The sequence below is a fragment of the Megascapheus bottae genome, chromosome 17, assembly GCF_031878675.1.
Source record: "Megascapheus bottae isolate mThoBot1 chromosome 17, mThoBot2.hap1, whole genome shotgun sequence".
In the NCBI taxonomy this organism is placed as follows: Eukaryota; Metazoa; Chordata; class Mammalia; order Rodentia; family Geomyidae; genus Megascapheus; species Megascapheus bottae.
The window spans coordinates 29,473,749-30,033,839 of record NC_143525.1 but is presented as its reverse complement, the minus strand read 5'-3'; the positions used below and the strand labels follow the sequence as shown (position 1 = coordinate 30,033,839).

Sequence of the window (560,091 nt, the reverse complement as noted above, 5' to 3'; positions counted from 1 at the left end):
AATAAGACACTGTCATTAGGCGGAGGGTATTCCTGGGTGAGAACACAGCCTGTGCTCAGCAGAAGGGTCTCCAGTTTAGTCTAAAGACAAAGGAGAGAGAGAAAAATTAGCTGCTCTTCAGAGTGATTTCCTGAGTGCCAGGCACTCTCAGTCATTTAAAGCCCTTTTCTACCTTCTATCTCACCCATGCATGTGGGCATGCTTTCATTTTCTTTCTCTATCCCTCCCATTCTTCTCTACTTCCTTCCTTCCTCTTCCTTTTTTTTATTTTTTTATTTTTTGGCCTGGGCTTGAGCTCAGGGCCTGAGCACTGTTCTTGGACTTCTTCAAGGCTGGAGCTCTACTACCTGAGCCTCAGCACCACTTCGGGCTTTTTTCTATGTATGTGGTACCGAGGAATCAAACCCGGATCTTCACACATGCTAGGCAAGCACTCTACCACTAGGCCAAACTCCCAGCCCCATCCTCTTCTTTTTTTGTGCATGAACTAGGGCATAAGCTTAGGGCCTGGGTGTACTCCCTTAGTTTTTCACTCAAGACCAGTGCTCTATCACTTGAGCCACTTTTCTGCCCAGGCTGGCTTTCAACTATGATTCTCAGATCTCAGCCTCCTGAGGAGCTAGGACTCCAAGCATTAGACATCTGCAGCTAGTTTTTGATGTTTTCTCTTCAACTCCATTAATACTTTTCCCAGAAAAACTTTGTAACCTATGTCTCTCCACTAACACAGTAATAATTTAAAAATAAAATAAATAAGCCAGCCCAGGCACAAAAGGACCTGAGACTCTTATCTCCAATTAACCCAACAGAAAGCTGGAAGTGGTACTGCTGAGCTGAATTGCTCAGGAACAATGCCCAGACCCAGAGTTGAAGTCCCACAAATGGCAGGAAAATAAAATATAAAGAAAATAAATAAGGGGTCAAGAGTTTGGCCTAGTGGTAGAGAGCTTGCCTAGCATGCACGAAGACCCAGCTTCGATCCCTTGGTACCACATACTTAGAAAAAGCTGGAAGTGGTGCTGTGACTCAAGTGGTAGAGCTCTGGCCCTGAGAAAGCCCAAGGAAAGGGCTCAAGCCCAGAGGACTGGCAAATAAATAAATGAACAAACAAACAGCTGCCTGGGGAAGGGTGAAGGAAATGGTGACACTGTCCAAAAAGAGAAATGTACTCATTACTTGTTTTATGAAATAGTAACCCCTCTGTAAAACATCTTAATAACATCAGCAATAAGATTACATTAAAATAAATATATACATACATATATACATACATAACAAATAGCTGGGCTATCATTCTATCATTCTACCAAAATTCTTTTTTTTTTTTTTTTTTTTTTTTGCCAGTCCTGAACTCAGGGTCTGGGCACAGTCCCTGAGCTGCTTTTACTCAAAGCTATCACTATAGCACTCTACTACTTGAGCCACAGCACCACTTCTGACTTTTTTCTGTGTATGTGGTACTGAAGAATTGAGCCCAGGGCTTCATGCATACTAGGCAAACCACATTCCTAGCCCCCAAAATTCTTACAATTTTGTCACCACTGGTATCCTTACTTTTAATGGCTATGGATACTTTGTAGCTCTTGTTTATCTGGCCTACTTAATACTAAGGACCATGTTGTGCTTTTACAAGCTTCTCTCTTTTTTTTTTTTTTTCAGGTCATGACTACTTTTATACAGAGGCCTTTACATTTCTGGTTTCCTCTCTTAGTCCTTGGATCCTGCTTTAACTCTTGGCATCCATGGGTTCAGTCTTTAGCCTTATTTTCACTCTAATCTATTTATCCATTTCCCGGATGGCCCTGCCCCCAGGGCTCCACAAAAGCATCCACTGCAAACTTCCACATGAATGACTCTTCAATCTGCCTCTGAACTGGACTCTTTCCCAGTCTCCAGGGCCCAAAGACTAATTGCCTGCTCAAAAAATACCCCAGAATGTTCCACAGTCCAAAGGAAATCTAAAATGTGTAATACTGAATTCACTATTTTCTCTGCCCCATTCTATCAAAAATATGTTTCTACTTTTGTATTTACTGTTCTAGAGTAGAACAGTCAGCAAATTATGGCCTCTGGGTCAAGTCTAGCCTGCCAATCTTGCAAATGTGTTGTTTGGAAAATAGCCATACTTACTCATTTATATACTGTGAATGGCTGATTTTTTTTTTTTAATTTTAATACTGGAGTTTAAAGTCAGAGCCTTATGCTTGCTAGGCTCTAGAAGACCTTTTTGCATTGTTTTTTTCCCTTTTTTTTTTTTGCCAGTCCTGGGCTTGGGCTCAGGGTCTGAGCACTATCCTTGGGTTTTCTTGAGGCTAGAGTTCTACCACTTGAGCCACAGCACTACTTCTGGCTTTTTTCTATGTATGTAGTATTGAGGAATCGAACCTGGATCTTCACACATACTAGGCAAGCACTCTACCACTAGGCCAAACTCCCACCCCCATGCCTTTTTTTTGAAAGGTAACATTGGGTATGAATTCAAAGCCTTGTACTTGGTAGGCGGGCACTCTACTACTTGAGCCATGCCTCCAGCCCTATTCTTCACATCGGGTGTGTATGTGAATGTGTGTCAGGCCTAGGAATGAACACAGGGCCTGGAGGCTGCCCCCTGAGGTTTTTTTTTTGCTCAAAGCTAGCACTTTGAGTCACAGCTCTATTTCTGGCTTTTTGGTAGTTTACTAGAGGTCAGAGTTTTACTGACTTTCCTGCCCAGGCTTATTTTGAGCCACAATCCTTATCACAGCCTCCTGATTATGACCCACCTACCTTAGACCTCCTGTAGTTAACTGGATCACAGATGCTTGCCCTCATATGCAACTTCCCTCTTTCTTTCTTTCTTTCTTTCTTTCTTTCTTTCTTTCTTTCTTTCTTTCTTTCTTCCTTTCTTTTCCTCCCCCCCCACCTCTCTTTTTTGTGCTAGTCCTCAGACTTGAACTTAAGGTCTGGGCACTGTCTCTGAGCTTCTTTTGCTCAAAGCTAGCACTCTACCACTCGAGCCACAGCACCATTTCTAGCTTTTTCTGTTCATGTGGTACTGAGGAATCAAATCCGTGGCTTCATACACACTAGGCAAACGCTCTACCAGGAAGCCATGTTCCTAGCCCTTCATTGGTTATTTTTGAGATAAGGCATCACACTCTATTGCCCAGGCTGGCCTGAACCTTAATCCTGCACATCTGGAATTACAGTCCACTACCACCATGTCTAGTTATCGTTCTTCCCCTGTAGAGGGGATGACAGGCACATGCCACCATGCCCAGTCATTGATTAAAAATGTGGTATCTGGAACTTATTGTTTAGGCTGGTGTTCAGTTGCAATCCTCCAGGTCTCAGCCTCTGAAGGAGTTAAGATTAACTTCTTTCTTTGGTGGATCTACCTATATACCCAACTTGACCTATAAACTTCTAACTTCAAGACTGTCCAAGTTAGGACATCCTAACTCTCCATGGTAGAATTGATCCTCCTTTTTCTGAGTTCCCATGACCTTTTCCATAATCATATGTCAAGATAAGCTAGCCTGGCATAGTGGCTCACACCTGTAATCCTAGCTACTCAGGACGCTGAGTTCTGAGGAGCTGAGTTCTGAGTTCCAGCCCAAAGCTGGCTTTGAATGTGAGAGTCTTATCTCCAATTAATCACTAGAAAACAGGGAAGTGGAGCTGTGGCTCAAAGGATAGGGTGGTAGACGTGAGGTGAAGAGCTCAGAGACAATGCCCAGGCCCAGGGGTAGGGTGGTAGCCTTCAAGTAAAGAGCTCAAGGACAATGTCCAGGCCCAGAATTCAAGCCCTATGACCCCCCTCCCACACACACACACAAAAAAAGGGCCGGGAGTTTGGCCTAGTAGTAGAGTGCTTGCCTAGCATGCACGAAGACCCGGGTTCGATTCCTCGGTACCAGATACATAGAAAAAAGCCAGAAATGGTGCTGTGGCTCAAGTGGTAGAGCTCTAACCTTGAGAAAGTACAAGGACAGTGTTCAGGCCCTGAGCTCAAGCCCAGGACTGGCAAAAAAAAAAAAGAAGCTGAATGCTGGTGACACTCATGCTGTCATCCTAGCTATTCAGGAGGCTGAGAGCTGAGGATCGTGGTTCAAATCCAGCCCAGGCAGAAAAGTTCATGAGACTCCTATCTCCAATAAACTACTCAGAAAAGGCTGGAAGTGGCTCTGTGGTTCAAGTGGTAGAGCACTAGTCTTGAGCAAAAGAAACTCAAACCACCCAGGCCATGGGTGCAAGACCCATGACCAGCAAATAATAATAATAATAATAATAATATAATAATAATAATAATAATAAAGCCAGTCAAGATAACAACTTCATATCTGCCTGTCTGTCTTCCTTACTAGCCTGTACACTAAAATTTTCTATGCTTAGAACTCAATTAAGAACAAGGGTCAAGATCTGGGTTGTACCTTTCACTGTGGAATAAGCTAATTAACTCTGTCTACTGAAAGAGAACAACCATTTATTGTTCAGCATATACTCCAGGGAAGCTAAACAAGCAAGGCTAAATTTATGCTTTCTTTTAAACATTGTCTAGTTGAAGAGATCAGCTCTCCAAGGAAAATTAATAAAAGTGGAAAAGAAGAACAAGTGTATGAGGAATACACTTTTACAAATAGATTGGGGATGGCTAGATACAAAGAGATCATTGAGTCCATTTGATTTGGTAACATTTCAAAGGCAGGATTTTAATAGACAGAAAGGAATTTCTAGTTTGAAAACAAGAGAATAGCCTGGGGCCAAGTGTGAATGGGGACGGAGTATATGGGGTCCAGTCTGATTAGTGGGAATCACATGGAGGTAGGCTAAAGATTTGAGTGACAGGCTGAAGAGGTCCTATAGGGAAATGAACCACACTGAATTCAATGAAATGAAACAAGACTATGGTTTTAGGCTGGGCATGATAGCTTATGCCTGTAATCCTAGATACTCAAGAGGCTGAGATCTCTATAATCCTAACTACTCAGGAAGCTGAGATCTGTGGATCACTCTTCAAAGCCAGCCCAAGAAGGCTAAAATTAACCACCAGAAAACCAGAAGTGGAGCTGTGGCTCAAGGGGTAGAGAGGTAGTAGCCTTGAGTTAAAGAGCTCAGGGACAACGCCCAGGCCCAGAGTTCAAGTCCCACGACTGACCAAAAAAAAAAAAAAAGGAGGTTGAGATCTGAGGATTACTCTTCAAAGCCAGCCCAAGCAGGCTAATTAATCACCAGAAAACCAGAAGTAGCACTATGGCTCTAAGTGGTAGAGTGCTAGCTCTACCCATGATCAAAACAAACAAGCAAACAAAAAACAGTTTTCGGAAGACCATTCTATATAATGAAGATAATGGGAATAAAAGAAAAGATCCTACCTTTTCCTTTAGTTTTGCCTCCAGGAAGACAGTCAGGTGCTGTAGTTGATCAGTCAGTAGCCCTAGCCTGTGGGAATACTGGTGTGCCTTCTCCAGGGCTTGTTTCTGTTGCTCTGCTATGGTTCTAGTCAGGTCAGCCCTGAAACAAGAAACCAAGAAGGTAAGGTGACATTTTCTGAACACCTCTCCCAAATTCCTCACAATGAGAAAGACAAAGGTGAGATCCAGTGGTTCATGCCTGTAATCCTAGCTACTCAGGAGGATGAGATGTGAGGATCAAGGGTCAAAGCCAGCATGGGCAGGCAAAGCTGAAAGATTCTTAGCTCCAATGAACCAGCAAGAAGTCAGAAATGGAGGTGTGGTCAAGTGGTAGAGAGCTAGCCTAGAGTGAAAAAGTCAAGTGAAAGGAAAAGGCCCCGAGTTCAAGCTCCAGTATTAGCACAAAAAAAAAGGGGGGCAGGGGGGAGGATCAAGGCTTAATACAGTCCCCATGGAGACTCTGGTTTCTAGACTTGTTCTTGAGGGAAAAGCCCCTGCGGGGAAGCACAGAAAGACAGAAATCTTACTTTAGGTTCTCTACAGTATCCTTGAGGTTCTCACACTGCAGGCTACGCTCTCGGAGCACGTCCAGTGTCGTTTTCAACTGACATTCAACCTGGCCCAGCTCTAGGTGAGCAACTTGACTCTCTTGGTCTGCAAACTGTTGAGATGGGACAAAGAAGAGAAAAGGAGCAAGAGAGAAAGGGGAAAAGGATAAGTTCAAGTAGAAAAGCATAGAACTCAGAGGACCAGGGGCTTTTTCCACTCCAGTCTCAAATTTTGCCTCCATACCACCTGCTCCCTAAGCCCAATTCCTTACCTCCAGGGTCTCCTTTAGGTCCTGCACTTCCTTGGCCAAGACAGCCTTCTGTTGCTGTAGTTCTGCCTTTATTTGCTTTAGTGCTATCTCTTCCTTTTGCCATCTGCCAGAAACCTTAATTATATTAGATCTCAGGTGATCCCACATACTGGGTATCTACTGCCACAGTAACCTCACAGGGACTCACTGAGCAGCCCGCTCCTCGTTGCTCTGGGTAAGTTGGTACAGCAACTCATCCTTCATGGCCAGGTCCTGGGCACAATGGGCATGCTGACTCTGTAGCTCTTTTAGCTGGCTGTCTGTGCTGGCTAAAATCTCCAGCTGTGCCCGGAGATCTAGATCAACAATATCCTTATTACACCATGAAATCACTAGGCTAGAAACCCCCCCATAATTTTGTGGCCAAGCAAGTGCTCTAGAGCATTCTACAGCTCTATTAACACTGCAAGCCTGAGCAAGCGTAACTACTTGCATACCTATACACTCACAAACACATACCTGTTGCTAGGCGACTGTTCTCCAACTTCAGTTGTTCTAATTCGCCTTTACATTCTTCTAAATGGAGAGAGACTTGTTCCAGCTCTCTGGAAATCTAAGAAGAAAACATAGTTTTGTTTTTTTTTTCTATAGTTCCCCCTGAGTCAAGAATTCCAAGACACAGTACAACTTCCCTTTCTGGACAAAAGAGCAAACTACCTTATTTCTGGGCAGCCACAAGGTAGAAAATAAAGCAGATCCTCAGGAAAAAAAGAGACCAGAAGAAAAAATTGCTGAAGTAAAGATAGTGCTGAAGAGCAAAGGAAACAACTGGGTTCAGGCTATCTTGGAACCAAGGGAACTAACTGGCTGGTATCCAAACCCAGGGTAGAAAGAAGACAAGGCAGAGAATAATGGTATCACACAGTAGAAAGGCCTCTGCCAAAGGAAGAAACCCAGTCCAAGCAGTCCCACTCTTAGTCTCTACCTGCTGCTTTTCTTCAATTGCAGTATCTCGTTCTTGCAAGGCCTGCCGGCTCTTGGCTGTGACTTTCTCTGTGAGTTGTCGAGACCGACCAAGCAAAGCTGTCCATGTCACATACTACCAGGGGAAAGTAAGTAGGTCATCAGAGCACACTTGAGGCAAAGCTCCTAACAGGGCTGGAGGAGGGTGAGGAAGCAATTATGGTGACCCCAAATACTCACATCCAGTTGCATGGATGTCCAGTCTTGTTGCAAGGTAGTAGTCAGACTCACCATCTGCTGAGCCAATTCCTCTTGCTCTGTATGAAGCCCTACCTATAAAAAAAGGACCTTTGATGGCAGTGGAAATCTGTGACCATCTTTCCAGGGTGTTGCATGGACCAGTTGGGTCTGGGCCTCCTGCAAAAGGGCTTTGAATTACCAGTTGGGTTTGGGCCTCCTGGAGAAGGGCACTGAATTCTTTCATGGATGTCAAATCCTGTTGTAGCTGGCTGATGCGTTGGCTGGCATGTGCACAGAAAGCCTCCAGTACTGTCTCTGCCTGTTCAGAGAAGAGGTTGAAAGGACATTATAGGTAACTGAGGAAATGGTATACAATCATAATCATCCAACACCTGATTAGTTTTGGGGATTTTGTTGTTGTTATTATGGTTCTAGAGATGGAAGGCAGGGCCTTTGCACATACTAAACTTGTATTTTACCATTTGAGTTATGTTTCCAGCCCTTTTTCTTTTGCTTTTCAGACAAGGTCTATGGCTGGGCATGTGGCTTAAGTGGCAGAGCACTTGTCTAGCAAGTTTGGGGTCTGAGTTCAAACCTAGCACCACCAAGAAAAAACAAATACATGTAATAAGGTCTTGCTGCTATCTTTCCTGGGCAGATTTTAAACCTTTTTTCAGTTTCTGTTTTTCAGGTGATACTGAGGTTTGAACTAAGGATAAGGACAATATGATCTTGCTTGACATTTTCAATCAAGTCTGGCGCTCTATCACTTGAGCCACAGCTCTAATTCCCACTTTTTTAATGGCTAACTGAAGGTAAGTGTTAAAGACTTTTTTTTTTCAGCTGACTTAGAACCTTGATCATCAGTTTTCAGTCTCCTGAGTAGCTAGGATGATAGACATAAGCCACCAGTGCCCAGTGAGATATTTTTCCCTGTGTTGTGTATGTGGGTTCTGAGGCTTGAATTCAGGGCCTAACCACTGTCCCTGAGCTTTTATTATTGTGATGATGATTGGAATAATGTATATGGGGTTACAGTTACATTTGTCTGGTAGTAGGTGGATTGCTTCTCGAACATTGATACCTCTTCTCATTTTTTTTTTTTTTTTTTGCCAGTCTTGGGCTTGAGCCCAGGGCCTGAGCACTGTCCTTGGACTTTCTCAAGGCTAGAGCTCTACCACTTGAGCCTCAGCACCACTTCCGGCTTTTTTCTATGTATGTGGTGCCGAAGAATTGAACCCGGGTCTTCATGCATGCTAGGCAAGCACTTTAACCACTAGGCCAAACTCCCAGCCCCCCTCTTCTCATTTTTTGTACCTGTTTCCTTCCCCCCACCCCCTCCCTGTCCCTAAACTGTTGTGCTCAAGGTTAGCACTCTACCATTTAAGATACAGTTCCACTTCTAGATTTTTGGTGGTTAATTAATAAGTCTCATGAACCTTCCTGCCCGAATTGGCTTTGATCCAAGAACCTCAGATCTCAGCCCTGGAGTAGCTAGGATTACAGATGTTAGCCACCAGTGCATGGCATAGAGATTTTGAACTCTTGATCTTCCTACCTCCACTTCTGCATAGTTGAGATTACAGACCAAACTTGATTCCTAGTAGTTTACATCTTCATTTCCATGGTATCCATCTATGTCTCAAGTGCACTCCTATAGGACTTTGGAAACAGAAACCTCCCATATCACCAGAATGAATACCCAGCACCTTACCGCATCTTTTCCTTGGAGGGCCATCTCCTCTCTACGCTTTGCCTCCTCTCTTTCTGTTCTGAGGCTTTGGAACTTTCCCCTCAATTTCTTCAACATATCAAAGCAACAAGAGACCAGGGTTTCTGCACGTTGAGACTATAAGGTAAAAAGAATCAGATACCATGTCTGGTTTCTTTTCTTGGCTTTCTGCTTCACCAGAGGCTTCCACCTTCACCTGTACACTGCTTACCTCCTGACTCACAGTCATTCTGTCTTCTTTGTCATTCAACAGGGACAGGTGAAGCAAGGATATCAGCTCTTTAGAGGCTAGCACCCACGATTGCTGCGGAGGGCAAGATGGCTAGGCTAGATCAAATGCTCATGAAGCAGGAAGCAAGGACACTGGAAAGGAAAGCTTACTAACCCTAATGGCAAGTTCCCAGTAAGGAAAAAGAAATTCCTTTTTTTTTTTTGCCAGTCCTGGGCTTGGGCTCAGGGCCTGAGCACTGTCCTTGGACTTTCTCAAGGCTAGAGCTCTACCACTTGAGCCTCAGCACCACTTCCGGCTTTTTGCCATGTATGTGGTACCAAGGAATCGAACTCGGGTCTTCATGCATGCTAGGCAAGCACTTTACCACTAGGCCAAACTCCTGGCCAAGAAAAGAAATTCTTCACAAAGGTTTACTTACCTCCCTCTACCATGGTAGTAAATGATAATACTCAGCCATGATGTATATTACTGTTTACTAATCACTTAAGATTATTATTTTTTTCTTTTTTGTGCTGGTTACGGGGACTTAAACAGAGGGCCTTGGTGTTGTCCCTGAATTTAATTCAAAGATTGTGCTCTACTCCTTGAACCACAGCTCTACTTCTGGCATTCGACTGTAATTGGAAGTTAGGAATCTCACAGACTTTTCCTCCCAGGCTGGCTTCAAACTGTGAAGATCTTCAGATTGCAGCCTACTGAACAGCTAGGATTACAGGTATGAACCACTGGTACTCAGCTAGGATTCTCCATTTTTATTTTCACAGGTAAACCCTATGGTAGTATAAAATCAAACATTTACCATGATGTTCCTGGCCTCCTGTAGGACCTGTCTAATCTCCTGGCTCTCTTGAAGATGTTGAGGCTTCTTAGTTACCTAGCCAAAGAAATAAGAGTTGCGTATTTTGGGTAGACAACACAAGCAGTCTCTCATTCTCAGTTCCGCCCCCTCTCTCCCCCCACCCAGAAGGGTGTTATAGAAACCTTTCCTATCAGAAGGATGAGCAAAGCTCAGAACTAGTTGATATAAACCAGAAAGGAAGGGTGGCACCTGGCCCGCCTGGCTTCTTGTTGATCTAGAGTCTCAATAAACTCTTTCCCTAGATTGATTTTAAATCAAGATCTCTACCATCCAGGGTAGTTGGAATTATAGATGTGAGCCACTATGCCGTGTGTGTGTGTGTGTGTGTGTGTGTGTGTGCACAAAACACTGGGCCTAGGCAGGAGCCAGTGTTAATAACTGTAATCCTAGCTATTCAGGAGGCTGAGATCTGAGGATTGTGGTTCAAATCCAGCCTGGGCAAGAGAGTCCATGTGATTCTCTTTTTTTTTTTTTTTGGCCAGTCCTGGGCCTTGAGCTCAGGGCCTGAGCACTGTCCTTGGGCTTTCTCAAGGCTAGAGCTCTACCACTTGAGCCACCGTACCATAGCTGGCTTTTTTCTACATAGGTATATGGTACTGAAGAATCGAACTCCAGTCTTCATGTATGCTAGGCAAGCACTCTACCACTAGGCCCAACTTCCAGCTCTCCATGAGACTCTTATCTCCAATTATTCACCAAAAAAAAAGCTGTAAGTGGAGTTGGCTCAATGGTAGAGTGCTGGACTTGAGTGAAAAAGCCCAAGGATAGCATCCAGGTCATGAGTTCAAACCCATGACACATACACACACACACACACACACACACACACACACACACACACACACACACATCTGTACATATATTTTAATCTTAGAATGCAGACAGGCTTGGTGCCATATGCCTCTAATCCCAGCACATGGAAAGATGGCTAAGACAGGATAATCACTAGTAGGAGGCAAGCCTGGGTTACATGTTAAGACCCTGTTTCAAAACAAACAAAAAAGCTACTTGGAAGACAAAGATAAGGGAATCATGGTCAAGGCACCCCTACTGCCAAACAGAAATTTTGTCTTTTAAATAAGAGAAAAGCAGGAGTCTTCATTACTGCTGAAAGACAGCCATTGTCTCTCTCGAACAGCAGTGCTGAGTCACCAGGCTATGACAGTGTAGACTGAAGGTGGCAGTCACCCCATCCTCACATCTGAGAGTTCTTAGCTCCCTTCCCCCAGGAAAGCAATGGTCATTATCTACTGCATCGTGCAGAAAGGAACAGAGTAGCCCACAAGCCCTAGAGAGGGCATGCACATTGATCAGAGCTGGGCAGTCAGGCAGGTGATGAGATTAATGTGATGGAAGCAGCCAAGCGGCAAGGACATGCATGGGGAAGGGAAATGGCTAAAGGAGATGTCATTTCCCCTGCTCTGGTTCTGCTTCAGCAGCCTCCAATGGGATCTGGCAAGCTTCAGGGGAAAAGGATAGAAGGCAGATTCAGGCATGGGAAATGAGGTCAAGGACAAGAGGAAAAGATACCAAGATAACCCAAGAGAGAAACTGAGCAGGTAGCAGAATGAGGAGCCCATGGTTTCCAGGACTGGGGCAAAAGGAAAAGTCATTACTTTGAGGATGTTTTCAACCCAAATGAGCTCTCTGGGCATTTCTTAGCAATCCATTTTTTATTTCAACAACTACAATGTTGACTGAGGCTCTCAATTCTTTCTCCTGATACCATTCCCTTCCTTCCCAGGCCGGTGTTGTCTCAACTACCGTCCTCTAGAACAGTGCTCTTTTTTTTTTTTTTTTTTTTTTTTTGCCAGTCCTGGGCTTGAGCTCAGGGCCTGAGCACTGTCCTCGGACTTTCTCAAGGTTAGAGCTCTACCACTTGAGCCTCAGCACCACTTCCAGCTTTTTTCTATGTGTGTGGTACCAAGGAATTGAACCCGGGTCTTGTGCATGCTAGGCAAACACTCTACCACTAGGCCAAACTCCTGGCCCTAGAACAGTGCTCTTAAAAGTGGTTTCCTGGCTGGGTGTTTGGCCTAGTGGTACAGTGCTTTCCTAGCATGCACCAGGATACAAGTTCCATTCTTCAGTACCACATACATAGAAAAAGCTGGAAGTAGTGCTGTGACTCAAGTGGTAGAGTGCTACCCTTGAGAAAACCCAAGGACAGAGCTCAGGCCCTAAGTTCAAGCTCCAGAGCTGGCAAAAAAAAAGCGGTTTCCACTTAAGCTGAGTTCTAGTAGCCTATAATCTTAATTACTCAGGAAGTTAAGATCTGAGGCAGATCTGTGAGACTCTTGTCTTTAATAAACCAGCAAAAGACTAGACTTTGAGCTGTGACTCAAGTGGTAGAAAAACAGCCTTGAATGGTGAAGTTACATATCTGACACCTTTAAAATATAAGAAAAAAGCTGGATGTTAGTGCTCACACCTATAATCCTAGCTATTCAGGAGGCTGTGATCTGAGGATCTTGGTTCAAAGCTAGCCCAGAGAAGAAAGTCTGTGAAACTCTTATCTCTAATAAAACACCAGAAGTGAAAGGGTATCAATGTACGTGAATTAATGCACCTTCTATCTGGCAAATATCATGTAACCCTTTTACTAATTACAATAAAAAAATGCAAAAAAAAAAAAAAAAACACACCAAAAAACCCACAAGTGGCACTGTGACTCACAGTGGTAGAGTGCTACTCTTGAGTGAAAAAGCTCAGGCACCCAAAAACTCTGGCCCCAGGACCAGAGTTCAAGCCCAAGGACAGCCCTCCCCCCCCCAAAAAAATGTATTTTTACAGACACACTCCTGGCTCCCTTTTTCTATTTTTCAGAAAGAAAATACAGGGCTGGGAATGTAGCATAGTGATAGAGTGCTTGCCTAGCATTCATGAAGCCCCAGCTTCGATTCCTCAGTACCACATAAACAGAAAAGGCCAGAAGTAGTACTATGGTTCAAGTGGCCTTGAACATCAAAAGATGTTCAGGGACAGTGCCCATGCCCTAAGTTCAAGCCCCAGGATAGGCAAAATTAATTAATTAATTAAGGCTAGAAGTATGGCTCAAGTGGTAGAGTGACTGCCATGAACAAGCAAGCTGATGGAGCACAAGGCCCTAAGTTCAAACACTGGTACTGGCATAAAGGAAAAAGAATACATTTGGAAGATGAAGGCCTAGAGACTGATTCCTCTAAAACATTCATAGATGCACTCCTTTGGAAAGTCAAGGGTATATCAATACATTCAGCTTTTTTTCCAGACCTTCAACCTTTACAAATATTCTAAGAATGAACCACCTTTGCTCCTGGCAGTTTATCAGCTTAAATTCAGAGGGAGGGGTCATTGAGGTCATTCAAGCCTTGGGAGATAGCTACTTACCCTACTAGGACTGGTATTACTCTCAGTCTGGGTACTATTGTCCCTAACTTCTGGATGAGAGATAATCAGATGACTTTTCCAGGCCTGCAGCTGGGAGGAGAGAATTTCCAGAAGGCTAAGAGAGCTCAGTAGGTTATTTTCCAGGTCAGGTCGAGACAAGGTAGTCAGATCTGGAGGACAATGACTGCAACAAGAGAAAAATCATGAGGAAAAAAAAAAAAAAGGGGAGGGAGATGCAAAGGAATGGGAATGGATCACAAGATATTAAGGCTCCTGACTCACAAGGATCACTTACCCCCACAGGAAGCGCCCTGTCTCTGAAGCACTCTCCTTGGTGCCCTTAGCACACTCTGTATGACATTCATGTGTGCACTTTTCCTGTGGTGCTGGAGGACTAAACCAGGTCCCCACAGAGCAAGTGGAGTGAGGTGTGTTGCTAATGGCAACATCCTGCAGCCCAGGGGGAAGAGATAAGCTTTGGCGGAGATTTTCTAGCATAACTGAGGTATTTACACCTTTTTCTAGCCAGGCCAATGGGGACATCCAAGTTTCTGAATCACAGCCAAGAAGCCTTCCAGTATCTTCTACTACTGGAGATGGACCTGCCTTAGATTCCATTTCTGCTGGGTTTGGTGTCAGGCATGAGGATGGAACATCTTCCACATCTGAAATTGGTCCATGGTTTCCCAGGGCAACCTCTTTGTGAAGTACAGAAAAGCTTACTTCTCTTTCCTCTGTAACTCCATGTTCTCTCATTTCCTCCCCTGGCTCCTCATGACTGACAGGATTATCTGCTGCCCAGGCAGATGAAGGGGAAAGCTCTAGCCTGGAGGAAGGCGTAGTACTTTCAGAAAGCACTAAGTCCTCAGGCACAACCTCAGTCCTCTCATCCCTCAGGCTTTCATCCGAGTAGCATAGTTGTTGCTCAGAATACGACTGCAATGGATACTCCAGGAGATGGGATGAAGAATCCCCCCATGGAGGCTCTTTAGGCATAGCACCAACAACTTCTAAGAAGTTCTCCTCCATGCAGAGTGCCACCTCCTTGCTCACCAGGTCTTCTGGCTTCAAAAGTTCATTTAGAGAGCAGTTGTTTGTCTCTCCTATGGTATCTGAATGGGCCTCAAGTACTGTGTTTTGTTCCTGTTCCACTGGAGAGGACATAAGAACCATGGCCTTAACCACACCGTCATTTGCTGGGTTTACAATTTCTACAGATATTTTGGAAGTAGAGTTGGTTTGTGGTGTTGGCTCTATAGGCTGCTCATCTGATTCATGCTCACCAACTTCTAGCCACTTTGAGGGATGGCTGGACTGTTTGGAAGGGAAATTTGTTCTCTTGGCATTGATAAAATCCATTGGAGATGAGGCATTGCCTTCCTGCCAAAGGAGAAAAAAGTAGTTGAGTAAGGCAGGCAGTTCAGTTCCCAACACACAACTGTGGGTCCAAGATATGAAAATTTACAACAAGGAAAGAAAACTGGGCACTGGTGGCTCACATTTATAATCCTAGTTATTCTGGAGGCTGAGACCTATGGATCTTGATTCAAAGGCAGCATAGGCAGACAAATCTGTCAGATTATCTCCAATTAACCAGCAAAAGGCTGGAAGTGAAGGTATGTCTCAGGTAGTAGTGGGCCAGTTATGAACAGAAACCTAAGCAAGAGTGCAAAGCCCCAAGGGTGGAGGAAACAAGGAAATAGTTCTTATTAGGTCTGTTTAGGTGAGAACTTTATTAATAATTTCTGATTATTACATATAACCAACAGTAGGAAAAGAAAAGCTAGGAAGCCATTTTGGTTCCTTTTAACTGAACCAGTTCTACAGTATAAACAGCTTAGAAAAATCTTTTCATGTCATAAGAAGACTAACTTTGAAGTGAACTCATAGGAAAGGATTTAAAAGGTGTGAGTGAGCCAGGTGCCAGTGGCTCACATAATCCTAGCTACTCAGGAAGTTGAGATCTGAGAATCATGGTTCAAAGCCAGCCTAGGCACCAAAGTCCATGAGACTCTTATCTCCAATTAGCCAGCAGAAAACTAGAAGTGGTGCTGTGGCTCAAGTGGTAGAGTGCTAGTCTTGAGCTGAGCTCAGGGACAGTGCCTAGGCCCAGAGTTCAAGACCCATGACTGACCAAAAAAAAAAAAAAAGGGTGATTCCCAAGAGCTGTGAAAATCTAGAGCTGGTACAAACATTAATAAATAAAACTAATGGGTGTAGCTCAATGTCAGAGCACTTGCCCAGCACGCAGGAGGCCCTGGATTCCATTCCCATTAAAAAAAAAAAAAGTGGACAAAACCAAAAAAGGAATAGAATGGAATCCCAGCTATTAAGGAGGCTGAGCTCTGAGGATTGAGGTTCAAAGCCAGTCTCAACAGGAAAGTCTATGAGACTCTTATCTCCAATTATGACTAAAAAGCTGGAAGTAATGACAGAGTGCCAGCTTTGAGCAAAAAAAAAAAAAAAAGCTCAGGGACAGCACCCAGCACCTAGACTCTAAGTTCAAATCACAGTACTGGTGACCAGAGAGAGAGAGAGAGAGACAGAGAGAGAGAGAGAGAGAGACAGAGAGAGAGAGGAGAGGAGAGGAGAGGGAGAGGGAGGGAGGGAGGGAGGGAGGGAGGGAGAAAGAGAGAGAGAGAATATCTTCACATTTCAGAAGTACTAGTGACTGTAAATGATCATCAAATTTGACCATGAGATTTTTAGAAGACAGAACAAATACCATACTTCCTTATTAGAAAAAGAAAATGAGGGCCGGGAGTTTGGCCTAGTGGTAGAGTGCTTGCCTAGCATGCACAAAGACCCAGGTTCAATTCCTCAGCACCACATACATAGCAAAAAGCCGGAAGTGGTGCTGAGGCTCAAGTGGTAGAGAGCTCTAGCCTTGAGAAAGTCCAAGGACAGTGTTCAGGCCCTGAGCTCAAGCCCAGGACTGGCAAAAAAAAAAAAAAAAAAAGATAGCATTTTTTTTTGCCAGCCCTAAGGCTTGAACTCAGAACCTGGACACTGTACTTAAGCTTTCTCAAGGTTAGCACTCTACTACTTGAGCCACAGCACTACTTCCAGCTTTTTCTGTGTATGTGATACTGAGGAATTGAACCGAGGGATTCATGCATGCTAGGCAAGCACTCTACCACTAGGCCATACTCGTGGCCCAGCAATTTCTTTAGAAAGGCAATTTTCTCAGGTAGTTAATTTTTACAAAATGTCCTGACTGAAGATATCATAATATTTTACAAAATGTCCTGAAGAACACAGACAAGTCATCTTCTTCTTTGACAAGTTAACTTTTAAGGTTTTTGCTTTGTTTTGGCAATGGTCCTAGGGCTTTGATTCAGGGCCTGGGCACTGTCCCTGAGCTTTTTGCTCAAAGCTTGTGCTGTGCCACTTGAGCCACAGCTCCACTTTCAGATTCTGGTGGTTAACTAGAAATAAGGGATCTCATGGACTTTCCAGCCCAGACTGGCATTGAACTACGATTCTCAGATCTCAGCCTCATACTTAGCTGTATTACAGGTATTAGCCACTGACAGCCAGGTTGACAAGTTTTTGAAGTAATTGAAATGCAATTTGTACATGGCTGCTTCTCTCAAGACCTAAGACAAAAATGGCAACTCATAAGGAAATAGTTTAGCTAAAGTAATCCAAACAGCCTACCTTCGAGTGGTATAACTGATCCCAAGACAGTTTTAACTACTTCCTGGGGTGGATGGATATTGATTTACTGTTGTAGTAAGTAGACCTACTCATAAGTAAGTCCACATTTGAGGAAGACCACTAGTAGAGTGCAAGTATTTCTCGGTAGTTTGGTAAAGATCCTAACCGGGGAAGAGATTAAAAACAAAAAATCTCTAATAGCCAAACAGAGGTTCAGATTGTCAGTGGATTTTCTTTAACCACCCTAGGGCAGCTCTCTGTTGACCTGAATAGCTGTAAATGGATGTCACTGATGTAGAAGACTTCATTATCACTCTTAATTACGTTCCAGACCTGGCCCTCTGTTCCTCTGAGCTCCAACCTGGGCAAACAGCCCAGTGGTGAAGCTGTCCAGAGGAATCTCACCTGCAGCCTCAGCTTTCTCAGTGATGGTGTGAGCGAAGAGCATACAGGCTGTCTGTCTGCTGAGGTAGTGAGGACATCAGGCTGCAGGATAATTTCTCGGAGAGGAGTTCTCATAGCTGGTTTCCCCTGAGAAAGAAAGCGAGAAGAGATAAAGTGAGGAAGCCTGAGCTCCGCCAGCCAGCCCTTCCTCATTTTCCAAGAAATCCAAGAGGTGATAAAGCAAGGCAAGGTCCACATCCCAATCCTGCCTCAGCAGCAAAGTGAACAAAAGACTGCACCCTTCCCCAGCCTCAGGTTCTGCCCTGCTTTCCAGGCCCTGGGGCACCGCCAGCGTCTTGCCTCAGTAAACCCAGCTTGTCCTTCTCTTGCAAGAGCTCTCTCACTTACCGGCTGGGGCGAAGGCGACAGGGCTAGGTTGAGTGTTTTCACCCGCCACATCTTCAACACTGAAACCAAGTCGATCACCTCCCGGGCCAAATCAGGTTCGCCATGCTCACCCGCCGTCTTTATTTGAACCTGTTCCGCGCTCCCGGATTGGCTGCGGAACCGCGGTGCGTCTGCTCAGCGAGTCCGCTGGGACTCCGCCCCGTAGTGGGCGGGGCAAGCCCTGACCACGCCCCCGGGCTTTTCCGCTGCGGGCGCTGGAACCTCAGCCCTATTCCTCACTACCGCCCAGCGCTGTCTGCGGTGCCGCCCTGTATTTTCCCAAAGCTGAAGACACCACGGGTAGCTGAAAAGTCGAAACGATTCCTTCCCTGCTTTCAGGAAACCATCCTCATACCCGATTAGACTTGTCTGTTAAGTTGCTTAGCCTCTGGCGGTGTCAGACTTCCCTTAGTTACAGCCGGGTAGTTGGGTTTTTTGTTGTTGCTGTCCCTTTAGCTTTTTTGCTCAAGGTTGGCAGTCTGACCCTTGATCCACAAATCCATCTCCTTTTTTTTTTTTTGGCTGATTTACTAGAGGCAAGTGTCCCACAAACCTTTCTGCCTGGGCTGGCTTCAAACCTCCAACCTCAGCTTCCTGAGTCAGGATTACAGGAATTCACTGGCACCCATTATGAGAGGAGCTGTTTTCACATAGGCTTGATCAGTCCACACACCAAACCCTTGTCCATAGAATAATTGCTAATATGTACTGTACTGAACATTTATTGTGTTTGTAGTGCTATTCCAACTATTTTAAGTGTACTAATTCATCTAATCCTTGAAAGAAACTGAAATTGGGCTACAGGGAGTGTCTCTAGTGGTAGAGGTGCCTGCTTTAGCAAGTGAAGCTCTAAGTTCAAACTCAAATACTTAGCAAAAAAAAAAAATAGTTGTACATATGTAGTATATTCATCTTTATATATATATATATCTTCATGTATATCTACATATATATAGACTGTAAATGAAGATGATGAATTCAGTCAGAGAATGTAATTTGTAAATAACAAACTTCCAACCTACACTACCAACTACTGTCTAAGTTCTAGTTTCTTGAATTCAACCCCCTGTAGAGGGGGAAGTCTGGTTTTTGTTTTTTGCTAATCCTGTGCTTGGGCTCAGGGCCTGAGTACTGTCCTTGGGTTTTCTCAAGGCTACAGCACCACTTCTGGCATATTTCTGTGTATGTGGTACTAAGGAATAGAACCCTGGTCTTTGTGCATGCTAGGCAAGCACTCTACCACTAGGCCAAACTCCTGGCAGGAAGTGTTTTTTTTGAAACATTGTTTTCATTTCTTGTTTGTTGTGAGGCTTGAACTGAGGGCCTGGATGGTCCCGGACTGAGCTGCTGGTGCTCAAGGCTACCGTTCAACCACAGCAGCACTTACGGATTTTGAGTGGTTAATTGGAGATAAAGAGTCTCCAAGAACTTTTCTTCCTGGACTGGCTTTGACTCTCAATCTTCCTCTCAGCCTCCCAAGAAGCTAGGATTACAGGCAAGAGCTACTGATGCCCAGCTTCCTTTGTTTTGTGTGTGTGTGTGTGTGTGTGTGCACCAATACTGAGGCACAATACTTGAGGACCTTTACACCCTCACTTAATTCTTTGATCACTTTAAACATCTCTAGTTCCTGCTTTTTAATGGTTAAATGGAGATTTGTGGACTTTTCTGTCCAGATCCATGATTCAAACCATGATCCTCAGGATTTTAGCCTTCTGAATAGCTAGGATTAGACATGAGCTACCAGCATCTCGATTATTTTCTCTTTGCCTGATCAATTTTGGGCCTCAATCCTCTAACCTATGGCTCTTGCATAGCTGCTACCTGATTGAGCTTATTTGTTTAGCTGAGAAGACCTTGTAAATTTTTCTTAGGGCAGCTTCAAACTACCACCCAATCTTCATCTCTAAAATAGCTGGGATTACAGGTGTAAGCTACTTGGCCTGATGCAAAATTGTGATTTTTTTTTAATTTATTTTTTGCCAGTCCTGGGCCTTGATCTCAGGGCCTGGGCACTATCCTTGAACTTTCTCAATGCTAGCACTCTACCACTTGAGCCACAGCTCCATGTCCGGTACTAAAGAATCAAACCCAAGGGTTTGTGCATGCTAGGTAAACACTTTACTACCAGGCCACACTCTTGGCACATATGATTTCTTGAACATTTACTTTTTCTTCTCTGTTTCATAAAACTATAATACTATCTTGAAAACCACCTCCCTAAGCAACTGATAAAGATCTAATTAACTGGAAATGGCGCTGTGGCTCAAAAAATAGGACAGTAACCTTGACCTGAAGATCTCAAAGACAGTGCTCAGGCCCAGAGTTCAAGTCCCACAACAGACAAAAAAAATCTAATTTATCTCTTTATATTCCTCGCCTTTTATTTTAAAAGTTTTATATTTTGTTAAGTTTATATTATAGACATTAGCTGTCATCAAATGCATGTATTTATCAATTTGTCCATTTAGTGGTATATTTGGCTATAGTTTATAGTGGTCCTGGGATCTGAACCCAGTGCCTTAACCTTTGCTAGGCAGACACTCCACGTCCCAGCTTAGTTTTAATTTGGTCAGAAACTTTTATAGCATCTGAATTTCTCAACTCAGTGTCATTAATTTTTTTTTTTTTTTTTGCCAGTCCTGGGCTTGGGCTCAGGGCCTAACCACTGTCCTTGTGCTTTCTCAAGGCTAGAGCTCTACCACTTGAGCCACAAAAACACTTCCAGATTTTTTCTATGTATGTGGTACCAAAGAATTGAACCTGGGTCTTTGTGCATGCTAGGCAAGCACTCTACCACCAGGCCAAACTCCCAGCCCTCAAATTTTTATGTTTTAAAACTTAATGTCGGACTGGGCGCCAGTGGCTCAAGCCTGTAATCCTTAGCTACTCAGGAGGCTGAGATCTGAGGATCAAGGTTCAAAGCCAGCTCAGGCACAAAAGGACCTGACTCTTATCTCCAATTAACCTCTAGAAAATGGGAAGTTGGGCTTGGCTCCAAGGTAGGGAGGTAGCCTTGAGCTGAAGAGTTCAGGGATAGCGCCCAGGCCTCATTCAAGCTCCATGCATGACCCACCAAAAAAAAAAAAAAATGTCAGGGTGATATACAGAGCTAGTTACATACGTTAAGGTAGTGAGTACATTGTCAAACACTGTTACCCCCCCCCCCACATTTTCCTTCCACTTTCTCTCCCTGCCCCCAAGTTGTAAAGTTCATTTCCAACATATTGGTCTTGTATTACTGTTGCATTGGTTCATGTGTGTGCTTTCTTGTGAATGTGTGTAGTCACAGGGCTTGAACTTGGGGGTCTAAGCACTGTCCCTGAGTTCTTTTGCTACAGGCTAGCACTCCACCATTTTGAGCCACACCACCACCTCTGTTTTGTTTTGTTGGTTTTGGACTTGATTTCTGGGCCTGAACATTGTCCTTGGGCTTTCTCAAGGCCAGAGCTTAACCACTTGAGTCACAGCACCACTTCTGGCTTTTTCTGTGTATGTGGTATGAAGGAATCAAACCTCCATAGCTTTGTGCATGCTAGCCAAGCACTCCATTGGTAGGCAAGTATTTTAATACTAGAACCATGCCGACAGCCATTCCAGGAGAAGGAAACAATGCTCTTTCAAATTGGTGCTTTCTGATTTTCTTTATTCCCTGAGAATCACTATATACCACTGAATAGTGTTTTGAAAATGTCCCTGTCCCCTTTTTTTTTTTGCCAGTCCTGGGACTTTAACTCAGGGCCTGAACATTGATTGTCCTTGGGACTTTCTCTACCACTTGAGCTACACTGACACTTCCAGCTTTTTCTATGTATGTGCTACCTAGCAATTGAACCTGGGTCTTTGTGCATGCCAGGCAAGCACTCTACCACTAGGACAAACTCCAGCCCCTAGTTTTCTAATTTTTAAAAGTTAAATTTATTGAAGACTGACCTCAAACCCCCAGATGATTCTTAGCTGCATATACATGACTCCCAGTTTTTGAGATCTTTGAAAATATGCTCATTATTTCTGACTAGTCTATTAAACAAGTAGCACCTTAATAGCCCAATATGTCATACTATCTAGAAGAAAACTATGGCAAGTTACAGGTGTCCAAAGGCTCACAGGCTCATAGCTGAAATCTTAGCTACTCAGGGGGCTGAGATCTGAGGATTATAGTACAAAGCCAGCCCAGGCAGGAAGGTTTTTGAGATTCTTTATTTCCAGTTAACACCAAAAAGCCAGAAGTGGAGCTGTGGCTCAAGTGCACCAGCCTTGAGTGAAAAAGCTAAGGGAGCCCTACTAACACACACACATACACACACCATGAAAGAAACCTGGCAGAAAAACAAGGACAGGAAAAGGCAGAAGCCTTTGGTTGTCAGTTTAAGGGGTCAGAGCACTGGGGAAGTGAAGCAAAGTCACCAGGCTGATTGGAGACAACTGAAAAGTGGGGAAGGGCTAGGATCAGTTGTGTCTGCCAGTGGTAGGATGCTAAAGATGTAAACTCTAGTTCTAAACCAGTAAGAGGCTACAATGTGAAAACTAGATTATCAAGATGATTGTACTGAGCTGGCAGTGAAGATCTTCAGATTTCATCTAGGCCCCAGTCTACAGTAGAGAGGATATGGAGTGGACCAGGAAGGATTCCAAATCACAGTCAAAGTCCTGGAAGGGCATCGATTCCAATGGACTGGGCTGAGTAACTTGTGACTCCAAGACAAAGTTCACTGGCTGCTTTTGTAGAAGCTCTGGGTCAAAGGCCACACCCCTAAAGAAAGGGTGGACCTGGAATTGATGTAGATAGCGCAGACGATGGAAAGTGTTCTGGCATAAGAGCTGAAGGGAAATAATAGTATGAAGGATGAAAGACCAGAATAAGGAATAAGTTTAAACAAAGATGACAAGGGAGAGAGAAGTTCATGGAGCTGTAAACCTAAAAAGTAAGATTTGTAAAAGATGGAAACACAGGCTGATTTGGGGCACAGATTGGGCACAAAGTATCTATGTTTGTGTTATTTCCAGAGGGTAAGAGTGCAGTACTGGTACACACTTTTGGAAGTAGATCTATCTTTTTAGATGAGGAAGGCATTTGGGATACCATGAATTCCAAAGTTAAATATAATGTGCTGCTGAGAGGGCAAATAGGTACTCAAGTTAAGTACCCTCCTCCAAAACAAAAATTAGTCAGGGGAATAAGAAAATATGACTTCAATGACAAGGGAGAGGTGGTGAGGGGAGAGGGAATGGTTTGGATGTTTGCCCTTACCTCATGGAGCAGCAGAGAGAGCTCCTGGTTAAGAGAAGTCGGAATTTCAGAGTCAGAGTGGGTCACAGTTGCCAACATGGCCACATGATCTCTCTCTGCTGCCACTGGGAACTGAATTAAAGATATAGGTGATAAAGGCTCTCTAAGGGCCTTTCTTCTTTCCAACACAGAGGGAAGCTCTCTTCTCTGACCATTAATACTATCATTCTCTCACCTTCCCAGTTGCCAGAGAGAAAAGTAAGACACCCAGGGACCACCAGTCAGCAGCATGGTTGTAAGGCCCACCACTCAGCACCTCAGGGGCTAGGGATTTGAAAGACAGTTGTCACGGACATCCTTTGACTATTGCTTCCACTCCAATGTTTATCTACCAGCTGTTAGCTACTCTCACCCATGTATTGAAGAGTGCCACAGATAGTATAAGCTCGGGCTCCCTGGGACAGGTAGCGGGACAGACCAAAGTCTGTCAGCTTCAGATGGCCTATAAAAGATTAAGGGGACAGTATCGCTCTGTTCCATGCCTTAGCCATGATTTTTCCCCCCGTTAATGGAGGTAACACTCATTCTGGGCTAGTGAAAGAAAGAACCTTACCTCGTTCATCCAGAAGAATATTCTCCATCTGAAAGATCACAATGAGAAATTATTCCTCTTCTTTTCAACTCTTTCATCCATGTACACCCACCAAATGGAGAAGTTACCCTACTCAGCATTTATCATATATTTGGAAGGCTCTGACCCAAATCATAGGCCTCCAAGGTGGCCCCCAGGACCAACAGTTCTCAACTCCCCACCTACCTCCTTGGACTTATTCGAACTTACTGACGCCCCTCCTCAGGCTAAAGAAAAAAACACTCTCAGCCCTACCTTCACGTCTCGATGTATAATGCCCAAGTCATGGAGATAGCCTGCGAATAAGGGGTGCACTGAAGCTTTCTCATCCACTACTTTCTTGGTAACCCTTATCCCATTACTATTCCAAGGTGAGTAGCAATTCTCTTTTCTCCTACCCACAACTTAACTTCTCCCCTCAAACACTGTTTCACTTACATAGCACTAGGACCAGCTCAGCTGCAAAGAGACGGACAGAGGCCTCAGGAAAGCGGCCAACAGCAGACCACAGGGAGTACAGATTTCTGCTGCAGTACCTACACACTGCAAAGGACCAGAACTCTAGGTAATGTCTGGGTGCTTCCATGCCAGGGCTTTAAGGCATCATAGGTCTCCCCCTCCCCAAAATGATGCCCACTTGCTATTCCCTCTTCCTTTTGGGATAGAGGTGCTATGAAAAAGAGAACAGCAAAGATAGAATAAACCCAAAGAGATAAGTAACCTCAGGTGGGAAGAATGCAGATGGAGTCTGGGGATAAAGAAAAGCCAGTCACTCACTAATGAAGAGATGCCGCTTCCCCTGCCAGCTGTCCCCCAAGCTGTGGACAAAAGGATGGCTGATCTGCCGCTAGGGACAAAGAAAGCAAGTAGTTAGGAAAGAATAGGGTTATTGAGCATAAAGGCAACCAAGACGTAAGGCATGACCTTATTGTGCAGAAACTGAACTGCTGCTTCACCTCTGAGTTTAGCAAGAATCAATATTTGATACTGATTGCCTGGTAATCCTGTAACCCACATAATACTAAATACATAATACATAAGAGACATGGATTTGTCTGGCAGGAATATCTGTGTTGAGAGCTAACAGCTAATTTCCCCAGATTTACTCTGGAGTTAGTAAACTAAGGGTGAAGCAGGTAGAATCAGGAAAAGGAGGAACACTGAAGAAAGGTGTTTTTCTTTCCTGTAACTTCTTTCATGTTTCCCAAGTATTCTGTGCATACCTGGATGCTAACCTCCTCTTTGCACTGCCTCAGTGTACTCCTCTGTAGGACTTTTGTCTTTGGTACCACCTATAAAAGGGAGAGCAGTGAAAACTCAGAGAATAGTGGTGTTGAATTTATTTATCCTTACATCTGTAGAATTAGAATGCAAGTAGGAACTAGAATAATGTGAAAGAATACCTAAGCCCCTACCTTCACTGCAAATACAGCTTTCTGGGCAGAATCTAGCACTTTCAGGACAATTCCAAAAGAGCCTTTCGCCACAAGACCTAAAATCTGTACAAAGAAATCGACAACAGGGGATTTGAACCCGATTTTCTTTATTTTTCCCAGTCAGACACCTCTCAGGGATTCCAATGACTTACCTTCAGCTGCTGCTGCCCCCTAATGGGCCTTAAAGGAAATTCCGGCAGAAAGAGGTTGATGAACTGAGGTACAGGCCATTTAGAGAGGGGCTTTTCCACTAGTAATGGAGTTGGCTGTAGGGGCTCCAGGTGCAGGCATTGATCCCATAATTCTTCCAGATCTGACCTGATGATTCCCACACCAGACCAGAGGCTCTTCCAGCCTCGGGGCCAGTGGCTCTGGATGTTGCCACTCTGCTGAGAAGCAAAGGAGCTTGCCAAATTCTGCCCACATTAACAGGCATTCCTTCCCCTCATCTCAACTCCTAGATGTATATTCTGAGCACCAGGCAAAATTCCCATACTTCTGGCTTTATAGCAGAACGGGATTACTGAGACATATTTCAAAGCCTCTAGAAAAGTAACTATTGGGCATTTTCTTCATGAACAAATATATAACCTAAGCCTATGCCTCAGATCTAGGCTACAATACTTTCACATTGTAGTCTCTCAGCCCCATCCACAGGCTGTTTTGTTTATCAGTAACATGCCCCTATCCAGGGTACTTCCCGTACCTGAGGCCCATACTTCCTTTACAGGCTGCCAGAGCCCCACAGCCTACCTGGTGAGGAACAGCCACCGGGGTCTGTTGCCCCTGTCGACAGCTCACTGCTCCCATCCCCAGCCTCTGCCTCCTCTCCTTCTGTTAAATCTGCTGTCCCAGTTACATAAGCAATTCCTCCCTTGATACTGCATTACACATGAGTCCGCCTCTTTGGACATGCAACAATTCATTGGCTCTGGGCTAGTATCAAGGCTGAGAAAGAGGCCACCCTCATCACAGTGGCAGTGAAAAGCACAGGTTGAACACGTACCCAACGTAATTAAAAAAGAAAGAAAACGAAACCAGTATTAAATTTAAAATATTTTTTTCCTCTTTAAATCTTTTTTTTGTTTTGTTTTGTTTTGCCATTCTCCAGGGCATACCCCAGGGGGAAGAGTAGGATACACATGGCCAGCCCTGGCTCCTACTATCACCCTCCCAGGTGAGCATATAGACTGGATATTCCCCCTGAACACTAAGACCGCTATCATACAGGCAGTGGAGTGAGACAGAGATCAAGTCACCTCCCCTCAGCTTCCTGGCACATAGGGAGGGCAGTTACACTTAGAAATATATATATATATATATATTTATATTTATATATATATACGTGAGTGGCTTCTTATAAAAATTTATCGCACTTAATCAGAATTACCTCCCCCCCCCTTTTCAGTTGACCTGAACAGAACAGGAGCCTAGCCCCTGGGCCCATTCCCTGGTCTAGTTCTTGCGCTGCCTCTCTGGCCCTGGGTGTGACCCATATCAGATGGAACTCAGTATTACTGTCCACCACGCCCTTCAGGGAACAGGTCACCTGCTAAAGGACAGTGCCTGTCTTCACAGAACCCCATGGGCGCCAAACCCCCACAAGTCCTGGTGGAGAAGGGGAAGCCTTTCCACCCCACAAGTCCCTGGAGTCAGATCCTGGAGCTGTACTGCTGCTACTTGGATTGCCAGATCACTTGCGCCTGCCAAAGATAGACTTCTTGCTGTGGTTCTTGTCACCCACACTTAAACCGATGAGAAGTCGAGCCTTCTTCTCTTCTTCTTGCTGTTGCATGTTCAGGTCTGATTTAGCTTCTAGCTTTCCCCGAACATCAGACCCTGTTGCAGGCTTCAGCCTTAGCTTTTCTTTGATTACCTGGCAAAGTTGGAGTGGATCAAAAGGTAAATGTTAGTGTGACAAGCAGAATAATTCAAAGTGAATGACCTCAACAAAAATTTATTAAACTTTAAGGCACAACGAGGCAAATTTAAATTACAAAATGTTTTCTGCTATCAGGAAGCTTACAGTCTAATTAGAACCCATGCTAAATCAGAAGATGTAGCAGATTTTATTTCCCTAAAATTAATGGTAGTTAACAACATTCACTTGTCCCTTTCCACAGCAGTTATATACCCTAGAACAAAAGATTCTACAGTAGATCTTGCTTGCTAGCTCCTAATCAGACAGCTATGAGCCCTGATGGAATACCTGTGCAACCAGAGCTTTTCTACTATCCCTTTTGACAGCCATGGCAAAGTCTAGCCATGTCCAGGTGTTGTTGTGGTATTCTAGACAGGGCAGCACCAGGTTAAGATCACCCCAGTCCACACTGTTCTTCTCACCCTGTAAGAAGAGGAGAGGGAAGAAGACAGAAAACAAGATACATCAGTTGCTATTTTGAGTTTAAGCCAGTATTTGGAATTCTGAATAGAAACAACATACTACTTTTATTTTTTACTTTGGTCAGACCTGGGGCTTGAACTCAAGGCCTAGGCACTGTCCTTAGGCTTTTCTCAAAGCTAGAGCTCTACCACCTGAGCCACAGCACCATTTCCAGCTTTTTCTGTGTATGTGGTACCAAGGAATTGAACCCAGGTCTTCATGCATGCTAGGCAAGCACTCTTACTACTAAGCCAAACTCCCGGCCCAACATACTGGTTTTGATAGCCCCTTAACTTAGAAGGAACAGCACAGTGATAACTTATAACCCAGCTTCACAAGAAGAAACTGGCTATCTCTGCCTATAATCTCCGATGATCTTACCTGGCTCCTTTCCCACCTTGTTCTAGGAAGTACTGGGAGATACATACCTTATAGCTGACACACAGTGGAACCTGTGGAATCTTTATGTAAATAAAGGAGTTGTTCATAGCAGCTCGTTCTTTCATCTTGTCAATATCATCCACAGGGTGCTAAAAAGGAAGAGTATGAGACCTGAACACCATCAGAAGAAACCTAGACATACTGATCCTCCTACTTCAGCTCTCAGGCCTGGGATTAGTCACACTTGGATTCTTTTTTTTTTTTTCAAATCATCAGGGTAATGTGTGATACCTCAGGTGATTTCCGAAATGATCTTCTGACCCCAGAACTTCGAGTTAAGCCCTGTGCCACACCCTTCCCAGGGCCCAGTGGTACTGCATCATCTGTTGCTATCAGCTGCCGAGGCTTCACCACTGGTATTCCTATGGAAAAGCAAACATACCAGCTGTCATCCTCTTATCTGAAGCCTCAATTGTCTTGAGCTGCCACTCTATCTTTCTGGCACTCTACCATAAATGGTCTCACCAGTTGTCACTAGTTTGGATTTATCCTCTTCATCACCAACTTCATCATCTTCCACGCTTCGGCCAGGAAAGAAAAAACCCATCATTCTATGAAAAAACTGATGTGTCAGCTGGATGGTGAGGGGCACCACATTCACCTGAAGGTTGAAAGGGTTGAAGAAGCACTTAAGTTCAGACACAGTCACTCCATTTCCTTCTTCTAAATAACATGGTACACACTGCTCGCTCTGGAATGCCATCTAATCCTTGGTTCTCAAGGGACTGTTTACTAACCTCAAAGTGTTCCTTGACAGAGATACCCCCAACAGGTGGCCGGACTTTGCTGAAGAGGCGGAGGGCTAGCTGTCGCCCAGACTGGCAGGAGCTCTGGGGGCGCAAAACTACCTGTAGGATGGAGTGAACAATAGCCAGACTGAATGAATGTCCTCTAAAAATATCAATCTACTAATCAACCCAGGAATTAGCCCACAAATCTAGATCGAAAGAATGGGCAATGGTCTTCCGAAACTGAGCAAGCTTTCACCATCTCAGATCACATGGTTTCCTGTAGGGAAAGGATCATTATAATATATGCCCTCTGCTGAGAAGCATATGAACAGGCTAGAAATGGGGAAATAAGATTTGCTAGATAGCTCAGTTATAGAGTATCTGTCTAGAACATACAAAGCTAAGTTCAATCATAGTAATAAAAGAAAGTTAAACCTGTGGACGCCAGACACACACACACACACACACACAGAGACTTGCCTTATAGATAGCATTAGGAAGGAGGTTGTTCATAGTGAACCAGCCCAATTCCAGAAGATGTTCTGCTGTGTCATCAGACTTATTCACCTATAAAGACAGATTTTGTCACTGTCCATTTAAGCTTTTCTCAGGAGCTTGTTAGATAACAGTTATGTATCCTATTTGTTTTCAGGGTTTCCTAGTATGTAGTCTAAACCTTTGATATCTTTTATTGGTCCCATACAATCAATATACACCATAATTCAACCATTTTCCTGGGTATTAAATGCTAATAGTAATTCCTGGTTATCTCACTATTAAAAAATGTTCTTGTGAGATGGGTGCTAGGGACTCTCACCTGTAATCCTAGCTACTCAAGAGGCTGAAATCCTCTATTCAAAGCCAGCTGAGAGACTGAGAATCCCTATTCAAAGACAGCCCATGTAGGAAAGTCCAAACAATCTTATCTGGAATTAATCACCAAAAAACTGGACACAAAGCAGTGGCTCGCTTGAGTGGTAGAGTGCCAGCCTTGAGTGAAAAAGCTAGGAGACAGTGCCCAGATCCTGAGTTCAAATCCTAGCACAAGCACATATATAAAAAATCTTCTCATTAGCTAGGTGCGGTGGCTCATGCCTGTAATCATAGCTACTCAGGAGGCTGAGATCTGAGGATCAAGGTTCAAAGGTAGCTCAGGCATTAAAGAATTAGAGATTCTTATCTCCAATTAATCATTAGAAAACGAGAAGTGGGGCTGTGGCTCAGGGGTAGGGCAGTAGCCTTGAGCTGAAGAGCTCAGGGACAGCATCCAGGCCCAGAGTTCAAGCCCCATGACCCACCAAAAAAAAAAAAAAAATCTTCTCATTCATTTCTAAACATCTCTTTTGAAAGAAGGAATGAATGATGTGCCTTTTCCCCAGATCAGTAGCTAATCTCAGGAAAGTAGAATGTCAGCAGAATAATTTCTCTATTCCAAGGTAGACTTGAGAGACTGGTCAGGCTACACTTCTGGGGATAGCTGGCTTCAAACATCTACATCTGTATCATTTTTAAATTATAAGCGGATGTATCTAAAGGAGCTCTGCTCATGTGTCTGATCCTGACCATCATTAATGATCATAAAAATAGGCCACTTTCTGTTTCTGTTTATCAGTTAGACTCCTGAGATAAGTCAGTGCCTCAATACAATTTTCTTTGTGTGATGCACACCCCAGATACCTTACTGTACAGGAACCTCTGCAGCTCTAGCTCAGCAATTCCCAATTGTCCATCTTCCTCTGTCAGGCGCCAACGTGCCTGAGCAAAGTAGAACTCAGTGCGGCGGACCACACTCACATCTTCTTGCTGCTTTCGAAGCTCCATCTTGTTGGCCCGCTGTAACTGAAAATCCTTAAAACACCTGCAAGTAGACATGAATGCCAAACCCATGATGTTCTTTTGCTCAAGGCTAGCATTCTACCACCTGAGCCACACCTCCATTTCTGGCTTTTGGGTGGTTAGAGTTTCAGCCTAGGGTAGCTATGAACAATGAGCCTCAGATATTAGCCTCCTGAGTAGCTAGGATTACAGTGCCAGCTTGCAATTGTATTTTTCTTTTTTTTTTTTTTTTTTGCCAGTCCTAGGGCTTGAACTGAGAGCCTGAGCACAGTCCTTGGACTTTCCTCAAGGCTAGTGCTCTACCACTTGAGCCACAGTACCACTTACCACTTCAAGCTTTTTTCAGTGTATGTGGTACAGAGGAATCGAATTCAGAGCGTTGTGCATGCTAGGCAAGCACTCTACCACTAGGCCCCTGCAATTGTATTCTTTATTGACTAACTTCAAGATATTTTCTGTCTATATGTATAGTGTCAAGACCACATAAGTAGACTTTTCCAACAACCCATTTTTTTTTCTTATAATAGTCTCTCTAAAAAGAAGTACAATAAGCCAGGCACAGTGGTTCACGCCTATAATCCTAGCTACTCAAGGAGGCTGAGATCTAAGAATCACGGTTCAAAGCCAGCCTGGGCATTAACATCTATGAGACTCTACCTCCAATTAGCCACCAGAAAACTGAAAGTGGTGCTGTGGCTCAAGGTGCAGGATAGTACCCTTTTGATGAAGAACTCAGGGATAGAACCCAGGTCTAGAGTTCAAGTCCCATGACCCACCCCCCCCCCAAAAAAAAGAAGTACAATAAGTTAGCCATCAGTGGCTCATGCCTGTAATCCTAGCTACTCATGAGGCTGAGATCTGAGGATCATGCTTCAAAGCTTTCCAGCCTGGGCACAAAAGTCTGTGAGACTCTCATCTTCAATTAACCACCAGAAAACCAGAAGTGGTGCACTGTGGCTCAAGGAGTAAAAGCTGGACTTGAACTGAAGAGCTCAGGGACAACACCCAGGCCCAGAGTTCAAGTCCCACAATTAACTAAAAACAAACTAACATATAAACAAATAAATAGAAGTATAGTACTGGGGCCAAGAGTGTGGCCTAGTGATAGAGTGCTTGCCTAGCTGGAAGTGACAGAGTGCTAACCTTAGCAAGTGTCCAAGGACAGTGCCCAGGCCAAGTTCAAGCCCCAGGACTGGCAAAAAAAAAAAAAAAAAAAAAAAAAGTATAATACTGGGGAAACAAAGGAAGGGACTATCCTGTTACTGACCTCTTGAGCCAAGTTCAGCAAGGCTCATACAAGAAGAGATGCCAGAATCTACTCATACAATGGCTTCTGATAATTCATTCTAGACTTATAGACTATCCAAAACATGAATAAGAAAGAGAAAACACTTCCAGCTGAGTCAATGGAAAAGGGCAAAAACTGCTGGAGCACCTGATGAGAATATTAAGCTCTTCACTTTCTAGCTGTAGATTGGTCTTCTCCTGGTTTAGCTGCAACTGAAGCTTCTGATTCAGATCAAGGAGGTTCTCATTCTTGCTGTCATCCTGCAAAGACTAGGGAAAACAAAAATATTAAGAAGAAACCTACTCTGTCCTAGGAGACCTCCGTTTTCAGACTACCTGGGATGAATACCTTCATGACAGAATACATTTGCTTCTCCAAGTGCCGAATCTGGGCCACATGCTGCCGTACAGCCTCCTGCAGATGCAATATGCTGCTGCGCTGCTCCTCAGGATTGCTAGAGATCTCAAGCTGAAATCTGACCCTCTGCTTCTTTTCACTGTGCTCCTAAAAGAATAAAGAGGGAAATGAATTTGATCTTTTTGTTTTGTGTGGTGCTAAGGACAAAGCTGAAGACTTTACACATACTACACACATGCTTTACAATAAAGCTAAGGAATAATTAGGGATCACTTCTGCAAAGCTAAGCTTTACCTGTCATCATTAGTAGCAAGAGAGTGGAGGTCAGTAAAGAAATGACAAGGGGCCAGGAGTCTGGCCTCGTGGTAGACTTCTCACCACAAAGACCTGGGCTTGATTCCTCAGTACCACATACATTGAAAAAATCCAGAATTGGTGCTTTGGTTCAAGTGGTAGAGCTCTAGTCTTGAAAAAGCCCAAGGACTAAACTCAGGTCCTGAGTTCAAGCCCCATGACTGGCAAAAAAAAAAAAAAAAAAAAAAAGGATTTGATATCATGGGTTTCATAAGCTTTCACAGGGTGAAGATGGAGGCAGAAAAGGAATGTAGGGGCTGGGAGTTTGGCCTGGTGGTAGAGTGCTTGTCCAGCGTGCACAAAGGCCTGGGTTCAATTCTTCAGTACCACATACACAGAAAAAGCCAGAAGTGTCATTGTGACTCAAGTTGTAGCGCTCTAACCTTGAATAAGCTCAAGGACAGTGTTCAGGCCCTGAGTTCAAGCTGGTAAAACAAAACAAAAAAACAGGAAAAGGAATAGTTGGGTTTTTTTTTTTTAGAATTTACGTTATGGTTATTATAGAGGTGATATACAGAAGGGCTATGCGTGCATTTCCTTTTGTACAGTGTCATCTGTTCCCTCATTCTCCTAATTACTGGTTTGGTTTTTTTTTTTTGGCCGGGCTGGAACTCAGGGCCTGAGCACTGTCCCTGAGCCTTTTTTGCTCAAGATTATCATTCTACTACTTCAGCCATAGTGGCACTTCCGGTTTTTGAGTGGTTAATTGGAGATAAAAGTCTTACAGGGACTTTTCTGCCTGGGCTGGCTTCGAACTAAGATCTTCAGATCTCAACTTCCCAAGTACCTAAGATTACAGGACTTCTAATTACTATTTTTAAAGGTGTTTAGATGAGTGAAGAATCATCAGGGATGTGGGGGAGGGGAAGAGGAAGGAAGTCAAGCAAACAACAAGCTCTACAGTCTTATGGACACTCAAGACTTTTCCTAGATAAGTAGAATTGCAAATGCCACTCCTAATGGAGGATATCCCAAACACAAGTCCCCTTTTCAATGTGAGGCATGGGTTTTCTCATTGGATCCCAAATAAAGCACAAAGTTTGGAGGTTCCTATGAGGCTAGCTAGCTAGCATCTTTCAAGGGTACATGCTCACCTTCCGTTTGGGTTCGACATGGAGCAGCAGGTTGTTGACAATATCCAGGATCATGGCATACTGAGCAGGGTTGGTGGAAATTTCCAACTCATGATGAATAAGAGTGAAGGTATCCACAGCCCCTAGGGTAATTATTAGCAGCTAAATAAGAAGCTCAAGTTTCTTCCCAAATATTCATTCCTTCTTCCATCCCACATTTAGAACCAACCTATTAGTCAACCCCAGAGAAAGGGAATAAGAGAGATACTTAAGAATAGAACCATGTATGCCCGTTCACTCAAAGATTGTTCTCTTATAATAAACTTCCAAAAGTTTGAGAGCAATGTGAAATCTTCGTGTCAGTACATAATAGCTTTCTTAATAATTCCAGTCTTAAGCAACTAAGGAAATAACTAGCACAAATTCTCTAGATGTCCCCTAAAACCCTTTAAAACCCTGAATACCTTCCTGCTTCTTTAGGAGGTCTTCCTTTTCCTGGTTCTCATTAACCTCAGGTGGCTTAATCTGAGTTGCTAGTTCAGGATCAATGTCATGGCTGTAACTTATATAGTACATTCGGCAATTACAACGTGAAATGATCCGCTGCACTTGCTGGGCTTGCTGGGCTTCAGATGGCTGATTCCAATCTAGGAAGTGGAAAAGAGGTAGGAGAAAGGTATTTTCAATAAGACAGCCTCCCAGCTATGCATAATGCTTGTGAAACTGCTTTCACTCTAACCAAGCACAAAATGGTCCTCCTCCATCATAATGTTAAGAGTAAATATAAGGCTTGGGACTGGTGGCTCATGCCTATAATCCTAGCAAGTGAGGAGGCTGAGATCTGAGGGTCGCAGTTCAAAGCCAGCCTGGGCATGAAAGTCCATCTGCAATTAACTACCAGAAAACCAGAAGTGGTGCTGTGGCTCAAGGGGTAGGCAAGGCAGTAGCCTTGAGCAGAAGAGCTCAGTGATAGCACCAAGTCCCACGACCAACCAGAAAAAAAAAGTATAAACATAAGATGAAGGAGAGAGCGAGCGAAGTGGCTCACGCCTGAAATGCTATTACTCAGGAGGCTGAGATGTGAGGATGGAGGTTCAAAGCTAGATCGGGTGTAGGGTGATAGCCTAAAGCTGAATTGCTCAGGGACAATGCCCAGGTCCAGAGTTCAAGCCCCACAACCGACCAAAAAAAAAAAAAGAGGTTCTTGATGACTATCATTACTGAGTCCAGGCAAAAATGCAGACCCTTTTCAAAAAGTAACTAAAGAAAAAAGGCTCTGAGTATTCAGCTAAAAAGGTAGAATATCTTCCTAGTAAGTTTGAGTTCCAGAGTTCAAACCTTAGTATTACCCAAAAAAACCCCAAACAAACAAAGAACCTAAAGAGTAAGTGGGTCAGATTAAGGCTAGGCACTGGTGGTTCACGGCTGAGAATCACAGTTCAAAACCAGTCTGGACAGGAAAATCCATCCAATTAGCTAATAAAATTCTAGAAGTGGAGGGTCAGCTCAAATAGTAGAACACTAGCCTCAGGCTAGATCAGAACTGTGCACTGGTGGCTCACACCTGTAATCCTAGCTACTAAGGAGGCTAAATCTGAAGATCTCTAATCAAAGCCAGCTCAAGTAGGAAAGTCAAGTAGGAAACATGATCATTAGACATGTTTTTTTTTGTTTGTTTGGTTAATTATAGGGCTGACCAGACCAGTCTGGACCTGGGTGCTGTCCCTGAGCAATTCAGCTCAAGGCTAGTGCTCTAACCCTTTGAGCCACAACTCCATTTCATGTTTTTGAGTGGTTAAAGAGTCTCATAGACTTTTCATGCCCAGGCTGGCTTTAAACCATGATCCTCAGATCTCAGCTTCCTGAGTAGCTAGGATTCCACTCGTGAGCCACTAGCCATGGCTCCAGCTCCAGCTCTGGCTCTATGAGACTCTTATCTCCAATTAACCACTAAAAAGCCAGAAATGGGGCTGTGTCTCAAAGTTGTAGAGAACTGGGCTGGAAGTCTGGTCTAGTGATAGAGTGCTTGCCTGGCATGCACAAAGCCCTCAATTCAATTCCTTGGTACCACATACACAGAAAAAGCTGGAAGTGGTACTGTGGTTCAAGTGGTAGAACGCTAACCTTGAGCAAAGTCAGTGTCCAAAGACAGTGTCCAGGCCCTGAGTTTAAGCCTCAGGACTGGCCAAAAAAAAAAAAAGCTAAAGGGATAGCATCTAGGACCTGAGTTCAAGCCTCAGAACTGGCACAAAACAAACAGGCTAGGTATATAAGAGGAAAATAACTTCTCTAGTATGTGCAAGGACGTAGGATCAATCCCCAGGCTCTCAAGGAAGGAAAAAAAAAAAGCAGACAGTAGGTACATAAATGAGGTCTTTTTCAGATATATATATATATATATATATATATATATATCTGCTCCAAATCATGTAGAAGGGAGAAAGCTGACCTGTGGTTGTGGTAACCATGCCTCCCACTGCCTGTCCGCTTTCCATCAGCTCTTGCACTGAGTCCAGACTACGCTGTCGGTGCTCCTCAATATTCTTCACCTGAAGACAGAGATGCAAGCATCTTTAGCTACTAGAAAAACAGTGACTTATCTTGACCAATCAGGTCACAGTTCTCCATGTTTCACATGTGCCATGTGATGATGCTTCAGTCAATGACAAACTGTATATATAATGGTAGTCACATAACACTTACCATCTAGTGATATCAGAGACACCTTAGTAAATCTTATAAAATCACTCTGCAATTTTTATATATAGACAAAATTGCCTAATAACACTTTTCTCAGAAAAGTATCTCCGCTGTTAAGAAACTCATGACTAGCTAGCACTGGTGGCTTGTACCTTTAATCCTAGCTACTCAGAAATCTGAGCTCTGAAGATCATAGTTCAAAACCAGCCTGGGCAGGAAAGAGCATAGGATTCTTATCTCCAAGTAATCACCAAAAGTTGAAAATGGAGGTGTGGCTCAAGTGTACGAGTGGTACCAGTCAGCCCCAGGATGTGTGTGTACATACAAACAAAACATATACCATAGGGAAAAAATTTCTCTAATTACTTTTCCACCCATCTTGGTATTGGTTCTCCTTGTACTTCCATTTAGAAAATAAGGGCTGGCTGCCAGGTGCATGGCTCACGCCTGTAATCCTAGCCACTCAAGAGGCTGAGATCTGAAGATTGCAGTTCAAAGCCAGCCCAGGCACTAAAGTCCATGAGACTCATCTCCAATTAACCACCAGAAAATTGGAAGTTGTGCTGTGGCTCAAGGGGTAAGGTGGTAGCCTTGAGCTAGAGAGCTCAAGGACAGTGCCCAGGCCCAGATTTCAACTCCCACAACCAATCTAAATAAATAAATAAGAGCTGGGAGTTTGGCCTAGTGGTAGAGGGCTTGCCTGGCATGCACAAAGCCCTAGGTTCAATTCCTCAGTACTACATACACACACAAAAAAAGCCAGAAATAGTACTGTGGCTCAAGTGGTAGAGTGCTAGCCTTGAGAAATCTTAGGGACAATGCTCAGGCTCTGTGTTCAAGCCCCAGGACTGGCAAAAAGAAAAAAGAAAAAAATAATAATTCTAACACTGTTGCCTTAGATAAAGAAGACTGATTTTTTTCTGATTCTCTGCCAAGCTGAATGAAGTCAGATTAAGTTAACATAATGAATGACATGGGAAGATCACACCAGTAATTTAGATTTTAGGATGGCAAATCAGCCAACTCACAAAACGTTACATGGGAAAGGCAAAAGCCATAGTTTGTCTGATGAATGCAGCTAACACAGCTTGAAAAAATAAAAGATGGCATGCGTAAAAGAAGCATACCCTAGGAAATACCATATAATACATTCTGCCAACTTCTGCACGGGTAGTTATCATTTTTAATTTTATTTTCCGTGTAGGTGATATTGGTGAAGATTGAACCCAGGACTTTATGCATGCATTAGCTAACATCTTATACAGTGTCTGCCTCCTAAGACTGTAAAAGGTACCACTGCCTAACTCAAAGTTATTATGTATCAGTACAACCTCTCATATCAACAACCTGGCCCTTTCTGGCTTGATATAAGAACTCAATGTTCACTACCCCTTATATCATTATTCTTGAGGTTGTCTGGATTAAACTCTGAGGTCCTTGGTGTAAGAAATGTTAGCAAGGAAGAAAAGAGGTATCAGCTTTATTTTCACTGAGTAGAATAGCAATTGGTACTATCACTCTGGTTCTTACCAGATGGAGCTAATTAGGGGGTATACCATAACATGCACAATATGGGCCTTTAATAAAATACTATTAAATAATGTAGATATATCTCATAACTGTCAGATCTCCTGTCCCATAAATTTAAAGATATATCCTAGAAATTAGTGTAAATTTAGTGCTGTGCAAGGCAATGACAAGATCCTCCCTAGTCTTAGTCAACTGTTTGCAATCTAATCATCTAACAAATATCCTGCCATGCATTCAGATACCCCTAAAAGTATTATTGACTTCAATAAACCTATTTTTTTCAAAGTGCTTTCTTATTTGACTCAATAGTCTTACAAGGGTGAAGTATTAATTTTTATTATTATCTTTAAGTAGTTGTACAACGCAGTTTCAACATGTCAGTATGTAAGAACTGCACCAATGCCATCAAAATTTTGTATTCCAAATAAAGGTAATCTGTCCAAAGGACTCCACAGCTACTACAGTGGCGAAGCTATCATTAAAAGGCCCATAACCTTATTCCTAGAAAAACAAGTCTTTTAATCAACCTCAATAACTTGCCCTTGGCTTGACTCCTTGGTACCACATACACAGAAAAAGCCAGAAAAGGTGCTGTGGCTCAAATATAGGGCCCTATCTTTGAAAAAGACCAAAGACAGTGCCCAGACCCTGAGTTTAAGCCCCAGGACTGCCAAAAATGAAAAAAGAAAGAGCTTATCAAAAATGCTTGATTTAAAGCTGGGCACATGTAAGCCACACTTGTGATGTTATCTACTCAGGAGGCTAAGACCTGAAGACAGTAGGATTCCAAGCCAGACCAGACAGGAAAATCTTTGAGACTTTTATCTCTAACCACCAAAAAGGTCAAAGTAGAGAGCTATGGCTCAAGTGGTAGAACACTTGCTTTGTGTAAAAAGTTAATGGATAGCACCCAGGTCTTGAGTTCAAGGCCTAGTACTGGTACAATAAATAATACTGCCTTTATTTTTATTTCTTCCTGATTGTCTGCTGGTTTATTAACAGAAATGATCAACTTTATTTATTTATTTATTTATTTATTTTTTTTTTTTTTTTTGCCAGTCCTGGGCTTGAGCTCAGGGCCTGAGCACTGTCCCTGGACTTTCTCAAGGATAGAGCTCTACCACTTGAGCCTCAGCACCACTTCTGGCTTTTTTCTATGTATATGGTACTGAGGAATCGAACCCAGGTCTTCATGCATGCTAGGCAAGCACTTTAACCACTAGGCCAAACTCCCGGCCCAAATCATCAACTTTAAAAGTAAAAAAGCCCCAACCATGACCAGTGACTCACATCTGTAATTCTACCTACTCAGGAGGCTGAGATCTGAGGATTGCAGTTCAAAGCCAACCTGGGGAGGAAAGACTGTGAAATTCTTATTTCCATTAAACTACAAAAAAAAAAAATCCAGAAGTGGAGCTGTGGTTCAAGTGGTAGAGTGCTAGGCGTGAGCAAAAAAAGCTTAGGATCCAAGTTCCATCCCCCGGACAGGTACAAAACAGTAAAACAGCTCCAATCCACTTTATTGTAATGTTGCTGGTAAATGAGTATTATGAGATCAAAAACTATGCCACAGAGCGGACTACCGACATTCAATATGTTATTATTCTGCTAAGCAAAACATACTATTATCAAGTCTTCCAACTGTTCTGGTAGAAGAACTAACTATAGAAAATCACGGATTTAACAAGTCTCCCAAGTTCTGCTAACCTCTAGCCAAAGTTGTCGGCCATCCTGCTCTGTAGGACTGCTTTCAGTGGTGGCAAAGTATTGCATGCCATCTAAGAGGCAAGTCCATGATGTCTTTTGCTTCAATGTATCACCATACCAAGCTGGATGATGTTGGCACTGCAGTAGCTGGGCTTTGGCAGCAGATACAATGACACAACCTTCTGTCTCGGCTCCACGAAGAACCATCTAAGCAAGGTACAGAAGCAGAGTTAAACCACCAATGAAGATGAGAAGCCTAATGAAAGTATATTATCAACCATTGCAGTTAGGTCTAATTCTGGTTCACTAAATAAACCTCCTTGGTTTAGACATCAGAGTGATTATACACCATGCGAAAGTGAATGTTTTTGCAGCTCTATCCACCCATTCTTTAGAGTGGTGGTTCACATCTGTTATCCCAGTATTCAAGAAATTTGAGATAAATTTCAGCTACATAATGGAACCTTATGTCAAAAAAAAAAAAAGCTACTCAAAGCCAGGCGTGGTGGCTCATGCCTGATGATCATGGTTCAAAGCCAGCCTGGGCGCCAGAAAACCTGAAGTGGCACTGTGGCTCAAGGAGTAGGGTGGCAGCCTTGAGCTGAAGATCTCAGGGACAACACCCAGGCCCAGAGTTCAAGTCTCATGACCAAGAAAAAAAAAGCTACTCGGAAAGCTGAAATCTGGTCAGGCGCCAGTGTCTCACATTTATAATCATAGCTACTCAAGAAGCTGAGATTTGAGAATCACAGTTCAAAACCACCCCTAGCTACTCAGGAGGCTAAGATCTGAGGCTAGTTCAAAGTCAGCCCAGGCACTAAAGTCTGTGAGTCTTTTATCTCCAATTAACCACTAAAATACCAGAAGTGGTGTGGCTCAAAGTGGTAGAGTTCTAGTGTTGAGCTGAAGAGTCCAGGACAGTGCCAAGGCCCAGAGTTCAAGGCCCATAACTGACCCCCCCACAAAAAAAAAGGTGAGATCTGAAGATCACAATTCAAAGCCAGCCTGAACAGGAAAGTCAAGACTCTTAGCTACACTAAAAGTATCAAAAAAGCTGGAAGTGAAGTGGTGGCATAAGATTACTAGCCTGGAGCAAAAACAAATCAAGCACAGCACCCAGGCCTTGAGTTCAAGCCCCAGGACTGGCATTTAAAAAAAAAAAAGGAGGGCAGGTAGGACAAGCAATATGATAACTATCTACCAATAGTAGGGTGCTCTGTAAAAAAGGTACCTGGCAGTTGACTAGCTCAATAAGGCAGTTCCGGTTGTATATGTCATCCGTCTGGCAGGCAGCAATGCCACACAATTGATCACTCATACCTGACTCCTCTTCTGTGAATACCACAAACCTATCTGTTTCTTCAATTAGCTTCTGTAACATGTAAGCACCTGAAACAGTAAATGAGGAAAGGTCATTTTGAAAGTAAAAGAAAGGCCAGGAATATGGCCTAGTTGTACAGTGCTTGCCTAGCATGCATGAAGTATTGGGTTCAATTCCTTGGTACACATAAACAGAAAAAGCTAGAAGTGGTGCTGTGGCTCAAGTGGTAGAGCTCTAGCCTTAAGAAAGTGCAAGGACAGGACCAACATCCTGAGTTCAAGCCCCATGACTGGCAATAATAACAATAACAACAACAACATTAATAGACATATGTAGGGCCAAACTGACCTTCCTTCTCAATTTCTCCGGCCACATAAGGACTAAGATACATCCCACCTTAAATTCTAGTCTAATCCACTATTCCCACTTTTGAGTCCCAAAGGTAAAATTAGAACTGGCATTTCATTTTCCTTTCAGTGTTAATAAAAATAACAGATTCAGTAATAGAACCAGAAGTGCTGGGTAAGTGACAGTATTTTTCTCTCTTAGGCAAAAAAAAAAAAAAAACCCCAAATCTGTGTGTGTGTGTGTGTGTGTGTGTGTGTGTGTGTGTGTGTGTGTGTGTGTGTCTGTGTCTGTGTGTACACATGCATGCGCGTGTGAGCGATCTGGTCCTAGAAGTTCTAGGCCTAAGCACTGTCCCCGAGCTTTTGTGTTCAAGGCTAGAACTTTACCACTGGAGGCACACCTCCACGTTTTTGGTGGTTAACAGAGAGAAGAGTTTCATAACTTTCCTGCCAAGGCTCATGAGAGAAGAATCTCAAAACTTTCCTGCCAAGGCTCATGCCTGTAATCCTAGCTATTCAGGAGGCTGAGATCTGAGGATCAAGGTTCAAAGCCAGCCGGGGAAAGACTTTAAGACTTTTATCTCCAGTTAATCACTAGAAAAGGGGAAGTAGGGCTGTGGCTCCAGGGTTTGGGTAGTAGCCTTGAGCTGAAGAGCTCAAGGACAATGCCCAGGGTCAGCTCAGGGACAGCACCCAGGCCCAGAGTTCAAGCCCCATGATCCACCAAACAAACAAACAAACCAACAAAAACTGTTCTCCAGGGCACCGGAGGTTCACTCCTTGTAATCCTAGCTACTCAGGATGCTAAGATCTGAGGATCAAAATTCAAAGCCAACCAGCGCACAAAAGTCTATGAAACTCTTTTTTTTTTTTTTTTTTTTTTTTTTTTGGCCAGTCCTGGGCTTGAGCTCAGGGCCTGAGCACTGTCCTTGGACTTTTTCAAGGCTAGAGCTCTACCACTTGAGCCTCAGCACCACTTCCGGCTTTTTTCTATGTATGTGGTACCGAGGAATCGAACCCGGGTCTTCATGCATGCTAGGCAAGCACTTTAACCACTAGGTCAAACTCCCGGCCCTCTATGAAACTCTTATCTCCAATTAACCACCAGAAAACTGAAGTGATACTGTGGCTCAAGTGGTAGGGCACTAACCTTAAGCTGAAGAGCTCAAGGCCCAAAGTACAAAGGCAGAAAAGCAGATTGTTCACTATTCTTTTTTTTTTTTTCCGGCCAGTACTGGGCTTGGGCTCAGAGCCTGAGCACTGTCCTTGGACTTTCCCAAGGCTAGAGCTCTACCGCTTGAGCCACAGCATCACTGCTGGCTTTTTTCTAGTACCGAGGAATCGAACCTGGATCTTAGTGCATGCTAGACAAGCACTCTACCACTAGGCCAAACTCCCGGCCCCTCACTATCCTTTAAACACAATGACCTTTTCTAATTACATTTCTAAGTTATTCCCTCTACACTGATTATTCTTCCTCCTCATTTCTCTATATGGTTCAAACTATTAGGCTCTTTACAGGGTCCAGTTCAAATCCTACTTCCTCATAAATCATTCCTTAATCACCTTCCCTCCTTCATTTCAACCAGAAACAACTATTATATTCTTAAATTTCTTTCTTGTTTCTTTTCACTCTGCTCAAATAAACTTGCATTACTTTGAAGGTGGTATTCCCCCTCATCTTCCCTTGCCTGTTGATGTCTTATTTATCTTCTCTTTCTTTTTGGTTAGTTATGGAGCTTGAACTCAAGGTCTGGGCACCGTACCTGTGCTTTTATTTTTTTTGCCAGTCCTGGGCTTGGGCTCAGGGCTTGAGCACTGTCCTTGGACTTTCTCAAGGCTACCACTCTACCACTTGAGCCTCAGCACCACTTCTGGCTTTTTGCTATGTGTGGTACCGAGGAATCGAACCCGGGTCTTCGTGCATGTTAGGCAAGCACTCTACCACTAGGCTAAATTCCCGGCCTACCTGTGTTTTCTTTGCTCAAGGCTAGCACTATTCCACTTTGACCACTTCTGATTTTCTGGGGGATAACTGTAAAATAGAATCCTGTGGAACTTCCTCCCCAGGCTGGCTTCCAATCATAATCCTCGGATCTCAGACTCAGATCTCAACCTTTTGAATAGCTAGGATTATAGGCATAAGCCCACATCAATTTTCATCTTACATCCATTATCATCCTCTGTCTGAGACCATTCTAGACTTAACACTAAAATACTTCCTTCCCATTGCATTTAGTATATTTGAACATTCCTATAAAACCTTTTCATAATAATATAGTTCACATATCTTTTCTCCTCCTAGTTTCTGAGCTTTCACTTACAGTTGTATACTCAATGTCTATGGTCATGTCTGATGCATTATTGACCCTCTGTAAAACTAAAATCAACCTTCGAATGAATGAACAGTAATTACATGAACTAATCATAGCTTAGCCAGAGCTAAAAAATTTGTTGATGCAAGTTCAATGTTTTACATTTTTATCCCTTACTGAATTCAGAGCAATGCTTTGTACCTAGTACTTACTTCATTGGCTAACCACATTATTACTATTTTGTGTGTGTGTCGGGGGTGGGGAGGGAAGTGCTCATGGGGCTTGAACTCTGGGTTTAGGCACTGCTCTACCCCTGGAGTCACAGCCTCACTTCCCCTTTTCTAGTGATTAACTGGAGATAAGAGTCTCACATGCCTGGGCTGGCTTTGAACCACAAACCTCAGCCTCCTAAGTAACTAGGATTACAGGTGTGAGCCACCACACCAGGCTTACCACATTAATTTCTTGAAATAAGAAATAGGGCCAGTGGCAGTGACAGAGTGCTTGCCTAGCATGTACAAAGACCTGGATTCGATTCCTTGGAACCACATACATAGAAAAGCCACAAGTGGTCCTGTGGCTCAAATGGTAGAGCTCTAGCTTTGAGGAAAGTCCAAGGACAGTGCTCAGCCCCGAGTTCAAGCCCCAGGACTGAATTTTTTAAAAAAAGAAAGAAAAGAAATAGGACCAGTGGTATACCTCAGTGGTAGAGCATTCATCTAGTATTATTTACAAGAATCTGGGTTTTAAACTGTACTGTAAAAACTGAACAACCAAAACATGAAACAATTCTCTAACCTTACTCATCCTGTTTTCATCCCAGCTCTCTTTCTTATCCTCTTCTCTTGGCCACAGGATCCAACCTTTTAATGCTCCTATATCATTAATTTAAAATACCTACGTGACTTAATATAGAAGCATAATAGTTTCATCTCTACATCTAGATGGATCCAGCCATGACTCAAGACTTTTACAAGCCCTTCTCAAACCCCACGCCTGTTTGTCCAAACGTAACCGCATTGTCAGCCTACCTCCTGATGACCCCTTGTCAGGGTGTCCACTGAAGTTAGGAGTGTTGACATGAGGTGGGACTGGGTCACTACTTGGAACACCTCGCTTTGGTTTTTTCGCTGACATCTGAGGGTCAATCTTTAAGCCCTTCAGGGCCTCAGTAGAGAGATTACGTTTGAGTACAGCAGCCTTTTTGTAGCCATCATACAATCCAAAAGCAATGTCTCGGTTGGTGGTTGTCCAGGAAATTCGTAAATCTACCAAGTATAGCTGGTGTGTATGAAAGGCAGGATCTCCACCTCGAGTAGAGAGCTCCTAAGAAATGGAAAAGAACTTCAAGGAGAGCTGGATAAACATTTCCACAATTGCTTCGGTACTGCACATGAGAAGAGACAAGCTTCTCAAATAAGGAGTCGCTAGTGGAAGAGAAAGAAAATCCTGGAGAAGAAAAACTACGCAGTCTTGGCAGATATACTACATTACATTCTAACTATATTTAACACGTTTTTTTTGTTGTTGTTGGTATTGGGCTTGAACTCAGGGCTTGCCCCTGAGCTTTTTTATGTTCAAGGCTAACACTCTACCACTGCAGCCACAGCTCCACTTTCGGCTTTTTGTGGTTAGAGTTAAAAGTCTCACAGACTTTCCTGTCCAGGCTTTCTTTGAACCATGATCTTCAGATCTGCTCCCAGGCAGCTAGGATTACAGGTATTATCCAGTAACACCTAACTAAATGACAGAATTTTAAAACAATTTTTAGAGAAAATTTTTTAATTAAACTGGTTATTGTAGTAACAAGCTAGTAATCCCCCACCACTTTATAAGCAGAATAGTGTTGAATGCCAGCCTAGAATATATACATAGTAAGATCCTGTCTTAAGAAAATAAACAGGGGGTTCAGGAGTTTGGCCTAGTGGTAGAGTGCATGCCTAGCATGCATGAAGACCCGGGTTTGATTCCTTGGTACCATATACATAGAAAAAAGCCAGAAGTGGTTCTGAGGCTCAAGTGGTAAAGCTCTAGCCCTGAGAAAGTCCAAGGACAGGCTCAGGCCCTGAGCTCAAGCCCAGGGCTGGCAAAAAAAAAAGAAAAGAAAAGAAGCAGGCGTTAGGAGTTTGACCTAGTAGTAGACTGCTTGCCTAGCATGCATAAAGACCTGGGTTTGATTCCTCAGTACCACATACATAGAAAAAAACCAGCAGTGGTGTTGTGCCTCAAGTTGTAGAATGCTAGCTAGCCTTGAGGAAAAAGCCCAAGGACAGTGCTCAGGCCCTGAGTTCAAAGCCCAGGACTGGTTAAAAAAAGAAAAAAAAAAGAAAGAAAAAGAAAAGAAGGAAGGGAAAATAAGCAGGCAGAGCCAGGCATGGTGGCTCATACCTGTAATCCTGGTGAAAGTCGGTGAGGCTCTTACCCCCAATTAACCACCCAAAAACCAGAAGTGGCACTGGGGCTGAAGGGATAGGGCAGCCTTGAGCTGAAGAGCTCAGGGACAGTGCCCAGGACCAGAGTTCAAGACCTACAACATATAAATAGACAGACAGACAGCGCCGTTGACTCACGCCTGTAATCCTAGCTACTTGGGAGCTAAGATCTGAGGATCCGAGGTTCAAAGCCAACCCAGCACGAAAGTCTGTGAGACTCTTACCTCCAATTAACCACAAAAAGCTGAAAGTGGAGCTGTGACTGCAATTGTAGAGTGCTAGCCTTGAATATAAAACAGCTCAGTGACAGTGCCCAAGCCCTGAGTGGGTGGCTGGCCCTACTGCCAGTGGCTCACGCCTATAATCCTAGCTACTCAGGAGGCTGAGATCTCAAGATTGCGGTTCAAAGCCAGGCTGGGCACTAAAGTCCCTAAAGACTGTGAGACTCTTATTTCCAATTAGCCACAAGAAAACCGAAAGTGGTGCTGTGGCCAAGGGATAGGATGGTAGCCTTGAGCTGAAGAGCTCAGGGACAGTACCCAGGCTGAGTTCAAGCCCCACAACCAACCAAAAAAAAAAAAAAATTAATGACATACATGACATACATACTTGGAATATAGTTAGCCTAAAATGTGGTCTGAATTGTGTGCCCCTGAATTCAGGTTCAAGCCCTAATCCTCAATGTAATTAGGTTTAAATGGGGACGTGAGGATGGGGCCCTCATAATAGGATTAGTGCTCTTTTTGTGGGTTTTTTTTGTGTGTGTTGGTCCTAGGGGTTGAACTCAAGAGTTTGGCCAGTGTCTTTGAGCTTTTTATACATATATATTTTTGGGTGGTGGGTCAGTGGTGGGGCTTGAACTCAGTCTGTCCCTGAGCTCTTCAGCTCAAGGCTAGCATTCTATCACTTTGAGCCACAGGGCCACATCTAGTTTTCTGGAAGTTAATTGGAGATAAGAGTCTCATGGAGTTTGTGCCTGGGCTGCCTTTTTTTTTTTTTTTCTGGTTATTCCTGGGGCTTAAACTCAGGGCCTCGGCAATGTCCTTGAACACATTTTCCTCAAGGCTAGCATTCTGCTACTTGAGCCACTTCTGGCTTTTTCTGTGTATGTGGTACCAAGGAATTGAACCCAGGGCTTCATACCTGCTAGGGTAGCACTCTACCACTAGGCTATGCTCACCCCACACCCCCGCCCCCTTGCTGGCTTTGAACCTTGATCCTCAGATCTCAGGCTCCTAAGTAGCTAGGATTACAGGTGTGAGCCACCAGCACCCAGCATTTTTTTTTTTTTTTTTGCTCTACTTTCAGCTTTTTTTTTTAATCTCATGTACGTTCTTGCCCAGGTTGGCCCCGAATCATGATCCTCAGCTGTCAGCCTCCTGAGTAGCTAGGATTATAGGCATGGGCCACTAGTGCACAATTCAGATTAATGCTCTTATAAGAAGAGATACCAGAACCCAAGATGGAGGGCAACTACCTGAAAGCCAGAGATAATCCCCACTAGAACCTGAACATGGGGCAGCAAGCCTTCAGTAGTTTATAGTATTGTTCAAGCAGAGAATGATACTTAAAGTAACTAAGGTAATAGACTGTAAATTAATACCTCCTCAGCTATTCGACTGCAGTGTCGATTGCTGTGTCGTTGGTAGGTGAGGGAAGACAGGCTCAGCAGGTGAGTCTTTGTTACCAAGGGATCAAGGCAGTGATCAGTATTTTCTTCAGAGGGCGAGGCCATCAGGTGAACAGTCACCTGACTTAGGTCACTGACCATCTGAGTCACACTCCAGTCAGAAATGAGGCGCCGCATCACTGTGCCCGCTGTGAAAAGGAAGCAGAGTCCATGCAGAGAAGTATGGAAGGAAAAAGACCAAAGAGAAATAGGAAAAAGGTAAGGAACAGGCTAGGAGACTATAAAAGGAAAGACTGATCTTACCTTGAGGAACAAGCCGCTGAGTCCCCCGAGTAAAGACATGGCCCTGACTACATTCAATCTGAATACCCCGTTGCTGGGCAAAGGAAGCCCAATAATGTACCTGCAACAAGGAAATTTAAGAATAAAGAAAGGATGGAGAGAGGAATAACTAAGGGAACTGATTATGAGAAGATAGGAAAACAGGAAAGGGGGACAAAAGATGTCAAGAGCCTGACCTGAAGCTGAGGGAAAAGTGCAGTATAGGAAAGCTGCTTGTAGTGCTGGCCAAGCTTTTTCTTGCTGGGTTTCAGGTTATTGAAGAGCTTCCCCCGACAGATAGGTCTTGTGACACTAGTCCAAGTTGCCCAAAAGTTTTGCATCCAGCGCAGAGTACTACTATATAGCAGAATTCGGGGCTGGGATATTGCTTGAAAGGGAAAAATACATGTATCTGAACACACAAGTGAAGCTAAGAGTTTCCCTAGCTTCAGGTTTTAGATGCTTAAAGCTTACCTACCTAGTCTCATAGTCACCACCCACAGCAAGGAGCTTTGCTATCTGAATGTTTGTCCTCCTCAAATTCTCATGTTGGAAATCCTAAATCCCTAGGTGAAGGTATTAAAAAGCGGGCTTTCTGGAAATGGGGCTATGATTCAAGTGGTAGAAACCCAGCTTTGAGCATGAAAGCTCTAGGGACAGTGACCAGGCCCTGAGTTCAAGCCCCAGGACTAACACACACACACACACACACACACACACACACACACGGCTTTTTTTGACGTAGTTAGAACATTAGGGAAGAGACTTCTCAAAAGAAATTACATATGAAGCCCAAGAGAATCCATTAGTTCCATGTACTATGTGAGTATACAACAAAAAGGTGCCATTTATAAGGCTGAGATGTTGGCCTAGTGGTACAGTGCTTGCCTAGCATGCACAAAGACCTGGGTTGGATTCATCCATACTACATACAATGGGGAAAAAAAAAGGCCAAAAAGTGGTGCTGTAGCTCAAGTGGTAGAGCTCTAGCCTTGAGAAAGACCAAGGACAGGGTTCAGGTTCTGAATTCAAGCCCCAAGACCAGCAAAAAAAAAAAAAGGGTGCCATCTATGAGGGTTGTATTCCAGATTGAATATTAGAACCTCAATCTTGAACATTCCAGACTCCAGAATGTGAGAATCAAATGTCTTCTGTTCATTAGCCACCCAAATTATAATAGTATAGTAGTCCAAAAAATTAGTAACCCTCTAAGGGAAAAAAAGACCTAACCAAACTCTCTTCTGGCCTTCCCTCGTGTTCTCTCTCCTTCCTTCAAGCTCCAGTCCTCAGCGTCCAAGCCCATCCTTAAGCCCTTCCTCCCCATTACCCCAGGTCCAAGCCTCACTTCCGCTGTGCCGAGTCAGATCCATTTTGATGGAGAGATTGAGGTTCTCAGATCGAAAGGCCCGGTAGGAGTCATGGAGCTGGCCCAGGGGTACCTCAGGCAGGAACTCTGGGGCCCTCAGAGTGACACTGTGGTGATCATGAGGGTTCCCATGGCACAGCCACTGCAGGTCCAGCGTCATGTAGAGGTCAGGCAGGTAAAGGAAGCAGCAGTCGTCATACCTGCCTCACAACGGAGCCCCAGCCCTCAATGACCTGGTCATTTACTTCCCCTCTCCCTCCACCCTGAGTCTCCCACCCTGTTGAGGCTCCAACCCTTTATTCCACTCACTTAGAGGCTGTTCTCACGTTGACATCCAAGTCACCTTTGAACACAAACTGACCAGGTTTCCAATGAAAAGAAAGGTGGCTCCATTCCCAGTGCATGTTTTCAGTTGTATTGTATGGGTCCTATAACCACCCCCAAGAACATGGTGAGGTACGGGTACAAATACCGTTTCCATCTCTCAAATCAGGACTTCCTCTCATTCCCCCAAATGCTATACAAGTCCCAATCATATCATTATCCTAACAAGAAAATGATTCCGTGGGACATCTCACCTCAGTAGCCAGCTGATGCAGGTTTGCCTGTTCAATGTCCATGTGCCAATCCCCATGGAAAAGAAGGCGGCTCTTGTCCCACCAGGGCAATGGTGGACTAGGGTCAGCTGAGGGCTTGGTCAAGAGGTCCACACATTGGCCAATCAGTGTCCAGGCTGGATCCCAACATGGGCCCCATACCACTGTATACTGGAAGATTTCCGCTGGGATAGAGAAACAAAGGTAATAGGTTATGATACAACTTCACCCTCCTCTCCCTCCACCCCAAAAGATCTCCATTTACCACCCACCTCAGCCACCACAAATGTCTTTCAGCTAAACCAAGTGTCCCTCTACTCACAGTGAAAGTCATGGTAGAACTTGAGTGGTGGCATATTCCTTTCTACTGCCACATTACCCCACGGAAGCCCCAAGTGTAGGATCTGACGTCGACGGGAGCAAGGTTGACCGCTCTGCTCAGTGCCCACAAGTCGACCCATAAGCCGCCAATCTCGAATCTCAAACAGGTACCGTGGGTAGTCTCTGATCCGAACTGTTGTTACAGGGAATACACAATGGCTATTCAGTGACTGTCTTAGCAGTCTCAGTGTCTTGGGCACTAATTTTCTTTGCCACTTTTACCCATCCACCTTCAGTCAACTGTGAGATGAAGGCTAGCAGTGGCAAAGTAGGAAAGCTTTGTATAGAAGACCACAGACAGGGCTGGGAGTCTGGCCTAGTGGTGGAGTGCTTGCCTAGCATGCACGAAGACCCCTCAGTACTATATACATGGGGGGAAAAAAAAGCTAGAAATGGTATGTGGCTCAAGTGGTAGAGCTCTAGCCTTGAAGAGAGCCCAAGGACAGCACTCACGCCCTGAGTTTGAGCCCCAAGACTGGGGAAAAAAACAAAAAAAACAGGTCATAAACACCCTAGAGAAGGTGGTAAAGGGCACAGAGATGTAAGAGCCACAATAACCTTAAAGATGAGTAGTATAAAGACAGGCGCTGGTGGCTTACACCTGTAAATTCTAGCTACTCAGGATGCTGAAATCAGAAGATTGTGATTCAAAGCCCACCTGGGCAAGAAAGTCCAACAGACTCTTATCTTCAATTAACTACCAGAAAACTGGAAGTGGTGCTGTGGCCCAAAATGGTAGAGTGCTAGCCTTGAGCAAACAAACTCAGGGACATCACCCAGGCCTCAAGTTCAAACCCCATGACTGACCAAAAAAAAAACAGAAACAATTCTAGCTGTCCTCTTATGTCAGCCACACAGTTTCAGGGTGAAATTTAAGAACAAACAAAGGGAAGGGGAGCCTATCTATCCCACTGCACTCACTCCAAAAGAACCACAATTCCTGATAGAAACTTTTCTCATTTGTAATCACCAACAGCATGCACCACAAATAAGGAAAGCATTACTTACCCAGAAAAGTCTTAACATTGCATTTGAGCATGCGACACCACTGAATGACAAGATCGATTCCTTCAGCAGGAAAAGGGCTTCCTGGATCAAGCTCTTGAACCTGCTCTAGCACACGCTCAGGTCCATGGAAAGAGGCATCTGCCAGAGCCACGAGCTCTAGCCCTGTCAGGCTCCAAGTGAGTAGTGCTCGGCGCATGGGTGTGTTGCCATAGAGACGACGGGATCGCTGGATGTAGATTTCAATGTTTTTGCGTTCTAAAGAGGCATAGAGCTCCTCAATTTTTCGAGCAGGCAATAATTCTCCATGCTGCTTTCGAAGGGCAGCTACTTTGGCATCCAACAGTTGCAGCCTTTTGGCACTTTCTTTACTTTCATCCTTCATCAGTTCATAGTTATCATGAAGTTTCACCTCAAAAATGTCATCCAGAAAAACCCATGAGAAGTGCTGAACCTTCACGAGTAGATCAGGTGGGAGTGGGGCGGGGCTTGGAGAGGCCCAAACATGAGTCCCTCGATGGAGCCCCTTCAGCCATTTCTGCACTCCCACAGCCTCATCCAGAGTTTGAGAGAAATCATACTGATAAGGGAACTCCACTGAGACTGAACCAAGAGAGAGGAGCCAAACACGATTTCGGAGGGTCTGCAGTGTAGGGAAGGGGTTCCGGTGGAGGATCATCTCCTCTAGCTCTGGTAACAACTGTATCTCCACCTCCTTGAAGTTGAAAATGCTATTACCATCAAAGCCAGCTGCCAACTCTGGGCAATAAGCCTGCAGTGAACCTCCATGCCGGTTCAGTGACACACTCTCTGCAGCAAGGGTAATGAACTTGTCTTCAGCTACAAAAGCTGTCAGTTTAGCTGTGTTCACTTCCAGTGTCAGGCTTAGCAGCCGCCTAGATAAAGATGACTCAGGGAGACGATCTTCTAGCTCAGAATTGGTTCTTGAAGTCTCAAATTCAAGAGATGGAACCATCTTGGGAAACATAGTAGCTCTTAGTAAGTCTCGGCACTGCAAGGTAGCTAGGACATGCTGGTACAGGTACATGTGATCTGGGGGGCTCCAGAGTAAGGTCAGTCCTGCGCCACACTGAACCTTTAGAGTACAAGAAAGACAATTTACCAGTCACCATGCCTCAGAACAGTATAGATGGCAGGGATTATTATACATGCACAACTGGCTCAAGAACCATCTCCGTCCACAAGTCTACCCTGTAATTAACCAAACTAATTACTGCCTTGCTCGGTTACCCTCAGTGCTAATATGCTGAGCTAACTCTTGTCACTTACCTTGCATTCCTCAACTCCATTCTAAATTATCTGAGAGGAAGATCCATGTGTTTTAATATTATTCTATCTACCACAGTCTATCTAGCACAGGCACTCAAACTACACTCTGCCTACTAACTATTGCAATTTGAAATGTTTCATAAACTGTTAGCATCTTGACTTATGTTACATAAGACAGCAACTGACTTACATGAAAGTGTATCTCAAGTAAGAGAATGAATCTTTGTTAAGCCTGAAATATAAAGTCAGTCTGACTAGATAATGGATAAAAAAAAGTTTCCATTTCAGAACACATAAATTCTCATAAAATCTAGTCTCTAAAAAGGAACCTCTTCAGCTGGGCTTGGTAGCTCTTGCCTGTAATCGTAGCTACTCAGGAAGCTGAGATACGAGGTTCAAAGCCAGCCCAGGCACAAAAGGACCTGAGACATTTCTCTCCAACTAATCTCTAGAAAATGGAAAGTGGAGCTTGACTCAAGGGTAGGATAGTAGCCTTGAGCTGAAGAGCTCAGGGACAGCATCCAGGCTGAGTTTAAGCCCTATGATCCATTAAAAAAAAAGGAACTTCTTTAGTTTCTAAAAGAAGGGAGAAGTCTGACAAATAAGGGGGAAAAAAAAAGTCCACTTTTTCTCTAAAAAGACCACTTATCTATTGTACTCTAAGAAATATACTGGAAAGCCTCTCAAAAATTGTGAATGCTGGGCCAGGAGTTTGGCCTAGTGGTAGAGTGCTTGCCTAGCATGCATGAAGACCAAGGCTCGATTCCTCGGTACTACATACATAGACAAGCCAGAAGTGGTGCTGAGGCTCATGTGGTAGAGTTCTAGCCTTGAGAAAATCCAAGGACAGTGCTCAGGCCCTGTGCTCAAGCGCCCAGGACTGGCAAAACAAAACGAAACAACAACAACAAAAAAATTGTGAATGCCTTCACCTTTAGAACCGTTCCAGCTTGGGCCGGGAGTTTGGCCTAGTGGTTAAAGTGCTTGCCTAGCATGCACGAAGACACGGGTTTGATTCCTTGGTACCACGTACATACAAAAAAGCCGGAAGTGGTGCTGAGGCTCAAGTGGTAGAGCTCTAGCCTTGAGAAAGTTCAAGGACAGTGCTCAGGCCGAGCACAAGCCCAGGACTGGCAAAAAAACAAACAAACAAAAAAAACCCTTCCAGCTTTCTGAGAAGCCAAAACTTCAAAAAAAAAAAAAAAAAAACCCGGTAATTACTTTTAAAAGCCTCTTATTTTTCAGAAATTTATACTGAATTACTTATAGTTGAAAGTATACACCTGGAAGCCAGGCACAAGGGCTCACGCCTGTAATCCTAGCTACTCAGGAGGCTCAGATCTGAGGACTGAGGTTCAAAGCCAGCCCAGCACTACAAAGCTCGTCAGATTCTTATCTCCAGTTAATTGCTGGAAAACCAGAAAACTGGAAGTAGCCCTGTGGCTCAGGGGTAGGATAGTAGCCTTGAGCTGAAGATCTCAGGGACAACATCTAGGCCAACCCAGGCCAAGGGGTAGAATGGTAGCCTTGAGATGAAGACCTCTTGAGACCTCAGAGACAAAGCTCAGGCCCAGAGTTCAAGTCCCAGGATCAAAAAAAAAAAAAAAAAGAAGAAGCATATGCTTGATATCTTTCCTCAAACCTGGGGTAGGACAGACTAGAGAGAGCATAGCTTAAACAAGTTGATCATAAGTTATAATTATGGAAACTGAGCACATGAAAGCTTAAGTTTCCCACACATTTGTAATTCCACACTAAAAAGTACCTGTAATGCCAGTTACTTAGGAAACCACAATTTAAAGCCAGCTAAGACAAAAAAACAGTCCACAAAACTCCCTCTCCAATTAACCAGCAAAAAACTGGACTATAGGCATGGCTCAAGTAGTAGAGTGTCAGCTGTGAGTGATGAACAAAGCAATGAAGTGAGCTTGAATCCTTGGGTTCAAACCCCCATCCTGGCAAAAATAAAATACTTGGTGCTATTTTTTCCCCACGTTTCACAACACAAGATAAACGCTGAGGAAGGCTTTAGATGGCAGAAAAACTCAGCCTAGCCTCACCTCCCAACGGACAGATACATTACCTCTAAAGAGCGGATGCTGCTGTGATAGGTAAGAGAGAGCATGGAGAGGCTGAGCACTGGAGTGGGGATGTCAGGAGCCTTGCAACAGGGTTGCATCTTCTCAGTGACTGACTTCACTAGTGCAAGAACAAGTCCTTGAATTCCCATGGTGGAGGTCTCAGCACTGCCCAGGATAGTCAGTGTGTCCAGTCGTACCTCCAAAGCACCTAATATCCAGAAACCATGTCAGTCTCGGTACTTAGCTCTCAAATGGCAACTTCTGTCCTCACCTTCCTTTCTTATTCCTCACTCTTCTTTCTTATTCCCCTTATCCTATGTTCTCCAAACCTTCCCTAAATTTATTTCTCATGTCTTAAAGAAATGTTTCCTTTATCCTCTTTAACTGTACCTAGTAAAACCAAAGAAGTTCCCTATCTCATACAAATAGTCTAGAAATACATTGTTTCCCAGAACTAAATATACTAGAAAACAAAAAGCCACATAGCCAGGTGTGGTGGGCACAGTTATAATCCTAGCACTTCAGAGATTTTGACCTAGGGAATTCAAGTTCAAGGGTAGCCTGAGCTACATAGTAAACTCAAGTCCATATTGGATCATACAGCAAAACACTGCCTTGAGGGGAAAAAAAATGCTATATATCTCATTCTCTTTAATATCAAAGCTAGGTGATTTTCTTATATGTTTTACTTGATATGTATTTTTCGTAAATCTTTTTTTTTTTTTTTGAGTCATGAGGCTTGAACTCAGCCTGGGCCCTGTCCCAGAGCTCTTCAGCTCAAAGCTACTGCCCTACCCTAGAACCAAGCCCCACTTCCCGTTTTCTAGAGGTTAATTGGAGATAAGAGTCTCAGGTCCTTTTGTGCCTGGACTGGCTTTGAACCTTGATCCTCAGATCTCAGCCTCCAGAGTAGCTAGGATTACAGGCGTGAGCTGGCTCATAAGTCCTTAAAATAGCATGAAGCTCAATAGTTTTACAGGACTTTCAGTATGACTTCAATGTAAAAAAAAATCCAGATAATTACCTTCCTCAAATGAGGAGACTGAACAGCACAGCATAATCTGCTTAGTTTACCCACATCAGCACAGACCCTCCTGTTCCACTTACCAACCAAGGCAGAAAGAGTAAACAAATTCATGTCTTCCACCTTCAAGTCCACCTTCCACAGTAAAGTCACAGACTCCCCAAATGAAGACTCTCTACAGACAGCTGACTTCCCAGATTGTGGATTCATCAAAGATAAGATACGAGATAGACATTGAGCACAGGTATCTGAAGCTTCTACTTGAAGTCCTCGGATGGTACAATCAAGAAAGAGGGTATCTGATTGGGTGCTGGACAGGCCAAGTGGCTGATTATAGCTACCCTAGGAAAGAAGCAGAAGGACTCCATTGAATGCATGCTCACAGAATTTTGTCATACTCTCATTTATCATACTATCAAGACAATATTCAGTGTTCTAAAGCATGTCAGGACAGGCATATATGGACCCCTAGCCTCTACCTACCTGTAGCGTGAAGGAGTCCAGGACAAGCGCTTCACCCCAAACATGCATATTGGGGGGATGTGGTGCCCGCTGAATGTGGGAGTCACTGCCCACACGCCAGCACAGGTGATCCACAGTTAGGACACTCCTCTGATGGATACTTTGTGGCCTGAGGTGCTGGTAATCTTTTTTAAAAAGATGAGAAAGAGAATTTCTCTGAGCCACAGTGGCCATTAATTAGGCCTCGCTCCACTAAAGAACAAATTCTTATTTATTTTCCATCCTATAGTCTTACCCAGAGAAATGGAATTGAATCCCAAGGCAAAAGGTGGTGTATCTCCAAGCTGAATGGAAATGTTGACATTGGAGATGGAAGTGCTAAAGATGATGGGAGCCAGAATCTGGGGGAAAATTCTACACAAGAACAAGACATCATTGACAAGAAGTAATTGCAACTTCCTAGCAAAGGACAGATTCCCAAAGCTCTCAAACCAAGGTGAGGCACTCTACCACTAGGCCAAACTCCTGGCCAATGATTATATATTTTTAATAATTCTCAGAATGAACTATAAAAGGCTAAGCTTGTAAGCTTGCTGTTAGTCCCAACAGTAATTTGCAGGAACCCCAGAAAAACATGATGTTGAACATGAAATTGCAATTTTCACAGCCGAACTTCAGTACTATCACGATTTTTTTTTCCTTTTTCCTTTTCTTTTTATTTTTTTGGTGCCAGCACAACACTGGGGCTTGAACTCAGTGCTTCAGACTCCTGCTCAGTTTTTGTTGTCATTGTTTTCGGGAGGGTCAGGGGGCTTGAACTCTGAGCCTGGGCACTGTCCATGAGTTCTTCAGTTCAAGGCTATTGCCCCTACCCTTGAGTCACACAGTCTTACTTCCCATTTTCTTCAGATTAATTGGAGATAAGAGTTTCATGGCTTTGTAGTGCCCAGGCTGGCTTTGAACCATGATCATCAGATCTCAGTGTCCAGAGTATATAGATTACAGGTGTGAGCCACCTTACCCAGCTTTCCTGCTGTTTTTTTTTTCATTCACTGCTACTACTCTACCTATTAAGTCACACTTCCACTACCAGTTTTTTCCTAAACAGGAGGTAGGAATCTCATGCACAAATCTGTCTGCTTGAGCTGAGTTTGAATCTTGATCCTCAAAATTCTCAGCCTTCCAAGCAGCGAGGACTATAGACATGAGCCATCAGGACCTGGCTTATGACTTGATCTACTACAACCAAGAAGCATCACTTTCAAGCCATTGACCTTAAGTCCTTTGTGCAATACAATGTAAGATTGCTTTGTAGATCTAATACGAACACCTAATAACCTAAGGTAGATAAGACAAGACACAGTTTATAATTTAAGTTCAACAGATGTTAGTTTTCTATAAGGCACTGTGGGAACTGAGAACACACAAAAAAAGGACATCTTGTTGCCATCAAAGAGTCTAATCTGGGGGCCGGAGTGTAGCCCGGTGGTAGAGCACGCGCCTAGCACGCACAAAGTCCTGTTCAATTCCTCAGTACCACAAACACAGGAAAGGCTGGAAATGGCACTATGACTCAAGTGGCAGAGCTCTAGCCTTGAGCAAAAAGTGTCCAAGGACAGTGACCAGGCCCTAAATTCAAGCCCCAGGACTGGAAGAGAGAGAGAGAGAGAGAGAGAGAGAGAGAGAGAGAGAGAGAGAGAGAGAGAGAGAGAGGGAGAGAGAGAGAGAGAGAGAGAGAGCGCGCGCGCACGTGCGCGCGCGCGCGAGGCGGGGGGGGGGGGTGTCAATGTCCACTTGATGAATGGTAGCTTGAAAGAAAAACTGACCTCTTTTTCCTCCGCTTAAGAACAGATGAACTAGACCCTTGGGTCTCCAGTGCTAGCATTTGCAGCCAGTGAGAAAATTCCTGGTGCCGGTAATGAATAATACAAGTGTTCAAAACTAGAGATGCTGAGAAGTCAATTGTGGTCACCTGGAATATAGAAACAGAGTTCCAGTTTTATTTCTTTAGCTCATAGTGCAACAATGCAGAAAGAGCACAGAAAGTAGGATTCATGGTACCATAGCACACCTGCACACTAGCCTTGAGGGAGTTGAGGCAGACAATCCGTTGGCGACTTTGGGACAGCAACAACCCATCTGTAAGTGGCCAGAGGACAAATCAAAGGAGAACAAAGGGAGGGCAAGAGATTAAAAAAAATGCAGAGACAAAGAAAAAACAAGACTTATGTGTTAGGGCTATTTTCTCATTATGTTCCCTCCCCTTACACTAAATTAAGGAGACCACGGGAGCATAAGCCAAAGGAGTGCCTAGTCCCATCATTCTCAATAGCAATAACCCCATCCATTTACCTTCTAGCAGGAGTTCAGTGCTCATCTGTGCCATATCTGAGTTTGCTGTGAAGTTTCGAAGGGGCAGTTGATCCTCATCACGGTGGTACAGGAAGTGCAGAACCTTCAGTGTCCAAGTCAGGTGCCTGACGGAACAGAACAGATTCTGGCTTAGAAAGATGTAGAATGCCATTCTTGCTTTCTTTCTCCTCACAGTAAAGCTCAGTACAGCTGCAAAGATCTTAGCACATAGCTTGCATCACAGCCCACACTGTATCAGGAGAAACCTCACCTCTTTTGACTATTCATGGACAATACCACACTTGTATTCTCCATCTTCACTTTGACTTCATCTGGCAGCAGCTGGAGGAGGTATAGGCCAGGCAGAGTTGGCTCAGCCAAGTTTTCTGTCACTTCTGAAAACATGAATAAGCAACAAACAGGAAAGCCATCAATTTTTAACACCCTCAATTCCTCTAAGAAGCTTTGCCCTCTTCAACCAAATCCTCCTACACTATTGAGGCTAAGCAAATGACCAAGAGAAACCACAAATCAAATGTATCACAATAGTGCTTGCCTACCATGCACAAAGATCTGGGTTTGATTCCTCGGTACCACATACATAGAAAAAAGCTAGAAATGGTGCTGAAGCTCAAGTGGTAGAGCTCTAGCCTTGAGAAAGTCCAAGAATAGTGCTCAGGCCCTGAGCTCAAGGCCAGGGCTGGCCAAAAAAAAAAAAAAAAAAGTACCACAAATCTATGTAACTAATATATATTCCTCTCCAGACTCTAGAAGCAGAGTAGATTTAGGTCTAAATAATTTAAATCTAGCCAGGCATGTCTCAGGCCTGTAATCCTAGCTACTCAGAAGGCTGAGACCTGAGGATCAAGGTTCAAAGCCAGTAGACACAAAAGGACCTGAGATTCTTATCTCCAATTAACCTCTAGAAAACAGGAAGTGGGGTTTGGCTCCAAGGCAGGGCGGTAGCCTTGAGCTAAAGAGCTCAAGCCCAGAACCAGTGATAAGGCAGTCTCCTTGAGGTGAAGAGCTCAGGGACAGCCCCAAGGCCGAGTTCAAACCCCACAACCAGAAAAAAAAAAAATAATATGTGTATATATATATATATATATATATATGACATACTGTATAGTTCTAATTTATAAGATACTCAGCTCAAGGAAATGTCCTATTTCCTCTATCCTCAGGGTCAAAAGCCACAGTAACCAATGACTCACGCGGATATGTGTAATAAAACCAATTCTTTGTTTTCTTCCAAAGTAACTTCTGAGAACAAGGCAGCCAAGAAGTTTAATGATTGGTGCTTTACCTGAACAGCAAACAGGCTTGGATGTCCGGGCTGGGCCTTGACACAGTAGATGACTATGGAAGAGTCCCTCATGTAGCTCAGCATGGAGAGTCCACACATCTACAGTGACAGCTTTTAGATGCCAACTGCTAATGCCAATCTTTAGACACAGGTCCAAGGCCAATGACAGTTCCACTAGGCAGGTGTCCTCCTGGAGGGAGGATATGTTTTTTAATTATGTACAGGGAGTTTGACCACAATGATCAGGAATACTGAATATTGCCAGGGGAAATCCATAAAGACATGCAATACAGAATGTAAATTCTAAACTCCTTTATATCTTATATTCAGGAGAAACCGGAAGGAGCCATTAGAGTAACCATGGCATACTCACCAGCTGACCGCTCTTCAGAACTTTGCTGTTGATCTTGGATAAGCTCACATCACAGATTAGCCTATAAGAGGAAAAACAACAACAACATAACACTAAGGCCACTTGGCCCCTTTCCACATCATCTATCTTCAATCAAGTACTGTTTCTTAGAAGGGACAAAGTAAAAATACCTAATCCTAGCTTCTATTGCAGAGAACTTAACATTTTGATAAAGAGACTTGACATCCACTTCCCCTGAAACAACTCCAAGAATGCTATTACTACCACATCCTCTCTACCCAGCACTTACCTTTTCCCATCACTATCCAAAAGGAATCTGCTTCTACTGATTTGAATGTGCCACAAGGACTCAGAGGTAGCTACCTTAAGAACCATGATGTTTATAGCATCTACATGAATGGAAAATAGCTGGAAAGAAAATGAGCAAGGATGAGCAATAATTAACAACATCAAGGTATCACTCTTAGCATTATGCCCCCAAAATAGAAGAAAAATCTATCTGCAATTCCAAATCCCTCCCTTCAATAGAAGTAATCTCACTTGGCAGAAGATCTTCAACAAGGATGGGCTGAAGGACAGTGACTTTGGATCCACCCCAGTGTTCTGAGAAAATGGAGCAGACAGGCCAGAAACCTTCTGCAGATCCGTTCTGATGCGCACTTCTCCGAAGCACAGGGCAACATAGTGTCTGTCCAGAATAGAAACCTTACTGTCACTTGGTCCATCTCTCCCATAGCAGTCCCTTCCCAGACTTCACAAGCATTCTCCCAATCTCCCCAGAAACAGAACTCAAATCACACAGTCTCAGTAGTTGTTAGTTTCTGTCTCACAAAAGAACACTCCGACTAACATGGAATGTCTAGTAAAAACCTACCTCTTTCCTTGGACTACCAGGCCTCTGTAGAAAAAACTCATTCTTCAGATCTCAACCCCAAAATATTCACCAAGGAGAAAAGTGAGGATATAGGGTACTTACGGCAGATCATGGCTAAGGAGTTTGCTGGAAATCCACAAGTTATCAATTTCCTAAAAACAATATGGAAGAAAATGGTATATACTAGTTGCTAGGTATGCTTTATATAGCAAAAAAAAAAAAAAAAAGAAAGTTTTCTGGATCACCAAAACAGGAAGTTTTGTTCACCCTCCTATTAAATATGCTCCATTTTATTTCCACTGCTTTCTCTGTTCAGCACTGAGTATCTTGCTCTATTTCTTCTCTTAAATTAGAACAGTAAACTTTTATGTTTCTGGTTATCTTTCTTGTTTCTCTCTTATGTTCCCTGGACACTTTGTGCCCTAAAAATATTCCTTTTTACTACTGTTTTTTGAATTAACATACATGTCTGATATTAGAGGATATTATGACATTTACATATATGTACATACAAAATGTACTTTAAACAAATTAACCTCCATTATTCTCCATCTCCTCCCTCCCCCATTTTCTTAAGCTCAAAGACTCACTCTCACTTGGAATTTTCTATCATGGCTGGCACTCTACATTTGAGCCATATCTGCATTTTCCCCCATAAATATATTTTGTGCCAGTCCTGGGGCTTGAACTCAGTGCTGGCCTGCTGTCCCTGACCTTTTTTGCTAAAGGCTAGTGTTCTACCACTTGAATCACAGCTCCATTTACCGCTTTTTGGGGGGTGGGGGGATATGCTTAATTGGAAATTAAGAGTCTCAATAAATTTTCCTGCTTGGGCTAGCTTCAAACCCTGATCCTTGGATCTCATCCTCCTGAGTAGGATTATAAGCATGAATCATTGGCACCCAGTCCCAGAAACAATTTTAACTGAACAACTTGCATTAATTCCAGTGTCCCCCAACCAGCCCTAAGATTATCTCAGTAAAGCAGTAACAAGAGTGGTGTTACCCAAGTAAATCACAAGGATTTTTCTCACACATTTTAATTATCATTAGTTATCCAAGGAAGAGATTTAATACATGTATGTGAATAAGGATATTTTTTTAAGATTATTTATGTAGAGGGCTTGAGTTGCATGCCCAGTACTTCAAAGAGATTAAACAAAACAAAAAAAAGGGGGAATTAAAACTTGTAATTCAGCAGGAAATGGCAGCACAGCTTGTAATTCCAGCACTCAGCAGACTGAAGCAGAATTCAAGGTCAGTCTGGGTTACATGGCTCACTCCAGGCTGACCTAAACTAAAAAACAAGACCCTCTCTCAAACAAAATAAAAACAAGTTGAAACTCAATTGGATCAACCTACCCCTCCCCTTCCCCCCAAAAAACACACCCAGGGAGATTCCCGGAACTCACCACTGTTTGCTGGTGCTGCTGAAACTTAAGACTGACATTCTGGATCCAAAAAAAGCGGAAGGAACCGATCTTTAGCTCAGCTTGCAGCTTTCGCTGACACCACCTGGTGGCCAACCGGACCACAAGCCACCTGCAGAAAAATCCCTGAGTTCTTAAGGCCCTTTCCCAATTATGGCTTCTCACACCCCTGTTGGTCCAGACAGCTTGGCAAAGGGTCGTTTATCCTTTCTCCTAGGGCATCAGTCACACAATCCCATCCATATTAATCAGAACCCTACGTCTCCACTTCCATGAAACCAGATAAACTAAGCCCCACCCTACAAGACAAGACCAAAAAAAAAAAAAAAGAAATCAATCCCTCAAATTCTTACGAATCCTAGGTAGAAAAAGACCGGAACAGGAATCAGAGTAGAGGTGGCCATGTCAAATGGGCCAATGCACCTCCCGGAGGGTCTCGGCGTCAGCCCCCACCCTCCAGACAGGTGTTCTCCAGAAGGCACTAGGAGGTCACACCCGGCCAGCTCAGATGCCGCTCGGCCTCGGACAGCCAGTCCTTCTCCTGACCTCGCTCCCTCGGGCGAGGCTGCCAGTGCCCTTCCCACTAGATGCCGGGGACATTCGGGGCGTAAGCAAAAGGAAAAGATCAAGGGGGGAAGCCCTTTCCTATTCAATTCCTACTCTCCCCGTGCCTCAGGCCCCGCCCGTCCCTTCCGTCTCCCGGCAATCGAATCTCTCCGGGGACCCCGACCGCACGCCCCCCACCCCCGTCGCGCGCCCCTGCTTTAGGCCCACCCCCTCCACCTCACCCCGGATGACCTGCGCGCGCCCCCTCCTCAGTCTCTCTTCCCCTCCCGCTTCCTCCGTCCCCACCCCCACCCCCGACTGCGGCGGCAGGAAGCCCCTCACCGGCCTAGGAAGAGAGCGCTAAGCGCAACCAGCAGCAAGACCAACAGTGAGAAAAGAAGCAGAGGCATTTAGGTCCGGGTCCGGCCCGGCCTGGCCCCGGACCCCGCCATGCCGGGCCCCGACGCCGGAACCGTGCAGCGCCGCCCGCGGGCCAACCAGCCGCGCGCGCAGAGGCAACGCAGAGCGAGGGAGCGTTGGTGCGCGCGCGCGCCCCGCCCCCGGCCGCCCTCCCGCCAGCCAGCGGCCTGCCACCGCGTCCCGCCCCGCTGGCCGCCGCCCGCCCGCCCGCCAGCCAGCCAGCCAGCGGACTTGCTCCCCGCCCCGCCCCACCCCACTCTCCGCCGCGTCAGCCAGCTAGCCGCCTACTTCTCCGCCCTCCTGCAGCCCGCCAGTCAGCCAGCAGCCTTGCGCCTACGCTCGGGAGGGCCGACAGGCTGCGTGCCCAAGGTGAGGGGCGTGGCCTCGGAGGGCCCTCCCCTCCGCTCTGACCCCGCCCCTTCCCGCCCCGCCCCGCCCCAACCTCCACTAAGGAGCGGACCGCCCAGGTGCTGACGGAGGCATCGGTCCCGGCGCAGCCTGCTGTGCTGGGGTGGCAGAGCCCCTCCCGAGTCCGCCGGGGTCAGAGCCTGCACGGATTCACCGGGTTGGCGGCGATCAGGCAGGCTCTTTTCGGCCCAGGAGAGTTCTAGATTCAAAATGTATGTCTTAGGCTAGTTTCGGAGGAGTCTACAGAGGTAATCCTGTCTGCAAAGGAACGAGGTGACTAGGAAGCCTCGAAATCCCACCTCACTCCATGTACAAGGGAACCAATGAGTCTTCCTTTACTATCCTCGTAGTGGTATGGTCAGTTCAGGTGTATTAACCTTCTGCGTGGGCGGCATCATTCTGAGAGACATTACATTGTGTCTCGCATAAACTGGAGGGAGAACAGTCTATGGGGGGAAGGATACTGCCCGAGTAGAAATACTGCTGTCCTTTGGAAACATGGATGAAATCTATGGAAACAGATGAAATGAGAGAATTCAAGGTCAAATTCAGTTCAGGCCCAACTCTGTCTCCCTAATACAATGAGGAAACTGGGCAAATGTCTCTTACAATTACCGATGTTATGGATAAGTGGATTATTTATGAATATAAAAATGTAAGCCAAGGAATATTGAAGTATTCTACTATGGAATACTTAGGGTCCTTTTGCTCTCATGTCCTAATAGCCATAAAAAGGATGCCTGCAGCTTACTTATCTTGTTTACTTGTTTACTTGTTTACTTGTTTACTTGTTTACTGCAGCTTACTTATCTTCATGTTTTGGCTCCCTTGGATAAAGTACGATTTCATGTTTTGCCCCAAACTGCTTTTACCCCTTCAACTGATTTTCTTTCATATCTAGTCCTCTGTTATTTCACATCTTTTTGTGTGTATGTGTGAGGCTGGTCCTGGTGATTGAACTCAGATACTCAGGGCCTGAGAGCTGTCCTTGACCTTTTTTTTTTCCCCTCAAGGCTAGCACTCTACTACTTGGGCCACAGCTCCTTTTTCTGGCTTTTTGGTGACCAAGATAAGCACATCACAGACTTTCCTCCTGGACTGGCTTCAAACCACAGTAATCAGATCTCAGCCTCCTGAGTAGCTAGGATTACTGGTGTGTACCCCACTGTTTCAAAGCCTTGCTTTTTCCTCAAGCATTATATTTCTGTCATCTTCCAAACCTGCCATCAGGGTGTCATCTGAATCCTCAGAGAAGGCCTAAGGGTTGAATCCGTATCTCCCTACTTTCTTCTCAAATGTTCCCTTTATTCTGTTAAGATAGCTAGTTTCTCTTCTCCCTAGACTGTTGAGACCTCTTACTTACAAACATCTCATTTCCTTTTTATGTTAATATTGGGGCTTGGACTTGGGGTCATATGTTCTAATTTGGATTTCTTACTCAAGGATGGCTTTCTGCCTCTTGAGCCATGCCTGGCTTTTTGCTATTTAACTGAAGATGAGTCTCACACTTTCAGCCACAGCTGGCTTCAAACTGCAATTTTCAGGGGATGGGAGTTTGGCCTAGAGGAACAGTGCTTGCCTGGCTTGCACAAAGATCCAGGCTTGATCTCAGGGCATGGCCATTATAGTCTGTGAGTTTCTCTACTCAAATTCCAACTTGTTATTATTTTGGTTGTTCATTGGAGACGAACTGCCTGGGGTGGCTACAAACTTCAATCCTCCGATTTAGGAGTAGCTAGGATTACAGGAATGACCCACTGGCCTTCAGGTTTTCATTTTTGTTTTTCTTCCTTTTTTAAAGATAGGGTCTCCCTAACTATGCCTAGGCTCTGGTATGATCAACGTTAACAAAGCAAAAAGAAGAAGAAAAAAAAAGTTTCTAAAAATAAAAAGGCTTGCTTAGTCATTGAAATTCCAGCAGATGGCAGCCACTTCTATTCACCACCACTGCATGCTTAAAGGATATAGGAACAAATTTTCTACAATTAGCTGGCAACAGAAAAGGAGGCTATGAATCGGCATAAAATCGCCATCAAAGCCACACGGTGGCTCACTCCTGTTATCCTAGCTACTGAGGAAGCTGAGATCCTAGGTTCAAGGATAAGGTGAAAGCTTTGAGCTGAAAAGCTCTGAGACAGGGCCCAGGCCAAGTTGAGGCCACATGACCCACAAAAAAATAAATAAAAATAAATAAAATTCTTTTTTTTCAGTGCTGAAGATGAATTGATAGCCTCAACCATGCTAGATAAACACTCTACTAAAAAACCATGTTCTTAGCCCTCTGCCCCAATTTTTCAAGTTTTAAAAAAAAACAAAACTGGCACTACCAAAAAACCCTACAATATCAAAAAAAAAAGAAGTTGAGGGTCCAGGAGTCTGGCCTAGTGGTAGAGTGCTTGCCTAGCATGCACAAAGATCCGGGTTCGATTCCTCAGTACCACATCCACATACATAGAAAAAAGTCAGAAGTGGTACTATGGCTCAAGGGGTAGGGCTCTAGCCTTGAGGAAACCCAAGGACAGTGCTCAAGCCGAGTTCAAGCCCCAGGACTGGCAAAAAAAAGAAAAGAAGAAAAAAAAAAGTTGATTTTGAAAAGGTAACACAATTGTAGTGTAGTAAAAAACAACAAAAAAAACTCCAAACAAAAACTGGAGGACTGGGAGTTTGGCCTAGTGGTAGAGTGCTTGCCTAGCATGCAGAGACTGAGTTCTTGGTACCACATACATAGAAAAGCCGGAAGTGGCACTGTGACTCCAGTGGTAGAACTCTACCCTTGAGAAAGCCCAAGGACAGTGCTCAGGCCCTGAGTTCAAGCCCCAGGACTGGCAAAAAAAAAAAAAAAAGAAAGAAACAGAGAGGTTCCTGTTCCAAAATTATTTACTAGCTTAATAATTACTTAGACAAGTATTTAACTATTCTGCTCTGTACCAGTAAGACAGTGCTATATATCTACTCTTAGATGGGGTGAAGTCCTTTGAGGGTTGACATTCCAGCAGCCAAGGTTCTGTCTGTGTCTCAAGGTAGGTCTGGCTGGGCCTGGTCACCTGGCCTGGCCCTCACCTCCTGCTTACAAGGCAGTCTCCCATCTTCTTACAGACTTCCTCCCTATAAATAACCCTCCCTAACTCATCAGCTACTGCTTTCTGTCCTGATGAAGTCATCCTGCCAGTCTCTCTGGCATTAAACTTTTCCTTCCCTCTTGGATGTGTATGGTGTGCTTTATCCAGCCAGGACATCTAACATCTACCCTGTATCATGTAACATTTCTGTGTAGATTAAATAAGGTTAGTAACTAGCATTTAACAGTGACTTACTGTTGGCTAGACTCTGCCTGTTCCCCTTGCTCATGAGCAGTAAGAACCAGAGTAGAACATTTTACTAGCAACTTATCTTTTGTATTCCTTGAAGGTCTTTAGCCATGATTAGTCAAAAAACCTAATGACGATGAATTTTTTGAGGAGAAATAGTCACAGAGATAAAAAGGCTAAATGTAAGCTGGGCACCGGTGGCTCGTGCCTGTAAGCCTAGACACTCAGAAGGCTAATTTGTGAGGATCACTTTTCAGAGCCAGTCCAGGCACAAAAGTCTGTGAGACTCTTACCTCCAATTAACCACCAGAAAACTGGAAGTGGCTCTGTGGCTCAACCAGTAGAGTTCTAGCCTTGAACTGAAGAGCTCAGGGACAGTACCCAGGCCCAGAGTTCAAGCCCCATGACCAACAATAACAACAAAAAAAAGAAGTTTGAATGCAAGCCAGGGACTTTTAGCTTACACTTATAATCCTGGCTACTCAGAAGGCTGAGATCTGAGGATAACAGTTCGAAGCCAGGCTAGGTAAGAAAATCTTATCTCCAGTAAACCACAGAAAAAGCCAGAAGTGGAGCTCTGGCTCAAGAGGTATAGCCTTGAGAAAAAGTGCTCAGGGACAACACCTAGGTCCTGAGTTCAAGCCCCAGGATTGACAAAAAAAAAAAGAATTAAGTTTGATTGCAAGTACATTTTATTTTAATTTTTTGGTGCTAGTCCTGAACTCAGGGCCTCAGCACTATTGTGGAGTTTTTGTTTTTTGGGTTGTTTTTTTTTTGGGGGGGGGGGAGTGGGTCATGGGGCTTGAATGCAGCCTGGACAGCCTGGACACTGTCCCTAAGCTCTTCAGTTCAAGGCTACCACCCTACCCCTGGGCCTGGGTATTGTCTCTGAGCTCTTCGGCTCAAGGCTACCACCCTACCCTTGAGCTAGGCCCCACTTTCCATTTTCTAGAAGTTAAAGATAAATGTCTGGTCCTTTTGTGCCTGGCTAGCTTTGAATCTTGATCCTCAGATCTCAGCCTCCTGAGTAGCTAGGATTACAGGCATGAGTCATCCCACCCAGCTTTTTGCTCATGGTTAATTGGAAATAAGAGTTTCATGGACTTTCCTGCCCAAGTTGGCTCGGAACTGAAATTCTCAGATTTCAGCTTACTGAGTAGCTAGGATTGCATGTATAAACCACCAGCGTTTAACCAAGTAAAACTCTCAAAATATCCCATATTGAAGGTTCCCTGGTACCTTAGAAGTCTTAGAATTTGAAGGTTAAATAGATCATGAAATAGCCCACCTAATAAATGACAACACAGTAACAAACAAAATCCTTTTTTTTCTTTTCTTTATCATTGTGGAAGAAGAAAAAAAAAATGAGGGAAGATAAAGACATTGACAATCCACAATGCCAAGTTCACCAAGAACACAATAAAAAGCACCTGCCCCTTTACCAGGTCCTCTACTCAGACTGACCCAACATAGGCGGAACAATTAAAATGAAGAGCTGCCTGTTCCAAACAGCCAGTTTTCTATTATGGACCTTTGTCTCAATGAGGACCTGGCCACTGCCCAAGACACCTGGGACAGATATCTCCCAGGATGAAGCAGCAAGAGATGTCTATGAACACTGTGTGGTGACAGTGGCTTGAAACATGCAGACTCATAGCTCTGCATGGTGAGCTTCTGCCTTCAACAACTCACTGGGCTTCATGAAGATGCCTTCCATGGCCTTCCAGTAGTTGTTCTGGCTTGGCTGGGCCATGCCATGCACCTCTTTTTGTCCACTGATGGGTCGACCATATTGTTCTCCTGTGACAGACAGCAGTACCTCGGTGGATAAATGTTTGAACCGCACCTCACCATCTCTCACCCAATAGGGCCCATTACAGAGCACTGTCCAGTCATCCAGATAATCACCTTCACCCTCTTCACCAAAAGCACTCACTTCCTGCAAGACACAGAAAGGGGCAACATTATTAGGATACTCTATCTGTTTTTTGTTGATTGCAGGGCTTGAACTCTGGGCCTGGGTGCTGTCTCTGAGATCTTTAGCTCAAGGCAAGTGCTCTACCACTTGAGCTATAGTGCCACTGTCAGTCTTCTGGTGGTTAATTGGAGATAAGTCTCATGGACTTTCATGCCTGGGCTGGTTTTGAAGCCCAATCCTCAGATCTCAGCCTCCTGAGTATCTAGGATTATAGGTATCAGCACCAGTGCCCAGCAACAGTAAACATTTAACAAACCAAGCATCTTTTCTATGTTCCATTTCTCAAATATTCGGTTTTTTTTTTAATATTCTTTTTTTTTGGGGGGGGGGGCGGTCAGTCATGGGACTTGAATTCTGGGCCTTGGTGCTATCCCTGAGCTCTTCAGCTCAAGGCTACCACCCTACCCTGAGAGCCACAGCCCCACTTCCCATTTTCTAGAGATTAATTCGAGATAAGAGTCTCTTCAACTTCAGTACCCAGGCTGGCTTTGACCCATGATCTTTTGATCTCAGCCTCCTGATTAGCTAGGATTATAGGCATGAGCCATGGCGCCCGGCTTTTCTATACAAGACAATTAAAACAAAACTTATTTCAGAAATGTGAAACTTAAATACACAGTCTTAATTATATAATTTTAGGTGAGAAAAAAACAAGCCTAACCAGGAATACTCACTTTCTTCGAGACATATTATTATGACACTCAGTATTTTATTTTTTGTCAGTTGTAGGGCTTGAACTCTGGGCCTGGGTGCTGAGTTCTTCTGCTCAAGGGTAGTACTCTACCAACTAAATGACACCTCCATTTCTAGCTTCTTGATTGTTAATTGGAGATAAGAATCTCTCAGATTTGATGAGCCAAGCCCTACTCAGGAGGCTGAGATCTGAGAATTGCAGTTTGAAGACAGCCCAGTTCAAAGCTAGCCTGTGGAGACTCATCTACAATTAACCACTCAAAAAAAAAACAAAGGTGCTGTCGCTCAAAGTGTTAGACTCTCAGCCTTGAAGAAAAGAGCACAAGGATAGCACCTGTTCCTTAATTTCAAACCCCATTACCGAAAAAAGAAGGAAAAAAAAAAAAAGGAGCCAGGAGCTTGGCCTAGTGGTAGAGTGCTTGCCTACCATGCACAAAGACCAGGGTTCGATTCCTCGGTCCCACATGCATAGAAAAAGCCAGAAGTAGTGCTTTGGCTCAAGTAGTAAAGCTTTAGCCTTGAGAAAAATCCAAGGACAGTGCTCAGGCCCTGAGTTTGAGCCCCAAGACTGGTAAAACTAATAATAATAATAATAATAATAATAAAAATGGTGTTTTGGGGGGCTGAGAAAAATCCAAGGACAGTGCTCAGGCTCTGAGAGTTTGAGCCCCAAGACTGGTAAAACTAATAATAATAATAATAATAATAATAATAAAAATGGTGTTTTGGGGGCTGGGAGTTTGGCCTAGTGGTAGAGTGCTTGCCTAGCATGCACGAAGACCCAGGTTCAATTCCTTGGTACCACATACATAGAAAAAAGCTGGAAGTGGTGCTGTGGCTCAAGTGGTAGAGTTCTAGCCTTGAGAAAGCCCAAGGATAGTGCTCAGGCCGTGAGTTCAGTTCCCATGACTGGCAAAACAAACAAAAAAAAAATGGTGTTTTGGGCCGGGAGTTTGGCCTAGTGGTAGCATGCTTGCCTAGCATGCATGAAGACCCAGGTTCGATTCCTGGTACCGCATACATAGAAAAAAGCCAGAAATGGTGCTGAGGCTCAAGTGGTAGAGCTCTGGCCTTGAGAAAGTCCAAGGACAGTGCTCAGCCCCTGAGCTCAAGCCCAGGACTGGCAAAAAAAAAAAAAAATGGTGTTTTACCACTATCGTGAAACTCCTTATAGTCTCCACATAAGAAAAACACCAGGGGGGCCAAGAGTTTTGCCTAGTGGTGGAGTGCTTGCCTAGCATGCCTGAAAACCTAGGTTTGATTTCTCACTACCAACAACAGAAAAAGCCGAAAGTAGTGCTGTGGCTCTCGGTGGTAGAGCACTACCTTTGAGAAAGCCCAAGAACGGTGTTCAGGCCCTGAGTTCAAGCCCCAAGTATGGCAAAAAGAAAAAGGGGAAAAAAAAAAGAATAAAAATACAAAGGATATCAACAATGTCTGTCTAGAAATATACCTGACTAGCACTCCTCAAAACTATCAAGGTCACCAAATGCTTGTGGCTCACACCTGTAATCCTAGTTACTCAGGAGGCTAAGATCCAAGTCTATATCCTCTGAAACCTCAAGGTTTAAAAAGGTGGCACAGGAGGGCCAGGAGTTTGGCCTAGTGGTAGAGTGCTTGCCTAGCATGCACAAAGACCTGGGTTCAATTCCTCAGTACCACATACATACAAAAAGGCTGGAAGTAGTGCTGTGGCTCAAGTGGTAGAGCACTAGCCTTCAGAAATATCCAAGGACAGTGCTCAGGCCCTGAGCTCAAGGCCCAGGACTGGCAAAAAAAAAAAAAAAAAAAAAAGGTGGCACAGGATCAGGACAAGGTGTCTCACTCTGTAATCCTAGCTACTCACAAGGCTCAGATCTGAGGATCAAGGTTCAAAGCCCAGGCACCAAAGGACCTAAGACTCTTATCTCCAATTAATCACTAGAAAATGACAAGTGATGCTATGGCTCAAGGGTAGGGTATTAGCCTTGAGCTGAAGAGCTCAGGGACAACACACAGGCCCAGGGGTAGAGTGGTAACTTTGAGCTGAAGAGCTCAGGCACAATGCCCAGGCCCAGAGTTCAAGCCGCATGACCCCCCCCCCCCTCGCCACACACACAAAAAAAGTGGCATAGGGCTGGCTGATGTTGTACTTCAGTGGTACAGCATGTGCTTAGTATGCACAAAGTCAGGAGTTTGGACCCCAGCAGAAGAAAGGGGGGGGGGGAATAGCACAATACTTTTTTTCCCATAATAAACTAAAAATAATAACCATTGAAAATAATGAACCGATTTATTATAAGTTTGAAAATGTTGTCCAGGATTTGTTACACCTTATAATATGTTAATATATATGCATTCTGCCTCTCCTCCCCTTTTCTTGCTTTGGTCTAATTATAAAGTCTCCATTTTGCCCGCAAACAATTTTCTTCCTACTTATAAGACACAGTCATTTCTTCACGTCTACAGAAAACATCTACACCTGGAAAAGAAAGGGTTAAGGGTCAAAAGATGAAACAAGCCAACTGAGCAATACAGAGCAGCAATGATCCACTGGATGCCACCTTACCTGGTTTCCAGAAAGAGGTGAAGTGAAATGGTGACTGTGGAGGTTTCGGCCAGTGTTCACATGTGTCAGCCGGATGGGCTGGCCACATTTGATGGGGGTTCCCCTTTCACACACTGTGGCAGTCTTCCCCCGGATCCTCCAGTAACTGTTGCTGTCATCCACAGATGTTACACCTGTCACTGACTGTTGTCCACTACCTGCATTCAAAAAATGGCAAAGATGAGGGGAGGGGGTGAGGAGAGGGAAATGGGGATCAAAACATGAGAAGGGGTGTCAATGTATGTGAAGTAATGCACCTTCTATCTTGCAGATATAACTGTAACCCTATCAATTTAAAAAAAAGAAGAAGAAAAGAAGCTCCATATGAAGTGGATTTTCTAAGTAGGTCCAATATTTTGGAGATTTACTGTAAATTCATTTTATGAATAAAAGAAATCAATTATCAAAAAATGGCAAAGAGGCCCGGGAGTTTGGCCTAGTGGTTAAAATGCTTGCCTAGCATGCATGAAGACCCGGGTTCGATTCCTTGGTACCACATATATAGAAAAAGCCGGAAGTGGTGCTGAGGCTCAAGTGGTAGAGCTCTGGCCTGAGAAAGTCCAAGGACAGTGCTCAGACCCTGAGCTCAAGCCCAGGACTGGCAAAAAAAAAAAAAAAAGGCAAAGAAACTCAACCCAACCCTTTCCTCTTTTCTATGGCCAGCCAGTAAGACAATGTATTAGAAAACTAATTTGGAAGGCTGGGAGTTTCGCCTAATGGTAGAGTGCTTGCCTAGTGTGCAGGAAGACCCAGGTTCGATCTCTCAGTACCACATACATAGAAAAAACTGGAACTGGTGCTGTGGCTCAAGCCTTGTAGAGCTCTAGCCTTGAGAAAGCTCAAGGACAGTGGTCAGTCTCTGAGTTCAAGCCCCAAGACTGGAAAAAAAAAATTAGAAACATAATCCAATGGCTCACTCACAGAAAACAGCATCATTAGTTACCCAATTACTTGAGATACCTCTCATATCTCACTAGCTAAACTTGTTCCTTTTCTTTTTTTTCTTCCCCAGAACTGGGGGTAGAAGCCAGGGCCTCCTATATGTTTGACAAGTGTTTTGCTACTAAGCTAATTCCTCAACTCTTGAAATTACTTTCTTTGTTGAAACTTGCCTCTGTAGCATAAGTTATCTACAAACCTCCTGCCTCCGCCTCCTAAGTGCTGAGATTACAGGCTTGCACCACCACAACTAATTTTGCCTATTTTTTTTATTGTCTTTCTCGTAATTTGGCTGATTTACGACATCTCTTATATTTAGAACTAGATATAAAATAAGAGCTCATTGAATTTATGAAGAATGAATAGGCCCACATATTATTATTAAATGCTGTAACTGCATACAGTTTTCTTCTGCAATGCTTATCACTGATTTGTGTTATCTGCAAGGATGTTAAGAGTAAAAAAGGGTCAAAAGTCTGGAAGAGTAGTTCGAGTTGCTGGTAAGCACAAGTCCCAAGTTCAAACGTCAGCACTACCAAAAAAGGAGCAAGTGGGCAAAAGCTAGGAGCAAGCAATCCAGGATGCAAAAGAGCTAGAAGACAGGTTCTAATGTGAGTGAACTCTTGGAATTTCAGATTTCAAGATACAGAGCTGGGCTGGGAGTATAGCCTAGTGGTAGAGTGCTTGCCTAGCATGCAGGAAGCCGTAGGTTCCATTCCTTGGTACCACATACTCAGAAAAAGCTGGAAGTGGTGTTGTGGCTCAAGTGGCAGAGCACTAGCCTTGAGCAAAAGTGTCCAAGGACAGTGCTCAGACCCTGAGTTCAAGCCCCACAACTGGCAAAAAAAAAAAAAAAAAAAAAAAAAAAAAAAATATATATATATATATATATATATATATTTGGGCGCGGTGTAATCCTAGCTACTCAGGAGGTTGAGATCTGAGGATCAAGGTTTAAAGCCAGCCTGGGCACAAAAGGACCTGAGATTCTTAACTCCAATTAACCTCTAGAAAACGGGAAGTGGGGCTTGGCTCAAGAGTAGTGCAGTAGCCTTGAGCTGAAAAGCTCAGGGACAGCACCCAGGCCTACGTCAAGCCACATGACCCACATATATATGTGTACACACACACACGGCTGATGATATAGATTAGGGAGTGCTGTCTGGCATGCATAAGGACTTGGTTTTGATCCCACTTACACACACATACATACACATGCATACTTAAAAATCAGCATTTAGGGCCGTGAGCATGGCCTAGTGGTAGAGTCCTTGCCTAGCATGCACAAAGCCCTGGGATCGATTCCTTGGTATTGCATACACAGAAAAAGCCAGAAGTGGTGCTGTGGTTCAAGGGTAGAGTGCTAGCCTTGAGAAAGCTCAAGGATAGTGCCCAGACCCTGAGTTCAGTTCCCAGGACTAGCAAAATAAGTAAACAAATCAGCATTTAATGTGGCTTTCTTTTTTTTTTCTTTTGGTTAATAGATTTACATTATATTCACCAGATAGAAGGTGCATTACTTCACAAACATTGCTACCCTTTCTTATGACATGATCCCCATTTCCCTCCCACCCTTAATGTAACTTTCTATGTGTCTGTCTCTCCCACACTTAACAGTGGCAGTCTGCGTATCTGAAGGCAGGTTTGAAACTCAGGTTTGGGTGGAACTTTGTCATTCACAAGCAATTTAATCAGAGTGTTTTTCACATCTGTAAATGGCGGGTACCAACAGTATCTACCCTCTTGGAACGTTAAAGCCTGAAAGTACATAGGTAACATGTCTGGCACGTAGCTCCCCGAACGTAAACTAATACTACGTTTAAGTTGCCTTAGAACTCCGTCCTCCCCTTCGCCCACTCTGGACCTCAAGAACCTCCCGAGGGCACCCCTACCCTTCCAAGGCCACGCCCCTCGTTTTTTTCTCCTGAAACCCCGCCTCCTACCAGGCTAACCGGGCCTCCACAGCCCACCCCAAACCCAGTCGGTGGTCCCCCAAGTACCTGACCCGTAGCGCACGTCGTGTGAGTGCAGTCGGACGTTGTGGCGCGTGTTAAGGAGCTTCACCACAGAGCCGCAGGTAACCACAGCCAGACTGGACGCTCCCGCGGCGCTCCACAGACCTCCCAACAACAGCAGAGGTAGGACGACCATCCTCACCGGCTCCCTGGACCCCTACAATTCCAAGACAGCTTGGCCCTCCCCGGAACCGGAAGCGGAAGGCGGAACCACGGGGCTGGAGGACGTCCTCATTTCATCCGTGTGTCTCCTCCGGCCGGGACGGCCTGAGAAGCACGGTGGGGCTGGCTGCTATCTGTCTCCACTGTTGCTGTCTTCCTGAGGCACGTTCCGCCAGCTCTCTGACCTGTGGACAGATTGCTCCCCCTCCCAGAACTGGGCGGAGAGAGAGAGAGAGAGAGAGAGAGAGAAAGAGAGCAGGTGGCCCACCCACTCCCGGTGACAGCGAGCCGGAAGTGACGTAGGACGTTACGCAGCTGCGGCGACGGTGGCGGCGGAGGGGCCTTGCGGTGGGTCCGTACTATCCTTTCCCAGTCTCGGTTCGACGACTCCATTTTCCTCGGTGGGGGTTCAGTGCACGGTGGGAGCCGCGGCCTCGAAGCAGGTAAAGTTCGCCTTGGAGAGTGTATTTCTCGCCTGGGTCAGGTGGGGACGAGATTCGTAGGGCCTGGTCCCGTCAGGGAAGAGGTATTGGGGAGCCGTCTGCGGGAAGAAGGGGCCCCTGGCCTTTCCTGTTGTGCCTGCGGGGGTGGGGGGAGGGAAGCCGGGTAGTTTCTTAGAATCTCAAGGCTACTTTCAAGGCATTAAACCCGGAACCTGTGATTTGGGGTTGCCGGTTGAATCAACAGGCTTCCTAGGATCCCATCCTTCTCTCGCATCTTCTGAAAACTGGGCCACCCGAAAAGAATTGGGAGTGGAAGGAATCTAGGGCTTGTGACTTGGGATCAGGTGATTGAATTAATTTGTTCTGGAGATATGAATCCTACCGGGATCTCAGCTGTTCGGCCATAAGTCTAAAGGCGTATGCTGAATTTTTAGCTCTCCTCGTTTTATTGAGTGATAGAACTTTTTGTAGAAGGCTCAGTCTTAAATATCAGAGGGCTTGTGGAGGTACCTGAAGCCCTTTCTTCCAAAGACCTAACTGTGCACAGTAAGTCCAAGCTTTGTCTTCTTCTTACAGTTTGTGCCTTTTTCTCCACGCACTCCCTTGAAATACTTGGAGCAATTGTTTCCCTGGATTGTCACTAGCATGGATACTTACTTTCCTTTAGGAAGAAGTTGAAGAGTCTCTGAAAATACTTACATGGAAATCCCTTGTGATATCAGAAGTGGCAAGGGAGCTTAAAGCCAAGCCAGAGTAGGAACAGTAACATTTGATTTATTTCTTTGGAAGAAACGTTTACTTCCATGTGCACTTAAAATTACTGGTTCCTTAGTTTTCAGTGTTTTAATAACAAAAGTATGATTGCAAGAAACTGAGGGATTATTATTAGTTTGAAGCTAGCCTAGGATGTCTACCTAGACTGTCTCAAAAAAAATTAGAATAGAATAAAATAAGGAAGTGTAATTGCTTTCCTATCAATTGTGAATTTAAGACCCTCTTCCAGCTTCAAGTGAATTTTACTGAGTTGACTTGTGTGGCTTCAGATTGGATTAGTACAGTATTATAGTCTAAGAGGCTTTAATCTGACAGCATTAATCACATCAGAAAGTGGTACAATGACGAATTAGCATTAACAATCTTTTCTCCTGAAGGCCTTCTTCACAAGAAAGAAAATTCACATATCATCAATTGTCATTTGTTAATACTACAAAGAGTTTCAGGACTGGGGATGTAGCTTAGTGGCAGAATGCTTGCCTAGCAAGCCCTGGGTTTGATTCTTGAGAACTAACCACATCAATAGAAAAAGCTAGAAGTGACACTGTGGTTCAAACGGTATAAAGCAAAAGAAGTCAAGGATTTTACTAGGCTAGCTCTGAACCTTGATTCTCAGATCTCAGCCTCCTGAATATCTAGGATTACAGGCATCAACCACCGGCACTCTACCTATTGTCCTTGTTTTTTCTTTTGAGACAGAATTTTGTTGAGTAGTTTGAGATTGGAATGACAGATGTGTACCTGATTTCATTATCATTTTAGTTTTTAAATTTTCCCTTCCTAACCAGATTTCTGCCTGTTCCAGTTCAACTTTCTCATCTTGTATTCATGCATCAAAGTAAAGGCATATATTCACTCCTTTAAAAAAAAAAAAAAATCAGTCGGGGCCGGGAGTTTGGCCTAGTGGTAGAGTGCTTGCCTACCATGCACGAAGACCCGGCTTCGATTCCTTGGTACCACATACTTAGAAAAAGCCAGAAGTGGTGCTGAGGCTCAAGTGGTAGAGTTCTAGCCTTGACAAAAATCCAAGGACAGTGCTCAGACCCTGAGCTTAAGCCCAAGTCTGGCAAAAAAAAAAAAAAAAAAAAAATCAGTCATGAAGATTGCCTTTTGTGCTGTTCTTATCTTCCCCCTATTTGGAGTATGTAACAGCTGCCTTTGTGTATGTCTGTGTCTGTGTGTGAACATTCCTATGTGCCTGTACTGGTGTTTGAACTCAGGGCCTGGGTACTGTCCTTTAGCTTTTTTGCTCAAGGTAGCCCTCTACCACTTGAACCACAGCCCTACTTCTGACTTTTGGTGGTTAATTGGAAGTAAGTTTCATGTACTTTTCTACCTTGGCTGGCTTTGAACCTTGATCCTCAGCCTCTTGATCTCAGCCTCATTTGTGTTTTGGGTTTTGTTTTTGTTTTTGCTTTGTTTTCTTCATTTATCCTACTGTTCCTTTTCAGCTGAGACAATGTCTTGCTATGTAGCCCATGCTATTTTTTTTCGGGGGAGGGGAATGTGGGGGGCATTGGTTGTGCGACTTGAACTCTGTCCCTGTGTGCTGTCCCTGAGTTCTGCTCAAGGCTAGCGCTCTACCACTTGAACCACAGAGCCCCTTCCAGTTTTCAGGTTGTTAATTGGAGATAAGAGTCTCATGGACTTTCGTGCCCAGGCTGGCTTTAAACTGCAATCCTCAGATCTCAGCCTCCTAAGTAGCTAGGATTATAAGGGTGAGCCACCAGTGCCTGGTGCCCATGCTATTTTCAAACTTGCAGTCCTCCTTTGTGAGCCTCCTGTATCCTTCAGTTTCCTTTATTAGACACTTTTCCTCTTTATCCAATATCAAAATTTTGGATTTTTCTCTGATTTGCTGTTGAATCCTCAACGAACGTCGTGATCTAAGATCAGAATTTTACCATTTCAAAGCTGGCAGCTCCCAAGTTTAAATATCTATAGTCCAATTCTTCCTCTGTGCTCCAGGATTATCAGAATGTCTGCTTAATTATCTACATTTGGGTATCTCCTAGATACCCCAATGCTAACATAACCAAAAGAAAAGTAATGGTTTCTCATCATCCAAACCTAGTGTTGCTATCTCACAGGTAGTATTCACTTCCACATGATTACTAAAGCCAAACCTCCTAAGAATCGTCTTTGATTATTCTCTCTTACTCCTCTTTCCCAGCCTTTCAATAAGTCCTGTAACTTTTATCTCCAAAATATAGTTCAAACCTGTCCTTTTCTTCATTGCTGTCAGCCTATTCTAAGCCACCATCTTCCTTTGCTTGGGCTTCCACAATATTCTTATCCCATCCATTTTCCATCTATCAGGATTCTGTCAAGTCAGACTTTAATTTCTCCACTTAAAACTCCAGAGACCTAAGAGCTGGGCCTAGTGGTAGAGTGCTTGCCTAGCATGCACGAAGACTCAGATTCGATTCCTCAGTACCACATTACAGAAAAAGCTAGAAGTGGTGCTATGGCTCAAGTGGTAAAGCTCTAACCTTGAGAAAGCCCAAGGACAGTTCTCAGGCATTGAGTTCAAACCCCAGAACTGGCAAAAAAAAAAAAAGAAAAAAAAAGAAAATAAATAAATAAAACAAAACACCTTCGGCAGAACATGGTCAGGTGTTGATGGCTCATGCCTGTAATTCTAGCTACTCAAGAGGCTGAGATCTGAGAATTGAGATTCAAAGCCTGCCCAAGCAAGAAAGTGTCTGTGTCTTATTTCTAATTAACCAATAAAAAGCCAGAACTGGAGCTTGGCTCAAGCACATGCAATCCTAGCTACTCAAGAGGTTGAGAGGTTCAAAGCCAGCCCAGGCACAAAAGAGACTCTTTATCTCCAATAAACCACCAGAAAATGGGAAGTGGCCCTGTTGCTCAAGTGGTAGAGCATTAGCCTTGAGCTAAAGAGCTCAGGGATAGTGCTCAGGCCCCACAACGGACCAAAACAAAACAAAACAAAAAAAAAAAAACCTGAACTGGAGCTATGTCTCAAGTAGTAGAGCAATATCCTTGAACACAACAACTTGAGTGTAAGCTTCAGAACTGGCACATACACACAAATTAATATCTCCAGTGGCCTTCATGCCATGCTTAAGCAAGCCCCTCCTGTCATTCTGCTACCTTTGCCATGACCTAGTCCCAGTGGCCTTAGGATATCAGACAAGTTCTTAACTACTTCTGCTGGGTCCTTTCCTCTTGGCTTTGTATGCTAAGGTCTTTATACCCTCAGTGTCTTGGCATGATTAATTAAATTTACCTCAGAGGCAAGGGTATATATTTCTTCCTTGAACCTATAGCATGGTCTGTTTTGTTTGTAGTTTGTCACCAACACTAGGATACAAGGAACTTGTTGTGCATGTTTCTGTCATGTGCTAGGCACTTGATGAGCATTTTTTTTAATTGACAAGTAAATCAGTTCTTTGTTTAAAACCATTTAGTAACATCCTAGTACCTCTAGGATACAACAAAAAAAATCTTTTTGAATTTTTTCCACCTCTGAAAGAAATCTGTTCTTCTGTTTTATTCATTCCTCACTCTTAAAGTCACAGATGAGTATCCTCATCTGTGCTTTATTTGTGGTTTGGTTTTTGTTGTTGTTTGATGCCAGGGTGACCTCCAAGTTGCCTTGACCTCCTCTTGCCTTCAACCTCTCTTTACAAGTATATGCCCTCATGCCTAGACTATTGTTTGTTTGTTTGTTTGTTTGTTTGTTTTTGCCAGTCCTGGTGCTTGAACTCAGGGCCCAGGAACTGTCCTTGAGCATCTTTTGCTAAAGGCTAGCACTTGAGCCACAGTGCTACTTCTTGCCTTTTCTGTTTATGTGGTACTGAGGAATTGAACCCAGGGCTTCATGCATGCTAGGCAAGCACTCTAATCCACATTCCCAGTCCCTTTTTAACAATTCTGAATCCTCAATATATAAAAATTTAAATCAAATGAAATTTTATTTACTAGTTTCTTATTTACTAAATTCTTAGATTTTTTTCTTTATTCTGAATGAGTATTCACCCATTACTACCTCTCAATTAGACCGAGGCCATTACAAAATACAGAATGAGAAATGTGATTTAAACTCCACAAACAGACTGCTGAGACCATTTTCCAAATGACCAGACTTCGAAACCAAAATTTTGTTCATGTCTTTTTCCAGACTACATTCTTTTTTTCATGATTGACAAAAATTTTATTTAGAGACAGTATATAATCTGTTGCTTTTATAAGTATGTATACTATCATATGACTACATTCTTAACTCATCTTTCTGAGGTATTTCCCAAGCTGTCTTTATATTACCTTCATATTCCTCTCGCATGTCTTAATATTGCATTAATTAGAGGATTTTTGTTTTCATTTTGCTTTGATTTGTTGGAGATTTATTCCCTAGTAGATTTCTACTGAACTTCAATGTGTTTTGTTTCTTTGTTTTTGAACTCCACCTGAGTAGGAAGCTTATTCACTCAATTTTACATACTCAATGTCCTAGCCTAAAAGTTGTCCCTAAAAAAGAAAAGGCCAAAAAAAAGTGAACGTTAATTGACTCTGCATTGTAGGGGAAATTAACAGACTAGGTCTCTTTAAGTCTGGTCTCCTTAATTGCTCTTACAATTTCTTGTTCAAAGGGAGGAACTGCAGAGGCCCTCCCCTGTGGCAATCTGATCCTAGCTCCATTCCTGTTCCAGAGACTGTCATGGTAACCACCAGCCTCTTCCTTTGAGCTACATCTTACACAGATGCAGCTGTGATTCTGCCTGGAGAAACTTTTCCCTCTAACAACCCACTGTGAGGACTATGCCAGTTGTAAATTTAATTTTCAGTCTGGAAGTGGGGAAATTTTTTGAAAGGTGTAGGTATTAAATGCAAACTCCAAACTATATCAGGCTTGTCCCAGATAGGAAATATTGCTAATAACAAAATGCAAACAGGTAATTCTTGTCTTTGTTCTGGAGTTGTTGCTGCTTGGCACATTTAGCCTTCAGTGCTGATGAAGCACATCTACATCCTGCAAATTCAAGTCAATATTGCTTTGGCACACCTGGAAATCTTGGCATTAAGCTAGATTGGAAGCCTTTCCCAGCTATACCATAGAGTATGTTTATTACTAACCTAGGCCAGGATGAGAGAAAACACTGCTGTCTCTCCAAGCTGAATGCAACATGGGGCACTGATTACCACCAGGCCCGAGGAAGGCCATTGTTTTCTTCAGGTTGGCAGTCTGTGTCTGTCTGTTAAATAGGCTGAGGGCATATGGCTAGCAATTAATTAGCAGGAGCTAGCATCTGATTTGAAGATTTTAGGGCCTTAAAAACTGAATTCATGGCACTGATAGCTTAAAACAAACTATGATCCAGGCCCCAGAGGCTCACACCTGCAATTCTAGATATGAGATATGAGGATCTGAGTTCAGTGACTAAAATGGTAAAGTATCAGCCTTGAGCAGAAAAAGCTAAGGGACTGTGCCAGGGCCCTGAGTTCAAGTCCCATGATTTGGGGTTTTTTTTTTTTTTTTTTTTTTTTTTTGGTAGTACACATGAGCAGAGTGGATCTTTGAGGAATTAGAAAAGATGGAAAAATGAAAAGTTGTTTTTCTTTGTTGCCTGGTTGGTGGTGGCATAAGGATCAAACCAAGACCTTGTGAAGATGTTCTGCCTCTGAGCCACACCCTTAGCTCAAGCCGTCTGGGACTTATTCAAGTGGAAATAATTTGGGTGAACATAACTGGAGCAGATAGCTAAAAGGCATTTTCTGGGAAGCTGTAAGAGTTCTCCATGTCTCATCTTTCCCTCATCCCTTCCCTTTCCCTAGTCTTCTTCAGGTAGGCTTTAAGGAGCTACAGCAATGTCTGATTTTGTGGAAAGTGAAGCTGAGGAATCAGAAGAAGAATACAATGATGAAGGAGAAGTGGTGCCCAGAGTTACCAAGAAGTTTGTGGAAGAGGAAGATGATGGTGAGGAGGCCCCAGCCTCAAGCTTCTCCCCACTATTGCTAAGCTTTGGATAGTTGGATTCTTGCTGATGAAAGGCTCAGGCTGAGCACAGAAGTTCTCACACATGAGGTACCAGCTTGAGAACATTCAGTCATTCTTAGAAAATGCTTAGAGCATCTGTCTGCTATATGCCAAGCACTGTTCTTAGAACTAGGAAGACAAAACATAGATCCAGCTACTGTTTATGTTAGTGGGAATTTACATTCAATGGGTGGAAACAAACAATAAGCCAGCAAATAAATCTGTACATAATGCTTCCTGATATTAGCCCTTGCTGTGTTTATGTACCCAGTTACCTATATTTCTGGCCAAGTCCAACCTTTGGGATCATCAGAGACAATGAACTATGAAATAATTATAAAGGAGACAAGGGAGATACACGTTTTATCAGAAGGATAAAGGAAGGACTGTAATTGCTGAATTTGTAAACTGAGGAAAATAAGATTATTGGTAGCTATACAGCTTCCAATGAGTAGGCAAAATAATTAAGAAGATTTTTTTCTAAAGACAGATGGTGACCATGGAAAAGGAACTATCCTTTGCAGTTGTTGGTGCTTCAGGTTGATAGCCATATTTTGTATCTTTACACAAAGCAGAAGAGTTAGCATGGCACTTGATTCATTAGGTTTGAACAGATAGATATTTGCAGTTAAGCAAGTAGCCCTGCTATATTTCCTGCCTAATCTCTGATCTCCATGCTTAAAACATGCGTGATTCTAGATGAGGAAGAAGAGGAAGAGAACCTAGATGATCAAGATGAGCAAGGCAATCTGAAAGGATTTATCAATGATGATGATGATGAAGATGAAGGGGAGGAGGAGGGCAGTGATTCTGGTGATTCAGAAGATGATGTTGGCCACAAGAAGAGAAAACGCAGTGAGTAGTCAATCTCCAGGGCAGTTGAGACAGGTGGAAGTTGCAGTGGGGAAGGGACTTCCCAATTGCTGTGAGTAATACTTTGTTTTCTTTAGCTTCTTTTGATGACCGCCTGGAGGATGATGATTTTGACCTCATTGAGGAGAATTTAGGTGTCAAACTCAAACGAGGAGTGAGTATTTTTATTTTATTTGATCTTTTCCCTGGGAACAAAGAAAACCCTCTTTGAAACTATCTTCTTATAGAGGCACGTCCCCAACAGTTTGGGAAACCTTAAGGAAGAGAAAGATGTTCAGTATTAGAGTACTGTGAAGCCTGGATTTGTGTCCCATTACCTGGGTGCCTATTGGATAAAAGCTTGTCTATTTCCATGGTGGTCCTTGGGGCTGAAAGAGCATCATTCAACATATTCTTTCCTATTTCCTTAGCAAGTGTAATGGTGGAAGGAACATGGAAATGAGATTGGTAGAGTGTATATCCTTAGGAGAGACTCCTCAGATCCTGACAAGGCAAGCTTTCTCTCTCACCATTAGCAAAAGTACCGACGTGTCAAGAAAATGTCAGATGATGAAGATGATGATGAAGAGGAATATGGCAAGGAGGAACATGAAAAAGAGGCTATTGCAGAAGAAATCTTCCAGGATGGGGAAGGGGAAGAAGGACAGGAAGCTGTGGAGGCCCCCATGGCTCCTCCAGAGGAAGAGGAGGAAGATGATGAAGAGTCAGGTATGGGGCACTGGACAGAAAAGTCAGCGTTTAGCTGATTTGGGGGATTTTCTAGTGTCTTTGTAGGAACAGTGTGGAAAGTCATTCTACTGCCCCTAGCATTTGACACAAGAGGAATTCCCTTTTAGAAAACACCTTGATGTTGGGTGCTGGTGGTTCACACCTGTAATCCTAGCTACTCACGGGACTGAGATCTGAGGATCATGGTTCCAAGCCAACCTGGGCAGAAAAGTCCCCATGAGACTTTTATCTCCAATTAACCACTCAAAAACCAGAAGTGGTGCTGTGGCTCAAGTGGTAGAATACTAGTCTTGAGCACAGATAGGCTCAGGGACAGTATCCAGTCCCTGAGTTCAAGCCTTGCTACCTACAAAAAATGAGGGGGGGGGGGAAGAAAAGAAAAAGGAACCACCCTGACCTTTCTAGCAAGAACTAAATCTGTTCAACTTAGGCTCAGTCCCTGATCAAACACTCACCTGTCCCTTCCTACCTAGATATTGATGACTTCATTGTGGATGATGACGGGCAGCCTCTGAAAAAGCCTAAGTGGCGGAAAAAACTTCCTGGATACACAGATGCGTGAGTGGGGTCTAATCCATGGCGGTGATAAAGGCATTATTAGGCTCACTTAGGTAGGAGGACAGAGGCCTCTGCCCAGAGTGAAACATTGCCATGTTCTTGGACATTTTGCATCTTTGCTTTAAAATTACTAGCAGTGATTTCCACCCACTCCTGCAAGCCCTTAGAGCTGTCTGCACGTTGGGGCCTCTAATAAATTACAATGGTGGATGAGAATGGGGCTTAGTGGTAGAGAGCTTGCCTAGCATGAAACAAAGCCCTTGGTTCAATTCCTCAGCACCACATAAACAGAAAAACACTGTGGCTCCAGTGGTAGAGTGCTAGCCTTGAGCAGAAAAGAAGCTAAAGGACAGAGCTCCAGCCCTGAGTTCAAGCCCAGGACTGGCCAAAAAATAAAAATTAGAATAGAGTTCCATATAAGCAAGGTTCCAGCATCCCTCTTCTACCTGCCACTCCCATTGGCCTTCTAAATGTAATGTTATACCTGGATCAAAGTTTAAAAGTTGGAAAGCTTTTGCTATATGGAAATGCTGAAATGTCTTAGCAGGAAGTAGATCACTGTAGGGTATGGACATATCTGCCCTGTTGCTGTTTGATTCCTATCATTGTTAGAAATACTGATAAATAGGGCTGGGAGTTTTGCCTAGTGGTTAAAATACTTGCCTAGCACGCACGAAGACCCAGGTTCGATTCCTTGGTACCACATACATACAAAAAAAAAAAGCCAGGGGCCGGGAGTTTGGCCTAGTGGTTAAAGTGCTTGCCTAGCATGCATGAAGACCCGGGTTCGATTCCTTGGTACCACATATAGAAAAAAGCCGGAAGTGGTGCTGAGGCTCAAGGGGTAGAGCTCTAGCCTTGAGAAAGTCCAAGGACAGTGCTCAGACCCTGAGCTCAAGCCCAGGACTGGCAAAAAAAAAAAAAAAAGCCGGAAGTGGTGCTGAGGCTCAAGTGGTAGAGCTCTAGCCTCAAGAAAGTCCAAGGACAGTGCTCAGGCCTTGAGCTCAAGCCCAGGACTGGCCAAAAAAAAAAAAAGAAATACTGATAAATAATAGTTTGCCCACAAGTATCCTCCATCTTCATTTCTACTCTACAATAAATATGGTTCTCCTATCTTTTTTTTCTTTTTTTTTTATTGTAATTAATAGAAGGGTTACATGATATTTGCCGGATAGATGGTGCATAATTCCCATACATTGATACCCTTTCACATGTCTTGGTCCCCATTTCCCTCCCCCCCACTCCCATAGTTCTCCTATCTTTATCTTCTTAGTCTCCTGGGACATATTTTATATTCTCCCCTCTCCTGATCCTAAGCTAGTTGTCTCTTGCTTTCACAGAGCCCTGCAGGAAGCCCAGGAAATCTTTGGTGTTGACTTTGACTATGATGAATTTGAAAAATATAATGAGTATGATGAAGAACTGGAGGAAGAGTATGAATATGAGGATGATGAGGCTGAGGGTGAAATCCGAGTGCGCCCGAAGAAAACCACCAAGAAGCGTGTAAGCCGCAGGAGCATCTTTGAGATGTATGAGCCCAGTGAGCTGGAAAGTAGCCATCTCACAGATCAGGACAATGAGATTCGAGCCACTGACCTTCCTGAGAGGTTCCAAGTAAGAACCTACAATCTTCTGCTTTCTGGGGACCTGCTGTCACTTTGTAGACAAGAAACAATCTTAATAACCATTTGATACTGTGAACAGTATCCAGCATATCCATTCCATGTCCAAGTCTTAGAAGAAGGAAGATAGATTATAACCCTGCTTGTAGTTCATGAAATGATCATCTTTTCTTTTTTTACCTTATATTAGCTATATACAGGAGGTATTTCTTTGTGACATTTTCACGCCTGTGTACAATGAATTCCCCCTCAACACTCCCTTCCTTGCCCCCTGGCCTTTAATATATTTCAAGAGGTTTCACAGTTCATATGTCATACTTGTCAACAACTTATTTCTACCCAAGCCTCTTGTTAGTCAAAACTCCTCTCAATAGTTGGGTAAAAGTGAGTTTTTCCTGAGTGCAGGTATAAGATACAGCCCATCTCACCTTGTTTTACTTTGCAGCTCCGTTCCATCCCAGTCAAGGGGGCTGAAGATGATGAACTGGAAGAAGAAGCTGACTGGATCTACAGAAATGCCTTTGCCACACCAACAATTTCTTTACAGGTACCCAAAAGTGACCTTATGGTTTTTTGTGTGTTTATTTCTGGTGGTATTGGGGTTTGTTTTGTTTTGTTTCTTTGACAGTTCTGGAACTCAGTGTGTCACACTTGTTATGTTGGTATTCTTATCACTTGAGCCATAACTCCAGCCCTGTTTTTGTGCTGGTTATTTTGGAGATAGAGACTAGTGAACTTTTCTGCTGCCCAGACTGGCTTTGACCTGTGATTTTTCAGGACCCAACCTTTTGAGTAGCTAAGATTACAGATGTGTGCCACCAGAATTTGGCTCGTACTGGGCTTCACATTACTGTGCAGGTACTCTACCCCCACCACAGCTCTTTATGTTCTGGTTGTTTTGAGATAAGGTCTTGATTTTTGCCTGGGGTGACCTGGACTGCAATTACCCTTTTTTTTGGGGGGGGGGGGGAGGTTGGTTGTAGGGCTTGAACTCTGTGCCTAGGCATTGTCCCTGAGGTCTTCAGCTCAAGGCTAGCACTCTACCATTTGAGCTATAGGGCCCCTTCCAGTTTTCTGGTAGATAATTGGAGATAACAATCTCATGGACTTTCTTGCCTGGGCTGACTTTGAACCGTGATCTGCAGATCCCAGCCTCCTGAGATGTAGGATTACAGGCCTTAGCCACCAGCCCTGGCATGCAATTATCCTTTTTATACTTCCCACCTTAGCTAGGATAATTAGCATGTGCTACTGTACCTGTTTTTTTCTGTCAAGGTGGGGTCTAGTGAATTCTTTTGTCTTGACTACCCTGGAACTAAAATTCTTCTGATTTCCACTTCCTTAATAGCTAGGATTATAGGCAACAGCCGCTGGTGTCTGGCTATAATCCTTAGCTTTTGACATGAACCAGAACCATTGGATTAAAATAGGAAGTCACTACTCCCCTTCTCTGTCCCATATATCTATATGTGTATACATTATAAATTTTTACAGATAGAGTATTCTGTATTATATTTGTGGCAAGATTTATAGATATTCTGTATTGTATTTGTGGCAAGACAAAGCAAAAGCGAATAACAGTGTCTTACTAAGTTGTATTTTTTGTTTGTTTTTTTCCTATTGTAGGAAAGCTGTGATTACCTAGACCGGGGACAACCAAGCAGCAGTTTCAGTCGTAAAGGGCCTAGCACCATTCAGAAGATCAAGGAGGCCTTAGGCTTCATGCGAAATCAGCATTTTGAGGTAGCACTTGAATTTCAATTAAAGGATACAAGGAAAGGAGTTACCTAAGTCAGGTCAAACCCAACCCACATTCTTAGAAGTGATTCTTTAACTCAAGAAGTGTTAGAACCAACTGAAAGTCTAGTGATTAAGAAAACAAGGCTGGAACAGGAGTGTGGCCTGGTAGTAGAGTGCTTGCCTAGCATGCATGAAGCCCTGGGTTTGATTCCTCAGTACCACATACAAAGAAGCCAGAAGTTGTTCTGTGTTCCAAATGGTGGAACGCCAGTCTTGAGCAAAAAAAAAACTCAAGGACAGCTCTAAGGCCCTGAGTTAAAGCCCCAGTACTGGCAAGAAAAGAAAAGGGGAAAAAAAAAAAAAGAAAGAAAGAAAAGCAGGGCTATTTGGCTGCAATATTACCTTCATCTGTTGAAGAGAACATTGCCCTGGGTGGCCTTTTGGGAAGCTATGCTTGAAACTGTTGAATTTCCTGTAGCTATACTTGCAGACCTTTCTTCTATGTGACTGGAGTCTCCTTGCCACCCTAGGTGCCTTTTATTGCCTTCTACAGAAAGGAGTATGTGGAGCCTGAGTTACACATCAATGACCTATGGAGGGTTTGGCAGTGGGATGAAAAGGTAATATAAATACATGGTGGGGCTGGGAGTTTGGCCTAGTGGTTAAAGTGCTTGCCTAGCATGCATGAAGACCTGGGTTCAATTCCTTGGCACCACATACATAGAAAAAAGCCGGAAGTGGTGCTGAGGCTCAAGTGGTAGAGCTCTAGCCTTGAGAAAGTCCAAGGACAGTGCTCAGGCCCTGAGCTCAAGCCCAAGACTGGCAAAAAAAAACAAACAAAACAAATAAATACATGGTTCCTATGCACAACCAGATTGAGTATCAATACTACCTGGGTACTACAAAACCACCCCTACCCAGGCCTACTGAGCTTCCCAGATCAGATCTCCTAGTAAGGGAACAGAGCAACCAGCCTTGAGACTCCAGGCTAAACACCACTCCTTACTCTCATCCTAGTGGACTCAGCTGAGGATTCGCAAAGAGAACCTAACACGGCTATTTGAGAAGATGCAGGCTTATCAGTATGAGCAAATATCTGCTGACCCTGACAAACCTTTGGCTGATGGCATCCGGGCCCTAGACACCACAGACATGGAAAGGTAGGGCTTGCTGGGCTTCTTTCATTACAGGGAGCCCTCAGATAAGGCAAGTCTCCCAGGAGAAGTGCTACATTGCAAGATTTACAGCACAGGGTCTAATCCAACTGATCTATACATGAGAAGTGATTTTTCTGACCCAGGTTCATTAGTTCTTCATATTAACTGTTTGGTCTAGTGATAGAGTGCTTGCCTAGCATGCACAAAGATCTGGGTTGATTCCTCAGTGCCATATACATAGAAAAAAAACCAGAAATGGTGCTGTGGCGCAAGTGGTAGAGCATTAGGCTTGAGAAAGCCCAGGGACATTGCTCAGGCCATGAGTTCAAGCCCCATGACTCGCAAGCAATAAATGAATGAATGAATGCCATAGCTCTTTTGCCTGGGAATGTGGCTTAGTGGTAAAATGCTCACCTAGCATGCATGAAGCCCTGGGTTCAATTCCTTAGTACCACATAAACAGAAAAGGCCTGAACTGTGGCTGTGGCTCAGGTGGCAGAGTACTACTAGCCTTGAGCAAAAGAAGCTCATGGAGAGTGCCCAGGCCCTGAGTTTAAGCTCCAGAACTTGGCTGGGGGGGGCAGGGAGGGCACTCAGGGGAGAGAGACAGCTCTACTTCTAACTTACTTGTAGTTAATGGGAGTCTCACAGACTTTCCTGCTCAGGCTGGCTTCGAACCACAGTCCTCAAATCTCAGCCTCTGGAGTAGTTAGGATTACAGACATGAGCCAAACTATTGTGTCTAGATTTATTGCAGAATTCTGGTGCATATGCTAGTTGGTATCTTGCCTCCTAGGAGTTAGGCTCTTGGTAGCAAAACCATGGCATACCCCATCCATAGTGATGACTGGAGTCTTATCCTTTCCCTTAAGGCTCAAGGATGTACAATCAATGGATGAGCTGAAAGATGTCTACAATCATTTCCTCCTGTACTATGGTCGGGACATCCCCAAGATGCAAAATGCTGCAAAGGCTAGCCGCAAGAAGCTGAAGCGTGTAAGAGAGGAGGGAGATGAAGAAGGTGAGTGCTGAGAAAGTAAACCCATGAGACATGATAGCCAGAGTATCTCCAAAGGTGCCTTTGCCTAAGTTCCATTTGGGGCTTCTTGACATGTCTCTCCAATCTTCATGTGAAATTAGAAAGTAAAGCCTGTCCTCTAATTTTCATTACAGGTGAAGGTGAGGAAGCAGAAGATGAGGAACAACGGGGGCCAGAGCTCAAGCAGGCCTCCCGTCGAGACATGTATACCATCTGCCAGAGTGCGGGGCTAGGTAAGTAACAGCCAGCTTCTTGGGACTTGGGCATTTGTACCCAGAGGAAAGACTGGTGAAAAGAGGAAGAAAGAATATCTGAATAAGTCACCAGTACTTAGCTAATCTACTTTATGACTTCCTAGAAACTTTCTCAAGCCCATACCCACCCATCCTTCTTTACCATGGTTCAGCCCTAAGTTTCTGAAATAATTAGAGCCTCTCCAAGCTGGCCCTTGTTGCTCATACCTATAATCGTAGCTACTCTGGAGGCTGAAATCTGAGGCTCATCCCCTACCACTGGAGCCTCAGGGCCGCTTCCTTTTCTAGTGATTCATTGGAGATAAGAGTCCAGGACTTTAGTGCCCAGGCTGGGTTTGAAACATGATCCTCAGATCTCAGCCTCCTGAGATGCTAGGAATACAGGCGTGAGCCACTGAGCTCTGCAGTGAGACTCTTACCTCCAATTATCCACTAGAAAACAGGAAGTGGCACTGTGGCCCAAGGGGTAAGGCGTAGCCTTGAGCGGAAGAGCTCAGAGACAACACCCAGACACAGAGATCAAGCCCCATGACCCACAAAAAAAAGGGGAAAAAAAAAAAAAAAAACACTGATGCTTCTACTCCTTTTTTTCATTGTTCTCTAATGGCCTGACCCTGCTTTCATGTCCATTTGAAGACCAAAGCTGCTACTCTAGACTAAAAACCTGTCTTCTGCCTTATTTTTCATTCCCAATTTTGCTTTAGATGGCTTGGCCAAAAAGTTTGGGCTTACTCCTGAGCAGTTTGGGGAGAACCTTCGGGACAGCTATCAGCGGCATGAGACAGAGCAGTTCCCTGCAGAGCCCCTAGAGCTGGCCAAGGATTATGTCTGCAGGTAGGCATGTAACAGGTGTCCAGCAGAAGAAGGGACCTGAGGTCCAAAACATCATTAACCTACAACTCTGCTATTTTCCCCACAGCCAGTTCCCCACTCCAGAAGCTGTGCTAGAAGGTGCCCGCTACATGGTAGCATTACAGATTGCTCGGGAACCCCTTGTTCGGCAGGTGCTGAGACAGACCTTCCAAGAGAGAGCCAAGCTAAATATAACTCCTACTAAGAAAGGGAGAAAGGTGAGCTGGATAAAAGGCTTTGATGCAGGATGTGACTCTGCTGTTGGATTGAACTGAGTCTTGTGTCTTCCACTAATTGACTGTCTGACTGGAGCCCAAAGTTAGCCTTTTCCCCCAGAGCCAAGCCTACCATAGACTGATGATTCCCTCTTGATTTGTACAGGATGTTGATGAGGCCCACTATGCCTATTCCTTTAAATACTTAAAGAATAAGCCTGTTAAAGAACTGAGAGATGACCAGTTCCTGAAGATAGGCCTGGCTGAAGATGAAGGACTACTCACCATTGACATCAGCATAGATATGAAGGGAGTAGAAGGGTAAGCAGAGCTAGGCTTCTAAAAGAGCTTTGGGGAAGGTTGATGGAGAGAAACAATATCTAAGGAATGTGATCCACCATTTCGGAGTTGAACAAGCCAGTAATCCTGGCTCTCTTCTACTTTTCATGGAAATCTGGGTGTTACCTTTTCTCAATCCCTGACACCTCAGCTTTGTATATCTTTTCAGCTACGGCAATGACCAAACATATTTTGAAGAGATCAAACAATTTTACTACCGAGATGAATTCAGTCACCAGGTACAAGAGTGGAACCGGCAACGCACCATGGCCATTGAGCGAGCTTTACAGCAATTCCTTTATGTACAAATGGCCAAAGAGCTCAAGAACAAGCTGCTGGCTGAGGCCAAGGAATATGTCATAAAAGTAAGGACAGATTCTCATTCTTATTCATATCTCTTATCGATTTATCTGTCTCTTTATATCTCTTTTTGGTGGTGGTATTAGGGATATAACCCAAGGCCTAACAAGTGCTGTACCACAGAGGCACACCCCCTTCTTGAATTCATGCAAGCACTACTGCGTACTTACGTTTCTCTCTTCTGTGTACTATTCTGTTTCTAGGACAGAGTGAGCCAGGTACTGGTGACTCATGTCTATAATAGGCTAAGATTTGAGAATCATGGGTCAAAGCCAATTCAGTCAGAAAAGACCATGATACTCTTATCTCCTGTTAACCAGCAAAGCAAGCAAATGCCCAGTATGGAGGTGTGGATCAAGGAGTAGTATCTCAGCCTTGAGGAAAAAGAGGAAGAGCATTAGCTCCTGGGTTCTAAGCCCCAGTACTGGCAAAACAAAACAAAACAACAAAAAAAAGGCGGGGGGTGGGGGGCCTGGGAATGTGGCTTAGTGGTAAAGTGCTTGCTTAGCGTGCATGAAGCCCTGGGTTCAATTCCACAGTGCCACATACACAATAAAAGCTATGAATGGTGCTGTGGCTCAAATGGTAGAGTACTAGCCTTAAGCACAAAGAGGTTCAGGGACAGTGCCCAGGGCCTGAGTTCATGCCCCTCCAGGACTGGCAAAAAAAAAAGAAAAAAGTTAAGTATGCCTTTGGGTTGTGTGTGTATGCCTCCCAAGGGACTAGGAGCCTGTGCACGTATAAATACCTTCCTACATTTAGTGATTGGTGGTCCTAGTATCGAAATACCTTCTCCATAGGCCTGTAGCCGAAAGCTCTACAACTGGTTGAGGGTAGCTCCCTACCGACCAGATCAACAAGTGGAGGAAGATGATGACTTTATGGATGAGAACCAAGGGAAGGGCATTCGAGTCCTAGGCATTGCTTTCTCCGCTGCCAGGTAATATCCCATACCTATCTATCCTCTACCATCTCCTACCTTTCTTCATTTCATCCTTCTCTTATTCTTAGCTTCTATTGCTGACTGACTATTGTACTTCTTTTGTTTGTCTTGCTGGCTGGCAGAGATCATCCTGTATTCTGTGCCTTGGTCAATGGTGAAGGAGAAGTAACAGACTTCCTCCGGCTGCCCCATTTTACCAAACGGCGAACTGCATGGAGAGAGGAAGAGCGAGAAAAGAAGGCAAGTCTCCAGAGTAGGGGTTAGCAAGTATGCCTCTGGAGTAGATTGTATAGTTCAGTGGGATAAATGTTGAGATCTAGGCAACCCAGGGTTAGTCTCTCATCTGTGGGCAGTAGATGGCACTGGAGTTGTGTGGCGAGAGTTTACTTTGGGCTTGCAGCCAGCTGATGGTCCTTGTGTGCTTCTGGAGCTGCCATGGCTTCCTCTGTTCTTAACAGCATCTGGGTCAGACTGTTCCAGGAGCTGAAAGCCACGAGGGTGTTAGGCAACCTTTTCCCTACTTCAGACGTTTAGCACCTCTTTTTCTAAGGACTGGGGAATTCAAATTCTTCCAAGTATATTTTTGAATTTCTTTTTGTTCTTTTTTGCTGGAGCTTAAACTCCCAGATTTGTGCTCTGGCTTGCCTTTTTCATTCAAGGCTGGTGCTCTACCACTTGAGCTATGCCTCTGTTTCTGACTTTTGCTAGGTACTGGAGATAAGATTCCCACAAAGGCTAGGTGCTGGTGGCTCACACCTATAATCCTAACCATTCAGAAGCCTGAGATCTGAGGATCTCAGTTCAAAGCCAACCCAGGCAGGAAAGCCTGTGAGATTCTTATCTCTAATCTACTCAGAAAAAGCTGAAAGTAGCACCATGACTCAAGTGGTAGAGCACTAACCTTGAGCATAGAGTCTCAGGAACAGCACTCAGGCTCTGAGCATAATCTCCAGTGTTAGCAAAAGCAAATGAATGAAAATTACAAAGTGATGCTGGTCACTGGTGACATACACCTGTATCCTAGCTACTCAGAAGACTGAGATGTGAGAATCATATGTGAAACAGCCCAGGAAAAAAGTCCGTAAGACTCATTTCTCCCAACTAACTATCAAAAAAGCTAGAAGTGGAGCTGTGGCTCAAATCATTGAGTACTGTTCTTGAGCACAAAACTCAGTACCCATGCCCTGAGTTCAAGTCCAGAACAGGCACAAACATAAAATAAAAAACTGGGGCTGGGGGCTAAAAGAGTGTAGGGGAGACTAGGACTCATGGCTAGTAATTCTTGATTTAAAAGAGAGCTAACTGACTGATCATTAGATCTGCCAAGAGTAGTACAATGTGAATTCTAATTAGTGGACCGATTAGCCAGAATTAGGTTAGTCAGCTGTCTGTCTAAGGAAGTTAGAAATATCTCTTAGGCCCTTCCAGTTTTCGCCCTCCTCCAGTTTCGTAAGATTTCATGCTACTTAAGAGAGAACTACTGGAAATTTTCCCATGCACAGATTCATTCAGCTTTGATTTTCTTTCAATCCAGGCTCAAGATATTGAAACTCTAAAGAAATTTCTTCTAAATAAGAAGCCTCATGTGGTAACAGTTGCAGGAGAGAACAGGTAGAGGCACACAGTATCTGTTTAAATCTATGACTCAAAAGTTACTCATCTCTTGTTGAATCTAGCATATGCCCATAGCATAATGGGCATAGAATTTTGATAATCCCAGGGGGGTTCTCTAAAAAATGTTCTTCTTTGGGGCCGGGAGTTTGGCCTAGTGGTAGAGTGCTTGCCTAGCATGCATGAAGACCCGGGTTCGATTCCTCGGTACCACATACATAGAAAAAAGCCAGAAATGATGCTGAGGCTCAAGTGGTAGAGCTCTAACCTTGAGAAAGTCCAAGGACAGTGCTCAGGTCCTGAGCTCAAGCCCATGACTGGCAAAAAAAAAAAAAAAAAAAGTTCTTCTTTATCATTAAATTCTTTCATCTCTACCCTACCTCAGTCATGTGACTCTCTGTCTGCCTGAGAAAAGAAATCAAAGAAGTATTCCTTATTCCTCCAGGGACGCCCAGATGTTGATTGAGGACGTGAAGCGCATTGTGCATGAGCTAGACCAAGGCCAACAACTGTCTTCTATTGGAGTAGAGCTGGTTGATAATGAATTGGCCATTCTCTATATGAACAGCAAGAAATCAGAGGTATTGCTGGAACCCCACTCTAGAATGACTCTGGTCAGTGCTGCAAGTGCTACAAAATAGTATCACTGAGGAAACCCTAATGCCCTCGTATCACTGCAGGCAGAGTTCCGGGATTACCCACCAGTACTAAGACAGGCTGTTTCCCTGGCCCGGCGCATCCAAGACCCCTTGATAGAGTTTGCCCAAGTGTGCAGCTCTGATGAAGACATCCTGTGTCTCAAGTTTCACCCTTTGCAGGTGAGTAGGATTTGACAAGTAGGCTCTGTGGGTGGAAAGGCACAGTATCCTTATTCCTACCCACTTGTGTTGATAGGAGCATGTTGTCAAAGAAGAACTCCTCAACGCCTTATACTGTGAATTTATCAACCGGGTCAATGAGGTTGGAGTTGATGTCAACCGTGCTATTGCTCATCCTTATAGCCAGGCTTTGATTCAATATGTCTGTGGCCTGGGACCTCGGAAAGGAACTCACCTGCTAAAGGTAGGATGGTTTGAATCAGAAAATAAAAAAGCAGCCGGGCACAGTGACTCACGCCTATAATCTTAGCTACTCAGGAGCCTGAGACCTGAGTATCGTGGTTCAAAGCCAGCCTGGTTATTAAAGTCCGTCAGACTTATATCTCCAATTAACCACCAGAAAACGGGAAGTAGGGCTGTGACTCAAGGGGAAGGGCAGTAGCCTTGAGCTGAAGAGCTCAGGGATGGCACCCAGGCCCAAGGATAGGGCAGTAGCCTTAAGCTGAAACGCTCAGGGACAATGCCCTGGTCCAGAGTTCAAGCCCCATGACCCACCAAAAAAAAAGAGAGAAAGAAAGAAAAGTAGCCAGATGTTACAATACATTCATATAATCTCAGCATTCAGGAGGCTGAGATTGCTAGTTGGAGGCCAGCTGAGCTACATAGGTAGATTTTATCTCAGAAAAAGAAATAGTTGTCTAGCAGGCACCAGTGACTCACATCTGTAATCCTAGCTGAGAGGCTGAGATCTGAGGATCGCAGTTGAAAGCCAGCCTGAGCATTAAAGTCTGTGAGACTCTTATCTCCAATTAACCACCAGAAAACCAGAACTGGCACTTGTGGGTCAAAGTGGCAAAATGCTATGCTAGCCTTGAGCTGAAAGGCTTGGGGACAGCACCCAGACCCACAGTTCTAGCTCTACTCCCTCCTTCTCCCAGGAGGGCAGGTCACACCTATAATCCTAGCTTCACAGGAGCTGAGATCTGATCATCACAGTTCAAAGCCATCCCAGGCAAAGGAGTTTGTGAAACTCTAATCTCCAGTTAACCACCAGAAAGCTAAAAGTGGAAGTATAGCTCAAATGGTGGAGCTCTATGAGCATAAAAGCTTCATGAGAGCTTCATTACCAATGCATATGTATACACGCATACATACACACAAGAAAGCCAGGGAGGCTGGGAATGGAGCTTGGTGGTAGAGTGCTTGCCTAGCGTGCATGAAGCCCTGGGTTTGAGTCCTCCACATAAACAGAAAAAGCCAGAAGTAAGCTGGGAGTGTAACCTAGTGATAGAGTGCTCACTAGCTTGCACAAAAACCTGGGTTTGATTCCTTAGTATCACATACATAGAAAAAGCCAGAAGTGGCTGTAAGTCAAGTGGTAAAGTGCTAGCCTTGAGAAACAAGTGTCCACGGACAGTGGCCAGGCCCTAAGTTCAAGCCCCAATAGCCAAGAATCTCAGGACTGTTGAATGGTTTTTTTGTGTGTGGGGGGAGAGGACGCAGGATGTGTATGTGTGTGTGTAAGCGTGTGTGTGCACACACGGAGACTTCGGTTTAGGGGATCTCCTTCATTTTTGGCTTTTTCACTCAAAGCTAGCCCTTTACCACTTGAACCACAACTCCACTCAGCATTTTGCTGGTTAACTGGAGATAAGAGTCTCTTAGACTTTTCTGCCCAGTTAGCCTCAAACCTCAGCCTCAGATCTCAGCCTCCTAAATAGCTAGGATTACAGATCAGGATCAGCTACTCAGTATCACCCAGCTGACTGGAGTTTTTCCCAGTGGGGAGAAAAAGAATTTCAGTTTGGCATAGTGGTAGAGTGCTTGCCTAGCATGCACAAAGACTGGGGTTCGATTACTCAGTTCCACATACATAGAAAAAGCCAGAAGTGGTGCTGTGGCTCAAGTAGTAGGACTCTAGCCTCAAGAAAGCTCAAGGACAGTGCTCAGGCCCCATGTTCAAGCCCCAGGACTAGTAAAAACGAAAAAGAATTTCAGTCAGTGGAGGTTGCTTCAAAATAATGTCTTTTTCTGTAGTGTATATTTGTATGACTCTCTTAAACAGTTCTTGGGTTGCATATAGTCTTAATGACATAGTATAATTTATTAATTTATTAATTATTTTAGTGAGATAATGTTGTTAGTATGCTCATTTGGATAGTTGAACAAGAAGAGATTCCATAATAGAGGGTCCAGCAAGAGCCAGAAAGCAGTCTAGGGAGACAAGGCCTGCTTAACTGCTTACCATGGCTTAACCCAGCCCTCTCCTCTAGATCCTGAAGCAAAACAACACTCGACTTGAGAGCCGAACCCAGCTAGTCACCATGTGCCACATGGGTCCCAAAGTCTTCATGAATTGTGCTGGCTTCCTCAAGATTGACACAGCCTCCCTGGGGGACAGGTGATGCCCTCTGCCTAGATGGACCAGAAATTCCCGTGGGCTTTGATTGGTAGTTTCAAAGGATTAGTGTTATCAAAGAGCCCCAAACCATTTAAATTAGAACATCTTTTGGTTTGGATTGTTTTGATTTGTTTTTAGTTTATTTTGTTTTTTGTGTTTTTTTGTTTTTTAATGATATGGATCAAACCTAGGGTCTTACATACGCTAGGCAAGTGCTCATCCTCTGAGCTGCATATCCAACCCCTAAATTAGGAAATGCTTTAAAGAAAAGGTAAGGAATCTTTATTCAGTCAAGAGCCCCTGACCTATGGAAAAGATCGGTTCAATTATGTGAGGCTTATTTCATCTGAGAAATGTAAAAGAACAAATTTAATTTATAAGCTCAGGGCCTAAGGACAAAACACAGATTCTGTTACTATGGTTTGTTGCATCCAGATAAGGGTGGGAAGAAGATGGGCAGTGGAACACAGTGTGGGTGTGAAGAGGTACAGAAGGGGGAGAGTGATTGTTATGTTTTAAGATGATGTTATTGAGAGAAAGTTCTATTCACTTGGACTTTGGACTTCACTATTGACCTCTTCCTCTCCAGAAGTTATCAACTCAGTCTTTGGAGGATCTTTTCCACGGGCACATAGCTCCTCAATTCAGTATTGGAAGTCAGTGGGGAAATAGGCTTCAAGTTCTAAAACTTCATTTTCCACTCAGCTTTGCTGTAACACTCCACGAATAACATAGGTCCATGTGAGTGCACGGGCAAGACTAGCCTGGGAAGGCTTTATGGGGGAAAATAGCTATCAGCAAATTCTCAGGTCTTTTTCCCCCTTCTTGTTTTATCTTCTTTTAAGATTCATATAAGTTCATTATATAAAATTCAACATAAAGAAATAATTATGCAGAAAGTGGAAGTCCCCCATAATCCCACTCCCCAGAGATAACTACCATAACAATTTTTATGTATACTACAGTGTTTTCTAAATTTTAATTTTGCTATGCATTTACTAACTACCCATTTGCTACAAAAAATGGGATCATATGATTCATAGTGTTTTGCAGTGCATTTCCACTTATCAGTACATCATGCATCTTCCCATGTCAGCACACAGATCTCTCTACCTCATTCTTTTTAATGACTGTACAGTGTCCTTCATATGGAGTTACCCTGGTTTATTTAACCAGTTCCCCATTGGTGAAATTCGGGTTGTTACAAGAGGCTTCTTGTTCTATATCTTGCCCTTTTTTTACTTTTCTTCAGCACTGATTCATACATTGAAGTCCTTGATGGTTCCCGTGTCCATCCTGAGACTTATGAATGGGCCAGGAAGATGGCAGTAGATGCCCTGGAATATGATGAGTCTGCTGAAGATGCCAATCCTGCAGGAGCTCTTGAAGAAATCTTGGAAAACCCAGAGCGACTCAAGGACTTAGATCTTGATGCTTTTGCTGAAGAACTAGAGAGGCAGGTGGGTGACAGTGTGGAATGCCTGGTAGAAGAGAACCAGTCCTAATTGGCCTAGTAAGAGAGTTTGTCTTGAGCAGCAAGTATCCAAAGAAACCCTGATACTGTTGGATTACAGATTCGATCTTGTTTCTTTCCTGTCCATACTCTACTGGGTTTCTTAAGGAACTTCTTGTGGTCTTATTAAGGAGCCAGAAAAGCCTTCAATATTTTGATTACTAATTGTGAGAGATCGGAAGTATGTCAGTACTAGAGTTTCCCTTCCTTCCTTCCTTCCTTTCTTTCTTTCTTTCTTTCTTTCTTTCTTTCTTTCTTTCTTTCTTTCTTGGTTTGGGTTTTTCTGTTTTTGTTTTTATTTTTTGGTGGGTCATGGCCTGGGCACTGTCCCTGAGCTCTTCAGCTCAAGGCTACCACCCTACCCTTGAGCCAAACCCCACTTTCCATTTTCTAGAGGTTAATTGGAGAAGAGTCTCAGGTCCTTGGGCCAGGAGTTTGGCCTAGTGGTAGAGTGCTTGCCTAGCATGCACAAAGACCCAGGTTTGGTTCCCCAGTACCACATACACAGAAAAAAATGCCAGAAATGGTGCTGTGGCTCAAGTGACAGAGTGCTAGCCTTGAGGAAAAAGCCTAAGGACAGTGCTCGGGCCCTAAGTTCAAGCCCCAAGACTGGCAAAAAATAATTTTTTTAAAAAAGAGTCTCAGGTCCTTTGTGCCTGGGCTGGCTTTGAATCTCAATCTTCATATCTCAGCCTCCTGAGTAGCTAGGAGTGAGCCACGGTGCCCTGCTTTCCATTTTCTCTTTCTTTGTTTCTTTTTTTTAAGTTGTTGTTGTTATTATTTGGTTGGGTTTTTTTTTTTTGGTTGGTTTTTTTTTTTTTTTTTTTTTTTTTTTGCCAGTCCTGGGGTTTGAACTCAGGGCTTAGGCACTGTCCTTGAGCTTTCTCAAGGCTAGTGTTCTACCACTTAAGCCACAGCACCACTTCCAGCTTCTTTTGTTTATTGTTTATGTCGTACTGAGGAATCGAATTCAGGGCTTCATGCCTGCTAGGCAAGCACTCTACCACTAGGCCACATTCCTGGTTCTTTTTTCCTTTCTGACAGCAAAGGCTTGCATTTGTTTTCACTAAGCATTCTCCTTACAAAACTGTCTCATTGCTAACTTTGTAAACAACCTTTTGTGAGGCAGATGCAGTTTCACACGCCTATAATCCTTGCCACTCCGCAGGAAGATCCTAGGGGCAACCTAGGCAACACAGTGATGCCTCATCTTAAAAAAAACAAAAAACATGCAGGGTGCTGTGGCCTACACCTATAATCCTAGCTATTCAGGTTGAGATCTGAGGGTCACAGTTTGAAGCTAGGCCAGGCAGAAAAGCGAGACCCTTTTCTCCAATTAACCACTCAACTGGAATAGTGCTGTGGCTCAAGTGGTAAAGCACTAGCCTTGAGTACAGAGGCTTAGGTACAGAACCCGAGTTCAAGCCCCACAACCAACAAAAAAAGCTGGGCATCAGTAAGCCTGCACCTACAATCCTAGCTGTTCAGGATGCTGAGATCTGAGCATTACAATTCAAAGCCAGCTGGGAAGGAAAGTATAGCCTCTCATCTTCAGTTAAATACCAAAATGCTAGAAATGGAGCACAAAATGATAGAGTACCAATCTTGAGCTACAAAGCTCAGGGACAGTGCCTGAAGTCCAAGAAAGGGCAACCAAAAAAAAAAAAAAGATTGGTAACTCAGGCCTGTAATCCTAATTACCAGTGCTAGGCATGGTGTAATTCCATCTTCAGCAAAAAAGCATAATAAGACAATCATAGCATAGGACCTGTCAAAAAGTGAAATGTGGAACTGGACTTGTGCAACTTGGTAGTAGAGCATCTGTATGGAAACATAAGACCATGAGTATGACCCAACTATTACCAAAAAAAAAAAAAAAAAAAAAGCCAGGCTCACACCTGTAATCCTAGCTACTTAAGTGGCTGGAATCTGAGTGTCCAGGTTTAAAGACAGTTCAAGCACAAATGTCTGACACTTATCTCCAGTTATTTCCAGTTAACCAGCAAAAAGCCAGAAGTAAAGTATGGCTCAAGTGGTAGTGTCTGCATTGCTGAAAAAGCCAGAGTGACAGGCCCTGAGTTCCATCCCCCCTACCAGCAGAGAAAGGGAGGGGGAAAGGGAACAAGCTATCAAAAGGGAGAAAGTGAGATCCTATCTCCAAAAAAAAAAAAATGAAGCCAGAAGCCATGACACATACCTGTATTATTAACTACTCAGGAGGCTAAGATCTTAAGGATCTCGCTTCAAAGTCAACCCAAATAGGAAAATCCAGGAGACTCTTATCTCTAATTTACTACCAGGAAGCCAGAAGTGGAGCAATGGCTCAAAGGGTAGAATATTAGCCTTGAGTGAAAAACCTAAGGTGCTGTAACCAAACCCTGAGGTTAAGGGCTTGCTGAGTACCAGTACAAAATGAATGAATGAAATAAAACCAGGGGAGAAAAGACTAGGTGCCTGCCTAGACAAACTCAAATCTTTTGAGTTCAAACCCCAGTATCACAAGGAAGAAAAAGTCGGGCATGGTGAAACAAGATCCTGTTTGAACCAGTAGATCAGGCATGATAGCATAGGTACCTGGCATCCCAGCCAAACAGGAAATGAGTAGGAGAATCTTTGGCTGGCCTCAGGCAAAAATCACAGGACTCTACCTGAATAATAAAGTAATCAAGGGCTGGGTAGATTCAAATGGTAGAGTACTTGCCTAGCAAACACAAGCCCTGAGTTCAAACTCTAATGCCAGAAAGAAAGAAAGAAAGAAAAGAAGAGGAAATTTTCCTTTAGTAAAAATTCTTTTTTGGTGTAGTGGTAGAGTGCTTGCCTAACATGCATGAAGACCCGGGTTCGATTCCTCGGTACCACATACATAGAAAAAAGCCAGAAATGATGCTGAGGCTCAAGTGGTAGAGCTCTAACCTTGAGAAAGTCCAAGGACAGTGCTCAGGCCCTGAGCCCAAGCCCAGGACTGGCAGAAAAAAAAAAAAAAAAGAAAAAATTCTTTTTTCCTTTTTCCATATTGAAATCGAAGCTTAAAAGCTTTAGGATTACTAAGTATATGCTTTATCACCTGAGCCATACCCCATCTACTATTAATAAATACTGAAGGAAAAGAAGAGAGGCCCAGACAAGAGCCATTTGACCCCCTTTCATTGAAATCTAATATGAGGCTTCAGCAAAGAGCAGGTTAGAGAATAGTTTGAAGGATTTTCCTAATGGTCTTCGTCCCCCAGGGCTATGGTGACAAACACATCACTCTTTATGACATCCGAGCAGAGCTGAGTTGTCGTTACAAGGACCTCCGGACAACCTATCGCTCTCCCAATACAGAAGAAATCTTCAATATGCTAACCAAAGAAACACCAGAGACTTTCTATATTGGTAAGTTTTGAAGTCCAGGACTACCACTAACAAACAAGAAAATGTAGACCCTAGTGTGGAAATCAGAATTGAATTCAAGTTGTACTTCTAGCTTACGTTGGGATCTCAGTTGAGTGATTCTTAGTTTAATGATTCTTCTGGGTCTCATGGTCCCCTGTCAGCCAATCGGGAAAATCTCCTTTCTGAAAGATATGAAAAATGTCAGTGGAGATGCAGATTGCGAAGTTTTGTCATTACTGAATTGGTAAGAACATGTCACCTCTCCATTCCCTGTTGTCTATTCATCCTCTCCTTTCCTCAAGGAAAACTCATCATCTGCAATGTCACGGGCATTGCTCACAGGCGCCCACAGGGTGAGAGCTATGACCAAGCCATCCGCAATGATGAGACAGGGCTGTGGCAATGCCCCTTCTGCCAGCAGGACAATTTTCCTGAACTAAGTGAGGTAGGTACAGCAATGTCCTCATCTTTTCTTTGAATGCTCTGGTGAGCTAGAAAGAATCAAGTACACAGAGAAGGGAGAATAGATTACATGCAGGCTTAACGAAGTCCTTCCCTATGCCACTGAGAGTTTACCTAAATGTTGCTTTTTGTTCATGTGGCGTCACCCTGACCCTTAAAATGAGGAAATGAGGGCATGCACTTATTAGAAGGTGTATACAATTCTCTGTTGTTTTTTCTCTACTCTTTCTAGACGGCATCTGCCTTTCTGATGGTGAGAAGCCATTGAAGCCACCTTATTAGGCAGATTGTAAAAGAGTTTATCAGCTTTAACCAGTAAAAGGATCTGATACAGTTTGTTCAAGATCTGAGATAGCCAAGGGATATCTCGTCCCACTGTAGTAGGTTATCCTGAGAAGACTGACATAGATACCTCTTAATACTTACTAAGGCAGAAAAAACAAAAAGGGCCTCAGTTGGAACTAAAGGATATAGATTAATTAAGCATGGAAGAATAATCTGGTGCCATGCATCAACTATGAGTCAGGGAACACTGTGGGTGGTCAAGTTCTCTCTTGGTGGTGGCTGAGTCAGGTTTTCAGACTAATGCCAAGAATCAATGGTAAAATAAGTTTCTACAGCCCTGACCATTCTTTTTTGAACTTGTGATCTCTAGAATGTTAATGATCGACTTCCTTTCCTCATGTCTTTCTTCAGGTCTGGAACCACTTTGATAGTGGTTCATGCCCTGGCCAGGCTATCGGTGTCAAAACACGACTGGACAATGGTGTTACTGGCTTCATCCCCACTAAATTCCTCAGTGACAAAGTGGTCAAACGACCAGAGGAACGAGTGAAGGTATGTAAATGACTTGGTTGTGCAGTTTCTAGCCACCCTAAGTGGGTTTTCTAAATTTGTGCCAGCTCTACCAGACGTTAGGCTCTGTTCCCAGTGGCTGCTGGTGGAGAGATCTTGGCAGCAGGTTTATGAGTAGCTGGAAGAAGCTGAGAAAAGCATCTGAATGAGTAGCAGCTTTTGTCTACTGCCTTTGTAAAGCAATTTCTGCCAGCTGCCAGCCCTTTGAGAGAGGGCTCGCTTCCTGTGTGGGAAGCTGAGGTTTCAGCAAAGAGCAGGAAGCAAGGTCCAGTATCACATGGTGCAAAAAGAAAGGCTCTGCCTGTTCTCTCATGCCAAGTAGTGCTGCTTTAAGAGATTTAAAAGGATGTGTAGCGCAGCCCATGAACAAGGCACCTCTGGGCTTCCACAGCAGACCTGAGACACACAGAAGGAACTTTCAAATGGTTTCTTCCTGGAGCTTGGCTATAAATCTCTTAACACTGTCCTACTATTCTCTAGCCATGGAAGCCAGTTACTATGTGCCCACTAGACACTGGCACTTGGCATTGATGTATGTTGTCTCTAATCCCACAATATGATGAGAAGGGAATATCTTCTTTTCTCAGAGAAATCTCAGTGCCTTTTGAGGATCATCTAGTCAATAGCATGCTGGGATTTGATCTGCCAGTTTTTTGGTTCTAAATGGTATGAACATGGGAGGATTGTGGACTTAGAAGGGCTTGGGAAAGAAATCCCTAATGAAGAAATTCTCAACAGGAGAACAACCATGCAGAGTGGCTGGCTTTAGCCAATATTTATAAGGTCTCAAGTTCAATAAAGTACAGAAAGGGCTGTTAATTTGTTTTCACTCCAAAGAGGGAAGCCAGCTTTGGATCATGCATGGAAACAGTAAGCAGGAAACTTTCTGGAAAAAGGGAAGAGTGTCAATGATGAGGGAAATTCCACAGGCCTGTTATTTTCCCTACCAAGAATTGAGAGGCATAGGGTAAAGACCTGGCCCATATTCTTCTGCACACCAGACTCATCTCCAGATTCATAATCTGCCATTCAGAATTTGCTAGATTTAAGCAAGCCTTACCTGTCTGCCTGGATTGTGGTGTTCTCCTATGTAAAATAGGGCATTGGGCTAGATCATCTTTGTCCCTTCCAGCTCACATATTCTGTGGATCTAGGTGGGAATGACTGTTCACTGCCGCATCATGAAGATTGACATTGAGAAGTTCAGTGCAGACCTGACCTGCCGCACCTCTGACCTCATGGACAGGAACAATGAGTGGAAACTACCCAAGGACACCTACTATGACTTTGATGCCGAAGCAGCAGATCATAAGCAGGAAGAAGATATGAAACGGAAGCAACAGCGGACTAGTGAGTAGACCTCTCACCACTCTTATAAGCCTGAAGATCTTGGTAGCTTTCATGCTGCAGCATTCAGGCCAGAGGATACATGGATATTGGTGTCCCAGTTAGAATAGCTACTCGGCTTCAAGATGCTGAGGCTCAAAGTTGTTACAAAAAGAAATGATGTACATATAGAACTAAAACCCAGAATCTCTTGAGTCTCATTTTGTTACTAAGTCATATGACTACTAAAGCCTTACTGTCTCAAGGATGCTAGGGACACATTATTCACATCAGACCCAAACAGCACAAAAGAGCCCTAGAAACCCATCATAGGTGAGCCAACCTGTACTGTTGCTGTTAGCTCCTAGCCTATCATCTCATCTGTCTTCTCTTGCCCTCAGCATACATTAAGCGAGTGATTGCACACCCATCCTTCCATAACATCAATTTCAAACAAGCAGAAAAAATGATGGAGACTATGGACCAGGGGGATGTCATTATCCGACCAAGCAGCAAGGGTGAGAACCACCTGACAGTGACATGGAAAGTCAGTGACGGCATCTACCAACATGTAGATGTACGAGAAGAAGGCAAGGAAAATGCCTTCAGCCTGGGAGCCACTTTGTGGATCAACAGTGAGGTAAGAGTTGTACCTGATCACCTACCCAGCCCTACTCCTGGTTCCAAAAGCCATGGGAGGTTAATTTTATTTGACATTAATATCTCAGATGTTTCATATTCATTTTAATTATGCAGTGTTAATAAAATAGGAGGTGGGTCCGGGCACTAGTGGGTCACACCCATAATCCTAGCTGTTTCGGTGGCTGAGATCTGAGGATCATGATTCAAAGCCAGCCAGGGCAGGAAAGTCCATTAGAAACATAATTCCAGGTAACCACCACAAAACCAAAAGTGGAGCTCTGGCCCAAAGCAATAATGTGCTAATCTTAAGCAAAAGAGCTTGAGGACATTGGGGCATTCATGCCCCACATCCAACAGCAACAAGTAAAGAAGGTAAGCCAGGCACCAGTGACTTGTGCCTATAATCCTAGCTACTCCAGAGGATGAGGTCTGAGGATTGTGGTTGAAGTCAACCCTGGAGACTCTTATCTCCAATTGATCACAAAAAAAGCTGGAAGTGGCTTTGTGGCTCAAATGGTAGAGTTCTAGCCTTGAGAAAAAGGAGCTCACAACAGCTTCCAGGTCCCAAGTTCAAGCCCTAGGACAGGCAACAAATAAAAATAAAAACAGAGGCTGGGAGTTTGACCTAGTGGTAGAGTACTTGCCTAGCATGCATGAAGACCTGGGTTCAATTCCTCATTACACAGAAAAAGCTGGAAGTGGTGCTGTGGCTCAAGTGGTAGAACTCTAGCTTTGAGAAAGCCCAAGGATAGTGCTCAGGTGCTGGTTCAAACTCCAGGACTGGCAAAAATAAATAAATAAATAAATAAGATCTTAAAAAATAAAAGCAGGCTGGCAAAAATAAATCAATTAAAAGTTTTTGTTTTTGTTTTTGCCAGTCCTGGGCTTGAGCTCACTGTCCTTGGACTTTCTCAAGGCTAGAGCCCTACCACTTGAGCCTCAGCACCACTTCCAGCTTTTTTTTTTTTCTATGCATGTGGTACCAAGGAATCGAACCCAGGTCTTCATGCATGCTAGGCAAGTACTCTACCACTAGGCCAAACTCCTGGCCCAAATTAAAAGTTTTAAAAAATAAAAGCAGGCGGTAGAGTTCTTCCCTAGCATGCACAAAAACCTGGGTTCGATTCCTCGGTACCACATACATAGAAAAAAAAAGCCAGAAATGGTGCCAGCCCAGGACTGGCAAAAAATAAAAGTAAAAGCAGAAGGTGGTTTGTGGGATGTCATCAGTTTTATGTATGTTGCTTCCTGTACATCAGTTTTTAAAGTAGACTATAGAGGAAGCTGAAAAGTAAATGTATACAAACACACATAGCAAGTTTTTTGCCTGTGCTCAATGAAATCTGGTAAAGTTCCCTCCTATTCCCAAATATCAGGGGAGTTAGGACTTAAGACTGGGCTTCATAAACCAGTTTTGTCTGGGTATGACTCAAGCCAATGGATAAATTGAAGGAGTGAGGCTTCACAGGGTTGGGAAAGCTTAACCTCCTGGCCCAACCCTGCCAAGGTTTCTCAGGGAGTAGATTTGAGGAAATACCAGGTGTTTTAGCTCTGGATATAACGTGGGGCTTCACCTTCTTCCTGCAGGAATTTGAAGACTTGGATGAAATTGTTGCTCGTTATGTTCAGCCCATGGCATCCTTTGCCCGGGACCTCCTAAATCACAAGTATTACCAAGACTGCAGTGGGGGGGACCGCAAGGTAAGCCAAGAGCTTATCTTCCAGGCTTCTAAAGCTGGATCTTTCCCTTCGGTGTTGGACGCTCAGGTGGTCAAGCAGGTGTACATGAGTATGTGCCAGATACTATGTATCCTACCAAGCTTGTTCTCCCAACCTCTCTCCCTCATTCTACCCCCAGAAATTAGAGGAGCTGCTCATCAAAACTAAGAAGGAGAAGCCCACCTTCATCCCTTATTTCATCTGTGCCTGCAAGGATCTGCCTGGCAAGTTCCTCCTGGGATACCAGCCCCGGGGTAAACCCAGGTGAGCATTGGTGTTGAGAGGTGGCTGCTGCTGCTAGGTCCATGGCAAGGTTGGAACATCCTGCTCTGCTTCAGCCCGCCTTTCCTCATTGACTTGTTCAGAACTGAGGTTGGAGAAGGGAAAAGGAGTGATGATTTAGAGCAAAAGGTGAAAATTCACCTAAGAAAAATAAATTTGGCCAGGTGCAGTGGCTCATGCCTGTAATCCTAGCTAGTCAGGAAGCTGAGATCTGAGGATCTAGGTTCAAAGCCTGCCTGGGCACAAAAGGACCTGAGACTCTTATTTCCAATTAGCTTCTAGAAAATGGAAGTGAGGCTTGGCTCAGGGGTAGGGCCATAGCCTTGAGCTGAAGAGCTCAGGGACAACACCCAAGCCAAGGGGTAGGGAAGGTAGACTTGAGCTAAAGAGTTCAGGGACAGCACCTAGGCCGAGTTCAAGCCCCATGACCCACAAAAAATGAAAGAAAAAAAGAAAAGTGAATTTGCATGAAAGAGTTCTAAGGGGGCATGGCCAGTAGCTCATGCTTATTAGACTAGTAAGAGTTTATTACCTAGCTGTTTTAGAGCTCAAGCAGGAAAGTCGTTGATTTATTTTTATTTTATTTTTTTATTTTTTTTGTCAGTCATGGGGCTCAAACACTGGGCCTGGGCCTTGTCCCTGACCTCTTTAGCTTAAGGCTACTGCCCTACCCTTGGAGCCATAGCCCCATTTCTTATTTTCTAGTGGTTAATTGAAGAGTCTCAAGGTCTTTAGTGCCCAGACTGGCTTTGAACCTGGATCCTTGGATCTCAGACTCCTGAGTAGCTAGGATTACAGATGAGAGTCACCTCACTCAGCAAGTTCATGATATTCTTATCTCTAATTAACCAACAGAAATCCAGCAGTGGAGCTGTGACGATAGTGATAGAGGTCTACCCTTTAGCAAAAGTCTCTGAGACAGTACCAAGCCTGAGTTCAAGAAATAAGAATTCTTACCATGTGTGCATTGGCTCATGCCTGTCATCCTAGCTGAGATCTGAGAATAATGGCTCAAAGCCAGCGTGGGCCCTAAGAAGTCTATGAGACTCTTATCTCCAATTAATCATCAGAAAACCAGAAGTGGTAGGGGGCAGGAGTTTGGCCTAGTTATAGAGTGCTTGCCTAGCATACACAAACACCCAGGTTCAATTCCTTGGTACCACGTGTATAGAAAAGCCAGAACTGGTGCTGTGGCTCAAGTGGTAGAGCAGTCACCTTAAGGAAAGCCCAAGGACAGTGTTCAAGCTCTGAGTTCAGTCCCTGGACTGGCAAGAGAGAGGGAGGGGGGGAGATCCAGAAGTAGGCCTGTGGCTCAAGGGGTAGTTTGGTAGCTTTGAGCTGAAGAGCTCAGTACCCAGGCCCTGAGTTCAAGTTCTACTATCAACAACAACAACAAAAAGAATTCTCTTCCCTCATCTCCCTTTCTGAGGCATTCCTTACTGATTGACAAGACTGGACACAGTCTCTCCTTTCTGCTACCTGCTTGGTCCTCATGGTGTTCACTGATACTGTGCTAGGTTGTGTGCCCTGTAAGGAGCATTTCTCCTATGTCCAGTGTGCAGTGTGTGTGCCTGGCAGGTTGGCTTTTCTGAGATACTCCTTTATCTGCATCCCTATAGTTTGTCCTGAAACAGAACAAGTGTCAAATTTCTTAGGCTTGCTTTCTTGTATCTTTTGTACATGCTGGTCATTCCAGCCTTCTCTGCCTTGGCCCTAGCCTATTATCCCCATAGTCCTAGGCCAAAAGCATGTACGTATTTCTGTTCTTAGGCCTGTCCACATGCATTGCACTGCCTAGATTTTTTAGCAGGCTCACAGGCCAAATAATAAGAGAGCTATATTCTAGGCCCTGCCCTATCTTGGGCACACTTAGGATGTCACTTTTTTTTTTGCCAGTCCTGGGGCTTGAACTCAGGGCCTGGGCACTGTCCCTGAGCTGCTTCGGCACAAGGCTAGCACTCTGCCTGTTGAGCCACAGCATCACTGCCAGCTCTGTTTATATGATACCGAGGAATCTGCCAGCTCTGTTTATATGATACCGAGGAATCGAATCCCAGGGCTTCATGCATGCGAGGCAAGCACTCTACTCCTAAGCCACTGTGATGCTCCTTTTTGTGAAGCCTTTCCAGACTCTCCAGTATTCTTCTAGAGGATGGAAGTCAGGATTGTATAGGGCCTGGAAACATCCATGAGGAATAGTTCAGCAAGCTGGGGGCTGCCTTCACTGTAGCCTACATGGTGGTACAGCCTCCAGCAAGCCTCCCTTTGGCAGCCTGTACATGGCAAACAGAGGCCCCTGATATGTTGGCCTTGGCTATGCAGCTGCCCTTCACATAGGTCCTGTCACCTCTTCTTTTCCTTAGCACTCAGCGTGGCTACTACACATGGTAGACATCTGTTCTGGTTGCTATCTCACAACTGGGCCCAGCAGTATCTGAGGGCTATTTCTTTCTGAAATTTCAGGATAGAATACGTAACAGTAACCCCTGAAGGATTCAGGTACCGGGGCCAGATCTTCCCAACTGTGAATGGGCTCTTCAGGTGGTTTAAAGATCACTACCAGGACCCTGTACCAGGCAAGTTATCTTCCCTGACTTCTGGGTTGTGGTGGGAGGGGCATGTGCATCCTGACGCATTGATTGCTGGCTAGAGAAGAGGCTGTCATTACAGCAGAGTGGTTCTGTGGTCTATGCAGCTTCTCCTCTTCCTTCCACCCACCCAAGTCTCTCCATTTGCCCCTGAATTAGGAAGCCAGAAATAGGTTTCTTAAGTCATATAATTAATTATGCCCATTTCCTACAGGCATCACTCCCAGTAGTAGCAGTAGGACACGGACTCCTGCCTCCATCAATGCTACTCCAGCCAACATCAACCTTGCAGGTGGGGTGCTCAGGCCTGGGACCAGGGAAGACAGAGAGGGACTTTCACCTCTGCCATGCCCATGTTGTTTCTGTGTATTTACAGATCTGACACGAGCTGTGAATGCCTTGCCCCAGAACATGACTTCGCAGATGTTCAGTGCCATTGCTGCTGTGACAGGCCAAGGACAGAACCCTAATGCCACCCCAGCCCAGTGGGCTTCCAGCCAATATGGCTATGGTGGCAGTGGAGGAGGCAGCAGTGCCTATCATGTATGTATGTGGCTTGGGAGGAATGGGGGAAACAAGCATCTTTTATCCACAGACATACATACTTACATATACCTATGCACATTGCAGAGGGCTGCCCTGGCCTTGAGAACCATCGCTAAGCTGATACTTTTCCCAGTCCATTTAACAGGGCAAATGGGCCGGGGTGGCTATCCTTTCACCATCTCCTTTGGAATCCTGGGAATTCTCAAGCCACTAGAAACCCCTCCCTCAGCTGCTTATATCGTAGGGGACATGGAAAGCCTTGTATTGAATCCACCTTCAGTGCTTGGCAAAAACTCGGCAGAGCCAAATAAGCCCAGAATCCATCCTCACTTCTCTCTCCTTCTCTCCAGGTATTCCCAACGCCAGCCCAGCAGCCAGTGGCCACACCACTAATGACTCCCAGCTACTCCTACACAACCCCAAGCCAGCCCATCACCACGCCTCAATACCACCAGCTCCAAGCCAGCACCACCCCACAGTCTGCCCAGGCTCAACCCCAGCCTTCATCCAGCACCCGACAACGGCAGCAGCAGCCAAAGTAAGTACAGGTGGTGGGTGGTACGGGCAAGCTGTTAATAGAGACATGGTTTCATGAGACCCAGTATCTCAAAGGACTGGGTATCAGGGTACTGATACTGAGAAGAACACTGGAAGAACAGTGTAAGTATAAGTTTCCTTTCTCACTGGAGTCACCAGAAAGGCATGTATTTAACCAGTGAGTGGTGGATGGGCTTTCTGCCTAGTGAGCCCCACAGAGTACTGACCTCAAAGGCCCTTTCTCCCTCCCAGGTCCAACAGCCATGCAGCCATCGATTGGGGGAAAATGGCAGAGCAGTGGCTTCAGGAAAAGGAGGCAGAACGACGGAAACAGAAGCAGCGGCTGACACCTCGACCCTCCCCCAGCCCCATGATCGAAAGCACCCCCATGTCCATTGCTGGCGATGCGACCCCACTCCTGGATGAGATGGATCGGTAGGGGCCCTGCTCCTTGGACTCTGGTCACCTCTGAGCCTGAGAGGCTTGGCCATCCACTGCCTCACTCCCTGCCCCTCCTTTTCTGTCCATAAATTGGCGTGAAGTGATGTTCTCTTTGGTGATCAGCCTGGGTAGATAGCCTTGTGAACTTAAGCTCAGTGTATACCAACAGCAGTTCTCCACTGACCACCTGTTTTGGGACCAGGCTGGGAGAGAAATGTGGCAGGGAGGAAGAGATGAAACCAGTTGTGGAGCCATGTGTATTCTAGTCCCGATAAGCCATTTTGAGCTTCTGCCCTCACCTGACTTTGGCTGTCATGGGGCATTGAGCTCAGCTCTTATGTCCCCCAGACCTTGGGGGAGAAGGGATGCTATTTATTCAGTTTGGGGCAGGAGGAAGAAGAGGGAAAGTATTTCTGGTCCTCATAGCAACACCTTGGTGGCTGTCAAAGGACTGTGGGGGACATGCGGGAGAGTGCTGATCCCCGGCCCCTGCCTGGCATCCTTCCCCACCTGCCACAGCCACGCTTCCTGCCTGTCATTTGAATAAACAGTGTTTCTACAGAGCACTCAGGGCAGCCTTTCTAGCTCTCCACCTGCACCATTACACCAGTGGCTTCAAAACAGTTTGCTTCCAGGGCTCCCAACTTCCTCTCCCAGTCTGCCAGAGGGGCAAAGATTCAGATTTCTCTATGCCCTTCATTTGAGCCCTTACAACCCTATGTCAGCATGGCTGTCCTATCATAAAGGCAGTATGAAATGCTGAGCTAGAGCCTGGCACCTCCCAAATGGCTGCTACTGTTCTGCACAGCAGCCATAGCACTTTCCCTCCCAGTGTATATTCAGGTTTCTCAGCTTGAGCCTCTGTACCCCTTCTTTCTCTTTCCCAGCTGGGCTTTGGTCCCTGACCACTTAGTAACTGGCATTTCTGCCCCAGCATAGATGTCACATTCACCTGCTTTGTCACAAACATAGGCCTAGAAACAGGAGCTAACATTTTGCAGGGAAGGCGGTTAACTAGTTGCCTACTCCTTTCCTGGCTTGGGACCTAATCTTATTATAGCTTGTTTTGTTCTAAGCTGTTGTGCCTGATTTTTTTTTTTTCCTTTTCCAGTCCTGGAGCTTGGACTCAGAGCCTGGGCACTGTTCTTGGGATTTCTCAAGGCTAGTGCTCTACCACTTGAACTACAGCTTACTTCTGTCTTTTTTATGTGTATGTAGTGCCAGAGCGCTTTGTGCATGCTAGGCAAGGTCTCTACCTACCACTAGGTCACATTTACCAGCCCCTTATATGATTCTTCACAAGAGCTTCATTTCATTTTTGTAAGTCAGTGCTGGAGAATGACCCCCTGGGCTCTACTTGGGGCTGTACAGATTTGTAGTCAGAAAAGGCTGTCAGACTTGGTAAGCTCCCCCTGCTGCTTTTCTTCTTTCAGTATTTCTGGCTGTTTGGGAAGAGGCTGGTCTGCCAGGAACGCAATTTTGCACCTTTCAGCACGAAGGTCTGCAATGATCCTAATAGGACCACACCCATACCAGGGATAGGAAGGTCATGTCCTTTGTGGTGCCACAAGGCCCCTTGGCCACTTATGAAGGGAAAATCAAGCCCAGTGGCAGTGGGTAAAAAACATAAATTGGTACTATCGCTGTGTAGTGTTGCCTATCCCAAAAGTGGATTTCTTCCCCCCCTCCCCGACCCCAGTCCTGGGGCTTGAACTCAGGGCCTTAGAATTGTTTGAGTGGCTTTTGCTCAAGTCTAGCACTCCACCTCTTGAGCCACAGCGCCACATCTAGCTTTTTCTGTTTATGTGGTAGTGAGGAATCAAACCTGGGGCTTCATTCTTGCATGCTTGGCAAGCCCTCTACTACTAAGCCACATTTCCAGCCCTTGGATTTCACATACTAAACTCCCAGATGAGAGAAAAGCCTACCCCATGCCAGATATGCTCTTCCACCCTAGGGTATTACCAAGAAACAATGCCCTATCCCTCTCCTTCCCTCCCACCTAACTTCCTGTGGACTTCTGGGAAAACTAGATTTCCCTTTAAGAAGCCCTGCACAGAGCGGGTATGGTGGCTCATGTCTGTAATCCTAGCCACTCAGGAGGCTGAAATCTGAGGATGGCGGTTCAAAGCTTACCCTGGCACTAAAGAACATGAGACTCTTACCTCCAATTACTAGAAAATGGGAAGTGGGGCTGTGGCTCCAGGGGTAGCACCCAGACCCAGAGTTCAAGCCCTATGACCCACCCAAAAAAAAAGCTCTGCAGACCCTAGCCCCTTGCTCAGCTCTGATACCCAAGGGGGTACGGCCACAGTAGCCACCCCATTGGAGGGAAAGAACAATGGGAGCAGTGAGCTACAGGCTTGATGACATTTATTCATTCTGGTTGCCCTGGCCTCAACTGAGATTGGGGTTGGACACTGGGGGAGATTTCCTTTTGGACACTTTCCTGGCTGGTGAGGTCTTTGTTCCAGTTTTCTTGGCCTGGGCGGCATTGTTCTTCTCTTTCTTCTTGGGTGATGATTCTGCAACGTCCTCACTGGAGGGTTCCTCCTGTCCCCGGTAACTCTCCTCACTCTCCTGCTCTTCCCGGCTTTCTGGACTGGACTCTGCTGACGTTCTAGTTAACTCCCTTGGACTCAAATCTGGAGGTGAAGACTCTGATTTCACTGGACTTTTCTTCTTAGTTAACTTGCCCTTCTTGGCTTTTTTCTTTAGTTTTGCTTTTTCATCCACAGTCGTCTCCGCCTCCTCCTCCTCCTCTTTCTCCTTTTCCTTTTTCTTTACCTTCTTGATTACCTTGCTGCCCTGGCCCTTCCCTGTGGGGCTTTCGGAGCGCCAGATGGTAATAGGGGCTGCTGAGTCAGGGGACCCATTTGCTGTACAGGTTTCTTGGTCAGTGGTCAGTGCACTGGGTCCCACCTGAATCGGGATGGGAAGCTGGCTTGCTTCCTTCTCTTCCTCCTCTTCCTCTTCCTCTTCCTCCTCTTCCTCTTCCTCTTCTTCCTCCTGCCCTTCTTCATCTGCCCTACACTCATGGTGGATGGGATGGTGGATTACTGCCACAGAGACAGGCCTGTAACTTTTGCACCTGGGAGGAAAGGGCAGATGAGAAAGTTGACCAAAAAAATATTGGTAGTTTTCCCTATAGCTCCCTCCCCATCTGGCCAACACTCACCAGCTGTACCAGAACCTCCGCTCCACACACTCCTCGTCTGGGATAAGCTCAAAGCAAGGGGTCTGGAAGACTTTATAGCAGGTTGGGCCCCTGTCTCTGGAGCAGGTTGGACCCATGTGTTCCGAGGAGTTGCTCTTTGTCTTCTTCTCTGAGCAGTCTTTCCGCCTGCCACACACCCAACTCTCAGCCTGGCTTCCACACCTCTGTGACTCCCAGGGGCCCAGAGGGGGAAGTCAGAGGGACAGTGGGCTGCTGCTAGAATTGGCTGCCAGAAACCCTCCCCATTGTTCTTGGAGCACAGCAGTCTTTACAAGCTAGGCCTGAGCTTGCAGGGCCAGGCTGAAGCTGAAGAGGGAAACCTCAGATAAAAGATTGGACCTGTCTCTGCCATGGGTCCCCCAAGGAGAGGGAACCCTCACCTAGAGTCACAATTGCAGTGGTTGACAGCGTGGAGGTGAAGGTTGCGGTGGCCATAGTTCAGGAAGGGATGGATGATGTGCCCAGCACATGGCTTATGTTTCCAGCAGCATCTGTCAGTTTCCTTGTATTCACCTAAAGGACGAAAGACCTGGCTCACTCACAGGCAGCACAGCATAGCACAGTCTAAAGGCTCACCTGCCACCACTCTAACCTATTCTGTCAGTCGTAGTATTACCAGCTTTCATTTCATTACTGCCCTATCTCCTAACCACTGCCTGAAGCTGCCTGCACCTGTAGACCCCATAAAAAAGGGCACTGTATCTGACACACAGAAGGCCTTTTCAAATTCCCATGGCTGTTCTGTACACCCTGCCACTTGCTTTCCTTCCCTTTTGCAGGAGCCCACCAACCTAAGTCCTCCTCTAACTGCTGCTGCTCTCACAAACTCCTCAAAATTTTAACTACTGCCACAAGATGCTGGGCAGACAGGCGCCCATGGCCCACACCTGTAATCCTAGCTACTCCAGAAGCTGAGATCTGAGGAGCAAGGTTCATAGCCAGCCCAGGCACTTAAGTCTATGAGACTCTTATCTCCAATTATCCACCAGAAAACTGGCACAGGCACTGTGGCTCAAAGTGGTAGAACACTAGCCTTGAGCTGAAGAGCTCAGGGACAGTGCCCAGGCCCAAAGTCCAAGCCCCATGACCTACAAAAAAAACATTCCAGGCAAGACAAGGTGAACACCAGCAACCAAGAGTCCACAGCTCCAGCCTCAGGTCCAGTACCTGATCTGCACAGGCCTCCATCTAATTTCCCATCCTCTGGCCTCTGATGCCCTCCAGCCCCAAGGCTGTTAGTGGTTTGGAAACCTGAGTGCCGAGACTGAGACCTGGTCTCTGTGTAGCAACCTCCTTGCTGGTTTATCTGCCTCCTTTCTCCAAAACCCTTCCTTCCTCCTGATGTATTAGTGTTTCATTCTTCCCCTGACCTCTTCATTCACCTCTGATCTCTTCATTCACCTCTGCCTTACTCCCTTCGTCCTAGAAACACACATTTCTCAGCCCATCCCATTCTGTCCTTCCACCCCATTAGGCAACACACATTCCACATCCCTTTTCCCAGGGAGAAATTGCAAGTATGCATGGGGGAGGGGGAACAGGAGGTGAAAAAAGGCTCCCATTTTTACTTATCTCTGGGAATTTTCCAAGGTTGCCCCACACCTCACCTCCCGGCCTAGAGCTCCAGTCCACCACTGGCAATCCTTCAGCCATTGTGTCCACGGGGTGACCCCATGTGCCTCTCACAGACCAAGAGCCTGAGGTCTCAAATACCCAGCAGAGGACAGAACAGCAACCTCTCCCTGTCCTGGTCTCCACAGTGGGAGGAAATGAAAGTTCTACAGCAGCCCTGCAGGGTGGACTACTATAGTGACCTAAGAGGTCATGGCAATTGAGTCTTCCTCCATGGAGCTCTCAGGGATGGGACTGCAGACACCTCATGCTGGCTTCTAATGAGGCTTTAATCCATACCATCCAAGTGGCCATAAAGCGCCTGGGTGATGAGACAGAGGTGGGGATCTGAGCCTTTCCCCTCATACCTCTCCCCTCCCCACAATCCCCCTAACCCATCTGGTGACCTCCTTTTTTTTCCTCCTTGCCCTCTCTCAATCCCAAGGGAAAATAAGGGAGGTGTCTGTGGCAGGACATTGGAACATCACCCCTTCCTTGGTTTTCCTGGCTACTGATATGGGACAAAGAGCAGCAGACTAACATATGCCCAGAATTGGGATCAGCCCATGGTTCTGTCATTTTTTAGCTAGGTGACAGAGCGCATTTCTAGTCTGAGCTTCTGTCTCCTTATCCACAAAGTGGAGTGGTGACTATTCTTCGTGGTGGTCAGGAGGACTCAGTTCTGCCGTTTGCAGGGGATAAGGTGGGAATGGTCAGTAATCCCTCCCATCCTTCCTTCTCCTTTCCCAAGGGAAGGGTAAGTAAGGTCCCGGAGGCCATAGGTTCCCTTGGACCCACCTTCAGAAGAGAAGGAAGATAAGTCTGTGCTGGAATCCACACCAGCCAGCAGAGGTCCGCTCTCCCAGCTGGGTAAACTGCTTATATCTGAGGATACAGAGTAGCACAGCTACAGTCCCATCCCCATGCCATTCAGACACCAAATATTTCCCGAGACGCTCTGGGCATCAGGGCCCAGCTATATGCTGAAAGTGCATAGATTTTAAAAAGCAGTCCCATTTCCCAAGAGGCTAAGACTGGGAAGAGAAGAGGCAGGATGTAGGGAAGCTTCATGACAGTATTGTGATGCACAGAGAGGAGGAAAGCACAGAAGAAAAGCTACCTACAAGATGGGGAAGACAGAGATTAGAGATTTCTTGGAAGGAGTATTTTTGGAGCTGGGGTGATGATTAGGGAGGGGTAAACCAGAACTTGGCCCAGCAGTGTGGAGCCTAGTCAAGAGGGGACCCTGGGTGCAATTCGCCCTTTTTGTGGCGCTAGAGAAAGGACATAGGAAAAAGAAGCTTGCCAGGCCCTGGAACATGGCTATAAACCCAGCTGCTTAGAAGGCTGAGATCTCAAGATGGCAATTCAAAGCCAGCCTGAGCAGGAAAGTCCAGTTCACCACCAAAAGGCCAGAAGTGAGGTGGCTCAGGTGGTAGAGTCCTACCAGGGACAGTGCCCAGGCCCTGAGTTCAAATTCTAAGGCATGCACACATGCGCGCGCGCGCGCACACACACACACACACACACACACACAGGACACTTAAGATCCTTATCAGGTCTTGATTGGCACTTAGTTGTCCTTCTATAGATCCTAGGTCAATTCTTCCACAGCAGAATATTCAAAGGTCATTAAATGAATGACTCCAAGCATTTTCTACAACATCTTGCTACTATCCCTCTCTGCAGAGAGAGAGGGAGAGAGGGAGAGAAGGAGAGGGAGAGAGAGAGAGAAAGAGAGAGAGAGACTGTCTGTCTGCCTGTCTGCCAGTTCCTAGGCTTGAAATCAGAGACTGGGTGCTATCCCTCACCTATTTTGCTCAATGTTAGGGCTCTGCCTTTTGAGCCTCAGTACTGCTTCTAGCTTTTTGCTAGTTAACTGGCAATAAGTGTCTCAAGGAGCGAGGTGGTGGTAGCTCACACATGACCCTAGCTACTCAGGAGGATCTGAAGATCACAGTTTGAAGCCAGGCTAGACAGGAAAGTTTGTGAGAGGCTTTTTGTTGTTTGTTTTGCTTTTTGCCAGTTCTAAGGCTTGTACTCAGGGCCTGGGCATGATTCCCTCAGCTTCTTTTGCTCAAATCTAGTGCTATACATACCACTTGAGCGATAGTGCCACTTCTGGCATTTTTTTTTTTTTTTAATGTGGTACGGAGGAATCAAACCCAGGGTTTCATGCCTGCTAAGCAAGCACTCTACTACTGAACCACATTCCCAGCCTAAATCTATGATACTCATATCCAATTAAGTCAGAAAACTGAAGTGGTGCTGTGACTCAAGTGGTAGAGCACTAACCTTGACCAAAAGGAACTCAGGGACAACACTCAAGCTCTGAGTTCAAGTCCTGAAACCAGCACCAAAGAAAAACAAACCAAAATAAAACAAAAACAAAAAATGGGTGTTTGGCCTAGTGGTAGAGTGCTTGCCTAGCATGCATGAAGACCAGGGTTTGATTCCTCAGTACTACATACATAGAAAAGCCAGAAGTGGTGCTGTGGCTCAAGTAGTAGAGCACTAACCTTGAGGAAAAAACACAAAGACAGTGCTCAGGCCCTGAGTTCAAGCCCCAGGACTGGCCAAAAGAAAAAAATGAAAAAAAGTATCATGTACTTTCTGCTGGCTTTGAACTACAACTCTCAGATCTCAACCTCCTAAGTAGCTAGAATTACAGACATGAGCCACCAATATCTGGTTCTGTAGGTAATTTCACAATCACTTGTTCCCACGTCTTACATGCATCAAATCTCCAGCATAAGGAAGGCAGTTTGCCTGCCTCCCTAGGTTCTAGACAGGATGTCACCTTCTCTGTTTTTACTACTTTTTCCCCCTTTACAGACTGTGAACATCTTTATTTATTTATTTATTTACTTATTTTTGCCAGTCCTGGGCTTGAGCTCCGGGCCTGAGCACTGTCCTTGGACTTTCTCAAGGCTAGAACTCTACCACTTGAGCCTCAGCACCACTTCCGGCTTTTTTCTATATATGTGGTACCGAGCAATCGAACCCGGGTCTTCATGCATGCTAGGCAAGCACTTTAACCACTAGGCCAAACTCCTGGCCCCTGTGAACATCTTTAAAAATAAAATAGTCTATCAACTTTTTCCCTCTGCCCCTCTATTGCATAGCCCCCTTTTCTTTTTTTCTTCTTTTTCTGCCAGTCCTGAGGCTTAAACTCAGAGCCTGGGCACTGTCCCTGAGCTGTTTTTTGCTCAGGGCTAGTACTCTACCAATTGAGCTAGAGCAGTACTTCTGGCTTTTCTGTTTATGTGATACCGACGAATCAAACCCAGGGCTTTATGCATGCTAGGCAAGCACCATACCACTAAGCCACATTCCCAGCCCCCATTAGTCCCTTTTTCTACTCCAAGTTTTCATTCCTTGAACAGCTCCACTAGGTGCCAGTGAAAGAAGTTCAAAATCTGGCTTTTTTTTTTTTTGCCAGTCCTGGGGCTTGAACTCAGGGCCTGAGCACTGTCCTTTGGCTTTTCTTAACACTAGCGCTCGACCACTTGAGCACCATTTCTGACTTTCCTATGTATGTGGTGCCAAGGAATTGAACACCGGTCTTCATGCAATGCTAGGCAAGCACTCTACCACTAGGCCAAACTCCCCAAGACCTGGCTTTATTGAGTTCTAAGATTCTACTGCTTTTTTATAGTTATGCCACTCAAAATATATTAATCATCTGGACTTTTATCAAAATAACCAAAGCCACAGCCGCCTTCAATTTTACAGTAGTCAACCCTTCTCATCTCCTATGTTCCTTGGGCTTCCATGAAGATTGATCCCCCAGCACACACACTGAATTCACTGCCTATGTTGACCTGTAACTCACAAATCTTGCCTCAAACTTCTGAATCTTGGGATTGCAAGCTTATATCCCTACACCTGGCTCTGACTAACTTCTTTTTCTTTCTCTCACCACTCCAACATGCACAAAGCTGTGGGTTTGATTCCTTGGTATCACATGCACAGAAAAAGCCGGTAGTGCCTCTGTGGCCCAAGTGGCAGAGTGCTAGCATTGAGGAAAAAAAAAAGAAGTGTCCAGGGGTCCAGGAGTTTGGCCTAGTGGTAAAGTGCTTGCCTAGCATACACAAAGACCCGGGGGTTCGATTCCTCGGTACCACATACATACAAAAAAGCCGGAAGTGGTGCTGAGGCTCAAGAGGTAGAGTTCTAGCCTTGAGAAAGTCCAAGGACAGTGCTCAAGCCCTAAGCTCAAGCCTAGAACTGGCAAAAAAGAAAAGAAAAGAAATGTCCAAGGACAGTGCTCAAGCCCTGAGTTCAAACTCCAGGACTGGCAAAAAAAAAAAAAAAAAAAATGCTTCAAAACTGGAACCATGACACCCCTATCCCATTCCTGAGCTCAGATTGTTGATCCTCCTATCTCAGCCTCCTGAGAAATTTATTTATAACTTATAAATAAATAAATCTAGCAAAAAGACATTTTGGAAACACAGCTCAAGTTGTAGAGCCCCAGCAAAGCAAGCAAACTGAGCAACAAAAAGACCTGCCTTCACAACCAAAACAAAAAGAAAAAGAAAAAGGGTATATGTATATCTATATATAGAGAGAAAGAGCAAGCAAGAGAAATATACAGATATACAAGACATTTGTGGGGCCAGAAGTTTGGCCAAATGGTAGAATGCTTGCCTACCATGCATGAAGACCCAGGTTAAATTCCTCGGTACCACATACACAGAAAAAAGCTGGAAGTGGTGCTGAGGCTCAAGTGGTAGAGCTCTAGCCTTGAGAAAGTCCAAGGACAGTGCTCAGGCCCTGAGCTCAAGCCCAGGACTGGCAAAAAAAAAAAAAAGACATTTGTGTATGTGTAGATCTGTCCAAAGATATGCAAGCATAAGGCCCTGAGCTCAAATGCCAGTATCACACGTAAACATACACACACCATACTAGACAGCAGAGACTTTTCTGAGTTTCTAGCAGACCTTAGGAAATGCACAATGAATAAACACTATGTCATGAGCTCCATAGCCAAATCTGTCAGTTCTCTATCCAAAATCTGTCCTTCCAGATGTATCTTCTTTACAACACTTGCCTTTGAGCTCCAGTGCTGATTTTACTTAATCTTGACTCTCTAGCCTTCCAGAAGCCACATGGACCCTACAGTCATTCCTGAAAGGTGTGTGTGTGTGCGCGTGTGCCTGTGCGCGTCAGATTTAAAATCTGCTCTGAGTCCCCCTGGCCTGGCTTTCTGCAGTCACCATGCAAGAGACACCTCTGGCATGGTCAGAAGCTATTCATCTTCTACTGACTAACATCCCAGCAAGCCGTGATGCCCATCAGCTCTTAATGTAGGGGAGAAGGGGGAAAGGACCAAATGAAAAGCAACCTGCTCTTTAGTCCCACACAGGAGAGCTTCTACTGAAGCAGCAGTGCAGAGCTCCTGCAGTTAGGGGTGGGAATGTAGCCTAGTGGTAGAGTGCTTGCCTAGCATGCATGAAGCCCTGGATTCAATTCCTCAGCACCACATACACAGAAAAAGCCAGAAGTAGTGCTGTGGCTCAAGTGGTAGAGTGCTAGCCTTGAGCACAGAGAGGCTCAGGGACAGTGCCCAGACTCCGAGTTCAAACCCCATCACGGGCCAAAAAAAAAAAAACACTAGTAGGTTGAAGAGAAGAGAGAAGCTTGTGGTCTACTACTTGATTACTTGATGGGCCATTAATCTGTGAACAGAGGCCTAACTCGAAACTCACAGGTGGTGGTCATTTGTAGAGAATCTTTCTGGTTCTGCGGGCTAAGATGCTTGCCTTGGCGGCCCAGATAATCAGCACCAGAGCAATAACAGAAGGAAGGGGAGAGGGGAGAAGGAAGGGGGGGGAAAGAAAATAAGGGAGAAAGAAAGGGAGCTAGGAAGGGACAATGCACCTTTGTCTCCTTGGAAATGCCTCGCGGCCCCGCCCCACCTGGAGGCGATTGTGATGTCACGCGTGGAACGCCCAGACTCCTTCCCACCCTGGCAATGGGACCCGCCATTCCATCCCCCCGGCCCGAGGTGGGCCATGGGCCACAGGAAGCTAGACCAGTCCTGCAGCCAGGAGTTGCAACTCTGGCTCTAGCCTGTTCTCCCTACCGCTTCTCCAGTTCTCCAGAGCACTAATAAGATCTTTAGTCCCCCCGGCCCCGGCCCCCCAAGAACCCACTCCCAGCTCCAGCCAGGCAGCCCGGCCCCAGTCCCGCCTGGCGCGCACAAGGTCCCGCCTGTGGTTCCACGGGGCCCTAAGGCCCTCTAGCCCGCCGCCAGCCAGGCCCCCGTCTTCAGCCCGCCCCACCTTACCTCTGGCTCTGTCCTCCCAAGAGACAGTCAGTTTTTCCTCAGTCCACCTCTTAACCGTTACGGTCGTCCTGACCCACATTGTCTTACCACAGTTCTTTCGCGGGACTCTATGGTGTGGAGTCCGACCCTAAACCTCAGCCTGATGGAGCTCTGGGCCAAGTGTCAAGTCCAGCCTCAGCTTCGCCCCAGTCCGGCCCCTAACTCCGCCTCATGTTCATGGTTCCCCGACTTCCCCGCCCGCCACCCCCCCCCCGCCCGCCCTGGTCTCCGCGGTCTTCCAGGCCCGGGTCTGGAAGCGTCAGCCGCGTTCTTCATCCGGGGCCTGGAGTTCCTCCCAGGCACACACCCGGTCACACCTTTTACGCCTTACCTCAGGCCTGTACCTTACAGGCCCGGTCCTCGGCCCCCTCCCTCGCCTCTTTTCTGACCCAGCTCAGAGTTCAACTTCCAGGCTTTCGCTCCGCCCCTGGGCCTTGGACCCACGGTCCGGCCCGCGCAGGCCCCGCCTCCCAGCGCGTGGCCCCGCCCCGCCCCTCCGCGGTGCGAGCCTCACGCGGCGGCGCCCTCCTGGCGGCGCCCTCCTGCCGGCGCCCCGCCCTTCCGATCCCGGCCGCCGCCGCCGCCGCCGCCGCCGGGTAACCAGCCCCTGCCTGACTCGCTAGTAGTTGCCTCCACGCAGCCGCATCGCGCCCTCTGCATCCTGGCTCCTCCCCGGTGGATCAGGCTCTGGCTGGAGGACCAGCTCTCCCTCCCTCTACCCACAGGCCTCTCCGCGAGTGCGGGTGGCCGAACCCTGGGGTGGGCTGGCTCCCAGCCGCCCTGTGACGGCCGATCCCCAGGGCCAACCGACGCGACCCTCAGCGTTCTCTCGGCGCCCGTGGGACAGCCCGACCCACGCGACCCAATAGCCGGGGCCCGTTCCCACCCGGGAGCCGGGCGGGCTGCGCGCAACCCAGACACACACTCAGCACACACTGCGGCCGGGTGTATCGTAGACATGCCCCGATGCAAGCATGTCCTCATGGCCCCACACATGGAACATGGAACTCCCTCACACCCGAGCAGCAGACACGCCATATTGTGGTGTAACACACCCACTGCACAAAGCCAGGGCAAGGCGTGAGGTGGGGACAGGGACGGAAAACAAGACTGCGAGAGAGAGCTGCCTCGCAGACCTGCCACACACCACACCATGTGTATGTCCAAAGAGCTGAAGGCAGGAAACGACAGTATTTAAGCCTTGTTTTTGCCCAGGGTCAAGCTGTTCTGCTAGATGCCTCACCCCAATCTTGCCTCCATACCCAAACGTGCCTATCAATTCTTCTGACACTTGAAAATAGGGCCCCAGTCTAAGGCAGAGCCCTTCCACTCCCAGTCCTACAGAACTAGTTTGAAAGGGAATGGCAGGAAAAGGTAACAACAAAGAAAGAAAGAAAGAAAGAAAGAAAGAAAGAAAGAAAGAAAGAAAGAAAGAAAGAAAGAAAGAAAGAAAGAAAGAAAGAAAGAAAGAAAGAAAGAAAGAAAGAAAGAAAAGAAAGGAAAGAAAGGAAAGTAAGAAAGAAAGAAAGTAAGAAAGAAAGAAAAAAAAGACGGAAGAAAGGAAAGAAAAAGAAAGGAAGGAAGGAAAGGAAGGAAGGAAGAAAGGAAGGAAGGAAGGAAGGAAGGAAGGGAAAGAAAAAATGAGCCGGGCATGGTGGCTCTTGCCTGTAATGCTAGCTTCTCAGGAGGCTGAGATCTGAGGATCACTGTCTGAAGCCAGCCCGGGCACTAAAAAGTCCATAAGATTCATCTCCAATTAACCACTAGGAAACCGGAAGTGGCGGTGTGGCTGAAGGGGTAGGACAGAGCTGAAGAGCTCAAGCAGGGCACCCAGACCCAGAGTCAAAGCCGCACCAAGCCTCCCCCACAAAAAAAAGGTAGAACAAGTGTATAAGTACCAAGCAGAAAGGGGAACTAGACAAAGGGACCATAAGTAAGAGATCCAATATGGGTATAGCCAGCCCCACCCAAAACCTGGCTTCTGAGGTTCCAGCCTGTCTGAGCCCTACCTAGGTCAGACAGGGAGGGTCAGAATCCATACAGTGGAATCCATTCTATATTGTCTATTCCCAGCAAAAGGATTCAATCCTACAAAATACTAATAATATGCTACAATAAAAGTAATACAATGCTGCCAGGCAATGGTGGCTCGCACCTGTAATCCTAGCTACTCAGGAGGCTGAAATCTCAGGATGGAGGTTCAAAGCCAGCCCAGGCACCAAAGTCCTGTGAGCCTCTTATCTCCAATTAACCACCAGAAAACCAGAAGTGGTGCTGTGGCCCAAATGGTAGAGTGCTAACCTTGAGCTGAAGAGCTCAAGGACAGTGCCCAGGCCCAGAGCTCAAGCTCCATGACTGATCAAAAAATAAAAAAAACATAGTAATAATAAAATGTTAATAAAAGAGGTTTAATGCATAAGGCACAGAATCAGGCTGAAATCATTAGGCACTCTTACACAAAGGGCAGGGGCAGGCTGAGCACAAGCAGCAGGAATACTGCCCTTCCCCTCCCTATCGCTCCCGAGCACCCTGGAGAGCCTCTATAGGAGTAAGAGGGTCATCCAGTCTTTGGCATGGTGCCTGGGGGCAGGAAGTGACTATATGGTCCCTGTACCCCTCTGGGGGTATTCCCACTAAGGGGCAGCTCTTTGGTCTAAAATAAGTCAGTGCAAATGTTTAGAAGTTGAGCTCTGGAGCAGGCAGGTGGCGCAGTGCTCCAGGGATGGGCAGTCTCTGGATGGTCTTAGGGACAACATGCGGCCTTTTTCTTGCTGGCAGTTAAGTAGAGGTTGCTGTCATCACTGCTGATGCCTGAAGAAATATGGCAAGCATGTTAAGTAGGGATTGGAGGGTGCCCTTGCTCTCTGCCACCCTCAACGAGCTGGATACTTACGGACAACATCCCCAATGCGTCGGGCCCCTGTTTTCTCCAGCTCAGCCAGCACGTTGGCCTCAAAGGTCAGTGCTGCCACACGGAAGAAGAATTCCCGGACATTCTCTCCTGACATGAGGAGCAGATGGAAGGGAAGCAGCAGATCTGAGGCCCTGAACACAGCTAGAAGTGTGGGAGGGAGAGCAGGGTAAAGGTTCCCAACTCACCAGTGAGAGATGAGACTGCCCAGAACTCAGCCTTCATCTCTTGGGCCACTTTGAGGGCATCTTTTTCCATTAGTGCGTACTGAGCAGGAGTCTGTGGGAAGGTCAGAGTCAGATAGGAAATCCTCTCACCAAGCTGGGAAGTCCTCCCATTGGCATACTCACGCTCAAGTCCTTCTTGGAACCCACAAGGAAGAGAAGCACACTGGAAGGGTCATTCTCCTTGAGAGCATCAGAGAGCCACTGCCTGCCACAGATAGTAAGACAGTAGTAAGGAATGAATGAACCAGGCAGGGCCCTCCTGCTAACTCCTAAACCCAATTACCACTTTAGTGTTAGGTGCGTTCTTTGTGCTGTTATTTTTCAGGGATTTGTTCATGCTAGACAACTCCTCTTCAACCACTGAGCTATCCCTCCAATCCCAGGTAGATGATGCACTCTTCCACTTCAGCCACAGTTCCAGCATTTTCCTAAACAGTCCCAAGAGTCAAATTGCCTTTCCTGCCTGGGCTCACTTCCAACCACAATCCTCAGATCTCAGTTTCCTGAGTAGCTAGGATTATAGACATGAGCTACCAGCACCTGGCTACTCACTACCCTTCTTTTCAAAACGCTCCCTTCCTGGATCCTTCATTATGATAGTGGATCCCCACGTACTTGGTGTGCTCCAAGGATGCCACGTCATTCAGGTTGAAGACTATGATGATGGCTGAAAGAGTGACAGAAATAGCCCCACGTTAATGGAAAGGCACCTTTCCCTCATTTCCCCAGTCCCTCCCGCTAAAGATGAGTGGCCAGGTATTCTAGGACCATCTGCCCCTCTAGGCTCAGCCCTTACCTTGAGCCCCACGGTAGTAGGTAGATGCGATACATTTGAACCTCTCCTGCCCAGCAGTGTCCCAACTGAAGAGAGAGAAAGAGAGAGAGAGAGAGAGAACAGGGCCTAGTTATGTGGGGGATGGGTGGTAGAGGGAGACAACAAGCTGGAAGGGGTAGAAAAAACACTCACAGTTGGAGACTGAAGGGGATGCCCAACACCTCAAATCTTTCCATCTCAAAGTCTACTCCAATGGTGGCTTTGTAATTCTTATCAAAGGTGTCTTTGCAGAACCTGAAGAGGCACCAGGTAGTCTAGCCTGTAGGCAAGCCTACCTTGGTTAGGCCTGATGCCATCCCACCCAACCCCACCAAGCTCGAGTGGTTTCCCTCTTACCTATTAATGAGACAAGTCTTTCCCACTGACAGGTCTCCCACCACAATGACCTTGGAGATCTTAAATCTGCTGGACACAGAAGTTGACATGAGAGTGAACACCCTCGGAAGTTCTATCGTGCCCACTGGCTCCAGAAAGGCAGCTGGACTTAGGCACTGGTTACCACAGACACTAGGCCTCCCATGCGGCTGCCTGGCAGATGTGCTGGGGAGCACTGTTTAGAATCAGAGAGACATAAACTTGAATCCCAGCTTTCACACTTACTAGCTGTGTGATTGTTTTTGCTCCTCCACCTCTGGGGGAAGGGAATGGAACTTGGGCAATTATGTGGAGCCACGTGCTAACTGAGCGCTCTATCACTGAGCCCTGACATTTTTTTGGACTAGTCCTGGAGTTTGAACTCGAGTCTTACACTCTCTCTCCCTGAGCTTTTTCCTTCCTTCCTTTCTTTTTTTTTTTTGTACCAGTCCTGGAGCCTGAACTCTGGGCCTGGGCACTGTCCTTGGACACTTTTTGCTCAAGGCTAGCACTCTGTCACTTAAGCCACAACGCTACTTCCAGCTTTTTTTTTTTTTTTTTTTTTTTTTTTGCCAGTCCTGGGCTTGAGCTCAGGGCCTGAGCACTGTTCTTGGACTTTCTCAAGGCTAGAGCTCTACCACTTGAGCCTCAGCACCACTTCTGGCTTTTTGCTATGTATGTGGTACCAAGGAATCAAACCCGGGTCTTCGTGCATGCTAGGCAAGCACTCTACCACTAGGCCAAACTCCTGGCCTACTTCCAGCTTTTTGTGTGTATGTGGTTCTAGGAAATTGAACTCAGGGCTTTGTGCATGCTAGGCAGCATTCTACCACTAGGCCAAGCTCCCGGCCCTGGGCTTTTTCACTCTACTACTTGAGCCATATCTCTAGCCCAACATTTTTTTGCTGGTTAATTGAAGACAGGATCTCCTGGACTTTTGTGTCTAGGCTAGTTTGGAACTTAGATTCTAAGATCTCAGCCTTCTCAGTAGATAGGATTTACAGATATGAGCCACTCACTGGTACCCAGCTGTGGTGTGACTCTGACAAGTCACTTAGCTTCTCTGAAGTTAAGGTTCAACACTAGTTAAGAAAGGTTAAAATGAGATAAAAGTCCAATACTCAAGACTCTTGCACTTGTGGAATATCTTTAAAATTAGATTGCATATTTGCATGTGTGCATGTGCGTGCGTGCGTGCGTGTGTGTGTGTGTGTGTGTGTGTGTGTGTGTACGTTGTTGGCACTGGACCTTAAACTCAGGGCCTTGTGTACTCACTTTGTTGTTTTCGATTAAGGGTGGTGCTTTACTACTTGAGCCACAACTCTACTTTTGGCTTTTTGGTGGCCAACTGGAGACAAACCACAATCATCAGGCAGGGTGCTGGTGGCTCACACTTGTAATCCTAGCTACTCAGGAGGTTGAAATCTGAAGATTATGATGCAAAACTAGCCTGAGCAGGGGGGTGCAGTGGCTCACACCTGTAAACTCACGCCTGTAATCCTAGCTACTCAAGAAGCTGAGATCTGAGGATCTTGGTTCTAAGCTAGCCAGGGCACTAAAGACCTTGAGACTCTTATCTCCAATTAACCCCTAGAAAACCAGAAATAGAGCTGTAGGGCATGGTGTTTGGCCTAATGGTAGAGTGCTTGCCTAGCATGCACGAAGATCTGGGTTCGATTCCTCGGTACCACATACATAGAAAAAAGCTGGAAGTGGTGCTGAGGCTCAAGTGGTAGAGTGCTCGCCTTGAGAAAGTCCAAGGACAGTGCTCAGGCCCTGAGCCCAAGCCCAGGACTGGCAAAAAAAAAAAAAAAAAAAAAAAAAAAAAAAGCTGTAGCTCAAGGAGTAGAGCAGTAACCTTGAGCTGAAGAGCTCAGGGACAGTGCCCAGGCCCAGAGTTCAAGCCCCAGGAATGACCAAAATTAAAAAAAAAAGCTAACCTGAACAGAAAAAGTCCTTGAGACTTTTATCTACAATTAACCACCAAAAAGCTAATGTGTAGCCCAAATGGTAGAATGCTCACCTGTAAGTGAACACACTAAGAGACAGCTTCAAGCTCTGAGAGTTTTAGCCCCAATACAGGTGCAGCACGTGTGCACAGACACACACACACACTAACAAATTGGAACTAGAAACACTGTTGCTGCTATTGCCATATCATATATGTATAATTTTTTTTTCTGTTAGTGCTGGAGCTTGAACTCAGAGCCTGGTCATTGACCTTGAGCTTTCTCAAGACAAGCACTCTACCATTTGAGTCACAGCACCACTTCTGGCTTTTTCTGTGTATGCTGTATTGAGGAATCAAACCCAGGGCTTCATGTATGCTAGGCATTCTACCATTAGGTCATACTCTCAACTTAATTTGAATTTGGTGGGGGGGAATTAGCCTAGTTCACATTGTTGAGCTGGTGTTGTCTGGAAATTAACAGTCATATTGATCAAGAAATGATATATTTCTTAAAATTTTATATCTGTACAGGGGTAAGACACTGTATTAAATAGGTTAAGTCTTTGTTGTTTTTTTTTTTTGCCAGTCCTGGCTTGAGCTCAGGGCCTGAGCACTGTCCCTGGACTTTCTCAAGGCTAGAGCTCTACCACTTGAGCCTCAGCACCACTTCCGGCTTTTTTCTATGTATGTGGAACCGAGGAATCGAACCCGGGTCTTCATGCATGCTAGGCAAGCACTTTAACCACTAGGCCAAACTCCCGGCCTAGGTTAAGTCTTTGTATATGTGACTTTGTGTGTGTGTATGTGTGTGTGTGTGTGTGTGTGTGTGTGTGTGTGTGTGTGTGTGTGTGTGATGTGCACAGGTACTGGGGATTGAACTTAGGGCCTGAGTAGTGTCCTCCCCCCCCCTTTTATTTTTACTTTATTATCAAGGTGATGTACAGAGAGTTACAGTTATATACATTAGGTGGTGAGTACATTTCTTGTCAAACACTGTTACCCCTCCTCCAAATAACTGTTCCTTTGCTTTTTTGTTTTGTTTTGTTTTTGGTGGGTCATGGGGCTTGAATTCTGGAGCTGGGTGCAGTCCTTGAGCTCTTCAGCTTAAGGCTAGGGCCCTACCTCTGGGTCTGGGTGCGGTCCCTGAGCTCTTCAGCTCAAGGCTACTGCTCTACCCCTTGAGCCAAGCCCCACTTCCCATTTTCTAGAGGTTGATTGGAAATAGTCTTATGTTCTTTAGTGCCTAGGCTGGCTTTGAACCACCATCCTCAGATCTCAGCCTCCTGAGTAAATAGAATTAGAGGCATGAGCCATTGTACCTGGCTAGCTTTTTTTTTTTTTCTTTTCCCTTTTTTTTGTTTTTTCTTTTTTGGTTGATTGTGGGCCTTGAACTCAGGGCCTGGAGACTGTCCTTGAGTCTCTTTGTGCTCAAAGCCAGGGCTTTACTACCACTTGAGCCACAGTATGACTTCTGGTTTTTAAGTGGTTAATTCGAGATTCGAGTCTCATGGGGACTTTTCTGCCTGGACTAACTTTGAACCAGAATCCTCAAATCTCAGCTTTCTGAGTAGATAGCATTACAGATGCACGCCACACCGCCCAGCATCTCTATGTGGATTTCTCCTGGTGCGGGTCTCAGGCCTGCCAGACTAGCTATTTAGGAGGCTGAGATCTGAGGATCAAGGTTCATAGGCACAAAAGGACCTGAGATTCTTATATCCAGCCAACTTCTGGAAAAAGGGAAGTGGGGCTTGGCTCAAGGGTTAGAGCAGTAGCCTTGAGATGAAGAGCTCAGGGACAGCACCCAAGCCAAGTTCAAGCCCCATGACCCACAAAAAAAAAAAAAAAAAAAAAAGAGAGAAACTAATATTCACACACATACACGTTTATGTGTGTGTGTATGTGTGTGTGTTGCTGGGCATGATGGCTCACACCTGTAATCCTCCCTACCCAGTGGTCTGAGATCTGAGAATGGCAGTTCAAAGCCAGCCTATGCAGGAAAGTTGGAGGGATTCCAATCAACCACCAGAAAACGGGACTGCGCAGCTGTGGCTCAAAGTGCTAGAATGCTAGTCTTTAACACAAAAGTTGACCGTGACCGTGACCAGGCTCTCTTGAGTCCAAGCTCTACAAGCGGCAAAAAAAAAAAAAAAAAAAGCCTGGGACTTTTTTTCTTTTTTTGCCAGTCCTGGGGCTCAGGGCCTGAGCACTGTCCTTGGACTTTCTCAGGGCTAGAGCTCTACCACTTGAGCCTCAGCACCACTTCCAGCTTTTTTCTATGTATGTGGTACCGTGGAATCAAACCGGGGTCTTCCTGCATGCTAGGCAAGCACTTTAACCACTCGGCCAAACTCCCAGGCCCTGGGACTTTTTCTTTAATGGGCGTCCCTAACTCACCCCACGGTGCCGGTCCGGTGCTCCTGGCAGGCACAGGTGACGTGGGGATGAAAGTCTCTGCGCAGGTGCAAAGCGGCCTCCTTCTTCAGGCACTGGGAGGGAAGAGGGAGAATGGGGCTCTCCGGTCCAAGGATCCTGTCCCGCAGCCGCGCAGCCCCCCGAGCTGGGGCAGGATGGGGGAGGGGGACCACCCACGAGGGGCGCCCCCTGCTGGGTGGCAGAGCCGCCGCCCGCCCTGCCAGGTCCCCGACGTGGCCCCGGGCGCCTACCTGCGGTAGCTCTGCCAGGACGCGGTCCCTCCGCACCGGCGCCAGGATGTTCATGGTGCCCGAGGCGTGGCGGGGCGCGGGGAGCAGTCGCCGAGGCCTGAGCCGCCTGGGCAGCCCGGGCGCGCGGAGACCCGACGACCACCCGCGGTTGGGGAGTCCCGACGATCACTCGGGGCCACGGGGAGCCGACGGGAGCCCGCGGCCTCGGAGACGGCACGACCACTGCGGGCCACCGGGAGGAGACAATCACTCGAGGCCGGGGCGAGCCCACGATCACCCGGGCCCGGGGCGTCCCGCAGCTCCCTCGGCCACCAACTGAGGACGAGGGGTCGCATCCGGGGGAGCCCGGGCCTGGGCTGACCCCACGTGAACGCGGGGCCGCGGAGACCCGACGACAACTCGAGTCTGGGGCGGCCCTACCATAACAGAGCGTCCCGGGGGAGGGGCGGCGCTGCCCGGCCCCGGGCCGCTGGAGGAGGGGGCGAGGGCCCGGGCCGAGGCCAGGCCTCCCGCCCCACTCGGCTCCCGCTCGGCTCCGACTGCGGTAACTTGATCCCCGGAAATTCCTGGGGAAAGGCCGCCCCTGCCCCTCTCCCCGGGCGCTCCAGGCCCCAAAGCCGCTCTCCCAGCCGCCTTTCTTTCCCCTTTCTCTCCTCTCCTCCCTCCCCTCCACCCCCCTGGCTGTCTGGGATCGGGCTCCTGAGTCACACGCCTCACTCCGCATCAGGACCCCCCCCCCCCAGGCTGTCACCTGTCCGGGTTTGGAAGCCCCAGGCCTCCCTCCGTTAGCCCTTGAGGCGCGGTGCCACCTCTCTGGAGACACTTACCCAAGCTTGAATCGGTGATGGGGAGTCGGTGATTGCTGCGCAGCATCTGGCGTGGCCAGGAACCAGCGGGTGGGGGAAAGGGGGAGAGCAGGGGGCCCAAGGAGAGGCGGCGCTTCCCTCCACGACTCCAGGCTTGGAACATGACTCATGGAGTCTGCCCCTGCTCCTCCTTATGTCCTGGATGGTGGGAGCAAGCACAAAGAAGGGGGTGCCAAAACAGAACGAGGTGATCACAGATATCCACAATCCGATGTCTTTTCCTTCAGGGCCACCAAAGGACAAGAGGATAAAGAGACCCAGGTGGATCGAAAAACACCACTCAGAGATATGAGAGAGACATAAGGACTCTTCTCTGGTATGGGCGTGCATTTTTTTTTTTTGTCCCCGTTAGAACAAGTCCAGCTCCAAAAAGCAAAACAAAACAGAGCAACTCTTTCCTTTTGCAGTTGTTTCAGGATAGAAGAATAAACAATGTTCTTGGCTGCAGAAGGGGAGGAAGAAACAAAGGCCTGAGTGAGGTGGGTTAGAGGAACAGACCTGCAGAGAAACAAAGTTGAGCATTATGACATTTTGCTTTGAAGATACAACGATGACTGGGACAGGTCGGAAAGATTAGTTTAGGGAGAGGGTGTGAAAATGAAATCATAGGAAGAACTAGGGTGCCATGGAGAAATCCGTGCACTAGGTGTATGAAACACTGCATGAAATACTTCAAGAATATTGTCAGTCTGGTGCCGGTTGTCTCATGCCTGTAATCCTAGCCATTCAGGAGGCTGAGATCTGAGGATCTCAGACTGGGCAGGAAAATCCAAGAACCTTTTTTTTTTTTTTTGCCAGTCTCGGGGCTTGAACTCAGGGCCTAAGCACTGTCCTTGAGCTTTCTCAAGACTAGAGCTCTACCACTTGAGCCAGAACACCACTTCTGTTTTTTTGTTTCGTTTTGTTTTTGTTTTTTGTAGGCCATGGAGCTTGAACTCAGCCTGAGCACTGTCCCTTAGCTCTTCAGCTCCAGGTTACTCCCCTACCCTTGAGCCAAGCCCCACTTCTGGTTTTCTAGATGTTAATTAGAGATAAGAAGGCTGACTTTGAACCTTGATCCTCAGATCTCAGCCTCCTGAGTAGCTAGGATTACCGTCGTGAACCACGGCGCCTGGCATGTGTTTTTCTATGTACCTATTACCAAGGAATTGAACCAGGATCTTCGTGCATGCTAGGCAAGCACTCGACGAATAGGCCAAACTCACAGCCCCCCTGTGAGACTCTTATCTCTAATAAACTACTCAGAAAAAGCCGGAGGTAGTGCTGTGAATCAAGTGGTTAGAGCACTAGCACGCCAGTGGATCAGGGACAGAGTCCAAACCGTGAATCCAAGCCCTCAGGACGGGCAGAAAGAAAGAAGAAAGAAGGCAGGCAGGGAAGGAGGGAGAAGAAAGAAAGGAAGGGGGGGCAGGTAGAGAAGTGAGGAAGGAAGGAAAAAGAGAGAATATTGTCAGAAGACCAGTGCTGGTGGCTCAGCCCTGTCATTCTAGCTACTCAGAAGGCTGAGATGGAAGGATTCAAATATGAGCATAATATGAAGCCAAGCCAGGAAAGAAAGTCTAGGAGACTCTTCTCCAATAGGTCAGCAAAAAGCCTGCAGTGGAGGTGTGCCTCAAATGGTACAGCGCCAGCCTCGAGTGAAGAAAAACTAGGAAAGTGCAAGGTCCCTGGGTTCAAGGCCCACGACGGGCCACCTCCCCGCACACCACGCACCCACAAACCATCAGGAGAACTTGACAGTGTGGTAAAGGAAGACAAAGGCGGCTACTGGGGGCCTTCTCAGAAACTCTCCTCAAGTCCCCGCGCCAACCACCAACACGGCTGGTTCGCGGTGATCGCTAAACCACAACTCTTCGGACCTGTTGTCCATTTCTTCTTGTTTACAGGAGATGAATCGTACTCTGACATTACTCAACGTTGTTTCTTACCTACGCAGTCTAACTGTAGTCTTCAATACCAGTCTCCTGGTATTGTCAACCTGACACTGGAAGTTGCTTACGACGGGAAACACCCAAGCCCAGACTCCAGAGGAAACCACTTACCCGATCCGGGTAAATAAACGGTTATGGGACGGGCAAAAAAAAAAAAAAAAAACTACAACTCCCAAGAAGCCTCAGGCTCTAACGAGGGGAGGGGTAAGGCGTGCTGACAGTGGCTAAAGGAAGAACTACAGTTCCCAGAAGGAGCCACGCTAGACATTATCCAATAAGCGCTAACGAAAAAGTATCGCGAGGCTCCGTGAGACTTGATTCTATAAGCCCTGGGAAGTCGGCCCTGGAAACCCTTTTCACCAAGATGGCGCCGAAAGCTAAGAAGGGAGGTGTGTGTTAGGGCTGGCGGGCCACGGCTGGCTTCCTTAGGTTGCTCACAGACAGCTTACTGGGAGGACAGCGGCTGGGCTGAGTACCTGGGGACCTGTCCCGGAACGGTATCCGGCGGCTCTTCCACACTGCGGCGCGATGTGGGCGGCGCGGGCCCAGCCACATGGGCTGCGGCCGGTGAAGAGGGGTGGAGGCCCCCGGCCGGCGTTCTCGCCGGAGAAAGCCCAATAACTATCTTGGGGGAGCTGGACAACATTCTAGCTTGCTTCTAAACCTACGAGGGGTTAGGGTTTCCAGCATTAGTCATTTTCCTCCTTTTTTCACGCTCAGTGGGGCCATGTGCTAGTTTCGTGTCTCCGCCATGTACTTGGAGTTAGAACGAGTGGATTACCTTCGCCTCCGACATCGTGCATATGATGGGAGAAAAATCTCTAACTTTTCTGAGACGTGTGATGTTCTCAAAGGAACCTCTGATGCACATGTGGGCCTGGCGCGCTGAGACCGGTCGCCAGGGCGGAAGTAACATTTCTGGACTTGGGGTGCACCCTGCCTGATTTTCTTCCCTTTTCCCTCAGCTCCTGCCCCTCCTAAATCCGAAGCCAAGGAAAAGGCTTTGAAAGCCAAGAAAGCAGTGCTGAAAGGCATCCACAGCCACAAAAAGAAGAAGATACGCACTTCACCCACCTTCCGGCGGCCCAAGACCCTGCGGCTGCGGAGACAGCCCAAATATCCCCGCAAGAGCGCTCCGAGGAGAAACAAGTAAGGACTCGTTAATGCTGCCCGTGAGCAGTTGCTTGGGTGTTCTCTGGAGTTAATTGCTGCTTCACATGTGTTCAGTATTTGAGAGTCTGCTTATTGAGTAAAAAGAGTTAAAGCATGCTTATTTTGGAGTTAATTTTATTTCTTCATCGTATTTATTGCTGGAGAAAACAGACCTTGTGGGAAAGCATACAGGTTGATTTGATAGTGAGGATGGCCTGTTAATTATGTCTAGAGGGTACACTTGTCAAATTTTCAGTGTAAGGAAAGTGCAAAGTGTAGAACCTTAATTGGGAGAAAGGCACGAATAAGTTGAGGAAAGCTTTCTTTTTTTTTTTTTTTTGTCGTGGGACAAACTCGGGGGCCTGGGCATTGTTATTCCTTCGTTTTTTTTTTTAAGGATAGCACTCTTACCAGTCTGAGCCACAGCTCCACTTCCGGTTTTATGGTAATTATGGTCTCAGACTACTGCCCCGGGAGGCTTTAAACCAAGATCCTCAAATATTAGCCTCCTGAGTAGCTAGGATTTCAAGTGTGAGCCACCAGTGACAGGCTTGAGTCATCTTATAGTAACCAACAAAGAAGAAATGAGTGAAAGTGTTTGAAATCAACCTCTTCTTAAAATTTTTGACCAATTCTGTGGCTTAAACTCAGCCTGAGTGCTGTCTTTGGGCTTTCTCAAGGCTAGAGGAGTCACAGCACCATTTCGTGTGTGTACCACTAGGCCAAACTCTCAGTCCAAAGATGGTTAAGTAAAACCCCTTCAGGTCAAAGAAAATGCATAAAGGGTCTTCCTTCAGGCTGAGGCTTCAGAGTTCTAGAATTCAAGGTGCAGATGATGACACTGTTAAGCGACCAAAGTCTGATGGAAATGATTTGCAACCTTACTGTCTGATGCACCTCCTCTCCTGGCCTTGGACTATCTATGCTCCTAAAGGGAATGCCCATCCAACCTGAGTCCCTGTATCCATTTGGCTTCTCTTTCAGGCTTGACCACTATGCGATTATCAAGTTCCCCCTGACCACTGAGTCAGCCATGAAGAAGATAGAAGACAACAACACGCTTGTGTTCATTGTGGATGTCAAAGCCAACAAGCATCAAATCAAACAGGCTGTGAAGAAGCTCTATGACATTGATGTGGCTAAGGTCAATACCCTGATCAGGTGAGTGGGCCACAGTGCTGCTTTACGATTTTGTACATGCTCCCTGTATGGTGTATCCGTTTGGGGGAACCATCCACCTAGTATAGGATTTAAGGGATTGGCGCTCATTTTCTGGATTGATAGACAGGTACCTATGGTAAGTTGTAGTTTTTTTCCAAGAAAATATTGTGACTTCTCTGGCCCCCTCTGTGCAAATGATGGAAAATTCACTATTCGGAAAGGAATGACCCGAACAAAGGAACCACTGATGCACTGAGAGGACTGGAGGGATTGTGTGGGGACAGAACTGTAGTGACTAAGCTGTTTCTATGCAGGCCTGATGGAGAGAAGAAGGCATATGTTCGACTGGCTCCTGACTATGATGCTCTAGATGTTGCCAACAAAGTAAGCTTCCAACAAACTTCTTTGGCTGGTTCCAGGGCTTGAACCTATAAGGGCTTTGTGCTTCTATATAGCTGGCTTTTTTTTTTTCCCCTTTGCCTTTTGCAGCTTGAGCTCTTGGCCTGTGTACTGTCTCTGAGTTTCTCAAGGCTAGCACTCTACCACTTGAGCCACAATGCCACTTCTGGCTTTTTTTGTTGATCTGGCAATACTGAGGAATCAAACCCAGGGCTTCATGCATGCTAGATTCTAACCTTGATCCTTTAGGCATTAATCTTGGGCTTTAACAAACCTTAATACCTGACTTAATCTTAAAGAACTCTTAACAAGTTTTCATTTTTGTTTTACAGATTGGAATCATCTAAACTGCATCCAGCTGGCTAATTATAAATATACATGTTTTCCCACTATTTACGTGCTTCTTGTCTTTGTCAGTTTCTGGTTTGGGCCCGGGGTAGGCTAGATTATCATAACTTGAAAAGGGTTTTAGCAGAAGTTTTTGTTCTTGGGATTAAATCCATGGCCTTGAACCTGGTAGGAAACAGTTTTAACTCCAAACCTCACCCCCATCTCTTAGCAAGACTTCTATTCAGGCCCAGATGCTTAATTGCCCTGACACAATTTGGACATATTTCCATTTCCATCAGAGATGAGAGACCGAGCCTCAGAAGATACTACTCTATCCCTGGAAAGCACTTTGTGTGAAATGGCATGTGATGGAGCAGAGGTATTATTTTAAGAGTTGTCATTAGCCTCCGTTTCTTGGCAGTGAGGGTTGGCTGGTTTTTGGGTCATCGCACCCATCTACCATGTCCAACCGGTCTGTCTGCTTCCCTCACCCCTTGCCCAACAAAAGACTTCAGAGGAGTGCTTTCATTAGTGTTTCAATGGTGTAGGTGCAAGCTCAAGGTGGCCCCAGAGGACGCCCACGCTTGAGGCAGAGTCCCAGTTTAAGGGAGGCTGTTCCTGTTCTTGGCTGTGCTTTTTGTCCTTTGCCACATGTCCCAGGCCTTGCACCTTTCACTCAGTCAAAAACTTGTCTTTGTGTTTTCGGTTAGAGACAGGTTCAGGGCAGAAGTCAGAGCGTAGGAGGCGGGAAAAGTAGATCAGGATCATCACATCCAACATGAGCAAGATGCTCAGCAGAAAGCCGCCCAGGTTCCTCTGGCCTGCATACTGCAGGAAGAATTTGGTAAGGTAGACCTGAGGTGCTAGACGAAAGACAAAGTACATGACTAAGTTGACATACTTGTTGACCTTGTAGAGTAGAAGGTCCTGGGCATTGTTGATTTTCATCATCATTCGGAAGGTGAGGAAGATGTTGCTGACTTCCACCAGTAGTGTCAGGACACCTGCACCAACAAAGCTTCTCCAGAAGATGCCAGAGAAGAAGGCGCCTATAGCCTAGAAAACAGGTGTCAAGGTGGAGATAATCAGACCACCAGTCGAGGGCTAGGGTGTTTGGGTTTTGTATTTTCCATTCCATAGACTTTGATCTTTGCCCAAGGGTTCTGTCTGAGTATTTTCCCAGTATGCTTGCTCAGTATGTGAGCCCGGGTTATTCCTAGCCTCAGTGAGAAAGGCGGGACACAGTAGTCATTAAGCCAGCCTTCTACCGCCTGGGTTCAAGAAAACATGACTAGTTTGCCAGCACCGATCCCGGGTCACATCACTTACCATGACATGATGCACAAGGTATTCCCAAGAGGCCCGTGTCTGCCTGCTAATCACGATGTCCACCGTGTCATGGATGAAGTACCCTAACAGAACAAAAAGCTTTATTTTTTGGCCATACGGTGTGATCTGTCATTAAGAACTCGGCCCCCACCCTCCCTCTACCATAGGCTTAATGGGCAAGACTGACCTGCTGAGAAACAGACCAGCAAATAGCCAGAAAGCGACCACGCCGTCTCCATCTCCACTAGCATCTCAGGAGTCTGCCATAAACTGGAAGGGAGGAGGAGGAGAGAGGATCTCACAGTTTCAGCATCCCCCAAGGACCCTGAACTCCCCCAGTACCCTGGCCGGTCCCGGGGTAGTTTGGCCTCCCATCATTGGTTAACTGGAGAGCGAGGAGGAGCTTGGCTGAAACCCAGGTGTCTCGGGTTTCCCAGGGTCGTCGCTGGTTGGGTAGTTTTGCAAGCAGGGAATCAGGTGAGATCCCACGGCCTGGGCTCGCCGAGAGTGATGGGAATAATAACAGGGGAGCCAGTCCCAGCACCCCGCCGCAGGCTCCCTGGGCCACCGCGCCTCCCAGTCGCTCACTCACCACAGCAGCGCCCAGATCCCTGACACAATGGAGTGGGTGAAGGAGACGAGTAGGTTGTGCCAGCGCCAGGTGCGCAGGGGGTCGGTGCGCACGTGCGCCGGCAGGGGCAGGCGACACAGCGCTCGCCGGAGCGCTCGGAAGGTCAGCGTGGCGACCAGGAGCAGGGGCCAGGCGGGATGCAGGACGGGGGTCATACTGGCCCTCCCTGCCGTCTGTCCGTCCGCCCTGTAAGCCGTCTCTTCGGGCAGAGGTGGAAACCGGGCTCCCTCTGGCCAGTGCGCCCCGACCTCCTCTCCGGTCGGCCGAAAGCCCCACGGAGTTTTCGCTGAGCCTCAAGGCCCCAGCGCCCCTCCCCGCCCTCCTGGCGGGGCCTCTGCCCCCGCCCCCAGCCGCCCGCGCCCCCGCCCCGCCCCGCCGCCCGCCTCCGCCCCTCGGGCGTCGGGGCTGCGCGGAACGGCGCGAGACCCATTTCCACCCCCCCCCCCGCCCCAGCGCCCCGGCCCCGCCCGGATCCCGTCGACTTCGGGCGGGAAGAGGCTGTCCTGGGGGCGTCGCCGCCGAGGCGCCCCAGTCTGGCTCCTCCCGACTGCCCCCAGCCGCCCTCGCTCGCACGGCCTCTTTAGCCTCATCCCTCACTTTCCCCAGGGCCAGCAAGTTCCCAGCATGGTTCCGAGAATTCCGCTCTCAACTCCTTTCTGGGCAGAGCGGGTGAGACCAGTCAAATACCCGAATCACCTAACTCCTGATCTTGGAAGGGGTCGGAGGCCCCGCCTTGGGAGAGTGGCTCCGCCCAGCTCCCGTTCCCCAGGGGCCAGTGACGGACGGTGTTTCCCTCCCTCCCCAGTGCCCCGTACGGCGGCTTAGGAACTGTTGAGTCACCTATCACCACCTCTGCTCTCAGCCACGCCGGGCTCTCGGGGCCAGGCGGCTGTCACAGTCCTCCCTCAGATCGTCCCAGCGCTCCTGGCTCCCGAGGCTGGGGCGGGGAAGACCAGATTTGCCCAGACAGCTGGGGTGACCCCCTCTCTCCAGGACAGTGGTCGGAAGCAGTTGCGGCGTCTGGCCACTAGGTGTCAGTCTGTCCCCACCGTGGCCTTGGGTCCTCTCCCGCCTTTCCAAAGAGCAAAGTACTTGCATTTTGGGGGTTGGGGGGAGAGGACAAGGCAGATCCTAATCGGGTGGGGAAGAGAAGTGTGCGTAAAAGGTGAAAGAAGGAGAAAAGAAGTCTGTAAAGAGGGGCTGCGAGAGGAAGAATGAACCTGAGAATTCAAAGCCCAGAGACCCAAGGACGGAGTCTTCTGTATGTTTGCTTTGTGTTCCATGAAGGAGCCAAGGTTACACATTAATCCCTGAGGGGAACCTGGGTCTCTCAAGGCCCAGTCCATTACTAGGTGACAGCACGATGTCCGAAGTGAGCGCCCTCCCCCCTCTTGGTTGACGGGGCAACCTGTCTACCAGCCAACACTGGTCAGGGCTAGTACTGTTGATCCATTCCAAGTAGGCAAGTTTGGGTGTTCTTCCTAGGGGTGGGGCACAAGCAGAAGACAAACATCCTTTTCCTCGAATTACTCCAGTCAGAAACAGGGACAGTAGCCCTTAGCTAATGACCATTTCCTTCTTTAATGCTGGGATTGTATGGAGTTCTCCCAGAGGAGGAGGGGCTGAGCTGGAGCTGGGCTTAAATTTAAATTCACTTCTGGTAGGGCACTGAGGGCTCATGCTTGTCGTCCTAGTTACTTTAAGTAGACTGAGATCACAGGGTCGTGGTTCAAAGCCAGCCTGAACCAGAAAGTCAGTGAGACTCTGCAAGTTAACCACCATAAAAGTGGGGGCTGGGAATGTGGCTGAGCCGTAGAGTGCTTGCCTGGCAATGTATAAGGCCCGGGGTTCGACCACTCTGTCACATAAACAGAAAAAGTCGGAAGTGGCACTGTGGCTCAAAGTGGTAGAGTGCTAGCCTTGAGCAAAAAGAAACTCGGGAACAGTGCCCTGAGTTCAAGCTTCAGGACTAGAAACAAAACAACTCAAAGTGGTAGAGCACGCAGGGACAGTGCCCAGGCGCTGAGCTCAAGCCCCACAATCGACAAAATAAATTCACTTCTGGTTACGACCTTAGTGGGTAATATGAGCAAGCTTTATTATCCTGGGCAAACGCTTTCCATCCTTTTTCCATAAGCTGTCAGGTACTAGTCTGCTTCCACCCAACCTGGAAGGCTCTGGAGGTGCCCGCCTCCTATGACAGCGGTTTGGATGTGCATTCCTGAGAGCTCTGACAGTCACGGCTGGGGTCGGTCTGGGCCAGCACGTCTTCCCCTGGTGAATCAGTCTGCACAAGTCGGGGTTTCCCCGTCCCTCCCTAGGCAAACATGAAACTCACCCTGCTCCCAGCCCCACACTCTGGGATCGCTCTTGTTTGTTTACTGCGTTTACGCGCCAACCCACGCGACCCGGAAATAGCGTCGTCGGTGGGCAGAGCAGGGTCAGTCCACCTCCCGTGCTGCGGGGCGGGCGGTGGGGTGGGGATAACTCTTGGGGTCCGGGGATGGGGTGGTGGGGGGAGGGCGCATTCCTCCTAACGCGCTTTGCGAAGGGCCAGGTCGCGCCAGGCGCGTGAGAAAGAGGCAGATGCGGCCTGTTCTTGGGCCCTACGTGGGGCATCGTGGCGAGGGAAAAGCCAACTGATGTGGAGGCCCGAGAGCAATACACAGGTTCGAAAACAAACGCGCGAGCTGGCGCCAGAGCTTCGTAATGACCACAGCTGGCTCCGCCCCGAAAAAGTTTCACCGCCGGGGGCGGGGCTCCGCGATGGGCGGGGCTCCGCCGGGGGCGTGTCTGCGCACGCGCCGCGAGTGGAGTTCCGGAGGCATAACTGAGCAATGAGATGGAGAAATACGAGCGGATCCGAGTGGTAGGGAGAGGCGCCTTCGGGTGAGCCGGGGCTCTGGGGAAGGGAACTGCTAAGGGGAGCGGGAAAATAAGTTCCAACTCTTGCCTGAAGTTTGCCGCCCGTGTAGCCCCTCCCCGAGGCGTGAGTGCCACTCTGAGAAGCCCCGCCCAGCTTCCCGTCCGGGCCTAGCGAGGGCTCCGCTCCAAAGAGGCCACGCCCCTCGTACGCCGGAGTTCCGACGGGCTTTCTCAAGTTTCGGGCTCTTGATAGGCCTTGATTGAGCCAATACGTCTAGCTGTGGGCGCTGATTATACAGAGGACCAAAACAGGCGTTGGTCCTCATTCGGAATACAGAGATGTACGCAGTAAAGTATTAAACTGGATGCTAGTGGTTTACACCTGTAATTCAAGTTACTCAGGAGGCTAAGATCCGAGGATCACGGTTCAAAGTTAGCCTGGGCAGGAAAGTCTGTGACACTCTTATCTCCAGTAAAGGACCAAAAACAAAACAGAAGTGGAGCTGTGACTAGTGGTAGAGCAGTAACTTTGAGGAACAGGCCTGGTGACAATGCCCAGGCCCTGAATGCAAGCCACAGAACCGGCACCAAAACAAACTAGAGAACCAATGTAGGGAGCCAGGAGCGTGGCCTAGTGGTAGAGTGCTTGCCTAGCATGCATGAAGCCCTGGATGCAATTCTTTTGTACCACATACACAGAAAAATCCGGAAGTGGTGCTGTGGCTCAAGTGGCACAGTGCTAGCCTTGAGCAAAAAGTGTCCAAGGACAGTGCCCAGGCCCTGAGTTCTAGCCTCATGACTGGCCAACACACACGCGCACACACACACACACACACACACACACTGTATATATATATATATATATATATATATATATATATATTTCCTTGTTTTATAGACACTGACTAGAAAATTGAAATAATATATTGAGTGAGTTCTATACATTAAGCTTAAGCTTTGCTTTTTTTTTTTTTTGAGACAGGATATCATTATGTATCCTTTATCCTAGGCAGGTCTAGAACTTACTATGTAATTCAGGCTGGTCTCAAACTCAGAATCCTGTTTTAGCTTCCCAAGAGCTGGGATTACAGATATGTACTACCACACCCACCTCCTTCCCTTCTATCTGACATGTGGCTGGAGGCTCAGTTAGTGCCCTCCCTTCTTTATGTCTCTAGGATTGTGCACCTGTGCCTGCGAAAGGCTGACCAGAAGCTGGTGATCATCAAGCAGATCCCAGTAGAGCAGATGACCAAGGAAGAGCGGCAAGCAGCCCAGAACGAGTGCCAGGTGCTCAAGTTGCTCAACCACCCCAATGTTATTGAATATTATGAGAACTTCTTGGAGGACAAGGCCCTTATGATCGCCATGGAATATGCACCAGGTGGGCCAGCCTCTTTGCATCTGCCTGGTTTCCTGTGCCTCACACTTCCAGAATGGCTGGGCAAATATGTGGTTAGGTAGCTTCCTTCATTGGAATGGGGCGTGGCCGTAGGTCACAAGTATAGAGTTCTGGCTCCTTGCCCTGACACCAGTCCTCTGTTCCATAAAAGGTGAGTTGTGGACTGCGTGGAAGAGTCCAGATCTTGATGAGCTCCTTGGCTTACAGGTGGCACCCTGGCTGAGTTCATCCAAAAGCGCTGCAACTCCTTGCTGGAGGAGGAGACCATCCTTCACTTCTTCGTGCAGATCCTGCTTGCTCTCCACCATGTACACACCCACCTCATCCTGCACCGGGACCTCAAGACCCAGAACATCCTTCTGGACAAACACCGCATGGTTGTCAAAATTGGTGATTTTGGCATCTCCAAGATCCTTAGCAGCAAGAGCAAAGCCTACACGGTGCCTAGACATGGAGGGGACATTGAGAATGCTAGAAGTATTGAGGGCAGAGGTCTATTCTATATCCCTACTTCTTCCCAACACCACCCCACCAAAAAAAAAAAATTCTCCTTGGCCCCTAGGTGTATAATCTTGTAGGAAGAAGCCTTTTGGCTTGCTTGGAAGAGAAGTTGTCCCCAAGTGCGTGTGTGGTCAAAACCCAGAGTGGGCTGTAATTCCTTCCTGCAGGTGGTGGGGACTCCATGCTACATCTCTCCTGAGCTGTGTGAGGGTAAGCCCTACAACCAGAAGAGTGACATCTGGGCCCTGGGCTGTGTCCTCTATGAACTGGCCAGCCTCAAGAGGGCCTTCGAAGCTGCAGTGAGTATAAACACCCCTAAAGCCAACTGGGAAGTCTTGCTCCCTCCCTGCTCTGCAGCCCTCAGTTCCAACCACTTGTCTTCAGGCAGAGTCATATCTCAGTCTTATCTGGATTACCCCAAGTCAGGGCTGTGGCTCTTCTGATTCGGAACCTGAGTTCCTCAGGGAAGGGCTGGAGTATGGGATTGGATTTCAGAGGCCTTGACTCTGATTTCTGAGGGCTTGACTTGAGATGCTCCCCACTGATTTGGGTGGAAGTGCTGGAATGCCCTTATCAGGCTAAGAATTCCTGCGAGGAATTTGGGTTTGATGAGGCATTGAAGTCTCCTTCTAGTAAGGCTCTGCTGATCCTATCAGGGCATCAGATAGAGATGGAACAGGGTGTTGCTCTGGCTAAGGGCCTAGGCCCAACACCCTGGCCATCCATACTCCAACTTTGGGGATTCACAGAACCTGCCAGCACTGGTGCTGAAGATCATGAGTGGCACCTTTGCCCCCATCTCTGACCGGTACAGCCCTGAGTTGCGCCAGCTTGTCCTGAGTTTGCTCAGCCTGGAGCCCTCCCAGCGTCCACCTCTCAGCCACATCATGGCTCAGCCCCTCTGCATCCGGGCCCTCCTTAACCTTCATACCGATGTGGGCAGTGTTCTCATGCGGAGGTCTGTGTAGGGGGAGGGGTAGAGTGGGGGGAGAGGGGATCCTCTGTACATTTTTTTTTTTTGGTGGGTCATGGGGTTTGAACTTGGCCTAGCTGCTGTCCCTGAGCTCTTGAGCTCAAGGCTACTGCCCTACCCTTGAGCCAAGCTCCACTTCCCCATTTTCTAGTGATTAATAGGAGATAAGAGTCTCAGGTCCTTTTGTGCCTGGGCTGGCTTTGACCCTTGATCCTCAGATCTCAGCCCTCTGAGTAACTAGGATTACAGGCATGAACCACGTGCTATCCTTTGTACTTCTGTGTAAGATTGCCTTGTGTCCTTGTCCTGAGGCTCTTTTGTGTGCCCTTCAGGGCAGAGAAGTCCCTGGTCCCAGGACCACCCGTGGCCCCAAGCAGTACAGGGAACCGGACTAGCAGTGCCCGCTGTAGAGGTGCGTGGGGGGAGGGGTGTCAGCTGTCAAAGCTTGGTTTTCCCAACCATTCCCAGCAGTGTAATTGGCTAGATGCTTTGTACCCGCAGGCCTGTCCCGGGGACCACTGAGGCCTGCCCTTCCACCACCCCTGTCTTCAGTGTATGCATGGGGTGGTGGGCTCAACACGCCCCTGCGGTTGCCCATGCTCAATACTGAAGTGGTCCAGGTGGCCACTGGGCGCACACAGAAGGCCGGGGTCACACGCTCAGGACGCCTCATCCTGTGGGAGGTGAGCAGGTTGGCTGTGGCAGGGACTGGGTGAGAGTCCCCCTCCCCAAACCCCAGGTTTGGGGATACTCAGGCGCCACCCACCTCCCCTTCCCTCCCGCAGGCCCCGCCCCTTGGAGCTGGGGAGGGCGTCCTCTTGCCTGGGGCAGTGGAGCATCCTCAACCCCAGTTCATCTCCCGTTTCCTGGAGGGCCAGTCAGGTGTGACCATCAAGCAAGTGGCCTGCGGGGACCTCTTCACCGCTTGCCTGACTGGTGAGCTCGGCAAGAATCCCGTAGGAACTTCTCCACAGACCAACTTTTCTCATTGCAGACTGCTCAACTACTGCTTGTCTCTTTCCTCCTAATTACTGCTTCTATGGACTAGCAGTTGAGACCATGTACTTACACCATTTCCATTACTCCATTTGACAGATGGAGAAACTAAGGCTTAGAAAAGTGGTCACTGGTCACTTGTCCACACACTGGAAGAGATCCGTCTCCCCCCTCTCCCCACCACCCTATCCTTCTAGCCTTAGCCCCAGTTTTATCCTGCTTCTCCAACTCACACAGGGACCAAGCTCCAGTTTCACTCCTCTTTCCTCACTGCTTTCTTTCCCAGACCGAGGCATCATCATGACTTTTGGCAGTGGCAGCAATGGGTGTTTAGGCCATGGCAGCCTTACTGACATCAGCCAGGTGGGTGTCATTTGTACCCTGGAAAGGGGAAGTGAGAGACTGCCAGGGAGCCCATATGTGAAAACTGACACCAGGTGTATGTCTGCTGGGGAGGGGGGCGGTCAGGGAATTCCCCAGCAGCCAAGTTACCACTAACTCCCAGGCTGCACCTGTTCTTGGTGGGATCCAGGCAAGTATAGAAAATAGAAAGACCATGCTTCCTTAGTGGGTACCCACCTACCACTCTGCCTGCATGTGGTGAGTGTGTGGAGAGGGGCTGCAGGGTGAGGCAGTATATTTAAAGAGATAGCCACCTTCTGAAAATTTGCAGTCTAGCTGTAATCTTAGGCTGAGATCAGAGAATTATGGTTCAAAGCCTGCCTGAGCAGGAAAGTCTATGAAATTCTTACTTTCAATTAACCATTCAAAAAAAAAAAAAGCAGGAAGTGAGTGGAGTTGTTGCCCAAGTGGTAGTAGATCAGTAGCCTTGAGCAGAAAAGTTCAGGAAGAGGGGCTGGGAGTTTGGCCTAGTGGTAGAGGGCTTGCCTAGCATGCACGAAGACCCCTGTTTCAATTCCTCTGTGATATATATATATGGTACTGTGGCTCAAGTGGTAGAGCTCTAGCCTTGAGAAAAACAAAGGACAGTGCTGGAGCCCTGGCAATATTCATCTATCCGTCCGTCCGTCCGTCCATCCGTCCATCCATCCATCCATCCATCCATCCATCTATCTAGAGAGCACGCAAGTGAGCTCAGGGAGAAATCCTAGACCATGAATTCCAGCCCCAGAACCCACACACACTCAAGAATTTATAGCCTCTACCTTCTTCTTCCCTACTCCTTAAGCTAAGATCACCTTTTTTTTTTTTTTCCCTTGTGGGTCAGGGGGCTAAAACCCTAGGTCTTGGGCATCATCCTGCGCTCTTCAGCTCAAGGCTACTGTCCTACCCCTGGAGCCACAGAGCCACTTCCAGTTTTCTGGTGGTTAATTGGAGACAAGAGTCTCATAGTTTTGTAGTCAAAGATGACTATGGCTTTGACTTTGGACTAAGATCACCAGATCTCAGCCTCTTGAGTAGCAAGGATTTTAGGCCGGAGCCACCGCGCCCTGCTTTTAGATCACCTTTGAGGACTAGTGTATTCCTTCTTGTTTCTCTTCTTTTTCTTTTCTTTTCCCTTTCCCTTTTTTTTTTCACGTTCTTTCCCTTTCTCTCTCTAGCCCACCATTGTGGAGGCTCTGCTGGGTTATGAGATGGTGCAAGTGGCCTGTGGGGCATCGCATGTACTGGCCCTGTCCACGGATGGAGAACTATTTGCTTGGGGGCGTGGAGATGGTGGTAAGTTCTCTACCTTATTTCCAGCCTCTAAGCAGCTTTCATAGCTTCCCTAGCCGTCGTTCTCCTTACCTACCTCTGTCCTCATGGGCCTTTCCTCTCAAATTCTATTTATGCATTTGACAAGCCATTGTTTCATACTTAGCACATTTCCCAGTCTCCACTAGGTGCTATAAAGATGAGAGATGTGGCTTCCTTCAGACTTGCTATAATGCAAAAAGGGATTTTTTGTGTGTGGGGGGGAACTCTGGGACTGGGCATTGTCCTTGAGCTCTTCAGCTCAAGGCTAGTGCTCTACCACTTGAGTACAGCGCCATGTCCAGTTTTCTGGTGGTTAATTGGAGATAAGAGTCTCATAGACTTTCCTGCCCAGGCTGGCTTTGAACCTTGATCCTCAGATCTCAGCCTCCTGAGTAGCTAGGATTACAGGCATGAGGCACTGGCACCGCCTAGGGAATATTTTTTTCGTTTTTGTTTTGAGTCATGGGGCTTGAACTGGGCCTGGGCGCTGTCCCTGAGCTCTTCAAGGTTACCCCCCCTACACCTTACCCTTGAGCCAAGCCTCACTTCTCTTTTCTAGAGGTTAATTGAAGATAAGAGTCTCAGGTCCTTTTGTGCCTGGGCAGCCTCTGAACCTTGATTCTCAGATCTCAGCCTCCTGAGTTACTAGGATTATAGGTGTGAGCCACTGTGCCTGGCTTGGAATTTTTTTTTTAATCCAAGAACATTTACTTATTAGTTTTTACAGTGCTGGAGATCAAACCAAAGGTCCTGGACATGCTAGGCATATCTGTCCACCCAATACTAGTTATTGAGATCCTTTCTGGATTAGGCATTACACTGGTCACTGAAACTACAGATGACATAGACGGCTTCTGGGAGGGAGGGGTAGAGATGACCCATCTCCATCATGCTCAGGACAGCCAGGATCAGGCCTACATCCAAAGTTCAGAGATAGTTCAAGAAACAGCAGTGTCTCCTGGGGGCATCAGAACAAAAAAGCTAGAGTGGGGCACTGGTGGCTCATTTCCATAATCCTAGATACCAGCCCAAAAGCGGAGCCCGGTGGCTCATACCTGTAATTCTAGCTACTCAGGGTTCAAGTCCCACCACCGACAAAAAAAAAAAAAAAAAAAAAAAAAGCCCAGAAAAGTGCACGTGGAAAAGTTCATGAAACTCAGCGTCAGCTTTTTCTGAGTCTCAAGAAAGAAGTAGCTCTGTGGTTCAAGGGGTAGAGTGGTAGCCTTTAACAAAAGAAACTCTGGGACAATGCCCAGGCCCTGGGTTCAAGCCCCAGGACCAGCATGCGCGCGCGCGCGCACCCACACCCACACCCACACCCACACACACACGCAGGAGCTTTCTTAAACTTTTTTTTTTTTGCCAGTCCTAGGGCTTGAACTGAGGGCCTGAGCACTGTCCTTTCTCAAGGCTAGAGCTCTACTATTTGAGCCACCATACCACTTCTGGCTGTTTCTATGTATATGGTACCAAAGAATCAAACCCGGGTCTTCCTGAATGCTGGGCAAGCACTAGGCCAAACTCCCAGCTCAGGAGCTTTCTTTTTTTTTTTTTTTTTTTGCCAGTCCTGGGCTTGAGCTCAGGGCCTGAGCACTGTCCTTGGACTTTCTCAAGGCTAGAGCTCTACCCCTTGAGCCTCAGCACCACTTCCAGCTTTTTTCTATGTATGTGGTACCGAGGAATTGAACCCGGGTCTTCGTGCATGCTGGGCAAGCACTTTAACCACTAGGCCAAACTCCCGGCCCTCAGGAGCTTTCTTTTAATTTCTTTTTGGTTGGTCGTGGGGCTTGAACTCCGGGCCTGGGCGTTGTCCCTGAGCTCTTCAGCTCAAGGCTACTGCCCTACCTACCCGTTAAGCCACAGTGCCCCTTCCGGTTTTCCATTGGTTAATTGGCTTTGTTTTGTTTTTGTTGAGACAGGATCTTGCAGTGTTACCCACAGATTGTTCTACAACTTGAAAATCCTCCTAGCCAGCCTCCTGAATAAATTGATCATGAACAACAGAAGGCCCTCAAAAAGGCATTTCAGGCTGATCACAGCCTTCATTCACGCTTGTTTCCTTTCCCTAACAGGCCCCATTCCTTATAGCAACGACATGATGTTCCTAAAGCTCAGACTAACCTCATCTTATTTTTTCTTGCAGGTAGGTTGGGACTAGGTACCACTGAGTCCCATAGCTGCCCCCAGCAGGTTCCTTTACCTCCAGGACAGGAAGCTCAGCGAGTTGTATGTGGCATTGATTCTTCCATGATCCTTACAGTGTCTGGCCGAGCCCTGGCATGTGGAAGCAACAGGTAAATAGGTGCATCAGGGTGATTATCTTGCCCTTGACATCCTTGGCTGTAAATGTTCCTTTTTCATTGCCTCCGTCTCTCCCCAAGAACCAGAACTGAAGGGGGCTGAGAGGGATGTTTGTTTCAACTCCGGGTAGGATCTGTCTTCCTGACTACCTCCACAGGTGGGGGCAAGGCAGCAATAGAAAGTGTCTATTGGATTTGGCTTCTGGCTTTGTCCTTAGGTTTAACAAGCTGGGCCTGGACCACCTTTCTCAGGGGGAGGAGCCTGTCTCCCCTCAGCAAGTGGAGGAGGCCCTGAGCTTCACACCACTAGGCTCTGCACCCCTAGACCAAGAGCCCCTTCTGGGTGTGGACCTAGGCACTGCACATTCAGCTGCTGTGACTGGTGAGTAGGCCCTGGGGACCAGGGTTTTGAGCTGAAGCTTACTTGGCCTCCTTGGGACACCTGTTAAAGCACCTTCCTTTTTTTCTCTTCTCCCCTTCCCTACAGTCTCAGGCAACTGCTACACTTTTGGCAGCAATCAGCATGGGCAGTTGGGCACCAATCCTGCCCGCCGGGGCAGCCGGGCACCCTGTCAGGTCCAAGGCCTGGAGGGCATCAAGATGGTGATGGTGGCCTGTGGGGATGCCTTCACTGTAGCCATTGGGGCTGGTGAGTGGGGGCTTGGTGGGGGCTGGCCTAGGCATGCAGAGTGTGGAGTAATCGCAGGGCTTCTGTTGAAACCAATTTAGCCATCTGGTTGTATGGCTGCTTACTTGGGGTCTGCGCTATCTGGCCAAATCCCCCTACCACTGTCACCACCACCACCACCAAAAAAAAAAAAAATCATCTCTCTTCTTGGATTCTCTGTCAGAGGGAGAAGTGTATTCCTGGGGCAAAGGAGCCCGAGGTCGGCTTGGAAGGAGAGATGAGGATGCTGGGCTCCCTCGGCCAGTGCTGCTGGAAGAGACACACCCTTACACAGTGACTTCTGTGTCCTGTTGCCATGGAAACACTCTCCTGGCTGTGCGCCGTGAGTTATCTTTTCTTCATTCACACAAGAATTAACCAGACTGTCCTCTGCACCACACTCCACCCTAGGTGATTACAACTCCAACCACACAAAGCATCTGAAAACAGAGGCAACAGGGTAAAATCCTGAGCTTCCTGCCTGAGTGAGGAAGGGCTGCCACCACTCTTCCCTAGTGCTCGCATGCATTCTGTCTCCTCCCAGGCCTGCCTGGGTCTAGTTCACTGAAATTGTGTCTATTTGTATCTTGGAAGGGGCCACACTCCAGGGCCCAGTGGGAGTGGCAGAAGTTGATGCTTGCTAGAGGTAGCACCCTCTAGCTCTTTGGTATTCTCCAGCCTTCACAGATGAGCCAGTCCCCCCATGAGGCACCAGGATACATCTCTGGACCACCCTGACATGGCTCCTGCCTGAGATCTGATGGTGCCCACCAGCCAGCTCCTGGAATTGCATCATCAGCAGGATGGAAGGACCCTGCTCTGCTTCCAGCCTGCCCTACACTAAAAGCCCTCCTTAGGCACAGTCCACTCTTCTCTCCACAATCATTTCCTTATTTGTTGTCCCTAAGGCTCCAGTCTGGTGTGAGTGGACAGCCAAACCTAGTTCTTAAAGCAAGGATGATCATCCAGAGCCTAAGAAAGCACCTTCACCCTTAGCTCAGTTGGAAAATTAGGCCTTTAGTGGGGTGCCGGTCATTCATGCCTGTAATGCTAGCTACTCAAGAGGCTGAGATCTGTGGATCTCCTGCTAAGGCAGTTAGAGCAGGAAAGTCCACTAGACCCTTCAGTTAACTACCAGAAAAGCCAGAAGTGGAGCTCTGGCTCAAGTGGTAGAGTGCTACTCTTGGGCACAAATGCTCAAGGACAGTACCCAGTCCCTGAGTTTGAGCCCCAGGACCAGCACAGAAAGACAGAGGAAGTGGTAAGGGTTGGGGCCAGGGAGGATTAGGCCCTGGAGTCCACTGGGAGACCAGCTCCAGACTTCAGAGCAGGACAAGCTGAGGCTTGTCTGGACTGGTCATTAGGCCTGCTTAAGCAATGCATGGCCTGAGGCTGGGTCTTCCAAGGAAGCCACTCCCCCTCTTATCCAGAAGCCGGGATCTGCATTTCCTTGGAAAGCCTCCACTGGAAGCTGGAGTGGAAAAGCCTGGAAGTGGCAATACAAAGGATCCACCTGAATGTTGCAAGCCTTTCCCCACACTGCAGGTTGGGAGAAAAAAAATACCTGGCCAGGCTATACCAGTTTCCCAAAGGACTACCAGTAGCACCAATAAAAATATCACTGCCTGCCGGAAGTATGGTCTCTTCCGTGGTGCCGGTGGCCGCCTCGAGCAACCCAAGGACTGGGCAAGGCCTGACTGTGGTTGCCGGGCTGTGGCCAAGGGAGGAATGTGGGCGCGGCTGGAGACTTGGGGCTGAGGATCCTTGGCCCAGTGCCCGGCCTGGCCTCCTTGTCCCAGCTAGGCCCCTAGGATCTGGTTGCCAGGCTTCGGCTACCTAGCACCTGGAAGCCAGAGCCACGGGTTCCTGGGCGGTGCTGTGGCCTCCAGAGAAGAAGCAAATCTTTCGCGGTGCGGCAGAGGTGGGCGCGCCCCCTCATCCCTGAGCCCATTCCAGCGAGAAAAGAGGACGCGCCCCCCCCCCCCCGCCCCCAGTCCCTTTCCAGGGTGGATCCCCTGGACTATTCCCGCGGCCCGGGGCCCGGGCCAGGCAGAGGCGCCCCTGCCACAGAGCGGAGGGCTCGGCGGGGAGGGCGGGGCGCCGGGCCGGGCGGGCGCTAGGACCGCGCGGGCGCGGCTCCGCCCCTTCTTCCGGCGGGCGGACTCCCGGGTCGATCCCCGGCGGCGGCCGCTGCGAGTCGGCGCCGCCCGGAGCCGGGGAGCGCGGGCCCGAGCGAGGCGCGGGGCTGAGGGGCCGCCGCGTGCTCCGGCCCCGCTCGCCCGTGCCCGCTGCCGAGCCCGCCATGCCCGGTTTCGACTATAAGTTCCTGGAGAAGCCCAAGCGGCGGCTGCTGTGCCCGCTGTGCGGGAAGCCCATGCGGGAGCCCGTGCAGGTCTCCACCTGCGGCCACCGCTTCTGCGACACCTGCCTGCAGGAGTTCCTCAGGTGCGGCGGGTGCGGGCCGCGAGGCGGGGGGCGGCGGGGGCGGGGAGGGGGTCCGGCCGCCAGCACGTCGGGCCTTTGTCTGAGCCCCGGCCAGGTGACCCCAGGGGCGCCCGCCCTGACGTCACGGGGCGGCGATGACGTCAGGCCCGGGATGCCCCCCCGCGGCCGTCCTGGGGCTCCCCGGCTCCCACCTGCCCAGCCCAGGTGTGGTGAGCGCCGGGCGGCCCGAGGCCGGCCCTTCCCCTGCCCCCTCCGCTGCCGAGGGCCGGGCCGCCCCGGCCGTGAACTTTGGATCCCGCGGGGAGGAGGCCGCCCCGCCCCGCCCGCGCGCCGCACGGGGGCCCCCGGAGTTACTTATTTGTCTTTTACTCGCCTCACCTCTTCTCGCCTCGGCACGGCGGCTATTGTTCTCCCAGTTCAGGGATTCAAAGCTGAGACGTGCCCAGGGCCACCCCGGAGAAGGCTTAGCCGGGATCCCACCGGGTCCCGGGAGCAGGGTCCCGGCCTCCACCCCTCTCCCGGGGCATCTCACACACCCGGCTCAGAGCGGCCGGCCCGCGGGCCCCTGGGACGTCCGTGGAGTTTGTGGGTGCTGTGTGAGGCCTTGGGGGTCGCCAGTGCGCTCCGGGACCTGCTCAGGGCCGGGCGAGGCGAGGGGAGGGGAGCCCGCCCCGCGGAGGTCGCGGCCCAGCGCGCCGGGGGCCGTTCGGTGGCACTGAGGGGCCCCGGCGGGGGCGGCGCCGCCGGGGCGCGGGAGCGCTGGGGCGCGGGCACCGGGGCTCCCCCCGCCGGCCGTGGGCTGCCCCTAGCTGGTGGAAATCTCAGCAGGTCCTTTGTTTTCCGTTCCCCGCAGCCTCCCGGCCCCTGCCCTCACAGATGCTCCCGCACTAGCTGCCGTGAGCCCCCTCCTCCCTGCAGAGTACACACTTAACTCCGCTGCAGACACACGGGCCCATTGTCTTCCCTGCGCTTTCTGCTCTCCAGATGAGGCCAGCTGAGCCGGCCCCCTCCGGCTGACCCAGCCTTACCGCCTCGGGGGGGGGGAGGGGGAGGGGACTGTCAGGCCTGGCTCCCTCTGCAGTCCCCTATCGAAAGCTTCTGCCCCTCCTCCTCCCGGAAATCCCCTCTTCCTCTCCTACAGCCCCCTCCCCCCATCCTGTCTTCTCCCCTGGGCCTGGGCCTCCACTGCTCTGCCAGGAACTGTCTCTGCTTCTCCCCCTCCCCCAGTGCCTGAGCTCGGTAGCTGAGGCCTCTGGAGGGAAGAGGTTGGATAGGCCTCCGTCCCTCACCATCACCTCTACCCTACAAGCTAGGTAGTGTGTAGTCTTGGCTAAACCTTTGTCCTGGATGGGTCCCAAACTGCAGGGAAGCCTGAGGACTCGCCTTAGTCCCCTCCCTGTCTCCAAAACGACTAGGTCAGCACATTTCTGAAGCAGCCAAGTGGACCCCCCCTCCCCCTTGGCCCACTACTCTTTCCCCACTCCTGCCAGGGTTATTACTCTGGTTGGGCCAGGAAATCTGGTTATACTGTTGGTACAGGCACACCTTCAGTGCCTGGGCATGTACTGGTTCTTGGCATTGGTGGCATGGCCAGTGATGGTGGGGTCAGGAGGAGGGGGTACTAGAAACTTTCTGCACATGGGGAATGAACTGCCCTGGCTCTAAAAGTGTCTTCAGAACAGGACTGCTATGCGGCCTCTGCTTCCACCTTGAAACCTGACTCAGACCTAACAGGAATGTCATGCCTGGGGGGCTGTTGAGCCTGCTCAATGAGCCTTTGCCCTTCCTGGGCCATGCCAGGCATGTGTGACTGATCCTGGCAGGGTCAGCAGGCAGGAGGAAGCCTAGCATTGAGTTGTATGGGTGTTAACAGCCAGGTAGGGACTGGAGAGAACTAAAGGCAGTTGGCAGGGGGTGAGGTTCCTAAGCTCTTGAAGCCAGAGGAGCAATGACCAGCCAGGCTTGTGTGAGGGTGAGACAGTAGACAGTAGAACCTGACTGAGCTGTGGACTTACAGACCGGGTTCTTGTTTCACCTGTGACCCTTCCTTCCTTCCTTCCTTCCTTCCTTCCTTCCTTCCTTCCTTCCTTCCTTCCTTCCTTCCTTCCTTCCTTCTTTCCTTGCACTTCTGAGTAAAGAGGCTAGCCATTCTCAGAGGCAAGTGATGAGGATGTAAACCTGGTAGGATTGTGAATGAGTGTCAGGCCCCTTGTCTTTGCTTGGGGAAACACCTTCAAAGGAGGGGGGTGGTTGGCATGGGGTGGGACGGGGGCTAACCTTTGCCCTGGTTCTTAAGCTGGCAGCTTTGTGGAGGTTGGGCAGCCCTGGCCCATCTCAGTTCACCCTCTCCATAAGCGTTCATCTTAGCCAATGAAAACCACTATGGGGGGAAGGGGCAGCTGGGCAGCCTGTTTTGAGTCCAGCTGCTATCCTGGGGGGGGGTGCCAGCTGCCACCTGTTGGCCAAGTGCTATCCCAGCAGCTGGCTCTGCCTCCACTGGTCCCAGGACTATCACTCTCAGAACAAGGGCAGCAGTCCTAGAGAATTGGCTCCCCTCTGGCCTCTGCTTGCCCCCTTTGTCTCTGCTGTGGCTGGTTGGGAACCGGTCTGGTGAGGGGGTGGGGCTGTGCTCTCCCTTCCCATAAGGAGAGCTTTGACCCTACCCTCTCCCCATTTTAGCGAAGGAGTCTTCAAATGCCCTGAGGACCAGCTTCCTCTGGACTATGCCAAGGTGAGTCCACACTGCCAAATAACTCAGACACAGGGTACAAGGCTGTTGTCCTTGATGGGGGCTGTGGCTGTTAGCAGCCAGCAGGCTCAGTGCCAGTGTCAACCCAGAGCCTCAAGATCGCGTGCCCCCACAAAGGTAGCCTGTTCTCGCCCCACCAGCCCAGTTTGCAAACGGAGCCTATGTTTGCCCTGCAGGGCAGGCACAGTGCCCAGGCTGTGGGGGTGCACAGAGCTGCTCTGTGTCCTTAAGAAGGACTCCTTCCCCTTTCTGTGGCAAGTTAGACGTGTGGCTGAGGGCCAGGAGCCCTCCACCAGGGGATAGGAAACAGGACAGAGGGGTTCGGAACCACATAGGCTGAACTGAATACTCTCTCCAGGGGAAGCATAGGCATGTTGGAGACCCTGAGATCCAACAGCAAGGAAGTGCCTTTGTCCTTGGGCACAGAGTGGCAAACAGTCCAAGAGAGACCTTAGCTTGAGAGGCTTTTTAAGAGTTCTAGGGTAGAGCCACATTAAATAGAGGTGGGGAGGGGTGGGAATTGGGAACTGAAGCAAGCTCTGATCGTGGCTGGTTCCTCATCCCTGTTTCCAGATCTACCCAGACCCAGAGCTGGAGGTCCAGGTGTTGGGTCTGTCCATCCGCTGCATCCACAGTGAAGAGGGCTGCCGCTGGAGTGGGCCACTGCGCCATCTGCAGGTGAGGCTCTGATGGGGAGAGCTAGGACTACTCCTCCCCTGGCAGACACTGACTGCAGCCTTCCCCCCCCCCCCACCAGGGCCACCTGAGTACTTGCAGCTTCAATGTTGTCCCTTGCCCCAATCGCTGCCCTTCCAAGCTCAGCCGCCGTGATCTGCCTGCACACTTGCAGCATGATTGCCCAAAGCGGCGCCTCAAATGCGAGTTCTGTGGCTGTGACTTCAGTGGGGAGGCCTATGAGGTAAGTGGGCCCAGCTCAGAGTGGAGAGGGCATTAGACACCTGGTGACGCAGGTATCCCTTAACTTACCTCTTTAACATTTCCAGAGCCATGAGGGCATGTGCCCCCAAGAGAGTGTGTACTGTGAGAACAAGTGTGGTGCGCGCATGATGCGACGACTGCTGGCCCAGCATGCTGCCTCTGAGTGCCCCAAGCGCACCCAGCCTTGTGCCTACTGCAGCAAGGAGTTTGTCTTTGATACCATCCAGGTGAGAGGCCCTCCCTGAGCTCTGGGTTGTAGGGGTGGTTATAAGGAGGCAGCCTACTGATTATATAGGCCTCTGGTCACAGAGTCACCAGTACCAGTGCCCACGGTTGCCTGTGTCCTGCCCCAACCAGTGTGGTGTGGGCACCGTGGCTCGGGAGGACTTGGCGGGCCATCTGAAAGACAGCTGCAGCACCGCCTTGGTACTCTGCCCATTCAAAGATTCTGGCTGCAAACATAGGGTAAGAGTTCTTCTCCTTCCTGTCTGCCCCTCTTTAGCCCTTCAAGCTCCAGAAAAGCTAGGTTTCCTAGCACAGTGAAACCCTGGTCAGTTCTGCTGTATAGCCCTCATTCCTCCCCTGCTGGTCAGTTACGTCCAGCACCCTATCTTCTTCCTGTAGAGTTAGATACTTACTAGTTCTCCATCTTCTCTCCCCTGCACCTTCCACTTTTTGGTAACTCTTCCATTCCCCTCATGGCTTGGGGCTTTGCCAACAGTGCCCTAAGCTGGCAATGGCACGACACGTGGAAGAGAGTGTGAAGCCTCATCTGGCTATGATGTGTGCCCTGGTGAGCCGGCAGCGGCAAGAGCTGCAGGACCTTCGCAGAGAGCTGGAGGAGCTGTCGGTGGGCAGTGATGGCGTGCTCATCTGGAAAATTGGCAGCTATGGACGGCGACTACAGGAGGCTAAGGCCAAGCCCAATCTCGAGTGCTTCAGCCCAGCTTTCTACACACATAAATATGGCTACAAGCTGCAGGTGTCTGCATTCCTCAATGGCAACGGCAGTGGCGAGGGCACACATCTCTCGCTGTACATACGTGTGCTGCCAGGTGCCTTTGACAATCTCCTTGAGTGGCCCTTTGCCCGTCGTGTCACCTTCTCCCTGCTGGATCAGAGCGACCCTGGGCTGGCCAAGCCACAGCATGTCACTGAAACCTTTCACCCTGACCCAAACTGGAAGAATTTCCAAAAACCTGGCACTTGGAGAGGCTCCCTGGATGAGAGTTCTCTGGGTTTTGGATACCCCAAGTTCATCTCCCACCAGGACATCCGAAAGCGAAACTACGTGCGAGATGACGCTGTCTTCATCCGTGCCTCTGTTGAACTGCCCCGGAAGATCCTCAGCTGAGTGCAGAGCTGGGGGGGAGGGGGGGCACAAGAGATGTAAGGGAAGGGACATGGCCTCAGTCAGGCACTGGCTGAAACTCGGGGCTGGCCCCCCTTTCAGCTACTTCTGCCTAGGTTCTGTTACCCAGTTCTTCCCCCACCACCACCCTCAGGTGCCTCCAATTGGTGCTTCATCCCTGATCCCTGGGGGGAGCAGGTCTCGGGATTATCAAGGGCTGGAAACAAGTGATTCCCAGGGCCTGTCTCCCCTCCTGGGCAGGGCAGACATGCCTTGGTGCCAGCCACATTCTACCTGGACTGAGGCACCTGCTCAGGTGCTATGTCCCAAGAGCCATAGGGGGGGGAGTTGGAAAATGGAAGGGTAGAAAACAATCTGCCTTGAGATTAATTTTTCTTCCCTTTTCTCCAGCTGTGGCCCTTCTGGTTATTTATTTCTTTAGTGCTAGGAGGTCACAGCAGGGGAGCTCTGATTTTTAATAAACCCTGACTTGTATTTATTAACTTGGTTCCAGCCTGTCTCCTGGATTGGTTTGGGACCTGGGAGGCTGGGCCCAAGTGAAGGCTAAGGAGCCTTAGAAGAACCCTGTTCCAAGATCTGATGTACTCTAGTCCAAAGAGCCAGCTACCCTCCGGTGTTACCCTCAAGTGGCCGTCAGGGGAACTGCAGCAGGCTTTGTGTGGGAGTTACTGGCTGCTGCCCTCTGGTGCTTTAATAGAACAGTTGCAGAGCTTGGGTGTCCCTGGTCCATTCTTCAAAGGATAGTGTCCTGCTCTAGCCAGGTCATTCTTGGTCAGTAACTACCATTCATCAAATGCCTTATTGTGGCAGATATTGCTAAAAATTTAAGGCTCTAAAGGCCTTAAATAAATGTTCCTGACACCAAATAAGCTCACATGGATATTAAGCTAATCCAGAACGCAGTCTACCCAGGCACTAAGTTTAGTAAAAGAGGCCTTTGCTTTCAGGGTATCTAAAATATTTGAAGTTTTTTCCCCATTCTATCTCAATTGCCTTCCACAGGCTTAAATGAGTGCCTGTGACTGCCTACATTTTGTCAGCAAACTAAGAAAAGAAGTGAATTGACTTATCAGTGCCCCCCCCAATTAGATATATGCAACAATGTTGTACACATGGTTGTGAATTATAGCCTCAGCCTTAGGATTTTTTTTTTCTTTTGTGCCTTGAACTGGATCTGGCACTATCCCCGAGTTTTTTGTTCATGACCAGCATGAATTCCCATCTTCCCTATCCCGGTTACTCAGCTAAACTAGCCCTCATGCCAGTATGTCAGTAATTACTTTGTAGAACTCGGGCCGGCCTCTGATCTAAGAATGAGCTGGTATTACTATGAACCTACCTGAGCTCAGCAATCACTGGAGTTGGGCACACTTGTCTACTGCTTGTTCCTGTGATGTTGGATGGGCTGTAGGTCTTTTGTCCTAGTACTAGGGCTTGAGTTCAGGGCTTTATGTGCCCTTTTTTCTCCTGTTGGTCGTTGGGTTTGAACTCTGGGCACTGTCACTTAGGCTTTTCCGCTCAAGGCTAGTACTCTACTACTTAAACCACAATGCCACTTCCAATTTTCTGGTGGTTAACTGGAGATAAATGTCTTACAGACTTTTGTGCCCTGCTAGCTTTGAACCACAATCCTCAGATCTCAGCCTGAGTAGCTAGGAGCCCTGTCCTTAAGCTTTCTCTGGATGTGGTACCAATGAATGGAATCCAGGGCTTCTCACATGCTAGGTAAGCACTTAGCCGGTAGGCCACACGCCCAGCTTGATCCAATTCATTGCTGATTAATGGGATATGGAATCTTACTTTGCTGCCTGGAATGGCTTTGAACTTCACAAGGGTTACAGGTATAAGCCACCAGTGCCCAACCTTGTCTTACCTGAAAGCTTAGATAGCAGGAGGCAAAACACCTCTAGAAAAGGACAAACTGAGGGCAGGGAGTTTGGGCTAGTGGTAGAGTGCTTGCCTCGCATGCATAAAGACCCGGGTTCGATTCTTCGGTACCATATACATAGCCAAAAAAAAAGCCAGAAGTAGTGCTGAGGCTCAAGTGGCAGAACTTGCACATCTTATAGGATTACTCTTTCCCTCCATATCTTAGCAGAAATACATCAGAAAAGAAAAAAAAAAGGTAATTGAAATAGTTCTTTTGGGGTTTCTTCTACCCTTGCAGATAAGACATGCGAGAAAATCCCAATCACCAAGGTGGGTAAGTGAGGGTACAGCTTCCAGATGATGAACACAGTACCTCCGGTATTACGGGTCCCCAAAATGCCAGTGTTAGAGGCACAAAAGAAAGTTTCAGTTTTGGTTGACTCATTTGCAAATCAATCTTTATCTCCCAGTGGCTGATGGCCCCTGGGGCCAAAGTGTAAAATAATGTTTACTCATAAACTTCCATACTAAGCCATGGCAGTCCAGCCTCTGGCCTGGGCAGAAACCACAAGCTGGGCCCCACTCTAGGTTTACTGAAATACCCACGTGCACGCTCTATAGTCGGTTGGTTGACACAGCATGGTCTGGGATAATGGATCAGGGAGGATTTTTACTATAGGACCCCCATCAGCCCCTCCACCTCTTAAGTCATTCCCATTCTAATGAGACTTAGAAAAAAAAAATCACCTCAAGCACTCATCACATTACACGAATAGGACAAAATCAAAGGTGAGTTTTTTCTTTTTACTGGTTTATAATAATCTTAAAAACCCCATCACACCCATAAACCACCACAGGTGAGTAGATGAGAGCTGGAGAATGAATGCTACAGTATGTGGATAGAGTGGATAATCCAAGGTAATCCCTAGGGGTGGCATGGGATGGAGGCAGGGAGTATGTGGACAGGAGGCCCGAGCTTGGACCCTTATTGCTGGTTGGGGGTTGGCTGGCAGAGGGGCTCAGGTTTAATTAGGAAACATTTCACACTGAAGGAGGGCAGTTAATTGTAGGGTGGGGAAATCACAGTACATTTTCCATGCAGACTAGAGATGGGAGCGAGAGCTTCAGAGACTTTGCACCTCTACATAGGAAGAGGTGGGTTTTGAGGTTGTTTGACTGAAAGCCCCTAAGTTGGTGTCTGGTCCAGTTTCCTATAGTGGCAGCTCCCCTTACGGCATTGGGGAAATTACAGTAAGAATATTTGATTATAGAGATCAAGCAAGAAGTAAAGAACGTAGTGATGCTCTTTAAATTTGACTAAGGTTAGGTGGGAGCTGGAAAGGGCAGGTAAGAGGAAAGCCAACACCAAAAGTTGTAGGGACTCAGGGACAGGGAGGTACCAGTGTTCACAGACGGCAGGAAAACAATCAGGAACAATAAATTAGGACTTCATGTTGCTATCATTTGGCATAACAAAATCAGGCATTTTTTTTCCTTTTTAAATATAAGGCAACTTGCCCACACATAATTTAAAAACTGGTCTTCAGTCACATTGCTTTAGATTACTAGAGAATTTCTGGCTAAGGAACAGTGGATAGTAAATAGAACCCAGAATCTTAAATAAGAATATCAACTCACATTCCCCAGAGACAAGGGGAAGGGTTTGAGAACTTATTTGGTTCATGAAAAAAAAGGGGAGAAGGGGGGGTGTGTGGTGGGAACCAGAGCCCAACTAGGTATCTTTAACAGAATACAGGCACAAAAAAATGTACAAAATATAATCTCAAGTTACACAAAAGTGGATTTCTAGCCAACTGTCACTTGGGAATGAGTGGGTGGAGGGTGGTTTTAAAAGTGAGCGGAAGGGAAGGAGGGGCTAGTTCCAATGTAGACCCCTCTCCGGTGGTCAGAATTATACTCATTTGGTAGAGGAAGAATTCAAAGAGCTTAAGGCTTTGTGTCTTTTTGTTTTTCTCTCCTTTCTTCGTTAATTTAGGGGCTGCAAAAGGAGGTGAGCAAGGGTGAATGAAGAATGTACCTGTGGGGCCACTCATACACAATGCTACTCAAACCCACACTACGTTCATACAGAAACATGACATTTAAAACTTACAGTGTACAGCAATATTCTTAGCCAGTGTAGAGCGAATGCATTTTAACTCCCCCCCCCCTTTTTTTTTGGTGTTTTTAGTTTCGAACTCCAATGTGATCATCCCTTACCTACCCAATTCCTTCAGTAAGGTAGGTTTTGTGGTCTTTTTTTTTGTCTGTTTTGCCTTTTTCTTCTTTTTTTTTTTTTTTTTTTTTTTTCTTTTGAGGGGGGCAGGAGGTAGGGTTGAGGACAGCAGTTGAGCAGGGAGAGGCAACCATGAAAAGGGGGGATCCTTGTTATGTCCGGTGGCCACTACATTTCTCCCAGGTCTAGTGGGGACTCAGGAACCAAGAGGCTGATACAAGGGCAGAATTTTCTCCAGGGCAGGGCCAAATATCTGAGATGCCTTGCAGGTAAGACTGGCAAGGATTAAGTTCTGCCCAGGAAGCAGAATAGATGCAAAACAAAGCTTTGAGAAATGGGAAAGAACTGGGAGATGAACATTGGGTAAGTTTCAATTTGTCTTTGGGTGAATAAGGAATGAGCCTCTAGAGTACTTGGAAACTCTGATTTCTTGAGAGATAGGAAGAGGCCTACTTCAGGGGCCTTCATCACACAGTCCTAAGAGAAACAGGCAGAGGTTCAGGAAAAGATAAGAGAAGACTGGAAAAAAATGGCCAAGGTAGAAAAAAAAATCATGGCCAAGGCAGCTGCCTGCCTGCCTAATAGGCAGGCAGCTGAGAGAAAAACCCGGGGGTTAGGGTAAGGTCCTAACATAAAAGTTTCTGGAGGGGATAAGAGGATCCCTTCTGCTCCCTGCCAAGTGCCCTTCCTTAGACATCTAAGAATGATCACATCAGAGAAGCAAAACTTTTACACTACCCAGTTACTTAAAAGTCTAAACCTTGGAGGGCGATGTATGAAGTGTAGCCTGAGGAGGGCACCATGGCTCCCTATCTATACCCTGGGTGCTGAATATGAAGACTTCGACTATCTGTGGGATCGGGAGCACGGGTGCCAGGGGCTCGGTGGGCCTTGCTCAGCATAGCCAGGCTCTGTTCTCGGAAGCAGGCCTGTTGGAAATCTCCACTCAGGTAATCCACCGTTTGCATCAAGCTGTTCTGGCTTGCAACTGGACCACCCCCAGTCCCTGAACGGTAGTGTGCCCCAGGAGCTGCTGCACAGTCGAGGGGTGCACCTGTGGGCTGCCCACCATGGAATGGCATGGCGAGGTCCTGAGACCCCGAGCTGTCGCTATTGGGAGTGGGAAGAATGTTGTTCCACAGGGGTTGGAAGTAGTGACCATTGGGGTAGGCCAGAGGAGCTGCCAGGCCATTGACTGGTGGAGATGGAGTCGGCTTCTCCAGGGTTGGCTTCAGATGGAAGGATTGTGCCAGGCAGAGTTCCTGCGGGTAGGTAGGGGCCTTGCCCACAAAGCCAGGCCCTGCCAACTCACGTCCTGCTGCATGCTTGCCTGTCAGGCCAGGGGCTGGTGTCCCACCAGCCTCGATGCACATATGCTGCAGGTGGGCCAGCTGGTGCTGGTTCCAGGCGACTGACTTGAGGTCGCTAGGGTAGCCAGTGGGGGCTCGAGAGATGCCTGTAGGCAGGTTGACAGGACCTGTGGCAGGCAACGCGGCTGTGGCTGCATGGGCGTGCTCCATGGGATTGACCACACATGAAGGCATTGGTGTGGGGATGCTGTGGGTTGACACCCGGGTGCTTGCATTGATGAGCAGACTGCGACTAATAGGGCTGGGGTTGGCGATCTGGCCCTCACACACTGAGGTAGTGCTGATGCCTGCCCTCGTCTGGCAAAATTGGTTGATCTGGTGCACAATGCTGCTCAGGTCCGGGGGCTGGCTGTGCTGCAGGGTGGCCGCCATTGAAAGGGGAATAGTTGAGGTAGACACGGTCACATTCGGGGGAGCATCTGAGTCTGGCATCTTCCGGCCTCCATGCAGCAAGGGATTGGAGGGGTGCTGGAGACCCTGGTGAGTCAGGGCCTGTGGGTGGACCAAGCCCTGGGTTTGAGCCATGGGCTGAGGGTGGCCCAGGCCCTGAGGCTGCTGGAGGCTCTGAGGGTGAGACAGTGCCTGTGGTGGCGGGATACCCTGAGGGTGCTGCAGCGTCTGGGGAGGGGCATGGGCCAGGGTCTGTGCATGCTGTAGGGCCTGCTGGCGGGCCAGAGCCTGGGCCTGGGGGTGGGCTAAAGTGCTGGGTGCCACAGTAGCATAGGGTGCCACTGGTGGGTTCATGATGGCCTCAGGGAGTAACCGGGCTCGGGTGCCGTCAAAGTCCTTGAGTATACTTTTGGCTGGCACTTTGACAATGGCAAGCAGGCCTGCCTTGGTGGCAGCCTGAGTCGGGTAGGGGCTGTAGCGCTGGGCTGATGTGTCGAGGCCGTTCACAGTACGACGAACGTGTTTCCTCTGGGGAACCTTCACACTGTTGGGGAAGATTTTTATAGTCAGTGGGTTGTTTGCGACCTTCTTAGCATACGCGTCCAATTCGGCTGGGGTAGGATAGTGAGCAGTTCTCATTTTCTGTGTAGTGTCCCCTAGAGAGAGAAAGAGAGGGAGGGAGAGAGAGAGGGGGGAAGGAGAGTAGAGAGGGAGAGGGAGCTCATCAGTGCCAAGCCAACCAGGCCTTCTAGAGTCCTCTGTTGAGGCCTGGGGAGTGGGGGTAGGGGAACAGCTTGTCATCTGTGGCCTCAGCCCCCACAGTCACATGCACTGCTGACCATTAAGTATGTCTAGTGGGCCAGGCTCTCCTCATGACTCTCATGAGCCCCATTTGATAAATGAGGTTACTAAGGATCAAAATGGCAAAGCAACTTTGCAAGTCCTGTATCTGTGTCCTGGCCATTTCTCAAAGGTAACCAAGACTTCTTTTGCTACATGGAACCCTAGGCTCCTACTAGTCCACCCTGGCATGGGGGCGGAAAGTTCTGCATAGAGCTGCATGTCAAGGCCCTTGATGTACACACAATCCTTTTCCTTGATGCGCTGGTAAAGAGGGTACCAGTTACTACTCTCCAGTCTGCAGAGGCCAGCAAGGCAGCAGCATTTCTAGTGCTTTGGCAGCTGCAATGTCATGCCCATGGGTATACAGGCCCAGCTGGCAAGTGACTGGGACATTCTTTCTCAGGAGAGGAGGAAGGAGCTGCCAACATCTCTCCCCCATTCCCCGCTTTACTTTTGTTTACAGTTTACTCAGTGCCTGACAGGGTGAAGATCAAAAGGCTTTTATTTATTTTCTTCTGTGGAGGGAGGGTGATAATAAGTAACAGGACAGAAGGGAGAGAATTGAGGAGGATTCAGAATGTCTTTAAGGCCTGGGAGCCAAAAATAATCTGTATTTGGTCATGTCAGCTGTCATTTTCAAAGACCTGCCTTCCTTTGGAGACTGCGGAAATGCCCACTCCCTGGCCTCATTAATGTTAACAGTCTCTTTGTTCTCATCTCCCGGTGCCTCTCTTCAGGGGGCTCAAGCGGATGTTGGGCTTCCAGTCAAAATGGAAAAGATTCCCAGAACAAGAGTTCTTTAAAGAGGAGGGGCTCTTGCAAGGGGTTGCTTCTCTCTCACAGGAGGGGTCTACCCTGCATACACACAAAAGGTGTTTAATAAATGATTGCTGAATGAGGAAATATACAGACTACCCAAAGCACAAGTGGCTTGGCTGAACGCCTGGACTCAGCTAGCTGACTTCCTCCCCTTGCAAAATGCAGCCAGGATAGACAGACCAAGGACTAATCTGCTGAATGCCCAGCTGGTAGTCTCAGCTGGCAGTGGCCCAAAGGAGACCCCATTCAAAGTCATAGCACTGAGGATCAACTGGAACAGCAGACTAGTGAGTGTGTTGGAAGGCAACAGGACACAGCTGCCTATATTTGGTGACATTGCTGGCTAGCTGGCAGCAACTGCTTAGAGACTGCTGCTGCTCTCTGAAGCAGGAAAAAAAAAAGCTCAAGTCTAGCAAGGGTAGAGAGATTTGGTCCCATGCTAAAAAAGACAGACCTGAGCAAAAAGGGAACATAATCGAAAGGAAAAAGGCAGTGCTTCTAAATGGTAGAACAATGCCTGTTTTTAGTAGTTACTCCAACAGGGCCTACTTTATTTGCTGATTACAGAATAGATGTTCATATATAAATGAAATGTTTGTGAAACATGTGATTTAGGGAAGGTATTTAAAAAATGAATATAGCCAGGCACAGTGGCTCACACCTGTAATCCTAGTTTCTCAGGAGGCTGAGATCTAAGGAACATGGTTCAAAACCAGCCCTGGCACTCAAGACCTTGAGATTCTTATCTGCAATTACCCACCCACAAACCAGAAGTGGTGCTGTGGGGCTCAAGAGGTAGAGTAATAACCTTGAGAGTTCAGGGTGAGCACCCAGGCCCAGAGTTCAAGTCCCACAACAGACCAAAAAAAATTTTTTATACATATATATAAACATGAGGGCTGGGAATGTGGCTTAGTGATAAAGTACTTGCCTAGCAATCACAAAACCCTGGGTTCCATTCCTCAGTTGCAGCAGAAAAAGCCAGACGTGGTACTGTGGCTCAAGTAGTAGAGCACTGACCTTGAGCAAAAGAAGCTTAGGAACAGTGCTCAAGCCCTCAGTTCAAGCCTCAGGATTGGCAAAAAAAAAAAAAAAAAAAAAAGATGATTATGATGGTGAGAACTGAGGGCATGAAGAAGGGAAAAGCAGAAGACCAGAAATCTTCCCATCACTAGGTAGAGTTATCTGATAAGAATCAAAGTGCAAGCAGGGCTCGCAACTCTAATCCTAGCTATTCAAGAGGCTGAGATCTGAGAATCAAGGCTCAAAGCCAGTCCCGGCACAAAAGGACCAGGGACTCATCTCCAATTAGCCTCTAGAAAATGTGGAAGTGGGGCTGTGGCTCAAGGATAGGGTGGGAGCTTTGAGCTGAAGAGCTCAAGGACAATGTCCAGGCCCAGGGGTATGGTGATATCCTTGAGCTGAAGAGCTCAGGGACAGTACCCTGGCTGAGTTCAAGCCCCATGACCCACCTCCCCCCAAAAAATCACAGTGCAGCTTGAATTCTACTATTTCTTATAACCCAAAGATCCTTAATGGGTTTTAGCTATCACAAAGTGAACCTATTTCCTGGTCTTTCTTACATTCTCCCGAGTAAGATTAAAAACAGGGTGCTAGTGCAATCATACCTGTAATTCAAGTTACTCAGGAGGCTAAAATCTGAGGCTCATGGTTTGAAGCCAGCTGGGCAGGAAAAGTCCTTAAGACTCCAATCAACCACCAAAATGTCTTAAGTGGATCTGCGGCTCAAGTGGTAGAGTGCTAGCCTTGTGAGCTCAAGGACAGTACACCCAGGCCCTGAGTTCTAGTACCAGGACTGGCCAAAAAAAAAAAAATCCAAGCAGGACATTGTGGTACAGTAAGTGGCTTACTGAATACAAGAGTTTCTTTGGAAGCTGGGCGCGGTGGCTTATTCCTATAACCCTGGCTACTCCAGGAGCCTGAGCTCTGAGGATCAAGGTTCAGAGCCACCCAGGGCACAAAAGGACCTGAGACTCTTATCTCCAATTAACCTCAAGAAAACAGGAAATGAGGCTTGGCTCAAGAGTAGGATGGAAGCCTTAAGCTGAAGAGCTAAGGGATAGCGCCCTGGCCTAGATCAAGCCTCAGGACAGCCCCCCCACCCCCCCAAAAAAAAAGTTTCTTTGGAGCTGGGAATGTGGCTTAGTCTTGGAGTGTTTGGCTAACATGCATGAAGCCCTGGGTTCCATTCCTCAGTACCAAATAATCAAAACAAAACAAAAAAGCCAGAAGTAATGCTGTGGGTCAGGTGGTAGTGCTAGCCTTGAGCACAGAGAAGCTCGGGGACATGAGAGGAGCAGAGTTCATCAAGCCCTAGGGCTGGCAAAAGAAGTTTTTTTGTTCTACATCAGTACTAACTCTCAAGTTGTTTTCCTAGCAAAGGCAAAATAGAACAGGTACTGTCCCTTAACTTTTTTGCTTACTAGAGACAGGAGCCTCATAAACTTGCATGCGTGGGCTGGATTCGAACAGATCCTCAAATCTCAGGCTCCTGAGTAGCTAGGATTACAGGTGTAAGCCCATTGGAACCTGGCTTATTTGTGACTTTTCATGTTTTTACTACTAGATACACTTTATCAATGACAAAAAAAAAAAAAACCCTACTTACATATCTGGTACACAGAGTCAACTGAGGCAAGGCACAATATGGAGAGCACAGTTATGAAAAATTGGATCTAGAGTAAAGGCACGGCTTTATCATCTCCTAGTGAGAGTCTGGGTTATGCTTCATTTATCTGCAGAAATGGTATCTGCTTTCTTACTACCAAGATCATGAGATTCAGAACTACCAAGATTTCAGAGACCCAGGAAATTACTTTGTGAACATAAGACTATGACTCTGATAGGCATTTAACAAGAGCAGTATTGACTACGTCTGCTTATAGGTAAGACAAATAAATCAGATTTTAAAAAGCTTTAACTCAGGGCCAGGAGTTTGGCCTAGTGGTAGAGTTCTTGACTAGCATGCACGAAGATCCAGTTTTGATTCCTCAGTACCACATACATAGAAAAAGCTGGAAGTGCTGTGGCTCAAGTGGTCAAGTGCTAGCCATGAGGAAACACCCTAGGACTGGCAGAAAAGAGAGGGGGGGGGGAAAAAGGGGAGGAGGGAAAGAAGGAGGGGAGGGAAGAAGGAAGAAAATCAGAGAGGTAACAGAAAGCACTATTGCCAGTGTGTGGACTAAGAGGAAAAAAAAAATTCTAGAATCTTGTTTTCCCCAGACTTGCCTGCTTATTCTTTTATTTTGAAAGTCAGAATACATAGGTAGCGTATGCAATGTGATACAAATATAGATTTCAGAGTTTGATCTGAATGTGAGTCCCAGCTCAGCTACTGGATAATTCTGTGACAAACTCTCTATGCCTCATCCACACAATGACACTCACCAGTAGTCCCAGTTACTCTGGAAGCTGAAGCACAGAGGATCAACTAAGCCTAGAAGTTTGAGAACAGCCTGGCCAATGTAGTAAGATCAAAACTCAAAACAACAAAACAAACAGGAACATATGGGAGGAGATTGGTTCCAACAGGAGAGAGGAGAGCTAACAAGGAGGGGATAAAAGATGAATATGGTAGAAATTTTTTTGTGTGTGCATATGAAAATAGAATGAAATTGTTTGCAGAAGGTGAGAGGAAGAGAGTAACAGATGGGATGAGGTTGATCAGGATACACTGTATGCAGGTATGAAAATGTTACAACAGAAACTCCTTTGGGGTATGTAGTGGCTCAGGCCTGTAATCCTAGCTACTCAGGAGGCTGAGATCTAAGGATCAAGGTTCAAAGTCAGCCCAAACACAAAAAGACGTAAGAATCTTATCTCCAATTAACCTCTAGAAAACGGGAAGTGGGGCTTGGCTCAAGGGTAGGGCAGTTAGCCTTGAGCTGAAGAACTCAGGGAAAGCAGCCAGGTCAACTTCAAGCCCCATGGCCCACAAAAAAAAAAAAAAAAATAGGAAAAAAGAAAAAAGAAACGCCTGGGAGTATGGCCTAGTGATAGAGTGCTTGCCTAGCATACATGAAGACCCGGGTTCAAGTCCTGGGTACCACATACACAGAGAAAAGCTGGAAGTGGTGCTGTGGCTCAAATGGTAGAGCTCTAACCTTGATAAAGTCCAAGGACAGTGTTCAGGCCCTGAACTCAAGTCTAGGACTGGGAAAAAAAAAAACAACTCCCCTATATAGCTAATATATAAATATAACATTCAATACAGTGCCTGATACATGATATGTACCTGTTAACTAGTCTCATAATTTTATCCACTCACAGGCTCAACTCAATATTTCTATACTCTTCCACCACTAGAGGGCAGACAGGCATCCAATGAAATAATAAACAATCATTTCTGCATTTGTGCTGGACACTGAGAGTTAAAATTGTCATCTAAAAGTCAGTGTGATACTAGGGACATGGCTCAAACAATAGGGCACTTGTGTAGAAAACATAAGACTGAGTTCAAACCACTAGTACTGCCAAAATGAGAAGATAAAAATGAAAACTAAGAAATCTTAAATAAGCCATATATACAATGAATGTCTAATAAGCCTTTACTACCCCCTAAGTTTTGTTTGCTGAGATAGGGACTTGCTATGTAGCTCAGGCTGGTGTGTTCCTTATATTTCTCCAGCCTAACCTTCCTGAGTGTCAACTGCTTGTCAGATGGCTCTCCTTTTATATCACATCTCTAGAGGAAGCTATCAGAGTGTATTAAAAGATATAAAAGTAGGGCTGGAAGTTTGGCCTAGTAGTAGAGTGAGTGCTTGCCTAGCATGCATTAAGACCTGGATTTGATTCCTCAGTACCATATACACAGAAAAAGCCAGAAGTGGTGCTATGGATCAAGTGGTAGACTGCTAGCCTTGAAAAAGCCCAAGGATAGTGCTCAGGCCCTGAGTTCAAGCCCCAGGACGGGCAAAAAAAAAAAAAAAAAAAAAAAGAATAAAAGAAACCAAACTTTTTTGCAGTAATGGAGTTTGATCTCTGGGTCTATGTGCTATTCTTCAGCTCAAGGCTAGCACTCTACCACTTGAACCACAGCACTACTAGCTTTTTCTGTGTATGTGGTTCTAAGGAATTGAACCCAAGGCTTCATGCATGCCAGGCAAGCACTCTACCATTAAGCAGAACTCCCCCCTCCCCCCCGCTTTTAAATTAGTGGTGCTGGAAAATAAATGCAGGGACTAATGTATAGGCAAGAATCCTAACTACTAAGCCACACTCCTATCCAGTTTCATTTTTGTGCCAGACTTGAACTCAAAATCACTTCTCTCAGGGCTAGGAACATGGCCTAGCACACAGGAAACCCCAGGTTCGATTCCTTGGTACCACATATACACAGAAAGCCAGAAGTGGCGCTGTGGCTCAAATGGTAGAGTGCTAGACTTGAGAAAACCCAAGGACAGTATCTAGGCTTTGGCTTCAAGCTTTAGGACTGGCAAAAAAAATAACAAAAACAAAAAACTCCCCTCTCCCTGTCTCTGCTTTTTCACTCACTGCTGACACTTGACTACTAGAGCCATGCCTTCAAGTGCAGCCTTTTTTTTTGCTGCCTCACTTAAGAGTCTTTCAGATTTTTCTGACTGGCTAACTCTAAATTATGATCCTCAAATCTCGGCCTCCTGAGTGGCTAAGATTACAAGCATGAGCTACTGACTGGCACCTGGTTTTACTTTGTTTTTAGATAGGACCTTGCTAACTTTGCTCGGGTTGATCTCAAACTTGCAATCCTCCTGCCCCTGCCTCCTAAGTAGCTGGGATTAGAAGTATGGACCACCATGCTTGGCTAAGAAGCTTCCTCCCCCCACTTTTCTTGCTGCAGTACTGGGGTCTTATGTTTACTTTGAGCTATACCCCCTAGCCTGAGACTAGATCATTTTTTAATGGCTGATGATGTCACAGAGTGAGAATTGTGCCAAATTCAGCTGCTGTGTGGGATTTTTGTTGTCTTCTTTTGTTTTTGGCTGGTCCCGAGGCTTGAACTCAGGGCCTGGGTGCTGTCCTTGAACATATTTGCTCAAAGCCAGTGTTCTACCACTTGAGTCACAGCTCCACTTACAGCTTTTTGGTGATTAACGAGTCTTATAGATTTTCCTGCCTTGCCTGGCTTTGAATTGCAATCCTCAGAACTCAGCCTCCTATGCAGCTAGGGTTACAGGCATGAGCTACCAGCTCCTGGCTTGTTGTGTAGTGCTGTAAGACATTTTACTGGACTGCACTTTGCTAATTCCTGTCATGAAGGATTCAAGTAAAGTGCTGAAGCTCTTTGTCAACTAAAAGAAAAATCTCACTGCATCACTGATTTCCCCCTTTGGCTCTGATAGGGTAGTCTCTTTCAAATTTAGGGCTGTTGCTATACATAAAATATAAAATATAGGGCTGGGAGGATGGCCTAGTGGTAGAGTACCTGCCTAGCATGCATGAAGCCCTGGGCTCCATTCCTCAGTACCACATACACAGAAAAGGCTGGAAGTGATGCTGTAGCTCAAGCGGTAGAGTGCTATCCTTGACAAAGCCCAAGGACAGTGCCCTGGCCCTGAGTTCAAGCCCCAGTATTGGCAATACATAAATAGAATATTTTCCTTGCATATCATGTAGTATGGGGTTAGAACAAAGCAATCTGAGAAAAAGTGAACTACAACGTTCCAATTCTAGCCAATTAAGACAGGAATCTAAAACAGTTCTCAAAGGCTTAATCTTGAGGGAAATACATTGGCAAGCAAATGCCTAACAGAGCTAGTTCCCAACCCTTCTGAGGGCAAAAGCTCCTTTATTTTCTGTGAACTGAAGTCAGCTGGCTCAAAAGACAGACAGTAACACCAAAGGGAATTATTTCCATGGTAGAACATACAGCTCAAAACAACACAATGGTATAGTTTATTTTAGAGACACAGTAAGTACTCTGGAATATGAGTTTTCATCCAGTTCCTCAAATTGCAGTGCCTTTTTTTTTTTGTCTTTTTGTGCTGGTATTGGGACTTCAACTCAGGGTCTGGGTACTATTTCTTTCACTTAAGGCCAGTGCTCTACTTCCCATTTTTTGGTGGTTAATTGGGGATAACAGTCTCACTGACTTTTCTGCATGGGCCAGCTTGGAACCAAGTAGCCAGGAGTCACCAGTATCCAGCTATATTGCAGCACTTTTTGAAGAGAGAAAGACAGAGAGAGAGAGACAGAGAGGGAGAGAGAGAGAGCCAGAGAGACAGAGAGGGAGAGAGAGAGAATATGTGCGTGTGTGTTCTTTTATTTTCTTTCGTTTTTTTTTGGTCAGTCATGGGGCTTGGACTCTGGGCCTAGTGTTGTCCCTGAGTCTTCAGCTCAAAGCTACCACCCTACCCCTTGAGCCACAGCTCCACTTCTGGTCTTCTGGTGGTAAACTGGAGATAAGTCTCACACAGACTTTAGTGTCCAGGCTGGCTCTGAACTGTGATCCTCAGATCTCAGCCTCCTGAGTAGCTAGGATTACAGGCATGAGCCACCGCACCTGGCTATGTGTGTATATTTTTTTTATAAAGTTCCTTGTAGTTCTTTTGCTTAACAGAAAGCTACCAGTAGTAATTAAGGTGAAGATCATATACATTATGGAACTAGAGTATTAAAGAGAGTCTCTGATCACAAAAATACCTCACATTGCTGATAGGCAGGGCCTTTGCAGCTGCTTTCCTGCTGTTTCTCTTTATGTGCTTCAAAGTGTCAAAGGCAGCAAAATTCAGGATTAAGGTTCCCAAATGTGCCTACATGTAGGCGCAAACCAAAGAATCATATATCCTTTCTTGGGAATCTAGATGACTTACATTTCTGAAGTCCAGTGTTCATCTGCGTGTGAGAAAGAAGCTGAATGGACAGGTCACCTGGCCCTGGTAGACAGGCTAGCATGGCACACCAGCATCAACACAACATAGGGCTCACACTGTAAAGAACAAAAACATACACAGCATAAGGCAATTCATTCAAGGAAGGCAGGAAGATTAGATAGGTATGAGCAGTATAGGTCCACATTTAAACAGATAAAGCAACTTAATTAGTAGCATACTGGTTGACATCTTGTGAAGTATGGTAGTATATATCTGTAACACCATCACTTGGGAAGCTAAAACAGGAGGATCATGAATTCAAGGTCAGACTGGACTACATAGCAAGTTTTAGAGTAACCTGGAATATATACAAGACTTTTTCAAAGACCATTACTATAGTTAAAATGATATTCCAGTTAGCAGTTATATGCATGGGAGAAGTCAAAACTGGCAAATGACTATTCATATAAATTATTGAAAAATACAGGTACATTTGTAAAGCTTGAGCATACCTAAAGAAAACACTGGCCTTTGTAGGACCTAGCTCAGTCCATTTGTAATCGTGATTTCAAGCCGGGTAAGTCAGATTATTTCTAGCATTTCTAGAAGCATTTTAGTATATAAATTACAATGGTGCACTGACTTGTGCTGATCTGAAGTCACTCCTCCCTCCAGCCCCTACCATAGACAGGGTCTTGCTATGTAGTTCAGGCCAGCCTTAACCTCATAGTTCAGTCTTGGGAGTACAGGCAGATACACCCAAACCTGGCTCTGGCTCATTAAATATGTTGGTGTCGGTGTGTGTGTGTGTGTGTGTGTACACGTGCATATGTGTGCATACCAGTGCAAAGGCTTCACAGTTTTCTCATGTAGTTCTGGTGCTCTATCACTTGATCTATATATCTCTAGTTGCAGCTTTTCTGCTGGTTAATTGGACATTAAGATTTTCTTGGATCTGTTCTAGCTGGCTTTGAACTGTGGTCCTCAGACGGTACTCTCCTCAGTACCTAGGATTATAGGAATGAGTCAATGAAACCTAAACAGGGGTCTTATTTGACATGTCCATATATTCATACAAAATACCTTGATGAGGCTCATCCCTTCTATCATTTCCCATACTGAACTTAGTTTCAAAAGGAAGAAGGTGCAAAGCATCCTAGAAGCATTTTGAGACAGGTTCTTACTAGGTAGCTATGGCATATCTGGAACTATTAATCCCTCCCAAGTGGTGGAATTACAAGCCATTGCCACCTCACTTTGCCTACAACTAACCACTTCTGATTTTAAGGAATTAAAGAATTCATGTTTTTCAGTCTATTAAACAATTAAAGACTTCCTGGACTCTTACCTGGGCACTGGTAGTTCCTATCTGTAATCGTAAGTTACTCAAGAAGTTGAGATCTCAAGATCACAGTTCAAAGTTAGTCAGGACACCGGGCACAGTGGCTCAGGCCTGTAATCCTAACTACTCAGGAGGCTGAGGTCTGAAGATCAAGGTTCAAAGCCAACCCCGGGCACAAAAGGACCTGAGACTCTTGTCTCTAATTAACCCCTAGAAAATGGGAAGTGGGGCTTTGCTCAAGGGTAGGGTGGTAGCCTTGAGCGAAGGGATAACGCCCAGGCTGAGTTCAAGCCCACAAAAAAAAAGCTAGGTCAAGAAAGTCTATGAGACTCTTTTCTTTAACCAGGAAAGCCAGGAAGTGTGCTGTGGACTAGTAGTATAGCACTAGCCTTGGGGGAGAGGGAAGAGGAGACAGTGCTCAGGTCCTGAGTTCAAGCCCCAGGAAATACACACATACACACTTCCTGGACTCAAAAAAAAAAAATAAAGGATAACAAACAGCAGCTCTTTGGACAGATGATACTCACCAATAAGACATACATTGCTAGGACATAAACCCCTGCTGTTCCCAAGAAGTCCTACAACAATAGAAGCTCCTTTTGTAGTAAAAATGAACTCTCCAAATAAGCAGAATATAGTGAAATATATGAACTTCCTTCCCAATGCTGTAATACTTTCAAATCAAGGTTGCATATTAATACTTTAGATCACAACAAAGAGTAAAGGAAAAGTTCAAATGCTTTTATTTTGGGGGGTGGTGGGAGACAGTCCCAGGGCTTGAATTCAGGGCCTGGGCACTGTCCCTAAGCTTTTTTTGCTAGCACTCTACCACATGAAACACAGCACCACTTCTGGCTCTTTCTGTTTATGTTGTGCTGAGGAGTTGAACTTTATGCATGTTAGGCGAGCACTCTACCACTAGGCTACACTCCCCACTCCAGCTCAAATTTTAAACACCACAAAATATTTCCTTTAGAGGGCTTTCTCAGGTATGTGAAACTACCTCAAAATGATGAGCATCTCAGAGTCCAGCTTAAAGGATCCAGTAGCTGAAATGATACTTTTTAAAAGAGGCTGTGTATACTGTGTCTAAGATAGTACCTCAGAAAAGCAACAGAAGAATGAATACCTCAGTGAAAATAGAGCTGCTTTGGAGTTCTGGCACAGATTGAATCTTTTTAGGTCTCTAGTGGGTGGGACAACTGAATGAACGCAGTGTGCCGAATGCAGTGCATTAAGAAATAAAGACAAATGATCAAGGTTGTGCTTACAATCTGTTTCCTTATAAATGCTGGTCTCTATTTAATAACCTCTCTATTACCACCCTAATATAGCTCAGGGCATAACCCAGGAGTTAACAAATCCAGTGTTGTATAATAGAACTTTTTGGTTAATGACATGGGTGCTAGTGGCTCACACTGTAATCATAGCCACTTGGGATGCTGAGATCTGAGGATCACAGCCAAGGCCAACCAGGGCAGGAAAGTGTGAGATTCTTATCTCCAATTAACCACCAAAAAACTGGAATTGGGGGGGGGGTGGCGGGAGTTTGGCCTAGTGGTAGAATGCTTGCATGCATGAAGACCTGGGTTCCATTCCCTCACTACCACATACATTGAAAAAGCTGGAAGTGGTGCTGTGGTTCATGTGGTAGAGTGTTAGCCTTGAAAAAAGCCCAAGGATAGTGTTCAGGCCCTGAATTCAAGCCTCAGGACTGGCAAAAACAAAAACATTGGAAGTGGTACTATGATTTAGAAAAACTCAGGGACAGTGCTCAGGCTCTGAGCTGAGCTCAAGCCCTATAACTAATAAACAATAAAAAAGTCTATAATGGAGGGGCTGGGAGTTTGGCCTAGTGGTAGAGTGGTTACCTAGCATGCACAAAGACCGGGGTTCGATTCCTCAGTAACACATACATGTGTTCCCATTATCCTTTGATAGTACAGGATGCTTGTGAAGCATGTGGTCTACCCCTTGAGACACACCCTCAGACATTTTGTGCTTTTTATTATTTTGGGGGTAGACTTTCACATTTTGCCCTAGATCAGCCTCAGACAGAATCTTCTTACCTATGTCTCCTGAGTAGCTGTGATTACAGCTTGCTTGTTGGCTGGGATGGAAAGGGAATCTTTTCTTTCTTTTTGCCTGGGCTGGCCTAAAACTTCAATCCTCCCAATCTCTGCTTCTCAAGTAGCTGGGACTACAGATGTGTGTTATCTTGCCCAAAACTTTACTGGACCTCTTCTGTGTTTTTGTTTTGCTGTGCTGGTCCTAGGGCTCAATTGAATTGAGTGTTGTCCCTGAACTTTTTTGCTCAAAGCTAGGATTCCACCACTTGAGCCAAACCTCCACCTTTTTTTTCTGGTGGTTAATTGGAGATGAGTCTCAGAGACTTTTCTTCCCAAGCTGGCTTGGAACTGCTACCCTCAGATCAGCATCCTGAATAGCTAGGATTAGAAGAATGAGTCCCTGGTGCCTGGCTAAGAAGAGGCTCTTAAAACATACAGCCGAAGCCAGTGCGGTAGCTCTCACCTGTAAATCTAGCTACTCAAGAGGCTGAGAACTGAGGATTAAGGTTCAAAGCCAAAGCCAGCCCGGGCACAAAAGGACCTAAGACTCTTATCTCCAATTAACCTCTAGAAAATGGGAAGTAGAGTTTGGCTCAAGGGTAGGGCAGTAGCCTTGAGCTGAAGAGCTCAGGGACAGGGCTCAGGCCCAGTTCAAGCCCCATGACCCCCACACACAGACACACACACAGAGCCAACCAGAGTAGAGTGATGGCTCAAGTAGTAGAGCACTAATCTCGAGCAAAAAATTTCAGGGAGACAGTGTGAAGGACTGACTCTAACTTTATTCCCCAAAGTCATACAATACAACAGGTGTACACAAACAAGCTTGACCACATACACACCTGTCCACAGGCAGGTTATTCCAGCCTAGGCCTTGTAAAAAGTTCCGGTCACCCCAGGTGATGCATTCCATTCCCAATCTAACCTAAAGTACCTATCCCTAGCCCCCTAGTAATTACGGCCCGATTTTTTTACTCCTTTCCTTCCTTGTTAAGCTCTATCTAAGCCTACCCCCAAATCCAGTCCCTCATACAACCTCCAAACCTATGGGAAGATCTGTGCTGCACTGGCAATGAACAATCTTGGCCTGTTAATGATTGAGTTCAGCCTATTCCTTTTCCCTTCTCTTCAATTTTCTTAACAGGGTGAATGAGATAAATAAGGTGGAATGGGGTAAATGAGATGGATGGAACGGTGAGATGTGATACATGGGGTAGACGAGATGGGCTAGATGAGATGATAGGACCGGATGTGACAGGAAGAATAAGGTGGGATGAGTGAAGTGAGATGGGATGCATGGAATGTAGGGGGCAAGATGGGTGGGATGGGTGAGATGGATGGAGTAATGAGATGGATGGAGTAGGATAGTCTGGATGGGATAAGATGGATAGTTGAGATAGGACGGACAGGATGTGTGAACATGGGACAGGATGGTAGAGTGGGTTAAAGTTCTAAGTGGGAAGTCAGCACAAAATAATTAAATACATATACAGACAGACAGACAGATACAGATACACACACACACACACACACACACACACACACACACACTAGGACAAAGAGCCTAGGCCTTGAGTTTAAACCACAGGATCCGCAAAACAAACAAACAAAAAACACTACCAACCAGGTGCTGGTGTCTCACAAATGTAATCTTAGCTACAGGGAAGGAAGGGGAGGGGAAAGAAAAAGGAAGAAGCACATTTAGTTTGCAGAATAACCATTAAATAATACTGAAGTGGGGGCCAGGAGAGTGGCCTAGTGGTAGAGTGCTTGTCTAGCATGCATAAAGCCCTTGGTTAGATACCTTGATACCACATGCACAAAAAACCAAAGTCGTGCTGTGGCTCAAGTGTAGAGCACTAGCCTTGAGAAAACCCAAGAATAGTGCCCAGGCAAGCACCAGGCCTGGAAAAACTAGAGAAATGAATAAGTAGATTAATAAATAATGCTGAAGTGAACGCGTGAAATAGCAAAGGGAAGGATCATTTTTTTGGGGGAGTGGGGGGAAGGAGTCAGTCATGGGGCTTGAACTCTGACACTGAGCTCTTTAGCTCAAGTCTAGTGCTCTACCACAGGGTCTTTTTTTGTTGTTGTTTTTTGGTGGGTCATGGGGCTTGAATTCAGACTGGGTGCTGTCCCTGAGCTCTTCAGCTCAAGGCTACCACCCTACCCTTGAGCCAAGCCCCACTTCCCGTTTTCTAGAAGTTAACTGGAGGTAAGAGTCTGGGGTCCTTTTGTGACAGGGATGGCTTTGAGAACCTTGATCCTCAGATCTCAACCTGAGTAGCTAGGATTACAGGCATGAGTCATGGAGCCCGCTCCACAGGGTCATTTTTATTTAAAAAACAAAACAAAACTATTTCCCTCCTTCTTTCCTTATTTAGAAATGGTTATTTCAAATATATTTGCAAGCTGGGCACGGCGGCTCAGGCCTATAATCCTACCTACTCAGGAGGCTGAGATCTGAGGATCAAGATTCAAAGCCAGCCTGGGCACAAAAGGACCTGAGACTCTTATTTCCAATTAATCTCTAAAAAATGGGAAGTGGGGCTTTGCTCAAAGATAGGGTGGTAGCCTTGAGCTGAAGAGCTCAGGGACAACACCCAAGCCGAGTTCAAGCCCCATGACCCACAAAAAAAAAAAAAAATTGCAGCTTTCCATTAAAAGAACATTCTAATATTCTTATAAACTTAATAAATACATCTTTAACATCTTATCCAAGCCTACAGTTTTCCATTTCTTTCTGTCTTTTTTGGTGGTATAAGGGTTTTGAACTCAAGGCTTCATAGTTACTAGGCCAAGTATCTACAACTGAACCATTCCTCCTTTGCATTTAGAAAATTTAAAGTACACTCTTCTATACATTATCTGACAAAAAAAAAAAATCAAAGTAACAAAAGAGAATTTAAAGTACAGTTGGAGGCTAGTGGTGGTACATACACCTGTTTTATGGTGCTACTGGGGCCTTAATTCAGGGTCTCACATCCTTGCTTAGCTTTTTTGCTTAAAGCTGGCACTCTACAACTTGAGCCATACCTATACTTCCCCCCCCCCTTTTTTGGGGGGGGGGGAGGAGGCTGGTTGTGGGACTTGAAGTCACAGAGCCTGGGCTCTGTCCCTGAGCATCTCTATGCTCAAGGCTTAGAGTTCTACCACTTGGTCCACAGTGCCACTTACAGCTTTTTCTGTTGAGGAATCAAACCCAGGGCTTCGTGCATGCTAGGCAAGCACTCTACCACTAAAGCACATTTCCACCTTAATTGGAGATAATGTTGCACACATTTTTTTTTTTTTTTTTTTTTTTTGCCCAGGCTGGCTTTAAACTGAGATCCTTAGCTCTAAGCCTCAAGAGTTGATAGAATTAGAGGTATGAGCCACAGACACATGGCTCTTGGAATACTTGTAATCCTAGCACTCAGGAGGCAGAGGTAGGAGGATCATGAATTCAAGGCCAGCCTACACTACAGAGCAAGTTCAAGACAGCCTCAGCTACATAGTGGAAGCCTGATTTCAAAAAATAAAATACAATCAAAAGATCAGTCTGTACCTTGCTGATTAGTGTAATGTTACAACTAATAGGGGGTACAATGAATGGCATTTTTCTATCTTAGTCTACTCTCTTGTAGAGAGAATGAACTCAAGGGCATAATTTCAGAACATAAAAAGCCATTATGGCTATTCCTAATAGATTCTTTTAAAATATGATCCTATGCTCCTCTTCAAAAAGAAGGACAATATGTGAGATGGATTTTTACAATGCTTTGACCTCATGTCTAAAAGAGGTCTGCAAAAAGAAATAACTGCAATGGAGTGAGTGCAATATGTCATAGTGGTTAATAAAATCCATCAAGTTCATACTTCAGCCTTGGGTAACTGCAGCCAAAAACTAACTTGCAAGTAATTATCACCACTATCTGCAATAAAAGTTAATTGGACATAATTGAACTAATGCCCTAATCACAGGGAAGCTGAAACTGGCAAACAGCCCATTCCTTCTGCTACTTCTATCTGATAGCAAATGAAACTGCTGATAATTTGTGGACAAACACAAAATTACTGTTTCCCCACTGCAAATCAGTCAGCAATTCCAACAAATGCCCAGAATGGCTAGGCCAGGAGAAAAATCATTAACTGGTGCTTCCTCAGATAAAGATGAATTTTAGCAATAACCATGCCCATTAGGGCTAATGGTTGCTGAGAACTGTTAGGTTCCCTTAGACCTAGACCCTAGGTGAGGTACTGTAGTCTTATCTCCATGATCCATGTTCAGGAGGACCTTGTGCCACTAGCATGTACTAGTGAGAAGGGAAATAAGAGGTAGCTGAGTGGTGGTGGTTCATGCCTGTAAATCCTACTCAGGAGGCTCAGATCTAAGGATCACAGTTTGAAATGAGCCCAGGCAGGAAAGTCTATGAGACTCTATTTCCAACTAACCACTAAACAGCAGGGAGTAGAAACCAGGGGCAGGAGCCGTGGCTCAGGCCGGTAATCTTAGCTGCTCAGGAGGCTGAGATCTGAGATCAAGGTTCAGAGCCAGCCCAGGCACAAAAGGACCTGAGACTCTTATCTCCAATGAACCCCAGGAAAACGGAAGTGGGGCTTGGCTCAAGGGTAGGGACATAGCCTTTAGCTGAAGAGCTCAGGGACAGGGCTCAGGCCTAGTTCAAGCCATATGACCCACTTAAAAAAAAAAAAAAAAAGCTGGGAGTAGAGTTGTGGCTCAAGTGGAAGAGCACTAGCCTTGAACAAAAGAAGCTCAGGGACAATGCCCAGGACCTGAGTTCAAGCCATGTGACTGTCACCAAATAAATTAATTAATTAACACAAGGCTAGTACTATTACACTAATGATTTTTTTATTGGTCTTTTTTTTTTAACTGTATTTTTTTGTCTTTTCTTTTTTGGCACTGGTGATTGAACCCAGGACATTGCACTTGCTAGGAAGTGCTTTGCCACTGAGCTACATCCCATCCCTAATGACTTTTTTTCCTCCTTCCTCTTCTTCCTCTCCTCCTCCTCCCCCTGCCCCCACTTCTCCCCCCTCCTTCCTCTTCTTCCTCTGTGGTTAATGGGGCTTGAACTAGGCCTGGGCTCTTCCCTGAGCTCTTCAACTCAAGCCCCTGGGCCCCTTCAGTAGCTAGAATTACAGGTGTGAGCCACCTCGCCCCGCTTCTTTTTTTCTTTGTGTTTTTTTATATTGTTATTATAAATGTGATAGTTACATAAGTCAGGTAATGCGTACATTCCCTCCCTCTTTTTTTTCTGTTGGTCATAGGGCTTAAAATCAGGGTCTGGGCACTGTCCCTGAGCTTTGTTCAAGGCTAGCATTCTTCTACAAATACCATTTCTGGTTTTCTGGTGTTTAACTGGACATAAGAATCTCACATTTTCCTGCCCAGGTGAGCTATGAACTGCCATTCTCAGATCTCAGCCTCCTGAGCATGTAGGATTATAGGCATAAGCTACTAGCATCCAATATATGAGTACATTTCTATTTGGACAATGTCACCCATTCTCTCTCTCTCCCCCTCAGTCTTCCCCTCCCATCTCCACACACAAGTTATACAGCTCATTTTAAACATAGCACTAGTGAGTACCACTGCTTTTGTTCACCTTTTGTTCCTCCATTAACGATTTGTCTTTTAAGAGAATCTTAGGTAACCTAAGTTTCAGACAGGAAAAATATCATTATTGATCTGCTTCAATAGCAAAAACTAAATCACTTCTGAATGGGCTTTGTACTTGACAGATTCTGTATAGCCTGACTTATTTACCTCTACTTCTTCTCAAGCAAGATGTGTGCCCGCCCGTTCTTCTGGAATGTAACATTAAACTCTTCCTTTTTCAATTGTGTCCACAGTCCTAGGGATTTAAGACTTCTAAGGGTATCATATATCTCAGGAAGTCACTCTATATTACAAAAGGTAAAAACTGGTCTGCAAAATGATTAGGCAACTAGTATCCTACTGAAAAGGGTAAAAAGAGAAAAGCTAGGGCCAGGACTTTGGCATAGTGGTAGACTGCTTGCCTAGCATGCACGAAGACCTGGGTTCTATTCCTCATTACCACATACATAGAAAAAGCCGGAAGTAATGCTGTGGTTCAAGCATTAGCCTTGAGAAAGCTCAAGTGGTGGTGCCCTAGCTTTGGGAAAGCCCAAGACAGTGCTCAGGCCCTGAGTTCAAGCCCCAGGACTGGCAAAAAAAAAAAAAGAAAGAAAGAAAAAAGAATCAGGGGCCGGGACTGTGCCTAGTGGTAGAGTGCTTGCCTAGCTTGCATGAAGCCCTATAGGTTCAATTCATCAGTATCACATACACAGAAAAAGCCAGAAGTGGTCCTGTGGTTCAAGCACTAGCCTTGAGAAAGCTCAAGGACAGTGCCCAGGCCCTGGCTCAAATAGTTAAGTGCCTCTTTACAAGTATAATACCAAGAATTCAATCTTGTACTAATTTCTCTCTTTCTCTCCCTCTCTTTCCCTCTCCTTCTCTCTCTCTCTCTCTGAAAGAAAGCATTAGATCTAAGCTCTAAGTCTGACCTTATTACCAAATCACTAAGTTATGGGGACACTGGTGGGATATTAGTTTTCCCTACCTCAAAGAAATGCTAAATACAATGAAAGTACACTTGAATACTTACCTAATTCATTGGACAAAAAAAATCTAAAAGCAAAATATTTCTTTTAATGTGGAAAATGATTTTTGAACTTAAGAAACTCTTGTCTGAACCTTTTTTGAGACATTGTATAATTATACCCTAAACTATAATTTATATTCAAGATACCCGGTGGATCCCTTGGAATAAGACTAATATTTGTTTCTTCTACCATACAAATTTACAGATAATGAAATCACTAAGTGAAAATTAAGATCTGGCCAAACAAAAGACTCCAGTATTTAAAGCACACATATAGAACTAGGTTTGGGGAAAGAAGCAAAACCTAGTACTCTCAAAAAGCAAATTAACTTGAGAGTCTGGTTGGGAGTAATAATGGTTAAAAGTTTTCATCAGAAAGATAATTTTATTTTGAATGGTTTATAACACAGGCCGTATCAAACATAGTGTGGGTAATTAATTCTGTGGGCTCTTCTTTCACTGCCAGATTGAACAGCTTTTGAGGATAATCTCCCTTACTCTCTTAGGGCTCAGTTGGAAGATTCATTATTTATGCTCTCAACTGTTTATTCTGTCCTATTTTCCATCCATCCAGGCCCAAGGGCAGTGTTATCACTGGCCTGTTTCCAAAATGTGCTACCTCATTGCTGTATTAGTTACAAAACCAAAGATAATCAAACCACTGTGGTATATTAATACTGGACAGCAATCTCACCCACCACCTGATCCAGAAGAGAAGTTAATGACAATGCTGGCCCAGGTTAAAAGCTAAATTACCTCAATAGAAGTGAAATCCACACATCACTTTAATTATTCTATTGGTAAGATCTCTCTTTGTAGTCCAAACTGGCCTAAAAATCCCAATCCTGTCTCTCAAGAGCTAGGACTACAGGTGGCCAGGTTGGCTATTCTGCGACACTGAACACATGCATGTACATCCAACAAAGAAGGTTAACTCTGGTTCTCACCAAATCAGAAAAGCCCATTATTGAGGTTTCAATGCACTTTGACTAGCAAACTCTTTACTGAGAGTTCAGTAACTCACCAACAATCAATTCCATGTCCTGAGTAGTAAACAGATTACAGATTCTATCAAGTCCTCTTCCCTCAGAATTCAGACACAGCAAACAACTTTTTCAAAAGATGCAGCTTCTAAGTATCAAGCCCAGTGGAAGAAGTTTATGCTTAAGCACACACAAAATATTGCTTTTGACACTTGACTGACAAAGCTGAAAGCTAAACACTATCAGGCACATCTCCATATGAATGCACCCATTGTCTCTAAATAAATCTCATTTGGGGATCAGCATTCCCTTTTATTCTTCTAATATTTTCTTACCTTGAGTAAGCTTTTTTCAATTCCAAACTTTACAACATTCAAGCTGATTACTAAGAACTAAGTAATACCAAGGGTCCAATGTTTTCCTTCACCTTCTCAAGGGGATCATTTTATACTTCTGGTGTAAATGAGGGATTAGGCTGAAGTCTCCCTTTAGAGAGAACAGGGGACCATTTTTCTGTTGTTTTTTATTTGTATTTATTTATGCCAATCCTGTGGCTTAAGCTCGGGGCCTGGGCACTGTCTTTGTGCTTTCTCAAGGCTAGAGCTCTACCATTTGAGCCACAGCATCACTTTCTGTGTATGTGGTAGCAAGAAATCCAACCCAGGGCTCCATGCATGGCTCCATGCATGCTAGACAAGCACTTTACCACTAGGCCACCACGCTCACAGCCCCACAGGACCATTTTTCTTAACTATTTTTTTGCCAGTTCTGGGGCTTGACGTCAGGACCTGACCACTGTCCCTAGGCTTTCCTCAAGGCTAGTGCTCTACCACTTGAGCCACAGCACCACTTCTGGCTTTTTACTATGTATGTGGTACTGAGGAATCAAACCCCGGTCTTTGTGCATGCTAAGCAACCACTAGGCCAAACTCCCAGCCCCCTCCCGGCCCTTCTTAACATTTTTTAGCTGTGACAGAAATAACAAGATGAATAAAAACAGATTATTAAATCAGTTACTTTTACTTCAGTAGTACTGTCCACTTAGCCTAAATAAATTATAAGAAGTCATGGGTTCATGTAATTGTTTTCTTGCAGAAGACAAAACTTGAGTTTTTCCAAGCCAGGTATCATTTATATCTGGAGAACAATGTAGACATGCCTATGAACAGTTCTATAGATAGCTTGTTATATCCTGGGAAAAATTCTTCAGGGGGGGGCAGTTGTGGGGATTTAACTCAGGGCCTGAGCACTGTCCTTGGACTTTTCTCAAGGCTAGAGCTCTACCACTTGAACCACTGCACCACTTCCAGCTTTTTTTCTAGGTATATGGTACAGAGGAATAGAACCCGGGTCTTCGTGCATGCTAGGAAAGCACTCTACCAGTACGCCAAACTCTTGGCCGAGACTTGTTTTTTTAATAGTTAAGGTATAAAAATTTTATAAAGCTTTAGTAACTGCTGGTACATAGGGAGAGAAAGGAAAAAATAAAAACACCAAAGATATCAAATAGGAGAGCAATTTGCCTTTTTTTTTTTTTTTTTTCTCTTGGGTGGGTCATGGGGCTTGAACTCTGGGCCTTAGCGCTGTCCCTGAGCTCTTCACTTCAAGGCTACCACCCAACCCTTTGAACCACAGCCTCACTTCTCCTTTTCTAGTGATTAATTGGAGGTAAGAGTCCCTCAGACTTTAGTGCCTCAGCTGGCTTTGAGCCTCGACCCTCAAATCTCAGCCTCCTGAGTAGCTATGATTACAGGTGTGAGCTACCATGCCTGGCTGGCAATTTGCTTTTAGGGAGAAAAAGGTTAGGTGCTATACATTCTCCTATATGATGTTTTTCGTGTTTGTTTCGGTCACTTCCCTTCCATAGCTTGCTACATCTTAGTTAAGTGCACTTCATTTTAGTTACTAGCTAGTTCTCAAAAGCTTTAGTGATATGTGTGTGTGAGCGCACGCGTGTACATGCATGTGTGTATGCACATGTGCACACACATGCCAATGCATGGGAATGTGGTGAGGTGCTAGGGCTATCTCAATCTAGTGCTCTACCACTTGAGCCACAGCACCACTTCTGGCTTTTTCTGTGTATGCAGTACTGAGGAATCAGACCCAGGGCTTCATGCATGTTAGGCAAGCACTCTACCCTCTACCACAAGGCCACACTCCCATCCCAGGCAATGGCTATTTATCTCCAATTAAGCAGCAAAATCCTGTAAGTGGAGGTGTGGCTCAAGTGGTACACCACCAGCCATGAGCAGAAAAAGCTAGCCAAGAGCTTGATGCTCTAAGTTCAGGCCCCAATACCAGCCAACTACTCAGTTAAGGGTTGGGACTGGTAGAGTGTTTGCCTAACAACTGTAAGGCCTTGGGTTCAATCACCAATACTGCAAAACAAAATTTTTAACATGAAACTACATAGAGAGGGATCTAATTTGTGCTGGAGAAAAGACACATATCCTTCAGAAAAATAGGGATAAGTAACAGAAGCAAAGGAAATGAAGAAATAATTTCACATTATAATGTTATAGCCATCCAAATTCATAAAATTTGAGAACCTTTTTAAAAAATAAATTAAGCTAGCTGGGCTCAGTGGCTCACGCCAGTAATCTTAGCTACTCAGGAGGCTGAGATCTGAGGATCGAGGTTCAAAGCCATCCCAGGGAATACAAAGAAGAGATTCTTATCGCTGATTAATCTCTAGAAAATGAGATGTAGGGCTGTGACTCCAGGGTAGGGTGGTAGCCTTGAGCTGAAGAGCTCAGGGACAGCACCCAGGCCCAGAGTTCAAGCCCCATGACACCCCTGCACTCCCCAAAATGAATTAAGTTGGGCGGGCCACAGTGGCTCACACCTGTAATCCTAGCTACTCAGGAGGCTGAGATCTGAGCATCATGATTCAAAGCCAACCCCCAGGCCAGGCACTACAAGGTCATAAGACTCTTATCTCCAATTAATCTCTAGAAAGTGGGGCTGTGACTCATGGAAGGGCGGTGGTAGCCTTGAGCTGAAGAGCTCAGGGGCAGCACCCAGATCCAGAGTTCAAGCCCCATGACCCCATCCCCCCTCAAAAAAAAATTTTTAAGCTGGATGAAGTGGCTCATGCCTGTAAATCTTAGTTACTCAGGAAGCTGAAATCTGAGGATCACAGATCAAAGCTGGGCTGGGCACTAAAGTCTATGAGACTCTTATCTCCAATTAACCACCAGAAAACCAGAAGTGGTGCTGTGGCTGAAGGGGTATGGCGGTAACCTTGAGCTAAGAGCTCAGGGACAGCACCCAGGCCCAGAGTTCAAATCCCACAACCACCACCACCACCACCATCACCACCACCAAGAAGAAGAAGAATTAATATACATTTGGATTCAAGGCTTTTTTGTTGTTGTTGTTGCTGCCAGTCCTAAGGTTTGAACTCAGGGCCTGAGCACTGTTCTTGGACTTTCTCAAGGCTAGAGCTCTACCACTTGAGCCACAGGACAGGACCACTTCTGGCTTTTTCTATGTATGTGGAATTGAAACCAGGTCCTCATGCATGCTCTGCAAGCACTCTACCACTAGACCAAGCTCCTGACCCAGCCCCAAGGCTTTGCTTTTTTTTTTTTTTTTTTAAAGTGTCACAGGGACTTTTCAGCTAGGGCAGCACCTGGCCTTAAGACTTTTGATGGCAGAATTCTGGTGCCTATGAATATAAGAAATAGGCAGCCAGGCAGCAGTGGCTCACGCCTGTAATCCTTCTTACTTAGGAGGCTGAGATCTGAGGATGACAGTTCCAAGGCAGCCTGGGCACAAAAGTCCATGAGACTGTTATCTCCAATTAAACACCAGTAAAAGGTAAGTTGTGCTTTGGCTCAAAGTGACAAAGTGCTAGTCTTGAGCTGAAGAGCTCAGAGACAGCACCCAGGCCCAGAATTCAAGCCCCACAACTGACAAAAAAAAAACAACACCAATTAAGACACTGACAAGATTTTCAAGTTTCAGTAACAGCAAGGTAAGTTTGCCCTCTGGAGTAGGCTTCACCACCAGAGCTGTGCTACTACACAAAGCCAATGACAATATAATTGGGGAAAGAGACATTAGCAGAGTTAATTGCTAAAAACTATCAGGATTTCCTTTAACCACCATTGACCCAGGCTGCTCTCTCTTCCCATAGCCTCATACTCTTTTCAGATTGCTGTTGCTAATTAAGGCAGACTCAGAGGAAAAAGATGATATTCTTAAAGGACAGATGTTGTACAGCTCCCCCAAACTCACTTTCAGTTTACGACATCAGATGCCATATAAAAAAGGGCTCCTCTTTTCTTCTCCGAGCATTTTACAACGCGGCTGACGACATATGGATAGAGATGATAAGAGTACTAAATCTCCTCACTCAGCTACAAGGGTGAAATGAAGAGGAAAGAACTGGAAAATCAAGATAAACTGATAGGACGTGGAGCTCTTACTTCCAGATCCATTTCTCCTTTTCTTACAAGGTTAAGTCGGCTGAAGTCGGGGTCGCATCAGAAAAGCGCACGCACGCGCGCGCACACACACACACACACACACCTGCCGCCCTGGAGAGGTGGTGAGGTCCGCTCTGCAGCGCTCCGCGGCGCTCCGGGAATCCACCCCGCCCGCCTGGGACCGCTCAGCCCCGTTCGTCCCAGCCAGGAAGGAAGGATGAGAAGGGGCTTCCAGAGGCCAAGGCAGGGGGAGGGGGAGGCGGCTACTCCGGGTGCCAGGCTCACGGAGCGCAGCACTCGGCGGGGCGCCGACACCCCCTCCCCCAGGCGGCTACCACCGCCGGAAGCCAGCCCCGCCCCCCAGCTCCATCCTTCTTTGCAAGTCCCCTCCCACTACACAGCCAATCCTCAGCCAGGGAACCAGCAGAGCGACTTGCCACGCAGCCAACTGACGAGAGCCACTGGGAGTTCGGCCGCTAGGGATAGGCCAGCTACGCGACGCCCCTTACCCGGCGCGGCTCCTCTTTGTTAGTCTGCCCCTAACTCTCCGGTCTCCACCTCAAACCTGGGAGCCTAGTATCCAGGAGCTGGGCAACGTTATGAGGAACCAGTTATCCCGTTGACTGTGTACTAAGAATGAGCCCTTCAGGCAGTACATCCAGGAATGCCTACTAGGAAATGGCCAGACAGTATTTAAAGAAAAAAAGAATGCCTCTCCCTCCTCAGATTAATCAGTTGCACTCCCTCAAAACAGTGGGAACTGCACACCTCAATCTTTCCTGTCAGAAACTTTCACTTCCTGTGGTAACGGGGAAATTAAGGGGGAAAGTATGTTTCTGGAAATCAATAAAGGAAGGTAAGAACTACATCAAATCATCTGTTACATATATATTTTTGCATATATATATATATAAACTATACATACAAACAGCTGGCCCTAACCTAGGTCAGATCCAAGACATATACTCCCTTTCAGTATAATTTGAATGCAAACACTTAAGCCTTGTTCAGAACATATGCCTAGTGTTAGCAAAAACTCCCAGCAACTGCCAAGTGAGAACAGTACTGGAAGCTAGCATCCAGACTTCAGTCACTAAATTAGTGCTAGGGTCATAATTATTGCTGAGATGGGATATGACAAAGTATATTTTCTTGGGTGGAGCAGTATATGGAGTTTTTTTTTTTTGCCAGTCCTGGGCTTGAGCTCAGGGCCTGAGCATTGTCCTTGGACTTTCTCAAGGCTAGAGCTCTACCAGTTGAGCCTCAGCACCATTTCTGACTTTTTTCTATGTATGTGGTACGGAGGAATCGAACCCGGGTCTTCATGCATGCTAGGCAAGCACTCTACCACTAGGCCAAACTCCCGGCCCCTGGAGTTCATTTTTTAAAAGCAAGGATTTTGGAGTCTTCTTTTCCTCCCCTCCCCCCAATCATGGGGCTTAAACTCAGTCAGGACCTGGGTACTGTCCCTGAGCTTTAGCCACTCAAGGCTACCACTCTTATCACTTTGAGCCACAATATCACTTTCCAGTTTTCTGGTGGTTAATTGTAAGATAAGAGTCTCACAGACTTTCCTGCCTGGCTGACATCAAATTGTAATCCTCAGATCTCAGTCTCCTGAGTAGCTAGGACTACAATGATGAGCCATTAGCATCTGGCTTCTTTGCATTTTCTTTTCTTTCTTTCTCAGCCTGTCCTGGGGCTTGATCTCAGGTCCTAAGCATTGTCCCTGAACTTTCAGTAAAAGAACATTCTAACCCATTTCCTGCATGGACATCAGGAACTGTTTTCCTTTTTTTCGATCTAGTCCTACTTTAACCCTGTTACAATAAAATAAATCCTTGCTAAAACTTTCCTTAAGAAGGAGGAGCACAGGACCAGGAGCTTGGCCTGTAGGATGCTTGCCTAGCATGCAGGAAGACCTGGGTTCGATTCATTAGAACCACATACACAGAAAAAGCTGCAAGTGGTGCTGTGGGTCAAGTGGTATGGCTCTACCCTTAATCAAGGCAAGTGGTAAATCACGCCTGTAATCCTAGCTATACAGGAGGCTAAAGTCTGAGGATCACAGTTAAAAGCAATCGCGGGCCCTAAAGAGACTCTTATCTCCAATTAACCACTAGAAAACTGGAAGTGGCGCTGTGGTTCAAGGGTAGGGAGGTATCCTTGAGCGGAAGAGCTCAGGGACAGTGTCCAGGCCCAGAGTCCAGCCTAATGGTAGAGTGCTTGCCTAGCATACACAAAGACTCAGGTTTGATTCCACAACACCACATACATAGAAAAAGCCAGAAGTGGTGCTGTGGCTCAAATTGTAGAGTTCTAGCCTTGAGGAAAATGTATCCAAAGACTGTGCCCAGGCCCTGAGTTCAAGCCCTAGAACTGGCCAAAAATAAACAAACAACAACAAAAACCAGCCAATAACAAGGTGGGGAGAGTGAATGAGGATGAAGTAGTTTGCATGAATTAAAACTCCCCCCCCCACACACACACGCAAAGTCAAGGGCTGGGAATATAGCCAAGTGGAAGAGTGCTTGCCAAAAAGTACAAGGCCCTGGGCCCTGGGTCAATCACCTTGGGCAACATGTTGAGAAGTAGTCTTCCAAAAAAACAATGATAAAAGGTTAATACATGCTCTGTAATTCCAGCAGTGCTGTAAGAGGATGGAGAGTTCAGGTTCAGCAGCATTTGAAAGACTATGGGTGTTAAGCAGTCTTAGAAAAAACAAACAAGGCCAGGAGTTTGGCCTAGTGGTTAAAGTGCTTGCCTAGCATGCATGAAAGCCCAGGTTTGATTCCTCGCTACCACATACATAGAAAAAAGCCGGAAGTGGTGCTGAGGCTCAAGTGGTAGAGCTCTAACCTTGAGAAAGTCCAAGGACAGTGCTCAGGCCCTGAGCTCAAGCCCAGGACTGGCAAAAAAAAGAAAAAAACAAACAAACAAACAAGTAGCCAGGGCCCCCCCGGCTCATACTATAATCATGCTACTCAGAAGGGTGAGATCTGAGGATCAAGGTTCAAAGCCAGCCTGGGCACAAAAGGACCTGAGACTCTTACTCTAATCAACCTCTAGAAAACGGGAAGTGGGGCTTAGCTCAAGAGTAGGTAGTAGCCTTGAGCTGAAGAGCTCAGGGCCAGCGACCAGCCCCAGTTCAAGCCCCCATGACCCACAAAAATAAATAGATAAATAAATAAATAATAAAATGTCTATTACACCAAGCATGGTGGCTCACACCTGTAATCCTAGCTACTCAGGAGGCTGAGATCTGAGGATTCAAGTGCAAAGCCAGCCCGGGCACTAAAGCCCTTGAGACTTTTATCTCCAGAAAACCGGAAGTGGCACTGTGGCTCCTGGGTAAGGTGGTGGCCTTGGCCTTGAGCTGAAGAGCTCAGAGACAGGGCCTGGGCCCTGTTCAAGCCACATAACCAACAAAAGGAAGAAAGGAAGGAAGGAAGAAAGCAAGCAAGCAAGCAAGCAAGCGTCTGCTCATTTCTGGCTGTAGTTTAGAATATGTGTACAGAGTTGGAGAGAAAGAAAAATTACTAACTTTTCAAACTGATCGGGTAGCACATGGTAGAAAGAGTAAAAAGCCAGTATCCTGAAAAAGTTTCACATAAACAAAAATGAGACAGCAACTTGTGAATCAAGTATGATTTGGCATCTTTAAATGCGGAGCCAATTTTCCTCTATCTAATGCCAAAACCAGTGGCTTCTCCTGTAGATAAAATGGCACCGTTCCTGAAAAAGCCCTGGACGCTGTTTCCCCACAATCTTATAATCTGTCAGAAGACAGAAAACAAAAAGGAAGCTATGCTAGCCAGAAAAAGCAAATTATAACCAACACCGAGCCAACACTTTACTTTGGACAGAAGGAGCTTTTCTATGTATCTTTGGAAGGGACAAAGAAGCTTACCATTGCTCAAATAACCAAAGCAAGCAATTAATTTAGCTAAACACCATGTTGGATTAGCATTTGATGCAATAGGTTGCCTGTTCACTTCGTATTCATAGCCTTAAAAAGTGTTTGCTGCTGATGCTGTGGCTGATGATGCCTGTAGTACTAGCTACTCAGAAGGCTGAGATCTGAGGATCGTTGTTTTAAGTCAGCAAGAGCAGAAAAGTCTGTGAGACTCTTTATCTACAATTAACTACCAGTAACCTGGAAGTGGTGCTGTGGCTCAAGTGGTAGAGTACTAGCCTTGAAGAAAGCCCAAGGACAATGCTTAGGCGCTAAGTTCAGTCCCCAGGACTGGCCAAAAAAAAGGTAGAGTGCTAGGCCTCAATGAAAAAGCTCAGAGACAGTGTCTTTGCCTTGAATTCAAGCCCCACGACCAGCTTAAAAAAAAAGGGGGGGAGGGGATGCTGGGAGTTTGGCCTAGTAGTAGAGTGCCTGCCTAGCATCCATGAAGACCCGGGTTCAATTCCTCCACACCACACACATACAAAAAGCCAGAAGTGGGGGCCGGGAGTTTGGCCTAGTGGTTAAAGTGCTTGCCTAGCATGCATGAAGACCCGGGTTTGATTCCTCGCTACCACATACATAGAAAAAAAAAAAAAAGCCGGAAGTGGTGCTGAGGCTCAAGTGGTAGAGCTCTAGCCTTGAGAAGGTCCAAGGACAGGGCTCAGGCCCTGAGCTCAAGCCCAGGACTGGCAAAAAAAAAAAAAAAAAAAAAAAAATATGGGGCCAGGAACTTGGCCTAGTGGTTAAAGTGCTTGCCTAGCATGCACGAAGACCCGGGTTCGATTCCTTGGTACCACATATATAGAAAAAGCTGGAAGTGGTGCTGAGGCTCAAGTGGTAGAGCTCTAGCCTTGAGAAAGTCCAAGGACAGTGCTCAGGCCCTGAGCTCAAGCCCAGGACTGGCAAAAAAAAAAAAAAAAAAAAAGCCAGAAGTGGTGCTGTGGGTCAAATGGTAGAGCTCTAGCCTTGAGAAAACCCAAGGATAGTACTGAGTTCAAGCCCCAGGACTGGCGAAAAAAAAGAAAGCAAGGAAGGAAGCAAGGGAGGGAGGGAGGGAGGAAGAGAGGGAGGGAGGGAGGGAAGGAGGGAAGGAGGGAAGGGAGGGAGGGAGGGAGGAAGTAGAGCTGTGGCTCACTCAGCCTTGAGTGAAAAAGCTAAGTGAAAATGCTATGCCCTGAATTAAAGTCCCTGAACTGGAACACACTCAAAAAAGAATATAGAGCAGGGTACAGTGGCTCACACCTATAATCCTAGCTACTTAGGAGGCTGAGATCTGAGGGTTGTGGTTCAAAGCCAGGCTGGGAACTAAAGTCCATGAGGCTCATCTCCAATTAATCACCAGAAAATTGGAAATGGAGCTGTGGCTCAAGAGGTAGGACAGTAGCCTTGAGCTGAAGAGCTCAGGGACAGCGCCTAGGCCCAGAGTTCAAGTCCCACAACTGACAAAACCAAAAAAGAATATAGATGAACCTTTACATATGAACAACCCTTGAGCAACACAAAGTTTTAATAAGCTTATTCAACTGTTTGCTATGCAAGCAGGCCATTCAGGGACTCCGTTTTTGGTTACCATGCCTATGTGCTACAAAAGCTAACTTCCCATCAATTGGGGAAGAAAGAAATCTTAACCTTTTATTGCTCCTTGACACAGAGAAACATAAGTAAAGAGAACTCAAATTCCAAAGAAAACGATGCAGTTTCAACCTATGTAAAACTAGTCTCTTTAGTCATTTTATTCTAAAATTGGCAACACACAAGTCCCTGTACTGAATGTTTTCAATACAGGCCTCAACTGAGGTATCAGCAGGGTAAAGTACTGAACAATCTATCACTTAACCATTTCAATTTCCCCTCACTGTTTTTAGAACACATCCTGATTTTCTTCTATTATTAATGTCACTATAAAAGCTAAGAAAAATTTAGATGGGCTGGGAGTTTGGCCTAGCGGTAGAGTGCCTACCATGCACTAAGACCCAGGTTCGATTCCTTGGTACCACATACATAGAAGAAGCTGGAAGTGGTGCTGTGGCTCAAGTGGTAGAGTGCTAGCCCTGAGAAAGCCAAAGAACAGTGCTCAGGCCCTGAGTTGAAGGCCCATGGCCTGGCAAAAAAAAAAAAGAAAAATTTAGTTCCCCAGATTCAAATTCTCAGTATTTTCCAAGTTCATTATAGGTAATGATAATTCTATATTCAATGTCTCAGATATAAAGATAGCTAGTTTTATTTAAAATGGTACCTAACTAAAAATATCACCAAATTTTGCATTAAAATATCTCTATGGTATCGCCTACAATGAATTAAAATGATTTTAATATATTTGTATAAGTGTTCCATTGATTGGTTGTGATGCTTTAAATATAGACAATGAATCACCTCTAGTAGTCCCTTAAATTTAGCACTAGAGCTTTTATAAGGTGTTATTTGTATCCTACTTGACCCCAAAAACCAAGAGGAGCCAGGTTCTAGTTAGTGACTCACACCTATATTCCTAACTATTCAGGAGGCTGAGATCTGAGAATCAAGGTTCACGCTGGCCACAGCAAACAAATCTGAAAGACTCATCCCCAATTCCAAACAAAAACTAGAAGTAGAGATGTAGCTCAAATGGTATTATATCAGTTTTAAGCAGAAAATCCTAAGCAAGAGATGCCTTGAGTTCAAGCCCTAGTACTGGTTTAAAAAAAAAAAAAAAGCCAAGGGAATAAAACTCTTGTAAGAGGAGTCTATAGGGAATAAATCTATAAGGAAATATGTCTTTACTAAAAAGTCGCTTCATTATGGTTCCATGATTATTATATTCCAGAAATTAGGGTAACAGTATCTTTTCCCAAATTCTAAGCTGTTTTTCCACAAATAGTATTTATAAAAATATATCACCTTTTTCAAAAAGAACTTAAGCCTCTAACTGACATCATGTTGCTAATTTTCACAACATCCCAATAAAGAACTATTATTTAGCATTTATATCACACTTTAACTTGCAAAACTGTTTTACAATTATTTTCATTAGTAGTCATGCCTCACAACCACCCACCTGAGCTAAACTGGTCCTGTTATCCTCATTTTGACAGTTGAGAAATCTGATATATCCTAAGACCAAGGTCAAAGTTGTCAGCTTTTCCTAGACCAGGGACTAAACCTTAAGTCTCAACCACTCATCCATTGTCTGTATTGCTCATAACACTAGTGAAATATTTTGTTTGTTTTAGTGCCATTCCAGGGACTTGAACTCAGGGCCTAGTCAATGTTCAACTTTTTGTGTTCAAGGCTAATACTCTACCACTTGAGCCATAGCTCCACTTCTGGTTTTCTTTTTTATACTTTATTGATGATAAGAATCCCACAAACAGGCCCTCGAGTTTGGCCTAGTGGTAGAGTGCTTGCCAGCATTCACAAAGACCCAGGTTCAATTCCTCGGTACCACATACATGAAAAGCCAGAAGTGGTGCTATAGCTCAAGTGGAAGAGTACTAGCCTTGAGAAAGCCTAAGAGGAGTGCTCAGGCCCTAAGTTCAAGCCTCAGGACTGACCAAAAAAAAAAAAAAAAGAAAAGAAAAAGAGTCCCACAAACTTTCCTGCCAGGGCTGGCTTCCAAGCATGATCCTCAGATCTTAGCCTTTTGAGTTGCTAGAATTACAGACATGAGCCACTATCACTGACTGAAAAGCAAGTTTTTAAGTGATCATAACTCACTTAAAATAACAGCACAAAAATATTAAGTTCAAGCTCTAGGACCATCACATATACACACACACACACTCTCTCCCCCTCCCTCTCTCTCTCTCTCTCTCTCTCTCTCTCTCTCTCTCTCTCTCTCTCTCTCTCTCTCTCACACACACACACACAAATTATCCAATGATTTTCCATCTTATCTTCCCCCAACTCATTTCCCAGAAACTTCCATTTCATTACTCCAGTGAATAGGGTTTTAGGTTTTGTTTTGTTTTGTTTTGTGGTAGTCTCTAGGATACCAAATCCTACAGGACATTTTTCTGTTTTTATCTGACTTTTCAATAGCATTTATTACAACTGACCACTCCTTCCTAAGACATTTTTTTTTCTAATCCTGAAACAAGATCTCACTAATAGTCAAATTTCTAACTCCAGATAAATTTGCCCCCACCTCCTCAGTGCTAGGGTTACAGGTATAGGCCATTATACTCTAGCTTCTAAAACATTTCTTCACTTGTATAGTTTCCCACTTTTCTTATTCAAACCTTTGCCCCAGCCACACACCATCCTTTGGTGACATTTGATTTAATTTGGTAACTTCAAATTCTATCTAGATATTCATGACTTCCAGTCTTTAATTCTAGCCCAGACTTTTAGGAAATGCTGGATTTTCTTTTTTTGCTACTCCTAGAGCTTGAACTCAGGGTCTGGGCACTGTCAGTGAACATCTTTTGCTCTTTATCACCTGAGTCACAGTGCCACTTCTGGCTTGTCTGTATATGTGGTACCAAAAGATTGGACTCAGGGCTTCATGCATGCTAGACAAGTACTCTACCACTATGTCATGCTCCTGGCTGGGGAAATGGCAGATTTTTCTAACCAGCTATCTGTCTTATATCTCTATTTCAAGCATCTTAAGTGTGACTTAACTAAAACCAAACCCTTGACAAATATGCTCTGCCTGACACATCTCAATAAAGAGCAATACCATTTACTTATCTACTATTTCCCATCAATAATTTTTCTTTGTCTCATATCCCAACCATGCCCATGTCCAAAGTAGGCTTTAGGGACTTCACTCTCAAAATATATCCACGCTGGGCTCCTGATGAGCACACCTATAACTAACTACTCAGAAGTTGAGATCTGAGGATCACAATTAGAAGCCAACCTGAGCAAGAGTTTGTGAGACACTTACCTTGAAGAAGAACAGGAGGAGGAGGAGCAGGAGGAGGAGGAGGAGGAAGAAGAAGAAGAGAAGAGGAGGAAGAGGAGCAGCAGCAGCAGCAGCTGTGGCTCAAGTTGTAGAGCACTAGTCTTGGGCAGAGAATCTGCGGGGGGGACTAGGAGTTTGGCCTAGCAGGCACGAAGACCTGGGTTCGATTCCTCAATACCACATACATGGGGGAGGGGGAGTCAGAAGTGGTGTTGTGGCTCAAGTGGTAGAGCTCTAGCCTTGGGGAAAGCCCAAGCCCAGGACTGGCAAAAAAAAAGAAAAAGAAAGAAAAGAAGATATGAGGGACAATGCCCAGGCCCTGAGTTCAAGTCCCAAAATGGGCACAAAAGGGAAAAAAAAAATCTGTTTACATTTTTACAGCTATTCTACCAACCACACATGCCCAAAGGCCATCAAATGGATCTTAGTAACACCCTTATAAAGACTAACTATACTATTTTGTTTTTGTTTTTCTTTTTCTTTTGGCCTGTCCAGGGCTTCGTGCATGCTAGGCAGCATTCTACCACTGGGCCACATTATCGGCCCTTCCCCCACCCCCCCCCTCCCCCGGTCCTGGCACTTGAACTCTGGGCCTAAACACTGTTACTGAGCTCCTTTTGCTCAAAGTTAGCACTCTACTACCACTTGACACATATGTCACTACTGGCTTTTTCTATGAATAACTGGAGATAGTCTCATAGTTTTCTAGCCCAAGCTGGTTTTAACTGCAATCCTCCGATTTCTGCCTCCTGAAAGCTAAAATTACAGTCATGAGCCACCAGTACCAGAAGAGCTTTTTGCCACTTACATTTGGAGAGAAAGTCTCAAAGACTTTTCCGCTTAGGCTAGCTTCCAAATAAAATTTTCTGATCTTAGACTCCTGAGTAGCTAGGATTATAGACATGAACCAAGGTTACCTAGCTAGCTCATTTTTTCTAGAAATCATATTTTCCCATGAAACCCATTAAATATTAGACTAGCATTTTATAACAGAGCTATCAAATCTGATTTCCTTATTTCCTTCCTTGTATTAATTTTTTTATTTTTCAGATAAAATCTCATGCTTTTTTGCCTAGTGCCAATCTTAAACCACAATCCTCTTATCTATGCTCTATAACCTCCTAAGCAGCTAGGCTCACAAGTATGTGCCAACACAACTAACTAGTTTGGACTAGTTTGCTAAAACAAGGTCTTGCTTGAACTTTTACCTAGACTGGCTTCAAATATCAAATATCAATCTTCCCAGTCTTTTTTTTTTTTTGTATGGGGGGGTGGTCATAGGGCTTGAACTTGGCATGGGCGTTGACCCTGAGCTCTTCAGCTCAAGGCAACTGCCCTACCCTTGAGTCACAAGCCCTACTTCCCATTTTCTAGAGATTAATTGGAGATAAGAGTCTCAGGTCCATTTGTGCTGGCCTGGCTTTGAACCTTGATCCTCAGATCTCAACCTCTTGAGTAGCTAGGATTACGAGTGTGAGCCACCAGCCCAGCCTTATCATTAATTTTAAAACAATAGTTACTGAAATGTTGTAGTTCACACCCATAATTCTAGCTACTCAGTAGACTGAGATCTGAGGATCAAAGCCATCTCAGCACTAAAGTCACCCTAAAGTCCTGAGACTCTTATCTCCAAATAACCACTAGAAAACCAGAAGTGGTGCTGTGGCTCTAGGGATAGGGCAGTAGCCTTGAGCTGAAGACCTCAGGGACAGTGCTCAAACCCAGAGTTCAAGCCCCATGACAAAACAAAAAAAAAAAAGTGGTATTTTTCCCGTTATATTTCTTTTTACCCTAAATCACAGAACTCTGACAGGTACATAATCAGATCTTTAGAGGCAGTGAAAAGACAAGAATAGATATTAAACACTTCTATAAGAAAGCATTCACCTCACACCAAGAGTGCAATGACTTTACACTTATCCCCACTCTGGTCAGCTGTAAGGCTTCATCCCTTTGCCTGGCTACTTTGCTTCTCACATTTATTCTCAACTCTCCATTTATTTTATTAGATTTTTTTTTCTTTTGGTACTTAAGTTCAAATGCAGTGTCTCACACTTAGTGGACAAGCACTCTATCACTTGGGCCATGCTCCCTCAATTCTCGTGTGTGTGTGTGTGTGTGTGTGTGTGTGTGTGTGTGTGTGTGTGTGTGTGTGTGTGTGTGTGTGTGTGTGTGTGTGTGTGTGTGACCTAGGGCTTGAACTCAGAGCCTGGGACACTGAGCTTTTTTTGCTCAAAGCTTGCATTCTACCACTAGAACAACAGCTCTATTTCCAGTTTCTTTTGGGTAGTTAATTGAAGATAACAAGTCACACAAACTTTCTTGCCTTCACTGGCTTCAAACCAAGCTCTCCTAACTTGGCCTCTTTACTCTTGAGTAGCTAGGATTACAGGCATGAGCCACCAGTGCCCTGCTTTTTCTTTTCTTTTTGGTTATTCCTGAGCTTGAACTCAGGGCCTGGGCACTGTCCTTGGACACTTTTTGCTCAAGGTTAGTACTCTCCTAACTTGAGCTACAATACCACTTTTGGCTTTTTCTGTGTATGTGGTGGTACTGAGGAACTGAACCCAGGGCTTGATGCATGCTAGGCAAGCACTCTACCCTTGGCCACACTCCTGGCCTGGGCCCAGGCTACTTTGAACTGTGTACTTGAGATCTCAGCCTCCTGAGTACCTAGAATTACAGGTATGAGCCACCAATGCTCAGTAGAGGTACAGTTTTGAGTAGAAAAAGACAAATGATTGGTGCAAGGTCCTAAGTTCAAGCCCCAGATACTGGCACAAAAAAAAAAAAAAAAAAAAAAAGGAAAAAATTGAAACTAATACTCCGGGCTTCGTGCATGATAGGTGAACACTCTACCACCAGACTACGCTCTAAGCCCAAAGTCACTTTGGTCATTTTTTTTCAGATAGGATCTCGACTTTTTGGTTAAGCTGGACTTGAACTGTGATTCTCAAATCTCTACCCCCTAAACAGATGACCTTACAGTTGTAAGCTATTGTTCTCAGTAATTTTTTTTCGGGGGGGGGCGGGGGGAAGAATGTGGTCCTGATGATTGAGCTTTAGACCTCATTCTTGCTAGGAAGACATTCTAACACTTGATGAACCATGCCTCTGTCCTCTGGCCACTTTATGCCTGAGCTGTGATCCTCCTACTTATACTTCTCTGGGTCATTAGAGATGACAGATGTAATACCACACTAAGCATTGCACTTCCTTGTACTTGGACAACAGGCTTGAACCACCAGGCGCAGCCAACTGGCTAATGTTCAGTTGTGTGTGCGTGTGTGCATGTGCGTATTGAGCTATCTTTCTGCTATCCCTCTGCTTTTTTGCTCAAACAGTCTTGCTATATAGTACAGACGAGCCTCACACTAAGACCTCCTGCTTCAGCCTACCAAATGCTGGGGTTATAGGTATGTATAATTCCTGGCTTAAAATCACCTACCTACCTTCTTCCTTCCTTCCTTCTTCTTCCCCCTCCTCTTCCTCCACCTTCTCTTCTTCTGGTCAGTCATGGGGTTGAACTTAGGGCCTGGGTGCTGTCCCGAAGCTCTTTTTTTTTTTTTGCCAGTCCTGGGCTTGAGCTCAGGGCCTGAGCACTGTCCTTGGGCTTTCTCAAGGCTAGAGCTCTACCACTTGAGCCTCAGCACCACTTCTGGCTTTTTTCTATGTATGTGGTACCAAGGAATCGAACCGGGTATTTGTGCATGCTAGGCAAGCACTCTACCACTGGCCCCCCGAAGCTCTTTTTTTTTCTCACTCTACTATGTAGAGCTGCAGTGCCACTTCTGTTTTATTGAATAGTTCATCTAAAATAAGAGTCTCATGGGGACATTTCTGCTCAGGCTGGTCTCGAACCCTAATCCTCAAATCTTGGCCTCCTGAGTAACTAGAATTACGGGTATGAGCCACCAGCTCCTGGAATTAGAATCACCTTTTAAAAGTTGCTATATTGTCTTAGGAGATTAAAATCAAGTCCAGCCAGCACTGGGTGCTCACATTTATAATTCTAGCTACTCAGGAGACTGAGATCTGAAGATCATGGTTCTAAGCCAGCCCTGCAATTCTTTATTTTTAATTTTTAGGGTATGTGGTACTATGGAATTGAACCCAGGGCCTCATGCATGCTAGGCAAGCAAACTACCACTAAGCCACACTTCCAACCCTGTAATTCCTATCTCCAATAAATTAGCAAAAAACTGGAAGTGGAAATGTTGTCCAAGTGGTAGAGTACCAGCCTTGAGTAAAAAAAGACAAGTAAGATGCCAGGGGCTGGTGGCTCATGACTGTAATCCTAGCTATTCAAGAGGCTGAAATCTGAGGATCTGGGTTCAAAGCCAGCCTGGGCATAAAAGTCCGTGATACTCTTATCTTCAATTAACCTACCAAGTAACTGGAAGTGGCACTGTGTCTCAAGAGGTAGAATGTTAGCCTTGATCTGTAGAGCTCAGGGACAATGCCCAGACCCAGAGTTCAAGCCCTGTACCAAATAAAAGAGAGAAAGAGGGGGGGAAAAAGTGTAAGGCTCTTGTGTCTTCTGAAAAGCTTCCAAGCTTCCTGCAGTGTTTTGCATTATACAGTGTTACTCTGCCAAAGTCTTAACTAATTTCCTCCTCTCCTGATAAGGTGATTAAGGTGACATATATATATTTCAATAATGTCTTCTCCCTTTTCAGACTTTACTGTTGACTAAGAATGACCTTTCTTGTCCAACCACAAAGGCCTGTTGTCTGTCATGAAACTTCAATGAATAATGTCTTTACTGAAAATAATTGCATTGCATCTGACCTTCACAGTAGACCAAACTTATTCAACTTCAATCTTCTACAATTTCACATGTTAACATCTCTGAAAACAGGATTCATCTTACAACTGATGACATGCCAGCCTGATAAATAGCATTTCTCCATTCTTAGTGGTATGCAAAACAATTATGACCACAGTTGGAGGCTTACAATAGCACTTGCCTAGCATGTACAAACCTCTGGGTATAATTTTAGGGATTAAAAAAAAAAAAAGGGTCCAGGCCAGGAGTATGGCCTGGTGGTAGAGTGCTTGCCTAGCATGCACAAAGACCTGGGTTCCATTCCACAGTACCACATACATAGAAAAAAGCCAGAAGTGGTGCTGTGCTTCAAGTGATAGAATTCTAGCCTTGAGAAAGTCCAAGGACAGTGCTCAGGCCCTGAGATCAAGGCCCAGGACTGGCAAAAAAAAAAAAGGGTTCAAGTCCCAGGGGGATGCTGGTGGCTCATGCCTGTAATCCTAGCTACTCAGCTACTTGTGCCAGCCGCACAAAAGGACCTGAGACTTTTATCTCCAATTAATCACCAGAAAATCATAGGTGGCTCTGTGGCTCAAGAGTAGGTGGTAGCCTTGAGCTGAAGAGCTCAGAGATAGCACCCAGGTCCAGAGTTCAAGTCCCACGACCAGCCAAAAAAAAAAAAAACCTGTGGGCTGGGAGTTTGGCCTAGAGGTAGAGTGCTTGCCTAGCATGCACGAAGACCCAGGTTCAATTCCTTGGTACCACATACATAGAAAAAAAGCCAGAAATGGTGCTGAGGCTCAATTGGTAGAGGTCTAGCCTTGAGAAGTACAAGGATAGTGCTCAGACCCTGAGCTCAAAACTAGAACTGGCAAAAATAAATAAATAAATAAATCTGTAAGCTGGGTATAATGGTGTGTGTTGGTGATTCCTGCAATACTTAGGAGCCTATACATAGGAGGATCAAGGTCTGAGGCCAGCCCCCCAAAAAACAAGATACTCTAGCTGAAAAATAAGCTAAGCTAAATAAGATCAAATAGGGCTGGAGACATGGCTCAAAACATATAGCACCTGCCAAGAAAGAACAAAAACCTAAATTTGAAATTCCACTACTTGCCAGATGCTGGTGGCTCATGCCTGTAATCATAGCTACTTAGGAGGCCCATGAGTACTCAATTAAGTACCAAAAAAGCCAGAAGTGGAGCTGTTATTCAAGTGGTAGAGCAATAGCTTTGAACAAAAAAGTTAAAGGACAGAACCCAGGCCCTGATATCAAGCCCAAGTATAGGCACACAGGCACACAATCGTGCAATCAATCAATACAAGATGACCAAAACACACATACAGCTGGGTGCCTATCCCTCAGGACCAACAACAACACAAAGTACCACACACTATTTTTTATTTTGTTGGTCATAGGACTTGAACTCTGGGCCTGGGTGCTATCCCTGAGCTGTTCAGCTCAATGCTACCAAACTACCCCTTGAGCCACAGCACCACTTATAGTTTTCTGGTGTTTAATTGAAGATAAGAGTCTTATTTAGTGCCTGGGCTGGCTTTGAACCATGATCCTCAGATCTCAGCCTCCTGAGTAGCTAGGATTACAGGAATGAGACACCATACCCGGCACACTTTTTATTTTATTTTATTTTTTGAACTCAGGGCCTGGGCACTGTCCTCTAGCTATTTCAAGGCTAGGGCTGTACCACTTGCTGCTCCAAACACTTTATAAGCATTAACACATTTAATCTTCATAATAATCTCCATTTAATTGTTCACCTAATATGATTCTTTGTTTTAAAGATGAGGAAACTAAGGCACAGACATTTCATACAAATATATTCAAAGATAGCAAAGACACAGAAGATTTGAGACCCATGTTATTAGTCATGATTATGACTCATAATTGGTTGTCACTTTTTCATTCAGAAAGTATTAATGAGAAACTAATTTAGCATAACATTGTACCAAATACTAGCTACAAACCATGCTTTAAGGGAGGTTTCTACTCTGAATTATTGCTCCATTTCTGACTTCTTTGTCCTCCAAACATTAACTCTTAATTTCAGTAATTAAATCCATTCATTTATTCATTTTGTTTAAATGAAACAAAGGCTTTATTTATGCAAAGGTTAAACCTGGAATGTACTATTACTAAACTAATAACTCCAACATCTACTTTTTCTCTTTGCTATCTTCCCATACAATTTTTCTTTTAAAGCTGTTAGCACTATATAAGGAATAAAAAAAAACAAACAGCTGGACACAGATGGCTCAAGCCTATAATCCTAGCTACTCAGGAGGCTAAGATCTGAGGATCAAGTTTCAATGCCAGCCTCAGCAGGAAAGTCCTTTAGACTCTATCTCCAATTAACCACCAAAAATCAAGAAGTGGAGCTGTGGCTCAAGTAATAGAGCACTAGACCCAAACAAAAAAACCTTAGAGCCGGGCATGGTGGGGCACGATGGCTCACGCTGTAATCCTAGCTACTCAGGAGGCTAAGATCTGAGGATCATGGTTCAAAGCCAGCCCAGGCACTAAAGTCTGTGAGATTCTTATCTCTAATTAACCACTAGAAAACAAGAAGTGGGGCTAAGGCTCCATGGGTATGGTGGTAGCCTTGAGCTAAAGAGCTCAGGGACAAGGGGCTGGGAGTTTGGCCTAGTGGTTAAAGTGCTTGCCTAGCATGCAGGAAGACCCGGGTTCAATTCCTTGGTACCACATACATACAAAGAAGCCGGAAGTGGTGCTGAGGCTCAAGTGGTAGAGCTCTAGCCTTGAGAAAGTCCAAGGACAGTACTCAAGCCCTGAACTCAAGCCCGGGACTGGCAAAAAAAAAAAAAAGAGCTCAGGGACAGTGCCCAGGCCCGGAGTACAAGCCCAAGCCCCATCATACACACATACACACATACACACACACACACACACACACACACACACACACACACACACACAGAGAGAGAGAGAAAGAGAGAGAGAGAGAGAGCGCGCGAGTGCTTAGAAACAGTGCCCAAGCCCTGACTACAAGACCCAGGTCCAGCAAGCACATTATTAGTTAGCTGTTGTGAAAATAGTACTAAAGAGATTTCAGTTAGGAAATGGAGTCAAAGATCAAAAGGAAGCTTAAGAAACAAAGACTCAGGGGCCAGGAATTTGGCCTAGTGGTTAAAGAGCTTGCCTAGCATGCATGAAGACCCGGGTTCGATTCCTCAGTACCATATACATAGAAAAAAGCCGGAAGTGGTGCTGAGGCTCAAGTGGTAGAGCTCTAGCCTTGAGAAAGTCCAAGGACAGTGCTCAGGCCCTGAGCTCAAACCCAGGACTGGCAAAAAAAAGAAACAAAGATTCAGTTTTTAGGCAATGTTCTTAGTTAAAAAGGAGAGAGGTATAAACAGCATAATTTTGTTTTTAAATAGAATGTTTTTTAAAAGTTTCCTCTGAGGCATGGGATGCTTTTTTTAAGAAAAATGATTCACTTTATGAGGATAAAAAATGAGTTAATAAGCCTTATTCCTTTTACTTTCACCCTTGTTATGTCAAGGACTCAAAAGAAAATCTTACATCCCCATAGCTCATTTCCCACTTTACACAGACTGCTCACACAACAGGCAATCAAGGCAATGGCCACCCCCTTTCTCTCCCCAGGGAAAGAAGTCCTCATCTGGCAACTATCACCTACTTACATAAAAATAACCACAAATAGGAAAGAGAATAGAAGGAGAAAAGGACAGGAAGTTCTCATCACAGCTGAACAAACCTCTATTAACAACATGGATGGCATTTATGGACTTGCCTGAACTGATGGAAATTTCCAGAAGGGAAAAATGCATTGCCAACATTAAAAATAAATATCCAGTTATTAAAAACAAAATAAGATGGCTAGGCCAGTTCTTTTTTACCTCTATTATGTACCATGTGGTAAAAACATAATAAATTTGTATTCTGCATTAACAAAGGCTCTGTTTTTTGTAGTGCCGGAGATAGAACCCAGTGCCTCAAAAATGCTAAGCAAGCACTTTACCAATGAACTACAACTCAAACCTCTTCTTAAAAGCATCCTCTAGGGCAGGGAGTTTTGCCTAGTGGTTGGAGTGCTTGCCTAGCATGCACAAAAACCCGGGTTCAATTCCTCGGTACCACATACATAGAAAAAAGCCAGAAGTGGTGCTGAGGCTCAAGTGGTAGAGCTCTAGCCTTGAGAAAGTCCAAGAACAGTGCTCAGGCCCTGAGCTCAAGCCCAGGAGTGGCAAAAAAAAAAAAAAAAAGTATCCTCTAAAAAACAGAATAATCAGTGCTATCGATAAAAAATTTAAACTGGACATCAGTTGCTCATGCCTGTATTCCAAACTACTCAGAGGCTGAGATCATGATTCAAAGCCAGCCAGAGCAGGAAAGTCCATGAAACTTTTATCTCCAATTAACCTCCAGAAAACAAAAAGTGGTGTCATGGCTCAAAGTAGTAGAGTACTATCCTTGAGTGAAAAGGCTCAGGGATAGTACCCAGGCTCTGACTTCAAACCCCACAACAAAGGGGGCAGGGTACGGAGAATTTATTGGGAGATCTAAGGAACTAGACAGAACAATATATGTAAATCACTGAGCTGGCCCTGGCTCACACCTGCAATCCTAGCTACTCAGGAAGCTGAGATCTCAGGATTACAATTTAAAGCCAGACTGGGCTCTAAAGGAATGTGACTTTTTTTTTTTTTTTGGCCAGTCCTGGGGACTGAACTCAGGGCCTAAGCGCTGTGCTTGGGCTTTCCTCAAGGCTAGCACTCTACCACCTGAGCCACAGCAACACTTCAGGCTTTTCTATGTATGTGGTACCAAGGAATCAAACCTGGGCTTCATGCATGCTAGGCAAGCACTCTACTACTAGGCCAAACTCCTAGCCCAAAGAACTTGAGACTTTTATCTCCAATTAATCACTAAAAAAGGGGAAGTGGGGCTGTGGCTCAAGGGGTAGGGTGGTAGCTTTGAGCTGAAGAGCTCAGGGACAGCACTCAGGCCCAGAGTTCAAGCCCCAGGAACCATCCAAAAAATACTCAGTATTTCCACAAAGAGAAGTAAAATATGTCTTACCAGATAGAGAAGTTAAGACAACTAAAATTCCCTCCCCCATTCCTATACAATAATTCACTCCTCTTATCTGGGAATCTTCAAGAATCTAGAACAATCACTCCCCATCTTTATTTGGTAAAAAGACAAATCACTTGACAGCTTTCAAAAGGCCTAACCATTTAAAGCTCTCCGTTCTCAGAACCAGGAACTGGAGGCATGATTCAAGTGGTAGTATGCCAGCCATACGTGAAAAAGAGAAGCCAGGGGACAATACCCTGAGTTCAAGTTCTACTACCAGCACTAAATATACTCAGAGCCATCAGAGTTGAAACATCTGTGTCTTTTTTTTTTTTTTTTGCCAGTCCTGGGCTTGAGCTCAGGGCCTGAGCACTGTCCTTGGACTTTCTCAAGGCTAGAGCTCTACCACTTGAGCCTCAGCACCACTTCCGGCTTTTTTCTATATGTGGTACCGAGGAATCGAACCTGGGTCTTCATGCATGCTAGGCAAGCACTTTAACCACTAGGCCAAACTCCCGGCCCCGAAACATCTGTGTCTTTTAAAGTAATTTGCAGCTCTTGAAAAAGCTGTGTCCATGCAACCATAGCTCATGTCTGTAATTCTAGCAACTCAAGAGACTGAGATCTGAGGCTCAAGGTTCTAAGCCATCCAGGGCAGTAAATCCCATGAGACTCTTATCTCCAATTAACCACCAAAAAAGAAAACAAAAAAACCAACAACAGGGTGGGGAGTTTGGCCTAGTGGTTAAAGTGCTTGCCTAGCATGCAGGAAGACCTGGGTTCGATTCCTTGGTACCACATACATACAAAGAAGCCGGAAGTGGTGCTGAGGCTCAAGTGGTAGAGCTCTAGCCTTGAGAAAGTCCAAGGACTTAGCCTTGAGAAAGTCCAAGGACAGTGCTCAGGCTCTGAGTTCAAGCCCAGGACTGGCAAAAACAACAAAAACAACAACAACAACAACAACAGTACAGCTATAGCTCTAGTGGAAGGGTATTAGCTAGCCTTAAGCAAAAAAGCTCAGGGGTAATGCCCAAGGACTGGTATGCGTGTACACTCGTGTGTGTTCACATGCATGCGCATGCACCCGCATACACACACACACACACACACACACACACACACACACAGCCATTTTCTCTCTAGGTGGAAGCAAATAGTTCAATGCTGTACTTTGCTCTGTCTATCCTAACCACTAAAGGCTCAATTCTGCTCCTCCTGACACTCAAAGGAAAAGCTTTCCCTCAGACTCTGAAAAACTGTCTTTAATTTCACAGAGTAATACCAACAATAATAAAATAAAGTTTGGTGGGCACCCATGGCTCATGCCTATCATCCAAGCTACTCAGGAGTCTGAGATATGAGGATCACAGTGTAAAGCCAGCCCAAGCAGGAAAGTTTGTGAAATGCTTATCCATTGGGGGAAAAAAAAAATGGAAGTGGAGCTTTGGCCCAAGTACTACAGCACTAGCTTTGAGCACAAAAGCTCAGGGACAGTTCCCAGGCCCTGAGTTCTTCCAGCAATACCTGTGCGCGCGCGCGCACACACACAATAAAACCACCCTGCTGCATACTTAACTGACCTCCAGAATAAAGACAAGGCCCTGGAACCACCAGCCACCACATTTTTTTTGTAAAGTGAACATGTTCTGCAATTCAAAAATAACTCAGGCTAAACTGGGTATAGTTTATACCTAAACCTGTATGTCTAGCATTCCAGAAACTGAGATAGGATTTTCAAAGTTAGCCTGGATTACATGATCAGACCCAGCTTCAAAAAAATAAGCTGGGTGCAGGTGGCTCACACATGTAACCCTAGTTTCTCAGAAGACTGAGATCTGAGGGTAGAGGTTTGAATTCAGCCTGACCAGGAAAAGTTTGACCCATCTCTTATCCCAAGTGGTAGAGTGCTAGTCTTGAGCTAACGCTCAGGGAGGGCACTCAAGTTCAAGCCCCAATACTGGCACAAAAATAAATAATAAGCTGAGGTTATAGCTCAGTGACAGCATGCTAGCCTAGCATGTGCAAGGTACTGGGTTCAAACCCCAGCACTGCTCCCTCCCCAGATTTAAAAAAAAAAAATTGTATATGCCCCCACTGGGCATCCCTTCTAACTTGTCTCAAACTGTTTTTTTTTTTTTCAATTCTCAATTTTCTCAGCTCACAATAAAGGTCATTAGTGAAAACTGTTGCAAGGGAAGCTGAATGAGCTGTGTTCAGAAAGTACTGGCCCTCCACTCTCTATTTCCTTTCTCTTGGGTGAGAAGCTACACATCATTTGTAAAAATGCCAGAGTATGGTATTTTCCTACCGATTTCCTACAAAAATCTGACAGCTAATTTATCACATCACAGACAGAAGGTAGTATTTCTGCATATGATCTACTGTTTCTACACAGAAAGCACAGACTGGTCTATGAGGTGTTACAAACACTATGTTTCACCTTGACAGAGAATCAGTCGTTGCACTAATAATGGCAAGGTCTAAAACCCAGTAGTAGTACTGGCGAACTGTTAGCATGTGTAGAAGTACTTACAATTGACAATTTCCATCCACACCTTCAACCCCATGCGCGATGCTCCCTACGGCCGGTGGGAAGCACGACATTTTCCAGAGGATCAGAAAGGTGAAGTGAGCCCTGTCCAAGGTTATCTATCAGCTCCCTTGGTGGCGGACCTGGCTTCCAGCCTGTCCCGATCCAAGCCTCTAGTTCGTTCCCCGGCTTCAAAACAGGAGCGAGCTCGCGGCTCACAGCCGCTGCCTCAGCTCGGCCCAGCACTGCGCACCCCGGCCTGGTCCAGGGCTAGCTTCTTCAGCGCCGCCAGGGCTTTCATCCTCCACCCCCTCCCCCCGCGACCATTCTCTGAAAGGAGCGGAAAGGGAGAGGCGACCCAAAGCTCCTGGGGGAAGGGATGCCGACGAACGGGGCAGCACAGGACAGCTGGCCCTGCCGCGGGCTCCCTCTTCACGCCATAGCCGACAACCCCTGCCCTCCGACCAGCCCTCCGCTCCTGGGACCGACGACCCCTTCGCCCATGCCCCAAATTCTCCCATCACCGCAAACGGTCCCTCCCCCCACGACCTCCGTCCCCCGCCGGCAGAGTCCACCCCACAAGCCGGAGGTATCCTTCCGCCAGATCCTTCGGTGTGTCCGTTCCCCTCCCACCGCCACTCACTGTCGGTGACTGGGCCCGGCCCTCATGGCTGCTCCTGTGCCGCCCGCCGCCGCCGCCGCCGCCGCCGCTCCACGCCCCAGCCCCGCAGTGGCCGCCGTCGCCGCCGTCGCCGCCGCCGCCGCCGCCGTCGTCGTCGTCGGGACTCTGCCGGAGCTGCTGTTGCGCCTGCGCAGCCTGGAGGGACGGGGCCCTGACGGGCAGCCGCGCCTGCGCAGCCCGTGCCGGGGGCGTCTTCCTCAGTGCCTGATGGCCTGCACCTCTGGGTCTCAGGTGCTCATGGCCGCCAGCCGTCCGTGAGGTTTTAGGCTTAGAGAATTTAGCGGCTGTGCCAGACTTGGAGGCTTCTAGGGTAGTTTGCTTAGATTAGTAAACTCTTAAGCCTGCGGTTTTCCCTAAGGGGGAGCGGGGAGCATAGGTTTGATGGCATCTGCAGGATTCTGGATCCTTTTTAACATTGAAAGGCCTGGACTCGGGTGCTCTTGAGATGGGCACTGACAATAAATTGAGGATCCTTGCAAGGGGACAATCGCATCCGGACGCCGGTGGCTCATGCCTGTAATCTTAGCCTCCCAGGAGACCTGTGGATCGCCATTCAAAGGTAGTCGAGGCAAAAAAGTCCCTGAGACTCTCATCTCCAATTAATCGTGAAAAAAGCTGTAAAGGGAGTTGTATCTCAAGTGGTAGAGCGCTAGCCTCGAGCAAAACAATTCCCAGGGACAGCGCCCAAGGCCCTGAGTTCAAGACCCTGACCTACACACACAAGTTTGGGATAATTGTGAAAGAGACAACTTTGGTATTTCACAGTGCCAGAAGCCCTGGAGATTTCTAAGAGTGGTGGAGTGGTGATCTCACCTACAATATGCTGGCTCGCTGTTAAGTTCAGTCAATTTATAAAGTGTAAGTTACTCATTGGACATGTTCTAGGCATCCCAGAGAGGAATTTGCAGATGAAGAGTCCCTTACTTTTCACTTGTCTGTGAGACTCTTATTCCAGTTAACCACCAGAAAACCAGAAGTGGTGCTGTCACTCAAGGCAAAAACAGCTCAAGGACAACACCCAGACCCACAAAAAAACAACAACAATAAAAAGCCAGAACTGGAGCTGTGGTAAAGTAATAGAGATGATACAGTGCTAGCCATGAGCATAAAAGCTCAGGGACAATGCCCAGGATCTGAGTTCAAGCCCCAGGACCAGCACACACGCACACACAATCACAGGTTAACAGATAAAAGGCAGGGTGGCTAGCTGGTTAGTAGGGTGGCTCACACTTGTAATCCTAGCTACTCAGGAGGCTGAGTTCTGAGGATCAAGGTTCAAACCCAGCCCGGGCTGGGTTTGGAGCTCTTATCGCCAATTAACCTCTAGAAAACAGGAAGTGGAGCTTGGCTCAAGGGAAATGTGGTAGCCTTAAGCTGAAGAGCTCAGGGACAGCACCCAGACCCAGAATTCAAGCCCCACAACCCACAAAAAAAAAAAAAAAAAAGCAAAGTGGTGGGCAGAAAGAAGTATGTCTTATGGGTGGGGTCCAGGATTTATCCTAGAGGCTAGTTCCTGGCTTCAAAGAGTTGGCATTAATTACGGAAGTATTACCCTTTGGAAAGAAAGCACATTTGGCACTAGAGAGGAAATACAGAGCCAAGAAGTAGAATTAATATTAACACTACAGTCTGATGAATAGATGACTAAAAAGGCCTGAGCTGTCCTTGAAGTTTCTGGGAATTGTGCTTCCTTTGTCAATACCACCAATTTTTTCTCTACTACCATTACTGCCACATGCGGACTCTTGGGAAGGCTTGCTGGGTTCTATGGATGATGGTAGCATAATTTTCTATAATATTCCTATATTTAAACCGTAGAGTCTCCTACGCCATTTTTCAAAATAAATTCATTTCCTTCCTTCCTTTTTTTTTTTTTTTTTTGCTAGTACTAGGGCTTGCACTGAGAACCTTGCTTTGTAACTTCCCTCAGTTTCCTTCCTCATGGCTGATGCTCTACCACTTGAGCTACAGCTGTATTTCCAGGCTCCAGGCTTGTCTTTTTTTTTTTTTTCCCCAATCATGGAGCCACACAGGGACTTTTGTACCTGGGCTGGCTTTGAACTATGACCCTCAGATTGCAGCCTCCTGAGTAGCTAGGATTACAGGCATGAGCTACCAGTACCTATTTCCAGGCTTTTTGTTTTTGTTTTTGCCAGTCCTGGAGATTAAATTCAGGACCCGAGCACTGTCCTTGGGCTTTCTCAAGGCTAGTGCTCTACCACTTGAGCCACAGCACCACTTCCAGCTTTTTTCTATGTATGTGGTACCAAGGAATTGAACCACAGTCTTCAGGAATGCTAGGCAAGCATTCTACCACTAGGCCAAACTCCTGGCCTCCCAACCATATAGTTTTAATGAAGTACATTGTAGACATAGAGTACATAACACAGACCCAAGTGAAGCAATATATAAAGTTGCCTAAACTACAAGATTGTTTTAGGGACCAACATATAACACAGGCAGAGACAAAAAGATACCAGAAAAAAAAAAATGTCGCTTCTGGGGCCAAGCATGGTGGCTCATACCTGTAATTACAGCTACTTTGGAGGCAGAAATCAGGAGGATCATGGTTTAAAGCCAGCCTGGCAAAATGTTATGAAACCATGATCTCAGTCGAGTGGACCTATTGGTGTATGCCTGAAATCTCATTTACTTGGATGAAAGCAAAACAGGGCTGGGAACATGGCTCAAGTTGTAGAGCTCTGTTTAGTGTGAGGCCCTTAGTTCCAACCTCAGTACGGACAGGAAGTGGGGAAGGAGCACTAAGAACAGAAGAAGAAGAAGGAAGAGAGGATCCAGGTGTCAGTGGCTTCTAACTTCTAACCATAATCTTAGATACTCAGGAGTTTGAGACCTAGAGGATTTTTGGTTTGAAGCCAGCCCTAGGAGAAAAGTTGGAGACTTCATCTCTAATAAACCAGCAAAATGCTAGACGTAAGTGTGGCTCAAGTGGTATAATGCCAAGCATGAGCAAGAAAGTCAAGCAGACTTGAAGCCTCTTACTTCAATCCTAATACTAGCAGAGAGAGAGAGAGAGAGAGAGAGAGAGAGAGAGAGAGAGAGAAGAGAGAGAGAGAGAGAGAGAGAGAAGAGAAGAGAGAGAGAGAGAGAGAGAGAGAGAGAGAGAGAGAGAGAGAGAGAGAGAGAGAGAGAGAGAGAGAGAGAGAGAGAGAGAGAGAGAGAGAGAGAGAGAGAGAGAGAGAGAGAGAGAGAGAGAGAGAGAGGAAATATTTTCATGTTCTGGGCTGATATCTGAAGGATCCTAGCTTGAGGCCAGTCTAGACATAAAAATTTGCTATACCTTATCTCCAAAATAACCCGCAAAGAGCTGAGCTGGAGGCATTGCTCAAGCAAGCAGTATAATGACAGCCAAGGAATCAAGTGAGAGGCCCTGATTTCAAATCTCAGTATGACACATACATATATACACATATACATACATGTGTAATACATACATAAATGAATTTTTTTTAAACAGCTGAAGCTGAGCACTGGTGGCTCATGCCTTTAACCCTTACTACTCAGGAGACTGAGATCCCAGCCCCAACTTGTGCATATATATATGTGTGTGTGTATATATATATATATATATATTTTTTTTTTTTTTTGTGGGTCCTGGGGCTTGAACTTGGCCTGGGCGCTGTCCCTGAGCTCTTCAGCTCAAAGCTATTGCCCTATCCTTGAGTCAAGGTCCACTTCCCATTTTCTAGGGATTAAGTGGAGATAAAAGTCTCAGGTCCTTTTGTGCCGGGCTGGCTTTGAACCTTGATCCTCAAATCCCAGCCTCCTGAGTAGCTAGGATTACAGGTGTGAATCACCCTAACTGGCTCCAACTTGTAAATTTTTAATGCTTAAAACTGAGCATCATCTTTCCTTTCCAGTGAAAATACAAGAAAAATTTTAAATAAATGAAGAGAGCTGGGCGCCAGTCGCTCATGCCTGTAATACTAGCTATTCAGGAGGCTGAGATCTGAGTATTGCGGTTCAGAGCTAGCCTGAGCAGGAAAGTTCCTGAGATTCTTATTTCCAATTAACCACCAGAAAACAGGAAGTGGTAGATTTCTAGCCTTGAGCTGAAGAACTCAGAGACAGCTCCCAGGCCCAGAGTTAAAGCCCCACTACCAACAAAAGCAAACAAACAAACAAATGAAGAAGCTGGGATGTAGCTTAGTGGTAGAGTGCTTGCCTAGCATGCATAAAGCCCTGAGGACAGTTCCCAGGCCTGAGTTTAAGCCCCAGGACTGGCAATAAATAAATAAATAAATAAAATGAAGAGAGCTGGGAATGTGACTTAGTGGTAGAGTCCTTGCCTAGCATTCATGAGGCCCTGGGTTAAGTTCCTCAGTACCATAAAATAAAAGTTTTAAAAGCTTAAATGAAAAAATTGCAATAGAGAATGTAAATTCCAAATAAGGTCCTACAGAGTCTGCTGATTTCTTCTGTGGTGGCAGGGCTCAAATTATTACTAGATAATTATTAAATAATTTTATTTTGAAAGTGTCATCTTAAATTGCAAAGATGTCATTCATCATCAAAATTATTCATGTCAGAGGAGAAGCCATGTTGTTAAAATGCCTGCTTGACCCACCCAAACATCTCAAACCCATCCTTTGGTGACCTTATTAATTAATTAATTTTTAATCTTTTGCCAGTCCTGGGGCTTGAACTCAAAGACCTGGGTATTGTCCCTGAGCTTCTTTTTTTTTTTTTTTTTTTTTTTTTGCCAGTCCTGAGCTTGGGCTCAGGGCCTGAGCACTGTCCCTGGATTTTCTCAAGGTTAGGGCTCTACCACTTGAGCCACAGCACCACTTCTGGCTTTTTGCTATGTATGTGGTATCGAGGAATCGAACCCAGGTCTTCGTGCATGCTAGGCAAGCACTCTACCACTAGGCCAAACTCCCAGCCCCTCCCTGAGCTTCTTTTGCTCAAGAGCAGCACTTTACGACTTGAGCCACAGTGCCCTTTCTGGCTTTTTCTGTTTATGTGGTACTGAGGAATTGAACCCAGGGTTTCATGCATACTAAGCAAAAACTCTACCACTAAGCCACGTTCCCAGTCTTTTGCTGACCTTCTATAACCCCATTTTTTTTTTGTCAGTCCTGGGGCTTGAACTCAGGACCTGGGCATTGTCCTTGGGCCTTCTCAAGGTTAGTGCCCTACCACTTGGGCCCCAGCACCACTGCCTGCTTTTTTTTATGTATGTGGTACCAAGGATTGGAATCCAGGTCTTTCTGCGTGCTAAGCAAGCACTCTTATCATTAGGCTAAATTCCCAGATCCCTAAAGTTAGTTTTTTGTTTTTTTTGCCAGTTGTGGGGCTTAAACTCAGGGCCTGAGCACTGTCCTTGGACTTTTCTCAAGGCTAGAGCTCTATCACTTGAACCACAGCACCATTTCCATCTATCTTCTATGTATGTGGTATCAAGGAATCGAACCCAGGTCTTTGGGCATGCTAGGCAAGCACTCTACCACTAGGCCAAACTCCTGGCTCCATTTTCAGCTTTTTCTATGTGTGTGGTACAGAGGAATTGAACTCAGGGCTTTGTGCATGTGGGGCAAGCACTCTACCATTAGGCTATGCTCCTGGCCCATTAGTTGCAGTTTTAATAACATTTTTCCTAATTGTCCATCAAAGATTCTTATTTTTCTAATTACTTGTTTCTTCACATATTTAGTAATACTATTTTCCTGTGGGATCCATATGCCCAAAGAACATCTAGAATATCATGTTCTAAAAAGGCCATTCCTTCCACCAACAGAGCAGGAAGCCTGAAAACTGGAGCCTGATGCCATTTGGCATCTCTGGCACTGTCAATTCTGTGTCATTAAAAGATTTTTGGAGGGGCTGGGAGTTTGGCCTTGTGGTAGAGTGCTTGCCTAGCAGATTCTTTGATACCACATACATAGAGGAAAGCCAGAAATGGTGCTGTGGCTCAAGTGGTACAACTCTAGCCTTGGACAGTGCCCAGGCCCTGAATTCAAGGCCCAGGTCTGGCAAAAAAAAAAAAAAAAGATTTTTGGAAACATCAACCCTCCATTGCTCTACAAGATTCTGTCCTGGTGGTTTTCTTCACCTCCCAAACTCTGTGCCAAGTTTTTTTTTTTGTTGTTGTTGTTTTCTGTATACTAGTACATTGCTAGTAGCAAACAAAAAAAAAGTTCCATCTTTTTTTTTTTCCCTTGCCAGTCCTGGGGCTTGAACTCAGGGTCTGGGCACTGTACTTGGATACACTTTCTGCCCAAAGATAGTGCTCTACCACTTGAGCGACAGTTCCACTTCCGGCTTTTTCTATATATGTGGTATCCAGGAATTGAACCTAGGGCTTTGTGCATGCTAGGTGAACACTCTACCACTAGGCTATGCTCCAGCTGCCCAAAATGTTCCATCTTTAAGAGAGAAATCTCTTTTGTTGAGTCTTGCCTCTCATAGAACTCTTCTGTTTTCTTACTGTTTTGTATTCTGCGGGAGATAAAGACAGATAATTTTTTTTATTTAATTTTTTTTTTTTTTTTTGCCAGTCTTGGGCTTTAGCTCAGGGTCTGAGCACTGTCCTTGGACTTTCTCAAGGCTAGAGCTCTACCACTTGAGCCTCAGCACCACTTCCAGCTTTTTTCTATGTATGTGGAACAAAGGAATCAAACCCGGTCTTCGTGCATGCTAGGCAAGCACTCTACCACTAGGTCAAACTCCCAGCCCAAGCAGATAAATTTTTATATAGAGACAGCTATGGTTTTTACCTCCTCTTTCCTCTAGTTAAAGTTTAGAGATAGATGAGGCAGTAGGATCTCAGGTTCCACACTAAGTTACATGGCAAGAAACTGTCTCGAAAAATAAAAGGAGGGAGCAGGGCATATCTGGCTCAGGCCTGTAATCCTAGCTACTCAGGAGGCCGAGATCTGAGGATCTTGGTTCAAAGCCAGCCCGGGCACCAAAGACCAAGAGACTCTTATCTCTAATGAATCACTACAAGCAGGAAGTGGGGTTGTGGCTCCAGGGGTAGGGCGGTAGCCTTGAGCTGAAGAGCTCAGGGATAGCGCCCAGGCCCAGAGTTCAAGCCCCACGTCTCCCCCCCTCCAAAAAGGAAAAAAAGAAGAAAGAAAGAAAAGGGCCAGGATTGTGGCCTAGCGGTAGAGTGCTTGCCTAGCATGCATGAAGACCTGGGCTCGATCCCTGGGTACCACATTACACACACACACAAAATCGGGAATCGTGAGTCAAGTGGTAGAGTGCTAGCCTTGAGAAAACCCAAGGACGGCGCCCCAGGAGTGGCAAAAAACAAAAACAACAACGAAAAAACTCAGGAACGCGGCATCAAAGGACCCTGAATGCACGAGGCTGAGGACAAAACAAAGGAAGGCACAGCGCCCTTTCCCATGCCCACTGCCCCCCACCCCGCTGCCCACGTGGGTTTCTCCTTCGGAGCGCAGCCAGACCCCAGGAGGAGCAGGAGGATTTCTGCCGCCGAGCCTGAGAGCGACAGGCCAGGAAGGGCATTTTGGACAAAACGTTGGCAGAAGAAAACAGACCGCAGGGTTAAGCCGAAGCTCGCGGAGACTCTCCGGCGGCTCCGGCGTCCGGACACCTCCGATATCCCGTGAGTCTGCGTTGGTTCCGTTCCGACCGTTCTAGCTGTCTTGTACTCGATGGTTTTCCCGCCTCACGGTCCAATCAGATGTGTTCCTGCTGGACTCCCAAGGTGCTTTGCTGCCGTAATGGCTGCCCCCGGCCGGTTCGCTGTTGGGCTGGGTCGAGGGGTCCTGGGGGTCTGGAAGCAGTGTCCTGACTCTGCAAAGCAATGGGCGGCCCCGATCCGATCCCTTCTAGGTTGTCAGAGGAGGTGGGTGTCTTGTATTGTGGACACTACTTTCTCCGGTGCCCGCTTGGCTCCCGCCTCTCACCGTTGTGGCCAAGGCTCAGCCCTGGACCACTTCCTCGGAGTCCCTCAGCCTGACAGTTCCCTGACTCATCGCGTCCCAGCCGTGTCGATGTGTAAAGGTAAAGGGCTGCGTATAGGCTTTGTTGGTTGGTTGTTGTTTTAAAGCAGATCTTACTTCGTAGCCCAGGCTGGCCTCGAACTTGAGATCCTACCTCAGCCTCCCAAATGCTGGCATTACAGGACTGATCTGATTGGTTTTCCTGTGTCTGGCGTGGTTTTAGCAGATCTGTAGATCGAGGTTCAAAGTCAGTCTGGGCAGGAAAGTCTGTTAGATTCTTGTTGTTCTTGTTGGTGGTGTTTTGTCTTTGGTTTTGTCAGTCCTGGGGCTTGAACTCAGGGCTTGGACACTGACCTTGGGCTTTCTCAAGGCTAGGGCACCACTTCTGCCTTTTTCTATGTACCCAGGAATCGAACCCAGGGCTTCGTGCATGCTAGGCAAGCACTCTACCACTAGGCCACACTCCTGCCCTGTGCCTTTATTTTCTTGGTGGTGGGTAAGTCAGAGCATCTGACAGTAAGTTCAGATTCCTCTCCCCATTCAAACACAGATGAGCAGGATCAGCGTTTGGTTCATTCCCCTGACATGCCTGAGAATTCCCGGGTCCTGCGAGTTGTCCTCCTGGGAGCCCCAAATGCAGGGAAGTCAACGCTCTCCAACCAGCTGCTGGGCAGAAATGTATGGCACATCTTTACCCCCGTCCCCCCAATGCCCTTTTTCATCTTTCACTTCTTGCTGGAGGTTGGTTCTGGAGGGATGGTTCTGGAGGGATCTGGGATCTCACTGGTACTACTTTGTTCCTGGCAGGTATTCCCTGTGTCCAAGAAAGTTCACACCACTCGCTGCCAAGCTCTGGGTGTCATCACAGAGAAAGAGGCCCAGGTGGTAGGTATCTAACAAGGGAACTCTGAAAATGGGACAGAGGGTATATCTTCCTTGACATTAAGCTTAAAGAAAATGATGTTTGCTGGGCACCAGTGGCTCACACTATACAGGAGGCTGAGTTCTGAGGATCATGATTCAAAGCCAGCCTGGGCATGAAAGTCTGTGAGACTCCTATCTTCAATTAACTGCCAGGAAACCAGAAGTAGTGCTGTGGTAGAGTGCTAGCCTTGAGCTGAGTAGCTCAAGGACAGGAACAGGGCCTAGGCCCTGAGTTCAAGTCCCACGAAAGAGAAAGAAAGAAAGAAAGAAAGAAAGAAAGAAAGAAAACAATGCTTACATTCACTTACCTGTAGTTCTGTCTAGTCTGGAGTATCATTTCCTCTTTACTATATCCTTGACTACTTTCCTTCTTGTTTGTTTTTGTGTGTGTGTGTGTGTACATGTGCATGGGTGTTCAACAACACTTGGGCTTGAACTCAGGGCTTAGGTGCTTTCCCTTCTGAGTAACTAGGATTACAGGTGTGAGCTACTAGTACCTAGCCACCAATACCACAGTTATCATCTTTCTATGGGATCCCATCTAGAATTAATACAATGCTGATGAGTAAAAAACCTAAAGTCAGGGCTGGGAGTTTGGCCTAGTGGTTAAAGTGCTTGCCTACCATGCACGAAGACCCAGGTTTGATTCCTTGGTACCACATACATAGAAAAAAGCCGGAATTGGTGCTAGGCTCAAGTGGTAGAGCTCTGACCTTGAGAAAGTCCAAGGACAGTGCTCAGGCCCTGAGCTCAAGCTCAGGACTGGCAAAAAAAAAAAAAAAAAACCTAAAGTCAGTAACAGCTTAGCTATAAGGAGAGGGCAGAGAGCTGCCATTAAAGATAGCCTGTCCAAGGCACAGCTCATTGATTAAACGCTTACCCAATGTAGATGAAGCCTTGGATTTGATCCTCAGCACCATAAAAAGGAAAAAAAAAAGGTGACCTCACTTTCTCTCTAGTCATGTTTGTTTGTCTGTTTGTTGGTTGTGGTGCTTGAACTCAGGGCCTGAGCGCTGTCCCTGAGTCTCTTATTTTCAAGGCTAGCACTCTACCACTTGAACCACAGTGCCACTTCCAGTTTTTGAGTGGTTAATTAGATAGGAGTCTCACAGGGAGTTTTCTGCCTGGGCTGGCTTTGAACTGCAGTCCTCATATCTAAGCCTCCTCAGTAGGTAGGATTACATGCTTGAGCCATTGGTTCCTGGCCATAATGTTTTTATCTAGGTATGTCTTTCTCTTTTTAGATTCTACTTGACACACCTGGCATTATCAGTCCTGTTAAACAGAAAAGGTAATAGCTAAGGAAACAAGTGGTAGAAGTATTGATGAGAGTGGGGGGAGAGTCCATCATGACAAACCCTCTTACCACATTCCACTGCTCATCAAAAATATATCAGTCATATATATATATATATATATATTTGTCAGTCATAAGATCTTCTTCACTGGTATATGTCTATCCCACAGGCACCATCTGGAGAGTTCTTTGTTGGAAGATCCGTGGAAGAGCATGGAATCTGCTGATCTTGGTTAGGCTTGCGATTAGAATCTTAAGCCCAATTTATGGGGCCTTTCATTCCTGGTACTTTGGGAGGGGGTGAGGTCTGGTCAGAACTCATATTATTACAATTTTTGTGGCTCAGAAGAAAGATTTGGTTGTATCCTTGTTCTTCTGCCTGCCCTGCCATCTTCTAGTTGTAGTTCTTGTGGATGTCTCAGATAAGTGGACTCGGAATCAGCTCAGCCCCCAGGTGCTCCAGTGCTTGACCCGGTTCTCCCAGATCCCAAGTGTCCTTGTCTTGAACAAGGTAAGCACTGACCACCTGAGGGAGCCCTGTGTTTCCTTTCAAGGTCTCTGACTTGCTAGCCGTGCACTTTGCTCCTCCCATGCCCAGGTAGATTGCTTGAAGCAGAAGTCAATACTCCTGGAGCTCACAGCAGCCCTCACTGAAGGCACAGTCAACGGCAAGCAGCTCAGTATGAAGCGGGCCTTCCACTCATATCCTGGCACCTATTGCCCCAGCCCAGCAGCTAAGGACTCAGGCTCAAACACACAGTCTGTGGGGACGATGCAGAGGATTGGTTGGCCCCATTTCCAGGAGATCTTCATGTTGTCCGCCCTAAGCCAGGTGGATGTGAACACACTAAAGGTTAGCTTTGGCTGGAGCACTTAGTTTCTGCCAAGTTAAGATATGACTCAGATTTCTCCTAGAAGTAGAGAAGCCCTGATTAAGGTTGTCCCTTTGTTCCCACAGCAATATCTCTTGTCTCAGGCCCAGCCAGGGCCCTGGGAATACCATAGTGAAGTCCTTACTAACCAGACACCTGAAGAGATCTGTGCCAACAAAATTCGAGAGAAGCTCCTAGAGTATCTACCAGAAGAGGTCCCCTACAGTGTGCAACAGGTATGGGAAGAGAACAAGAGATCTGGGGCCTCTACCCAAGGCTGGAACCCAGAACAGTACAGGAGTCAAAGTGATGGGCCTGCCTGACTAGTTGTAATGTCTTCCTGTACAGAAGACAGTGTTATGGGAGGAAGGACCAAGTGGGGAACTGGTGATCCAACAGAACCTTCTGGTACTCAAAGAATCACATATGGTAAGTGAAGCTAGGCTTGGAGGAGAGACAAAGACTGGGCTCACAGGGTGCTTCCCTCTTGCTTGGAAACTCTGAGGACCATATCCCTCTCTTTTACCCACTTCAGAGAATCCTGATTGGTAAAAAGGGCCAACTGATCTCCCAGATTGCACATGAGGTAAGCCAGGACCTCATGGATATCTTCCTCTGTGACGTTCACATCTCCCTCTCCGTGAAACTCCTCAAGTGAACACCTTCTGTTGCCCCTCTCCCGGCATCCCAACTCCAGCGGCTTGCAGGAATCACAAAATGTAACAGGCTGCAGGGCCTGATGAGGAATGTGGACACTGACTAGCCTCTGTTTGGCCTGGCTTTCTGAGTGTGCACAGTCCCAGCAATGTCTTCTTTGAGGGGAAGAGCCTGCCTTAGTGAAGTTCCTGTGTTTTCCTCTGCCTGGGCTCCCAACTACCTAGGTCTCAGACGTTGGGCCCACAGTGGAGGCATTTCCTCCATTCTACAGGTCACATTGGGCCCAGAGTCTTGCCACGAGATGGTGATTGTTAGTAAGGAAGAAATCTTTCTCTTCTTCCTTCAGTCCCTTCACCTTGAAGTGGTATAAAACATTTTTCTTTTCTTTTCTTGCCAGTTCTAGGCTTGAGCTCAGGGCCTGAGCACTGTCCTTGGACTTTCTCAAGGCTAGAGCTCTACCACTTGAGCCTCAGCACCACTTCTGGCTTTTTTCTATGTATGTGGTATTAAGGAATTGAACTCGGGTCTTTGTGCATGCTAGGCAAGCATTCTACCACTAGGCCAAACTCCTGGCCCTAAAACATTTCTTTCTGGGGTGTGTGCCAGTACTTAGGCTTGAGCTCTGGGCCTCACACTCTTTTTTTTTTTTTTTTTTTTTTTTTTTTTTTGCCAATCTTGGGCTTGGGCTCAGGGCCTGAGCACTGTCCTTGGACTTTCTCAAGGCCAGAGCTCTACCACTTGAGCCTTAGCACCACTTCCAGCTTTTTTCCATATATATGGTACTGAGGAATCGAACCCGGGTCTTCGTGCATGCTAGGCAAGCACTCAACCACTAGGCCAAACTCCCGGCCCGGCCTCACACTCTTATTTAATATGTTTTGTTTTGTTTTGTTTTCCTCAACACTGCTGTTCTACAACTTAAGCCACACCTTTACTTTTGGCTTTTTGCTGGTTAATTGGAGATGAATCTCTTAGATTTGTCTGCCCGGGCTAGCTTTCAACCTTGGTCCTCAGATTTCAGCTGCCTGAATAGCAAGAATTACAGGCACGAGCCTTGGGCACCCAGCCTAAACCACATGTTTCTTGAGTAAGATAGGGCTACTGCCCTGTTCCCCCAGGGCCCTGATCCCTTCAATCCCATCCATCTTCCCAATCTTGGGTGCTAATAAAGTTACGAAACACATATTCTGGTTCTCATCTTTATTTCTTTAGAATAGGAGAACAAAAATGTATCTGTTCCCTCATCCCTATCCCCAAGTTAAACTGAAGGTCCCCTGCTTCTCAGAGATCGGCTCCAGGGTCCTGAGCTCTTCCTGGCACGTTTTCAGAAACAGCAAAAGAACCGTTACCATTACTAAACTCAGTAATGGTAACGGTTTCCTTGCCATTCCCAAGTGCTCCAGCAGTCCTCAGGCAGTGACAGTCTGTGTGATGAGCCCATGGGCTTGCAGCATCTCCCCTGCCCTCCTCTTCAGGCTCCAGAGCAGGGGGTACCCAGACTAGTACATCATCTATACTGTAGTGTCTCATCACAAACTTACAGTATATGATGATATCCCAGCCAGAGTCCTGTAGGAGACTAGGGAAGCAGGCTTTGGGAGCATGGTGGTTATGGAAAGTCAGAGGCTGGGAACAGGATAGGGCAAGGTTGGGAAAACAACTTCCCCCCTCCCTACTCCTCCACTCCCTCCCAGGCTAGCATCTGTTGGATTCTAATGTGTAATCAGCACAAGTGGCTTAGTAAGGCATTGACCTAATGAAGCCTCTGCAAAACAAAGTAAGCCAGAGGTAACATCCTGGAGCAATGCTTCCTGTGGTCAGACCAGCAAGCACACTGATAAGACCCAGAGGGGAGCACTTACCTGGAGATGGAGCTAGAGACTGGAGAGGCCCTTAGATGGAAGGAGGAAGTCCAGTCTTGTCTCTTTCTCTCCACTCAAGCTGCTTGCCTTTTAACCCACTGGTTCCTCCCCTGGGTGGGGCATTTTTCCTGAGCTTCTAGAAGGCCCTCCCTCTTAACCCTTCCCCTGCTGGATTTCATGGAGCTAGGGTTGCTGGCTCCTCTCTCTGTTGCCTTTTGTGTTTTGCTATTGGTACTGCTGTTTGAACCCAGAGCCTCATATTTCATCAGCTTTCTGGCTCATGGCTGGTGTTCTCTACCACTGGAACCATGTCTGCAGCCCATGTTTTGCTGGTTTCCTTGGAGATGAAATTTCTTGGATGTGTTTGCCCAACCTGGCTGCTTAGCCTCTTGAATAGCCAGGAATTACAGGTGTGAATTACTGGTACCCAAGCCATGTTATGTTTTTTGTTTGCTTATATGGTACTGGTGACCAAATTTCAGGCTCTCATGTGTGCCAGGCAAATCCATTGTATTTCCCATTCTTATTTTCTTCTTCTTATTGTGTGCCAATCTTGGGGCTTGAACTCAGGGCCTGGGCACTGTCCCTGAGCTTCTTTTGCTCAAGGCTAGCACTCCACCACTTGAGCCACAGCATCACTTCCGGCTTTTTCTCTTTATTCCTAGCCCTGGTCTCTGCCTCTTTTCAGCAGGGGCAAACTAGACTAGGATAGGGAGTAGGAGGAAATTTGTTTTCCTTCTGCCATGGCACCATGGTACATGCTTCTACTCTGCTTAGCATAAGCCTCTCTCCTTCCTTATCTACTCAGCTCTTTTCTCTTCTTCTACAGGAGAGTTTTTCTATTTAGAATCCCCATTATAGATGGTTGATTTATGTGATTGTGATTGTGATGTATATGGTTGGTGCTGGGCATCAAAACTCAGAGCCATGTACATGCTAAAAAACTGCTTTACTGAGCTGTTAGTGTGATCCTTTACATTATGCCAATAATCAAGAGAGCCTGATTTATTCACCAATGTGTCTATAGCCAGATACTTAACTACTTGACAGAGTCAATATTCATGTTGATTGACCTCAACTGGAGCATAATATAAAGGACTGGAGGGAGAAACAAAGCTACAGCTCTCCCAGGGAAGATCCAGACGTAGCTGGATCTTCCCTGTTCTTTGTAGATAGGAATAGTGAGAATAGTGAGTTATGAAAATTAGGTTATTTCCTGCTGCTAAAGCACTTTTACACAGTGCTAATGCTGACTCACAGAAGTTCAAACAAGTTATTTCCCCAAATATTACAAATAAGGACCCACTGAAGGTCCCTGCTGTTGTTGGATATCTGAATACTCTTCTTTTTTTTTTTTAATTGTAATTAGTAAAAGGGTTACATGATATTTGCCAGATAGAAGGTGCATTAATTCACATACATTGATACCCTTTCACATGTCTTGGTACCCGTTTCCCTCCCCCTACTCTTCTTTTTTTTGTTTTTTTTTTTTCCCTCCTCAAACTCAGGACCTGGGCACTGGCTCCGAGCTGCTACTGCTGCTTCCTCCCCCTCTTCTTCTTCCCCTCCTCCTCCTCCTCCTTTTTTTGCCAGTCCTGGGGCATGAACTCAGAGCCTGAGCACTTGTCTTTGGGCTTTCCTCAAGACTAGTGCTCTACCACTTAAGCCATAGCACCACTTCCGGCTTTTTCTGCATATGTGGTACCAAGGAATCAAACCCAGGTCTTTGTGCATGCTAGAGAAGCACTACACCACTAGGCCAAACTCCTGGCCCCTGTCCCTGAGCTTCTTTTTTCTCAATGCTAGCATTCTACCACTTGAATTACAGAACCACTTCCAGCTTTTTCTGTTTCTTTGGTACTGAGGAATCAAATCCAGGGCTTCATGCATGCTAAACAAGCACTCTACCACATTCTACCACCAAGCTACTAAGTCCACTTTTTTTTTTTTTGGTCAGTCTGCTCAAAGCTACTGCCCTATGCCTTGAGCCACAGCCATATTTCCCATTTCTAGTGGTTAATTGGAGGTAAGAGTCTCAGGTTCTTTGGTGCCTGGGCTGGCTTTGAACCTTGATCCTCAAATTTCAGCCTCCTGAGTAGCTAGGATTATAGGCGTGAGCACCTGGCACTCTGTTATTTTTAAAGGGAGGATCTTTCTATGTAGTCTACTGTGGCCTTGAACTCCCAATTCTCTTGCCTCAGTCTCCTGGGGTTATAGGCATGTGCCACCAAACCAGGATTCTATTAAATGCTTGAGTAGCTTGGAGCCGGGAGCTGGTGATTCACGTCTGTAATCCTTGATGCTCGGGAGGTTGAGATCTGAGAATCACAGTAGGAAAGTCTGTGGACTCTTTAATTAACCACCAAAAAAGCCAAAACAAAACAGAAATGAGAGCAATGGTTCATGTGGTAGAGTGCCCACGCCCTGAGTTCAAGTCCCACTACTGGCACACATACATGTACATGTTTATATACACATGTGTGTGTGCACACACAGCTGCTTAGAACTGTTGAAATAGCCCAGGTATGTCAGCATATCAGTGACAGGTCCTGAATGACAGTCTCAGCTCAATGCATCCACTTTTGTGACTTTGGACCAAGTTCACTTAGCCTCAACTTCCTCAAATATAACATGGGAGCTATTAATACCTGTCTCATATGATGATTATGAGGATTCTATGAACAATCATCTCAAGCTCCTAAAGCCCAGTTCTTACAGAATGATGCCGGTTTCCTTCCCTCCTTTCCTCTGTCTCACTCACTATCTCTGTGATTGGGGGCAAGTTACACTTTTCTGAGCTTGGGTGGTGATACATATCTCACCATGTTGTAAGAATCAAGTGAGAAACACGTGGGTGAGAAAGCGTCATCACATCACCCACGTGCTCTAGCCAGGGGAGGAATCATTACATCTGCTCCTGCCTCCTCCTGACCCCCTTTCCTGTCCTGTATCCTTTCCCCAGGTCACCTCTACTCAGAGGTCTCCCAGACACTCAACTGCCCCAGAGTAAGGGCCCAGCTTCATGCCACTTACTACACTGCCTAGACTTCTGAGCATGGGCAGAACCCATGGAGGTAGAGCACAGGGATATCTTGGTCAGCCAGAGGTCCTGTGGGGATAGCTTCCAGGCTGGGGGTGTGGGGACCCCTGTGATCAGGGTGTGGGCTGGAGAAGAGTCTGGCTCTGGGTGGGGTAGGCTGAAAGCTCTGATACGTGGGGACATTATGCTATCAGGGTGGGGACCCAGCACCTTCTGCTTATCAAGAGCCTGCAGTGGTCAGAGCAGAACTTGAGACCACTTTCCCGCCAGTTCTTGGATGGCTGCTCTTCCATTCCTCTGCTTTTCTAGCACCCCAAAGGAATTAGAATGATAGTCCTATTCCTTTTGTGCAAATTATATGGAAACTTTGACCCAACACCATGGTGGGTGATACCATCTAGGTCCTTGGGCTTGGTTTTTCTCTTTCTTTCTTTTTTTTTTTTTTTTTTGCCAGTCCTGGGCTTGAGCTCAGGGCCTGAGCACTGTCCTTGTACTTTCTCAAGGCTAGAGCTCTACCACTTGAGCCTCAGCACCACTTCCGGCTTTTTTCTATGTATGTGGTACTGAGGAATCGAACCCGGGTCTTCATGCATGCTAGGCAAGCACTTTAACCACTAGGCCAAACTCCCGGCCCCATTCTCTTTCTTTCTTATATCCTTTTCTTTCTTCATTTCTCACAGAGTTTCTCTCTCTCTCTCTCTCTCTCTCTCTCTCTCTCTCTCTCTCTCTCTCTCTCTTTCTCTCTCTCTCTCTCTCTCTTTCTCTCTCTCTTTGTTCTGGAAACTGGGCACTGTTCTTGAGCCTCTTTTACTCAAGACTAGTACACTACCATTCGAGCTACAGCACCACTTCTGTTTTGTTTTTTTTTTTCTGGTACCGAGGAATTGAACCCAGGACTTCATGCATGCTAGGCAAGCACTCTTATCACTAAGCTTCATTCCCAGCCCCCAGTTTCTTCCATAACCAAAACTAGGCCGTTTCCCCCCTGAAGTCTGACTCTGATTCCTGCCATAGCAGCTTTAAACTCTTTACTCTTATTCATATCTTCTTCAGAGACCCTTCAACCATGTGGTAGGCTGAGTGTAGCTTAATGGTAGGGCATGTGTGCTTCGCATGTTCAAGGCCTTGGGTTCAATCCCCAACAACCAGAGCAAACAAAGAAACCATATGGTGAATAATAGAGTTAAGAATGGTCTCCTATGCAAAGACCATTCAAAATCGTGCATTTCAAATGCTCAATTTATATAAGACAAGGGACCCAGAAAGGGGAAGAAAATCATCAAAAGCCTCAGAGTTCAATTCCCAATATCAGAAAATGCATGTCCTAAAAGGAAAAGAAAGGCAACAGCAAACACCCACAGAAGGACCCACATACCTGCAAAACATACATACAAATGACATATGTACAATGCCTGTGTGTACAGTACACAACACAGTACAAATACACAGCATACCCAACTAAAAACAGATCCTAGCCAGGTACCAGCGGCTCATGCCTGTAATCTTAGCTGCTCAAGGCCTTGAGATCTGAGAATTGTGGTTTGAAGCTAGCCCATGCAGAAAATCCTGTAAGACTCTTCTCTCTAATTAACTAAAAAAAAAAAAAAAAAAGTCACAAATGGAGCTGTAGCTCAAGTGGTAGAGTATTACCCATGAACAAAAAAAAAGCTCAATGACAGCACCCAGGCCTTGAGTTCATCCCCCAGTACTGGGACACACACACACACAAAACAACAACAACTGGGGCCGGGAGCTTGGCCTAGTGGTAGAGTGCTTGCCTAGCATGCACGAAGACCCGGGTTCAATTCCTTGGTACCACATACATAGAAAAAAAGCTGGAAGTGGTGCTGAGGCTCAAGTGGTAGAGTTCTAGCCTTGAGAAAGTCCAAGGACAGTGCTCAGGCCCTGAGCTCAAGCCCAGGACTGGCAAAAAAAAAAAAAAAAAAAAAAAAAACAGCAGCAGCAACAAAACAAAGCAGATCCTAGTAATTAAATTACTTATTTATTACAGTTTATGAAGTTAGCAGTTTTCTTTGTTTGTTTGCACTTTAACCACTAGGCCAAACTCCCGGCCCTGAAGTTAGCAGTTTTATACAAAGATAAAAGCCCAATAATATAGTGAGAATCATTTAATGGTTTCACAGCACAGTTAGCAGCAGAACTCATCTGAAACCAAAAACTTCGAGAAGCTTTGTAAGATGCTTGCTCTTTTGTAGTGTTTTAGATGCAGGCGATCCAAAGCAAGACATAGCAAGATGGGGATCAAGTAGTTAGCAGGTGTGAGAAAAGAGAAAGAAAGCTGAAGGGTTGAGGTATAGCTCAGGACTAGAGCACATGTTTAGTTGCAGGAGGCCCTGGGCTCAGTTCCCAACACAATAACAACAAACCTATAAAAATATCCTAAGAACTGTCCATCTGACAAATGATGGCTGGGGGAGGTGTTTTGAACTTCAGGAGCTATCAGAAATAACTGCTGATGGTTACTTGTTTATTCCAGCTCAGGTTCATCTTGACTAGTTTGTGAAAAAAAATTTTTTTTTTGGTCGGTAATGGTAATGGGACTTGCACTCTGGGCCTGGGCACTGTCCCTGAGCTTTTCAGCTTAAGGCTATTGCCATACCCCTTGTGCCATAGCACCATGTCCGGTTTTCTGGTGGTTAATTGGAAATAACAGTCTCATGGACTTTAGTGCCTGAGCTGGCTTTGAACCTCCATCCTCAGATCTCAGCCTCCTGAGTAGCTAGGATTACAAGTGTGAGCCACCACGCCAGGCTTAGTCTGTGACACTTCTGACACTTGATATCATCCCTTACCATCTTCCTCATCACCAAATTCATTTAATTCCTGTTTGTTCCTAAGTAGTCTGTTGAGTGGGTATCTTGTCTGCTGCATTTCCATATCTAGCATCCTTTCAGGCCTCATCGTGGGAAGTGTTCAGAGAATGTCACCATGCTCAGCTGTGGATTAAGCAGAGGGTCTTTGAGATTTTCTGCCTGGATTGGCCTTGAACTACCATTTTTACGTTCCTTAGTTTCACAAGTGGTGAGCCACTGGTTTCCTCAAGCCTCCTTGCTGTCCAGCTAAGACCCACTAAAAATACCTTACCCTTTCTTCCACATTGTGCAGTTTGTGAGCCACCCAGCTGATGGCCGTTCCCTTGTTCTGAAATCCCAGGATGACATGAGCTTGAACTAGAGCTTCTGCCTTCACAGTGCAGGAGTTGCCTTTTGGAGTTCTTGTTTATTTTCTAGATCATTTGCTTATGATAGACTGAAGAGAGGAGTTAGGGGGAAATAACAGCTTTGTGGGCTGGAAATGTGGCTTAGTGGTCAAATGCTTGTCTAGCGTTCATGGAGCCCTGGGTCTGTTCAATTCCGCAGTACCACATAAACAGAAAAAGCTGGAAGTGGCACTGTGGCTCAAGTTGCTAACCTTGAGCAAAAGAAGCTCAGAGACAGTGCCTAGGCCCTGAGTTTAGGCCCCAAGACTGGCATAAATAAATAAATAAATAAAAGCTTTGAGTTTGTCAGAGTCTGGCCCTTATTGCTACCAGCTGAGTAGTTGCTTTGGCCCTTGACCCTAATTTTTGAAATCATAGTTTCATTATCAGAAAAAAAGGGCTCAAATAGAAATTTTAACCAGAGAGGTAGAAAGTTCTAATATAGAACCTGGTTCACATACAGCAAGAGCTCAATAAGTGCCAGGCTTCGCTTCTGGCTTTACAGCAGGTTTTTCCACTGGTCTCCCCCAAGGGGCCTGTAGCCATGGCGTGTATGGTTACTCTCACACCCATGAAGACAGTGTGTCCCTAACATACTGCTGAGACAAATATGAGTGAGAATAGTTGCAGTGTTCAGTCTGGAGCCATGACTTCTCTGGTTTCCACTTCCAGCTATTGGATGTGAAAGGATTCCCAGGAAGTCTGGGTGTCCCTGCCTTGCTGCCAGTCCTCCCAGCCAATCCTTCCCGCCATCAGCCAGGCCCTCACCTCCCTCCCTGCCAGGACAACCTGTCTGCCCCACAGCTGCAGTGGAGGAGATAGGCAGCCAGGACTATCAGGGCTCTGATGACAGTTCCCACCCACTGCAGATGGCCTGAGCTCTTAACTCTCTGTGTGCAGGGCTCTCAGGCCTAGGGCCTGGGCCTAACACTCCTGTGCACTCCCACAAAGCTTGAATCAGTAGAACCAGGAGGTGGTGAAAACCTCATCACCTATGTTCTTCAGGATCTGTCTACAATGTGTGTCTGACTGAACTGGTCCTGGGGCTTGAACTCTCTCTCTCTTTTTGCTTGATCAAGGCTGAGACTCTACCACTTGAGCCACAGCAGCTCCACTTTCAGCTTTTTGGTGATTAGTTGGAGATAAGAGTCTCACAGACTTTAATGCCCATCCTGGATGAAGTGGGTGGACTGGGCATGCCTCTGAGGGAAGAGGCTAGCGTCAGTGGCTTTGCTGTCCTCATTCTGGGAATTTGTTTGTGTCAGTGCAGATGCTAATACATCTCTCCACACTCTAACCTCAAAGTCATTGCCACTTTTTTTCTCTTCAGCATCCTTCAAAACTCTGTCAACAAGATAGACCTTTTTTTGTGTTTGCCAGTCCTGGGGCTTGAACTAAGGTCCCTGAGCCTGTTTTGCTCAATGCTAGTGTTCTACCATTTGAGCTTTACTTCTAGCTTTTTTGGCACTTCATTGGAGATAAAGGTCTCTTGGACTTTCCTTCCCAGGTTGGCTTTGAACCTTGATCCTCATATCTCAGCTTCTAAGTGGCTAGGATTACAGGAATGAACCACCAGCACTAGGCTTTAAGACTTTTTTTTTTGCCAGTCCTGGGGCTTGAACACAGGATCCGAGTACTGTCCGTGGGCTTTCTGGAGTCAGCTTTTTCTGTGTATATGGTGCTGAGGAATCAAATTCGGGCTTGATGTATGCTAGGCAAGCACTCTACCAGTACGCTACACTCCTGGCCCCTTGGGTCTCAATATTCTTCTTCATCTTACAAATATATGTATCTATATAGCTATTTTTGTTAGTTTATTGGAGATAAGAGTTTCATAGACTTTCCTGCACAGGCTGACTTTGAACTTAGTCTCCCAAGTAACTAGGATGACATCTGAGGCACTGGTGCCCAGCTTAGTTGGGCACCGTTTTTATCAGTCATGGCGCTTAAATGCAGGGCTTAGGTGCTATACCTGCACTTCTGTGCTGAAGGCTTATGCTCTACCACTTTGAGCCACAGCTCCACTTCTTTTTTTTTTTGATGGGGGGTTGTTAATTGGAGAGTCTCACAGGTTTCCTTGGCCAGGCTGGTTTTGAAACATGATCCTCAGATCTCAGTCCCCTGAGTAGCTAGGATTAATGTGTAAACCACCAGGGCCTGGGCCTTAATTGGAATTTTGAATGAATGCTTCTATGAATGTTATTGTGCCTACATATGTGTTTCTGTTAGGCATGAAATGGTTCTGTCAGAGGATATGTTTATGTCCATCAATAACAGATTCTGCCAACTCTGATGGTTTTCATAAGCAGTTGTATAGACATACATTTCTTTTTTTGCAGTACAGGGTATCAAATTCAGGGTGTCTGATCCATGCTAGGCAAGTGTTCTGCCAGTAAGCTATACTCAAATATATATATATATATATATATATATATATATATATATATATATATATACATTTTTGTTGGTGGTGGTGGTCATGGGACTTGAACTTAGGACCTGAGCATTGTCCCTGAGGTTTTTGCTCTACCACTTTGAACTACAGTTCCACTTCCAGTTTTCTGGTGGTTAATTGGAGAAAAGAGCTGCATGGATTTACTTACCTGGGCTGGCTTCAAACCAGGATCCTCAAGATCTGTCTCCTGAATGGCTAGGATTATAGGTGTGAACCACCAGCACCTGGCAGATACACATTTCTACTAGCAACATATAAATGTTCTAGTTGATCTATACCTTCGCTGATACTTGCTATTGCCATTTTTCTAGCCTCACTCCTTAGTGTGAACTAGGGACTTACACATTGTAGGCAACCTCTCTACCACTGAGCTTTTCCTTTCTTTTGCCTTTCATCCTTTTTTCCCCTTTCTTTCTTCTTTCTTCTCTTCCTTCCTCCTTCTTTCTTTTGCTCCCTCTCTTCCTTTGCAAGTCCTGGTGCCTGGGCAAGGTCCCTGAACCTCTCTGTGCTCAAGGTTAGTGCTCTACCACTTGAGCCCTAGCATCACTTCTGGCTTTTTCTGTTTATACGGTACTGAGGAATCGAACCCACGGCTTCCTGCATGGTAGGCAAGCACTCTACCACTTGAACTCCACTTCCAGCTTTTTGATGGGTAATTAGTGGTTTTTTGTTGTTGTTGTTTTGTTTTTGTTTTTGCCGGTCCAGGGGCTTGAACTCAGGGCCGGAGCACTGTCCTTGGGCTTTTTCAAGGTTAGAGCCCTACCACTTGAGCCACAGCACCATTTCCAACTTTTTATATTTATGTGGTACCGACGAATTGAACCCGTGTCTTCATGCATGCTAGGCAAGCGCTCTACCACAAGGCCAAACTCCCGGCCTCTTGATGTTTAATTACAGGTAAGAGTCTCACAAATAAATAAAGCAGAAGCTATATCCAACAAATAAAGCAGAAGCTCAGTCCTTTTATGATCTATCTTTGGAAGTCCAAGAGTATCACTTTTGCCATGCACTATTGATCTGAAGAGTCACAAATATCCACCCAGTTTCAAAGGAAGAAGGCGTAGGCTCTACCTCTAATTAGACAGATATCAAAGTTATACTGAAAGGAACATATGGGATAGGAGATATTGTTGCCACTCTCTTTGGAAAATACAATCTGCAGCACACATTTTCATTTATCTATTGAACATTCTGTGTAATGCCTGAACCATCATTTGTCTATTTTTCTCCAGGGTTGTTTTTTGCTTTATTGATTGGCAAAATGAATTATTGGTACTAGTATCACCCCAGAGACATCTATATTGCAGGTATCTCTTTCCCTGATGCTAAAGCATGTCTTTGCTGATGTGTGTCTTCCTTCAAACTGTTTTTTCTGTTTTTCTGTTTTGGTGTTGGTACTGGGGCTTGAATTCAGGGCCTGGGCACTGTATCTGAGCTTCCTTTGTGCTCAAGGCTTATGCTCTACAACGTGAGCCACTTCTGGTGGCTAACTGGAGTTAAGAATCTCACAGACTTTTATTCCTGGGCTGGCTTTGAACCTCAAGCCTCAGACCTCAAACTCCTGAGTAGCTAAGACTACAGGCATGAGCCACTGGCTCCTGGCTTTTTTTTTTTCCCCAGTCCCAGGGCTTGAACTCAGGGCCTAGGCACTGTCCTTGGTTTTTTTTCAAGGCTAGAGCTCTACTACTTGAGCCACAGCACCACTTCTGGTGCTTTCTATGTATGTGGTACCAAGGAATTGAACCTGGGTCTTCATGCATGCTAGGCAAGCACTCTACCACTAGGCCAAACTTCCGACCCCACCCTTTTTTTTTGTGGGTCATACGGCTCGAACTAGGCCTAGGTGCTGTCCCTGAGCTTTTCTTTTTTTTTTTTTTATTGTAATTAGTAAAAGGGTTACATGATATTTGCCAGATAGAAGGTGCATTAATTCATGTACATTGATACCCTTTCCCATGTCTTGGTACCCATTTCCCTCCCCCCCCCACACCCCCCACCCTGTCCCTGAGCTTTTCAGCTCAAGGCTACTGCCCTACCCCTGGGCCTGGGCATTGTCATTGAGCTCTTCAGCTCAAGGTTACTGCCCTGCCCTTGAGCCAAGCCCCATTTCTTATTTTCTAAAGGTTAATTGGAGATAAGAGTATCAGGTCCTTTTGTGCCTGGGTTGGCTTTGAACCTTGATCCTCAGAGCTCAGCCTCCTGAGTACCTAGAATTATAGATGTGAGCCATTGTGCCACATTGATAATTTTTTTAATAGTCGGGGTAATGTACACTTACATTCGTGAGGTAATAAGTGTATTACTTTTCAGGCATTGATACCCCTTCTCATGTTTTTGTCCCCATTTCCTGCTCCCCACCCCAGTAATTGATTTTTAATTTTTTTATTTAATTTTTTTTATTAAAGAATTTATTAACATTGATTTTTACATCATATTTCAAATGACAAGTTTAACAAACAAGTGTTCAAGAAGGGAATCTCTATATACAATCACTGGGACTTAGTTTTTAGAATTTAAACCAAGGTAGGCTAAGGGTTTGTATGTCATAGAAATGTATTAATTTATGAAATAAATTAGAGTCATAGGTTTTTATGTCTATATAGTTATGTTTATATTTCCATTACCATGTCCATAGCATTGGGTATGCAAATATTGAGTCCTTGCCCTTGTATTCTTTGGATTTAATAGCCACATATTAAGGATACCATGTGCCTTTTGTTCCTTATGGTTTTTAATTTTTTTTTTTTTGCCAGTCTTGGGCTTGAGCTCAGGGCCTGAGCACTGTCCTTGGACTTTCTCAAGGCTAAAGGCTAGAGCTCTACCACTTGAGCCTCAGCACCACTTCTGGCTTTTTTCTATGTATGTGGTACTGAGGAATCGAACCCAGGTCTTCATGCATGCAAGGCAAGCACTTTAACCACTAGGCCAAACTCCCGGCCCCTGGTTTTTAATTTTTATTTATCTATTTTTACAGTGCTGTAGATCAAACTCAGGGCCTCAAGTAGGCTAAACAAACCAGTGAGCATAACCCCATATTTTGAAATAATTGTAAGTTTATATGCTACAGAACAAAAAATTCATTATGGTAATAATATCATTATATAATCCTTACAAGTAATAATAGTAATTGTAACAAATAATATAAGGTGACCCCTAAAGCAAGGGATGGTGGTGACTCATGTCTATAATCTCAGCACTAGGAATACGGAAACAAAAAGATTGAAAATTGTAGGTCAGTATGGGCTACATAGCAAGATTGAAGAGAGACAAGAGATAAAGAGATCCTCTGTATACTTTGTTATTCCCTCCATGTAACTCTGTGTGTGTGTGTGTGTGTGTATGTGTGTGTGTGTGTACATATGTACACATGCATGCTGGTAGTGGGGCTTGAACTCAGGACGTTGAGGTTTTGCTTAGTTTTTTCACCCAAGGATGGTTCTCTGTCTTTTATGCCATACCTCTACTTCCAGCTATTTGCTAGTTAATGGGAGGTAAGCCTCTCACAGATTTATCTGCCTGGAATGACTTCTTGCCTCATTCCTCACATCTCAGCCCTCCGTCACTAGGATTACAGGCACGAATCACTAGTGCCTGGTTTCAATGTAACATTTTATCAAATAGCACTATCACCAAAACTTATAATCACAGCCACCACTTAATTGATCGTTGACACTGATATAATCCATCTTATCTTTTTTTTTTTTTTGCCAGTCCTGGGCTTGAGCTCAGGGCCTGAGCACTGTCCTTGGACTTTCTCAAGGCTAGAGCTCTACCACTTGAGACTCAGCACCACTTCCGGCTTTTTTCTATGTATGTGGTACCGAGGAATCGAACCCAGGTCTTCATGCATGCTAGGCAAGCACTTTAACCACTAGGCCAAACTCCCGGTCTCAATCCATCTTATCTTACACTTCTTTTTACTTGTGCTTATTTGTGTCAGTAAAAATCTACATATCATCTCTACAGGCTCATGAATCTGCCACAATGGTAAAGAGCGGGTGAAGTTCCTTAATGTCTATCACTATACTTACTCTTTCTTACTTCTGGTAACTACTAACCTATTCTTTGTTTCAAAGCCTGGGCACTGTCTCATAGGGTTATGACTGGTGCTCTGTTTCTTGAGCCATACTTCCCACTTTTTAGTGTTAATTGGAGATAAGAGTCTCATAGACTTTCCAGCCTGGCTATCTTCAAACTTCAGATCTTAATCTCCTGAGTAGCTAGGATTGTAGGTGTGAGCCACTAGTACCTTTCTTGGAATGGTATGTTTGTAGGTATCCTATGACATTTCTCTTTCAAAGTTCTTCAGGGATTTCCTATCTCAGAACATAGGCCAATGTAGGCCTCATTAAGGTTCTTCCTGCGGCAGAAACTATACTAATCTTCATGTATTGCATACTCTTAACTCTCCTCCTTGCTTCTGAGCCCACTGATGTTGCTATTCTTTTTTTTTGCCAGTCCTGGGCTTGAGCTCAGGGCCTGAGCACTGTCCTTGGACTTTCTCAAGGCTAGAGCTCTACCACTTGAGCCTCAGCACCACTTCCGGCTTTTTTTTCTATGTATGTGGTACCGAGGAATCGAACCGGGGTCTTCATGCATGCTAGGCAAGCACTTTAACCACTAGGCCAAACTCCTGGCCCTGACCTTGCTATTCTTTGATTGAGCCAAGGACTAGATGGAAAGCTCATTATTCAGATATTTGCCTGGCTCACTCTTTGGCCTTACTCTGTTACCTTCTCAGCCACATCTTTTTGGGCCCCAAATCCTAACATCCTCCCATACTTTCTCTCCCTCTCCTTGTTTTACTTTCTTCCTTGCAACTTATCATTAACATATTATATATTGAATTTTTCTTATTGTTTCTATCTGAATGTAAGCTCTAAAAGTTAGGCATCTGTCTTGTTTACTGCAGTTTCCTTAGCATCTAAAACAATAACTCACATTTGTAAAATAGGGGCTGGAGATATAACTTAAATGATAGAGTGCCTATTTATACATGTATGTGCATGTACATACACGCACACACACACAGCTTGGCATGGTAGTACATGCATGTGGTGCCAATAGAATTATAAAACCTGTCTCAGAAAACAAAGGACTAGGGGCAGAAGCAGTAGAATGCTTGGCTACTAACAGTGAGCCCAAGTTCAACCAGTACCACCCCAAAACAAAAAAAGACAAGACTGTGGATATCGTTTGGTGGCAGAGTGCTTGCCTGGTATAGCAAGGCTCTGGATTTGATTCCCAGCACTGCAAAAATAGATATATAGATAAATATATTTGTAAGATGGATAAAAATATTGAGGCTCAGAGGGCTGGGAGCGTGGCCTAGTGATAAGAGTGCTTGCCTAGCATGCATGAAGCCCTGAGTTCGATTCTTCAGTACCAGAAGTGGTGCTATGGCTCAAGTGATAGAGCACTAGCCTTGAGAACACCCAAGGATAGTACACAGTCCCAGAGTTCTGGCCCCAGGACTGGCAAGGAAAAAAAATTGAGGCTCAGGAAGAGAAAGTTAGTACCCAAGATAATACAAATAATGACTGAGAGATGAAACCCATGTCTTGACTTCAAACTTTATGCTCTTAAGCTCAAGAGGTGGGCTCCATTTCTGAGTAGGGCTCAGGAATGGCCCAAAGAGGTCATAAAGCCAATAGCCATTCTATCCTCTCTCAGGTTTCAAGTCTGGCCTCATTGCCAAGGTGAAGAAGCCCCAGGCTGTTCCTGCGGCAAGGTCAGTATGCTGGTGCCACCCAGTGGCTAGTATAAGGAAGAACAAGCTAAGAGCAGTCCCTTATTCCCTCAAAGTGGCCAAGAGGTGGAGGGCCTAGTTGGTTCTTTCCCAGATTCTCCCCTCAGAGAATACACAATTTCAGGAGTAGGCATAAGAGATCTTTATTTTCCTAGAGGGGACAGGCAGTGGGGCAGTGCAACATCCAAGCCCCAGACCAGACATGCAGCATCCACATGCAGAACAGCTACACAGCCTGGGGCAGGGCCATGGTGGGGACTAGCACTGTGGGGTGCCCTTAGTACCCCTGCTGGGATGTTTGGGCTCTGGGCTCTTCTGCCCTCATTGGTACTGGAGACAGAAGCTTAAACTGCTTCCCATGGCTGGAACCCCAGAACTCTTGCCAGAAAGAAAGATGGCACAAGGAGAATGGGGTTTGGCCAGTCTACGGCACTTGATTCTATACAGGGTTGGCACAGTCCTGCCCACTGGAAGAGTCCCATGCCCAAGATAGCACAGTACTTAGCAGGAAGAAGGTCCATAAACTTTCCTGTCCCCAACAGGGCTAGACCTTGACCCCGGAGAGGCTTAGGCTAGTTCGGAGCAAGATCCTATCCACCTTCAGGGACATGCCAACAAAGGGACATCCCTGAGCACAGGCTAGGCCTCCTAAGGCAGTAGTAAACTGAGGGAGCTGCTATAGACAGGAAGCCTTGCTTCTGTGCCTCAAAGGTAAGGGAGAGAAGGACAGAGAGAGAAGGTCTAGGCCTTTGGAGGGATGAAGTAAAGGGCAATGGCCCTAGGCCCTGCAGGCCACGGCAACTCAGGCTTCCAGGGACAGGAGTGGGTGGGCCGTGGCCTTCCTGGAGGGGGGTTAGGGCGGGAAGACCAGGCCAGAAGAAGGGAGCATGGCTCTTCTACCCAGACCCTTGCACCCATGCTGAGCTCTGACCAAGGCTGTAGGGAAGAATACACAGGTACATGGAAAACTTCAAGGCACCAGGATTCTGAGCAGCAGCAGAGCCACTGCCCATAGACAGACAGTAGTTATACTACAGATCTTTAGCTTAAACTATGTACTGTGGAGGAGAGGGAGAAACAGCCAGAGGAAGACACACATAGAGACATGAGGGTAGAAGGCATGGAGTAGATGAATGTGGCAGTGAAGTGAGAGTGTCTAGAGGACAGGAGGAAAGACAGACAGGAGAGAAGGGAAGACAGCAAGAGATGGCCTGATCACGCAGCACTTCTGGTCCCTATAAAATAAGGCACCAGAGTCAGTAACGTTGCCGTTGTCCCTGTGGTATTAAAACCGGTGCTGGAGAAAAGGATGGGCAGCTGCTGAAGGCATGGGTGTACGGAGCCTCACACCTGCGCACCAGTGGCATGCTTGATCAGGGGTATCTGTAAGAATGGGAAATGCCGTAAGGTGTTGGGCCATGGACCCCGCTGACTGGGCCAGTCCAATGGGCTGTCCATTCATCCCCAACCCAGCTAGGCAGGTACATACCTTTGAGAGGTCTACGCCAGTGAGGGCATGCACAGAGGCGGGCAGTTCTGCCAGCAGTCGGTTCACTTCTGAGGTCACCTTGCTGTTGTCCCCACTGAGGACCACAATCTCATCAACTTTGGTCAGTGGTGCGGCAACTTTGGCAGCAATCTACATGGAGTAGAAGAGTGTGGTTAGTGTCCTGATGCCTTAGGTTGTTCTGGCCAGTGCCTCCCTCTCCCTTCTCCAAGTCACCCAAGCCCAAAGCAGCCTGGATGGCCCTTATTTACAAAGTGTGGTAGGATGGGCCGGGAATTTAGCCTAGTGGTAGAGTGCTTGCCTAGCATGCACGAAGACCCTGGTTCGATTCCTCGGTACCACATACATAGCAAAATGCCAGAAATGGTGCTGTGGCTCAAGTGGTAGAGCTGTAGCCCTGAGAAAGCACAAGGACAGTGCCCAGGCACCGAGTTCAAGGCCCAAGACTGGCAAAAACAAACAAACAAATAAGACAAAAACAAAAACATAGTGTGGTAGGAAAGATCTCTGAGCCAGAGAAGGTCTGGATTTGTTGGAGGGTCTCTGCCCCATTGCTGAGTATTCACCTCATTTAATTCTGTTCCTGACTAGGCCCAGACAAGTGCTGGAGTCTGCAAGTCTCCTCAAAGAGTAGACTTAAACTGCGGGTGTCAGCCTGGAGCATGGCCTTACCTGGGGTAAGGCCTCCAGTACCAAGGCCATTTTGGCTGCATCCCCATATTTCTGGTAGGCCTCAGCCTTGAGCTTCATCCGCTCAGCCTCCGCTTTTCCCATTGCCTCAATGACTGCTGCTTCCGCCTCCCCGATTTTTCGAATCTTCTCAGCCTCTGCTTGTGCCAAGAGGACTTGCTTCACCCTGGGGTGAAGATAGATCAACTGGAGGGGACAAGCCTCACCCAGATGCCAGTAAACCCTCGGTTCTGGTGACTATCAGGGATGAGAAACATTTAAGGGGGGTGGGGGGATGGGGGTGGCATGCCTGGCCTGGCTATGGCCAGGGAGAGACTACCAGCTCTGAGACTCCAGGTGGGAAAGGAGACTAACCAGAAAGCCCTAGGTGCCACGCACTATCTCAGGCACTCCAGGCTCCTTTACTTAGTCTTTACTTAGAGCCCAGTGTGGAGAAAGTGAGTTTACACTACTTTGCAGTAAGAGGCAGAGCCAGGGAAAAGCAGCTTCTAAGCTGTGGTCAGGAAAGTTAGAGGGTTCTGATGACAGAGGGGCCTGACTAGCCCTGGGTCCCCTGACTAAGCCTGGCAAAAAGCCTCACTTTTCACCCTCAGCAATCTGCTGGATGCGATGAGCTTCAGCCTCGGCGGGGCGGCGCACTGTGGCAATGAGTTCCTTGTCCGTGCGAAGGATCTCCTGTGCCTCCACGGCTATCTGCTTCTTGCGCTGCACGACTTCAATCTCAATTTCTTCCTGCCGGATCTTCTGCTGTTCCCGAGCTCCTTGCAACTCATAGGCCAACTGAGCCTCAGCGGTCTGTGGTAAGAATCAGTTTGTTAGCAACTGGCCAAGTTCTAAGCCCAGAGCTTTCTGCTAGGGGTGTCCTGGTTTCTCACCTTGATGTTCACCTCTTCGCTGAAGGCTGACTTTTGTAGCTCAAAGGCTCGCTTGGAGTCAGCGATCTTGGTGTCAGCCATGAACTTCACGTCCAACATCTCCTTCTTACACTCAGCTTCCTGGGAGTAGGAGGGACAGGTGTTGAGGATCACCTGAGGGCCTGTGGTCCCATGGCTCAAGAGCTTCCCATCCCAAGGAAAACTCCATGTACCCGGATGCCCGCATCCCGTTCAGCTTCAGCCACGCCAATATCTGCATCTCTCTGTACCACAGCAGTCTGTGTCTTGCCCAGGGAGCTTAGATAGTCCACTTTGTCATACACATCCTGGGGTGGTGGGAAGGAGGAAGTCACTTCAGGGAAAGTGATGGGCACAAAGGTGCCCTCCTACCCACCCTCATTCTGTGGGCCCGACATTCCTACCGCATGTTACCTTGATGGTGAAGCTGAGGATCTCAATGCCCATGCGGCCAACGTCAGGAGCTGCCACTTCCCTCACCAGCTTGGCAAACTGGTCTCGGTCCTGATAAATCTGTTCCACAGTTAGGGTTCCTGGGGGTGGAAAAATCATGGATCAATTTGCCAGAGGCACAGCCATTTGGGAAAGGGAAGTCTAGGTACACAGAGGGTCAAGCATTCTGAACTGGGTCTTCCTGAGATTTTTCCTTCTGCCGACAAGGCTGGATGAGGTGTCTGAGCAGACTGTTTCCATAGCACCCTATCCCCCACTGCCCTTCCCTTCCCTGAATTACTGAAATTACCTGGAGACTTTTTTTTTTTGTGGGTCATGGGCCTTGAACTCAGCCTGGGCATTGTCCCTGAGCTCTTCAAGGCTACCACCCTACCCTTGAGTCATTGCCCCACTTCCTGTTTTCTAATGGTTAACTGAAGAGTTTCACTGTCTTTAGTGCCTGGGCTTTGAACCATGATCCTCAGATCTCAGCCTCCTGAGTAACTAGGATTACAGGCCTGAGCCACCTAGCCTGGCTACCAAATTTCTTTTTTTTTTTTTTTTTGCCAGTCCTGTGGCTTGAGCTCAGGGCCTGAGCGTTGTCCTTGGGCTTTCTCAAGGCTAGCACTCTACCACTTGAGCCACAGCACCACTTCTGGGCTTTTTCTATGTATGTGGAGTGCTGAGGAATCGAACCCTGGTCTTTGTGCATGCCAGGCAAGCACTCTTACCACTAGGCCAAATTCCCAGCCCCGCTACCAAATTTCTTAAGTGGGAAAAACAGTGTCTTAGTATGCTTACGGTTGGGTCAGGACACAAAATTGATGCTCTTCAGCTCAAGGCTACCGCCATCCCATGGGCCAAGTCCCACTTCCCATTTTCTAGTGGTTAATTGGAGATATGAGTCTCACTGTTTTTAGTGCCTGGGCTGGCTTTGAACTGTGATCCTCAGATCTCAGCCTCCTGAGTAGCTAGGATTACAGGCATGAGCCACCATGCCTGGCTTTGGAGACACCCCCCACCTCTGCCGGAGATAGACTCTCTTATATCCTGAGCATGTACTCTGACCTCAGCCCACTTCACACCTCAGTGGGGCAGGGCCCCTGTCTACCCCTACATGGGTATCCAGCCCCAGGTTGGAGACCATGTGAAGTTGGGCAGGGCCTCACCAAGGATAGAGCGCAGATGTCCCTCAAGTGTTTGAAGGACGACATTCTTGATGTCCTGAACATTCTTGCCCAAGAACTGCTCGCAGGCCACGGCCAAGAGCTCCTTCTCTGTCATGATCTTCACCTGCCAGGATCACAGAAGTGCCTGAGCCAGGCTGGAGAAGGCTGATGCAGGCCCCAGACCCAGAGGTGCTGAGGCTTGTTGACTAGGACCTTCCCTTCTTTGGCAGACCTGGAGGCCCTGGGGCAGTAGAGGGGGCTGGAGTGATGATGCCCCCAGTGGGGAGACTGCAGCATGTCTTCACTGGTGACCCCAGGCCCTGACTCAGTCTCTCCCTGAATTTGGGATGTTTTCCTATCTCTTTAGCCCTGGTTCTCTGTACTAGCCAATTTCTCCTCTGCAGTCTACACACATGGGAGAGACTCCCAGGCTGAGGGGACAGAGAGTATGAAAAGGAGAATGAGCAATAGGGACACAGACAGATGGACTTGGAAAGATTCTATACAGGGCAGGAGTAAGATCCAAGGGTGTATATGATGGTACAACTGTTTCTTGAAGTATTGGGTTACTTTTCACCAAAGGCCTGTAATATGGTTGAATGCTCTGTGAAGTTGAAGATAGATTAGGGCACACGACCCTTCCCAGGCTCTGAGCTGAGGTAAATCACAGCCTTGGACTCTCAGAGCCTAGCTCCTCTGCCTCACAGGGCCTTTCCCTCTGGGTCATCCATCCCATCCCCTGCCCAGGGAACAGGGGAGGCCTGAACTCTGGGGCGTTGCATGTCCAATACCTGCAAAGAATGGGGATGGGTTAGTGAGACAAGAGCCCTTAGCACTGGTTCTGTCCTGCAAGGGCTGCTGAAGAGAGAAGGAGGATCTGTTAGTCTTTGAGTAGCCAAAGGGGCCATGTGTGTTCCAGTGATGATGACCCTTTTGCTGGGGCGATGGCAAGGGCGCTAAATAAAGATTGCCCCTGGCTGCTATCCTCTCCTCCTCCCCCCCAAACATCAACATAGGGATGAGACACCTTGATGGACATGCGTGGGGCTTCTGAGTTACTATACCTGGGCGACACCCGTCACAGTTAAAGCTACCCCCTCGGCCGTCTCTACGTCCTCGCAGCGGGGCTGCAACGTCATAATCTCTAAGGAAATCCTGCCAAGAAATGCAAAACAGGGGCATGGGTCTGGGGGCCCAGGGCCTGGAAGATGGGAAAAGAGTCCAGTACCTCACTGCTCCAGCTGGAACAGGCCAAGGGTCCTGGTGGGGAGGTGTCTCCAGGGATGTGTAGCTGATAGTGTGTGAGGTGGATAAGAGTGGGTGCAGGAGGCTCCAGGGAAGTAGAGTAAGAAGTCTACACACGCGTGTATACATGTTCTCTGTTCAGGTTAGCCGGCTTGAATTGTAAGGAATAAGAAGTGGAAAGAAGTTGCTGTGGTAGAATTGATGGGGTTAGGAGAAGCCAATGTGTAACTGTACGTCCCAAGACAACTCCAAGTAATCTCATGGAGGCTACCTATGGGTGTTAGTCATCCCTTGGGTGTACTCAGCCCCCTGAGTATCTGACCGGGTTGCTTGAAAGCTGAATCTGCAAAGGTGAGCATGCTGGGAATTTGCTGGGCCAAGACAGAAGTGAGCCTGCTCTTGCCCTTTGGCAGGGAATCATTGTCTGATCCCTTTACCTGGTCACAGGCTATGACTTGAAGCCTGGTCTCTGGTACTGCCCTCAGGCAGGCCACACGGGGAATGTAGACTGGTGCCACACTTAATCCTAAAACAAGCTGTGTGCCCAGGTAATCTGACTCCTGAAGGGCCATATTCTCTAGCTTAAAAGGGACCTGGACATTGGTTTGAAGGCCTTAGATCTGCTTCTGAAGGATACTGAGGAAGGCCTGGATTCTACCTATTGCATATAAGGTGCTGTAAGTCTCTTCTTAGTCCTCTGCACTGAACCTGGCTTCCCACCACACTACAAAGGCTGATGAGGTGAGGACGGGGACTTTCCCAGCCAGAGCTGGCAGGATGTAGGAAAGGGGTAGTGGTGCTGAATGCTGACTTAAAAGGTTGGAGAGCAATTCCATGCCAAAGAAGGGGGCAGGGCGAGTCACAGTTTAGGCCTCTTCCATCCTGTAGGCCCAACAGTCACAGGTTCTGAAGAGGCACAGTTTTGGGATGTTCATTAGTGATTTCCCAGTGCCCAAAACCAAGAAAATGCTCAATCAAGAATTGGCAAACAAATCAATGAAAAGGAGAACCTGCACATTATAGAGAAAGCACTTGGGAGTTGTTTAACAATTTAGCCAAAGCAGATCTTACAAGCTAGGGTTACATGGTAACGAGGCTTGGTATCCAAGGATACCTACTGGCAGACCTAGACTTAGCTTCCAGAATCCCTTGTTCTTTCCCCACTGCAGCCCAGGGGCAAGGGTTTGGGCCCTGGGGAATCTACTGAGGTCCATCCACCCTGGCATCTAGAGCAGCAGAGATGGAAACAGAAGGGAGGGAGGTATACTTCAGGAAGAACGTCCATTCAGCTTCTGCCTGCCAGACCCCACAGGGCAGGAAGAGAGAAGGTTAGACACAGAGGAGGAAACAGGTGGGTTATTACCTGTGCAACCCCTGTTACGAATAGCGGGACCCCCTCCGACGTCTCAATATTCTCACAGCGACACAGGATGGTCATAACCTCCAGAGACAGTCTGAGGAGCAGCCAGGGGGTAGGGAGAGGTAGGGACAGGAAGGGTAGGAGGGGACACAGCAAACACACATAGTAGTTACTAGATAAGCACTGATGCTTGGTACATGGGGGCAAAGTAGGGGTGGTTCATACTCAGTACTTCAACTCCCATCCCCACCAGCTTAGCCTAGGGCTGTAGGAGAGCTGGCTTGAGACTTTGGGTCTCTTCTCTGGTCCGTTCTGGGGCCACAAGCTGAGGAGTTAAAGGTCTCTGCTCAGGGCATCCACGTCACTAGTCACCTCATTTCTCAGGAGATCCTTGCCACAATCTAGGAAACATTGACTTAGCTCTACTCTCCTAACACAGGAAACCTGTTTCCAGAACCTGGAAGAAGATGGCCATTCTTGCAATAAATGAGCCACAGCAAATACTGAATCTTGTTTGGGGAATAAGCTCAAAAGGATCCACATCATTATGAAGGCAATTTATGTCTAGAAAAGCCCAAAGAAAATTCTGGATTTTTGAAATGTGGCTAAGAAAAGCTGGGGAGAAAATATGTTCTTGCCAGAATATTCACAGGGACCAAAAAGAGATAATGGAGTGTTTTGCTTTGGAATTTCCAAACTTGGGCATGAGCAAGGTTACTGGCAATAAAAAAAACAAGGTGCCTCCAAGTTATCTGGCCATCCCAGCCGTGAGTGTACATGTTTAGAGTGGTGGTCCAGACACAGCAGGCTGTAGATAGTGGAGAAGGGTTCCTCAAACCCAAAGAAAGAAGGGAAGACAGAGGCTGAGGCTAAAGGGAAGAAGCAGGTAGGCAGGGTGGAGATTAGAAGCAGCAGGCAACATGGAGTCCCCAACTTAACCCTCAGAGAGGCTTCCTGCGGGGGTGCTCTCGCCATGCAGACATGCAAAGGCTGCCTTCATTCAAGTTCCTAGCCCTAGTATCCTTGGGCCTGGATTATTTTTCTTTCAGTGCTGGGTATTGAATTCAGGGTCTTACACATGCTAGGCAACAGCTCTATCATTGAGCTATGTCCCCAGCCCTTGAGAGGACACTTGACCTGACTCAGCTAGGCGCCTACTAAGCTCTATTTTGGAGAACAAGAGAGAGAAGCTGGAGGAAGGAAAGGAACAGGGGAAGGAACAAGGGAGGGAGGGAAGGAGAGTGGGAGGGAGGGAGGAAGACTGGCTGCAGTTCAGATACCAGTAGTGGAAGAGTTGCTCAGGGAAAGGGGAGAGAGCTACCCATATCAGGGTCTCAGGATAGTACAGGACAGGATGTAGCAGGAGGACTTCCCTGAGCCTGGGGGAAGAATTTGATACCACAGGTAGGTGACATACAGGATGGTTGCGGAACGTTCCTCCACAGGGAGATTGAGTGCAGAAGCAGAGTTAGAAGTCTCTAATCTGACTTTACAGGCTAGCCTAAGGAAGTAAAGACCCCAGCCTATGGAGCTATCTCCCAAGTGGGCCATGAGCTGGGGAAGGACTACCAGACAAAAAGTAAACAAGGAGGTGGATGGGAGGCTGCGGGCTCAGATTGCCTAGCAAGTTAGGCCAGTGGGAGGACCTTGAGCCTGAGGTCTATTGCATTCTTAGGATGAGGGACCAGGCCTCCAGCTCCCATTTCCAACAGAGTCAGGGAGGTTTGACCCCTCTGTCCTAGGATCTGCTCCCCAGAGCAAGAAGTGGAAGAACTAGAAAAGGGCTGCAGTGGTGTTATCCTAGTAGTGGTGTCCACACAGGACAGGTCTCTGGGCCTGGCTGTAAACTTGAGGTGTTTGAATAAAATATTCTGCTGTGTAGGGTGAATAACTGTATCACAACTGTATATATGAAGGCAGTATACAGAAACTCAATGAAAGGTGTTTATCAGTAGGGGGCTGGGGGAAAGAGAAATACATTATCACTGGGTAGAAACTGGCAAAAGAGGGTAGGGCTGGCAGGGAGGATGAAAGTGGCTGAATACTTTTGAAAGAGGTCATTTGCAATTATGAAGATGGAAAATGAAATCTGTTGGGGATTTTTTTGATAGGGAAGAAGGGACAGTGATAGAGGGGGTGAGGGTGAAACTGATTGGAACACAGTATAAATGTGTGGAGATATAACAATGAAATCCTTCCTGGAACTAATATAAGTTACATATATATATATATAAAATATTATATATGCTGTATGATGACTGCATCTATAGGGTGGCAGTGTCCCCTGGAGCATGTTTATAACTTCCAGCAAACCAACTCAAGTGTGCCGAGGACGCTGGAGTTGGGACAATTACTGATGACTGATACTTTTCCCAGAATCCCTCAGGGCTGGCAGGGTAAAGTGAGGGGAGAGATGACACAGTGGAGAGGGTAATAGAGATGTGTGCGGTGTTAGAGAGTTGTGACAAGCTTCCCATCCCCTAAACTTAATGATGCCCTCAGACTTCCAGAGGTTGTACCAGTAAGTTGAGTGCAGACACGGGGCTTCTTTTCTGATGGATGGGGGCAGGGATGGAGGGGATTTCTGGTGGAATCTTCATTGTTTCCCCTTTGAGATACCCAGCTCCCTTCAACATGCCACATCCTCAAAGATCGGTTGTTCGAGTTGTCTGGGCCCTGGTCTGGAAGGATTTGTTCTTCTCCCCATTTTCTCTACCTTTCCTTTTCCTTCTTCTCTTTTCTGGTCCTAGGTTTGTGTGCTGTCCCTGAGCTCCATTTTGCTCAAGGCTAGCACCTGAGCCATAGTGCCACTTTCAGCTTTTTCTGTGATGTTGAGGCTAAGAGTCTTATGGACTTTCCTGCTCTTCTGGCTTCAAACCATGATCCTCGGATCTCAGACTCCTGAGTAGTGAGACACCTGGTCCCATAATCCCTAATCAGGAAAAGGGTAGTAATAGAAAGGTGGCTGGCATGCTGCCTCTCCTGTGGAAGGCAATAAGGCAGTAGAAGAGGCCATGTCAACCCTTGTCTTGAGCTCTGGAGACACCAGCAGGAAAAACTGGGTGGCAGACACTCTGAGGAAACAAAAATCTCCCTTTCTCTAGTAATAATAATAATAACAATAATAATGCACAATAAAAAGGTGCCAGTGAACAGGTCTTCCTGATGTGTGCCTCCTGCAGCTCATCCCACCTGTTCCTTACAAATCTTCACCTACCAGATGGAAGGTGGAGTGACAGATTCTCTAGCTGGTCTGTAGGGTGAAGGGGGCCCTTACCTTTGAGTGTCAGAGATACACCACCAGGCCCAGGCCCAGCCGCCGAACACGTACTGTTTATAGTCAGAGCCACAACAGCCCCCTGGGGAACAAAGCAAATCACTGTTAGTCAGTTTAGTTCCTGGGTTTGGTCTGCCTCTATCCCCTCTAACAGTAACTTTGGCCTCTTAGCCTGAGAGTTGACAATGACTACTGTTGAGAGCCAGGTGCTGAAATTACACATAGACATAAGTTCTCTCTACCCTTAGGGACTTAGAATCTAGCTCTGTAAGCACATAGTTTGTACAAAAGGATATTCACTAAACATTTCAGAATGGAAGTACTTTTATAGGACAGGTCAGTGTATATACAGGGGTGTGGAAAACCGTCTGCCAGCAGACACATCTCAGTGAGGCTGGCCCTCTATTCCTGCAAGATCCAGACTGACTTTGATACCTTTGTAGGAGCCATTGGGGAAGGAAGGCCTCAAAACTAACTTGTACTTGTGGTACAAACTGGAGAAGGGAGGAAAAGGCCTCAAAAAAGAAGCTGAAATTGTGCACCAACTAAACAGCTGATTTGGCTACAACACAGATCCAGGTTTGTGGACATGCTCAGCACATTCTCCATCAGAAGTGTGCAAATAAATTCCTGAAATTCTTGCAGTAAACTCCTTTGTTAATGCCAAAATTATTCAAGTTCCAGGAAGTTTTCATTCAGTAAAAATCAGGAGAGGAACAGAGGCCACACAAATGTACTGGGAACAAATAAATCCAGCAGAATTTTAGGGAAAATAGCTTGGATTTTCATGAAAGCTTCAGGACAGGTCTAGGTAGTTTTCTGTAATAGGATGAATGTCTCTAAGGACTCATGGCAGAGGACAAGGCAGGAAGAAGGGCAGAAGACAGGCAATGGTGTCTTCTATGCAAGCTGAAGAGCCATGTATGAGTGTGTGAGGAGCCACAAGGGATTTAAGCTGTGAGGTGATAAGGTTAGAACAGCAGCTTAGAACAATCCACTTTGCACAAGGAAGATGAGACTGAGGTCAGGGAGACAAGACGCCTCTTGCAGAAACCCGGGCATTTTGACAGGTGGCTGACATCAGAGGAGGATAACATCAGGAGTGCTGCCTGAGAACAATTTCTGAAGTGGCGAAAGTGTTCTGTATCTGTGCTGTGCAGAGTGGTAGCCACTAGCCATGGTGGGTGGTAAGTCCTTCAAATGTGGCTCACTTGAGGGCCGGGACACTGGTGGCTCAAGTCTATAATTTTAGCTACTCAGGAAGCTAAAGTCTGAGACCTGAGGTTTAGTCAGAGCAGACAAGATCTGAGATTCTTATCTCTAATTAACCAGCAAATAGTTTTAAGTAGGGGATAGAATGATGGGAAGGGTTACATTGATAAGAAACACTGTACATATAAATTAACATGTTGAACTGAAACCCCTCTGGATGACTAGTTTAAAAAGTTATAGCTGGCTAGGTTTCAGTGCCTCACATCTGTAATCCTAGCTATTCAGGAAGCTAAGATCTGAGGGTCGCTGTTCAAAGGCATCTCCAAGCTGGGCACAGTGGCTCATGCCTATAATCCTAGCTACTCAGGAGGCAGAGTTCTGAGGATCAAGGTTCAAAGCTAACCTGAGCAAAAAAGGACCTGAGACTCTTATCTCCAATTAACCCTTAGAAAATGGGAAGTGGGGCTTGGCTTAAGGGTAGTATGGTAGCCTGGAAAGGAAGAGCTCAGGGACAGTGCCCAGGTCGAGTTGAAGCCCCAAGACTCACAAAAAACTCCCCCCAACACCCCTCCCAAAAACACCTCCAACAGCTCTGGCACAAAAGGACATGAAAGTCTGTGGTAGCTGGACATGGGTGGCTCATGGTCTGCAATGCTAGCTACTCTGGAGGCTGAAATCCGAGGATCACATTTTGAAGCCATGTTGGGAAGGAAATTCCATGATAGTCTTATCTCCATCCAATAAACTACTCAGAAAAAACTGGAAATGGCACTGTGGCTCAAGTGGTAGAGAGAAAAAGCTTAGGGACAGTGTCCAGACCCCAAGTTCAAGCCCCAGGACTGGCACATGTATGGGCACACATGCACGCATATGCACGCACGCACACATGTGCACAGGGCATGCACACACACACATAATAATAAAAGCCAGAGGCTGGGAATGAGTGCTTGTCTAGCATGTATGAAGCCCTGGATTGATTCCTCAGTACCATATAAACAGAAAAAGCCAGAAGTGGTGCTGTGGCCCAAGTGGTAGATTGCTAGCTTTGAGCAAAAGGAGCTCAGGGACAGTACCTAGGCTCAGAGTTCAAGCCCCAGAACTGGCAAAATAAATGAATAAATAAATAAACAAGTAGATGGACTGATGGATAGAAAGACAAAAACCAGAAATAGAAATTTAGCTCAAGTGCTAGAATACCAGCTTTTTTTTTTTTTTTTTGTCAGTCCTGGGGCTTGAACTCAGGGCCTGTGCACTGTCCCTGAGCTCTTCAGCTCAAGGCTACCACCTTACCCCTGGGCCTGGGCGTTGTCCCTGAGCTTTTCAGCTTAAGGCTACTGCCCTACTTGTACCCAGGTTGGGCTTTGAACCTTGATGCTCAGATCTCAGCCTCCTGAGTAGCTAGGATTACAGGCATGAGGCCAGCTTCACTTTAGCTTTCAATGTTTATTTGGTACTAAAGAATCAAACCCAGGGCTTCATGCATGCACCCTACCAGTTAACCACATTCCTAGCTAAAATACCAGCTTTGAGTGAAAACAGAACCAGAGAAGTCCCAGTACATATTCTCATTCTCTCTCTCTCTCTCTCTCTCTCTCTCTCTCTCTCTCTCTCTCTCTCTCTCTCTCAATCCCTCCCTTTCTCCCTCCCTCCCTCCCCACCCCCCTCTCTGTATTAGGTCTACATCTCTTGGGTAGAAACGCCTCCCCTGTCCACAGGGCCACAGGGCTGCAGTTCAAGGTAAGCCTTTGCTGGCTTCTCTGTCCTGGAAAGTGTTGCAGAGGAGGCCTCTGAGCACAGACAGTCAATCTGAAACCCAAACCATCTTTGGGATTAAGTGAAACTGGAGGAGGGCCAAAAATCAGTTTGTTTGGCATCTTCTACCCTGGTGGGAATGGGGTGATTGCCTCTGGCCAGCTCCAGCGGACGTCTCCATGTGCTATGGGAGGAAGTGATGGATGGGGATAGGATGGGAGTCTACCCTTTACCTTTCACTTTGGTTTTGGAGCAGGCTGCCTCAACTGGACCTTGGCCAAGGGCAACATGCCAAGTTCCCAGAGGCAACAGCAACAGGAAGAGGCTGACCATTCCCTGCTTCCTCCCTCCCTACCTCCCTCCACCTCCATCCCATTTACCCTGAGCCTAAGTGCCATTCCCAAGAGATGGGTGTGTGCACGTGTGTGTGTGCATGCGCGTGTGTGTTTTGGTTATTTTGAAATAAGGTCTCACTCTGTGGCAGTCTGGCCTAGAACTCACAAGCCTTGTAGGGCCACCATGTCTGGCCTTCCCTAGGGAACAGTTAGGTGCCTCTTCCTCGAGCTCCCTAGCTCTCACTCATCTTGAGATCTACAGGTTTCTTCTAATTTTTATCTATTTTGAAGCTAACTTGCTTTCCCTTGCCTTGTCCTCAATGAAGCTGAAAACTATAAACTATTCCACTGTGTTAACCTCTGTTCTACCCTTCACTGCTCTATTAGAAGCAATCCCTCCCTCCCTCTCTCCCTTTCTCTTTCTTTCTTTCTTCTCCTGGTCATGGTTCTGGACTCAGGCCCTGGGTGCTGGCCCTGAGCTGTTTTCCTCAGGACTAGTACTCTACCACTTTGAGCCACAGCTCCACTTCAGTTTTCTGGTGGTTAATTGGAAATAAGAGTCTCATGGATCTTCCTGCCGGGACTGGCTTTGAATTGTGACCCTTGGATCTCAGCCTCCCGAGCACCTAAGATTACAGGCGTGAGCCACTAGTGCCCAGCTAGCAGTCCCTTTCCTTCCTGCTCTCCTCTACCTTCTTCCTAACGTACAAGAAGTGTTCTGACCTGCACAGGCTGTGAGATGCCTTGAGTTAAGAGGCAGAGGGGCATGTCTGAGAGCAGCTGCTCTGCTCAGCTCAGCTCTCCTGAGAGTCATCTACAAAAGGGAGCTGTATCTTAGCTTGACTGTCTCAGTTTCCAAGGTATGATGGATGCCAGGCATTATCTTTCTTCTCTTTTGCCCTTCCTTTATTCTAGCACTCTCCATTATTGGCATGGATTTCTTTCCTTACCCCCAGAACGGCTTCCAAGCCAGCACTTTATCAGCTCTGATGTGAGCACCAGGTTCCTAGAATGTAAAAAGTACTGAGAAGCCCATCTCAGGAATTCCTCATTCTGTATTCTCCACTTTGGAGATAGCACTGGATCTTTTGTCTCCTCAGCCTAAGAGTCAGGACTTCCTGAAGGAAACCCCTGAGACCGAGAGCCAGGTGCTCAAGCTTATAATCCTAGCTACCCAGGAGGCTGAGATCTGAGGATTATGGTTTGAAGCTAGCCCTGGAAGGAAAGTCAAGGAGACTCTTATCTCCAGTTAACATCCAGAAAATGAAGTGGAGCTGTAGCTCAAAGTTAGAGCTCTAGCCTTGGGCAGAAAAGCTCAGGGACGGTGCCCAGACCCTGAGTTCAAGCCCCAACACTGCCAAAACAAAACAAAACAAAACAAGTCATAAGAAGGGGCTGGGAGTTTGGCCTAGTGGTAGAGTGCTTGCCTAGCATGCACCACGACCCAGGTTCGATTCCTTGGTACCACATACATAGAAAAAAAAGCCGGAAGTGGTGCTGAGGCTCAAGTGGTAGAGCTCCAGCCTTGAGAAAGTCCAAGGATAGTGCTCAGGCCCTGAGTTCAAGCCCAGGACTGGCAAAAAAAAAAAAAAAAGTCATAAGAAAAAGGGAGGAAAATTGTTCCAAAAGAAACTGTCTGAGGGATCTGCAACAGTGGGAAGAGACAGAAATGGAGCTTACCAGTGTTTTCTGATGCGCTCTTATTTTCTCTGAGTAGGAGCCTCAAGCTTTGGAGAATATTAGAGGAAAATTTCAGACCCTTCTCCAATCCGGTTTCAATTTGCTCTGTCATTTTCATTTCCCTAATAAAGCTGCTTTTTTATTGTGAAAAATTAGCTTGTAAGGTTGGTTTTAAAAATAGGGGCTGGGAGTTTGGCCTAGTGGTAGAGTGCTTGCCTAGCATGCATGAAGACCTGGGTTTGATTCCTTGGTACCATATACATAGAAAAAAGCCGGAAATGGTGCTGAGGCTCAAGTGGTAGAGCTCTAGCCTTGAGAAAGTCCAAGGACAGTGCTCAGGCCCTGAGCTCAAGCTCAGGACTGGCAAAAAAAAAAAAAAAAAAAAAAAAAAAATAGGGGCTGGGAGTTTTGGCCTAGTGGTAGAGTGCTGGCCTAGCATGCATGAAGACCCAGGTTTGATTCCTCAGTGCCACATACATAGAAAAAGCCAGAAGTGGGGCTGTGCAGCTCAAGTGGTAGAGTTTTAGCCCAAGGACAGTGCCCAGGCCCTGAGTTTAAGCCCCAGGACTGGCAAAAAAAAAAAAAAAAAAAAAAAGAAAAAAAGAAAATAAAAATAAACACCATGTCCGTACCAAAACAAACAAACAAACAAAACAAAGTACAACTAGTTGTGATATTGTATGTCTATAATCTCAGCACTCACTAGGCTGAAGCAAAAAGACTAAGTGTTTTAGGCCAGCCTAAGATACACAGAGAACATAAAGAAATCTTGTCTCAAAACACAAAAACTGGGCTAGGAGTGTGGCTTAGTGTTAGAGTGCTTGCCTAGCAGGCATGAAGCCCTGGGTTCGACTCTTTAGTACCACATACATAAAAAAAAGCCAGAAGTGGCACTATGGCTCAAGGTACAGCACCACCGGCCTTAAACACAGAGAGGCTCATAGGCAGTGCCCAGGCCTTGGATGCAAGCCCCAGGACTCACCCAAAACAAAACAACAACAAAAAAACAAAACCAAAGCCAGGCACTGGCAGTTCATACCTGTAATCCTAGCTACTCAAAAGGCTGAGATCTGAGGATCATGGTTTGAAGCCAGTCTGGGCAGTAAAGTCACAGAGATTCTACCACTGAGCTGGAAGTGGAGCTGTGGTTGAAGTGGTAGAGTACTAGCTTTAAGCAAAAAAAGCACAGGGATAGTTCCTCTACCCTCAGTTCAAGCCCCAGGACTTCCCCTGACATAACTGACACACAATGGACACACACACACACACACACACACACACACACACACACAGAAAAACAAATAACAACAACACACACTGAGAACATACTTGTATTCTAGTTAGGAGGATGAGATCTGAGGAGAAAGAGATCTGAGGACTGTGATTCAAAGTCAGCCAGGGCAGGAAAATTTCTTGAGATTCTTATCTCCAATTAACTACCAAAACCTGAAAGTGGAGCCATGGTTCAAGTGGCAGAGTACTAGCTTTGAACAAAAAAGCTCAGGGACACTAGCTACTCAGGAGGCTGAGATCTGAGGATGGATGTTTAAAGCCAGCCTGGGCATTAAAGAACATGAGACTCTTAACTCCAATTAACCACTAGAAAATTGGAAGTAGTGCTGTGGCTCAAAGTGGTACAGCACTAGCCTTGAGCTGAAGAGCTCAGGGACAACGCCCAGGCCCAGGGATAGGGCAGTAGTCTAAAGCTGAAGAGCTCAGGACAGCACCCAGGCCCAGAGTCCAAGCGACAAAAATAAAAAATAAGCTCAGAGATAGCACATAGGTCCTGAGTTCAAGCCCCAGGACTGGTACACACAGACACACAGGCACACACATATTCATACTCATACATATATACAAATATACACACACATATCATACCCTCAAACCAAACAAAACTAAGGAAAAAAATACAGGAAAACAAAATTCAATGTAGATTCTGGCTTTTAAAAATCCTCTCTAGGCTGGGAGTTTGGCCTGGTGGTAGAGTGCTTGCCTAGCATGCATGAAGACCCAGGTTCGATTGCTTGGTACCACATACATAGGAAAAGGCTGGAAGTGGTGCTGAGGCTCAAGTGGTAGAGCTCTAGCCTTGAGAAAGTCCAAGGACAGTGCTCAGGCCCTGAGTTCAAGCTCAGGACTGGCAAAAAATTAAAAAAATCCTCTCTAAAAAAAGAAAAAAATTCTTTAGGAGCTGGTAATGTGGCTTAGTGGTAGAGTGGTTGCCTAGCATACAGGAAGCCCTGGATTTGATTTCTCAGTACCACACACACAGAAAAAGCCAGAAGTGGCACTGTGGCTCAAGCACCAGCCTTGAGCACAGAGAAGGCTCAAGGACAGTGCCCAGGCCGTGGGTTCAAGTCTCTCAGTACTGGCAAAAAAAAAAAAATCGCAAGTTGGGTATTAGCTACTCTGGAGGCTGAGATCCAAGGAGCACAGTTCAAAGCCAGCTGGGTAGGAAGGTCCAGGAGATTCTTATCTGCAATTAACCCCCAGAAAACTGGAAGTGGAGTTGTGGGTCAAAGTGGCAAAGCAGTAGCCTTGAACAAAAAGAGCCTACAGACCCTGCACAAGCCCTGAGTTCAAGCCTCACACCCACAAAAACTGCTCCTCGAGTGGGCGTTGGAAGATAAGCCCAAATGTCACAACCCCGAGCGTCACTGAGGAAGTTGGCTTCCGGGCTCTGCCTCCAGATCACAACGGTTTTCAAGGGGGTGGGGTTCTCTATCTCCAGAGGAGCTGGGTCCTGGTGTGGTCACGTTTAGTGGCCATACTGACTTGGAGATCCGATGACTCTCAGGTCGTGTGTGGTGAGGAAGTGAAAATTCCCGATGATTTTCTCACACCCCTCAAGGGTGGGCAGTTACCCGTGCTGGGTCAAGCCCTTCCCTCTCCTTGGTACCCTGCGAATCCGCCCTACCATCAGCACCCAGTGCAGAAGAAGAAGACAACAACTCTGCAGCCGGTTCAGCTGTCATGCAACAGGCCCCCACCGCAGCCAGGGGCTCCACAGCCTGGCGGTTTTCATGGCGGGAGCTACCCTGCTAAAGACACCCGCACGGCCCATGCCGGCAGCAGCGGCCTTCCAACGACGAGCTCTGCAGCCAGCCGTGGGCGATCCGTGGCGGCCCGGCCCAGAGTCGGGTTTCCCAACCTGTTAGAGGCCGCACCCGCAATCCCCAGGGCGGGGATTACCAGCAAACCCCGGCGAGCCCCAGCCTGCTCCGAGTTAACGGGCCTCCCAGGGCCGGAGAAAGGACCCGGGGAGCTGCGGAGGGGGACACCCAGAGCCCCCCCATGCTCGCACCTGTCCTCCAGAGCTCCTCCGCCCACCGAGGAGCGGACGGCGGAGGCCCTGCCCAGGGACGAGGCGGGGACACCGAGGAACCAGCACGCGAGGCCGCCGTGGGATGGGGGAGCCCCAGGGTACGGGGGTCCCTCTTCTCCAGGGGCGGCCCCCCTCCGCCCCCGCCCGGCTCCTCACCTGAGACCACCAGCGCCTCATTGGGCCCCACCGTGTGGCAATTGCCCATGTCGCCTGCGGGACTCAGGCCCTCGGGCCGCACGGACCTGGAGCGCCGCGGGTCCGCAGCGCCGGCCGCGCCCAGTCTATCCCGCCACCCCCAGCGGCCGCCCGCCCGCCCGCTCGCGCGCCGCCCCCCACCCGAGGTCGCAGCGCCACCGGAAGTGCGGCGGTGGAGGGCGGGGCCGGCAAGTAGAGAGAAGCAGGGCCCGGGAGAGCCTTGGCAGTCAGTGCGCTTTATTGCATGGGGCCCAGCCCCCCCACACCTTGGAAGGCACCCCCACCTCCCCGCATCCTCAGAAACCGACGGGGAGGGCCCCGGGCCTCAGACCCCTGGGTTCAAATCTCAGTCCCTGCTCTTCTTGCTAGCTGAACCCTGGAACTGAGTCCTTCCCTCCAGAGCTGAAGGCCTTTGAGGAATGGGGGTAATTTAACTACCCGGCTGGGTGTTTGCACTGCTTCATATCACAATTCCCTGACCCTGCTCCAGAGCTTTGATCACAGTCAATCCAGGTAGGGCCTGGAAATCTGAAATTCAAATTCCTGAGCAGTATAGTGTCCGGCTCATTACCTTCCACCTCTAAATTTGAGGTTACTGACTCTCTTAGGAAGGCATTATTACCTATTATTTCTCTCACCAGTGAAAGAGCTGCCTGGAACATACCTAGAGATCACAGAAAATTATCACAGAGGTAAAAATGGCAACCCCTGGGTACCAGGGGCATGGCCTAGCACACAGCTAAGGTTTTCAGAGGGTCATAAAGTGCTACAGAAAGCATCCAAGCCTGGAAGTTAGGGACTCTGGGGCTCAGGCTTAGCTTTAACCTGAATTCGGTGTGTCAACTTGGTTAAGTCTGGTGAACTTTGAGCACCAGGGAAAGGTTTGGAAAGCTTAAAATCCTCAGGATGAGGGGTGCTCAGAGAAGATGAGGCCCCTGGATCCTCAGACTGGGGCTCTTCATCATCCTCCCCAGGACCAAGGCCTGCCAGCCTCTTGCTGGCCTCCCATAGCTGGTGGGCTGCTCGGTCATCCCGGGCAGCTGGAGGCACCTCTTCCACATGGCAGTTGGCAAAGTATCTGCCACTAAAGGGCTCAATGCCATCCTGAAGAGCACAGTATAGGGGTGTCTGGGCACCCCCTCTGGGTGTCCGGAGCACTAGCCAAGCCAGTGGGCGCAAGACGGGGCGCAGCCATCCAGGAACATGACGCAGGAACAGCTCTGAATTCACAGGCCCTGTGGACAGAAAGTTGGGAGAAAGATGGGTGAAGGCACAGGATATAAGCTGTAGGGACAGAGCTAGAATTGGACAGAATTGGGCTCCAGGGAAGTCAGGGCAATATTTTTAAGTATTCTGTCTCCAGAAGGTAACATGATTCACTCTCTTTCTTTCTTTCTTGCCAGTCCTGGAGCTTGAACTCAGGGCCTGAGCACTGTCCTTGGGCTTTCTCAAGGCTGGAGCTCTACCACTTGAGCCATAGCACCACTTCTGGCTTTTTCTGTGTAAGTGGTACTGAGGAATTGAACCTGGGTCATGCATGCTAGACAAGCACTCTACCGCTAGGCCAAACTCCTAGCCCCTCATCACTCACTTTCTGGTTGTGTGTGTGTGTGTGTTTTGCTAGTCCTGGCCTTGAGCTAGAATTGGACAGAATTGGGCTCCAGGGAAGTCAGGGCAATATTTTTAAGTATTCTGTCTCCATAAGGTAACATGACTCTTTTCTTTCTTTTCTTTTCCTTCCTTCCTTCCTTCCTTCCTTCCTTCCTTCCTTCCTTCCTTCCTTCCTTCCTTCCCTCCCTCCCTCCCTTCTTTCTTTCTCTCTCTCTCTCTCTCTCTCTCTCTCTTTCTTTCTTTCTTTCTTTCTTTCTTTCTTTCTTTCTTTCTTTCTTTCTTTCTTTCTTTCTTTCTTTCCAGTCCTGAGCTTGAACTCAGGGCATGAGCACTGTCCTTGGGCATTCTCAAAGCTAAAGCTCTACCGCTTGAGATACAGCAGTACTTCTGGCTTTTTCTATGTATGTGGTACCGAGGTCTTCATGCAGGCTAGGCAATCACTCTACCACTAGGCCAAACTCCCGGCCCCATCATCACTCACTTTCTATAAAAAGCCTCCTGTCAAGATTTCAGACCTTTTTACAATCCAGTTTCAATTTGCTCTGTTATTTTCATTACTCTAATAAAACTGCTTTTTTTATTGCGGGGTGGCGGGGGGAGCCTCCTCTCTTCCACCTAAATTACTTGTTCTTTTCCATCTCTCAGATTTTGGTCACAGTGTGTCTCCAGCCTCTTAAATCCATCTTTTCTTTTAGCTTGAGCCTCATTCCTTTGTTTAGCCAACGTGTATTAAGTACATGGTGTACAAGCCACTGTTTTGGGCATTAGGGATCTGAAGTAATAAAAGTTAGTTGTGGTTATTATTATGACTAAAATTGCTAATGGCCTTAGGATATGCTTTTTTTTTTTTTTTTTTGGTGTTGGTTATGGGGCTTGAACTCTGGGCCTGGTCATTGTCCCTGAGCTCTTCAGCTGAAGGCTACCACTCTACCCCTTGAGCCACAGCCCCACTTCCAGTTTTCTTTTTCTTTTTTTTTGTGGGTCATTGGGTTTGAACTCAATCTGGGTGTGTTCCCTGAGCTCTTCAGCTCAAAGCTACCGCCCTACCCTTGAGCCAAGCCGCACTTTCTGTTTTCTACAGCTTAATTGGAGATAACAGTCTCAGGTCCTTTTGTGCCTGAGCTGGCTTTGAACCTTGATCCTCAGATCTCAGCTTCCTGAGTAGCTAGGATTACAGGTGTGAACCATCAAGCCTGGCTTAGGATATGCTTTTCTAAAGCACAGTACAGTAATATAGGCAAAGTAGATCTCATTCTCCAAGAGTAATCTATTCTCTAAAGGCAAGTATGAAAACTCTGGTTTCTATTCAGATTGCATAAATCTTTTGCCTTTTAAAGGCAAGAATGCGTCTACTGATCAACTATCCCACTCAAAGTAAAAGCTAAAATGCTTAAGGTAGTAGGGAGGGAAAATGAAAGACAAACATGGGAGGGGGTAACAATGTTCGCTAAGAAATGTACTCACTACCTAATGTATGTAATTGTAACACCTGTACATCACCTTGACAATAAAATTAAATTTAGCCAGGCACTGTGACTCATGCCTATAATCTTAGCTACTTAGGAGGCTGAGATCTGAGGATCATAGTTCAATGCCAGCCCTGGCACTAAAGACCTAGAGGCTCTTATCTCCAATTTAAAAAATTAAATTTAGGGGCCGGGAGTTTAGCCTAGTGGTACTGTGCTTGCCTAGCATGCACGAAGATTGGGGTTCCATTCCTTGGTACCACATGGGCAGAAAAAAGCCAGAAGTGGTGCTGAGGCTCAAGTTGTAGAGCTCTAGCCTTGAGAAAGCCCAAGGACAGTGCTCAGGCCCTGAGTTTAATGCATATGGTGGACCTTCAAATACATGACCCAGGCCATCTCTTGAGTAAGAGACCTCATCTCTTACTATTTGATACTTCACTGTTTTAACCAAGTGTGGCCTCCTTAAGTCCAACTTCTGCCTGAGGGCCTTTGCACATGCTTTTTGCTCTATTTTCTAAGTTTCTCCCCAGAAAAATACATGGCTCAATTTTCAATTCTTTGGGCCTCTGTCAACTTCTCAAACATCTTCCCTGTCACTGATTTAAAAAAACAACAACAACAAAAAAAGCACATCCTGGCATTCTGTATTTCTTTACTTGTTTTATCTTTCCCTATCATTTTATCACCTCCTGCTGTTGTTTATGTGCATAACTGCCTACCTCTGCCCTAAACTAAAAGGCAACTCAACAGGAAAAACAAAAAACAAAAAACAGTGGAGAAACACAAGCCTTTGGGCTGGGAGTTTAGCCTAGTGGTAGAGTGCTTACCTAGCATGCACAAAGACCTGGGTTCAATTCCTCAGTACCACATACATAGAAAAAAGCTGGAAGTGGTGCTCAGACTCAAGTGGTAGAGCTCTATCCTTGAGAAAGTCCAAGGACAGTGCTTAGGCCCTGAGCTCAAGCCCAAGACTGGCAAAAACAAAAAACAAACAAATGTGAAGCCCTGAATTCAAACTCCAGTACTGCCAAAATAAAAGGCAACTCAAAAGGGTCAAGGTCTTTGGTTTTTTTTCCCCACTGGGTGTGGGGGACTGAACTAAAGAATCTCCCTCATGTTAAGCATGTGACTTATCACTGAGTTACACATCCCCAGCCTAAGGTCTTTGTTATGTTCACTGTTACATATCTAGTACCTTGATTAATGCCTGATGTGAAGAAAGTACACAGTAAGTGCTTCTCAGATGAATAATTATTAACTATCATCATTGTTATCATGACAGTCTATGTTTTTATGGTGCTGAGAATTGCAGCCAGAGTTTCACTCGTTAGGTAATTGCTCTACCTTTGGACCACACCCCTAGCCCCCCACCATTATATTACAGTCAGTTCAGTCAGCACACACCCTGGTGGGGGTGAGAACCTAATTCTTATTGGTCTTATTGTTGCCTAACCGACCCAGTGGTCAGCATCCAAGCTTGTCAAGCGACTGGAGAAGTCAAATATGAAGACCTAGTTCCGAGATCAATAAGGAACAGCTCTCTCTTCAGACCATGCTTTCTTCCTGCTCAGAGGCCCTGAGACTTAATAGGAGGAGGCTGAGGAATTCACGGGGTAAGAATAGGAGAGGGAGAATCAGGAACAGCTCCAGAGCCACACCTCACCTGGATGGGCAGCGTAGCAGGTCACTCCAGTCCCCTCAAGCTGGGTGGCCAGCTCCCGGGCAAACAGCACATTGGCTAGCTTACTGTCAGCATATGCCCTCAGCTCCTGCTGCCAGCCTACTACCGGTTGATCCAGGCGTGAGAAGTCCAAGCGCCCGCGTCGGTGGGCAGCTGAGGACACCACCACCACTCGGCTGGGGGCACACATCTTCAGGTGGGGCAGCAGCAGGTGTGTCAGCAGAAAGGGACCAATGTGGTTCACGCGCAGTAGCAGGTTAAAGGTTTCACGGGTCCGGCCACAGGAACTGATTCCTAGGGACAGAGGCTAGATGTGAGGAGGAGCCCCAAGGCCTCAGCATCCCCCTCTGTGAGACAGCATGAGGGGGTACACTCCCCAAGTGTCTACTGGTCCCTATGAGGACCCAGCTGGAGGTGGTGACTGTCCCTGGCCACCCACCACCCAGGGCCTTTTGCCCCTCACCGGCATTGTGGATGAGGATGTCCAGCCGTGGCTCAGAGCTCAGGAAGGCAGTGGCAAAGGCCCGCACCGAGGTGAGACTGGCCAAGTCCAAGGCCATGAAGATGACCTCATTGTTCCCACTCTCCTGTGGATCAGCAAGGGCTGGGATTGTCACCAAGAACCTCCCTCCTGCTCCCTCTCCCTTGGTACCTTCTGCTGCTATTATTAAGTTTTGCACTGTGCATTAGGATGTAATGAATAACTGTATAGATTGTTTCTTATTATGTGACCTTGGGCAAGATCCTTAATCTCTCTGGGCCTCAATTCTTTCACTGCATAAAAGGAGAATAATAATAGTAATATCTATCTTTACGGCTGTACTAAATGAGTTAATGTACGCCAAATACCACGATCAGTTTGCATTTGATACAGGGTATCTGTTATTAACATCTTCTTCCCATTATGGCTTACCCTAAAATCTATAACAGACTTTTTTTTTGTTGGTCACGGGGTTTGAACTCAGGGTTTTGGGGCTATCTCTGAGCCATTTTTGCGCAAGCCTAGTGCTTTACCACTTTGAGCCACAGCTCCCTATTTTGGTGTTCTGGTGGTTCACTGGAGATAGGCTGGTTTTGAACCATTATCCTCAGAACTCAGCTTCTTGTATAGTTTGGATGAGTCACCAGCCCCCAGCCCAGATGAAAAACAAAACAAAACAAAAATACAGTGTCTTCCTATGTAACCCAGGTTGGCCTCCAACTCACTATACAGCCCAAGCAGGTTTTGAACTCACAGTCCTACTTCAGCCTCCCTGTGCGGAGAGAACAAATGGGAGCCACCATGACCTATTATAACGGAATTTTCATGGGTCTCTTCTCGCCCCCTTCCCGACCCGGGGCTACTCTGATAATTCTCGGTCTTTGTCCCAGCTCCCGGATGGACGGGCTCTACCAGGGCCTCCAGATCCTTCAGTCTGGCGGGCGCTCCTCTTTCTAACTTGTACTTCGGTCTCATTAAGTCTCTCCCTGCTTGTCCAATTACGACTCTCTACCCTCCGGGCCTTTCTGCACACGCCGTTCTCCGCCGTTCGCGTTCTTGTTGCTCCTGGCTAACTTAGCTGCCTTCCTTCAGGATCCCTCCTCCTGGATTTGCCCTGGCGCTCCTTCCCGGTGTCCTCGCTTCCAGCGCTCAACCAACCGCGCGGCTCTCTCCTCTTAGGACCTGGCTGGTCCCGGGGCCCCGACGTGTCCCCGCCTTCCCTCACCCGGCGGAGATCGAAGGCGGCCGCCTCCCCGCGCTCCCGGCTGCGGCAGGCCAGCACCACACGCGCTCCGCGGCGCGCCAGTTCCAGCGCCGTCATCTTCCCGATGCCGCTGTTGGCACCTGCAGTGGGACAGGTGAGAGAGCAGGGCCGGGCCCGCCGCCCCGCCTAACGGCCTACCAGCCGCCGCCTGCACACGCTTGCACACTCACCCGTGACCACGGCCGTGCGGCCCCGCAGGCCGCCGAGGCCGCCGCACCGCGGGGCCTTCACCAGATTGTAGTAGATGAGGACGTAGGCGCCCAGCAGCAGTCCTGTAGCCAGGAGCAGCGCCTCCATGCCGGCCGCCCAGCGGGTTTCCCGCCCCGGGCCTCGCCGCCCCGCCCAGCACAGGCTTGGAAGGGCGCCGCGCGGGCGCCGGGGCCTTGCGGGGGCGGGGACGGGGGCGAAGGGAGGCGCTGCGGGGGTGGGCGTGCGCGCGTGCGCGCGTGCGCCCCGCGAGCGCCCCCTAGGCGTGCGTCTGGCCGCACGCCTGTGCGAACGCCTCCAGCCGGCGTGTGAGCATCAGGGCCCTGGGGGCGCCCTCTAGGCGTGCTCCCAACTCTCTGCCGGGGGTGTTCGTGCATCTGTCACTCCTGGCCTTAGGATCATCCTCCGGGGTGTGTGCCTGCCTATGGATCCTGTGTGTGCGTTGGGGAAGAGCCACGTAGGAGGTGTCAGGGCCCATTTGGGCGGAGTCCCGCCAAGCTGTGCAGGCATCTGTAGACTCCACCAAGGCGTGTGCTTGAATGAACATCTCTGTTTACTCTAGGTGTGAGTATGCAAAGGCTTTCCCCCTTTCAGGAATCCTGAGTACATGAATGGGCTTGTTTTAAAAGTTCAGTCCCAACGAACTGATCTTCCAGTTTTTCATTTTCACATCATCCAACCCTCAACGTGTAGCTTTTCTGTTCTGGTCATACACACTACAGAGACAGCAGTATTCAAAGTGGAATTAATAGTTAAATCTGTGGGGATTCAATCATTTCCTCGCTATCTCCCAACCTCAGAGACTCACCCCCTCCCATTCCTTTATTTTTTAAGTTTTACTGAAGTAGCACGGTCTGGCTGGCTTGGCATTGCTTATATATGCAGTCCAGGCTGAACCTATTGCCTGTTGAGTTAAACTGGCACTCCACCAAACTCCCTTTCTGAGGGAAGTATGATGATAATAAAAACCTATTACTATCCATCAGTAGGAGATTTGCTTCTGGAATGAGTGGTAAAAATAGGTAAAGGTGCTCCATTACTCAGCGGGTTACTATGGCTGTATGTGTGTAAGATGGGTTAAGGGCAGCTAGGGAGTCGTGTGTGAGGGCATCCATGGCCAAGGAACATTGCAGGAATTTGACTGAGGAAGCCAAGAGGTGATTTAGCACCTGTTTCTGCACTTGGTTTGCCCATCAATAACTTGTTAATTCTGAGTGGAAGCTGGGCGCAGTGGGTCACATCTGTAAGCCTAGCTACTCAGGAGGCTGAGATGTGAGGATCGAGGTTCAAAGCCAGCTCAGGCACTCACAATCCGTGAGACTCTTAATTAACCACCAGAAAACTGGAAGTGGTGCTGTGGCTCTAGGAGTAGGGCGGTAGCCTTGAGCTGAAGGGTTCAACACCCAGACCCAGAGTTCAAGTCCCACAATGGACAAAAATAAATAAAAAATAAAAAAAATTCAAAGCTTCTGCCTTTAAGGAGTTGAGAAGCCCTTTCAGGCACAGGTAGCAATAGTGGAGACAAAATTAGATGGGTAGATGGCAACCAGGGCAGATGGTAGAGTATCAGGGAGGCTTCCTATTTAGCCACACTGTGGATAGTGCAATTACATACAGTGCTGTGAATGCAGCATTATTTTCTAAACCAAGGCAAATCCTAATACACAAATACATTTTCTTTAGTCAAATAGTGCTGGCAGTTTCCTAGCAAGGAAACTGTCCTCACGAAGAACTGCCCAGAGAATGCCTTTCACCAAAGTCTGGAAGAGTAAAAGGAGCTTGGTTTCATGAGGGGGCCCAGAACTTGAGAACTGAGGTAATATAGTACTGGTTTCCTGATGGGAACAGCAGTGGATTAGTTAGGATTAAGTCACTCTATCTAGAATTGGTCCAGACTCTGGACCAGATCCTACTCTATTAGGATTCTCCAGGGAAGTACCACTCACCCTTCCATTGTTTTCTGCTCAGCTTCGGCTCACTCATCTAATGCCTCCCCTCACTCTCAAGCTTTGCTTCATGACTAAGAGATTTGTTCCAAGAGTTCCCCTCTTGACACCCCTTAGACCCAGATCTCAGGGCAGTTTCCCTCCAAGGGTGATGACAGGTAGGACAGACAGGCAGAAAACATAATTTGGAGTATTTTCGTTTTTTATATACAGAATACAGGAAAGTTTCTGTAAAGTCTAAAACATTACAATTACTATGTACATTGGTACTAATTGTGGGGGTGGGGGAAAGAAAAGGGAGGCAGGGGTGGGAGGGAGAGGAGAGAAGTGGCAAGAGAACAAAAAGAGACAAAACAGGTTTACGACAAAAACGCTTTTGCTACAATAGACAATTTGAGAAAACGCTCTACCACATGTAGTACTGTACACAGTTTTTAAAAACATTGAAAAAAGGTCATCACTAGATGTATTTACACAAAATCCAAATACACTTTTCCTTATTTGAAATAAAATAGATGGACAGCCAGAAAAAGAATTCATCTCATTTGTCCATAATACACAGTAGCTACCTTAGTGCAACCGCTGCAGAAAGGGAAAATAACTTGGAGGGTGGGAGCCATGGAAGGAGGGTGGGTAGCGATCTTTATATTAAATAAAACAATGATATTGTATAGATTTTGCTGTATGAAAACTGTATTTTTTCTTTTAATATAAAACTATTGTCACTGCCACAAAATAGAACAAGTTTCTGATTATTTTACAACGGTGGGTAGGCGGGCGGGCGAGGGGGGGAGGGGAGTGGTGGGGGGGAGGGTTTGTGTTGGAGGAAGTGTCCACACCACGGCCTTCCCCTCCCTGCCCACACTGTTCCTCAGCTCGGTCTGCCGCTTTCCCATGAAATGTTGAGTACAAATATATGTGCAAATGCCCCCTAAAACTTGAGAAAAGAAAAAGGAGTTTTAAAAAAGTCAAAAGGTTTTCTTCATTTCATGCAAAGATTGTAGTCGAAGGGTTTCTGGTATAGAAAACACCCGGGCTTGGTTTGTGTACATTTTTGCATTGCAGGAGTCTTGGATCGGTGTCCAGGCCAGTGGCAGGATAGCTACTAGCCCTAGGGAACGGAGTTAGAGCGCAGTACAGGGCCCTGGTGGGGCTTGAGAGATAGCTTCTCAGCCAAGACCCCATCCTGCAGTAGGCTGGCATCGCCTTTGGGCTGTTTGGTCGCAAACTCAGTGATGCTGAAGACAAACTGCAGGCATCCCAGCTTGATGTAGCTGCCATGGTGCAGTAAGGCCGTACCCTCCCAGCCGGCCCCACTGCCCCCAATCAAGCTCGAGCTGCTGGCTTTGCAATTGCAGGGTCTCCGCTGGGGTCCCTGGGCCTGGGAACTCATCATGGCTGCCTCCTCACTTGGCTCTTCATCTTGTTTCTGGTGCCGGCGACGCCCTGAGAAAAAGGGGGATGGTCATAGGAGAGGAACAAGGAGTATTGACCTATCTGGGTTGTTTGGTGGAAGTGGGTCCCACCTCTCCCCATTCCAACTGCCTCATAACCAGGGGGTGGGGGATGTTCAGAAAGGGCTGGTGGAATCTGCAGTCCGCAAGTCTAGTCTGAAATATGTGTGGATAGTGGATATTTGGCATCTGCTTCTCAGTGACTTCCCTGGGCCCATCAGCAAGGAGAACTTGACCAATGGGACTGGGAAGGCAAGAGAACACAGGTTATGGCAGCAGGGCACCACTACCGTGACTGTGGTCTTAGCTTCGTGGCCACAGGACTCTGCTCCAACTTACTGATGACACTCTGCACTTTGGCAACAATACTGCTTGGGGGGGTTGGCGGGGTCTTCTCAGAGAAGTCACATGAATACAGCACATTGTCCACCGTTGTCCCATGCTCACTGTAGTTTAACAGCTCATAATGTTTGGTATTCTGAGGAGGAGGAGGGGAGATAAGATGTGTGGTCTGCTATATGAGGCCTGAGGCTAAGGAGAAAGAGGACACAAGGAGAAGCAGCTCCTTATGTCCCAGAAGGTGCTCATATTCTTTCTCAATCACAGTTTCACCCTTTCAGAATGGGGCTCAAGAATCCCCTCCTGTGACAACTTACTTTCCTAGTGACCCCACAGCCTCTGCTTACCCCTACCCCTTCTCTTGCCTCCTCAGCACTGGGGCCTTCACTAGCACGAGAATAACAAAACTCAGATACATCACATAGCTTCCTTCCATACTGGCCACTCCTCTGGTGTGGTGTGGGAGCCTAGGCTCCCTCTGCTGTGTGCTGACCAATCTTAACAGAAAAGTTAGCCCTAGCTAGGTACAGCTGCTAATATTGTAATGCTAGGCTATTTGGAAGGCCAAAATCAGGACTGTGGGTTCAGACCAGCCTGGTTTAAAAAAAAAAAAAAAAAAGTTTTTATAGTGACCCATCCTCAACCAACAGCTGGATGCAGAATTACATATCTGTTACCCCAGCCACATGGTAGGCTGAGATCAAGAGGACTGAGGTTTCAGGCCAACTCTGATAGCAAAGTCTGAGACTCAAGTTGAAACAGATGCTGGGTGTAGTAGCATACACCCGCCATCTCAGCTACAGTAGGAAACTTAAAATAGGCAGATTATTGTCCAAGCACATTCCTGGACAAAAAGCTAGACTCTATATTCTATCTAAATATAACCACTAGAAAAAAGAGCTCCAGAGCTAGGCATGTGTGTGTGTGTGTGTGTGTGTGTGTGTGTGTGTGTGTGTGTGTTCGTTCACACCTGTAATCCTAGCTACTCAAAAGGCTGAGATCTGAGGATTGTGGTTCAAAGCCACCCAGGCACTAAAGAACTTTGAGACTCTTATCTCTAATTAATCACTAGAAAACAGGAAGTGGGGCTGTGGCTCCAAGGGTGGGGCGGTAGCCTTGAGCTGAAGAGCTAAGGGACAGTGCCCAGCCCCAGAGTTTAAGCCCCATCACACACACACACACACACACACACACACACACACACACACACACAAAAAAAAAAAAAAAAAAAAAAAAAAAAAAGGAACTCCAGGTATGGTTCAGTGGTAGACCTCCTGTCTAACAACTGTGAAGCTTTGATTTAAAAGTATCAGTATTAAAAAAAAAAAAAAAAAGTGGCACTATGATCAAGTGGTAAGTGATAGACTTGAGCAGAACTAAAGGACAGTGTCCAATCCCAGAGTTCAAGCCCTACTATCAACAAAACAAAAAAACCTACCAGTATAAAATAAAACAAAAACAAAGAAAAAACATAACAAAACAAGCTAGCCTTTCTGCTAGCCATGGAACCTTCACACTGAGACAGGAAGAACCCTCCAGCCCTTAGTCTATCTCAGAAAGGGCACCAAACAAAAACCTAGTTACCAAGAAGAGGTTTCAGGTTGGGAAAAGCTCCTTCCCACCCCATCTCCGTCCCTCACCTCATCGTAGAATATGCAGGCGTGCTTCCCGGACACGTAGTTACAGTGACCATAGTTTGTAAGGCACACATCCATGTCAGCTCCTGCAGAGTGGCAGGAGAGGAAAAGGAATGCAGAAGACTGTAAGGTGGATATGTGGGGAGGCGAGGGAGTTAGCTTCTGGGTGGGTGCTAAGAGACCTCAAGACCTTTGCTAACAGCTGTCCTTGTAGCTTATCTGGGCTGCTGCCCAGAGGAAGAGGGAGCCACTGGAGGGGATGGCTACCTCTATGAGCACATAAGGTGGGTGCTGGGCAGGTGAGAATTGTCCCTTTTCAGTGAAAGGCATGGGTCTTTCCACTGTTTCAGATACCTTCCAGCAGCAGCCAGAGTGATTATTGATGTCATATGCCACAGAGCAAATGATACACTCCAGAGAAGTACTGGATTGTCCTGATTTAATCTCTTATGTGTTGCATATCCTCTAGGTTAAACCAATTAACTCTGGAAAAAGCTGGTCTCACCCTTCTCTAGCCTAGTGCATCTCCTGGTTTCCTGGCTGGCTCACCTGTCCCGATGTAGAGGGTTCGATAGCACATGTTCACAGCTCCTCCCAACCCTAAGAGGGGGTAGAACACAGCTCGGGCCTGTACCTCCTTCCTTTGCACTACAAGACAAACACAATAGGATCATTCAGAAACTCAGAACCTGTGACCCAAACACAAACCAACAAAACCTGGATGTTTGGGTCCTGCCTGGAAGAAGTCTTAATGGATGAGTCATGTTTGCAAACTAACAACTGACACTGAACTGCTTTAGGGAGAGTCCTTCTCGCCCAACCACATTTCCAACCTTTATTTGGACATGGTCACAGGATTCAAGGGCACTAGCACTAGTACCTGGACTGCTGGAATAGCTTACCAGGGACATTCCAGGAGACCCTAAAGGGAGAACACAGAAAAACAGAAGGCATAGACCAGTGTTTCTCAAACTTTAATGTACACATGAATCACCTATGTATTTTGTTAAAACGCAGATTCTGAGATGGGTATATAGCTCAGTGGTTGACTTAATAGAAACGAAGCTCTGGATTCAATCCCCAGCCCCCAAAAAGGTGTGTGTGTGTGGGGGGTGGAGTTAGCAGATTCTGAATTAGCTGAGTGTGGGAGTTTCAGGAAATGCTGCTATTGCTACTCTGGTTACCATACTCTAAGCTCTTAAGGGCTGATACTGAGAGAAAACCAAGCAAAATTCAAGAATAGCTATCTTACCCACTATTATTCTATTTCTCTTTTTGAACTCAAGAGTCTGTCTTGGGAAACCCTTCTAGATCAATTAGAAAGCAACTGTTTAGAAAGTACCCCCTTGCCTCCCCAAGCACCAGTGTCTGCTTTGCTGTGTCTCACAGTGGACTGGTATAAAAGAATTATGGAAGACTGCTTTGAGTCTGATCAGAGAGCTGGGGCTCTCTCATCTCATTCCTGCTGAGGGAAAAAACAAAAAACAAAAAACAAAAAACTATGGTGATTTTTTTTTTTTAAATTAAGCTTATCAAAGACATACAAGATCTAAGCTACTGAGGGGCCAGGATTTGGCCTAGTGGTAGAGTGCTTGTGTAGCATGCATGAAGACCTGGGTTTTATTTCTTGGTACCACATACATGTGGCACCTGTAGTAGAGCCTAGTCTTGAGAAAGCCCAAGGACAGTGCCCAGGCCCTGAGTTCAAGCCTGAGGACTGGCAAAAAAAAAAAAAAAAAAAAAAAGACTGGCAAAAAAACCTCTAAGCTACTGAGATTCTCCATGGAAGGCAAGGTGGTCATTCGCACACCCCAGATGGAAGATCTGATGGTGGGGTGGCAGGTATATGCATGCGAACCTTCTGTGTGGTGGCCTCCGGAAGCTGCTGGATGCGTCCCAACACTGCCCAGTGAAGGTTGGACCCGGGAAGGGAAAAGCTGATGTATTCTCTGCAAGGCCAGAAACTTGATCAGCTTCTCATCCAGCATATTTATTTCAATTTCTATTAACAAAGAGAAAAAGATTAAAAAGCTGAGATGAAAATAGGATGTGGAATTTAAAGGGTAAACAGTCCAGCCAAATCATTTTGGTTCAAACAGAGTATAGAGTAGTTTAAAGAACTGGAGCTGGGCATGTAGCTTGCCATCTGCATTAAGAGAGCCCCAGTGAAGCCGGTTGGAGAGGCCTCCTGTAGTCAGGGAAAACTAATTTTGGGAGACTTGCCTGTCTATAGGGGAGCATTTAGATGTCTGATAAAGACTTGGCTTTTCTACCCATCCTTTGCATGGCAATCAAGATCTTTTGTGTTTTCCTTGACTTTGGAAACAATGCTCCTCATTTTGTTTTGCAAGTCCAGATGACTTGCCTGCAGTGACTCTTTCTCACTGGTTCATCCTTCACTGATGATTATGAATTTGTACAAATGTACAGAAGCGGGATCATAACCCTCTGTCTCATCTCCCTAACCCTCTGAAATTAGTGCCCATTTTCTTCCTTTAAAATGAGCTGAATGCTGCCCAGAGACACCACGTTCACCATAGCTGCTTGCTCGCTTGCTCGCTCACTCACTCGCTCACTCACCTCCATTGACATCCATAAATGCTCGAAGTGAATTGGTGAGGTCCACCATGGCAGTAGAGTTGGCTGGGAAAGAGGGTACGGTTAAAGCGCTTCCTATGGATAACGTGCCGGGGCTGACCTTGCCATCTGGGGATGGAGCAGGAAGACTGTTACTTACGTCGCCTGAGGGAAACCTACCGGTCCAATCCCCCACTGCTGAAACAGGTCTGGATTTCGGACCCCAGATGATGTTCCCTTCTTGATTCTCAACCCATAGGCTCTGGAACTCCTAGAGCTAAAAACGCGTGGTGAGGATGGGCAGATGGAATAATGTAACCTGGCACGTAGGAGTTTCCAGAGCACTTAATACAATTGTAACCCACTCTCTGGGCAAAGTGATGAGGTAGCTTCATTTCTGGGACTGTGACTACCTCTGCTGCCTCTACTCTTTTTTTTGGTCAGTCATGGGGCTTGAACTCAGGGTCTTGGTGCTGTTCCTGAGCTCTTCTGCTCAGGTCAGTGCTCTACCACTATAAGCCACAGTGCCACTTCTGGCTTTTAACTGGTTAACTGGAGATAAGAGTCTCACACAATTGTGATCCTCAGATTTCAGCCTCCTGAGTAGGATTATAGGTGTGAGTCAGTGGCACCCAGCTCTTGCCTTACAGATATAGCACCTGTACTTACTATGCCTGCTGAAGAATGATGGTGTGTGCAAAATCTATCCATACTAGCATAAAATACACAGGATAATAGCCCCCAAACAGGGCCAACCTGGGAGCTCCCATGCAGAGAATTCAATCACCTGGTACCCGAGACTTCTAACAGACTAGGAGGCTGGCTTCAGTGCAGATCTGGTTCAGATGCCAGGGCGAGCAACCTCAAGATCTTAAATGCTAACTGAGGAAAACTGAGAGAACAGGTCCACATTGGGTCAAACAGACTTAAAAGGACTACTCTTTGACATGTGAACTAAGGGCAAACTTCTCAGCTAGAACAATCACTTTGGATACTGTACTCTGCAGCTTTTTTTTCCCCCCCAGTTGGTCATGAGGCTTGAACTCTGGTCCTGGGCATTGTCCCTGAGCTCTTCAGCTCAAGGCTACCACCCTACTTCTTGAGCTTCAGTCCCACTTTCCATTTTTCTAATGGTTAGCCAGAGATAAGAGTCTCTCAGTCTTTAGTACCTGGGCTGGCTTTGAACCTTGATCCTCAGATCTTAGCCTCCTGAGTAGCTAGAATTACTCTGCTGCTATTCTGAAAGTGCTGCTTTTAGTTCTTCCTCAACATGGAAGGAAGTTTCTCAAACAGCTGCCTCTGAGAATCTGCATCAAGTGTTGTTGTATGGATCACAAAACACTGAGGCTGTTATCCAGAACCTCAGGCCAACCCCAATGGTTCCAGAGTATACTGCCTTCTAAAAGACAGAAAGAAAATTAGGCTTGGAAGATGGGGAGTGAGGAGACCCAGGCTGCAGTTCTAGTCCTGACACTGACTTGGTAGATCATCTTAAAGAACAATTAAGCTTTTGGTGCTCAAGCAACCGAATGTCTTTCTTTTATTATAGAAATATAGGAAGACAAATAATATAGAGATTGAAGTCATCTCAAGTATTCAAGCAGTGTAAATACTTTGGAATTCTAAGTTTTCATATACTAGAAAGAACAAAAAAATCATTCCAAATCACTGAGGCTGAGGAGCACTTACCTGATGATGGAGCTGGTGAGCAGAATCGTTGGTTGGCTCCTGTGGCCAAGATACTGTCTCCTGCTGCTTGTGGGGGAGTAAGCACCCGGGTGGCATTTGGGGGTGAGCCCAGAGGCCTTGAATCTGTCAACGGAGGTCCTATCTGTGATTGGACAGTCTTTCTTTGCAAAGTGCTGGTGTTCTCGATGCTGGCACAAGAGCTGGGAATGGAAGGGGGTAGGCTTGGGACAGAAACCAAACTCCTCTGGGGACAAGAACTGGGGCCAGTGGCATTCTCTGTCTTCACAATAATGCCGACGGTGTGGTTCTGAAGCCCCCCAGCGGCTGGTGGTGTGAGGGGCCGGGGCCAGCCTTGCCGGTGTGAGAGGCTTGGTAGGGAGGTGTTAGCGCCTGGAAGTCGCCGGGGGTCCGTGGAATCAGTGGAGCTGCTGTAGAGGTGCGGGCCATTGGCTTTCACCTCCATGTTCACTGGCCCGTTGGCAGTCCCACAAGGGACTCTCTTGGATTTTTCTGCACAAGAACTGCAGCTTATGTCCTCTAGGGCTGAGGGCTGGTGGGGTGGAGAGCAGCTCAGGGAATTCTGAGTGTTAATCCCTGAGGGGCAGGACAAGGGGTAGTGGGAAGGTGTAGGTGCCTTGTCAGCAGTTTGCAGGGAGGTGGTGATTGAGCTGTCAGTCATAATAACAGGCTTAATATCAGCCTTCTCTGTCTGTTCAGAGTCCCAATGCGAAGGCATCTGCTTAGCAGATAAATGTTTCAATATGCTGCACTGGAGCGCAACAACACTACAGAGCCACTGCAATGGAAGGAGAGGAGAGGAGAGGAGGGTGAGAGGCCTGGGAGGCGCTGGTCCATCCTGCCACTGCGGCCATGGCTACAGCAGAGCAAACAAGCACTGTTTCCAATGTCCCATCGTGAATGACCAGAAAGGGTAGGCTTGACTCCTGGTAGGATTCCATTTCTCTTTCCAAGCAAAACTTGTTGATATACTCAGCAGGCAACACCATGGTCAGAAGAGATTGGGATTCCCATTTTGGCTCTGCCATAAGGCTCACCTTGTGACCAATATTCAGCAGGTATCCCAGCACCTGTTTTGTGTACAACACTATCACCTAACCTTTCTAGGGCTCTCTCTAACTCAACTCATGCATTCATTATGGCTCTCCCTTACTGGTTTTTCTCCCCGCCCTCCTCTCTTTTGGGATAAGGTCTTACTATATAGCCCAGTTGGCCTTAAATTCTCAATCCTCCTGTTTTAGCCTACTTACTGACTGATGGGATTATAGGTGTACAAATACCTGGCCAGGTCTACTCTCTTCCTACAATATAGATCTGCCCGGCTTGCAGCACTGGAGGACCAATGGAGAGGAGCAGCCTGGTCAACTGTTGTTCTCTTACTTGTCTTTGGGATCTGAGCCAGAGATTTTCTGTGGAATACTCAACTCTTGAGGGGTTAGGGTGAGAATGGGGTGGAGATGGAAGTAACAGACACAGAGGCTGCTTCCAATAAAAGATCTGGTGAGATGGCTGGAAGTTTGGGTTCAGAATCCCAGCTTTGCCTTCACTCACCTCTTGCTGCTCTGCTTGGGTGGCTAAGTGCTCAGAGTTCAAAAGGTGTGTCTGTGATTCCTCAGGGATCCCATTGCAGATCAGCTCCCCATCCCGAATGGCCGCAGGTGCAATGAGAGGAGGTGGAAACTGATACTGAGATTTGATAGCATCAGGAACCTGTTCAGAATAGAAGGAAGAAGGAAAGAGAGATAGTACCAATATGCCCAAGTGATTCTTTCTTGGTATAATGCGGTGTGGCACCTTGGGGCTACTAAGGACAAAGAAGCTTAGGGTGCTGCAACTGTTCTGCAACCCCTTTGATACGGCAGCATACTGGTCTAAAAAGATACAACAATAGAAACAGACGGCATGGTCCTCACATTTTTTCATCTATGTCCAAGGCCTGCAGAACCCAGAAATCACTGTATGCTGCTTTGTTTTAACTATGTAAGACTGATAATGGACAATGTTTGTGTGGTATTTTACGTTCCTATTACCCAGTGTCCGATTTTTGAAATGGGTGAGTAGTATCTAATAAGTGAAAAAGTTAAATGAGGTCACATTCTTAATGGAAATGCTCAGCATGAGGAACAATGCTAGTTTTTATCATATATTCATTTATGACTTAAGAAACAATTAGACATCTTTGTTGCACAAAGATAGAAGTCTCACTCTGACTCACATCATGTAAGAATGAAAACTACACAGAAGCAAACACTCATACATTCAACCTACATTTATTGAGTACCTCTTAAACCTAGAACTGTTCCAAGCCCGAGAGACAAATAAAATTAAAGCCTTGCCCACAAGGAGCTCACAATCGAGGTACTGTGTGTATGCGAACAGAGATATTCTACAGTTTTGTTTTTTTTTTTCCTGGCCAGCCCTATGGCTTGAACTTAGGGCCTTGGCACTGTCTTTGAGCTTTCTCAAGGCTAACACTCTATCACTGGAGCCACAGCATCAGGTCTGGCTTTTCTGTGTATGTGGTACCAAGGAATTAAAACCAGAGCTTGGGGCATGCTAGGCAAGCACTCTACTACTAGGCCACACACCAGGTCCACATGGGTATGTTTAAGGCACACACACACACACACACACACACACACACACACACACTTGTGCACACATGTAGACATCACACTACTCTGTGCAGGAATAGTGCTTATTTTAGTAGGATAGGAACCTGAGATTGGGGAGATTTTGAATTGGAAGTTGAAAAGGAACTTATAAGCAGATAAAGGGAAAATAAGAGGAGCTGAAAATGGCTTCAGAATCTTGGCTAGAGACCATGTGTTACTAACTGAAATAAGAACTGAGTACAGTGGACTTAGAGGCAGAAGACTTTTGGTCTTGGTCAGGTTGAGTGTGGGGTTTCTATGGGTTGGGCAGGATATTTACTTGGATATGCGGAGAAAGGGAAGGAATATGGAGTTTGGAGTTATCACCTAGTAGTACCATGGGCTTTCTAAGACACCCAGCAATGGGAAAAAGAGAAGGGAGTTAGTTGTAGGCTGCCTCTTGGGAAACAGTGAAAAAGTAGACAGGGAAGAAACCCCTAATGCCAGTATCAAGTTTTTGGCAGATTTTACCTGTATACCTATAATCAAAGATGAAGACACTGTCCTATGGCACTGCACTCCTCACTGCACTCTTGACTGTCTAAGAACAAAATGCCCTTCAGGCCGTTCAATAACCTTGATTTTCTTCAACAAATAAAGGAATATTTATAAAGATTGGGGAGAACGATACAATGATACGGTTCATTCAAGCCTCCTGACCTCTTTATTTCCTCAGTTAGGCTCTCTTCCAAATTACATGGTGGATTAGTTTGGATTACTTTTAGAACCATGAAACTGACATATGACAGATGTCACCTCTAGTATCCCAGTCTAATGGAAAACATCTTAATGTTAGAAAACTGTGTTTCCACTGAAACATAAATATTTACCCAGTTAAGAGTTTGTTATACAATTTCCAATAGTATCTTGCTAGCTGACACCCACTGGAGGTGTTGAGAATAGTGTGATTAGGTTTAAAGTGTGGTTGCCACCAAGTGGCCATATTTGAGAACTGCTGGTTCCTATAGATATATATGGCTTGCTGTGCTTTCCAGAGAGATCAAGTTTATTGATGAGCATAAAGTGTCAACAAAACCTCTAGATTAACTGTAAGAGGTGACTGAATGCTTTATGAGAAGCACCAGATGCTTTTGAACAAAGGAAATCTTTGTCTCATCCTCTGTGGACACGGTTAGCAATTGTCAAGTACAAAGAGATGCTAGGTATTGTTATAATACTACTGTACAGTTTGAAGCCCTGGTGCTAACACATTAATACCAGCCTGGAAATAAAGATTGATAACTTGTTAATATATTTTTCTCTTAAAAGTTCCTCAAGCTGGGAACAGCTCCTCATTTTTCACATGGTTTGATCTGTTTATTCACTTGTGCCTTCATCTTACCAGATGGCACAGACAGGGACCATCACAGGATGCAGTCTACTAGAACTTGTTCCAGTCTACAAGAACTTGTTTCTTACACTCCTAACACTTGTTCTCAAACATAAGATCATATTCATCACTTCCTAAGACACAAAGAACAAACTTCTGGAGTTTTAGCCTTCCTACATGTAAAACTGGGACAATGAATTTCTGTCTGTTCCATGAAGGCAACAAGAGTCTACCATCTTGCCTGCACTGGGTTATGACTTACCTTCAAGCTTCTTCTTTTGACAGACTGGAGCACACGACGGTTAGGAGGATGCTTCTTGTGGATTCGTTTTAAGAAGTCCACTTTGACAACATGTTGTGAAATGGTGTCTTGGAAACGATCAAACACCTGGCACCGATTGCTCAGAGTCATATTCTTCTGGTTCAGCTAGGTGTAAAGCAGAAAGAATCATGTGGTCAGGTGCCCTCTTCAGCTAACTCCATGTTCTGGGTTTTAAAACCCAGAAACTCTAAACTATACAAGGGAATTTCTTCATTGAGACAGGATTTCAACATTCCTTGCAACGGGTGAAGGAACACAGATGATACGATACGCTACTCTTAGCCCCACCACTGGAGAAGAGTTAGTCCCTAAATTCTCAGGGATTTTTCTGCTCAAACGGACTTCAAACCAGGACTTTCATATTTCAGGCTTCTTATTAGTGAGGATTATGGGCCCAGTGCCCACCAAGTATACTCATACTCCCCAGTGAGGCTTAAAGAAGCTATCAATTAGGGAATTTGCTAAGAAGTGTCATTCAGAATTCCTTCAGATTTCTACCTGATCATTTTTTACTTCAGCTTAGAGTACTGTCACATGACCTCCCAGCACTACATATTTTAGAGGATGTTACAGGCCTCAGTTCTCCAGAGACCCAACTCCCTTTCCAGAAAAGGACTTTCTCATAGGCCGAAGACTATGTCCTACATAGGAGCTGTGCTTCTAGATGGGTCAGAATATTGTGTGTCCTGTCTGATTCCTGCTTCTAGGGCACTAAGGCACTTTAGAAACCCACATCTTCCTACATGGAGAACTATGGCCTCCTGTTAGAATAGTGGTTTACAGAAAGCAAAGAGACAAGGAAAATCTTTTCCCCCTTCCTCTGGATACTTTGGCTCAAAGCAAAAGGTCTACTCCAGCAGTTTTTCTTCTTTTTTTTTTGGTTGGTTGTGGGACTTGAACTCTGGGCCTGGGCACTGTTCCTGAGCTCTTCAGCTCAAGGCTACTGTCCTACTACTTGAGCCACAGCACCACTTTGTTTTCTGGTGGTTAACTGGAGATAAGAGTTTGATGGACTTTTGTGCCTGGGCTGGCTTTGAACCTCGATCCTCAGATCTCAGCCTCCTGAGTAGCTAGGATTATAGGTATGAGCCACCATGCCCAGCAGCTTCTTATTTTTATTTGTATTTAGTTCTTATTTTTGCCAGTCCTGGGCTTGAGCTCAGGGCCTGAGCACTGTCCTTGGACTTTCTCAAGGCTAGAACTCTACCACTTGAGCCTCAGCACCACTTCTGTCTTTTTCTACTTATGTGGTACCAAGGAACTGAACCTGGGTCTTCGTGCATGCGAGGCAAGCACTTTAACCACTAGGCCAAACTCCCGGCCCTAGTTCTTATTTTTTGGTCAGTCATGGGGCTTGAACTCAGGATCTTGGTTCTGTTCCTGTGCTTTTTTCACTCAAGGACACTAGTGCTCTACCACTCTGAGCCACAACACCACTTCTGGTTTCTGATGGTCAACTGGAGCAAAGAGGAGACTTATAGACCTTACTGCATGGCTTGGCTTTGAACCAATATCCTCAAAACCCAGCCTCTTTAAGTAGCTAGGATTACAGAAGTGAGACACTAGCACCTGGCAACCCCATCCTCACTTTTTTCATTTTATGGGGAAGGAGGGGCGGGAGAGGGGGTGTGTCACTCATGGGGCTGGAACTCAGGGCCTGGGTGCTATCCCTGAGCTTTTTCTGCTCAAGACTAGTGCTCTACTACCTTGAGCCACAGCTCCATTCCTTTTCTTTTTCTTCCTTTTTTTTTTTTTGGCAGCGGGGGGCTGGGGGGTGTGTCCTTGGGCTCTACCACTTGAGCCATAGCACCACTTCTGTCATTTTCTATGTATGTGGTACCCAGGAATCGAATCTTGGTCCTTACGCATGCTAGGAAAGCACTCTACCACTAGGCCAAACTCCCAGCCTGTCTGCCTGTCTCCTACATTTTCTGATGGGGACCGTGTGTACGTGTACTGGTACTGGTGTGTTTAAACTTAGGGTCTTATGCTCTTTGGTTTTTACCCTCAAGGCTAGGGTCACACTAGTTCATTCATTCATTCAATAACTTACTTATTCAATACCTATTAAAATAACTATAGAGACAAACAGTACAAAAAAGGTCAAGTGTGGTGGTCCATGTCTATAATCCAGCAATTGTGAGACAAAAGCAGGAGGATCTTGAACCTAACTTACTGCCTAAGACATACATATTCCAGAAAGGCAACCATTTGTTTCTCTAAAGTTGGGACTGAATCCCTTTAGGGTTGTAACATCAATTGCTTAATTCAAACGACTATGCACTAGTGGGTTAAATCTGTGTGTGGGAATAAAACAAGGCACTATAGGAAAAGACAAAATGCACAGCCGAGGCATGTCAAAATAGAATTAAGTAGAATAGTCCGCATGAAACCAGAATCTGTAAGATCAGAGTGAACTTTGGCAAAAAGCTGACCTGATCAGTCCATCCACACCTCAGCTGTGCCTGTTGAGGACTGATCAGATGCTGCTATGCTTACCACCACATGTTCAATGTGATTTGGACACATCCACCTGCCCAGAGGCATGGCAGTGAGCGGTGGCTCGAGGCAGTCCATGTGAAACAGGAGCGGGCAATAGTCACACTGGATGAGAGGGGCCACTCGGCAACTCCTGTGTAAAAACAAAGTAGAACAAATTATACATACATGCATGTATGTATGCATACATACGTGTACACACACACAGGTGTGGGGGGCACTGTGGTACAGGGAGGGTTGGTCATGGGGCTTGAATTCAGCCCGAGCACTATCTTTGTGCCTTTTCACCCAAGGCTACTTTCTACTACTTTGAGTCACAGTTCTACTTCTGGTTTTCTAGTGGTTTAATTGGAGATAAGAGTCTCACAGACGTTCCTGCCCCAGCTAATTCTGAACTGTGATTCTTAGGTCTCTTGAGTGGCTAGGATCACAGGTATGAGCCACCAGTATTTATTAACAAAATATATTTTAAAAAATTCTCTGTGTGTCTGTGTGGGTGGTGCTGGTGTTTGACTCAGGGCCTGTGCTTGCTAGATAAACAAGTCTACCATTTATTTAGCTCCCTCCCCTATATAAATATAATTGAGCACACATGTGTGCGTGCGTGTACATGTAATTTGTGGCAAGATATGGCAAGAGACCTGCATTGCACTGTAGAACAGTAACTCCTGCTTAATCTTAACAATATTCTTCTACATATCCTTCCCACAATGGTTTAGTTACATTCCTGATGGATGAATTAAGGAGGTATTACTTTCACTTTTAAAAGGAATGTGTCTTGTGGGGATGTGACCATTCATTTAGACAATACTTAAAGTGGCTGTCAGAACAAGAGTGATCAATGAGCAATACTTACTGGAGGAGGACAGCCAGCTCCACTCTGACATCTATTCCTTAAGAGAACAACTACCTTAATAAAAAAAATCCACTAGCAACCTTTAATTACTGCTTGGCAGAACTAACTACTCCAAAGGATGTAGAAAAATGACCTTATCCAGGTGTGGTGGCTCACACCTGTAATCCTAGCTACTCAGGAGACTAAGATCTGAAGATCAAGGTTCAAAGCCAGCCCTGGTACAAAAGAACCCGAGACTCTTCTCTCCAATTAACCACTAGGAAATGGGAAGTGGGGCTTGACTCAAGGGTAGGGCGGTAGCTTTGGGCTGAAGAGCTCAGGGACAATGCCCAGGTCTAGAGGTAGAGCAGTAGCCTTGAGCTGAAGAGCTCAGGGATAGCACCCAGGCCAAGTTCAAGCCCCATAACCCACAAAAGAAGAAAAAAAGAAAGAGGGGAAGAAAGAAAGAAAGAAAAAGAAAGAAAGAAAAGAAGAAAGATGTTACAGCTGGGCGCCTGGTGGCTCACGCCAGTAATCTAGCTACTCAGGTGGCAGAGATCTGAGGATCACAATTTAAAGCCAGCTGAGGCAAAACAAGCCGGGAGACTCATCTCCAATTAACCACTAGAAAACAGGAAGTGGGGCTGTGGCTCAAGGGTAGGGTGGTAGCCTTGAGCTAAAGAGCTCAGGGACAGCACCCAGACCAGAGTTCAAGCCCCATGACACTCCTCCCCCCCAAAGAAAAGAATAAAAAAAGAAAAATGATTTTAGAATGCACTCATGTAAGGAGGGGCCTTAAGCAAAATGCCCCCCCCCCCCTTTTTGCCAGGGTCTGGGCACTATTCACGAGCTTCAGCATTCTTACCACGTGAGCCACAGTGCCACTTCTGGCTTTTTCTATGTACATGGTACTGGGGAATCAAACCCAGGGCCTCATGCATGCTAGTCAAGCACTCTACCCCTAAGCCACATTCCCAGCTCCAAATATAATTCAATTCTCTCTGTATGTGTCTTGGGGCTTGAATTCAGGACCTGTGTTCTCTGAGCCTTTTTGCTCAAGGCTAGTGCTCTACCACTTGAACCACAGCTCTACTTCCAGCCTTTTGGAGAGTCTTACATACTTTCCTGCCCAGGCTGGATCTTCATCATACTTCAGAATTACAGGTGCGAGCCTCTGATGCTTCGCTCTAAATATAATTTGTAATCACAATATTCTTTTTTTTTTTTGGTGGGTCTTGGGGCTTGAACTCTGGGACTGGGAGCTGTCCCTGAGCTTTTCAGCTTGACTATTGCCCTACCCCTTGAGCTATAACTTCCCATTTTCTAGTGGTTAATTGGAGAGAAGAATCTCATGCTCTTTAGTGCCTGGGCTGGCTTTGAACCTTGATCCTCAGATCTCAGTCTCCTGAATAGCTAAGATTACAGCAGGTGTGAGCCAGGGCGGCTGCTTTTTTTTTTGGCCAGTCCTGGGCTTGAGCTCAGGGCCTGAGCACTGTCTTGAGCTTTCTCAAGGCTAGAGTCTACCATTTGAGTCTCAGCACCACTTCTGGCTTTTTTTTTCTATGTATGTGGTACCCAGGAATTGAACCCAGGTCTTCATGCATGCTAGGCAAGCACTCTACCACTAGGCCAAATTCCCCGCCCCTGCTTCTTTTTAAAAAATCCGTCCTGGGGCTTGAACTTGGCCTGAGCACTGTCCCCGAGCTGCTTCTGCTCAAGGCTAGCACTCTACCACTTGAACCATTGCACCACATCTGGCATTCCCAGCCCAATCACAATATATAGATAGGTAGATATAGATAGGTAGATTTTTTTTGGTTGCTGGTGGGGCTTGAACTCTGGGCCTGGGCACTATCCCTGAGCTCTTCTGCTCAAGGCTACCTACCAATCCACCCCACAATCACAATACTCTTAAGATCCCTCAGATACACTGGATCCAGTTTGTCTTCATTTCTTTTTTGGGGGGGTAGGGGGTGGGTACCAGTACAAGAGCTTGAACTCAGGGCTTCACCATCTTATGTAAGTCTTTTCACTCAAGGCTGGCATTCTAGCTCTAGTTTTAACTCTGTGCTGGTTAACTGGAGATAGGTATCTTGGGAGTTTTTCTGCCTGGGCTGGTTTTGGAGCTCAGATCTCAGCTTCCTGAATAGCTAGGATTAAAGGCTTGAGTTACTGGTGGCAGCTCTCGGCTGAGTTTTAATGTATTATTCTCTAGTTTCCTTAAGTTTTTGCTGTGTAGAGATTTTTTTTGGGGGGTGGTACTAGGATTTGAACTCAGGGTTTTACAGTTTCATACTTGTTGGGCAGTATCATTTGAGCCATTCCTCTAGCCCTTTTAGTTTTGGTTTATTTATTTATTTATTTATTTTTGCCAGTCCTGGGCTTGAGCTCAGGGCCTGAGCACTGTCCTTGGACTTTCTCAAGACTAGAGCTCTACCACTTGAGCCTTAGCACCACTTTTGACTTTTTCTAAGTATGTGGTACCGAGGAATCGAAGCCGGGTCTTTGTGCATGCTAGGAAAGCACTCTATGACTAGGCCAAACTCCCAGTCCCAGTTTTGGTTATTTTTGTTCTGGATGGCAATCCTGTATTTCTCACCATAGCTAACATGTGTGTATTAACCCAGCCTTTTCTTTTGAGATGAGATTTTACTTTTTTTTTTGGGGGGGGAGGGGGGCGGTCTAGGCTGGCCTCAAGCCAAGATCTTTTTTTTTCTTTTTTTTTTTTTTTGCCAGTCCTGGGCTTGAGCTCAGGGCCTGAGCACTGTCCTTGGACTTTCTCAAGGCTAGAGCTCTACCACCTGAGCCTCAGCACCACTTCCGGCTTTTTTTTTCTATGTATGTGGTGCCAGGAATCGAACCCGGGTCTTCATGCATGCTAGGCAAGCACTTTAACCACTAGGCCAAACTCCCGGCCCAAGATCTTTTTTTTCAATGTCAGACTTCCACGTAGCTGCGACAATGGGCACATATCTAGCAACTGGTTGAGATGGTAGTCTCAACTATTTTTTGCACGGGCTGGTGTCAAACCACTATCTTCCCAATGTCTGCCTCCTGAGTAGCTAGGGATAGAATTACAGGAATTTCAGGCATGAGCCATTGGCTCCTGGTGGAACTTTTTTTTTTGGTACCAGAGTGTGATCTTAGGGTCTCATATTTGCTCAACTTGCTTGCTTTTGACACTACCACTAGAATCATACCTCCTATCTTTGCCTTTTGCTCATTATTTTGGAAATGGCATCTTATAGACTTTCTGCTTGGGATAGCTTTAAAGCACATACTCCTCTAGATCTCAGCCTCTTGTATAATTAGAATTGTAAGTGTGAGTAATTGGCACCTGGCTGTTTTGTTGATTTGTTTTGAAAAATTGCTCCGGAGCTTGAATTTTGGGCCTAGGCACTACACTGAGCTTCTTTTAACTACTTGAGCCCCACAGTTCTACTTCTGGCTTTTTTGGTGGTTAGCGGAAGATAAGCATCTTCTTGACTTCCTTGTCCAGGTTAGCTTTGAACCTTGATCCTAAGATATCAGCCCCCCTCTAAGTAGCCAGGATTACAGATTTGAGTCACTGTGCTTAGTGGTAATGTTTTATTACTCTTCTATTTACTCCTGCTATTCATCTCTGACCACAAAATATATTCCTAATAAACTCAAGAAAACAATTCCAGCTTCAGTAATTCAAGCAGCTGATCCTTGTCCTATTTGAAGGAAATCAATGTTCCAGGGAAGATAAAATTAGGGTAGTCCAGGGGCTTTTGGAAGTCATTTGGTCCAATGTACCAATGTACACTAGCTATCACAGACACTTGTACCACTACTTGTAGACATCTTTTGGTATTGAAAAATACCTTGTCTTTTTCAGGACTTATGTTACTGCTGGCAAGAATTCTTACTTCCAGCTTTAAGGCCTCATGCTAATGCTTCTTATTCCAGTCTATTAACACAATTAACAGGACTTGAACTTACTCAGATTTTTTTTTTTGGGTGCCAGTCCTGGGCCTTGAACTTAGGACTTGAGCACAGTCCTTGGGTTTTCTGTTTTCTCAAGGCTAGAGCTCTCCAACTTGAGTCATGGCACCACTTTTGTATTCATGTGGTACCAAGGAATTGAACCTAGTCCTTCAAGCTAGGCAAGCACTCTACCACTACGCCAAACTCCTGGCCCTCAGATTCCCCCTCAACCCCCCAGTCCTGGGGCTTGAACTCAAAGCCTGGGCACTGTCCCTGAGTTTCTTTTGCTCAATGCTAGCACTTTACCAGCCCTCACCATGGTTCTTCAAGGAATTGTTAACACAAGAGTTTTGGATCCATTAGTCAGTCTCTTTGTATTCATACTATCAGAATATGCACTTTCCAATTTAATACACATGGTTTGGAAGTGGTAATGAATGAAAGAAAATGTATCATTTGCTGAATATAGATAGAAGAGTCCCTCTGTAGAGAAAAAAATACCTGTTACACGTGAAGCAGACTTTGACCGGTAAGGGAACCAGACCATTGTGATCTAACTCGTGCTGTGTCTTCTTAACATTTTTCCCTGTGGTTTCCTCCTTTCTTCTTCTCTTGCTAGAACCTAGAAAAGAGATTGGTGGTGCTGAACTGTCCCTGGCTTCAGAGTTTCTTGCCTGGAATACGGAAATAACATACGTGAAAGGAACAGATCTTAGCAAGAACATGTGCCATGGCCCAGAGATGGATCCTTTCGGAGGCCTGCAGGGCTGATAGCAAGTGAGAAAAAAAAAGAATAGGAAAAAGGAAAAAAAAAAAGGCAGACTTTGAGATAAGTGATAATCAGGAGCATAAATTACCTATTTTGTGGTAGAAACATCACATGTTTACAACCATGAAGTGATAAGAAGCCTAGGTTAAATCCTGAAAATGTAAGAAATATAAATGCCCAAGCCAAAGGGTCAAGGATTATTCTGTGGAGGTAGCTGAGGAAAAGACTGCTTTTACCACATTTTAACAGAAATTGGAAAAGCCTTGATTTCATATGTACCTTTTTAGGCTTTCAATTTTTTTTTCTTTCTTTCTTTTTCCTGTCCTGGTACCACGGCTTGAACTCTTGTTCAGCATTTTTTGTTCACAGCTGATACTCTACCACTTAACCCACACTCTATCTAGTATTACTACTGACGATTCTACCCATGCTGGCTTCAAACCACAGTCCTCAGCTCTCAGCCTTCTGTATGGCCGGATTTTAGGCATTAGCCACCATGACCCAGCTCCAGTTTTGCTTTCAAGAACCTTTATGTACCAAATAGAGCCATGACTTTTTTTTTTAAGGACAATTTGATGATATCTACCAATAATAACTCTACCCAGAAATTCTATTAGGAATTATCTTACATATATTCCCATACATCTACAAGTATATACAATGATGTATTTACAGAGTTATTTGCTGAAGTACTACATCAATAACAAAAAAAACAGGAACAACTTCAATGTCAAACCTGTACAATGGACTACTATGGAACCCAAACAAAAACAAAACTCGGAGTAAATTCTATAATACGTTAAGATCTCTAGAATATATTGAAGTTAAAAAAAGTATAGAACAGTATAGCTAGTATGTTGTTTAAGGGAAAATACAAGTATATTTCTGTATTTGCTTATACATGCACAGAAAACTCTAGGATCCATATCTGTGAAAGGTATGAAGGGAGACACGGGAGCAGAAGAGAAAATTTTAACTTGTAAGCCTTTGTATTATACCCCCCCCCCAGTGAAAAAAACACATGGCCTTGTCAATCACATGCCAGGTAAGTACTTTACAACTGAGCTACTCCTATGTATTCAGCTGTAACTATTAATTTAAAAATGAGACAGGGTCATGTTATGTAGCTTACGACTAGTCTTGAGCTTTTCAATCCTGTATTTTAGTGAGATTACAGGTATACACTACTACATTAGGCTTATATTTTAAGTTTTTGAACCCCATGAATGTAGTGCCTATTTTTTTTTAAAAAAGGAGATAGTATTGGGAAGGGGAGGAAAGCAGTTAGATTCAGCAAATCAAGTTAAATTGAGTGCCTATTACAATAGCTAAAACCTTCAAAGACCTCTACAGTCAGAAGCAGAAATGGGGAGGTAAGACAATGGCTACAAAGTCAAGTTATTCTGCACGCAACACTGTTCTTTTGCTAGAAAATAATCCCCTGGGGAAGCTGGGATGGGAGAGGAGATATGATGATGGTGTAGCTAACCTGGTAGTGCAGTGGTACAAGTCAGTTCATTGGGCAACTGAAATTGTGTGGGGTTCCGCTCCATGGCGGCAGCAATCAGCAGCTCAAAAGGCCGCCTCAGCTGGGGCTGCACATAGTCCGGCTCTGCTGCTACTGGCTCCTCGTCCACGTCAATGATGTCCTCATCAACATCATTCTGCTCAGAGGTGGGGGTTTCGGTGCTGGCATTGGATGTGGGGGTGCCAGGCCGGCTGGCTCTCCTTTCCAGGATCCGGGCATGGGCAATGGCCTTGAGTTCAGTTTTGCTAGCTGATCTGTCCAACAAGTCACTGTCACTGCTTGGGGATGTAGTCCGTTTGCCAGATTTGTCCACCAGTCCATTAACATGACCCAGCTCCTTTTTCTGCTCTCGTTTCTGTGCAAATGAATAGGTGGGTCCATCATGAAAAGTACCACAAAACAGTGAGAGATGGGTGTACAATGTCCTGCTAGATAGATCACTAACCAAAAATCACAAAAACCTCTTCCATAAAGGGTATCAAGGTTTGAGAAGTAATTTACCCTCTATCTGACGAATGTAACTGTAACCCCTTTGTACTTTATCCTGACAATAAAATATAATTAAAAAAAAAAATCTCTACCATATCCCAGAATCATCTACCTAGGGACTATTAAAGCTGATATAACTGTAAGACAAAGGTGGAAAAACTATTACAGTAGGGAATCAAAACATGTAAAGTGAGGGCCGGGAGTTTGGCCTAGTGGTTAAAGTGCTTGCCTAGCATGCATGAAGACCCGGGTTCGATTCCTTGGTACCACATACACAGAAAAAAGCCCGAAGTGGTGCTGAGGCTCTAGTGGTAGAGCTCTAGCCTTGAGAAAGTCCAAGGACATTGCTCAGGCCCTGAGCTCAAGCCCAGGACTGGCAAAAAACAAAAACAAAAACAAAAAACAAACATGTAAAGTGAGAAACAATTATACAAATGCTATATCATTAACTCTAACTAATGATAGAAGATCTAGGCTACAGATAAAAGGCACATAGAAAAAATTTAGTGAAAATAGCAAAATGAGATTGACTTGAAGCATCCTGATCTTTTGAATGGATTTAAAAACTATGCTCAAAATAGGGGCTGGGAGTTCGGCCTAGTGGTAGAGTGCTTGCCTAGCATGCACGAAGACCCGGGTTCAATTCCTTCGTACCACATACATAGAAAAAGCCAGAAGTGGTACTGTGGCTCAAGTGGTAGAGCTCTAGCCTTGAGAAAGCCCAAGGACGGTGCTCAGACCCTGAATCAAACTCCCAGGACTGGCAAAAACAAACAAACGCAAACAACAACAACAAACTATGCTCAAAATAAAAGTTTACAAAAGCAAAGATGAAAGGTAAAATAGGCCAGAAGATCTACTACTTTTTTCAGGGTGTTGCTGTGGAAGGCAACTGTATTACAAGCATAGTGTCTAAGAATTATGGTTTCTAGTGTTTCCATTTTACCTAGAACTCTGAAAGTAACATTTCTTAAAAAGTAAGAAACAGAAAAAGCTGAAGTATACTCAGTAGGACTACAAAGACTGATAATAGATTTTCCTCCACAAAGCCAAAGAGAGGTGAATAAGGGAAGGTGTAACACTGGTTCCAGTCAGGAGATACGGGATCTTGTCCCAGTTCTGCCAATATTTTCTGCCTTGGGTGACTTGGGCTGATGGTCAGAAATTTCTCTACGTATAAAATGATACCAGTAAAATCTTTCTCTGATGAATATACAGTAGAGATAAAGTGTGTCTGACATACAAAAAGATTGCTTTTAGCTGGGACCTGAACATAAGAAGAGCCTGAGAATGAGATAGAATTTGCTTCGATTCCTTGGAGTCTTTGAGAGTTATTCTTCATTTCATCTTGGTTTCTTCTTTTCTAAAATGGAGATCTAATACTAATATAATGTTAATTCATTTTCTCCACCATCCTTCTCCTCCGCTGCTCCTAACCCTTTTAGGCCCAGCTTCTTTTTATGACAAGTTTCTGAAAGGCCTCTTGTATAGCAGGTCTATTTCTATTTTAACCAAACTTGGGATGCACAGGAAAGGATCTTAGAGCACAGGCTATGGATTAGCCCAGTTTATGGACTTTAGAGGAAATGGAACTACAGCTGTGGTTTGGTGGTTGGCTTGGCTCTGGTTTGCTTTTTAACGGGAAACCTTGGACCTATGTCGGAAAAATAATGTCTGCCAAATTGTTTACCTTCTTTTTAAAGGCCTCAAACTGTTATACACCCTAAACCACAATCTCTGAGTCATCTCCTCATCCTGTTTCTGCAATCAAGGAAGTCATCATTCATTGTGACATCATGTTCAAGGGCCAGGAAAACAGCAATGATGTCAAAATAAAGTTGCCCAGTGTAGTGTGTGTGTGCGCGCGCGCGCGCGCGCGCGTGTGTGTGTGTGTATGCTCATGCGCGCATACAGCAATGTATAGTTTCATAATTCATGAACAAATTTGATTCCTTAGCCTATAATTTAGAACTTGGGAAACATAAAACATAACCCGGGTAGAAACACACTTACTTCCTTTTTGATAAGAGAATTTAGTTCTGGCTCACCACAAAAATGCTCAGAGCCGGAAATAATGAACCATGTTTATAATTCAGCCAGTGCTGAATTTATCAAAGCTAAGGGAAAAGGAGCTAAAGAGATTAGCCAGCTGAGGTACAAATGGATTAAAAATTCTATCCACTAATACAACTGGTCAAACCTCTGGAGACCAGTGACTTATTGGCTTCTGGGTAAGAAAAAAAAAAATCATTCTTTCGAGCCATAACGCTGCCACAGTCAGGCCATTTACTACAAGGTCAGTAAGATCAGACTACTCCTGTCACTAGTGACTAGACATGGCTCGATAAATGAACACACCTCTTCTGCCCTCTTCAGTAGCCCATGTTTGGATTTTTAGGCCCTACTGGATTCCAAACAGTCACCATTGGGAGAGTAGGGTGATTCCAGGGCTGGAAAAGACAAGAAGGGATAAAAATGCCTCAGGGCCAGGCCATCTTAGCTCTAGAGTATCACTACTCAAGATATAGCATCCTGAGCAAAGCCTTCAGAAAGCAGCATTATTACCTTTCGGCGAACAGTGCACCGGTGACACATCCACTCCCCAGGAGGCAACATCTCTTCACTCAATGGAGGGTTACTGTGGGGAAAAGACAAGGGCAAGACTAAGTAACTAACCCGTGGATGCAGCAGGAAAAGGTCTGGGGTTTAGATAAGTCTGGTATAAGCTGCATGTCCCTAACCTATTTTAGTTGCTAGAAACTATTGCAGCACTGCTAGAGTTCTGTCATCCTTCAAAATGCCTACTCAAGGCATGGTAGCCATGGGTAATCCCAGTACTTGGGAGGCTGAGGCAGGAGTATCCTGAATTTGAAGCCAGATTGGGTTACAAAGCAAGACTCTACCTAAAAAAGAAGATAATAAAACAAGCACTTAGAAAAAAGCTTACTCAGCAACAATTAAAATCCCAAGGAATTTTTTTCATTCATTCTCACAGTTCAAAGGAAGCCAAATCTATAACTGAGCTTATAGGAAAAGGTATGAAGAATTAGTTTGAGCTGTGGTGGCTCACACCTGTAATCCTAGCTACTTAGGAAACCAAGATGTGAGGATTGAGGTTCAAAGCCAGCCTGGGCACAAAAGACAGTGAGATTCTTATCTCCAATTAATCTCTAGAAAATAGGAAGTGGCATCGTGGCTCCAGGGGTAGAACAGTAGCCTTGAGCTGAAGAGCTCAGGGACAGCACTCAGGCCCAGAGTTCAAGCCCCAGGACTGACCAATAAAACAACACAACACAAAAGAATTAGTTAGGTGCTGAATGCTGGTGGCTCAGTCCTATAATCCTAGCTACTGAGGAGACTGAGATTTGAGGATTGTAGTTCAAAGCCAGTCAGGGAAGGAAAGCCTATGAGATTCCTATCTTAAATTAGCTACTTAAACAAAAAAAGCCAGGTATAATCCTAGCTACTCAGGAGGCTGAGATCTGAGGATCTCAGTTTGAAATTTGCCTAGGCAGGAGAGTCTATGAGATTCTTATCTCCAATAAATTACTTGCAAAAGGCTAGTAGTGTAGCCGTGGCTCAAGTGGTAGTGTTAAACTTGAGCAAAAGTCTCAGAGACAGTGCCCAGGTCCTGAGTTCAAGAAACTCATAAAACAACTATAGAATCCCACTAGTTTAAGTCATGCTCACATTCTGTACCATGCCAATAAAATCACCAAAATGTCTTCCATACTGTGGGAAGCCCTATCACACAGTGTCATCCATGTTCCTAGGCCTCGTTCAGGTGCCTTCCCCCTAGTTAAGTAAAAAACTTGTTATTTCTTTCTTTAGATACCCTTCCTCCAGACAGCTATGCCTGTCAAAACTCTACTCTTTCTCGAGGTTTGCTCTATTCAGCTGTGGTGCGTTCAAGATTTTTGCAAAGTCTGTTCCATTCCTTAATCATAGGTAGTCCATTCTCCTTCTCTTCAACTGGGTCCATCTTGTGACTTGTTTTGACCAAAAGAATGCAGTGGATGATGTGGTTCTGTTGCAACTCCCAAGCCTTAAGAGAAATGTAGATTACACTTTTCCCCCCTTGCCATTCCCAGGGCTTGAAGTCAGGGCCTGAGCACTGTTCTTGGATGAGCGCTCTACCACTTGAGTCATAGAACCACTTCCAGCCTTTTCTGTGTATGTGGGACAAAGGAATCAAACCCAGGGCTTGTGCATGCTAGGCAAGTACTCTACCACTAGGCTATGGTCCCAGCCCCCAGATTCCATTTTTATATGATTCGAGTGTTCCATCTCAGGGCCCTGCTGTAAGAAGCCATACGGAAGAGAGTTGAGGGGTTCCAATCAACAGCTGCAGCTGAACTGTGAATCCAAGAGGTAGCACCACTTACTGTGATGAGTGAGTCAAGTTATCTTGGACATACCCAGCTCAGTCAAGCCTCCAAATAACTATAGTCCTAGCTAACATGTAGAACAAAAAAATTACTCGGGGGAGGCCAGTTAACCCCCAGAATTGTGACAAATAATAATTATTGTCTTTTTTTAAGACATTGAATTTTGGGGTAACTTGTTTATACAGCAAAAGATGATTAGTTTCTTCTGTGCCAGTTGTTAAGATTTAGTTTAGTTCAGTTTAGTTCTTTGGCACTTACATTTTGCCTTGTATGACAGTTATCTTTTTCTCATTAGAAGGACCAAGACAATACTGTATTACTTCTCTCTTTGTGTCTTTGCAATACAGAAGTTGTGTACACAGTGGTTAGGAAGTAAAGACTGAATCAAAACCAGAGAGGTATGTAGGGCTGGGTCTTACAGATACTCTAGGTCATTGATTCCCACTAAGGTTATATTAAGAGCTACCTAAGACTTTATTAATTCCTCAGAGGATTATAATTACATTGCCTATGCAAACGATACTTTGTTTTCAAAATGTCCTCAGTGTAGCTGTAGTAGAAGCACCTGGTAATTTATTAGAAATGGAAATTCTGAGGACATGCCAGATCAACCTAGAAACTTTGAACTTGGGCTTAACAGTTTTGTTTAATAAGCAAGCCTTTAAGGTATTGAATATCAAAGTCCGAAAACAAATAATGTAAAAGTTATATCTATGCTTACTTTCTTGAAGGGGGGGCAGTACTTCAAGCAGTAAGAAGTGGGGAAGTGTATAAATTTATGTGTATACACATATATATGTTTTAAAAAAGGACTAGCCTTTCCTGGTCCTAGGGTTTAATGATATGCTATTTACTATTTACCTGAAACCCTACTCAGTCTGGCCAATCTTCTTTTTTCTTGCTCTGTCATGTTCCCTAGACACCTGAGCATACGTGTCAAATGCTCACCAAATCTTCAGTTCATTACTTCCCTTTCTCTGTTTCCTTAGTGGAATCTCAAGAGGATGCTCACCAGGAAGCAGAAAACTGGAGATACAGTGGCCTGTTGAGACAGGTTTCCAAGTCCTAGAGGAACATGGGTGAATGTTACCTATAAAATCTTCCTTAGTTTTCTCCAATGTATTTCTGTAACAGGGTGCATACCAACTAGTAAAATGCATACATCATTTTCCCTACAGATTCCGCTATGCTTCAACAGCTGTCATTAAAATTAACTGTGAAGGCTGTCACATTTCTTTTCATCTGCCCATTGGCACTGTACCAAGATATCCTACATTACATGAAAAGTAAGGAGGTAGGGACTTAGATCTTTCACCAAGAAGTGAACAATCACTAGACTATTTTTCATTCTTCCTTTAATTTATCCCTAATATCGTTGGCAGAACACTTTATCTAACATAAAGCTATTAGGATGTAAAGATGGGAGGGTGTCAGGTAAGATCCCACTTGGACAACAAAATGGTGTTCATAATGCCACACCAGTCATGGAAGAAGCATAAGTAGGATGGGATGGGGGAGAGAGTGAAGAGGTGAGATCCTACCTGAAAAATAACTAAAGCAAAAAGGGTTGGAGCATGACTTAAGTGGTAGAGTTCTTATTTAGCAAGCATAAAACCCCAAGCTCAAATCTCAGTACTGCCAACAAAACAAAATACAAGAGAAAATACACTCAGGCTAGCTTGTACTATATAACAAGATGGTTTCAATAACCACCCCCCCCAGCCCTGCCAACCTGATCATATTACTTCCCTACTTAAAAAACCCTTCAATGGCACTTTTCCCCATCCATTATAAGATAAATTTCAAGCTCCTTAATATTGCAGCCTTATAATCAGGACCCTGTCTCTTTAAGCTCTATCAGTCCACTGACTCCTTTCACGGTCCACACTATCACTCACCTCTGACACCACTCATACCAGTCCCACAATCTACAATCATGCAGGTCTTCTCCAACTCTTTCACTTGGAAAACTCCTTATCTCTTGAGGAGTTGTCTCACATCAGGATTCTCTCCAGGCTTTCTCTATTGCAGTGCAATGGCAACTCTGCGCCACTTAAATTCTTACTGCACCTGAATCCTCTTCTCTATGCTTCATTTATCTCTGTCATTTCACACCTTGTATAATACCTACCAATGTAGTAGGTACTCAGCAAAACTTTAAAGAAAGACCAAAAGAACAGGCTTCTAGGAAGTGAGTATAATCCTCCAACAAAATATAAAGTTATACAAGTGGACAAAAACTTGCTTTAGTGGTTATGTTTAAGTCACAATATCCTCCCCCACCCCCTGGCCCCTACAATCTTGGGGCTGAATGCAGGGTCTGGGCACTGTGCTTGAGCTTTCTCAAGGATAGCACTCTACTACAGGAGCCGCAGCACCACTTCCGGCTTTTTCTGTGTTCGTGGTAACTAGGAATCGAACCCAGGGCTCACTCTATCACTAGGCCACGCTCCCAATCTTGTTTTTCTCTCTCTCTTTTTAAACACAGTTAAAATGCTTAGAACTTGTATTAAAATGCTCAGCAAGTTTTGAAAAGGTGATACATGAAAGAAGGCAGTAATATGTAGTAGTGATGGACAGGGAATGAAGGACTACATTTCTAGAGAATGATCATTGATAGAACATAGGCATCATCCATGCAAACCCATCATGTTTTCCTTTTTTTTGGCCAGTCCTGGGGCTTGAACTCAGGGCCTGGGTGTTATCCCTGAGCTTTTTTGCTCTAGCATTCTAACATTTGAACCACAGCTCCACTTCTGGCTTTTTTGGAGGCAAGAGTCTCATGGTTCCCAAAGAAACTATTTGTTCTTTATCTGAAATACTGCTGATAGGAAAAGGATTCCAGGAGGATAAAGATTTGGCAACCTAGGAGAACTCATGCATTTACTCTGAGGAATTCCTCACCTTAGCCATCCATCTTGAAGTCCCTTAGACTCATAGCACAGGAAAACAAGAAAACAAAACAGAACAGCAGAACAAAACAAAGCTCTTCAAAGAATAGCACTCCCATCAGCTAAATAGCCAACTCTGATACATATGCAATGTCTTAAAAAAAATGATTCTACCCCAGCTCCCTTTCATCTCCATATAGCAATAAAGACAGAATAAATCACTGAAAGTGCTGAGCTTCTAACTGATTCCAGTAAAAACCACGCAAAAGCTATAATGAGCCAGTGCTGTCTGTTAAAGACATTAATGTGCATTCTAATCACCAATGCCTAGAAATAACAGTGATAACTGCATCTTATATGTAGTGTATTACAGTTCACAGTGCTTTAACAGATACTCTTATTTGATCTTCACTTACTAGACTGTGAGATAATTAATTCTTACTTCCATCACTAAGGTGAGGAAACTGACTCATCTAAAGCTATAGAGTGTCAGTAAGTAGCAGAACTGAAACTCAAATCCTGAAATTAAGTGGTACAAAGAACCTCTGGTAGTCTCTTACTTTTAGGGAACACAGAGGAATATCAACAGTGTGCCTTCCTTAATCTTAAGGGCAAATATTTCGGTCTAGAGCAATCAATATTTATTGTGTTCCCACTGCTTATTAATCAATGTCCTAAGTACCACATGAAAGATAAACACAAAATAAGTGACCATTTAACCTTCAAGAATATAGTCTCAGGTAGAATCACTATTCACTCAAACATTTATTGGACACTTATTTTAGGCCAGATAATATGGTCCTAAGTGCTGGAATCTCGATGTGATCTGTGCTTTTAGGGATCGTAAACTAGAGATAATGTGGGGGGGGGGGGGGGGAATCAGCAATGAGACCACCATAATTAACCACAAATGGATTCTTGCCATTTGGTATCTAAGGTGATATGACTCTCCCTACTCTTTCTGTTAAAGAGCTACTCAGCAGACTTATTCAGCTTTAATCAGCTATGTTAAGGAATTTAAGGGGTTCAGGATGAAGTTTCAGAAGTGGCTTACCTCTGCATTTTGATAACCTGATAAAGGGAAGGTTCTAGGAGTGGAAGCATTCTTCCAGCAGAGGATGTTTAAATCCATTCACAGCACAATAGTGTTTCAACCCTTAACTATCTTTAAAGCACTGTCCCTGCCCTATGAAGGTAAGCCCGGGATCTTTGTCCATTGTATAAGAGCTATTTTAGAAATCTGGAGGCTCCTTTCTCTCTCTCTCTCTCTCTCTCTCTCTCTCTCTCTCTCTCTCTCTCTCTCTCTCTCTCTCTCTCTCTCTCTTTCTTTGGTCTAGTCCTGGGTGTGGAATTAGGGCACACTGTTCCTGAGCTTTTTTGCTTTTTCTTTTTGCTTAAGGCTAGTGCTCTACCTACCACTTAAGGCACAGCTTCACTTATAGCTTTTTCTGTCCGGGTTGGTTTCAAACCTCAATCCTAAAATCTCAGCCTCTGAGTAGCTAGGACTACAAATGAGAGTTACCAGGACCCAGCCTAGTAGCTCTTTGGCCAACAGAACAAGAACTTTTTTGCTCACTTATGGGTCTTTATTACTTGGGCCATGAATTCACTTCAGGATTTTTGCTAGAGATAAGATTCTCAAGGATGAGGTTGGCTTTGAACTGAGATTCTCAGTATCCGAGTAGCTATTATTATAGTCACGAGCATGGATGTCCAGCTAAGACAAAGACTTTTACATTATTTTCTGGCTTTGAAAGAATATAGCTTGCAGTGCAGTGACAGGCATTCTCTCTACAGGTAGAAAAGAGAGTGACCTATGAAAACAGAGCTCTGTGTGGTTAAGTTCCCTTCCATATCATTTGTTAAAAAGCTCTGACCTACGCAGGGTGCAGTGGCTCATGCCTGTAATACTAGCTACTCAGGAGGCTGAGATCTGAGGATCACAGTTCAAAGCAAGCCCAGGCACTAAAGAACCTGAAACTCTTATCTCCAATTAACCATTAGAAAAACAGGAAGTGGGACTGGGGCTGAAACTGAAGGGGTAGGGTGAAAGCCTTGAGCTGAAGAGCTCAGGGACAACAACCAGGCCCAGGGGCAGGGCAGTAGCCTTGAACTGAAGAGCTCAGGGGTATTATCCAGGCCCGAAGTTCAAGCCCCATGACCCACAAAAAAATAAATAGTTCATGATAATAAAGTTCTAAATCTTCAGAGATTGTATGTGCAATTGAAGGATATGCTTCTCTGAGTTTGGTGTTGCTTTCTGTACAGTTAGAGAGGGCATACAAACTAATAACAATAATATCTATACATAAACCAATTAGAATTCTGGCCAATGACATTAATTTCCTAAACAATTCAATCCCTGCATGAAGATTCCAACAAAGCTAGACACCCATAAAAAATGCAAATGGCCCATCTCTAGATGGATGTCTAGATTAGTCTATTTTTGTAGTCATATGAAGAAAACTTACAAACACTTACCTTACTGGTCACTGTAATGACTCACTGACAGATTTCTCTGCCAAAGATGGAAAGCCCTAAATCCAGAAGGAGTCCCATTTTCATTCACTAATGAGGCTGCAGCTCACCACTGCAAGAAGATGACGGTGGTTATCATGGTTCTAGGCTCTCTAATTAAAAGGATGTATTTGAAGTCCTCTACCAGGGAGGCTTATCTGAATCTAACCTTACTCATCTCTCCTGAACAACATTAACATTTACTTCAGATTTATTGGCTGCCAGTGGGACCTGGTGCTCTAAAGCACTGTTAATTATCCATCTACTGCAAGCAGTTTTTCAATATGGAACTAGGGGAAATGGGAGGAGAACAAAGGGAGGAGAGAATTGTAGAGGGAGCTGTGAAACACAAAAATTGCCTTGTCTTTCAGAAACCTGTGCTTTGTTTTATGGCATACAGATGAAAAAAAATAGCACCCTCTAGACCTACTGTTATTAAATATGTGCAGTTACTTATGTGTGTCTTGTAACAGTCTATCCACTTAAGAGACATTGACTATAAAACTAAAGCCAATGGCAGCCTGTTATGAAAATCTCACTTACCCAAGTGTTGGTGTATATCTTAGAACAAAGTTAAGCAAATAGTCAGGTGCTTGTGGCCTACATCTATAATCCTACCTACTCAGGAGGATAAGATCTGAAGATCATGGTTTAAAGCCAGCCGGAACAGCAAATGTATGAAAAACATATAAGAACATACTCCTTTCTCTTCCTGAACAGACAAAACATTTCATTTGATACAAATAGTTAACAGGGCTCATCTTATAATCCTAGCTACTTAATAGGCTGAGATCTGAGGATGATGATTTGAAGCCAGCCAGGGCAGAAAAATCTGTGAGACTCACCTCCAATTAATCAATAAAAAACTGGAAGTAGAGCACAAAGTGGTAGAGTGCTAGCCTTGAGTGAAAGAAGCCCAGGGACAGTGTCTAGGCCCTGAGTATAGCTAAGAGTGAACCGCCCCCCCCTCAAAAAAAAAAGTTAACAGGAACACAATGCAAACATTGGATTTGTACCATACATCAAGATACTCTCTTATTTTCTAATAGGTCTACTGCATTAACTGGTAGAATCCCTTCTGCCAGAGTCCATCAGTCTCTAAGAATCAAGTTCTCAAGTTATTAATGGCAGTTTCAGTTAAATAAAGTTATCAGGGGCCAGGAGTTTGGCCTTGTGGTAGAGTGCATGCCTAGCATGAAGAAAGGCACTGGTTCGACTCCTCGGTACCACATACACAGAAAAAGCCAGAAGTGGTGTTATGGCTCAAGTGGTAGAGTTATTATTTATTTATTTATTTATTTTTGTGGGTCATGGGGCTTGAACTCCGCCCAGATGCTGTCCCTTAGCTCTTCAGCTCAAGGCTACTGCCCTATCCTTGAGCCAAGCCCCACTTCCTTTTTTCTAGAGGTTAACTGGAGATAAGAGTTTCAGGTCCTTTTGTGCCCGGGCTGGCTTTGAACCCTGATCCGCAGATCTCAGCCTCCAGAGTAGCTAGGATTACAGGCCTGAGCTACCGTGCCCAGCTTAAGTGGTAGAGTCCTAGCCTTGAGAATGCCCAAGGACAGTGCTCAGGCCTGGAGTTCAAGTTCCAGGACTGGCAAAAAGAAAAAACAAAAAAGAAAGTATCAGACTAGAAAGATTTGACTGCTTCCACTCACTTTTGATGGGGAAAAGAGGCGTTTATCAAGCAGATAGTAGCACTGAGAAATTCTTATTATTTTTTTTTTTTGGCCAGTCCCAGGGCTTGAACTCAGGACCTGAACACTGTCCTTGGACTTTCCTCAAGGCTAGAGCTCTACCACTTAGGTACAGCACCACTTTCAGCTTTTCTATGTATGTGGTGCCGAGGACTTGAACTTGACTTTTTGCGCATGCTAGGCAAGCACTCTACCACTAGGTCAAACTCTTGGCCAAAAATTATGATTTTTTAATTTACAGTTCATGGTTCTCATCCCTCTATTTGAGGTCACTACAAAGTTAAAAGTCAAGCATATTTAGTGGCACTGTGAATACAAGCAGCAAGATGTATGCTTAGAGCAGGTCTACTCTCTTTCAGTCTGGCCCTGTTGCCTTCAGCCAGCTTAGAAATTATTGGTAATAGCTAATATGAGGAGGAAAAGTGATCAGTACAGGATTACAATTGTGTGTCAGCCGGCAGGCTGCTATCACAATCTATAAAGGGATTGACGAGTCCTTTAGAAAGTAAAAAAATGGGTAGCTCCAGCCTATAATCCTAGATACTCAGGAGGTGTTTGAAGCCAGCCTGGTCAGACAAATCTGCAAGATTTCATCTCCAACTAACCACAAAGAGCTGGTAGTGGTGGTGTGGCTCAAGCGATAGAGCAGAAAAAGTGTGAGGGCCCAAGTTCAAGTCCTGGTATAGGCACGTTCACACACATACAAATGATCAACTAATAAGCTTTTATAAACTGAAATCAGCTGTGCCTTAGAAAAGCTAAATATTGCTAGTTTCACCATCCTTGGGCAGTCTCAAGGCTGGGTGCTCTACCATTTGAGCCACACCACCACTGCTGGCTTTTTCTGTGTATATGGCACCGAGGAATCAAACCCAGGGCTTCATGTATGTTAGACAAGCACTCTACCACTAGGCCATATTCCCAGCCCATGTGCTATTTTTTTTTAATGATTACATTGAAAAACTATCAACATATCCAAATTTTATAATATATACCTTGAGGGAATGAAATTTAATAAATTCGAATGTCAGATATAGTAAGCTTCTTCTGAACACCTGTGTGGGCATCACCTTTTTTTGTTTTTGTTGGTCGTGGGACTTGAACTCTGGGCCTCAAGGCTAGTGCTCTATACAGTGCCAGTTCTGGTTTTCTGGTGGTTAATTGGAGAGGAGTCTCACAGACTTTCCTGCTGTGTCTGGGCTGGCTTTGAAAAGTGATCCTCAGATCTCAGCCTCCTGAGTTGCTAGGATTACAGGTGTGAGCCACGGGTACCCGGCTTGGGTATTGGCTTTTATCAAAGTATATCCCATGTTTCTAAGATAAAGAAGATGCTCACAACTGAAAGATACTGAAAGATGAAAGCAGAAAGTTCATGGGTACCTGAATCTTAATCCCTTTTGTCCATCATCCCAGCCACACACTCAAACACAGCTTATGTCATAAAGTATATAAAAAGTACAAAGACTAACAAAAAAGAAAGTACAAAGATTGTTGCCTCCCCCCAGAATCCCCCACCATGCAAAGCCTCAGTGGCTGTGTTAACAAGGAAACCAGTGAAGTGCCAGGCTACTACAAATGCTCATTGAGAAACTTAGTTTTGTCACTTCCACAGGCATACAATCCTTTCAAATTAGCAGATCATGCCCCCAAGTTTTATGGCCTTCTATGCAGAGCTGACTTGTTGAACCCACCCAGTATAGGACACCTGGAGAAAAGCCTCACAAGTTACTTCAGGACAAGAATGGAGAGAGGGAAGGAAAAGCACCAAGTTATACCAGGTGCTTGCCTTATATACCTATTATTGACCTGACTTGGCTATTCTTATAATCCTAGTTTCTTCATAATGGAAGAAACATTTTGAAAAGGTGCTTCAGCCATTCACCTGTGATGGATGCTGGAGACTGGCTACTTTGGAAAAAGGCCAACATTCTGGTCCCAATAGTCATTTTCTAACCGTACTAGAGGTTCCATTGGGAAGAAGAACCAACAATTACAATTGTGTATAATAGAGTGAACTACCAAGAAAAAGGAAATAGCCAGGCCACATTTTTTTTAAGATACAGTTTAGGAATCTGGGACAGTTTACTGTATTGGACCTAAAATCCTATAAAGGTTGGAAAACTAAAAAGGCAATGTCTTCACTTAAAACCCAACTTCACAGGGACCGGGAGTATTGTCTAGTGGTAGAGTGCTTAGCATGCACGAAGTTTTGGGTTTGATTCCTGGGTACCCACATTCACAGAAAAATCTGGAAGTGGCATTGTGGCTCAAGTAGTAGAGTGCTAGCCTTGAGAAAGCCAATATTTCAGACTCAATCCAACTAGTGGCTCACACTCATAGTCCTAGCTACTCAGGAGGTTGAGATCTGAAGATCATGGTTCAAAGCTAGTCCAGGCAGAAAAAGTCCATGAGACTCCCATCTCCAATTAACCACCAGAAAACCAGAAGGGGAGCTGTGGTTCAAAGTGATAGAGTACTAGCCTTGAGCAAAAGAGCTCAGGGATAACACCCAAGTTCTGAGTTCAAGTCCCACAGCAGACAAAACAAAACCCCCAACTTCATTTGGACAACAGGTTTCTACTCAAGATTCAGCTGCTTTTCTCAAAAGCAAATTTCTACTTCATATAAAATCCCAACAACAGGGTCATAAAAAGGAGGGAGAATATTATTTGAGACTTAACATCATAGAATTCATTCCATCCTCCTTTTTTTAAGCTTTCCCATCCTCCAATTCTCATAAACCTCAAAGCTCTCTACCCTTTGGGACTGAAGTAATCTCCTGGGCATGCTGTCAAACTGTGCTGCCGTGGTTTGATGCCACGGCTAAGTGCTGACTTGTATTTCCAAAGCCTTCCAGTTATACCCCCAGTGACCTATTTAGGAGTTGAACGTACTTCTCAGAGATAGAGAGCCATAATTTTTTCCCCTTTGGCCCACTTTTCTCTCATATGGTCCCTAACCAAAGAATGATCACCTAGAGATCTGCAAGTAGGCACACAAATGGTAAGATTTGTAGAAGGCCCTTTAAGAAATGCAACAAGCATATAAGCTTTGAGCATGAGCTGTTTACTATATTTCAATAATTTTAGGCAATATTCTTAAGATACAGTTTACTTTAATACCAACAAACCTGCAAAGATGTTGTGTGCTAAGTTACAGTGAGTATGCCAGGCAAAACCATGAGGACTACAAAAGAGGGATAGAGCAATAGAGCATCCAAAATATGTAACATCTTTATTTAGAGAAATTCATTTAATATAATCTTCATGATATATTCTGAACAATAACTGATGACTGTTTTTTTTTTTGTTTTGTTTTTTTTGGTGGGTCATGGGGCTTGAACCTGGCCTGGGCACTATCCCTGGGCTCTTCAGATCAAGGCTACTGCCCTCCCCTTGAGCAAAGTCCCAATTCCTTTTTTCTAGAGGTTAATTGGAGATAAAGAGGCTCAGGTCCTTTTGTGCCTGGGCTGGTTTTGAACCTTGATCCTCAGATCTCAGCCTCCTGAGTAGCTAGGATTATAGGCATGAGCCACTGCACCTGGCTTAACTGATGACTTAAAAAGTCACCATAATGTTTCCCAAGCTTTGTTAAAACAAAGAATTAGCAGAATTCTAGGTGATGATTCAGTGAATTTAGGAATTAAGGAGCCCAGCTCAGCAGGCATATATTCCTAGCTACTTAGGAAGCTGAGATCTGACAATCATGATTTGAAGCTAGCCCAGGCCAAAATGTCCATAGGACTCTTTATCTCCATATCTTCCCCCTATTCTCCCCCCCCCACACACACATAGAGCTGTGGCTCCAGCGTTAAAATGAGACTCTAGTAATAATGTTCAGGGACAGCTCCTAGACCTGAAGTTCAACCCTAGTTTATCACATGAGCTTAAAGAGTGATGAAGACAAAATCTGTGTTGTCTAAACTCCAAGTTCTTCTGGATACTGCATTTGCTTCAAGAGAAAAAATAATATTCAACATCCTCCTGCAGGGCACAGTGAGGAAAGACAGTCTTGCTAGTAATTCTTTTGAGGTTCCCCTGGCTGGCTGGGGGTGAACGGATATTTTTGGTTGTGGTTAAAATCAAACCCACAGAAAGTCCTTTCCTGTTCACTGAAGCTTATTTCAAAAAGAGCCTCATGCAGAGCACAGATAGTAGAAAGAATCATAGTAGATTATGGAGTTTCTCCCTCCTTTATTCTCTATGTCTTTTGTCTTGTCAACATTGGCAAACATTTCCTGGTAGATATCCTGCACAAAATGACTAAAAGCATCAAAATTATAAACATAGAGGAAAACAACTGTCTTATGTTTTTATTAATATAGGTATCATTTCTATTCCTTTTCATGTCTTTTACTTATAATACCATAAATATAGTAGGTATTATCAGAAGGGAGCGAAGGAAAAAGGACAGCTTTTAGCTTTCAAGTAGTTTGGTGAACATTTATTCAGTACAGCTACAGCAAAAGGAAAGGAATAGAAGTTCTGAATGAACAAATCAATCAATCAATCAATCAATCAATCAATCTACCTACCTACCTACCTATATTTTTTTCTTGGTTGGTCATGGGGCTTGAACTCAGGGTCTGGGCACTGTCCCTGAGCTCTTTTGCTCAAGGCTAGCACTCTATCACTTGGAGAAACAGTTCTACTTCTATTTTTCTGGTGTCGTGATTGGAGATAAGAATCTCATGGATTTTCTTGCCCAGTCTGGCTTTGAACTGTGGTTCTCAGATCTCAGCTTCTGAGCAGCTAGGATTAAAGGCATAATCCTATAGCACCTGTACTTGGCTTAGGAAATTTTTATCCAGCTTCAAGAGATTTGCTTACTTCAATTTTAGTACCATCAAAAACTTATTTCAATTTCAGTAACTATTCTATGTAATAGTCATGTTTCTCCTAGGTGATGGTTAAAAAAAAATCAATGACTTCTTTCATAAGTGTCTATTTTATTACTAAGCGTTTCCTACCATAAAATGTACTAAAACCTCACCTTTGTTCTCACTTGTTGAGACCTAGATTTAGGCTTAAATAATGAGGATTCAGACATCTGCAAAAGACAGTGAGAAAAAGGAGTCATCTTCTCATTCTTCCTAAGTGCTCTCAAGTCATAGGACAAGTAGTCAGCTACTGACCTGTGTGTTCGTCCTGGGCTTGGTATCAAATCTGTACTACCAAAGTGCTTTTCTGAAATTTGGTCTATGACTTGTATTGAATACAATGTCTTTCCTCTTTCAGGAAACTGGTAAGGAGACAGCTGTACTCCTGTCTTGTGTCTCTTGGGAGGCTAGCATTAGGCAGAGGTGCTTTTATAAGTGTTACTTGTTGAATGGCGATAGAGCTGGCTATGTGGTATTCCCTGGGGCCCCAAAGTCAAAGCAGTTGGCATAGAAGGAGAAATCAGGCATTTTTTTTTTTCCTGTTTTGGTGGCTCTGGTATGTTAAAATAAGAATGGAGCTTGTGTTTCATTTACCTAGTAAAGAGCACTAGAAACCCGAAAAATCTTCTACCAGTTACTCCACTTAACCACACTCAAAGAATTGTGCAAATGCTGGGTGTAGGAGAAGAAAGTTCAGAAATAGATTTCTACGTTCTTACCAACAATCAAAAATTCACATTATGAAGGCACAGAATCAGAGGAAAAAGGGTGGAAAAGTGCAGTGGGGGTGGGCATTGGACATTGATAAAAATGAACTATGCAACTCACGGGTGGAGATGGGAAGGGGAAAATGGAAGAGAATGAGGGAACAGATGACACTAGGTGAAAGGAAATGTACTTATTATCTGATGAATGTAAAGGTAACCCCGCTGTATATCACCTCTAAAACAACAATAAAGAAAATTAAGAAAAACAGCAGCAACAAAAAATCCATATCATGCTGTGTGCTGGTTGCTTATGCTTGTAATCCTAGCTACTCAGGAGGCTGAGATCTGAGGATCCTGGTTTGAAGCCAACCCAGGCAGGGAAGTCTGTGACACTCCAATAAAGGACTCAAAAAAAAGCCAGAAGTGGTGCTGAGGCTCAAGTGGTAGAGCTGTAGCCTTGAGAAAGTCCAAGGACAGTGTTCAGGCCCTGAGCTCAAGCCCAGGATTGGCAAAAAAAAAAAAAAAAAAAAAAAAGCTGGAAGTGGCACTGTGACTCAAGTGGTAGAGCATAAGCCTCAAGCAAAAGAAGTTTAGGGGCAGCACCCAGGCCCAGAGTTCAAGCCTCAGGATCAGCAAATATCAACAACAATTACATTCAGCTTCATCTGTTTTCTAGTACTTGCGGAAGAAAATATGTACTCATTTTTGTTAAGATGGACGTTATTTTTAGGCAGCAAAAATCCTCTTGAGGGCATTAAGAAGACTGTTTCTTTTTGTGATCTATGTAAAACCATCAAGCAAATATTCTTTGCATTCTTTCTATTAACTATCCACGTAGACAAAGAGGTAATCGTGCTGGAGTATGCAAACAATGTTTTGATCTTGGTAACTGGGTTTTAAGCAGTACACTGATTGGAGTTACTTTCACCCCAAGCTGTTACCAACCAAACCAAGGCAATTAAAGGCTTCCCTTTAAAATTAGGGGTCTGGATCAGGAGTTTGGCCTAGTAGTAAGAGTGCTTGCCTAGCATGCACCAAGACCCAGGTTTGATTCCTTGGTACTACATACATAGAAAAAGCCAGAAGTGGTGCTGTGGCTCAGATGTCAGAGTGCTAGTCTTGAGCAAAAAGTGTCCAAGGACAGTGTTCAGGCCCTGAGTTCAAGCCCCAGGACTGGCAAAAAATAAATAAGTAAAATAAAACTAGGGGTCCATAAGTATGAGAAATGTCTATACACAAACTTTCTACTGTGCTGCTGAGTGCAGGGAATCCTGACCAAAGACAGTTGGTAGACTTGTTTGTGTTTTTGGTATGTGTGTATTGTAGGGCTTAACCTCAGGGCCTAGGCACTGTCCTTGAGCATACAGTCCAACCCCATTACCATTTTGGGGCTTAAATCCTTAGTCTGGGCACTGGCTCTGAGCTTTTGTGCTCAAGGCTAGCACTACACTGCATAAGCCACAGTTTTATTTCTAGGTTTTGGTGATTAATCGGAGATAAAGAATCTCACAAATCTTCCTGCCCAGTCTGGCTTTGAACTACAATCCTCAGACCTCAGCCTCCTGAGTAGCCAGGATTACAGTTGCGAGCCATCTCAGTGTCTCTGAGCTTTTATGCTGAAGCTCACTGCTCTACCACTTAAGCCACAACTCTACTTCATGCTTTTTCAACTTGACTAGAGTCTGACTTTCCTGCCCTGGCTGGCTTCAAATCTTAATACTCAGATCTCTGTCTCCTGAGGTGTGAGCCACCAGAGTCCAGCAGCCTGTTTCTTTTTTCTTTTTTTTTTGCCAGTCCTGGGCTTGAGCTCAGGGCCTGAGCACTGTCCTTGGACTTTCTCAAGGCTAGAGCTCTACCACTTGAGCCTCAGCACGACTTCCGGCTTAACTCCCAGCCCTGTTTGCTTCTTTTTTAAAAAGTATTTTCTCTAGAGTAACTTTCAGCATCAGACATCTCGGAGTTATCTAGAAAAGTTTAGACAGTGACACACTAAGTCTCATACACCCATATAGGATAGACATTAAACTATGCTTAAATCAACCATCTTTTTCTAAATAAGACTTAAACACACACACACACACACACATACAGCCTAACTGTAAGCATGGAATGACAGAATGCTTGCAAATGTGTATCTGACAAGGGATTTATATCGAGGAGCCTTAGAACACAGTCAAGATTTTAAAAAAGAAAAAGAAAGAAAAAACTAAAGGAAGCTGGGAGCCAGTGGTTCATGCCTATAATCCTAGCTATTCAGGAGGCTGATAGATATCACCGATAAAATCACTTTTGAGCTAGCCTAGTTTTCTCCAATTAATCAGTGAAAGGTCTGACATGGAGGTATAACACAAGTGGTAGAGCACTGTCATGAGCAGAAAAAGCTAAACAATAGTGGGAGGGTCTGAGTGCAAGCCACACATAGGCAAAACCAAAACAAAAAACCAATGCCCTGGGTTCAGTCTTCAGCCTTGAAATAACCTAAACAGAGATGGGGGAAACCTTTTATTTTTATGTCAAGGACCATTTGAATATTAAAAAAAAAAAAATCTGGCTGGGTACCCGTGACTCATATTTGTAATCTTTGCTTCTCAACAAGCTGAAATCTGAGGACTGTGGCTCAGAGCCAGCTCAGGCAGGAGACTTTTATCTCCAATACCAAAAAAAAGTAGAAGTAGAGCTGTGGCTCAAGTGGTAAAGTACCAGCCTTGAGCACAAAAGCCCAAGGGGCAATGCCCAAGCCCCAAGTCAGCAAATAAATGAATAATGGTCATACAAAATTATTACTATAGTCAAAGGGGCCATGAGTAGTCAATGAAAAGCATACATGTCTATCTGTCCTGTCATGTACCAAACAACTTCTTGGACTGGAATTGTGGCTCTTGCCTAACAAATGCAAGGCCCTAAGTTCAGCTCCCAGTAACACCAAAACACCAATCAAAAATGCCCTCTGAAACAAATTATTTCTGTTTTTATATGGCCTGAGGGCAGGACATTCTTGCCTCTGAAATAGAAAAAATTATGAAGACATATTGGGGGCCAGGAGTATATCCTAGTAGTGGGATGCTTGCCTAGTATGTATGGAGCCCTGGGTTTGATTCCTTGGCACCACACACAGAAAAAGCCAGACATGGTATGGTAGCTCAAGTGGTAGAGTGCTAGCCTTTTAGCTCAAGGACAATGCCCAGGCTCTGAGTTCAAGCCCCAGGCTAGGAAAAAAAAAAGGTGCCTGGCAGTTCCTCTGAAGGTTAGATATAAGAGTATAATCCAGCAGCTCCACCACTTGGTAAATATCCAAGAAAATAAAACGTATGTCTATCCTAAGATGTGTACTACTATCACCTGTTCACAGTACCATTAATTTACAATAGCAAAAAGTAATGTCCATCAACCAATAAATGATAAACTGGAATACAGATTCAATGGACTGTTGTACAGCCATAAAAGGGAATAAAGTACTAGTAAATAATATAAATAGAACCTTGAAAAGGTTCACTAAGCCCCTGAGAAATTTTACATACCACTGTAGAGATGAACAAAATGGGCGGATTTCTTTCAACACATAGTAGTGACCACCTGAATTCCTTTCAGATCAAATTAGACAATTTATTGGGCATTTCTCTGTTGGGGCCTAGTGGGAGTGCTTGCCTAGCATGCATTTAGCCCTGGGTTCGATTTCTCAGGACCATATAAACAGAAATATCTGGAAGTGGCCTTGTTGCTCAAGTGGGAGAGTGTTAGCCTTGAGCAAAAGAAGCTCAGGGACAGTGCCTAAGGCCTGAGTTCAAGTCACAGGACTTGGGGAGGGGGGCAGGGAGAATCACAATTGAGGGCATAATTGACCAAGAATTTACAATAGACCCGATAAGACCTGATTCAAATAAAGGCACTACCTAAATATATCTTTTGTGCCTGTAAAACAAGTAAAGAACAAAAGCTGTTCTCATATATTAGTGAAGTCCATTTGTACTGTGAGAGTCTTGAGCAGTTAGGATACTAATGAGATTATAAATACATCCTACCTTTTACTGAGTATGCTAATGGACTTCCGACAGGTCTCAAATGAAAAATTTCCTACAATGATACCGCTAAATATCTGCCTTAAGTTACACAAAATCTGTCATCTAGCCAGTCCTGTTGGCAGACCTTTAACTCCATGAAAGTTGCAGGCCAGCCTGGGATATAGCAAGACTGTCTCAACAAAACAACACACACACACACACACACACACACACACACACACACGCACGCACGCACGCACGCACGCACGCACGCACACACGCACGCACGCACGCACGCACGCACGCACAAAAGCTCAAGCTCAGGGGCCGGGAGTTTGGCCTAGTGGTAGAGTGCTTGCCTAACATGCATGAAGGTCCAGGTTCCATTCCTCGATACCATATATATAGAAAAAAGCTGGAAGTGGTACTGGTGCTCAAGTGGTAGAGCTCTAGCCTTGAGAGAAAGTCCAAGGACAGTGCTTAGTCCCTGAGCTCAAGCCCAGAACCAGCACCCCCAGCCCTGAAAAAAACACAAGTTCAAACAGCAAAGATTTTCAGAAAACCTTTTCTAAAATCTATTCTATGTGTGAAACCTTTGTTATGACTCACTGAAAATTAAATATGCAAAACACCAAGCTGAGCTTAGTTTTGCCTGTGCACAGAGACCTTTTTACTCTCATTCTTCGAAAACCTCATTTTGGATCTTGCTGCCAACACCAGAGAGAGGAAAGCCAGCCAACAATTCCAAATATAACAGGCGGAGGCAAATGCTACAGAAATCTGTCTGACAGGAAGGACCATGCTGAGGTCTGCTGAGGTAGATGCACTTCTCAATCAGACCATTTTGGTTCCTCTCTGTCTGGAGCAAAATGCCACCTAAAACCATAAAAACAAACCTGTCAGGTTTCCATCAGCCTTACTATTGACATCCTACGGTATTCACTCTATCAGTGACAACTATACATCTAAACCAGAAAGATGGACCAATGACAAGTAAAATTCAACCAGTGATTCTACATGGATCGGTCCATGGAGGTTAGAAAACACTCAATTTATGACTATTTATGACAAAGATTAGGATAACCAGGCAATACTTAAAAAGCTTTTTCGTATGTTTTTGGGGGTGTGGGGGGGAGGTTAGTTGTGGGGCTTGAACTCTACCATAGTACCAGCTCTGATTTTCAGGTAGTTGAATGTAGATAAGAGTCTCACAGGGACTTTTCAGCCCCAGCTGGCTTAGAATCATTTCTTTTTCTTTTTCTCTTCTTCTTCTTTTTTTTTAAAATTGTTGTGGGACTTGAACTCTGGATCTGAGTGTTGTCCTTGAGCTCTTTGGCTTAAGGCTACTACCCTACCCCTTGAGCCACAGTGCCACTTCTGGCTTCCTGGTGGTTAGTTGGAGATAAGAGTCCTACTGCCTGAGCTGGCTTTGAACTGCGACCCTCAGATCTCAGCCTCCTGAGTAGCTAGGATTACAGGCCTGAGCCACTGCATCCGGCTTTGGCTTGGAATCTTGATCCTCAGATCTCAGCTTCCTATGTAACAAGGTGCCCAGGTGAAAGCATTGATCATTACCCAAAACTGAGATATAGGGTTCCTCATTCAATTGGAAAAAAGAATGCTTCTCCTAACCGTGTACCAACCCAGGAGAATACACACGACAATTCAAACAGCTTATTTGATCAGTCATTTCCTCCAGCAGTTTATTTTAGAAAAATCCCCTGTGGTTTATGGCTATGTCACTAAAGCTTGAGAGGTAAAGTTTGCCTAGGAATCACTTCTGTTCATTGTGAGGCAGTCTGGTAAGCCAGAAAAAGGCCTGTCTCATAGAACTTTGAATGGTGAAATATGGCAACATTCCAATAATGATCTACAGCGTTAGCAAAATTACAACTTCACTCTTGAACATTCTGTATGTAAGAGATATTATCATCCTTATGATCTTTTAAATAATTGACTTTATTTTTTTTTGTCAGTTGTGGGGCTTGGACTCAGGGCCTGAATACTCTACCACTTTGAGCCACAGCTCCACTTCCAGTGTTTTGGTGGTTAATTGGAAATAAGAGTCTTATATACTTTCCAGCCTGGGCTGGTTTCGAACTAATAATTTACTCTTAACCAGTTCAAAAGGAAAGCAAGAGAAAATACAACTTTAACCTCATTTTCATATGGTACAAGTAACCAGTAGTAAAAACATACAGAAAAATCAAAATTGCCTCAAACACTAATGACTTAATTTCACAACACTGGTTGGTTTGGTTAACCAAGAATTTCATATTCATTTTCTTTCTCTCTCTTTTTTTGCCAGTTCTGGGGCTTGAATGCTAGCCTTGGGTGCTGTCCTTGAGTTCCTTCTGTTCAAGGCTGGCACTCTACCACTTGAGCCATAGCACCACCACCAGCCTGTTCTGTGATTAAATGGTGATAGAGTCTCATAGACAACTGGGTGCCAGTGGGTCATACCTCTAATCCTAGATACAGGAGGGTGAGGTCTGAGGATGACAGTTCAAAGCCAGTCCAGGCAGAAAAGGTTTGTGAGATTCTTTTCCTTTTCTTTCTTTTTTTTTTTTTTGGGGGGGGGGGGGGGGTCAGTCATGGGGCTTGAACTGGGCCTGGGAGCTGTCCCTGAGCTCTTCAGCTCAAGGCTACCGCCCTATAACTGGAGCCTCAACCCCACTTCCCGGTTTTCTTCTGGTTAACTGGAGATAAGAGTCTCACATTATTTAGTGTCTGGGCTGGCTTTGAACTGTGATCCTCAGACCTTAGCCTCCTAAGTAGCTAAGATTATAGGTCTGAGCCACCACCCAGCAGGTGGGTGAGATTCTTATTTCCAATTAACCATCAGGAAACAGGAGGTAGAGTTGTGGCTCAAAGTGGTAATGCACTAGGCTCGAGTGAAAGAGCTCAGGTACAGTGCCCAGGCCCTGAGTTCAAGCCTGACAACTGACCTTCCCCCCTTCAACCGCCTCCCCTCTCTCCCCCCACCTCAAAAAAAGAGAGTCATGGACTTCCTTGCCTTGGCTGGCTTTGAACTGTGATTCTCAGATCTCAGCCCCTTCAGTAGCTAGGATTACAGGTTCGAACCACTGGTGCCCAGCTTCTCTCTTACTCTCTCTCTCAGGCATGGGGAGGGTATGACTGGTACTAGAACTTGAATTTAGGGCACTATCCCTTAACTATTTTGCTCAAAGCTGGCACTCTACCACTTGAGGCACAGCTCACTTCCAGCTGTGAGATAAAGAGTTCATGGACTCTTCTATTCAGGTTAGCTTCAGTGATTCTTAAATCTCAGCCTCCTGAGAAGCTGGGATTTTAGATGGGAGCCCCTGGAGCCAGCAGGTTCTTCATTTTCATGGGAAAATATTAGAGGCAGGAAAGTGAGATAAACCTTACTGAATGACACTCACCTTAGTGAATTCAGGAGTTTAGTCTAGTGGTGGAGTGCTTGCCTAACATGCACATATATGTATATGGTACCATATACATAGGAAAAGCCAGAAATGGTGATGTAGCTCAAGTGGTAGAGCTCTAGCTTTGAGAAAGCCCAAGGATAATGCTCAAGACCTGAGCTCAAATCCAGGACTGGCAAAAAAAAAAAAAAAAAAAAAAAAAAAAAAAGTCCTCCTTATACCTGTAGCCCTAGCAACTCAAGAGGCTGAGACCTGAGGATTATGGGTCAAAGCTAGCCTGGGCAGGAAAGTCTCTGAGAGTGGCCTAGTGGTAGAGTGCTTGCATGAAGCTGAGTACCATATACACAGAAATTGTGCTGTGGCTCAAGTGGAAGTGTTAGCTTGAGAAAGCCCAATGACAGTGCCCAGGACTGACCACACACACACACACACACACACACACACACACACACACACACAAAAGAAAGCTTGGAGCTTGGAAGTGGTGCTGTGGCTCAAAGAAGTAGAGTGCTAGCCTTGAGCAGAAGTGCTCAGGGATAGTGCCCAGGCCCTGAGTTTGGCTCAAGCCCCACAATCAATAATAACAACAATAACAAAAAAGTCTTCTACCTTTTCACCAAAATTTAAAAATATTTTGTGATTTAGATAATAACTCAGTCAATGGTGTATTCAGGACTGGCATCTTCAAAGGGAGAACTAAAGTCAAGAAACAAATCCTATCTCATTAACTACCATTTCTCAAATCTCTGATTACTAGTTCCTATTCAGGGTTTCAAAAAGAAATAATAATAACAATAAAAAGTATTCAATGAAATATATTCTGGGCAAACCTGAGTCTTACCAACAGCTAAAATATCCCTCCCTCTTTCTCCTTCCAGTTAAAGCAGAAACTGCTATTGTAACCTTACAAGACTTAGACTCACCTAATTAAAAGATGAAGAGGTTACATTTTAGTTTCAATTCTTTCCTTTTTTTGTGTGTGTGACAGTAACTGGAGCTTGAGCTCAGGACCTTGCACCAATCATTTGCCTTTTTCTACTCAAAACTGTACCTCTACTGAGCATTGGTGGCTCATACCTGTAATCCTAGGTACTTAGGAGGCTGAGATATCAAGATCATAGTTCAAAGTAGCCCAGGCACAGGCTGGGAGTATGGCCTAGTAGTAGAGTAATTGCCTAGCATGCACCAAGTCCTGGGTTCAATTCCTCAGTACCACATACACAGAAAAAATCGGAAGTGGTGCTGTGGCTCAAGTGGCAGAGCACTAGCCTTGAGCAAAAAGTGTCCAAGGACAGTGTCCAGACCCTGAGTTCATGCCTCAAGTCTGGGGAAACACACACACACACACACACACGCCCCAAAAGTAGCCCCCCACCCCAAAAGTAACACACACACACACACACACACACACACCAAAAGTAGCACAGGAAAGCCCATGGTTAATCTCCAATTAACCACCAGAAAACAGGAAGTGGCACTGTGGCTTAGTGGTGGAGTGCTTGTCTTAAGTGAAAGAGCTCAGGAGCTGGGCAGCAGTGGCTGATGCCTGTAATCCTAGCTACTCAGGAGGCTGAGATCTGAGGATGGAAGTTCAGTCACCCCAGGCATAAAAATCTGTGAGACTCTTATTATCCCCAATTAACCAAAAGAAATTCAAACGTGGCAGAGTGGCTTAAGTGGCAGAGCACTAGCCTTGAGCTGAAGAGCTCAGTGACAGCGCCCAGACCCAGAGTTCAAGTCCACAACCGACAACAAAAAGGAAAAGGAAAAAGGAAGAGCTTAGGGATAGTACCCAGGCCCTGAGTTCAAGCCTCAGGACTAAGGCAAGCCTCAGGCAAGTAAAATTTATAAATAGGGCCGGGAGTTTGGCCTAGTGATAGATAGAGTGCTACTGCCTAGCATGAACGAAGACCAGGGTTAGATTCCTTGGTACCACATACATAGGGAAAAGCTGAAAGTGGTTCTGTGGCTCAAGTGGTGGAGCTCTAGCCTTGAGAAAGTCCAAAGACAGTGCTCAGGCCCTGAGTTCAAGCCAGGACTGGGGGGAAAAAAAGTAAATAAATAAATAATTAAAAGCCCAATCTTGGGCAAAATATAGCATACTCTATCCATGCCCCAAATTTCTAATAAACAGTTGCAATATTATTAAACAAATGTGATTAAAAAATAATATAGTGTTTATCAAACACTCTTAAGAATGGAGTCACCACTTGGCTAACATTCACTTCATACCAAGGAATAAAACATTAGCCTACACACCCAGGGCTGTGGCTCATGCCTACACCTAGATACTTAGGAGGTTGAGGTATGAAGTTCCTGGATCAAAGGTAGCCCAGGCAAGAAGTTCCTTATCTCAATACCATACAAAAGCCATAAGTGTCCCAGACCCTGAGTTTAAGCCACAAGACTAACACACATGCATACATGCATGCATGCAAGGGCACACATGTGCGCGCGTGCGTGCGCGTGCGCGCACACACACACACACCCACACAAATAGGTCTGTAAGTCTAGTACATGTATCAAGCACAAATATATATATATATATATATATGCAACTGGAAATAACTGGCAAGCAACAGAACACATATAGGTAGAACTGTGCTCAAGAGCAGCAGAGGAATCTTGACCAGAGATATTTTCTCCAGGATGAGTACACCTAAAAGGAAATACATGCTAAAATCCACACACCCCTACCACTGTTATGACTCATTTCACAGTAACAACTTGAAGGCCAACAGCAAAGTTTTTTCTCCAGGACAGTCATTTTTGTCCCTGCAACATTATAAACCAAGATGGGGTGCTCTCCTGGCTTAAGTGCCTTAGAAAATAAGGAAGAGTTTCCTACAAAACTTCTAACCACAGACTTAATTTGCCAGTATCAGTCATCTGTCTAATATAAATGCTTCAATTAGCACAAATATAAGACACTTCCACACACTGAGAGGTGGAATGTGAGTGGAACTGTGGAATAACGTTAAGGAAAATTTCGTTTAAAAACAACAACAACAAAAACATCATCATCCACAACAAAAAAACACAACAAAAACCGAAGGCCAAAAAAGGCAACCACGGCAGCCCCTTCTGACTCTCTTGAGTCAGCCCCCTCTCAAATGCCTGCCTCGGTCACCTATTGAACAACAGAAGGACACCCAGTAGAAGGCGATCTGGGTTTGTGAGGCAGGCAGAGATGCTTTCTCCAAGCAGAAGATGAAGTTTAAACTCTTTGAGACTGCCCTGGGCTGAGCTACTGAAGAGGATCAAGCATCCAGCATTCAAGCCAGCAAGGTCTCCTCCCTTTCTCTTAGGTCTCTCCCCTCTTTCTTGCATTCACTGAGGAGGGGGGGAGGAACTTTCCAGCTCTCAGCTCCTTAAAAATGCCTTTCCGTAGCCACCACACACAAACCTGCCCCAGCAGCAAAGAATTTTGCAGCCAAGGGCTCGCCAGTCCAGAGCAGAGAAGTGAAATCGGCGCCCAAGGGCAATTTTAATTGTCTAACCCGGCCTGATTTCCTAAGAGGCAGCAGCGAAGGGAGGGGAAAAAGGAGGAGGGAGGCAACTCTCCGAGAGGCAACAGGGGGTAAGCAAAGGCAGAGAAAGGGACCAAAGCGGCCAGATTCCGGCCTGGCCCCCGGGGAGATTCTGCAGAAGGGACTCGGGGGTTGCCCCCACTGTTCTCCGGAGGACCTTTGCAATTCATATATGCAGCCAAAATGGCGCTGAGAATAAAAATATAAATTAAAGGCAGGTCGCCATATTGTAAACAGAGAGGAAAAGAAGAGGCGGACTCGAGAGACACCCTCCATGATTTCCTCGGGAGCCTCAAGCGCGGGCTCGCTGGGGTCTGGACCAGGGCAGCTGGGCGGCAGAAGGTTCCTCGCACCCACCGGGAGGAGAGCCCGACCCGACTGGAGCTCTGAGGGCCGCGAGCGCGCGGACGCCAGAGAGGCACGGGGCCCGGAGCTCCTCCCCTTCCTCCCCCGCCACCGCCAGGCCCGCTCGGTCTCCGCTCCTCAGCGACTTCCAATCTCCGACTGGGCTCGCCATACTCCTCCCAACCCCCACCGCGGGATCCGGAACCCCGCGGCGCCTCCCCGCAAAACGGCCGGATCTGGGCAGACACCCGGGGGTGGGGAGGCGCTCGTCTCGGAGGCTGCAGAGCCCGCTAGCGGCTTGCAAGCGCCCGTTATTTCGGCAGGCAGGGGCAGGCCAGGTGAAGGAATGTACCGACGGGGCTTCGCCAGGGGCCTCCAAAGGGGTCCCCAGCCTTACCAGCACTGGAGATGGAAGGCGGCCGGGCAATGGTCGCAGCACAAGAGATCTCCACCTTCCTTGCAACTATCGCAGCTGTCGTGGTTGGTGGCCCTGCCGCTTCTCCGGGGCTCCTTCTCGGGCTTTCGACTCCGCTTTTCTGCCTCGTCCGTCTTGGGGGGAGCCAGCAGAGCTTGGATTTGCTGTACACACATACAAACGGCGTGTGTGCATATTCGGAGCTCTCGGGCAGTCCGTCGCCTCCCAGGCACAGCTTCTCCGTCACCCACCCTTCTCCCCCCTTTTGTCCTCCTTCCTCCCATCCAGGATGCTCCCAGAACCTCTCAGTCCCCGGAACCAGGGCCAGCCCACCCTAACCGCGTTCCTGCAGCACCACAACGAGAAAAGCTTCTTCCAAATGGGGAGGATCAGGGTAGGGGGGGATGGGGACACGGTGCGCGGTTCCCTTCTCACCACTTCCTTGTATGGACAGTGGGGGACTCCAAAGCCCGGCACAGGAGAGGCCTGAAGCCCGGTACCCGGACGTGGTGGGGGAAGCACAAAGGGGCCGGCAAGAAGGGGGTGGGGAGGCCCGCCGGTGCATCGAGATGGAGTGGGCTGAAGCCTCAGGAGAGCAAATCGAGGGCGGCGGGTAGGTGAAACTGCTGCAAACGTCCTAGGAAGCTGAGCTCAGCCCCCCAAATTGCAGAGATGGTTGGGAGAGGCTGGGTGAGGAAGAACATCCCCCTTCCCCCCCCCCAGTCCTCCAGTGCTTCTAGCTTAGGGCCGGCTTTGTGGGGCGGAGGTTCCCTCTCGGCGCTGGGGGAAGGGGATGAGGGCCAGTCTTACCTCCATCAGCCCCCCCGATGTGTCCAAGTCGTACACGATCGTCTTGGTCTCCATTTTCTCCCACATTCATCCACCTCCGGAGCTGGGCGCTCTCTGCTCCGGCCCCCCCAGCCCCAGAGGGAGGGGGGAAACGGGGAAAAGGAGCGCTCCTGACACTGGCTCCCCTTCTCTTTCACCAACGCGGGCCCCGACTTCCTCGACCTGGCTCCCCCCCACCCCCCGGTCCCCAGTCCCTGGGACGGCAGCGTCCTCCCCACGGGCCGCGAGGGGGGAGAATCCCCTCAGCCTCGGCCCGGCAGCTGGCTGCACAGTGGGTCCCGGCTCTGGGGGTCAGGCCTCGGTAGGGCCTAGTCCCACAGGCTAAAGCCGGCGCTGGCGACCGCTGGTCCGGTCGGGAAGATTGGCGGACGCTGCCATCCCGGGGTTGGGGGACAGGAGGGGGGGGTGAGAGGTTAGGTGAGGTTGTGGTACGTGAGGTGACTGGGGGGGGGGAGGGTGATGGGGGGGGTGGTCCCGGACTCCGCCTCTCGCCGCTGCCGCCGTCTGCGTCCCGGCTGCCGCGCACTTGGCGCAAACTTACCGCGAGCGCCCGCAAAGCCACCCGCGCAGGCGCCCCGGGATCGCCGCTCGTCGCGCGCAACCGCAGTGACAGCCGGCGGTCCGGCTCCCGCGCAGCCGCGGAGAGGTGGTACCCCCCAGCGCGCAGCCGCGCTGGCATTCGTCTGGAGCCCAGAAGCCCCGCCTCTCTGTCGTGCGCAAGCGCACTGAGCTAAAAGGGTGGGACTTGCGACCTCGCACAGGCACCTGGGAAAGCGCGCAGGGGTCATAGCGCAGCCGCAGAAGCCAGGGGACTATTCCCCTATTGGTGTTTGTGTGTAGACCGAGAGGCCTCTGTTCTCGCGCAGGCGTATGGAGGGGGCTCCACTCCGGCTCCTAGACCACACCGTCGCCTTCCGCGCAGGCGTATTGCCACTTGCAGGGCCGCTCAAGAAAGCTTCTCCTTTCGCCATTTTGGTAATGGGATGTAGGCGGCCATGCCCTTGGGAGTCCTCCGGCTTGAGTAGGGAGGAGCCGGTGTGATTGTGAATGGAGCTTAGTCGGCTGTCGGCGACAGCTTTACTCATAAGGATGTAGTAGACTGTTTAACTCCCGTGTCAGGTTGGCTGAACCGGGCCACCATATTGGTAATGAAAAAAAAAAAGCATTGCGACAAAAAAACAAAACCCGACGCTTTTGGTGACGAGTTGGGTAGATGCTGTTTCCTTTTCCTCCCTCTTTGGACATCTTGATTTTAGCCCAAGTATCCCTGCATTGTGTGGTGATGACACCGAGTGGAGCACCGCTTTCTAGTTAGTACCCTTTCTTGACCACTGTTCCTGAGCCCCCACTCTTGCAACGCCGAGGAGTGCGTAGTCCTGACAACGCCCAGCTACCTATCTGCAGAGGACTCCAACTCCCTGCTTGCAACGCGCAAAGACCCACAGGGCGAGCGGGAGCGCGTTGCCTCCTGGGATAAGGATCGCGATAGGTTTGATGGGTGGTGGGAATCGTAGTTCCGTCTGCGTGCAATGCACTACACCGCAGGGTGGACTGGGGCGAGGTGGAGTGGGGAAGGGGGAAAGTGATTTGCTTGCTGGGAGGAAGGAATGCTTTTGAAGCCGTCTATGCTGCATGCTGGGACTTGTAGTTTTGACTTCCTCATCTCGAATTCTAGGCGGGGATGAGTGCTCCTGCACCCGGCGGCGTCCTCCCCTCCCCTAGACATCGCCATCTGAAATGGCCCGATACCGATCGCTGCTTGCTGTGGATGAAACTAGGAGGGAACTGGATGACTACTTGCTAGACGTTTAGTTGGCATTGTTGACCTGCTGCTGTGTCCTCCCCACTTTAAATGTTGCTGTACACAGCAGGCTCTGAATTGTAAAAGTGAAAAGGACTTTTGAGACTATTTCTTTTTTTCACTTCCCCATGCCCAGAGGGGAGCAGTGACTTCCCTAATCATATAGTGAATTTATGACAGAACTAAGAATTAAATAGCTTCTTGACTCAGGCCAGACCATGTTTACTGTTTCTGAGGAATTGTTGCTGCTCCTTGGGAACAGTAAGAAGAGTTACATAAATGTGGATGCCAGTGTATGAAGTCTTAAGTTGGGCTGGGCGTTTGGCCTAGTGGTAGAGTGCTTGCCTAGCATGCACGAAGACCCGGGTTCGATTCCTCGGTACCACATACATAGAAAAAGCTGGAAATGGTGATCTGACTCAAGTAATAGAGCTCTTGAGAAAGCCCAAGGACAGTGCTCAGGCCCTAAGTTCACTCCCCACTCCCCGCAAAAAATGTTGTGTGTGTGTTTAACTTTTCACTTTCTGATGGTCCTCAGTTGGTCCTAGAAGAATACAGTCATGGAAAGGTGGAGAATGTAAGCCCTCTGTCTTCTGTCAGCCTCAGCCAACAATACAGTTTAGTGTTTTGGAGCCTGAGATGTGACCTTCTGTGAGAAGAGGGCTAAGCTAGGTTGCTTGTGTGGAAGAGGTCAGATTTCATATCCCTCTTGGGACTATGTTTCATGTCACAGGCCCTTAAAAGTTGGAACCTCATCTGCCCTCTGTCACTGGCTTCCTTCCTACTGCTTGGAGCCCAGCTGTGATGTTGTGTCAGGCTGAAGGCATTACAAGATAAAAGAAGTAAACCACTGAGCCAGGCACTGATGGCTCACACCTATAATCCTAGCAACTCTGAAGGCTGAGATCTGAGGATCTCGGTTCAAAGCCAGCCCTAGGCAGGAAAGTCCTTGAGATTCTTATCTCAAAATAACCGCCAGAAAAATAGAAGTGGCACTGTTGCTCAAAGTGGTAGAGCACTAGCCTTAAGCATAAAAGCTCAGAGACAGCACCCAGGCCCCAAGTTCAAGCCCCATGACAAAAAAAAAAAAGTAAATAAGCATTGACACATTGACACATACCCAGAAAGCAAGGTTATGCTTTGATCAACGCTATCAGTTGCAGCTGAGAATAGGAGCTGTTTGTGGAATCATGAGAAAAGTAAGACTTGGTTGTACTAATGAGTGCCAGGGAAATTAATCAAGCTCCTTTTGGAGCTTGGAAGATGAAGTCAACTCATTTGGGGGCAGAAGTTGGTGCCACCTTGGAGAGCTCCAACCCTGGTTATTTAAGGGGAATTGAAAACAAGTAGGTGGGATACAGATGCCTATAGAAGCGACCTCTTGTGGTTAATATAGGCCCTGCACTTTGCATTTAGCTTTGCTTCTCCATTATTTCAAGCAGCTTATGCTAATCCTAGGAGTTTGTGCACTACTTGTGGTCTAGACCTTTCTATTGGAAAACTGTAGAGAAGAAGATACTATTCACCACTATTATTTATTTTAGGGATTTTTGTGTTCTGGCTTCTGAATCTCACAACTCCCTTATTTTGATGAAGTCATGTAAGGCACACCTCTAAGCATTTTCATTCTGGGGAACATAAGTAGGAATAAATTTAAACTGATCCTATGTGGCCACCTCTTTAAAGAACTCACAAGCAGGGCTTTTGCCTAACTTAGGAACCAAACCCCTAAGCTGCCATTATATGATAATCAGTATGTTTTTGGAGGGTAAGACAAACTAGGGCATTGTGTCCAGGTTGGATGAGCAATTGGATTCTTGGGTTCCACTAGACACTAGTTTCTCATTTTAATTGCTACTTTATTTACTTATTTATTTGCTAGTCCTGGGGCTTCAACACAGGACCTGGGCACTGTCCCTGAGCTTCTTTTGCTCAAGGCTAGCACTCTACCACTTGAGCCACAGAGCCATATCTTGCTTTTTCTGTGTATGTGGTCCTGAGGAATCAAACCCAGGGCTTCATGCATGTTAGGCAAGCACTCTACCACTAAGACATATTCTCAGCCCTAGTTGCTATTATTTATCTATTTTTGTGCCAGTCCTGGGGCATGAACTCAGGGCCTGGGCACTGTCCTTGGGCTTTCTCAAGGCTAGTGCTCTACCACTTGAGCCACAGCATCACTTTCAGCCTTTTCTGTGTATGTGGTACTAGGGAATCAAACCCAGGGCTTCGTGTATCCTAGGCAAGCACTCTACCACTAGGCCACACTCCTGGCCCTAGTTGCTATTTGGGGGCAGTGGTCCCTGTTTTATATAACAGGTTTTTTGTTGGTGGTGGTTGTGGGGCTTGAACTCTGGGTCTGGGCACTGTCTTTGAGCTCTTCAGCTCAAGGCTACCGCCCTACCATTTGAACCACAGCGCCACTTATGCTTTTCTGGTGGTTAATTGGAGATAAGAGTTGCTTGGACTTTAGTTCCCAGGAAGGCTTCGAACTGCAATCCTCAGATCTCAGCTTCCTAAGTAGCTAGGATTACAGGTGTGAGCCACCACACCTGGCATTTTTTTTTTTTGCCAGTCCTAGTCTTGGGCTCAGGGCCTGAGCACTGTCCTTGGGTTTTCTCAAGGCTAAAGTTCTACCACTTGAACCACAGCACCACTTCTGGCTTTTTTCTATATATTTGGTACCAAGGAATTGAACCGGGGTCTTCGTGCATGCTAGCCAAGCACTCTATCACTAGGCCAAACTCCCATCTGTGAATGGGATGATTGATGGGTGGAATAAACATTCCCTCTGTTCTTGAGGCCAACATCCCATTTATCTGTCCCATCCTTTCCCACCAAGAAAGCACCATGAACCTAGCCATTGTTTTTTTTTTTTTTTCAAAAACAGCATTTTAATAAGGAAACAACAGAAATAAAAGATTGTTCTCTGGCTGGAGCCCAGACCCCATATAATACATTATATGTACAAATTGGCCTTAAGCCAGTTCCTGGGCTTATTCCTGGGGTTCTCTAATACCCTCCCCCAATCATCCATGCCAAATTCCTGGGTCCTTGGACTTCTACTCCTCTCCAGAATATGCCTGCCTAACCCCTCTTAAGCCATAACATAGTGGCAGGAGGAGAAGAATGGTAAATGGCTTGGAGAAAGGACTAGTAGAAAGGGAACATTTGTAACAGCCAGATAAACATCAAGGAAGGTTTCCTTCTCTGGGTAGAGGGATGCCAGGAAGCAGTGGTGTCCTCGTTGGGTGTGGAGTGTCAATACTTAGTGAAGCCCAACCTGAGCTTGGGGTGGAGTCTATGAACCCTTTTAGATATCGCCTCCACTGGGATGGGGAAGTAGGCAAAGCTCTCCGTTTCTAGGGCTTTGGAGAAAGACTGGAAACCTCCCTGAGGTTTGGCCTTTCAGGCCACTCTTGAGAGCAGTTTTTACCACTTGTGATGGTCCTGTGAGGAGTACCTGGGTGCAGTTTCCACCATTGTCAAGTCAGCCCTACTGGGCCAGTATGCCAGGACTGATGTTGACCACGTGGAGAAAAAATATTCTTTGTCTGCCAGTGGCTTCCAGGCAGGAGGAACAGAGCAAGAGGGAGGTCATAATGCTGGCTGTCAGTGATGTGGTCTAGCTGTGTTCTCAGAGTCAGGAGCTTCTGGACTTGGGCCCAAGGAAGTGTCCTACGTGGGTGCCAAGAAAATAGGCCATGGTGGGCATTGCAGGCAGGGAGGTGCACAACTTCTTGAGGGATTGGTGGCATCTTTCCAGGTGGTATGTACAGGAGGTAGAGGGACAGCAGGAAGCTGGGAGCCTTGCTGTGCAGAGCTGAAGATCCCCGGGCTGCCCTCACCTAGATGGAGACTTCATATTCTCTCGTCTCCTGCAAAGGAAAGAGACTTCTGGGAGTTGGAAACTTGTATAATGTTTGTTAGACAATAATACAACTCCCAATGAGAAGAATGCTTGGCAGGACTCTTTAGGTTATTTACCCAAGGGAGAAGAGGATTGAGACCTGGGGAGGGTGTCTAGGCTGGCATAGGTACTTACTCCAGTCTCATAAGTCGGATTATCAAATGCTGACTCCACAGTGATGCGGTTGTAGGGACGAGGACGTGTTCCAGGCATCTGCAGGGGACTTTTTCCTTGCAGCCTGTAGGGGAAAGAAGCTAGTGAGTTGGGAATTCAGGACAAGAGTGAGTCCAGTATGGGGAGAGAAGGGAGACTTACCTAGAGAAGTAGAGGTACACACCTCCCACCAACAACATCATTGCCACTAATGGCAAGAAGATGGCAGCTGCTATGTGAGCAGCATCTAGGGTACTGGAGGCAGCAGGTGCCTTGGCAACTGAAAGCAGAGGGTGAGACTGGAGCAGAGATCCCTGTCACCTGAATCCCATTTCCCTCACCTCTGCCCAGGGCCAGTCAGATATCAGCCCCACCTAGCTGGCTGGGGATATGGAAGAAACTTTATGCCCTGCTAGGCAGAGCACTCTTTTTCTACTTTTTTTTTTTTTTTTTTTTTTTTTTTTTTTTTTGCCTTTGGGAACCCATGGCTTAGGGTTGTAAAAACAGATGCGGAGAGACCACTTCCATGACTCCCCGTTTTAGGGACTCACCATCCAGGCTACGGCCGCTGTAGAACCCATCCAGAGAGGCTGGAACAAGAGGGGAGGGGCCAAGGGCAGTGGATGAGCCCAATGGGCCAAGCCACTAATGCAAGAAGCAGAGGTAATGGGCTGATCATGGGGAGGGAAGGTTTGTCCAAAAAGAGCCTACTTCAGCATCTGTCTTGATGATGCCAGGTCAGAAGGATCTGGCAGAGGCTGGGGAGACCAAGAGTAACATGAAGGGGGCACGGGCAAGTAGTTTTGGTTCTCAATATTGGGCAGCCTTGCCAGGCAGGGCTTTAGAAGGGTGGCAGGGCACTCACCAGCCCTACAGATGGGTGGGGGGTCACTCCAGTGAGAGGGGTGCCCAGGCACACACTTGATGCTGGCCTGGCCCTTAAGTACATAGCCAGGGGCACATGAGAAGTGGATAGTGGCTCCTGCTGGGTGTAGCCGCTTCTCAGGACTTCGGGCACCATTCTCAGGAGCGTTGAGGCCATGGCATGGCTTGAGCTGTTCCACTGCAGAGCAGGCAGACCATAGTGAGGCCACCAGATCCCTTATCTTCAGAGGTAGCATCTCTCTTCTCTCCTACTCAGATTCTCCCTCCTACCCATCTGAAACTTACAGAGACATTTAGGGGCCCGGTCACTCCACTTGGGGTTGCCAGCCTGGCGGTCATGGCAAGTGAGGATGGCACTACCCGTCAGCACAAAACCCTGGTCACAGATATACTGCACGGTGGCCCCCACAGGAAACTTAGGGCTGGATATGAGGCGTCGGCTGTGGTCCACGTCCCCAGGATCATGGCAGGAAGTCACTGTGGATGGAGGATGATAGAAATAGTCAGAGGAAGACTCAGCAAAGGCCATTCTACTTTGGCTTTGCTCGAGACGAGCTAAGATCTTCCTATTTATTGGTTCTTCCCACTGTTTCAATGCCTCTATCCTTCCCCTACCTGTACAGGGGGATCAAATCCATGCATGCTAGATAAGTGTTTTACCAAGATCTTGCTATGTAGCCCAGTCTGTCCTCAAACTTCTGATCCTCCTGCCTCTGCCTCCCTAGTGCTGGCATCACAGAAATGTCTCACCATGCCTGGCTATCTCTACCATTTTTGCTGGTGTTTCTCCTTGTGCTCATTAGGGTCACTAAACTCATTTGTCCTCTTCCCATTCATCTGTGTCAACAAAGCATTGACTGGCTAACAAACAGTAAAGAAATACTCGGAGTACTCATATTCCTAGGAAAGGTATTGTCTCCATTTCACAGATAAGGAAACTGAGGTTGTAAAATGTAAAAGAATGTCAAGGTTACCAGCTAGCAGTGAATACAGATATTAGATTCTCTCAGAATCCAAGAAAGAGGCTTGGAGGTTGTGTTGGGCTGGGAACAGGGGTGCAGGTACACTCACCTCTCTGGCATGAGGGCAGGTCTTCACTCCAGCTTAGGTCCCACTGGCACATGAGAACACTGGATCCCACCACCTGGTAGCCAGGGTAGCACTGATAAGTGACCACCGTGCCATGTACCAATTCAGGCTGTGATGGGCTCTTCCATCCATTGGGGATCTCAGGCAGCTCTGGACACGTGTCATTGCGGGGCACCTCTGGGGGCACAGAGACAGCACAATGTAATCTCTCAGCCAGCCTCTCCCCCTTCCCTGAGGGCACTCTAGTTCCTGTTTGTTTGTCCTGGGCCTGGACTGGCCTGGGCAGACTCAGTGATTCATCCCTTCCTGCAGAAGGGCCCCTCCTCCCTGGTCCCTGTTCTCATGGCTCCATCTCCAAGATTCTAGGTTATCATCTTGGCTTTGGCCTTACTTACAACAAAAGCACCTTGGCCAGTTCCTAAGATCTGAGAGATGGGGTCAAGTATGGAAATGGTCACTTCTATTCCAAATGGGCAGAAAATAGAAACCAATACCTTTCCTTAGTTCCCTGTTAGACAGCTCTTCCTGTGCCTCTCAGGACCCCTTCTGCTGCAACAGAAGGATCCCTTTCTTTGGTGATACCTTGTACTTTTCCAGCTTTCCCTTGTCAGAAAGAGTACCCATACTTGCTGCTGTAGCCTTTGTGACCTGCCATCACCTAGGGTCTGCCTTCTGAATGAGGCAGGGCCAAGCTTACCAAAGAAGTGGATGACAAATCCCTGCTGGTATCCCAGCACTGAGGTTCCAGGATCCGACTGGAACTGAATGGTGACGTCAGCCATGGAGGTAAAGAGCTTGAAGTGGCCACGGGGCCCTGAGTACTGGCCCAGCACCCGGGCTGTCAAGTCATCCCCATCATAGAAGGTCAGTATATCACCAGGGCCTATGCGGAGCCTGTGGGGCAGGATGGTCAGGGAAAGGCAGCTCTGGCAGGCTAACCTGGACAAGAGATGCCCCCAACCTCAGGAGTTGGCTTGCCTGACCCAGACACTCACACTCGGACATCTAGCATGATGCGCTTATCCTCTTCCACGTGTACTCCCCATATGCAGTCCTGCCCACGGCCATAGGGCTCTGGCCAGTTAGGGGAGAGCACCACACCAGCTGAATCTGTGATTTCTCCACTGCACACAGCTGGAAGGCATGGAAGACCTCATTCAGTGTGTCCTCTCCATGTTCCCCCCAGCACCATATCCTAGGCCTGCCACCTACCTGCCAGAGGGCCCACTCCTTGCAGGTAATCCCCATTTCCTCCAGGGACAGGGGAAATGAATCACGCATATCACAGGAGCACATCGTGGCCCTCAATTTTATGGCTGGCTCCCCTGCAGCCACCCTGCTCCCTCTGCCCCTTGCAGGCTTACCTACTGGTGCCTACTGACCTCTGCAGGCTGGCTCTGTTTCATTCCACTGGGGGTCGTGGGGGTCAACGCACTCGATGATGATGGAACCCTGCTCCAGAGTATAGCCAGGGTCACAGCTAAACTCCACGGTGGTACCCACAGGGTAGGAGGGTGCGCTGCTGCTGAAGTTGCCATATTTGACAAAGGGCTCATAACAGTGGCCCTGCTGGAAGGCTGTAAATCACAGGGGCCAGCCCAGCTCAGCCTTGACTGGAAGTAGGCTCAGAGAGCATTCTCCTGCTTCCCTCCCCATGGCCTTTCTTCCTCAGTGTACATATGTGTCCTGGGCTGGAGAAGAAGATGGGGACAGGACATCTAACTCTATTATGCTCAGAAAGCTGTCTTGATTGCCATTACATTCCATTGCCTAGTTTTAGGCCTAATATACAGAAAGAACTTGATAATTTTTGTAATGTGGTAATGCATGGGCAGAGTATCTCTTGCAGCAGTGTTCCTCTGTTAGGATCTATTTTGCTTTAGAAAAGCTGGAGGGGGAGGGGGGAAAAAGAAAAGCTAGAGAACTAGCTGGGAGAAAGAACCTAGGCCCCAGCCGGCTTACCCTCATAACGCAAGGCCATCCCTGCAGCTGCCCCACTGCTATCAGTACTGAGTTCCACAAAGAAGTGTCTTCCAGAGCTGAGAAGGCCCTCGATGGGCAGGTATTCCACCTCATAGGAATCGTACACAGGTGGGGCCTCCACATTGTCCCCATTGCGAATGATGAGTCTGGGCCAGGAAAGCAGCAGTTATGTGGCTGATCACTGACCCAGATGGGTAGGGTTCCAGGCTTAGGGAGCCCCTCACCTGTCATCATCCTCAGCCAGGGAGACCTTCTCAAAATGCAAGTGCAGCCGCTGACTCTCTGGGGCCTCAAGCAGCCAGTGGCAGGTGAGGTTATTGCTGTAGTTTCCCGGAAAGCCCGGAGAGACAATGCGGCCAGTGGTGGCATTTCGGATCACTCCTCCACAGGAAGCTGTGAGACAATGATGGACTTAGGCCAGATACCTGACTGCAGTCTCACCTAGGCAGACATCTACACAGTCTCACAAGCCTTCCCCCTCATCCCAGTCATGTGTCTCATGGCCTGAAGACCATTTTTTTTTTTTTGCCAGTCTTGGGGCTTGAACTCAGGGCCTGACCTGAGCTTCTTTTGCTCTAGACTGGTGCCCTACCACTTGAGCCACAGTGCCAATTTCCAGCTTTTTCTGTGTATGTGGTACTGAGGAATTGAACCCGGAGCTTCATGCATGCTAGACAAGCACTCTACTACTAAGCCACATTCCCAATCCTCAGACTTTTTTTTTTTTGCCAGTCGTAGTGATGTAACTCAGGGCCTGAGCATTGTCCTTGGGTTTTCTCAAGGTTAGAACTCTACCACTTGAGCCACAGCACCACTTCCAGCTTTCTGCTATGTATGTGGTACTGAGGAATCCAACCTGGGTCTTCATGCATGCTAAGCAAGCACTCTTACCACTAGGCCAAACTCCTGGCCCCCCAACCCTCAGACTTTTAAGTATTAGTATTAAAGGCATTGTACCACTGTGTATGACCTCATGTTACTTTTCTAAAACCAGTTACCAACTTACCTACCAAAACAAGGCTCTGGGTTTGATCTGCAGCAGCTCAAAAATAAATAAACAAGCAAAGAAACTAACAAATTATCACTTAACTAGGATTTATCTCTTCACTGGGATCCCCTCTGGGATCTAGGTCTAGTCAGGTCAGATACAGTTGTTATTCAGTGTGAGATGAGTTAAATGAGTGAATGAATGTAGAAGGGGCAGGACTGGAGTAGAAATAAGTAGCACCTAAGGTGTCTTCCATCTACCTCAAATTCTTAAGTTCTTATAATAGGGCAGAGATAGCTTCCAATATATATTTTTAACAGGAGTTCTTTAGGTATCACTACAATGCCATTTCTAGGCTGACTTCTCTAAGGATTGTTCTCTTTCGAAGGAGAGCTGAGTAGCTTCCCTAGGCCCAGCAGTTTACTTAGCCACAAGCTACTAACAGGTGAGTGGGGTGGAGAAGGAGGCTGAGTGGAAGGAGATGGCTGGGTTCAGGAAGTGCCTACCCCTCCTAAACTCTGTCTCAAAGACTAGCTGGGCGCAGTGGCTCATGCCTGTAATCCTAGCTACTCAGGAGGCTGAGATCTGAGGATCAAGGTTCAAAGCTAGCCTGGGCACAAAAGAACCTGAGACTCATCTCCAGTTAACCTCTAGAAAATGGGAAGTGGGGCTTGGCTCCAGGGTAGGGCTGAAGAGCTCAGGGACAGTGCCCAGGCCAAGTTCAAGCCCCATGACAAAAAAAAAAAAAAAAAAAGACTAAGCTACCTTGGCCCATACACGGTCACAGTACTTTTGCCTCCAAGTACTCTAGCAAAATATAAATGTCATAAAAGTGTTAAGACCTTCGACCTACACTGCCAACATGATGTTCAGGCATTAGGTGGAGGTGAGCCGGGTGGCCTACGTCTCCTTTGAGCCCCATGCCGGGAAGCTGGTGACGATTGTAGACGTTATGGACCAGAACAGGGCTCTGGTGGATGGGCCGTGCACCGGGTGAGGCAGCAGGCCATGCCATTCAAATGCATGCAGATCATCGACTGCATCCTCAAGTTCCCACACAGCGCCCGCAAGAAGTACGTGCGCAAAGCCTGGGAGAAGGCAGATATCAACACGAAATGGGCTGTCACCTGATGGGCCAAGAAGATTGACGCCAGAGAGCGGAAAGCCAAGATGACAGACTTTGATTGCTACCAAGTTATGAAGGCTAAGAAAATGAGAAACAGACTCATCAAGAACGAGGTGAAAAAACTACAGAGAGCTGCTCTCCTGAAGCCTTCTCCCAAGAAAGCCCCAGTCGCCAAGGCTGCAGCTAAAAGCAAAGGCCCAGCCAAGAAGTCCTCAGGCCAGGAACCCAAGGCCCAGAAACCTGCAGAAGCCCGCCAGCCTCCCAAAGCTCAGCAGGACACCTAAGCCCCTGCCACAAAAGCACCCAGCCCCAAAGCCAAAGGTGTAGGGGCGCTCTCAAGAGAAGATAGACCTGTCTTTTTGCTTGGTCTCAACATGAAACTGCCCTTCAAATCTGGTCCTGTTCCAGTATTGGCTTGAAGTCACTTAGTGTATAAATATCCCAATGGAACCCTTTTGTATAATTAATAGACACTAATAAAAAAAAAAAGGAAAATTGTTCAGTGGTTCTCTGTGGAGTTCAGTTCAAAATGGCATTCACGCCTTTTGTCAATTCATCTCTTTCCACTCAGGTTCCATCTTCCCTCCCTGTACACCCTCCCCTGTAAGCACACCTCACAATATCCTCATGGTATTGTGCTGTTCAGGCCTCTGTGCCTGTCCTAGGAATCCACCCTACATGTCCACACTAGCATTTCTGGAAGCCTTCTATACCTTCTCCCCAGGAAGCCTTCCTTGCCTCCTCCCTCAGTTTGGGGCTGTTCTCTCTCACTTCTTGTCACACTAGAAGCCACCTGAATCACAGCACTGTCTACACTGAACTGCTGGCCTATCTTCCCATTAGACAGAACTTCTCAAGGCCAGAGAACATGTCTGCCTTATTCTTGTTGTCACAAGACTCTATAGAGTGAAATAAGCTTCAAAAGCTCAAGCCTCTCTAAAACTAAAACAGCCCAATCTGGGTGTCAATGGCTCACACCTATAATCTAGCTACTTAGAAGGCTGAGATCAGAGGAATGAAGTTTGAAGTCACTTGAGGAAAGAAAGTCCATAAGGTTCTTATCGTCAATTTGAAAGTGGAGCTATGGTTCAAGTGGTAGAGCACCAGCCTAGAGCAAAGAAGCTCAAATTCAATGAAGCCTCATTAACAGCACACATACACATACACACACACACACACACACACACACACACACACACACACACACCCTAAGTTGTCTGTCATATTGTAGACCTCCTACTCTTTCTTCTCCCATGTGTTCCCTTCTGTTGGTAACAATCCTAGCCCCCTGATCATCCAGGCCAGAACCTGGAGGTTCCTTTTCACTTTTCCTGATTCCCTCATCAATGTCTCTGCAATTTCCATCGTCTGTATTCTCAAAGTCACTGTCCACGTTTAAACCCTCTTGCCTGGCTGTCCTCTCAACCTTCAGATAGCCACTCAGGTGTATCTTCAAAAGAATAGCTCTGACTTCCTCCCCTTTCTCTCAAAAGCTACACCATCTCCCCACCTAGTATCTGGCCTGACAGTCAAGGCCCTTTCCATGGCTTTTTCTATCTGGCTGTCCTTTCTGTCTCTAAATAGCCTCTCCTTCTGAACCCTATGTTACTGCCCACATTGCTCCTCTATCCAAATGTCAAACCTTTCAGGGCCACCTCCCCATAGGAAACCTCTTCAGTACCCAAGTAGGAATGATTGCTTCCCACTGGAGTTTCTTCATTGGTACCTTTTATTTCCTTCTCTGAAAGTCAGTGACCTATGTGCCTTCTTCTCCCCTTTTCAGCAACTGTGGGCTCTGAGGGCAATTTATATTTAAGGCACTGTATGGTTCCTCCACACAGTGAATGTTAAATAAGCATGGGAGGGATGTGACCTTTTCTGGCTTCCTTGTAGAAGGAAATGTTAGACAATAGGGTTGAACCACCATCTTGCTCCTGTGCTCAGCCCTGAGCCCTTTCCCTTGGGATCACTCACCAATGCAGACAGGCTCCGGGAAATCCCAGAAGGGCTGGGTGGCATTGAGACAGGTAAGATGCCTGGCACCCTTCAGCTGGTAGCCAGTAGCACAGTGGAAACGGGCACTGCCTCCTGGGTGGAGGCTGGTGACAGTCACATCTCCATAAGCTGGACGCCGGGGAAAGTGGCAGCTCAGGAGATAGGCTGCAAAGAAAGAATAGGTGAGTGAGTGTGTGTGTGTGTGTGTGTGTGTGTGTGTGTGTGTGTGTGTGTGTGTGTGTGTGTAGGATAGCTTATGGCTAGGGTAAAGGACTGCGCTAGTCTACCCCATCCAGACAAAGTGTAATTTGGACCAATAAGAAGTATCAGGAGGGCCGGGAGTTTGGCCTAGTGGTAGAGTGCTTGCCTAGCATGCATGAAGACCCGGGTTCCATTCCTCGGTACCACATACATAGCAAAAAGCCAGAAGTGGTGCTGAGGCTCAAGTGGTAGAGCTCTAGCCTTGAGAAAATCCAAGGACAGTGCTCAAGCCCTGAGCCCAAGCCCAAGACTGGCAAAAAATAAATAAATAAAAATAAAAAATAAAAAAAAGAAGTATCAGGAATTCCAGAAAAGAACTTATCCCTTTCCTACTAGGTGATAATGATATTTCTAATACTCTGAGCTGGTTAGCAGAATGATATAAAGTTGGAAGCTAGGAAGCTTGAATTCTGGTTCAACCTTGGTGACATTTTAGGCAGGTTTAGTAACCTTTCTGTATGTTTTTTTTTTCTCTTTATTAAATGGAGTTCAAAAATACTAGCCCACTTATGGGGTTATTGTGAGGCTAAACAGGATAGTATTTTATTTAGCTTGTTTTCCCTGGCACCCAGCGGTTAGTATATCTTTAAGAAGTGTTTACGGTGCCTGGGCAGGAGGTATATGCAGTTCAGTGATGGAGTATTTGTATAATATTCCTGAGACTCTGGGTTTAATCCCCAACAACACACATTCACCCCACACACTCAATTGTGTAGTGAAGTAGATGTGAAAGAACTTAAAATGGTAAAAAGGCTTAATTAAAATATTGATTTTTTTTCTGTAGGAGACAAATATGAATCACAGCAGGAAAGGCTGACGTCAGTTAAGGCAGTAAAGTCTTCTTAGTATGAGAAGTGTTTAATACTTGGTGGCAATGGTGTTGAACTTCTTTTAATGACAGAGTGGGGGCGAGGGTAGCAAGGCAGCTTCAGGGAAGCTGAGGGTGGAACTAGTTGCCTGGGGCAACATTGGAGCTTAGAAGCATCATACCAAGTATAGCCACATGATGGCAGCAAATCCTATGAAACATCCTGGCAACCATAGAGATAAACTAAACTAAAAATAGGGATTCTGGCTTGGATCTAGAGCAGGGGGGTGGGGGTGGGGGGAAAGCAACAACAAAACAAAAATGAAAAAAATGGAGAGAAGCTGAGAGAAGGCCTTTGTGTGAATAGAGAAAAAAGGGCTGCCTCTGGACAGATGGGGGCTTGAAACTTGAGTTGTCTCAGTTTTGTGACTTTCATCTGTTCTGATCTTAATTACTATGTTTTCACATGTCTTACAGGATTGGATTGGGGAGGGTGGCTAAAAACAGACTAGTTGTAATTAACAGGTGGCATGGACAATGCTTAGGAGATAGCCTCTGGGTTCAGTCTTCCTAGGTTTGAATATAGGCCTTCTACTCACTGTGCCACCGTGGGCAAGTTAACTATCTGTGCCTCAGTTCATTTGTTTAACCACCTATGGGGGGGGGGGCGCGGGTCCTGGGGCTTGAACTCGGCCTGGGTGATGTCCCTGAGCTCTTCAGCTCAAGGCTACTTCCCTACCCCTGGGCCTGGGCATTGTCCCTGAGCAATTCCAAGGCTACCACCCTACCCCTTGAGCCACAGACCCACTTCCCATTTTCTAGAGGTTAGTTGGAGATAAGAGTCTCAGGTCCTTTTGTGCCTGGGCTGGCTTTGAACCTTGATCCTCGGATCTCAGCCTCCTGAGTAGCTAGGATTATAGGCATGAGCCACCACACCCGGCTTAACCACCCATTGTGAGGGCTGCATCTGGTGCTGTGGAGATTGAGAGGTCAGATGTGAAGTGACTATCCCAAAACACACATCTAATACCTCAACCTGCTGTTACCATTTGTAATTTTTTTATTTGCCACCAACTGAGGCCTCACATGCTAGCATGGCTTTTTCCACTTCTGACTGGCATTCTACCATGAGAGCCACACTCTAGTACAGCCTTTTTGCTGGTTTATTGGAGAGAGTTTTGCAGATTTTTCTGCCCTGGCTGGTTCTGAATAATGATCCTCAGATCTCAGCTTCCTGAGTAGTTAGGACTACAGGACCCAGTTCTGTTTGTAATCTTGAATAATAATAGCATCCCCCATTTGCAGCACTTTCCAGCTTCTGAAGTGTTTTCACACTTTTCTCACTTGATATCTACAGTATGCTTGAGAGGAAGGAAGCACAGTAGGGGTTATTAATCCATTTTCAGATAAGGAAAACTCAAGTTTGGAAAGACTGAAGTTCTCGCATTGTAAGAAAGTGGTTTTGTCTCTAGAGTCCACTTGCTTCCTATCCCCCTCTTCTTTCCCAGGTAAAGTAGAAACCTGGGTTCAGGAACCAGAAAAACCTTAAGAGTAAGAGATTCACTTCTTACAAGTTGGTGTACCCAGACTGGAGGTTGGGAGAGGTCTAACACTCTGGAAGGTCCTGATCATAAACCACATGTCAGATTCAGCTGTGCTTCTAATGGCCCTTGAAGCTGAATCAAAACTTGGGAACAGAGGCCCCCCATTTCACAGATGAAGATGAGGTTAAGGCAGCAACATTGGGTGAAGCCACCAAACTTTGTAATGGGTAAAGAGCTACTTCCCAAGATGAGCTTCCTCTTGTTGCCATGGCAACGGTTCCCAGGAAGCCTGTACCACAATCTGTTGAGTTATTTTCTTACTGGCATTCATTTCTGGAGTCAGGTCCTGTGCCAGAAATGCTCAGGATGGAGGAGGGGTGCCTGTGTGGACCCTCTGCCTCTGCATCTTCAGAGGCGGGGGGAGGGAAGTTGGAATTTGGTAGGTCTTGAGGTCCTCGTGGGGACTCATCCTTGTGACCTCCAGCATCAGCTTGGACAGCTCCAGCACAAGGCCCTTCACCCTTTCTCTTGGCATCCTCTTTCTCCAGCCCACGAGTGCGTGTGAGCACACGCTCCTCCTGTTCCCATCTCTGGGATCAGGGCTAATTACAGCCTATAATTAGGGGAATTACACTCATTAAGGAAAGAGCTGATCATTGACAAAAACTGGGCGGAGGAGGGAGGGCTTCTGGGAGTCAAAAAAGAAGCAGGACTAGGCTAGCTCTCCTATGTCTTTGCTGGGGTGGGGGGGCTATGTCTGCTCCCTCTTGCTCGGCCTCCCACTCTCTGCCATGCAGCCACTTTTGTCTGGCCCCACAGAGAGGGGGTCTGGAATTTTGTGCAAAGGAATTTGCAGCAAGAGAAAAGGTTAAGGTGGCGTGAAATTATGCCGGCTGCCCGGAGGATTGATGAGCCATTAGGAAAGCTGGCAGGGCTGCCTAGATTCTCACCCCTGCCTCAGCTAGCCCTTGTTTCTGCTGAGCTCTGGTACAAACCCAGTACAGCCCCACCACCAGGCTTCCCCTGGCCACCCTGGAGAAGCCAGAACAGGGCAAACACTTAATAGGTATGGTTCAGAGCCTGCTCAGCCAGCTGTTCCCCCTACTCCTGTCCCCAGGGCTGCAGAAGTTGTCCATGTCAGAGCAAGACAATGTCTTGATTGTTCACACCAATTATCTCCCAGTTAACCAGTTCAAACAGACTTAACGGATCTGACTTCTTTGGGCCCAGACAGGGAAATGGGCGGGGGGGGGGGGGGGGGGAGGAGGGTGGGTGGGCAGGAGGGGCACAGGTGAGGGAGTTTCAGATCCCCAAGATCCTTTTCCTATCTTCCCCACCCAGAAAACCCCGTAATTCTATTTTCCCTGACAGAGCATGTGTTAAGCACTTGACATGCACCATTTTGTTCAATCTTTATCACATCTTCCTTTATCACATAACTATTTTAATCTCATTCTACAGCAGGAAAAGGAAGGGCAGAGAGGTGAAAGGTCAACAGCTAATGAGGAGATTCAAACACAGACATACCCATCTTTTGAGTGTGATTTGCCTACTCCATTTTCCAAGCCCCTCTTTCTAGTGGTGGTGGGGCATGGGGCAGGTCCCAGATGGATGAGGAAGCCTAGGTTCATGGCTGAAGACTCCCATGTGGTCATTGTTGAGCCCTTTTGACACCCTCCCTCCCAGTTTTAATAGTACCAAAGACTCCCAGGAGGTGAGCCAGTGTGGGCTGGTTCCTTTTTCAGCTGCCCAGGCTTTACCTTGGTAGTGGAAATGGAAGGTTCCAGGCCCAGCGGGTGGTGGGAGGCTCTGGAACCTCAGGGCTGCTTGGTGAGTCGGGCTGCGGATAACTTGGCCTCGCAGTAGGAAAGACTGGTTGGCCAGGGGAAGTGGGTCAGGCCCCCCCAGGCCCTCCACTGTTATTGTCTCCCCTTCCTGAAGGCTGATATTCTGGACCTGCAGGTAGATTGGAGCAAGCAGAACAAAGCAATCACACTTTCTTTTTTCTTAACTTTCTGTCTTTCCTTCCTTCCTTCCTTCCTTCCTTCCTTCCTTCCTTCCTTCCTTCCTTCCTTCCTTCCTTCCTTCCTTTCTGTGCTGGTACTAGAGCTTGAACTCAGGGCTTGGGAACTGTCTCTTAGCTATTTTGTTTAAGGTTGGTGCTCTGTTCCTTGAGCTACATTTCTACTCTGGCTTTTTTGGAAGGTAATTGGAGATAAGATTCTCATAGACTTTGCTGCTGAGGCTGGCCTCAGATCTTAGCCTCCTGTGTAGCAGCTACAGGCATGAGCTATAAGCACTTGGTGCAAACTTCTTCCTGCTGTTTGAGCTCTGCTTCCTTCAGGCTTTATTTGGCTAATCTGTTATGACTCTTTTTTTGTTTGTTTTTTGTCAGTTGTGGGGCTTGGACTCTGGGCCTGGGTGCTGTCCCTGAGCTCTTCAGCTCAAGGCTACCACCTACCCTTGAGCTATAGTGCCACTTTCGTTTTTCTAGTGGTTAATTGGAGATGCGTCTTATGTTCTTTAATGCCCAGGCTGGTTTTGAACTGTGATCCTCAGATCTTAGCCTCCTGAGTAGCTAGAATTACAGGCTGAGCCACCATGCCCAGCTTGTTATGACTCTTCAGCACTGTATTAGGCATTTCAGTGCAGGAGGCACTCATCTTAACTAGTCAGTAACTGTGAGATGGGTCAGGGGTATTAAGGACATTATTCAAAGTCGCATAGAGATTATGGGCAGAACTGGGATTTGTAAATATGTTGGTCTGTTTCCAAAGCTTTTCAAGTATACTAGCTGCTTTCTGTCTTTTCCCTTGCTGGTCTCAGTGTTCTCATCTGTAAAGTAGGGATGGTGTCTGAGCAGCTGGCAACAGTGTGCAGTTCTAAGTTTCAGATCCTTGTTGAATGATCCCTGTTGGATGATCCTCACACTAAGCTTGTGTCATACTGAGCCACCCCTGTCCCCAACCAGCAGCTGCCCTAGCTCCCATTATAGGGGATCAGCTTGCTTACTACCTGAGTGCCCAGTCAGAAACTGATATCTTGCCTCTTCTTTCATGCTCCGCATCTAATCCACTCATTCAGCTGTCAGATAGACTTCAAACCTGTTCACTGGTCTTCATCCCCACTTGGGTAGATATTATTGCTCACCTAGATCACTGCAGCTGCTTGGCCAGCCTCCCTGTCTGGAGGGCTTAACTCTCTCCTCCTTCCACATCAATATTTTGTGAACTGCAGTCAGTTAATAGTCCCAGACCTGTCACTCATCATGGTGCCTCCCTGTTTAAATCATCCAATGTTTCTTCATGAGTCTATGAAGCCCATAGTGCTAATCCAAATTCTTTGTTTGATTCTCTAGGACCAGGTGGGCGACTCAGTTTGGTTTCTACATCATGCTCCCCATATGCCAGTCAATATTCTATTCTCTTTCTTCCTTGGGTCTCTCTCTGATCGGATCCTCTGGCTATCACCAGCTAGTACCCTGATCTGTAGACTTTCGATCTCTGGAGCATGCTTCTGGGTACCAAATCCTCACATAGTCAAACAAGAGCTGCATTATGACAGATTCTGCCCAGAGGGGAAGTGGTTATCGTGGCATGGTAGAAGGAGCACTGGATTGGGAGCCCAGAGATCTGAGATCTTACCCTAACCATGGGATCCTGGATAAGTACCTAATTACATGAACTTCAGTTTTCTTGTTTTTATAAAGCAATGTCATGCAGACCTTTGCTATTCAAGCTTTTCTGCATTTGAGACAGGTTCTCACTACGTATCTCAAACTGGCTTTGAATTTATGGCACTCTTGCCTTGGCCTCCTGAGAGTTGGGATTACAGAAATGTGGCACTATGCCTGGTAGATCTTTTCTTCTCAAAATGTGGTCACTGAGCCAGCAACAGCAGCAACATCACCTGGAAGCTTGTAAAGGAGGAAGAACCGCAGATCCACTAATACTGTGAATATTGAAGAGAAAGGAGAGAGAGAGGGCACTAGGGTTTTTAACTTAGAGCCTCATGATTGTGAAACAGATATTCTACTGCCTGAGCCACACTTCTAGCCTCTTCTGTGTGAAGATATTTTAAAAGTAGGGTGTCTCATGTTTGCTTTGGCTCTTGATCCTCCTATTTGCACTTCTGTTGTAACTTGCTTGGAGTGTTCTCAAATCCCAATCCTCCCAATCTCTGCCTCCCAAATAGCTGGGATCACAGGCATGAGCCATTGGCCATCACACTTGGCATCATACTCTGCCACTTATTTATTGTTTATTCATTTATTTGCCAATCTGGAGGATTGAACTCAGGGCTTGGGCACTGTCCTTGAGCTTTCTCAATGCTAGCACTCTACCACTTTAGCCACCACATAGCCTCTGTTTTTTTTCTGTGTATGTTGTACCAGGGAATTGAACCCAGGGCTTGCATGCTAGGCAAGCACTCTACCACTAGGCCACATTCCCAGCCACTGTCCTGCCTTTTAATAAGATTGCCAAGCAATTGGAAAGTACTGATCTCTCCAGTCTAAAGTTCCTACCATGTTGCTCTGTGGAGGGCTGGTGGTGAGTACCATCTAGTGAGTCACTGAACCCCTCCCAATCTTATCTCCCAAATGATCCTGCTGGCTCCTCCTCCCTTTCTTGATGTCTTGACTCTGATCATCTCCTGTCCATTGCTTCTCACTGAGAATGGCCTTCTGTCCACACTCTGCCCCTTCCTTTTCCCAATTTATATTCCCAGCCCTGCCTACTACCTCAGATCAGACTAAGCCTCTCCTCTCTCTTTACCCACATCTTGGTGGTGGCTCTAAGTTGTTCAGAGGAAAAGGACCAACCTTCCCACTCACAGTTGGCTCTGGCTTTGCCAGCCTTGTCTCCCTGCCATACAGACACAGGCTCCTCTGGTCTCACCCCTCTGGGCACTGGTATGGGAAATATCTTCTTTGCTTCTCTCCTGGTAAGTCTGGCCATCCTCTGTCTACTAGGCCAGGGGAGTTGATCCCTATTCATCTCTCTAGTAAAGACTAGGGTGGCATTTGGGATTATGATTTACTTCATTGTTTTACTGGTGATATACAGCAGGGTTGTATATGTCAGGTAAATGAGGCCTTCTTTGGGGGCCACTTTTGGTACAGATGTGAAGAAAAAGTGAATGTATGGGCTGTGTGGGTTGTCTCTCCTCACCAGATCCCTGTGAGCTGAGAAACACAGGATGCTGAGTTCACCAGGGCCCAAGAGATAGGTAGTGCCAGGCTCAGCATCTTTCTGGAGGTGGCTACTGAGAATAGATGAGCCTTGGGATTAGAGAGGGGACAGGGAGATGTCCCTGCCCTTGCCTGGTAGGAAAACAGCGAGGTTGGCCTGGGGGCGGAAAGCTTTAGCAAAGGATCAAGGCAAGGTGCTGGAGAAGAAATGCCTTCTTTTTGCCAGGAACTCCCCACCCAGGCACATTTGGGTAGAGGCTGCCTGACCATCTGCTGGGGACATCCCTCAGGGAATCCCTGCAGCAGGCGGAGGCTGGATGAGGTCCCTTCAAACTTGGAGATTCTGTGATTCTAGAGTTGGGAAAACAAGACTCACACACGTGGAATCTGTAATTATCGAGAGATGCCAGGCAGCATACAATTCTGCCTTAAGTGGCACTGAATGCGTGCTGTGTGTGGTAGGAATCCTCAAGGGGAGAGCCGTGGGCTTGGAGGCTAAGGGAACGTACACGGAGCAGGTGGGCCTACCTCAGAGCTCCTTGAAGACCTAGGCTAGGAGAAGAAGGAGAAGGAGGAGGGAGGGAGGACATTCAGTGCAGGAAGATTATCACCAGAGCAAAGGTAGACATGTAGAAATCAATTTAGTATTTTCTTCCAACTTCCTCATATATCTCTAGCTTGACCTCTGGCTTCTTGCCCTTAAGCTTGTTGCTTTGCCTGGATCAGAGAATGAAGGGTAGAGGCAGTAGCAGCTGAGCAGCAGCAGCAACTACCATTCATTGAGCACCTGCAATGTGCAAGACTTCTGTGAGTTGGGTGGTAAAATCCTCTCAAATAAACAGAGGCTCAGAAACTTGAAAATGGACACACAGCTATTAAGAAACCAAATCCTGCCTCTGATTCCAACTATTCCAGACCTGAAATAGAGAGATCTGAGGCTGCAAAAAGCACCAAGGCCCTATCAGAAAAATACACTAAAATCAAAAGGACAGACGGTATGGCTCAAATAGTAGTAAACCAGCTAGCTTAGCCATCAGGACACCCTGAGTTCAATCCTCACTATTTCCAACAAGGAAAAGAAAGAAGCAGTTTTCCCTTGCTGGAGGCAAAGACAGCTTCCTTCCTTTCTAGCCTCCTGAGGTATCAGCTGCAGAAATAGACTTTTAGACATCTTTATTTTAGACATCTTTATTCTCAGACTCCAGGCCCCAGGTTTACCAAGGAGACAGATTTTGGCCTGGCCTTTTCAAGATGTTGGGATCTGAGTTCCCACAAGCCATCCTCTATCCTGGCAACTAGAAGCTGAGACTTCTTATTCCCTCTGGTCTGGGAGAGGTATGGGTCCTGCCAGGTAGCCTGGCTCTTAGCTTAGCCTCAGGGGTAAGGGTTGGGATATAGCTCTCCCAGGAAGTTCTCTATCTTCAATTTGAGGCTATCTGTACAGGCTGGTCTCCTGGGTTTCAAGCACCTACTTGCAGGCCTGCTGCAGTGGCTGGAATGTAATTTGTCACTTGTTTGAGGACCAGGCTGACAGGGGCCAGACAGGCCTGGGTGTTGGACAAGGAAGGGGGGTGGTGGGGGGAGATGAAGTCTTGATGCAATTTGCAGGCGTCTGAAGAGCCTGGGAGGCAGATTGAAATGTCAGCACTACTCATGAGGGTTGTCTTTCCACACCCTAACCAGTGACAAGAGGGGTGAGGGGCTCAAGGAAGAGACAGAAGCAGAGGGAGCTGATGATAATTCCCACAAGACCCTGGGCTGCCCAGCACTTCCTTGCCTCTAGCAGACCAGGGGACAGGTCAAGGAAAAAGCATAGCTACTTTGCCTTCTGCCAACACTGAGGTCATCAGCTTTGTCTTATGGAAGCTGCCAGTCGAGCCACCAGCACATGTCCCACAGGCAGGCAAGATGGTGTCACCATCTTTGCACACAATTTCACACTAGTACAACTCAGCACAGGCAGAGGAGCACAAGGGTGTCCCTGTATGAAAACCCACCTCAGCATCTGAGTGCCACAACTTCAATATGTGCATTCTGGCAGAGTTCTGGGCATCTGACTACCAGGAAGAAGGGTCAAACACTGCAGCACACCAGAACTTGGAAAGGACTTCCTGAAGCCTGGGGAGGAGCCACAATCAGAGGGACTGGCCAGGAAGGGGCTGTGTATATATCTGGTTGAACTTTCAGCAGAGAAGGAAACTGAGGACCAGAGAAGGCCAGGGGCTTATTCTAGTAACTAAGAGTTGGGCTGCAGAGTCAAGACTTGAACCCTAGTCTGACATGACAGCCTTTATACCTTACTGAATGGGCACTGATCTGTAATACCTGGGGGTGTTGTGGGGGTAGGTCTGTTTTATGGTTGAGAACAGGCTCCTAAATCCATCGAACCAGATCTTCTAGCACCCCTCACCCCTGTGAGATGAGCCTTTCTGGAGCCATGAAAGAGGAAGCTGCCCAGAAATTCTACCCTCTGACTCACTTCCCCACTCATAATGCTCACACTAGGTCTGGTCCTGACCTGGCTTAGCAGGGCAGGGTGTTCCTTCCATCAAGCTGACAGCTGGGCTGGCCTGGGAGATATGTGTGCCATGAGGGCAAGGACTGTAGGCAGCTGTGCCCAAACTCCAGATGGTACAAAGAGCAGCCAAGCCAAGATGGAGGCTGGCAGTGGGAAGGCTCTTGCAATGCCAAGTACAGTGAGAGAGGCAGTCTCCAGGCCTAGAAAGGTCTGGAGCTCTCAGGGAAAGATTGATGGGGATAGGACCCAAGTGGGCCATAAGGCTTATGCCTGCATGCAGAAGGAACTTCTCTGGATCTTTCAAGAAAGGGCCTACTCCAATGTCCAATCCCTAGCTTAAGTAGGCCAACTTCCTTGAACTGTGGTTTTGATTTCTCATCAGGCAGGCCTCAGAGCCTTACCTTCAGGAAGCCTTTCCTGACTTTTGGCTGGAATTTCCCCAGACCCTGGGCTTCCAGTCCTCATCCCTACGAGTACGGCATATTTTGGTAGTCATCGCTTATGATTTCTGTCTCCCACAACCAGGAAGATTTGGATCTCCAATAGTTAGCACATAGTAAGTGCTCAACTTTTGTTTATGAAATAAATTCACTTTTCAAACTCTTAGTTGCTGGGTGCTGGTGGCTCATGCCTATAATCCTAGCTACTTAGGAGGCTGAGATTTGAGGATTATGGTTCAAAGCCAGCCCAGGCAGGAAAGGTCATGAAACTCTTATCTCCACCTAATTAGCCACCAAAAAATGGAAGTGGAGATGTGGCTCAAAGTGGTGGAGCACTAACCTTGAGTAAAAATTAACAAAAACCAAAAAACCTCAGGGACAGTGCCAAGGCCCTTAGTTCAAGCCCAAGACATAACTAACAAATGAACAAACCACACACCAAACCAAAACAACAACAGAAACCCATTAGTTAATGACTGACTGATGATCTTAGGCAATTTCCTTTTCTTGCCTTTGACTCAGTTTCCCCAGCTATCTATAAGAACTGGTCTGTGGCATCCTAAGTGGTTTGTGTGGTATAGCGAGGAGGCCTGAGTGGGGGAGAGGTTGCCCTTAGTGGGGTAGAACTAGCCCTGAGAGAAGAACCTTACTCCTACTTTAGTTCTGGCTGATTGGCCTCTTTCTGCTCCCCTCAAGGAGGTGCTGATCACCCTATGTCCCCAAGTCCTCCAATCCCATTCAAGGCATCAAGGGTAACAGAGTCCTCAAGGATTCTGCCTCCATGGTGCTGAGGTAGAAGGTAGGCCAGCATCTGCTATGTTTCCTGATGGCAATGCAGGGCTGTGGCATGTCTTCATTTCAAGGTTGCCTGGTAACAGCTTTTGCATTCTGACGGAAAAAAAAAAAAACGTAACAGTGCCAGACAACAGGCGTAGGGCTGGGTGAGTGGGTGGGTATCCAGGGTGTATACTTGGGCCTGGGCCTGGGCCTGGGCCAGGGCAAGGGTAGGCAGAACCAGCATTGCATCTTGCTCTATTATTTGGTACCTCTCCCTAGTGGTAGCTTCCAGAGCTGGACCCAGCCTGGCCCAGTAGGTTCAAAGGGGGTGGTAGACTTGATGGGGCAGGTGGACCCAGCCTAGGCCTGCAGAGGGGCATCTTCCCCTCCCACCCTCTTCCCCACACCTGCAGCTGGCACCTTCCACCCTGTGAGCCACAGCCGGTGCCACCTCTCATTAGGTGATGATTTTACATTAATTACCTTAATTAAGCAGCGCTGAGTGCTAATGGCTTGAGGAGGGGGGGAGGAGGCTGTTCCTAATTGCCCTTCCAGTCAGCCCAATGTGAGTAGGGCCCAGAGCCTGGTAGAGCAGGAGCAAACAGTCACAGAAAAAAGGGGGAATCTAGGTAGGGATAGGAGAGACTCCCTCCCCCTCCCCCCTGCCTGGGTCTGGCTCAGAAACCTGGACCTGACTGCCCTAGAATGATACAGCTGGCGGCAGGCCCAGATTTAGATCCAGGACCTGCAGAAGTTGGGATGGGTGGGAAGCAGGCTGAGCAAGCAGGCAGTGTTGTCACGATGGCCAAATTCCTGTTCTGTTCCTTCTTACAGCTCTTCTCTCCCATGCCTGATACTCACAGCTGAGCAGAATGTCATCCTCTGCCTGGATCAATCTCTAAGACCCAGGATTATGTCACTGCCTTCTTCAGCTATCCTGGGCCTGGTACTGCAACACAACCCTCAAGGAGTTTACTGTCTAGTCAGTGGACAGCTATGAGCAACCAGTAGAAGGGCTAAGGTCATGCCTGTCAATTCAGAGGCCAATTAAGAAAGTGGGTGTGTGTGTGGAGGGGGATTTAATCTGAAAAAAAAAAAAAGCATCTGCAATGTAGGTAGATAGATAGACTGATCAAAGAGGTGGGGAGAGTTAGTGGGGTCTGGACTCTTGGCGGTCATAGGGATGAAGGGAAAAGAAGCAGGTGTGTATAAAGAGTTTAGAGGAGTGACACGGTGACAAAATTGAGAGACGAGCTGGGTAGGAATTGGAGAGACAGAGAAGGGTCACAGAATGCCATGTTACCTAGCTTGAAGATGCCTCCCACCATTGCACTGTAGTGACCCAGCTCCAGGTTTCTAACCTGAACAGAGTAATGAGCAGGTTCTGAGAGGTAAAAAGGAAGAGTCAGGTTTATGGGGGAGGAGAAGCTTGTAGGACATCTATGAGGACTTTTGGGGCACAAGCCTGGGACTTTAGAGTCCCAAGATATGGATAAAATGGCCCAAGAGGCCAAGGGCAGAGCTGGGCACTACCTGGTTGGAGACCCTCTTCCACTGTGAGGCCAGTAAGCATTTGCTGAGAGATTAAATGAGTGAACAAAGATGTGACTGGGGCTCCATGGCTCTCAGGACCAACCAGGCTGCCCTGTGTTTTCTTTACTCAGCTTCATAGGTTCAGAGTTTACACTCACCCAGTCCCTGGTTTATTCAAGACACACCTGAGTATCCTGACCAAAGTCCTAGGTAAAGAAAATAGGTACACTTGTCCTCCAGTCGCCTTCTCAGGAACTACTGGGAGTGGGTAGTAGCCTTCTCCATGCCCTGATAAGGACCAACTCTAGACATGCTATCCTCCCATCTCCTAGTCTTAGCTCTTAGTACCCTGGTGCACCTAGGCATTTCCACATCCCCTTATAACAGTTGCCTTTCTAGGGAAAGTGTGTACCAATCCAGACACCTCTTTCCCCTTGATGTATCCAGGTCACTCACCTTAATCTCCACACCGTAGCCAGGGTAGACAGAGATGTAGTAGAAACAATCCAGGCTGACATCAGAGGGTGAGTTGGAGGGTGTGGGGGAGTCCAGAGAGCCTTCTGGGCCTGAGAAATTCCAGCTACAAGGGCCTGGGAGGCAGGAGAAGACATAAGGCTAAATCCCAGCTCTGGTGCACACATACCTAGTGTGTGTAGTGAAGCCCACCTCTAGGGGTATTTACTCCCTTGTTGGAAAAGGGGACCGCCTTATCTTGTCTCATTTCTCAAAATAGCTCAGTAAGATAGGCTTTCTTAGTATTATTTTGACTGTTAGGTTCCAAGAGACATGTCATAATTGAAAGTGTCAGGATTTGATCCTGGAACTGTTTGCAATCTCTATGTCTCCTTAACCTGGCCCTTGGTGCCAAAAAGGCAGAACAAGTTGGCAGTGTCAGAGACAGAGGCATTTAGGGGTCCTATAACTCCCCTCATTCCCACTTCCAGATCTGCCAGCCAGCAGGTAGCTGACCTGGTGGCTGGACTGTGGTGATGGTGGTGGTAATGATGGTAGTGGTGGTGGTGGTCTCCTCGTCGTCCCCTGAGGCTGTGGATGTGGTGATGGTTTCCTCAATCCCAAGCCCTGTGGTCTGGGACATGACCTCTGGAGCCCATGGCTTGCCCATGTCTCCCGGACCCTCCTGGGTTGGAGTCCATGTTCTGCTGGGGGGTGTGGTATTAGACCTCTCTCCCAAGTGCAGGGTGGGCATTGCCATACTGGGCCCTGGAGGCAAGGGAGCAGTGATATGTAGCCCAGAAGGCTCTGACTCCATGCTCCAAGGTCCCTCCCTAGACTGTGGCTGTGTGGGTGCTGCAGCCATGGCTGGAGTGGGACTAGTAAACACAGGGCGGTTGTCCTGGTTAGCCAGGCGGGGAAGGGGGCTTGGAGTGAAGGGCGTAGGTGGGTCAGGTTGAAAGGGAAGTGCGGGCCTTAGCTCCTCCTCGGCCTTCTCTGACCCCTCTTGAAGGAATTCTTCCAGCAGTGGGTGGTGGTTGAGCAGCTTCAAAGTGGGGGCTGTTGTGATGAAGTGAACACCTCGATCTGGCTGCTCAGGTGTAGGGGCTGCTGTCAACTCCCCATCTGTCTCCTTGAGGCCCGTGGCTTGCCCTTCCCCCACGGTTGGGGCCTCCGAAGAGAGACCTGAAATAATAATGGATGATCAGAGTCTTTTGTGCTACGCCACAGTGAGCAGCATCCCACCCAGCCCGGGCAGTAGGAGATCCATCTCGCTTTTGACAGAGAGCCTTGGGATGTATGCTCATTGTTGAGAATCATGGAGCTATAAAATTTTAGAGCTGGAAGTGAGATGATATCACATACTTCAAGGATGGCACATGAGCTATCCTTTCTCCTCCAGCACCCAAAACAGGCATTACAAATCGATCATTGTACTTTTTCCTGCTGTTCCCAGATTTGACCTCGGAATCCTTCTCAACATGGTATTCCAGGCAGCCAAGACAGGACTAATAAATATTTGCCTTAGCTCAAGGCTTTATTTTACTAATGAGAGGATAGGTCAGAAAAAAGGAAATGGTTTGTTTAAAGTCACATGACCAGTCAACGAGAAGACCAAGATGCTTTCCCCCACCAAAGTGACGTTTCTGCCTGAAATTATAGTGCAGAAAATTATAGTTCTGGTCATTAGAAAATACTTCGCATATTTGAAATTTTATTTTAAATTTCTTCAAGTATGAGTGGCTTTTTGTTAGGGTCCTGTGAAGTTTCATTTATCTCACTTCTCAGAAAATCATTTCTTGGGCCAGGGGTTTGGCCTAGTGGTAGAGTGCTTGCCTAGCATGTACAAAGACCTGGGTTCAATTTCTCCGTACCACATACTTATAGAAAAGCTGGAAGTGGTACTGTGGTAGAGAGCTAGCCTTGGGAAAGCCCAAGAACAGTGCTCAGGCCCTGAGTCAAGCCCCAGGACTGGCAAAAAAAAAAAAAAATCATTTCTCTTTTCTTCTCTCCTGATTGTATGCTTCTAGATCAGTAATATGAGAATTTCAAGAGCCCAGCTCTGGAGGAAATGTGGCTTCAAATCCCAGACTGACTAGTATGGGGCTGTGTGGTCTCAAGCAAATAGATTAAATTCTCTAAATCTTAGTTTTCTCATCTGTAAGATGGAGTATCTTTTTTAGGTTTGAAGGAAATAATACTAATTTACTTTCCTATGTGATATGTACCACTGAGTGTCTTTTATCTTTTATTTATTTTTATTTTATTTCATTATTTATTTATTTACTTACTTATTTATTTGCCAGTCCTGGGGCTTGAACTCAGGGCCTGAGCACTGTCCTTGGGCTTTCTCAAGGCTAGAGCTCTACCATTTGAGCCACAGTACCACTTCCAGCTTTCTCTGTGTATGTGGTACCAAGGAATTGAACCCAGGGCTTCATACACATTAGGTGAACACTCTATCACTAGGCCATGCTCCCTATCCCATTATTTATTTTTCATTACTCATGTTTGGCTGATCAACTACTCGGTCATGCATGCTTCCAGTTCTTTTTTTTAATTGTTGGACTAATGTAGAGAGTAGTTATAGTTATATTTGTCCAGTAATAGGTGTATTACTTCTTATACATTGATACCCCTTCTCATGTTTTTGTCCCCATTTCCTTCCCCCCACCTGCCTCCAGTTTGTGTGTGTGTGTGTGTGTGTGTGTGTGTGTGTGTGTGTGTGTGTGTTTGGTAGTACTCCTGAGACTTGAATTTGGGTATGGACATTGTTCCTGAGCTTTTTGTTGTTGTTGTAGTTGTTGATCATGGGGCTTGAACTCTGGGCCTGGATGCTATCCCTGAGCTCTTCATCTCAAGGCTATCACTCTACCACTTGAGCCATAGTACCACTTCCCATTTTTTTTTCAGTCATTGGGCTTGAACTTGGAGCCTGGGTGTTGTCCCTGTGCTCTTCAGCTCAATGCTTTACCATATGAGCCACAGTGCCACTTCTGTCCCTGAGCTTTTATACTTAAGGCTAGTGCTCTACCACTTGAGCCACACTTCTACTATAGGCTGTGTGTGTGTGTGTGTGTGTGTGTGTGTGTGTGTGTGTGTGTGTGTGGTTAAGTGTAGATAAAAGTCTGAAGGACTTTCCTGCCTCAGTTGACTTTGTACCACAATCTTCCCCTCCCCAATAGCTAGGATTAAAGGCAGGAGCCACATCAGTTCTTTATTGTTTCTTGCTGAGAGATGAGTCAGGACCTCTGAATCTCTCTCAATACAGCTATTCAGGCAGCTCATACCAACCAAATAGATAGGTGAGAGAAGATGAAACTTATTTGCCATCTCTGGTCATAAGTATGCATGGCTCTGCTATCAATTATGTTGACTCAACCTCCTAACTGTATAAATGATGTATATTCTGCTTGTGACCCACCAGGTTCTCTCAATCCTTAGCTGCCTAAGGTCAATGGACAGAAGTTCTAGATTCAGTTCATACAGAAATTTTTCCAGCTCAGAGAAGGCTGGCCAGTGATTCTTGATTCTTACAGCTCTCAAAATGGCTACATAGGGACTTGAAAGAAAATACAACCAGGTGACGTAGCAGAGATTGCAAGAAGGTGGGCTCTTCTTTATGTCTGGTGATAAGCCTGTCATTCCACAGGCTCACACCCACCCCATGGATTGGCAGGAGTGAAGAAGTGGCAGATGGCCTACATTCTGTTCAGGAGACCAGAGAATCTCTGATGTGTCAGACAAATGGGAGGAGAGAGGAAACTGGGGTGGTGGAGGCGGGTTTAAGTTGGAAGGCTCTCCATTTTTCTGGGTCAGAGAAGTCTAGGCAACCCAAAGCCTTAAGAAACTGGGACCAACTGCTATGGCCTGAGATGCCCACTAAAATAGCCCATCTGTGCCCTATCATTCATGCCAGGCACCAATATCACAGTGTCCAAACTAGATACCCAGCCAGGCTCATCCCCCCCACCCCTGGCCCCGCCGAGCAGATGGTCTGACAATGCCGGAAGCCTTTGATCTAAATCAGCAATGGAGGGTTCAGACAGTGCCTGTAATATGCCAGCACTGGGCTACTCTCTCTGCCCACCTCCCAGATGTCACCCAGTCTTTGCCAGGTGAGCAGAGACGATTCTTAGCATGATGTAAGGAATTCCTAGAGTTGTTCATTGCTATGGGTCTCTTTCCAGGACTGCCCCCCCCTCAAAAAAAATATATGCCTCCCTACTTCCCAGAGTAGGCACTTGTGGTACTCTTTGTTGGGAGAAGGAGTACACAGGGAACCTCTGACTGGTAAAGTGACCATAGCGGGCACAGCTTTCCTGCTGGCAGCCAGGTAGGTGCTGGGCAATGGAGTGGAGCTAATAGGTACCTCCCGTCACTGTCGATTGCACTGATTGTGTTCTCTAGGGGAACTGAGCACTTGGTTAAGTGGAATGGAGATAGCATATCAAACTAGCAAATTGATTCCCAAATCAGCTATCACTTGGTCCCCAGTGGGCACCACCCACTGTCAGAGAGGGCAAGATAATCTCTGGGAGATAAATCATTTCCCTGGCAGGCATCTTCAGATACCCATTGACTATCAGTGGTTTGAGACCCTTTAATATGCCTTCTAAATCCCCAGGCCTGTGACTTAGAGATCAGAGGTTTCCCAGCCTCATTGACTGAGTTCACAGGTAGAGTGTGATTAAGGGACCAGCAAAAGGAGGTGCCCAGCTAGGTACCGGTGGCTCACGCCTATAATCCTAGCTACTCAGGAGGCTGAGATCTAAGGATTGCTATTTGAAGCCAGCCCAGGTAGGAAGAAAGCTAGCACTATCAGGCAAGTTCATGAGACTCTTATTTCCAACTAATCACCAAAAAGCCAAAGTGGATCTGTGGCTCAAGTGGTAGAGTATTAACTTAGAGCAAAAAAGCTCAGGGACAGCACATGAGGCCCTGAGTTCTAAGCTTCTAAGCTCCAGGACTGGTGTGTAACACACACACACACACACACACACACACACACACACACACACACACACACACACACACACATGGGCCAGGCACTGTGACTCATGACTCACGCCTGAAACCCTAACTACTCAGGAGGCTGAGATCTCAGGATCATGGTTCGAAGCCAGCCAGAGCAGAAAAGTCCCTGTAAGACTCTTCAACTAACCACTCAAAAACCTGAAAGTGGCACTGTGGTTCAAGTGGTAGAGCGCTAGCCTTAAGGACAAAGAAGCTCAGGGACAGAGCCCAGGCCCCGAGTTCAAGTCCCACAAGCAACACATATACACATACACACAAAGGAGGTGCCAAGGACCTGAATGTTCAGTTTCATAGGGTCCTTGTATCAGGCCCTTCCCAGACCTTATATTATTTAATCAACTGTGAGATGGGAATCTTCTTCCTTTACAAAAAACCTGGAACAACAGGGCAAGGACTTAACATTCTCACAGTACTGGAGCTGAGAGTTAAACAGTGTCTGTCTAGCTACAAGGCTCCTAGTCTTTCCAGACAAGCCTGACTAGCAGGAAAAAGAAAATGAGCTAACGGCAGCAGGCCCACAAAGAGGAATGGATTAGTCCAAGCTCTAGTGCAGCTTAGAAGTAGAGCTGGGGCCAGATCTGGTATCTGCAATTCTATTAAGCCTGAGCTAAGCCCAAACCCTTTAGAAGCCATCAGCCTGGAACTCAGGGAGCCTTCACTCATGTCCAAAGAGCCTCTGAACTGGAGACCCAAACTGGATTTCCAACACTGTTTGACAGTGCCGGGGTCACAGACCTGGTACAAACTCTGCACCTAAATCACCCTTGAGAAGTGCTTTTATCGCCTCTGAATGTTGTAAATAATAGTGTCCTTGAGCCTGAGAAAGAGGTCCCCTTGGGAAATGCCTGGGGATGTCTCTCTTCTCTTAGGACTGAATTCCCTATCCAGTGGCAATATTAATATGACCCTGGGCCTGTCATCCATAAATCCACACCCTTCATGTAGACAGAGGGCAGGCAGCCACCTGAAGCTGCTGTATGTCCACAGAACACAGAACTAATGACTACAACGCGATAAAATCCTATGACTCCACCTGTCCAGTCCACCTGGTGCTTGGACACAAGGAGGTACTGCCCTCCACCCCCTTCAGGTTTTCCCTTCCCTGTCTCACTGGGCTGGGGGCTGCAGCCTCTGAGCAGGTGGAGCCTGGGAAACACTCCCTCACCTCCTACCCCTCCCACCCCAGTTCACAGCCAGCTTCTTCCGTTGAGTATGCCAGAGCTTTCCACAGCCCCCAACTCAGCCCCACCAGTGCCTGGGCCCTGCCCCCCACATTAGCTCTTAAGCTATGCAAATAGACATCAGAGGGAGCCCTGTTTAAAGTATTTAGACGAAATGAAAAAAGGCTTTCATCGGCACTAATGAGCCATTCAAGATGCCTCCCCAGTGGATTCGTTCCCGCTCCGCCTCCCGGCCCCTGTGCCGCCCCCAGGTGGCCCCTCTGAGGATTGGAAGCCCCCCTCCTTATCCCCCCCTTTCCCCACCCCTCCCCTCAGCCTGGGCCTCCCAGAGAGGACTGCCTTGGTTTGCCCTTTCTTCCCAGGGCTCAGTGGTGACCATATCAATAAGGGCCTGCCTCCACCCCAGCAGGTCTGGATCAGTATCTGGGGGGTGGGAGGTAGGCAGATGGCCTCTGTTTCGGGGAGGCTTTTCTATATTCAGTTAGGTGGGCTTTATGCTTTGTCTTATAGATGGGTCTAGGACGGATGCTGAGGATCCTGCCCAGAGTTGCAGGATCGGTGAACAATGGAGCTGGAGTCATTGTGCAGTGTCCAGTGCTGTGGGATCAGTGCCACTTCAGGATGACCCCTTAGTGCTATTGTTTCTGCAGAGCCTTCTGGACCCCACAGCCAGAAAGCCTTGGGTTTCAATCCCACACATTTGTCTGTGGAGTGAAGATACCTGTCAGTAAAGAAGGTTTTCCTTCTGACAAGACTTAGCTGCTACTTGCCAAGCCTCCTCCCTGATCTTTTATCACTACCATAACCCCAAAAGAGGTACCAGCAGCCTCCCTTTAGAGTGTACACCTCAGAGACAGGAACACAGACCAGCAGAGAAACAGGACCCAAAAGTTCTGAGATGAGTTCAGGCAAACCCTACACATTATGGAAGGACTTAACCCCCAACTTGGGGGACAGGTAGAGGGAAACCTGGGGGATGCAGGGGCAGGGAGCCTACTCCTCTGGGTCCTTGAGGTTAAGCTGGCCCAGCATTGGGAGAATGAGAATTTAATGGGATCCATTTATTATACCATAAAAATTAATGAGTTTATTCTAGAGGTTTCCTGGCCCCTTTCAAGTTTTAATAGGGGATTAGTGAGGGCCTGGCCTCATAGACCCCTATTATCCCACAGTCTGAAGGAGGGAAGGGGTTCCCCCCCCGCCCCCCCCCCCCCCGTGTCACAGTGCCTAGATCCCCCTAAGCCAGAAGCTAGTCTCCACAGTAACAGTTCCAATGGCCCAGCCCTGCCCCTGTACTAAGGGGCCCCAGCTAAATACTGGCAGGGTGGCATAGGGCCTCTGGGATCCAGTTCTAGAAGCTTCTTATTCCATTTCCTACTGAAATAATTTCCTTCTTAGTGTCCAGCATCTGAGATCAGTTTGCTGTTGGCCTGACTGCTTGTATTGATGGGGAAATCAATGTAATCTTCCAACTACAGGTGGGGAAACTGAGGCCCAGAACTAGGATGTACTTTTCTAAGGTCATCTGGAAACTATGGTAGATCTAAAATGATGCATTCTGGAGCCAGGCAGCCGGGGCTGGTAGCAGCTACCATCTGCTTCCTCAGTGTTTAGTGTATGCTGACCAGTCAGAACCCCTCAACTTCCTCTTACTCCTTGGAGGTTTGTGTGGCTGTCTCAAGATAACCTCAGAATGGGCCCAGAAGGTTAAATAATTCATCCAAGGTCATATAGGAATCAGCTGTCTGCTTATTCAGTGGCTTTCAGTTATAACCCCAGGCTTCTTATCTTCCACCAGCCTGGATGCTGCTATCCTGGGGCATTAATATGGTAAGCTCAGCAGCCATGTAGTGGTAGAAAAGAAGCCCTAGCAGTATGTCCTTGAGAGGCAGTTGTTGCTGGACACAGAGTTACACTCAAAGAGACCTCACTTTCCTCTTTTGCCCTATTTGCTCACACTCTTGCTGTGATTTCTGTACTTCCTCTTCTCTTCAGACCCTTCCTAAGCCTTTAAGTTCCAATGGCTGTCACCTCTCTGGGGAGCCCACTCTGTGTGACTCTTCTCTAACCCACTGGGAACACTTCTTCATAAGCCTACAGCACCTGTGTAGCTTGTATGATGTGTAAGGGTCCAACATCAAACATCTCTCTTCCCATAGCTGGCCTCTGGTGAAGGGTTACCTTGAGGCCACAGTTTCCAAGTTCAGGTTCTGTCTGTCTACATATTCAGAATTCCCCCTATTACCCAAAGTGCTTGGCTCATGGCCAGGAAGGGTGGGCAAGGGCGGGTCCTGCAGTAAGAAGATGGACAGGCAAGCCCTTGGCAGTTCCCCAGCACAGCCCCAGATGGCAATTGATGGGGAGTGTCTATGGTAGAAAGCCAGCAGGTAACCCCCTCTCCAACCCCAGTATACTCTCTCTTCCCTACCACTGGCTATCCTCATTGCATCTTCTGGCCACCTCACTTTCCTGTCAGCTCCTGGCAGTCCAGTCAAGTAAGGAATGCATATACAAATAGGTCACTTCCTATTGGCTAGGTGCCAGGCCGAGAAGTAACTGGTTCCTGGAACCTGAGCCCTTGTCACCTCTGTGAGCATCTTTTATCTCTCTCATTTACTCAAGAGGAAACTTAGTTCAGAGGAGTTTTTTTCTTCCAGGCTACACAGAAAACTAGGGACAAAGCTAAGCCTAAGAGTGTTAAGTTAGGAAGGCACCTAGCTCAATGGCTCCCATTTGTGGCCTACCTCCAAGGACAGAGCTTAGTACTTCCCGAGAGATCAGGGGTAGCTACACTCCTTAACATCCTCCATGAAAGTTGAGGGGGGTGACCCAAGGCTTCAGGACTAACAAGGGTTGGGGGCTTATTGCCAGATGGAAGGAGCAGGGATGAAGGTGGTGGGCACCAATCAGAAGTCAAGCTACTTATTCTGATCCAGCCCCTAACAGATTAGGCTTTGTTCTATATAAGTCATTCCCCCAATTCAAGCCTCCACATCTCCACCAGTAAAATGGAGAAAGAATCTGCTCTCACATTCCAGGATCCTGTGAGCCAGGAAGGGCTCTGTGAATAAAAAATAGTGAAGTCTACCAGTTACCAATTATTTACCAGATGCCCAGCAACTACAAGAGCTCTTTGAAGTGGGAATTTTTATTATCCCCTATTTTGTAGATGAGAAAACTGAGGCCCAGGGAAGTACATTCCTCAAGTTTATCATTTTGGCTATTCAAACCTGGATTGTGTAGCCCTATAGCAACTCTGTGGGAAAGATAAGATGAGTTATCTGCTCCTTACCTCTTGGTCTAGGGAAAATTGTAACTGGGGTTAGGCAGGGAAAAATAACAAGAAGCCTAGGATTTCTTTAGGATTTTTTTTCCTCTCAGGAGAGCCTGGCCTATATCAGTCACTCACTGATTATTCATCTACTGATAAGTTACTGTTGCCCACTGGTGATTTTTTTCCCCAGCCATGGCCAACCACTGTTCTGTGGGTTGTGTTTGATGGGCAGTTTGGGGAGCTCATGCAGAGCCAGCTTACTTGGATTTTGACTTAATGGGTGGAACATTTGGCCTCATGTGATTTGGCCTGTGATCTGGCTCAGGCTGGGCCCCAGTTGTTCATTTTCCATGGAAACGCCTGCTCTGCTCTACTGATTTGCCCTTCCTCACTGCCCAGTCAGTAGCAGAGGGCATGGTATCTGGCATGGCTACTACCCCCTGAGCTCCGGGGGCAGTCAGTCCTCGAGCAGCTGCCTTAGCCTTGGGACTAGGGAAGGGTACTCACATTTCCAGAGCATATCTTGTAGGCCAGGTATCTACCTCCGCAGCAGCCACCTTCTACCTTGAGTGTCTAGCTGCCCTTTGTGCTGGGAATCAATATTTTATAGTCTGTATTTCATATTTTACATTCATGGAAATTGAGTTTGAGAGGCAAAGTGGCAAGAAAGGATTTGAACCGGGTCTGTTTAGTTCATAGCCTCAAGATCAACATTTTCTACTGCATTGGTGGCTGATTTGTATTTTCTATGAGTTTCTGTGTGTGTGTGTGTGTGTGTGTGTGTGTGTGTGTGTGTGTGTGTGTGTGTGTGTAGTACAGGCACATAACAAAGGTCCAAGCATACTCACTGGCCATATATCATTACCATTTGTCCTTGTTCATAGATGTCACATCCTAGAATCTCAAGCCCAGAAAGGCCCTAACTCCCAGAGGAAGGGGATGCATTTCTCCCAACATGGTTTCTGTCTCCCCTCATTTTCATTCTATCCCATTCTTGAGCCCCTAACCTGTCTCTTACCCAAGGCCATCCATGGTGGACAGCCCCTCTGGCTCTGAGTATGAAAGGGAAGAGGAGGACATTACTATTGAGCCAGCCGTTTTCACCCCTCTGTCCCTTCTCTGAGGCTGTGACCAAGGGCCCAGGGTAGAGCGAGCTCCCTGCTAAATGCCTCGTTCACCACTTTCCAATTTAAAATCTAATATGGTCTTGCTACTGCAGAGCTGGGGGCTGGAGAGGTGATTAATGAGGCCTCTGCTACAGCGTCACCTGCTGCGCGTAACGCCTTCCCCTGCAGCCCTGTGCTCCCCCTTTCCTGCTTGCCTGCCTTAGGGACCTAGTGACCCTAATTCTGCCTGTCCAATGTTTCTGGGTCTGGGCAGGTGGCATAGGAGCTGGGAACCTGAGGTATAGATGTAGAGGTTGGCTCCAACCCCTTGGAGGAGCTGGAAGGGTGGTAAAAGAGCAGGAGGGCTCCCTTGGCATCACCCCCTTACCACCTCTATCTACAGCATCTCATCCTGTTTATGCCACCTTCCATTCCTATGGCCAGAGCAGGGGTCTAGGGAGGTATGGAGTGGGTTCTGAGCTTCCATTTCTCTTTAGGTTCCTGTTCATCAGTTCCATTTTCTACCTCAGATCCCTTTTCCTCCTTGCTATGATATTCAGGAAACAGGAGCCATCTGCTGTTTCTAAGGTGCAAGTGTGGTGAGAGTGTGCATCAGGACAGGGCCCTGAGGGGTGCTCAGGTCACGGCTGTCCCCCAGTCCCAGCTAGTATCTACTATCACTTTCAGCCAGCAAAAACCGTATTTCTCTGAATGGCAAACCTTGGAAAATGTCAGCAGGGGTGAGGAAGGCTGTGGAGGCAGCAACTTACTGTCCCTGGAGCCAGTAGCATGGCCAGTTCAGCCTTATCAGAGGTGAATTTAGGTGATGAGGTTAATCTAGTGATAAATAATCATCCCCTCCATTTTCTGCTTCCTGCCGGCTCATCGACGACTGTCCCTCCTAGCCACAGAGCCCAGCAAGACAGGACAATAGATTCTGTGGTTAGAGAGCAGTCACTTTCTTTTCTTTTCTTTTAAAATTTTTTCCATATTTTTTATTGTAATTAATAGAAGGGTTACATTATATTCACCAGATAGAAGGTGCCTTACTTCACATACATTGATATCCTTTCTCATGTCTCATTTCCCTTCCCTCACCCCCATCCTTCATCTTGTTTTCCTCCCTTCCCTATTGGACTTCAAATAACCAAATACGCATATATACAATATATCAGATAACCAGGTGAGTTACTGTAACAATATGAGGTAACCAAGGACAGCAAAAGAGATGAGAGATCAGACACTTTCTTGGATCAGCATCTGTGGGCCTCTGCCTTCTCCCAACCCCACCCTGAGGTCCAAAAGCCACCTCCACTGAGCCCATTCCCAGAATGTGTCTCTACCTCTTAGTCGAATCAATAACCTAGAAGTTCTAAGATGTTATGGACATCAGACAAAAGGACCAGGCTACCCTGGTCCTTACTGCTTAGTGGGATCTGGCTGTTCCTTACCCTGGAGGTCAGGAGAGTGTTCATTCTCTGTGGATCCTGAAGAATTCTGATAAAAAGTAAGGCCTTCTTAGAGCCCTGGTTCTAGAGTTGACGTAGCTCTGCCACTGCCAGGCTATGTGGTCTTGAGTTTGTCTTCCTGGCTCTGGGCCTGACTGTTTGCCCCCATAGTATTTAGTTCCTGACTGGACTCCTGTGTGTATGTGTGTGTGTGTGGTGTGTGTGCTGGTCCTGGGGCTTGAACTCAGGGTTTGGATGCTATCCCTGAGCTTCTTTGCTCAGGCCTTTGCTCTACCACTTGAGCCACAGCTCCACTTCCAGCTTTTTTTGGTAGTTAATTGGAGATAAGAATCTCATGAACTCCCCTGTTAGAGCCAGCTTCAAACTGCAATTCCCAGATCTCAGCTTCCCCAGTAGCTAGGATTGCAGGTGTGAACCTGGCTTAGTTCCTGATTTTTTTTTATTTTAATTTTTTTTTTGCCAGTCTTGGGGATTGAACTCAGGGCTGGGCCTGGACACTGCCCCTGAGTTTCTTTTACTCAAGGTAAACACTCTACCACTATGCTACATTCCCAGCCCAGTTCCTAACTTTTAGGACAGTCTTTGGATGGGCAAGATAGTTACAACCTCTCTGTTAGTGATACCCAGACCTAGGGACTGATGGAACTTTCTAGTGTGTAGGATGAGAGTGGAGTTACTCTTCCCATAGTGGATGATTGCTTTCCTGTTGTATGCACTGAAGTACATTTCCTCATCTCCATCTGCTGGTCAGTATTGTTGATCATTGGAGGCCTAGGCTGTGTGCGCATACCTCGGGGAATGTATATGTATGCATGTATATGCATGCATGTATAAGACTGCATATATGTTATTGCAAATGTGAGTGTGTATGCACATGTATATGAATGCATATGTATGTAGGCATATGACTTTTTTTTTTTTTTTTTTTTTGCCAGTCCTGGGCTTGAGCTCAGGGCCTGAGCACTGTCCTTGGACTTTCTCAAGGCTAGAGCTCTACCACTTGAGCCTCAGCACCACTTCCAGCTTTTTTCTATATATGTGGTACTGAGGAATCGAACCCGGGTCTTCATGCATGCTAGGCAAGCACTTTAACCACTAGGCCAAACTCCCGGCCCGATGACTTTTTTTTTTGTGGGTCATGGGGCTTGAACTCGGCCTAGGCGCTATCTCTGAGCTCTTCAGCTCAAGGCTGCCCTCCTGTCCCTAGGCCTGGGCATTGTCCCTGAGCTCTTCAGCTCAAGGCTACTACCGTACCCTTGAGCCAAGCCCCACTTCCCATTTTCTAGAGGTTAATTGGAAATATGAGTCTTAGGTCCTTTCGTGCCCGGGCTGGCTTTGAACCTTGATCCTCAGATCTCAGCCTCCTGAGTAGCTAGGATTACAGGTGTGAGCCACTGTACCCAGTGGCATATGATGTGTGTGTGTGTGTGTGTGTGTGTGTGCGCGCGCGCGCTGGTCTTGGGGCTTGAACTCAGGGCTTGGGCACTGTCCCTGAGCTTCTTTTGCTGAAGGATAGCAATCTAACACTTGAGCCATAGCTCCACCTCTGGCGCTTTTTTTTGTAACTACGGGGGATAAGAGTTTCACAGACTTGGCTGGTTCAAACCTTGATCCTCAGATGGTAGCCTACTGGGTAGCTAGGATTACAAGTGTGAGCCACTTGTACCCAGCTGGCATATGACAATTTTTGGTGTGTGTGTACCTGCTATATAGGGGGGCACAGATAGGGGTGTGATGGAGACCTAGAGAGCCAGCATGTTTCTGAACACCTGCTGGGCAGTTTCTGATTGCCATTTACCTACACTGACTCATGACTCCTCCCCATCCCACATTAACAAAGTCCTGTCAGAGAACTGAGCCTAACCTGTATGAGGTGGTCTAGTTGGGCCTGGAAGGTAGACCCTGGGCATCCTTGCTGTGCTGAGCTCAAGAGACAGACAATAGGATGGGGGTAGGGATGGGGGCTCTGAACAAAAAGCCTTTGAAAGCAAAGTAACCTGAGCCAATTTGGGAGTACCTCTTAGAGGGAGGTTAGACTGCCTGTCTCTTTGGTTCCTTGGTTCAGATCCCTCTAAGTTATTTGAACCAGTTTTCTGGGGTGCTACAGTAGTGGTAGGGATGATCCCCAAGGGTCTAGAGGGTAATGGACTTTAATGGTGGCCTTGGGCAAAAGTGAGCTATAGGAAGAGCTTATGACCCATCTGCCAAGTGCAAGGGCAATGATGGAGGCCTTCAGATGTGCAACTTCATCTAATGTCCTTCTTCTTCTCTGTTACCTCACCTTTTGAGCCTGTCTCTGCCTCTCTTAGATTTTTATGGGAAGGAGTTCTGGCCTGGCTTCCTAATGGCCTGTGGAGAAGGTACATGGAGATATGGAGCAGAGGGAGGGAATCTGCGGCCTTCTTTCAGCCCCAGGAAGGTGGGATTGAGCTTCACCTTCTCTGGGGGTGTAGGCCTACATCTGTGGACTTTCTCAGACTCCCTTTGCTCCCAGGATGAAGGGGCTTCCTCTGCTCAGTACCCCAGCCTTCGAGACTCCAGAGGTTGGCTTGTGCTTCTACTTCCCCAGCAAGCCTGAGCGAGGTAGAGAATGGGTACAGAGCAGCTAAAAATAGCAACAGCAGCTCCAGTAAGGAGTCTCCTTAAGGGGTCAGTGGAGCCCACGCTTGGGAATAAAGAAAATAGAGTGGGTTGCAGGAAAGGGAGAAGGCCAGAGTTAGGGTGTGCTGTGCTTACACTTAAGCCATAGCCCCAGGATGCAGAGACAGAGGGCGCAGACATCTGAGGAGAGATAGACAAGCCAGGAAGAGATACAGACAGTCACAGCTACCTGTGCTTCTTGGGTTCCTTCTAGAACCCAAGGAATATCAGATGTACACAGTTGCTTAGCCCTCAAGCTCTCAGGCCTGTCCAACCTCCAGGGAACTTTGCTGAGCTCTGTATGTGAACACCTGTAGCTGAAAAGGCAAAACTCTTTTCTCCTGCCCCCTTTAGTTTCTGCTGTTTAAAGCTCAGAGCAGGGAAAGACCAGGGACTACTAGAGAAAGCACTAGAGATACAGGTACAGCAGGGCACAGAATCCCATCCCAAACAGAGCTACAGGTCTTTTCTTGGCCCAGACTGAAAGCAGAGAGGGATGGAGAAAGGTGGCTAGATTCAGTTGGGCTGGTAGGACTAGGGCTCTGTCAGGAGATGGGTGAGGGAAAGAGGAAGAGAAGAACTGGGTAAATAAATGTGCCAATGACTCCTCTTGAGCATGCCTTGCATGGTTCTACCGTCATACCTTTGTGTGGAGATGTTAAGGGGCTCTTTGATCATTAAAGCATGGCTCTACTTCCTCCAGTTTCTATAACCAGATACGAAAGAGGACTTCATGGCAGGAGATTGCCAGCTGCTGGACCAGATGTTTCAAATCACCAGCACATCTTCTTGCTGGATGGAAATGATATCTAAGACAACGTCCGTCAGAGCAGATGAAGACTCTTACAAGCACCCTAGCTTCAACTCGTCTTCCTCTCCATTGTTGTAGTCTTACCTTCCTGTTCAGATACGGTAGGGCTGATGCTTATCCCTGATCCCTGTCAACAGTTCATCCCTGGACAACTCAGGCAAAAGGTCTAGCCTTTCAGTTGACTACTTGACAAATGGGCCTTCGAGTGCCTGATAGCTCCTCTGGAGGCCCCCTCAAGGTGTGCTGGTCTTATCCAAGTCACTAGCCCCTTTAATTTTCTATGATCCTGATGCTGTTCATGAAAGAGGTGGGGCAGAAATAGGCACCATCAAATCCCAAGGAAACTGAGGCACACAGAGGTGGCACAACTTACACAAGGTCACTCAGTCAGAAAGAGCCTGAACTGCCCTTAAACCTTGAAGTCCAGGCTCCCTGACCAATGCTCTGCTGCTATTCATGGTCTTCCTTTGGGGACTTTCCCCCTCCCTCCCCAAGGCACAACTTGGCTCCTCACATAGCCTGCTACCCCCACCCAGGCTCTGGGACTCCCTGGGCACCTGCTGGTTTGTGGGACCCAGGCCAGATACTCAGCAGGTGGCTGCCTGGGGGGACAAAGGAGCTGGTGATCAGCTGCTAAACTGGGAGGGCGGAGGAGGGAGCAGGAAGGAGCTAGGGGAGGGGCGGAGGAATCTGGGCTGGAAGTAGGAAGGGGCAGGGTCTCCTTCAGTGTCTTCAACTAGGAGACAGCAAACAAAGAGAAGAAAAAGAGCATGCAGATGTGGCGTGGGGGATGAGAGGGCTATAGTTCAATGGTTTTAGAGGGTTGTTGTTGTGTCCCCCCCATAGGTCCTTCTCATTAAGCTCTGCTCTCCTAGCCTGATGACCAGCCTGAAGAGGGGGCCTGAGAGTGAAGAGAGGAGCCCATGGGAGGAGAGAGTGACAGGTATTATACCCTCATGCTGAGGTTAATGCCAGGATGCTGTGATCCTGGCCAAGTGCCAGGATAGTAGAGGTCCACTGGTTGGATTGTATAGCACATTTATTTGGTTTGGTGGCAGGTAGGAGGGACCCTGTGCCAGCTCTACTTTTTCCACTCAGAGTCAGCAGAGATGAGAAACTAGAGTCCAGAAAAATCCCTGACCAAGAGTTTCCTCTCTTTGAAGACCAGGGAAATTGGTTCAGGTGGGTGTTATTTGACCTCTCATCTATATCTTATCCAATTAAAATCAGAGGGTCTCTGATCTAGCTTGGCTTATTTATTAAAAAATGAAGCTCCTGCCTGTCACCAGTGTTCATTACTATAATCCTAGCTATTCAGGAGGCTGAGGTCTGATTATCTCAGTGCAAAGCTAGCCTGGGCAGGAAAGCCTGTGAGACTCTTATCGCCAATCAAGCACCAAAAATATTAGAAGTGGAGCTGTGATTCAAGTGGTAGAGTATTAGTCCTGAGCAGAAAAGCTCAGGGACCAATACCTAGGACTGGAAACAAACAAACAAACAAAACAACAAAAAACTCCCCCCCCAAACAAACAAACAAAGAATGTAGCTTTCCTTCAAACTAGGTTTCTTAAGGTCAGGGCTAATGTATTTTTGCTTTTCAAAGCACCAGATAGGTGTTGATTAGAGGGTTATTGAATGGAGAATTAATGAATAGGTAAAGAACCCACATGCTAAGTTCTTGATGCTGTATTTGCTGTTTACAGGAGAGCCATATCGTATGAGTGATCAGGAAAAAGGGAGCTGGGACCATTGAAATAAACAGGACCCAGGAAGACATTCCAAGTATGTAAAAATAGCTGAGTAAAACTATAGAGATTGGACCAAACAAGGTTTGTACTAGCTTTAGGATTCATGGTAGCATTCTCACTGCATCTCTCCATGCTACTCAATCCCTGCTCATCTCCTGGCAGAGCCACTAGCTCTTACTGGGCTCAGCCAGGACCTCCCATCTCACCCCCTCCCTTCTTGCCAGACTGCCTGCCAGCAAGACATCAGACTCTGCAGCCTGAGACCCGGATTGTTGTTGGAAAAGCAGCAGGTTTGTTTGCTCCCAAACCCTCGAGAGATCTCAACAATCAATGGCCAACAACACTCTGCCTGCAGCTGCAGCATCGATCCTCTCCTCCTAAGGCTGGCAGCTGGGCAGCAGGTAGGCAAGGTAGAAGGAAGCTGGGGCAGGCTTGGGCCTTCCCACTTAGGGTCTGGGTTTCAATAGGGGCTGAAGGAAGAGTGGAGCCCAAGATGCCAGGACTGGTTAGAGTGATCCTTTCATTCACTTAGGCCTCCAAAGGTAGGAGAGTAATTCAGAGCCATTGACCTCAGGACCAATGTGTTTTATTCCTTTGCTACTGAGGATAGGGTAAAATAAAATGTCTATAACCCGCAGCATTAAGGACTCAGAGTAGATATAAGCAGAGAAGTGACTGTTATGACCAGAAATGTGCCAGAAGAAAGTTAGAAGCTGTTTATGACTTGAATGTGTCTGGCAATATGAACCTGAACTTGGTCAATAAAAGGCTGGTAATAGCTTCTATCTCATGGAAATGATAGGAGTATTAAATGAGCTAATGTATATAAAACACTTAGTAGAGAGCATTGTTACTATTATTACTATTGCTTGGATAGTGATATTCTCCTGGGTTCCCATCTGCCTGTATTACCCTAGACTAGAAGAGGGGACACGGTGCTGGATCATACCAGCCTTTGTAAAAGAGGAAGGCATTTTCAAATAGCCTTACTACTTGTTGGTTGTGCACTGAGAGTAAGTAACCTGTCCAAAATTCAGTTTTCCCATCCAAGAAGTGGGGATTACTAACCCCTTACTGAAGAGAACCAAACCAAAAAGGCTTAACGCGTGAAGCATGGGCTCCTGGGGAATCGGGGTCCTGTTTTACTCCCCAATACATGTTTGTGGCATGAATACATGTTTGTGACATGAATGGTGGCAACACCATAGAGCTTGCTTGTGTGTGTGTGTGTGTGTATGTGTGTGTGTGTCTTTGTCTGTCTGTCTGTCTGTCTGTCTGTCTGTCTGTGTCTGTGTCTGTGTCTGTGTGCTAGTCCTGAGCTTGAATTCAGGACCTGGGTGGGTGCTGACCCCGAGTTTTTTTTTGCTCAAGACTAGCACTCTACCACTTGAGCCACAGCTTTACTTCTAGCTTTTCTTTTTTTTGGGGGGGGTGGTGGTGGTTAATTGGAAATAAGAGTCTTGTGGACTTCCCTGTTCAGGCTACCTTCAAGCTGCAATCCTCAGATCTCAGCCTTCTAAGTAGCTAGGATTTTAGGTGTGAGCAGCTGGCACTTAGCAGGGCTTGCTTTTTCAATAGTTGAGAAGGTTCTTGGGACCTGTATTTTCATGGTCTAGATTACTCCTAGCTTCCCGCCTCCTCCTACTTTCCATTCAAGGATGTAGCTAATCAGAGATGCTCCTGAAATTTCATGATTGTCCCACCCCCCAGGGTTTCTGAAGCTGAAATGGATGAAGGTCTCTGAAGTCAGATGACAGGGAATTGTTCTTCCCTTTTTTCAGCCTTTAATTTTATGCAAGACTTCCATCTTAGGTAGCAGGATGGTAGGTGGATCAAGAAGTCAGGACCCTGAACTTAACTCTTTTGACTTCTACCTGTATAATTTATTAACATACATTTAATGACCGCCATGTCCTAGGCTCTGTGCCACTGAGGACACAATCAGTGAAGACACTAAGGGATGAGAAGAAAGGCTTTACCCTGTAAAGAATGGCCATTAGCACCCTACCCCCAACCCACCTCAGGCTGATGGCATGACAGCTTAATTTGTAGAGGAAAAAAAACTAAGTAAAGGCTATAATTTACAGTCAAGATAATTGGCCAAGTGTTAGGAAAGAGAAAAAAAAATCCTAACATCCATATAAAAATAGTGTGCTTGCTACGCAAACTCAGCTTCAAGATGCAATCCCAGCTGCCATGGGCTCAATTCTCCACTCCAATCAGGCAGCTGACCCTAAGTTTCTCTCAAACAGACATTCTAGTGCTGCCCAAGATATGTGGGATGAAAAAACAGACTTGGTATCTTCTTTTCTGAGTTAAATCTTACTGTTGGGAAGTGCTTCAAGCAACCAGGCAAAGATTTATGACCCAACAAGATGGGTACCTTGGTGGGAAAAGCCAAGGGATAGGGTATACAGCAGTATCCCCTGAACCAGGCTGGATGACAGGTGAGGTTTCCCCTGAGGTACCTTAGAAAAATAGATACCCCATAAAGGTGTGTAATAATAATAATAATGGCAGAAGTGCCAAATAAGCCAGTGCTTGAAGCATGAGGTAGAGTGGGCAGCATGAGGTAGGTTAGTCCAGGCAGAGAAAAGAATTTCAGGCAGATAGAATGGCAAGATCCCAGGAGCTGTTGAGAACTTGGCTAGTTTGTGGAACTGATACTAAAATTTCTTTGGCCTGACTGTATTATTAGTCACCTTTCTGGCATGGTTACTTCCTGTAGGAATTGGTCTTGAAGACTTCCTTTAATACCTATTTTCTACCTCCCAGCTTCAGACCAGACCTCTTATAGGACCTAGTGTCCCATTTCTTGAGAGGCCTTTAAGCTGGGCACCCTGAAATCTGCATGACTTGGCAAATCTTTTGAGGCCTGACATGCTCCTAAGTTTGGCAACCATAAATTTGATATAACCATACAATGATGGTTCCAGAGGTCTAGAGAGGCCAGCACCTCTGAGCTACATGGAAGGCTGGACTCTTAACCAGCTGGGTCAAAAGTTCCTTCATGAAAGTTACCCTTGTCTACAGATACATTTATTTCTAGGCTCCCTTTCTGGTTGGGAGGATGAAATACTGATAGCTCTGTTTGGGTGGGGGAGTGGAATTCCTGAACTAAGCTCAGCCTGTCAGATGGGCTTGAAGAAATAAGGACAAGGGTAGGGAGATGCTGGTGGGCTTAAGGCAGGATAGAGAGAGGGGGTAAAGAGGTAGGCTGTCTGTTATGCTTTCATATTCAGGCAGCCAAATGGGAGGAGGGAGCATAGAAGTTTAGTTTCTAATTAAGCCCAATTCCTGTGTCTTCTTGCTCCCTATTAGTGCCCCCAAGAGCATCCCCAAGGCATTTTAAGCTGCCACCCTGCTGAGGAGGCCGGGATGGCCGCCAGGGCCTGCCAAGCTTGATGTGCTTAGGCCTACAAGGGACAGGGATGAGAAGCCAATTCAGACATCCCTCTTCTCTCCATAGCAGTCTCTGGATTTTCCTGTCCCCTCAGAAACCCTGGGGGCCTCTGGTTCTATACATCCACCTCTGGAACTCTTGAGTGGAATCCAGCTTGTCTCCCCAGGGTCCTTGTCCCCAGCCCAGCTTCCTGGCACACCTCCCCCCTCCAAGTGCCAAGCAAAGGAACAGAAAATGAGGGTGGCTTCTGCAGCCCCAGATTCAGGAATGTGCTTGTCAGAAGCCAGCATCAACAGAGAGAAAAATCAGCCTGGAAGCAGCAATTGCCATTTAAGGTTAAGGCAGTCCTGGTTTGTTAACCCTTACAGCAGTGAGAATCCTGGAAGCCAAATTCTCTTTCCCTTTCTCTCCTTCTTTCTACAGGCCTTACCTCTTACACACTAGCTCCAGTTTCTGGCTCAGTGAATAACTGAGAATTGCTATTTCCAGTCCCTCTTTTCCTGGATATGCTTTCTCAGGCTCAGAGAGGTGTTGCTGAAGGTCCAAGGTCACACAGCCACGGAGGCAGTCTCTGCCCGTGGAGACCTAATCTCACTCTTGTATCAGCAGCTTCTACCTTCACAATCTCCCCAGGCTACATTCACACATGCAGAGTTTAATTAACTTTATTGATATTCAGAAATTAGGAGAACGACTAAAGGTAATTGCTCATTAAAAATCATTAAACTGACACAGCAGGCCCAGGCAGGCATAGCCCCTCCTGTACTGCCTTCTTCTCCCCATTGTGACAAGATCTCCCAGACTAGCCCTAGGTTGGGAGGACATACACTGGTCCATAGTGCCCCTTACATCTGGGACCAATTCCACTAGGGAGACTGCAGAAGGAAACAGGGGAGTGAACCTATGGGGTAGAGAGCTCTTCCCTTAGTTCCACAGCCTCTAGGGCCTCTGTCTTCCAGGACTTCTGGTTTCTGGGCTGCGCCTGGTTTTGTTCTGCAGCCTGAGTTGCAAAGCTCTGAGGTATGCAAGGCTGTGAGGCTGTGGGATGCACTGCCTTGACAGCAAAAGCTCAAAGTCTTTTTTGCAACTGGAGGCTTTCCTTTGCTGAAGTTAGTGAGATGGCCAAATGAACTGCCTCTGGATGAGAAGATGCAATACCCTAACAACTGGAGCCTTGTATGGTGGCTAAAGAGGGAGGGGCCACTGTGCCCACCCACTGGGGGCAGGGGTACAGGCTCTGTCAGTGGCAGATTTGGGCTTCCTACTCTGCTTTGAAGAAAGGAAATAAAGATCCTCTCCAACAGATCTCTAGCCTCCAAAACCCTACAGGCACTGGAGATCCTCACAGATTAGAGAGGGACACTGGCTGGGGACACAGAGTTCCAGTCTCAGAGTGCCCTATACCTCCAGTGGTGGGTTCAGGAGGTGCTCATTCACAACAGATTTTTCTCTTGGAGACCTGCAGTCTCACTCCAATCGTCAGGAAATCCTCTGGCAGAGGCTTCACCCACACTCCTGTGGCCTCATACCTTCTCATTGCTGAGTTCTCACTCAACATTCATACCTCCTGAAGCAGACACCTTAGGGCCTGCTACTCCAGACACACAGGGCCTCAGTTACACTCACACTGAACCCCCCACCCCCAGATAACCACACAAACTGCCTGCCAGGGGACCTAGAACCCATGTCCCAGAGAAGGGAAGGAATGAGGACATAGCCAGACTCTACATCCTGAAATCAAAGGGACATCCTAGATTGCTGGCTATGGGATTCTCTGGGCCCCATTCTGTTCCTGGGGTGGGGCTTGGAGGACGATTCTTCCCGCAACGTGAGCTCATCAGTTCCAAGTTTCCCCAGTGGTGGGAGGACCCGGTGTGGGCTACCAGGTGAGGACTTTGAGGACCGGAGGACTTACTTGTAAGTAAGAAGAGCTTAGAGGCTCAGAGAGAGCTCTATGCCTATGGGACCAGAGGGAAAACAAACAAACAAACAAACAAACCCGAGTCGGTTCTGTCCAGGGGCTGGAGCTGTGCTGTCCTGACTCCCAACACAGTTGGAAAAAAGATCAAGCGCCAAGGTTACAAGCCACCCTACTATTCTACACCACATCAGGCCTAGGAACCAGATGGCGAGGGACGGACAGCGGGTCCCAACTCCATGTGCAGTTTCGCATCCCGGCCAGCTCAGCGGGGGAAGAACCGAGCCGGAGGACAGATCCAGTCAGACTCCCAAACCTTCCTGGTGCGCAGCACAGAACCCTCAGCCTTTCTTCAAAACTCCCTTCCTACCTACACGGAGGCTAAGCTTCGAGGAAGTTGGGGGTTTTGACTCCGCGCTGGGCGGGTCTGGAGCCGGGAACGGGGAGCCGGTCCTCCCGAGGAAGAGTCAGCAGCCCTGGGGCGGGGGTGTGGGGGGAGCCAGGCAGGAAGGCAGGCCCGTGGCGAGGCAGAGCTCTCGGGATGTGCGTGTGCACATGGACACGTGTGCACGACAGAGTCTCTATCCCAGGACCACATCGGCTTCAGCCCCAGAGCAGAACAACGACCTGGACAAGAGTGCCCCGGGGTCCCCAGCATATCCCCAGGAGGGTGGTCTAGACGGCCGTTCGGTGGTGACGGTGACTAGGTGGAGGGAGGTGAGCGACGTCCCAACTACGGCTCCGGCCACCCTCGGCCCGGTTCCTCCGCAGCGAGGCTGGGGAAGGAGAGGCCCCGGATCGGGCGGCAAAGTCGCGGGAAGTTTGGCGGGGGCGGGGGGCGGGCGGGGAGGCGGGGCCGCGGGCTGCCCGCCGGACCGTCCCGACTCGCCGCCCCGCGCCCCCGCCCCCCGCCCCGCGTGCGCTCCGGCGCCCCAAGACGCCCGGAGTGGAGCGAGGTAGCGCGCGGGTGAGCGCGAGTGAGCGGGGAGGGGGTGGCGTGATGAATTGCAGCAGAGAAATCCCATTAGATCCGGGGAGATGATTAAAGGCGAGGTCTCGGCCAGGCGCGAATGGCGGGAGCCGCGGCAGCTTCCCGCCGGCGGAACCCGCGCCCCGCCCGGGTCGGCCGGCGCCCGGGGCAGCGCGGCGCAGCCGGCGGGACGTGGTTCTCCGGCCGGGACCATCGGACGCGCGAAGCTGGGAGCCGCGACGGTCTTCCTTTCCAATCCCCGGGACTCCGCCCCCGCCCCGGTCCGGTTTGCTGGACGCCGGGGGTCCCTTACCGTGAGCCGGGAGCGCCAGCAGCGAGGGCAGGAGCAGCAGAACTGCGAGGTGCATGGTGCTGGCGGGGGGCCGCGCCCCGGGCTGGGGCGGCGGCGGGAGGGCGGGGGAGGGTCTCAGCGAGGCGTGGGAGCGGGGATGGGGTGGGGGGTCTGCAGAGCTGGGACCGGAGGAGGAGAGGGAACGCGGCCGCCGCCAGCGCCGCTAGCGCCTGACAGAATCAGCACCACGGCCAGCGCCTGGCGTCGGCGCCGGGGATCGCCGCGCGGGGCTGGGGGCGGGGGCGCGGGCGGAGCGGCTTACCGTAAAGTCTCAAGCAAAGGCGCAGAGGCCCCAGCGGCAGGATCACAGGCTCCGGGCGGGCCGCCGGCGGCTCGGCGTCAGGGCTGCCCTACCCCCGGGAGCACACAGCTCCCTCTCTCCAGCGCGGCGCACGCCCAAACTAGGCGAGCCAGCCCTTCTCCCACGTTAGGAGCCCGCCAAAGTGGTAGGGGGCTAGCTCGATGTTTCTCCTAGAGAAGGCAACCTGCTCTCCACCTTTCCCCAGCCCATCCTGGTGTACCCGAGGGCGCCAAGGGCGACCTGGGAAAACATCCTCAAGTGAGGCGGCTGCTGAGGACCGCGTGCCCCAGGGACAGATCCGTCCTGGGCCGATAATGAAGATGGCTTTTGAACGTACAAAGGACAATAAATTATTACTTTGCGCTCAATAAATGCCAGGGCTCCAGGCAGCTGCATCAGCAGCAAACTGTGCTCACAGAAAAGCTTAATTATCCTGATATTATAGTTAAAAGCCAATGGCACTTGTGTCCTGGGGAGACATTCTCCACTTGGCAGGAGGCAACCCTGGCCAAGCTGTGGGGAGTTAGAGGTAGCATTCGAGTTCCCTACGCAGCCTTGCATCTCCAGATCCTGCCTTGTCTCTTCTGTGGAACCAGAGTAGCCACAGTGACAGTCAGTTGGCACGGATCCTTTTCTTTAAAAAATTTATTAGCATATATTAGCTGTACACAGGGCTTCATTATATTTCCATATATGTGTATATCATATCCTGTTCAAATTCACCTTTTGATTCACAGCTCCTTTTTCATGCTGCTACCTGCTCAAGCTCCTGAACGTGGTAGAGTATGTGAGACAGGCATGAGGACAAGGTGTATGCAAGGCTATATTATTTTATTTACTTCTGATGTGTATATTACTATTACTATTTTGCAGTGCTGAGAATCAAGTCTAGGGCTGATTTAGGGTGGGGACTGATTTAGAAAGAGGTCCAAGGGAATAGCCAAAAGGATAAACCATTCAATGACATGGTAAAATAAGCTTCCAGGTCTCTCTTTGGGTTGAGAGGCCCCACTGAGTCACAGGGGGCAGAAGGGGTTCATGACAGCAGTGCTGTATTTGAGGCTGCTGTTTAGACTCATGTAACCATGGTTGGACTCATTAGGGGACTTTCTAAAGAGGACAATAAGATATTTTCATGGTGCCAATGCTATATTCCTTGTATAGGAAGAGAAAGGCGAAACCCCCTAGGTCCCTGAAAGGAGAGCAGCTTTGTGTTTCATTCTTTTCACATGAACTTGACCCAAACTCCAGCTATTATCTAACGTCCTTCTTGACCTCATCCTGGAAATAAGTGGCAAAACTTCTGCTCTTAGGTTTCATTCCTCAGAGAATCTGTTGGTCCTTATGGTCCTCATAGTCTATTAGCTCTGCTTCTCAGTTTCTCTCTAGATCCTCTCATAGGTGCTGGGGAGCCACCTTGATTGCTATAAAGAATTCCAGGCAGCAGGCAGGTGGGGGTGTAGAAATAGCCAAGGGAGATGCTGGAAGAGGATTTTTGAACAGTGTTTTTGAGAAGCAGAGGAAAAAGAGAGCAGAAGCAGAAAGATGTCCAAAATGGAAGGCTCTGACAAAAGGATTAGATGTAGGGGGGAAAAATGGCTGGGAAAAAGGCAGAGGAGATAGGAGAGGAAGGTAACAGACACAGAATAGATTCCATGGCTAAGGAAAGTTTGGAGGAACATTAGCAAATGTCATGTTTTCTTTTTCTTCCTTAAAGATATCCCTAAGCCAGATCTCTGGCATCCTCAGAACTGAGTAGCTTGGGCTATGATATGTGTGTGTGTGTGTGTGTGTGTGTGTGTGTGTGTGGGCCTTCGGGCCATGATCTAGGGATGAACCTTGTATGCTAGGATGATTTGTGGTGATTTGGAGGATGGTTGCAGGCTCACCTGACTCTCCTGGCAAGAGGGCTCCAGAAAACATGCCACCTGAACTAGAAGTGGTGCTGTGGCTCAAAGGGATAGGGTGGTAGCCTTGAGCTAAAGAGCTCAGGGACAGCACGCAGGACCAGAGTTCAAGCCCCATGACTGACCAAAATAAATGCCACCTGAACTAACCTAGGCATTCAGGAAGGGGTCTACTGAAGACTACGAGTCCTAGAATACAGTACTCTGCCATCATGCAATATGAACCCAACAAGGCAATCATAATGCACATAGGTTTTCTTTCCCTCTTAAAGATGGTCAACATGGCTCCATGAGTTTGAGGCAGAATCTGGGCCAAGTGAGAAGGAAACTTCTGGGGAAATGCCAAGCATATTCTTTCTATGTCCTCCAAGGGGCTCATTTTCTCTAGACCTTGGCCTCACCCACAAACTAATGACAGTAAAATATCCAAGAAGATATTCAGCTGTATATACATTTAAAGTATACTCTATTTCTATACATTTTTTTTTCTTCAGCCTCAGGACTTGAACTCTGGGTTTGGGATAAGTCCCTGAGCTCTTCAGCTCAAGGCTACTGCCTTACCCCTTGAGCCACAGCACCACTTTCAATTTTTCTGGTGGTTAATTGGAGATAAGAGTCCCACAGACGGGGCCAGGAGTTTGGCCTAGTGGTAGAGTGCTTGCCTAGCATGCACAAAGACCCAGGTTCGATTCCCCGGTACCACATAGATAGAAAAAAGCCAGAAGTGGTGCTGTGGCTCAAGTGGTAGAGCTCTAGTCTTGAGAAAACCCAAGGACAGTGCTCAGGCCCTGAGCTTAAGCCCAGGACTGGCAAAAAAAAAAAAAAGAGTCCCACAGACTTTAGTGCCTGGGTTGGCTTTGAACCGCAATCCTCAGCCTCCCGAGTAGCTAAGATTACAGGCATGAGCTACCGCACCCAGCTCTATACATGTTTGATAGCAACTATCTGAGGGAACATAGAAGGCTTCCCTCACTGGTCTTGTTTTGGTGTTTCTATATCTCCCATCTGGATATTTGCCTCCCCCCCCCCGAAGACTCTAGGGGTTTATCTGTAACTATTTGCTAAATTGTCTTCTCTAGTGGTTGTCCACTGTGAAGGTATGGACTATGTCTCCTCTACTCCCAACCTAGTTCTGTGACCAGCACATTGTAGATGCTCAATAAATACATATAAGAGATAAGCCTGAGAAGTGTCTAAAGTTCAGGGAAGACCATGAGTGCCACGTGAGAACTAAGAGATGGTGGAGAAAGGGAAGCTGCTTCAGGCCAGTGAAGGCTTCCCATGGCAGATGGGTGAAACTAAGTCACGTGTGTTTTCTGTTTTAATCAGTGGAAGAATACGGTTGAATGGGATCATGGTTTATGCAAAAACAAAGTAGAGGAAAATGCAGGGTAGGTGGGGTCAGTGAGAAGACTGGTTCTGGGGCAGAGCATCCCTGTAGGAAAGTAAGAAGGGCTGAGTAGGCGAGACCCTGACTGTGGGAGGGTTTGTGATCATTTGTGCTATTAGCTACTCTAAAGGACTTACTGCATTATGAAGAAACTTGCACTGAAACAGGGTTATCTGACATGATTAAGGTGGGAAAGTGGTAGGAAACTGTGGAGTTGGTCTTTGTCACAGAAAGTGGGGCTCTAGGGTACTGTGGCTAGATTAGGGTTGAAATCTAGAGAGAGGGGAGAAAGAGCTCTTCAATCCTAGAGACCCTCACTCCTTGCCTAGATGGAGTCAGACCTCCAGCTCACAACCTTGGAGAAGCCAACCTCACTTTGCTACTTCCAAGCAATTCATCAGCTTGGAAGATCGCAGGCACATCGGTGATTTATTTTGAAGTCTCCGTTGGGATACTTGCTTTCTGAGCAAGGAGAAAATCTCTCTTTCCTCCAACACAACTTTCAAAGCAGAAGAGCTCTATTTTAAGGGGGGAAGCAAAGGGGTTTTTTGTTTCAGGGAAGCAGGGACAGGGGTTGACATCTACTATACCTCAGAGACTGAAAGGGCCACGGTCTCTCACCTCACTCACCTCTTGGTATAGAGCCTGAGTCCTTGACATGTCTAGAATAGTTGGGGAGGCCAGGCTTGACTTTCTGGGTAACTGGAAGTCAACCTTTTGAATTTAGGGTCAGGAAAAGAGCCTTCCCCGGACAAACAAAAAGTCCTGGCATGTGGGCATGTGTTCCACACCAGGAGTGGAATCAGAGCAGCTGAAGCCAAAGCCGGGGGTGTGTGGAGACAACAGAGCAAGTGGTTTGATGTGAGCTCCTTTCCATCTCCAAACTGAGGCCTCCAGCCTGCCCACCACCTCCAGCAGAGGCCTTTGATCCTTCACAGCTCCATTAATGTTTAATGCCCCTGGTTGGGCAGGAATGAGGCAGGTGCTGGAACACACAGACTGGGAATAGGACTTGAGATCCACTATGTGAGCTGGATTATTTTCATGTGGGAGCCCTGGGCTATGTGGGAGGGGTCTTCCCTCCCCCCCCCCATATACAAGGAGAAGTCCCAGGGTTCAAGTTTGTGGCACTAATAAAGAAAACTCTTTGAAAACCACCAAGGGGCTGAAAATAAAACGAATAATCAATTGCAGAAGCCCAATCCCCGGTTTGATTGAAGGAGAAAGATGGAAAGTTAAATGACAATCAAATGCAAATACAGCTCAACAAACACCACAGCAATTACCAGGCCCAGGAACCACATGGTGCTTGTAGGCAGCAGGGGTTGGCAATTTTGAAGCCTGGGCCTGTGCTGAGGTGATGGGCATGGGGCTATTTTAATGGACAGTTAAATAGATGCAAAAACCTCACGTCTACTTTGCATATACTGCTGCGGAGTGGGGAGATCCAGGGAGGCTGTGCTACCTGCGTGTCTTCCTCTGCATCATTTCAGATAGGAGACCTGACTGCCCAGGAGGTGAGGCCAAAGTGAGTGCCAATCAGGGGGCTGTGCCAGTCCCCATGGATCCTTCCCATCAGCTGCTGCTGAAGGTGCAAGAGCTGAACGTGATGGAAGCCCACAGGGTCCTCCACAAAAGGCTAAGGCACTAGTTTCCCAACAGTCTATATCCCTGGTGAGAGTGGCCTTCTCCTCTATATTTGCATACTGTTTTGCATCTCATTTGAATGCTATTAATTTGGTGTCAGGCTAGGTTGGCACAGTATAGGAAAGAGAACAGCTGGCCTTCTCCCTCCCCTTGCACCTTGGGGCTTACTCTGAGCATAGCCCTCCCCAATTGGGGGGGGGCATAAGGTGTCTACTTTCACCACTCCCTCCATGTTTCTGAGACTTTAAGAGACTCAGTGAAGCCAGCTTCCTGGAAGCCACAGCTGCCTGGGCAGTGTGGTGAGCTGCAGAGTTATGCTGAAGGAAGAAGAAAAGGGTCTCTCAAGAGCACCCTTGCCAGACCCAGACACACCATGGGAGGATGCTGGGAGCCTTCATCTCCCCAAGCAATCAAGGCAGCTTGTCTTGGAAAGGGTCCAAAGATAATAGCCAGGAGAAGGAGGGAAGAGAGACAGGTAATAATCCCAGAGAAATATAGAGGCTCTAGAAATAAAAATCCTCTGAACTCAATAGTCCTAGTGCTTGAACTTACATAAAATACATCTTGTCCAGAGGCATTGGGTTTATGATGCCACTCTAGGGCTGAGGGCCTGGTGTCAGGTTGATGGCCATGTGATGTAGCAGTGGACCACCGGGTGGGGTGAGCCCTTACCAAATAGGGGAAGGAGCCTGGCACTGTTGGCTTTCATTTGTAATCCTAGCAACTAGGAGCCTGAGATCTGAGGATTGCTGTTCAAGCCAGCTCAGACTGGCAAATCCTTGAGATTCTGATCTACCCCCCATCAAAATAAAACAAAAACCACAACAACAGCCAGAAATGAGTCTGTGGCTTAAGTGGTAGAGTGATTGCCTTGAGAGAAGGAGAAACAAACAAACAAACAACTCAGGGACAGTGCCCAGATTATTGAGTTCAAGCTACAGAACTGACACCAAGAAGGAAGGAAGGAAGGAAGGAAGGAAGGAAGGAAGGAAGGAAGGAAGGAAGGAAGGAAGGAAGGAAGGAAGGAAGGAAGGGAAGGGAGAGAAAGAAAGAAAAAAGTGAGAGAGAGGGAGGAAAGAAGGAAGGAAGGAAGAGAAGTAGGGAGGGAGGGAAAGAGGGAGAGAGAGAAAGAGAGAGAAAAGAAATTGGGACCTGGAGGTGGAGGCAACTGAGCTAGCTAGGCAAGTTGAGATGATCCCTAAGGTATCTTAGTTGTTCCCCACATGAAGTCAGCCAGATTACTCTACTGGCTTCTTGACTAGGTGTCCTGACCCAGAGCCTTGGTCAACAGAGCAGAGCATTTATTGCTTAGAACATGCAAGAAGGAGGTACTATAGACCCCAAACTAGTCTCTTTTGATCAGGGAGAGTCCTTTTATGCTATGGAATCATCCAGTAGGACAGGAGATGGGAACTATGGATAAATAATCTACCCAGTCTGACCTCGTACTCCTGACCCTGACAACACTGACCATAGATCAGCAAAGAGCAAAAGAAAGTTCCCTTTTCTTTAAAAATAAGAAAAAGAAAAAAGACAGGCACTAGTAGTTTGTATTTGTAATCCAAGCTAATCAGAAAGCTGAGATCTGAGCACTGCTATTCAAAGCTAATGTGTAGCTGTAATCCTAGCTACTCAGGAGGCTGACATCTGAGGATCCTGGTTCAAAACTGGCCTGGACAGTAAAGTCCCCATGAGATTCATCTCCAATTCACCATCCCAAAATTGGAAATGGTGCTGTGGCTCAAGTGGCAGAACACTAGCCTTGAGAATGAAGAGGCTCAAGGATAATTCCCAGGCTCTGAGTTCAAGCCCCAAAACCAAAAAAAAAAAAAAAAAAAGAAAGAAAGTTGTTCTTTCTTTTTATGCCTGAGTAATAGAAGAGGAAGATAACTATTTTTTTTGTTTTGTTTTTTGTTTTCCATTTTGAGCAAACTCAAGCACAAAAGGTTTGTACATAAGGGGTAGACTTAGGACTAATTCACATTTTACAGGTCCTTGAGTATACTACCTCCTCCTCTTCCTCCTCTTCCTCCTTCTTTTTTGTGGGTCGTGGGGCTTGAACTTGGGGCTGTCCCTGAGTTCTTCAGCTCAAGGCTACTGCCCTATCCTTGGAGATAAGAATCTCAAGTTCTTTTGTGCCCTGGCTGGCTTTGAATCGAGATCCTCAGATTTCAGCCTCCTTAGTAGCTAGGATTACAGGCGTGAGCCACCATGACTAACTGGCGAGTATAGCTTCTACAGAAAGATTACCACATGCATTGGAAACAAATTTGCAAAACTTCTGTATGCGCCTCACCTTAAAGAAAGTGTGGGGCTGGGAGTCTGGCCTAGTGGTAGTGTGCTTGCCTAGCATGCACCAAGACCCGGGTTTGATTCCTCCGTACCATATACATAAAAAAAGCTGGAAGTGGTACTGAGGCTCAAGTGGAAGTCCAAGGACAGTGCTCAGGCCCTGAGCTCAAGCCCAGGACTGGAAGAAAAAAAAAGTCAGCCTCTGATTCAGTGGACTTTTTTTCTGACCTTTAAAAATAATAATCTGGCGCCATTGCTGTCTCCATGTTCAGGTCCTGTGTCTGGTCTCCTGGTTGTTTTCTCATCACCATGGTGTCCCAGTTCAGCTCTCCATTGGAAATGAATTGGCTTATTGGTACTATATCTGTTGTTTTTGTCATCTCTGGCCTGTTTCTTGACTGGCTGCTGGCCTTTGAGACTCTAGTCTGCTATGCAGTCACTGGTCTTTTAATAAAGATTCCAAGATTCGAACTGGCAAAATAACTAAATAAGTAAGAAAGTAAATAAATAAATAAATAGGGGCTGGGAGTTTGGCCTAGTGGTAGAGTGCTTGCCTAGCATGTACTAAGACCCAGGTTCAATTCCTAGGTACCATTTACATAGAAAAAGCCAGAAGTGGTGCTGTGGCTCAAGTGGTAGAGCTCTAGCATTGAGAAAGCCCAAGGACAGGCCCTGAGCTCAAGTCCAGAACTGGCAATCATCATCATCATCATCCTCATCATCATCACCTGCCAGGCACTGGTGGCTTATGCCTGTAATTTGCTACTCAGGACACAGAAATCTGAAGATCCTGGTTTTGAAGCCAGTTTGGGCAAGAAAATCACTAAGATTCTTATCTTCAATTAAACACCAAAAGAAGTGGAGCTGGTTCAAGTGATGGAGCATTAGCTTTGAGAAAAAACTCTCAGGGGTAGTGCTCAGGGCCTGAATCCAAGCCCCAGGACCAGCACATAGAAAAGAAATGAAAAGAAAAGAAAATTGCACCATTTGTTATTTGCTGTTAGAGGGCATTAAACCAGGACATTAGACTAAATCCTCACAACAGTACTCTGAGGTTGGCACAGTATTGTTACTGTCTTCAGTGTAAACCTGAGGACACGAAGGCAACCACAATCCACTATCAAAACATTTAAGAAAGGCAGAGATGCCAGTGGGCTTTCTTATAGGAACCTAGAAGAGGAGGGATGATCATAGATTCTTTGGTCCTCTGGTTTCTGCCTGGGGCTTACCAGCAGGGGGCCTGAGCCTTGAAGTTCTCTAGCTTTCAGGACCCATAGGGAGGCTCCAGAAGGTTGTGCCACTTGGCAGGGAAGGTTGGTTAATTATTAACATATTAATTTAATAGATATCTAGTTAGTACCCCGCATTTGGCTGGGGGATCCAAAGTTGAGTGAAAACACAATCTGTGTCTCTGGGGACAGAGAGATCAAAGTCTGGGGTTGGAGACAGTACAACACCACAGGACTTCATGCAAAACTGTACACAGTAGGTGCTCATCAGATAAGGATCTAGGGCCCTCTGATGAGGTCCACAAGTGGGATTTGACTGTTCCTCAATAAGACAGTGATTATCTAAGAAGCCAAAGGAAAGCCAGAACAGTGGCTCACACCTGTGATCCTCGCCACTCAGGAGGCTGAGCTATGAGGATCGTGGTTTGAAGATAGCCCAGGCAAGAAAGTCTGTGAGAGTTTTAATTTCCAATTAACCACCAAAACAACCAAAAATAGAAGTGGGGCTGTGGCACATGTGGTAGAGTGGTAGTATCGAGACAAAAAGAGTTCAGGGAGGCCAGGAGTTTGACCTAGTGGTAGAGTGCTTGCCTAGCATGCACAGAGACCTGCGTTTGATTCCTCGGTACCAAATACACAGAAAAAGCTGAAAGTGCTGCTGTGGCTCAAGTGATAGAGCACTCGACTTGAGAAAGCCCGAGGACAGTGCTCAGGCACTGAGTTCAAGCCCCCGGACTGGCAAAAAAAAAAAAAAAGTTCAGGGACAAGACCCAGGCCCTGAGTTCAAGCTCCAGGACTGGCATGTGCATACACACACATACACACACATACACAAAACCAAGAGAAGAGAAAGGAAGAGACGTACATTCCACTGCACAGGGTTAGCAGGTCTGTGTGTGGTGGGCAGAATAGTGGTTAGAGTGGCTGGTGGCAGAGAACAAGGCATGTGGTATAAGGTGCGATGGAGCTCTGAAGCTGAGGGGTTGTGCATAACATCCAGGCTCCCCCACCAGCCCTGCCATCTGCCCATCCTTTCCCTCATCCTTTACCAACCACCGCTCAGGACACCGGTCATCCTCTCACTACTTAGTTTACTGAATGAGGGAACATTGATTGAGCACTTTGTGGGTGCCAGGACTTGAGCTGGCTGCTGGAGAGGCATAACACCTAGAAAGTTCCCATGATCAGGGTGTGGAGGAGATAGAATCCCAACATGTTGTGATATAGAATGACTTTTCTACCCTTTGGGTTTCATGAGAGACAGCTGTCTCCCATAGTGCACACTGGCCAAGGCAAGGCGGGTGACATATCGCTCTCTCTGGGGAGATCTTCTAGCAACAGATCTTCCTGGTATCTAATCCTTTTCATACACCCTTTCCTTGGGGCTCAGAGGCATTGCAGTTCTAGGAGAGGTCAGATGAAGTAGCAGAACTTCGGTCATGATCCCTCAGGCACTGGCTTCAGATCTGCCTCTAACCTCTTCCTTTTCTGTGTAGAAATCTAGGACAGAAATCCCAAGTGGTTCTCAATTCTAGCCCAGCGTTCCCTTACCCTCGCTTCTCCTTGAATGACTTGTCCTCTGCTTGTGACATCACAATGGTCTCTATGGCAACTGATTGTGTCACCAGTTCTTAAAGGCATAGAATCTGCAGGTCCAGACAATAGTCTGGAGGAGAGAGATAGAAATCTTCTCCTGAAGAAGAAGCAAGGCAGCCAGGCCTGGGGAGTAGGGGAGGGGAGAGCTCTCTTAACTACTGCTAATGATTTAGTACAGCAAAATTGCTTTAAAAAAGGGGGGGCAATGGGAGGTGGGGGAGACTGTTCTCTACTATGGCTGAGGAGTACCCTAAGCAGGGTTAGGTTTCAAAGGCAAGCCTGAGGTCAAGTCATTCGAGCCTTACACTTACCTTGGGTACATTTCAGAGGCACCACATCACGTGTGAAAGGAAAGTGGTGCCTCTCAGAAATGTGTTTGACCAGATAACCTGCAATATTAGGTACTTAATAAATGCTTGTTCTATTCTTTTTTTTTCTGTCTCCTCAGCTTTTAGCCTGTGGGTGCTTGCATATCATATAGCTTTTATCAAAACTTGTGCTCTAAGTGCAATGTGAGGAATAAAGGCACCCTGCCTAAGCAGCATTCAAATCTTGCCTCCACTGCTTCCTAGCTGTTTGACTTTGAGAAGGTCTCCATACCTCTCTGGGCTTCAGTTTCCTTGACTATAAAATGGAAGAGAGCAATCATATTTCCCTGCTTATGATGAAATGAGACCCTGTAAATGAACAGCACAGCCCGGTGTCAGGGGCACACAGCAAAGAGTGGCATTTCTGTTCAGCTTTGAAGGAGGCAGTCTCTGACTTGCCACCCAGTTTCTGTCCTTGAGACACATGAGTTTACCTGTGGGGGTGTCTAGAACTAGAAAGGGGCATTTGAAGACAGGATCACAGGAATAGCTGTCTCCTTGGGAAGGATCAGTGATGTTTGTGTGTGTGTGTGTGTGTGTGTGTGTGTGTGTGTGTGTGTGTGTGTGTGCTAAAGCTTGAATTCAGGGCCCATATACTCTTACTCGTCTTTTCTGCTCAAGGCTGGTGTTCTACCAGTTGAGCCCTACGCCCACTTCTGCCTTTCTGGTAGTTCATTGGAGATAAGAGTCTCATGGATTTTCCTATCTGGTCTGGCTTCTGAGATCTTTAAAGCTCAGTCTCGGAATAGCTAGGATTATGGGTGTTTGGGCCTGGTTTTGTGTGGGGTGTTTTAATTCAGGGACTTGTACACTTGCTTGGCTCTTCTGCTCAAAGCTGGTGCTCTACCACTTGAGCCATACCTCCACACCCTGATCAGCCCAGGAGCTGGAGGCTCTTTGCTGTCAGGACCAGCCATGGTCTGAGAAGCCCGGGTTGTAGAGACTCAGTTACAGTTCAGGTGAACTGTGATGTCTAATCACACACACACACACACACACACACACACACACAAACATAAGCACACAAACCCACGGAATCTGGTCCAGGATCTGTTATTTATTATTAATCCCCACTTCATTTTTTTTTGGCCAGTCCTGGGACTTGAACTCAGGGCTTGGGCACTGTCCTTGGACACTTTTTGCTCAAGGCTAGCACTCTGCCTCTTGAGCCACAGCATCATTTTTGGCATTTTCTGTGTATGTGGTCTGTGTATGTGGTACCGAGGGAATGAACTCAGGGCTTTGCCCATACCTAGGCAAGCACTCTAGCACTAGGCTACACTCCCGGCTGCCCACTTCAACTTCTAAGTAGATAGTATTACCCATTTTAAAATTAAGAAACAGAGAAGCTGAGTAATTTATCCAAAGCCACACGGCTAGTAAGCCATGGTAAAACTAGGATTAAAAAAAAAAACAGGGCCGGGAGTTTGGCCTAGTGGTAGAATGCTTGCCTAGCATGCATGAAGACCCAGGTTTGATTCCTTGGTACCACATACATAGAAAAAAGCCAGAAGTGGTCCTATGGCTCAAGTGATAGAGCTCTAGCCTTGAGAAAGTCCAAGGACAGTGCTCAGGCCCAGAGTTTAAGCCCAGGACTGGCAAAAAAAAAAAAAAGAAAAAAGAAAAAAAAATCAGTTGTGGGGCTTGAACTCAGGGCCTGGGCACTGTCCCTGAGCTCTTCAGCTAAAGGCTAGTGCTCTACCACTTTGAGCCACAGTGCCACTTCCAATTTTCATGTCTGGATTGGCTTTGAACCTCAACCTTCAGATCTCAGACTCCTGAGTAGCTAGGATTACAGGCATGAGCCACTGGTACCCATTTAGAACTAAAATTTGAATCCAAGCTTCTTGGCTTCCAGAACTTATATTCTCCCACTACCCTCAGTCCTGTGAGCCCTGTCTGTCTATTAAGCCAAATCTGCCACCATGAATTTGCTCCTCCAGCTCCCCTACTACCCCCTCTCTTCTCCCAATTTTGCCTGGCCTGAATCAGCACAAAGGGTGTGAATTCTCCCTTACCTGTCTCAGCCATCTGCTTTCTCCTTTGCCTAAATGAAACTGTGACTGCCATCACCACAGCCAAAGCCACTACCAGATCCCTTGCTTATTTCAAGTCCTCCTAAAGCTTGTTGAGTTCTTAACTTATTAAAGATAAGCACATGGAAATAGGGAGCAAATCTCTTTATTTATGACATAATCTCCAGCCCAGAAAAGCGGCGGGAACAGTGTTGCCTATATTAGGGAACCAATAGGAAAAAAATCAATTAGATCCGCCCGAGCGTTTCGCTATTAACTTCCTTCTGATGTTTCTCTTAGGGCTGGCCGTGGGGGTCCCCGCTAGCAGCTAAGCTGGAGGAGGGAGGAGAGCTTTGTAAGAACAGGGTCGAGAATAGTACAAGAAAGACAGCAGACTAGACTGCGACATGGATAGGAAGTTTCTCCATTCATAGTCTCCTTCACTGCTGTCCAAACTCAGCCAGGAAGTCCTTATGTTGGTTTAGCATTGGCATTTCTGGCTGGAATTTCAGCTGGGTGTATCATCAAGGGAGTGGGTTATTTTTTGCCTTTTGCCGAGTTGAACTCCCAAGTCTGACCATGTTTCTGCTAGATACATGGTGGGCAGGAGCCTATTATTATTTCCTCCCATTCTTCCTAGAACAATATTCTGCAATGGCTCTTGATTGATGTCTACAGAATCTTCTGCTTCTGTCCTGCAGCCACAGCATGGTAGCTACTTCCATCTGTCGGCAACTTCTAAGCCATCTCCCAGGGATAGGGTCTGCTTTTATTCCTGAGGGCCTCTGGTGATGGCCAGGCTCCCATGGTAACCCAGATTTCATCTTCCTTGAAGGCAGTGAACCATGGGCTTGTTCTGTAGGTTCTCCTTTGGGTCAGATATGTAGCAGGTGCTCAATGAATATTCACTGAATCAAGACTGATACTAACCCACTGAATGCATACTCTGGACTAAGAAAGGCAGGTGTTTTGTGACCTGAAATAGGATTCCCTCTACACACACACACACACACACACACACACGTGCACACACACGTGCACACACACGTGCACACACGCACGCGAGTGTTCATCTCTGTTGCTCCTCTGAACAACAACAACAACAGAAAGCCAGGCTGGGATGTAGCTCAGTGGTAAAATGATTGCCTAGCAAGCACAACATCCTAGGTTCAATCCCCAGCACCCAAAAGGAAACAGCAAAAATCTTCTAGTTTTGTGCTTGACCAGAAGAAACAAGTATCATAATCCTCACTTCATACAGGAGGAAACAGATAATGAAGAGAAGTAACTATCTATGCTCAGAAACAACACAGATGTCTTGTGTTCATAAGGAAGTCCTTGGTGCAGTCTAACCTAAACCTTTCTTATTTCAGTGGCATCTTGTTCCTTTCTGGGTCCCAAGGATACAGAGAACAGCATTCCCACCATGCTAAAGTGTCCACCAGCTCTTTGCACTTTGTTGACTCAAAGTGAATATTAAACACCAAACTTCCCAGAGGCCAGCCCTGCAGGGCAGGCAATGAACCAACTCTCCTTATGCCTGTTCATTATTATAATTAATATTGAGTCGGGGTTGGTGGTGACCTTACCCTCACTAGGTTTTTGGATTATTTCAGAAGCTTATTCAGATCAATGACAGACAGTTCCAAATAGATAAACTCCCCGCCATCCAGACGAATCAATTGCAACAGTGCAGTCACAACAAGCCCCAAAAAATCAATCTGATTTCAGGCAACATGGTAACTCAGCACTGGGCAAAGCTGGTTTTAATTTCCGTGTGGCTGACACCCAGCTTCCTCTTTCCCAGCCAGTGTTCCATGACCAAGTACCCAGGGCACCCAGAGGTCTCAGGTCAAGGGGTTAGCTGCTGTGAGTACAGTTTAGGTTAGACTGCACGGTGATCATGACATGATGTGGCCTTGAGTCTCTTAAACCCCCAGACCCAGAAGGAGCTGACTCAGAGCCACAGCTGAGAACTTCATTTTGCTAGCTTCAGCTCCCATTTTCCGCTGCCCTCTGCAAAAACCAAGCCTGGAGGCCCTTCTGGGCTGTCTCCCAAATCAGAGAGCTGCAGAGGCGGACTGTTCATACCTCCAGCACCACGACAACTGCCCTTCTCAGTTTTGGAGATTTGGGGTATTTGTCTAGCTGAGCAACAACAAAAAAATCTCACTAAGACAGTTAGGACCATTTATTGGGTATTAAATTTATGTCTCATCATTATGCTAAAGCACTTTACACATGCCTTTTTCTTCTTTAATGATACTGGAGTTTGAACTCAAGACCTCACTTTTGCCAGGAAAGCATTCTAACAATTTGAGCCACATCCCTAGCCCATTTTTGCTTTTTTTTTTTTTTTTTAGTAGAGTTCTGAATTATGCCAGCCTCAGACCAAGATCCTTCTGCTTATTCCTTTGCTATAGCTGGGTTTGCAGAAAAGCACCATCATTTCTACCCCATACATCTTATTTTTTTTTTAATCCTTATAACACTTATAATAGTCCAAGGAGATGATAGCAATTACTCCTTTTTGTTTTGTTTTTTGTTGCTGGTCCTCGGACCTTGAACTCAAGGCCCGTCCCAGAGTTTTTGTGCTCAAAGAAAGCACTCTACCACTTCTGGATTATTATTTTTTTTTGGCAGTTTATTGGAGATAAGTGTCTCATGGACTTTCTTGCCCAGGCTGGTTTTGAACTGGTGTCCTCGGATTACAAGCATAAGCCACTGGCATATGGCTTCATTGTTTTATCTTTCTTTCTTTTTTTAGGGATGAAAACAAAGAGGGGTTGAGTTTTTTTTGTTCCTATTTACAAAGCTCATGAGGGGTGGAGCCTAGGTTTGAGCTCATATTTATTAGATTTGGGTGCTTAAACAACACGTTCTGCTAAAGGTAAAGACTGAGATGCCCTCCTTCTCCATCTGGCTATTTCCATGAAGCCAGGATTCTTCTTTTCAGTCGCCTCTTGAATCCTCCCCATTAGCAATTATTCCTGGAACTTGCACCTGGGTGCTTCAGGTCCTGAGTTGCTGAGGAGAGGGGCAGAAAGCTGAGACCCAGCAAGCAGTTCCTCTTTCTGGGACCTTCAGCTCAGCCCCCTCCCTACGTGCATTGCCACATCTCCCTCTAGAAGAGAGGGGGCAGGGCAGGCAGCATGGCGCTGTGCTGGGAGAGGTTGTTTTGTAGCAGATCAGCGCATAAAAGCTAGACCAACCACTTATGAGTTGAATAATTTTTCCAAGTGTCTTGAGTGCTTGGAGCATCCCTTGTCTTGCCCATACAGTGGGTGGCATTACTACCCAGTCCACAGTTTGTGAGGATTCAAATGAAACTGCACGCTGGGTGCCTAGCACAGAGGACACACACTGTATGTGTGGGGTTCTTTCCCCCCTCTTCTTTTGACCTTGCTCTTTCTGGAATAAAAGACCCACACCTTGGCTCTCCAGTTCTGATTGACAAGGTCAGGATTTTTTCAAATAGGTTTTAGCTAAAATAGGGTCTTGTTATGTAGGAGAGACAAGGTCTCACTGACCTAGAATTCATTTATGTATCCCAGATTGGACTTGAACCCGAGATCTTTTAGCCTTTTAAGTGCCAGGATTATAGGTTTGTGCCACCATGTCAGCAGCTAAGGAACTCTTGAATCAAGAGCTATTTTTCAAGAAAAACAAGGATTTAAATATAAAACTAGGGGTCGGGAGTTTGGCCTAGTGTAGAGTGCTTGCCTAGCATGCACGAAGAACCGGGTTCGATTCCTCGGTACCACATGCAGGAAGTGGTGCTGAGGCTCAAGTGGTAGAGCTCTAGCCTTGAGAAAGTCCAAGGACAGTGCTCAGGCCCTGACCTCAAGCCCAGGCCTTGCAAAACAAAACAAAACAAAACAAACAACAACAACAAAAAAAACATTCAAGAAGTTGGTCAGAGTGTGGTGGGAACTAAGAGCTCGTCTCTCCACCCACACTGTCCCCTGTTCCTGCTCAGTGGTACTCTTACAGTCCTGGCCCAGAACCCACCCTGGGAGCAGACCCTCAGGGCCTTCCACAGAGCACCGTGCCAGGGTAACTAAAGATATCAGGCTAAAGATGTCTCTGGTCACAGTGAAGCCACGTCTTTGTCCACTCTGAGGAGGGGTGAGAAGGCATAGATGTGGAGGCTTCTGTCTAGCTCAGGAGCACTGGGTCGGGCTAGCCCACATGTGAGGTCGAAGCCTGTTGATCAGATGTAGCATCGTGTTTTCCCAAAGGAAGTAAGGATCTCAGTGTTAGGACTGCCAGGAAAAAATGGCCCCTTTCCCATTGTTCTGGGTGCTCATGTGGCCCCATTCCTAAAAGCCCCTTCTCAGCATTTGTAACCCAGGTAACTGGCACACCTGGGGGCAGTAGGAGGTCCCCCAGGCTCTGAGGTCTTGGCTGTGGTCACACCTCCTCTCCACCCTCTCCCTATATATCAGTCTCCATCATTAGTTCTGCCCCTTTTTTGTTTTGCCCCTGCCCCTCCCCTTGCAGTGCACTTGCCCTTGCCCCACCTTCCCTTCCCCAGCATCGCTTGCACCCCCCCCATACCTCTATCTTGTGCAGGCTGGCAGTATGCTCTCCCTGCAATAACCTCTTTTCTGCCTGAACCATGTGGCAGGCTCCTTTTGGCTGAACCTTACACTCATGACATTGAAATTCAGCCGTGGAGAATTGAATTTATTACACAGCTAGCAAGCAGCAGATCTGAGTTAAACTCAGGTTTGTGTGGGCCGGGACGCCCTAGGCCCTCTCCCTACAACTGCTGGTCCCTACTCGGAATTCTGAAACAAGTGCTCTATTGTTGCTTTACCCATCAAATATAGAACACAAAGACAGAAACTAAAATGGAAGCAGGGAGGAATTGGGATTTCTTAACTCATTAGTTGGTTTCCAGGATAGGTTATTAGAGAAGCAGGGTGATCTCTCCAAAGGAGTTCATGGAGGGATGTCAGTCTCCTGTGACTTCTACATCCTGAAAGCTACTGAGACAAGATGACCTCTGGTGTGAAGTCTTTTGTAACATATATATGTATATATATATATATATATATGGTAATAGCCTCACATGATTTCAAAACCAGGAGCACCAAAAGGAGGTTCAACAAAGGCCTCCCTCCCCCACTCTGCCCTCCCCACAGGCAAGGGATTCTATCTGTTCTGTAGTCCTGTCTGAAGCGGTGGACAAAGAGGGACCCATTCTCTCCTTAGTCCTATTTTTAATCCATGCGATGTAGCATTCCCTACCACACTTCTGTGCTTTGCTTTTGTCACCTGACAATATATCTTGGAGATTACTCCGAATCAGTACATAAAGAGCTGCCTTACTCTTAGGTGTCTTTTTATGGTCACAGGCTTCTCAGGAGCTCAGAAGTAATCACATCTGGTTTGATTAGCTTCACATTTCCATTTATGACATCCCCGCCCAGAGAGGGCAGGAAACCTCTTCAAGGTCACTCAGCCAAGGACTAAGGGGACCCACACTGGGCATTTCTCCCCCCCACCCCACAAACATCCTTTATCTCCAGCCACCTGGGAGATTGAGAGCTACCCAGAGGAAGGAGGGGGGGTCAGGGGTGGGTGTGTGTATGGGGGGCGTCTCTAATTGAAATGCTCTCAGTGCTGCTAGCTTGTGATGGACACCTGGCGGGGTGCACACGGTGCAGGGGGAGGGGGAGCGGGGAGGGTGCCTCGGAGTGGCGTGGGCAGGGGAGGGGGGGCGCGCCCACGTGGGTGCCGGCGAGGCCGGCTGGATCCCCGGCTCGGCAAGCCCGAGCCAGCCGCGTGCTTCTTCTCGGTAATGAGCTCCCAGGGCCCGAGGTGAGCTTTCCCCGGCTGCTCACACAGCAGCCTCGGAACACAGGGACTTCTTCCTTTTTTTTTCCCCCTCCTTCTTCTTCTTCTTCTTCTTCCGTGCCTGACAGCTCATTAGAAGAATTAATTTACTCCAGCGTTTGCAGTTTAAAGGACATTATTTACTGGTTAATTGTTGTTATTACAAAATGTTAAATATCATTATTTATTTCCCAGGCCCTGACAGCTTCTCTGACAGGAATTTATTAGGTGAGGCTGTATCACACCAAGAAATGCCCCTACACCCCACCCGGGCAGTGTTAAAATGGGGAGCTGTCCCCACGACCCCTATCCCTAGGTAGGACAGGTACTTTAGGTAGAATAGGAGAGGTCTCCTGGCCCACTGGAAGATTAAAAAAAAATCATTGCTTCCTCCTCACCCCTATTTGTGGAGGGCAGGGGTGGTGGCATACAGGGGTACAGGGCATGCATAAAGCTGCACATGGAGCCCGGAGCAGTGGCTCGCACCTGTAATCCTAGCTATTCAGAGGGCTGAGATTTGAGGATCTTGGTTCAAAGCCAGCTGGGTCACTAAAGAACATGAGACTCTTTTTTTTTTTGCCAGTTGTGGGGCGCCTGAGCACTGTCCTTGGACTTTTCTCAAGGCTAGAGCTCTACCCTTGAGCCACAGCACCACTTTCAGCTTTTTTCTATGTATGTGGTGCTGAGGAATCAAACCCGGGTCTTTGTGCATGCTAGGCAAGCACCCTACCACTAGGCCAAACTCCCCACCCAGAACATGAGACTCTTATCCGTAATTAACCACTATTAGGCTGTGGCTCCAGGAGTAGGAGTAGCCTTGAACTGAAGAGCTCAGGGATAGCGGCCAGGCCTAGAGTTCAAGCCCCACCACACACACACACACACACACACACACACACACACACACACACACACACACACACACACACACACACACACAAGCTGCATATGGGGTCATGGAGGCAATTGCCAGAGGCATGATGCCTGGACCTTCAGTTCTTCCTTTCCAAGATTACTTCCAAAAATGTGGGTCTTCCGGCTTTTTGTCCTGAACTGGCAGCATTTGCAAACCTGCAGCAGGCAGAGAGCACAGCTTGGGAAAGGATCTCATGCTGGTAGGCTCCAGGCTGTAGATGGCCTATGGATTTGAGTTTGACCTGTTCAGAAGAGTTCACATAAAAGCCCAGATATTTGGCTTCTCTTGAAAAATCAGACACTCTTGTCACACTTGACCCAGGGTCAATAAGGCAATGACCGGTCAGCACTGAAGGCAGCGGCTATTCAAGGGACGTGCCTGCTCTGTAACCAGTGTACCCTGCACCCTTGCTTTTCTCTTTGCATTATTTTTCTGGCCTCCATTGGCATTTGAGTTTTCAACCGCTGCCTGCTCTAACGATCGTGAATAGATGAAGAAATTGAGCTTAGAGAGGTGTGGCGAGTCTCCAAGGACCAGGGCCACAGCGCACTGCCTCTCTCCTCCCATGCCGACAGTGCTAGGCTAAGTCAGGACTCCACAAGACTTGCTACCCAAGTGTTGAACCACTTGAGTTCCCTTCGTCTACCTTTCACTCCATCATGCTGATCTCCTCAAATCCATCTGCTCTTACCTCCTCTGGGTCAGGCTTGGAGTGAGTTCTGGCAGCTTCAGGTCAATGAACAAAAAGGCCAGGATCAAGCCCTACAAATAGCATTTGTCAATTCAGCAAACCATTTTTTCTTTGTCCGTTATGGGGTTTGAACTCAGGGCCTGGTGTTGTCCCTGAGCTCTTTTGCTCAAGGCTAGCATTTTTCCACTTGGGCCACAGCTTCTGACTTTTGAGTGGTTAGAGATAAGAGCCTCACAAACGTTCCTTCCTCAGATCTCAGCCTCTTCAGTAGTTAGGATTATAGATATGATCCACTGGTGCCCGGCAGCAACACAAAAATGATTTGGAGGGCTGGGAGTTTGTCCTAGTGGTAGAGTACTTGCCTTGTATGCACGAAGATCCAGGTTTGATGCCTCAGTACATAGGGGAAAAAAAGCTGGAAAGAGTGCTATGGCTCAAGTGGTAGAAATGTAGCCTTAAAAAAGTCCAAGGACAGTGCTCAAGCTCTAAGTTTAAGGCCCAGGACTGGAAAAAAAAATGATTTGGACACAAATGATACAGTGTGTGTGTGTGTGTGTGTGTGTGTGTGTGTGTGTGTGTGTGTGTGTGTGACATGAGCTCCTAGGGCACTGGTCCTAGTCCTTGAACTTAGGGCCCAGATATGCTGACCATGAGCTTTACTTGCTCATGACTATTGCTCTGTCACTTGAGCCACAGTTCCACTTCTAGCTTTTGGGTAGTTAATTGGCGATAAGAGTTTTATGGCATGGCCTGGCTTTGAACCTCAGTCCTCAGAGTAGCCTTCTAAGTAGGTAGATTATGGGTGTGAGCCAATGGTACCTGATGTCACAAATCATCTTCTTCTTTTTAATTTTTATTGTTGGTCATGGGGAGTGGGTGTTGTCCTACCCCTTGAGCCACAGCGCCACTTCCAGTTTTCTGGTGATTAATTGAGATAAGGGTCTCACTAACTTTTGTACCAGGACTGGCTTTGAACCATGATCCTCAGATCTCAACTTCCTGAGTAGCTAGGATTACAGGCATGAGCCACCGGCACCCAGCTAAGACAAATCCTATTCTTACAAAGAATTTGGGGGCTGGGAGCGTGGCCTAGTGGTAGAATGCTTGCCTACCATGCACAAGCCCTGGGTTCAATTCCTCAGTACCATATGCACAGAAAAAGCCGAAAGTGGTGCTGTGGATCAAGCGGTAGAGCACTAGCTTTGAGAACACCCAAGGACAATGCTCAGGCCCTGAGTTCAAGCCCTAGGACTGGCCAAAATAAAAATAAAAAAGAACTTGGGATCTGAGGATCACGGTTCCAAGCCAGCTTATCCAGGCAGGTGACAGACTCCTGCAATTCCAGCACTCAGGAGGCTGAAACAAGAAAATAGGGAGTTTGAAGCTAGTCTGAGTTACATAGAAAAAGAAAATAAGAAAGTAAGGAAGAAAAAAAAAAGGAAGTAAGGAAAGAAAAGAATGTCATTGAGATAGCAGCTACCCCAAGCCTGATAGCTCCCAGCTGCTGACTAGACCCCCTTCCTCAGGTGGAGGCTTACAAGCCATTCCAGTGATAGGGAGCAGGCACTACATTTGCACACGGCGTACTCATGTCATTCACATTTTACAGGCATTTGTCTATAGGGTGAAGCTTGGTACCTTCACCAAGGATGAAATCCAGCTCTGGGAAGTGTAGAACTTGCAGGCAGATGTCAAACAATGGCCCTTTAGACATGGTCTTTGGTCCCATCATTTCCTCCCCAGGACCCTGACAGCAGCAGGTAGCCTCAAGGAAAATTTGGAGAACCAAAAGATGATAAAAGTGCTTTGAAAAAATATAAAAATGGGCTCAATGGAGCCAGGCATTACCATTGCTGTGCTGTAAATTATTACAAAGTTATTTCTGGCTGGCAGCCTGTTTTATTTTAGACCCTACCTCATTTCTTCCAGGTTAGAGGTCCTAATTCCTTGCCTGGTGAGACAAAAAAAAAAAAGGACCAGCGCTATCAGACTGAATCCTAAGGAGATTAGAAACCAGAGGCACAGCTTGAGGAACTTTACAGGTTCTCTAAATTTTAGGGCTTATGATCTTTCAGAGGTCTTCTCCACCAACCCCTTCATTTTATTTTATTGCCATGTTAAATTTTAAAAAATTGTATTCATTTTTTGGGAATAAGTAATACGTGCCCAAGGTGCAAAATTGAAAAGACACAGAAGAGTACACAGAGAATAGTTTCTCCCAGTCCTCAGAGGCAGCCAACACCATCAGTGGCTTGTTTTCACTATATTTAAAAATAGTATTGTTTCTTTTTGCTGTTCATATAGAAAATACAATAATTCCTGCAGGAGAAAATTTTAAAAAGTGTGGGCAATCCATACTTATAGCTGAACACTTCTTACATGTTGCCATGTTGCTATCTAATCTCTTTGTATACACACACACTTCTGTAGTTACAAACTTGTTTAGCCTGGTTTTATTACCTGTTTATAGTAAATGTGACTTCATAAATAAAGATTAAAGAGAATACATGCTAGCTGGATAGTGATAGGATGGATTCTATGGGTTGGATTAAATGGATTAAAGGAAGAGAAAAAAAAAGGAGGAAAAGAGAGAATATTTATATATTAGCTCCCCATCTTTTACTAGAATCTGATTCTAAATGATGACACTAAACCAATCCTTTGTGGTTATTATGATTTTAAGATGTTTACAAATTTTGCTATTACAAGCAAAACCAGAATGGACATTTTGTCAGTCTTTGCACACTTGTCCAATATTTCCTTGGGGCAGTTTTAAGGAATGGAATTGTTAGGTCAAAGAGTATGTATACTTCAAGGCTTTTCAATCCATTATGTCAAATTTCCTTCCTTCTGGGCTGTTCCAACCTCTCTGTTCCACCAGCAGTGCCTGTTCCCCATCCCCCACAATTTGTTTAACAGAGCATAGGTTCAGGCTCCAGAGAGACAATGGGACAAAAACAGGGGACAGTTTCTTCTTGGATGAAGACTTCTAGGGTTCCAGCAGAATCTCAGAAGAGTCCTCAGTAGTTAAAGGGAAATTGGGCAGATCAGGGAAGGGGTTCAGAACTGCTAGGCAGATATGGCATGGGTCTCCATCAGTTCTTATCACAAGGTGTGCAGAAAAGCACCTTGACTCTATCTAGATCTTTCCCCCAGGTATCCAATTATCTGCAGAGCTAAAAGCGCAGTCGAGGTGGCTCCTCTTAGAGTCACATCCCTCAAGTTCCTTGGGGAGATTTGTCAGGACCAAGGTCTTCAATTCTTGCCTCTCCTAGGTGTCAAAGTCACTTTTCTCTTGGATTCCAAGTGCCTAATTCTTGGCAAGCAGCCTGGGTCATATCTACAGTCCTGGCACTCAGAAGACAGAGGCAGGAGCATCATGAGTTCTAGGTCAGCTTGGACTATATAGAAAGACCTGTCACATAAAAAAGTACCCAATTCTTGTGAGTCTCACTTGCTGCCTTTGAGATTTCTGACAGGTTGACTCCTCTCCCTTGGAAATTCTCAGGACAAACAGAACTTGTTGATTTAATATTAAAAAGATGGTTTTCTAAAAAAATAAAGTAAAAAAAATAAAAACCAAAAAGAACCCCACTCCCTCCTCTCTGGAGCCTGGCATCTCCACAGAAGCTGAGGTTTTCTCTTGATGGGGCAAAAAGAGAAAACCCAAGATTGCATCTCATTGGTGAGATGAATAATACATTTGAAGCATCTCACAAACTGTGTTTGATCCGCCTAAAGCTTCAACCGTTAACGTATTTCTCTTTATCCCCAGCAAGGGAGGGCTGGGAACTGTCAACATTTTCTTTTCTGCCTAATTTGTGCCTTCTCTATAAAGAGAAAAAGCAAGGGTTGGGGGAGGGAAGGCAGCAGCGAAGGAGTGACACACATTCCTTGGAACAATACAAGGAGCCTTCTGACTGCGGAGGCTGCTCCTAGAATCTGGGAAGCTCTAGGGCAGCCAGGACAGGGCAAAGGAAAACAGTTCTGGGAAGGGACTGCATTGTAAGCACTGGAGCTCTTTGGGTTCCTGTGTGTAAGATTGTGTGTACCTAAGAAACTGATCCCTCGGAAGGCCCGTCTGGACCTGGATCAAAGAGAGAAGTTGAGGTTGGTCCGTTGCTAAGCACCAAAGGTGTTCCATTCATCCCATCGGAAACAGAAGAGCACTGGGGCTCAAGGGTCATTGCTGTGTCCATGCTTCAGTTACTCCTTGCATGTCTCAAAGAGGTGATCTCAGTGCTAAGGAGCCTATCAATGTCACTCTTGTGGTAAGGGAAGGGCTGTCTGGGCCTGAAGTTCACAATCTCAATCACAATGCCATTTTCCTCTCAGCTGGTCTTCAGTACTTTGCCAGCTCTGTGCCATAACCTATTTTGGAGAGAGGATAACGAGAAGTAGTTGGGAGGTTCTTCATTTAACTTCTAACCAGGCCTCAGTTTCCATATGTGGAAAATGAGGTTGTTAGCTTAGGATTATGGTAAGAATTTACCAAATAGACAGCCTCAACTTCTTAGACCACTGTCTCGAGTAGAGGCAACAGTACGTATACTAGAATCTCATTTTGTCTGTCTCCCCCTGACCCTCAACTCCAATTCTAGGGCTTGAACTCAGGGCCTGAGGTCTGTCCCTGAGTCTCTGTACTCAAGGCTAGTGCTCTACCACATGAGCCACAGCCCACTTCTAGCTTTTTTTGTTTATATGTTGCTGAGGAATCGAACCCAGGGCTTCATGCATGCTAGGCAAGCTCTCTACCACTAAGCCACATTCCCAGACCTCTGTTTCACTTTAAGAGATAGAGTCTTGCTGTATTGCAGAAGGTGACACTTGACTCCTGGGCTTAAGTAATTCTAGCTTCTCCTGCTTCAGCTTCTTAGTGGCTAGGTCTTAGGTGTGAACCACTATGGCTGTGTTAACTTCTTTTCCCACCTTCTCTTACTCCACAGTCAATTAGGCATCTTCTGTCAACTGATCTTGAGCCTATTCTATCTTCCTTCTTGGGAAGAAATCTCTGTTTCAATCTAACTAGTCATTTCCATTCCTTCTTCTTTCGCCCAGCCTGGCTTGGGACCTAACACTCAGACTTCTCCCAACATCCTAATTCCTGGAGGAATCCCAGGGACTTCCAGTGTTCTGTTGACATTGTTCTAGATAGCCTAGGCTGGTCTCCAACTCAAAATCCTCCTGCCTCAGCCTTCAAGGGTTTGCAGGAATGTGATATGTGCTTTGATTCCTGGCTGTTTTTATTTTTGGTCTGATTTCTAGACATTTCCCACGAGCCTTACCCAGATCTCATGCAGTAGTCCCTCAGGTGCTGGCATCTCACTTTTACAGATGGGAGAGAGCCCAGAGATGGCTTCCTTAGAAGGGAAACAGAGCAGGTAATCTCCAGCAGGGACAGAATTAGAGATGAAAGACTGGGAATGTTTTTTTTCCCCTAATAACTAACAATAGTCTTCATCCTGAGCAATCCATCCCTGTATTTCCCAGGCTTCCCCTCCCCCACTGGCTCCCAGCGGGGGAAACTGCTTTCCCTGTCCACCCTCAGTCATTTCAACTGCAGCTAGAAGTTGGGACTTACAGCAGACAAGGGACATCTCCGAATTGGGCGACAGAGGTTTGCCCAAGCAAGCAGTAAAAAATAGATTTTAAAGTATATATGGCAAAAGGGTAGTCCTGGAGAAGTAGAATCCCTGCCTATAGAACGAGATAGGCAAAGAGAACCCCACAGTCTGGGTGATGTTTCTGCCATTACACCACTTCCCTCCCCCAAGGGCTCTACTGTTTAGGCCTGACATCCCACGAGGTGGCATTCTGCTGCCGAGCTTGGGGCACAGACGGAGAGGCGGGCATTTTGGAGAATCCATTTGCGGGAGCAGCAGGGGCTTTCTCTTTCTCTTTACTTCCCTGGTCTTTGATCTCCTGTCCTCCCTTGGTAGACCCATGTCCCCTCCTCCTTTCCCCATGATCACTCCCTCTTTCTCTTGCTTTAGCTAAATCTTAGTTGCTTTCTAGAAGACTGAGTAGGGGGATGGGAACGGGTGGGGACAATGACAGGACAGTTCTTTGTCCTCTTGCTTCTTGTGATGGGATGACCCCTTACTGCCCAGCTCCCAGCCTCCTACTCAAGTCATGGTATGAGATAATGAGAGGGTATACACACACACACACACACACACACACACACACACACACATGCGCGTGCGCGCGCACACACACAAAAAAAGCAAGAGCTGAAGCAGGGAGAACAGCCAAAGAAGATGAGGAGAGCAAGCAAGTAAGGCAAAGAGAGAAAGGCAGACAAGATTCAGAGTATCATAAAGACAGAAGTGGAGAGACTCAGAGATAGCCATAAAGAGAGAGAGAGAGACAGAGAGAGAGAGAGAGAGAGAGAGAGAGAGATTTCAGCAAATTAAAAAATTTTACAGCCATCTAGCAAGTCTGCAAAAATGATCTTCCCTGCAGTCTTTCATTTATCTCATTATCTGACTTCTAATGTGTTTTTTCCCCCTTTCTTTTCTTGCCACACTTGGTGCAAAATCTTATTAGTTTTTCTTTTTCTTTCCTTTTTTTTTTTTCCTGGCAGGGGCTTCATATAGTCTTTTTCATTACATTTTCTAATAAAAGCAATCACTAGGATGGCACGGGTGGAGGATTAAAAAGCCACCTCAGCAGCCTCCTGGCTAGCAGAACCACTGTTCACCATAGCCTTGTCATATTGCCAAGAGAGCAGGTCAGCCCAGGCTGGCCAGGTCAGAGACCCACACTGTGCTATGGTACCGCCCAAGACTAGAAGAGGTACTGGGACAGTGGTGGCAGACTCATGATGATACGGGAAAAACAGACAGACGAGCAAGGAGGAAGCCCGCTTCCTGGAGCTGTTCAGAGCAGGAGTGACAGATGCCTGTCATGGTTAATCCAGCTGACTCCAGATCCTTCCTACAACTGAAAAAATACTTTTGGCCTATTGTTTTGGACTTTCACCTTATGATGTAGCAAATTCTTTATTTTAGCAACTGGGGGGGAGTTCAGGGCATTATGCTTGCTAGGTAAGCACTTTATCACTGAAACCACACCTCTAGTCTATGGGGCAAATTCTTTTGAAAAACATTGGGGATATCTACTCTTCAGCCTGTGTGTGTATGTGTGTGTGTGTGTGTGTGTGTGTGTGTGTGTGTGTGTGTATGTGCGTGTGTGCGTGTGTGCGTGTGTGCGTGTGTGCGTGTGTGTGTGTGTGTGTGTGTGTGTCTGACCAGGCTTGCATGAGCCACAGGCACCTGGTAACTCTTTGACCTTTTTTTTAAATTTTAACTTTTTAATTATAAAGGTGATGTACAGAGAGGTTACACTTACACAAATCAGGAAATAAGTACTATTTTTTAGACAGTGTCATCCCTTCTGACTTTATTTTTGTGTGTGCATGCTGGTACTAGGGATTAAACTCAGGACCCAGTGCTATCTTTGAATTTTTTTTGCTCAAGGTTAGTGCTCCAACTACGTAAGCCACAGCTCCATTTCTGGCTTTTTGGTGTGGTTAATTGGAAATAAGAATCTCATAGACTTTCCTGCCTAGACTGCAATCCTTAGATCTCAGGCTCCTGAGTAGCTAGAATTACAGGTGTGAACCATTGGTGCTTGGCAGCTCTTCAGCTTTTAAGGAAAAATTCCATTTTTTAATCCAGACTTTGTTTATATTATGGTAATATATATATTTAAGATAAAAATGAACATGTAATTATTTTATAGGTACAGTTTAGTGGTATTAAACACACTTCATGGTTTTGTAGCCATCCATGCCATCTTTCTACAGAGCTATGTATCACCCCAAACTGAAATGCTATATCCATTAAGTAATAGCTCTCCATCTCTCATTTCTCCAGCTCTAATAACCACCATTCTACTTTCTGTCTCTGTGAATTTTCTTATTCTACATACCTCTTAGAAGTAGACTCATAATATTTCTCTTTTTGTCTCTGGCTTCTTTCATTAGGCAAAATGTCCTTAACATTCACCCATGTTGTAACACGTGTAAGAATGACATCTTTTTGCTGGATGCAAAAAGATTACACCTAGCTACTAAGGAAGCTGAGATCTGAGACTGAGGTTCAAAGCCAGCCTGGGCAAACAAATTCAAGAGACTCTTATCTCCAATTAACCATCAAAATGCCAGAAGCAGAGCTGTGGCTCAAGTAGTAGCATGCCAGCCTTGAGCAAAAAAGCTAAATGAGAGTGTGAGGCCCTGAGTTCAAGTCCTAGTAACAGCACAAAATAAATGAATGTTATATTTTAAAACAACTGACTAATGTGCCCTATGAATATGAGACATTTTGTTTATTTCATTCCCTTTTACAAACAGGAACATCGCCATATAAGGAAAATAAAAGGAAGATAAAAATCTATCCAGATCTACATCCCATTAATAGAAGAATTTTCCCTTTTGTGTGTTCTGCCTCTTGCTAACTTTATACCTCCATCTCAATATTGAGCAATTCTGTTCTTCAAAGCCTGCTAAAAACCACTGACAACATCTTTTGGCAGAGCATTTGGTATCTTGGAAGGGCCAAAAGTTATGGGGAAACAGGACTGATAAATCAAGGGAAAGAAACAAAACCCCTATAAAATAACAGGCATTTTATTGCCTAGGTAGTAAACCGGCCCTGAAAGTATTGCATACATCTGCCCTCCAAGCTGATTGGGCCACACGGTTCTGTCCCACTGGGTTAACCACACACCTTCTCAGGGGGCGACATTGAAGAGAATAATGATAATTTTTGAAATGTTTGGTTGAGCTTAACTTAAAATAAAGGTACAAAAATAAAACTGAAAGCAACTTTCAACTGTTTTGTTGCTTTGGGACCACTTAAGCCATCCCTGGTTAACGCAGCCTCTCTCAGGTGCTTGGCTAGGGCTGTATGGGTTGACTGCAAACAGTATTTCTCAAAGACCAGAGTGGGGCTGGGAATGTGGCTTAGTGGTAGAATACTTTGCCTAGCATGTATGAAGCTCTGGGTTTGATTCCTCAGTACCACCAAACAGAAAAAGCCATAAGTGGCTCTGTGGCTCAAGTGGTAGAGTGCTGCTCTTGAGAAAAAGAAACTCAGGACAGTGCCCAGGCCCTGAGTTCAAGCCCCAGGACTTGCAAAAGTAAATACATAAGTAAATAAATAACCAAAGAGCATCACAGATGTCAGATGTAGAATGGCCTGAAGGAAAATGTTTATACCTATAGTACCACAGGCTGCTTCCACACATTTTCTCAGTTTGAGTCACTAGTTAATAATGATAATATCCTCCTCCTCCCCCTCCTCTTCTTTCTTCTGTCAGTACTGGAGCTTGACCCAGGGTGCCTCACCCTCTTCCTTTGCTTTTTAACTCACATTGGACACTCTACCACTGGAGCCACATCTCCACTTTTAGGATTATGCTGATTAATTTCAGATAAGAGTCTCTTAGATATGTGTGCTCAGGCTGGCTTTGAACCTTGATCCTCAGATCTCAGCCTCCAGTGTAGCTAATGGTTCAGACATGAACTACGACACCCATTGATTATATCTTTTTATTACTGTGGCCCTCTAGAATCCTTTTAACTTTTATTTCCTATAGGACCTTTCCACTCTAAATCTCTTCCAGTGTTCTCTTTGCTGGTTCTTCTCAGAGAGAGAGGGTCATGGAAGTTAGAAAGAGAACCTCACCAAGGCCCTTTCCTTTTCTCTTTGTATGTCAGAGCCCCTCAAACAGAAAACAGATTTCCTCTGGTGAGAGACACTTTTCTTTCCTCCATATAAGTGTACGGTATTTATTTTTTATACTTCCTTACCTCTGGGTCTTTCCCTTATAGGCTGACAAATGCAGAGAGTCAGTCCGACAATGCCCTCTGCTCTCTGTTCTACTTTTCTAGATCCTTCCCTTTCCCTTCTAGAGAGGCTGTCCCCCTCCCTCCTATCAATGCTCCAGGGGGGCTTTTAGTTTTCTTTTCTTCCCAGCTCCCTATCAATCAACGGGAGGGAAACCCTGGGTGAGCAACAGCAGCCAGCAGCAGCTGACGTTTATGAATGTAGCACGGAATACCAGGAGGGACGGGAATAAATCAAATCGCTTTCCAAAGATCCCCAGGGTAGCTTCAGACTTTCTTCCCATTGGAGGTCATGTTTCTCCTTTCTCTTTCCAGGAGTGATGGGTAAGGAAGGCTGTGGTGGTTTGTAATATGGAATCAGCTACATATGTCCCCCATCTTCACAGAAGAGCTGAGTTTAGGGGCCCCAGGACCAGAACCAGGATGCAGAATGTGCAACCACGGAGTAAGGCTTAGGATGGGAAGTCCAGAATAGGAGTGGGAATGCTGGCTATGTCACATGTATCCGTTTCCTCATCTGCAAATTGAAGAGTAAAATGCCTGCCTTAGGCCAGTGGTGACTCATGCCTAAGAACCTCGCTACTCAGCAGGCTGAGATCTGAGGATCATGGCTTGAGGCCAGCTTGGGCAGGAAAGCCCAGGAGACTATCTCCAATTAACCACTAAAAAGTCAGAAGTGGGGCTGTGGCTCAAGGGATGGAGCACTAGCCTTGAGCAAGAGAGCTCAGGGACAGTGCCCAGGCCTCCATTTCAAGTTCCAGTACACCACACACACACACACACACACACACACACACACACACACACACACACACACACACACAGTGCCTCCCTGTTCAGTACATGGATCTGTTGTGAAGACACAATGGGAGGCTGATGAAGGAAGTATCCTAAAACTTGTGACAAGTGAAGGTGACATAGTGAGGGGCTATACAGAAGCTAGGATGAAGATCAGGAGTATCCAGCCACCACCCCCAGGGTATGTAGGAAGTTTTATAATCCAGATCCAGACAGACTTTCCCTTGTCTATTCCAGGAAATTCCGTTTTCTACTTTTCCTTTGAGAATTCTGGGCAAGGAGCCCTGAGAATTTGTTCCAAACATAACTGGAATCTTCCCAATGTCTTTTCTAAATCTTTCTTTCTCCTGTCCCTCTGAACAGCAAGGAAATAAAGGTGGACAAGTTGGAGAGGTGAGAGACTCCAAATGAGTGGGAGGGAGGCAGGGAGCAGAGCCAAGACTGCCTGGGAGAAGGACTGCCAAGAAGGAGCAGGGATTGGTAGCAGTTGGCGACTCCTCACATTGCCACTGAGAACCCAGCAGGGTTCTTTTAAGGCTCTGTAGAGAACCCGGCTCAGTGAGATGAGACCCAGCATGGGCCGGCAATCTCCCTTCCTTTATATCTTTCCCAATTTCAGACACTCCCACAACACCTCACCTGTTCTCTGGCTATGGTTGAGAGCTCAGGTGCAGGCTGGATGCATTCGAAGTCCAGAGCCTACCCTAGGTCCCATCAGGTTCCATCGCCTGCAGTAGTCTGTAACTGTATTTTCTTGTAAGCCTTTTTCTATATGTAACAAGATTCCACCCAACTGCACTCCCCAGAGGCAACTGGTGTTGCCAGTTTCTTACTATTTTTACAGAGAAAAGAACTTGATTTTCTTCAAATATTTGCCCAGCACTTTATTTAAAGAGGCTAGGTCCTGTAAAAAGAAGGCTAAACAGTGGAACCTGGCTTCTGGTATTCTGAGTCTGTTTTGAGCCATTCAGCTTTGGTGGGCAACTGCATGCCCCATACTTCTAACAGAACACGCAGGAGGAGGCAGGGCCCTCTTGCAGCTGAAGGCAATTAACCTTAGGGTCACAGCCTGTACCCACACCCTATCAAAACGGTCTCCTTACAAGCACATGCACTGATTCCCCAAAAGCCTAGTCAGCAAAGTTCTAGTCAGCACCACGATCGTGCTTCACGGTCTCACATACACTGGTCCCCTCAGCCAAAGCTTGCTTGGCTCACATCTAATTTAGCAATTATGGGGACTTATTATAAGACTTCCATTTTTATGGTCTTTTTTTTTTTTGGTGCTGATACAGGAACTTGAACTCAGGGCCTGGTACTCTGGCTTGGCTTTTCTCCTGAAGGCTGGCTCTACCACTTGAGCCATACCTCTTCACTGGCATTTTGCTGGTTACTTAGAAACAAGAGTCTCTTGGATTCATCTGCCCGGGCTGGTTTTGAGCTGTGATCCTCAAATCTCAGCTTCATGAATAGCTAGACTAATAGTTATGAGCCGCTGATACCTGGCTTCGTCCGTGCTGGGGATAGAAGTGGTAGTCTTTGTTGACAATTACCACTTGCACTCCTAGTATCTGAAAGTGAGGAGCAAGGAGAATGTAAGGGGTGTGTGTGTGTGTGTGTGTGTGTGTGTGTGTGCTGGTCTTGGGGCTTGTACTCAGGACCTGGCTACTGTCCCTGAGCTATTTTGCTCAAGGCTAGATTTCTACCACTTTGTGCCACGGCTCTATTTTTGGCTTCTTGGTGGTTAATTGGAGTTAAGAGTCTCACAGACTTTCCCACTCAGGCTGGCTTCAAACCATTGTCCTCAGAACTCAGCCTCCTGAGTAGCTAGAATTACAAGGGTGAGCCACTGATACCCAGGTAAGGTTTGGATATTAGTAATTGTTTTTGCAACCAAGTTTGGAAGCCTGGCAATGACAAGATGAGATATTTGGGCCAACTCTTCTAGTAAAAATGACTAAAAAAATGCTAACATCAAATGTCAAGAACATCTTTAAAGCCTTGAGTAAGTAACAACATAGGAATGTATTGACAAGCTAACAGGGAAAGGAAAAGCCAGATGGTAGAAACCATTCTTTATAAAGCACATACTGATCCTAGCAAATCTGAATCCAAGTCCGGAGCCTACATAGAATGGGAAGTCTAATAGAAGATTCTTTTTTTTTTTTTTTTTTTTTTTTTGTCAGTCATGGGGCTTGAACTCGGGGCCAAGGCGCTGTCCCCAAGCTCTTCAGCTCAAAGCTATCGCCCTACCCCCTGAAGCCACAGCCCTACTTCCTGTTTTCTAGTGGTTAATGGAGATATGAGTCTCATGGACTTTAGTGCCCTGGATGGCTTTGAACCACAATCCTCAGATCTCAGCCTCCTGAGTAGCTAGGATTACAGGTGTGAGCCACCATGCCTGGCTGTCATAGAAAATTCTTTCTTCAATATGATCAAATCTTGAAGAGGTAACCTTGTGCACTGGATGGTCCAGGGAGCCACACTGGGAGCTCAGTTTAGATAGCCCAGCTCTGGGCTGGTGGAGCCCCTGCACCTGACAGCCATAAACACGATTCTCTTTGGAGGAAGGGTGCTTTTTATTATGCAATTATTCCCTCCCATGCTCTGCCTCTGTAACATGTGTCTGGTAGTATAGAGTGAGGAGTCCATCTCCTGCATCTATGTACATCCCCATGAAAAAGCAATGTCAGTAGGTCAGGCTTTAGAGGTAGGAGGGGAAAACTTTATGTACCTAAAAGGTGGAGGATTCCAGAAAGCGGAATCCCTAGAGTTAATCTTCCTGTATGCTACTGAATTTTGGTCGCCATTTGTCACCTGTCAAGTGAGCTCAATCCAAGCAAAAGCAATTTTGATTTTCCCTGTTCCTTATCTTCATCCCTCTCCCGCAACTCTCTACCTCAAAGCATAACGATACCAAGCTTGGGAAAGATATGGAAGAATATTTGTCCAGAGCAAAGGATGGGTGAGGCTGCTGACAGTTCAGTTGAAGTCTCCATCTCAGACACACCCTCGCCTCCACAGAGGATAATTGAGGTGCCGCTTTTTGGCCCTCTTTGACTTGTCATTTTCTTCCATGCCTGTCAAGCTTTGGTGGAACCTCCTCCAAAAGCTCACGGGTGAAAAGATACACACTGGTATGCCCATCTGGCTAAAGACACCTGCTTTGTTAACACCTGCACATATTTTCAAAGCATCACAATCAGGTACAGGTACAAATGTGACCAGCTAGGAGAGAAAGGCCTGGAGATGAGGTTAAGATTTAGGGTTCCACTTCTGAAGAGTTTTCTGGTAAGACAAATGAAACCACTCTTCCCTCATTTTTAATGCCTTTCCTTTTGTCCCAGGGAGCTTTTGAGAACTCTTTTGTAGATGTACACACACTTCCTCAGGCTAAAAGATGGTTTAATATTTTCTCAGAGATTTCAGTCTCAATTCCCAGGACTTTTATTTTTATCCCTCTTCTGGAATCTGCCTAGCAATTGCACTTCTGTTTTTTAAGGGAACAGAATTGACCCTAAAATCTGCCATTTAACAAATGCAAAGACTGGGCATCAGTAGCTCATGCCTGGAGCCCTAGCTACTCAGAAGGCTGAGATCTGAGAATCACAGCTCAAAGCCAGCTCTGGCAGGCAAGTCCAGGAGACTTATATTTCCAACTCACCTTTAAAAAGCCAGAAGTGGGGCTAGGAGTTTGGTCTAGGGTTAAAGTGCTTGCCAAGCATGCACAAAGACCCAGGTTCGATTCCTCGGTATCACATACATAGAAAAAAGCCGAAAGTGGTGTTGTGGTTCAAGGGTAGAGCTCTAGTCTTAAAAAAGCACAAGGACAGTGCTCAGGCTTTGAGTTCAAGCCCCAGGACTGGCAAAAAAAAAAGCCAGAAGTGGAGATATGGCTCAACTAGTAGAGTACCAGTCTTGAACAAAATGCTCAGGGACAATGCCCGAGTCCTGTGTTCAAGCCCTAGAACTAGCATAAAATAATTTAGGAAAACTAAATTTTAAAAAAGTCAGCAAGAAACAGAATGTAGGATTTCTGGTGATTCATCCTCACTGACAGGTCGAATCTGTCCCAAGCAGCTTGCCAAGGGCACTGTCAGCCTATGATAAACCCATGCTGGGCTGGTTCAAAACCAGATATCTCTCCCTCTCAAGAGCCATGTGATTCCAGAGCACCTGTAATTGCCAGAGAGTCCTCCAGCCAGCATAGATGTGTATGGCGTATTCTCTGTGTCAAAGGCCTATTCAGTGCCACAGAACATTATGTAGCCACCAGAAAACAGTGTACTGGCTCCACAGCTGATGTGGATCACCAAGATAAAGGAAATGAGAATATCAAGATGTTATATACGATGCTACTTTTGAGATGAGAGAGAGAGAGAGAGAGAGAGAGAGAGAGAGAGAGAGAGAGAGAGAGAGAGAGAGAGAGAGGGAGAGAGAGAGAGAGAGAGAGAGAGAACTGTATAAGCATGTTTGTATACCCACAGACCATTTATGAAAAGACACAAAAGGATATAGCAATGATTTTCAGCATCGATGGGAACTGAGCTGAGGAGAGGGTGAAAAGGAGGCTTCCTTTCCAAGGGTGTTCGCTTTTGTACATTTTATTGTTGTACCATGTGTATGTATTACCTATGAAAAATGACAACAAAAAAGAAGACTCCCTCCCTTTAAGAGGCTTCAGGGGAAGGCAGATATGCAAACAATTACAGCACGATATGTGCATTGTTATCATGCAGGGTATGGAGGGGGAATGGCAGAGAGGCTGTGTAAACCTGCTAGGGGCTTCTGGAGGGGGTACTGGAACCTCTCTCTCGCTCAGCATTGCCAGGGCATCCAGCACACACAAACAAGGGGCTTGCCAAGGGCGGTGGGAGCAGGTAGAGGCCAGAAGGACAACCACCTTATATATCAAGCTAAAGAATTGACTTTTTTTTTTTAATTCTCATACGAAACAGGCAGCTGTGAAAAAAAAATCAGCTGGGCTGTGTTTGCAGAATGTGGAGGATAGGCTAAAGGGGACAAGGACGGGCTAAGGGAAATTTGTTATGAGATTAATGCTATCTCCTAGGTGAGCCAAGGTGGGTAGGTGATCAGGAGCACTGGGAGCAGGACTGGAGGAGAGAGAGGCAGAAAATGGGTCAGTGAGATGTATGGAGACCAAGCACAAAGCCCACTCTTAGTTTTCTCACACGGGCATCCTCTGCACATTCCTGACCTTTGACATCCGGGGAAGCTGGCGGGATGAGGCCAAAGGAGCTAGTCCCTGCTCTGCCTGCCTACCTCCTTGCTCCAGGCTCTAGCTCCTCATCAAAGTGGGGCAGAGAAAACAGAATGGAAGCATTTCCTCACCCTGTTCAACACCCAGGTCTCTCTTATTTATTCCACGCTCTCTCTCTCTCTATTCGAGTCCTCTCATTATTTCTGAGCTGTACAGCTTGCTGCTTCCCTGGCTTGGTTCTCCCACCCCGGTCTGCAAAGTGTCAATCAAGCCATCGGATGAGCAGCTCAGCTTCACATCCTCATCGCCTCTGCCCCAGGACACAAGCCAGCGACTGCTGACATATACAAGGAGCAAGGTGTAGGGCCACTAGCTCTCCCTTTAATAGTCTTCCGATCCAGAATGGGTGTTAAAATGAAATTCGAGGGGATCGCTTCTCTCTGCCTGCCCCTGTCAGGGCATTGGCAAGGACCGGCAACCCTGAGAGAAGGGGAAGCCTTCAGAAGTCGATTTGCTTTTCATTTCAAGGTTGGGCTGTGGCCAGTGGCTGCTTTTCGGAGGAGCTGTTTGAAATTCTTAACAAGAAGCAGAATGCTTGAGTCCAGGAATCCAGGGCACGTTTGTGAAGTAGGGACGGGGGAAATGGAATTGTCATTTTATCTCTGAAGGGATATTATATTAAATGGGAGTTGGGGAATACAGAGTGGCTTTGCAGCTTCCCTGGAGGATGGAACAAAAAAAATGTGGGGGCAGCAGAAAGAACTGAGATTAGAACAAAGAAAGAACTTCTCTGGGCCCTGGAACCAGTGACCAGGGAGACTTGGAAGTATTTGCTTCCCCAGGCAATTTCGCCTTCTTTTACAAATTATGAATGGAAGCACCATTTTTATAGAATTGGGACACCAGTGAGCATTAAGTTAAATTCCTTCACTGAATTCTCCTTGAATCTTTGATCACACCACTTACAGAACACATGGCTGTGATCAGTGTGTATATTTGTGTTCCATGCCTTTTTTTTTTTTTTTTTTTTTTTTGCTGATCCTGGGGCTTGAACGCAAGGCCTGGGTGCTGTCCCTGAGCTGCTTCTGCTCAAGGCTAGCTCTCTACTTCTTGAGTCATAACTCCACTTGTGGACTTTTCTGAATAATTTATTGGAGATAAAGAGTCTCATGGATTTTCTTGCCCAGTCTGGCTTCAAACCTCGATCCTTAGATCTCAGCCTCCTGAGTAGCTAGGATTATAGGTATGAGCCACCGGTGCCCAGCTATTCTGTCTTTCTCAGTATTATTTTGCATGTGTTTCTATAAGGCAGAATCCTCAGGCCTGTCATTTGGAATAGCCATAAGGTATTAATCGTTGTGTCAATATACCAGAGTTTGCTTAGCTATCCATTGTTGGGTTGTATCCAGAGGGTTTTTTTTTTAATTTAGTATAAAAGCACAGATATGCATGCCATACAAATGCCTTTTTCTTTCTTTGGGGGATAACTTCTCCAGCCAAATTTCTGGATCAGGATGTTTGAATCATTGTTGGATGTGTCCTGAATCTTACACTCTATCTCTAACCTCACAGCATGGACAGCAGAAAATTGTGTCATTTTTATTTATTTTTCCCTTATTTAATAGACACATAATAGTACTTTAAACTTATTTAATTCCCATTTCTTTCATTGCTAGTGAGACTGGGCATGCTTCCATGAAGGGATTTATTGTCTGCTTTCCCTTGTGTGTAAACTGTTCATCTCCTCTGACATCTTATCAAGAAAAATCTGGGGGCTGATCTCATATATTTCTACCAAGGCTTTACATACTTAGTGTAGTTTCTTTTTCTTGGATACATCTGCTAGATTTTACTCTAAAGGGACTGGTTGTCTAAGGAAGACGTCTAAGGCAGACGCCATCCTGTCTCATGTGGAGTGGGGGTGACAGAAAGCTGAGATAACCTTTAGATTTTAGAATTTTTTTTTTCAGGAGAAAAAAGAAAAGACAGTCAGATGGCACTTCCTCTCTGGGTTCCTGTTTCAGTAGAAAACGAAAAGCTGCAGAGTCTTACTTCTGTTCCTGTAGGAAACATTTCCCCCTTCTTTTCTATTTCTCACTAATTCCTCCTGATATACTAAAATAATTTCTTCTAAAACATAAAAAAGAAAGGTGCTGGTGGCCCAGGCTTGTAATCTTAGCTTCTCAAAAGGCTGAGATCTAAGGATCTCAATTCAAGGCCAGTCAGGGTAGGAAAGTCCATGAGACTTTTTTCACCAATAAACTACTAAGATAAAGCTGAAAGTGGCACTGTGGCTCAAGTGGTAGAGTGCTAGCCTGAGCACAAAAAGATGCAGGAGTGGGCTGGGAGTTTGGCCTAGTGGTAGAGTGCTTGCCTAGCATGCACAAAGACCTGGATTTGATTCCTGGGCACCACTTACAGAGAAAAAAAGCTGGAAGTAGTGCTGTGGCTCAAGGGTAGAGCTCTAGCCTTGAGAATACCCAAGGACAGTGCTCAGGCCCTGAGTTCAAGCCCCACAGCTGTCAAAAAAGAGAGGTGCAGGGATAGAGCCCTTAGTTCAAGCCCCAGGACCAGAAAAAGGGGGTGGGGGAAAGAACAAACAAAAAGAATGAAGGGGGTTGGATGTGTGGCCTACTGGTAGAGTGCTTGCCTAGTATGCACAAAGCCCTGGGATGGAATCCTCAGAAACACATACACAGAAAAAGCCAGAGGAGGTTCTGTGACTCAAGTGATAGAGCACTGGCCTTGAGAAAGCCCAGGGACAGTGCTCAGGTTCTGAGCTCAAGCCCCTGGACTATTAAAACAAAAGGAAGGGAGAAAGGGAGAGATGGAGGAGGGAAGGAAAACAGGAAAGAAGGAAGGAAGATCTGGGCCAAGAGGACAGCTAGGTGCTAAAACCACTCTAGGAAATTTTCTAGGCAAGCATTCTGGGGGCTCTCAATGGGCCCCTGTTCTGGGGTTGGGCAGCTCTCTGTAATCACATGAGCTTTCTGGATGACTATTTTCTCCTACTTATCATATGGCCATGAGAAAAATAGCAAAATATTGAAATCAGAATCCTCACTACAAGCTGTGACTAGTCTTTAGTATAGCATGGTGGTTAAAGGAGTGGATTCTGGAGCTGATTTCCTATCTCAGCACCTAGGCATACCAGATATGTGGCTTTGGGCATATAATCTCTCTAGGCCTTGCCATTTTTAAGTAGTATTTCAATGACAGCTATATATAAACACCTCTCTCAAAACTTAGTGGCTAAAAACATTTTATTCTACTTTCTTTTCCTCCTTTACTGTAGTAGGATTTGAATTGAGGTTCTTTGCCTGCTGGTCAAGAACGCTACCTCTTGTACCTCCTGACTTTTATGGGGGAGAAATTTCAGTAGGGTTTGGAGGAATAATTCTTTTGGGATACTTGGCATTGGCTGGGTTACTCTGTGGTATTTAGCAGGTAGCTAGGCAGGACTGGACTAGACTGGAGATCCAAGATAGCTCCAAGAGCAAGTAACCTAAAATAAAGAGAAGAATCTGCCCATCTCTGAGGGTCTAGCCCAGAAAGAATCATGGTATGGCTTTCGTTGTGTTCTCTTGGTTAAGCAGTCCCACCGCCTAAGATGGGAGGAGTGACAAAGAACTTGGAACCAGCCTTAATCTGCCAAAAGAGGGGATAAAAATACTCCTAGGACTGTAAGGATTCAATGAGATAATGTGTTCAGAGGCAGATTTACTGTGAAGCCAATAAAACTTCAGCTATGGGGCTCCCTAATTGAATAGTCTCTTTGAAGTCAGAACACCTAATTTTGTTTGTCTCCTCCTCCTCCTCCTCCTCTTCCTCCTCCTCCTTCTCTTTTTCTCTCCTGCCAGGAGTTGATCCCAGAAGCTCAAGCATGAGCTACACCCCAAGCCTCTTTTTCCTTTTTCTTAAAAGCAGACCCTAAATTGTATAAGAATCAGGACCTATAAATCCTGTACTGAGCCTGGCACTGGTGGCTCATGCCTATTCAAGAGTCTGAGGATCATAGTTCAAAGCCAGTCCATGAGACTCTTATCTCTAATAAACTACTGAAGAAAAGCCTCAAGTGAAGCTGTTGCTCAAGTGGTAGATTTCTAGCCTTGAGCAAAAAAAGCTCAAAGACAGTGCCCAGGCCCTAAGTTCAATCCCCAGGACCAGTACCACCCCCCACACCTACACTCACACACTCACACACGCTCCTGGATGTACCCCCAATGCCTGTAAGAGTCGTTTTTGGCACACCACCTGGCACAGACAAGTTCTCCATACAGGACCTCTCAGTGGAAAGTCTGGCGGTTGGTTCCTTCTAAGCCCAAAGAAGGGGCTCCTTCTCTCATTCTGTCCTTTCCATTTTTATTCCCCTTTTAGGCAACATGAAAGTAAAGAATCCTGAGAATAATTTCATAATCACAAATCTGCTCTCCCAATTGGCCCTTGTGTCTACCCCCTGACCTCACCTCCCATTAGGGAGGTAGGCCTTACCCTGGGCATCCTGCCAGGTTCCTCGCTAGCCCTGTAGAATCTCCAAAGGAAATCAGGCTGAAGAGAGAAAAGCCTGCAGGGGGAGGCAGCATTCCTGGTGCCCAGCTTGGTCTAGGAGGCATTGAAATTCTAAGGCCGAAGTCCTGAGACAAAGATCATAATGAGACAGGAAGGTGGCATAGGAAGAAGCCCATTTGCATGACAATAATTGAGCCAGGAATAGAAAGCTAGAGGGATGCAAGGGTGAGGGCTGGCAGCTGAGCTGGGCTAAACCTTACAAATCAGTCTACCCAGCTCTGCTCTGCAGGGGAGGCAGAGGCAGAGCCCTGTGCCAGGCTTCGGGGGAGGAATGGAAGGAGGGACAGAGAAGGGCACAACCCCAGGGCATTGTGGGAACACTGGCCAGGCTGAACTTTGCCTTGCTCCTCCTCCTCCTGTAGCTAGCCTAGAGCTGCTTTTATTTGTCTCCTCTTTCGTGGACTCTGAAGTTGGTGTGTTAAGTGGATATCATGACTGCTCAGAAAGATCTCTGGGATGCCATTGTGATAGGGGCAGGTATCCAGGGCTGCTTCACTGCCTATCACCTGGCCAAACATGGGAAGAGGGTGCTCTTGCTGGAGCAGGTATTGTATCTCTTTTGCCCTTTCCCTGTCTTTCCCTAGGGAGGCCTTTTGCAGGACTAGCAGGCTATCCAGGGAAGGCCACAACTCAGCAATTTGTAGCTTAGCCGATTGGTATGTTTCAGGAGAGTTCAAAGTAAGGTCTACCCTCTCTCAAATTCTTGTAGATTGTCTAGATCTATTTCCTTGTTTTACTGTCTCTTAGTTCTTCTCTTGAAGTATCCCAGGCCCTGTTCTCATCATTCTTGTCACCCAGCCGCCTCTGTACCCAAGTGGTTGATTCAGCCCACAGTGGTTTATGACTTCAATACTAGCTGCTTGGTAGGTTGAGGTTTCAGGGACGTGGTTCAAAGCCAGCCTGAACAGGAAAGTTCGTGAGACTCTTTATTTCCAAGTAACTGCCAGAAAATCTGGAACAGAGCTATGGTTCAAGTGATAGAGTGCTAATCTTGAGCTAAAAAAGGTCAGAGACAGTGCCCAGCCCCTGAGTTCAAGCCCTAGGACTGGCAAAATAATAATAATAATAATAATAATAATAATAAATAATTTTGCTGAGAGGCAAAGGTTGATGTATCAGCGTAAAAGATAGGACTTTTTCTTGCACCTTCTCAGCCTCTTCTCCCAGAACCTATCAGAAGCTTCCGAGTTTCTTTTGCTTTTGTTTTTGTGTGTGCTGGTAGAGGAGCTTGAACACAGGGTCTGGATGCTATCCTTTAGCTTTTTTTAAAATTTTTTACTCAAAGTTGGCTTTCTACCATTTGAGCCATAGCTCTACTTTCAGCTTTTTGGTGGTTCATTAGAGATGCAAGTCTCATAGACTTTCCTTTCCAGGATGGATTTGAATCACAATCCTGATATCTCAGCCTTCTGAGTGACTGGCATCATAGGCATGGGCTATTGGCACCTGGCAGCTTCTATTTTCAAAGCCATCTTTGGGTGTCTCTTCTTGATGCACTGGAAGGAGGGCTCAGGTCTCCTTCTTCCTTAACAAAAGGCAATCTTGGGGCCGGGAATGTGACCTAGTGGTAGAGTGCTTGCCTAGCATGCACCCACGGCACCACATCCATAGAAAAAGCTGGAAGTGGTGTTGTCGCTCTAGCAGTAGAGCCTTGAAAAAGCCCAAGGACAGTTCTCAGACCCTGAGCTTAAGCCTGGGCCTACCAAAAAGAAAAAAGAGGAGATCTCATGAATTTGCATCTACAGTGATTCATATACTGGGGTCCTGGGTAGAGGTTTCAATTTCAGCAAGTTCTCCCTGTCTGTTCTGCCTGTAGCTCCCTAGGCTGGCTATGGTTTGCTCTTGGTAATGAGTTGCAGTAATTAGAAATTGTCTTCATTTCTTACCCAGTTTGCTCAAATCCCAAGGGATTCACGAGTTCATTCTGTGAGGAAACTCCATCTTTTGTTAAATCCTTTATCCTGAGTAATCTGAAGATTACTCAGAGGAATAGTGAGCATTGTTTTCCTTGTCCATAAAACAAAGGGGATAGATTAGAATAATCTGGAAATTTCTAAGCCTGCTTCTCTATGAGTTTAAGTAGCATGAGACTGTATCAGGATGATTGAAGACTAGCCAACTAAGGGATTTATAGAAGGGAACCGTGTTTGCCAAAAGGAAGACTAAGTTAGTGCTGCTGAGAACCCTCTATCATGATCACCAGCTCAGCCAATTGGCCATAAAGAGAGAATTTGGAGAGATGATTAGGTGAGAGATGAGGACAGTGGCTCATGGTGAACATAGCTCCTAAAGAGAGATAAACCGAATGGGGCAATAACTTCCATTATCTCTCTTATTTTCCATTTTTAGTTCTTTCTACCACATTCCCGAGGAAGCTCCCATGGACAGAGCCGCATAATCCGGAAGGCATACCCTGAAGACTTCTATACACAGATGATGGATGAGTGCTATCAGATGTGGGCCCAGCTGCAGCACGAAGCTGGCACCCAACTGCACAGGTAGGCAAGAGGAGAATGCCTTGAGTCAAGGAGGTCTACGCCTAGAGGTGCTTTGAGTGTGTGGAGAGGCATAGTGTGCACACTTGAAATACAATGGAAGGGGCTGTAAGACCAAGGGAGGTAGAGGCATTCTGTTCAGTGCCATTATATCTCACAGGTATGGCTGACTCCTGCCAGGCTCTGACTTCCAGGACTGGATTAGATATTGTGTCCAAAGCTAGCAGAGTTGTATTGGGAAAATAATTGAAGAGACAGAGCTGGTTAGGCATGGATAAAGCCTTCTGAGTTGGAAACTCTATCCCTTTAGAGATCTCTTTTAGGGCCTGGTTGCAATGGAGAAGATGATTCTCCCTCCCTCCCTCCCTCTCTCTCTCTCTCTCTCTCTCTCTCTCTCTCTCTCTCTCTCTCTCTCTCTCTCTCTCTCCTTCCTTCCTTTCTTCTCACCTACCTACATTCCTGCCTTTCCTTTTTCTCATAGTACTAGTGATTAAACTCAGGATCTCTCTTGCTAGAGAAGCACTGTACCACTTGACGCATTCCTCCTGGTCCTTTAGTCTTCATTTTTCAGATAGGGCCTCATGCTTTTGCCAAGGCCAGCCTCAGATGGAGATCTTCCTACCTCTGTCTCTTGAGTACATGTACCCTCATATCTAGCTGGATTCTTGGTCCTTTATATTCTTACTAGTATCCCAACTTCTTTTTTGTTTTTGTGCCGGTCTTAGGGCTTGAACTTGGGCCTGGTACGATCCCTGAGCTTTGTCACTTAAGGCTGGCACTCTACCAGTTGAGCCACAGCTCCACTTCTGGATTTTTGGTGGTTAATTGGAGATAAGAGTATCACATACTTTCCTTTCTAGGCTGGCTTCGAACCACAATGACTGGGAGATGCCAGCCTCTCCCAGGTAGCTAGTATTACAGATGTGAGCCACCAGTACCCAGACCAACTTTTTATTCTGGGTCTTTACCCATCAAACAAACCTCTAAATCAATTTCATCTTTTTTTAATATCATCTCCCATTGGAACAAAATGAGGATGCCCCTCAGGTTAGATTGCTTGCCAAGAATATGGCAAGCTATCTTTCTGTTGCTATCTCCAATCTTTTGGACTCCCCAGTCACTGACTTTTCAAATACTCCTGGGCAAGGAAGAAGAAAATCTGTTATGCAATGTCATGCAATATCATCTATAACCTGCCATGCAATATTAGCTATCATCTGTCATGCAATGTCAGCCGTAACACCCCCCCACTTCACTTTCTCTGCTGCTCTTAACTGAACTTCCTTTACATAACCCTGGTTCTACCCTACCGAGTGGCAGTTATTTTAATGGCTGGAAACCAAGAGGTTATGGTTCTGCTGCAAAAACACTATTAAGAACAAAGTGAAATCCATTATGCAAATACAGCCAGGGCAGCTAATTAAGAATTTATTCAGATGGCAGCTAATGCACCCAACACCCAAATAAAGAAGTGTGCCTTGATGAGGGGCAACCTGGCAAAGGGCTCCTTCTCTGGCACTGGCTGGGAATACTGCTGAGTGTCTTAGGTTAGAAGTGCCCGAGGCCTCAGAGGCCACACATACCATTGGATAAGGCTACATAGATATGGGTAGAGATTGCCTAGAGTATTTCAAACTGTTCAGTTCTGACTTTGTGCCCTACCTTTTACCAGCTATGTGATCTTGGGATAATTTCTTTACCTCTCTGAGTTACTTTTTCTCCTAGGTAGGGTTTTTGTGAAGATTACATGAGACTCATGAAACACATAGCACCTTTCAGTAACTACAGTCCCTTCTACCAGCCATATCTATCCTGGGTCCATTGGGTGGTAGAAGAAGAAGGGCAGAGCCAAGTGCTGGTGGCTCATGCTTGTAATCTTAGCTATTCAGGTGGCTGAGATCTGAGGATCGTAGTTCAAAGCCAGCCCGGGCACAAAAGTTCATGAGACTCTATCTCCAATGAACCACCAGAAAATCAGAAGTGGTATTGTGGCTCAAAGTGATAGAATGCTAGCTGTGAGCTAAAGAACTCAGGGATTGTGCCTAGATCCCAATTCAAGTCCCATGACAGAAGAAGAAGAAGGAGGAGGAGGAGGAGGAGGAGGAGGAGGAGGAGGAAGAAGAAGAAGAAGAAGAAGAAGAAGAAGAAGAAGAAGAAGAAGAAGAAGAAGAAGAAGAAACAAAAACATGTGCCACAGAAAATGGTGGGGGAGAGGACTTGATAGGAGGTTCTCATAATCTCACAAACCTCTTTAGCCAGAATTCAGACAGTTGGAAGGACTTTGGAACCAATCAAGTATGGTTCAAAGCTCAACTCTTAGCTGTGTAGTTTATAGTTGGTTTTTTTTTTTGCCAGTCCTGGGCTTCGGCTCAGGGCCTGAGCACTGTCCTTGGACTTTCTCAAGGCTAGAGCTCTACCACTTGAGCCTCAGCACCACTTCCGGCATTTTTCTATGTATGTGGTACCGAGGAATCGAACCCGGGTCTTCATGCATGCTAGGCAAGCACTTTAACCACTAGGCCAAACTCCCGGCCCCAGTTTATAGTTTTTTTTGTTGTTTGTTTGGGGTTTTTTTTGGTTGATTGTGGCTTGAACTGAAGGGCCTGGGTGCTGTCCCTGAAATTTTTCACCCAAGACTAACACTCTACCACTTTGAGCCACAACTCTACTTCCATTTTTCTGGTGGCTAATTGGAGATGAGTCTCATAAACCAGGTGCCAGTGGCTCATGCCTGTAATCCTAGCTACTCAAGAGGCTGAGATCTGAGGATCAAAGTTTGAAGTCAGCCCAGGCACAAAAGTTGGAGAGACTCTTATCTCCAATAAACCACCAGAGAACCAGAAGTGGTGCTGTGGCTCAAGTGGTAGAGCATTAGCTTTGAGCTGAAGAGCACAGGGACAGCGCCCAGGCTGAGAGTTCAAGCCTCATAACTGACAAAAAAAAAAAACAAAAACAAAAACCCAAAAAACAAAAAACCAGGATTGGCTTCTAGCTGTGATCCTCATATTTCAGCCTTCTGAGTAGCTAGGGTTATAGGTGTGAGCCACCAGCACTGGGCTTAGCTGTGTGGTTTGGAGCAAGCTGTTTAACCTCTGGGAGGCAGTTTTCTCACCTGTAAAGTGGGGGTAATAACATCTATTTCATGGACCTGTTGTGAAGATAAGTATGTAATGGTTTGAAACAGTACCTAAAAAAATCACCACTTCCATCAGTTTAGCTGTCACAATCAGAAACTAGGAGCTGTTCTGAGTACTTGATGCAGGTTAAGCACTCCTAATCTAAACACCTGAAATCCAAAATGCTCCAGGACTGTGGCTCCAGTGATTCTCCCGCCTCAGCTTCCTAGTCTAGTGGGGACTGCTAGAGTCCATCTCACCATCCCAGTGAGTATGCGTCTCAATGCATTAACATAAATCACAGAGTCACTAGACTTTTAATCTAGAACGCAGTCTATACATTTTTTTCTGTACTTTGCAACTTAGTATTTCAGAATTTGCTGCCCATATGGTCTCTGTTGCGACTGTTCAATCTGCCATGGTAGTGTGAAAGCAGTCATAAGACAGAATGTAAATACATTAACCTCGCTGTGTTCCAATAAAATTTTATTTATGGCCAGGCATGGTGGCTCCTAGCTACTCAGGAGGCTGAGATCTGAGGATTGTGGTTCAAAGCCAGCCCAGGCACTAAAGACACTAAAGACTGTGATATTCTTTTTTTTTTTTTCATATAAAGACTGTGATATTCTTAACACCAATTAATCACTAGAAAAATGGACATGGCCTATAGCTCAAGGGGTAGTGGCCTTGAGCTGAAGAGCTCAGGGACAGAGTCCAGGCCCAGAGTCCAAGCCTCATGACCAACAAAAAAAAAAAAAATCTATTACTGGACACTGCACTTGAATTTCCTTGTGTCTTGAGGAATTTTATTTTTATTTATTTATTTATTTATTTATTTTTTGGTACCCGTCCTGGGGCTTGAATTCAGGGCCTGAGCACTGTCCTTGGGCTTTCTCAAAGCTAGTGCTCTATCCCTTGAGCCACAGCACCACTTCCAGCTTTTCTATGTATGTATGAGATACCAAAGAATCAAACCTGGGTCTTTGTGCATGGTAGGCAAACATTCTACCACTAGGCCAAACTTCTGGCCCCGTTCTTTTTGATTTTTTAATCGAGCATTACAAAGTTGCTTATGCCTCTCATTTCCCTGTCACCAAACAAACTCATGTCCTAAATCATTCCAGATCATTCCAAATAATTCCATTTAAAGATGAAAATATCAGTTAGGTGTCAGTGGCTCATACCTGTGACCTTAGATACTCAGGAGACGGAGATCTAAGGATTATGGTTTTTGTTTGTTTTTAGTTGGTTGTCCGGCCTGAACTCTGGGCTTGGGTACTGTTCCTTAGCTCTTTTGCTCAAGGCTAGTAGCCCTCTACAACTTTGTTACACAGTGCCATTTCTGGTTTTCTGGTGGTTAATTGCAGATGAGAATCTCATGGACTTCCCTGCCTTGGCTGGCTTTGAATCACTATCCTGAGATCTCAGCCTCCTGAGTAGCTAGGATTGCAGGTGTGAGCCGCTAACACTTGGTAAAGATTATGGTTTAAAGCCAGCCCAAGGCAGACCATTCTGTTAGATTCTTATCTCCAATTAACCACCAAAAAGCCAGAAGTGGAGCTGTGGCTCAAGTGGTAAAGCACCAGCCCTGAGGACAAAAGCTTAAGGGATAGTGTCTAGGCTCTGATTTCAAGCCCCAGTACCAGCACAGAAATGGAACAAATAAACAAAAGACAGGGAAATACCATAGCCTGTATTAAGACTATTCAGATGTCTTGTATCTCCAGTTACGATGAATGAAGAACAATGCGAATGTGCTTTAAAAGAAACTACAGAATGCTAAAAATTATAATTATTATTGTTATTATTCTATCATTAACAAGTCCTTTCTTGTTATGGCTACCCTAATTTACTCAGGCATGCTAAATTTCTTGGTTCTTTTACTGAGTAGGGATATAATATTTCCCATTCTCAAAATACATTCTCTACATTTGGGCTAAATGTTATTCACATCCCTGTTACTCTTACTCTTCATTTTAATTTTCTAAAGGAGTCATCATCTTTGTGGTTCTTATTTCTCTCTAGAATCTTCTAGAAGTACCATATCACGATGTAATGTAATTGATAGAAATTAGCGTGCTTAATGCCATTTGATTAAAAAAGGAACAACAGAACCTTTAGGAGTTGTTAGTGAAGGTGATTGTCCAACTCTTTTTTTATTCTGTTCTGCTGCTTTCTGTGACAGTGCATACTAAACATGGGTGGACGCAGAATATTTGCATATGTTCTAGGAACAGACAATGACACATGTGTCAGATCACAAGGTCTGAATCTTTTGTGATGTGTACAGCCAGGAAGCAGATACCAACAGCAAAGCCCAGCTCCGTGGCCCATCTTTTTCTGCCCCGCCTTTTCCCTTTGAGTCCTACTATCCAGCTCCTGACCTAGGCTGCCCCTGCTTCGCTGACAATATCAGACAAGATCACAGCCGTAGGCAGTACAGCTGCTGGCAGAACCTGGTGGCCCCCTCCGCAGCTGCCGCTTCCTGTGTCTGCGAAGTGTCTGGCTTGTCAGCCACATCCCCTCCCTGGAGCAGTCTTTGTTAACCAATTCTACCTCGGCCCACTGAGCTGAAGATGAAACACACAGAGCTCTTCCAAAACCAACAAAGACAGCAGCCATTACCAAGTCCCTTCCCCAAGGTGACTCTCGGAGCTGCCTTGCCTAGCACTTTGAACCCGGTTAAGAGGAAGGAAAGAGCCTGGAATGGGAGATGGCAGACTCCAGGAGAGCTGTGTGCCCCTTCCAGGTCCTCCAGGGTCCATCCTGTACCCTGCTCCAAGGGTACAGGAATCTCTGATCCATCTCCCATTCCTCCCATTATCTGGGACACAGTGGAGTCAACAACAAAGCTCTTGGGAAGAATCTTCAATGACCTCTTCCAGCACCAGATCAAACAGAGGTTGGGAGGAAGGTCTCAGCTGACTGGCATTGTGGGAGATGGGAGCTGCAAATTTTCCAGGGTTCTCTGGCAACTCTGCACTGGCTTGAAATCTTCCTTTCTAGGCCAGCCCTGACCAGTCATTTCCTGGTTATCTTTTTGCCTCTGTGAATGACTGTCTCTTGTCAACTCTTCTCCTTCCCAAACTTTGTATGTGTGTGTGGGGGGGGGAAACAACTGAGGGGGAGGCCTGGATCACAGAGGTGAGAAATTGATGCAGAATGAGCAGTCTATTTATTGGGATCTAGGAAAAGCTATTAAGAAAATAAGCACTTAAATGATTTTCAATCTGCTCATGGAAGTCATCTATCTTCATACTAGAGGGAAAAGGCTGGTGCTCGAATCCTAGTTTTGATTGACTGATTTCCAATTCTCTAAGCATTTCCCATAGGAGCCTCTCACCTATCTCCCATAATGACAGGCCTTTGCATTTCCAGGCAGTGTTTTACATTTATTTCCGATTTGCTCATAATGGTCAAAAATCTCTCTCCGATCCAAGGCATTTCTCCAGCAGTGCACGGTTTCCCTCAGGCCAAATAGCTCAGCTGTGATCCACGGAAAATGAGAATTTCCCAAACTCGTCTTTGGACTAGGGGAGGGTCCGGCATCACAAATTCAGATGGAAAATTTCCCACTGTTAGATCAATATCTCGGCTAAGAAATAAATGCCACAGGGGCAGAGAGCTGGAGCAAAATGATTACAATCGGCACAATTACATTCACCGGCAGAATCAGCTCACTGATTACTCCTAGGTTGGGGAGCTCCCGCTACATCCACCGCGGGACAGCCTGGGAATTAGAACATCACTCAGCATTTCATAATTCGACAGATTTTCCCATTGTCTTGGCATGAGTTCATTTACCCTATCCAGTATGTCCCTGGAAGAAGAGGTCTTGTGTTAAGGAAAGAAGGAAGGAAGATGGAAAGAAGGAAGGTAGGCGGGAAGGAAGGGTAGGGAAAAACAAGGAGGAAATCCCACAGAATAACTGAGACCAGGGGTGCTATCTTGCAGGCAGAGGTTAGAAAGATTCTGTGGCATTTCTGGGCCAGAACTCTGATAATGGGTCTATTTAAGTGAGATGTAAACCAGGTCTACCCCCAGAACTTTACTAGCCAGGACACTCTAGAATTAAAAAAAAAAAAAAAAAAAAATGGAAGTGGAATCTGAGTGCTGGTGCTTGTAATTCTAGCTTACTCAGGAGGCTGGGGATCTGAGGATCTGGGTTCAGTCCTGCGAGACTTCTTTCCAATAACACCCTCCCCCCCCCATTCCACACACAAAAGCTGGAAGTGGAGCCTTGGCTCAAGTACTAGAGAGCTAGCCTTGAGTGAAAAGTCTCAAGGATTGCACCTGGGCTGAACTTCCAGAACTGGCACACGCAAAAGAAAAGGGGATGAATGTGTGTGTAAAAGCAGAAGAAGGAGCAAGGACATACTCTAGGGGCGGCTGCAGGTATATCTAAGTGGTGAACATACCTAATATGGTTAAATCTCTGGGATCAATTCCCAGCACCACAAAACAAACAAAAAACAACACTAAAAATAAAAGAAAAATCACCGGGTAACTTAAGCATGTGAGGCAAGCGTACACTACTAAGCTACACCCTCAAGCCTCCCCTGCCACGTACACACAGGTGGCTTCTTCATTATCTAGTTGACTGTAATGTTTACTAGGCAAATTTCTTTGACCTGAGAACCAATTTGAAGCCCTACTGGGGACCTCAGAAGAAGAAAAAAAAAAAAAGAGTGTTTCCTGGCTGGAGGATTCTGCAGCGTCTCTCCTCTGCTGAGCTTTGAAGAGGCAGAGCTGGCGTTGCTATCTCACCAGTGGTGAATGCCGGGTAGGCGGGGGCCGTGGCAAACGGATTGGGCATGCTGCGCAGCTCTGTGTACTGACACCGGCCCCCGGGCCTGCTGTGTCCCTACCCCCTCCCAATCTTCTCTTTAATCCCCCAACCAGATAATGTGGGATTTGGAAGCATGTAATATCCATGAGACTCCATTATAGGCTATTACGAGCTTTATTCACATACTTAGGGGTGGTGCACCAGGCTACAGCTGGCCAGTGCAGATCCACAGGAATGGTCCCAACGCCCTTTCTATTGTTTAGATAGTTCCCTCTCCAAAGGGGCTTTGGTCTCTTGTGACAGGGAGGCAAGAAGCACAAGAGAGAAACTGCTTTCACTCCTTTATGGTATAGGATGGATGGAGGTGCAGGGAGGAACAAAATCAGAGAATCTACTGAATTGATCCCTGGAGTCTGAAGACCACCTACTGGTATTTGTGCTTGTGCTGTTGCATTATGGGTGGGATGACCTTGACACTGCAAGTATGGCATTCCTGACCCTTGCCAAATCAACTTGAGTGGTAGCCCAAGACACTGTGACAACTACACAAATGGTGCATACCATTTCTACTTGTCCCTAGGCAGGCTGGGAGATACCATCGTGATGTGAAACCACTAGTAGTCCAACAGGCATGTGTTCCAGAGGAGAAATTTGGGCCCTGAGAAGTGAGTCCGAGATCAAGGTCATACCAAGGTGATCTTAGGATGCGAAGCAGAATCTGAACTCCCAATTAGGATCCTTTCCATGAAGCAAGCAACATCTGGGCATGAACTGAGAGACAAACCAGTCATGCACAAAGAATAAAAGGATATATGGCAAGAAAAGGGAAAGGGGAAAGGAGAGGGGGCAAATATTCTAGTGGCAGAATAAGGAATAGAAGGGTCAATCTAGTGAATGGATCAGAAGAAGAAACCAAATGGATTCAAAACCTACTACTTTCAAGATGTGGAAGGTGAACAGGGTGTCAGTGGCTAATGCCTATATTCCTAGCAACTCAGGAGGCTGAGAGGTGAGGATCATGGTTCAAAGCCAGCCGGAGCAAGAAAGTCCATGAGACTTATCTCTAACCACCAGAAAAATTCAGAAGTGGCCCAAAGGTAGAGTGCTAGTCTTTTTTTTTTTTTGCCAGTCCTGGAGTTTGAGTTCAGGGCCTGAGCACTGTCCTTGGGTTTTTTCCTCAAGGTTAGAACCTTACCCCTTGAGCCACAGCACCACTTCCAGGCTTTTCTATGTATGTGGAATCAAGGAATTGAACCTGGGTCTTCGTGCATGCTAGGCAAACATTCTTACCACTCCCAGGCCCAACCAAGAGTGCTAGTCTTGAGCTCAGGAATAGTACCTAGGCCTTGAGTTTAACCCAACACACACACACACACACAGAAGTGGAAAATGAAAGATGGCTTAGGGTCTCTGTGGTCAAGGGCAAGATGGAAGGACAAGCCAATAGTAAGTATGAAGGATGAACTTGGCAATGGACTGGGAAGAAAAGCTGGACTCTTAGATGCGTTTTCTGAATGCAAAGATTAATGCCCCTTGACCTTAATAAAGAATGAAAGCAAATGATGGGACCCTGACACATGCCTTTATTAAAATGCCCTTCTTTTTTAAACAGGCCAACTGAACTCCTGCTTCTGGGAATGAAGGAGAATCCGGAATTAAAGACAATACAGGACACTCTGTCTAGGCAGGGGGTAGAACATCAGTATCTTTCATCCGAGGAGTTAAAGAAGCGTTTCCCCAACATTGGAATCACCAGGGGAGAAGTGGGGCTTGTGGACAAGACCGGAGGTGTCCTCTATGCAGATAAGGCCCTCAGAGCCCTTCAGGTGACACTGACACAGCAGCATTGGGGCACTACAACGCCTGTTCTGGAATCCTAGAGTCTCCATTAGCCATTCACAGCATCTTTGTGGGAGGGGGAGGGTAGAGGCTTGAACTTGGGGTCTGGGCACTGTCTCTGAGCATTTTTGCTCACTGCTAGCACTCTACCAGTTTGAGCTACAGTACCACTTCCAGTTTTATGGTGGCTCATTGCAAATGAGTCTCACAAGGACTTTTCTGGCTGCCTTCAAAGTTCAAAGTCTTAGAGCTCAGCCTCCTGAGTAGCTAGGATTACAGGTATGAGCCACCATCACCCAGCTTCAGCCACAGCTTTGTTTGGGCTGAGGACCTTTGTCCTGCCCAACCTTGGAATGGTCCATTGTGTCAGGGCATTTTTATATACCCTGATTTGCCATGTCAAATAGTGGGGTGTGGGAGTAAGGTCTAGATTCTGCACTGTCCTGTCTACCTTAGGTGAAAAGCTTTGTCCAAAAGGGCTAAGTACATACATAATGAATTTTTCCTTTCCCTGATCTTCCCTGTCAGAATGCAATTTGCCAAATGGGAGGAACAATATGTGATGGAGAGAAAGTGGTGAAGATAAGACCTGGGCTACCAGCTGTGGTGAAAACTACCTCTAAGTGCTACCAAGCCAAGAGCTTGGTCATCACAGCAGGTCCTTGGACCAAGGATCTCCTCAGTCCTCTGGGAATTGAGTTACCTCTCCAGGTAAGGGCAAGCTGGAGGCCTAAGAGTCAATGTGTAAGAGCAGCTTTGAAAGCTGATGGACCTTGACTTCGAATCTTGAATCTGCGTCTTATTAGTGGATGACCTTGGGCAAATTAGTTCACCTCCTTGAGCCTCAGTTTTATCAATATGAAGAGTAATAGCTACCTCAAAAAGACTGTTGGAGAATTAAATTATACAGTGTGTATAGCCCTAAGGAGACAGCCTGGATTGCAGTAAGCACTGAATAAATACAAGGTATTACCAACTTCTGAAAAGAGGGAAGTAGGATGGGGGTGCAGTTATGGGAGAAAAGTAAAAGTGGGTAAGAGTAAGTACCATGAGAACTGAGTAAAAGGAAGATGGATGTATGAAAGGGTTGTAGCACTCCAGAAGAACTTGAACTCCTTGTCTATAGAATGCTATGGTTTCACTCCAATGTATGTATGTATGTATGTATGTATGTATGTATGTATGTATGTATGTATTTAGGTGAACTCAGGGGCAGGCAGCTGTTCCTGAGCTCTTTTGCTCAAAGTCAACTCTCTACCACTTTGAACCACAGCTCCACTTCTGGATTCTGGTTGTCTGGTGGATTCTTGGAAGATAATAGTATCATAGACTCTCCTGCCTGCATTGGCTTCAAATTGCAGTCCTCAGATCTCAGCCTCCTGAGTAGCTAGGATTGCTGGCATGAGCCACCAGTGCCTGGAGTGATTTCACTCCTTTATTCTCCATTTCCTCTTGTGCCTCAAGGTCCTGCGGATCAACGTGTGCTACTGGAGAGAGAGGGTTCCTGAGAGCTACAGTGTGTCCCAAGCATTCCCATGCTTACTGGGCCTAGACATGGCTCCCCATCACATCTATGCGATCCCCTCAGGGGAGTACCAAGGGCTGATGAAGGTTTGTGGGAAAACGGAAAAGACAGCTAGGTACCCATGCTATTGCTGCTCAATCTCGCTGTTCCCAGATTCTCCTAGAATTCCTATCTCCTAAGGGCCCCAGTAGGAGCCTGGCTCACTTTTCACTATTGCTTTGAGCTGCCTTGAGACCAAGGATGCTTTTCTTTCGGAAAGATAGGGTGGATACAGGTCTCTGCTAGGAAGCATCCTCTGGGACTAGGGAAGGCTGTGATGATGGAGACATCCTTGGGTCCTAGCCTGTCCTTCTCTGTGGGTGTGCATGGAAGGCCAGTGTTCCTGCTTACACTACTCTGCTGGGAATTAGGTCTGCTATCATGATGGAAATAAAGTGGACCCTGACAAGCGGGACTGCCCCACAGCCTCCTCAGACACCCCACACATCCAGATGCTGAGGCATTTTGTCAGAGACCACTTACCTGACCTGAATCCTGAACCAGACATCATGGAACGCTGTATGTACACGGTAAGAGAACTGGGCTGGCTTGAGAGAGCAGGGGCAGGAGACACACAGACTTTATGCTGGCCCATTTTGACCCTGGATACCGCACGTGACTTTAAACGAGCTTACTTATTCCTGTGGGTTGGTTTACCTCCACGTGAAGGGGGCCTGTTAGAGATTCTTTTTCATATTCTTTTTCATTAGGCAACAAGGTTTATGCCTGGCAGTCCCTCACTACATTTCCCAGAAGAGCTCTAAAAGATTTTTTGGCAAGATGTTCCAGTTGAGCAGGCCTTGGGGACAAAGAGAAGAGACAGATGTCACCAGGGCCTGAGGCATCTTGGCTAAAAGTAGTTTATATAATGAACTGAGCACCTACTGTGTTCTTAGCTCAGTTAAGAGAGAGAGACAGATGGACAAATGAGAAAGGCTGCGCAAGCAGAGGGAGTACTGGCATGCAGGAAGCTTGCTGGTGTGCCATTCTATTCATTCTGGAGAGAAACCCAGTCCCTTCCTCCCGTCAGAATCTATAGTTCCTCTTGCTCTTTGTCCTCAAAAGAGACATGTGTGACTGCTTCTTTCTAGAACACTCCTGACAAGCATTTTATTCTTGATTGCCACCCAAAGTATGACAACATTGTCATTGGCGCTGGATTCTCTGGTAAGCTCTAAGGGAGGAGATGGGGGTCCTCAAGCTGATCTAGCTCAGTGCCAGGCCCCCCCAAAATGGCATTTTGCATATATTTTACTGTTCTAGCAAGCACTGAAGGCTGGACAGTCAGTACTCATGGCGGGAAGCTGTTTCTAGGTTTGGGGTGTGAAAGAGCAAGGCTGTCCTGCCTGGGTAACTGGACAATTTCTAGAGAGCATAGTATCTCTCTCCCTGAGGCTGGGTGACAATCTACTATCCTTCTTCTCCAGGGCATGGATTTAAGCTGGCCCCTGTTGTCGGGAAGATCTTGTGTGAGCTAAGCATAAAGTTAACGCCATCCTATGACTTGACACCTTTTCGAATCAGTCGCTTCTCTGGCCTGGGCAAAGCCCACCTTTGATCCCTGGACCAGTAGTCTTCAAAGTCCTCTGAGGAAGACTTCTCAGATGAAGGAAGTGACCCTGAGAGGTCTCCTATTTTCCCTCCAGCTTTTCTCTAAACACTAAATGAATCTACTTTTCTTTTTTCCTCCCACATCCCCAATTTCAGCACCTTTCTTGTTCCCAGAATATTGATCAGACATTCATCATCAGAGTAGCAGGAACCTTTGAGAGTATAAGACAGTGCTGAGTTAGGGGGAGGGGAAACTAGGATTGGCTTAGGAAACCAAAGAACTTGCTAAAATTCCCTTCACTGGGGACATTTGATGAACTTGGGATGGATTTGATTAAAGCTGCCCAGGGGAAGTTCAAAAATTTGATCTCTTACAAATCACCCAGGCTCTTGTAGTTTCTTTTCCTAAAATTAGAACCATCCTCTATCATCAACTCCTGTAAAAGCTCAGCCGCACAATAACTGTTTGTTGGAAAAGATTTGTTGAACAAACAAATAAATAACTGCACTGCATAAGTGCCTGTGTTGGGCTTTCTTTTCCGTATATACGACCTTATTTCTTACAGGCTCTAATTATCTCAATTATCACCACAGAATCTGTAACCCCAGGAATCCATAGGGTCTTGAATCCCTTGATGCACTGCAGCCCTCTCCTCGGATTCTTTGTCTTGTCCTCATCTTTTCTCTGGAACTGTAAAGATGCTCAGCTCCCCAGTCTCTCATTAAGGTGTATTGTCAGGTCCTTATGAAGATGGAACTGTTATACCAGAAAGAAAGAGAGAGACACACTCGCTTAGAAACCCTGTTCAATGTTTGAATGTTAAATGTGCCATTTTATTATCATTAGGATTGCTCCCACTTAATGAAACAGCATTAGCACCGAGTCGGCTGGCCTCCTTGCACTAATTGCTTTGGATGAGAACAGGCTCATAACTACCCCAGGGTAGGTGGAGGGCGAGGGTGTAAACAGGGATTCAGCCAAGGCTGGGGCACATAATGCCAAGGAGGAGGGCCTCCACATGGAGCTGCTCTCACCTAAGGGAAGAGGATTTTAAACACTCTGGGGTAATTGTAAAGAGTCACTGAGTGGGAAGAATGGACACTGGGGATGAGACTCAAACTATTCCCAAAGAAAAGACAACACAGAGGAAATGATTGGTTTTTTTTTTTGTTGTTGTTGTTGTTGTTGTGTGTGTGTGTGTGTGTGTGTGTGTGTGTGTTGTTTTTGCTTTTTGCCAGTCCTGGGGCTTGAACTCAGGACCTGGGCGCTGCCCCTGAGCTTCTTTTACTCAAAGCTAGCACTCTACCACTTGAGCCAACTTGAGCCACAGTGCCACTTCTTGCTTTTTCTGTTTAGGTGGCACTGAGGAATCAAACCCTTCATGTATGCTAGGTAAGTACATTCCCAGACCTTCCTGAGATTTTTTTTTTTTTGCTCAAGGCTAGCACTCTACCACTAGGTCCCAGCTCCATCTAAAGCTTTTTTTTTTTTTTTTTTTTTTTTGAGGGTTAATTGGAGAATAAAATCTCATGGACTTTCTTTTCTAGACTGGTTTTGAACCAGGATCCTCATATTTCAGCCTCCTAAATGCTAGAATTACAGGTGCAAGATACCAGTGCCTAGCTGGGAAATCACTCTTGATTTTCTTCAGTCTTTAAAGGTCTAGGCGCATGAATCAATATCAGTTTCTCGGTGATTTATAAAAGCCAAGCCAATAAGCCGATGCTGTAGACTCTATGCCAAGCCTATTGATTTCTGACAGTGTCTTGAACCTCTGAGAAAGGAAATAACAGTGATTAACATGCATGGATGAGTATCAGATAAAACAACTCATTCCTAGTCCTCCTCCTCCTCCTTCCTCCTCTTCTTCCTTGCCCTGGGGCTTGAACTCAGAGTCTGAATGCTATCTCCGAGCTTTTGTGCTCACTAGTGCTATATCATGTGAGCCACAGCTCCACTTTTGGCTTTTTCATGGTTAATTGGAGGTAATAGACTCTTGGACTTTTCCTTCCAGGGCTGGCTTTGAACTGTGAGCCTCATATCTCAGCCTCTTCAAGGGCTACCTACGATTAAAGGCTTGAGTCACCTGCACCATTTATTCATTTATAAATAAACATTTGGCCTCTTCTATGTGCTAGGCAAACAAAACATAAAAATCCTTCATCTAATTCTACTTTTTAGTACCAGGCATGGTGACTCAAGCCTGACTACTAGACCCTTAAAAATAGAATTATACAGAATTGGTCCTTTCATGTCTAGCTTGTTTCACTTAGCATGTAATATCATTTTATCCATGTTAGCTACTTGGAAAGATAAAAATCCCTAATCTAATTCTACTTCTAGGTTCCAGGCATGGGGCTCAAGCCTGTAATCTTAGCAAAGTGGAGATTGGAGCATCATGATTTGAGGCCAGCCCAGACCACTCCCCCCAAAAAAATACTCACAAGACTACATGTTACCTATGGCTAGGTGCAGAGGTATGTATCTGCCATCTAGCTACAGGAGAAGCATAAACTGAGGATCTTAGTCCTGGGCTTATTTAGGTATAAAAACAGACCCTGTCTCAAAAAATAAGGGACTGCTGGTGCCAGTGGCCTGTAATCCTCGCTACTTGGGAGACTAAGAGCTGAGGATCACTGTAGAAAGCCAGCTCAGGTGGAGGATCTGTGAGAAGCTTATCTTCAATTAACCACCAAAAACCTGAAATGAAACTAAAGATGTGGCTCATGTGGTAGAGTGCTAGCCTTAAGCACAAAAACTCAGGGACAGCACCTAGGCCCTGAGTTCAAAGCCCAGGATTGGTGCAAAAACAGATGAACCAACAAAACAAAGGGCTGGCAGAGTGGGTCAAGTGTTACAGTTACCGATCTAACAACTCTGAGGTCCTGAGTTTTAATCGCCAGTTTTATAAAAAGAAATAGAAGTAAAATCTTTAAAATAGATCTATTCTCCTATTTACAGCAACATTATTCCCAACAGCCAAAAGGTAGAAATAACTCAGGTGTCCTCTGATAGATGAATGGACAGACAAAATGTAGTCTGTATGTAGCATAGAATATTATTCAGCCTTAAAAAGGAATGAGGCTGGGGCCGGGAGTTTGGCCTAGTGGTAGAGTGCTTGCCTAGCATGCACGAAGACCTAGGTTTGATTCCTTGGTACCACATACATAGAAAAAAGCCGGAAGTGGTGCTGTGGCTCAAGTGGAAGAGCTCTAGCCTTGAGAAAGTCCAAGGACAGTGCTCAGGCCCTGAGTTCAAGCCCAGGACTGGCAAAAAAAAAAAAAAAAAAAGGACTGAGGGCTGGGAATTTGGCTTGGTGGTAAGAGTGCTTGCCTAGCATGTATGAAGACCCTGGGTCAATTCCTTGGTACCATATACATAGAAAAAGGCCAGAAGTGGTGCTGAGGCTCAAGTGGTAGAGCTCTAGCCTTGAGGCTCTGAGTCCAAGCCCCTGGACTGGCAAAAAAAAAAAAAAAAAGGAATGAAAGTCTGATACTTGGTGCAACATGGATAAAATATTGTATGTATGCTAAGTAAACCAGACATGAAAGGACCAATTCTATATAATTTTATTTTTAAGGGTCCAGTAGTCAACTTCGTAGAAATGGGAGAGTAGACTCATGGTAGTCAGAGGCAGAGAGGAAGGTATGGATGTTTGTTTATGAGTATAGAGCTTCGCTTTTGCAAGATGGAGAGATGTGGAGATTAGTTGCATAATAATGTGGGATGTATTCAATGCCACTGAACTCCACACCCAAAAATGGCTAAGATGGTAAATTTTATGTTACACATATTTTACTACAATTAAAAAAATTTCTATTCTGCACATGTCGTGGCTTATACCTATAATCCTAATTAAGAGGCTGAGAGCCAGGTGCTGGTAGCTCACACCTATAATCCTAGCTACTCAGAAGCCTGAGATCTGAGGATCATGCTTCAAAGCCAGCTGGGCCATGAAAGTCCCTGAGTCTCTTATCTCTAATTAACCACCAGAAAGCCAGAAGTGGCACTGTGGCTCAGCTTGGTAGAGCACTAGACTTAAGCTGAAGAGCTTCAGAGACAGCGCCCAGGCCCAGAGTTCAAGACCCACCACCAGGAAAAAAACAGCTGAAATCTGAGGTTCTCAGTTCAAGACCAGCCAGGATAGGAAAGTCTGTGAAATTCTTATCTCCAGTTAACCACCAAAAAATCAGAAATGGAGCTGTGGCCCTTGGGGGGGTGGGAAGCTCAGGGCTAGGCACAGGGGCTCACACCTGTAATCATAGCTACTCAGGAGGCTGAGATCTGAGGATCATGGTTCAAAGCTAGCCCAGGTACTAAAGACCATGAGACTTTTTTTTTTTGCCAGTCCTGGGCTTAAGCTCAGGGCCTGAGCACTGTCCTTGGATTTTTCTCAAGACTAGAACTCTACCACTTGAGCCTCAGTACCACTTCTGGCTTTTTCTGAGTATGTGGTACCAAGGAATTGAACCCAGGTCTTCGTGCATGCTAGGCAAGCACTCTACCATTAGGCCAAACTCCCGGCCCAATCATGAGACTCTTAATCATTAGAAACCTGGAAGTGGTACTATGGTTCAACGGGTAGGGCAATAGCTTTGAGCTGAAGAGCTGAAGGACTGGGCCCAGGCCTAGAGTTCAAGCCCCATGACCAAAAATAAATAAGTAAATAAATAAAAAGCTCAGGGATAAGTGCCCAGGTCCTGAGTTTAAGATCCAATATTTCCTTCTTTTGGAAGGAAAAGGAAGGAAGAAGGGAGAGAGGAAGGAAGGGAAGAAAGAAAGAAAATGAGGAGAAAAGGAAGGGAGGGAGGGAGGGAGGGAGGGAGGAAAGAAGGAAGGAGGGAAGAATAGACGGGAAAATGAAAAGAATGCTATGAGTTACAAAGCAAAAGTACTGTGTTCTTATTAAAGGAGTCAGGGAGATGAGTAGCCAGGGACCAGCGTGTGGTCCCAGCAGCTCTCAAGCTGATAAAGGTGGGAGAAAGTAGGTTAGGAATGTTTCCAGGCTTCAGGGGTGCGTGTGGTTCCCTGCCTTTTCCCAAGCCGCCATCCTCCTCCCCCAGCCAGCTGCAATTCCCCTTCCAAAATATTCAGCCTTATTCAGCTTGTCATTGACAGCTAAAGGAAGGGACCAATGTCTCCAGAGGCTGAAAAAGGACAAATGGGGGATGCTACCAAGCCCTGTCTAAGCTGGCTATGGTACTCACGAGGCAGTCCTGTGAGCACGAGGACAAAAGCAGCAGTGGAACAGGGGAGAGTGGGGTGGGATGAGTGCACAGTTAAGGATGGGGTCAGCAAAGAATGGAGCAGAAAAAGGTAAGGAAAGACTGGTAATGGGATCAAAAGGGCAGGCAAGGCCCTGCAGGGGAGTTCTATACCAACAAAGCCCAAGGCAATGAGCCCAAGTACCCAAAGGGGAGGAAGGGAGCATTTCTTAGTATGGGGAGGGATCTCAAGAGGCAGGGAGATATGAGTAGTGGACAGACCAGCACAGAGGAAATCAAAAGCCATTGCAAAGCCAAGCATCGATGGCTCATGCCCACAATCCTAGCTACCCAGGAGGCTGAGAGCAGAAGATTGAGGTTTGAAGCCAGCCTGGGCAGAAAAGTCCACACGACTTCTTATCTCCAATGAACTAGTAAAAAGCTAGAAGTAGTAGTGTGGATCAAGTGGTAGAGTGAGCAAAAAAACTCAGCACCCAGGCCCAAAGTTCAAGTCCTAGTAATAGTGTGAAAGCAATCATGTGGGCGCACACATGCACACACACACACACAGCAGAAGGGAAGGACTTGCCTAAACACACCAACTGGCACCATCTCACTGCTTCTCTTCCACCTGAATGTGGCCAGCGAGTCCTTCCATATCTTCAAGATGGAAGAAAATCAGAATCCCTCAGCAGGCACTAAGAGACCTCTGAAAGGGATGCTGGGGTCTGCACAGGCTGCAGGGGAGAGATAAGGGCAACAAAGAGAAAGAGGCCTAAGATTGGCATCCAGACTAAGGAAAACAGAGGCAAGCTAAAAATAGACTGGGGGCTGGTGAAGGAGGAGAGCCAGGCCAGAAAAGGAGAGCTGAGGCAATCGATGCCATCGCGACTCTGACCCAATTCTTCATCGCTCAGTCTCACCAAACTGACAAATGAGGGCTTGATGAGGAAATAGGGAAAGATTGGTGTGGAAAGAGAATCAGGGGAAAGTAATTTGGTCCTAGGAGGTAGGCAACTGGGAGGCACAAATCAGTAGTCACGGGGTGGGGGAAAAAGAAGATAGTGTGTTTAATTCTAGTTCACCCCTCTGTAGGACTTAGTATCATGGACCAAGCTGAAGAGCTTGAGACAGCTGTGATGATTGTGAGTCTAACTTGGAAGAGGTTCAACTATCTGGAAAGCCGAAAGCTTTCTCAACGCTAATGTTCTACCACTTGAGCTCTACCTCTGCTTCCAGTTTTTTTGCTGGTTAATTGGAGATAAGAGTCTCATGGAGTTTCCTGCTCAGGCTGCCTTCAAACTCTGATCCTCAGATTTTAGTCTCTTGAGTAGCTAGGATTATAGGGCTGAACCACTAGTACCTGGCTGAGTCAGTGTGAGTGTGAGTGTGTGTGTGTGTGCGTTGGTGCTGGGATTTTGTACTTGGGGCTTTGTGCTTGCTAGGTATGTGCTCTACTATTTGAGCCGCATTCCCACCCCCTTTTTCTTGCTTTAATTACTTTTTTTTTTTTTTTTTGCCAATCCTGGGCTTGAGCTCAGGGCCTGAGCACTGTCTTTGGACTTTCTCAAAGTTAGAGCTCTACCACTTGAGCCTCAGCACCACTTCCGGCTCTTTTTTTCTATGTATGTAGTACCGAGGAATCGAACCCAGGTCTTCGTGCATGCTAGGTAAGCACTCTACCACTAGGCCAAACTCTTGGCCCGCTTTAATTACTTTTCATGTAGGGTCTTAACAGTTTTACCCAGGGCTAATCTCAGATTGTGATTCTCTTGCTATATTTACTGCTGAGCTGGGTTTCTATGGCCCACACTGTGCTCAACCTGTTGGTTGGGACCACACTAACATTTTGCCATCAGCCATGGTCCTTCCGATCTTCTCCTGAATGAGTGGGGTGAGACATGTACCACCGTGCCAGCCTGTATGTCACTTCTTAGAGAGATGAAGAATTCGGTTCTTTCCGTGGTGGGCATTCTATGCACCCAGAGAGATTTTAGGTTAGACTTCAGGAAATCGATCCCACAGGCAGATATGTGAGATGTTAACACAAATACTTGGGCACTCTTTGGGTATTCTTTCCTGGACTATCTTAAACACCCCTAAGCCCTTCTTCTTAGGTCTGTGGCAGCTCACCTGAAGGCTAGGGCTTTCCATTGGCCAAACGTCAGAAGAGTGCTAATGCTAGATAGGGAGGAATCTAGGCTTATTACCCTGGAGGTAGGATTGGAAATAGGTCAACAGACATGTGAGGGGGAGGCACAAGGTGGGCTGCATCTGTCAGCCTAGAGGAGGCAGCGGAACAAGGGGCAGAATTCTAACATGCAGGACCCAGTGGCATTTACATAACTTTGAATAATGAATAAGCCCAGCTCTGGGGTTCCTACACAGCGCTGCTCATCTGCATCTTTATTAAGCTTTATAAATGATTCAGCTCCCTGCCCCTTCCCCCAGCTCTGCCCAGCCTGCCCCAAGCATCAGGGTAGTTGATTGCTCATTATTTTAGACTAGATTTGTTTCACCAACATTCAGTGAGGCATGGATGGAGTAGGGGGACACAGGAGGAAGGAAGGAATCCACAAGGTAAGCGGAGTGGAGAGGTAGGAGAATCAGAACCCAGAGACAGCCCTGGGAAGTTAGGCTCATGGCAGGCAGCTAGGGATGCAGGCCTGCTTCTCTCACATGAACCTGGAGCTAACATTTTAGGTATTACTACCCCAGCCATTTTGGGGGGGTCTTGGACTCCCAGCAATAGAATCACCAGCACTTACTGAACCGAATTAGGAGTCAATTTAATAGCTGCGCAGCGGCTACTTTCCATCCTCGGGCTGAGAGAGCGTCCCTGAGCCGCCGTGGGGCTGAGCTTTTAAAGGTCAACACCACACACAGGTGATCATAACTACACACAGGTGGTCGTGACTGTATGAGGGCCAGTCAGTAGCCACCAGGATGGGACCACACGCCGGTGGTCGAGCAGGCTAAGCAGTTTTTTACAAAACCAAAGCCAATTTGGCAGCCAAGCCTGCCAGGTTATTTACACTTTAAAGAGAGAACATCTTTAGATTCCCTAAAAAGTGATGGGTTCAAATCCCATTCCAGCCCTTGCTTCCCTTACATCTACTGCCAATCCCCCAGAAGGCCTCTAGTTCAGCTCCAGCTCACCAGCTCCATCTCTGCACGCAGCCACTTGAGCAGCCAAATGAGTACAGCCCCTGGGGAAGTTCTCACTTTTTCCTGAGGCAGGAATTTTGCTATTTTCACGGAAGAAAAAAAAAATGTGCTAAGCTTGCAAGGCAAGAACAAGCACTAGGCATATTAGGGGAGAAAAAGACAGGAATAGGCACCCATGATGTCTGAATTCGAGGGAAAGGAATGGCTGTCCGTAGAGCTGGCGCGTACCTTGAAAGAGGAGCTGCCTTCAGCTTGTCTGAGGCGGCACATCAGTGCCAGCGGCCCCGGTTAGAAGACTTTTAACAACCTGGAAGTGGAGGAGCTGGCAGGAAGCTTCTAGTGTGGGGAAATGTAGAGGATTTCTCAACCCTGGCTGCACATTAAAGCTACCTAGGGAGCTTTTAAAAATATGATGTTTGGGCCCCACCCAAAGCCTGTTAAATAAAAATTCCTAAGCAGGAAGGCTGAGAGCACCATGTTTGTCTTGTTTTGGTTTTGTCTTTTAAAAGCTCCTTATGGGCTGAGAATGTGGCTTAGTGCTAGAGTGCTTGCCTAGCATCCATGAAACCCCTGCATTCGACTCCTCAGTGCCACATACACAAAAAAAGCCAAAAGTGGAAGTGGATCAAGTAGTAGAGTGCTAGGCTATCCTTGAACAAAAGCAGCTCAGGGACAATGCCTAGGCCCTGAGTTCAAGCCCCAGGACTGGCAAAATCAAAGCTCAATCTTCCTTAGATTCTGTTGGATTTTTTGTTTGTTTTCTCCATTCTGTTTTAAACCAACTTTTTTACATCTATGTGTGGCACATAAATATACATATGGATACATATATACATATATATTATATATAATAAAACACACATATGTCATATGTAATAAAATCAGGGAAGTTTAAACACTTACTAAATATTCAATATTAAGGAACTATTGATCCATTTTTAAGTGTGATAAAAGTATTGCGATTATGCTTTTTTAAAGAGCCATTTTCTTTTCTTTGGAGAATCAATACTAAAGTGATTCCTGATAAACACTGTCAGATCTGTGTGCAGCCAGCAAAGGGAATGGGGAAGTGGGCAGGGCAAGATGGACTGTTCGGAACTGTTGATGCTGCTCAGAGAGGAAACTATTACCTTTTTTTTGTACACAAACAAACAAACAAACAAAAAAGCCAAAATCCAGCAAGGGCTTTCTAACAGCAGAGCCAGAGCTGAAAAAGATAGGACCACTGAAGCACTTCTGTGAGCAGAACTAGCTTCCAAGAGGAGACCAGGCCCACAGGACTCTATGTGACAGAGGAAGGCTGTCTTCCAACATCCAGGGCCTTAAGCAGGGTCCACGTGGGGGTAAAAAGAACTGGCAGGGGCTGGGATGTAGCTCAGTGGCAGAGCTCTTGTCCTGGATTTGATGCCTATTACCAAAAGATAAAAGACTCTTCCTCCCTCTACACCCCCCCCAATAAAAAACAAGAATTGGCCCCCTCTGGACTCTACAGGCTTCTTCCCTGTCTCCTAGCCTCTGGGGACCCAGAATTCCTATCCTCTATGAAAGTGACTCTGGGGACTGAACCAACAGAAGTCATCTGCTTGAAGCACTCAAGGCCAGCAATCTTTTCTCCAACTCCTTGTCCTTTCTTGACTAGCTCCATAAAGGAAACTGAATCCCCACTGTCCCCTAGCACTGCCCCCTGTGCCGTCACTCCTGCTGAGAGCCTGTGTCCAGCTGATTGTATCAAAGAAAAGGGAAGGCTGAACACAAAGGCAGGGAATTCAGGGTGTCCAAGCGCCCACGGATGGAAGAAGGCCTCAGCTGCAGTTCAAGCTGCTGGGTCTGTGGCCTCTAAGCTAGAGCCTATTTGTGGAAGACTCCTTTTTTGTTTTTTTGTACTAGTTCTGAGGCTTGATCTCACCGCTAGAGAACTGTCCCTGAGGTTTTTGGTTTCTTTGTCTGCTCAAGGCTCGCACTCTACCACTTGAACCACAGCTCAATTTTTTTTGGCCCTTAATTGGAGATAAGAGCCTTAAGGAATTTCCTGCCCTGGCTGACTTCCAACCATGATCCTTAGGTCTCAGTCTCCTCAACAGCAATGATTGCAGGTGTGAGCCACTGGCAGCAATCAGTCTAACACTCTTAAATGTGTGAAGGTACTGGGGCTTGAACTCAGAGCCTAGGTGTTGTCCCTTACTTTTTTTGTTGGTCATGGGGCTTGAACTTTGGTCCTGGGTGCTGTCTCTGAGCTCTTCAGCTCAAGGCCAGCACTCTACCACTAGAGCCACAATGCCATTTCCAGTTTACTAGTGGGTAACTGGAGACGAGTCTCATCAACTTTTGTATCCTGGTTGGGTTTGAACCACGATCCTCAGATCTCAGCCTCAGCCACTTGAGGCAGTGGTGCCCACAAAAATAACTCCTTTAATGAACAAATCCAAGTAAAAGCCAAATTCTCAGTGTAATAGCCTGGCAGACTAAGCTGCCAAGTTGTTTCTGTTTTTGTAAAAATGCTTAACCTGATCCACCATTTGTGAGTGGTTACAACCACCTGCGCGTGGTTTCATCCTTGTGGTTATTGACTGTGGGCCTCGGAAGGTGACATCATATGGTGACTTCACCTGTGTGTGGTGTTTACCTCTAAAAGCTCAGCCCCACGGAAGGGCGCGGCTGCTCTCCATTAGCCTGAAGGTGGAGGAGCTGCTGTGCTGCTAATAAAATGACTCCTAACTTGGTTCACTGAGTGCTGGTGACTCTATTGCTGGGGGGTTCGGGGCCCCCCAAATGGCTGCGACATTATACTCAGCTCTCTCCCTCCGGCTCTGGTTGGATCTCCTCACCCTTGATTTGCCCATATGCCGACCAGCTCCACATCCTCCACATTCTCCTGAGAAATAGCTTCTCAAGGTGAATGGCATCCACCTTGCCCTCCATCCACCCAGCAGTGCCCAAGGAAGGCTTCACCAGCCTGGGCTTCTTGGGGCTCAATCAGTCTTTTCCGCTCCATTACCTTTCTGGATGGCCTCTAGGGGCTGGGGACGGGGAGGGGTGTCCATTGGAAGGGGTCCACTTAAGAGGCTTTTGGAATCTGTGTCTGCACATCACCCACTGCCATGAGTTATTTCGGCGCCGATGTTTGTCTGGAGCTGATTATTCCAGCCCTAGAACAGGTGGAGCAGCCTGCGGTGGCTTATTCGTCAGCCAAGGCCATCTGTTCCCAACAAGCTGAGATTTGTAGCTGATTTCTACTGGGGAGCAAGGGGTGGGGGTGGGGAAGATGACGGAGATCACAGGCGGGTCCCGCAGCACTGACTCTTCCCAGATCTCCCCAGGGGCCGAAAAGCCCCGAGTGTCCCCTTCCGCACGGAAACCTTCTCATTTTCACAGAGAAATTTCTGGTCACTTGATTCAGCAACAACCCTTTTTCCTTAAGGGATAAACCTTCTCTGATGGAACCAGGTATTAGAAGCACAAATCTATCAGCCTGGTATGAAGTCTGGCCAGTGAGCCATGTTCGGCCTTAGAGAGCTTTAAAAAGGAAAAGTATATAACCTTGACACAAATATCCTAAATGACCTTCTTGACTCCCTTCAACACGGATGCCCTCACCCAAACCCTGTCACCTGCAGTGGGAGAGAGAGGCCTAGATGCTCTTCTCTATTCCCCTCCCTCCTGCTCCTCCTCTCCACTAGATACCCTGTTCAAGTTCCACCCTCCAATTTGTTCCTCTTCCAGCTTCCACTCTCAGCCATGCCAGGAGGAGCCTGCTGCTTTAAGAATGTTTTCTCCAAGCAAGGGATCTAAGCAGTTTCTAAGCAGCTTTGCCACATGGCTTACCCCCCACAGCTATGATTTCTATACAGGAAATGCCGAAAGAGAGAGACCCTCCTGTTACAGCACCCCTATATGGCAATTTGGGGAGGGAACACCTGCTTTCTTTCATATAGGTACATACATCTGTACTGACTTAAAAACTGCCTTAACAAATTTCCTGTGAGGTTCATCTATGCTGTTGGGTGTGGAGATGTACACGTGTGACCCAACACCTAAGCCTGAAACCAGGGAGGATCGGAATCTGAGGCCAGTCTGGTTTACACAGTGAGACCTTGTCTTAAATAAATACAACCCATCACTGTAAAATAAAGCTAGTTATCACAGATCCCTGAAAAATATTTCTACACTATATAATGTTATCTAATTGTATAGTAGTTTAAAACTGTAACTTAGTTTAATGAACAGATTTATTTATTTGGATAATGGGACTAGACAGGCTGATTCTGAATTCTTGGGCTCCTAAAGCACATTTCACCACACCTGGCTCCATCTAAGGCGCCTTTATTTATTTATTTATTTATTTTGGTGGAAGTGGGGATGGGACCCAGGGCCTCACATGCATTATACCACTGAGCTGTATCCTCAGATCCCTAATGTTTATTTACTGGCCTGAATTTTTATGTATACTTGTGCTATGTATACTTATAACCTTTTAATAGCCCATTAAACCAAGCTGTAACACTGACTGCCTTGAGACTGGGAGTTTTGTTTTGTTTCGTTTTTCACTATAAAATCCTGTTGGAGCCAGGTGCCAGTGGCTCACGTAATCCTAGCTACTCAGGAGGCTGAGATCTGAGGGGTGCAGTTCAAAGCTAGCCCAGGCAGGAAAGTCCATGAGACTCTTATCCCTACTAAACTAGTTCTCCCCATCCCACTCCCTAAGGGGGGAAAAAGGAAAAAGTGGAGCTCTAAGCATTAGCCTTGAGCAAAAAAAGTCAGGGACAGTACCCAGACCATGAGTTCAAGCCCCAGGACTATCTTTCTCACACACACAAAATCAAACAATGTGACTCACCTGAAAGAACAGCCCCTAGATGAGTTCTAGAACCCACAGAAGCAGGTTGAAAGCTCTGTACTTACAATGTAAAATCTTCCAGAGAGTTCCACTCACCAGGGACAAGATCCTTTGTTCTTATAAGACTCAGGAACTGGGAAATTCCTTGGGGGCTGGAAGCTGCCCTTGAAAAAGGGTGCAGTTGATGCCCCAGGGTTCAAATGAACCCATGGATCTATTTCATCACATACAATGCTGCACTTGCCTCAGTGCTAGTCATTGACCTAATGTTTCTGAAACTACTGGCTACATCATTCCCATGGTAGAATCTCTTTATACTCCCTTTTCCCACTCCACTTTGAAATTCCCTAATGTCTTTTCTGCCTCAAATCCATTTGCTTCTTTTCCTAATCTATTCAGATCATAAATATGGCACAAAAAATATAAAAATTTATTAAAATGTGGTAACTCTTTGACTCTAAAGGCACCTCAAATATAATTTTCCAGAATAGTGTCAAAACTTAATATCCTTAAAAATGTTTTTGATGAAACTGTCATAGCTGACTTTGGATATTGAAAGCAAATTCTATCTGCACATATAAGTATTCCACTGGGAGATTTATATCATCAACTTCAATCATAAAGCACATGGCCTTTTTGGAAACTCATGTATATATATATATATGTATGTATATATATATATACATATATATATATATATAGCTGATCACAGGAGCATACACTACTGAAAACTCAATTTCTCTGTAAAATTCCTTCTAAACAAATCTAGCATCCTTGTTAACGATACAATGGCTATTGCTCTGGATATTTCTCCTCCAAGAACCAATTGCAGAGAATGGTCTGGATTGCTCCTTTGTGCTGTCATGCAATTAGACTAAAATGAATATTGCTTAAGCTATGCATTTTGGGCCATGAGGAACTGTTATTTGTATTGTTGATGCAGTAGGAGTGGAGTGAAAGTGTGAGAATATATGGGGGAAGCTCTGAAAATTGTAAAGAGCAACACCAATGTGAGGTAGGTATTTTTTTCCCAAACTGCCAAAAGTGTTTCTTTCCTAAGGCCAGGCTTTCGCTAGTCTTTGTTTTCCTGCTTCTTCCTTCATTCTCTGAAAGTTCAGAATTGTTTCCAGATGCCTGGCCAGCTGCTGGAACCAAGATGAGGATCTTGCTTGGGAAGATGACATCACCTCTCTAAGCCTCAGGTGGCTCTTAGAACAATGATTTTTCACAGAATTATGACCAATGTTAAATGAGGTTATGTAGGTGAAGTGCACAGGTCCTGGGGATACAGGAGGAGCTCAACCAGCAGGAGCAATGGTTGGTTCCATTGCCTTTGCCATCCTCACATAGGTCACTCTAGACAAACTAGAAAGGGCCTGCTCAGCCCAGCCATTTTCCCAGGGGACATCTTGGCCCTTAAATGGCTAGGAAAGAGTATTTCCTTGTTGCAGAGAGTGGGCAGGACCTCAGGCTGCTGTGATCATTAAAAGGGCAGCGCTCTGGGCTTGGCCCTGTCCCCAGATCAATACAGAGCTAATGCTATCCTTTTAAAGGCCAGTGGCACCGACTTCCAGAAAGTGTGGGAAGAACTGGGGAGTGAGGTAGAGATAGGAGGGAAGTTCTAGGCCTTTACCACCGAAGATATGGGTGTGGACTTGCAAATGATATCTGAATATGCTAATGACTCACTGGTTTCTGAGTGAATGCAGAACACCTGCCTAGACTGGTTAAGTGCAATAGAGAACTGGATGGAAACCCACCCTAGGCACACCAGTAGCTGGGAAACCCAGAGTCAGTGGTCACTCCCCTCTCCCTAATACTCCATCCAGATCTTACACTCTTGTTCCTTACCAGAGAAATGAAGGATAGGGGAGGGAGAAGCTGCCGTAAAAGGAATTTGGAACCAAAAATTCATACCAGCAATATCACCTTGCTTTGTGCAGGGGGAAACTGAGGCCAGAGAAGCTATACCTCTTCTCTAAGATTGCAATGTTAGTGGCAGAAGCCCTTAGCTGAGCAGATTTCTTCGTCTATTATTTGCTTATATTTTACACCGCACGTTAGACCCTAGAACTTAGAACTTAGTACATTACCTGGCAAGTCCCCAACTGCCCACTGCTGGAGGATTTAGAAAAGAATATGTCCTAGGGGAAGATGAAAGGAGTCGCTGCAGCCACCAGTAGCAGGCCAGAACAAATGATCATAGACTGGTCTGGAATGTGTTTCTCTATAAAAGGCAATGAAGTGTTCCAGCTTCCCTAAGAAGCAGCCCAGAGGAAATGAAAGGAAAGCAGAAAGGATTAAGGTTAGATTTAAGGCAGCACTTTCTCTCAGGGATGATAATGGGGTCCCTTTATTCAGTGACTACGGAAGGCTGTGGACTTCTCTTCCCTTCCACTTCAGAGGCTTTTGGGAATCCGTCTTCCAGTTCCACCCAGCCTGCTGCATGGTGGATGGAAATGAATGAGGTAGATGACTTTTAAAAGTCCCCACCATTCAGGTAGGAGATCCCATTCCTGGATGTATCTCCTGGGCTCTTCGCTGAGGGTAAGGACAGCAGTCATTCTGGCTCTGGGGCCCTAGGGGGAGAAACAGCAGTCATGGCATCTCTTGCAAACACGCTTCCTGCCAAATTGATTCAAATTGGCTTGGATATGAACATATGATTAAAGGAGCAGTGCGATTCATTTATCAGGAGAGATTAAAGAGCGGCATCTGCGAAGCCTAGCTGGGGGACAATTAAGGAGCAAATCGCTAAGTGTCTGTGCCACCAGGCACGGGGGTGGGGAATAGGGAAGGACAACTGGGACAATCTGCCAAGGGGACACAAGGACAGAAGGAGGCAGTTGAGGGGGGGTGGGTGTCAATGCCCTGTTGCTATCATCTCTGGGCACTGTGGGTAAAGGGAGAGATTGTCCCACAGACTTCCGTTCTGGCCGTTCGTCTTATTCAGGAGTCAGAGTCCTCCTGAGGGGTCTGAGCGTTGGAAAGAAGCTAGCAGATTGGCTTGGAGCCAGATACAGGGAGTTACTTTGAATTGTAGGAATCATGTACATCTGAGGCAACTGAGCTATCACAGTGAACACAGGCTTTGGTGTCTCTTTAGACCCACAGACTCCCAGGGAGTTGGTGCTCAAGTGTTGCAGGGCTCAGAGTCCAGCACCTTAGGCAAGTGGCTTTGCTGAAGCTTAGAAAAACATTAGACATGCGAGGTCAGGACACCCTCTGACTTTCCCAGATGACCTGTGGTATGCTGTGTCATCACTTAGCTGGACCTTGGCTTAAGCTTTCTTCCCAATGTCTGTCCCAGCAATGTCTACCTGTAGTGTTATCTTTTCTTCTGAAGTATCAGTGAATGCAGGGCACATTCCTGGACTGGCAGATCCCACTGCTTTGGGAACAGATCTGATCCTTCCCAGTATCTCACCCCACGCTCTGTCAAAGAGACGGTTTCCCTTAAGGATATCGGCTCTTCCTATCACCAAAGCAGCTTCTTTTCTGTTACTTCTTACATCTAAATCCCTCCGGCCCCAGTTCATAAGCCCCTGGATGCAAGCTATGATTTATTGCTCTCTACCCACCCAAATTTATAGAACACTAGCAGGTACAGTGCATGTGTTGTGTGAAGGAACATCTCCACTACTTTTTGAAGGGATTCGGCCCATTCTCAGAATCTAGAACTGTGCTGAGGCCACAGAAGCCACTTAGGAAATACTTTGTAACTGTTGAGCAAAGGAATCACATAAGTTTTCTGATGATCAAAGCCCTTTACCCCATACCTGGTGTGATGTGCTGGCCTGTAATCACACCACTTAGGATAGAGACAGGAAGATCAGGAGTTTGAGACCAGCCTAAGCTATATAGTAAGAAATTATCTCAAAAATCCAAGAGTTAGGGCTAGGAACATACCTCAGTGTGCTTGCTTTGTATGCATGAAGGCTTGGATTCAATTACCTGCTTTCCCTCCCCCCCAGAAAAATCACATTAAAAAAAGGAGAGCTGGGTCAGGTGTGGTGGCTCATGCCTGTAATATTAGCTACTCAGGAGACAGATCTGAGGATCAAGGTTCAAAGCCAGCCCTGGTACTAAAAACTCTGTAACACTCTTATCTCCAATTAATCACCAGAAAACCAGAAGTGGAGCTGTGGCTCAAAGCTCTAGCCTTGAGCAAAAACCTCTGGGAGAGTGCCTAGGCCCTGAGCTCAAGCCCCACTGACCACCACTTCCACCAACAAAAACAAAAATTACCTTTGGAGCCAAGGCACCAGTGGTTCATTCCTGCAATCCTAGCTACTCAGGTGGCTGAGAGAGGATCATAGTTTGAAGCCAACCTGAGCAGAAAAGTCCCTGTGAGGCTCTTATCTCCAATTAACCATTCAAAAACCAGAAGTAGCACTGTGGCTCAAGTGGTAGAGCACTAGCCTTGAGCACAGAGAGGCTCAGGGACAGCACCCAGGCCCTGAGTTCAATCCCCACAACCATCACCATCACCCACAAAATCTAAAACAAACAAAAAGCAAACTCAGAAGTGGAGCTGTAGCTCTGAGTGGTGGAACACCATCCTTGATGAAAACAGTTCAGGGACAGTGCCTAAATCTGGAGTTCAAGCCCTACAACTGACAAATAATAAAAGCTCAAACACTTCTATGAACAGCCCATAGCCTCCAATGGAGGCCAAGAGATGAGGCTTGGCTAGCTTTGCCAACCTGCATTACAGTCTGTTAGTCTTCAATGTAAAGTGAGCATTCTCTTGACTAATCTCATCTGCCTACCAAGGCTCCCTGATTGTTTCTCACCCAAGGAGAGACCAAGTAACTCAGGTCACTGACAGAATTCTGCTTCTATCTCCATCTGGTGACTACACCTAGACTTCCCTGGGCCTGAAGAAAGAGGCAGGAAAGTTGGTGTGGCCAAGAGGAAAAGGGCCTTTATTTCCATACATCATGTCATCAAGGGAAAGCGCAGCCCAGTGAATACAAACCAATTGCAGAAGGGAAGGGGCATGGCAGATGGGAGCAGCACCAGACACTGCCCTTGAGCCCCCAAGTCTAGTGGAGTTGGTGGGATCACTTCTAGGAGGGAGGAGGGAGGTTTGCTGGGACTTCCAGACTGCTTGTTGCCATGTCTGAGGTAAGTATATGGGGACAGGAAGATGAGAAATGTGACACAGGCTCAGGACACAGAGGGAGAACTCATGTCTGGTACATGCCAGCCATCGACCAGCACTTCCATCTTCCCTGCTCCCCCAAGTCCTCAGCCTCAGTCCCCCCCTCTCACGTGGAGCTGAGGGCTGGCGATGTGGACGAGTGGAGGGAAGCAGTGCTTGGTAAGTCCCTTGGCATGGGCGGTGGAATGGGTTTACTCTTAAATAAGTCATTGCACTTAACACATTGATGAGGCGAAGAGGATAGGTGGAGCTTGGGAGATCTGATGGCAGAGAGGCACCCATCTGTAGAGGCTGGCAAGGCCTAACCAAAGCACCTGGCAAGCCCTCCCCCACGCTGCATAGAGAAAGGACTGTGCCAGGAGGAATGAGGATGGAGGAGCTTCTTGAGGTGCTCAGTGGGGACCCCAGCTGCCACTGCAGCCCCCCCTCCCACTCTCAGGGGTGCAGCTGTGATGGAGAGGTTGGGTATTTAAATTAAAAAGTAAAAAGACAGCAGGCACTGAGAAGAGAAAGCCCCCACCCCAAACTGGAGGGGAAAGGTGCTGTCCCCTCCCCGGCTCTTCCTCCCTGTGGACCCAGCAACCGTAAGTGGCCCAAGCGGGCCATCTGTCCACTGTCCCTGAGCAGGGGGCTGAGACGGAGGTCAACTGGCCGGCTCCATGCAGTGCCAGGCCACCAGCCACTGCCCATGGTGGCCCAGGATAGATACCAAAGAGCTTGGCATTTGTGAGGTGGGGAGGAGCTGAAAGTCCTCTGTTCAGAAACTCCTCTTTCCCCAACTCTTCCACGTGGAGATGTCAGACCCCCACAACCTGGAAAACTCCCCCTGACAGAAGAGGGTTGGGGTGTTTTTCCATGCAGCTCGGCAGTCAGGTGGGGAGCCTCTCCTGGGAGAGGCTGTGGGGTAGGAGGTCTTCAAGCCACTTCCCTGGGCTATGCATTGGTCTCTGTCAGCTTGGCTTCTGTGTCGCTGTCACTCAGATAACTGTGGGAGTATCGGGGTCTGGAGGTGCTGTCCAGAGGGTCGTTCTCATCATCTGACCGGTCAGGGGCAAGAGACTTCCAGTTGCTGGTGGGGCTGGAGGGAGAGAGGAGCAAGGTCAAGATTAAATGACTTTTCTCTGTGGGCCCCAAAGCCCTGTTAGAGCACTCTGGGAGACACTCAAGGTAGTCAGAGAAATGAACCAATCAGTTGCAGATTCCTGAGTCATTCCCCTTATGGGAACTTTGACTTGACAGCTCTTCAGTGATACTTTTTTTTTTTTTTTTTTTTGTGGGTCATGGAGCTTGAACTCAGCCTGGGAGCTGTCCCTGAGCTCTTCAGCCCAAGGCTACCCTAGAGTCAAGCCCCACTTCCCATTTTCTCGAGGTTAATTGGAGATGAGTCTTAGGTCCTTTTGTGCCCGGGTTGCCTCTGAACCTTGATCTTCAGATCTCAGCCTCCTGAGTAGCTAGGATTGCAGGCGTGAGCCACCACACCCGGAGATTTTTTTTTTTTTTTTTGCTGATATCAGGACTTGTACTCAGAGCCTGAGAACTTCCTAGGTTTTTGTTTTGTTTTCTTTGCTTAAGGCTTGTGCTCTACCAATTCCAAGTCTGGCTTTTTAGTTAACGAGAGAGAAAAGTTTCCCAGACTTTCCCCACCCCCCCCCAAGCCTAGCTTAACACTGTGATATTCAGACCACAGTCTGCATCATTAGGATTACAGGCTGGAGCCACCCAGGCCTGCTCAACCTGTGATTCTGCATTTTCCCTCCCTAGGAGATTCTGACGCAGGCTGTCTACCAACCACACTGATGGAGACTGGAGGCCTGATGACTAGAAGATTGTAATTGCCTACAGAGGGCTTTTAGGCAAGTTATTCCTAAAATAATTGATCTGAGGGGCTTTCTCCACAAAATACTCCCAGATCTTAACTCTTCTAATCAGAGTTGTCTAAGGCCTATAAGAACATCTGGGCCAGGAGTAGGATGGTAGTCTTGAGCTGATGAGCTCAGCAACAGTTCAAGCCCCATCACACACACACACACACACACAAATAAATAAAGTACTGTGAGAAAGAATCACATTCTTAGTCTCTCCAGAGGTGTCAGTGAAAGATCCAGAAAAAAGGATTTGGCCACTGCATACTCCTGAGTATGGAGCATAGCCAAGGCCCCCTCAATACGCTGCCTCACTTTTCACAGCAGCACTGCAGTATATGAGGAGAAAGGTGGCTCAAAGGCACACAGCCAGGACATAAACCTGAACCTGAACCTCAAAGCCTTGGGACTTTCACTCAGCTGATGGTGTTGGATGCCTGAGAAGAAAACTGAAATCGCCTGCTGGTGGGGTGAGTGCCCACAGGTGTGCAAAGACAGGATCTCTCTCTCTCTCTCTCCTTCTCTCTCTCTCTCTCCTTCTCTCTCTCTCTCTCTCTCTCTCTCTCTCTCTCTCTCTCTCTCTCTCTCTCTCTCTCTCTCTCTCTCTCTCTCTCTCTCTCTCCCCCTCTCTCCCTCTCTCACATTCTTTCCCTCTCTTTCTCTGCCCCCCCTTCTCTCCCTCTCTGCTTCTCTCCCCCTGGGGGGAAGGAAGAGCCTTGGAGAATACATGTTCAATTATGCAAAATGGCTCAGGAACGGGCAGTCTGGTTAATAGTTATCTTATTTCTCATGAATGAATTACCATTTTTAAAGGAATCACAATGGCACAAAACACACTTAATACAAACTAGCCTGAACATAAATGAGTCTTACTGTGATGTGCCAGAGGCACTTAAGGACTCAGAGGTGTCTCCCGGACAAAATTATAAAGCTCATTGATGATGGTGCAACACAGGGAAAAAAATGGGGGTTATTTTAGCCTGGGGGTTGTTTGAATTCTAAATTAGTGAGAGCCAGGTTTTGTTTTCCTTTTTTAAAGCAGAGGTTCTGAGCACTTGGCGCTAAAGATTTGCTACATGGCAAAGGAAAGACAGGGCTATTTTGTGGCAAAGGGGCAGGGTTCATGTTAGGACTGGAATCCAGATGCGAATGTGGCAACCCTTGGCGAATCCAGCCTTGTGTGATATACTGGATTCTGGCCCTGAACTCTGACATCCTTCACCTCTTCTCAGGGTGGGGTTCCAACTCCCACAACCACATTCCCAAGCCCACATTCTAGACACCTGTGCTGTTGTACCGGTCCCCCAAAGCACTGCGCTGAGGCGGTGGCAGAGGTGGTGAGGAATAGCAGGTGTCATGTCTCACTCTGCCCTGGCCTATGGATCCACACGATCCCTTTGGCTTCTATGCTGGGCTCTCTGGCCAGTCTCCTCAGTAGCATCTACTGCCACAGCCATCTGCGGGCCAACAGCAGGCAGCTTTCCTCTTCCCCAGAGCAAGAGGCAATTGGAACATTTTAACCAAATTGTTTAAAAAGCTTTCCTCCCCACAAGCCAGTGTCTCCTGCTCAGTGCTGTCACAAACAATTTGGTCCATAAGCTAATTCCCGCTGGGAGAGCCCAGGGCGCCAGTTCTCCTCCTCTTGACTTCGCTATGGATGCTGTTTCCCCGGTCCTCGTGCCAGATGGCCAACTAGGCTCCATCCTCACCCACAGCTTCAGTGGAGGGTATGGATATTCTCGGCAGTGTTTCCACCTAAAGCCTGTTTATGCTGACTGCTAGAAAGGTCTTTCCTCCACTCAGTGCTAGTTGGCTAGCCAGGGTCTCTCGACCAACAGTGGATCCAGTCCTCCTCAGAGCCTGAGGACGACTCTCTCTTTCAGGACTCTTTATCTGGTGGACAGGAGGAACTCAGCTGGTGGGCAGTGGAGGAAACAGCTTGTTCTTTTGTTCCTGCTGGCTGTAGATTCAAAGGTTACTATGAGCTGAAAGTAATTGTGTTTTGAAGCCTGTTGTCAGTTGTCAGTCAGTATGGGGTGTACTAAGGAAGCCAACATCCCCTGGAGTTGGGGTATGGGGTGTAGCATGCTTTTGAGACCTCCCCTTCTGTAAGTAACTGATTCCCTGCCCTAGGGTGCAGGCACTTAGCAAGGCTGCAGCATGGAGACCGAAATACTTGACCAAATATTTTGACTCCTGTCTTACTATATGGCAGAGAAGAGCTTCCTGATGCAATTGAGATGCTTCTGGCTCTCCTCAGAGCACCCTGCAACCATCTGCCACATGGAGTGACAGCTATGTTGAACCCCAGGAATGGTTTTAGAGCAGTTCAAGCTTAAAGTATGAGCTGGCCATGACCTGGTCTGGATCAAGTTCTAGCACTCCTCCCCTGGCCATGAGCTGGTCTGGATCAAGTTCTAGCACTCCTCCCCTGGCCATGAGCTGGTCTGGATCAAGTTCTAGCACTCCTCCCCTGGCCATGAGCTGGTCTGGATCAAGTTCTAGCACTCCTCCCCTGGCCATGAGCTGGTCTGGATCAAGTTCTAGCACTCCTCCCCTGGCCATGAGCTGGTCTGGATCAAGTTCTAGCACTCCTCCCCTGGCCATGAGCTGGTCTGGATCAAGTTCTAGCACTCCTCCCCTGGCCATGAGCTGGTCTGGATCAAGTTCTAGCACTCCTCCCCTGGCCATGAGCTGGTCTGGATCAAGTTCTAGCACTCCTCCCCTGGCCATGAGCTGGTCTGGATCAAGTTCTAGCACTCCTCCCCTGGCCATGAGCTGGTCTGGATCAAGTTCTAGCACTCCTCCCCTGGCCATGAGCTGGTCTGGATCAAGTTCTAGCACTCCTCCCCTGGCCATGAGCTGGTCTGGATCAAGTTCTAGCACTCCTCCCCTGGCCATGACCTGGTCTGGATCAAGTTCTAGCACTCCTCCCCTGGCCATGAGCTGGTCTGGATCAAGTTCTAGCACTCCTCCCCTGGCCATGAGCTGGTCTGGATCAAGTTCTAGCACTCCTCCCCTGGCCATGAGCTGGTCTGGATCAAGTTCTAGCACTCCTCCCCTGGCCATGAGCTGGTCTGGATCAAGTTCTAGCACTCCTCCCCTGGCCATGAGCTGGTCTGGATCAAGTTCTAGCACTCCTCCCCTGGCCATGAGCTGGTCTGGATCAAGTTCTAGCACTCCTCCCCTGGCCATGAGCTGGTCTGGATCAAGTTCTAGCACTCCTCCCCTGGCCATGAGCTGGTCTGGATCAAGTTCTAGCACTCCTCCCCTGCTTCCCCAACCCAACACCATCCATGTCACCCCAATCACCTATTTCCAAAGTAACAGCCATGCCTTAAAGGGACCTGAGATGGATCCCTTTTGATACAATCATCCAAAGTCAGTACATTTGTCCAGTTGTTCAACTGGTACTTGCATGCGACAGGTGTGTTAGTTCATGCATCTGGGAAACAATCTCAGTACCCCAGGGGCTGAACTCTGGGGTGATGTCTCCTGGGAGGGTATCATGCTTCACACAACCTGCAACCCAGTGATCCGAAATGTCACCACCCACCAGGGAAGTGACAACAATGGGATTCCAGTGAGTCAGGCTCTGCCTCTCCCGCGCAGTGGGGGTGTGGGCACAATGGACCAAACTGCTATAGCTCCCTCCCTACAGAGAGAAGAGCTGGGGGAGGCAGGAGAGCCAGGAGGGGGCTGTCACTCAGCAGCTGCTAATTTCTGTTCATTAGAACTTCACAAGCCAGCAGAGCTGAGGTGACGAAACTATTCATGTGTGGGCTGTGTGCTCGGGTGGGAGGCTGGGGAGGGCGTGAGGCATCTTGAGTCTGTCTCAGGGTGTGGTGTAGGATGGGCTGCTGCCTGGAACCCTGGTTCTCCTGGGCTTGAGATCTATGCCAGGGAGAGAGGTGGCACTGGGAGCAGGGCAAAGCAAAACAAAAGGCCTCACAGTTGCTTTCAGCCACTGATGTACCAATCCAACAGTGCCAGGGCCTTTTTCTGGGCTCAGCCTACCAGAGCCATAGACAAAAGCTCTCAAAATGCTTCCTGGCATTCACATGTGTGAATCTACTCAGATATGTGGAGAAGCCATTAAGATCAAGAGTATTAGTTAAACAGGTCCCTCTAAGGTCCTGGCAATGTCACTCCCCAGTTATGTAACCCTGGCACAGTAACTTCCGAGCCTCTGTTTCCTCTTCTAGGAAACAGGCCTGATGGAACCTTTGTTCTGGGGTACTGTGGGGACTAAGCGCATAAAGCACAGCATAGCAGGACAGCCTCCGGCCCAGGGCGAGGACTTGGTAAGCGGGAGCTCTAATACATCAGCAGGGAGCTCAGCTGTGTGGGCTCAGGGCTCCATTGGACTCGGTTCTCCAAGGTAGCCACGTGGCTTTTCTAAGACCAGGTTGGCCCAAGAGGAATTCAGGCAGGACCTGAGGTGGTGGCCCATGGGACAAGGAGTAATTAGTTCACACTGAGTGGGACACGCCATGCTGCACTCCACGCCAGGTGCCACCTACTGCGCTAGTCACTCTCGGGGCGGTACAGGTACCGCATCATCAGGCTGTCCACCTCTTTCTTGCGCTTCTTTTCTTCCTTCTTGGACCGCCGGTCTGCCTGCCCAGCCTCTTCACTTTCTGCAGCTGGGCCCTTCTTCACGCTTGAGCGGCTATGGCCTGAGACAGTGGAGGCACTGGATGAAGAAGAGGATTCAGACTCTGTCTCAGTTTTCTTTCTTCTCGATTTGGACTTCTTCTTGCTCTTCCGAGAGCGTCTCTTCTTTCGCCGCTTGTGCTCTGCAGAGCCTTCAGAGCTACAGCTGGAGCTGGAGCTAGAGCTGGAGCTGCTTCTTCTGCTCCTGTGCTTGCTCCGGCTCTTGCGGCCACTGCGCGACCCAGAGACATCAACAGCAGAGGCCGAGCGCTGCAAGCCAGTGCCTCGCTCTGGGACGTCTAGCTGGGCACTGCGGGCACTTCGGCTGCTCTTCTTGTCATCCTCCTCTGAGTCAGGGTCCAAACTGCTCCGCTGGAATGGCACAGGTTTGTAGTTCAAGACCTCGTTGATGGCAGCCTCCAAGTCTGGATCCAGGTAAGAGTGGCGGCTGACAGGGCGGACACTGGAGCTGAGAGGCTCATCAGTGGCTGAGGACGAGGCCAACCCACGTGGCTGGGGTGGCACAGACAGGCTGCGGGCCAGCGATGGGTGGCTGAACTGGGAGTGGCCCTCACTCAGGGCCACGCTGGCTCCATCATCCCATTCATCCAGGCAGCTCTGGCCCAGGGACAGGCGGGAGTCAGGGCTCTCCCGGCCCAGACCTGAGGCCCGGCTCCAGGAAGGGCTAAAAGTCCTTGATAGGCTATCGAGCCTCGAGGTGCTACGGCGAGAGCTGGGTGAGCCCGACAGAGAGAAGCTCAGACAGGAGCGGGCTCCATCCTCACCAGAGCCATGGCGGGTGGCCGAGGAGGCCCGGCTGACAGGTGCAGAGACAGTGGAGGCCCGGTCAAAATCTGAGCCCCAGCGTTTCTCCAGACCCCTGCCTGCACGGCTGCCAGCCCCTGAGAAGACAGAGCTACGGTCATCAGGCTCTTCAGACCTCCTGCCCTGGCCCTGGCCAGGCTCTTCTTTGGTGCTGGGGCGGGCCCTCCTGGGGGGCCTCTCAGGAGAGGGAGCGCGTTCGCTCAGGGTGGTGAGGAGTGAGTCCTGGTCTCCTGTGCCCCCGATGGAATCCTTCAGAGTGAGTCGCTTGCGGTAGCTGAGTGAGCTGAGCACAGAGGCTGGCCTCTCCTCCAGCCCCTTGCCCTCCTTAGGGAGGCTGTTGAGGGCAGTCCTGAGGGGGGATGTGAGGCCAGGGAGGAAGGAACCCAGAGTAGATTAGAGAGAGGGAGGGGGAAGAGAGGGAGGAACCAGCATTAAACCTTGAGAATAAAGACACAGGGGGAGGGAAGCAGAGGAGGAGAAAACGGCAGCAGCTCTGGCAAAGTGGTGGCGAGAGCATCGGAGGAAATGAAGCAAAATAATTTGCGTCAGTGAAAATAGCTTCATGGAGAATGTCATGTAAATTAGACTATTGTTCTATTTCATCACTTTTCCCCCTCTAAAACGTTTAGTTCAATTTATTTCATTGTCAACTACCTGGAGCCTCCTGCCACGCCGTGGTGAACGGCAGTGGGGTGGGGAAGGCAGCATTATCTGCAATAACAAAATGTTTGGCTGAAAAAAATTAAATTAATGAAAAGGGGCTGCTGGGTGCTGCTGGTGGTGAGGGGCTAGATTTGGGGAAAGGGTCTAAAGGAGTGGGAGAAGGGGCTGGGGGTATTTTTCTACCCAACCCACCTGCTGGCTATAGACAGGTGGAGAAGGAGGGTCAGGCTGGGAAGTGGACTCTGTGTGTGTGTGTGTGTGTGTGTGTGTGTGTATTTTCATACGTGTGTGCATACGTACACGTGTATAAACTAGCAGGGAAGGACTCACATGAGGGGAGGAAACAAAGACTTTTTTTCTTCCCTCTACTATGTGGGCCAGTCAGGGATGGGAAACAGGAGGTCTGGATTCTAGAAGCAGATGTCCATATGATAAGAAGACTATGTATGACAAGCTAAAAAAATAGCAGGTGGCTATTAGCAGGGAGTCTAGGGGTTGGGCAATGAAAGGCTTAGAAGAAGGAGAGAATGAGCAGAGGGAAGAACGTGGCTGGGACTATGACAGGACTCGGGGTAACTGATACCTTTTCAGTTACCTATTAGGGTAGAAGAGATCCAAAGCTGGCAAGGGCTGCCCTGTGCAAGACTGTGGGATGCCATTTCCCTTGTGCCCCCTCCCAGTCTTGATTCCAAGAGCTCAAACAATCAAGCAGTTCCACCACCCTAGGCTGAATGGGCAAATAAAGATGAAGATAAACCTATACCACAGCTCTCTAAGCCTAATGGGAAATACTACCTGAGGAACATAGGCAAGATGCGGAGCCTGTGCTCATTTCCCAGGCAGGGAGACATGTGAGCCCCTCACACAGACACTAGAAGAGTGATATACATGGCACAAGGCTTGCCCTCTTGGTGCCAAGGAACTGCCCATCCACTCCTGGTAGCCTGCTGGCTTTTCCCCCAGCTCAAGACCATGTGCTCACCTGGAACTCTTCAGGCTACCATCATCAGAAGCTGCTTTGGAAGGCCCCTTGTTTTTGGACAACCAAGACTTTACTCCATCGACCCGGTCTTCCAGTTCTGAATCCACATCTGAGTCTCCCTCACTGTAGGATGAGGAGAAGAAAGGTAGACAAGGGGCCCAGGAGGAAGAGAAGAAGGGGGTGGGGTACCAGTGAGCAGCATGCGCATTGTTGAGTCAGGGAAGAGAATAGAGAGGTTAGAGCACACCATTCACAAAGAGCTTGTTCCCACTCAGCAAGCGTCATTGTGACAGCCACCAGGAGATCCTGAAGATCCTGGTCCTATCCTACCTACTTCAGGTATCAGCCATAGGCAGCTGCGTAGTTACATTCCTACAAGAATGACAGGAAGGCCAAACATGGATCTAGTCAAATGGCCTTTGGTTAAAAAGAAGAGTCTTGCGGGGCCGGGGGTTTGGCCTAGTGGTAGAGTGCTTGCCTAGCATGCACCCAAGACCTGGGTTTGATTCATCAGTAACACATACATAGAAAAGCTGGAAGTGGTGATGTGGCTCAAGTGGCAGAGCACTAGCCTTGAGGAAAAAGCCCAACAACAGTGCTCAGGCCCCAAGTTCAAGCCCCAAGACTGGCAAAAAAAAAAAAAAGGAAGGAAAAAAAAAGAAAAGAAAAAAGAGTCTTGGGACCTTCAGCTAGCCCGTTGCTATTTGCAGATGGTGGGTACCACTACAACCTTTCCCTTTATGTAGCTGCCAGCTACAGAGCAGAAGAAACACTGCATGATTTCATGTAACTTGAACTTCAAGGTTTCCTTAACTAGTACTTGGGCACTAGGTTAAAGAGGTGCTGACCATATCTTAGGTCCATCCTGTGGCTTTTCTGGCTTTTATGAAACAGAGAAAGGAAAAGAAGAGGGACGGGCATGAGCATTTCCTGAGGGCCTATGCGTAACCTCAAGGTCAAGTACCCTTAGAAGCCTAACTGGGTTTAGAAACTCTTCAACCAGGGCTCTAACTTTCTAAACATTCTCTTTTCTCCCTCAAACAGCTTCTAGTCTTAATGCCTACTGCTGCTTCTAGCTAGGCTGACCTAGGACATGCAAGAAAGCCAAAAAGAATCCAATTCTAATGCTGGAGTCAGGGTGACTCTCTCACAAAGCATCTGGGGCATGGAGACAGCTTCTGAGCGAGAATGCTTTGCAAATTCTGCAAAATGTCTGCTCATCAATCCCCCCTCCCTGCTACAGATAGGCTTGGATTTCTCCTTGATATAAATTTCCTTTCATCTGTGTCAACAGGAGCGGCCCCATTCCTGAATTATATTCTTGAATAAATAGCCACAAAGGAGCATGCACATACACACTTGCATGTACGTGCATGTACACACATACAAACACAAATACACACACCATCACCACCACCCTCACCACAGCCATCATGGGAAGAAACCACTAAGACTCAGTTCTGGGGATTGTGAGTAAGCCTGACTATGAGGAGGGAATTAAAGAGGTACATTTTATGGGCCCTGTCAAAAACAGAATTATAAGGAAGACCAGGTCAGCTGATGCCCCAGGTAAACAGGAGTTTAGCAGACAGTCCAGAAACCGCTAATGTGAACCCTGTGCCCATCCAAACATGGCAGATTTACTGTGGTGCACAGGCCCCATGGAACACCAATACCCCCTGATTTATACACCCGTGTGAAAAACCTCCCTCTGTAGCTTCAGAGCCTGTAATTTATCACCGCCGTTCATAACCATATTGATTGCCTTTAGAAAGGAGGTGCTGTATGCATCGCAAAATCTATGTCTACATGTTAAAAGCGTTTCTGTATAAATCTCCCTTAATACTGCACTGTTTACTGCTTTCATTAAGGTTATGGCAATAACAACTGTATCTCTAAGTAAATCGAAACATTATTTTTCTGCCCGCCTTAGCACACTCGCTCGATAACTTGGAGCTAAGGCTCAGAGCTGCTGAGGAAAGAGCCACACAACCTTTCTGCCATCAGCAGAACCCACTTAGAACTGCACGTTCCCATGTGCCTGTGTCGAGTGTGTGTGTGTGTGTGTGTGTGTGTGTGTGTGTGTGTTCAACTATGGTTTGGAATATGATTTCAAATGCGCAATTTTATCAGCCCTCAAAGCTCTTACTGCCCAAGGATGGCAGGGCTGAAACACACAGGGGACAGACAAATGTGGGCCCAGAATACAAATTTTTCTCCTTACATTTAGAACATTGGATGGGTTTGAGAAACTGTCCTGCCTGCCCTCATCTTCCCTTTGGTTACAAGCATCCAGACAACGTTCGGGTTCTTTTCCTTAAATAATCAGGCCCGTAAACAAACTCCAGGGGCAGACAGGCTCAGGGGGCAGTTGAAATTTTAAATGGTAGGAATTAAACCTCTTGTCAAATACAATTTATGTCCGGGCTCATGTGCTATTAGTTAACTGGGAGCCGAATCGCAGGGGAACAAACAAACGGAGACAGAATGGCGGGGGATATTAATTGTGTGTGACAACCGGGCTCCAGCGGCCCTCTATCACTGTTACACACTATTACATTTATCATTAGCTCTCACGGAGTCCTTTGCACTGCCGCCAGCCCATCCTGGCCAGGGAAGGACGCCTGCCAACCAAGAGAATAGAGAGGAAACCAAGTGCCACACTTAAAACAACAACAACAACAACAAAAACCCTCCAAAAACAACCCTGTCGAACTTGACAGAGGATCAACCAGATTTGCCTGAAGGTCTGCACATCTGCATCCAAGGTCCAGCTTCCACCCAGAAAAAGAATAGAGTGGGAGAATTTCCTGGATCTCCTGCCATCTGACAGAGAGCATCACCCTCGATGCTCCACCCCCACTCCCAGATACCCATGGGCAGCAAAATAACACAATTGGACTTGCTTCCTTCCTCTGCCATAGTAGAGTAGCCCATGGTTAGCTGCCTGAATGCTTTCTCCAAACCAACAGCTGTTGGGTGCCCCTCACCTTCTACCCTTGTCTCCCAAAGGAAGGTAGCAGAACTTAGTCAACACAAAACATACCTGTTCCTTATAGGCAGCTCAGGCTTCAAAGGAGTCCAAGGATATATGAACAAATCCAGACCTTCCCCAGAGCCCTATCCTGCCCAGCAGGGGTGTGAGAGGCCCAGCCTTGTACTACACTTCTTTACCCGCCCTCTGCCTCTGCAAGGGGCCAGCCCATTCTGCTTTCCCCAGGACAGTCAGCAATATTAGCATTAGAGATCAGTGAAAGAGAAGAATGGGAGGCTGTGTCCCCATGCAACATGCAACAGGGGCCCCTGAGGTGGAGGGAGCCCCTTGTTAAGGGTGGTTAGACACCCGCCAGGAGAGGTAGAGAGCGCAGGCGCTCCAGTCCTCACAGTTTATTCTTTCTTTTCTGATACTTTGTCACCATGTCCTGTAAACTAGAAAACAAAGAAAATGGTGGGCAAAGGGGGCCAGAGGAAGTAGATGAGAAAATCAATGGGTGAACTGATACCCCCTCTGCCTTCTGTAGATGGCTCCGGCTATCTGCAACTGGGTAGTTGGAGTCGGGGGCGGGGGGGGGGGGAGAGTGGCAGTGTATTCAGAGCTAGATTGGGCAACCCCTGACATTTGCGTCCCTCCTCAAAGGAGCAGGCTTTTTGGGATGCCCTGGGCCTGGCTTGGCCTTGAGGAAGGAAGGGGGCAGATCTGAGTCTGGCTCAGGGTGTATCATCAAGGGCTTCTCTGTGGTCTCACCTCATCTCTGTGATGCTGTTCTTGCTTGGTAACTTTCTCCTTAGCTGAGAACTACAAATATCTATCTCTCCCCCCACCCCACTCCCCCCAGCCACCTCTTTCTCATCTAAACCATTCCCTGGGTGGGTTTTATGAGAAAAATCTCTGGCACAGTAACAAGGCACCGCAGCCTTTAAATCTCTGCTCTCCCCAGAGTGGGGTAGGCACCATCGGAAATGCAGCTAAATGGGGGAATAACTCATCTTGAGCAGCCAGAGCTAGAGAGCCAGGTCCTTGGGAGCTTGAGAAAGGGAAGAGGAGGGGGGGGAGGGTGCTATGTCCCCAGCATCTGAGCCAATTTCAAATCTCAGGCCAGGGTCCAGGCCATAGTCACACAGTGAGAGGCAGAGTGGTTGGTGGTTCACTGATATGGAGGCAGAGGTCTGTCTCCTGGGGCTTGGTTCAACAGTGGTTCAAAGGGCCTTTGTGTTAGGTAAAAGATGGCCGAGGCTGTCCCTTACCTGTTGATGAGGTCCTCGTTCTCATCGCTCTCCATCTCATCCTCAATGGCAGCCTGCAGGTCCCCAATGCGCTTGAATGCTAGCTTTAGGTCAGCCTGCAGGCTTTGGTTAGCAGCCTCTAAACTCTCCAGGTCCATCTCCTAGGAGGAGGTGGGCAGTTCAGTACACAGAAGGGTCACTCTACCCAAGCTGCTCCAGGGGAGTATGCAAGTCTTTCCCATCTGGGCAGAAGGCTTCAGGGCCACTCTTGGCTCTCCAGTATGTCCTCTGGGCTATCTTGCCCTCCACCCCATATGCCCTTAAGTACTAATCAGGGCCCCCACCCCCTCCCCCAACTTGAGGCCCAAGAGAAGTAGTGGGAGGCACTACCAGTTCATGCTTCTTGCGGCTCGCCTCAGCCTCCTTTCTGGCAAGCTCGCCCATCTCCTCCTTGGTGTCTCGGAGCTGCCTCTGTAGCCTCTTGTTCTGTTCTTTCTCCCGGTTCTCAGCTGCGGTGCGCTGATCCCGCTCCTCAGTCAGCTTCTCCATGTTTTCCTTGAGCCGGCTGGCCAGGCCCTGGGTGGGCAGGTGGGGCCGGGGAGAAAGATCAGCCAGGAAAACAAGGTTTGGCAGGGCTTCAGCTCAGTAGACTCTGGCTCCCCAACTCAACTACTTGGACAGTCAACTAAAACCACTGGCAGGGGAGGGGGATGTCCTTTGCTTTTCTAGAACACCAGGGGGAATAACACCTGTGTCCACCGGTCTTCTGACAAGTGTGAGTGTTATGGCACTGGGGAAAGGAAGGGCTATGGTCATTATTATCAATGCCAAGACTGAGGGAGGCTCTGGGCAGAGTCCAGGACTGTCATGTAGGTGTCTCCATGGTAAGCAGGATTTCTCTCAGACTCTGAACCCAAGTTCCCCCAAAGCTAGCTGCTGTGCTGAGAGATAATTGGGTTTATGAAGTGCTGATTAGGAAGACCAAACCACCATCAGATCCAAGCACAGGGCTACCTCTCTTAGTCCCATGGATCTCTCTTTCTCCAGAAATTTGGAGAGCCAGGCCATTAGGATGCTGAGCAAGAAATGACCTACTGCCAGGAGCAGAGTACGGTTCTCCAGCTGATTGCCCTTAGCCTCTGTTTCCAGTGGGACAGGCCCAGGGTCCATGGTCACTAAGGACCATTGGTTTTTTAATCCGTTATGATTCTAAACCACAATATTGTGTTTCTGAGCAGAAGGGAACTTAAAGCAACCAATGTAATTTTTTTCCAGGATATGAGGTGGGGATTAAAATAATACCAATTGTCTTAGAGCTGTGGGGGACACAAAATGAACTATTAGGTTTCCTCTCATTCTCTCTAGCTCTCATGAAGACTAACACCCTGTCTTCAGAGGTCCAGCCATAGTCCCTTCCTATGTCGAGGTTATAAACCAGAGAGATAATTCTACTGCTTTTCTCTTCCGTTCCCCTCAGCTAGCCAGAGAAGGCTGAAAAATTCTGGCCTTGGACTGAGTACTGGAATATAGAGATTCTATTCGAAGATGGAGGGATCAATGGGCCAAGAAATTTCAAAAAGGTTAAAGGAATGCAAAATAAAAGGAAAAGAGGAATAAGAAGGAAACAAAAAAAAGACATAGGTAGAGCGTGAGAAAGAGGAAGGATGAGGATGGGGAGATAAAGAGTACAAAAGGCAAAGAAAGAACAGAATAATAAGGAAAAATGGAGGTGGAGAAAAAGCAGATCTGGGATGGGTGGAAAGAAAGAAGGGAAAAAAGAGAGCAAAAGGGAAGGGGAGAGGAGGAGCAAGCATTGCGATGAGAACAGGCTTCAACCCTTGGAGCAGTGGCGCCATCCGCTGCATATTTATGACCCTGCCAGAGAGCGAATGGAGGGACAGGCATAGGCGGGGCTGGGGGGAGCTTGTGGCAGAGGAAAATATGAAGACGAAAAGCTAAGCTGCTCTGGTCCCTTGGCAGAAAGCAAGCACGGAAACAGAATGCAAAGCAGGCAGGCTCCGCTGTGCCCTGAGAGCAGGCCAGGCGGGTGGGAGGGGAGCCCTCACCCTGTCAGCTGGCCTAGCAGCTTGGCAGAGGCCTCTGAGGAGTGTCCCTGGCCTGTACAACCCTGCAGAGCATGCGTGGTTCCAGTTGCTGGGGCATTTTTTTCCCTGCTTGCAAGTGGACAGGGAGAAAGCCAAACCCACCTCCAGCCGCTTCACTTGGGTCTTTTCAAACTCTAGGCGTGTTTCCAGCTCCCGGATCTTTGCTTCTTGCCTGCTCACCAGGGATTTGTCCACCATGGACTGCTCCAGGAACTCCACTTGGCTCTGAAGGGCTTGGAGCTGGGGTTGTGGGGAGTGGGAGAAGAAAAGAACTGAGCCCAGAAAGGGAGGGGACAGTCTGGGGCAGGCAACATCACCATGGAGACCAAAAGGCTGAGGCAGGGAAGGATACATAGAGGAGGCTGGAGGGAGGGGCTCGGAGCCAGAGGCATCCTCCACCTGCCCCAGTACTTGGCACAGATCTTGCCCTTCAGAGACAAATAAAAATGCTAAGGACCAGAGAGAGAATAGGAATGTGAAATGAGGCGGCTGAAGCCAAAATACCTGCTATGACGATGTGGTTTGAAGCCTAGCTCTACCAGTTTATACTGCTTTGAGGTTTACTGATGACATGGACAAGTGCCTCTTGTACTGTGAGCTTAGTGACCCCAGTGACCCCAAAACATCTCTCAAGGGAGCCCCTGGAGCCTACCTTCTCCTGCACTTCTTGCTTCTCCTTGTTTGTTTCTTCTAGCTGAGCTTGGAGATCATTCATCTGTGCCAGGTCCCGGGAAGCCTGGAGAAAGGGGTAGGAGTATGGAACTCAAGATCCCCCTAAACCCAGATCCAAGGGGTCTGTAAACACTGCCCTCCCACACTGAGGGTGAGGACACCCAGGAGTCCAAGCTATGGCTCCTCAAAGCAGTGGCTGTGCTGGGGACCTCCAAAGTGACTCAGAGGGTAGTGACAATGCAGGGTGCTAGGCCACTCCTTGCCAAAGTACCTGAGCCACAGCAGCCTTGTGCTTTTTCATCAGCTCATTCATGTCCTCCTGATCTTCTTCCAGTCGGTTCTGGATCTCATTTTTCTCCCGCTGAAGGCGGCTCAGCTGCTCCTCCAGCTGGATAGAGGCAGAGACAGATTAGAAGGCATCACATCAGGCCTGGGGTGCCTAAGGCCCCAGGTGGTAAGCTCAAATCTGCCCTGTGTTACCTCCTCTAGATAGGGGTGGAGTAGGGTGGGGAGGTGATAATGGTCTGGGCCTACCCACTGGAGTGGGTTTCAGAACCAGTGATGCTGGAGGAGCTGCTGACATGTTCTGGCCAGGGGGTGAGGGCTGACTGCAGGACAGGCAGATCCTGGGCTTCTGAACAAATGACAGCTGCTTTCTGGCAGCTCTTCTGAGGCTAATGAGAAGGCAGAGGAATTCTGCCCAGAGCAAATGACCTGTCATCCTGGCACATCAGCCTAGGCCCTGACCTGCTTGTATTCTGCCCACTTCAGATCTCAGGGAAGGACTCCTCAAGTTGGTGACACCCCTTGGCTTGGATTTCATTTCCCTTGGGATCTCCCGCCCCTGGGCTATTCAGCCCCCACCACCAGTCCACTCCTGGGGGGGGGAGGGGAAGAGACAGGCACCAGCAGCTTCAGGAAATGAATGAATCTATTAGCCTGTAATTCCAAACCAAAATGACTGCGTTGGCTCCTTCTCTGTCCCATCCATCTTGTTACTGGGCTGTGGGGAGCTGGAGAAGCCTCCGCCAAGAAATTTATTAACTCAGATTTAAATAAAATGGTAATTTTATAACAGCCTTTTTTAACACAATTAAGGAATTTGAATTACTCACCTGAAAACCGCTGAAGAGCACAAATGTCACAAAGATAAATCAAGCCTGTGAGATTGGCATCTCTCAGCAGCACAGTGACTAGCTAGGGGGCCATAAGGCCAATGGCCAAACCCAGCCTCCTCCCCTGCCCTACTCCAGACCCCACGGAGGGACAGGTGGCCACATCCCAGTAGCGAATTCTGTGCCGATGGATGGCCGTGGGAGAGGTGGAGAATTAAAAGGGAGGCATTAAATAAGAACTCTAATTAGCTGCCGCTTGGGCTTGTCAGTGGGCTGGGCAGGAGGAGGGGAGGGAAGCCAAACCACGGCATCCTCTCATTGGTGCTTCTGCTAATCTCGAGGCACCTGTTTACATCCCTCGGCCACATTAGCTGCTTTTATTTATGGTGCTGGGGCCTGCAGCCAAGCTCCTGCAGGCAGGTGACTAAACAGGGAGATGGGTTCTGGCTAGCCCTGCTCTCAAAGCCTCTGCTCTGAGTGGGGAGAGGCCACTGTTCTAAAGAAAGCCCCAGCTTCAAGGGTCCTGTCTGGGGTGAAGACAGCAGCATCTTGACCCCAGCCCTGCTCTGCATACCCTGGTGTCTTACCGCTGTCTTGGCCTTGGAGATGTCGTCAATCTGCAGGTGCAGGTCTTCAATCTCTACCTCCATTGCTTTCCGTGCTTTTACAGCTGCTGCACAGGTGAATTCTGACTCCTCCAGCTGGACACAGAGCCACCCCACCCCCAGGGAGAGACATGAGCCACTCTCTGGGGCGGAAGGGCTGTGCAAGGTGCTTTCCGGGGAGAAGGGACACAGATGCTCTCCTCCTCCTCTTCCTTCTTCCATTTTTAGACCCAGGGAAGAAGCCAGGAGGTAGTGTATACACCAGCTTCTGCTCTAGTGGCAGCGATGGTGGGTGCAAGGCCCCGTCTCCACTGCCATGGGTCTTGGCAATCAGGCCATACAGCCTCCACAGACCTCTGGCAATTTGCCTGATGTAAGTGGCTTCTCCCTACTTTCCTGTCACCGTTTTTTCAAGGACTCAAGAGCCAGTGAGAAGTGGGGCTGTGGCTCAAGTGGGAGAGTGCAAGGCTTGAGTGTAAAAGCTAAGTGAGATCTTGAGGCCCTGAATTCAAGCTCCAATACTAGTACAAAAAGAGCCAGTGAGAGAAACAAACCAGCTCCCTTGTCCTAGATTTTCTGGGCGAACATACCTGGTTCTTCAGTTGGGCAATCTCCCTCTTGCTGGGGGCATTGTTCTTCAGGTGGTCCAGCATGATCTGGGCATCTGCCAGTAGGGCCTTGGTGCGCTTCAGGTCTTTCCGCAGCCGTTTCTCTGACTCAAAGTCCCGTTGGTTCACCTGGGTGGACAACAGCAGTGGAGTCTTGTCTTCCCTGAACCCATCTCTCACCCTGCCCTCATCCTCAGACTCCCCTAGACAAACAAGGACACTAGACATGTTGGGTTCCTGCCAGCCGAGAGTGGCCTGGGCATGTCAATGTCAATGTGTGGTGTGCCCTGCCCATTCCACAGTGTAAATAGTGGGTGCTATATTCCCAGCTTTCTGTCTCCCAGACCATCCTCAGGCGGGTGGAGCAGGTAGCTGGCAGGCCCAGGCAGCAGAGTAGCCCCACATACCTGGTCACTGAGCGTGGTAAGCTTGCTCTCTAGCTCCCGTTTCTCCCGCAGCGCCTTCTGCTTGTCCTCATACTCTTCCTCGAGCTGCACCTCCATCTGTTTTAACTGGTGTGCCATGGAGACAGAGGCTCATTGTCCCTTTAATCCAAGAACAGGCAGTCCCCTCCCCTGAAAGGTCTCTTATCCCAGGAAAAACAGTGGGGCAGAGTTGAGCGCAGGTGACTCTAGGTCAGAGCTCAGATTGTAGGTTCCTAAAGTTTCATAGCAGCTGGAAGCAGGAGGGGGATGGCAGGCCACACAGGGGGTACCCCATCCACAGTAGACCTCACACAGAGCGGGCACCTCTGTAGTCCCAGAGCAACCCAGATGAGTACAGAGGAGGCTGCAACTTGGCACAAAGGGCACAAAGCAAAGGTTCCTCAAGAGTTCAAACTCTTAGGGACACAGCTCAGCCTAGGTAAGGGTCCAGGGAGGAGATTCCTTATCCAGACTGGCAATGGAAGATGGGGTGGTTGAGGTAGGGAAACGACGCTTCTCACTTTAAAGCGGTGACAATGGCTCAGATCAGACAGGTAAGTTTCTAGATGTCATACCTTCTTCTGACATGACTGCCGAGCTTCCTCTACTTCCTCATCTCGACTCTCCATCTCCTTGGAATGGGTCTGCCTCATCCTCTCCATCTCCATCTCAAGACGCAGCTTGGTCTGGAAGAGTTGGGAGTAGGTTCTGGGCTCCTTTCCCAGCTGGGCCATGCCCCAGTGTGCAACCCTCCCAGGCTTGGGTGCCAGCACATCTCCACTGCCAGTTCCTTGGCTTACTTGCACCTTGCTCCCTGGCTGCAGACATGTTCAAAGAAACTGCATTCCTTTATTAGGTATTAGAGTGTGGGCACAGTCCTGCAGCTTTCCTCCTGGACCTGCAGGCTCCAGTCCCCTGAAATGACTTGGTGGCTCGGTACAGGCTGAGTATACTCTTGGCTTTCTGACCACCCCTCCCTCAACCACTACAGCTCAACCAAGACTTGTAAAAGCTGGAGGAAAGCCCAGTTATCTCCAAACTGGCTGCCATGTATCAGAGTCTCTGATACATGAGTGAATGACTATCTCCTAGTCTACACCCTGGATGAGTGGTGGGGTTGGCAATGTTTCCAGCTGTGCCTCCTCCCTCCCTTATCCAAGCCTCCATCACCTGTTCCAGCATCTGGATGGTCCCCGCCTGCTCGTCCAGCTCTTCTTCCTGATCTTTGACCTTAGCTTCCAGGTCCCGGAGTTGCTTCTTGACTTTCGCTAGAGAAGCTTCATCCTTAGTCTCTTGGGAAGAAATGTCCTGCAGTTCAGCCTCTAGTGAGACAACCTTCTGGGTGAAACCAGCAATGTCCATGTCTTTTTCCTGGAGTGAGAGAATAAAGGCTGTTGTGTGGTTGTCCCCAGTGTGTGGAAGGGACAGGGCACAGAAAGTGGATGGCCCCACATACCTCTAGTTGCTGCTTCAGACTAAAAGCCTCAGCCAGGAGCATGTCCTTCTCTCGCTGCAGCTTCTCCCGCTGCAGCTTCTCCCGCTGCGTCTCCTCATGAGCCTGTGAGAGCTCACTGTCAAACCTGTAAAGGAGCACAGTGGCATCCTCAGATACAGGCAGAGTCTGAGTCCCCAGGACCCAGCACACAGGAAGTGGTACCATGGATAAGGCTGAGACATAGTGGAGGAGTATGCTGCTGTAACTTGGGACCGGGGTGACATGAGGCAGGGAATGGGACATCTGGGGATTACAGATCAGACTCCTGAGGCCCTACTAAGCAGTTAGGCCTGGGCTGGGGCATTTCATTGAGCCAGTCTTTCAAGTAGGATTCTGAGAGCCACACTCTGCTCCTAGGAACAAGACGAACTCCTCAGGAAGTAAGTCTCCACATTCTCTCATTTAGCAGATCAAAGAAAGGGGTGGGGGTTGGGAGGAATGAGCACAGAGTGGACATGGGGATGGGTAGCAATGAATGTCCTCCAAATCAGCATCCATAGGTGGAGCAGCTTGCTCCTCCTCTGCCTCTGCCTTAGTAGTACCCACGTGACCACCATGACCCCCACCCCATGCCATGCTGGAAGCCAGCATTCCCACTAGGTTCCATTGGCAGAATGCCCCAATAGGTACACTGTTGGGAGCCTTCTTCTTCACTCCTCCACATCCCAGCCTCCATTTCCTGCCCAATGATTCTAAGTAAGGAGCATATTGCTGAAATCCCTCTTAACACCTTCCCTGAATAGCTAATCAGGTTCCTGTGGAAACTGAACAGCCCCCCTCCCAACTCCACATTAGAAAAAAAGTAAGAAAACTCCAGGCAGCTGAAACCTAATAAGTTGCCCAGCAGGGAATATGCTAACATGGTATCTAGGCTGAGCTGGCACTGTCATTGGGGTGCTCAGAAAATGTGTGTGTGGGGGGTCCTGCTAAGGATACCAGCCTTTGGACAAAAGGGCAAAGTGGGGTAAAACAACAGAAGTAGATCCCCATGTGCTGGGGGCAGAGAGAGAAAAATCTTTCTGCTTCTCAGAATAGTGCCCAGAGGAGAGGGATGCAGGGAGGCAGGGAAGCCCAGGATAATCTGGCTCACTGGGAGGAGTGGGGGTTCCTCTCAGGCCCGCTCACTCCCAAGGTCACAGAGTAGGGTTACCATTCACAAAGGGAACTGATATCCCTACCAGGAGCCCTTCCCTGCTGAGCAGAAATGGGCACTGTTCCCCGCTCCCTAGGGCACCCTGCTGTTCCCAGGGTATGTGGGCTCCTCAGTGCCACTAATAAAGGCATCCCACTCCCATCCACAGCCAGGGAAATTAATTTAGATTGGATTTTCTCCTGTGAGGGCTGCCCCCCTCCTTTGTGTCATTACCATAATGAGATGGAAGTGGCACGGTAGTTTAATGACATTAGTCAGGAGTGTGTTTGTGTAGCTGAAACAAGTGTGAACTACACAGGCAGGGGCTGGCTGAGGACAAGGGGTAGGGGAAGGGGCAGAGGTGGAGACACAGACATTTCTGGACAGGGCTTGGCTAAAGCCCATCCTTACCAGGCCTGCAACTGGTACACATAGGGGAAGGTACATTTTGGCAAAAGCCTGAGCAGGCCTGCAGTGGAGACCCAGTCTGAGTTCTCTCTGGAGGCTTCAGGAAGGAGATTCCTTCACGTGCCAGAACCAATGTCCGTGCAGGTAGGGTTCCTGGTCACATGTAGATCATCCCTTCCTACATGTGTGGAGGGAGGAGGGAACCTGACCTGTGATTCCTCTAGAGCTCTCAGAACCCAGAGCAGAGCTACCTACCTCCTTTGTTTTTTCTCTAGTTCATGGTTTCGGACCTGCTGGCCCTCCAGATGCAGCTTGGTGTCCTGTAGCTCAGCTGTGAGCCGCTGGCATTTCTTCTTCAGCTGTTGTAGTGCTCGCTGACTCTCATCACTATCTGCTTGCAGGTCAACAAGCTAGAGGTCAAGATTGGGAACAAGGTCAGCAGCCATTGATGGCCCCAGAAAACTCTTCTTCAGCAGACGTGAGGTGAGGGAGCTGAGTAGGTAACAGGAAGAACCAGGATGAGGGATGGGGTCAGGGCCATCCTGGGAACCTAAATGATGATGTTCTACTTAGTTTGAGCATCATAGAACAGGTGAAGACAGAAACCTTCCCTGTTCTTTCTAGCGCTCACCTGGCCTGTAGCCATTTACAGAGCCAACACATGGCATAGAGGCTCCAAACCCTCCAGACCCAGGCCTCAGCAATCTGGCCAGCCTCACCCGCCTCTCCAGCTGCCTCTTGCTCTGCTGCTCCACCTCAAGCTTGTCTTCCAACTCCTGCTGGAGCCGCTTCTTGGTGAAGTCCACCTCTCTCACGGCTCGCTCATACTTCAGCCGCCACTCACCTCCTACAGGGTGGAGGGGAAGATAACAAAGGTGCTGACAGTCCCCAAGACAGAGCAGAAGATACAGCCAACCAGATGGACTATGTGGTTTGCTGGAATGATGGCCTTTCTCTAGGATGGAAGGAGTCACTAGCGGAAGGAAGACTTAAAGGGGGTGATGTGGGGACAGGTGGCCCTCAGATGCTGTCATTACTGTGGTTGTTAATTCCCTGCACTTGTCCTTCAGGGTTCTCATCTATTTATTTTACCTTAGTCTTATGATAGCCCACAGCGGGGAGCAGGTCTGGACAGAGATGGGCATCGGGCCTACCCAGGGAAGAGCATTAGTGCTTGCTGTTCAGGACACAGCCTCACTTCATCTCAGACCTACCTGTGTCATCATCATCTACTTCCCCGTTGATCTCCGCTGCCCGGATGAGCCGGGCCTCCATCACCTCCATTTCCATCACCTCCATTTGTTTTTTCAGTGCATCATACTGGGTCTACAGGAAAGGGGTTGTGAGGTATGGTTCTGTGACCCTCACCACCACTGTGTCCGGTATCACAGTGAGCACATGCTTACCCAGGACACACAGGGAAGCTGAACTAGTGCAGAAGATACCAAGCGGCCCTGGGGAAGCAGACTATGGCAGCCACCTGCCTGCAGTCCTTACCCTGGCCTTGTCCTTACCTGCAATTCCTTCATCTCTTTCTCGGCTCGCAGTCTCTCTGCGGTCTCTGCATCCAGCAGCTGGGAGGCAGACTCTCCTGTGTTACGTTCATCTGTCAGCTCCGATGTCAGCTCAGAGATCTGCAGTTGGGGGAGGGGGTCACCACCAGTTGAAGTGCCTCCCTCACTGTGCCAGCCTCTGTGGGCTGGGGTACTCTGCCACAGTGGACTTGTGTGTCAGGGCCAGGAGTCACTCACCCTGGTCTCCAGCCGGTCACTGTTGAGCCGAAGTTCATTCCGCTCCTTCTCCACCTTCTCGAGCTTGCTCCTCAGCTGCTGGATCTCTTCCTGGAAGGAGCAATGAGATCAAAGTGAAAAGGTGAGGGGCCTGCACCCTGATGAAGCTCCAGCCAGCACACAAGGGGGAGGCATGGCGATAGCCTCTTCCTAAGGTTTCTGTCTCTAGACTCTTTCCCATAAACTAAGGCAGCTGAGATTTTATCCTAGGAGGCTGTTCAGAGTACAGCAGCACTCTAGAAGGATATTTATTTTATGCGCATAGAACCCCAGCTCTTTTGTTTTCTTGTAGGTACTAGGGCTTGAACTCAAGACCTAGGCACTGTCACTTTCACTCAAGGCTGGCATTCTACCACTTGAGCCACTCTATCTCTTCCAGCTTTTTTGCTGGGTAATTGGAGATAAGAGTCTCATGGACTTTCTTGCCTGGGCTGACTTTGAACCTTGATCCTCAGATCTCAGCCTCCTGGGAAGCTAAGATTTATACAAGTGAGCCACTGATCCCAGCTCTTTGAACTATACAAAAGAACTCCTGGAGGGCTAAAGCATAGCTCAAGTGGTAGAGCGCCTGCCTAGCAAGCACGAGGCCCTGCGATCAAACCAACAAGCAAACACACAAACAAAAAAACCTCAAAGCAATTTTGGAGCCCGGGTAAGCCAGCAAGTGCCCTGGCCATGTGGGTGCCTTCCCCGGCCACCTGGCTGCTCCAGGAGGTTACGCACGTCTTTGCTGCGGATCTGCTCCTCTGACAGCTGTACTTCGATGAGAGGCCGCACAGTAGTAAAGAGCTTCCACCACGGCCAGTCCTTCACCCCTTTGTTCTTCTTGATGTTCTTCTGCACACAGCGAATGGCCAGGTCCTGGATCTGCAGTTGGTGGAGATGGCACATGGCAGAACTCTTAGTACCCCAAGCCCAGCCGGACACAATCCCTGGGTCTCTGACCTTCTGACTCTTAGATCCTTCTCCTGTCCCACCTTGCTCCTGACTCCCTGCATCCCTCAGAAGAGGGGCAGCGCTGGGAGCACTGCCCTGGGCACTTACCGCTCCACCATCATTAGGAATAATTTCCTCTGCTTTATTTGCTGCCTGATTATTTCCAGCACCCTGGCCTAGCTATGCTATAAAACCTAATCTTGCTGAAACACAAGAGGCGGCAGTGCTGGCTGTTTTATGGACTTGCTAATAAGAAAAGGAGTCGCTGACACAGCTCCTTAATCTTCATGGAGCAGCCCATGATCCAGAGCCCACCTTTTGCCTGGGTTCTGCTCCCCCTCCAGCCCTCCTCCACTCAGCCCCCCAACTAAGCCACATGACTCTCTTGGGCATACCAGATACTCCTCACCCTGGTCCAGTATGGTCCCCTTAGAAGGTTCCTGTTTCTTCTCCCCAGCTGATGAGAACCCAGGACCCCACAAACTTCTGCCTTTGTGTTTCCCCAACCTCCTGATACCAAGCTGTGCCCATCTAAGCTGGCGTGTCCCTAGAGCAGCACCTTTCTCTTCTTGAAGTGCTGACGGGCGAGGTAGCCTCTGCAGGCAGCTTGGAACAGGGTTAAGTGTCTGCTGGTTTGTTCGTCCCGCTGCTCCTCCAGTCGTGCTAATGTGCCCGCCCTGAAGAACACCTGTGAGGAGAGGCAATCAGGGAAAAGCTAGAGACTGGGCAGGGGTAGGAGGGATAGCATTTGGCACAGGGAGGCTGCAGGTCAGACAGTGTGGCCCGGGGTTTGAGAAGAACTTGAAAATTCGCTTGCCAAAGAGAGGAGGGGAGGAGGCCTGGCAGGGTTAAAGGGGAAGAGCCAGGCTGGGATGGGAGGTTTTAGATGGGGAGGAACTAGGTTAGGAAATCTAACTTCAAAGAGAGATGAAAGGAAGGGAAGCCAAAGGGATGACACGTGGGGCAAACAGGGAAAAGACCCCCTTAGTAACAACTGTGATGTTGCCGGGACTGCTAGCTATAATGTCAATGCCCCCAGTGCCACACCTCACCACCAGGTCCAAACACTGTTCCAGACGCCTGAGATCAGTCAAAGAGGAAGATGGGAGATGTCTCCTCCAGGAAGCAGTGTGTGGAGGGAGAGGAGTATGCGGGTGGTGGACACTCCAGCCCGGCTCCTGTCCTCTTGCTCAGTTTCATTCCAGCGATTTCCTCTTTCATGTCCACACCCCACCCCCACCCCAGGTTTCACCCTCTCCTGAAGAAGCCAGTGAGGTGGGCGGGAGTTGGACCTGTCATACAGGTTTGGGGGCTGGGGGCAGAGGAGTAAGGAGCCAGCTGGGCACCCCCCCATCCCCCAGCCCTTCCTCTCAGTCTTTTGCTGCCTGGAACTGGGGCCTAAAAGTTCCCTAGTAAGAGGAGTGAGGAGAAGTCAGTTTAAAAAAAAAAAAGAAGAAGAAGAAGACTCTAGTGTCTTTGAAAGAGAACAGAGAGACACATCCTGTAGGGAAGGAGTTGGAAGAGGGCTAAGCCTACTGCTGAGAAAAATTTGGGATCTCTCAGTTCTCAAGGCTGACCTGAATCTCAGTTTCCCAGCCTGAGATTTCACCAAAGGAGAGATGGTCAAGCCACCCCCCACCCCTCCCAATTCCTTGAGGTAGACAAGCATGTTTTGTTGGCACCCACAGCCATCTAACCACAGCAGAAGGCTATGCCAACTCCAGGCAGAAAATAGCCCATCAACACAACAGGAGAAAGAGGATCTTCAGTCTACAGCAGCAAGCCTCAAACCTCTTTCGAAGAGTAGTTTTGAGTATTAGGTGAAAGGCCAGGGCTGTTTCCTCTTCTAAGTACCCATACATACAAATTGTAGTGTCAGACTCCCTAAATCCTCTCTGAACCCTCAGGGCCCTGTGGGATGAGAGGAAACCCTGTTCTGAAGCACCATGAACAGAACCCTTGCTCATCGGCCAATGCCCAACCCACAACTGGCAAGCCTAGAGCTTTCTCTCCCAAACTAGACAAAAGCAGACACTGAACCTTTCTCCTATTCTTTTTGAGAGTACCAGCGGGCCCCGAGGTTCACCTGGAGCACACCAGCTGTGTAGAATTCAAGATACAGAGGGTCTGAGACAGTGGCTGGAAAAAGTCCAGCCTATACAGGCCTGCTCCTGCCCAAGACATGTCTGGGAACCAGCTTGGGAGATTACTACCTCCAGTACCAACTAGCAGTGGTCAGGTTAAAGGGACAGAAGCCCACAAAAGAACTGGAGTGGGAACTCTACTAGGAGATGCTGAGTGGCAGGAACCTGCCTGCAAGCAGCCTCAGCAAGAAAGACCAGCTGGCAGCCTCCAAGCCTGAGGTAGTGGGTGTTGGCCAGAGAGGATATAACATGAACCAAAGGCAGAAGATCAGAACCAGAAAATTATATAAAGATGGACCACAATGAACACAGACAAGGAGAGGGAAAAACAATTGGAAAGCAAGGAACAGGGGGCAGCTGGGACTTCGAGGATCCAAAGGAAAGGAGACAGCTAACATCAGCACAGCCAAGAATTGAGACGACACAAAGACACAGAGATAAAGGGGAAAGAGATTCACAGAGAAGGAGGGCCAGGAGAAACCAAGATTGTGACTCCAAATGCGCACATACCGAGAACAAGTAATACACCCGTCTATCTTGCAAGCATTCCTTCTACTTCATACTTCCCCACAGTCCTGGGGGCCTCAGAGTTCCCTCCCTGTATGCTGAGAGAAAGGCAGGCCCTGACCTCCTTCTCTGCCTCCTCCTCCTCCTCCTCCCCCCACTTCAACCCTGGAACACATACGCAGACACCGCCTGTCCAAGTTTCTCAGTCTAGAGCGTGCAGAGCTCCCTGCCCGAGGAAGACTGCTCAGCTGCTGCTTTGGCATAGAATGATGTATCACATTGGCACCCAGGGCTGGTGGTGCCTGCCTTTTATGTATTGCGTTCCATTCAGATGAGGAGTTGAGCCTGTGGGCAGGTATGGTGGCGCAGCCTCACCACGTTTTCGCTTGTTCTCCACCCTCACAGCTCCAGATGACTCTTCAACAGCTCTGCCTTCTGTGGTATTCTCCCAACAGCCACTGGCTTCTCCAGCCCACCTGCTCTGATCCCAGCCCTCCTGTACCCTCATTTTCCACAGGACTCAAGTCCAGTTCAGAGCCACCTTCCAATCCATCCCCTCCTGATAATAGGTATTCATGGCAAGCCAGTTATCCAGTGGGTAAGAGATTCGAGTTTGCTGTACCTTGAACATCTATCATCCTCCCCACACCCCAGTTCCTGGTCCTGAAAGGGGCAGCTTTGAAGGAGGGCCCTGAGTATCTGGAAAGGGGCTGGAGCCCTGGGGAAACTTCTGAAATCTAACTGAATAGCAAGTACAGGAAGGGTGGACCAGCCATCTGACCAGGGCCACCAGGTAGTCAGGGCCAACTGCAACCACTAATGAGCAACTCACCCGGCTCAGCCCCATGCAGCAGCTGCTCTTCTCCAGGTCCAAGGACTCCAGGAGCTCTTCCACTGCCTGAGGAGAGAGGTGACAGTCATCCCACCCCTTCCCATGTACAATGATTCGTCCTTGTCCCCTACCCGTCCCACGAGTCTTTATTATTTTTTAAAAATTATCTCTAAGTAGATGCCATAACCCCTTCTTGTGTCTTCCCTTCTTTTTGACTCCAGGAATCAGGAGTATTTAACTATAAGAGGAACAGACTACCTTGCTGGGGAGCAAAATGAGTGAAATTGTGAAGAGCTCAGAGGCAGGCATCTAAGTCAGACAGAGCATGTACAAGGAAGTGGAACTGGGGCTCAAACAGTAGAGCACTAGCCTTGAGTGATAAAACTAAGGGACAACACCCAGGCTCTCTGTTCAAGCCCCAGTTATCAGCGAAGAATAAAAGAAACCTAAAACTAAAATCAGAGCATTGGTGACATCTTGGAGTACAGAATTTAGACACAAGAATCAGCTAGACAAAAGAGGAACAGTGGCGATTCAGGCAGTGAGATCAATAGGTGCAAAACGCCTGGGGCCCAGGAGAGCAAAGTACATGGAGGGACCCTCAAGTGTTCCACAATGACTGGAGTGAAGTGGCAAGGGGGGTGCAACAGAAGAGGGAGAAGCCAATGTATATGGAGTCCTGTAGGGTTCTCTCCGGGAGGAACCCAACCACACTTGAATTTGTAGAGGTCACTTCTCAAAACTAAGGAAAGCAAGAGAAAGAGCAGATGTGGGAGACCGTGTTTGGTTTAACCATGCTGGGTTGGATGCACAGAAGAATACAGATGGACAAGTCTGGAAGGCAGCTAGATAGAAGTGCATGCCTGGAGCTCAGGACAGGCCTTGGCTCAGGCATTGATCTGAGAGTCAATATATATGTGGTAATTGAAGTGATGAGTGGGAGTGAGACCCAAGCAGAAGGAGTAGAATAGAAAATAGAGCCAATGGGCAAGTGTTGAAGAGAGAGACCCTAACTAAAGAGATGAGGGGAAGCAAAGGTGTTCCGAGAGAGAACAGAGACAAGCGGAATCAGGAGCGATAGTAAAGAACAGCAGGGACTGTTGCAGAAATAAGGAAGCCATCAGGGGGGTGGGGGGGGGAGGGAAACGGGTACCAAGACATGTGAAAGGGTATCAATGTATGTGAATTAATGCACCTTCTATCTGGCAAATATCATGTAACCCTTTTACTAATTACAATTTAAAAAATGCAAAAAAAATACAAAAAAAAAAAATAAGGAAGCCATCAGCAAAGTCACATGTTGCCTAGCATTCAAGGAACAGAAGAACAGACAAGTGCTCATTAGGTCTGGTAACACAAAGAGAATGGGAAGCCCCGTCCCAGGGTGGCAGAGTGGGAATGAGGCAGCTGAAACTGGAGCATGAACAGCAGCAGAAGGGATGCTCAGGAGAGAAGCATTGGTGATGGTCTAGGGCAGGAGACTGGCATCAGAGGCTACATGGAAGGCTCCTTCCCAACTGCACATCTGTGAAAACATTTTCCATGGAAAGAAGGGAAGCAGGGGAAGCTAAATAACAAGAGAGGTCGAGTTAGCATGGCTGGAACAGTCTCTGGGAAAGCAGCAGGGATGGATCCCAAGGCATAGAAGAAGGAAAGAATGAGGGATACCGCTCCTGCTGAGACAGGAAGGGTAGGGGAGAAGGAGGCAGAAGAACAGTTCACTGGGGGTGGTGGCTCACGCCTGTAATCCTAGCTACTCAGGAGGCTGAGATCTAAGGATCACGGTTCAAAGCCAGCCTGGGCACTAAGGACCATGAGACTCTTATCTCCAATTATCCTCTAGAAAACCAGAAGTATCCCTGTGGCTCAGGGGTAGGACAGTAGCCTGGAGCAAAAGAGACAGTGCCCAGGCCCAGAGTTCAAGTCCCACAATGGATTTAAAAAAAAAGTTCAAAGATGGCAAAAGAGGTTGGATCCTTGATTTTATTAGAGTTTTGGGGGAAAGGTCATTTGCTGGGAAGATGACCTGGGAAGGTTCAGTGGGGAGATTTGTGGAGAAGGAAATTGGGTTCAGAGTCTGATAAGGATAGGGCTTGTTTACTTACTGGGCCATCTCTGGGGCTAATCTAAGTTTAAGGACCTTGAACTTGTAGGAATTCAAGTCCACAAAGTTGTATGATTTTTCTCCTATAGTCCTTCGAAGTCCAAAATAAAGAGTGTAGCCACTGCAGGGCATTGTGGCTCACGCCTGTAATTCTAGCTACTAAAGAGGCTGAGATCTGAGGATCAAGGTTCAAAGCCAGTCCAGGTACAAAAGGACCTGAGACTTATCTCCAATTAACCTCTAGAAAATGAGAAGTGGGGCTTGGCTCAAGGGTAGGGTGGTAGCCTTGAGCTAAAGAGTTCAGGGATAACGCCCAGGCTGAGTTCAAGCCCTGTGAGACACACACACACACACACACACACACACACACACACACACACACACACACAAAGAATGTAGCCACTTAATTCCTTCAGAGTAGAGGTTTGGCAAGGCAGGTGCTAAGGGAGGCTCAGAGAAAGAAGGAAAGCAGGGGTGAAGGAGACAGAGTGACTGGCAGGCTGAATGGAAAAGGAAGTGAAGTCAGAAAAAAATTGTAGAAAAGTGAGATCAGGAAAAGAGAAGTCTTCATGCTGGCTCTGAGGAGCAAGTATCCTGAGGGGTTACAAGATGGATGCTACGGTCAGAGAAAGGCATGTGAGGACTGAAAGATTTTGGACACAAAACATTTGTAGGGATCCACAGGGCAACACTCGTGTAGCCAAGAGTGGGAGGCTGGAATGAAGGGATGAGGTGGGGTCTGAGGTGGGTCATTTGCATCTACCATAAGGTTTCCCAGGGTTTGGCAGGTGTGAGAATGGAGAGCTCTTTAGGGCCTCCATAAAGGTGGGTCTGTGATGTGGGCAGTGGGAGAAGGCACATGGTTAAGGCTGAGTGACAGTGTGGGGTTTCCCCGCCAGACCATCCTCTCCATTTAGGTCAGAGATACTGAAGAGTCTAGCGGAGGCCTTATGCCAGCAACAGAGAAGGAAGGTTTCTTTGTCCATGGAGCCCTTTGGCCCCTGGAGGAGCTGCCTCTGGGCAGGGGGCGAGGTGGGGCAGGGTGTGGGGGAGAGTCAAGATGGCAGCCTAGAATCACAGAGAGACATTGATTCTCCAGTGAATTCACCATCTTAGGCTGGTGAGAGGCCTATCCACCTCCTTATCCCCGCCCCTGGCACCAAGGAGGGGTTATATTTTCAGCCTGCCTCCTAGAGATGCTGGCCTCACGCCTGGGCAGCTTCCTCCTACAGTAACCACAACCTGTCACAGAGGCCAAAGCTGAGGGGCCCAGGTGCCATCAGTGAGGCATCCAAAACAACCCACCCTCATCAAACACCTGGGAGGCCCTGTCCCTGCTTACTCTTGGATAGTGTCTAGCTCACTCAGAGAAGATATGCTCAGCTCCAGCTTGCAAAGACAGTATGGCTCTTCTCCAGTTCCTCTAGTCCATGACCTGGGCTGCCTTTACCCCGCTGTCACAGTGTGATATCCCTGTCCTAGACCTGCTTGGCTGACAGCAGGGCCCTCACAGCAAGGACCAGCCTACTGTCTCTCTTGCCAAGCAAGTGTTTGGTTTTTTTCACTCAAGGCTAGTGTTCTCTCACTTGAGCCACACCTCTACTTCCAGATTTTTGCTGGTTATTTGGAGATAATAATCTCACAGACTTTCCTGCCCAGGCTGGCTTCTAGCTGTGACCCTCAGATCTCAGGCTCCTGGGTAGCTAGGATTACAGGTATGAGCCACCAGGGCCTGGCTCCAGCCTGTCTCGAGGGGAGGAAGGGCAGATGGGTTTAGGGAAGGCAGCTGCTCGTGGAGTTCTCAGTAAGGGTGAATGGGCCGCAGGGAGCCTGGGGACCCAGACCTACCCGCTTTTCATCCACCACGATGTAGTTGCGCCCATGTTTCTTGGTCAGGTGTGGGGCCAGGACGTCGAAGCGGCGGCGGAACTCAGAAAACACCATGTGGTCAGGGTAACCTGGAGAGAGAGAGTGGCCCAGTGCTTGGTCCATCAGCCCTTCACCTGCTCCCAGCAGGCCTCAAAAGCCAGTAGTGCCCAGATGGAGAGTTATGAACGTGATGGACTGCAGGGTAAGTAGCTTGTGGTTGGGGCAGAAAGGACAGAGGAAAGTGAAGATGTCTTCAGGACCATAAGCTGTTCCACAGCAGGGCAGGAAGGTTACAAGGGGAGCAGGCTCCTCTAAAGGGAAATGAGCAACCACTCAATGACGTGTGCAAATGACCCCAGAAAGAAGGTTAGGAGGTCGGGAACCACCGGGATGCTTTCTAGCATTCAAGTCTATGACTACGCTAATGCAGAAATCAAAGTCTGGAAGATCTAATAAGAAAAACAGGGGAACTTCAATCATAGCCAAAAAAAAGAGGGTAAGGGCTGGCCTTGGATCCAGACCCTGCCTCTCATCATCATATGGCCTTGGCCAATCAGCCAGAGCCTTAAGGTTTTTGTTTTGTTTCGCAGCATTAGGATTTGAACTTAGGGCTAGTCTCTACCCCTGGAGCCGTACCCTCATCACTTCTGCCTTTAGTTCGTTTTTAGATGAGGTTCTGTGCTTTTGTCCAAGCTGGCTTCAGATTGTGATCTTCCTACCTCTGCATTCCAAGTAGCTGGGATTAAAAGCCCTTAGCTTCACTTTCTTCACCTTAATTATTAATTATTGGTTCTGGAGATGAAACTGAGGGCTTCATACTTGCTAAACAGACATGCTCCACTGAGTCACAAGCCCAGCCCTATTTTCACCTTCAAGCAGAGGCCCAGGCACTTATTCCACATGGTAGTCATGGAGACTCAGGGAGAAGATATGCAGAAAGTGCAGCTTGACTCACTTGGTGGGCAGTCTATAAAATCCTTTCCAGTCCACTGTCTCCTGAAGCAGAATTTCCAGAAAGGGCTGACCTTGAGTTTTACACCAAATGACTGAGGAAAAAAAAAGTCCTTAGCAAATTCTCTTTCCTTAAAGAATTTCTGAGTTTGAGGCCAAGGGAAGGGTGAGATAGTTTCTTGCTTGGAGCAAGGTCAAAGCAGTGGCCAGCAGGAGGTGACCCCAAGACACTCTGATCTTACCAGAGTCCATGTTGGAGAGTCCCAAGTGCCATTCCTATAGGGTCACAGAATCTCAAAGCAGAGAGGGGTCTAGAAGAGATCTACCTCATCTGTCATGCAGGGACACTGGAGCCTAGAAAAGGGATGGACAGGCTTGCCTGAGGTCACATAGGCTACAGCTGAGGCAGAGCTGAACCTCACACCTGGCCTGCTGATAGCCAGCCTGGGGATTGCACTACCACACAGGCTAGCCAGCTCTGGGAAACCCTCCAACTGGGCGATGAGGCTGATGCATGTGCCTGATAATTGAAACAGGAGGCGGGGGCCGCTGAGGGGCCAAGACAAAGTGAGCTATTGATTGTATCTGAATTGCAATTAAATTGATGGTCCAGGATAGCAGGTCTGGATGCCTGGCATCTTAATTAATCATCAGCGCTATCGATGGTGGCTGGGGGTGGGGGAGACCGGGCCCGCTGCTGCTGGCCTCATCGATCTGCTTGTTTGAGTAAAGCACATTGATTTTGGTTCAGAGCGGTAACAATCTGGTTTTGAAATAATAAACACCAACTCCATATCAAGACGTGGGGACAGATCAATGATTTATTTAGAGCAGGGCAGAGAGCCTGTTTCCTGGCTTTGGCTGCTAAGGAAAAGTGACGATGCCCATGGGGTTATCTCAAGGGTCCTGGCCGTGGAATGGGATGGGACCCTGCCTGCTCTTCATGCTAAGTGGAATAAAAGCAGAACCCTGGAAACCCCTAACTTGGGGCAAATAAAACCCTTCTAGAGCCAGTCTGCTTGAGTAGAAACCAGCTCTGCTACTTAAGGCACACAAAATAATCTCTCTGTGCCTCAGTCTCCTTACTTGGAGATGAGTAGTTTCTACCTCATGAGGTGGTAGAAGAGTTGAGAACAGCACCTAATGAGCTGTAAAGTCTCTGAGGATGGGAAGCACCAGCATCTCTGGTCACCTCTTCTAGCTGGGTCCATAAAAATGTCTGTCTGACCTTTCCTGGGAATCTTAAGTACTTCAGAGAGATTTAACACCCTGTATCCCCCTGGGCAGATGGAACTGAAAGGGCACTGAGTCTGCTGTCACGGGTAGTCGATCTGTCCATACTAGGGGTGAGGGACTTGGGGGAGATGTGTGAACAAATGATGACACGTAGGGCGGGAGGAGAGGGAAGGGGGATGAAGAGAATTTGAATGAGGAAGGGAGAGGAAGAAGAGAGAGGCCACAGACTGGAGAGAAACAGAGCCGGGCACCTGTGGCTCATGCCTGTAATCCTAGCTACTCAGAAGGCTGAGAGGTCTGAAGAGCATGGTTCAAAGCCAGCTTAGGCAGGAAAATTCACGAGATTCTTATCTCAAATTAGCCACCACAAAATGGGAAGTGGCGCAATGGCTCAAAGTGGTGCAGCATTAGCTTTGCACAGAAAAAGCTCAAGGACAGTACGCAGGCCCTGAGTTCAAGCCCCATGATGGAAGGGAGGGAAAGAGAGAGGAGTTGGACTGGAAGAGAAGAGGAGAGACCCTATAGGAAGCACCAGGGGAGAGAAAAGCATGAGGAAAGAGCCAATCCCAAGACAGGAAGGAAACAGCAGCTTCCAGCCTAATAGGTTCCATATGGGAGGCTGGGTGGGGCCAGCTTTGGGAAAAGAGTGCTAGGGGTTGAGGGATCTCACCTTGGCGGTACATGCGCATTGCATCGAGCACTCGGGAGCCCCGGAGCTGGGCACGGAGTAGGGGCACATCCAGTTGCAGGAGCCCAGCCTCGCAGGGGTCTCCTGGGGGCAGGTCTAGCTCGCTGCTGCTGCTTACTCGGCGTGAGGAGGCAGATCGAGGTTCCCCAGCCCAGCCCTCAGCCACAGGCAGGAAGCAGTGTACGAAGTGCATCTTGGACCTCTTGATGGTGTCAATAAGGGCGTCCTGCCAAAGGGGAAGGGAGTACCCCTCAGTGAGCTCTGATGGCCCCAGAGTTGACCAGGCTCAGCATGTCTGGGCCTGTGGTAGGCCACCTGCTAAAACCATGAAGAGTAGCACTGCTGTCTCCAGTCCCCGACATGCTGAGCCTGGTCAACTCTGCCCTCCCCAGGCCTGGCTGGGCACCCCCGGGCAACTCCATCAGTAACAGGCAAGGCAGGTGGTTGGCACTGGGTAGGCGCTCCATGGCCTGGGTTGCATCCAGAGTATCAGGACCTGGAGCCTGGATGGACACTCACCACCTGCAGCTTAATCTGGATGCACAAGGACTTCTTCTTAACGGCTGCCATGCCTGTAGTGAAGGTCTTCCTCATGCTGGTGGCCCGGCGCAGTGCCAGCTGTGAGCCGCCCTCTAGGCCCGCGACAGAGCCCGAGAGTACTGTGGCACTGCCTGCCCGGCCCAGAAACAGGTTGCTGATGATCTTTCTGTCGGAGCAAGGAGGACAGGAAGAGAGGAGTCACACCGGTGAGACGGAGAAGGGTACTCGTCTTACTTGGCTTTTCCACTCAATACTTGAACCACAGCTCCACTTCCAGCTTTATGCTGGTGAACTGGAAATAGGAATCTCAGAGACTTTTCTACCCTGGCTAGCATTGAACTGACAGCCTCAAACCTCAGACCTCGTGAGTAGCTGGATTACAGGTGTAAGTTATGGGTGCAGGACTTGACTATGAGGTTTCTGAAGCTCTTTCTGCCTTCTCCAAAGCATGAGGTTGGTAACTGAGTTGAAAAATAGTTGCCTCCAACCATGTCTGTCTCCCACCTATATTCCCAGAGGCCAAACTAGTGCCCTCACAGCCAGATGGGCTTGGCCATTACTGCTCAGCGACTGGAGGCTATCTGCTTTGCTGATAAGAATCTCAGGGACACCTCCAGAGGAAGAAAGTGCAGAGAACAATTGTGGGGAGGAGACTTGAGAGTGATCCTTACTTTTGGGAATCCTGCAGGAGCCGAGAGGCGTTCTGGGTGGCTGGATTCTGCTTGGTGTAGCTCAGCCAGCCAGCCATGTTATACTCCACCCAGTTGGTGCCATGGCTGTGGCCCAGGAGAAAATGGTGTGGTTTGCTGCTGCGTAGAAGAGGGCTTTGGCCTGGAGTGGAGAGGGGTAAAGCAAGTTTCCAAAAGTCAGGGCACAAAGATTAGAGATTCAATGAGGCCCCCACAGAGTACCTCTTGGATCTGCACAGCCAGGTGTTCTGGTGAGGGAGGAGAGGCGCTACCTTTTTTGTCATCTTCCTGAGGACCATAATAGGAGAAAAGGCGCTCCAGGAGGGTGTCTTCTGTGGCCCCTGGCACCAGTGACTCCTCTTCCAGCAGCCACAGCAGGCCCCTTGCCTCATCTGCACGAGCCAGTGAGCGGACCTGTAGAGGGTAGAAATACTGCCTTGCCACTTGGAGCTATACACCATAAACACACACGTGCACCCAAAACAATGCCCCACTGCTGCTCGCTGCTGCCACCTTGTGGAGGAAGTAGACAATGAGCCGGAAAGAGGCCCACAGAGAATTCAGAGAGCCCACAGCAATTCATTTCTGGGACTGAAGTCCAAGGACAGCAAAGACTGAGCAATTCCAGCGACTCTACGCCCATCCTCTCTCTGTGTCACAGGTACCAGGAACTTTTAGGAGCCCCATATTCACTGCCTGACATGAGCAAAGGATAAAAGCTGCAAGGCCCTGGGCTCTGTATGTGGCAGGCCCAAAGAAAGCTCTCAATTAATCGTGGTTGAATCTCCATAGGGAGAACCCAGAGAATGCTCAGATTCCCACAGGTACCCTGAAGGGCACAAACACAAGGGCCAGAACTAGAAACGCATGACCACATGGAGGTAGCAGCCAACAGTGGAGACTGGGGCAAGCTAGAGGAAGCAAGTGCCAATGAACTATAGCCAACTACTGTCCTAGGAGAACACAGACCTAGTGTTGGTAGACCCTTTGGTTTTTCAAGAGAGGTGAAATTCTATTTCCTTATACCCCATAAAGACTAAGATGTAGCCATATCTGTCCTGAAAGTGCCTTCCCTATTCAATTTTCATGTCTTCTTTGGGCAAAAAAGAAAATGCCCAAACCCCTTATATGGCTTAGCCTTTAGGTATTAAGGAACAAGAAGATGAAAAAAGTACCATTTCTCTGCTCTCTGACCCCAACCACCTCCATCTCCTTCCCTCAGCTGCCCATGGTGTGGGCATGAGCACCAGAAGAAAGCAGGGGTGGTGGGTACGTTTAGCAGCTGGAGGTGAATGGAAGGAAGGATAAGGAAACCACTAAGTGGTACCTGATGCCAAGTCCCATCAAATAGTGCGCACCAAAGGGAAAGGATGTTGGGGCCCCAGCCCAACACACACCGGACCTTCTACTGCTCATGAGACACGTGGATGAACACATCTCCTGAGAATGGCAAGGGCTTTGGAAGGAGGCAACCATGGAAGCCCAGGTGTCAGGAAAAGGAAATCCACCTTCTCTGGGGAGATGCAGAACTGGAGCACTCCCTGCTTTTATCTCCGGAGAGATACTCACTCTCATCAGTCCCCACTACTCCTGCTGGCCCAGCAGAGCCTTGTTGCAATGAAGACCAAGAGCCAGACAGGTCCAAAACAGTGTTGAAAGCTCAGTAGTGCTGCAAAAAGTATCATTTGTCTTAAAGCATTGGGTCTAAAGTCCTGGGATTGAAGTAGTCACCAAATGCCAAGTGTTCAACAGGCACTAAGGTGGGTGTGCAAGATGGCTAGTCCAAAGAGAGATGGAGCGTTCTTCCTCTCGGTGGAGGGGTGAAGTCTCGCATCCATGCCTGCCCTCTTACAGGGTACTTTAAGCCTGATACTCTTTTTCTGTTTCAGCAGGATGCTGTCCTCCTTAATAGGCTACCTCAGTCCTCTTCCTGGGGACAATGAGAGGGAATGAATGACTATGTCCCCTGGGCCCAGATCCTCAACCCCAAGCAGCGGACACCAGGGCTCTGAGAAAACACACTGATGGTTTAGCCAGCCATAGGGTCAAGCCCGAACCTCAACTGGTTTAAAAAAAAAAAAAAATGGGACATAGGTGGGACATCCTCCTGCCTGGCTGTCTGGAACACTGGCACACTGTGTCAGTCATAAGGCCACCTTCCTGGCCAGTCTGAGTGCTGAGGGCCAGGGCTTCGTAGTAGTATGCTACATGGTGTCCAGGCCTGACCGTGGGGCCCTCCTTTGGCTCACAGGGGCAGTCCTAGCAGTACCAAGACTCTGTCAGAGGCAGAGGTATAGAAGAATATAACAAGGCTAGCCCAGACCTCCGCCACATTCCTACCAGGGACTGGTGGGAGGCCTGGTCCACGGCAGCTACCGAGTCATCTGTGGCTGGCTCCAGGTCATCAAATGCCAGCTCAATGTTCTCCTAAGAAGGAAAGGAGAGGGTTACTGAGCATGGGAAGATGTATGGGTACAGCCCTTTCAGCAGGCCAGGAAGAGCCTTCTGGGGACAGCAAATCTAACCTCCTGTCCCATGCAAGGACTCCCTTCAAAGAGCAAAGAGCCCTTGCTCTCCACCTCTCAAGGTATCCCACTATTTATGGACAGCTAAAATCCTCATAACCTCTTTTTACAGTAACCCAACGGCATCTTCTGTTATTTGCATAGGTTGCATTAGGTTGGAACACGGGAAGAAAACTGGCATGTTCCTCCAAGTCTTTTCTCATCCCAGATAAACACTCTCCTTGGTGCATTTCAGGTGAGAAAGGACTTCTAGATCTTTTGCCACCTGGGATGCATTTTCAGGGAGAGGCTCTAAATAATCAACCACTAACCAACCATCAGGAAGAAGGAACTCTAGAGGAGGGAGTCTGGGTCCAGATATACATGAAAGCATGAACTGAGCCTTGGGCATTCACAGAGCTTAGAAGGGTGCTGACAGAAGGCATGGAGGGGCTTCCAGGGACCCTGAATATGACTTCAGCTTGTGGAGAGCAATTTCTTTTTGTTGTTGTTGGTGGTGGCCATAGGGCTTGAACTTGGGGCTTGGGCACTGTCCCTGAGTTCTTTTGCTCAAGACCAGCGCTCTACCACTTTTCAGCCACAGCTCCACTTTCTGTTTTCTAGTGGTTAATTGGAGACAAGAGTCTCATGGACTTTTCTGTTTGGGCTTGCTTTGAGCCATGATCCTCAGATCTCAGATTACAGGCAGGAGCCACCAGCGCTTAGCTAAGAGCAAATTCTTGGTAAAATAAGAATATAACCAAGGGCAGGACAAGATTACCACTCTAGAAAGTAGGGCAGGGCAGAAACTAAGAGGAAGTAGAGAGAGAGGAAGGATCAGTCAGCAGGAAAGATGTCACCTTCCCACATCCATGGAAGCCCCTCTAAGAAGTCCTTGAAAGTGAGGCAGGGGTGGGGCCCAAGCAGGGTCCAGATGGAAGCTACCTCCTTGTATCTTTCCAACTCCTGCACGAAAGTGCGTTCATGGAAGAGCCTCTGCAGCCGGTCCTGAGCGTAGTTATGGCATAGCTCCTCAAAGGAGGCTCCACGGGTTGCCCCTCCCTGCTCAGGGTTCTGGAAGCCAGGAGTGTCCACAATCATCATGGAGCAGAGCGAGTGCTGGCTGGACTTGAGAGCCCTTCACAGGGAGAGCCAGGGTCAGAGCTGGCCAGGGCTCTACCACAGAGTGGATCCCCTTGGTCAGGCTCTGGTATACCAGCAAATCCCCATCCCTGCCCACGTGCTGCCCCAGTGAGAAGAGAGTCACCTGGCTCAAGGCACAGAGATAGTGAGCCCTCTGCTGGTGGAGGATTGCCCTGCCTTAGCCAAGGGGCACAAAGATGTTAACCTGCCTTTGCCAAAGCAGGAAGTGGGGAGAACCTGGGCTCTGCTTGACACTCACCTATTCACCAAGGAGATGAGAAGGGTAAAAAGCTCACTGTAGAGGCCAGACGCCATGCCCTCTAGGCACTCGAGAGCACTCAGTTTGGGCCCTGTGGGAAAAGAGGATCAGCTCTAGTTCCTATCTCCTGGGCCACCCCACCTCCTTGAAACTGTCCCCACGTATTTAGTCAGGAAAGGGTCCTGGGACTGGGCCCGCCCACCGATGCTCCCATGGGAGGTCTCCAAAAACCACCCACCAACCAAAGGGACTGTAATGGGAGTGGGGAGAGAAATACCTGTGCCTTCTCCCAGGCTGCTCTCCTCAGGGCCCTGACGGAAGGAGGTGGAGCGCTGCAGGGTGCCACCCTTGAGCTGGTGTTTGAAGATGGCCGAGGACAGCTCCTCCAGGCTGCAGCCCAGCAAATACGCCGCTTTCTGGGCCCACTCATGGCGAGCAAACTGCTTACGCCCAGCTGTGGGGTGGAAAAAAGGATCTGGCATCTTGGGTTTTTCTCCTTAGGCCGACTGACCATCACTGTGCCTATTGACTCCCAAACCCCCACAGGACTGGGAGAAGGTATCTTCTGGAGGCAAAGACCAGCCTTGATGACACCACATGGGCTTCATGAGAACAGGGACAGCCTTGGTATAAAGAATAAAAGAAGCAATTCCATAGCTGCCACCAGAGGGCACCCAGTCTGCTGCAAAACTCCCTCTGTCCAAGGACACCCAACATGGGCTGGGAAAGGACAAGGTCATAGGAGAAGTGGGCTCACTCAGGAAGAGGGCAGGAACCACGAGAGCCTATGAAGGACTCAGCACAAGAGAGTGGCCTTGCCTGCCCCTTCCCTAGATGCATTAGGACCCCCCTCTCTCCCTCCTCTTGCCCCAGGCGAGACCACAGACACCACATCTCAACAGTGGGGAGGCAACAAAGCCGCAGGGGAAAAGGAATAGCCCACACAGACATATGTGCCTCAGCCAACAGGAGTCTAATCACAGCAATTAAGGAAAGCTAACAAGAAACAAGGTTTTACCTTCAGCAGCTTCTGTAAGGCAAAGGACCAGCATGCAGCATGCAAAGAAAAACAGTGTGTTAGCAAACAGTCATCAACTGAGCCTGCCAGGCCCTCAGGAAGGGACTATGGGGTGGGGGTTTTTGAAGATGAGTAGGCAAGAAAACAAGCCCTGGAGACTCAAACACACACAGCTTCGAAGAGTATGTATGTGGATGTGAACACATTGACACACACACAAAGAGACACCTGCAAAGATGTCCTAATACACACACACACACACACACACACACACACACACACACACACACACACACCCTGGAAAAGGAGGTAGCCACACTACTCAACATCCAGAGTGTTCCACCTACAGTCACAGCTGTATAGGGTCAGAGGAAATCTGAGTTTGTACCCCTTAGGGTAAACAAACTCTCAAAACAGCCACACACCTGTCCACACTCCCACACACAAGCACTGAAAGCAACTCTAATCCAGAGCTACTGCTTCTTGGTATGAGTGTCACTTGCGATCATAAGGAGTCAGATAACAGTTCCACCATGCACCCATCACCGCCAGTGCTAACCTCCCTCCAACCCCCTTCAGTTCCTTCGCCTGCTATGCAGTCTGGGGGCCTTCACATCCCAGAGGAAGACAGAGCCAAAGCCTGAGGTGCTGTTCAGAGCCAGCATTCTCTTTATCCTAAGCTGGAGAAGGCAGGAGTGAAGAGATGCCCACATCACCACCTTCCAATGCAACCTCCCAAGCTAGACAGAGCTTTAGCCATTCAGAAGCTCCCAGAGCCCAAATACAGAAGCCATGGTCCCAGCTGCCCCTTAGTGGCCTCCACCCAGACATGCAAAAGGAAGAGCAACAACTACCAAACCAACTAACAGAAGGAAAGAATGGGGAAACTGGTCTCAGGAAGCCCCAGGAAGGAAGCAAACCCATACTGCCCCCAAATGAGCCATTATTTGGGGACATCCAAAAAGCTCAAGGATCTGGATGCAAGATCAATAAAGAAAAGCAGCTATTCTGGGGACATGGAAGAGCCCTGCAGCCAACCGGCTCCCCTTCTACCCTTAACCTGGGGCTTCTGCCCAGATCAGTCCCTCTGTGCTATGACAAATGAACCCAGTCCCCAGAAAGCCTAAGGAAACACCAGGACAAGGCAAGCAGTTCCTACACCCCAAGGCGGGCCAAGATCAGTTACCCGCTTCCTCCTCGAGGGCCTCTGTCAGGAAGGGAACAAGAAGGAGAGTTATTCCAGCGGCTGCTCTGACGGAGTACCTTCCTTTCCCCTCAACCCACATCCCATCTGCCCATGTATCTTGATGCTCCTGGTTCTGCCAGTTAAGGCAGGCCTCTGGCCTTCACTGGCAGTCATGCTTCTCCAGTTTTGATGTGGGGTACTGAAAAGGGGGTACAAGCAAAAGTTGAATGTTTGCTAACAACTCAGTCAATGTGGGGTGGATAAGACCAAATCAGAAGTGGGTAGGGCCTCTGCAAGTTCTCATGGTGACAAGACAGGCTGCAGGTTACCTTTGGTGGCTCCTGCGGCCCCCAGGTGGTAGATGGCAGCCAGGATGAGCCAGCAGGTCTTCTGCTCATCGGGGGAGATGGCCAGTACCTTCATGGCTGTCTGCAGCTTACTGAACTGTTGAGCTGCCTTCTGCTTCTCCTCGGGCTGCAGAGGTAGATGACATACTAGCTTTCGATCTGGGAGGGGCTTCTCTCTCAGCATATCATGTTACTGCTAGACCCTTGGAGAGGGCAGGGATCAGGTAAAACCACCTATGGGGCACCACATGCCAACTGAAGCTACTTCTATCCCCAAGGTCCACGGCTGTCCCCAGTCCCTATAGGCCCCTCACCTTAGCCAGTGGCACAATCCCAAACACGTTGTTCTCTGCCAAGTGATTCAAGTGGAGCTCTGTCCTAGGGGTACAAATGAGGCATCATCATGGCCTGGTCCCAGGGTAGAGACAGATACACCTTCTCCCCGTCTATCCATCATCAGAATTATCAGGCCCATTCTGCCACCTTTCCTAATTGGCCAGGATGTCTGGGCCAGATCCCCGGGAAAGATGCAGGAAACCTGCCTATAATGGATACAGACTGTGCCTGTGCTATGAGAAGAGCTAAAAAGGATAATGCCTGGGGCTGCCTATTTGGCCTTATTGTTTATCATTGTCCACTGATCAGACAGCAAGTCTGAAGTTGTAAATGGAAGAGCAAGGCAGTTGATGGGGCCAGAAATGCCAACTGGAGGGCTCGGAGAAGACTTGGCTCTTGGCTCTAACTTAACCCGCACTAGCTGTGTAACTGTAGGAGAGTCAGCCACCATCTGCCATCTGGGTGGGCTTCCCCAGACCTAGTTTCCTGGGTAACAGAGATCCCTGGGAAGGCCCTGGGAATACTAAAGCATCAGTGCTGTCCCTCTAGTACAGCAAGGCCTCAGAACCAGGATCAAAACATTACTGGAAGGCAAGGTCTGAGCCTCAATCAATTTGCTATTCCCAGGGCCCAGCTCAGAGACCGGCACATAGCAGGTAATGCATACAGCCCAGAGGGCAATTAGATCAGGAGCCCAGTCAATGAATTGGAGGTCAGAGATGCCTCACTGCACCCTCTGTCCAGCCTCACCTGAGGGTACCATCCACACAGGCCAGCAGGTAATAGAAGACATTGAACGTGGCCTCACTGGCTGGGCGTCTGGCCACTCGCAGCTTCTCCAGAAGCATTGTCTGCAGCACAAGAGAAATGAGGAAGGAAGGTACTTTGGGTCAAGTTCTTTCCACTCCATACAGGAGGAGCCAAGCCTGATCCTCTAAGCCTGCATCTTATTCTCAGGGTGCTCAATGGGTGGCCAGGTCACCGCAGGGTTAAACAAGGCAGAAATTAGAGCCAGATGAAAGACAGGCCCAGCTCCTGAATGAGGCCCTGCCACCTTCCCACCACCCAGAAACTAGCCTTCCTTGAGTGAATGAAGCCCGTGGTGAGGAACTGCATCTAGCATGGGGAGAGACAGGCCTGGGCTGGGCCTTACTTTACCAATAAGTTGATCTCTGCTCATAACAGCCTGAGAGAAGGCCCTGAGCATGGATCCCAGAAAGTGGGCACAGCCTAGACCACCAGTGGTAAGGAGTTGAGGTGATCAGATAGTCTCAGGCTCAGAAAGGAAAAGGGAGCTGGGCAGAAGGCCTGGACTGCAGGCCAGGGGATCTGGCACCAGCCAGTCCCATCTGTACCTGAATCCATTTAGTGAGAGACCCCAGAAAGAGACTGGTTTCTAGGGTATAAAACCATGGGCCCATTTCTACTACCTAGGCCTAGCCAGTACCCCCTTACCTGAATGGAGGCTGAGGCCACCTGGCCAGCTTGGTCAAAGTCCAGGGAGAGAATGTGAGAGAAGCGGGTGGCATTGCCATTCATGATGGTAGGGCTGTTTCCAAAGGCTTCCAGGAGGGTATAAAGAGCTTGCCACTTCTCCACTGCAGAACACAGGCCCCCAAAGGACATTAGGAAAGCCAGGGACAGCCGTGGCATGAAGGGCCACTGAAAGCAGAACTGCTCATGGACAGAGGGGGCCGCAAGGGAGAAAAAGAGCTGGCACCTCAGAGAGTCTTCCCGACCCTCCCCACCCCATTCTCAGCTTTCCCTGTGGTCTTCACCTTACCAGAAAACACCTTGTTCCCACTGGTGCCAGCAATGGTGGCCAGGTATTGTACCAGATGCTGGCAGCTGGTAGTCTTGCCACTGCCACTACTGCCTAAGAGGACAATCGACTGGTCCTGCCGATTCATCAGCATTGCCCTGTACGCAGTCTGGGCCACAGCATAGATGTGGGGTGCCATGTCCTCCCGTCGACACCCCTTGAACATGTGCATCACCTTGAGCAGAAGACAGGATGAAGGGAAAGGGTCTCAACTGGTTGACCCTGGACCTCACCTCCAGGGTTCACATGTTTCTGGATTTTCATACCACGGGTAAAAGGAATTCTGAGGAAATGCAGATACTAGCCAAGTCCTGAACTCTATTAAAGGTTGCAGGAAGTTCCTCTACTCCACTCCTGGAATGACTTCTCTTCCCAAGACCAACTGTGAGGGTGGGGCAAGAGTCCCAGAGAAGAGAAGCAGGGAAGATGGGGTGAGTAGTAGATAGGTGGGTCTATAAATCAGCATAGTAGCCTAGAGACTACACCTTCTCTGAGTACACAGCAGGGGCTCCCCGGGGGCTGAGCACGAGCAGGCTGGGGCCAGCGTAGGTATGCAGCAGGCTAGCACCGTAGCGTTGGCGCAGTGTGTGCAGGACGCTGGACTCATTGAGGTACACCAGTGAGGTCAGGTCTTCTAGACGGTTGCAGGAAGGAGCGTTAGCCTGGACAGAAGGACAGGCAGGTGGATGGTGAAAAGTGGAAACTATGCCCATCACAAAGGACAGACCTGCTCTCCCCCCCACCCCCCATGCCCTCCAGCAGCCTCCAACCCACCTTCTCTATGTCATCCTCATCTACATCCAGGATGGCTCCATCATGGTCCAGCTTCACACGCACCTTCCCCTCAGGTAGGCTGAGCTCCTCAGATTTGAGCTGACTGGCTGCAGAGCAGGGATACTGTTGGACATGGACTACTTGGGCCCTTCTTGGTCCTGCCATCCTCCCCACCAGGTCACGAGCCTCTCTTTGCTCTCAAGAGACACAGAGGCACACCAATGCCAGCTTCCAAGCATTCACAGTCCCAGCATCTGTCCCTAAATTCCTGAGACTTACCCAGGGAGAAGCCATCTTTATGGACCAGCCACACCTTCTCCGTCTCATACCACGCCTCTTCAGCTGCAATCTGCTCTTCCGTCTTGGCCTATCAGAGGGAGGGGAAGAATACATAGTCAAAGCAGACTCTAGAAGGTAGAGACAAGGACAGCAAGAGTAAAGAGGTAAAGGGAGGGGATTCAAGATCTAACACTGGGCAAGGGAAGCGGTTAAGTGGTAGACACAACACAGGGACATCAGAGGTGTCAGGGAAGGAGGATGGAGAAGCTAGGAGGAAGATGGTAAGTGCCGAGGATCCCAGAGGACAGAGACAAGGCTAGGGACCATACCAGTATGGAGAATCTGGAAGAACAGGGACACAGGCAGGACACAGTACCCAGGAAACCAGTCCCCAGGAAAAAAAAATCCCAGCTGTCCTCTACCCTTCCTCCATGCCAAGCCTATGGGATCAGTGTCCTGGCCCCAAACCCTGATCCCTGGACCACAGGCATCAGTTCTTTTATGCCAATAATAGCCCTCCTCTACTGAGCTGAGAAAGGCCATTTCTTTTAGACTGGAGCAGAGAAGTAAACTCCTAGGACTTTGTAGTCTAGAATGGTAGGTGGGCCCTGAGCTCTGGCTACAGAAGTGCCAGCTTCCCTGCGTCTCCAGGCCATGGTCAGCAGAGACCTAGGCCTGAAGGTGGTTGTTGCATGGACTTACTGGATATGCTAATGCCACAAATTAAGGGCACAAGACAACATAGGGGAAGATATGGGGGCAGGGAAAACCTGCAGGGAGAAACTTACATGTCTCACAGAAGAATGTGATGGATTCACATTCTCAGGAATGGATGTCAAGGGGGTGGCAGCCCCCAGAAGCCCCAGGTGACCATCGGTTGAAAGCAAGCATTTATGGGCACTATTAAGGTATGAGGCTACAAGATCTAGTAGCATCTCCTAAGAAGGATACTAGAGCTGGGAAGTGATGGTACTGGGACAAGAGAAGGGCACAGTTCCCTTGGCCTATTTCTCCCTTGTCAGATTTGGGCAAAATGGCAGTAAGTCTACCTTGTGGTTCCTGGGGGCAAGCTGGCCATTTCAGAAGTTCCTACGACTGCAATGGCCTCCACACCTTCCTTCACGGTCCCCGTCTAGGAACCTCTGAGTCCCTTACCCCAGGGTCCCTTTTCCATGAGACCCTTGGACAACATCTAGATACTACTATGTGACTCTGACCCCTGTGTAAGAGATCAGGAAAGAATGAGAAACACAGTCAGAAGTACTGTATGTTCTGTAGGACACTAGTAAATACTGCATGTCACATACTTGGATTTGAATGAAAAATGAAATCTGGGTCCTCCACCAAGGTTGGATTCTGGCTTTGGATAAATCCTGTTTCTCCAACTACAGAGTGAGAAAGTTGGGCCACACCCGTGTACACAGACCTCTGAAATCCCATGGAAATTGTCCTTCAAATAGCATGATCATAATGAGGCTAAGTAACAATGTTTGATTTGTTGAAGTGAGGATATTTGAAAGGGCAAGTTTTGTGTCTTTTTTTGGGGGGGGGGGGCAGTCCTGGGCTTGAACTCAGGGCCTGAGCACTGTCCTTGGGCTTTTTCAAGGCTAGCACTCTACCACTAGAGCCACTGCACCACTTCTGATTTTTTTCTACGTATGTGGTACCGAGGAGTCAAACCCGGGTCTTCGTGCCTGCTAGGCAAGTACTCTACCACTAGGCCAAACTCCCAGCCCCATGTCTTTTTTTTTTAATATAAGAAATGAAACCGAGGCTGCACATGGTGGTGCTCAACTATAATCTTTTTTTTTTTTTTTTTTTGCCAGTCCTGGGCTTGAGCTCAGGGCCTGAGCACTGTCCTTGGACTTTCTCAAGGCTAGAGCTCTACCACTTGAGCCTCAGTACCACTTCCGGCTTTTTTCTATGTATGTGGTACCAAGGAATCGAACCCGGGTCTTCATGCATGCTAGGCAAGCACTTTAACCACTAGGCCAAACTCCCGGCCTCAACTATAATCTTAACATTCAGAAGGCTAAGGCAGGAGGCAAGTTCAAGACCAGCCTGAGCTATGTAGTGAGACCCTATCTTTAAAAAAATAAATATGCCCTGTATCATAGATGGCTTATACCTGTCATCTTAGCTACTCAGGAAATGTCAATCTGAGGATCACAGTTCAAAGCCAGACAGGGCAGGAAAGTTCATGAGGGAAGAAAAACAAGAAAAGAAAAACCTCACACCTGTAATCCCAGCTACTCAGGGTCACAGCTGGAGGCCAGCCTAGGAAAAAACATTAGTGAAATCCCGGTTTCAACTAATCGCTGGGCTCAGTGTCCCAAGCCTATGATAACAGCAACACAGAGAAACCTAAATAGGAGGATCATGGTCCCAGCATGACCCTAACCCAAAAATAAGAACGCAGAAAAGGGCCAAGGTGCGTTGGCTCAAGCAGTAGAGTGCCTGACTAGAAAACATGAGGCCCAAGCTCTACTCCTAAAAAAATGTGTAAACTACAAAAAAAAATCGTAATGTTTTATTCTCTTCAAATTATGTGTAATGGGTATGATGGTCAAGTGCTGGGGTGACACCAAAGGTAACTAAGGGCTTTTTAGGAGCTAATCTGGGAACAGATTTCTCACACTGGCCAGGAGGTGGAGACAAAGACCTTCTTATCTATAGGCTCTGGTGAGGGAGCCCTACTAAGAGTGAGTAGGGCTATACCACCTAGAACTTAGCTGGCCCTTGGGCTCCAATGTCTAAGAACCTTGAGACGTCAAACCATTGGTGACACTCCCTTGGGGTATGGGACAAAGCTGCGATATCTCAGTCCCTAACACTGCCTCCCTTGGGGGATCCCCCAGACATGGGGCAGGCACCAGGGGAGGTGGGGGGAAGAGGCCTTACACTCCAGCAGGAGGCCCGAGCACAGACGCCAGCCCAGGTACAGGCCAGGGGCAGTGGGTGGTCACTGGAGGAATCGGGGGGCTCCTGAAGGGGGCAGGAGCACCCTACCTGGCTGTGGACAGGAGAGGCGGCCTCAGGGTCCAGCTACCGGCAGCAAACAAAAAAAGAGAGAGAGAAGAGGGGTGAAGATAAGCAGACACTTGCTTGTCACCCCTCAGCAAGCACTTCCAGGCCAATGGGCCGGCATTCTTTGGCGGTCCAACGTGCAGAACGGAGGACAGAATTGTGCTCCAGGCAGACCTTATTTGGCCTGGGCAGGAGAAACGCACATAAAAAGAAGCCAGACCGAGAGGAAGAGACATTTGGATCCGACAACCCTTCCCCCACCTCCATGAAAGAGGCTCTGTGAGTCATCTGTGTGACCGGCAGGGGTCTGCTGCTCTGCCACTGCCTGGCTCTCATGGGCTGGCCATCTGGCCCATTCTGAATTAGGCTCCTTCTTCCATGGGTGTGCCAGGCCACCTCACCACAGCCAGGGCCTGGTTTTCCTGGGACATTCTTGCCTCAGCCCTGCTCCCCTGTGGGCACCAGACACCAGCACAGAGCCATCCCTCACCTCCAAATGCATGCCCAAGGGGATGCCACTCCCCAGGCCGAGGGAGGACTGTCTCCCAGAGCTGTCCCTCTAGAAACCCAAAATCAAGGACGCCTTCTTTGGCCTTCCATGTGCCACACCTGCCATGCTCAGGCAGGCACATTAGCCTCATGGCAAGGCCCAAATGTATGAGAGCCTGGGTAATGTGACAAGGGGCCACTTGTCAACTGTGAAAGAGCCAAAGTATTGTGGGCAGACCCTGGGGCCAGCCTAGACCTGGAAAGCGAAAGCATCACAATGGCCCTTGCCACCCATCTGGCCCTACCACCAATATATGCCATCAAGGCAGGAGAACAGAGCCAGGGAAGGGGAGGAAGAGCTTCTTCCTCTGCGTTCTCCAGAGGGGCAGTCCTCCACAATGCCTTCCTACCACAGACACACAGCCCAGCCTCTGGTCTGGGAGAGCCAGAGCCCGGGGACCCCCCACAAGAGCATTACAGAAGCTGTGAAGATCCTCTCAAGCCGTCGGTGGGCCTCCTCCGAGGGGCTCGGCTGGACCTCAGGGGCAGCTCCTGCCTGAAGGTTAAACCACCATTAGTTCTGGCCTGAGGAAGGGTGGGAGCAAATTGCATGCCAAGCTCCTAGCCCAAAGGCCACTGGGAAGTAGAGCACGGTGAGGGAGACAAGCAGGTGCCAATTTGAGTTTTGAAACTAGCAGATGAGCAAATAAAAAGCACAGATGCCTGAAAGGGAGGGGTGATTTCTTCCTGCCATCTTTACCATGTGCTCAATAAATGGCCCTGTTAATCCATGTACCTTTACCATGTGCTCAATAAATGGCCCTGTTAATCCATGTACCTTCTAGCCCCTTCCAGGCTCAGGTGACAGGTGACTGTAGTCCAGGTCAGGGCATGGCCCAGCCACCAGGGAGACAGGGAAGCAGAGGGTGCAGCCCAGGATGGGCACATGACTCTCCTAGCTACTTATAGACTCTCCTGAGGAATCAGAGTTGAGCTCATGCCCTGCCCATCCAGCAAGAATACCCCTGCTAACTCCCATGTGCAAGGAACATTTCCTGCTCCGACTTAAGAGTAGGCCAGGAGGGAAGCCCGTGCTGGGGCTTGAACTCAGGCCAAGGTTGTTTTTTTGTTTTTGTTTTTGTTTTTTGGCTCAAGACTAGTGCTATACCACTTGAGCCACAGCACCACTTTCAGCTTTTTCTGTGTATGTGGTACCAAGGAATGGAACCCAGGGCTTCATGCATATTAGTCAAGCACTCTAACACTAGGCCACACTCCCAGCCCACAGGCTTCCTCGTGAGCCCTCTCCTTTTTTTGTTTGGCCAGTCCTGGGCTTGAGCTCAGGGTCTGAGCAATATCCTTAGACTTTCTCAAGGCTAGAGCTCTACCACTTGAGCCTTAGCACCACTTCCAGCTTTTTTCTATATATGTGGTACTGAGGAATCGAACCCTGGTCTTTGTGTATGCTAGGCAAGCACTTTCCCACTAGGCCAAACTCCTGGCCCTGAGCACTCTCCTTTTAACCACAAGCAGGAATGACACTTCAAGTCTTTCCCAACACATATGCACATACATGCACTCATGCACCAGCACATGTGAGCACATATATACACATACACATGTATTTCCCAGGGGAAGGGCTGGAATGATGGTATTCCATCTCTGCCCCTACCCCACCCAGAGGGCACTTCCTGAAAAACCAGGGTAGCCCTAGATATAGAAAAACTCATTTGTGCCTATCTGCCACCTAAGCATAGGATTCCATAAAAGTCCAACTTCCAGAGGGGGACATGCAGGCCAGGCCTGAGGAAAGAAATAATGGCATTCATCGTCATTAGCATCAACACTATAATTTATGGGCATGTTGCCAGGGACCAAGTTTAGAGCATTACCTGCATCATTTCTAATCTTCATAGCAGCCCTTCAAAGCAAGTATTACTCCTTATTTGCAACTCCAAAATCCAGAGTCCCCCAAACAATAGATTTGGGGGGTGGGGAATAGCTCAAATGGCAGAAGATTTGCCTATCAGGGACAAAGTCCTGAGTTCAAATCCCAGTAGAGCAAAAAAGAAAAGAAAAGATTTTTCTTAGCTATGCTGATCCTCTATCTTCCAGTAGTGGGAAGAATCAAAGATTTGCTTGGAAACTACTCATGCGTTTGCCACAGGTTGCAGCTTATTACGCATTGTGTATAATGTTCTAAGACGTCAACATTACCACTTGGGATCTGGGACCTCAAGATGGTACCATGTAGCTGAGGACTAAGTCTCAACCCCCGCCTGGCCCCCACCCCCCCATGGCAAGTCTTTGTAACATGCTGGTTAGCATTTCCCATCCAGCCACTGGGCCACAGCCCAGGCCACCATGGTTTCTGTCTGGCGTTCAGTTAAGGCAAGCCATGCAGTCCTGCATAGGCATGTGGCCCTGGACCAGCTTCATGCAAGGTTCCTTGAGGCCTGAGGAAGTGTGAGGCTGTGCAGGGGGGCAGGGGGAGCTCTTGGACAGAGGATGTTAGTGGCACACTTGGGTACCTCCTGCTGCACGCCAGGGGTTGGTGACTTGGTCTGCTGCTCTCCAGGGAGATCTGACTTCAAGTGAGCAGAAGCTGAGTCCACCAGCTCTTGCGATGGAGCTGGGGAGCGCTGCTTCTTTGGCATTTCAGGCTTGGCTGGGAATCTCGTTTTCTCAGGGGAGTCCACCATACTTGGGGAGCCTGGTTTCCCCAAGGAGCCTGTCTCTTGGCTGGAAGACTTCTCCCCCTTCACGGGTGACTGCTTGCCACGGGGCTTATGGTCCTTGCCTCGGCCCCGAGACATCAGGCTTCGCAGGCCCACAGAGAGCTCATCCTTGGCTGCTTCCTTCTTTGCCTCAGGCTTTGGGGGAGCAGGGGGAGGAGGAGGAGGAGGTGGTGGAGGCTTGGGGCTAGAGGCTTTTTCTCCCTTCTTGCCTCGTGCTGGATGTTCAGGGGACTTGGCCCCTCGTCCTAGAGGCTCCTTGGCACCACCAGGCTCCTCACCAGGCAGCACCTTGCTCACCACCTTCCTCACTGCATTCGCCACTCGCTTGCGGGACAGGCCCTGGCCGTCCTCACTTGGGCCTTCTGCTGAGGCAGCCCCCAGGCCATTCATGGCGAGTGGGGGGGCAGGACTCTTGGCTGTCTGGGTAGTCTCTGAGGGTATGGAGCTGGCAGCAAGCTGAGGACTTCTAGGGGGGGCACCACCACCCTTGGAGCTGCCCTCCAGCTACAGTCACACAAATATAGGGAGATATTAGCATCAGTCTGCATCCCTGCCCACCCCATACATAGAATTCACCCACCACACACACAGGGAAGTACTCTCTCCACCTTCCACATACAACAATGGCACCAAAGAATTTGGTTTCTCATTCCAAAAAAGCACACCTGCTGTGTATCCCCAGGCTGAGCCTGGGACTGGGAGATGCCAGCACTAAGACCTGGAAGTGCCCCCCCAATGTGACTAGCTGTATGTCAAGGTAGCAACCAAGAGTCAATCCAATTACATCCTACCCCTTCAGTTGGCAGGCAGCAGAGCTGGGGCACAGAGGGGTTCAAATGGCCAGCTCCTACCACCAACCCAAGGCCTAACTCAAAGGCTTTCTGCCTCTGTCATTCCTGCTCCCTATCCTCCAGTTTTCTAGGCAGTCAGCCCAGGAGCCTGCTCACCCTGAAGAGAGCAGTGGCCAGGGTGCTTGCTCTTCCTGGCTCTAAGGCACGCTGAGCCTCCTCCCCAGCTTCTCTGGTCTTTGGTCTTGGTCTCCCCTTCATCTACACTCTCAAAGCCTACAGAGACACAATGCTGGCCCAGAAAGCTCTCTTTTTAACCTGCTTTTGGCAGTCTCTTTGTAGTTTCTCCTCCTGCAACCCTCTAAAGGGTGTGGAAAGATGAGAGAAGAGGAGGCAGCTCCAGCCACAAAGGATTAAGCACTTAAATAACAGTAGTTCTATTTGCCCTCAAACAAGGATAGGGCTCTACCAACCATCCCAGCCTCTGGATACCCAGGAGCTGACTGGGAAATACTGGCACACTCCACCCAGGCACCCACCCTTCCTCTACCCTCCACTGGGAACTGTTTAAGGTCACAGAGACTGCCACTGGGAGGGCCAGGCTGGCTAATGGCAGGGCGGGGTTTCCTGCAAAGCCAGCCACATTGCCTGGGTGAGGGGAGCAGGGTCAACTTAAGGGTTCCTGCTGCCAGCCAAGCTGCCAAGCTGTGTTCTAGTCTGGGTCCCCCCATGATGACTGTGGCTCTAGCTTGCATGTGGCGCAGTGGGTGCCATGAAATACTGGCTGGTACGCAGAAAGATGTTCTGAGTTGCAGTCCCAGGGGCCACTATCTCTTGTAGCCACATGGACAGGGAGCCCATTACTGAGCAGAGCTGAGCCTCCACTGTAAAGAAGGGACTCACAGTGCTCTGCTGCAGGGCTGGGAAGGGAGGGCTCAAAGGCCAAGAGTTGCTGGTTGGCATGCTAAGGCATTGCAGGGCTGGCTGTGGCCCTCACTGCGGGACCCATTCCCTTCCCTGTCCTCTTCTTTCCTCCCATCCCCCTAACAGAAGATGATGATTGCAATTGCTGCCTTGCCAGAACCTCTTCTAAAGCACTTTACAAATAATTTTGCAGCAAATAAAAAAAAAATCCAGCTGGGCACGGTGGCTCACACCTGTAATCTTAGCTACTCAGGAGGCTGAGATCTGAGGATCGTGGTTCAAAGCCAGCCTGGGCACTAAAGAACTTGAGACTCTTATCTCCAATTAATCACTAAAAAAGGGGGGGGGGAGTGGGGCTGTGGCTCAAGGGACAATGCCCAGGTCTAGTGGTAGGTTGGTAGCCTTGAGCTGGAGTGCTCAGGAACAGCTCCCAGGCCCAGAGTTCAAGCCCCATGACCCACTAAATAAATAAATAAATAAAAATAAAAAATAAATTTGAAAAATCCATTCTGTTCTAAGGTTCTTTTAATGTGTATCTCAAATACAACCCTTTGAAATCACAGGCTGACCTTAGTGGAAGCCACATGCCTAGTTAATCAAATCACCCAAAGAAGTAAGAGGCAGACAGGACAGCCACCATTTGGGGGTAATAAAGTATGGGTCTGTTTTGTGCTTTAGCTTACCCAAGTCTTGGGCACATCAGCCCTGCACTAATTTAGTATCCTTCCTAGTGACACCCCTCTGGGCTTGGCTTCTAAGGAGATTGCCTTAAAAGAATCCAGTTTTACTCAAAGTCTTTATCCCCAAGTCAGTAGTGGATCTGGGGGACAGTGGGCAGTTGTAGCCGGCCTCCAGGCCGCACACAAAGCAGCTGACAGACTCTTGGAAGAGATATACAGCAGCTGCAGTGAATCCCTCTGTGCCCTTGCCTTGTGCCACCCAGTGCAGGCTGAAGAGTCCCAACAGCTGAGCTCTCAGTCCATGTGCCCCCACCGACCTGAGAGTTTGCCTACCTTAGCCCCTCCTGTCCAAAACACGTAGGAAACCAGAACTAAAGGCAGAGACCACTCAAGAGGCCTGGGGAAAGGTTAGAGGATGGACTCAAGGCATATTGGCTTTCTCATCTCCTTCACACACACCCAGGGCTGGCACCATACACGCTACACTTGTGCCACACAGGAAGGGGCCTTGGGTCACTGCCTACTCTATGAAACTGCCTCCTAGGCTAGTTGAAGGCTGGCAGTGGCAGGGCAAAGCTAACCCAGCCACACACACACACACACACACACACACACACACACACACACACACACACACACACACACCCCACACACACAGAGTCTCAGAGAAGCACTTACAGCCCCTTCCTCCTTGCCAGGAGGGCCAGGCTTTGGCAGAATTTTATCTTCCTCTTTAACCTGAGGGAACAGACAAAGAAGTCACTGGCAGGCAGCAACTGGGAGATGTAGTACTAATTATCTAGGAAGAAAATATTCCAGGGCCCTCTCTGTCCCTGACAGGCAGATGTCTTCAGTTTCCTGCAAGAGATTTCCTTTCCTGGGATTAAAACAGGCCAGGAACAGCTTCAAGAAGAAGGAAGTTCTTGAAAGCCCCAGACTCTGGGGCTCTATGCCCACTTGCCCACTGATTTTCTGAAGAAGTCTACCTGCAAGCAACATCATGGCCTTGGCAAATTAATGCTAACTTAATTCATGCCAGTCTACAAGAATCATTACTAGCTTGGATCAAAAAAAAGAAAAAAAAGAAAAAGGGCTGGAACAAAAAGGCTCAACATAGTGACTGAAGAAGGGAAATAATTCCATTGTAGGGAGACTGCTGAATTCAATATAGGGTGAAAAGGTGGTTCCCATCAGAATGACTCTGGTTTATTTCTAGGTCCAGCTAGGAGCCCTGCATCCTCCCAGACAGACTAAAGAGCTCCCACTGCAAGCAGAAGCGTGGCAGAGATCTGTGGTCAGAAGACCAGCCATTTTCCAACCTCAGGGTTACAAAACTGCCAACCCGGCAGCTGAGGGAGGGAATCCCAAGGTTAGGGGTGGGATGTGGAGGAAGGAGAGATGCTAGAGCCTTGGATAATGTGATTGGGGATTTGTGCCACAGCCTGCCTGGGAAAAGGGGTGGGGTGGGGGCGGGGGTTTAAGTCAGACAGAGGCAGGAGTCAGGAGAAACAACTGAACACTAGAACTGTATGGAAAAATGGTGTAGTAATGTGGAAAGTTCTTTCAGTTCACAGGCTGACTCGAGGCTTCCCCTCTCTCACCTCAGGGTACCACTCCCTCCAAAAATTCAGACAGTCTAAAGGAATTTATTTCCCTTCTTTCCCCAGTCATCTAGGCCTGACTGCACAGCCCATCCTCAGCATACCTTGCTTTCTCTGCACAGTGGGGTAGGAACCCAGGAGGAAGTCCTGGATTCCTCATGGAGAATATCCATACATGCATCTGGGAATCAATTATGCACTGGGGGATTCATGGCTCTCCATTTTAAACCAGAGTCCACGGACAATTATTGAGCTCCAACCAATAGTTCTTGCGCCACTGGCCAGCCTGATAGCCGCTGCAATTTTAAAGCTGCATTCTGTCCACAGAGCATTATATTCTGTGGACCAAGCTTTAAAATTGGCTCACCTTGCCATAGACAAAGGGAAAATGGCAAGTATGCATCAGAAGGCATCCTGCTCCTTTAGAAATGAATTGGTGCAGAGAAATGGGGGGGCAGGTAGAGAGGGAATAAAGCATGCTGCCTGTCCCCTCCACTCCCTCCCACCAAAGACTTATCACCCCTCTCCCACAGATTACACAGTGCATTAGGCCAGGCATAAGGGTTAGAAGACAGCAAAAGTGTATGCAAACCACACAGTTACTACACACAGTGCTGTTAGTTTGGGCTCAGTCATTGCCCAGATTCCAAGTTCACACCACGTCCTTCACCAGCTTCAAATCTATCCTCCTTCCAGAAGCTTGAGTTTGGGACCCCAGACGTCTGGCCCAAGGGTAAGGCATTGGGAACACCAGTTACCCCTTTCAAGTGTCTGGGATACTGGGCCCAGTTCTGAGCTCAGCTCTGGATTTAGCCTCAGGCTGACTCACGGTCCCCTCCCCCACCCAGAGCTCTGGCTGCTGTAGATCATTGCCCAGGCAGGGATTGTGCATGGGCACAAAGGCACGACCAGGTCTGCAGCAGCTTGGATGGCTCTCTGGATCCAGGCACTGGCTGGCTGCACTCCCAGCCCTTTACCCCTTTTCCTACTCACCTCATCCCCTAGACCAGACTTGGGGAGATCCAGAGGTCAGAGCCAAACCTTTCCCAGCCATCCCTCCACAGCAGCAGAAAGGGTCAGGGAGGTTAGGGTTGTAGGACAGAGAAAGGGGCAACCATGGATAAAAGGCGGCTCAGCTTACCAGAGGTGGCACTTGGGAGAGGAGCCATGACTCAGCACAGGATCCCAAAGAGACAGTAGAGGATTCCCCAGCCCCAGGCCATCCTCCCTGCACCCTCAAATGCAAACACATGCTGCAGTCCATCACAAGCTTCCAAAACTCCCTCTCCCACAAGCCAGAATCCAGCCTGCAACACATCATGCTAGGCACAGAGGGAACACAAAGATTTTGAAATCCAACTTTCCTTTTGCTCCCAGAAGGCGAACCTTGAGGAAAAAGCCATGGTATGGAAGGCAGCCTGCACACTGGGTCAGAGAAGAAATAGGGGCTGGGTCTCTCAAGGACTCAAAGTCTTCCTAAAAGCCAGGACCCACGGGGACGAATGCTGTGGGCAACAAGAGGAGAGGAGAGATGGGTCGGGGAGGAGATCAGAAAGCTGGACTTGTCTGAATATGGTAAACGTCCATCAAGCCACTGGTTTCCCAGGAAGGAGGTTGAAAACAGTGCTCTAGCACCCCAACAACTTTGCCTTCTACCTGCAACCTGGTTACCTGCTAGAAGTAAGCAGCCCCATCTGCAGCTCAGACACCCCAACTGGCCCTCTTGACAATCAGTTATCAGAGCCTGCCCTAGCTCAGGCTTTATCCAAAGAATCACTTCTATTCACTGCAGTTTATTTGCTTGTTCTTGTAACTGCTAATGATGAATAGTTAACAAGCAGCTAGCTAGAGCTGGGCACCAGTGGCTCACACCTGTAATCTTGGACTCCTACCTGCTCAGGAAACTAAGACTTCAAGGACTGAGGTTCAAAGCCAGTCCTGACAGACAATTCAAGAAACTGCATTTCCAATTAACCAGAAAAATGAAGGCATGGTTCAAGTGGTAAAGTGCCAGCTGTGAAGAGAAAAAACTAAGCCATAGCAGGGTACTGGGAGCTTATGTCTATAAACCTAGCTACTCAGGAGGCTGAGATCTGAGGGTCCTGGTTCAAAGCCAGCCCAGGCAGAAAGTTTGTAAGACTCTTATTGCAATGAACACAGCAAAAAGTAGAAAGAAGAGCTGTGGCCCCAATGGCAAAGCTCTAGACTTGACCAAGAAAACAAAGCAATAATATAAGATCCTGAGTTCAAACCCCCAAAACCAGAATAAAAACTACTACTTGAACTATGCCCCAGCCATTTTGCTTTTACTTTGCTTTGAAAGCAGGTCTTACTAACATTGCCTGGGTTGTCCTCAAGCTCAAGAGCCTTACACTTTTGCTTCTCAAGTAACTGGAATTAGGGTATGTGGCACCATGCCAGGTTTCAATTGTAATAGTAGTGGTGGTAGAGTCTGAATCCAAGGCCTTATGATAGCATGTACCTGGGTCTCCATCTGTTTACTGTAAGCTTCCAATCATTGTTAGAATCACAGGAATGCACTTTTTTTTTTTTAGTTGTGGGACTTGAACTCCGGGCCTGGGCACTGTCCCTGAGCTCTTCACCTCAAAGCTATCACCCTACCACTTGGGCCACAGCACCACTTCTGGTTTTCTGGTGGTTAATTGGAGATAAGAGTCTCTCGGGTATTGTAGTGCCCGGGCTGGCTTTGAACCACAATCCTCAGATCTCAGCTTCCAGAGTAACTAGGATTACAGGTGTGAGCCACAGCGCCTGGTGAATGCACTGTCTCTTCCAGCTTCCGCTGGTGGAGATAGAGTCTTGTGTACTTTTCTGTCCTAGCTGGCCTGGTACCATGATCCTCCCACGTAGCTTAGAATGGCAGGTGCCCACAATGGTGCCCAGCATGTGTTGCAGTCTCTCAAACTCTTCTGCCTGGTAACAGCAATCCTCCCATTCTCAGCCTCCCATAAAGCTAGGAAAATAGGTGTGAGCCATTGATGCCCAGCTTTTAGTTCATCTTTTTTTTTGCCAGTTCTGGGGCTTGAACTCAGGGTCTGAGCACTGCCCTTGGGCTTTCTCAAGGCTAGCGCTCTGCCACTTGAGCCACAGCACCACTTCTGGCTTTTCTGTATATGTAGCACTGAGGAATCGAACCCTTGTCTTTGTGCATGCTAGGCAAGCACTTTACCACTAGGCTAAACTCCCGGCCCCTAGTTCATCTTTTTAGATAGTGTCTTGTGCTTTTTCCCAGACTGACCTCAGGCCATTATTTTCCTCCCCCATCTTCCTCCTAAGCAGCTAGAGATACAGACGCGCCCTACCACACTTGACCTCAATTAGTAGTAACTGGCTTTGTCTTACTACTCAGTTAATATGCTAAAGACTTTAAACTTGTTTAATTAATTCATTTGCTCTTTGATCTCTGTCCAACTTTTCCAGAGAGCCCATATGGTCCAGAAGGACATAAGCCATTAGACACCAGCCTGTACCCCTGTATCAGCTATTTTCTGTTCCAAACCCATGGGTGGAGCTCTCCCTAGAGGAAATTCTCGGTATCTTTTGTGCAGAATTGCCAGGCTAGTTCTCCCCACCCCCCCCCTCTTTCTTTCTTTCTTTTTTTTTTTTTTTTTTTTTTGCCAGTCCTGGGGTTTGAACTCAAGTCCTGGGCACTGTCCTTGAGCTTCTCAAGGCTAGAACTCTAGCACCACAGCATTCTAGCCACAGCACCACCACTTCCAGCTTTTTCTATGTATGTGGTACCAAGGAATCCAACCTTGCATGCCAGGTCAGTACTCTACCACTAGGCCAAACCCCGGTCTCCCCTCTTTTTTTAATCACAGAATTTTAATGAAGGTTTGTTTAGGATCAAGAACAATCTTTATCCAGTACAGAACTGGTAAGGAACGAGGGCCCCACATGCAGGGGTCATGCCTCTTTTATAATCACCCACACAAGTAGGAACTAATGTGGAACAAGGGTGCCAAGAGCCAAGGCCTCTCATCCCCAGCCTGTTCTCCCTCTAGGGTTTCAGCCATTTCCAACATTACTGAATACAGAATATCTGGAGTTGGGACCTTAGCCCTATATAAGCGATTTAACATCTATTCTTTTAACTTTTCCTCCTTCTTTCCTTCTTTTCTTCTTCCCTTCCTTCCTTTTTTCTTCTCCCCTTTCTCCCTTAAAAAATTTTTGTCAGTTGTGGGGCTTGAACTCAGAGCCTGGGCATTGTCTTCTGAGCTCTTTTGCTCAAGGCTAGTGCTCTTCCACTTTGAACCACATTGCTACTTCTGGGTTTTGAGAGGTTAATTGAAAATAGGACTTCTCTGCCTTGACTGGCTTCAAACCATGATTCTCAGATCTCAGCCTTCTGAGTAGCTAGTGACTCCAAAGCCACTGTTATTTTGCTGTCAACCTTTCCCGGTATGTTAGGCAAGCACCAGTGGAGCTGAGGCCAAATCTAACAGATACGTTTCAGCAGCATAGAGATCTATAAGATCCACCTCAAGCCAAAGCATGAGCTGACCCTGTGGTGATCACCAGTGCACCACTTTTCCAAAGAGGGTTTCTGGGTTTGAAAGAGAATCCCCTCACCATGATCCTGCCACACTCTTTGAGGCTCTAGCCATCTCCTCCCTCCATACTGCTTCTGCTGAGCTCTGTCTTCAAGGAACAGAAAAGAAACCAACACATGTATTCACTTACTTACTCTGAGCTAGGCCTAGGGGAAAGTTATTTCATACTCATCTCTCCTTTAATCCTTACAACAACCCACTTCCTAGGTAAGGAAACAGAGAGAGTAAGTTGCCTAGAGCCCAATGACTAGTAAATGGCAGGGCTGGGATTCACACTCCAGATGGATGAATATTGGTGCGCTGTTTGGGTGACTGTGTCATTCCTGGATTGTGATTTCTTCCTGGGCAAGCCTCTGTCTTACCCATCACACTTGTAGGCATTTAACAAGCATGACAATGTAGAATAGGGTTCTTGTCTTGAACCTTCTTCCCATCTGATCTCTCTCCTCATAGTCAATTACAGAGAATAACTCTTGCCCATCTTGATTCCCAGAGAGGTGGCAGGCACAAACTAGGGAGATGTAATCTCTAAATTTAGTGACAATAAATAGATATTAAATGCTATGACCCAGGATTAGGAAGAGGCAGAGACCGTTGAAAATTACTTTGTTACTCTCTGTGGAACCACAATAGTCACAGAATGCATCATCCTCTAGCCTCATCACCCTATCTTCAGGAATACATGTTCAATGAGCTGACTTTAAGAGACAAAGAGAAAGAGAAAATCCACAAAACCCAGGCAAACTCTTGTCTAGAAATTCTCTGTCCAACACCTCTAAATTAGAAACAGTCCAAGTGCCTAGAATCAGGGTCAGTTAGGTAAAAACAAAGCTTGTGTCCAACACATTGCTAAGTTGTCATTTAAACAGACAAATACATGAGCAATGCTACCATATGGAAAACTTCCCATAAAATAACATCAATTAAAAAAAAACCTAGTATGTAAACAGTGATTAAAATAGTCATAAATTGTGCGAATTGGACCCAATAGAGACACGGTATTATCATAATGCATTTGTTAATTACTGCTCTTTTATTGCAAAGATGGCTAAATAGTCAATTTTTTAAAAAAAGAAAAGGAGATAATTGCTAGAAGCATTGGTTTTCAATGAGGAGAAAACTAAGGAATGTACTAAGGGACCATTAAGGCTCAGCCCCAGAAATCGCTTGTCAAGGATCAGGGCCAGGCTGGGTTTTACCCTCCAAAGAAAGAGCACAGCACAAACCAACTCCCTCCCATGCTCTACATTTCTCAAAGAAAAGGGGAGCATAAGAGCATTTCAGAGAATAATTCCATCCACTGGGCAGCCCTTCAGGCCTGCCATGCTCAACCTGGACAGATGTTGAGGACGAGTCTGTCCAGGCCAGAAATCCACACACTGCTAGCCCCGGAGAGTGGCTGGTAACTCTGAGAGGGGTGGGGGGAGGGGGTGGGTATGGAGGGAACTGAGATGTCACTTATGGCTCAGATTCTCTCCTTCTCCCAACCCTGACAATACCTGGGCCTTCTTATATTCTGAGGAGAGAGAGACATGGAATTCTCCTTTCATCTTTCTCCCTTCTTATTCTGAGGCACAGAGGGCCACTTGGAGGAGCTCCTCTCCCTCCCAGTCCTAATCTAACATCAGTGAATATATGGAATTGGATTGGGGGAGGAGGAATGAAGAGAAGGGAAGAAATAGTATTAGCAATAAACGTGTGTGTGTGTGTGTGTGTGTGTTTCAGAGGATTGAACCCAGGGCCTCAAGCATGCTAGACAAGTACTCTACCACTGAGCCACATACCCAGCCCAACAGTTTCTCTACACTAAACCATTTACAAGCATTGACCCTTTTGATCCCCATAATGTCTCTTTTGGAACAGATATCAGTCTGAGCCCGACTACTTTTTTACCATTTTGAACCCAGGGTCTCATGCTTGCTTAGCCAGCTTTTTTGGCTAGCACTCTACTACTTGAGCTATACGTCCAGCCCTGTTTTGTTTTATTTTTTGCTAGTTATTATAGAAATATGAGTCTAGTAGACTTTTCTGCGCAGGCTGGCCTCTAGCTACTATCCTCCAGATTGCAGCCTCTTGATTAGCTAGGATTATATGAGTAAACTACTGGCCCCTAGCAATGCGTCCTACAAAAGTGAGCAAAAATGACTCAGAAGGTCAAGCTACTTGCCCAAGACATTAAGGCAGCAAGTGGCAGATCTGAGACTCAGAACCAGGTCTGTCCTCTCACAAGAGCTTCCAAGGCTCACTTTAAGTCGGGGGGGGGGGGGGAGGGAGGAGAGAGGGAAGGGGGGGAGACGCAGGGGCGGGGAATCAAAGTCTTACCCCTGGCCTTCATTTTCCACCTATACCGTGATCTTTCCCCACAGCAGCTACCAGAGCAACAGCTTAAGTGAAAAGCAGAGCTTTCCATGGGCAACCTGCTCCTCCAGCTGCGATCTAAACATGATTTTCACAGAGCTGCTTGACAGGAAGAGGAACCCTGCAGACAGTGACCAGAGGAGGAAGGAGACAGGAGCTAGGTAGGAACATTGTGGCACTTAGGGCCCAGCTTCTGTCAGGAGGAGCCAGCCTCTAGCCCAGGGGCGGAACAGAAAGCAGTGAGCACCCCCAGCCACTAAGGGGCCCCACTACCAGCAGGCCCAGAGGAAGCAGGTGTACTGGAACGGCTTCCTGCTGCTAGTGCAGTTGCAGAAGGCCTGGGGTTTCCTCTTCCAACAGCCAGGCCTACTGAAGGTCTCCCCTCCCCAGAGGGGAGTGGTGCCCTGTCTACAGGGCACTTTGCCATCTGCCTGATCATCATCATGTATGGCCCTGAATCTATGATGGATCTGCTGCTAGTGACCCAAGGGTGTAGGATGGGGGGAGGAGTAGCACCCAGCTCTCAAGAGTGAAGAGTTCTAACTCTACCCAACCCTGACCACACACTCCCAGGATACTAGTATCAGTTTGGGAGCTGGGTGCAGGGCAGTCCCTGGGCACAGAGAGAAACGTTGATGGGCACTTTTTAGGCTCCTGATACACCTCTATACCGGGCCAGCTCACATACCCTGCCAAATGCTGACTCAATTGAAAACCTTACCCTTGGTGGCTGGGAGGAGTGGAGGCGGGGGGTGGGGGGAGGACAGGATGGACTGAGGGAAGGTAGCTATGTCTCTCCTCACTTGCTTTTTTAAGGAACTGACTTCTCTGGAGTAAACTCTGCCTTACAAACAATCAAGGCTTCCTTCATAGCCATCTGACCCCTTCTAAATATCTTTAGACATGGGAATGGAAGAGGCCATACTGACTGTGCCCTTGAGGAATGGTAAGAAGAGTGGTCCCTGACAATTCCCCGGGTCAAACTCCTTCAGATCCCTCTTTCCTATCTAGCCAGGGACAAGACTTCTGAACGTCTGGAGGTGCTGGAGTTCTTGGGTTTTAGAAGTAAAATGTTTCAAGGAATAAAGGGCTCTAAAACACTAATGGTTGTGGGAAGGCGTGTCATGCCAGGCTGTGGGAAGGTAGTCTCAGGAAGCTGAGGTTTGGAACACAGTACCGCTCCAAAGCACCCAAATTCGTGAGTCAAGCAATTGCCTCTGAGGAGTTCTGAGGCTGCCCTTCCTACTGGGAAATGCCCTTTCTACCAAGAAGCTGAGAGAAACCCAGGGCAGCCCCACCCCAGCCTCCCCACCTACTTCGGCCACATCTGGGGAAATCATGATGTGCTCCTCCTTTCCTAAATGGGGAAGCAGCATGAGAAGCCCTGGGACATTTCCGGAGTGTGGGATCAAAGGGACACTCACCCGCATGGCCAGAGCTGGAGCAGCCTAAAGCAAGGAGTCTCCTCTTGCTGCTGCTTGGTGAGCAGCTCAAAATAGCACAGGCTGCAGCCCCGCCCCTGGTCCCCTCCTTCCCGCTCCAAGGCCCCTCCCGCCACAGCTGCCCAACCCTAGCCCAGCCAGTGGAAACAGCAGAGCAGGGAAGCCCAAGGAGGACTTGCCGGTACCAGGTATGCCTGCAGCAGAGCTTGAGAGTAATGTGGCTGGGTGGATGGGAGGAAGGAGGCTTTTAGAGTAAGGGCATGGGGTCAGGGCAGGCAGTGTGGGAGGAATAAGGGCAAGAGGCAGAGAGGGTGGCACTTTCCTTCTGACACACACACCCAAGCTCCCGGACAGCTGAACTGATATGGCCCCTAAAAATAGCAGAGGAATTTGAGACCTGCAGCCCCCGGCCCCACAGGCCAAGATTGAGACAAGCACATGCGCATTCATACACACATACACACACACACACACACACACACACACACACAATCAACAAGCACAATCATAGCACAGTGTTCCTGAAAATGCACAGATCATAGATCTACTCCTACAATCTAATAATTACTGCGGCCGAGACTGAGACAGCCACCAACATCACATCCAACACAACAGACAGGGCCTACTGCACATTTTGCCCACACATTGGCCATATGGTAGTCCTGTGAAGTCCAGCAAGAGCTGAGACCCACAGGATCCCTGCCCCCCAATCACGGCCTCACTGGAGTAACACATAGGAGACATGCAGAGAATCAATTAAGAGAATCAATTATTCTCTCTCCATCCCACATGCCTCCCCCCCCCCCCCAGCCAGCAGCTACACAGCCACAGAAGGTTGGGTGGGTGGGGCAGGATGGGTGGGCCTTAGCCCTGCACACAGGAAATCGTTGGGTGTCTGACCAATGAGCAACAACTGCCAGTGAACAGCAAGTATTCTTCAAATAAGAAATCCTGGCCTGGCTCTGGGTAGTGTCACGGGATGCCCAGAGCAGGGCCAGGGATTCGCTGGAGGTTGAAATGGGAGCTGGGAGCAAGATGGGAAAAAAGAGCCAAAAAGAGGACTTACAAATAGAACCTCAAACAAGGGAAGAGGTGACACTGTTCAAAAAGAAATGTACTCATTACCTGACTTATGTAACTAACCCCTCTGTATACCACCTTAACAATTAAAAAGAAAATTTAAAAAAAGAAAGTTAAAAAAAAAACAACAGTTATTGCTTCCTTCTTCCAAGAAGGAAGGAAGGGGTGGGGGTGATGCTAGAATGACCTGAGGCAGGCTTTCTCAAACAGGTTTGTTGCTCATGGCAAGTTCTAAGAGCCAGGAAGTTATGTATTACTTTTCTCCAAGAAAATATTGGTAATCATTGCCCAAGAGGACCAAATTAGCTCTCCTATCTACTTAGCCAATGCTATTCAGGTTGCCTAGTCTCACTGTGAGCCGTGAGGATACAGTCCTTGTTCCTCTGCTTCCCAGGAAGTGACACTTCTTCCCAGGGAGGCCATCTGGTCCTTCCAGAATATGTGCAGTGTCACAGGTGCCTGCATTCCTACAGCCCCCTTCACACAATGGTACCAACCCCACTGTTCACTGAAAGACGTTGAAGGAATTGAAAAATAGTGCTTGAATTGCACCCTTTTCCTTCACAGTTTGATTTACATGGTCTAGGAGAGAGGCTTGAGCACTGGGATTTAAAACTAAACCCAGATGATTCTTTTTGTTGTTGTTTTTGTTTTAGAGACCAAGGCTTGCTATATACCTTGATGACTGTAACAGACTAGCTTCTGCCCCATCAATCCTGCAAGCTCCCTCAAAAGGCACCAGCCCCCATTAAGGCACAGCGGCCAACCTGCAACCTCAGATGTGCCAGAAATTGGAAGGCCAAAATGTCCCTGATAGCTGTACATTTGCCTAAGGCCTCCTCTCTCCCCTTGCCCCCCACCGTGTGTGTGTGCGTGCGTGCGTGCGTGCGTGTGTGTGTGTGTGTGTGTGTGTGTGTGTGTGTGTGTGTGTTCAGGTTCAGGGCTTAAACTCAATGCTTCATGCTCTCTCATGGCTGATCCTCTACAACTGGAGCCACACTTCCAGTTTGGCATTTTGCTGGTTAATAGAGTCTTGCAGATTTTTCTGCCCACAAATCGAGCATACTTTTCTGATTTCAAGCAGCAATCTTCCAGGTCTCAGCCTCTTGAGTAGCCAGGATTACAGCTGTGAGCCACTGGTATCCAACTTGTACATTTGCTAGTTAGGTCATTTGTCCCCTACAATGTCAGGCTGTCCGTTGTTACTCCCCTGATGGTGTGCTATCTCAAGCAATTTCACTTCCTCCTAATAAGACATTTCTGCCAAAAGCTAGAAGAGCAGATAACCACGCCTGCCAGAGGAGTGTGATGGCAGAGCAAGTGGATATCAGTGAACCTACAGGTTCTCCTGTAAACCAAGGACCTGGGTTTTCACCCAGGACTTAGGGTACTCTGTTATGGTTGTTTGATGCCCTCCTAAGCTCATTGCCATTCAGCAGGGCTCCAAAAGATGGCTTCTGGTCAGAGATGGTAGTTCATGTCCCAGTGCTCTGGAAACAGAGGCAAGAGGATTGTAAATTCCAGGCTATTGTAAAAACTTGTCAAAAAAAAAAAGACTTCTGCCTGTTAGAAGCATCCCTTTTTTTGCAGTCTTGTTCTATTACTAGTAACCATATGCTCATCCACATCTCTTTTCTATTCAGAATATTAATGTCTGTCAATTCTTTCTGAGAAGTTTGATTACCAAGGAAGATCATCTTTCACTGTCCCTAGGGAAAAGGAAAGGTGCAGACTCTCCCTTGGAAGAAAACCTGCAGCCAGGAAGCACCTCAGTTTCATATCAACCACATATTGGACCTCTATACCCAAAGGCAGGAACAGCTTTAACATGGTCACATCTGAGTTGAAGAATGGCTCTGCAGGCCATGTGGGCACTGCAGAGCCTACCAAGCCATCCCCAGGACCCTCAGTGTCTAACAACAACCAGAATCTGACGTCTGGTTCTCCCTCACTTTTCCTGGCTCTCAACCTGTCTTAGATATCTCTCCCCATGTTCTCTGACTGCATCACAACAGTCTGTACCACCATTCCCTCCAGCTTGCCTAGCCCTCCTCATCTCTGAATGCCAATATCAATGCTACCTCCTTCAGGAAGGCTTTCCTGAAACCTGAGGCCTCATCTCAAAGTATAGGACAAAAAGCAGAGATGCAGCTGCACACACCTGGAGCTAAATCCCAGCTCGGACCCTTTCTTGTTGTCTGACCTAAGGGAAAATTACTTTTTACAGTCTCTACTTTTTTCTTCTTTTTTGGACAGTCTTGGGGCTTGAACTCAGGGCCTAAGCACTGTCCTTGGGCTTTCTCAAGGTTAGAGCTCTGCCACTGGAGCCACAACACCACATCCAGCTTTTTCTATGTATGTGGTACTTGAGGAATCAAACCCGGGACTTTGTGCGTGCTAGGCAAGCACTCTACCATTAGGCCACACAGTGCCACTTCAAGTTTTCCTGGTGGTTAACTGAAGATAAGAATCTCATGGACTTTCCTGCCTAGGCTGGCTTCAAATTGTAATCCTCAGATCTCAGCATCCTGAATAGCTAGGATTATAGGCCTGAGCTACCAGCGCCCAGTCATTTTTATTTGTTGGGGGGGGGAGCGCGGCGTCGGTCATGAGACTTGGACTCTAGGCCTAGGAGCTGTCTCTGTGCTCTTCAGCTCAAGGCTACCACCCATTCCCTTGAGCCACAGCACCACTTCCAGTTTCTGGTGATTAACTGGAGATAAGACTCTCAATGGGCTTTTTAGTGCCCAGGCTGGTGTTGAAATGGGATCCTTAGATCTCAGCCTCCTGAGTATCTAGGTAGCTAGGATTACAGGCATGAGCCACGGTGCCTGGCTAGTCATTTTTTTTAAGCCACGTATCAGTTTCTTCCCCCTATTATCCCAGCTACTCAGGAGGCTGAAATCATGGCTCAAAGCCAGCCCGGCAGAAACATCCCCAAGACTCTCATCTCTAACTAGCAAAAAGTTGGAAGTGAGATGTGGTTCAAGTAGTAAGGTACCAGCTTTTAGTTAAAAGGCTGAGCAAGAATATAAGGCCCTGAGTTCAAACCCTAGTACTAGCACCAAAAAATAAATTAAATTAACAAAAACAATTAAAAAAAACACACAAAGATGCCTTATGGGCTGGTTGTTAAGAGTAGGAATGCCAATATATGTAAGCTTAGGCTTGGCAAATTGTAGGCAGTGACTATATAATTAATATTAATATTTTTTTTGCCAGTCATGGGGCTTGAACTCAGAGCCCGAGCACTGTCCTTGGGCTTTCTCAAGGCTAGTGCTCTACCACTTCAGCCACAGCACGGCTTCCCACTTTTTCTAGGTATGTGGTATCAGGGAATCAAACCCAAGGCTTCATGCATGCTAGGCAAGCACTCTCCCACTAGGCCATGTTTCCAACACCATTAATAAATTCTTATAAAAACCCACAGCAAGCTGGGTGCCGGTGACTCACACCACACTTGTAATCCTAGCTACTCAAAAGGCCGAGATCTGAGGATCATGGTTCAAAGCCAGCCTGGGCAGAAAAGTTCTCATGAGACTCTCATCTCCAGTTAGATACTCAAAAACCAGTAGTGGAGCTGTGGCTCAAAGTGGGAAACACTAGCATTAACCAAAATAGCTCAGGGACAGTGCCAGGTCCAGAGTTTAAGACCCATGACCAACAATAACAAAAACAACAAAAAGCTAAAAATTCACAGCACTTATTGTGTATGCATAAACAGGTCTCATACACAATAAAGGCTCCTTGACAGCTAATGTCAGCTGATTCTAAAATCAGCATCTAGGGGACAGGAGTATAGCCTAGTGGTAGAATGCTCACCTAGAAAGCATGAAGCTCTGGGTTCAATTCCTTGGTACCACATACACAGAAAAGGCCAGAAGTAACACTGTGGCTCAAGAGGCAGAGAGCTAGCCTTGAGCAAAAAGTGTCTAAGGACAGTGTCTAGGCCATAAGTTCAAGCCTCAAGACTGGCAAAAAAAAAAAAAATCCCTTAAATTGCTCATAAGGTATGGTACATCTCCCTAGTCCAGTTTCACTTTCTAGTGGTCGACTGTATGTTTGAAAATATTAACTCAAAAGTGCTAGAAATAATAAAAACCTATGACTCTATAGATATAATGTTTTATTTCATAAATTAATATGTTTCTATGACATACAAACCCTTAGCCTAATTTTGATTAAGTTCTAAATACTAAGTCCCAGTGATTGTAATTAGAGATTCCCTCCTTGAACACTTGTTTGTTAAACTTGTCATTTAAAATATGATGTAAACAGAAGCCATATAATGAATGATTGTTGTTCTTAAGGTACTATGTTATCTCTCATCTCTTTTGCTGTCCCTTGGTTATCTCATATTGTTACACTGTCTCACTTTGTTACCTGATATATCGGATATATTTGTATTTGGTTATTTGAAATTGGATAGGGAACGGGGGAAAACAAGGGGTGGGGGTGGGGGGAAGGAAATGGGGACCAAGACATGTGAAAGGGTATCAATGTATGGGAATTAATGCACCATCTATCTGGCAAATATCATGTAACCTTTCTATTAATTACAATAAAAAATATGAAAAAAAAGTGCTAGAGATAAACAATTCCTAAATTTTAGATTGCATGCAGTTTTGGGAAGCACGGTGAAATCTCGCATCATCAAATCTATCCTACCCAGCACATGGCTCTACACCACACATGTGACCGGACTGTGACTCACACAGTAACGATGAGGCCCTCGGTCAGTACCACAGCACTGCGTTCAAGGAACCCACATTCTACTTGGTAATGGCCCCAGGGATGGGATTTAGCTCAGTGGCAAAGAATTTACAGAGCATGCACAAGGCCCTAGGCACAGCTAAATAAATAAATGATGATGAAGGTGGAGGGAAAGAGGCACAGTGACTCACACCTGCAATCAGAACTACTCAGGAAGTAGAAATCAGGAGGACAGCAGTTCTAAGCCAGTCTGGGCACAAAGGAAGCAAGACCCCATCTCAATCAGTAAGCTAAGCATGGTGGTTCATTTCTGTGAATATGCTGCATACCCAGGAAACTACAAATAGGAGGATTCTAGGCCTGGCAAAACCAAAACCAAAACCATGAAATCCTATTAAAAAAAAAAAAAACTGGGTGGGGGGTGGGGGGGGTACCAAGACATGTGAAAGGGTATCAATGTATGTGAATTAATGCACCTTCTATCTGGCAAATATCATGTAACCCTTTTACTAATTACAATAAAAAAATAAATAAATAAAAAACTAAAGCAGAAAAAGGCTGGAGACATCTCTACATCTCTCAAATAATAGAGCGCTTGCAAGCAGAAGGTACTGAGTTCAAATCCCACTTCTATACCCATCCCCCCAAAATTTGCCCTAAAGTAGTAGAAGAATAATTCTGGTGATACAGTTATGCTAAAAAGAAGCCTTAAAGGCAAATGGATGAAAATATAATCACAAGCTGGGTGCCATTAGCTCATGTTTATAATAACAGCCATTCAAAGGCTGAGATTGGAGGATCACAGTTCAAAGTTGGCCCAGGCAAATAAAAAAAAAAGTCTGCGAGATTCACATTTCCAATTAACTACCAGAAAGCCAGAAGTAAAGCTGCTGCTCAAGTAGTAGAGTACTGAGCAAAAAAGCCAAGTATAAGAGTTGGAGAGGGCCGGGAGTTTGGCCTAGTGGTTAAAGTGTTTGCCTAGCATGCATGAAGACCCGGGTTCGATTCCTTGGTACCACATACATAGAAAAAAGCCAGAAGTGGTGCTGAGGCTCAAGTGGTAGAGCTCTAGCCTTGAGAAAGTCCAAGGACAGTGCTCAGGCCCTGAGCTCAAGCCCAGGACTGGCAAAAAAAAAAAAAAAAAAAGAGTTGGAGAGCCAGGCATGGTGGCTCATGCCTATAATCCTAGCTACTCAGGAGGCTGAAATCTGAGGATCAAGGTTCAAAGCCAGCCCAGGCACAAAAGTCAGAGAGACTCTTATCTCCAATTAACCACCAGAAAACCACAAGTGACAGCTTGGCTCACAGGGTAGGATGGTAGCCTTGAGCTGAAATGCTCAGGGACAATGCCTAGGCCCAGGGTTAGGTGGTAGCTTTGACAGGACGGCACCCAGGTACAGAGTTCAAGCCTCGTGATCCACAAAAAAAAAAAAAAAAGAGTTGGAGGCCCTGAGTAACCCTCAGTACTGGTAAAAAGAAGAAGAGGAAGAGGGGGAGTGGGAGGAGCAGGAGGAGGAGGAGGAAGAAGAAATAATAATACAATTATAATGAGGGTGGGGGGAGATAAAGAGACAAAAAGAGATAAAATAACAATGACCAATTATATAACTTATATTACAGTCTATTGTTAAAGTGACTCTATTTAACCATTACTCTTCTTTCCCTATGCCTAAACTTTACCATAGGTACATGTACAGGAAAGTCAGAGTATTAATGTAGGATCTAGTATCAGCTACTTTCAGTCATCCACCATGGGTCTTGGAATATATGCTTGTTGATAAAGGGAATTACTATAGTATGTAACACAGCTGCATGAAATCATAATGTATACTCGTGTACAACATATAATAAAAATACCCAAGCCAGGCGCGGTGGCTCATGCCTATAATCCTAGCTATTCAGGAGGCTGAGATCTGAGGATCAAGGTTCAAAGCCAGCCCAGGCACAAATGGACCTCAGACTCTTATCTCCAATGAACCTCCAGAAAACGGGAAGTGAGGCTTGGCTCAAGGGTAGGGCAGTAGCCTTGAGATGAAGAGCTCAGGGACAGCAAGCCCATGACCCACAAAAAACAACAACAACAAAGAAAGAGTCTCATAGACTTTTCTATCCAGGCTGGCTTTGAACTATGATTCTCAGGTCTCAGCCTCTAGATTAGCAAGGATCATAGACATGAGCCATTGACATGAGGCTAGTCCCTTCTTTTTAATCCAGTTGAGCTAAGCACATCTAAACTATGTATACCTGAGACAAAATCAAGGTAAGCAAGCAATCAAAGGAAAAAGCAACATGGTACTAAACATAGCCCTGTGGCAGGTACAGGACCCATCGGCTTCTTCATGGAACCCAGAGAGGTAAGTATTGAAAGAGAACTGAGGACAGGGAAGCTGAGGTTGACAGAATTCAATAATAGCTTATGATCACCCAGGTATTGGCTGACAGGACCAGCATTTAGACTGAGAGCCCAGCTCCTTCCATGCCAGCTTTACCTGGTAACAAGCAGCAGGTTTCTGAGAGGAGAGTGCATGACTGGACCTGCTTAGGAATGCTGATAGAACAGAAGGATGGAGGGGAAGAAAGGAGGCTAGAAGCTGAAGAACTGGAGAAAATCAAGATAATGGTCAGATGAAAGATAAGGATTCTCAAAGATGGGGATGAAGGGTGATGAAAAAGAAAGAATCTGGGGCCGGGAGTTTGGCCTAGTGGTTAAAGTGCTTGCCTAGCATACATGAAGACCCGGGTTCGATTCCTCAGTACCACATACATAGAAAAAAGCCGGAAGTGGTGCTGAGGCTCAAGTGGTAGAGCTCTAGCCTTGAGAAAGTCCAAGGCCAGTGTTCAGGCCCTGAGCTCAAGCCCAGGACTGGCAAAAAAAAAAAAAAGAAAGAATCTTCTAGACTTGCTGGAGTCATGAGGAGAGGATGGCAAATGGGTTCAAGAGGGTTGAGAAGGTAGGAAAGGGAACCAAAAGGGCTTCTTTGTAAAGATTTTAAGCTTGGCACTCTGAGAAGACATCAAACCACTGCTCTGCCGAACAGGCAGGTCAGATAGGGGTGGATTTTGTGGAAAACAAACAGGTGGTTTGGAATTTTTTTTCCACTGAGGTTCTATGGAATATCCTAACAAAAGAATGGGGCCCTTGAGCTAAGAATTTAGCCTAGTGGTAGAGTGCTTGCGTAGCATGCATGAAGACTGGGGTTCAATTCCTCGGTACCACATATACGTAAAAAAAGCCAGAAATGGGAGCCAGGAGTTTGGCCTAGTGGTAGTGTGCTTGCCTAGCATGCAATGAAAACTGGGGTTTGATTTCTCAGTACCACATACATAGAAAAAAGCTGGAAATGGTGCTGAGGCTCAAATGGTAGAGCTCTAGCCTTGAGAAAGCCCAAGGACAGTGCCCAGGCCCTAAGTTCAAGGCCCAGGACTGGCAAAAAAAAAAAAAAAAAAAGACTAGGGCCTGTTCCCTATTTGTGCCCCTAGTTTCCCCTGTAAGACAAAACCTATGGGGGGAGGGGGAGTCTATAAATATCTGTAAATAGATAACACTGCAAAATACGTATAGTAATACTTTGCAATCTGTCAAAAAAAATCATTAATGACTGGGAGTTAGGCCTGGCCTAGTTGGTAGAGTGCTTGCCTTTCATGCACAAAGACCTGGATTCGATTCCTCAGTATCACATACATAGAAAAAGCCAGAAAAAGCTTTTGTGTGGGCTGTGTGTGGTTCAAGTGGTAGAGCTCTAGCCTTGAGAACATCCAAGGACAGTGCTCAGGCCCAGAGTTCAAGCCCCAGGACTGGCACAAAAAAAAAAAATAATAATAATAATAAATGGAACTCTTTTTTTTTTTTTTTTTTGTGTCAGTCCTGGGCTTGAGCTCAGGGCCTGAGCACTGTCCTTGGACTTTCTCAAGGCTAGAGCTCTACCACTTGAGCCTCAGCACCACTTCCGGCTTTTTGCTATGTATGTGGGGTACCAGGGAATTGAACCCGGATCTTCGTGCATGCTAGGCAAGCACTCTACCACTAGGCCAAACTCCTCGCCCCTGGAACTCTTTTTTGTGAGTCATGGGGCTTGAACTTGAACTTGGCCTGGGTGCTGTCCCTGAGCTCTTCAGCTCAAGGCTACACTGCTTTTCCCTTGAGTCAAGCCCCACTTCCCTTTTTTTTTCCTAGAGGTTAACTGTAGATAGAGCCTCAGGTCCTTTTGTGCCTGGGCTGGCTTTGAACCTTGATCCTCAGATCTCAGCCTCCTGAGTAGCTAGGATTACAGGCGTGAGCCACCGTGCCCAGCACTAATAGACCTCTTCATTCAAGGAAGTTGAGGAGGAAGAGATTGGTGGCACTTAAAGCATCCTGGGCTGGGGAGCACAGGGAGACACATACAATCTCTGGGAAGGCCACTCCTCAGGCCCCTCGGATTCCTAGGATATTAGGGGAGTCTTCACCTGCCCTCAGAAACATGCTCAGAGCAAGAGCGTTTTCTCCAATTTTGAGGGGAATGGCGTGTGCGCGCGCGCGCGCGCGTGTGTGTGTGTGTGTGTGTGTGTGTGTGTGTGATTAGCAACCCTTGACTGAAGGAGAGAACAGCTCCCTGGAGGAGGGCTTGGGGTGGCCTGAAGGAGAGTAAGGAGACATGAAAGGATACCTGGGCTGGCCAAATACCCAGGTAGACATTCAAGGACCGGCTGCCCCAGACCCGCACAGGACCCGCACTTCCGGGCCCCATCCACCAACGCATGGGCGGAGCCAGGGCCCGCGCATGCGCAGAGCCCTTGAAGCCCACCCTGCAGCGCCTCTAGAGCCCGGCAGAGGGCAGCAGCTCCCTTCTCATCAACCACTAGCGCGGAAGCCGCGGGATTTCACCACGGCCGGGTGGGCCTCCATTCCCCGCCCCCAGGAAGCGTCCCCGGGATGCAGAGGCCTGAGGGGGGCTGCAGACTGCAAGATGGCCTCTGTCGTAGGAGAGATGCGGCAAATGACAGGCATGAACTCGGTCCACCTTGTTTACATCATTGACGTATGCCTAGCGACTAATACACAGTCCCTACACGTGCAGGCATTCAGTAAATGCTTACTCTTGGAATAAAATGAATGAATGACTACCTGCACCCCTGGTCAAAGGACACCAGGGACAGCTTGAGTCTGTGTGGTGGGGCTAGGGTGTGAGGCCGTCAGCCGGAGTCCGGTGGCTGTGGAGAAGTCGGCCACAGCCTGCCCTGTGTGGCCCCTGAAGCTCAGGATTCAGGGGCTGGCCTCCCCTACAGCCACCCAGTTACAGCACCCAGTTACCAAAGGTTTGCTCATAGCCTAAACAGGAACGAGCAGGAGTCTGCTCCTACAGGGTAGGCAGTCAGGTCCAGCCTAACTTAACACCTGACTGGCAGCTCCAGGAGGGCGCTTGCTGCTCTCCAAAGACTCAGCTGCTGGGGATTTCCTCAGTCCTGGGAATTTCCAAACTTCATGCTCAAAGCCAAGGGCTGAGCTTAGGGATGGTTCTGTAAACCTTTCACACCCCTCCCCCAAATCTCAGAGACTTGGGTCACTTCTGAATCTACTAAATGCACCACATACATACACTATATTCTCATCCCACCTCCTCTGGCAGACATGGAGAATGAACATAATGAGGCACTGTTCTCTTTCCATATAACTGACAACTCTTCTCTATTTCCACTGAAAGAAAAAAGGAAAACCAGCTTAAGGGTCAGCCACCGCAATTTTAAAAAGATGTCAATAGATCATCCATGTTAGAAGTGCTGGCAGCCAGTGGTGCTTATTCTCCAAAAGGCTCCTTTAGCCTGGGGAGGTGGCTCACGCCTGTAATCCTAGCTACTCAGGAGGCTGAGATCTGAGGATCATGGTTCAAAGACAAATTGGGCACTAAAGTCCTAAAGACTTGTATCTCCAATTAACCACCAGAAAACAAGAAGTGGTGCTGTGGCTCAAGTGGTAGAGCACTAGCCTTGAGCTGAAGTGCGCAAAGACAACATCCAGGCCCAGAGTTCAAGCCCCACAACTGACCAAAAACAAAAACAAAAACCTCCTTTAGCCAGGGGCAGGTTGGACAACAGTGGTAATTCTAGCTTCTTAGGAAGCCAGGGTCTGAGGATCACCATTCAAAGCCCAAGACAGACAAATCTTGGATACCCTTATCTCTAATTAACTAGCAGAAAGGCCAGAAGTAGAGGAGTAGCTCAAGTGGTACAGTACTCGCCTTGAATGATAAAGCTAAGGGAGAGCATAAGGCCCTGCATATACTTCAGGCTGCCTCCAACATTGGATATTCAGTATTTGAGGATCTGAGTAGTCACCCCTAGAAGTCCCAATTGGGCTTGTTTCTAGAACCCTTTGAAGTGAAAACAAAGCACACACCCCAACCCTCAGAGAAGCAAAGGCCTCCGCCCCCACATAAACAACCATTCAAATTCACTGGGCATGTGAACACCTGTATGTTAGCAAGCTGGGCAAAGGACATGCTTGGCAAGGAGAGGAAGGGCTGTCCCAGTTGTGGTGGCACACAGCCAGGACCTATTAGCCCTGCAGCACCAGGATTCCTGCACTGGTGAAACCGAGAAACTGCCAGAAAAGCCAAACCTTCCTTCCTGTGAGGAAGAGGAAATGCCACCCATCCCAGTCTCACCACAAGACTTCAGTGGGAGGCCATGAACCTCCAAAACTCAATGTGCCTTCCATTTCTTTCTGGGAGCTGTCAGTCTAGAGCTAGTGTCTAATATAGTAGCCAATAGGTAGTTATTTAAATTTCAGGTAATCAAAACAGTTGAGGTACTGTTCATTAAAATAAAATACTCAGGTTTCAGTTGGGCACTGGTGGTTGGTACCTGTAATCCTAACTATCCAGGAGACTGAGATCTTGAGGATTGTAGTTCAAAGCCAGCCCAGGAAGGAAAGTTTATGAGACTTTTATCTCCACTTAACTAGCAAAAAGTTGGAAATGGAGCTGTGGCTCAAATCATAGAATGTTTCCTTGAGTGAAAAAGCCAAAGGACAGTGCTCAGGCCTGTAATGCAAACTCCAGTACTAGCAACAACAATATAAAAGAAAATAGAAATTCTCATGGTTCAGTTACGCTAGCCACATTTCAAGTGCTCAGTGCCCTCTTGTGCCTTGTGTGGCTCAAAGGCTCCCAAATGGAATGGCATCAACCACAGAACATGTCCATCTGGGTAGCAGATTTTGTTGGACAGGTCTGATCTTGAAGTTCCTCCTTCCAGTTTGTCAAAACCCCTCTTCAAAATGGTGCCCCTAGCTTTTTTGCTGTTCTCTCCCACCAGTTCCCCTACCCCCACTGAATCTGCTTAGACCTCTGGCCCAGGGGGTTTTTGTCTCATTCTCTAGGCCTCAAAAAGAAGTGGGGGAGGGAACAGTAGTTACAATGAACACCCAGCCTGAGAGCAGAAGCCAGATGCATGGGCTGAAAGGGCGAAGCTGAATGGAAGCCTGCTCCCATCCCAAGGCGTGCTGGCTTGGGAGAAAGCCCCTCACTGCCACACAATCGTGCCTTGTTTCCACAGTCTCTAGGCCATGTCTGGGTAAGACATCTGGAATGTAGTGGCCGGAGGGTTTCCCCAGCCCCCACTGTGGGACTCATCCCATGTTAGTGCCCCACAGAACGAGGTCCCAACACAACCCTGGACTTGGGAGGGCAAATAAGGCCAAGGCAACTTTAGTCGGGGCAGCATGCCGCAAGGCAAGGAGGGCCATAAGTAGATGAAGCAAACAGGGAAGAAGTAGAGAATAGACCCTGGCACCAGCCTAGGAGGCACTAGGGAGGCTCAGACAAGTTCTAGCCAGGCCTGATACACACAGCAAGGTAACAGGGTAGATCTAGTGGCTATCCAATTCTATCATGAGGACTCAGGCTGGGAGGTGTTGCTACAGTTAGCAAAATCCAAGTGGGTGAGTCTGGGCAAGTCTATGTTGATGAGAGTTACAGAAGACAGAGCTGGGAACTGGCAGGTCAGACAGCTTTTCTGTTATGCTTCAATTCTTGCTTAGACTTAACCTAGGTGGTCTGTTAGATACAAGACAGACATGAAGATACAATCAACTATAAAAAAAAAAAAAAGCAATATGACTGCCCAACCAGAAAATAAACAGGTAGAACAAAGTCTAATACTGCAAAGGTATTAGCAAAAAAAAAAAGCTGCACAATTTGGAAAATTGACATCAGAGACCAGATGAGAAAATCAGAGCAAAGCCATTCCACTCTGATTTCACTGTGTGGCCCTGAGTGGGCTTGAGCCTGTTTCCTAGCTCTACCTGATGGACACTTTGGGCAAATTAAAAAACAAAATAAAGGGGCCGGGAGTTTGGCCTAGTGGTTAAAGTGCTTGCCTAGCATGCATGAAGACCCGGGTTCGATTCCTTGGTACCACATATGTAGAAAAAAGCCGGAAGTGGTGCTAAGCCTCAAGTGGTAGAGCTCTAGCCTTGAGAAAGTCCAAGGACAGTGCTCAGGCCCTGAGCTCAAGCCCAGGACTGGCAAAAAAAACAAAACAAACAAAACAAAATAAAAAAAAATAAAATCAGCAGCATGAAGACAAGAGCAAGGGTTTCACAGTGGAGTCATTCATAAGAACAGGGCCCACGGCACACCTGGGGGGTGCGGTGGAGATGGCCCACACCCCCAGACACAAAGCGCTTCCCAGGGCAGGGCATCAGAGGAGATGGCTCAGTGACTATGAGACTTTTTTTTTTTTTTTTGCCACTCCTGGGTTGAACTCAGGGCCTGGGCACTGTCCTTGGGCTTTCTCGAGCTAGCACTCTACCACTTGAGCCACAGCGCCACTTCCGGCTTTTTTCTAGGTTTGTGGTACCAAGGAATTGAACCCAAGTTTTCAGGCATGCTAGGCAAGCACTCTACCACTAGCCCACACTCCAGGCCTTGATGCTCATTTTTGAGCCCTCTAGTAATCCTTCCTTATTCATGGTTTCATGCTCTCCAGTTTCAATTACTCATAGTCCAAAATACTATATAAAAAATTCTAGAAACAAGCAAGTCCTCATTCCAAATGATCTGTATTACAGTATATTGTAATGATTGCTCTTTATTATTCCTGTTCATCTCTTACTTGTATCTAATTTACACACTCAACTTTCTCATAGATGACTATGTATAGAAAGAGCATGGCATCTATAGGGACTTGGTACTATTTCTAGTTCTAGGTACCCACATGGGGTGTGAGGCTGTCCCCTCAGTGTGGGACAAGTACTGGATGCACAAGGCACTATGTTGAAGCGTTATTATAGGTGATTTTTCTTTTTTTCATATATTTTTATAGTAATTAATAGAAGGGTTACATTATATTCATCATCTCAGTTTATCTTCAGAACAGTCTTACAAGAAAAGTAATATTTGCTGGGTGCTAGTGGGTCCCACCTGTAATCCTAGCTACTCAGGAAGCTGAGGGCCATGGTTCAAAGCCAGCCTAGGCAAACAAATCCTAGACTCTCATTGTCCAGGAAAAAGCTAGAAGTGGGAGGTATGGCTCAAATGGTAGAGTACCAGCTTTAAGTGGGGGGAAAAAAAAGTAAGAATACAAGGCCTGGAGTTCAAGCCCAGCAGTATAGCACACAAGCATACATACCCACACCCATACCCACACCCACAGAGCAATACTATTTTTCTCATCTTACAAACAGAAAAATGAGAGCCCCCCACTAAATTAATTTTTCTAAGGTTACTCAGCCAGTAAAAACAGCAAAAGCACAATTTTTTGGAGTAGGCAGTCCAGCTCGAGTCCACATATCACCCAATACCTTATAATATACCTTATAATATGTTGTCAACACACACACACACACACACACACACACACACACACACACACACACAAAACCACCTATGGGGCTGGGATGTAGGTCAGTGACAAAGCACTTGCCTAGCAAGTGCAACATCCTGGGTTTGATCCCCAGTACCAAAAAGGAAGCGACAAAAAAAAAAACCCAAACCCTATGCTGCCTTCCTCTTCTTACTCCCCTAATCCCAAAATGAGCTCTTCCAAACCAGCTCTTCCACCCAATTCTGAGCAGCGTACTTGGGTTTTCTCAAGAACCATTTGAGCCACAGCACCACTTCCAGCTTTTTTTTACTATGTATGTGGTACCAAGGACTTGATCTTTATGAATGCTAGACTAAGCACTCTACCACTAGGCCAGACTCAGGCCTCCACTCAATTCTTCTTTGCAAAGCATGTGTTCCCACTGCAGCGATAACACATGCAGACAGAGTTTTGAAGAGAATGAATGGGACAAAGGGTAGAGACGCCCCTGGGCTGGGAGCATCCAGCTCTCAGGTCATGAAAGGCTCTTGATCATTTGGTACAGGAGGAGACACACAACACTTCTCATCAGCTGCCTCTGGCCATCTGCCTACATCAATAATGTTGTATGGCTCAAGAATGATGTTTAAAAAAATATCCACATGGGCAGGGAGTTTGGCCTAGTGGTAGAGTGCCTGCCTAGCATGCACGAGACCCAGGTACTACATACATAGAAAAATGCTGGAAGTGGTGCTGTGGCTCAAGTGGCAGAGTGCTAGCCTTGAGAAAAGCCCAAGAACCGTACTCAGGCCCTGAGCTCAAGCCCAGGACTGGCAAAAAAAAAATATCCACATGGAGCTGGGCGCAGTGGCCCATGCCTGTAATCCTAGCTATTCAGGAGGCTGAGATCTGAGGATCAAAGTTCAAAGCCATCCTGGGTACAAAAGGACCTGAGACTCTTATCTTCAATTAATCTCCATAAAATGGGAAATGGGGCTTTGCTCAAGGGTAGGACAGTAGCCTTGAGTTGAATGGCTCAGGGACAGTGTCCAGGCCGAATTCAAGCCCATGACCCACCAATAAATAAATATATATATATGTATATATATATATATGTATATATATATATATATATATCCACATGGCCCTTGACAGAATAAAGGTTCTCTACTATCCCCCTTTCAGAGGTACAGAGGCCAGCATTGAACAATAGATGAAGACAGACAAAGGGACCCTGAATAAAACAGGAAAACTCAGCCTTCCCTCCCCAGAAACCTGTTTAAAGCCAGCCTTCCCCTGGGCAGAGCAGGTGAGGGCTGTTAGGACTGGAGGCTACTTGAAGAAATATTTTAGAAGGGGCTGGGAATGTAGCCTAGTGGTAGAGGGCTTGTCTTATATGCACAAAGCCCTGGGTTTGATTCCCCAGAACCACATACACAGAAAAAGCTGGAAGTGGTGCTGTGGCTCAAGTGGCAGAGTGCTAGCCTTGAGCAAAATGTGTCCAAGGGCAGTGTCCAGGCCCTGAGTTCAAGCCCCAGGTCTTGCAAAAAAGAAAAAAAATTATTTTGGAGGAGTCTGGGAGAAGAGGAAAACCCAGTGTAGCCTCGGCGGAGAGTGCATGGATATCACCTGGGCCATTCCCAGGCTGGGAATCCTGCCATGAAGCCCAGTTCTGCAGTTTCCTTTCCCAGGTCAAGCAAAAGTGGGTGAGGGCACAGAGACATATAGGAACCCCGGGAGAGGAATGCAGATGGGCATCTGTGTACCTAACAGGGTGGCTCACCTCCCACAAGGAATGCAAGGGCATTTTAGGTGGAGTGGTCAAGCTGGCACAACCCCCACAACCTGAACTTAAACAAGAAATTCCTGTCAGTACCCAGAAATCCCCAAGGCTGGAATTGCATGCTGCTGTGTAGTGGGGGCTGTGCCAGACAAAGCTAAGGGGAAGAGGGATATTTGCTGGTCACTGGATTCCAGGAAGACAGACCACAGCAATCACCCCAGGCTGCTCAGGCCATGGGCCCAGTTTCCCTCTTGCCTCTATTGATCTTGATGCATAGCCAAGTGAGCGGCGACTTGACCTCACCCCGGGCCCCTGTCCTTTAGGTAACCTAGATGTGTGCCGAGGGGAAGGCAAGGCTGTGCCAGGCTCAGCCCAGGCTGGTTCCCATAGCGCCTGGAGTGCCAGGCACACAGGCTGCCACAGCCTGGACAGCTCCAGGGAGGGCGAGGTGGAAGATGCCAGCCCAGCCAGGGCTTCTGCAGTCCACTCACAGTCACGGCAATCCACAAAGGCAGGAGGCAGGACCTCTGCAGGAAGAACTCATACAGATACTATCAAGTCTTTCTCCCTCATCATGCCCCTAGAAGGTTCCACTGGGATCTCAGGATACTTTCCCCTCAGTGTGATGGGGCTGGGCATGAAACTGGGTGTTACAGAAAGTCACAACAATCTCATGCTGCCTGAGAGTGCTGTCACTATTTGGCCTCTAGCCCATGCCACCCAGGGCTGGGATTTGGGATTTAAGTGTGAGAGTCTATGTGTGTGTGTGTGTGTGTGTGTGTGTCTTTGTTCCTGGGGATTGAATCTAGGACCTCAAGTATGCTAGGCAGGGTTCTACCACATGAATCACATCACCAGCTCTTTAGTTTGGGTTTTATATTTGAAATAGGGTTGGCCCTGAACTCATAATCTTCCTGTCTCCTACTTTCAAGTATTTGAAATTATAGACATGTACCCAGCCTAGGTGTAGCCTTTTTGTACATGCCTGCCATGCTGCAGTGCCTAGGGTCCTTGATCACAAAGATGGTACCTTTGTCGCAGTGTGATACAGAACAGGAACGTCTCCAGGCTTCCTGACATCTCTCCCGACTACAACAAGGCTTAGGGGGCATTTACACCTGGCTCTCCCGATGGCCTGGAGCCACTACTCCTCACATTCCAAATCTCTCAGACCCCAGAATAAGAGGCTGCCTCCAAATCCTGCTGGAAATGCCCAGGGAGAGATTTCCCTCCCAGAGTGCACCCCTCTGGCCACAGGGCCTGGCAATGACAGAAGCTGGGGAGGAAGGGAGGAAGTGAGTCAGCTCCTGGTAGAAATAGGAATGGGAGGGAGGTGCCAGCAGAAATGAGACCAGGGGTCAAAGGGCACAGGGCCTGAAAGGTGGTAAAGACAGGAAGCAGGCCCTGGAGAAAGGTTATGGGGCCCACGGTATAGAGAATAATGGGGGACAAATTCAGCAGTGCTACCTCCTTCTAGCTAAGCGGTTCCTATAGACCAGAAAACCTGAGCCTGGTAGGCGGGCCCCACCTGAGGATGGAATCTGAGGTGGCTCCCCTTTTTGATTCACTTCAGGACAGGAGGAAGTAAGGCCTTGAGAGAAATGGCCTGCCTCTTCTCTCAGAGAGGTGGGGTTCAAACTCCTAGGGCCTGGCTGCCACTCCTGAGCTCTACAACTCCTGAAGCCCAATTTCTTCCTGACCTGGCTCAAGAGGGAGAAGAATGTGTTCCCCAGCAGGAACTGGAAGTGAGCCTGGGCCCCCAAAGCAGACCAGTTCCGGCTGCCCTAGAGCCCCCATGCCTGCCCTCTCTGATGGCCCCTAACTGTGTGGGAGCAGTCCCCAGGCTCCAGCTGGAATCTGTTGCTGTGGATGGGAAAGATCCTTCCTTCAACATTCCCAGCCTGCTGACATTCCAGCACAAAGGCTGTCCAGGGAAAGCAGCAGGAGGGAAGAGGAAGCCGGGAGCCCCAGGCCACATTCCAACCCTTCAGAGACCTGCAACCAGGAAGATAGGCACATTCCTTCAGGACCCTTGGACAGGACATCGTGTGGCCTCCACACAACCCTAAATCTCTTTCTCACCATGTCCAGTGCCTTCATGGGAATTCTCCTGCAGGGCAGAAGCAGGTTGTCCTGAGATTCTTCTTACCCTAGCTCTTGGTCCAGAATGCCCAGCTCTCCTCCACTCCTATGAGAGATGCCAAGTCTCCAAGCACACAAGAGATCATGTGGGTAGTGGCAGGCAATGGTAACATACTACAGACAAGTCACCAAGACTTCAAAGCTGGGCACCAGTGGCTTTTGCCTATAATCCTAGCTACTCTGGAGGCTGAGATCTGAGAACTGTTTGAAGCTAGCCCAAGCAAGAAAGTCCATGAGGCTTTTCAGGGTCTATCCTTCCTTCCTTTTCTTCTTTTTTTTTTTTTTGTTAGTCCTGGGACTTGAACTCAGAGCCTGGGCACTATCCCTAAGCCTCTTTTGCTCAAGGTTAGCATTCAAGTGGTAGCACTTGAGCCACAGTCTCTTGTGGTCTGTTTATGTGGTACTTAGGAATCAAACCCAGGGCTTCATGCATGTTAGACAAGTTCCCTATCACTGAGCCACATTCTCAGCAACCCCCCACACCTGTTTTTTTGGTCTACACACAGGACTCACACTCCATTTCTGATGCTTTCACTCTACCACTGGGGGCCACACCTCCAACCCCAAGTCTAAGAGACTCTTATCACCAATTAGCCATCAAAAAGATCAGAAGTGGAGCAATGGCTCAAATGGTAGAGTGCTAACCTTGAGCAAAATAGCTCAGGGATAGCACTCAGGCCCAAAGCTGAGCTAAACAAGGAAGACCAAACAGAGAGAATGGGAAACTAGTTTCTGGTTAGAGAAGTCATCTTTTTTTTTTTTTTCCTTCAACTAAGATTCTCTGCTTTCATGAAGTGCTACAGCATCAGGTAAATTACTAAATAACTAGCTAATCACATTAGTGATGAATGGTATGAAGGAGAAGGATGGGTGTTGCCAGGGTGGGGACCTGATCTGGTATGAGAGGAAGAGGGAAGACTTCCTTGGGAACAAGGCCCAAGCGAGAATATGACAGGCAGGGCAAAGCTCTATGGACAATCAGGAGGGGTGGGGACTCCATGGTAAATGCCAATGAGAAGGTGGAACTGGATGTTTGCCACCTGCCTAGTTCTTTGCTGGCCTTGCTTCCCTGCCTCTTCCCCATAATGCATACAGAGGAACAAGAGTACAGAACCTCCACGCAGTGCAGGAATCCTGCCACCCCAACTGCTGTGGCCATCCATACCACATGCCATTAGGAGCCAAAAAGTTGAGAAGGATGGTGTTCCAGACTTCTAGAACTAGGATCTAGCAGGACAGCTGTGCAGGAGGCACGAGTCCTCCTCCAGCCCTGAGTGACCACACCCTCGCTGCCCCTTGGTCCACCCTTCCCCTCTGCCTCACATCTCCCACCTTCCGCTAAGGCTGCTGCTACTTGAGCTCACTCCCTTTGGTTTGAACCTCAGGAGACCCTAAAACTACCAGTCACACCCTTCCGTGGGACACCATTCACAGGGAAAGAGAGGCTAGTCAGTCCATCCTGTTTCTTTCTAGACAAAAACAAGGAAATGAGGGGCTTCCAGACTTCTGGATTAGAGGGCCTCAACTGCACTGTGCAATCAGTTTATAAGACTATCTACATACTGCCTTCCTTTACCCCATCTGGCACACTAGCTAAGAGTGGGTGGTCCCAGTTCAAATTCTAACAAATCATTTAATAGCTGTGCCACCTTACACAACTGGTTTAACTTTAACCTGTAATCCAGTCATCAGTAATTGAGGTTTTTTTTTCATCTGTAAAAGAGCTCATCATAACATATACCTCAAAGAGCTGGGAAATCTAATTGAGCTAATACATGAGAAATCTAGAACAGGACCAGATACAGCAAATGTTTGTCATGAATCTGGTCTTGGATTAATTATTTCCCATGCCTTCTTTCAAGGGTATTCTGTTCAGGAGAATCTTACTCAAGATTCACTAAGCATCACATTGTATACGGAGAGTCCGCCACTTTTCCCTGGCCAGAGTTTATGCAAAGTGCCTGAACTGAGCCATGCAGGGCAGGATGCCATGTCCTGATTCTGAGGGCCATATGGTAGGAGATTAAGGGGGCCAGGGGGTGACCTGGGTCTAAGGAAATAGTTTTCCAACCAAGCCAGAGTCAACAACCATAAAAAAGAAGCTGTGCTGAGACTGTCCCCCTGTATTTAACAGAACAGAAGTTGCTGCCAAACACCATGGGGACTAGAGAGTTGGCTGTCCCCCCAAAACTGCATAGCAGGGGCCAGGAGCTGTGAAGGAAAAAAAAATGGGCCTGCCTAGCACAGTGGGCATAAAGGGTACTGCCTGATAGATGCCTGGGGCACAACCATACCACTGCCTGGGACTGACAATGGAGGCACCAGGCAGCTTGCCTGGGCAGCAGGGGAGCCCCCACCTCAACTAGACCACAGGTTACACACACACACACACACACAATGCTTCCTTCCACTCCAGGCTGTGCATGGAGACTCTAGCAGCTCAGTGCAGAGGGGTGGCGGGAGCCCTGCTGGCAGGCAGAGCGCATGCTTGTGGTTTCTGGGAAACGCTGTAGAGATTTGCAGCATTTTTAAAATACTTGTGTTCCCACCCCCTCATAACACCCCCTTCACCCCACTCCCCAGCCACCCAGCCACCCCAGTCAGGGTGTTTGCCTATCTGGTATTTTCCAGAACCATTTCAATGTAAATAAGAGAGATTAGAAGAAAGTAGAGGGCAGAGGACAGAGGGGCAATGGGGTTTCTGAGGGGTTCTAGCCAGGAAGCAAGGAGCGGAAGACTACCTTTTAGACTCCACCCCTATGCCAGGGTTCCAAGCTGGGCTTACAAAAACAACCAATGACCAGTACGTATATCCACACCCAGTCCAATGTGGCCTGGGCACTGTGCCCACCACCCACAGGCTGGGTGGCCAGGGCATTCTGGGGCTGCAGTTCATCCAACATCCATCCCACAGTCAAGGCAGAATGCTGTCCTCAAGGACAGAGGAGGCCTAATGGAACAGAAATGTCCTAGTCCTCTCTTCTGCTCTGGTGGGCCCCCCCAAAAAGCTCCCAAAGACTTTCCACCCACCATTGCTTGCAGGAGACCTGCCACCAGGCCCTCCCTCATCACCAAGAAGACTGGTTCCACCCTGAATCCCCCAAGCCAAGACTCTTACAAGTGTGAGGCTCTGAGATGCCATGGTGCCTGAAGCTTTGGCACAAAATGAAATAAAAGTAGCCTGTTTAACACAAAACAAAAAAAGCCTCTCAGGATCATTTGGAGTGAAATTAGGAACAGAAGCACTGCAGAACACTGAACCCAGGGAAGCACCCAGCTTCAACCAAGCCCCTAAGAAAGGCCAATCTGAAGGTGGCCTGGCAGAGCTGGAAAAGGCAGTTTCCAAGCTGATACAGGCCCCACTCTGAACTGCACTCAAGAGCCCTAGGGACAAGGCTGATGCAATCCATACCATTTCTACCAGGTATCTAGGGCTTCTGTAGGCCAGATCTAGCAGTCCTCTGCAGGGCTACTGAGAACCAAGCACACTGGGCTGGGGAAAACTGGAAAAGTTGGGAACCCTAGCATCCCCTCTCTTCCTTTAACTGAGTTTTGGTTGTTTGGCTAGTGATCAAAACCCAGAAGTTTTGTATATGCTAGACAAGTTCTCTACCACTGAACTGCATCCCCAAGTCCAGCTAGTTGTCTTGAAGGATAAAGTTTAAACAAAAGCCTTGATAGTCCCCACTGGACAGAAAATCTCAGTAGGAGCAAGGTTGAGAGAACACAGGAAATTGCAAAATTGCCTTCCCTGGATGGCTGGGCAGGGATAAAGATACCAACTTTCCTAAGCATTTACTGTCTGCCCATGTTTCACATCAGTGACCTTGCCTACCACATAAACATGTTTACCTTACATAAAGACAAACCCAGAGTAAAGTACACAGAAGTCTCCTTTCAGCCTCCAATTCTATCCTCAGATACCTAGACTGAGTCATGGGACCATTTTATGGAGTCCTCTCCACTCCAGGGTCTCTTCTGATTACCATCTTTCCCTCTGGGCAGAACTCAGCACTTCCTTCTTCCAGTCCCACTCTGATCACCTCCACAGTTGATTCCTGATTGCATGTATTTACTTAGATCTCTGCTTGGTCCTTAAACAAATTTCTGTTTAAGGACTGTCAGAAAAGAATACCTGTTTACTAGGGGAATGTATATAAGGAGGTTCAGAAAGGTTTGGCAACTTTGGTTATACCCAAACTGAGCTCTTCCTGGCTCCAAAGTCCATGCTCTTTCCACTGTCACTTGCTCCTCACAAAGTCTTCTGGGCCTAGTGGTAGTTGAGATGGACACAATGAGCTCTGGAGGAACCTGGCAGTCTTGAAAGCTTTTACCACAGGAGTAACCACATCATATCTCCAAAACCAGGAGGGAATGGTAGCCTTCCTTTAAAACCCTATCCCAAGGAGCCGGGAGTTTGGCCTAGTGGTAGAGTGCTTGCCTAACATGCACGAAGACCCGGATTCAATTCCTTGGTACCACATACTTAGAAAAAGCCAGAAGTGGTGCTGAGGCTTGAGAAAAACCCAACGACAGTCCTCAGGCCCTGAGCTTAAGCCCAAGACTGGCAAAAAAAAAAAACCAAAAACCCAAAACCTATCCCAGCTGGGCACAGGTAGCTCAGGCCTATAATACTAGCTACTCAGGAGGCTGAGATCGGAGAATTGGATAAATCCACAAGACCCTTAAATCCAATTAATTAACCAGCTAAAAGCTGGATGTGGATGTGTGGCTTAAATGGTAGAATGCCAGCATGAGGCTGAGAGCTCAACTCTCTAGTAGAGTGGCTCAAAAACAAAACAAACAAAAGAACAACTTCTCCCCTCCTACTACTACATCCTCAGAAGCAGGGAATCAATACTTTCTGAAGAGGGTGTCCGTGTCAGTAGGGTTTCTCTGGCTCAGTGACAATAGGACAACCATATAGACTAGGCTTTAAGTGGGTGGGCTTTCCTGAGCCAGCTGAAATATCCTATACTTCAGGACAATTAACTTGTCCTCTTGAATGGACCCAATGAAGATATAAATGAAAATATATAAAAAAAGAGCCAACCTCCTTCTCTCCCCAACCCAATCCCCAATCCAGACTCAGTGGGCTTTGATCCTTCCCAGCTAGACAGATAGGATTGGATTTTAAGATCTTTATCTTCAGGGCCGGGAGTTTGGCCTAGTGGTTAAAGTGCTTGCCTAGCATGCACGAAGACAAGGGTTTGGTTCCTTGGTACCACATACATAGAAAAAGCCAGAAGTGGTGCTGTGGCTCAAGTGGTAGAGCTCTAGCCTTGAGAAAGTCCAAGAACAGTGCTCAGGCCCTGAGCTCAAGCCCAGTACTGGCAAAAATAAATAAATAAAGTTAAAAAAAAAGATCTTCATCTTCACCAGGACCTCTGCTAACCTCCCCACACTTAGCAAACAGAATGATTGATCAGAAGATATGCCCTACCTCTGGAAACTACCTAAGGAGTCAAGGAAAGTAGACTCATTATCCCTTCCCCAACCCTCCCGCCAACTGACATACTCAACCGCTCATCACCCCCAGACCCTATGTGAGTCAGTCCTCAAAACTAAGTCCTGCTTCCATGGCTCAAATCTGATACTTGGGTTCATCCCTGTGTCTTCTACCCAGGCTAAGGCCTCCATCTACTCCATTAGGACTACTCCAAGAGCACCCCACGAATCCCCTATAGCAACCCCAGCTACATCCCCAGGTATGCTCCAGAAACCACCAGAGAAACTTGTAAATGCTCCTCCTGTGTGTGACTCCTTGGCCAAATGACTTCATTGCCTTTGCAGTAAACATTCTCCACACATGGCTCACAGGGGTCTAGGCAGCCTGGTGTCTGCTTCTCCTAGCATTCCCTCCCTCCACGCTGCCCTAACCTTGCCCCCCACCCACCCAATATGTGTCATCCTGCAGTGTTGCCCTGATTCCTGCCACTGGTCTCCTTTTGCTGACCCATCCCTAACGATTGTACATGAAGTCCTCCTCTATGCTCCCTGAACACCTATACTGGCCTTACTCACAGAGCTCTCCCAATGCCAGTCACTGCCTCCACTAGACACTGCTTGGGACTAGATTTATATGTTGCCATTGTTAGACTCTGGGACCTACTATACAGTAAGTGCTCATCAAGAAATGTTTACTTACTGGTTAGCTGGACAGAAGGCGGGGGGGGGGGGGGGAGGCTGCTTCTCTTGGCCTGCTGAGGGACTTGTTAGGCCCCAAGTCTATCCCCCACCCCATAGCTCATCCCTAGTCCTCATAGAACCTCATAGAACTGCATCTGGAAGCTTCCAGCCACTGAAGGTGTGAGCCACACATTCCACACACACCATGTAAGAGGGAAACCTGAGGGCTTTTCTCTCCTTGGAGCCTTCAGAACAGGCCATGGAGAGGAGCAATGAGACCTCAGCCCCAATCTGTGTGCAGGAGAGAACAGATGGCTAGTTAGCTCCCTCGGTGCTCCCTGGGGACAAGCAGGGTGTGGACACAGTTGATAGCCAGCCTCAAAAGCCAGGGTGGCCACCAGAAGCTGTCTCTGTGGGGCTACCCTCCTTACCATACCCTACCCAGGAGCATGCGGGAGACAGCAGGATACTTTTCTTGGCTCAAAACAAGGATTAGAACTGATGCCAAGGAAAGGAGTAGGAGTAGGAATGGAAAGAAGAGGAGGAGATAGAAGCTAAGAGCCACAGAAGAGGCTGCAGCCTCCCCATGCCAGCTCCCAGGGTCTGTGCCAGGAAGCTGGAAATGCTAGGTCCCAGCTCCTCTCTACTTATGGCTCAAATCCCCACCAATGCCCAGGTGGGAATAGGTATATCTTTCCCTCAGCCCCACGGATCTCATTGTGTAGCATGAGACAGCTGGTAGGTGAGGTTTTCTATGGAATCCCTGATAGACCTACTAGGCTTGAGAGCCAGGGAAGAAGACTCTGGGTACCAGCTGGGCTTGCTCCTTGGGGGCTAGAGCAAGCCTGCACTCTAGGGATAGCAGCTGTAATATGGGCTCCACCAGTACCTCCAAAGCTAAAGCATCTACTTTCCCAGGGATGGGGTGACAGGCAAGATGTCTGGGAAATGTGAGATGCCAGGATGATCCCTATGCTATAAAGAGCAAACTCAATAGCATCTGGGATGCTAGGCCCAGGGTCCCACAAAGGCCTGGCTGTGGTTCAGCAGGGAGCTGGCTATAATACCCAAGGGGATTCAGGCTCAAAAAAGAAAATTCCATCTGTTAAAAGCAATGTTAGCTTGGAAGAAAGCAGGCAAGGCAGCATGTTACATATTACAACCTTTGGTTCTGAGCTGAAGACTCTTCCTTTTTTTCCTCACCCTCCAAGTCATAGTTCCCTGAGTTTAGCCAAGCCTGGTGACTAACACACAGCAAGTACTCTATGTGTTTCTGGAATAAGTGCAGGTCCTTCCTTGAATTGCACACAAGCTCCCTCCCACCCACCATCACTCCCTGACCACACAGCCACTCACTCAACTAGCCCCAGGGTAAAAATAAGGAGAATGCTGCCAGAGCCTGACCCTGCCACTCCCAGTGTCCTCAGGCCCAATGTGCTGCTAGGTTGAGCATGAACAGCCATCCCCAGCATCCGCATTTTCCTGTTCAGAAGAAAGCCTGGAACAGGACTCTGCCAGCTTCCTTCACACTTCCTCCCCCTTCTGACTTTGACTCATCTGGTCACTCAGTGCTGAAAGCTCCCCAGTAGGTTCTGTACTACTCACGGTGTAGGATCTAGATCTGGACAGTCCTAAAACCCACAGCTGGGAGTGATGGCCAACTTGTCCTTCATTATTCTCCTCAGGAGGACACTGTAAACTATGTTATCCCCTACAAAGATCCCTGGACCTAGAGATCTTGATTCCCCCTAGAGACTGCCCCAAAACATCTCAGGGCCCACTATCTTTATTGGCTTGATGGCTTTTCCTTTTCCCTTGGGCCCTGCCTTTTCTTTCCTCAAGAGGGTAAAAAAAAAGACTCTTAGAGCCCAATAAATCAGATCCAGTAAATACCATTTCACTGGGATAAAATCTAAACTCCAATCACGATTTATAAGCTTTCCGTGATCTGAACCCTGTTTCCCTGAAGCCTCACTTGGTATTCAATGCCTTGTTCACTTAAGGGCAAGAGGAAGTCCTAGCAGAGGTTATCTCCTCTCTAACCATAGTGGCTATACACCCAGATGTTCCTGGACGGCTCTGATTTGAAAACATTTGTCTTTTTTTTTTAACCGTTGAGATCTAAATAACATGGAATACCTATACTTTAGTGTCCTTTTATCTCCCATATCTAGAAGTGGCACCCACTAGTCTATATATTCCAAGGAGATTCAAGAAATATAGTGCCCAAACCCCTAACACATTCTTGTATCATGAAACCAGGTACTTTTTATTTTTTCAATTACCAATCAATATCAGATCGTGCATGAGAGACCAGGGATGCAGCTGAAATTCAGGCAGAGTCTGGTCTTGCCTGCTACCCTTGAGAAAGGCACAATGCTACATTCAATAGAGTCAGTCCAATAGGAAAGAAGAAAAAGCCTCAAACCACGAAGCCCAGATAAACTTTTGGGGTCATGTCATCAGCTTCTTGACAAGGTACAGAAACAAAGATATGATACCTCTATCATGGTACTGAGCACCCCCACTCCCTACAGGATCAGAGAGTGGCACAGCTTCCCTACATCCAGGCTTGTTAGGCTCTGCCCAGTTTTGGGTAACCCCAGGCACCCAGGTGAGGGCAACAGCAAGAGATGCTGACATCCTGGTTCCTGCTTACCCCTGGAACCCAGGGAAGCACTCACATCGGCTGGCTCCCTGCGGTGTCCCTCGCCGCTCCTCAGCCAGCTCCTGCTCAGCTCACTGAGCTCTGGGATGGGCTGCACCTTGAGCCGCACACTGTCTCCAGACTGTCGGATCATCTCCACGATCTCATCCCTGGATTTGCTCTCCACATTGTGCCCATTAATCTCCACCAGTCGATCTCCTGGCACCAGTCCCAGGGCCAGGTCCTTAGTGCCTGCGCCTGGCTCAGCAAAATGAACCACTCGCCGATAGGCCTGCCCCTCAGGACCCCGATCCAGCATCGTCGTGCGCCGTAAGGAGAAGCCAAAATCTCCAGTGGGTCTTCGTTGTAGCTCCAGCTCCCGGAGAGCAGGGGGTAGGAGGGGAACCACTGGGGGAAGGCGCAGGTCGGCTGGGAACCTTTTAGTCACCAGCTCTGGGACTCGAGACCGGGGCCTTGACCGTGGGATGCCTGGGCCGGGATGCTGCATCAGCTGTCCCTCAAGCGTCCTCACCTCCACCTGTGGTGACGGGGCCGCAGAGTGCTCTGACGGGGTGGAAGTTTCGGAGGCGCTCTCATCTCGACTACGCTGGGAGAAGGAGAAGCGCTTGACAATCATCTGCGAGTTCTGCTTGGCCAGTGAGCCAAACTTGGCTGCCCTCTGCAGCACAGAGCCCCGGAAGCTGCCTTCCTCACCCTTCAGGTCATCGCTGGAGCTGGCTGTGCTCAGATGGCCTGAGTCCAGGATGATGCTGCCCCGGTTGCTGTCCGAATCAATGTCAGTCAAGTGCAGGTCAGAACCACTGGCCACCTTGATGGGGATGGGGTTAGAGATTTCCAGGCGGGTCTTGGATTCACGCTTGGAGGACCGGTTCAGGTTGAAGAAGCCACGGCGCAGGCTCATCTCTTCCAGGCTTCGCAGCTCTGCTGCTGACATCCGTTCCTTCTTCTCCTTTTTCTCCTTCTTCTCCTTCCGTCCGCCATCTTTGTCCTTATCTTTCTTCATTAGGTTAAACATGATGAGGTACTGCTTTTAGGGGTGCCACCTCCAGATGATGGGTGCTGAGTATAGGGTCTTTGGACCCCCTTCCTTGCTGCTGCAAATAGAAACACAGAGAAAAGTTATTTCCATGGACCGGCTCCCTGTGCCTTCAGGGAAGACATAAGCACATCTTCACTACCTTTCACCGAATGCCAACTATGCAGCAGGCACTTTGCTTTCTTGGTTCATTTCTCCCTCTCACTCAATGTGAAGGCATGCTGGAGAGGTCTGACCTGCTGGCAAGAGGAAGTGCCACACCAACCTGGAACCCATTTAAGATTTAACCACAAAGGGAAAAAGGAAAGCCAGACATTGGTGGCTCATGCCCATAATCCTAGCTACTCAGGAGGCTGAGATCTGAGGGTTGAGGATCAAAGCCAGCCCAGGCAAGAAAGTCTATGAGACTTTTATCTCCAATTAACGATCAAAAAGCTAGAAGTGGAGCCGTGGCTCAAGTGGTAGAGAATCTGCTTTGAGTGAAAAAGCTCAGGGATGGCTCCGAGCCATCCTGAGGAAAAGGGATGGGCCACTACACCAGGGGCCTCCATAGCCATGTCAACGGAAGCAGCAGATAGCCTAAACTACTGGGCTCCTTCCAACTGAAGCTCCTTTCTTTCTTTCTTTCTTCCTTCCTTCCTTCACCACTGCCTCACAGAAGACCTCAGAGGATCCAGTATTTATGTAGCACCAGGTACTTCTCACATGCATGGCATTCCTGCAAGGTGAGAATAATCATCCCCTCTTAACAAGCAAAATGGAGCTCAGAAAATTAAGAACAGGCCAATACATAATGTCAGTCAGTCAGCTGATACATAGCAACGTTGAGCTTCAGTGGCAAATGTTGTGTCCTTTCTAGCTAAGGCTTGGATTCCTGAAGCGAAGCGGGGAGGGAAGGAAAAGGAAGTTCCAGACTGTACAGAGGACTGACAGCTGCAAGGTGGGGGTGGAGTGGGGTCTGCTGGATAAACAGGATCCTGAAAAACTCACATCCTTTCCTCCATACCAGTACCTAAATAGAGTCTCAGGAAGAAAGTTGTGGCAGCCTAGACTCCAGGCTCCAGGACTGTGTACGCCTTTGGTGCCAACCGATCCTCAGCCTCTCTCACACATGACTGCATGAATGCAGAACCATGGAAAACCTGCGGTGGTGGAGCTGAGCGAGCCTTTCTCATTCGAAACAGCAAAAGAACATCAAGTAGAAGTAGCCATACCATCTAATGAAAAATCAACTGTAACTTTTTTTTCTCTCTCCAGGAAAGCTTCCTCTTCTGAGATACAGACAGAGGATCTACACGCTTACTTGCTCTGATGGTGCCCTCTTGCCAAGCCCTGGACAGGCATTTCCTTTCTACACCCCATATACCCACAGCCAAGAAAAACCCTCTAGGATCCCCACTCAACTGAGGGTCCTCCCTTCACACACACCACTCAGGTACACTGCCCAGAAAGGCATCAGGCCAGTAACTCCCAAGTGCCTGGTACACTAGCTAATTGCTTCCCTCTCTGCTCGGTACCCTACCCATGTAATTTTTTGACTGGTCAACACACCTTCACCCTAAAGCAGTACTGTCCATAATTGACAAAATCCAAGTCATATATGTAATGTTGAATGTTTTAGAAGCCACATTTTTTTTATCAGTCCTGGGCCTTGAACTCAGGGCCTGAGCACTGTTCTTGGGCTTTCTCAAGACTAGAGCTCTACCACTGGAGCCACAGCACCATTTCCATCTTTTTTCTATATATGTGGTACCAAGGAATCAAATCCGGTCTTCGTGCATGCTAGGCTCTTATCATTAGGTCAAACTCCCGGCCCCAGTAGCCACATTTAAAAAAAAAAAAAGATAAAAAGAAATGTTTGAACTGGGCACTGATGGCTTATGTCTATAATCTTGGCTAATTATGAGATTTGAGGCTCACAGTTTGAAACCAGACCTGGCAGAAGAATCCATGAGTCTCTTATTCCAATTAATTGCCCAAAAGCCAGAACTGGAAGTGTGGCTCAAAATAGTAGAGTACCCTCCTTGAGTAAAACGGTCAAATGAAAGCAGGAAGGCCAAGAGCTCAAGCCCCAATAGTGGTGCAAAGAGAGCGCGTGGAGGTGGGGGAAGAAACATATAAAGCTGGCAGGGCAGCATGAGCCTGTAATTCCAACTACGGGAAAGGCTAACATAGGAAAACTAAAAGTGCAACATAGTAAGACTTCATCTTAAAACAAACAAAAAGACTAGAGTCTGGCCTAGTGGCAGAGTATTTGCCTAGCATACAAGAAGACCCAGGTTCCATTCCTAGGTACCACATACATAGAAAAAGCCAGAAGTGGAGCTGTGTCTCAAGCCTGGAGAAAGCCCAAGGACAGTCCCCAGGCCCTGAATTCAAGCCCCAGGACTGGCAAAACAATAATAAAATAATAATAATAATAATAATAATAATAATAATTTTTAAAAGAAAAAAGCCCCGGGACTGGCAAGGAAGAAAGAGATAAAATTAACTCTAATAATCTATTCAATACAATACGTCTAAAATATCCTCACCTCAACAGGTAATCTATAATATTGAAATACTGAATTGTTTTACATTCTACTTTGAAATTCAGTGTGCATTTTACACTTGGAGCATATTTCAATCCAGACTAACCACATCTCAAACACTCCACAGCCATGCAAGGCTAGTGACTATCAAACTAGATGGGGCAACCTCAAAGATCTCTTCAGTTGTGAAGCACATTTAAAAAAGGAGGCTACCAGCTCCTCAGGAGCCCAGCAAGAACTCTTTCCCTCTCTGACTGCATTTTCCAATTGGTAAAATAAAATTCTCTCAGAACTTGTCAATTCTAAGTGCTCCATGAACATTCACTGGGAGCTGGAAGACAGGAAACCTAAAGTCCTGGCCGGGTGGGTATGGAACGAATTGAAGAGTAAGTCAAAGAGGAGGAGAACCTGACAGCTGACATCCTCTCTTGCTGGCTGACAAAGAGAGCCTCTCTTTTTCTCCTCCTCCTCCTCTTCCTCCTCCTCCTCCTCCTCCTCCTCCTCTTCCTCCTCTCTTCTCTCTCCCTCTCCTCCTCTCTCTCTCTCTCTCTCTCTCTCTCTCTCTCTCTCTCTCTCTCTCTCTCTCTCTCTCTCTCTCTCTTCTTTCTTCTTCCCCACTCCTCCTCCTGAAATTGAGGGGGATGTGGCATAGACTATATACCAGGTCGTAGGGGCTTTGGCTCGTCACTACCTTATCATTTTAAAGGTCTTGTTTAAAAGATGGCTTTAAAGCCAAGCATGGTGGCTCACGACTGCCATCCTAGCTACTCAGGAAGCTGAGATCTGAGAATTGGAATTCAAAGCCAGTCAAGGCAGGAAAAAATCCATGAAAACTCTTATCTCCAATTAACCAGCAAAGTTCTGGAAGAAGAGCTGTGGCTCAAGTGGCAAAGGACACCATTAGCCCTGAGCAAAGAGACTAGACCCTGAGATCAAGCCTTAGCATAGGCACACACACAAAAACAATGGCTCTATTTCTCACTATGAGAAAAAAATGAAAGAAAAACAAACTTACAGATAAACAAGAGTGTCCCAGCCTTAGTCTAACCACAGTCAACCCAAATATCAACAGAGCTTTCGACCTCTCTAGTTCTTACCAAATCCTGGCTCTCAGCTGGAGGTTAGATAGCTAGGCATTATCAACAGAAAACACCACAGAATCTAGAATCTTGGATCTAAAATAAAAAGTCCCTTTACAAATAACTTCATGTAAACTTGTCCTTTACTGTTACCCAGGAACAGCCATGGTAGCAGCAAAAGGAATGGCACTAGCTGGAAATTTTAGGAGATCGAGTACCTAGGCTTGGAGCTGCCAACAAATCACTGGAGGACCTTGAACCTGTCACTTTGCTTTAGGTAGAACAAAATGATCTAGGCCTCTCTTAGCTCTAAAATTCCAATCATCTCAAAATCTCTTGTGGACAATGAAGTTAGTGATTAACTTTCTGGGAAAGATGCCCTCTCATTCTAACCCTGGAGCCTTCAGAGAATGGGAAGCGGCAACTGTCACCTATGTTGGTGTGAGTACAAAGTGCTGTGATTTTTTTTTTTAAGTAGCACAAAGGCCCAGGTGGTCTTTATTATAAAAATATGGAACGAGTCATGAATTTGCCTGCCATTCTTGCATAATAGAAGCATGCTAATCCCTCCTGGATCATTCCAATTTTAGCGCTCGGTAAACCAAGTACTGACGTAATCATCTAGGAAGGTAAGTTGTGAAAATACTCATGTACATATCCTTTAGACAGCTATACTTATACACCATCTATATCGCATAATAAACATGGCTGGTCTTTATAGAATTGTTTGCAAAGCAAATCTCTAAATGTAACCGTGCTTTAGTAAGGAAATGGCTAAGTTATTAAAAAGAATGAGGTCAGGGTTTGGGTAGAGCTTAGTAGTAGAGAGTATACATGGCTTTGAGTTCAATCCCCAACATGGGGGCTGAGGGGCAGGAAAGGGAAGAAAAGGAATGAGGTGGATCTGTAAATACTGACCTGGAAAAATTCTACATTATACTGCTATGCAAGGTGGGGGGGTAAGTTGCAGGATAGTATATACTGTTATTAAAGTTTAAAAACTGGGTATATGCATGTGAATCTATAAATGGTTATTACATGCAGTATTTTCATAGTTATAGAAAAATATACATCTTGGGGAAGAGAAGGACTTTATTAGGAGATTTGTGTTTCATCTATTTGGGGTTTTGTTTTGGCTACTGTTTTTGTGGGGGTTTTGATGCCAGTGCTTAGGCTTAGGCTGGTTCTCTATCACCTGAACTTGCAGCTTTTTTGCTGTTTTATTGGAGATCAGAGTTTCATAGCCTTTCCTGCCTGAGCTGGATTCAAATCACAATCTTCATTAGATCTCAGCTTCCTGAGTAGTTAGGATTATAGGCTTGAGCCCCTGTCATCTCCAACTCATCTATATGGTTATACCTTTTTGTTTGTTTGTTTTGTCAGTCATGGGGCTTGAACTCTAGCCCTGGACACTGTCCCTGAGCTCCTCAGCTCAAGGCTACCGCCCTACCTCTTGAGCCACAGCACTACTTCCTGTTTTCTAGTGGTTAATTGGCTTTTTTTTCCTTTTTTTTTTTTTTTTGGTCAAAAGTAAGCCTGGAGCCAGGAGCGCTGGCTCATGCCTGTAATCCTAACTACTCAGGAGGCTGGGATATGAGGATCCAGGTTCAAAACCAGCCAGGGCACTAAAGTCCATGAGATGCATCTCCAATTAAACACCCAAGCCCAGACAAACAAGTCATTCAAGTCCCACGACAGACAAAAAAGAAAGAAAAAGAAGAAAGAGAGGAAAGAAAGAAAAGGAAAGGAAAGAGAATCTTGACAAAGTAGTGAATAATCCATTAGTATCCAACTGTAAAAGCTGAAAGTAGAGCTGTGGCTGAAGAGGCAGAGCATCATCCTGGAATGGAAAAGGCTAAGGGACAACATTAAGGCTCTGAGTTCAAGACCCAGGACTCACACTCAGAGACAGGGGAGGAGGGAGAGAGAGAGGGAGGAGAGAGATGGTACTGGGAGCATGGCTCAAGTGGCAGAGCACCTGCCTCGCCGGCTGAAGCCCTACGTTTAACTCCTCATCTCAAGGAGGCGGGGTGGCAGCGGGCTTGCAAATGGTGTTTTAGGCTCGCCTTCCTATCTTGAAACTCCAGGAACTTACTTGAGGGGACCGCATCAAAAGACCTCCCTGGTGTCACTTTGTAGTTTTCAAGAAGAGGCATTTAAATAGGTCACCCTACCGGTGTCAGAAGCAGAAACTTCAGGAAATAAAAACAACTGTGCCGTCAGCACCCAGACTGCGGTGGTAGGCGGTCTGGTCAGTCCCTCGGCCCCCATCACCCCAAACTCCACTCATAGATAAACGAGGGCGAAGGAAAAACTGTCCCCCAGAGCGGCGGTTCCCCCCGCGCGAGCCCCCCCCCCCCCCCTCGCCTGCACCTGACCCCGGCCCGGCCCGGCCCGGCCCGGCCCTGCCTGCCCGCCTGCCTGCCCGCCGGGTGACTCACGGCCAGGTCACCCGAGCGGCTCTCTGTCTCCAGGTGTGCTCCATCGCCCGGCCCGCTTAGCATGTGACCTCGCCTGCAGCTCTAGACACCACACACACACACACACACACACACACACACACACACACACACGCACACGCACACGCACCCTGCAGCCGCAGCCGCAGCCCCCCCTCCCCTCTCCCCCTCCCTCCAGGCTCCCCTGGCACGCTGAAAGCCGCAGCACCGTGGGAGAGTAAAAGTGCTGGCGGCCCAGGCCTGGCCGGGCTGCTTTTTCAGCTCCAGCACCACTGCCCAGGTCACTTGTCCCCTTGTGCGTGACCTTGAGTCTCCTCTCTACCTGCAACTAGCCTCAACTATAAAATCTCCCAAGGCCTGATGGCAGAGACTTGATCCCAAGCCTCACCTGGAGAAATATTCTGTTCTACCACACAACAGAGTTCCAGTCCTGCTCAACTGGCAATTCTATGTGACCCTGAACTCATCATCCATCATCTCTGAACACCAGACAGTACTAAAAAGTATCCCTAATAAGTGATGATGAAGTCCCTGGAGAGAGTGAGCCTTGAGCCCCAAATAACCATCAGTCCTGGAATGAAGCTGCTATCTCTGTGAACTCTGAAATGTCATGAGAATGTGGATAATTTATACAATGCTGCACAATTTCTACCTCCACAAGGGGCAGGGAAGTGAAGGGCAATGGGAAAAGTGGGTTGCTGCCCAGGCCCTACCAATCCAGCTCCTACCTTCCACCTACCCTACACTCTAATTCAGGCTACCCCAGAACATAGTAGTGGCACCTTGTTATAGTTTGGGGGTGGGGAGAGAAGTGATGTGTGAAGCATGCAAGATCTTAAAGCACCCCAGATCCTAACTTAATAGAAAACTTTTTTAAAAATTCTTGAATCATGGCCAGGAGTTTGGCTTAGTGGTAGAGTGCTTGCCTAGCACACACAAAGACTCGGGTTCGATTCCTCAGTACCGCATACATAGAAAAAAGCTGGAAGTGGTGCTGAGGCTCAAGTGGTAGAGCTCTAGCCTTGAGAAAGTCCAAGGACAGTGCTCAGGCTCTGAGCCCAAGCCCAGGACTAGCAAAATAATAATAATAATTAATAAATAAATAAAATTCTTGAATCGGGGCTGGGAGCTTAGCCTAGTGGTAGAGTGCTTGCCTAACATGCACAAAGACCTGGGTTCGATTTCTCAGTACCACCTACATAGCAAAAAGCCAGAAATGGTGCTGTGGCTCAAGTGGTAGAGCCCTAGCCTTGAGAAAATTCAGGGACAGTGCTCAGGCCCTGAGCCCAAGCCCAGGACTGGCAAAAAATAAATAAATAAATAAACAAACTCTTGAATCCTGGGGGTACCAGCCAATCTTAGCACAGTGTAGTCCCCTCAAAATTTTTTTTTCCAGTCCTGGGCTTAAACTCAGGACCTGAGCACTGTCCTTGGGCTTTCTCAAGGCTACAGCTCTACCACTTGAACCACAGCAGCACTTTTGGCTTTTTCTACATATGTGGGTCTTTGTGCATGCTAGGCAAGCACTCTACCACTAGGTTAAACTCTCGGCCCTTTCCCCTCAAATTTTTAACCTAGGTTCCAGTCAACTGTACCCACCACACCAGGACAGGGCCCCTGGCCACCAAGAGGGCTCAGCTCATATGGTTGGTCCAGTTCCTGATCAGTGCTGCTCACTGAAGATGAAGGTATCTGTGGGTTGAAAGAACAAGGACAATCCCTCTGCCCTGGATACCTGTGACACACCAAGTCCTGATCAAGACTTTCTGAGTCTCAACAACTCCCAGCTCCACCCCAGCAGGGTGGATTCTCCCTTCCAGCTCTGCTCCACCTAGCTCACCTTCAAGGACTTGCTTCTGGAGGACTCCAGAATTCTCAGGGCCAGTTTCTGAAGACCCATGCCCTTTCCCTGGGAAGTCTCAAGCAGAACCAGTTAAAGGCTCTGGATAACATGCTGGCTGCCCAGACTGCCCACAAGTGGAACTCAGACCAAGCAGAAAGCAGTCAAACCACGCATAATCCAATAGGAGGGGTTTTCAGGTGTCTGGAACCGGGTAGAAAGCCTTCAGATCTACTCCTTAGTACCTGAGCCAGGCTGAGACAAAGTAAACCAACCAGACACTCAGAGCTGCCAGACACCTGGTCATCAACTGTCCAAAGTTCAAAGGTCCCAAAGGACGTGACCACCATCCTGTCACCACACACTAACTCCAACCTTTCACCCCTAGATACATACCTTCACATGTCCCTAATCTCCCCAAACAGAACAGCTAACCCCAAAGCCATTGTCTTTCTTAACTGAGGCCCCATTCCCAGTACCCTCAGTCTCAAATGGACACCCCCATCTCCACCCAAGGCTATATATAACCAGCCCTGTCCAGCAAGCAGGAGGATGTTTCCTGGAAAGCTTCATCACAAAAGGACAGAGGGGAAGCTGAGGAGGTGGCAGGCCTTTCACAAAGAGTCAGCAAGGCTTGTCAGGAAGCCAGAGACCTCAGGAGAGCAACTTTCAATATCCCCAAATAGAAAGTAGCCCCTGAACCAGAAAGGGTGGGGAGCCATAGACCAGGCCTGTTGCCATGACAACAGGACACCAGCCTGCTCAAGAAAAGGCTCCAGTTCTGGAAAAGCATAGGAAAGGCAGCTTGACTCAATGTCCTTGAGGTTTTGTTTCAGGCTATGGTGGTTCAGCTCTTAATCACTACGGTGACCTTTTTTTGTCCCTTGTAGTAGAGCACCTTCCAGTAGGGCATATATGCCTGCTTCCTACATTTTCCTTTCCACAGAAGCACCTTCAGGGCTTCCTCAGCCACAAATATGCCAAGGATACCAAGGAGCAAAATAAACCCATGCCAACAAGGGCAAGTCATTGGCAAGGCAAAGGGGGAAAGAACCCAATTCTGTCATTTTAGGGGACTATCTGAAGACAGGAAGGTTCTAGCGAAGAGAATTCCTCCCAGAAGAACAAGTAAAACAAAACAAAAAAACCTTGCTGCCCTCCCTACACACACTATGAGGCTGCTCTCCAATCTGCCCTGTTAGCTAAGTGACCAGCCAAAACGAGCAGGCTCTACAAACGCTGTCTTCCTCCCCACCTCTCCCCACTGGCTCCTTCTGACAGCAGTCTTTCCAACTAATCAGTGGGACACATGCACCCTGTATCAGGGCAACACCCCCACAACAAAGCCCCAATGTATGCTGTGTGCCCTGCAGGCCTTATCTCTGCTAGAAGCACGACCTACTCCTTGGGTCATACTGGGGATCAATCTGCTGGTCGCCCCCCCTAACACGGGAAGGGGCGGGGGAACCTGACCCCGCCACCTCCTCTCCCATTGGGAAAACAACTGGCATGACAGGTTAGCAGGGCGGGGCGTCAGGCCTCTCTCCCCAGGCCTGGGGCCGGGCTGTCCGACCTTCCCACACACACCCCAGTCCCCGCAGGGAAAGGTGAGGTGAGCAGCCTGCACCCCCCCACCCCCCAAGCCTGCCACACTCATCCAGCCCATCCACCCCCATCTGGGGTCCTTAGGGGAGGGGGCCCGGGAAGCGGGGTCTCCATTGTTTTGCCAGCTGTCTAGCAGCTGCTCCTTTGAGAGGAGCCCGCTGCGGGCCTGGCAGTGAAAGGGTGAAGGCCGCTGGGAGGGATAAAGGGCTCCGTGGAGGTGCTCGCTTCCCTCGCTGCCTTCCGACCGGCCGCTCCATCTGGGCGCCCGGCCCCAGGAAGCCCCGTCCCGCCCGGCCCCAAGGCTGCAGCCCCGATCCCCAAGCTCTGGGCCACCTGGGCTTCTCCAAGCCCCCCCCCAAAACCACTCAAACCGAAGCCCACCCCGATCTGCCTCCGGGCTTCCTAACCTGGCTCCAAAAGGGCCGGGGCTTTCTCTCCCCGCCGCTCCGGATCGGCCCCACCTCCGGGCCGTCCAGCCCCGCGGCGCCGCCAGGGACGGGAGCCGGGAGTCCGAGAGTCCGGGAGTCGTCCGGGAGTCCGGGCCGCCGCTTCCAGAGGGCAGGGGAGGAGGAAGAGGAGGAGGAGGAGGAGGAGGCGCCGGCGGGCCCCCGCCGCCCGCAGGGCCAACAGGGCCGGCCCAGCCCGCCCCGCCGCCTCACCGGCCCAGCCCACCCGCCACTGAGCGGCCGCACCCGCGGCCCTGCACTCACCGGCCGCCCGAGCCCGCCCGGCAGGCTGCGGGAGCGGAGAAGCGGCATGCAGCAGCCCCGGCCGGGTCCGGGCAGGAGCGCAGCGCGGCGCTGCGCAGCGCCGCCCCCCCGCCACCGCGCCAGCCGAGCCGAAGTGGAGCCCCCTGCTGGCGGCTCCGGGGATCACCGCGCGCACGCACGACGCTCCGGGGCGCGACGCCAGCCGCGGGCCATGCGGGCACCCCGCGCGGCCCCGGGGGGACGCCGTCCGCGGTGGGCTCCCTGGCCCGCGTCGCCCGGCTCGCGAGACCCTTCCATGCCACTGAGGCTACTGAGCATGCCCAGATGGTGCTGGATGGCACTGAATGCATGGAAGTGTGCCAAGGCAGGCACCGGACCCTCCTGGCTGTGCTCCAGGGGGTGCTGTCCAGAGGAGGCAGATGGAGTCTTGCTGTCTGCAGAGGCTGTGCAGGGGCGCCCACACAGAGCGAGGCCCCCCTGGATGGGACCAATTGGCTTAGTCCAAAATAAATACTGAGGGCTTCACCACCAGAATGCCCACCTCAAAATGGGACCAGCAGCTTAATGATTTGGTCCTGGCTTTGGTCTATAACAAGTAAAAATCTAAAATGCTAAGCTGGGCCCCGGTGGCTCAGGCTTGTCATCCTAGCTACTCAGGAGGCTGAGATCTAAGGATCGTGATCCCACGGTTGGAAGTGAAGTCTGTGAGAGTCCTGGCCAATTAAACACCAAGAAGTCAGAAGTGGAACTGTGCCTCAAGTGAAAGGGCAAAAAATCCTCAGGGTCAACATCCAGACCTTGAGTTCAAGCCCACATTGTGGAAAAATCAGCACAATGAGAGAAGGAAGGAAGGAAGGAAAGAAAGAAAGAAAGAAAGAAAGAAAGAAAGAAAGAAAGAAAGAAAGAAAGAAAGAAGAAAGAAAGAGAAAGGAAGGAAGGAAGGAAGGAAGGAAGGAAGGAAGGAAGGAAGGAAAGAAAGAAAGAAAAAAGAAAAGGAAAAGAAAAGATTGGATTGATTTACTGTGGCCAAGCAGAAGACCTCGAGTTTAAGGTCATTCTAGGCAAGGAAACTGAGATCCTATCTCAAAAGCAAAAAAATAAAAGTAGAGGAGAGGGGAGACTGGGCACTGGTGGCTTATGCCTATAATCCTATCTGCTCAGGAGACTTAGATCGAAGGATCTCAGTTTGAAGCCAACTCATGCAAGAGACTCTTATTTCCAATGAATTAACAAAAAAAGGCACAAGCAGATCTGTGGCTCAAGTGGTAGAGCACTTGTCTAATATGCATGAAACATTGAGTTTAATCCCAGTTCTGCAAAATTAAATTAAATTAAATTAAAAGCTTGTTAATGCAAACAAATTTAAGTGGTCAATACATAAAGAATTCTGCTATTAGCTTTATCATCTTTATTTTTCTTAACTTATGGCCTTGGAAATGAAGCACAGAAAGGCTCATGGCTTGCACACAGACTGAGAAACAGAGTCAGCAAGACTCAACTTGAGTTCCTCAAGGCTTCAAAGTTCTTTTCCCTATACCACGACTTTGAGATGTATGGCCATATATGTGAGCCACTGTCATACACAAATGGATGTATAACACTATTAAAATTAGGACACTGTCACGGAAGCACATGGTGTCCCTAAGAGCTCTTCTTGTCTGACCAGAAGCTAGTTTCACACACCAGGCAAGCCTGAAACACTAGGGCTACAATGACAAAGGGACTATGAATTTTATCAGTTGTTCCCTAAAGGCCACCGAAATCCTTATCTTGGCTCTAAATTAAAGGAAGCATATCTCTCGCCCTTAGAGCAGCAGTGAAATATTCCAGATGGTCACAGGAAAGCCAATATTCCCAAAACATGCCTAAAGTCCCAAAGTCAATCTGACTATAATTGAAAAGCCCACTCAGAAAGAAGATATTAAAAATCATTTAGATCAATTGATGCCTTCATGTAGGCTAGTCACTGTCTGACCCCTAGATGCAGATCATTTCCTTTAACTTCCACAACGATGCTAGTGGAGAGCTGCTATGAGAATCCCTAAACCAGGTTTAGGAAAGTCAGTGTGCTGCCCAAAACTACATGGTTCATAGATGGCAGAGCCAGGAGTGTTTGCACCCACCCAGCTGGGCTACATCCTGGGCATGACACCTAGGTGAGAGGGCCTGGGCTTCAAGGCCACACAAAGCAGACACTTGGCTCTAGCTGCTGACAGCAAGCTCCTTAGCTTCTTTACACCTCAATTTCCTCATCTATAAAAGGGGGATAATGACAGTGCTTTCTTCAGAAGGCTCTTAGAGGATTAAATAGGCAAATTCATTTAAAGCAATTAGTCCAGCCCTTGAAATGAGGTACGTGGTGAGTGAATGTTAGGTATCTCTCTGAGCCTCTATTTCCTTACCTATAAAATAGAGGCTGGGATAATAATACCTACGTCATAGAATTTGTATGAGGCTTAGGAGAGGTGAGGGTTGTAAAGCATGTAAAAAGATACCTGTGGGTACCGGGCACGGTGGCTCACACCTGTAATCCTAGTTACTCAGGAGGCTGAGATCTGAGGTTCAAAAGCCAGGCACAAAAGGACCCGAGACTCCTATCTCCAATTAACCTCTAGAAAATGGGAAGTCGGGCTTGGCTCAAGGGTAGGGCGGTAGAGCTCAGGGACAACACCCAGGCAGAGATCAAGCCCCATGACCCACAAAAAAAAATTCAAAAGAAAAGATACCTGGGGGGGCTGGGAGTTTGGCCTAGTGGTAGAGTGCTTGCCTAGCATGCACGAAGACCCGGGTTTGATTCCTCAGTACCGCATACATAGGGGAAAAAAAGCCAGAAGTGGTGGAGAGGCTCAAGTGGTAGAGCTCTAGCCTTAAGAAAGCTCAAGGATAGTGCTCAGGCCCTGAGTACAAGCCCAGGATTGGCCAAAAAAAAAAACCAAAAAAACAAAAACTGGGGGCTGGGAGTTTGGCATAGTAGTAAAGTGCTTACCTGGCATGCACTGTTTCGATTTCTTGATACCACATACACAGAAAATGCTGGAAGTGGTGCTGTGGCTCAAGTGATAGAGCTCTAGCCTTGAGAAAAGCCCAATGACTGTGCTCAGGCCCTGAGTTCAAGCCCAACAATTAGCAACAAACAAACACCTTGTAGTGTGGGTTATCATACTATTAACCTTTCAAAAAGAATGCAGGTGGGGCTTATAGACCTAGTGACTTTGTAGGCTGAGGCAAGATCACTCAGGCCTGTGGGCTTGATACCAACTTGGGCAACAGCAAGACCATGTGGAAGAAGAAAAAGGTAGAGAAGAATATGGACGGGGGTGGGGGGTGGGGAGAAGGGGCAAGCTCTACTTTCAAGAATATATCTGGAAATTTTGCTCATCATTGAAAAACTCCTAATAATAATTTTGCTCAGACCAGGAATGTCTGTTGATTCCTAGATAACACACACAGAAAAAAATAATAAAAGTGGTGCTGAGGCTTAAGTGATAGAGCTAGCTTTGAGAAAACTCAGAGATAGTGCTCAGGCCCTGAGTTCAAGCCCCAGGAGGGGAAAATTTTTTTTTTCTTCTCTACTATATATACTTGATACTGAGAATTGAGCCCAGAACCCCATGCTTGTGAGGCAAGCATTCTACCATTGTACTAAGTTTCCAATCTCTCAATTTTTTATGGTTATATAATGTTCCACTTAAGAATGTACCACACGTGGGCTGGGAGTTTGGCCTAGTGGTAGAGTGCTTGCCTAGCATGCATGAAGACCCAGGTTCAATTCCTTGGTACCACATACGTAGAAAAAGCCGGAAGTGGTGCTGAGGCTCAAGTGGTAGAGCTCTGCCCTTAAGAAAGTCCAAGGACAGTGCTCAGGCCCTGAGCTCAAGCCCAGGACTGGCAAAAAAAAAAAAAAAAAGAATGTACCGCACAACAGTAATCCATTCTTGATATTTATTGATGTTTGCTATTGCAAAACATGGCTGTTTGTGGACATTCATTTTTTTAAACATTTCAAAATGTATCTTCTGCTAACAAAAAAATCTTCTGGGGATTTATTTAAAAATAGAAGCGCTGGCTGAGTCATAGAAGACTCACTTCTCCAATTATACTAGATATTTTCTGCTCACTTTTTAGGACCTAGATAGACATCAATAACCCAAGGCCAAAAGAGGAAAACTTCAATTGCAGCAAGCAGGACTCAAATCACACCTTGGGAAGAGAATCCTTAGTTGTTAAAGGCTTGTTAGAAATTAGCCCACCTTGTGGGAAAAGGTAAAGGAATATTTATCTCTTCTGCTTTTTCTGGTATGCCTCTGGTAAACTTGTGTGGACGTACCCCTATCTAGATAGATATATCTAAATAAATGAAATGAGTGGAGCCCCTATTCCATGCAAAGCACTGAGCAGAACTGTGGGATCTCCTGCCAGATAGCACCATCCCCCCTTTGAGCCCTTGATGAAATTGCCAGGCAGAGACCAGTCTTGCACAGTAGGAGAGATTTAAATAATGCCTCAAAGCCACAGCAAAGGGGAAGTCACAAAACCTTGCCTGACTAATTATTCAGTGCAATTGTCCTGAGGGCTCAGAGGGAAAAAGATCTAAGGAAGTAGCTAAGCACGACTTGTGAGTTCCTTGTGTGTATGTATGGGGTGTGTGTGTGTGTGTGTGTGTGTGTGTGTGTGTGTAGTGCTGGGATTTGAACCAGGGTCTTGAACAAGCAATTAAGGGTTCCAGGGGCCAGGAGTTTAGCATAGTGGTAAGAGTGCTTGCCTAGCATGCACAAAGACCCGGGTTTGATTCCTTGGTACCACATATACAGAAAAAAGCCAGAAGAGGTGCTATGGCTCAAAAGTGGTAGAGCTCTAGCCTTGAGAAAGCCCAAGGACAGTGCTCAGGCCCTGAGTTCAAGCCCCAGGACTGACAAAAAAAAAAAAAAAAAAAAAAGAAGGGTTCCACTAGTGAGATGGATGCCCTTCTAAGCCCTGCTTAGGATCACCCCAGCTGCTCATTGAGGAGTATGAGTGCTGGCACCTCACTTGCATCCTCATGTTTGATCCTCACAATAGCCTAGACACCACATGGCCAGAAAGTGGTAGGACAAAATTTGAACTCAGTTCATCTCTGAAGCCCCCCAATTCCGAGTGCCTCAGGAGGGGGTAATGTCAGGATTCAGAAGAGCAGGACAGTAAGTCTCATCTACCAGCCACCGCGGAACTGTTCTGCACTTGGATCAGGAGCTGCTCAAAGAATGACCACTTCCTCATCTGTAGACCCAGAAATCACAAGCCTGAGAGAAAAAATTGAGGGAGAAGGGATAGGGAGGAACAGGGGTGAGGGGAGTGAAAGCATGGAGCCCCCACAGGCTTATTTGCTATTTCAGGCCTACAGCAAGAGCTCCAGTTCCATCTGTGCTTGACGCCCAGGCATGCCACATACTGCCTGCAAGGGTGGGACTGGAGGTGGGGGTAGGAAAGGACACTGAGGCAGAAAGGATGAGAACAGACGGAGCCCAGTGCCATGCCACAGTAACAATTCATGACTGAGATATTTTTCCTCCAAGATAACATACAAGTTTTGGTCAGGCATGTCAGCTGTCATGAGACAGCTGTCCTCTCCTTGTGTGCCTGCACTTGGAGGTGTCACTTTGCCAAAATATCTTACTACATTTCTGGAGCTGCTGAACTTAGGGATAACTGAAAAACATTTGCAAGTTGTAGCTGAGAGAAGGTGGGGGGCGGTGGGATGAGTGCTGTTCACATTGATTATCTTCATCCATTCATCCACACCCTTTTTTAGCCCCTCAGAAATAAATACACAGGGGCTAGGAGTTTGGCCTAGTGGTAGAGTGCTTGCCTAGCATGCACAAAGACCAGGGTTCGATTCCTAGGTACCACATACATAGAAAAAAGCCAGAAGTGGTGCTGAGGCCCATGTGGTAGAGCTCTAGCCTTGAGAAAGTTCAAGGACAGTGCTCAGGCCCTGAGCTCAAGCCCAGGACTGGCAAAAATAAACAAATACATACATAAATAAAATCAATACACGACTGAGTGCTGGTGGCTCACCCCTGTGCTCCTAGCTACTCAGGAAGCTGAGATCTGAGGATCATGGTTCAAAGCCAGCTGGGGGAACAAAGCTCAGGAGATTATTATTTCCAATTAACCATCAAAAAGCTACAAGTAGAACCATGGCCCAAGTGGTAGAGCATTAGTGTTGAGGAAAAAAAAAAGCTAAGGGATGGTACCCAGGTCCTGAGTTCAAGTGCAGTACAGGCATCAAAAAACCCCTACACAGGGGCCAGGAGTTTGGCCTAGTGGTAGCATGTTTGCCTAGCATGCACGAAGACCAGGGTTCGATTCCTTGGTACCACATACATAGAAAAAAAGCCAAAAATGGTGCTGAGGCTCAAGTGGTAGAGCTCTAGCCTTGAGAAAGTCCAAGGACAGTGCTCAGGCCCTGAGCTTCAGCCAGGACTGGGAAAAAAAAAAAAACAACACAGCAAAACTCTGTCTGTGGCAGCAGCATACTCACTGTGCAAACTCAGCCACATGAGACCAGACTTCACCAATGTTGATTTCCTTTCCTAATACCCTCCTACACAGAACCCTGAAGTTACCTCTGGAATCCACTTGTCCACCCGATGGGTAGGCTTAGGGGAAAGATAATATTACTTCTATTATTCTACTATTGCCAAGTGCTGTGGCTCACAAATATAATCCTAACTACTTGAGCAGTGAAGATTGAGAGGAGCATGATTCAAATCCAACTAGGCAACAAAATTCATGAAGACCTCCCTGTCTCAATCTGTAAAACTGGGCACACTGGTTCACACCTGTCATTCAAGCTACACTGAAAGCATTAATAGGAGAATCACAGTCCAGGTCAGCCCGGGCATTAAAACCTAAGACCTTAATCAAAAAAATAACAACATCAAAAATAAGATAACTGGGGCCGGGAGTTTGGCCTAGTGGTAGAGTGCTTGCCTAGCATGCATGAAGACCCGGGTTCGATTCCTCGGTACCACATACACAGAAAAAAGCCGGAAGTGGTGCTGAGGCTCAAGTGGTAGAGCTCTGGCCTTGAGAAAGTCCAAGGACAGTGCTCAGGCCCTGAGCTCAAGCCCAGGACTGGCAAAAAAAAAAAAAAAAAAAAAAAAAAAAAAAGATAACTAGGGGCCGGGAGTTTGGCCTAGTGGTAGAGTGCTTGCCTAGCATGCACGAAGACCCGGGTTCAATTCTTCGGTACCACATACATAGAAAAAAAGCCAGAAGTGGTGCTGAGGTTCAAGTGGTGGAGCTCTAGCCTTGAGAAAGTCCAAGGACAGGATTCATGCCCTGAGCTCAAGCCCAGAACTGGCAAAAAAAAAAAAAAAAAAAAAATAAGATAACTAAAGCCAAAAGGCCTTTAAGGTATAGTAGTCTGCCTAACAGGTGCAAAGCCTAGTAGTGCCAAAAATAACAACAACAACAATAATAACACCTATTATTAATGAGATACTATGTGCTTGACACTTTTCATTATTAACTCAATCCATGCAACTCAATGAGACATTGTTTCTTCTAGCATGTAGATGAAGAAATTGAGGCATAAAGAGATTAAGCAATTTGCAGAAGGTCTCACAGCTCTGGGTATCTCAGCTTGAGTCTGAGTTTATAGCCATAGTGCTTCTTCGGGAAGAAGAGACTGGAAACTCCTAGTTTGTCTATTCAACTATATCACACCAAGGAAGCAGGCAGCATCCTAGAGTATGTATTCTATGCCTGCCCCCTCCACCAAAGAGGGGATGTTGGCAGCTTGCCTGCCTGTTTGCCTGCCTTCCTCCCTTCCTTCCTTCCTTCCTTCCTTCCTTCCTTCCTTCCTTCCTTCTTTTTTGTGCTTAATTGGAGATAAGAGTCTCACAGACTTTCCTGCCCAGGCTGGCTTGGAACCATGATCTTCAGATCTCAGCCTCCAGAGTAGTCAGGATTACAGGAGTGAGCCACTAGCATTCAGAAAACTTTCCTCTTTCTTTCAAGCAAAGGCAGCCAAGCACTCGTTGGTGGCAAGAGGATAGCAGCTGTCATTAGCGACATGCATATTAATCATATTATCATGTTAATTATGTCAGTCAGCATGTGGGCTCCCTGCTCCTTCTGGTCAGTCTCTGTCCCCAGTAGTTCTGAAACTCCTCCCAGCTCCTCTCTGCCTCTCCATAGAACAAAGGCTCAGACTTCTCCTGATGTCTAAGAAACCATGCTAGGCACCTGCTAACCTAGCTAACCAGGGGGCTACGGACAAGCTGAGGATCAGGGTCCAAAGCCAGCCTAGGCAGACAAATCTGAGAGGCTCTTATCTCTAATTAATCAGCAAAAAGCTGGATGTGAAGGTATGGCTGAAAGGTAGGGTGTCAGCCTTGAACAGAAAAGGCTAAAGGAAAGCACAAAACCTTGAAATCAAGCTTCAGTATCAGCACCAAAATAAAAATAAAAGCCAAGAAACGACAACTGAGCTCTCTTGTCCCTTGGATCTGAGCCCTAGTAGGAGAAGGGTGGAGAACAAAGAAATCCAGGAAGTAGAGAAGTAGTTTAGTTAGAGAGGAAATGCCATTTAACTCAAGAATCCGGTGGAGTTGAAGAACTTACTTTCCAACTCCCTTTTGGCTCCAAGAGAACACATTCTAAAGTAACACTGCGTGAATGAGGTTAGATGTTTCTGGATGCCAGAGATTTAAGAGAACACAGTCTCCCAGGAGGACTTGGAAAGTGGGCCAGAGATCTGTCTTTTCAGGCCAGGGTTTCTCAACTTCAGCTTTAATCTCAGCACTCACTCCTAAAACAATTAGGGAGTAGATAATTCTACAATGCAGCAGGTGCAGGGGCTGTTTCTGGTGTCTACGTTGACAGCACCTCCACCTAACAACCAAACTATCTAGTGCTGAATGGCCCCAGAGGGACAACATTTCCCCCTTTTCCCAAACACATCTGAGAACTTCTGAGCTAGGCTGAGCAATGGCTGGAGGAAGGGGATGAAATGACTGACATGGGGTGTGTGTGTGTGTGTGTGTGTGTGTGTGTGTGTGTGTGTGTGTGTGTTGGTATACACAGGGCTTGAACTCAAGGCCTTGAACTCTTGCTCAGCTTTTTCTTTTTCATTCATTGTTAGTGCTTCATCACCTGAGCCACTCCTCCAGTCCAGCTTTTTCTTGTTGGTGAATTGAAGAGGGGGTCTCTTGGACTTTTCTGCCCTTGTGGGCTTCAAACCGAACCCTCAAATCTGTTTCCTGAGTAGCTAGGATTACAAGATAGAGTCAGTGGTGCCTGGCTTATTTTGCATTTTATTTTGGGTTTCAATTTAGGACCTTGACCTTGATGCTCTACCATTTGAGCCATGGCATCAGCCCAAGAGAACTTATTCCAGAATCCGAGGCCAAACTCCACAAGGGGGTTGAACAAGATGTTGGGAATGGCAGGAAGACAGAGAGAAGAAGGGAGATACCTGGCCTAGCCAGCCCAGTTACCCAAATCACACAGCAAGGAGAGAGGCTCAGGCTCAGGCTCCAGTCCTGCCGTGCAAATAACTCAGCTTGGGCGCACCCAGATCCTCCTCTGAAATAGATCTTGTGGGCTGAGAGAAGTTGAGGCGCAGGAAGTACACAGGTATAATCTTCACACTCAGGAGACTACGAAGCAGGAGTGCAAGGCCAGGCTGGACTACATAGCAATAGTTCTACTTTATTTCAAAAAGCAAAGTCAGTAAATGGAGCTCAGTAATAGAGTGCTTGCTGGTCATGTGTGAGGCCCTGCTTTGAGCTCCAGTACCACACAAAAAAGGTAGGGAGGGGCCGGGAGTTTGGCCTAGTGGTAGAATGCTTGCCTAGCATGCACGAAGACCCAGGTTCGATTCCTCGGTACCACATACTTAGAAAAAGCCAGAAGTGGTGCTGAGGCTCACGTGGTAGAGTTCTAGCCTTGAGAAAAATCCAGGGGCAGGCCGGGAGTTTGGCCTAGTGGTTAAAGTGCTTGCCTGGCATGCACAAAGACCCGGGTTCGATTCCTCGGTACCACATACATAGCAAAAAGCCGGAAGTGGTGCTGAGGCTCAAGTGGTAGAGCTCTAGCCTTGAGAAAATCCAAGGACAGGACTCAGGCCCTGAGCTCAAGCCCAGGACTGGCAAAAAAAAAAAAAAAAAATCCAGGGGCAGTCCTCAGGCCCTGAGCTTAAGCCCAGGACTGGCAAAAACAAACACACACAAACAAACAAAAGGTAGGGAGGATAAGAGGTCACAAAAAAAAATCTGCATCAGGCTGGGCGCAGTGGCTCATGCCTGTAATCCTAACTACTCAGGAGGCTAAGATCTGAGGACCTCGATTCAAAGCCAGACCAGGCACTAAAAAGTCTGTGAGATGCTTATCTCCAATTAATCACCAGAAAACTGAAAGTGGCAATGTGGCTCCAGGGACAATACCCAGGTCCAGAGTTCAAGTCCCACAGCTGACAAAAAAAAAAAAAATTCATCAAGATACTTTGGCAAGAGTGCTTGCCTAGCATCCTTGAAGACCTGGGTTCAAGTGCTTGGTACTAAATACACAGAAAAACCAGAGTGGTGCTGTATTGTAGCTCAAGCTCTAGCCTTGAGAAAGCCAAAGGACAGTGCTCAGGCCCTGGGTTCAAACCCCAGGACTGGCACCAAAAAAAATCACATCAATAGTCATATGTAAAGTCATGATTATTCTCTCAGTTTCCCTTTTCTTGGAGGC

At 47.0% G+C, this 560,091-nt stretch overlaps 19 protein-coding genes, 3 long non-coding RNA genes, 3 other non-coding genes and 1 pseudogene across 58 annotated transcripts in view; 13 read left to right on the top strand and 13 right to left on the bottom strand.

Annotated features, from left to right (window-relative positions):
• The window catches only part of Spag5 (sperm associated antigen 5), a 20,645-nt gene extending 2,451 nt beyond the window's left edge, over positions 1-18,194 (bottom strand). Inside the window, exons 1-16 of the mRNA XM_090350605.1 lie at positions 18,040-18,194; positions 17,653-17,778; positions 13,883-14,967; positions 13,588-13,771; positions 10,159-10,233; positions 9,339-9,431; positions 9,110-9,244; positions 7,595-7,714; positions 7,396-7,488; positions 7,178-7,291; positions 6,712-6,805; positions 6,401-6,548; positions 6,214-6,316; positions 5,921-6,054; positions 5,355-5,493; positions 1-80 (exon numbers count right to left, since the gene is read on the bottom strand). The exon at positions 1-80 is cut by the window's left edge and continues 32 nt beyond it. Of these exons, the coding sequence (XP_090206731.1) occupies positions 1-80; positions 5,355-5,493; positions 5,921-6,054; positions 6,214-6,316; positions 6,401-6,548; positions 6,712-6,805; positions 7,178-7,291; positions 7,396-7,488; positions 7,595-7,714; positions 9,110-9,244; positions 9,339-9,431; positions 10,159-10,233; positions 13,588-13,771; positions 13,883-14,967; positions 17,653-17,778; positions 18,040-18,090 (2,774 nt within the window). The 5' untranslated portion in view covers positions 18,091-18,194. The remainder of the gene's footprint in view (positions 81-5,354; positions 5,494-5,920; positions 6,055-6,213; positions 6,317-6,400; positions 6,549-6,711; positions 6,806-7,177; positions 7,292-7,395; positions 7,489-7,594; positions 7,715-9,109; positions 9,245-9,338; positions 9,432-10,158; positions 10,234-13,587; positions 13,772-13,882; positions 14,968-17,652; positions 17,779-18,039) is intronic.
• Positions 18,195-18,299: 105 nt separating this feature from the next.
• On the top strand, positions 18,300-25,590 carry LOC150051566 (uncharacterized). Its single transcript, XR_016538339.1, has 3 exons — positions 18,300-18,378; positions 24,382-24,504; positions 25,496-25,590. It is a non-coding gene; the product is annotated as an uncharacterized LOC150051566 (long non-coding RNA).
• Positions 22,263-26,353, bottom strand: Rskr (ribosomal protein S6 kinase related). Its single transcript, XM_090350604.1, is given in 14 exon segments — positions 22,263-22,899; positions 23,330-23,440; positions 23,544-23,632; positions 23,721-23,810; positions 23,922-23,949; positions 24,195-24,235; positions 24,378-24,482; positions 24,717-24,786; positions 25,163-25,231; positions 25,355-25,438; positions 25,528-25,761; positions 25,806-25,819; positions 26,054-26,059; positions 26,104-26,353. Coding segments are annotated over 14 exon segments (1,317 nt in total). The 5' UTR covers positions 26,186-26,353; the 3' UTR covers positions 22,263-22,605.
• Positions 26,354-26,370: 17 nt separating this feature from the next.
• Bltp2 (bridge-like lipid transfer protein family member 2) lies at positions 26,371-63,712 on the bottom strand. Its single transcript, XM_090350603.1, has 39 exons — positions 63,569-63,712; positions 62,663-62,792; positions 61,354-61,403; positions 60,918-61,065; positions 60,667-60,785; positions 60,378-60,438; positions 60,005-60,194; positions 58,970-59,093; positions 58,699-58,823; positions 58,418-58,485; positions 58,173-58,318; positions 56,642-56,760; positions 56,368-56,531; positions 55,968-56,226; positions 54,863-55,068; positions 51,493-52,585; positions 50,426-50,617; positions 50,086-50,288; positions 49,817-49,935; positions 49,487-49,707; positions 48,339-48,529; positions 48,124-48,223; positions 47,794-48,008; positions 44,790-45,084; positions 41,007-41,164; positions 39,776-39,982; positions 36,288-36,387; positions 34,303-34,485; positions 33,860-33,981; positions 32,403-32,558; positions 32,202-32,323; positions 30,608-30,788; positions 29,411-29,497; positions 28,937-29,047; positions 28,665-28,800; positions 28,431-28,561; positions 28,187-28,288; positions 27,585-27,719; positions 26,371-27,251 (listed from the first exon to the last, which is right to left on the bottom strand). The coding sequence occupies exons 1-39, from the start codon at positions 63,634-63,636 to the stop codon at positions 27,069-27,071; spliced, it is 6,720 nt and encodes a 2,239-aa protein (XP_090206729.1). The 5' UTR covers positions 63,637-63,712; the 3' UTR covers positions 26,371-27,068.
• Positions 63,713-68,681: 4,969 nt separating this feature from the next.
• On the bottom strand, positions 68,682-75,972 carry Sdf2 (stromal cell derived factor 2). Its single transcript, XM_090350602.1, has 3 exons — positions 75,560-75,972; positions 72,582-72,778; positions 68,682-69,301 (listed from the first exon to the last, which is right to left on the bottom strand). Exons 1-3 carry the CDS (start codon positions 75,708-75,710, stop codon positions 69,014-69,016), a joined length of 636 nt encoding a protein of 211 aa, XP_090206728.1. The 5' UTR covers positions 75,711-75,972; the 3' UTR covers positions 68,682-69,013.
• A 26-nt stretch (positions 75,973-75,998) lies between these two features.
• Supt6h (SPT6 homolog, histone chaperone and transcription elongation factor) lies at positions 75,999-112,855 on the top strand. The gene is made up of 37 exons (XM_090350601.1): positions 75,999-76,179; positions 82,753-82,894; positions 83,654-83,809; positions 83,905-83,981; positions 84,343-84,535; positions 85,030-85,114; positions 86,455-86,728; positions 87,182-87,283; positions 88,363-88,479; positions 89,007-89,096; positions 89,494-89,636; positions 90,506-90,654; positions 90,807-90,905; positions 91,631-91,760; positions 91,846-91,996; positions 92,160-92,314; positions 92,502-92,697; positions 93,493-93,632; positions 93,758-93,875; positions 95,170-95,246; positions 95,692-95,827; positions 95,927-96,064; positions 96,141-96,308; positions 98,338-98,465; positions 99,718-99,925; positions 103,206-103,353; positions 103,656-103,798; positions 104,512-104,652; positions 105,825-106,020; positions 106,398-106,636; positions 108,226-108,339; positions 108,497-108,621; positions 111,103-111,215; positions 111,442-111,519; positions 111,604-111,770; positions 112,124-112,311; positions 112,563-112,855. Exons 2-37 carry the CDS (start codon positions 82,786-82,788, stop codon positions 112,747-112,749), a joined length of 5,178 nt encoding a protein of 1,725 aa, XP_090206727.1. The 5' UTR covers positions 75,999-76,179; positions 82,753-82,785; the 3' UTR covers positions 112,750-112,855.
• Positions 112,856-115,107: 2,252 nt separating this feature from the next.
• On the bottom strand, positions 115,108-124,651 carry Proca1 (protein interacting with cyclin A1). Of its 8 annotated transcripts, none has more exons than XM_090350595.1 (5): positions 124,544-124,651; positions 118,378-118,464; positions 116,349-116,481; positions 115,930-116,094; positions 115,108-115,842 (listed from the first exon to the last, which is right to left on the bottom strand). In XM_090350595.1, exons 1-5 carry the CDS (start codon positions 124,557-124,559, stop codon positions 115,149-115,151), a joined length of 1,095 nt encoding a protein of 364 aa, XP_090206721.1. In that variant the 5' UTR covers positions 124,560-124,651; the 3' UTR covers positions 115,108-115,148. The 8 variants fall into 8 exon arrangements, with proteins under 8 accessions (XP_090206721.1, XP_090206725.1, XP_090206720.1 ...); XM_090350599.1 differs by having other exon boundaries at positions 124,525-124,629; XM_090350594.1 differs by lacking the exon at positions 124,544-124,651 and adding an exon at positions 123,875-124,102.
• Positions 124,652-126,305: 1,654 nt separating this feature from the next.
• Positions 126,306-135,168, bottom strand: Rab34 (RAB34, member RAS oncogene family). 6 transcript variants are annotated; one of them, XM_090350583.1, is made up of 10 exons: positions 133,685-135,168; positions 132,589-132,680; positions 128,223-128,291; positions 128,019-128,120; positions 127,848-127,912; positions 127,667-127,718; positions 127,175-127,256; positions 127,013-127,103; positions 126,807-126,914; positions 126,306-126,724 (listed from the first exon to the last, which is right to left on the bottom strand). In XM_090350583.1, exons 1-10 carry the CDS (start codon positions 134,051-134,053, stop codon positions 126,657-126,659), a joined length of 1,098 nt encoding a protein of 365 aa, XP_090206709.1. In that variant the 5' UTR covers positions 134,054-135,168; the 3' UTR covers positions 126,306-126,656. The 6 variants fall into 6 exon arrangements, 4 of the variants coding, with proteins under 4 accessions (XP_090206709.1, XP_090206710.1, XP_090206712.1 ...); XM_090350584.1 differs by having other exon boundaries at positions 128,223-128,288; XM_090350586.1 differs by lacking the exon at positions 133,685-135,168 and adding an exon at positions 132,858-133,021.
• Positions 135,169-135,242: 74 nt separating this feature from the next.
• On the top strand, positions 135,243-138,758 carry Rpl23a (ribosomal protein L23a). 2 transcript variants are annotated; one of them, XM_090350588.1, is made up of 5 exons: positions 135,243-135,774; positions 136,620-136,803; positions 137,791-137,967; positions 138,282-138,351; positions 138,699-138,758. In XM_090350588.1, exons 1-5 carry the CDS (start codon positions 135,258-135,260, stop codon positions 138,711-138,713), a joined length of 963 nt encoding a protein of 320 aa, XP_090206714.1. In that variant the 5' UTR covers positions 135,243-135,257; the 3' UTR covers positions 138,714-138,758. The 2 variants fall into 2 exon arrangements, with proteins under 2 accessions (XP_090206714.1, XP_090206715.1); XM_090350589.1 differs by lacking the exon at positions 135,243-135,774 and adding an exon at positions 135,968-136,043.
• On the top strand, positions 136,452-136,523 carry LOC150051559 (small nucleolar RNA SNORD42). The gene has a single exon (XR_016538549.1). It is a non-coding gene; the product is annotated as a small nucleolar RNA SNORD42 (small nucleolar RNA).
• On the top strand, positions 137,632-137,704 carry LOC150051558 (small nucleolar RNA Z17). Its single transcript, XR_016538482.1, has one exon. It is a non-coding gene; the product is annotated as a small nucleolar RNA Z17 (small nucleolar RNA).
• LOC150051557 (small nucleolar RNA SNORD42) lies at positions 138,156-138,220 on the top strand. The gene has a single exon (XR_016538548.1). It is a non-coding gene; the product is annotated as a small nucleolar RNA SNORD42 (small nucleolar RNA).
• Positions 138,759-138,817: 59 nt separating the features above from the next.
• Tlcd1 (TLC domain containing 1) lies at positions 138,818-140,949 on the bottom strand. 2 transcript variants are annotated; one of them, XM_090350590.1, is made up of 4 exons: positions 140,618-140,949; positions 140,210-140,295; positions 140,026-140,120; positions 138,818-139,752 (listed from the first exon to the last, which is right to left on the bottom strand). In XM_090350590.1, the coding sequence occupies exons 1-4, from the start codon at positions 140,809-140,811 to the stop codon at positions 139,369-139,371; spliced, it is 759 nt and encodes a 252-aa protein (XP_090206716.1). In that variant the 5' UTR covers positions 140,812-140,949; the 3' UTR covers positions 138,818-139,368. The 2 variants fall into 2 exon arrangements, with proteins under 2 accessions (XP_090206716.1, XP_090206717.1); XM_090350591.1 differs by lacking the exon at positions 140,618-140,949 and having other exon boundaries at positions 140,026-140,108; positions 140,213-140,291.
• Positions 140,950-143,448: 2,499 nt separating this feature from the next.
• Positions 143,449-153,692, top strand: Nek8 (NIMA related kinase 8). Of its 3 annotated transcripts, XM_090350581.1 has the most exons (15): positions 143,449-143,545; positions 144,700-144,905; positions 145,131-145,363; positions 145,592-145,723; positions 146,174-146,382; positions 146,730-146,809; positions 146,899-147,080; positions 147,183-147,333; positions 147,680-147,756; positions 148,956-149,073; positions 151,235-151,385; positions 151,610-151,773; positions 151,879-152,040; positions 152,243-152,401; positions 152,737-153,692. In XM_090350581.1, the coding sequence occupies exons 1-15, from the start codon at positions 143,499-143,501 to the stop codon at positions 152,763-152,765; spliced, it is 2,100 nt and encodes a 699-aa protein (XP_090206707.1). In that variant the 5' UTR covers positions 143,449-143,498; the 3' UTR covers positions 152,766-153,692. The 3 variants fall into 3 exon arrangements, with proteins under 3 accessions (XP_090206707.1, XP_090206706.1, XP_090206708.1); XM_090350580.1 differs by lacking the exon at positions 152,737-153,692 and having other exon boundaries at positions 152,243-152,730; XM_090350582.1 differs by lacking the exon at positions 152,737-153,692 and having other exon boundaries at positions 143,475-143,525; positions 152,243-152,730.
• Positions 153,693-154,221: 529 nt separating this feature from the next.
• Traf4 (TNF receptor associated factor 4) lies at positions 154,222-160,045 on the top strand. The gene is made up of 7 exons (XM_090350579.1): positions 154,222-154,503; positions 157,183-157,234; positions 157,826-157,930; positions 158,010-158,171; positions 158,257-158,418; positions 158,501-158,656; positions 158,913-160,045. Exons 1-7 carry the CDS (start codon positions 154,361-154,363, stop codon positions 159,543-159,545), a joined length of 1,413 nt encoding a protein of 470 aa, XP_090206705.1. The 5' UTR covers positions 154,222-154,360; the 3' UTR covers positions 159,546-160,045.
• A 3,657-nt stretch (positions 160,046-163,702) lies between these two features.
• Fam222b (family with sequence similarity 222 member B) lies at positions 163,703-212,298 on the bottom strand. 4 transcript variants are annotated; one of them, XM_090350574.1, is made up of 3 exons: positions 212,231-212,298; positions 174,902-175,017; positions 163,703-166,084 (listed from the first exon to the last, which is right to left on the bottom strand). In XM_090350574.1, the coding sequence occupies exons 2-3, from the start codon at positions 174,981-174,983 to the stop codon at positions 164,478-164,480; spliced, it is 1,689 nt and encodes a 562-aa protein (XP_090206700.1). In that variant the 5' UTR covers positions 174,984-175,017; positions 212,231-212,298; the 3' UTR covers positions 163,703-164,477. The 4 variants fall into 4 exon arrangements, with proteins under 4 accessions (XP_090206700.1, XP_090206702.1, XP_090206704.1 ...); XM_090350576.1 differs by lacking the exon at positions 212,231-212,298 and adding an exon at positions 211,591-212,061; XM_090350578.1 differs by lacking the exon at positions 212,231-212,298 and adding an exon at positions 190,467-190,584.
• A 7,683-nt stretch (positions 212,299-219,981) lies between these two features.
• Eral1 (Era like 12S mitochondrial rRNA chaperone 1) lies at positions 219,982-224,590 on the top strand. Of its 2 annotated transcripts, none has more exons than XM_090350572.1 (10): positions 219,982-220,264; positions 220,754-220,881; positions 221,011-221,088; positions 222,372-222,418; positions 222,595-222,656; positions 222,823-222,935; positions 223,023-223,277; positions 223,383-223,532; positions 223,645-223,725; positions 223,832-224,590. In XM_090350572.1, the coding sequence occupies exons 1-10, from the start codon at positions 219,982-219,984 to the stop codon at positions 223,952-223,954; spliced, it is 1,320 nt and encodes a 439-aa protein (XP_090206698.1). In that variant the 3' UTR covers positions 223,955-224,590. The 2 variants fall into 2 exon arrangements, with proteins under 2 accessions (XP_090206698.1, XP_090206699.1); XM_090350573.1 differs by having other exon boundaries at positions 220,224-220,264; positions 220,730-220,881.
• Positions 224,591-241,392: 16,802 nt separating this feature from the next.
• On the bottom strand, positions 241,393-259,444 carry Flot2 (flotillin 2). Of its 4 annotated transcripts, none has more exons than XM_090350569.1 (11): positions 259,316-259,444; positions 250,853-250,934; positions 247,579-247,669; positions 244,971-245,094; positions 243,784-243,902; positions 243,564-243,677; positions 243,352-243,471; positions 243,057-243,271; positions 242,459-242,642; positions 241,769-241,918; positions 241,393-241,662 (listed from the first exon to the last, which is right to left on the bottom strand). In XM_090350569.1, the coding sequence occupies exons 1-11, from the start codon at positions 259,362-259,364 to the stop codon at positions 241,624-241,626; spliced, it is 1,287 nt and encodes a 428-aa protein (XP_090206695.1). In that variant the 5' UTR covers positions 259,365-259,444; the 3' UTR covers positions 241,393-241,623. The 4 variants fall into 4 exon arrangements, with proteins under 4 accessions (XP_090206695.1, XP_090206694.1, XP_090206696.1 ...); XM_090350568.1 differs by lacking the exon at positions 247,579-247,669 and adding an exon at positions 246,035-246,125; XM_090350570.1 differs by lacking the exons at positions 250,853-250,934; positions 259,316-259,444 and adding an exon at positions 246,035-246,125 and having other exon boundaries at positions 247,579-247,657.
• Positions 259,445-259,647: 203 nt separating this feature from the next.
• On the bottom strand, positions 259,648-266,183 carry Dhrs13 (dehydrogenase/reductase 13). The gene is made up of 5 exons (XM_090350567.1): positions 266,028-266,183; positions 265,819-265,937; positions 264,576-264,699; positions 264,095-264,406; positions 259,648-260,589 (listed from the first exon to the last, which is right to left on the bottom strand). Exons 1-5 carry the CDS (start codon positions 266,152-266,154, stop codon positions 260,147-260,149), a joined length of 1,125 nt encoding a protein of 374 aa, XP_090206693.1. The 5' UTR covers positions 266,155-266,183; the 3' UTR covers positions 259,648-260,146.
• A 2,021-nt stretch (positions 266,184-268,204) lies between these two features.
• On the bottom strand, positions 268,205-320,162 carry Phf12 (PHD finger protein 12). The gene is made up of 15 exons (XM_090350564.1): positions 319,689-320,162; positions 318,861-319,042; positions 292,667-292,739; positions 289,574-289,967; positions 287,817-287,937; positions 282,530-282,662; positions 279,971-280,135; positions 277,276-277,434; positions 275,707-276,502; positions 274,021-274,146; positions 273,299-273,442; positions 271,990-272,088; positions 271,444-271,526; positions 269,804-269,942; positions 268,205-269,456 (listed from the first exon to the last, which is right to left on the bottom strand). The coding sequence occupies exons 1-15, from the start codon at positions 319,752-319,754 to the stop codon at positions 269,122-269,124; spliced, it is 3,015 nt and encodes a 1,004-aa protein (XP_090206690.1). The 5' UTR covers positions 319,755-320,162; the 3' UTR covers positions 268,205-269,121.
• Positions 319,452-427,598, top strand: Pipox (pipecolic acid and sarcosine oxidase). Of its 2 annotated transcripts, none has more exons than XM_090350566.1 (8): positions 319,452-319,491; positions 414,078-414,226; positions 423,741-423,954; positions 424,496-424,678; positions 425,432-425,578; positions 425,903-426,061; positions 426,623-426,698; positions 426,959-427,598. In XM_090350566.1, the coding sequence occupies exons 2-8, from the start codon at positions 414,162-414,164 to the stop codon at positions 427,087-427,089; spliced, it is 975 nt and encodes a 324-aa protein (XP_090206692.1). In that variant the 5' UTR covers positions 319,452-319,491; positions 414,078-414,161; the 3' UTR covers positions 427,090-427,598. The 2 variants fall into 2 exon arrangements, with proteins under 2 accessions (XP_090206692.1, XP_090206691.1); XM_090350565.1 differs by lacking the exon at positions 319,452-319,491 and adding an exon at positions 412,097-412,273.
• On the bottom strand, positions 324,401-371,174 carry Sez6 (seizure related 6 homolog). 3 transcript variants are annotated; one of them, XM_090350563.1, is made up of 17 exons: positions 371,053-371,174; positions 347,699-348,367; positions 347,186-347,319; positions 338,031-338,226; positions 333,637-333,822; positions 329,773-329,941; positions 329,528-329,694; positions 328,948-329,142; positions 328,561-328,699; positions 328,263-328,459; positions 327,548-327,742; positions 326,762-326,953; positions 326,457-326,654; positions 326,143-326,181; positions 325,754-325,871; positions 325,574-325,676; positions 324,401-325,406 (listed from the first exon to the last, which is right to left on the bottom strand). In XM_090350563.1, exons 1-17 carry the CDS (start codon positions 371,105-371,107, stop codon positions 325,377-325,379), a joined length of 2,982 nt encoding a protein of 993 aa, XP_090206689.1. In that variant the 5' UTR covers positions 371,108-371,174; the 3' UTR covers positions 324,401-325,376. The 3 variants fall into 3 exon arrangements, with proteins under 3 accessions (XP_090206689.1, XP_090206686.1, XP_090206687.1); XM_090350560.1 differs by lacking the exon at positions 326,143-326,181 and having other exon boundaries at positions 324,401-325,422; XM_090350561.1 differs by lacking the exon at positions 326,143-326,181.
• On the top strand, positions 331,399-331,946 carry LOC150051547 (large ribosomal subunit protein eL14-like; annotated as a pseudogene).
• Positions 363,775-364,528, top strand: LOC150051546 (uncharacterized). Its single transcript, XR_016538432.1, has 2 exons — positions 363,775-363,882; positions 364,404-364,528. It is a non-coding gene; the product is annotated as an uncharacterized LOC150051546 (long non-coding RNA).
• Positions 427,599-446,347: 18,749 nt separating the features above from the next.
• Positions 446,348-549,148, bottom strand: Myo18a (myosin XVIIIA). 8 transcript variants are annotated; one of them, XM_090350553.1, is made up of 42 exons: positions 549,064-549,148; positions 538,123-539,200; positions 494,089-494,232; positions 491,188-491,275; positions 490,909-491,015; positions 490,620-490,796; positions 490,096-490,309; positions 489,768-489,910; positions 489,063-489,163; positions 488,291-488,354; positions 487,959-488,103; positions 485,703-485,879; positions 485,426-485,516; positions 484,969-485,161; positions 483,860-483,946; positions 481,792-481,933; positions 481,502-481,661; positions 480,810-480,996; positions 480,273-480,516; positions 477,395-477,504; positions 473,443-473,508; positions 470,519-470,647; positions 469,747-469,890; positions 468,985-469,074; positions 468,748-468,867; positions 468,448-468,559; positions 467,953-468,080; positions 467,489-467,643; positions 465,655-465,778; positions 465,369-465,569; positions 464,774-464,884; positions 464,181-464,285; positions 463,756-463,902; positions 463,148-463,261; positions 461,717-461,833; positions 461,426-461,509; positions 460,876-461,013; positions 459,059-459,244; positions 458,690-458,829; positions 457,829-457,873; positions 454,445-454,567; positions 446,348-446,534 (listed from the first exon to the last, which is right to left on the bottom strand). In XM_090350553.1, the coding sequence occupies exons 2-42, from the start codon at positions 539,119-539,121 to the stop codon at positions 446,390-446,392; spliced, it is 6,297 nt and encodes a 2,098-aa protein (XP_090206679.1). In that variant the 5' UTR covers positions 539,122-539,200; positions 549,064-549,148; the 3' UTR covers positions 446,348-446,389. The 8 variants fall into 8 exon arrangements, with proteins under 8 accessions (XP_090206679.1, XP_090206678.1, XP_090206681.1 ...); XM_090350552.1 differs by lacking the exon at positions 549,064-549,148 and adding an exon at positions 544,848-545,073; XM_090350555.1 differs by lacking the exon at positions 549,064-549,148 and adding an exon at positions 544,848-545,073 and having other exon boundaries at positions 494,197-494,232.
• On the top strand, positions 454,730-455,798 carry LOC150051543 (uncharacterized). Its single transcript, XR_016538336.1, has 2 exons — positions 454,730-454,783; positions 455,489-455,798. It is a non-coding gene; the product is annotated as an uncharacterized LOC150051543 (long non-coding RNA).
• Positions 549,149-560,091: the final 10,943 nt, after the last annotated feature.

Excerpts from the sequence above, each read along its gene's own strand:
- Bltp2 (XM_090350603.1), bottom strand. The coding sequence starts at position 63,636 with ATGCCTCTGCTTCTTTTCTCACTGTTGGTCTTGCTGCTGGTTGCGCTT. Across the intron at positions 39,983-41,006 it reads TTGAGCTAGTCAACTGCCAG|ATGGTTCTTCGTGGAGCCGA; the intron begins GTACCTTTTTTA and ends TACCTTGCTTAG. Across the intron at positions 28,801-28,936 it reads CTGTCAAGGAACACTTTGAG|GTGAATGTGGTGCCCCTCAC; the intron begins GTTAGTAAACAG and ends TTCAACCTTCAG.
- Sdf2 (XM_090350602.1), bottom strand. The coding sequence starts at position 75,710 with ATGGTCGTCCTACCTCTGCTGTTGTTGGGAGGTCTGTGGAGCGCCGCG. Across the intron at positions 72,779-75,559 it reads CGACGTGCGCTACGGGTCAG|GTAGTGGACAACAGTCAGTG; the intron begins GTACTTGGGGGA and ends TTTTGAATGCAG. Across the intron at positions 69,302-72,581 it reads CACCTCTTTCTGGAAACCAG|GAAGTGAGTGCTTTTGGTGA; the intron begins GTAAGGTGGCAT and ends TGTGTCTTGCAG.
- Supt6h (XM_090350601.1), top strand. The coding sequence starts at position 82,786 with ATGTCTGATTTTGTGGAAAGTGAAGCTGAGGAATCAGAAGAAGAATAC. Across the intron at positions 95,247-95,691 it reads ACAGTTGCAGGAGAGAACAG|GGACGCCCAGATGTTGATTG; the intron begins GTAGAGGCACAC and ends TTATTCCTCCAG. Across the intron at positions 108,622-111,102 it reads CAGCCCCGGGGTAAACCCAG|GATAGAATACGTAACAGTAA; the intron begins GTGAGCATTGGT and ends CTGAAATTTCAG.
- Proca1 (XM_090350592.1), bottom strand. The coding sequence starts at position 123,601 with ATGGCCCACCTCGGGCCGGGGGGATGGAATGGCGGGTCCCATTGCCAG. Across the intron at positions 116,482-118,377 it reads ATCTTCCTTCTCTTCTGAAG|GTGAATACAAGGAAACTGAC; the intron begins GTGGGTCCAAGG and ends TTCGTCCTTTAG. Across the intron at positions 115,843-115,929 it reads CGGAGGTTCTGGTACAGCTG|GTGCAAAAGTTACAGGCCTG; the intron begins GTGAGTGTTGGC and ends CTTTCCTCCCAG.
- Rab34 (XM_090350583.1), bottom strand. The coding sequence starts at position 134,053 with ATGCACGCCCATACCAGAGAAGAGTCCTTATGTCTCTCTCATATCTCT. Across the intron at positions 128,292-132,588 it reads CACCGGACCGGCACCGTGGG|CAGATTTAAGATCTCCAAGG; the intron begins GTGAGTTAGGGA and ends TTCTGTGTCCAG. Across the intron at positions 127,104-127,174 it reads GTTCCAAGAAGGACTTGAGC|ACTCCTGCTCAGTACGCACT; the intron begins GTGAGTATGCCA and ends ACCTTCCCACAG.
- Rpl23a (XM_090350588.1), top strand. The coding sequence starts at position 135,258 with ATGAAGCCAAGCCAGGAAAGAAAGTCTAGGAGACTCTTCTCCAATAGG. Across the intron at positions 136,804-137,790 it reads AGCGCTCCGAGGAGAAACAA|GCTTGACCACTATGCGATTA; the intron begins GTAAGGACTCGT and ends CTTCTCTTTCAG. Across the intron at positions 137,968-138,281 it reads AAGGTCAATACCCTGATCAG|GCCTGATGGAGAGAAGAAGG; the intron begins GTGAGTGGGCCA and ends GTTTCTATGCAG.
- Tlcd1 (XM_090350590.1), bottom strand. The coding sequence starts at position 140,811 with ATGACCCCCGTCCTGCATCCCGCCTGGCCCCTGCTCCTGGTCGCCACG. Across the intron at positions 140,121-140,209 it reads GGTCTGTTTCTCAGCAGGTC|TTGTTCTGTTAGGGTACTTC; the intron begins AGTCTTGCCCAT and ends AAATAAAGCTTT. Across the intron at positions 139,753-140,025 it reads ACCTTGTGCATCATGTCATG|GCTATAGGCGCCTTCTTCTC; the intron begins GTAAGTGATGTG and ends CCTGTTTTCTAG.
- Nek8 (XM_090350580.1), top strand. The coding sequence starts at position 143,499 with ATGGAGAAATACGAGCGGATCCGAGTGGTAGGGAGAGGCGCCTTCGG. Across the intron at positions 149,074-151,234 it reads TTGGGGGCGTGGAGATGGTG|GTAGGTTGGGACTAGGTACC; the intron begins GTAAGTTCTCTA and ends TTTTTCTTGCAG. Across the intron at positions 151,386-151,609 it reads CTGGCATGTGGAAGCAACAG|GTTTAACAAGCTGGGCCTGG; the intron begins GTAAATAGGTGC and ends CTTTGTCCTTAG.
- Traf4 (XM_090350579.1), top strand. The coding sequence starts at position 154,361 with ATGCCCGGTTTCGACTATAAGTTCCTGGAGAAGCCCAAGCGGCGGCTG. Across the intron at positions 158,419-158,500 it reads TTGTCTTTGATACCATCCAG|AGTCACCAGTACCAGTGCCC; the intron begins GTGAGAGGCCCT and ends CTCTGGTCACAG. Across the intron at positions 158,657-158,912 it reads ATTCTGGCTGCAAACATAGG|TGCCCTAAGCTGGCAATGGC; the intron begins GTAAGAGTTCTT and ends CTTTGCCAACAG.
- Fam222b (XM_090350574.1), bottom strand. The coding sequence starts at position 174,983 with ATGCTAGCCTGTCTACCAGGGCCAGGTGACCTGTCCATTCAGCTTCTT. Across the intron at positions 166,085-174,901 it reads GAACACTGGACTTCAGAAAT|GGGACACTACACAGAAAATG; the intron begins GTAAGTCATCTA and ends TTCTCTCTCTAG.
- Eral1 (XM_090350572.1), top strand. The coding sequence starts at position 219,982 with ATGGCTGCCCCCGGCCGGTTCGCTGTTGGGCTGGGTCGAGGGGTCCTG. Across the intron at positions 222,419-222,594 it reads AGTCCTGTTAAACAGAAAAG|GCACCATCTGGAGAGTTCTT; the intron begins GTAATAGCTAAG and ends TCTATCCCACAG. Across the intron at positions 222,936-223,022 it reads GTGTCCTTGTCTTGAACAAG|GTAGATTGCTTGAAGCAGAA; the intron begins GTAAGCACTGAC and ends TCCCATGCCCAG.
- Flot2 (XM_090350569.1), bottom strand. The coding sequence starts at position 259,364 with ATGGGCAATTGCCACACGGTGGGGCCCAATGAGGCGCTGGTGGTCTCA. Across the intron at positions 243,472-243,563 it reads AACGGGATGCGGGCATCCGG|GAAGCTGAGTGTAAGAAGGA; the intron begins GTACATGGAGTT and ends TCCTACTCCCAG. Across the intron at positions 241,663-241,768 it reads CTGGCGTAGACCTCTCAAAG|ATACCCCTGATCAAGCATGC; the intron begins GTATGTACCTGC and ends CCATTCTTACAG.
- Dhrs13 (XM_090350567.1), bottom strand. The coding sequence starts at position 266,154 with ATGGAGGCGCTGCTCCTGGCTACAGGACTGCTGCTGGGCGCCTACGTC. Across the intron at positions 265,938-266,027 it reads CCGCACGGCCGTGGTCACGG|GTGCCAACAGCGGCATCGGG; the intron begins GTGAGTGTGCAA and ends GTCCCACTGCAG. Across the intron at positions 264,700-265,818 it reads CCGCCTTCGATCTCCGCCGG|GAGAGTGGGAACAATGAGGT; the intron begins GTGAGGGAAGGC and ends GCTGATCCACAG.
- Phf12 (XM_090350564.1), bottom strand. The coding sequence starts at position 319,754 with ATGTGGGAGAAAATGGAGACCAAGACGATCGTGTACGACTTGGACACA. Across the intron at positions 280,136-282,529 it reads ATCACATTGAACATGTGGTG|CTGAACCAGAAGAATATGAC; the intron begins GTAAGCATAGCA and ends CTTTACACCTAG. Across the intron at positions 276,503-277,275 it reads CCCAAGCAGAGCAGCAAGAG|TGGCTCTGTAGTGTTGTTGC; the intron begins GTGAGTGAAGGC and ends CTTCCATTGCAG.
- Sez6 (XM_090350563.1), bottom strand. The coding sequence starts at position 371,107 with ATGCACCTCGCAGTTCTGCTGCTCCTGCCCTCGCTGCTGGCGCTCCCG. Across the intron at positions 338,227-347,185 it reads GCTACGGTGTGGAGATTAAG|GTCCAGAATATCAGCCTTCA; the intron begins GTGAGTGACCTG and ends ATCTACCTGCAG. Across the intron at positions 325,872-326,142 it reads CAGCGGCCGTAGCCTGGATG|TTGCCAAGGCACCTGCTGCC; the intron begins GTGAGTCCCTAA and ends CTCTGCTTTCAG.
- Pipox (XM_090350565.1), top strand. The coding sequence starts at position 412,160 with ATGACTGCTCAGAAAGATCTCTGGGATGCCATTGTGATAGGGGCAGGT. Across the intron at positions 414,227-423,740 it reads GCTGGCACCCAACTGCACAG|GCCAACTGAACTCCTGCTTC; the intron begins GTAGGCAAGAGG and ends TTTTTTAAACAG. Across the intron at positions 424,679-425,431 it reads GAATTGAGTTACCTCTCCAG|GTCCTGCGGATCAACGTGTG; the intron begins GTAAGGGCAAGC and ends TTGTGCCTCAAG.
- Myo18a (XM_090350557.1), bottom strand. The coding sequence starts at position 539,121 with ATGTTTAACCTAATGAAGAAAGATAAGGACAAAGATGGCGGACGGAAG. Across the intron at positions 477,505-480,272 it reads AATGCGCATGTACCGCCAAG|GTTACCCTGACCACATGGTG; the intron begins GTGAGATCCCTC and ends CTCTCTCTCCAG. Across the intron at positions 463,903-464,180 it reads TTACCACGCTCAGTGACCAG|GTGAACCAACGGGACTTTGA; the intron begins GTATGTGGGGCT and ends TTGTCCACCCAG.